The sequence below is a fragment of the Giraffa tippelskirchi genome, chromosome 9, assembly GCF_054371585.1.
Source record: "Giraffa tippelskirchi isolate mGirTip1 chromosome 9, T2T-mGirTip1v1.2.pri, whole genome shotgun sequence".
NCBI classification, from domain to species: Eukaryota; Metazoa; Chordata; class Mammalia; order Artiodactyla; family Giraffidae; genus Giraffa; species Giraffa tippelskirchi.
In genome coordinates, this window is record NC_137283.1 from 101,553,590 (window position 1) to 102,130,305 (window position 576,716).

General features: G+C 38.9%; 9 protein-coding genes, 3 long non-coding RNA genes and 3 other non-coding genes across 37 annotated transcripts; 9 read left to right on the forward strand and 6 right to left on the reverse strand.

Annotated features, from left to right (window-relative positions):
* The first annotated feature begins 5,418 nt into the window (after positions 1-5,418).
* On the forward strand, positions 5,419-49,690 carry TRAPPC3L (trafficking protein particle complex subunit 3L). 3 transcript variants are annotated; one of them, XM_081530938.1, is made up of 5 exons: positions 5,419-5,707; positions 11,345-11,442; positions 14,170-14,293; positions 45,027-45,212; positions 47,585-49,690. In XM_081530938.1, exons 1-5 carry the CDS (start codon positions 5,666-5,668, stop codon positions 47,702-47,704), a joined length of 570 nt encoding a protein of 189 aa, XP_081387064.1. In that variant the 5' UTR covers positions 5,419-5,665; the 3' UTR covers positions 47,705-49,690. The 3 variants fall into 3 exon arrangements, with proteins under 3 accessions (XP_081387064.1, XP_081387066.1, XP_081387065.1); XM_081530940.1 differs by having other exon boundaries at positions 14,194-14,293; positions 47,378-49,690; XM_081530939.1 differs by having other exon boundaries at positions 14,194-14,293.
* Positions 15,843-19,042, reverse strand: LOC145521992 (uncharacterized). Its single transcript, XR_014065826.1, has 2 exons — positions 18,595-19,042; positions 15,843-18,253 (listed from the first exon to the last, which is right to left on the reverse strand). It is a non-coding gene; the product is annotated as an uncharacterized LOC145521992 (long non-coding RNA).
* TRNAC-ACA (transfer RNA cysteine (anticodon ACA)) lies at positions 33,913-33,985 on the forward strand. Its single transcript has one exon. It is a non-coding gene; the product is annotated as a tRNA-Cys (tRNA).
* CALHM5 (calcium homeostasis modulator family member 5) lies at positions 36,528-42,704 on the reverse strand. The gene is made up of 2 exons (XM_081530937.1): positions 42,043-42,704; positions 36,528-38,657 (listed from the first exon to the last, which is right to left on the reverse strand). Exons 1-2 carry the CDS (start codon positions 42,580-42,582, stop codon positions 38,250-38,252), a joined length of 948 nt encoding a protein of 315 aa, XP_081387063.1. The 5' UTR covers positions 42,583-42,704; the 3' UTR covers positions 36,528-38,249.
* A 23,416-nt stretch (positions 49,691-73,106) lies between the features above and the next one.
* TRNAG-UCC (transfer RNA glycine (anticodon UCC)) lies at positions 73,107-73,179 on the reverse strand. Its single transcript has one exon. It is a non-coding gene; the product is annotated as a tRNA-Gly (tRNA).
* Positions 73,180-75,319: 2,140 nt separating this feature from the next.
* CALHM6 (calcium homeostasis modulator family member 6) lies at positions 75,320-79,726 on the reverse strand. 2 transcript variants are annotated; one of them, XM_081530036.1, is made up of 2 exons: positions 78,658-79,329; positions 75,320-77,341 (listed from the first exon to the last, which is right to left on the reverse strand). In XM_081530036.1, the coding sequence occupies exons 1-2, from the start codon at positions 79,183-79,185 to the stop codon at positions 76,919-76,921; spliced, it is 951 nt and encodes a 316-aa protein (XP_081386162.1). In that variant the 5' UTR covers positions 79,186-79,329; the 3' UTR covers positions 75,320-76,918. The 2 variants fall into 2 exon arrangements, with proteins under 2 accessions (XP_081386162.1, XP_081386163.1); XM_081530037.1 differs by lacking the exon at positions 78,658-79,329 and adding an exon at positions 79,718-79,726 and having other exon boundaries at positions 76,770-77,341.
* Positions 78,203-84,855, forward strand: LOC145521442 (uncharacterized). Of its 2 annotated transcripts, XR_014065389.1 has the most exons (5): positions 78,520-78,859; positions 79,935-80,015; positions 80,105-80,203; positions 82,004-82,103; positions 83,100-84,855. It is a non-coding gene; the product is annotated as an uncharacterized LOC145521442 (long non-coding RNA). The 2 variants fall into 2 exon arrangements; XR_014065388.1 differs by lacking the exon at positions 79,935-80,015 and having other exon boundaries at positions 78,203-78,859.
* A 17,153-nt stretch (positions 84,856-102,008) lies between these two features.
* Positions 102,009-243,368, reverse strand: DSE (dermatan sulfate epimerase). 14 transcript variants are annotated; one of them, XM_081530043.1, is made up of 10 exons: positions 168,777-170,358; positions 164,330-164,421; positions 163,673-163,726; positions 157,331-157,417; positions 152,193-152,328; positions 149,126-149,594; positions 114,505-114,758; positions 110,202-110,441; positions 107,416-107,623; positions 102,009-104,682 (listed from the first exon to the last, which is right to left on the reverse strand). In XM_081530043.1, the coding sequence occupies exons 6-10, from the start codon at positions 149,539-149,541 to the stop codon at positions 102,921-102,923; spliced, it is 2,880 nt and encodes a 959-aa protein (XP_081386169.1). In that variant the 5' UTR covers positions 149,542-149,594; positions 152,193-152,328; positions 157,331-157,417; positions 163,673-163,726; positions 164,330-164,421; positions 168,777-170,358; the 3' UTR covers positions 102,009-102,920. The 14 variants fall into 14 exon arrangements, 13 of the variants coding, with proteins under 13 accessions (XP_081386169.1, XP_081386166.1, XP_081386176.1 ...); XM_081530040.1 differs by lacking the exons at positions 152,193-152,328; positions 164,330-164,421; positions 168,777-170,358 and adding exons at positions 207,343-207,474; positions 242,010-243,368; XM_081530050.1 differs by lacking the exons at positions 163,673-163,726; positions 164,330-164,421; positions 168,777-170,358 and adding an exon at positions 173,825-174,031 and having other exon boundaries at positions 110,365-110,441.
* Positions 196,620-196,691, forward strand: TRNAC-GCA (transfer RNA cysteine (anticodon GCA)). The gene has a single exon. It is a non-coding gene; the product is annotated as a tRNA-Cys (tRNA).
* On the forward strand, positions 243,324-246,661 carry TSPYL1 (TSPY like 1). The gene has a single exon (XM_081530052.1). It carries the CDS (start codon positions 243,541-243,543, stop codon positions 244,711-244,713), a length of 1,173 nt encoding a protein of 390 aa, XP_081386178.1. The 5' UTR covers positions 243,324-243,540; the 3' UTR covers positions 244,714-246,661.
* An 11,890-nt stretch (positions 246,662-258,551) lies between these two features.
* Positions 258,552-284,007, forward strand: TSPYL4 (TSPY like 4). Of its 3 annotated transcripts, XM_081530061.1 has the most exons (4): positions 258,552-260,498; positions 261,355-261,420; positions 282,369-282,597; positions 282,685-284,007. In XM_081530061.1, exon 1 carries the CDS (start codon positions 258,650-258,652, stop codon positions 259,892-259,894), a length of 1,245 nt encoding a protein of 414 aa, XP_081386187.1. In that variant the 5' UTR covers positions 258,552-258,649; the 3' UTR covers positions 259,895-260,498; positions 261,355-261,420; positions 282,369-282,597; positions 282,685-284,007. The 3 variants fall into 3 exon arrangements, with proteins under 3 accessions (XP_081386187.1, XP_081386185.1, XP_081386186.1); XM_081530059.1 differs by having other exon boundaries at positions 258,552-261,420; XM_081530060.1 differs by lacking the exon at positions 261,355-261,420.
* Positions 268,257-373,683, reverse strand: NT5DC1 (5'-nucleotidase domain containing 1). Of its 4 annotated transcripts, none has more exons than XM_081530058.1 (13): positions 373,428-373,683; positions 367,212-367,303; positions 365,259-365,330; positions 362,542-362,648; positions 359,140-359,219; positions 355,347-355,428; positions 287,914-288,088; positions 285,210-285,307; positions 283,573-283,691; positions 282,343-282,495; positions 279,473-279,641; positions 274,801-274,872; positions 268,257-270,033 (listed from the first exon to the last, which is right to left on the reverse strand). In XM_081530058.1, exons 1-12 carry the CDS (start codon positions 373,518-373,520, stop codon positions 274,826-274,828), a joined length of 1,287 nt encoding a protein of 428 aa, XP_081386184.1. In that variant the 5' UTR covers positions 373,521-373,683; the 3' UTR covers positions 268,257-270,033; positions 274,801-274,825. The 4 variants fall into 4 exon arrangements, with proteins under 4 accessions (XP_081386184.1, XP_081386183.1, XP_081386182.1 ...); XM_081530057.1 differs by having other exon boundaries at positions 355,347-355,431; XM_081530056.1 differs by lacking the exon at positions 274,801-274,872.
* On the forward strand, positions 287,314-294,356 carry LOC145521450 (uncharacterized). Its single transcript, XR_014065392.1, has 2 exons — positions 287,314-291,436; positions 293,785-294,356. It is a non-coding gene; the product is annotated as an uncharacterized LOC145521450 (long non-coding RNA).
* COL10A1 (collagen type X alpha 1 chain) lies at positions 346,957-353,989 on the forward strand. Its single transcript, XM_081530053.1, has 2 exons — positions 346,957-347,110; positions 351,146-353,989. The coding sequence occupies exons 1-2, from the start codon at positions 346,957-346,959 to the stop codon at positions 353,011-353,013; spliced, it is 2,022 nt and encodes a 673-aa protein (XP_081386179.1). The 3' UTR covers positions 353,014-353,989.
* Positions 373,684-410,158: 36,475 nt separating the features above from the next.
* Positions 410,159-507,600, forward strand: FRK (fyn related Src family tyrosine kinase). The gene is made up of 8 exons (XM_081530062.1): positions 410,159-411,412; positions 469,107-469,228; positions 490,047-490,210; positions 492,331-492,499; positions 495,167-495,325; positions 502,937-503,118; positions 505,116-505,281; positions 505,659-507,600. The coding sequence occupies exons 1-8, from the start codon at positions 411,039-411,041 to the stop codon at positions 505,868-505,870; spliced, it is 1,548 nt and encodes a 515-aa protein (XP_081386188.1). The 5' UTR covers positions 410,159-411,038; the 3' UTR covers positions 505,871-507,600.
* Positions 507,601-576,716: the final 69,116 nt, after the last annotated feature.

Below are 576,716 nucleotides of genomic sequence, written 5' to 3' on the forward strand. Positions count from 1 at the left end.
CTTTGTCTAACATATAGTATTCCAGACCCTAAAAATAGAGAATGCACAATTTTTGTAAGTTCTCTATAAATCATTTGCTAAAACATACTGATCATATACAAGATCACAAAGGAAATTTCAGCATTAATGTCTAATAACCAGGAAACAGATTGAGAAACCATGGTAATAGAATGCTATAGAGTAGGGGTTGGAAACCTATATATAATTCAGGGACCAAACTGACCCACTGCCTGCTTTGCAAGCCTTTTAAACCAAGAATAATTTTTACCATTTAAAATGGTTTGAATTTTTTTTCAATATTTTGTGACATGTGAAAATTACATGAAATCCAAATCTGAGTGTTTATAAAGTTTTATCAGCATGTATCCACGCTGGTTCCTAATTGTCTAACTGCTTTCCCACCACCTGAGCAGAGTTGAGTAGTTTGTGACAATCTGTGTGGCCTTAAAACTGAAAATATTTACTATCCAGCCCTTTATAGAAAAAGTTTGCTGAGCCTCTGTGAAAAATAAATAAACTAGAATGATAGATATGAATATAGATAAATCTTTAATAATTTTTAAGAATGCAAGCTGTATGATACCTGCAGCATGTTACATTCTGTCAAGTCTTAAAATAAAATAATATTATATATTCTTTGTGGTTACTGACATCTGTAGAATTTAGAAACATGTATAGAAACAACAAATATCAAGTTTTGGGTAGTGGTGACCACTGAGGAGGAAAGAACAAGATTAAGGAGGGTACAGAATATTTTAACTATATCGGTATTGTTTTAATGCTTAAAACAAAAATTGAATTATATACAGCAACTTGTTCAGTAGAGCTTGGTAGTAAGTACTACATCTTCCTTATGTTTATCATTTAATGTTTTAAAACTCCATTTAATAGAGTATATGGTAAGTAAGTGGAGAAGGAAATTGTAGGCCACTCTTTCAGGGAACATTGATTAGAAGTCATTATTAAAGGGTCAAAGTCTTGCTGTAAAGAAATTTGTTGATGACAGATTCTTAAGTATTTATTTTCACTTACTATTGAAAGAACTGACTCTGTCCGCAGTACCAGCACATACCCTGTCAATGATCGTGAATGGTCACGTCCATGGATAATAATTTTCTTTGGGGCTTTATAGCCAAATGGTGTCCTTGTTAAAGATAGTCTGCTATTGCCTGTCTGAAAGTGAATGTGTTAACGGCTCAGTTGTGTCTGACTCTTTGCGACCCCATGGACTGTAGCCTGCCCAGCTCTTCTGTCCATGGGATTCTCCAGGCAAGAATACTGGAGTGAGTTGCCATTTCCTTCCCCCAGGGTATCTTCTCAACCCAGGGATCGAACTCGGGTCTCCTGCATTGCAGGCAGATTCTTTACCATCTAAGCCACAGGGAAGCCCATTCATTGCCTGTCTAGCCAACATAAAGTGTCTACTCCTTGGCAGGAATTCCCTAGCTCATTCACTGAGTACACACTGGTAACACCAGTATAGGGATTCAGGTCTGAGAGTCAGAGCTGTCCTCAGAGGGGTAGGGATGCTGAGCAAATTAACATTGATTTTACATAAAGAAATTCACTTAAACACCAGAAGCAGGCTTCAATAGAAAAAGAAGTTGCAAAAAGATAACAAGCCCCTGGACCAGATGTTATAGTATTTGGAAGTGGCTTAGCCTTGTCTGAGAGTTTGTGGATGAGCTCAGATGGTAAACATACTGCTGACAAATCAGTAGGTGTCCTCCTCTTTGCATCTCCCCAGTTCTCTACTTGGAGAAGGCAATGGCACCCCACTCCAGTACTCTTGCCTGGAAAATCCCATGGACGGAGGAGCCTGGTAGGCTGCAGTCCATGGGGTCGCTAAGAGTCAGACACGACTGAGCAGCTTCACTTTCACTTTTCCCTTTCATGCACTGGAGAAGGAAATGGCAACCCACTCCAGTATTCTTGCCTGGAAAATCCCAGGGACGGCGGAGCCTGGTGGGCTGCCGTCTATGGGGTCGCACAGAGTCGGACACGACTGAAGCGACTTAGCAGCAGCAGCAGCAGCAGTTCTCTACTCAGCTGCTTGGGTACTTCTTCAAAGCCGGTATGGGGGGAGGTGGCCCAGTTCACCACTTAACTTGTGTTGATTAGCTGCTGTGCAGATATGATGAGATTGATGAATGTGTCATTTTCCCAACCCAGGCTCCAAATTCAGTCTTCAGTTACAGAAAGAATACTTAATGAAACAGGGAAATGTTCCTCTTCTGCATTATTTTGAAATGATTCATCTTCCTAATTTGCTGCCAAGGCAGAAAAGTAGAATCATACAGCCCGTGGGGTCGTCAAAGGGTCAGAGCCTACTTAGCAACTAAACAACAACAACCTGTTTGAAACACAATCTCTGTGCCTTCCTCTCTATTTAAGTGAAGGATGGTTTTACATAAAAAGAAAGAGCCTAGGCAACGCAAGGCTCGCTCTGATCAGAAGAGCTGCTAAAGGCAAGTCGATTTCATGGTCTAAACACCAGAGCTGTGCTTGTGTCAGTTGTGTGTTTGCGCCGACCCACCAGGCAGGGGCTCCTACCTTAAGCCCTGTGGTCCTGGCTGCAGGGGTGGGAGAGGGGGGAGACCCATCCATCTGGGAAAGAGCTGGGTTTTTCTTTTTTCTTTTTTAAATTATTTATTTATTTTTAGTTGCTCTGGGTCTTCACTGTTGCTCACGGGCTTTCTCCAGTTTCTGCAAGCAGGAGCTATACTTCTTTTCAGTGGGTTCTCTTTATGGTGGCTTCTGTTGTGTGGAGCATCCTCTGGTGGGGGCAGGTGGGTGATGGGGGGCTGGGGTTGGGGGAGTTGTAGCACACAGGCTTTAGTTGCTCCTTGGCATATGGAATCTTTCCAGACCAGGGATTGAACCTGAGTGCCCTTCATTGGTAGGTGGATTCTTATCCATGGATCACTAGGGAAGTCCTGGCTTTTTCTAATGAATCCAGGATGTCCTGCATTCTCACAGTGGCCCTGATGTCACCACAGCATTAGTTTAGTGAAATCAGTTCCAGTATCATCATTCACTTCCCACCAAGTACACAGGCTTTTTCTGTTTTTCTCCAGATCTTTCATTTAGAACCCAGAATTGCCCCCAAATTGGGCGCTGCAACATATTGTCAGCATACCTTCTGAGATTTTGTGAGTCAACCTCTAAAATATTTCGCTCTAACATAAGTAGCATATGAGAAATGGAAATAAAAAAAGACATTGTTGATTTGGAGTCAGTGGATTTAGCCCAAATTCCTCTTTGTTGTCCACTTTCCAGCTTGTTGTTGTTGTTCAGTCACTCAATTATGTCCGACTCTTTGTGACCGTATGGACTGCAGCACGCCAGGCTTCCCTGTCCATCACCAACTCCCAGAGCACACTCAAACTCATGTCCATGGAGTCGGTGATGCCATCCAACCATCTCATTCTCTGTCGTCCACTTCTCCTCCTGCTTTCAATCTTTTCCAGCATCAGGATCTTTTCTAATGAGTCAACTCTTCGCATCAGCATGGCCAAAATATTGGAGCTTCAGCTTCAGTATCAGCTGCTGCTGCTAAGTCACTTCAGTCGTGTCTGACTCTGTGTGACCCCATAGATGGCAGCTCACCAGGCTCCACCATCCCTAGGATTCTCCAGGCAAGAATACTGGAGTGGGTTGCCATTTCCTTCTCCAGTGCATGAAAGGGAAAAGTGAAAGTGAAGTCGCTCAGTCATGTCCGACTCTTAGCGACCCTATGGACTGTAGCCTACCAGGCTCCTCCATCCATGGGATTTTCCAGGCAAGAGTACTGGAGTGGGGTGCCATTGCCTTCTCCTCAGTATCAGCTAACCTTGAACAAATTTCTTAACTCTCCAGCTAAACTTCAACAAATTTCTTAAGCTCTGACTTTTAGATTTCTATCCTTTAAAATGGTCATTATTACAATACTGAATACTTCAAGGGTGTAATTAAATTAAAATGAAACCAGATGGCTTAGTAGTAAAGAATCCACCTGCCAATGCAGGAGACACAGGAGATGTGAGTTCAATTCCTAGGTCAGAAGATCCCCTGTAGAAGGAAATGGCAACCCACTCCAGTATTCTTGCCTGGGAAATCCCAAGGACAGAGGAGTCTGGTGGGCTACAGTCCATGGGGTCACAAGAGTCAGACACGACTTAGTGACTAAACCACCATCACCAAAGAAAATGAAAAACATGTTGTAAACTGTACAGTTTATATAAACATAAGATGTTATTAAAATCTGCTGCTGAAAAGTCCCACACCTCACAACCCAGCAAAACTACTTTTCCTGATAATGGTATCCTGGAACAAAGGCACTAATAGAAATACCTTAAATATTGCAGCATTCCATTTGATATATCACCTACAAAAATCATCCACAGTAATTCATGTTTGTATAGTACATTATAATGGAGAAGGAAATGGCAACCCACTCCAGTATTCTTGCCTGGAGAATCCCGTGGACAGAGGAGCCTGGTAGGCTACAGTCCATGGGGTTGCCAAGAGTCGGTTTATAGCACACATCATCTCTTTGGTACAATTCTTCTGTGAGGTGGGCACTGTTATTGCCATTTTCCAGGTGTGAAAACAGATCCAAATAGCAATAAAATGGCTTGCCCATGGTGACACAATCAGTAAATGGTAGAAACGCAGCTAAGCCTGAGCCTTCCAAAGCCTCCTAGGCTCTTTGAACTATGTCACACTGTTCTCGAAAGTAGTCAGTAGTCTGTCACTATATAGCAAGAATTTTCCAGAACACATAAGGCTGATCGACTCAGGCTGTAAGAAATAGGAAACTACTTTCTCAAATTGAATTTTATGCTTCTATTTCTAGAATAGTTTTGATCCTCTGAACCCTGCAGTTGTCAAGATGAGAGGGTTTCTTGTTTTTAACTTGAGGTATCTCTACTTCTGCATAAATAAAACAGCCTTCAATAGCTAATATATTAGGTACTTTTAAAAGAAAGCTAAGGGCTTGCTTTCTCTGCCAGAATCATTATACATTATTAAACTGTAGAACATGCATTTTGAGCAACAGTTTTGTAAGAAAATATTATCACCCAAATTCTATCACACCTTAAATGGCTGCTTATGAAAAAGAAAAAGTTATCAAATTTGAAATTGTAATCACACTAAGTGGGGATCTCTCATACTTATTATTTGGGGGATAAAGTGAAACCCATTAGAGTTGTTGATTAGGTTTGAATCCAGGATTTAGTGTCTATAAATTGCTGATACTTTCTCGAATTCACACAACAATCAATACAAAGACTGAATAATGCTAACATTTAGATCTATCTTGGATTGTGAAGGTTTATGATTGTGATTTTAAAACAATGCCTTGGCATGAGAACAAAACACCACTCTTACACTCCCTTGGGCCAAAGAATGTTCAGTAGCTGGTGCTTCTGGTCTGACTTTTCACTCTCAGCTTTTATGCCTTTAGTTTACAACTCGCCCCCACAAGTGAAGCAGTATTTGATTGCTGGCACTGTACTCGGCTATCAGACAGTCCTATTTACGATTCTTTTCCTCTCCAGTTCAGCAGAGAGCAAAAGCAGTAGAGTGCAGAAGTAGCACCCGCGTCTCAGAGCAAGGAGGAACTTACAGAAGCAGCAGAAAAGGACAAAGATCAGTGACCTTTCCTCACCCGCCAGGCACAATGTCTCGTCCTGCACACAGAAGACCAGAATACCGTAAAATAGTAAGATCTCTTTACAAATACATTCTCAAAGAGATTTGTTTTCCTGCTTTAGAGAAAATGTTTCCCAAGTGATTTCTGAAATATTTTGAAAGGTGACGCCATTAAGTAGACTTTTTCAGTGGAGCAAAGGGAGTGTTTTGTGTAAAGAAACAAAAATGACACTTCTGGGAATAGTTACAATGATCTTTTACATACTGTGAGAGAATAACCAATTCTTTATACATATTTTAAAGTCTTCTTTTCTGACTAATGTCTACAGAAGTGTCAAATTTTTCTTCTATCTCAAACAGTAAAAGGAAAAAGATTAAGCAGTTCTTTGTATTTCATACTCGTGATTGGTTGTATTTCATACTTCATGAAATATAGGACATGAAATATATACAAAATAGGTGATTATATATTACATTAAGTAGGAATAGGTCATCGAAAACTCAATACTAAAAAGATTGCCTTTAAAATATATTTTCTAGTCTTAAATATGATTATTATTGTGACTTGGTGTGGGCTTTTATCTTTCCTGTATATTCCAAGTTCAGAGTTATTTTTAAAACTTAACTATTTGAGGATTAGATTTGGGTAAGTGTTGTTCTTTAACTCTCTTTTATTATGGTTTAGAGGCATTCAGAAGTTACAGATGTGAAAATTCATCATTAAGTTTAAAACTCTGTTAATTATTTCAGCAGACTCAAGGGCATTGCATAAAAGTAAGGAACTTTGGGCATGGATACTTAGAATTGTATGACTAACCCATGCACACCCCAGTTGGAAATGGCTGGAGATGCCAGTCTGGAACCTTCATTTTTTTATGGGACTCCTCAAATGCTGAAAAATATTGTATGTGCTTCATATTGCACCTAAGTCACTTAATTTATATATCAGTTAAAACACGTTTTATCTTGATATATCCAAAACCTCCTGAAATAACTAATGGTGTTCTATTTTCTATGTAAAAGAAGATTGCTTTTTATGTTTTTAAAACTGTGATGATAAATTTATGTTGATCTCTTATGATCAGTTTGAGACCCTTCTGGACATGTTTTTCAGATAGTCTTTGGCCAGGAAACAAAATGAAGAACACTGGCCTTTATGGGCACCGAGCTTGAAACTCAGCTAGAAGTAAAACATAGTATCCACCCACCAGAGAGAGAGAGAGAAAAAGGAAAGAAAAGAAAATGCCATTTTTGTTTCAGTTTGGCCTTAATTATAAATGGGCACAATGTTGAAGCTATGGCACATAGATAGGTATAATTTTATCTCCTTTTCTCTGTTTTTCAAATTCTTTTGTTTTATTGCTGGCAGCAGCAACCACATTCATTCATTTCTCTCTCTCCTTCAACTTTGCTTATTCTTACACTGTCGTATTGGCTTTTAACAGTGATTTATCTTCTGCTGTAGCTCCTTATATATAAGGCAGATATTTCATATATAATTTACAGGCAGTTCTTATAATTTATGATTAGGTTCTTGGAGGGTTTAAATAAGAACAGAATTAAAACTGAATACATGGTGACCCTTTAGTGATTTGCTTAACAAATATTTTTGTTTAAATCACATGCTTTACATCATTAGTTTCCTACTAGAAATATTAATGTTCTCATTTTTTCCTATACCTCAGTTGTGTACATTAGTGTCCTTAATGTAACGTCAATTAATATATTTAATGTATTTCTACACGTTTATGAAATTTTGATTTAGCTTTTCAACAGAAGTTATGTCCCTATGTACTATATACTATTTAGATTCTTTTGATTTAAAATTTATCGAGTTATAATAAATATTCTACCCAATTAAAGAAACATATTTATCATGATATAAACCTGTACATAAGAGAACGGACATTGGTGGTATTGGGTCAATTTTGGAAGTATTTGGATCAATATCATATAACATTTCAAAGAAGCCACTTGGTTGAATAAACTATTTTATTGATTTTCTGAGTCATTTCTGCTTCTTATTTAAGAAAAAAATAATTGAATACATATTATCAGTCCTTATCTTTCCCTCCATATTATGCTACAGAAGATACCTGAGCCTGCAGGTAAAAACACCTCTTCTAACCTGGAATCCATATTTGACCTTTCATGAAAATATAAGATTATGCACAAAATAAGATTATTTTTGACAATGGTACCCCTTCCTACCTCCCTCTCCCACTCACCTCTGCTCCAGGCAGTGCCTTTTTTAGTGCACCTCAAAGAAAATTGCTGTGTCAGAGAGAAGCCTGCAATCTTGGACTCCACCCGGGCTCTGCCAATCATGGCTAGTTGGGCGAGTAACTCATTCCTCCTGAGGCCTCATTCCCTCCTCTGAAAGACTGAGTGAATTGTAGTAAATTATCTCGGATATCCTCTTCTATTTCTTTGTTTTCAATAGCAGATGCAAAACAAAGAAACTTTTTTTTTTTAATTGGAGGATAACTGCTTTATAATGTTGTGTTGGTTTCTGCCATACAACAATGTGAGTCAGTCATAATTATACATATATACCCCCCTCTCTTGAGCCTACCTCCCATCCCCCTATCCACCCCTCTAGGTCATCACAGAGAGCCAGACTAGGTCCCCTGTGTTATACAGCAGCTTCCCACTAGCTATCTTTCTAACACATGATAGTGTATATATGGGGCTTCCCTGGTAGATCAGCTGGTAAAGAATGCGCCTGCAATGCAGGAGACTCTGGTTCAATTCACGATCTGGGAAATTCCCCTGGAGAAGGGATAGGCTCCCACTCCAGTATTCTTGGGCTTCCCTCATGGCTCAGTTGGTAAAGAAACTGCCTGCAATGCAGGAGACCTGGTTTCGATCCCTGGCTTGGCAAGATTCCCCTGGAGGAGGCAGGGCAACCCACTTCAGTATTCTTGACTTTCTTAATTCATCCCACCCTCTCCTTCCTCCAGACTTGTGTTCACAAATCTGTTCTCTATGTCTGTGTCTCCAATCCTTCCATGCAAATAGGTTCATCAGTACAATTTTTCTAGATTCCATATATATGCGTTAATATACAATATTTGTTTTTCTCTTTTTGACTTACTTCAGCCTGTAAAACAGGCTCTAGGTTCATCCACCTCACTACAACTGACTCAAATTCATTCCTTTTATGGCTGAATAATATTCCGTATATCTGTACCACATCTTCTTTATCCATACATCTGTTGACGGTTATCTAGGTTGCTTCTATGTCCTACCTGTCGTAAATTGTTCTGCAGTGAACCAAAGAGACTTTCTAAAAGAGGTTGATTGAACTTTGTGTTTTCTTTTTTCCATATTTTCAACATATCTTTGGTAAACTAAACGCAATTTATTCTGTTTTACTTTTAATTTTTAATTTATTCTGAAAAAATTACATATTTTAGACATCTATAAGAAAAGTACAAATTCTCCTTTTTTCTCTAAGTACAAAGAAAAACTCCAAATTTGTTGCTATAGTTGGGTTCAGCCTGATGGTCTCCTTAGCAGATCTGAAACCTATTAGGGATTGTGCAGACTCATGAGACGTCTCACCCAATTTTTCCTTCCAAGTGAAAACATGGTCAGTTCAGTTCAGTTCAGTTCAGTCGCTCAGTCGTGTCTGACTCTTTGCGATCCCATGAATTGCAGCACGCTAGGCCTCTCTGTCCATCACCAATTCCCAGAGTCCACCCAAACCCATGTCCATCGAGTCGGTGATGCCATCCAACCATCTCATCCTCTGTCGTCCCCTTCTCCTCCCGCCCCCAATCCTACCCAGCATTAGGGTCTTTTCCAATGAGTCAACTCTTCGCATGAGGTGGCCAAAGTATTGGAGTTTCAGCTTCAACATCAGCCCTTCCAATGAACACCCAGGATTGATCTCCTTTAAGGATGGATTGATTGGATTTCCTTGCAGTCCAAGGGACTCTCAAGAGTCTTCTCCAACACCACAGTTCAAAAGCATCAATTCTTTGGCCCTCAGCTTTCTTCACAGTCCAACTCTCACATCCATACATGACCACTGGAAAAACCATAGCCTTGACTAGACGGACTTTTGTTGGCAAAGTAATGTCTCTGCTTTTAAATATGCTATCTAGGTTGGCCATAACCTTCCTTCCAAGGAGTAAGCGTCTTTTAATTTCATGGCTGCAGTCACCATCAGCAGTGATTCTGGAGCCCAAAAAAATAAAGTCTGACACTGTTTCCACTGTTTCCCCATCTATTTACCATGAAGTGATGGGACCAGTAGCCATGATCTTAGTTTTCTGAACGTTGAGCTTTAAGCCAACTTTTTCACTCTCCTCTTTCACCTTCATCAAGAGGCTCTTTAGTTCTTCTTCACTTTCTGCCATAAGGGTGGTGTCATCCGCATATCTGAGGTTATTGATATTTCTCCCGGCAATCTTGATTCCAGCTTGTGTTTCTTCCAGCCCAGCATTTCTCATGATGTACTCTGCATATAAGTTAAATAAGCAGGGTGACAATATACAGCCTTGATGTACTCCTTTTCCTATTTGGAACCAGTCTGTTGTTCCATGTCCAGTTCTAACTGTTGCTTCCTGATCTGCATACAGGTTTCTCAAGAGACAGGTCAGATGGTCTGGTATTCCCATCTCTTTCAGAATTTTCCACAGTTTATTGTGATCCACACAGTCAAAGGCTTTGGCATAGTCAATAAAGCAGAAATAGATGTTTTTCTGGAACTCTCTTGTTTTTTCGATGATCCAGCGGATATTGGCAATTTGATCTCTGGTTCTTCTGCCTTTTCTAAACCAGCTTGAACATCTGGAAGTTCACGGTTCACGTATTGCTGAAGCCTGGCTTGGAGAATTTTGAGCATTACTTTACTAGTGTGTAGGATGAGTGCAATTGTGCGGTAGTTTGAGCATTCTTTGGCATTGCCTTTCTTTGGGATTAGAACGAAAACTGACCTTTTCCAGTCCTGTGGCCACTGCTGAGTTTTCCAAATTTGCTGGCATATCGAGTGCAGCACTTTCACAGCATCACTTTCGAGGATTTGAAATAGCTCAACTGGAATTCCATCACCTCCACTAGCTTTGTTCGTAGTGATGCTTTCTAAGGCCCACTTGACTTCACATTCCAGGATGTCTGGCTCTAGGTGAGTGATCACACCATCGTGATTATCTGGGTCGTGAAGATCTTTTTTGTACAGTTCTTCTGTGTATTCTTGCCACCTCTTCTTAATATCTTCTGCTTCTGTTAGGTCCATACCATTTCTGTCCTTTATCGAGCCTATCTTTGCATGAAATGTTCCTTTGGTATCTCTAATTTTCTTGAAGAGATCTCTAAACATGGTCAAAATATACCAAAGGCCATTCTAGAACAGTAAGAATTTATATTAGCAATTAGTATTTAAAAAAACTTCCTCCATGAAAACGTGTTGTAAGTTGTATAAGCAAATGCATAGAAAGATGTTCTCATGTTAAGAAATTTGTTTCACAGCTCTTTTCCCCCCAGCAGTGTATCCAATATGGGTACAATTTGTTCTCAAAAATGAAAATTATTGCAGTCGTCAGACACAATTGAGCACACACACTTAGTGGGGAAGGGGATGGAAGAAAGGAACAGATGATCTCAAAGGCTGCTTCTGGCTAGAAAATTTTGTAAAAAGGACCAGTAGTATATTTACCATAACTTTGCCAATAATATAAAACTATCTCTTTTCCCCCAGAATAAAGATCTATTTGTCCTCACCTATGGAGCTCTGGTTGCCCAACTCTGTAAGGATTATGAAAAAGATGAAGATGTGAATAAATATTTAGATACAATGTGAGTAGAAGTCTTTTATTCTTGTGGAATGTGGTTGGTCTTCCTCTTTTGACTTCTCTTGCTCCATGCTCTTCTATTTCAACAAAACCCATCTAGAGAGAAACATAATTTCTAATAACTGCCATTTGGGTTGCCATAAAGCCTAAAGCAATAAGAAGGGGCTTTAATTCCATGAATATCAATCATGCAACATTTTCTTTTTCATTAGAAATCATTTCTTTGCTAGTGATCTGTAAGCAAAAGACGTGATAAAACTGAAATTGCTCTTTAAAGAATATAGTGGGTCATCACATTTGTTCTCAAGTCTTCTGTTCTAGCATAATTTCTTCCAATTTAAATATGTGTTTATGTAAGCATAGACTATCTATGGAAGGATCTGTGAAAAAACTGCTAATAGAAGTTGCCTGAGAGAACTGGGGGCAGGGGACAGGAGATTATGGGTAGAAGGGAGATTTACTGTTTCCTACATAGTGTTTTTATTATCTGAACACTTTTAACATTACTCTGCTTTACTTAAATACATATTAAATAAAGAACTCATTCCTTCCTTTTAAAATAAAAGTCCATTCTCCTTTATTAATAGACATTTCTCCTATACTAATTCAGCCTTTAAGTTTCAGAACAATTATATGATTATTATATTACTTTTTAATAATAAAACATCTATAAACATATTTGAATCTCTTAATTATGGATCCTTAAAAGGTTTCTAACAGAGCAATGACTGGAAAATTTGTACTAGTTAGAAGGTTTCATTAGAAAGTTTGAAGAGGAAATTTAGTGTAGATGAGCATTTTGGACCTCTTTTAAAATGCCCATTATATTTTTTATTGAAATACAGGAAAAAGACAACATTAAGAAAACCTTGAAAGATTTTTTTGTGAGCTCTTGCTTTCCTACCTTTCTATATGCTTATCCTTTTTCTACCAGAAAGTTCTTTTTCATTGTTCTAAGTTCTGTTCATTTTTGTTCACATATTCTTTTCAAAAATTTCTTCTTAATTAGTCAGGAGCACTTCCTCAGCTAAATTGTCTGTAACAGTGGTTGCTTTTTAAGCTATTTTATATTTAGGTCACTCTTAAACACATGATAAAATATTTTCAGAAGTCAGATTATTTAACTTGTTAAATTTCCATTGTTTTGTAGAACAGCAGCATAAAATGAAGACACTCATTTATTTGACCCCCCCCTCGCCAAAAAAATACCTATGGGTAGCTACTTGGGTTCATATTTTAATAAACACGAATGAAATATTAGTTAAAGAATGCATTTTGTGAGGCTGTAGAAAGGCCTTGCCATAAGAAAAACAATAATTTGCATTTGGATTTATTTAATAGCTTCTGCTGAGAGCATCTTACATTTTTAATTTGATATATAAAATATCTGCTTTGCAGAAATATACCCTTTGACCAAAGCAAGATATATACTGCACTGACTAGAACATTCTGCCTTTCTATTGCCTGTCGTAGCAGCTGAGCCTGCAGATATGCATAATATAGAAAACACTGGAAACATTTTTCCTAAAATCCTGGTACAATTATTTCTATAGTTTCTGTTCTTTAAAAGTCTTTTCAATGTGAACTTCCTGGCTAGAATCACAAAGCATTTTTCTTGGAAGGCAAATTGAATATTTCTATCCACTCAGAAATATAAACAGATAACCTCCTACTCAGAAATACAAACAGATAACCTCATAGATTTAGTAAATCACTTTGACATTAAATCCACCTCCCTCTCCTGGTTGACAGGTCACTGAATATCCACTCCCACCCTTTTCAGACCCTATGGAACAAATATAGCCCCGTACAGACTGTGGTGTCTTTTAACTTGTAGAGCCTTCTGTTGCCCTGTTCAAATTGTTTCTTTAGTCCATGGACATGCGGCTGTGACATTAAAAGGCCAATTTTGTGCCAGTTGGTAAGCAAAAACAGTCTTCTTTCTTTTATTTCCACTGTTAAGGTCATAATTCGTCAAGTAGATTGAAAGTTCTAGGTCTCTATCTTGTTGAATCTATCTGCTCAGATATATTATCACAGCTCAATAAAATGCTTGCAGAATTGTGCTTTGGGTACCACTCAAGCCATCTGCTGTTAGACAGAGCAAACACATAATACAAATACCTTCTCCCAAGTCGCATACATTTACTTTCCCTAAAATTAAAGAAAAAAATTGAATTTTCTGAACTTTGCTTTTTTTGTTCTTTTCACTAAACTTCAGTGTTCCAATTTCAGTGTAGCTGAAAACTAAATGGCACAAAAAAATTATTTCTCCATTCCCTTCTTCCTCTCCTTCCAGAACCGATCCCAGACATACCTGCTCTCCTACTATGGTAACTATGCTAAGAAAAGAATGAGCATCTAGGTACCACATCTGTAGCAGACAAGTCAGCTAGAGCCTCATTCTGTTTCTGATAATGGCCAATGATGAGAAAGCTAGCTGTCAATGAGACACATTAGGCTGCATACACCAACCTCTTTTAATTTTAATTTACACTGTCAAGTTTGGGTCAGCCTTCACTCCTCAGACTTTTTTGCTTAAAAGAGACTAGTTAATATTTCCTGGATGAGTTATGCTCTATGGGTCATGTCATAAGGAACCCCCTGCCAAACTGCCATTTGACTTGCCAAGCTTGGTTTACTTTATTATTTATTTACAAACGTCCTAACGGATGAATCCATGCTGAAACATAGAGAGACTTCACTAATGTCTCAAATATTATTTTCAGAGCACACTCTTTCCCTTCCTCCACAGGGGATACGGTATTGGAACACGGCTGGTAGAGGACTTTTTGGCTCGATCGTGTGTGAGAAGATGCCACAGTTATTCAGAAATTGCAGACATAATTGCCCAGGTAAGTGCATTTTAGCTTTGGCAGTATGTTTTGAAAAATTTTGATTGGTCCTGTTTGGTGGTTTTCTTCTCCAGAATGGATTTCAACTGTATTTGTTACTAGGTGCTAAGAGAAGGAATTCTGATCAAAAAGCATTTTATTTCTGCACAGAGATAAAGCTACTGTGAACAGAGATGAATGCTTCCAGGCTTTTAAACATCTATTGATTTTTCTGACCACATGTGTGGTGTATACATCCCACACTGGGAGAAATGTTTTGAGAAGGTAAACAGAAAGGCATTGTAGAAGGTAACCTTATAACACGTATAAGGATATGGAGAAGGGGATAGCAACCTACTCCAGTATTCTTGCCTGGAGAATCACATGGACAGAGGAGCCTGGTGGGCTATGGTACATAGGATTGCAAAGAGTCAGACATGACTGAAGCAACTTAACATGCACATAACACGTATGCCCCAAACTAATTTCTTTGTATAATCATTTTCAGCACAGGGAGGTAACCTTTGGTTAGCTCAGAGAATATTGGTGTAGTCATTTTGTTCCCAGAACAATGTTTTCCCCAGAGGAAAAAATAGGCTTCCTGTAAATGCATGTGCTCTAAGAACTTTCATAGCCCTTTATATAAGAAATAACTTTGAATCATCCAGCACAAGCTCAGATTTCTTGGATATAAGATTAGGAAATGAATCCTTAGCCAGAATTTATTTAATCTGCAGGCCTTGTGGTTATTAACCTGGTGCTGTCTGTTTGTGGGAGCCCTAGAAAACAGGCATGGATGTGAGATATTGATGGAGTCCATTTAGCTGCCTCCAGTTCTCACAACTGACTACTTAAGTCAGTATCATTCTTCTTTTCTCTCATTCTTAATATTATTACACATTGTCATACTGACTTTTCATCTAAGTGGTGATAATTGTTCGACATAGTGTTTTGTGATTCTAAGTGCAATTTTACATACTTTTTTGTCTTTCATTCTTACAGTATCTCTGTGAAGTGGACAGGGCAAGAGTTATTTTCCCCATTTTCCAGTTAAGAAACCTGAGCTCCAGAAAGAATATGATAAAAACTGGATATAGTATATCCGAAAAAAGTTATACAACAAAAACCACAACCAAATGAAAGATGTTCTCACATATTATCATTACTACTTTCATTATTTTGTGTCTAGTGAATCATGTAGTTGAAACTAAAATCCAGGTCTTCCAGTTCTAGTGTAGTCAGTTTATTATACAACTAAACAGGTTAAAAAAATTCTCTTTCCCTATTTGCAGATGGTAACTAAGATCCTGAAGCAGTAGTAAAATTAAATAATTTTTTATTAAATCACTGCTATGGGCAATACTATAAGAATACTAGCTGTTTTAATGGAAAGTAAATATTTGAAATGTATAAATGTACATGATTGTATTCTATTTCTGTAAAAAAAAAATGCCATTTGGATTTTGGTAAGGATTGCATTGCATCATTAGATCACTTGGTAGTATGGACATTTTAACAATAGCAAGTCTTCCAATCCATGAATATAAAATGTAATTCTATTTTTTGTGTCTTATTTAGTTTTTTTTCATTAACGTTTTGTGGTCTTCAGTATACAAGTCTTTCACCTCCTTAGTTAGGTTTATTCCTAGGAATTTCATCCTTTTTTTGGTGCTGCTATAGATGGACTTTTTCTTTTTTATTTTTGAGGGGTGATAATTCATTGTCAGTGTATATAAACTACTGATTTTTGTATGTTGATTTTCTATTCTGCAGCTTACTGAAATTATGTATTAGTTCTAACAGTTTTTTGTATGGTCATTAGGGTTTTTATGTATAAGATCATACCATCTGCATAAAGAGAGTTTTACTTTTTATCCAATTGGGGTGTGTTTTCTTTCTTTTTCTTGCCTAATTGTTCCTACTGTGATTTTCAGTACTATGTTGAGTTGAAGTAGTAAGAGCAGGTAGCCCTACCTGTTTCCTGATCTTAGAAGAAAAGCCCTTGGTTTTCACCATTGAGTGAGGCAATGGAAAAAGCACAGCCTCTTCAACAAATGATGCTGAGAAAGCACAGAACAATGAACTTAGACCCTTATCTTATACCATACATAAAACCAACTCAAAGTGGATTAAAAAAACATAAAAACCAAAACTCTAAAACTCCTGAAACAAACTATAGGGAAAAGTCTCATGACATTGGTTGTGACAGTGATTTCATGGATACAACATCAACAGCACAGGCAATGAAAGCAAAATAAGCAGATGAGATTACACCAAACTAAAAAGGTTCTGCACAGTAAGCAATCAACAGAGTGAAAAGATAACATATGAAATTAGAGCAAATATTTGAAACCACCTATCTGATAAGGAATTAATCTCCAAAATACATAAGAAATTCTTATAACTCTAATTAAAAAAAAAACTAATAACCTAATTAAGGAATAGGCTAAGGACCTGAGTAGACATTTCTCCAAAGAAAGTATACAAATGGCCAACAGGTATATGAAAACAGTCACTAATTGTCAGGGAAATGAAAACCAAAACCACAATAAGATATCACCTCACAACTGCCAAAATGGCTGTTATTTTTCTTTTTTTAATGTTGCTGAGGATGCTCAGAATTTGGAACCCTTGCACACTGTCAGTGGGAATACAAAATGCAGCCACTTTGGAAAATGGTAAGGAAGTTCCTCAAAACATTAAAAAATACAATTATCATATGACCTACCATGCCTCTTCTGGATATTTATCCGAAAGAATTGAAATCAGGGTCTTTAAAAGATACTAGCACTCCCGTACTCTAGGAAACAACCTGAAAGCTGATTGACTGATGAATAGATAATGCGTTCAATACTACAATAGCATACTATTCAGTCTTTAAAAAGAAGGAAATTCTGCAATGTGCAACAACATGGTTGAAGTCTATTACAGAATGGCAAATCTGGTATGATTCCACTAATATGAAGTATCTAAAATAGTCAAATTCACAGAATCAAAGAGTAGAATGATGGCTGCCAGCAGCTGAAAGAAGGGAGAAATAAGGAATTACTAATCAACAGGCATAAAGTTTCAGTCAAGCAAGAGGAATGAGCTCTATGAGGCTTCCCTGATGGTCCAGTGGTTAAGACTCCATGCTTCCAATGTAGGGTATGCATATTTGATCCCTGGCTGGGCAACTAAGAGCTAAGATGCTGTGCCATGCAGACCCCCCCCCCCAAAAAAAGAGTAAGTTCTAGAGGTCTGTTGTAAGAAAAAGACTGAAAAGAAACAGATCTGTTTGATATAAAACTAAGAACATGTGCAACATCCACTTTCCAAATATCTCTTCTCTAAACATTTTATGTCTTTTTGGCCTTTCCAATATCATGTAAATTGTTGTCAGCCCCTCCTATCCTCAGTGATTGGGGAAAAAAATCCACTTTCACTCCCATATAAGACTCCTTATTAATGAAGAAAATGTTCTGTCACCCTCACCCTTCTCTTGTGCAGAGGGGCTGTCTCTTGGCCTTTGCACTTTCCTTCAAAGACCTGATTTCCTCCCTCTTGATCATTTCCACCTGTCCAGCAAAGTGTTCTTTTACATGTGGGGATGATGTCTCCCAGTTCAAGAGCATTTTGACACAGATGATGGGTCAGACTTTATACTCAGCCACTGATGCTTTGCTTATAATTAGTAGCTTTTGTTAAAAGGTTTGGCTTTCGGTAGCATTATCTCATTAGCCCTTGTAAACTCTCCTGGAGGAGGCAAGTGTAAAATGTTCCAGAGCTGGTGTTATAGAGAAGTGGGGCAAGGTCAGAGGGAGTTCACGTAGTCACATGCTGCCGTGGGGCACAGCACAATCAGGAACAGAACCTACCGGTGTGATTTCCATTTGGCTGCCCTCTCAGACCATGCACTTGTACAGAACACTGCCATTGTTCTTCCCGAGTACTACTGTATACTGACAAGTCACGGCTTCCACAGATCTCATGATTCTTGTCCTGGCTCCAAACAAGGAAAGAGAAAAGAGGATACACTTGAAGGAAATTGACTAGATGAAGAAATCTATGCCCATACAAGTGAAGTGATTCTCCAAAGAGCTGGTTAGTGAAAGACTGCACGTAGGAACAGGTCTCCTGACTTTATGCCTTACTCTGCACTCCTCTGCCTCTGAGAGGGGACAACTATTTGACTTTGGGTATTAATAACATTTTCCCCTCTCTCGCTTTCTTCATTTTGTCTTTTCCACACAACAGATTATCACTCTGTCACTAGGCTTCTGACAAATTCTTTAGACAGTCTTTACCAACATAGACAGCTTATTAAAAAGCAGAGACATTACCTTGCCAACAAAGGTCCATCCAGTCAAGGCTATGGTTTTTCCAGTAGTCATGTATGGATGTGAGAGTTGGACTATAAAGAAAGCTGAGCGCCAAAAAATTGATGCTTTTGAACTGTGGTGTTGGAGAAGACTCTTGAGAGTCCCTTGGACTACAAGGAGATCCAACTGGTCCATCCGAAAGGAAATCAGTCCTGAATGTTCATTGGAAGGACTGATGCTGAAGCTGAAACTCCAATACTTCGGCCACCTGATGCGAAGAACTGACTCATTTGAAAAGACCCTGATGCTGGGAAAAATCGAAGGCGGGAGAAGAGGACGACAGAGGATAAGATGGTTGGATGGCATCACTGACTCAATGGACACGAGTTTGAGTATACTCCGGGAGTTGGTGATGAACGAGGAGGCCTGGCGTGCTGCAGTCCTTGGGGTCACAGAGTCGGACACGGCTGAGCAACTGAACTGAATTGACCCCTTAAATTGCGCCATCTAGTGGTGTGAGAAGAAATCTCATGCCGGACAACAAATCACTGATCCAAACAATCTTTAGTCAGCCTTACATTTTATATAAAAAAGGACATAGGCTAATTATGAACTCAATTTCCTGAAACATTAAACATGTGTGAATTTCTAATGTTATTTTGTCATATACAAGTGTACTTTTTGTGATTATTGCTTCAAAATATAACTACAAATTTTAAGACAATATGTAATTAGTAGCATTTTTGGAGAAGGAAATGGCAACCCACTCTGGTATTCTTGCCTGGAGAATCCCAGGGACAGCGGAGCCTGGTGGGCTGCCGTCTATGGGGTCGCACAGAGTCGGACACGACTGAAGCGACTTAGCAGCAGCAGCAGCAGCAGCATTATAACATATTATATACAGCAGCATATAATATTTTAAAACGTGAGTAATACAGAGCCTTTATGCAGAAAAGCTCAAAGTAATTTCCACCTATTATCTATTTTCTATTACAAGAACCGTGTGAAGTAAAAAGGCATCTGTCATTAGCATCATTTTACTGACAAAGTAATTAAGACTTAGATGATGTCACCACAAACACATAAAGAAGAAAAGCCAGTTTCACTGTTGATGTGAATCTAAATTGATGCATTCACTATTTTCATAGTGTATGGAGATTCCTAGAAAAATTAAAATAGAACTAACATAAGATTTAGCAATTTCACTCGAGTATTTACCTGAAGAAAATAGAAACACTAATTAGAAAAGATATATGCACTTTTATGTTCACTGCAGCATTGTTTACAGTAGCCAAATTATGGAAGCAACCTAAGTGCCCCTAAATAGATGAATGGATAAAGAAGATGTGAAATACACACACACACACACTAATCAGCCATAAAAAAGAATAAAATCTTACAATTTGCAACAACATGGATGGACATAGTGGGTATTATGCTAAGTGAGATGTCAGACAGAGAAAGACAAATGGTATATGACTTTACTTATATGTGGAATATAAAAAGCAAAATAAATGAACAAACATAACAAAAAAGAAACAGACTGACAGATACAGAGAACAAACTAGTGGTTGCCAGAGCAGGGAGATATGAGAGGAGGGATGAAATGGTTGAAGGGGATTAAGAGGTACAAACCATTAGTCATAAAATCAATAAATCACATGGATGTAATGTACAGCACATTAAAAAGCAGAGACATTACTTTACCAACAAAGGTCCATCTAGTCAAGGCTATGATTTTTCCAGTGGTCATGTGTGGATGTGAGAGTTGGACTATAAAGAAAGCTGAATGCCGAAGAATTGATGCTTTTGAACTGTGGTGTTGGAGAAGACTCTTGAGAGTCCCTTGGACTGCAAGGAGATCCAACCAGTCCATTCTAAAGGAGATCAGTCCTGGGTGTTCATTGAAAGGACCGATGTTGAAGCTGAAACTCCAATACTTTGGCCACCTTATGCGAAGAGCTGACTCATTGGAAAAGATCCTGATGCTGGGAAGGATTGAGGGCAGGAAGAGATGGGGACGACAGAGGATGAGATGGTTGGATAGCATCATTGACTCGATGGACATGGGTTTGAGTAAACTCCGGGAGTTGGTGATGGACAGGGAGGCCTGGCGTGCTGCAGTTCATGGGTCGCAAGGAGCTGGACACGACTGAGTGACTAAACTGAACTGAACTGAATGTACAGCACAAGAAATATAGATAATATTTTAAATAATCTGTAAATATAAATATAAATCTATAAATATAAATAATCTAACGTATAATCTATAAAAATATAAATCACTGTTATACACCTGAAACAAATATAATGTTGCAAATCAACGATACTTCAATTTTTAAAATGTATAGCTTTCAGAGAAAAAAAGCCAGCTTAGAATTGAATTCTTCTGACTTTGTTCCAGTGCTTTTTCCAAAAATTAATTGTTTCTTTAAAATAGACCTTTGAATAGAATATACATATATATGTGTGTATATATATATATATATAACCGAATCACTTTGCTGCACATCAGAAACTAATACATGTAAATGAATTATACTTCAATAAAAATATAAAATATACCTTTGAAGATTTTTCTCCTATTATGACCAACATTCTGAGAAAAATGAAAATGCGGAATTTGCAGTAGAGTTACCATAGCTGATTTTAGTTTTAGTAATGAAATATTGGAGAGTTTAAAATTAACAAGCATACATCCCTGTGTTTATTATAAGAGCAAGTAAAAAATAAAATTGTACTTCTCTCTGGTCTAAGGTCTAAAAGAGAGCTCCTTATTCCACAAAAATGTATTTCATGGTTTCCAAACACATTTATGATAAAAATTTTATTATTAGGAGAATCGAATCAGAGAAAAACTTCATCATTGAATCAAGATAATCATAAAGGATGGGCCTGACAAGAAATATTAGAATGTTCCTTTAAGAGGATGACCCAGAGGGATGGGATGGGGAGGGAGGTGGGTGGGGGGTCCAGGAAGGGGAACACATGTAAACCCATGGCTGATTCATGTCAGTGTATGGCAAAAACTATTACAATATTGTAAAGTAATTAGCCCCCAACTAAAATAAATAAATTTATAAAAAAAAAAAAAGAGTAGCTTAAACATGAGGAGCTCTGATCCTCATCAGATTTGGAGCAGTAGTCTAAGAAAAAGTTCAATGTAATGGAGGTTAAATATGAGTCTACCTCCTACTCAGCCACATTCCCACTCTGTGACCCTGAGCAAATCATACCGCTTGTCCAAAGGTCAATGTCCATATGTATCGGGTGAGACCTCTTCCAGCTGTAGTTTCCGGATATTCAGATGTTGCTTTCCCTAGCTAAACTCTGGACACAGAACTATAATCATAAACAGCTGAGTATGTTGATTGTAGCTTCCAAAGTCTCTCTCAGAGCATCCGTGCCTTCTCGTTACTGATAGTGTTTACAAATAGTTGGCCTGGTGCAAACTCTGTGCATCAAAGCCCGGAAAGCTTTCTTACTGTTAGGTCAATGTCATTATGATGATTGCTCTGAGTGGTATAGAGGGAATTTATGATTTTCTAGAATAAAAATCACATCATTGGTGTTGCCACAGTAAGATGAAATTTTTAAATAGAGAAAAATATGATATAAAATATGTAAAAGATAGAAACATACTTATAAAACTTGAAATTCTGATCCTTAGGCTGAAAAAATTGGAACTCCATATATTGTGCTTGCAATAAATTCTGAAATGCAAAAGCGAAATCTTTTACTTTGAATAGTATAAGTTGAAACCTTGGAAAGGTAAAGGAACTCACGATCAACCTTACTGAGAGCATCTTTATTATGAAAATAGGGCAACATAAGGCTGTATTTTAGTTCAATCTTTTAATCCGGCTGTGACACACAGTTTCACTGTGTTTTATGCCTATTGATCTTCCAAGAATTTGCTGCTGGCCAGCTACTTTTATATATATTTATGTTCTCCATCCAACAAGAACAAAACTGTTTTACAATGAATGAAAATAATATGAAGTTTTCCTGAGTTACTGTAATACACATAAAGTTTGACTTGATACTTAATAGATTATCCAGAAAAATTAGATTGAATTTCATTTCCCCATCATGTCTGTAAGCTTTTCAAAGGGAAGTATAATTTCAGGCATTCTTTGGGTTTGGCCCATCATGCCATGGCAAACCAGCACGTTATAGACATTCATTAAATATTGTTGAAGTGAATTTAGAAAGTATTTGAACATTTTTTTAACACTTCTACACTGTTGCTTCTCCTAGTCTGTCCAGAAGAGGGCAGTGGGCCGTATTCATCGCCAAATTAAAGACTCTTTCCTCTCTCTTCCTCTCTTACTGTAACTCTCATTACCTGCAAAAGCCCCCTTATTTCAAGTAATATTTACTACAGTGAAAATACAGTGCTCTAAAAGTCTCTAGTTGCTCATAACAGCAAATCAGTAATAACAAGATTTGAATTACAAAAGGATCCTGAACAGGGAAATAACTGACTCTCACTGAATAATGGACAATGAACTCATCTTGATAATTTTACTGAAATGTTTGTTTTTTCCATTATTTATAGGAGTGTAGAAATTTTCAAGAGAAGATTCATTCTTGTTACATTGATGTCAATTGTGATTACAAAATGCAAGCATTAAAGAGGTAATCCAATCCCATTTCACTTAACTTAATGGGCTCATATGTCTTCCAGTTTATTATAAGGGCAAATAGAAAATACAGTTGTACCTTTCTCTGGTCTAAGATCTAAGAAACATCTCCTTAGTTACAGAAAAATATTTCTCATGCTTTCCAAACACACTTATGGTTAAGTTTTACAATCTTGAGAAGCTAGAGACAAAATCGATCATTTAAATAAATCATTCCCATTTACTATGGAAAATGTTTGAAATGTATCCTAAAACTCCTCATGGAACAAAATTGTGTTAGGTAGACTCTTTTATGTTGCTAGCATTTGGGTTGTCAGGTTGTAGGGGCCTATTGTGAGGATGTTCAGGACACAACAGCTGGGCCTCATGGAAGAATAGAAATGGAGTCTATCTTGTCATCTCAGTAGCAGGCATTTATGCTTTCTTACTTTAGTCTTCTTCTGCCATTTTAGTGACTCAACTACTCTGGTTATTAAGCTCTTGCAGCCACCTACTAATATCGTTTTATTCTTCTTTATCTTCTCTCCATCTCAGTGATTCTGCTGCCTCACACTTTTGGCCGCCTCTTGATTTCTACTTATACTCATTTACTCCAGGCATTTTTTGTTTTCTGCCCAATCATCTAATCTGTGATTCTCTCTGTGTGTCTCACATTCAAAATCCCAAAAAGACCTCCCCTAACCTGTGCAGCCAGTCACTAGCCCTCTGTTGGGTAGTTTTCATACTAAGCCACTTCCACAGACCCATAGCCAAACTATGGACTGACTGTTGGTTTTCAAATGCCTGGCCTTGTCCATCGTGCTCAGTCGTGTCTAACTCTTTGCAACCCCATGGACTGTAGCCTGCCAGGCTCCTCTGTCAATGGAATTCTCTAGGCAAGAATACTGGAGTGTGCCCTCCTCCTGGGGATCTTCCTGACCCAGGTATCAAACCCAAGTCTCCTGCATTGCAGGCAGATTCTTTACCATCTGAGCCACCAGGGGAAACAGCAGGGTAATGAAATACAAAGTATGGCCATCAAAGGCAAGCCCTCAGAAAGGAAATTCGGGTATGAAGAACATCCTGAGACTTTCCCAAATGGGGAGAAGGAAAAAAGAACCTTATTCTTTCCACCTAGGAAATTGGTAGCAGTAATTTATGGGTCTTATTTTACCTGTGAACATTCCACTTGCTTTGTTCATCTTACGGATGCTGCTGTTTGTTTTCCTTTTTTCCGGTGGCTAGAATTCATGTATGCAGTAGTGGAGCAGGCTCCATTTAGCATGCTAGCTACAAGGTACTGAAGAAGAGAATTGTCATTGTTACACATTTTGCACACAATAACGAAGTAAGCAAACCTTTCCAAAAAAAGAAAATGTTTCCCCTAGGAAGCAGTCCAAGTGAAACCACATTGTTAGTTGAAAGTAAATATTTTAGACCATTAGCAAGAGTGAGGCAGACATTTCTTAGAACACTAAATTCAGAGATACTTTGGTGGAAGGGAGATAACCAAGTTCTCCTAAGACAAAAATGATGTTGTGCTACAGTAGATAGTATTTGGCTTTTCTTTTAAATTTCTTATAAAAGAACCAATCATAAAAGTTGTGGTCCTTTAATCCTATGGGGGTTCTGCTTTTGCTTCTCTTTTTCTAAATCCCTTGCAGTCCTTTCTCTTGGCATTCTGTGTTTTTTCAGAGAATGTTACCAGAGATGACCTGATATTTTTATGTGAATAGAAAACTGCCTGGGTGAAGTGAACTTAAACCAGGCCATTCAAGTCAGAGACATCAGTATATCTTAGGGTGTTTTTTTCCTCTTAAAAACAAAACAAAGCAAACAGTTTTGTTCCTTATACTTCTGTATTTCACTTTTGCTCTTTTTTTTTCTGATTATATTTGGCTTCCTTCATTTTCTTAAAAATATACTTTATTTTTTAAAAAAGTACCTTCCATGAAAATCACCGTATTTCACAATTCTGTAATAATACTCATTCACTCAGTTGTGTTTGACTCTTTGCAACCCCATGGACTGTAGCCCGTCAGGCTCCTCTGTCCATGGGGATTCTCCCAGCAAGAATATTTGAATGGGTTGCCAGGCCCTCCCCCAAGGAAATCTTCCAACCCACGGATCGAACCAAGGTCCCCCACATTGCAGGCAGATTCTTTACTGACTGAGCCACAAGGGAGGCCCAAGAATACTGGGGTGGGTTGCCATTTCCAATTCTGAGTGAGTGTAAGCCTAAATGGAAGGCACCCAGTACCATGCACAACACACATGATTATGTTGACATCTTAATTCTGTGCACAAAACAGGGAGGATTTTTTCTGTGCTTTAAACATTTTATTATTTTGTTTCTCTTACCAGGCTAAGAATTTAAATCTCAATTTTAAAGTTGTCTCCATTCCTACGATGCACCCCCCACCCCACCCCCGCCCCGCAACACACAGATACACATAAACAGATACACACCCTTGCCTTTTACACACCACTTACTTAAAGGGATAGACAAAGAAATGCAGCCTGAATGGCATAAAATAAAGGGAGCCTTGGAACATTTTTATGGCTAGGCAACACTTGCCCTTTGTTAAAATCTCTCACTGATGTGGAGGACTGGTTTTCGCTGATCCTTTTGAAAGGTAACCCGTTCACGCTGCTTTTACTGCCTCAGGGCCAGGAGCACGCCTCTGATGCTGCCTAGTTAGTGGTCAGCATCACCAGTGATAACACACCTTCCTTCTTCTGCAACACGTGCTCTCCACACTCAGCTCAAATCTCTCCACGTCAGGCAACTCAAAGCTGTAACCTGGATAACCTGCCAGGAATCCTAACACTGTGGGGTGGGAAGAGGGAGAGGGTGCAGGGGGCCACCGCTAATTTCACCTCCATGAAATCGTTTCAGTTCAGTTTAGTCACTCAGTCGTGTCCGACTCTTTGAGATCCCATGAATCGCAGCACGCCAGGCCTCCCTGTCCATCACCAACTCTAGGAGTTTACCCAAACCCATGTCCACCGAGTCGGTGATGCCATCCAGCCGTCTCATCCTCTGTTGTCCCCTTCTCCTCCTGCCCCCAATCCTTACAGCATCAGGGTCTTTTCCAATGAGTCAACTCTTGGCATGAGGTGGCCAAAGTATTGGAGTTTCAGCTTCAACATCAGTCCTTCCAATGAACACCCAGGACTGATCTCCTTTAGGATGGACTGGTTGGATCTTCTTGCAGTCCAAGGGACTCTCAAGAGTCTTCTCCAACACCACAGTTCAAAAGCATCAATTCTTCGTTTAACAGCCAACAACTGTGACTCTGGAACAAAGATCTCCCAATCCTGAATTTGTAGGTATCTTGCCACTGTTTTATACTAGAATAATTTTTAAGTAGATGTTTGAGAATTTAGACATTATGGTATGGGCTCCCTTCCGCACCCAAAAAATTGAAGTGGGAAACTGAGGTCCTAGAACAATAGAGTCCTCAGAGTCTACCTTGCATTCGGGAGCCAGGCACTCCTTACCTGTGATGCCTACAGGGAGCTGAAGCAGGGGTGGGAAAGAAGCCAAGTGACAGCCTGGGTCAGTCATCAGAAACGTCTGGGCAGACCAGGAGGGTCAGGTTCACAACCAGCAGGGTGGCACCTGGAGAGTAGGTCAGAGAGCAGTTCCCCGCGCAGCACGGGTGGATGTGGGTTTCAGGGTTGACTCACCACACGTGCCCCATTCCCAACCCCTTCCTAGGATTCCTGCTTCCTCTCATCCCGCAATCAAACAATGGAAGTGAATCAGACTGAGCCTCAACAGAACATCTTTCTTTGCTATTAATTGCTATTTTTCAAAGGCTAGCTCATAATCTGGGGGTAGAGGCCTACTGACTTACTTGACTTTTTCCAACATATGATATTAACCTAAGTGGAAGCCCTGAGTAAACAGGGATTGAATTCCATGGAAGTCATAGCTCAGCAGCACACAGCATTCCAGAGAAGGCTGGTCTCACTGTTGGCTGAATGTCAGACCATTTTCCTTGTTAGTAACATTGTCGAGCAGAGAAGACGGAAAAATTAAAAGGAAAGAAAAATGCTTTATAGTCAGAAAATTCTCAATATTTAAAAATGATGAATATTAACAGCAAAGGGCATACACAAAATATTTTGAAAATTCTCACCATTTGGTCCAGAAATATGTTTCTTAAAAATAAGAAAACTTTTTTAAACAAACACAACCATTTAGACTGAATTTTCCCCTCTGAGTAGCCAAGAACTGCATTATGTAAACACCCACACACTCACTCTGGTCCCTTTGTACCTCTGGGAGGGGTGAAAGAAAAAACGCGTGGGAAGTTTTCCTTTGTGAACAAGCTTGTGTGCATAACCACAAGGTCTGTGGATTCTGCAGGCTGAGGGGGTCTAATCCAGAGGACTGCATCAATTGCTTTGGAAGATTCTCAGTATGAAGCCAAGGCACCTGCAGGAAAATTACCCTTTAACTTTTTTTAGACTACATTTGTATAACGTTATTTTTCTTTTAGACACAGAGAATTATCTCATAAGGCTCAACTCTCAGTAAATTCTGCAAGTTACCTCGCCTTACTTGTGAATGTCTATCTTCCACTTCTGTTCATGATCAAATCTTACAGGCAAACTGGCTCTTTCCAAGCATCTTGTCTCCTTAGCACTATTACCAAAGATGTTCCAGAAGGAAGTGTTCAATCTTTCTGGTATTTCAGCACATGAAATCTAGGCTGTCCTTAATTTTCCATTGGAGACTATTGGTTTTATTCCTATGGCTTAGCTTATTTGGAAGAAACTCATGAAAGAGACTGACTTATGAAACAAACTTAAGTGTTCAGGTTGAAAACAGCAATAGCATTGGGAGCATTTCATTAATGTAACTATTTACCATGAAATTCCTGACTGGGGGGTGAAAACAGTTGAGGAAACACTCTGGGAAACAAAACCCCAAAAGCTCAAGCAAACTCTACCTGAGCCTGAAAATTCGGAGACATGGGCAGGCCAGACACTTTCTGGGTCAGTCAGCCCTGCTTGGTGTGTCTCTTAGTTTGTGTCGGAAGTAAGATTCTGTCCAGATTTGCCCTCACCTCTCAGTGCTGTGCCAGAGTAATGGTTATTGATCCTGACTATTCCATAGAATTCTATTTCATAGAGTCATCAGCCTACCCCCAAATTCTCCCTACCCCAAATTCTGATGTACAGGCCCTAATTTTGACCAGTTAAATGATAGTCTCTAGGAATAAAGCCCAGGCATCAGAGGAGAGTGAAAATTTTGGCTTAAAACTCAACATTCAGAAAACTAAGATCATGGCATCTGGTCCCATCACTTCATGGCAAATAGATGGGAAAACAGTGGAAGCAGTGACAGACTTTATTTTGGGGGGCTCAAAAATCACTGCAGGTGGTGACTGCAGCCATGAAACTAAAAGACACTTGCTTCTTAGAAAGAAAGGTGTGACCAACCTAGACAGCATATTAAAAAGCAGAGACATTACTTTGCCAACAAAGGTCCATCTAGTCAAAGCTATGATTTTTCCAGTAGTCATGTATGGATGTGAGAGTTGGACTATAAAGAAAGCTGAGTGCCAAAGAATTGATGCTTTTGAACTGTGGTGTTGGAGAAGACTCTTGAGAGTCCCTTGGACTGCAAGGAGATCCAACCAGTCCATCCTAAAGGAAATCAGTCCTGAATATTCACTGGAAGGACTGATGCTGAAGCTGAAACTCCAATACTTTGGCCACCTGATGTGAAGAAATGACTCACTGGAAAAGACCCTGATGCTGGAAAAGATTGAAGGTGGGAGGAGAAGGGGACAACAGAGGATGAGATGGTTGGATGGCATCTAACTCAATGGACATGAGTTTGAGTAAACTCCGGGAGTTGGCGATGGACAGGGAGGCCTGGCATACCGCAGTCCATGGGATCTCAAAGAGTCGGACACGACGGAGCAACTGAACTGAACTGAACTGATCAGGATTTTTTAAAATGTTCCCTATGTGATCTTTGCACTTCCCAGGTAGCACTAGTGGTGAAGAGCCTGTCTCCAATGCAGGAGACATAAGAGAAGAGAGTTGATCCCTGGGTCAAGAAGAGCCCCTGGAAGAAAGCATGGCAACCCCTCCAGTAGTCTTGCCTGGAGAATCCCATGGACAGGGGAGCCTGGCGGGCTATGGTCCATAGGGTCTCAGTCGGACGTGACTGAAGCGACTTAGCACGCATGCGCACACGCACGCATGTGATCTTGAACTGCACCCACTGCTTTAGAGCACGGATTTCCAAGTGGGTTTCCTTGATGCACCAAGGTGGTCACTACAGAGGTGAGGTGGTATGTGGAGACTGCTACTCCTCCATCCCTCAGTTCAGATGCTTCCAGAGTTACCACTCTTTTTTTATCTCCTTTAAGTGTTTCAAATAAAATGTCTTTGGGAAAAAAGTGGAAAACATGAGAGGCATGTAACCAGGGAGAATCTTGATTGAAACAATGCCCACCAGTGCTGGGATAACTAGTTTATCCCACCAGTAGGAGGTAGGGAGAGAAACTGCATCTTCCAGGACCTTCACTCCAAAGAAGATGAAATTGATCGAAAACTAGTTTGTAACTGTATGTTTCCAACTACCTATTTCTTTAACTGCTTTACTTCCTATTTAGCATCAGGTGAAACTCACTCATAGTTAGTCAACAGTTTAAGGAAGCAAGCCTTTTAAAAACCCTGTTTACTATCTCTCATGTTTCCTCTCTTGGCACAAACACCAACAAAACACCTGGGAGGAATCTTTTTGATCTGTTGATACCATCAGCAATTATTATTATTGCAGAAGCACATCCTTTTATGTTAAAAATCTAAGAATAAAATGTTGTTACCATGAAACTAATGGAGAAGAAATGGCAACCCACTCCAGTATTCTTGCCTGGAAGAATACAGTCCATGGGGTCGCAGAGTCAGACATGACTTAGTGACTAAACCACTACCACCATGCAACTAGTAACCATTTTATAGATTGTGTACTCTGTCAAAGAATGCATATGTTTTGAGGTATTTTCTTTAGCAAAATTATTCAACATCACCTAAATTAATAACTTTTCTCACTTTATCCTCTTCCTTGAAATGATCTAGAGAATGTGATTAAGTGAATTAATTCATTTTCCCCAATTTAATCTCAGTCACTACAATTTAAAATGTTTTAAAGGTTTTTTTCTGGCTTTGGTGTGGCTGGGGTCAGGAAATCTGAAACTGTGAAAAGACAGCTGGTCATACAGACAGACAGAAAGATGTGCCCTCAAAGATATAAATATTAAAGTTTGGGTACTCTTCTAAATCTTTTAGGAACTTTCCATTGCTGAAAATTTCTTCTTTATCAATTGTAATTTTTACCTGAGGAAATAAAATATGATAGTGATGCTATGTTCTAACTGCGCTTCTGGTTCACCTCATCAGTACGGTGAACAAGAAGCATAGTTAGAGTATAACTACCTCAAATGTCTAGAAACCCAAGTGAAAACACTGTGCAGAAAGGGAGAGAGGCCAAGGGCCCAAATAGAGACCAAAAAACTTGGAAATAGACATCAATCCCCAGGAGTACACCAAGAAGACAATGGAACTAAGAATTTATGGGCTACTGCCTTAAGACTCAGGACAACAGAATTGAAAAAAACTGGTGTACTAATTCAACTCTCAAATACTACAAGGAGGAACTTTGCTTTAAAAGATTAAATGAACACTTGAGAATACACCACCATGAGGCAGTATTTATGTGACAGAAGTTGAGTCAGACTAATTCAGGTCCAAACTTAAGTTCCATCTCTTACCTGTGGCTTAAACATAACCTTTTTGAATTTTAATATTATTCATAAAAGCAGAAACAATATTTCCCAGTATGCTTGTGAAATTTTAAATACAAATCATATGTAAAACATACAACACATAATAGTTTGTTAACAAATTTTAATTCTGTCTTTCCTCTTTAGTGGAGTAGCAAAGTTTAGAATATAATCTCTCTTACAAATAATCTTTTATTTGGCTAGGCAAATATTCTTTCTGCATAACTCAATTTTAACAAACAACTGGACTTTGAAAATATTATTTGAAGTAGCCTAAAAACAGTTTTCTTCCAGAATCAAATATGACATTTTATATTTGTAATAAAAATCTTCCAATCTCCAAAATGAATTAAACTAACCTAATGCTCTTGACAAAAACCCTACTTCAGTAGGTATAGTACAAAGGCACTGGTACTTCCCTTGCCTGCAAGTAACACAGGCCTCCTTCTGGGGTTACCCTCCATGTCAAGTTCAGCCTCAGTAGTTCAGCTTGCCTCCTTATCTCTGCTAAAATCTCATTCTGTCCCAGTACTCATTTAGGGCTTCATTAAGTTTTAGTCAGAAGTCATTGCATTAAACAATTAAAACTGGAGCAAGATCCTTCCTTGTGTCAGCTCCTCAGGGCAATCTAGGCTCCCTTGGGAACTGTGGGGAATGAAGAGATTGGTTGAACACATGATCAAGGCAGCAACCACACAAATGAGAATAGTCCTCTTTGAGGCTGCCACATAAAAGGAGCATGTACAGATCCAATGCTCCTTGCTCTTTACGTCATAGGTCAGTTCACTCAGTCGCTCAGTCGTGTCTGACTCTTTGTGACCCCATGAATTGCAGCACACCAGGCCTCCCTGTCCATCACCAACTCCCGGAGTTTACCCAAACCCATGTCCATCGAGTCGGTGATGCAATCCAACCATCTCATCCTCTGTCGTCCCCTTCTCCTCCTGCCCCCAATCCTTCCCAGCATCAGGGTCTTTTCCAATGAGTCAGCTCTTCGCATCAGGTGGCCAAAGTATTGGAGTTTCAGATTCAACATCAGTCCTTCCAATGAACATCCAGGACTGATCTCCTTTAGGATGGACTGGTTGGATCTCCTTGCAGTCCAAGGGACTCTCAAGAGTCTTCTCCAACACAACAGTTCAAAAGCATCAATTCTTCGGCGCTCAGCTTTCTTCACCATCCAACTCTCACATGCATACATGACCACTGGAAAAACCATAGCCTTGACTAGACGGACCTTTGTTGGCAGAGTAATGTCTCTGCTTTTAAATATGCTATCTAGGTTGGTCATAACCTTCCTTCCAAGGAGTAAGCGTCTTTTAATTTCATGGCTGCAATCACCATCAGCAGTGATTTTGGAGCCCCCCAAAAATAAAGTCTGACACTGTTTCCACTGTTTCCCCATCTACTTTCTATGAAGTGATGGGACCAGATGTCATGATCTTAGTTTTCTGAACATTGAGCTTTAAGCCAACTTTTTCATAGGTAAGGGGCTGCAAATGTCAAAAAGTCAACTACTGACTTTATTCTGGTTGCATGGGTGAACAAAGGAGAAGGAGAGGGTAGGAATGGGTTAAACAAGAATCAAGACCCCAAGATAACTTAGCTTTTTACAATTATTATTCAGTTAAGGAAATTTCAATAAGAACATAGCCATAGCTTCTTTCTGAATCTAAAACCATAAGATTTCTTGAAAATCAAGTAGAGTGACAAGGGAAACACATAGACTCAATTTTCTTGAAACGAGAGAAAATATTTCTCCATAATGAAAGAGCATAACTGGTAGCAGGGAAAATGGATCCAAAAGATCTATCTGAAAGTATATTAATATGTCATTGGACTTTAAAGATGAAGAAAGGGTTTTTTGAGAATATAGGTTAAAAAATTGATGTTAGTAATACGTTATTAAGATAACATTAGATGTTCCCTTAACAAAATTCAAGGACAGAAGAGAATAGAATAACACCTAAAATATACTTAAGTAGAGAAAGTATGAACCAGCTAAACTGTCCTTTAAGAACACAGTAGGCCAATAATTTGAATATGTACAAATTCAGGGAATAGGATTCCTGAGAACTTTTTCTGAGAATACTACTAGAAGGTAGATTCTGGGCAAGCAAGAGTTGATTGACAAAACTTCAGCAGAAGAACTGAGGTGAGCACATGACTTATTTCATTGCATAGCTATTATGAAAAATTTCAAATCTATACAAATATACAGTGACTATGTAATGAGTCCTATGTACCTACTAACCCACTTCAGTAAGTATCAACATTTTGCCAATCTTATTTCAACTATCAGCTCCCCCTTTTGTGATGAAATATTTTAAAGAAAACTCTAGACTTTCTGGTAATTCACATATAAATATTTCAATGTGCATCTCAAACTGGTAAAACATAAACCAACATGCTATTATCATGCACATAAAAATGAGCAATTCCTTGAATAACCTAATTTCCATTTAATACTCATTCATAATTTCCTAAATATCTCAAAGATATCCTGTGTCTGTTTGTTGCTTAAAACAGGATACAAATAAGGCCCACATGCTGTTTCTGGCTGTTATGTCTCTTTTATTCTCCTTTTTAAAATGCCATTTGTTTATGGAAAGCTGGGTCATATGTCAAATAGCATGTCGTATATTCTAGATTTACTTGGCTGCTTTCTCATGGTGCTAATTAACTTGTTTTCTTTTGCCTATTTTTCCTTTACACTAATTGTAAGATCTTGATTAAATTCAGAATTTATTTTTTTAGGAAACAATATTGTACAGGTTGTACTGTACTAACTCTTGTACTGCATAACATTAGGAGGCACATAATATGTGGTTGGCACATTTTGGGGCTCAGGGGGCTCAGTAGTTAAAAAAAAAAAATCTGCCTGCCAATGCAAGAGGACTTCCCTGGTAGCTCAGACGGTAAAGCGTCTGCCTACAATGCAGGAGACCCAGGTTCGATCCCTGGGTCAGGAATATCCTCTGGAGAAGGAAATGGCAACCCACTCCAGTACTTTTGCCTGGAAAATACCATGGACGGAAGAGCATGGTAGGCTACAATCCATGGGGTCAAAAAGAGTTGGGCACAACTGAGCGACTTCCTTTTCCTTTCACTTTCAATGCAAGAGACACAGGAGATGAAAGTTCGATCCCTGGGTCAGGAAGATCCTCTGGAGGAGGAAATAGCAACCCACTCCAGTATTTTTGCCTGGAAAAATCCCATGGACAGAGGAGCCTGGAGGCCTGCCGTCCATGGGGTTGCAGAGTCAGACATGACTGAGCAACTGAGAACAAAGGGCTCGTTTTTAGGGATCCTAAGACAGATGGGCAGCTTTGAGTTGCACGCTCCTCATCCATCCTGCCTTCACCTAGTAGTTCAGAATCCATTATTTATTATCCAGCTCCATTATGTCATCAGGGGTTGCAAAACAGTTATTTTATAATGCAAAAAGCTCTACAAAGAATAAAATAATAGTAAAGTATAGAGGTTTAAAATATATGCATTCAGTTCAGTCGCTCAGTCGTGTCTGACTCTTTGCAACCCCATGGACTGCAGCACGCCAGGCCTCCCTGTCCATCACCAACTCCCGGAGTCCACCCAAACCCATATCCATTGAGTCAGTGATGCCATCCAACCATCTCATCCTCTGTCGTCCCCTTCTCCTCCTGCCCTCAATCTTTCCCAGCATCAGGGTCTTTTCAAATGAGTCAGCCCTTCGCATCAGGTGGCCAAAGTATTGGAGTTTCAGCTTCAGCATCAGTCCTTCCAATGATTATTCATGACTGATTTCCTCTAGGATGGACTGGTTGGATCTCCTTGCAGTCCAAGGGATTCTCAAGAGTCTTCTCCAACACCACAGTTCAAAAGCATCAATTCTTCTGTGCTCAGCTCCCTTTATATATGCATTAAGTATATCTTTTTCATGTACTCAAATAACTATCACTTAGAAAATGCCATGGAAAAAAAGAAAACATTAGACTAGAGGCAAAGAAGAATGCAGATGTACAATATTTGCAAAACTTAGGTGAGGAAAACTTTAAAATATCCCTAAGTGATGAAAGGTAGCCTTGAATAAATAGAAAATACATGGAAAGTCACCCCATGTTCTCAGACAGGTTGATAATAGCACAGAGTCTAATTTTGTAGATCTGGAGTGGGGCCCAAGATTCTGAGTTACTTCTATCTTGCCTTCCCCGGTGTAGCCTGCTTTGTGCTTTAGAGCTGTTGTTCTCAAGATGTGGTCCCTAGATCAGCAGCAGCAGCAGCACCCAAGAAGTTATTAGAAACGCAAATTCTCACCCCTAACCTGTCAAATCAGACACTTGGGCTCAGCAATCTACATTTTAACAAGCCACCCAGATGATTTTCGGCACACATTAAAGTTTGACAACCAGCACTTCTAAAGTTTAAGTTGCATAGAATCACCTAAGATCTCGTTTAATGGCAGGCTTGATTCAACAGGTCTGGGATGGAGTCTGATTCTGCATTTCTAACAGGCTCCCTCGTGATTCTGATGCTGTGGTTTGAACGCAACACTTTGAGGAGCAAAACTAGAAGACCAACCTGCTGCTAACTTACTCAAGGCCAGCCTGTCCTGTGCCTTCCACTGTCATCTTTTTCTGGGTATTAATGCTAAAAATATGTCACTTACTCAGTAATTCGTTTATTTTAAACCAAGTTAACTCACAGCAGTATGTTCCTCTCAAACCAAATTCAACCAAAAATCATTAAAAATGAATCTCAGGCTTTGGTGGAGCTAGTTTGGAGAAGTAACTATTCAGCATCTATCAAATCATTCCACAGCTCATTCACTGCTTACTGAAATCAAGAGGTAGATGTTATTAAGGAAAAATCTATGCATAGGGAGATATTTGCATAATCTATATATAAATTCAATGTGCCTCTAATCTCTCATTTAACAAGTTCTGATTTTCACATATTAGTGTTCAGGTTATCTTACTTCATAATGCCTAATAATTTTATTGGCTTCAAACAAAAAATATTTATTTAAGCTCAGGGGATTTGGACAGGACACAGAGTGGATCCCTTTATAATATCTGCAGTCTGAGATGGTGTGGCTGAGAAGTCTGCATGGCTGGTATGATGTCACTCGGACCATAGATCTGGGAGCTTTTTCCTGGCTGTTTGTTGGGTTCTCTGTTTCTTCTCCATGTCTTGTCTGCTGAAGCTGGAATGTCCAGATGACTTCTTCACTCAGATGCCTGGTAACTAACCTAGAATGACTCAAACAGTTGGAGCTGGCCAGGTGTGATCTCCCTCTGTCTCAGTCTCTCTCCACTTGGCTACTTTAGCCTTCTTCAGGGCTTGGGACTCCTGATTAAGGTAATTGCATTTCTTACATGGTGGCTGGTTTTTACCAGATTGAGCATTGCCAGAGACCAAGGCATAAGCTGAAATAGTTCTGCAACTCGGCTTCACCTCTGCTACATATTGCTGGTTCATTAAGGCCAGATTCAAGGAAAAAACTCTATCTCTCAATTGGAGCCATTAAGCCATGTTTAATATACCATGGTTAGGTTTTATTGCAGTGAAACTCAGATGCACCAAAGTTGTACCAGAGACAGTTTGGCTAGAATGAAAGTAAATGCACCACAAAATCTTCTTAGAAAGTTCTGGCTCATATTGCCCATGATTAGCATCTCTTCCTAACTCTGATTTCAGTGACATCACCTTGGTAACTTGAAATTACAACACAGCAATGGGCAAACACTTCAAATGGGCAAACTACCTTTTTTTCAGTAACCAATTGTTACACATTTGTCACACACACCATGTTTAAAACCCAAACAATATTGCAACCTCACAGCCCCCACCTCTCACTGTCCCATCTACACACACACACACACACACACACACACACACACACAACCTGACTCTGCACCTCCAAGTTCCCAAGGATATGTGTCAGGTCTTATACCTATAGGATCCTTTCCCCAATTTAGGATAATATTCCATGGTAATAAGGAATTCAGCCCCAGGATTCTCCAATGAGGAGGCAAGGACCCTCCATGGTATAAGATGTGAGCCACAGCATAAAACATGATATCTCTTCCTTAAATATTGATTCCACTCAGAGATTTAGAGGGAACTAATATATCTATATATTTAAACTAATGTGGATATATTATATAATAGAATATAAAATTTGCATTCTGTAGGAGCCCACTAAAGTGTTTTTAGTTTCTTATAAAGTCACAAGGTAATAAATGAACTTCAAGGTTGAAAAAAAGTTCTAACATATAATATTAATATTGTTGTTGCTGTTTAGTTGCTAAGTCATGTCCAACTCTTTTGTGACCCTATGGACTGTAGCCTGCCAGCCTCCTCTATCCATGGGATTTCCCAAGCAAGAATACTGGAGTGGGTTGCCATTTCCTTCTCCAGGGGATCTTCATGACCTAGAGATTGAACCTGGGTCTCCTGCATTGCAGACAGACTCTTTGCCACTGAGCCACCTGGGAAGCCCTATATAATATTAATATATGCCTTTATATCAATAGTCATAAGTATAGGTGTGTGTGTGCTTGTGTGTATGTGTACATGTGTATATTTTAATGTAGAAATAAGCCCATGAAGGCAAAAGTGCCTAGAGCCCACAAAAGTCATAATACAGCTCTGACTCCAGGGGTCTACTTTCAATGCATAGGGGAAACATGGGAAAAGCTCTGAATTTTTGGCATCATATCCTTTCAACGTGTTATTTTTGAGAACTGATGTCTTCAGATTCCAAGGAAATGAATTTTAAATGGTAGCATTTCATACATCCTTGGAAGGTAGTAAGATAGATTTACTACAAGGATTTCTACCAACTACCCCGCAGATCTGTGGAAGTGGGAAGTCTGTTAATAACAGAAGTCTGTTAAGGGGACTATGCTCACTCACACGTCACCACCGCTCCCCGTGGATTCCGTGACTGTATTTACATATAGTGGCAGAACTTCTTGCATGAGTCTCACTGTCAGTCATCAAATCTTAGAACCTGAAGCCCCTGAGAACAACCCCCAACCCCCAACCCCCAACCCCCAACCAATACAAGAGCACCATTGTCACCATCTTTGGCCTGTCACTCAGCATCAGTTTGAGCACATGATACCTTTGTCATGTCTCAAAAGCTGCTTCCCTTTGTGTTATTGTCTGATCAAGAAATACTAAACGGAAGAAAACGTGGAGATAGTCAGGTAGCTGTTGATGCAGGAGGAAGATGTCTGGACCCCATGAGTCAGTGATGGTGGGTGAACTGCATGTTTTGGGCGGTACCCATAAGCATCATTGTGGTCTCCTCATCCTCCGGGCGAAGGTCCAGATCATCCTCTACCACCCTGTGGAGGGTGCTGTAGTGTTGCCGATTTTGGTCGAAGGAATGGAGCTCCGAAGCAGCCTCCCAGGCTGCAAAGGTGGGCATGGGGAAGGCATCTGGCCTCTTGTTTTCCAGGAAACACTTCAGGTTTCTGTCACTCAGCTTTTTGGCATAGTCCATGAATGTGTTTTCCAACTGCTCCTTCTCCTTCTGTGTATACATCTTCCAAAAACTCAGCTGAAGGTAACTAACTTTAGATCGGCAGCGAGCATAACACGTGGTGACCAGAGAGAAGAAAGATGCGGAACAAATCAGGAACCATCCTAGAATCTTAGAAAGAAAGAAATATTGAGCACACCAAAAGCAAAGCCACTTCTCACAGAGACGGGGTCGAGTTATTGGGAAGTGTATGGCTAATTTAATAGCAGACCTCAGTTGACATCCTTCATGTTAATTATTAACAAGTTTTGTTCTTTGTTTTGTTTACAGTCAAATAAAGTTAAGGTTTACCTAACCTCTGTTCTCCATCCTGCCCACCAGTGCTGGTATGCAAAAAAATACCCAGAAGGCAGGCAAATGGAAATGAGCAAAAATATCGATTATCCAAGAACTGGAAGAACCAAGCCCTCATATAGTACTAGCTTTAAAGGAAAGAATTCTGTGTGTGAGCATGTTACTAGTTCCTTAGTGGAGTATCTTCAGGCATTGATCCGTGGATACTCATGACCAGTGACTGATTTTTCCCACATTACATTGTTTACAGAGAACTGCAGACCCTCCCTGAGAGAAGTATCATCACTCATTATCCTATCCTATCTCAGTATAATGCAAGACAAATGTAGCACAATAAGGAAACTGAAGCTATAAGAATTGGAATCTTGCATAAAAGCCAAGGGAAAAAAAATGAACTTTTGGACATCAGTTCTCAAAAATAACACATTGAAAGGATATGATGTCAAAAAAAACACACAAAAAAACGGAATGAATTTTTTGGCCAACCCAATATTTTTTACAATTGGAGTTAATTTCATACGTGAACAACTAACAAAGCTCTTCCCAAGTTTCTCTTAATATTTTAGTTAAATGGCCCTTAGTATTTCTCAGCAGATGGGCCTATCTGAACATAAAAATAACAATCTGCAAGTGAACCCATGCTGACCGTAATAGAACAACAAATAAGCTCCAATGCTTATTTGGAAACTAAAGGTTTCTAAACTCTGACTCAGACTCCACATGAGTGCCAGCTCTGGGTTGGCACTGGTTGGGTTTAAATCTCAATTTTCACTTTTTTACAGGTATTCTCTGTGCCTCTGCTTCCTCAATTGTAAAGTAGGGGTTACCCTCCTTAGAATGTAATTTAGAGGATTAAAATGAGATGATGTAGACATCCACGTGACTCAGTAAGTATCAACTATTAGCACGGGTTGCTATTTTTCAATTGTATCCATGTCTATGTAAAGGCGTTACTGAATATAGGGTATCTTTCTGACGTGATTAAGAAATGAGGTATAGCTCCCATCGTGCGATAGTGTTTATATTTACTTTAGTCACTTGTGGTTGACTCTATCAGATCTTCCTCTTTTCTCTAACCTCTATCTTTTTCCACACAGCCCATCCTCCTGTAGGCCTGTAGGCCATCTCACTTCAGTATCTAAACCAATTCTGCTGAATTATTCACTGTTTGATCAGCTTCAGGCCCTCCTCCCCTCATTGCGTGGCCTTTGCATAAACTTGCTTTCACTTGAGTGCTGAGCATTGAGCCCTCTTCTTCTTCCCTAATTCATGCTACCCAGGATCTAACTACACATGACGGATGGTTCCACCCCAGCCCTCAATAATACACCATTCTGCATGGGTCTTCTCCCTCAAACCTTGGCATTTTTCTCATCAGTTTAAAATACTTACTGTGTGCCAGCAGTTTTATGCCCATTTATGTCCATCATCTCTGTACCTTCCAAGGGTTGGTGTTATTACCCCCAACTGTGAGGACACTGGGGCTCTGAGGGGTCAAATAGTAGCTCTGGGTCACATAGCTGGTGAGCGGTAGAATCAGGATTCAAACCCAAGGCTAGGCAACTCCAAGATGGAGTTCTTGCCACTACTCTACCTACCCAAAGGACGGAAAGCCACCCAGCTGGATTTTGTTCCTCTGCCCCACCCATGGACATGGCAGTTTTTCCACCCCCACCCACATACCCAGCTGCGGGTCCGGACTGTTTGCTGCTCCTGCCTGTCGGAAGCACTGCGGTCAGCACCTGCTATGATACAGCTCCCTTTGTCCACATCTCTATGCATCGTCCCCTAAGGAATCAGCCCCAGGTCCTTCTCATTCCTCTGAAAAGTAAACAGGTCAGTGTGCCCAGGCTCAGCTGTGGCAGGACGGGCAAGATTTCCTTATGCCTGTATTTAGAGAAGGAAAAGCTCACCCAGTGGTAAGTGTTTGGATCCGCTGCTACCTGAACGGAGCCTGGTACCTGAGGGCGCAAATCATAAATCACTCATTGCATCATCACATTTGTAATTAAGACCTTCCTTCAACAAAAGAAGGAAGACGTTTGGCAGCCTGGCATGTTTTTGTCTAAAATGTGCTTTATGCATTAAACAAAAGGTTTTATTGGGGAACATTTTTAGGCTTATTAGTTTATGAAGAGCGTTTGAATATATTGCCAACCAGTTTGGGAGAGATTTTTGCTTTGATGTGTTGTTGAAAAGGCAAGTCTATATTGAAAAAAAAAAAAGAGTAAAGTCTCAGTATTTTCAGCGCATTTATTCTTAAACAGATAGCCTTCCTGACAGAATGTGGACCTGTTTATCTACTCCTATTGCTTGTTTTGATTTGTGAAATGTCATTCCTGCTCATCACAAGCAGGAATTCAGTCTTTTCCTGAGGCCAGGGCCAGGCTCACATCTGGATTTGTGCTCACATCCCTGAAAGAATGACAAGCTACTTCCTTGTATCAGTTAGGTAAAGCTACAATTTCCTTCTGTTAAATAAAACAATGCCCCAAATCTTGAGCTCCTAAAGTAATGTAAGAAGAACTTTTTAGCTATACAGCACAGAACATAGGAGGAAAACACCCTGGAGAACATGGTCCTGTTTCACTGAAGGCTATTTAAAGTCTGCCAACACCCCATTTTATACAGGAAGTTCTTTTCCATCTTGACAATATTTATACATAGAGATAGCAGTTGCCAGAAATCGTGCAAGGGAATCTGTGCACTAATTATATGATGTGCAACTTTGAAAAGTATTAGCTCATTTGGTCAGCTGTATTTTAATGGATGTATGCTATGTATGTATGTGTGTGTTTCTCTGAAAAACCAGTTTGAAAATAATTAATAGAAGGCAGTAATTCCTAATTACAGCTCTGCCATTAACACTCTATAATGAGTTAGTGTCATGCATCATTTACAAAGTCAACCCAGAGAGATTGTTTTAAAGTACTTAAGTGTTTACAGATGTCTAATTTAAGAAGAGATTTTCTTTTTGGAAGTGGAAAAGACAACCCAATCAGCAATTTTATTAGCCATCCAACCTCTGAAAAGCTTTTCCTGAGATTGTCTTAACAAAGCACCGCTTCCAATTTCCAGAGTTTAAGAATGTTCTGGCAGGATTCAGGCTCTACCCTGGCTGAACGGAGTACAGAGAGAATACTTCAAGCTTATGCTGGGGGGCAGGGGAGTGTGGGGGAAAGGCACCTCTGTCCCTTCTTACCTGAGACTGGGCTTGCAGTGACAATTTCAGTTCTTGGTTGTCCGTGGGAGTCATGCTGGTTTTTCCGCAAGATACTTTGTAAAGTTCTTTCCAGCACTCTTCAGGCTTGCCTTTGCAAATCAGATCGAGGAGTCTTGGACTTTGGGTCCCACTCATTGCACATTCATAAAAAGTCCCATTGAGCAAAGCCACAGACAGCCACATCACTGGAGCCACCAGTGAACTCAGAGTGATCTGCCCGAGGGCCGAGAAGAAGCGGCAGTTGTGGCCCCTGGGGAAGAGTTTCCTGGGATTCACACAGCAGCCTGTGAAGAGTCTCCATGACCTGTTGTTCAGAAAGAATCCCAGGATCAGTAACACCCAGGCGGGAGCAAAAAGGAAAACCAGTCCGTAGATCACATTCTCAGTGCTGCAGGGACACTTGAAAGCCACGAGTGAAAAGAGACGCTCACCTCCCACGGTCAGCAGAGCCATGAAGCTGTAGCCAATAACAGTTTTCTGGTTGAGGATGAATTTTAAAAGTCCCTGAAAAGCATCCATGTTGGAGATACACAGAGGGAAAACGCTTTGCTCTTATTTATTGGCAGAGCCGCTGTGGCAGTGGCCGAGGGTGGAGCTCTTTCTTCATTAGAAACAACAGTCCTCCTTCTCAGACTGAATTCAGCCAGATAAGGAAACAATGTCATTCCCTAGGAATGAATATTTCCCAACAGTGTTCAGATAATGCCTCCTACTGGTGGATGTTAGGCCATGACACTAGAGCCAAAACACTGAGAGTAAATTCACAGTGAATAGCCTCCACTTTTATGTTATTTCCATGTGGCTTGGATTGAGAATCAGAAAGAAATTCTGACTATTACAGATAATAATAGTTCAGGAATTTTCCATCCCAAGGAATAAACATTAGCAGAAATCAGGTTTCAGCCAATTGGTTGGGAGCCAAATCAAGTCTCCTAGCCTAGACTTTCATGATGGTATTTTTCTCTTGTTACTTAAAAGTTTTGCTGCTTTGACTTAAGATCTGGAAGCTTCATTTTACATCCTCTTTAACTGATCTGTGACTTTATCAGATTTTAGGATTTGGGCTGTTTGAAATTTATATGGAAAAGTTCGGGGAGAGTTTGAGTTTTGAGTGAAAGACAGTGAGAAGGGTCCTCATCATTTCTTTCCTAGACTATCATAGTAACCTCTCAATTGGTATTTCTGCCTTTGACTTCATGCCTACCCCCATTTTCAACCCTAAATTCATCCTCTATGCTGACATGAAGGAGATCCCTCTAATATAGAAATCTAGTTCCTCCCTAGCCTACTCACACCTTTGGGGATCCCTGTTGCCCACAGGTTGATAAATGCGAACTTCCCCTGAACCTCATCATGGTATTCTGTGCCCTTGACATGTTCCTTCTATCTGGAATACCAGCCCCCACCCCATGCCCACACACACACACACCTGACCTTGTCTACCTGGCAAACAGTCACTCAGTATTCATAAACAGTGTAGAAGCTTCTTCCTCTGTAAATATTTCAAGGGTTACTTCCTAACATACAACATTGTACCTGTGGAGCTTATCATAATATTGCAGTTATTTATTTAATGTCTATAGCTCCTTTTTAACTGTAAGCTCTTATAAAACAGGAACTACATCTTAATAAATTTTGTATTCTGGGTGTAAAGATGACGTCAAACACAGAATGAATGCCTATTCAATAATTCGGTTTTCAAATAGTTGTTGAATTCCACTGTGTGCCAGGCACTGTGCTAGACAGACAGTGCTCAACATGTACTATTGAATGAATGAATGAATCATGAACCTTTTAGTACTTCTAATTATGTATAATTTAAGGAAATTGGCTTCACTTCGGTTCAACACTGCTTTTAATATTAAATACACTGCTTTTAATATGAATTAATGAAATCACTTGAAAGACAACAACAATCAAGCTGACAAATTTCCATTAATAAACCTCAGTTTCCAGGTCTGTATGTTTTGTGACAAGAAAGTCACTTGGACTAGAAGCCAAGGAATTAAGTTATAGTGTAATCTTAGCCATGTCATTTTACCTCTCTGAATCCCAGTTTACTCATTTGTGAAACTGAAGGCATAAAAGAAACAGTCCCCAAGATTTCCTCTATCTCTACATTGTAAAATTCTTTAAGCTCTTTAAAACAGCAGACTTTCTTGAAAGCTGCTTTATGACCCACTTATGTGTCTGCCACCACTGGCCCTTGCTCCTTCTCAGAAACGTTATTCTTGGTGATATGACTGCCTCCACTTCCCAAAGCGTACTCTTGGGTTTAATCTTCCTCGACTCCGTCTGTCCTGGACTCTGTCTCCTTCCTGTTGTGGCACATGTGTCTGGGGTCCCTTCTAATTCAGAAGACTTTGCTGGACTCATGTGACAAATATTATGCTATTATGCTGCTGATGAGTAATATTTTAATTTCTTACCCTTCTAAGGAATATTTTTTTTGAAAAAGATTTTTTTTTTCAAAAATACTGCCTTAACTTTGTGTTTCATAAACCATACTGTTTTCACAGAAAACTAATACTTCAGAAGATTCCATGAAAAGAGTTTAAGAATTGTACAAGTCGTAAGGTCAGTAAATTTTAAAGCTGAGTGTGAACTCAGGCTTTCTGACTACGAACTCTAAAAGCTTAACAATTGTGCCTGGAATGGTATTTGGGTGTCTTACTAACAGTTCTTTATTTTTATTTACTTATTCTTTAATCAGAGGAAAACTGCTTTACAATATTGTGTTGGTTTCTCCTGTACAACAATGCAGTTTAGCCACTTTGTTGTCACTGTTTAGACATTAAGTGGTATCTGACTCTTGTGTGACCCCATGGGCTCTAGCCCACCAGGCTCCTCTGTCCAGGGCATTTCCCAGGCAAAAATACTACAGTAGATTGCCATTTCCTTCTCCACTAATAGTTATTTATTCCAGGCCAAGTTTTGTAATATTTTTTTTTCCTGTTTGCTAGGTTGCTTTCAAGATGTACTTGGGAATTACACCAAGTGTGACCTGTAACAACGCAAGCAGAAATGAATTTTCCCTGATTCTAGATAAGAATCCTCTAGTGGAGTTTGTGGAAGAGCTCCCCACTGGGCGGTCTTCTCTGTGCTACTGCAACTTACTCTGTGGGATTATCAGAGGGGCCCTGGAAATGGTAAGGCACATACTTTATTTTGCCAGGTGTATAGTCATTATCTGGGCTTCCCTGGTAGCTTAGCTGGTAAAGAATCTGCCTGCAATGCAGGAGACCCTGGTTCAATTCCTGGATTGGGAAGATCTCCTGGAGAAGGAATAGGCTACCCACTCTAGTATTCTTGGGCTTCTCTGGTGGCTCAGATGGTAAAGAATCTGGCTGCAATGCAGGAAACCTGGGTTCAATCCCTGGGTTGGGAAGATCCCCTGGAGGAGTGCATGGCAACCCACTCCAATATTCTTGCCTGAAGAATCCCATGGACAGAGGAGCCTGGCAGGCTACAGTCCATGGGGTCACAAAGAGTTGGGCACGATTGAGCAACTAAGCATGACACAGCATTCATTATCTAATGCTGGCTAACTAATTACCCCCAAAGGTAGCTGCTTAAAAGAACAAATATTTATTATCTCACATGATTTCTGAGGACCCGAAACCTGGGACAGCCTTGCCAGATAGCCATGGTTCAAAGCCTTTCACAGCATAGTGCACAGGCAGTCAAGCAGTTGGTTGGAGCTGCAGTCTCTGAAGACCTGACTAAGGCTGGGAGTCTACTTTCAAGCTCACTCACGTGGCCTCAGTGCCTTGCTCACAGCTGGCTGGAGGCTTCATGAAGTTCCTTGTCACATAGGTCTCTGCAGTGCTCTAGTCACCACAGGTGCTATCAATTCTGCTGGACTTTGGAGGGAACTACTTGAATGATAGGAGGTGTGGTCACTGGGGGCCACTGGAGGCTTAGTTAAATCAAATCAAATCTAATCATTCATTGATTTAACTAAGATAGTGATCGGCTTCTGTGAAGTGGCGTTGAGCATACAGAGAAGAACAAGACACAGTTGTTGCCCTTCAGGATTCTTTTGTCCAGTATAGGCGCCAAATGACGCAGAGTCATGGGAGGACCTGGGGTGGGACAGGGGTGGGGAGAGGGAAGCCTTCCTAGGGAAACTGTGAGCTGACAGTTGAAAGATGAAGAAGCAGTTAGGCGAAGATCTTGGGGTAAGGGGGAAATAATATTCCAGGTAAAAGGAGAACTATATCCGAAAGCATACAAAAAATGTTTCATTCAAGGGACAAAGAAGTTGAATTAATTCAGTGTGAATTGCATATAGGTTGAGAAAAAAAATCAAGTCCAAAATAGAATAAAGAAATCTCTTCAGTTTTCATGGATAACAATTGATTATACGTGCTGAATGACATATATGTATCAGACCTCATGTGGTCCCATATACCCAAATAACTTCAATGTAGTCTTATTATTTTAATTGATTTTCAGTTAAATTATGACAAATACAAGAAAGATCTTATGAGAAAAAAATGACACTGCATTTAACTTCCATATTTCAAAATGCAGTGTACATCCTTTTACTGGGTGATGGGCATCACAAAGGTATGGTTTTTGCACTCAAATAGCAAATAATTTGGCACACTGAAGTCTATGGTTTAACAAAGGCAAGCTGGTTGACCAAGGAATTCTTAGTGAGAGAGGGGAATGAGTAAGATAAAACTCAATAAATATTAATTAGTAGACCCAGCTTTTTCACTTATTTGCTTTTACTAGGTATTTTTGCTTATTTATCTTATTTATTCCTGTGACTTAAAATAACTAAAAAGGCACTCTGTTGAGGGTAGGTCAGAAATATGCTGCTCTTTTGTGAGTGTATTTTAACGAATAGAGAAGTAAGCCCTAAGGGTTTACTTCAATGTCTGAGAAATGAGAAATGCTTTATCGTGGAAAAGAAGGCCTGGGTATCAGATATTCAAGTCCATAATTTCAATGTTTAATTTTATACTTATAATTTATTTAGTTGGTGTTGTTTCATAGTTCTCAAAGCCGTAAGTGACTGCTAAATGTTGTTAGGACAAATAATTATGTTATTGAGCTAATGACAGAATGACTTATAGCAAGTCAGCTGGAGAAGAATCATATAAGAAGCCATTTATCCTTGGAAGTTCTGTTTGGCAAGGCACGCTGGGTCAAGGCCATCACTGAGTTGGGAATTTGTGTTCTTTCTGAGTTGGATCCATAGTTTAGACCTGTACTGTGAGAAAAAACGGGCCCACATTCTGGGCTTGTCTGAGAATCAACCAGGATGATTTGAGCCTGTCCTGGACCACCCTTCTCTTTGCAGACTCACACACAGAGCTGACCACAGCCAGACCATCAATGGAAGACACACAGTAAAGGGCCCTTCATCCACAGAACAAGCCCTTTTTTATCATTCCACAAGGAAAGTGATTTCTTTATGGGGTATATCAAACTGAAAAACAGAAAAATTCAAGAGGTTTTAAAAAAACTGAATGATACAAGCCTGTTTTTTTTTTTTCTCCTTTCCTAGGTTCATTTGGCGGCTGATGTTACATTCTTGCAAGACAGACTAAAAGGCGACAGTGTGACAGAAATAGGAATAACATTTCTGAAAAAGCTAGATGAGAAAAAATACAGATGGAAAAAATGAATAAAAGCATGCAAAGTGCCACAGTCTGGCTGGCTGAGGAGTTAATATTAGCTAAATATATATAGCCTTATAAATTTTGAATTTCTTAATAGCATGGGATTTAAAAGGCTTATAAATCAGCCAGAAATTTGAAATGCAGGGCACTAAGATTTAAAGCTGTTTTCTCTTTGCTTGTAAATCAGACATTTTCAATCTCAAGTCCACAAGATTTCACATACAAATAACTCCTTGTAAGATAGCAAGCATGAATTCTACATATTATATAGTCTATTCTAAGAGAGTCTGTTTATTTCATTTATTTATGGTAATGAAAAAGAAGTATACCACCTACACAGTTGGTGTATTTATCTCTTCTTGTTGGAAAAATGTATGAAATGATATAAAATTCACTATATAAAGATAGTTTCTAGATATTGTATATTGCATTCTTTATAGAAACAATATCAATTGCCACAATTTTCCATAGTTTTATGAAGCTGTAGATATAGACTAAATATCTATAGCTATAGACTTTTCTCATATATTGGCTTGGCTTATAGCTTCAGCCTACTGAAGTTACTACTGGTTTATAATTATCAAGACAACCTATTTATTTGGATGATAACTCTGAAATTTTTTAAAATAACATTTAATTTTAATTAATTTAATTTTTAAATAGCTGGTACTAACTAAATTCCTTCCTTTTCTCATGAAATATTGCTGTTGGTCAGGCCAGGAAATAAAATGAGAGATAAATAATGTTCTTTGAGAATACTTTCTTATCTTCAGCTGGAAATTTTGGTATCATTTTTATCCCCTAAAAATCATACAAAGTATATTCTGTGACCAGAACATACTTAAAATTCACAATGTACTGGATTAAATAAATGATAATTTTTACCAGACCATAAACATATAGCAATCCAGAATCTACTAGGCTCTGCAGAGAACTCAAATGATAAGTAAAAGTTACAATTAGTGTGGCACCATCAGTTAAAGCTGGTGTAAATGATACGGTAGTGATAGACCTCGACTAGGTCTCAGGAACCTAAACATACAGACTCAGTTCTGTTTCTAGTGGCTTCAGTTAATCCTGACCAGTGGCTGATCCTGGCACATCAGCTCTTAGCCTCTCTCTGCCTCTGTCTCTCTCACTCACTTATCTGTAAACTGAGAGGATTGAATGTAATAAATATCTGAAATTATACCAATGGGCTTAAATGATATAAATAACCACCACTGAAATTCTATATTTTTGGACTTTAGAAGGCTATGGAAAATTGTTTGTTCCCCACCGACCTAGCTGTGTCTTTGAAAGTACATTGAGGTAGGTATCAAGACCCAGTTAAGGTCACTGGAGCAGCTGTGGCATCGATGGAAGGCATTTCAAGCCAGTTGCACAGAAGACCAGGAGTAGGAGGATGGAAGAAGGATGTTATCTGATATCAGAAGGGATAATATCACAATTCCACGGATGCCTTCAAGAAGAATGTTGGCCTACAGTCCACCCCAAAACTTATTTTGGAATGTTTCTGTCTTCTGCTCAGCTTTCTATTTCTTCTTTATAGTAGACTCACTCCTCCAGAAACCCAAGATATTCATGTCTAAGGGCTTCCCTCTGAAGATAGCACTCAACTAGCCATCTTGAAAATGTTCCAGGCCCTGGAGTATTCTCCTACTTGTCTGTCAGGGGACGTTCAACTTTAAGGGATCCAATATGTTGCATTTTCTTCCGTTGTGTGCCGTTTCTCAAGGAATCTCTGTTCCTTATCAGTTCCTGGAATACAGGAACGAGTAGAGCTGCACACAGTTCCCAGGACTGAGATCACGGGAAAGAGCACCTGCTTGGAATCCCTTCAGTGACTCTCTTCAGCGACCTTGTACTTAATAGACTATCCATTTTGTTGCAACTGGTGGAATTTCATTCTTTTTAGTGGCTGAGTAATCATTTTGCTGAAGATATATAAGCATGCATTTCTGCTAATAAAATACCCTTGTTGCACAAGAGACTTGGGTCCCCCGCATCCTTCTTTCTGTTTCCGGCTAGTTCTTTGGAGCGTGGAAACCTACTGAGCTCACCTTCTCGCCCAGGCTTTCAAGACCTCCTTGAGAGGACGTCCTGTGCCTTCGTGAGCAGTACAAGTCCTGTGTATGGGCTTTATTGGTTTTCCATGTAACCCGAGGGATATTGCTCTTTCTCTCTTTCTTTTCATTGACTCCAGTCCCCAGGTCCCAGTCTGTAAAAGACCGCAACAAGTGGCGCCCGAACAGGGACCTGGTATTCACCCTTGGCAAACGGGACAGAGTGACTGAGATGTACAGAGGTCAGTAAGTGCGGGGTTATGGGACAAACGGCTGAAAAGCCCCACCATTTTTCTACTTTACTTCATCATTTATTTAAGGTTCAAGGACTTTCGGTTTCGCGTCAATGCATAGAGGCATGCCTTCAAACAGCGGTTGAACATAATCCCTGAAGGCAGTTTTGATTTAGAAATTTGGCACCAGGTCAAAGAGAATGTTGAACGAGCCACTAAACGGGGAAAAAATATTCCAGTAGATTTCTGGCCCATATGGGCTCTCATTAAAGTTGTGATTCTGCCATTTCAAGGTAATTCTAGCCCTCCTGATATTTGACAACAGGCAGAACACTTGTTAAATGAATATGAATTAGATGATGAAACTTTTCAAAAGGCCCAATTAGAACAGCATAAAATATTTAGGAATTTTCCTACTAGCCCTGTTCCGGCTGCCAAGTGCTCCTCCTCTTGCAATAGGCACAAAACCGGAAGTCCCTTCAATTCAAGGACAAAATGACTCTGACGATGACTCTTCTGAGGCTCTTTTTGACGCTAAGGCTGACAACACTTTTCTTGATGACAATGATAAGCCTTTGGCACGCACTTGTATTTATGAGAAAATACTATCCACCCCATTTCCCTGGCAACCATATTCTCCTAAAAGCAGGAGGAAATGAAAGAGTTAAAGCTTAGGCAGGAAATCCAACGCCCTATAAGGAGGAAACAAACATTCTCACTCATGCTTTCCTTAAGCCTTGTGCAACAATGTATCTTGCCGGAGAACTGACTTTTCTTTAGGTCCAGAGCTAATGATTACACAGCACAATGTCTTAGTAATGGAAATGCTTTTCTTAGGCTCTATGTTAATGATTATAATTGTAACATATCTTGCCTGGGAATCTGTATCTCAAGACTTGTACCCCTGATTACACAGCAGCAGTGTATCTTGCCCAGAGACATTGTATGGAACTTGTTCTCCCTGGCTAATCTTGTGCCAAAGTTATCTCAGGATGTATGTCCTGGGAAAGGGCCTAAGGGAACACTTTCAACGTTGAGGTATTCTTTTTATCTATTCTCAACAGCTAATTGAGAAGTATATAACATCCCACTTAAATTAGTAAGGCGGGTACTCTTTCTACCCCCTTCTGATGTCTATGTCAGAAGCCTTCTCTGTTCTGTCACTTTAAATAAAATTTTGCACACAAAGCTCTGAATGACTGAGACCTATCTTTGGTCCTAGAGTTAACTCTCCTTCAGAGACCACTAATCTGGCAGAATGGTTCACCGTAAGCTATCATTTTAGGGGCTCATCGAGCAATTGAAAGAAGTTGCCCTTGAAGCTTGGGATTGAATTACTCCTCAAGGGGAACCTAAAGGTAGCTACACTAAGATATTACAAGGGCCTAATGAAGCCTATGCTGATTTTTTTAGCTAGACTAGAAACTATTTCCCATAATGTTATTGGAGAAGGAGCCAGATTACAACTAGGAAAACTGCTTGCATATGAGAATGCAAATCAGGAGTGTCAAAGGGCTATCGCTCCAATTTGTGAGACTGGTTATTTGAAGGCTTGCCACAATTTAGGGTCAGAAAGACAGAAAATGCAAATGTTACCTGAAACAATGGCTGCTGCTTATAAAAAGGGAAATGAGGGATGTTTTGCATGTGGGAATAAAATCCATTTAAAAAAGGATTGCCCTAAGAAACATACAGAAAAAATTAAAACTAATAAAAAGCCTCCAAAAATCTTCCCTCGCTGCCATAAAGGGATCCATTGGGCCAGAGATTGTCAATCTAAATACGATATTGAAGGGAAGCCTATTTCAGGAAACTTCAAGCTGGGGACTCCCTGTGTCCCCATCAACAAAAACCAGGGACAAACTCCATCTTTTCCCTCAAACCTTCAACATCCAGCAATGCTGCCATCAATATGCCATCCCTTGATGATTTTCTTCTTTTTCCTCAAGCAGTCCCCTCTAGAATACCTACTGGACTTTTTGGACCCCTGCCTCCACAAACCTTTGGCCTTTTACTTGGCTGATCTAACTTAACTTCTAAGGGAATTACTGCTCACCCTGGAATAATTGATTGAGATTATAAGGGAGAAATTCAAATTATGATGTCATCTCAGATACTATGGCAATTCAAAAAGGGGGACAAAATTGCCCAATTATTTCTTTTACCTTATATTTCTATTAACTCCTCTAATGATATACAGACCAATGGATTTGATAGTACAGATCAAAAACAATCCTCATGGACATCGATAGTATCTGAATATGCATGAACAAATATAAATATCAAAATTAATGGCAAAAGATTTTCTGGTCTCCTCAATACTGGATCCAATATTACTATTATTTTCAAGCATTTATGGCCCAAATCTTGGCCTATACAGAAAATTTCTTGCCAAGTTACAGGAGTTTCTCAAACCAAAATACAAGAAGTCTATCAAAGTATTCAAATTTATTCTTATGAGGGACCAGAAGGCCAGCCTGCAACATTACAACCTTATGTGATAGATGCACCCATTAATCTAATAGGAAGAGATTTATTTATGTAATGGCAAACTCAAATATATATTCCACAGTTTTCCTAGGGGCCACTGCTCATTTGACAAACAATGCAATTATTAAAATAACTTGGAAGAATGACGAGCTTATTTGGACAGCGCAATGGCCCCTTACAAAAGAGAAATTGTAGGCTGCTAAGGAACTCATAGCTACACAATTGGAATTAAAACATATTGAGGAATCTTATTCCCCTTGGTACTCTCCCATTTTTGTTATAAGAAAGAAATCTGGCAAATGGCTTCTCTTAACAGACCTTAGGAAAGTTAATGCATCTATGAAACCTATGGGTGCATTACAACCAGGAATTCCATCACCTACCACTATTCCTCAAAACTGGCATATTCTTATTATTATAGATTTACAGGATTGATTTTTTACTATACCTTTACACCCTCTAGACCAAGAGAGATTTGCTTTCTCTCTTCCTTATCCTAATCACACCGGGCCTCATAAACGGTACCAATGGACTGTACCTCCTCAAGGAATGATGAATTCTCCCACCATATGTCAATATTATGTAACCAAAGCCCTTGAACCTGTGAGAAAACAATTTCCTAACTTACTTGTTATTCATTATATGGGTGATACATTGTTTTCAACTCCATCTATTTTAGACACTCAACCAATGTTAGACATACCTCAACAATACTTAAAGGACTCTAGATTAATCATTGCCCCTGAAAAGATTCAAACCTCTACACCTTATCATTACTTAGGATCTGTTGTTAATAGACAACATATTACTCCCCAACTAACACAGATTCATGTTGATAAATTATCAACCTTGAATGATTTTTAAAAGCTTTTAGGCAATATAAACTGGAATAGATCTTCTCTAGGCATTGCAAATTATCAACTGACTAATCTATTTAACACTTTTAAAAAGAGATCCTGACTTAAATAGCTCTCATTCACTTTCTCAAGAGGCACGAGAGGAACTCTACTTGGTGCAAAATAAATTGCAAAAACAGTTTCTTACTTGCATTAGACTTGATTTACCTCTAGAATTATTTATACTTCCCTCTCTTCATTCTTCCACGGGACTTCTTGCCCAACAAGAACACCCAATAGAAAGGATCTATACCAATTTTAGAGGAATAAAGTCACTTACACCCTATCTTGATTTAATCACTCTAATCATTATCAATGGAAGAAATAGAACTAAAACTCTAATTGGCTCTGATCCTCATAAAATTGTAATATATATTAATAAATCTCAATTCGAGAATGCATTACAAACTTCTACCGATATCCAAATAGCTTTTCTGGAATATTTTGGAGAAATTTCATTTCATTATCCTTCTAACAAACTCTAGAATTTCTTCAAAAATACTGAATTTATTATCTCTTGCATTGTCCCATCACAACCTATACCTCAAGCTGATATTTTCTATATAGATGGGGCTAAAAACGCCAAAGCCTCATCTGGTCTGTCAAAGAATATAAAATCTTTTATACTAAATTTCATTCTGCTCAACAAAATGAATTATATACTCTTATTCAAGTTATTCACCTACATCCTTACCCTAATAATATAGTCTCTGACTCCTTATATTCAATTCTTATATTAGGAAATATAGCAACCTCTATTATAAATTCCAATCAACCTATTATTCAACAACTTTTTCTCAAACTACAGTCTGTTATTAGGGACCACACTTCCCCCATTTATATTACCCATATTTGAGCACATTCCTGCCTTCCTGACCCTATGACTCATGGTAATGAACAAGCTGATAAACTTGTTTCTTTTGCTACTCCCGAGGAACAACATGCTCTATTGCACAATAATGCTAGCTCCTTACACCAAATTTAGAAAATTCCATTCCGCCATGCTAAAGAAATCATTAATAATTGCGCTAATTGTAAACTTCTGCATCTTCGACCCATTGCACAAGGTATTAATCCTCGAGGATTACAACCCAATGAATTATGGCAAATGGATGTAACTCATTGCCCTGACCTTTCTCCATCTTCTTTCTTGCATGTCTGCATCAACACAAATTCTTCTTTTATCTGGGCCACACGTCTTCGAGGTGAGGCTACATAGCATGTTATAACTCACCTATTAGCTTGTTTTGCAATAATGGGAACTCCTAGTTCTATAAAAACAGACAATGGTCCTGACTATATTTCTAGGCAATTCAAACAATTTTTACAATCATTTTCTATTAAGCACGTTACAGGTATTCCTTATAATCCACAAGCACAAGGCATAGTTGAATGAGTACATCACACACTGCAACTACAAATAAAAAAATTAGGAACACTTAGGAACACTTCTATCTTCCTTATCCAGAGCAGAATTTACTAGATTCCAACGCAATATATTCTTTAATCCTATAACTATTGTTTAATACAGCTTTATTTGTTTTAAATTTTTTAAACTTACCGCAAGGAAATATTTGACAAAAGCAGAAAAACATTTTGAGGTATTGAAGGATACCTCCTTTCCTCTGTGCATTTGGTATCAAGACGGGTTGACTAAACAATGGAAATCTGGAAAATTAATATTACAGAGAAAGAGGTATGCTTGTATTTCTCCAGATGGAACCAACGAAATCAGTTGGCTCCCTCTTCAGAAGATCTGCCCCAGGGGAGCCACCACCGTTCAAGATAGAGAAGAAACAGTGAAATCCCCAGGAGGAGGAGATTCCAGTACAAGCCATGTCAGCTTTAAAAATTTCCAAGAAAGGCCACACTCGACATCATCGACCTTATGATCTCCCTACTTGGGGACAGATAAAAACCCTTACTAATCAAGCTGAAAATCTGATTTCTCAACAGGGAATGCCTCAGAATCCTGAAAATATTTTTGTCGCTATGCTTGCTTTGCTTGCTTTTGCTTCTCCCGATCAGGCTGACTTGATTAATAACACTTATTGGGCTTATATACCTAACCCCCCTTTATTGCAGGTTGTAGAATGGACAGATATAGGACCAATTGTATCCACTAATGACTCAGTACATATGCCTCCTCCTTGGAGCTTGGAGGGGCCCTTTCATCCTGAGGAAGAAGGGAGATTAATTAATATTTCTCTAGGTTATGAAGTCCTTCCTTTATGCATGGGTCCAGCTGAATTATGCGTTAACGTTAGTTGACAAACATGGGCTTTCATCCTGCCTCCAAAAAAGAACTTTCAGACATTGCTTGCACTATTTACTGCCCTTTCTTTCTATGAGAACCATATCAACACTACTAAAACTCTAGGAAAAGGACAAAAATCATTATGCAAAGGGTTTACATGTAAGAACTTTAAATATACTCCTGTTCATTGGGACAGATGTCAAGCCAAATCAGGGAAATGTATGTTTGTGGCCAATTACACTATTGTCAACTGGGGACCCCATGGCATGTGGTTATCTAACTGCTCAGATGATATTAACAGCATTGCATGTGATTATGCTACTCAAGTAGCATGGAAGATTACCAATACTACGATGGAATATTACCATGACAAAGGACTTCTTGGCTGGCTTGACGGTGGAATGGCAACCCTTCGCCCTCGAATCGTCCTCAATAAACATATTGGGCCTAAACAATGGGACATTTGGAAACTTGCCGCAAGCACCAAAGAACTTGGAACTTGGAACTTGGACTGGATATTTTATGGAGACCAGTCTTTGTCCTAGTAACTATTCCTTCCGTGGTAATCATTCATATTTCACACAAGCTTGTGTTCCCCTTCCTTTTGTTATAGCTATAGGGAACTTACAATTTAATAAGACTTTGTGTTCTGTGACTTGTGTAAATTGCAAATTGTATACTTGTCTTAATTCCTCTGTTTCTTTGAAAAACGAATCCCTTTTGATTCTTCGACCTCAACATAATCTATGGTTGCCAGTAGATTTCTAACGACCCTGGGAGGACGGTCCCATGGCAGGACTTGCCTTCCAGGTACTTACTAAATTACTTCGGCGATCTAAACGATTCATTGGATGGTTAATTCTTGGTATTTTGGGATTAATAGCCATTTGCACTACTGCCGCTGTTGCAGGCATTGCTTTACAAACCTCAATTCAAACACACAACTTTATTCAAAATTAGACCAAAGATGCTCATACTATGTGGCCCACTCAGGCTCAGATAAATGAAGAAGTTCAAGATGAAATACAGGAAATAAAAATAGCTATCCAATGGGTTGGAGATCAATTAATATATTTACAAAAACAAGCTGTACTAAAATGAGACTGGAATTCTACTCAATTTTGTCTTACCCCTGTTCGGTTCAACTATAGTGCCTACAATTGGGAACAAATCAAATTTTATTTGCAAGACTTACATGATAATGCTTCCTTAAATGTACAATTATTACAAAAGGAAATCTTTGAAACCTTCTCTAAGAGTCTACCCTCTTCCAACAATCTGGAAATCATAGCTGAACAGCTGATCAATTATGTGGGCTGGACCCTCGAGAATTGTTTCAAAGCATTATACATAGTATTGGATCTGGAGCTATAATGCTGATAATTATCCTGGTGGTTATATTTGTAGTATACCGATGCCTTTCAACTAAAATTGTTCAAACTAAACAAACTCATTTGTTCAGGGCCTTTTTCACAAAAGTATCTACAGTCACCCCCAGTTATGAAAAAATAAAAAAGGGGGAATTGTCAGGGGACGTTCAACTTTAAGGGATCCAATATGTTGCATTTTCTTCCGTTGTGTGCCGTTTCTCAAGGACTCTCTGTTCCTTATCAGTTCCTGGAATACAGGAACGAGTAGAGCTGCACACAGTTCTCAGGGGACTGAGATCACGGGAAAGAGCACCTGCTTGGAATCCCTTCAGTGACTCTCTTCAGCGACCTTGTATTTAACAGACTATCCATTTTGTTGCAACTGGTGGAATTTCATTCTTTTTAGTGGCTGAGTAATCATTTTGCTGAAGATATACAAGCATGCATTTCTGCTAATAAAATACCCTTGTTGCACAAGAGACTTGGGTCCCCCGCATCCTTCTTTCTGTTTCCAGCTAGTTCTTCGGAGCATGGAAATCTACTGAGCTCACCTTCTCGCCCAGGCTTTCAAGACCTCCTTGAGACGACGCCCTGTGTCTTTGTGAGCAGTACAAGTCCTGTGTATGGGCTTTATTGGTTTTCCACATAACCCGAGGATATTGTTCTTTCTCTTTCTTTTCATCGACTCCAGTCCCCAGGTCCCAGTCTGTAAAAGACCGCAACACTTATCTACACCTTCCTCTCCTTTCTCTTCCAACCCAGTCATCAAAACTCACTCAGCCCATGTCTTCATTACCCACCCTCTAAAGGCAGCTAATCTAATACTCTCAGTGGTGCTGAGTGTTGAAACTGGTAATGGCTTCAGGATGAGGTTTGTTCTCCATCCTTTTTTGTTTTCCTCACCCTGGAGAGGGAGACAATTCTCTTGGCATTGAATTTGTGCTATGGAAGGTGATCCATATAACCAAGAGAGTGGCTTGTTTGTATTCAACTGTTGCTCCTTCCTGAAAAATGAGAATCTAGAAAGTGCCATTCAATAGAATTACGAGACACAAATATAAATTTTCTAATCAAATTCTTTACATTAAAAAATAAAAATAAATAGGTAACATTAATTTTAATAGTTTATTTTATTTAGACTAGCTATCAAAAATATTATTTTAATATTTAGCTAATATAAAAATTACTATAGATAGTTTACATTCTTTTTTATACTAAATCTTCGAGCTCTAGTGTGTATTTTACACTTTTAGCACACCTCAATCGATGCTAAATTTTCAAAATTTACAGTGAAATGCAGTCCTACCAAAACAATCAAACAGTGCTTAGTGTTGTTCGACAGCTTCAGTTTTTAAATCTAAATTAGTTAAAATTAAACTACATTAAAGATTAATTTCCTCGGTCACACTAGTCACATTGTAAGTGTTCAATAGCTATATGTGGCTTCAGTTGCTGTAATATGTAACACAGGTCCAGAATTCTCTGTCAAAGGGAATTGACCTTGGACACAAAGAGTAAGTGGGAAGGATCCAGGTTCATGGAGAGGGACAGAAGAGATGAATTGAAAAGATAAAAGGTAAGGAGGGAGAACATCCAAGATTCATGAAATGGTATCTCTCTGCAAACGGAGTGGGGATTCAAAAACCAGAAACATTCCTTAGTAAAGGAAGGTTGCACACCATCTGCTGGGCTCCAAGTGTATTTTCATTGCCTTTGTGTGAAGTTAAGTCTTTACACAAAGAATGTGGAAACTGCACAGCATAAACTACAGAGTTATATAATATCTTTTATTTCATAAGAAAAAACCAGAAACATTCCTTAGTAAAGGAAGGTTGCACACCATCTGCTGGGCTCCAAGTGTATTTTCATTGCCTTTGTGTGAAGTTAAGTCTTTACACAAAGAATGTGGAAACTGCACAGCATAAACTACAGAGTTATATAATATCTTTTATTTCATAAGAACTTTCACTTTGAACCCAAAACCCTGATCAATGCAGAGATTTCTGTCATCTTGGTAAAGCCAAAAGGGAAGAAAGGTTTGGGACAGAGGGGTAATTTAGTGCTATTCAAATGACATTGTCAGATGGTTCCCCAGCTGTTTGCTGAGGAGTCCTGCCTCAGTTGCCGGTTCGCTATTTAAAGCTGCCAGGAATCAGACACATTTCTCTCAGTAGCCTGCTCATCTATTTATTGTCTTCTCAAATCTCTCACTTTCACCCACTAGTTATTGGAAGCCCGGATCTCTTTAGTTGCAATGGACTATCACGAATAAGTGAAAAGTTTTCTCTCCTCCTTGTTTATGAAGGACCAAAGTAGAAATTCAGAAAACCAGTTGCTTGACATGCAAAGATGATATTAAAATTTTATAACCAAAGAGGTCACTTTAACTAATATCTGCTCAATGGTAAGTAACAGAGTAAATGCTAAAAGATATATTACTCATTGCTTAGTGTCTCTCCATTTGGGACCTTAGACTCTGGGTGGTTGTGATAATTCACAGCCTCATCCACCAGATACAGAGTCTAATTCATTTCTTCTCAGTAACATTGAAGCTGTCCCTGATGAAGGTGCCCTCCCAGCCCTAGAAACTTGGTATAATAAAGGATTCCCTCTTTAAAAAAGAGAGCCGAGTTTCCTTTACACTTCGTTGCATATTCCTTAAAGAATTAGTCCAGTTGCTGCACTTTCTTATTCTGGGAACCTTCCAGAACTTTAACTGGACATGACTAGTGGTCATCCTACAGTGGCTATGGCAAATAATCAGCAGATAGAAGAGAGATGTAGTCAGTATAAAGTACCTATTTGTGATCTGAGAAGGAAACATGCAGTCCTTATTCAGTCAGCAATAGTTGCCCTAAAATTGGGACCAAAAAAAAAAGCCATCACCACAAAAAAGCAAAATTTTATTTTTCAAGTGTTTCCTTAAGAGAGGAGAGGTTAAACAAGGCACATCAACAGTTGGAAATACTTCGCTAAAAACAGTTAAGAAATAAATGTCCTAGGATAATCCCCTATACCCAGATTCTGTCTTTCCCAGTTAGATCTTTCTTTGTTTTTCTTCTTTCAGTTTCTTTTGTCTTCCACTTTTTTTTTCTTCTAGGAGCTCTAGTGCCACTGCATATACTTTTTTCTTCCAAAGAAATGTCCCTACAACTCCTTTACTTCTTTTTTAAGTTCTCTCTATCACTATGCTTCATGTAATGGACATTTGTTGGCTGACTGTATCTTACCCCTCGTAAAAGAATGATATGTTTCTATTCAGGTGCCCATCATTTTATGAGGCAACGTGTCTCCTTCAGGGTGAGTCATCCACAGCCCCAGCTCCACTGCTATTACCTACGCATGGTGGCTTTTTCCCAGGTTAAAATCTTGCCACCTAGATCCAAGCCAATCAGGATATGGCATTGGCCAGACCAGAATCACCACTGCGGATGTAGGGAAGCATCGAGACTGAATGGATTGCAGAGAAAAAAAAAACCTGTTACATGAGGCAATAAATGTATTATATTCCTTAAGCAAACAGAGTTGGGTTTCTGTTAAAATAATGCAACAAAGTTCATTGTATGATAAATATGTGATAGGTCAGACAATTTGCAACACACTGGAGAATACCAAAGAGAATAACTCTTTATCCATGCATTTTTTTTTTACGTGATCGAATGCTCAGCGGAATAAAATTTGGATTGACAATAACTCTTTTCCTCACAGAGAGGAAAAGCTTACAGGACAGAGAATAGAACCTGAATTATATTGTGTGTCTACATGGCACAGGCTCCAGAAAAATGAGATTTCATAGAAAGAAGACATTTTCAATCAGTGGTAGTTCTTTAAAAAAAAAAAAAATCATACATTTCAGGTTGCTGCTTCAACTACTTCTACTGGAAACTTAAATCACGCCTGGAGTCACCTGAGGATTTCCAACACAGAGCGTTCTAATTTCTGGTACCTCCCAGTGGCCTAAATCTTTCAAGTCAGCAAACTGTATTTAGTGACTTGCTATTTCCGTGTAGCCTGTGAACCGCACAGATTTTAATGACTTACAAAAGGAAGTGCTGAAACTCCCAGTGGTCCGTATATACCAAACAACAGAAACACCTGGAAACGCTGCTTTCTTGGTTTTAAATTCAGTTAAGATTTCTATCAGGTGCTAAGCATGTTAATTATGTGGTACATCACTTCATTTTCATAACAAGCTGTGAGGTATCAAGTTGGTAACAGAGAGAAGGGACTGGAGCTGAAACCACAAAGGATCTAAATGTGCCCGCCTTAAGTGAATTATTCATGGGAGCAGTAAGTCAAGAGAGTTAGCAATCAGACTTCAGAGGCTTCGTGAGGGACACAGGAAAAGGAGGCAGCTTAGGAAAGAAGCTAATAAGCTTTGAATATTTTGAGTCTTGAGATGCCTTTGAAACACCCAAGCAACATGAGGAGCTCAGAAGTCTGAATTGAAGATGGACTTTGGAGTCATCAGTATATGAACAATAGTGAAAGCAGAGGATAAGGATGGCCGCATCCGGGGAGAGCGTGGCCTTGAGAAAATACAAGGAGCAAGACTTCCCTGGTGGTCCAGTAGTTAAGACTCTACACTGCCAAGGCGAGGTGCTTGGGTTCAATCCCTGGTTGAGGAACTAAGATCCCACATGCTGTACCACACAGCCAAAAGATGAAAGAAAGAAAGAAGGAAAGAAAGAAAGAAAACAAAATACAAGGAGCAAAGATAGAATCTTGAGAAATATCACCATCCAAGTAGTAGCAGAGAAAGAAGAAGAACACAAGTGAGGCTGGACCTTCAGTCAGAGAGGGAGATGGGGGAGACTGGTAATACTGAGGCCAAGAGAGTTTCCAGGAGAGGAGAGTGGGCAAGGGATCAGATGCCATAGAACAGCCAAGAAAATTAGTTCAGAAAAGGGACTCTGGATCAGTGAGGAGAGGGTCTTTGTCTCAGGGTAGTTACAGGGCAAGACGAAGGCAGCAGCTTCATTATGGTAGATTGAAGGGTCAATGCCAGGTGAGATGCTGGGACAGGTGATTCTTGGAACTTGACTGTAAATAGAGATGTAGGATAGTTGGTGTGAAGCTGGGCTTTTGCTCTTTCCTTTTTATTTTTTAAGAATGCAGGCATAAAAATACAGGAGAGAGAGAATGATTGATAAAACAAGATTGTTAGAAGGTAGAAACAGACACGATTCAGATCATAAGAAAAACATTTGACTCTAAACAACAAAAAGACTACCCCTTCCCCTGAGAAAAGAGTGATGATGGTGAGAGTGGACACACATAGGAATGGGATTGGTGGTGTGAGGGGTAGACCTTGATGGAGCTTGTGACCCCTGGCCTCAATCTTTCCTATGAAGCAATATGCAGGGTCTTTGTGGAGATGGAGGTGGGCAGAGGCTGTTTGAAGATACCTGCTCGGGCAGGTCACTGCCCGTCCTCTCAGCACTCATACCCAGAGATAGAAAATGCCCCACCTTCAGCTTGAAGACTGTACACAAACCTGAGGAGAAAATACATATCACCTTTCCTTCCCCTGAGCTCTAATGGACCATCCTGCACCCTGGCATCAACCCCCGGGGTATAAGAGCCTCACTGGGTGCTCTTCCCTCAGACTCCACATGGGTCATAAGCAGGATTCCCTCTGTCTCGGAAGGAGATGGGGAGATTCGGCAGTGGGCTCTTTTAAGGAGCTCTTCCTCATGACGGGTAGCACTGAGGCTACAAAGTTGCCCCAGAAAACCCTGTGTTCTGAACTGCTGATGGTACACACCAAAAAGTGACCGCTGAGGTTAGCCATGGAAAGTCACAGAACTGAATGACCAACTCTTCTAAAACGATTTTACCAAAGATTAGAAGAAATAGCATAGTTTCCCTTTGGGAAAGATTTTCCAAAGCTTCACACAGAATCTTGTAAAAAGCTGACAAATGCCACTATTGGGGAAAACAAAACAGGAAAAGCTGCATGAAAGCTGGATCCAATAAGTAAAAAATGTCCATGGTCATAAATTTTACTGCTGCAGAGATACTCTAAAACTAACAGAAAGAGTGTATGTATAACTGAATCCTTTTGCTGTATACTTGAAACTAATATAACACTGTGAATCAACTATACTCCATATATAAAACAAAAGTTAAATTTTAAAAAATAACAGAAAGAAGCAAATCCCCATCCCCACTATCAGCAGTCCCTAAATTCTGTAACCTATGACTGTCATATGGCTGCCTAAGACAGTTCAGACAGTCTGGAAGAGCTCCAGGTCTGAACCAGGTGCCTTTCAACCCCCTTGAGAGGTGGAAATTGCCTCTTTAAACTTCTCTAAACAGCCGCTGGATGGGGTCTCTCCTAAGGACATCAGACCAAAATGAATGAATGGGGGAAAGGAGGCCCAGTACTATTTGCTTTACTTTAGACAGCTCCAAAGGCAATTATTTGTCAAGAATTCAACTTCTCCGAGTCCAATAGTTGAATAAGATGATGTTTCTATGCACAGACTGGGCCAGCCATCTCTTGGCGAAGATTTGTGATACTTGATAGTCAAAAGTTAAATGTACCTGAACACAACATGCCTGGTAGCTATCTTTTAGAGGTAAAAATGTCTGCAGCAAATCTGGCTTGGCAGTAGGGAGGCAGACCATGTAACAACCCAGAAAGTTCGTTTCAGCTTTGGGATGGTAGATTTTCTAGAAAAAGGTGTAAAAATAAAAGTTTAGTACCGAACATGGTCGTGGAGATTATCTAAAGTATCCTTTGTTGTTATTGTTCAGCCTCTAAGTCATGTCCGACTCTTTTGTGACACTATGGACTGTAGCCTGCCAGGTTCCTCTGTCCATGGGATTTCTCAGGCAAGAATACTAGAGTGGGTTGCCATTTCCTTCTCCGGGGGATCTTTCTGACCCAGGAAATGGACCCAAGTCTCCTGCTTCTCCTGCAATGCAGGCGAATTCTTTACCACTGAGCCATCTGGAAAGCACTACTTTTCCAAAAATTAATAAGGTTACTGAGACCTGAAAGCTTGATACTGATGTCAGGAGGAAGACCCCAGGAAGAGAAATTAATGAATAATTTCCAGTCTCTAGATTTGCTCGTAGAGACACAGGCCCACTGTAGCTCCCACTACCTCCTTAGGAACCTTTCCTAGTCACTTTTCTGCCTTCACCTTCCACATGGTTCCTTCTCATTAGCCTAAAAGTATACTCAAGTCTCTACAATCCTAAAAAAACAAAAAATATCTTTTTGACACTGCTTCTTTAATAGGCCACCAATGTCTCCTTGATTTGTTCACTGGCAAACTTTAAAAAAAAAAAAATAGTTTAGCAGAAAGACTATTCTATGAACTGAATGTTGGTCACGTTGTTTTCCCACAGAATGTCTTAGGTTGAAGCCTTCACCCCAGTATGATATTTGGAGGTGGGCTCTTTGGCAGGTTATTTGGGTTAGATTAGGTCTTGAGGGTGAGGCCCTCATGATGGGATTAATTCTCTTCTAAGAAGAGAGACACAGGCTGGCTCTCTTTCCCAGCCCAATGAGAGTACAGCAGGGCAACCATCTGAAAACCAGGAGGAGGTCTCTCACAAACACCGAATCTGCCTGCACTTTGATATTGAAGTTCCTAGCCTCCAGAATTGTGAGAAATAAATGTTTTTTGTTCTTTAAGCCACTAAACCTATGAAATTTTATGATCACACACCAAGTAAAGACAGAGTGCCAGGTTTAAAACTGGACATTTCTCTGTTAAAATACTTATCTTAAATTTCTCCATCCTGACACTTCTTCTGCATTTTAGCTCCCTATTGGTTCTAAGACTCTTTCATTCTCCTTTAGTTCCTCTTCCTTCCAAAAATGTTAATATAATTAAAAATAATTACCTAATAACAATTAGTTGTCTCACAGTCTCTGTGGGTCCAGAATTCAGTAGCAGCTTACTCTGGCTCGTTCTGGGCTTCCCTGGTGGCTCAGATGGTAAAGAATCCCCCTGCAAATGAATGAGACCCCGGTTTAGTCCCTGGGTAAGGAAGATTCCCTGGAGAAGGAAATGGCAACCCACTCCAGTATTCTTGCCTGGAGAAGCCCACGGACAGAGGAGCCTGGCAGGCTTCAGTCCATAGAGTCACAAAGAGTCAGACACAACTGAGTGACTAACATTAACCCTGGTTCATTCTGGTTCAAGGTTTGTCTCAAAGCTGCGATCAGGATGTCAGCAGAGTCTGTAGCCATCTGAAGGCTGATGAAAACTGGAAGGCTTAATTCCAAGACAGGCCACTCACATGGTTACTGGCAGGAAATTTCAATTTCTCACCACATGAGCCTCTCCACTGGCTGCTCCATCATCCTCACAACCTGGCAACTAAACTCCACCAGAGAAAGCAATTTAGGAGAGAGAGAGGAGGTGGCAGCGCATTTTTTATGATCTAAGTTCTAAAGACACCAGTATCATTGCTCCCACTATTTTCCCATCTGTTAGAAATGAGTCACTAAGTTCAGCTCACAATCAATAAAGGGAATTCATCTCTCTCTCTCTCTTTTTTTTTGACTGCTCACATGACATGTGGGATCTTAGTTCCCTGACCAGGAATCGAATCCATGCCCCTGCAGTGGAAGGGTAAAGTTTTAACCAGTGAACCACCAGTGAAGTCCTCATCTCTGTCTCCTCAAGGAAGGTGTTTTAAAAACACCACATGATATTTGAAAGATATCTCAGTGGTTTTCCATCAAAATACTAAGAATGTATAATTTTCTTACATTTTTAACTTCCTCTCTGGCCCTCAACTAATCTTAGGGCTAGCTAATCTTATTATCAGGGATTAATTTTGCCACCATTTTTGTCTTTGCCTCTCACTTGTCATCTTAGAGATGTCCTTGTCCTCCATCTTCTGTGAGACCCCTTGTTTCCTTGATCCTATGACTTTCCTTTCTTAGTGTCCTCCCTCTTCTGAAACTGCATACCTTAGGAGCTTCACGATATAGCGCATAGGGGATAAAGTTTGTGAAAACATGATCATTAAGCTTCCAACTGTTTTTCAGAAGTTCAATGCCATTTGATTTTGGATTCTTGGTCTGTTATTTCTCTGGAAAACTTTAGAATCTTCTTATTCTCATTGTTCCAAAATTGTGCCATGATGCATCTCACTGTGGGTCTGTGTCCTTCCAATGATCCTGCTGATCATCTTATGAACTCTTCAATATAGAAATCTATCATCTATTTGGTGAAAAACACATCAAATTATTTCTTTGATGATTTCTTATCCTATTCTATCCATTTTTCCTGTTTTCCCCTAGACTCTTATTAGTAGGATTTTAGATATCCTAGACTGGTTCTCTATTTGTATTTTTATTTCTCTCCTTTCCAACTCTTTATCTTAATAGTTTACTTCCTGTGAGAGTTCATCAAGTTTATCTTCCAAATTTCCCATTTCAGTTCTTAATTTCTACTATCATACTGTTAATTCACAAGAACTCCTTTGTCTTTAAATGTTTTTAATACAATTCTATTCTCATCTCATATATGTAATATCTCCTCTTATATCTCTAAAACCTATAATGGAAGATTTTTTAAAAGTTTTCTTCAAAGTGCAGTTTGCTTCCTCCAGTAACTTTTTCCATTTGTTTTGATCTCTTTCATACTTTTCTCAAATCACTGGAGCTCCTTGGTTATCTACTCATATTGGATAAAATATGAACTTTGGTGGAACTTGCAGGTTATGGGTTTCAACATAGAATAACAAACTGAGAGATTTTATTTTATCATTTTTTAATTTTAGTAAACATTTTATTTTAAAGTAGCTTTAGATTTATAACCCTGTAAGCCGCTCATTTTGTTTTCTCCTCTTCTGGATCATTTTATGAAGATTCACTGGGAGTGGGGTACAGATTGGAGTAAGGACTTTTTTCCAAAAACTACAACCTGGTGATTTTTCAGCTAGGATTTTGGAAAGCCCCTGAAAGCACATTTTTTCTTCTCTGGTCCCACTTTATCTCAGCCCTGCTGGACTGAGCTAGACCTGGCTTTGACATTGAGTTTCAGAGTTAAATAGCCTGCTTTCTGACTCTGTCAATAGAGTTGGATAGCAACTGAGTTAGAGAGTTAAGGATGGAAGGCAGCTACAGGAGGGATTCTTAACATTTGGCTTCTGGACATCCTTCTCTCTCATGGGACTGTGATAGGGGAGTGTTAATCATTTCTGCTGGTGTTTCCTAACCCAGATCTCTCCCGTGGATCACAGGGAGTGTCTACAAGGCAAGGCCTATTTGCTCAGATGCTCTCTTGAGTCTCTCCTTATACTGTGCAGAGGGGTTTGAGGTGGTGGCTGTTCTGGGCCCAGGCTTTGGTCTACAAGGAGACAGGTGGCTGTGGGCAAGATAACATCCATGGGCAGCTGGTGGACTTTGCTGTGAGCCCCAACCACATTCTCTGTTTAAGGGAGATGGGTCTGCGTTCTCCTTGGCTCTGAGTGTGAGTGGGCAAGCATGAAGTTTGTTCATGGCCTCTGCTGGATGTGAGATCATTCCCGATTACCATTCCTGTGAAATTATATTCCACTCAGGGTGTGAAGCTGGGTTTGTGTGAGAGCCCTGGCACTAAAACTCAGGGCTCATAGAGGGACAGGAATGATAAGTGAGATATACAGTCCTTCTTTAGAAGGTGGGAAATACAGAAAGAGAAAAAAATCAATTCTTAAAGGATTTTGCATTTTAAATTGGTGTGCTAAAATCACCCCAGGGAATTGGTGGGCTTGCCACTCAGATTGCAGACATGGTGTTAGTTGTCCCAGCTGCCTGCCACCCTGGCAGTATGGCAAGTTGGGGAATTTAAATGTGAATCTCAAGATGTGTCATTTTATTGAGATCTCTTCTCTTGGGTAGTTCAATTTGCTATTCTTCTGACCTACTGCCTGGAGAATATAGGCCTAAATGCCAGCATTCTGGGAGCCAAGCAAGAGAAAATAAAATTCAGTAAATATGTTTTAACTTTTATTCCACTTTGTTTAGTTATAGTATTCCTGCCTTCAGCTAGCCAGTTGTCTCAGTTCAGAAATGTTTAAAAAAAAACTGTGTCTAGGAACTTCCTTTGGTCCATTGGTTGGGACTCTGTGCTTCCACTGCAGGGGGCGAGGGTTTGGTTCCTAGTTGAGGAACTAACATTGTGCATGTCGCACAGCCAAGAAGACAAATTTTGAAATGAAAAAAGGTGAAAATACCACATTTTTTTTCTTTTTTTAAAGAAGCCCTCTATCTGGTGATTAAAATTCCCATGTTTGCTGAGCTAGGGAGAAATAGCTGTCCAGCTGCTTGGAATGGAGGCAGTGTCAATCATACTTTTAACTCTACCGCCAGCCCCATTTCGAGATGACTGGTGCTGCTGATTCCTCATGCTTTTTTTACAGGTTCTATGGCACAATCATACTGCTTCTTACCTTTCTCCTGTTCTGGTTCAGGATTCAGATTTCACTCAGGTCTCTTAGGACAATCACCACTTACCATCTGCTTTCCAACTTCCAAAAAATGTACTGCTTTTTCCTCTCCTTTTCTCTGGTTGCTTTATGACATGAAAGAAAAAAATCTTTTTATTTTGATTGTGGTTGAATACGTACTTTCAAACCAACAATTTTAACCAGAAGTACCTCTTTGGATTGCCTTTCACTGCCAATGATTGTATTTATTAAGCATTCTTTAAACAAGTATAAATTACTGAATCTCAAATTGGAGTGGGGATATAGAGGATATGGAGTAAAGATGTAGATGTTTTAGAAAATATAATGCTCTTTTTATAAAGAGAGCTTTAGCACACATCTGCAGAGAGAGTTAGGCAGCATCTAGCAGGAATAAATGTGTCAGTGGTTAGGAAGCTGGCAGGATTGTGGAATTCTGTTGGTATGAACAGTGGCAAGCAGATTTAAAGGTAAAGAATGTATATTTGTTAAAGTTAGTCTTCTTAGATTGCATAGGAATTGAATTGGAAAAGTTGTCTTATCAAGAAATCTTGAGCAGAGCTGGGAGCTGAGAAAGGGGTTAGGATTGTTTTGATTTTTAAGAGGAACAACATCTGTTCTTTATTTTATGCACTGCCCTCTCTCCTAGTGCTTTTAAGTATCTTTAAAGATGCCTACACACATGATGATCTGGTCTCCATGAAATAAACTACAGTTTAATGAATCCCCTATGTATCCATCTACTTACTTGGCCGTTGAAATGTTGCCCCATAACTTTACCATGTCTCGGACTTGAGTTCATTCAAGTTGCTATATTTGGATAGACTATGTGATTTGAGAATACTGTGAGGCAGTCCAAACAACAGTTGATTTTCCATCTGCCTCTGATTATCAGAGGTACTGTTTCCCAAACAGTGTTCTGTGGAACATCAGTAACTCAAGTTGTTAGTGGATACTTCATGAAAAAAAACTTTTGTCTTTTAAGTTTTGTTTCATTACTATATGCAAGAAAAATATTAAATATATTTTTGTAATTGTTTTTCTTTGCTATAATCTGCCTTTAAGAAATGGAGTACCATACACAAAAGACCAACAAATAACATAAAAAAAAAAATCACATGATTTACAAACACATGGTTTTCAAGTCAAGAAATGGTAGTGTATAGACCAAAATGCAATCTCTGATTATTGATGTATTTTCATGGTCCTGGATTTTGTGTGTTAAAATTCCAAGAAGTATTTGTGATACTTCAACTATTTTTTCTTCTTAATGAAAGAATAAATATATTTAATTATTCTCACTTGTTTTTAATCTGTTTTGTTGTTGTTTTGTGACATTTACAAGATAATCTCTTTTTTAAGTCTTCAGAAGCTATAAAATCATTCTTGGAAGAGAAAACACATAATTTTAATATGAAACATAATAGGTCTATGATCAAGTGCTACATGGAGCTTAAGAGGTGTTGTTGCAAGAGTTCAGAGAAGGAAGAAGTTGTGTGGACTGATGCAGCTGGGGGGTGAATTGAGGGGGAGCTATGATTTGAAACGGGGCTTGAAAGATAGAAGATATTGTGTGATGGGAGATAGCCCTCCGTGAGTCTCTCGGGCTCTTGCATGTCTTACTCGTATGCCAGGAATGCAAGGCTCTGATTGCTTTTTAAGAGGTCATCTCTTAGGGTTGTGTTTGCAGCAACCTGCCTTGAGAGAATAATCTCTCTCTTGGACAAAAAGCGGGCTTGATTACCTCTTGTTATGAAACAGTGATGATCCGAGCTCAGTGTTCCCTCCTGCGACACGGTGCAGAATGTGTGCAGGTACCCATCTTGGTTTTCTGTGTTGTTCCCCCTAGAACATAGGGTGCAAAGGGAACCAGTGCAAACACAGCACCCACACTGTGAGTGCTCTGCTCTGCTGTGATGAGGAGTTTTTGTTCATCGACTCAGAAATTTTATCTCTTCTGCCAGCCTCCATGATACAGTAACAGGTTAGCTATTAACTTGTAAGTGGGATAGAATCAAATCCCAGACAAGACATCAGGACAGTGACTGAAAAGAGAACCAGTTGAGTGAAGAGGAAAGGCTAAGCCTTTCACTTTCACACTGTTTAATGTGTGTGGTACGATCTCAGAAGACTGATTAAATCTGAGATTATATATTGGAGAATATTAAAAAGTAGCAGTAAACATGTGGGATGAAGTGGAGGGCAGGTAGATTTTTAAATGCTTTGAATGATGATGCTACGGACTGCTATCTGCGACCCTTCAAAATTCACATGCTAAATTGGTGTGTCTTGATCCACAATGAATGTCAAAATAAAACTTTTGTGGTGCATCAGTAAAGAATCCACCTGCCAATGCAGGAGGCACAAGAGACGCAGGTTTGATCCCTGGGTCGGGAAGATCCCCTAGAGAAGGAAATGGCAACCCACTCCAGTATTCTTGTCTGGAAAATTCCATGGACAGAGGAGCCTGGTGGGTTATAGTCCATGGGGTCACAGAGGCGGACATGACAACACACATGCACACATGAATATTGGGTTCTTTGTGACAAGCAGTGTTTAATACATGAGAAAAGGTGACCAGACACTGTGAACATGCTGGGAAGAATTCTGAGTTAGTCTCCATAACAGTATTGGTTTAAATTAGACAGATTCTTAAGCTGCCACTGTTTAAAAAATGAATAAAATTCTACACACACAGAATGAAACATTACATTGAAAAAAACGATCACCACCCCTCAAAAGAGGTTGAGTTCAAGAAAAGACTGCTGCAGGGGAACAAGCTGTGGTGGAGAAACCGTGAAATATTACCTCGAGGTGGGGTAGGGTAGGGTGAGAATGCCTTAGGACTTAATACTGATTGCCATGTTCTTAAGCAGCACCGCTTGGTAGGAATGTAACACAGGGAAGCTTCATTGGGAGGCTCCAGGTGACCTGGGAGATTATTACACTTTTAGTAGGCTTGACTTTTCAGTCCCTCCCTGATGAACGGAATCCAACTCACAATGAAGCCTTAAACTATCCTCTTTCATGACAATTTCTTTAAATATTTCCAGGCAGAATTTATTTTCTTTTTTCTTAAAACACTTTGCTTATGTTTCTATTATCATATATCTTATTCCTACTCCTATTATGGTTAGGATGGAGGAAGATGTTAGTTGCTCAGTCATCTCCAACTGTTGGCAAACCCACGAACTGTAACCCACCAGGCTTCTCTGTCCATGGAATTCTCCAGGCAAGAATGCTGGAGTGGGTTGCCATTTCCTTCTCCAGAGGATCTTCCTGGCCCAGGGATTCAAACCGGGTCTCCTGCATTGCAGGCGGATTCTTTCCTGTCTAAGCCACTAGGGAAGCCTGTTAGGGTTAACTGTTTACTTATTTGCTTACTAATTCCTTGAGACTAAATGTTATCTTATTTCTCTCCTTTTCTCCAAACCAGTTAGCCAACTGCCTTATAATAATAAAAATAAGTTATTTTTATTGAACATCTTCTAGGCATTATCTCAGGTAATCCTCACAAAAACCATTTAGGTAAATACTTATGATTATTCTACATTTTTTTAAAATGCTGAAACTGAAATTTGGAGAGATGTTTAAGGTCATTTCCTTAGTAGAGGCTGAGCTAGAACATCAACACAGTATTATAGACTGAATGTTTGTGTCCCTCTAAAATTCCTATGTTGAAACCTAACCCCAATGTGATGATGTTTGGAAGTTGAGCCTTTAGGAGGTGACAGCAGAGCCCTCGTGAATGGGATTAGTTTCCTTATGAAAGAGACCCCAGCTCTCTTGCCTCTTCCACCAGGTAGGACACAGCAAGAAAATAAGCCATCTATGAACCTGGAAGCGAGCCCTCTCCAGATACTGAATTGATGGTGCCTTAATCTTGGACTTCCCAGTCTCCAGAGCTGTGACAAATAAGTTTTTATTACTTATACACCACCCAGTCTGTTGTATTTTGCCTCCAGTGACTGAGCTCTTAATCATGGTGTCATAAAGACTCCCACATACAGTAGTTATTCTCAGTATATGTTTTGATGTTTCTTGAATGAAAATCAACCTATTAAAATGTTGATGGTGAACATGAAGGCACTGGGTAAGTGGAGCCCAAAACTTGACAAGGGGAATCACTGAAATGTGAGCTTCAGAGTTTTAAAAGCAATCTGTGACTTCTGAATATACAGCCTCATTTCTCACCAGTATCAGTTATTTTACCAAACCAAGTTTTCTCAAGTTAATATTCTCCTAGCAAAACAAACTATCAAAAATGTACTTGATAAGAGAACTCATGTACACACATACTCACACGCACACACACATACACACACACTCACATACTTCCTATCTGACTTTAATTCCACACAATCATTAGGTCTTAGTCATCATTTCCTCAGTTCCAGGGTTCTGGCCATCTATAGTCAAAAAGAGAGCATCACTTCTTTTTTAAGTCAGCATGCTTTTGCCTTCTGTCGATTATCCCCAAGGATTCAATGATCTGAAATAGTCAAGAGATGATTTAGTTGTTGTAGGGAATGTGTAAGGTAGTTATTCAGTTCATTCAGAGTAAAAACCTAAGTCCTTACACCGGCCCCAAAGTCTTCCATGATCTGCCCCTGCTTCCTTACCACTCTGACCTCGTGGTCTAATTTTATAGGGCTTTGTGCAAGATCTGAGTTCCCTGACCAGGGATCAAACCTGTGGCCCCTGCAGTGGAAGCGCAGAGTCCTAACCACTGGACCACCAGGGAAGTCCCCATATCCCTTTTGCAATATATGTATCTTTCCTTAGATAAGCATCTATAATCAATTCCGCAGTACTTACATTGAAATTCATAAGAGTTCATAATTAGGTAATGAAAAGGAAGAAACAAGACAACTAAAGCTTAGATTTCCGGGCAGGCCCAGCACTGGACACACGTAGGCGCTCAGTGGGAGTTTGCTGCTGACAAAACAGGCAGTGGTGACTGTTGCTGGGCTGACTCAGATGGGAACATTTAGCCATCTTCTATCCTGGTGGAGTTATTCATAACAGGTCACCTGGTAGATAAGAGGCTTCAAAATTAGATGTTCCCAGACATTTTTCAGCCAGAGACATTTGTGTCCAAGGCTAACTCTACTCTCAGAAGCTTTCCTGGAGGCTTGCCTCTTGAAACAGTTCACTGAGCATTGACGTTACTGTCCATGGCTTTGGCTGGAGTGAAAAGAACATGCCTAATCTGATGCTCAGTAGATTGTATTGTTCTACCATTACTCACTATACTGTGGAATCATCTCTTAGAACAACATGGTTGTTTTTCAGCAAATGTTAATGGCAGCTGTGTCTGCATCTCTTCTAAGGTTAAGGCTTTACAGCAGCATAAAGCCGTCATGATTATGAAGAATCATTTAGTGACCCAGCAAAAAAGTATACATTGAGTATAGAAATGCTTCTTGAGTCCATGACACAGTCTGTTTGGGGCCAGGGTCAGGGGAGTGATGTATCCAGTGAAATAAGGGTGACTGTATTCCCACCAAGAAATAACTGCTGTGTCCTGATCTCATGATGTTTGTTCAAAGTGGCCTTAGTTATCAAGAGTCGCCAAGTTTCTGGATGAGATAAAAATTCCTGAGGGGTCACTAAGGACATCTGTATCTTTTCTGCCACCAGGGCTCATGGGTTTAAATTGGGGGTGAGGGATGGGAATCTAACCCAGTAGTAAAAACAGCCAAGCAGCCACTTTGAACCACATGATCCAGAGAGGATTAGGCCCCTAGCTTCAGTTCTACCATGTGACCTTGGACTAGTAATGTAACTCTCTAACCTTCAATTTCGTACTTGTAAGTGTCAGTGAGGGGCTTCCCTGGTGGCTCACTGGTAAAGAATCCACCAGCTAATGCAGGAGATGCAGGTTTGATCCCTGGTCAGGAAGATCCTCTAGAGAAGGAAAATGCAACCCACTCCAGTGTTCTTGCCTGGAGAATCCCATGGACAGACGAGCCTGGTGGGCTATAGTCCATGGGGTCACGAAAGATTCAGACACAACGTAGTGACTAAACAACCAACTGTGAGCAATGTGTTTCATGGGTATTCCACAAACTCTTGAAAATAAAATGAAGTGAAAGATGCAAAACTTCTTTATCGACTATAAAGTCCTGCACCAGTAGTAAGGGTTGTTTTTAATCTTTTCTAATCATACAGTTAATATTTATTATTTAAAAATCCAAAGATCAAAAATGCATGAGATTCAAAAGAATCCTCTGACCCATTATTCGTCCTCAGAATTGACTAATTTTGATGATTTTGTGCTTATCTTTTTAAAAAAATATTTATTTATTTTTGGCTGTGCTGGGTCTTCATTGCTGCGTTGACTTTTCTCTAGTTGCGGTGAGCAGGGACTATTCTCTAATTGTGGTGTGTGGGCTTCTCCTTGTGGTGGCTTTTCCTGTGGTGGAGCTTGGGCTCTAGGGTGTGCGGGCTTCAGTAGTTATGGCTCCCAGGCTCTAGAACACAGGCTCAGTAGTTGTAGTGCACAGGATTAGTTGCTCTGCAGCATGTGGAATCTTCATGGATCAAAGATCAAACCCGTGTCTCCTGCATTGGCAGTCAGAGTCTCTACCACTAAGCCACCAACGAAGCCCTGTGCTTATCTTTGTATACTGTATGAATGTATGCATGAGTGTGCATATTCTTTTTTAACAAGAAAGCAATCATTTCCTACTACTCAGTAGAATACTATGCAGTAATTTTTCAGGAGGTAAATTGCTATGTATGTATACACATGGAACAATGGTATTTTATGTGAAAAAGCTGCAGAATAATATTTATAGTAAGAGATAATGCTCATGTACACACAAAATGCACAGCTTTTTCTGGGAAGAACATATGGCAAAGGAGTGAGGTAATTTCACTTTTTCTTTCACACAGTTCTCTATTACTATCATTATTATCTTAAGTGTGTTTACTTTCACAATAATATTAAAGAGCATACAAGAGAAAGTGGAGCATAAGTCAATAAAATGGAGATCATATGACACAATTGAATATAGTATTATACATAAGTATAAATGATAGGCCAGGAAAAATATTAAAGAGAAGAATATACTAAATAAATTTTAAAATGAAGCAAAAATGAAAGTAGACATACGATTTTCAAAATTATTGAGTAGGGAATAGAAAAAAAAATGGATCGTGCAGTTTGTGCTGCCAACTTTCTTGCGATATATAACTTGCAACAACAGACTATCCCGTTCTGCTGACCAATACTAAATAACGAACGGCCCCTACGCTACAAGAGGCAAATTAGAAGCAGAAGCAAGGCTCTGCCAAAAGAGGAGGAAGGGCTAAATATGAGCCATGTTCAATTACTTTTGCTTGTTAAATGCCAGTATTTTAAAGAACCAAACAATGTGTTGTCTGCACAAAAGTGAATTTGAAATTAACATCAGATACCTTAAAGAAAGGTATGATGTTCAATTGTTACTTTGCTGTTTTCACTACTAAATTGTTTCATTTGAAAGCAGCATTATAGCATATAGGCTAGGGATATAAATATTCTGATTTAGTTCCAGGTCTCTTGATGAAAGTGAAAGAGGAGAGTGAAAAAGTTGGCTTAAAGCTCAACATTCACAAAACTAAGATCATGGCATCCAGTCCCATCACTTCATGGCAAATAGATGGGGAAACGGGAAACAGTGGCTGACTTCATTTTTTTGTGCTCCAAAATCATTGCAGATGGTGATTGCAGCCATGAAATTAAAAGACACTTACTCCTTGGAGGGAAAGTTACGACCAACCTAGACAGTATATTAAAAAGCAGAGACATTACTTTGCCAACAAAGGTCCATCTAGTCAAGGCTATGGTTTTTCCAGTAGTCATGTGTGGATGTGAGAGTTGGACTATAAAGAAAGCTGAGCACCAAAGAATTGATGCTTTTGAACTGTGGTGTTGGAGAAGACTCTTGAGAGTCCCTTGGACTGCAAGGAGATCCAACCAGTCCATCCTAAAGGAGATCAGTCCTGGGTGTTCATTGGAAGGACTGACGTTGAAGCTGAAACTCCAATACTTTGGCCACTTGATGCGAAGAGCTGACTCATTTGAAAAGACCCTGATGCTGGGAAAGATTGAGGGCAAGAGGAGAAGGGGACAACAGAGGATGAGATGGTTGGATGGCATCACCGGCTCAATGGACATGGGTTTGGGTAAACTCTGGGAGTTGGTGATGGACAAGGAGGCCTGGCATGCTGTGGTTCATGGGGTCGCAAAGAGTCGGACATGACTGAGCGACTGACCTGAACTGAACTGTCACACTGAGTGAATCATTTAAACTTGCTTACTTTTTAAATAAAATAATAAAGAGATAAAGTTCTAAATTTCTGCTTTATTTAATATTCTATATTTCCATAACTTGGAAGACCAAACAAAGGAGTCATAAACAATATCCACATTTATTTTTTTTTAAAGGAATCAGTAATTCAGAAGAGCTTTCTTTTCCCATTCATTAACAAGGTCATAAGTCTGCAGTGCTGTTCATATCAGATGAATCTACAAAGCCAAGAACAGGAACCATTGCATCTTCTTCAGAAGATGTGCTACTTTGATTCTTCTGTTTTTTGTTCACATATTTGTGCAAAATGCTGTAGTACTGCTCCTTTGGATTGAAAGTATATAGTGATGAAATCTGCTGCCAGTCTTTAACGCTTGGAGTGTTGTATTCCTGTGGATGTGAGCACTCGAAGAAACATTTGATATTTTCTTTTGCCAGTTGCATTGCATGTTCTGTGGCTTGACTTTTAAGAATTTGCTGTTCCTGTTGCAAATAGATTTTCCAAAATTTCAGCTGCAGGTAACTAACTGGAGACAGGCATCGAGTGATTGATGTAAAAATCAGGAGGAGGATGATAACAACTGCTATCAGGACCCAGCCTAACACCTTAGGTAAATACAACAAAACAGCGATTTAGTCACTTTTTTAAAAAGAAATTTTTAAATCAACAGGTAAAGTTTGAACTACTCAGAGTTAAGATGATGAACAAGCAATAGTTAGATCTTATTCCCTTAAGAGAAAGAAGTGTCAGTAACCCCCCCCCACCCCTCAGTAGAACTGCTTGCTTGACAAGACAGTCATGTTCCAAGTCATGTCAAGGATCCACGGAAGAGCTTATATGTGGAATCCCTGGAACTCAAAATGTGGAACTTCAGAAAATCCAGTGAAACAAGTATTCATTTCCAAGAACTTCTGAGCTTTAGAAGCCCAGAAGCAGTGTGGGGTGATGGCTTTAAAGTCAGGCAGACCTGGACTCAGTGTACCCGCTGTAAAGACAAAAGAGAATAATAAGAGAGATGAAGGACCCAGCAAGGTGTCGGGTGTGGGGCACAGAGCAGATGCCTGACACGACAGAGTGCCCAAGTGCCTTCCTCCTTTCGTTAGTTATACTCATTTTTTAATAAAAACCTATAATGGGCTTCCCAGGGGGCTCAGATGGTAAAGTGTCTGCCCACAATGTGGGAGACATGGGTTCGATCCCTGGGTCGGGAAGATCCCTTGATGAAGGAAATGGTTACCCACTCCAGTACTCTTGCCTGGAAAATTCCATGGACGGAGCAGCCTGGTAGGCTACAGTCCATTGGGTCTCAAAGAGTCGGACAAGACTGAGCTACTTCATTTTCACTTTCATAAAGGAAGAGACTCTGAAGACACACACATATATAAGACTGAAACTAACACAATATTGTAAGTCAACTCTACTCCAATTAAGGGGAAAAAAAGAAAGAAATAGCACCGAGATGAAAGAAAGAGAGAGAGGGGAAGAGACGGTAGGAGGGAGAGAGGGGGTAGGGAGAGAGAGAGAAAGAAAAAAAAAAAGAAAGAAAGATAGATGATGTGCTGTGTAAGTCATTTCAGTCGAGTCTGACTCTTTGCGACCTTATGGACCGTAACCCTCCAGGTTCCTCTGTCCGTGGGATTCGCCATGTAAGAATACAAGAGAGGGTTGCCATTTCCTTCTCCAGGAATGGAACCCTCATCTCTTAGGTCTCCTGCATTGGCACTTTACCACTAGCGCCGCCTGGGAAGCCCTGGGAAGATAGATGATAGATTTGCCAATCGGCTCATTTGAAGCCAACAGCCATTCTAGTTAGCTTGCCTTCGGTGTCGGGAGCAAAGGCACGCATTTCTACCTCCCCGTCCGCCCCGCAGAAGCCAGTCCCTCTCCGACCCCCGCCCCGCATCCTGCGCGGGCGCCTGACCTGCGAGTGGGCCGTGAGCTCCTTCTGCAGCTCCTTCTGCAGCTGCTTCACGTCGGGCGCCTGGGCCTGCTGGCAGGGGACCAGCGGCAGCTGGGCGGCGCAGCGCGGGTCGCGGCCCAGGCACAGGTACCGCGCCAGGACCTCGCTTCCGCTGGCGGCGCACTCGTAGAAGGCGCCCCCGAGCAGCGCCACGGCCACCCAGGTGAGCGGCGCCACCGCGGCGGTGGCGCTGATCTGCGCGCACACCAGGGCCCCGCGCAGCCCCGCGCCGCAGCCCCGCGCGCAGCAGCCGGTCAGCAGGCGCCAGGTGCGCGCGCTCAGCACGTAGCCCAGGAGGAAGAGCGCCAGCGCGGGCACCAGCAGGAAGACCAGGCCGTAGGGCAGGTTCCAGGCGGCGCTGCATGGGCACTGGAACACTGTGGTGGAGAAGATGCGCTCCCCGCCCGCCGTCAGCAGGGTCACCAGGCAGTAGCCCAGAGCGTTGCGGTGTTTGAGGTGGAGGTTCAACACATCCCGAAACTTCTCCATGGGCCTCCTACCCCAGGGCGCCGTGGACAAGCCCCGGCTGCTTCTGCCTCTTCGCTGCCCAGCTCCTCAAATGATTGTGGGGGGTCTGGACTTTTCCCGTGCCCCGCTAAGTTGCACCTTCTAAAAAAGGGAAGAAGGTTTCTCAGGGTTTCCTGAGCTTTCACTTTCTTATTTCAACCCAACTAATTGTGGCAGATTCAAGCACACACGCCGCGGACCTCTCCAGGGCCCACCCCTTTGCAGAAGCAGGCACACTGGTGACCTTTATCCCTCAACTGAGGAACTCTGACTGAGGGAAGATAGGGCCTGTATCTGTTGTTTCCTCCAAACTGACAAGGAACCAGGGACTTTCCTTTCCCTTAATGATCCTATGCAGTCCCCCGATGGAAAGAATACTTTTTACTTGAGTAAACTGGGGAAAACACCACCAGCTTTTTCTCTACTGCAGCCACCCTGGCTCCTAAACCAACTCCCAATCAGACCAAGCAACTACCAGCAACAACGGCAAACCCCGAAAACCTCCATCACTTACAGGAAACATTATTCAAAGGCAAATTTCCAGTTTCTCTTACATAAACTGAATCGCAACAAAGCTCTGCTCAAATTCCAGTATATTCTGTCCATGATATTCTGTCCCCTTCCTGTCCCCCCTCTGAACAGAACTGCCACTTTTCTCTCTACCTGATCTCCTACAGGACATTAGCCTGAATATACTGTATTGACTTCTGCCTCTTTTTCTCCCCACTCAGGTATGTCCTAACACTGGCAGTACATAGAAGTGTATCAAATCCTCGCTCAGGGGCCACCGAATTGATCAGCAGAGAAGAGGGGTACTGGATGTTCAAAAAACACTAGTTGAGCCAAAAACACTTCAAACGGCAGCTACCTCTATCTAACATGTTGCTTCCTCCACTTTCAGTTTTCTCAGAGCAGCATTCCTCTGACAAGCTAAAACCACTTCTGTGAAACTGAGCCTTACTCTATGTGGCTCTTGAAAGAACATGGATTTTGAAGTCAGGTGCATTTTGTGTGTGTGTGTGTGTGTGTGTTTAATAAGTTATCTCCTCTAAGATTCACCATATTCGTTTGTAAAACAGAATATAGTGCCTACTTTGTGAGATTGTTGAGACAAGTGAGTAGCATCTATAAAGTGCTTTGATACACAGGGTGTGCCTGTTAATGGATGTTCAGTGTGAGAGATTACCTCTCGAGTTGCAACTTTAGGAAGAGACAACAAATAGCTGTGTAGTATTTAAGAATCCAAATGAATGCTCCATTTTAGACCAAGGACTAAGGATTTTAGACCAAGGATTCAGTGACTACCTTCAGAGAATCGATGTGCCCTTAGTTGTCCATTTCACCTCAAGGAGGGTGCATGAATATAGAGTCTGGGTGGGCAGGTCAGAGTGAACTGGTTGCTGCTCAAGCCCATCCACTAGGTTTGCCTTATTTTTTCTGGGAAGATTAAGTAGCCTACAGAGCCGAGTGAATTGTTGCAGAGGAGGCAGGAAACACCCTATTCTTAGTCCAACTTGCCTTTTTAGCTATCTCCCACCACCAGTGCCTGGCACAAAACCACCATTCCCCAGCATTGTGATGAAAAACTATTCTCTCTGTGTGAGTGTTAAGAAGCTGTCCCCAGATCAAGGTCCTTTGTGTCATGCGGGGCAGACGGGTCCTCTTCTCTGAGGTTAGACCAGGTACTGCCAGGTTCCGTGTAAACTTGCATCTAAGTTGCATGTTTGCGGCAAATCACTTCTGCTATGACTATCGTCTCTGTAATCCCACATCTGCAGAAAAGCTTCCTTCCCTTATCCTTTGGGTTACTCAACACTCCTCTTACTGGTGGAGTCTTCACTGCCACCACACTCCTCTGAGATGCTGTCTCCCCTTCCACAATTTTCACATACGGTCATGAACAAATACCACTCTGTCATCACTTTTGTGTAGATGGCTTTATCCATATCCCTCTTAATAGTAACCGAACTAAAACATACCCTCCCGTTCTCTTGAATGAGATATATTTATTCCCCCACATTTCTCAAAACAAGAGGGAGGGCTGGCATTCTCCCATTACTACATCCAAACCTGGGTTTTTTCACCATGTCTAATATTCTTATTAGAAGTCTTATTCTCCATCTAGACTGAAGCTATTTAGCATGACCTCTTCCATCACCTCAGTCCTGCTGTCTATTTTCATTTCCTTCATTTACTAAGACTTTTGCATCTGGAGACAGCCTTCCTCTTCTTACTAGTTCCTGTCAAGGATTTGGTTTCAAATATTTTTAGTTACAGAAACATTTATCTTGTCAGTCCCCTATTTCAAGTCAAGTAATTCATTAACCAATGTATTAATTAGTTCATTTGCTGATGCAATCACTCATTTAAATATTTAATAGCACCCAGTGTATGCTAGTACCTGTAAAAGTAGCTGGTATTATTGTACACAACAAGGAACAAGACGAACAGATACCCTGCTTTCGCTGAGCTTGTGTTCTAGTGGAGAGGATATGGATAATTAGGGGGAAAGTCCTCAAGTGATGCAGGTAATTAAAATGGAATCATGTACTGCAGAATGTCCTGAGAAAGCCTCCATGGGGAGAGAACATTTAAGCAGAAATGGGAATGCCGAAGGCAATGTGTGTAAAGGAGCTTAGTATTCTGTGGTTAGAAAGACAGCCAGAGTGATGAGGGCACGGGGGGGGGGGCGGTGAGAAGGAAGGCGGCACATCACGAGGGCAGAGCTGCAGGTGGAAGGTCATTTGGGGGCTTTATAGACCAGAGTATGCAGTTTACAATCCTGCCCTGAAACTTACAGACTGACCTGCACCCTCACCTATTATCCTGTCAGCTTGTGTCTCCAGACACTACCTCCTGGGATTGCCACCACTGTGCTCCCTCAATCACAGATCTCCCAGGTAAGATGACCATTCTGTACTTATTACAAGTTTCCATAACTATTAGCTCAGTAGGTAAAGAATCTGCCTGCCATGTAGGAGACCCAGGTTCAGTGCCTAGGTCGGGAAGATCCGCTGGAGAAAGGATAGGCTACCCACTCCAGTGTTCTTGGGCCTCCCTTATGGCTCAGCTGGTAAAGCTTCCGCCTACAATGTGGGAGACCTGGGTTCGATCCCTGGGTTGGGAAGATCCCCTGGAGAAGGGAAAGGCTACCCACTCCAGTATTCTGGCCTAGAGAATTCCGTGGGCTATATTGTCCATGGGGTTGCAAACAGTCAGACATGACTGAGCGACTCGTACTTTCATAACTATTAGAGTCCAACTACTGCCTGCCAGCCTGCATTTCCTCCTAGCCCCTGCATTTGAGTCTAGTACCCAGACATGCACCCCACCACCTCTGCAACAGTGGGTAGTTCTAGTTCTGGGTCTATTGAAGATTGTCCAGCCCTTCATACCCAGCTCTATTCTGAGAGGACATTGCTTAGAAGTTCAGCCCTTAGTGCAAGTAGAGTAAATAGTAATTCAAGAAGATGCAACAATTTTCTCTAGGACTACACTGAATAATATCTGAAAGGCCTTTGTTGTAGTTGTGTGTGTACTCAGTTGTGTCCAACTCTTTGTAACCCTGTACTCTGTAGCCTGACAGGCTCCTCTGTCCATGGGATTTCTCAGGCAAGAATATTGGAGTGGGTTGCCATTTCCTCTTCCAGGGGATCTTCCCAATCCAGGGATCAAACCCACATCTCCTGAGTCTCCTTCATTGGCAGGTGGATTCTTTACCACTGAGCCACTTGGGAAGCCATAAAAGACCTTTATAGTTTTGAAAATCTATAATTTAGCACCAATTTATTTAACTTTTAAGAAAATGAGTGAGAGATTCTCATGTTAAACACAGTGAAAAACCAGTGGTTATGAGTTTTGTTCTGTTTTGTTAACTGTAGTACTTTGTTTCTCAGCACTATCATTACAGGTGTCAGAAAAGGATTTCAGAGACCACAAAACATTTCTCAGAAAAGAAAGCTAGAGAAACTCTTGAAAGAAAATGCACATTTACACTGTGACTCTGAAAGTTCTTTGCAATCATCCTCAAGTGAGCTGGATCTCAAACATTATTCTCTGTAGCACTCATGAGAACTTAAACTAATTGTATGGTCCTGCTTGGAATACAACTGCTAGATTCCTGCAGAGTGTCAGTCCTGGCTGCAAGACCCACACGAGTAAGATCAAATTAAGGTTCATATAGCTTTTGAGTATCTGCAATGTGCAAGACACAACTTTAGATGCCAAAATGACAAGTAGGGCTTCCCTGGTGGCTCAGTGGTAAAGGATCCGCCTGCCGATGCAGGAGACATGGGTTCGATCCCTGTTCCAGGAAGATCCAATTGCCACGGAGCAACTAAGTCTGTGCACCACAACTGCTGAGCCTGCACCCTAGAGCCTGGGAACCACAGCTACTGAAGCCTGCACACCCTAGAGCCTGTGCTCAGCAACAAGAGAAACCACCGCAGTGAGAAACCTTCACACCACAACTAGAGAAGAGCCCACACAGCAAAAAAGACCCAACACAGCCAAAAATACATAAATAAACGAAATTATTTTAAAAAACCCAAATAAGAAGTTAATTTAGAAAGTCTGACATCCTTAGAGTATACCTTTTTGCATGTGGAATATATTTTTTATGTTAAGAAATGTATTTGAAAATTTGGGATGTGTTATTATATGATTTTTGAATGTTTATTAAAGTTCTTCCTCTGGAAGTTATGAAGCAGAAAAAAGGAAAGATCAGACCTTTTCCTTAGTATAGGAGTGTCATATGTTAAGTAGAAATCCTATGACATTTCAAATACCTTTTAATGGATAGTTTCCCCTTTTCTTAACATGAATTTCCTAAACCTATCACAAAATTTTAAGTGTTCTGTGATCCCCCCAATTTTTTTTCTTATGGTAGATGATTATTTTAATTCTGAGGACCTAGATGTAGCCAGTCTTTGTTGTCACCATCATCATCATCATCATCTGATACCATTAAAAGCTCTTAAAGTCCTGGTTTTCCTTCCAAGGTTCTTAAGACCTTCAATTATTAGGAACCCTGGTAAACATACATTCAACTTTGTTTTCCCATAGACTCAGATAGCTATTTTAGAGGTGATTTTAACCTGGAATACGATTCACTGCCAATGGTCATTTATATTTTGCTTCATCACAAGCCCAGTTCACCTGAACTCAAATTTGGCTTGCTAGTTTATGAACTATGACCAAAGATTTGGATTTTCAAAGATAATAATAATGAGTAACAAATACGATTAAAGGATTAGGATAAAGAAAATGAAAGTACCTTAATGGGGGAAATTTGTGCTTCTTCAAAGTATAAATGTCACTATTGCAAAATCTCAAAAATTGAACAACTCGTTGGAGAACTTAAACTGTTGTGGAAGATCTTCCCTAAAAGGATAAACCATGTGAAATATGCTGCATATTTAAAACATTCACAATCAAGGTGAGGTTCAGTTGTAGAGAACTATTTATATAACTTATGGGCATCTATATAATAGAATACAAAGCAGATTCATATGATTGAGATAGATCTGTATGTACTGATATGGTTGAAAAGACAGAGTAGACATGGTAATTGAAAAAGGCAAGCAAAAACACTGTTTGTCATACAATCAATCTGTTTGTGTAAAAATAAAGAAAAAATTAAAGATATATATAGTATCTCATTTTTTTAACATGCGTATGTTATTTCTACAACTAAAAAATACTAATATAAAATGTCTTAATGTAATGAGAAGTTATAAGGAACAACTCTGGGAAGAGGCTTTTTCACTCTCTTCTTTCTCTCTTTACACACAAGGCTCATATTAAGGGCTAATCCCTGAACCTGGAATCCTAATAACTCATCTCTTATTGCCAAAAGTAATAAATCCTAGTGAGAAACTGACTGTGATTAAAGAATATGGAAGATAAAGAACTGAGTGATAAAGAACTGAAAACTGTCAGAAATCAGGAGGAGGATAAGAAGAAAAGACCCGATGAAGATGGGATTGGGTGGCATCTGTCCGGCCCTGGGGGATACAGAAAGGAAAGAGCCATCTGCCTCACTTAGACGAGGTTCCAACTGTGCTCTGTAGAGTCTTCTTTGTACCCACTGTTGGGACAGAGAAAGGCAGGAGGGAAAGGTGGGTGGAGAGGAAAGGAGGCCGGTGGGTGGCTGAAACTCACTAACCTTCTTCCCCACCCCCACCCCCTAAAAATTGAAAGTCCAAACCAGTCATGACATGGAGCCCACAATCCAGAATCTCTGGGTCATGTGTGACAATCTCTACATCAGGTCTTCATGTGACCCCTTTGGTCCTCAGGCTGTGAACTAAATAATCTGTTTCCCATAGATAATGCCTAGTGGAGGAACAAGGTCAGGACAACAGCAGGAAACACTCCATTCTGAAAGGGCGAAATGGAAGTGAGCAGCAGCCACCAACTGACCTGTTTGTTTAATTCTTAATTACTCCTGGGCAAAAACTAGGGCTTCCCTGGTGGCTCAGTCGGTGAAGAATCCACCTGCAATGCAGGAGACTCGGCTTAGATCCCTGGGTCAGGAAGATCCCCTGGAGAAGGAAACGGCAACCCACTCCAGTATTCTTGCCTGGAGAATCCTATGGATGGAGGAGCCTGGCAGGCTACGATCCATGAGGAAGTGAGAGTCAGACACGCGTTGGCGACTCGATGACTAAACCACCACCAAACACCATAAAGATCCCTACACCTGGAAACTGCAGAATGCTATTTGATTCTCAAGACTTGACTCTCTGAAAGGTCGTCTGTTATCGTCTTCAGCTAAATACTTACTGGGCATTTGCTCTTGATGGCTGAGTAGTTTTCTTAGTTCATGTGCTACTTGTACAATTTTGGAAGACCACAGGGCCAGTTGGGATTGTGTTCCTCTGGCTCAAATGTCTCTCAAATTTTCATAAGCTTTTTTTTATTTTAATTCAGTAAACTATATATATTTGTCAATACCTATACTCATAGTTGTTTTCAAAACATGTTTTTCACATCTACTATATTCTTTTGCTTTCTTGTTCCATTTTCTCTCTAGATATAGATAAAGGTATAGACTATAGATATAGATACAAGCTGTCTCTTTCATGCCATTACAGGTACCCTGAATAAACATAAGACTATGTTTTTTACAGGAAAATTGTACTTTGATGTTTGTCCTGGCTCTTTATCCTATTGAATATCTTAATTTTATCTTTGCCTTGGAGTTCCTTAATTTACTGAGAGGTGTTATCAGTAGATGTGGAGACCATTAAATTTGGCCTTTCCACAGGTCTATTTTAATGGACTTTGTCTTTTGAGGTTTCCTGAATTTTTCTCTTAGTACATGGAGACTGTTACCAATCAGGTTTTCCAATTTTATAACTTCAGTTTTGTGAAATATCTCTATTCCTGTAAATTTCTGCTTACAAATCAGCCAGTTTCTTTTTTGAGGTTATAAAGCCTTGCCAAAACATATCCAGTAGCAACCAATACACTAGAAACATTGTTTTCCAATCTTTTCCCCCAGAGTCACATTTTTTAAGCTACATAATCTTCTTTCCAAGTTAATGCAGGAGTCGGTTTTATCAACAACCATATAAGAAGCATTGCCATCTCTCTAGCCTTCATTACCAGTTTCCATTCTGTCTGTCCACCACTGGACTGCTAAGTTATTGCCACATATTTTAGGAAAGGAACTGAAACTTCTTTCAGTTCAGTTCAGTTGCTCAGTTGTGTCCGACTCTTTGCGACCTCATGAACCTCAGCATGCCAGGCCTCCCTGTCCATCACCAACTCCTGGAATTTATCCAAATTCATGTCCATTGAGTTGGTGATGCCATTCAACCATCTCATCCTCTGTCGTCCCCTTCTCCTTTTGCCCTCAATCTTTCCCAGCATCAGGGTCTTTTCAAATGAGTCAGCTCTTCGCATCAGGTGGCCAAAGTATTGGAGTTTCAGCTTCAACATCAGTCCTTCCAATGAAAACCCAGAACTGATCTCCTTTAAAATGGACTGGTTGGATCTTCTTGCAGTCCAAGGGACTCTCAAGAGTCTTCTCCAACACCACAGTTGAAAAGCATCAATTCTTCTGCACTCAGCTTTCTTTATAGTGCAACTCTCACATCCATACATGACTACAGAAACTTCTTTAAAGAATCTAATTATAAAATAAAGAAAAATAGTTCTTTCCCTTTGGTTGCTGCCCACGGCTAAACTGCAAAGAGAATCCCTCAAGTAATTCACTTATGTGTGAATATGAGAAGGTGGAGAAATGGGACAAATAGTGAGGATGAGAAAAGATGATTTTTATTTTGGGAATGCCCTGTTCTGGTAGCAACATCTGATCAGAACCAGACACAAAGCTTCACCTAACTGCAAGAGAAAGAATAAATATGGTCTTCTCCCAGGCCTTAGAGGTGAAGAGAACTGAACATGGGACACGTCTACCAGATCTTCTATGACTAGATTCTCAATTCCCTCACCCACCCCTTGACTATTTTTAGCCTCTTTTTCATTTCCTTGTTGCATATGACAGTTTTGTAACCTTCTATTTGCTGCTTGCTATGTCTTTCAAATCCCCAACTAGATTATCCATTTCATGAGGGCAAGGACCATGCTTGATTTAATCTCTCTTTGGTTACACAGGTCTTAGCATAGTACCCAGAACATTATCAGTGTTCAATAAATATTTGTGGGACTAATGGGTGAATGAATGAGAAGCAGACTTGGATGGTCTCTGCTCTCAGTGCAAAGTCAGCACCATGCCTGCTTTATTCAGCTCAGAACTTGATTCCTTCTGCACATGTCATTCAGCTCAGAATATCATAAAAATTCTTGAATTGCAACCTTCTGACAGACAGTACATAAATCTATCCAGATAGGAGCAGGGCAACACCAGGAAGAAGACAAAGCCATACCAGGGCAGGTCCTGATACAGCTGTAGGGCTGCCTGAACACCCACTCCCACCCACTTTCCCCAGAGTCTCCAAACCACAGTGGGAGCTGCAGGTCTTGGCAGAGCAGGGACTTTCCCATGACTTCCTGCTGCCCTCCTTCCTGCCCAGCTCAGTTTGTTTACTCAGCAGAGTTCTCTGGGATATAGTGGCCAGCTTCCCCACTATCTGCCCCATTTCTGCACCATTTTCTCATACCTATGGTCATGCTCATGTTCGGTAACTGTCGTGTCCAACTCTTTGCAACCCTGTGGACTGTAGCCCGCCAGTCTCCCCTGTCCATGGAATTCTTCAGGCAAGAATAGTGGAGTGGGTTGCCATTTCCTCCTCTAGGGAATCTTCCTGACCCGGGGATAGAACCCGGGTCTTCTGCATCTCCTGCATTGTTAAGCGGGTTCTTTACCACTGTGCCACCTGTGAAGCCCCTCCCTTACACATGCATAAGTGAATTATTTAGAGGAGGGATTTTTCTTTGTAATTTAGCTGTAGACAGCAACCAAAGGGAAATAACTGTTTTTTCTCTATTCTATTGTTAGATTCCTTAAAGGGGTTTCACTTCCTTTCTTAGAAGCAATGAACAAAACTGAGTAGGTTCTCTTGACACCTGGACTCAGAGCTTGACTGTTTCTGACTGTGCTTTGGCACACTACCTTGACCTCTCCCAGCAGTGACAGGCACCTGCAGTACTTCCATAATTAAGTTAAGTCTGACTATTATTTGTTCTCTTCTGGCTCTCCTCCTAAGTCGATGACTTCATCTGTGTCTCCTTCCCAGGCTCCTCCACCTCCCAATCAGGATATTAGTCCTCACTGAAGGTCATTCCTTTCCACACAAACTGCCTGAATAATCCCCTCTTGGTGCCACAACTAACTACATATCTCTCACCTGTAAAATGAAAATAACAACATTACCTTCCTGACTGGGTTCTTGTGTAGATGAAGTGAGTTGTTACAGCTAACATTCTTAGAACAGTGCCTAAAATGAAAGTGAAGTCGTTCAGTCGTGTCCGACTCTGCAACTCTGTGAACTGTAGCCTACTAGGCTCCTCTGTCCATGGGATTCTCCAGGCAAGAATACTGGAGTGGGGTGCCATTTCCTTCTCCAGGGGATCTTCCCAACCCAGGGATCAAATCCGGGTCTCCCGCATTGCAGACAGACGCTTTACCCTCTGAGCCACCAGGGAAGCCCGAAACAGTGCCTGGCACCTAGCAAATGCTCAAAAAGTGTTGTCCATTATCCTTCCTCTCCTTTCACTTGACTGTGACAATCCCAATGGTATGTTACCATTTCCAAAATCTTCACCTCCTGCCCCTTCTTTTCCTAAGTTCTGAGTAGGCATTTCTGATTGCCTAGCGGATATTTTCACTTACATGTCCAGCAGTCGACTCCAACACTTTTCCCTAAGACTTATTTCTCCTTCAGTGTTTTAAGGCTATCAGTCTTTCAAGCTAGAAAACTCAGGGTCAGCTGTGGGTGCCACTCCATTTCTTGTGCAGCTCCATTCTTCCTGAGGACCATTTCTCAAACTGGACCTTTTCATCATCCTTGAAAGTGGACAGGCCCTTATACCTCTTCCCATTATAGTTTATGCCACACTGTCCTGGCAGAGTTAACTTCCTGAGAAAGGAATCTGAATATATCCTGGAAACTGTTATGCACATGTGAACAGGGTAAAAAAAAAAAAAATCATAGTATTACTGTTCATATTATGCAAAAACTGGTTAAAAAATCAAAGAACAAATATCAAACAACAGCACATGAGATAAACTATGAAATATTCAAATAAGAATACTATACGGCAATGTAGAAAAATACTCATATAGCAACAATCAACAAGGATGAATTTTAAAAACGTTGAACAATAGAGATCAAACACAAAGAATATATTCAGTATGATTCCATTCATAAAAAGTTCAGAAACAGAAGCTTCACTTTCTGAAGATGTATATATTAGTGACAAAACTAAAGAGAAAAAGAAATGATTAAGAATCACAAGGAGGGCCTTCCCTGGTGGCACAGTGGTAAAGAATCTGCCTGCCAATGCAGAAGACGAGGGGTCGATCCCTGGTCCTGAAAGATCCCACGTGCCTTGAAGCAACTGAGCCCTTGTGCCATAGTGTTTGAGCCTGTGCTCTAGAGCCTGATAACCACAACTGCTGAGCCCACAGATTGCAACTACTGAAGTCTGAACACTCTAGAGCAAGCTCCACAGTAAGAGAAGTAATGAGGAGACTGCACACCGCAACTGGAGAGTGGCCCCCGCTCACAGCAACTAGAGAAAAGCCCCTGCAGCAATGAAGACCCAACACAGCCAAAGTAAATTAATAAGTAAAATTTAAAATACTGTATTTAAAAGAAAACAAAGTGAACAAACACCCTTCCCTGAAAGCCATCAGGGACGTAAGGTCTTAAGAAAAAAAAATCACAAGAAAAGTGGCTGTTGTCTTGGGGGCTTGAGTGGGATTATGACTAGGGTTGGGAGATGGGGTAGAGTGTTTCCAAGGTTATATTTCTGTACCAGGATAAGGGTTACAAAAATGTTTGCTTTATGACTATGTTTACAAGGTATGTTTGCTTTAGTAGTCTTCTGACCGTAGATTATATTTCTCAACTGTAAGTCAGGGAAAGAAATCTAATTATGTTATTTTCCAGTTGAAAACCCACAGTGCTCCCAGTTGTCAGGAGGACAAGTTCTCTATCCCCATGTTAGCACAGACACTCTTCCAAGTCTTTCTCCAGCCATCTCTGCCCCACTTCATTCCATGTACCTCAGTTTCTGACAGCACTGGCCCCCCAACATTCCTGTACTTACATGTCATGGTCTTCTTTAATTCTCTGTCTTCTCACTTGCTGCCTTAAATGGCATTTGGCAGTTCTTCACCTGACAAACTCCTCTTCTTTAATACTCAGCCTGATGTCATCTCTTCATTGAAACTACTTTCAGAACCCCAAGAGTTTAGTGGTAATGTTTCTTTGCTCCCACTCTATATAATACAGTTCTGCAATCATTCTTAATTAATGTGATTATTAAAACAGTCCCTTCCAGAGTTCTGTCTTCCCTACTAACCTTAGAGTTCCCAGAATTCCTCCTCTTAATCATTACTGCATCCTTCTATAAAGTCAAGTCATTCCCTGTCTACAACTCTCCCCTCACACCTGAAGTAGCCCTCACCACATCGTATATCTGCTTTATCTCCTTACAGAGCTGTCTCAACCTTTGTCATACAATGTTTGTATTAAAAAATAAAATGAGATAGTGTAAAGAACCCAGCACAGCATTTAGAACATTTTAGTTTCACAAATTACACTTTGTAGAAGACTTTTTAACAGTGGTGACTCAGACATGTGCTAGAGGGCGCTAATTCACCACATAATAGGTTTATTGTGCTCTTCTGGAGAAGGAGATGGCAACCCACTCCAGTATTCTTGCCTGGAGAATCCCAGGGACAGAGGAGCCTGGTGGGCTGCCTTCTATGGGGTCGCACAGAGTCGGACACGACTGATGCGACTTAGCAGCAGCAGCAGCACAGGCAATTACACTTGACTTAACTCATTTAAGGGTTTCCCTTGTGGCTCAGCTGGTAAAGAATGGTGAGGACCTGGGTTGGGAAGATCCCCTGGAGAAGGGAAAGACTACCCACCCCAGTATTCTGGCCTAGAGAATTCCATGGATGTCTATGGGGTCACAAAGAGTTGGACATGACTGAGCAACTTTCACTAACTCTTCTAAACAAGAACCAAAGGAAGAATCAGATATTTAGTGAGCAAACTATCAGCCGTTTTTGTTCAAAGAGATATATCAATATAATTAAAAAATTTAAGTCTATAACTCACTTGAGATTATTTAGGGGAAGAACAATCCAACAGTCATATTGATGGCATCATAAACCTTATTCCCCAACCTGGGGATGGTCCAGCTAGCAGTAGAAAAGCGAAAATAAGCAATGATGATTTAGTGCCCTCATCTGCACTGAAGTGAAGACATGCCAAGCAAGGTGTTTCCTCAACAGTAAAATGGGAGGGCTGGACTAGACAATCTTTGGGGTCCCTTTTAACTGTAACATTCTATAACACACAATTCTAGCCTTTTAAAGAAACGGTCATTCATGGTCTCCAAAAATACAAACACTCAATCAAGAAGTGACAAAATGCAATCAAAAGTGAAAAACAGAGAATTCTGAGAATCTGTCAAAACAGAAGACAAAAGTTCCATTTTTCTTCTTCTATATAAGGCTGGGGTTTAAAAAAAACATCAGTGTGACAAAGGACTGGAAGTCTATGAGATGTATTTTTTGTGAAAGAAATATTTTTTAGCTTCTTCTGTATCTCCACACTTGTCAATAGTTATTTCAGCCAAATCTTTGTCATCTTTAGGAAAAGGTGGCTTATTTTGTAGAGGCCAGCCAATCAAAAGCACTAGTTTTACAATGACTTTATTGATTTCAACCACCTGAAAAACCACAAGCATCTATGACTAAAGTAAAAATCCAGGAAACAATACTAAATTAAATATGGAAGTGAAGAACTTGGTAAATAATTTGTTTCATGTTTATGAAACTCTTCTACTTTGGAAGAATCAAAATAACTCACAGTTTGAGTGCAGGATGAGACTAGAAATAAAAAATAAAAGTCTGATTTTGAGCTGATTGTATAGCTTATACTCTCTGTAAACCATCCTGCAGGGTCTGGAACTATGATAGAGTTGTAGTGATTTCTAAATTATGGGGATGTTCTTCATTATTATTTGATGATTTGAGTCCCAGTTTTCTCTTTTCTAAAATGAGGGCAGAGTGATGAAGTAATAATGACATTGGATGTGGAAATATTACCAACTTATTTTTTTAAATAAATTATAGGGATGTCCTTTAGTCTGTCTTATTTTTAAAAATCTACTTTGACAAAAAAATTTGCTTACTCTTTTCAGTTTCATAGGATTAAAGGTAAAAAATTTCTATATCAAAATATTTTTGATATAACTATGCTGGTAACTCAATTAATAGTTTGAACAATCACAATGGGGCACTTTGAACATTCCCAATAATTAAAGGCAAATAGTAAAACATTGTTTTATATTGAACTTCATGCACTAGCCCATGAGAATTGCAAGCTGTATGGCTCTGGTCACATTCCTTAACCTCTCTGGGCTCAGCTTCCTAGTTTATAAGACGAAGCTGTAGCTAGCATCTTCCTTCCATCCTTACAGAATCAGCGTGCAGATGTGTGCAGAGTTCTTGCCTATTATCATCATTGCCATCCATATGCTTTAATATAATAGCGTTATAAACATGGACTAGGCAATGTTTTCAAGAATCTTAGCACATTTTATAAAATAAGCCTAGCGTGTGGGCTCTTTATATCCTATTAAAAAAAACCCACAAAATTTGTTTTACAGAACTATCAAATACTCTTTCATTCCCCGTTTATTCCTCTGGCATCTAAACTAATTTTTTTAATAATAAATGACCTCTTCTCAGCAGTGAATTAACAAAGGTCCTCTCATCATCTATAAGGTTCTTAAAACATCCACTAGGCAACACAGAAACTCTATTTAGAAATAGAGGAAAGCATGCACTAACTTATACGAGGCCCTCCCCTTGCCAGAGTCTTTTTCAGGAAGTCGGGTGTACCCCGAGGTGCCAAGGTGTGACTATCCACGGTGTAGGTGTGGCTGTAAAGCCAGATGAATAACCCACCCTCGCAGCCACACTGCCTGCCCACATTCCTGGTGCCCACGCCACATTGTCCTATGTTCTCTAGGAAGTCAGCTGTGCTGGCATAGCCTCGCTGCCTAGATTGCACAATGACATGAACTCAAAAGGCATTCTCACGGATAATAGCTGAAGCTTAGCAAGAGTCGGCTGATTACTGGTGGTTTACAACATCCCACACTAATGGTGTGTTATTTTAAGTTGTGCTTTGACATCTGGGCTTTCAATCCCACGTGGGAACACCATATGTGTAATGGCCATAGAGCAGCTGCAAGTGTATCTTGTTCACATCTGTCTTTCTCATGTACCCTGCCCTGAAGATTGATTTTTAGAGCCACCACGTAACCCAGAGATGACCATGTTGAAACAGCTCCCGGATCTAATGTGTGGGAGGTTAATGATATCAGCTCACGGTAAGAGCTGGAGCTGTGTATGTTAAGGTCTTTGGAGGCTGCAGTCTTCTGTGCTCCATTTATGTATTCAGTCAATCAATTCATCAAGTATTTTTTAGGTACCATGTATGTGCCAGGTACTGTGTTGAACCATCTATATACAATAAGCAAGAGAGTGTAGTCCAAGGAGTGCAGTCCAGTGAGGAAGACAGATGGAGGAGCAATTTTAATGATCTCTTTATGTCTCTTAAGTGCGACTCAAGGGCAGTATTCAATAACAGCAATGTTTTAAATTATTATTGCAATTTATTTTCAACTTTGACAAAAAGTTTTCTGTGACTTCATCTTTCAAAATAACCATATTTTCCTCTCTTCAAATTTTTTTTGTATTAAGAACAGAGCTTTAAATATACACAGGGATCTAAGAATTCTCCTCAGAACCCTAACAAATGTCATGGATCCGTTCTTCTGTCAGTAAAATAAATTCCTCAGAGAGTGGGGTGAGGGAGCTAAGAAATCAAGAATATCTCACAGGAAGGCAGTACATGGGAATTTCTTTTCTTTCACCTGTCGTATTTTATCCTGGACAAAATTTTAAAAGTGGTAAATAATAAATGCTGAAAAAAGGAGAAAAAAATGGAAAGTAGGGGAAATTTACAAGATGTTCCCCTCAGCCAGAAAGGTATTTCCAGTATCCTGCTAGTACCACTTCTTTGAAAGGAAAAGAAGGTACCTAAACCACTCCAAACTGTTTTGCTCAGAAAATAATTCATAAATATATATTAAAATCACTTTTCATTGTTTGATGTGGAAAGTGACAGGCTGATTGAAGTGTTTTTAGAAGCTCGTGCCTTAAAGATCTGCCTTAAACCAAAGCCTCAAAAGCCCATCCCAAATCATTGATGTTTCCTTTGAGATTCACCACTGAAATCATATGATTTTTCTGTAACAAAGACTTCCCAATTAGACATGTAGAAGAAGCAGTACTTCAACTTTTCTCATTTAGAAGGTACTGCAACTGCCTAGATTATTCAAAATGATTGTACAATTGGTGTTAATTTTTTTAATTAAAAAAATATTTTTAGGCTGTGCAGTGGGCATGTGGGATCCAACTGAAGATCCAATCTTCACTCCCCGCAATGGAAGTGTGGAGTCAGCCACTGGGGCGCCACAGAAGTCCCAGTTGGTTTATTTTAAAAAATTAAATGGAAAGAGAAGAAAGGAACGTCTCCTCCATAACCCTGTTTTTACCTTTGCAGTCTTGTTTCCCATCACCTTATATTATTACTCACCCTGCACTCCAGCCACATCAGTCTAGATGAAGTTCCTTAGACAAGCAGGTTGAAAATAGAAATGGCAGGAGAATTTGGACAATTTTCTGTTTATTAAGGGACAGTCAGGTGATCGGGGCAGAGCCAAGGCAGGCAGCCTGCTCTTCTGTAGTGAATGAGACTCAGAGAAAATATCCTCAGGGCCCCTTGATTCATCATGTCTGATCAACATGCTCCCACAGAACAGACATTTCTTTGGTCAGATGTTTTGCCCATGAGCTGGGCCTTAAATGTTCCCTCTCTAGACTTAGTCAAGGGAGTTGATTATCTCCTATGTAGACTGTTCCCCACAATACTCAGCACTACTTGACAGAATGTATTTTTGTCCTGATTTTTGCTCTTGGCTCCTCCTACCCACCCACTCACTCATATCATCAACTACATGAGGACTAGGTTTCGAAGAAACCCAAACCATGTGGGTTGGATCCCACATGCCCACTGCACAGCCTAAAAATATTTTTTTAATTGAAAAAATTAACACCAATTGTACAATCATTTTGAATAATCTAGGCAGTGCAGTACCTTCTAAATGAGAAAGGTTGAAGTACTGCTTCTTCTACATGTCTAATTGGGAAGTCTTTGTTACAGAAGAATCATATGATTTCAAGCAAGAAAATGGGGTTGCAGTTGACAGAAACAAAATGTTGTTGTTCTCTACCAAATCTCCAGTTCCTCAAACAGTACCTGGCATGTCGTTCAGTTCAGTTCAGTCGCTCAGTCGTGTCTGACTCTTTGCAACCCCATGAATCGCAGCACGCCAGGCCTCCCTGTCCATCACCAACTCCCAGAGTTTGCCCAAACCCATGTCCATCGAGTCGGTGATGCCATCCAGCCATCTCATCCTCTGTCGTCCCCTTCTCCTCCTGCCCCCAATCCTTCCCAGCATCAGGGTCTTTTCCAGTGAGTCAACTCTTCGCATGAGGTGGCCAAAGTATTGAAGTTTCAGCTTCAACATCAGTCCTTCCAATGAACACCCAGGACTGATCTCCTTTAAGATGGACTGGCTGGATCTCCTTGCAGTCCAAGGGACTCTCAAGAGTCTTCTCCAACACCACAGTTTAAATGCATCAATGCTTCGGCGCTCAGCTTTCTTCACCGTCCAACTCTCACATCCATACATGACCACTGGAAAAACCATAGTCTTGACTAGACGGACTTTGTTGGCAAAGTAATGTCTCTGCTTTTAAATATGCTATCTAGGTTGGTCATAACCTTCCTTTCAAGGAGCAAGCGTCTTTTAATTTCATGGCTGCAATCACCATCAGCAGTGATTTTGGAGCCCCCCAAAATAAAGTCTGACACTGGTATGTCGTAGGTACTCAATAAACCTACCTCATTGTCATTCTTGTTGTCAACTCACCTGAAAGGTGATGTGGGGCTTCTAGTTAAACATATTGGATGTAAATGAATTTATAATTCTTACTGAAACTCTATGGAATCCACTTAAGAGATTTTAAAAATGAAAAAGAGAATGGGAATGAAGACATCATTAAAGACAATTCTGACTACCCATTATACCTTTCCCTTCTCCAATTTCCTTATCCTGTATTCCCCTTCCTCTCACAGCACCTATTAGCTTTCAATAGATTATATAATTTACTTATGAATTATGCAAATTTGTCAGACCCATTCCTAGAAGATAAGCACCAAGAAGGCAGGATGTTTCTTTATTTTACTCACAGATAGAGTATTCTAAGCACTAGAACAGTGCCTCATACTTAGTGGGTACTCAAAAATATTTTCAGAGTGAATGAGTGAAGAATAGAACAAGACAGTGGGAGCTGAGAGTAGATGGTAACTAAGCAGGAGGCTGGAATCCATACAAGCAAGAAAATGGGGTTGCAGTTGACAGAAACAAGCCACTTCACTCAGCAAAACAGCAAGTATGCTCAAGAATTGGCTCCTGTGGGCGAGGGAATTCAAGGAAGGGGAAAATGGAACCAGAGCAGGCAGAGTTCACCTGGCGCCAGCAGATGAGGCTTTGGCTCCCTAGAGGGACTGAGAAGAGGGATTGTTGTTTAAGGACATGCACAACCGAGGGGAGGCACGTCCTTAGAGAATCCTTGTCTAGTTACCAAACACTGAGACTCTAGTCCCTTTCTCCACTTGACTTTGAGAACACAACAGTTAGGCCTATTAAGTGACTCCCTCCTACAACATCTCTCCACTGAACTAACCAGGGAGGAGGTGAGAGACTTTCTCTCTAGTTAAAACTTCTGTCCAAGAGAAAACTCAGTAACAGACTTTGCAATGGCAACAACAGAAATCGAAAAGTCATGGCTTCACAACTCTAAGTTATTTCCAGAATAGATTGTTGGCAAAGTGATCAATCAAGTGAAGGAGAGAGTATAATTGTTCAGAAATGGAAGGAGGCAAAACTTTATTCCCCACACCTCCTTTCTCAAGAATCTCAGGTAGGATATGATACCTATCCTACCTGAGATAATATTTTGAGATATTAATATTTCAAAGAGATATTAATAAAGAAAAAGGAAATATGGGGCCCAGGAAACAAAAGATCTACACAGAAAACAACTGTAGAGAATCCTCAGAATCATGGAGAAATATTTGAAGACAACCATCCTTCAAAGATGGTCCCAGGAACAAAAAGAACTGCTGGATGACTTAGATATGATTGAAAAGAATAAGATGCATGTTTACATCAGAAAGTCTGGGGATAAAATGACATTGCTTGACAACTAAGCAAATGGAAGAAAAAAAAGAAATAATCACTAACTCTGGGAAAACCAAAGTTGTATATGAAAGGAAGTAAGAACATGGCATATTTACATAGTTTTAATATACAAATACCGAACAGGGACTTGGCCAAAAGTTATGATAGCTCTGTGAGAAGAAAGGTGGTGCGTGAAACAAGTGTGAAGAAAGGAGAGATGAGTGAAAGAGCTAAATCCTCCTTTCATTGGTAGCAAATTTTAGACTTTAACACAAACAAGTATGTAATGAACCCAACAGCTAAGATGGTCTGAAATTGGTTACTTCCGGGAAGCAGGAATCAAGAGTTAAAAGGGAGAGGGCAGGAGGCTTTTAAAAATACAAGCCTTCTAGTGCTATTTTGCTTTTTCAATCATATATGCTTATAACTTACAGAAAACAAAAACAAAAAGGAAATCCCCCCAAAAGAAACTGCACAGCCAAGAAGAACGGGAAAGTCATAATGTAACTTCATTAACTTTTATCTTTTGCATGGCAACTACATCTTGCTTAATAGGGTTTGAACCTATTAAAATAATTGATGACTGAAATTTAAATATTTAGACCATGTATTGGAATGCATCTCTCTCAATCATTTCCTGAAAACTTGTCAGTACTTCACTAATGTTATATACTGTAAAGCATGTATCTAGCTGAAACATTGCTGGAAAAACAAGTTATCTACGCCAATAAGCTAAATAAGCTGCAGAAACTGAACTCTTCTCAACGCGAACATAAAGAGGAAAAATCAAGTGATTTGCCAACAGAAGTGATATAAGTACAGGAATAAATAGATAAACCTGCCTTTGCTTGAGTTCTGCACCTAGAGGCTTAATCAGATTGGTGACTTTAAAAAAATGTAAAATGTGAGAGTTGTAAGTTAAGTTTTATTGGGGGCAACATGAGCACTACAGTCGGGGAGACGGCACCCCTGAGAGCTAAGAAACTGCTCCCAAGAAGCAAGGGGGATCAGTATATATGTGATTTTGATGAAGGGGGATACTTGCCATCAAGCACATATTTTTACAGATTTCTGTTAATCTCATGAAGCTTAGCTAGTCATGAGGAACAGTCATCACCACGAATGATTTTAGTGCTTTTCTAGATATGGGGTGATGTAAGAATTGGGCTCATAAAATCAGCTCCTGAAAATATCTAACTATCTGAAGACCTGTCTTGCCATTTTTTCCCGAGTATGGAGTGCTCTGCACTCTGAACTCCTTTCAGGGGGTGTTTAAAATCAGCAGCTGCAGTAGCACACGATTTAATCCTTGTAGAGGCAGATAAGTAGATAAGCCTATGCCAAGTGCCAATTTGTAGTTGACAAGATCATCTCAAGCTTCTTTTTAAAGCACTGAACTCAGATCTTCATATACATCCCTTGCCCCTTTTACTTCCTGAATTACTCTAAGACACAGATGACCATATGTCCTAATTTTCCTAGAAGTCTCGGAATCTTGTTTGCTTCTCTTCAACTCTCAGAAGCGTCCAGTTGATCTTGATTTATATTTCTAATGAACAACATGCATTTACTTTTTATTAAGTAACAAAAATACAAGCATTTCATAACTTGTTTGCTCTCAAAAATTTGGAGAAATTTCCAATTCTTTTGTGGTGGTTTGTAAACTGTCAAAAATTTTTTAAAAGCAGGTTAAGTTGTAATATGAATTTTTCTTCTTAAAAAATTAAACAGTGTGTATGTTAAAACTATTAGTAACCTTGGAACAGTTGGTACTTCTTAAAAACTATGACTAAAATCTTAGTGGAAGAATTAAATTCAATATTCTAGGTCACATAATAGATTCTAATTATTAAAAGTTTGAGAATGTCTTCCAGTTGACTTTATTAACAGTTATAACAAGGATCTCAAAAGACTTCTCTCAGCAAATAGGTCTCATCCATCATTATGGCTATTAAGAACCTAATCAGTTACCAACCAGGAAACATGCCTCTTCCACTACACAGACAAGCTCTGTAGGCTCAAGATGCCCAAATTCTCTTTAGGGTGAGGACTCAAAGTCCTGCCAATCCTCTGAACAAAGTTCCCACGTTATCCAGTAAACCTGAAATACTCCTTTCACAGTGAGCAGTGCTGAAACAGATTCCATAATTAATTACTCAGTTTCAAGAGAGATTTAACATCACCACTTGTTTTTCTGGAAGATACAAAGAGTTCCTTAGTTTTATTCAAATATGCAGTATCCCTGATATAAAGCATGTCTCATTATGAAGAGCTGTGATCTGTCTTAGCATTTTTTTTTCTTGCTTCACCACTTAAGTCACTGACTGTGGAAATTTCTTTTCAATTAAAATAAATATAAGATCCACTAGAAGGAAAACAAACCCTGTAATTAATTTTGTTTTAAAGATATGCAATTACTGCATTTTTAAAAGTTGCTTTATAAGTGAGCTAATGTATTACACTGGATCATGCTATGGGGGCAAATTCACGGCCTGCCCTAAACAAGTGAAAACAAAAGGAAAGCACTTTTCATCTCTATGAGAAAGTATGCCTGAGTTTTTGGGTCTGAGATCAGGTTTGCTTGGTAGCCTCAAAGAGCAATTTACCCTCTTTTTCAAAATTTGCTTTTGATCATTTCAGACAATTCATCCTTTCTGAATGAGAAAGAGTAGAAGAGAGGAATGTCGAATGAGGTTAAGTAAACGGAGAATCTGTCACATAAAGCAAGTTTAAAACCCCGTAACTGCATCCATGCAGGACAAACGGAAGCATTATTCTTTTGAAAACATTATTCTTTCAAACAGTGTGTAATGACATCCTCCCCAGAGACTGCTTCCATGAAAGAAAAAAAAATACTTCCTCAGAAGTCATTTTCTAGATTTCCAGTATGAGTGAAGCACAGTGAAAAGTCAGACTTGTGTTGTTTTTTAGTGTAAGAAGATTCAAAATTAAAACTGAGAAAAGGGGCTCATAAGTTTCTCCACGTTGTTTTCTGTTACTTATCAGTACTTCCATGAACCAAAAGGACATGTACAAGGAAACGATGGTCATTACTACCTTAGATTTGTATCAGCGAATGTATTCTTATTATAAACTTGAGCCAAACATATTCTCTGTTTTTGAGGGAGCAATATAGAAGACTCAAATATGCTAAATGTAAGACAATCCACTCAAGTTCCTTTTATCATTTTCTTATGCTGAAATATCAATCTGTGGAATACATTTCCAGTATTCTGACCTGCTATTACCTCCTGAGGACTTAATTAAAATACAAAAATTTTTATGTTTTAACAGTGTGGTACTGGGCTTCCCTGGTGGTCCACTGGTTAAGAATACACCTTGCAATGCAGGGGACACTGGTTTGATCCCGGGTTTGGGAAGATCCCACAGGCTTCACGGCCACTAAGCCCGTGCACCACAACTACAGAGGCCTGAGTGCCTGAGAGCCTGTGCTCTGCAACACGAGAAGCCACCACACTGCAACCAGAGAGGAGCCCTTGCTCTTATTTAATTAATTAAATAAAATTTTAAAAATAACTTTTTAAAGTTTGATATTACTTAAATATCAGAATTTGGCTTTTCTTTAACTGTTTAAAACATGTTTAAACAACAAAAAGGAAAATAAGCAACTTACTTTGCTTATTCCAACTTATGCTTAATTAACGCAAGTTCAAATAAATAGTTTTCTTCAAAGATTTCAAAACTGTTGAATACATGTTGAATGGAATGGAAATGGAATGGAATGGAAAAAAGACACTGCAGAAAAATCACAATTATGATGTTTATTTAGCAAAATAAACTTAAAGTTTTCTATTAAAAAAACATGAGAATTATATTCAAATTTTAGCTTCCCCATCTTCTTTGGTATTGAAATCAACAGTCAAATATAAAATATTTTATTTTGAAGTTAGTCATTGGGTCTGTAACAGTTTTCCATAGAAGGAAAATAGGAAATTAAGTTACCTGTAATTGTTTTACTTATTGAACAACCAATGGATGTGTAAAAGCAGTCAATTATGTGTATGCAGAAACCAACATCATCAAGGAAATGTTCATTCACTAATATATGTTTTCTGCTGGAGATATATCTCAAGTTCTTAACAACCTTCTGTCACCATTTTACCATGTTATCTGAACAGTAACCCAATATACAGACACTGTTATTCACATGAATTTTTCTCCAAGGAAGCTGACACCATCATAACCAGGACTTACCAACATTTATTTTCAACATGATTACATTAAAAAACTTTCTGTATTTTTCAGAATTGTGTGCCTCAGCCTTTCCATAAAATAGTATCTGGAGAGTGCTAATAGCATTAAATTAATATTAATAAAATCCAATTCTATCTAAGTCTCTTTCTCTTAAGAAGAAACAGTACTTAAAACCAGACTTTTTGTTCTTTTAAGAGTAGTATTATATGGATTCCTAAATCAGCCAAGCCAAACATTTCCAGAAACACCGTGTGACAACCAAGCTACCCTTATTCCTAATTCTTTGCTTCTATGCATACTGAGTTTTCTACGTCCCTGATTTCTTGTGTGGAAGTACTTTCCCCTTAATCTGTTAAAAGAATCTGAAAAAAAAAATCCAGGAATAAACTAGGGCAATGAATTTTTCTTTTTTTTTTGCATAGACTTGTGACCACAAAACAATCAAGCCACTTATAGTTTCGATACTAACACTGTGACTGGGAACAAGAAGAATACAACCATAATAAAATACAGCTATCTATTAGAAGGACTGCATAGAGACATCTTTGGCCATGAAGACTCTGGGCCCTCTGGAAATAAGTCAGTTGCATTGCCAACATGACAAAGAAAATAGCAATGTTGAGAATCAGAAACAGTCTGGTGTATGAGGCAGACAGCGCCGGGGCTCTGCTGAGAGTTGTTGTCACCATCCGAGCCTGGCCAAACTGGCTATTCATCACATCACCGTTTTTGTGTTTCTCGTATGTTATGTCTGCAAAATCTAAAAGGTCTTTCATTTCTTCATCTTCATCTACGGGCAGTTCTTTCTGTGCTAAGATCTGAGCTTTCTGTCGAACCTTTCTTTCATTGACTTCAATCTGTGCAAAAATATCAGGGACGGCATCCACAAATTTATAGCGCTTGCCTCCCCTTCGGTTCTTCCTGGACTTGCTCTGCTGCTGCTGCTGCTGCTGCGATATGGCAAAAATCCTGTCGATGGCCTCCTCAGTCTGTCTCTTATCTGAAAATCTTAGCAGGCGCTCGGCAGTCTTCCTAAAGCTGGCTGTGTTCCGGACACGGGACAGGATCTGCTTCTCCAGCAGCTGGAACACGGGCTTAAAATGCTGCAGGTTCTGTTCCACCAGAGCAGCATAGTCCTTCACCTCCGGGACAATGCTGCTCCTGATGGCTGAACTCCGGTCAAACAGAATTTTCTGCCGGTCAGCAATGACCTGCGCAAAGGCAGACTGCCCTGCGGTCTCTCCTGTCCACAGGTAAGTGGCATAGGCATGCTCACTGGTGGCCACGAACACATCCAGTTGCTGAGCGTCTCCGTGGATGCTGAAGCTCTGAACATCGACGGATGGCCCTATGAAGAGGTAAGCTGCCCTGGTGACGGGACTTCGGAGGTGCATGGTGACATTCACGTAGTTCGTCCCGTTGTAGGGATAGCCGTGAGGGTATGTCACTGAGGCAAAGGTTCCTTTCTCACTGTAGCCAGTATCATCCATCCAGTACATTTTATAGAGGCCATCTCGCTGCCTGATGAGAGCCCCGTGGACCCCATCTACCACCGTCTCCTCGAAAGGAAAATCCACATTGTGGAAGAAGCTTGCTGCCCTCTCCAAGGGGCTGTCCTCTCCCAGGTGTATCTGATCCACAAGGAGGAGAAGCTGTGGATGCAGTAGGATCAGATTTCTCTGAACGTTCTTCAGGTGAAGCTGGGGGTTATAAGCACCTACACCCTCTCCTCGGATAAACACCACCCCATTTTTCTCCACTGCGGCAACCACTCTCCCCTGACAGCTAGCTGCCGGGTCGTGCTTATATTTAGACCATTTTGATGAACAGTCTTCTGTGACCTGGCCCTCCCAGGGAGAAAAGCAGCTCTTGGAGGCAGCTGGGGAAAACATCAAAACGTTGTTGAAGAAGGTGTACTTCGGCCCATAGAGAGCCTCGGTAATGAAAGGCACACCGTTGGGAGCGAAGGTAAACGAGTTTTGATCAGGATGTTCATGCCCTGCGTTAAAATTCCTCCAGCCTTTGATCCAGTCTTTGTATTTGTTTCTGTGGACAATGTCATATATTGCACGTCCCCCAAGTTTTCCTGACTTGAAGGAAAGGAAAGATCTATCGATTTCTGCAGGCAGTGCACTTCCATAAGTCACAACCCCCCAGTCTTCAAAGTAATGCAATGTCGGGGTACCGAAATCGGGAGGGGGGACAGATTTCAAGCTGGCATCGTACCTGAAAGAATTAATTTTTAAAAATTACATGATTTTGTGATAGAAGTGAAAGGACATATCAGAACAGTGATGCCACATGGCAACGTGGCTAGAGGAAACAATGCACAAATGCTACCCAGAGCCCTGGCAGTGTAGACTGCATTACGGACTGTTCTGAAAACACCCACGCACCGTCAGCACGAGTAGAGCAATGTCCCTGGTGAATGGGAGACGAGTGTACCTTTACATCTGTGAAGGGTGTGAGCCTGAAATGACTGTTGCTGATCATCTCTACATGGACCCTCCTCACTTAATGATTTCAGAACTGCCACCCAAACGAGACTGGGGCTCCGAGAATTAAGCAGCTCACCCAAACCTCTAGTTGAGGGGCTCCTATTCTAGGAAACCACGCACTTAGATTTAGACTCTAGGGACTTCCCTGGTAGTCCAGTGGTTAAGACCTCCCTATGCAGGGAGTTCAGGTTCAATCCCTGGTTGGAAAGCAAAGATCCCATATGCCTCGTGGACAAGAAAGCAAAACATAAAACAGAAGCCATACTGTAACAAATTCAATAAACACTTTAAAAATGGGCCACATCAAAAAAAATCTTTAAAAAAAATATTTAGACTCTAGCAATCCTTGAGTGGGCTTCTCTGGTAGCCCAGCTGGTAAAAGAATTTGCCGGCAATGCAGGAGACCCCGGTTCAATTCCTGGGTTGGGACAATCCCCCAGAGAAAGGATAGGCTACCCACTCCAGTATTCTTGGGCTTCCATGGTGGCTCAGTCGGTAAAGAATCTGCCTGGAATGTGGGAGACCTGTGTTCGATCCCTGGGTTGGGAAGACCTGCTGGAGGAGGGCATGGCAACCCACTCCAGTATTGTTGCCTGGAGAACCCCCATTGACAGAGGAGCCTGGCATGTTTCAGTCCATGGAGTCACAGCGTCAAACACGACTGAGTGACTAAGCATAGCACAGCACAATCACTTAGTAATAAGCAAGTATTGTTCTGCAAACAACTGAAATTCAAATTTGGTACTTTCCTCCCCTCTAAAAAAATAACTTTAAATACAGTCGAATTTCACATATTAGATAAAATTTACTGCCAATGCAGTATCTAAAAATATAAACGCATGAAATTCAGGAAAAAATCTAATAGTGGGGGGGATTTATGATTGTTCCTCCCATTGTTCAGCCCAGACAAAAATCCAAAGGGTTTGTTTTGTTTTAATCTGCACACTTTTTTAATAATAAATATCTTATCTTAATCGACGATACAGGTCTTATTATCAAAGTAAGACAATAATTAACATTACTTAATTAACCTGTGATTAAGAACACAGGTCTTGATTTAGAAAGGCTGTAAAAATAATAATGGAGATGACTGTTTGCTTTTGGTGACTTTAGACAACAGCCTTGACAGGTTCATATGATCTGTTGCTCACGGGAGGAAAGGCAGACCTGTACTAGCTCTTAGATAGGTCTCTAAAGTGAATTGGTCAGCTGTGGTAGAGTTCGTCTTTTTGATACTTGATTTGGGCTGTTATGTCTATTGTTTTGGAGTTTGTTTCAGGACATCAAAAATCTCTACTTTGAGTAGAGGGTTGGCTTAATTATCATGATTTAACAAATCCAGATATAAGCAAACCGGTCATCCTCCTCTTGGGTTTTGGTCATTTTTTCAGGTATTTACCATTTATTTCTCTTTTTTTTTGGCCACATGGCATGCAGGATCGTAGTTCCCCAACCACTGGACCACCAGGGAAATCCCTCAGTCAGTTTTCATATTCCCATAAAGGCACATTCTGAACCAAGTTAGACTTACCATTAATCTGACTCCTAGAAGCAACTATATAGAATTCTCTTGGTTGTTTATTTATGGGTAAGTGAAGACACTATTAAGTAATTACTTCATACCCCTAAATGGAGCCAGGAATGGCTACATATTAATATATGTAGTTCATCTGTGAAGACTGTTTTTAAAAATGATGGTTAAATTATGACAGTTATCACTTTACTAACATTTTTCTTCCTCGTAATTGTTTAATTTTTTTTTTTAAATGAAAAGAAGCAATCAAACCATGCAAGCTTACTTTGGAGTTGAATGCAAATTTCAATAGCTTGAAAAGACTTCGGGGATTAATGATTAACCAGTTCTCTGTAACTTTTATTTTAACTTTAATTTATTGGATGCCAACAATGTATTTGGCAGTACTTTAAAAAAGGAGACCCTGGCTGCTCTTTCTAGGCTTAAAAGATTAAGGCAAAAAAAATTACATGGTTCTTTTATTATCAAAGTAAAACTGTCAAATACTGTCAAACACTTTTAAATAGTTTTGAAAATTTAGTAACAGCTTTGCTATTAGAAGATTATAATGCTCCATTTACCAAAACAAAACATTTTACTACCTTTTTTTTTTTCCCAGTGTGATTATCAGAAAAACTAGGTCTAAATTTTGTGGTTTTTCTCTTTAGATGATTTCAAAAATGATGTAAATCAAAACATGCATATCTATGAAACAGTGTGAGCCAAGGATATCTCTAATACAAGAAAAGCAAAAACAGCAAACAGTAATTAGATCTTAAATGGAAGGAAATGTTTCTAACAGAGTCTCAAAACTGCAATATGAACAGAACAGAAGCTGCGAGTGCGTAGGTGGCATGGAGAGATGAGTTTTTCTTTTTTAATGCAAAAAAATTTAACACACAGTGCCCCTGGGTACAATTTCTTTCAAGCCAGTACAATGTAGCATACCAGAGAAATTCCGTGTGAAGAGTACACCAGCGTTGCCCTTTGGACGGGGTCCCTGGACCTTCCACCACACGGTTCCTTCTGATTTGGTCAGCCAACCAGTTGCCACTGCCGTTACGCATGACAAATTTATCCAGGAACACTAATTGGCTTTCCGGACCATAAAACCAGTTGTAATTTGAGTCTGCAATAGCCACAGTTCTTTGAAACCCTGAGGAAAGATGTTTGACAGAATTAAGGTAAGTTTAAAACTACATACTTCCATAAAGCCCCAAACAATGATTCTGAATCCTGGTTACAAATTGGAATCAATTGTCTTCTAGGATAAAAATAAGAAACAGAACCATGATCCCTTTGCTCTACCCCAATTAATCAGAATCCTTCCAAAAGTCTTCCACAAACCTTGTGTGTAAGTTTGTTACATGGCAACTTGTCATTGGTAATGGAAGTAACTATGAATGCTTATATGTGTTGCTCAGCTTCCTCATTTTCCAATGTCCATGCCATATACAATTATACTTCCATGGATACATGGGGTATCTATCCTCTTGTGCATGGTGAGTCCCTGAATCTGGAATGAACACTAGCTTTTCCACCAACACATCCCACATCCCAGGCCAAGATAATAACATAAAGTGTTTCAATTTGGCATTCAATACAGTAGAAGTAGAGAAGACTCTTGAGAGTCTCTTGGACTGCAAGGAGATCAAACCAGTTGATAATCCTAAAGGAAATCAACCCTGAATATTCACCGGAAGGACTGCTGTTGAAGTTGAAGCTCCTATACTTTGGCCACCTGATGCCAAGAGCCGACTCACTGGAAAAGACCACAGTGCTTGGAAAGATTCTCAGGGCAAAAGGAGAAGACGGTGGCAGAGGATGACATGGTTGGATGGAATCACCGACTCAATGGACATGAACCTGAGCAAACTCCAGGAGATAATGAAGGACAGGGAATCCTGGCTTGCTGCAGCCCATGGTGTCGCAAAGAGTCAGACATGACTCAGTGAATGAACAACAACAGTAGAAATTAGAAGGTTTAGGGGAGAAACTGAGTATCTGTAAGAAGAAAACAAAACCATTCCCAGAGAAGATCCTGCCTACATGTACTGTCAGAAGTTGAAGAAAAGAGAAAAAAATGTAAAGATCATACTGGAATAGGTCAGAAAAACAGAAACAAGACCAGATATACTCCAGGCATCCTTGAAAAAGAATAATGGGAAAAAACTCTGGTTCAGACAGGAATAATTGTTACTAGCATAGATAGTGTAGAGGAAAAAAGACGTTGTTGAGAACAGATTGACTTAACACAGAATCCCTTCTAAAAATGCCTGCATGACCGTATTTACATAATTTATAGCTAATGTTTTTGCTCTTGCCAGTTTAGTAAATGCTTATCCAAGTTAATCCTGTTATAAATTGTGACTTTCTGAATCTTCTGCTAATCTGTGAGTATCTTAAAAGCAGATGGTATGTCTTATTACTCTTTGAATCCCTTGCCTATGATAGTGCCCGGCACATCAATGTTCAATAAAGGTTGTTTTACTAACTGACACAAACACATGAATTCTCCACTTAAAGGTGATTATATTGTCTTTTCCACCTTAGGAAGTAGCCATATACACAGTTCACAGCAAGTCAAAGCCCCAGTGTGGCGGGTTATTAGATCTCAGATCAAATTACAAAGCTTTGAGGTTTCTTAAAGGCCCTTGCTTTAGATGGCCGTGTTTACCAAGATAGACAAAGAAACAAGAAGCCTCTCCTGAATGTTCAAGGATAAGCAATAAAACAATAGGGTTCTGAATGTGAGTCTAAACCAAATCATAACATGGTTCTTCTGGGGGCTCTGTAGTATTTTTTTGATAACTAATGCAATAATGGAGGTTCTAGCCAATCCACGTGTATATAACCAGAGCAAAAAGATTTAAAACCTGGATTGTTTGCTGTAGGTCTAGAATCACTCAACTAAAAACTGCATTTCACTGGGGAAAAATCCATCCTGATGAAAATTTACTCCTGTTTAGAAATAAGCAGAGTTATAGTCTGTCCTAGAAATGAATTTAGTGAGAATAAAAGAGAATAAAAGGCTTCTCTCTTAACAGCCAGTTCTCTTAATACACTTACTTAAAAGCTTACCACATAACAACAAGAAATTAAGTTTCATAGAAATTCATTTTTTGGTTAACTTTATATATTTTATACCATTTATTTCAATATGGACTATAGCCCACCAGGGTCCTCTGTCCATGGAATTCTCCAGGCAAGAATACTGGAGCGGATGGCCATTCTCTTCTCCAGGGGATGTTCCCGACCCAGGGATCAAACTCAAAAATATTTAAAAAGAATACTAAACCTCCAAGTGTAATCTCTCTTTTGAATCATGTCTGTATAGTTTAGGAGAAAAAATTTAAAACTAAAAAAAAAGAATTAGGGTTTACGCATAAAGGAAAATAACATGTAATCATAAATATTTATATTTTTAGATTCATGAAAAAGAGTTTGCATATGTACCCAAGTTTGTATACATACAAAAATAAAAGTACCATGGGACTACAAATTATATTTGATCTGTTATACTCTACGATTTATAATATTTAAATCACAAATCCTCACATTGATGAGTAGAATATTCTTGGCTATATACAACTCTTAAATTCTTTGATTAAAAAAAAAAATCCCTTTAACCTCAATATGGCTCAAATCCCACATTTCTTAATCTAGCCCATCTTCATAATCAGAAAAAATTATAATAGTTTAATGTTGTTTTCACTTCTACGTCTTCACTGTACCTGGCAGAATGGTTCTATACATAAATGCAAAGTGTTGCTTAAGCCATGGGTGGCCAAAGTGGTTGATGTCAAAGTGCCTTTGAACAAGAAACATATACTGGAAGAGTGATCTAGTGGTGTAGCTGCCATATGCAACTCCTTCATAGAGGGAGCCATCTGTCACCTCTCGGAGCAAGACCAGAGACTTCTCCATGATGGTCAGAACTTGTTTGGTCCATAAGTAAGCTTCCTGAAGGTACCCTAAAGGATGAAAACACATGAAAACAATGACTAAGGATGTAACAAAGCAGAAACAAAAATGTGGCCAAATTAAACCGTCTTAGTTATCTGACTATTTTATACACTTATCAACATTATAAACAGCATCTTGCTAATCCCGGGTTATGAGTCCATGATTTAAGTTAAGAAGTTCTTGACACAGGTCATTTATTAATTAAAGGCAAACCTTTAAATAAGTATCAGTAATTTAACAATCTTTAATAAATTGAAATCACATGATATCTGAGGTTACAAATTGACATTCTTCATGCCTGCAAGAAAAGATCTGTGTATTTAGACTTTTATTCAATTTCTCTAAAAAACACCAACTGAAAATATTTTTGAAGTTTTCCACTTCACAACAACTGTTACCATTATTTTACAGAATCTGTAATAAGCTGCAGATACTAGAAATGCTAAATGAACAGTCTCCAACTTATCCTTTCCTTAGAAGATAGTATTTTGTCCTTTATGTGCTTTTAGATGTCACAGAATCAGACAAGGCAGCACAGTGGGGTGGAGAGACTGTTGGAGTGGTGATCTAAAGGTGACAAAAATCAACTGGGAGTCCCAAGTCTGCCAAAAATGAGCTACATGATTTTGTTCAAGTACTTCTTCACCTGCCACCTTTGCATTTTCCCCAACTGAGAACTAAAGGTCTAAAATATTTTATAAAATCCTTTTGACTCAGAAATGCTATTTTTCTATCATTTTTGTGAAACCAGCATTTAGGGAACAATAACAATTCCTCACATTTTGTATCATTTAGAAGTTACACAGCACTAAACATAACCTTACTTAATCCTTTTAAACAACTCAATTATGCACTATTTCTCCAAAATTACAGAAAGGTTGACTTGTCCTCTGGCACATGACTAAAAGTGAACAGAGCTTTGATCTGAACCCAGGTCTTTAGATTTAAAGTTTGTTTTGTTTGCTTGTATTTAAAATAAACAACCCCTAAGGATCAAGTTAAGCTCCCAGTCTCCTAATGTGAGTAGACTTTAGTTATTTCCTTCCCATAGACATGTGCATGGTCATCCATGCTGAACCCTCTACCTTGGCCTACTAGATGTGCTGGGTATGGGGGCTTCCAGAGGCCCAGGTACCACCAGATGTCCCAGCCTAAAGCCAAAGTCCCAGCCTAAGTAAGTTCCAGATCTCATCTCATGGGGGAAGCACCATTCTCAGGGTCTGGTGTGCAATGGCCCCTTCTCCCATCCAGCTCCACACCTGACATACCAGCCTTCTGGATAGGTTTTAACTTCCATTTTCTAATTATTAGGGTTTAAACCCAATCATCTTCATCTCTTTCCTCATCTGTATCCTCCATCTCCAGCCAGACACCAATGTGACTGACGTTTAAAATCAGGACTGCTATTTCACTGCTCCTCATATATTTCATTACCTGATTTTCCTTATTTTTTCCTTCTAAAAAACTATCCAGGAGAGATGAGGTAATGTCTACCTTTGCAAATTTCAAATCTATCCATATGAGGTACCAATACTGTTGTTACTAATGGTCTGCCCTGTGTTTTTTCCATCACCCATATATCTTGCCTGGATTTCTCCTTATTTTCATTTATCCATATCCTATCTACCCTTGAAAGTTCTATGAACCATCTCAAACTCATCTAAACGTGTTCTCCTGAACGCAAACTTAATACACTCATTTGATATTTAATCATAACTTCATGACACTCTTTATCTCATTCTCTGGTCTTATTACAAGTATGGTGTAATCATTTAAACATTTCATTTGTGTCTTCTTTCCAGTTGATTTGTAAACTGAATACATGTGATCCTGTGGGCCCTCTGTACCAAGCCTCAGACTGGGTTAGCAGAACAGAAAGTGAAAATGTTAGTTCATTTCAGTCATGTCCGACTCTTTGTCACCAAATGGACTGTAACCCACCAGACTCTTCTATCTGTGGAATTCCCCAGGCAAGAATATTGGAGTGGGTAGCCACTCCCTTCTCCAGGAGATCTCCACCCAGGGATTGACCCAGGTCTCGACCCAGGTCTCCTGCACTGCAGGTGGATTCTTTACCAACTGAGCCACCAAATCCTAATTCTCCCACTGCTGAGATGTCAAGTGAATTCAATGGGAGCTACACCTGACAAAGCTGCCTCAGTCAGGATCTACAAGGCTGCTCTGAGCACATGGAATTATCAGTGCAGTGTGGCCAAGGTAGCTCCTAGAGTGAGAGCAACGCAGCTGAGAAAGCCAGGGCTGTAAGCCTGATGACTAACAGAGATGTGAAGGACCAGGGATTCCACTCCTTTTCTGTTCCCTCTTCTCATCAGTGTGGGCGCTGCTTGTGGAAAAGCCCTGGAAGACTGCATCCCAGAGCAAACCATGACTTTACTCAGAAAACAAATGCACGTGAAAACTCCTGCCAAGGCCAAATACAAATTGTGATCCATTTCGAGCCAGTATTTTAGGTGCCTGTTTATTATCTGGAACAATTTTATCTACTGTGGAGAATGAAGAAATAAGCTCTATTTCTGCTGGTAAAGAACTAAAAATTTATCTAAGGGAATTAAACTGTACTAGACTAAAATCCAAAGCCCTGGGCTACCATCCAGCTCACTCTAGGGTTCTTTCCACAGGCCTGAGGATTTATAAATGGTCTGATGGTAGGTGTTCACGTGGCTTACTTATTGACTTTTAAAATTCGGTTTGTATTCGTGAGAGTGGGGGGGCAAAAATTTACCCTCTTAGTCAAGCTTTCCTTAAGTTACTACAAATTGAATTTGTATTTTCAGAAAGGCAACAAAATATAGTGGAAAGGCAATGAAGTTTGAATTTGGCTAGAATGGGGTCCAAAGCCCAGCTACCTTATACAGATGATGTGAGAACTAAATCAAATACGGGCAAGGAATAGCACATGCTGTATGCTCAATTAATTTTAGTTTCCTTTCCTCTAAGACCTGATTAAAAGTGATGGTTGATATAACAAGGGAGAAACTTAGGCTTGGGTAAAATCTGATGCTGGATAATCTACAAAATGCTTACTAAGTCTTATGGGGAAAGAAATCAAGAGTTAAACTCTTTTATTTTAAAAAATTTTTTAAATTTTTTTGAGTTAAATTCTTTTAGATTTTCCAGTTATGAGTATATATTTAATATTCTAATAATTCACTGTGAACCAAGGGTCATTTTTCTTAAACACAACCTTATTTAGTTATTTAAAGATGTCTCTCAACAGGAGTTGTAATTAAGTCAGAATGACAAGAACAAAGAAAATGTGATGGCAGAAACCAACACAATTACAATAAAGCAATTATTCTTCAATTAAAAATAAATTTAATTATAAAAAAAGAAAATGTGATATTAGCAATTATATAATACAATCAGGCAAAGCAGCTATATGGTCCATAAAGTCAATTGTAAATTTGACCTGAATGATCTAGATTAACTGATTTTAAAGATTTTTTTTTGATGTGGACCATTTTTAAAGTCTTTATTGACTCTGTTACAACACTGCTTCTGTTTTATATTTGGTTTTTTGGCCCTGAGGTGTGTGGGATCTTAGCTCCTCAACCAGGGATCGAACCAGGATGCCCTGCATTGGAAGGCAAAGTCTGAACCACTGGACCACCAGGGAAGTCCTTAGATTGATTCTTTTAAAGTCTTTAGAGGGGGAAAAAAGTAGCAATATATTGACACACAACCTGTGTGTAAGGAATATTCAGTTCAAATAATAAACCACCTGTTCAGCTTTTATAAACTCTATCCAGCCTGGTTACCTTCACTTTCAAAAATTGGAAAAAGGAATATTCATCACTGATCCTGTGTGTAAGGATATGACTTGGGACAATACAAGAGCATACTAAAATAACAAGCAGGCTAATGTAACAAGCAGAAATGAGGAAAGAGAGGTCTCTCAACTCTCCAAGCAGTGCATGAGGTATTATCATGGTCTGGGCTTAGTTAGGATCCAAGTATGAACATGTACTTAGACTAGTTATAGAAATGTTTGGTTCACAATGTGGTAACTGTGACCGATGTCAGCTCAAGGTATTCCTCAGCCGTACACACCTTGATTCATCAGAACCAGGCTTCCTGTGAGCAAGGCCATGCAGTTGGTGGGCTGATGATTGTGCAGGTATTGAAATCCCCATCCTCTCCTGTATGAAGTCTCATACATATACCCCGAGGCATTGGCGATCACTTCAAGAAACTTCTCCTGTTGTGTCTTGCTCAGGTAGTTGTACAAGAAGTCATAGGCAGTGGCAAAACCAACCAGGGAGTGAGCAAGTGGGACTTCATCCCAAGGAGCATCTTTCACCAACCTGTAAAGGAAAAGAGACCACGCAAATGAGTGCCACATGGCTCAGAGCCCTCATCACACTTCTCAAGTATCTACTTCTCAGAACAACAACAACAACAAAGGACACCAGTGAAGGTAGAGTCCACAAGGTTTAATGACATAAAAAATAGATTTCCCACCACATAAGACGCAAGCATAAAAGATTGTCTAATGTGAAAATTACAGACTTCACATTTTCTCTTTCCAGCTTCTGGCAACATTAAGATGTTAATTTTTAGTTTTTTTTTTTTTAACTCTTGACAAGAGATAGAAGAGTATATTTATATTCTCGAGGGATTGAAAGTATGTAATATGTAGTGACAGAGCAAAATTCTCTGGACTAACCCATTAACTAGTGCTCACCCTCGCCTTTCTACCTGCAGTAGGGTTCCTGGCTCTGTTCTACGACTGTCATGCTGAAACAGTTAAAAGTGTACATATATCCCACCTTATTTCCCATCGGCTGATCCAGGTGAAGGTACCATGGTACATAGTCTAGGTCCTCTCAATCCAGACAGATGCACTTGGTCAACGTCATGATGAGGAGAGTGGCTAAAAAGCTGGTGTAAGTGAGTAAAGTGAGCCAATTCCAACTCAGATTTCTACATCTCATTTTTTCTCAGAATGAACTGCACTTATTTCAAGGACCTTCAAGCACTTTTTTAGGGAAGTCTAAAAGCTAATCCGTGAAGTACTAAACTGTCCTTTTCTAGGAAGCTACATGGCTGCTTGACTTACTATGTAATTCTGCAAATATTGGGTTGGCAAAAAGAAAACTCGAATAAACTTTTTTGGCCAACCCAATACATTAATAGTGTGTGGCCTGCAGGAAACAGGAAACAGGAAACTAAAAAGGATCTTTCACAATCACAGTTCTACGGAATTATCCGGAAAACCCTCCCTATCTGTTCAGGATGTATTTGAGTAATCTCTCAAAGAGGGAAACAAATGAAGGGTGTACTGTACTTGTGGGAGGTGGAAGACAGCTCTCAATTCGGGATTAAACGAAAGCTTAACATTTCTATGCCAGAGCCTCTTTTTGGCAAACTAGTGAAGCCTCGGCCTCTTTCTCAATATGTCTTAAAACTCATAACATATAATACATAGCGGTACCAGGAAATGTATTATTTTGAAATATAATTATCAGCACAGATATTTTTTAAAACTGTGATATATGTGCTTCTTTATTAAGATATTAAAATTCAAGATTTACTGGCTAGGATAGTAACTATGGTAATTTGTAAGTAGTGATGAATATACATAGTATTTTGAGATGTATACAGTAAGTGTATGTGACATGAAAATATCTGTGACAAAGACACAGGCTCTCCTCAGATTGCTATAGCTGGTTATCTAGATACATGATTTAGAAGAGATGCTAAAATTTCAGGTATAGTGAAAATTTAGATGTAGTATTTCTCTCATACAAACCCCACAGACACAGACTAAGAAAACTTAAGGTCTGAGAGACTACTTCTTTTAGACTGTGTTTCTCCTTCAGGAGTTTATATCGGGTTGGCCAATAGGATCATTTCCATTTCCATAATGGAAAACCCCAAACGAACCTTTCAGCCAACCCAATACTAAAGACCTGATTGTCTCAGTGAGGCCTTCTCTGCCCACTCTGTCAGAATTTCAGTGTTACTCCTCAACCCACAGCATTTCATTCACTTTCTTCATTTCTTTGTCCTCCTGGCATTTAAGTATGTCTACATCTATGTGTGGGCTTCTCAGGTGGTGCAGTGGTAAAGAACGCACCTGTCAATGCAGGAGAAGCCAGAGGTGTAGGTTTGATACCTGGGTTGGGAAGATCCCTTGGAGAAGGAAATGGCAACCCACTCCAGTACTCCCGCCTGGAAAATTCAATAGACAGAGGAGCCTGGCAGGCTATAGTCCACGGGGTCACAGAGAGCTGGACACAGCTGAGAAAGTAACACACAATAGACAAGTGTGTGCTCAGTCGTGTACAACTCTTTGTGACCTTCATGGACTGTAGCCCTCCAGGCTCCTCTGTCCATGGAATTCTTCAGCAAGAATACTGGAGTGGGTTGCCATTTTCTTCTTCAGGGGATCTTCCCAACCCAGGGATTGAACTCAGGTCTCCTGCGTTGCAGGAAGATTCTTTACTGTCTGAGCCACTAGGGAAGCCCAGGTTTATGTGTACATATCCTCTACCAGAACTGAAGTTCTAAAAGGCAGGGTTATCTTTTCTCCTCTGCTGTATTCACTGTTGGATCCCCAATCCCAGAACAGTGACTGGCACACAGGAGACTTTCAATAAATCTTTTGGGGAAGAAAGAAAAAAATGAAGTAACAAGCCTGTAGGCCACACTGTTGACAGTGAATATGTGATGATTAAGAAATCAGCAGTTTGGAAGAATCGCTTGGTATTTAACAATAATCTCAGTGTTTGGTTAGCTGTGCTAATGATACAGCCTGGTGCTAAAATGACTAAAGTTGATGAGTTTCTTAACCAGTTGGCAACGGATAAAGCCACCCTGCCAGTCAGCTTGCCAGTGTGTGTACTGGTTGTAAACAGACTGTGAAGAGGGTGAATTAATTCCCTATTTCTAGGAAAGAAAACAACTCACACTGCAAGCTCACTGCCAGGGAGTTAGAAACACAGTCTTCCCTGATTCATGGTGACTGCGGGGCCAGACAGAGAATCCAAGGCATTTTTTCCCCAGCCCTGCGTCTCTGCACCATGTCATCTATAAATGACAGCACACGCGCGCAGCTGTGATAAAGCTGACATCAATGAGCTGCGACCACCTAGTGCAGGCTGACATGTCTGATACACCAATGAACTTACCAGTGAACTTACTTTTATAGATAAAAAAACAATTTCCAAGCTCCCACATACAGTTGCTTATTCTAAGCAGTTTCCAATTCAACAAAACACTAGTACACTGAATTTTTTTTTTAAGTTCCTCATTGTAAGTCAATGCTTCATTAAAAAAAATTAAATTATGTAATAAAAAATCTTTTAAAAAAGTTCCTGGTACCATCAGATACATCACTATATCATTATGAAATCTGACCTGTAATAGCTACATTTCTAAGAGATTACTTAAATTCTTTACTAATTCTTATGCAGATACAGAGAGTAATTATGGATGAGAGTATATTTTACTATCATGGAAATCAAAGGAAATTTGCTTCTAGCTCGTAAGTGGCAGTAAAGGATCTATCTTACTCAATGTCATCCTAACTATCAGTTAGTAGGTTTATACTAAAGAATCACATTAAGAGGTGAATCATAAAAAAAAGATAGATATTAATTTATGAATTTTATCGCACTTTAAAATATCTATATGTACATATTCACCAATCTTTTGAAGGGGAGCCAAAAGCCTTCTCTTTGAATATGGGTCTATGGATCAGTGTCATTATTTTTTCCTGCAAAGAACATGTTAACAGCACAATTTTCAGCCTTGGTTTCTCTAATATAGGAAGAAATTAAAGATATTTGTGAAGGGATATAGAATTCTTCCAGAATTTTGAGTTTTTCCCTAAACTTTTACTAATCTCATCCACATTAAATTATGATGGAAGTTTTTTATAGTAAGTCATTCCAAAGCATTTAAGCATTTAGAAACATTCTTTTTTTTAACTTACACTTATTCTATTTGTAGATTATTAAACTGTGCAATTAAACGTATTAGTGATTATATGTATTAGGAAAGATATTCCCATCTGAATGCAGAGTTCCAAAGAATAGCAAGAAGAGAAAAGAAAACGTTCCTCAGTGATCAGTGCAAAGAAATAGAGGAAAACAACAGAGTGGGAAAGACTAGAGATCTTTTCAAGAAAATTAGTGATACCAATGGAACATTTCATGCAACGATGGGCACAATAAAGGACAGAAACTGTACGGACCTAACAGAAGCAGAAGATATTAAGAAGAGGTGGCAAGAATACACAGAAGAACTATACAAAAAAGATCTTCATTACCCAGATAATCACGATGGTGTGATAACTCATCTAGAGCCAGACATCCTAGAATTCGAAGTCAAGTGGGCCTTAGGAAGCATCACTACGAACAAAGCTAGTAAAGGTGAGAGAATTCCAGTTGAGGTATTTCAAATCTTAAAAGATGATGCTGTGACAGTGCTGTACTCAATATGCCAGCAAATTTGGAAAACTCAGCAATGACCACAGAACTGGAAGGGTTAGTTTTCATTCCAATCCCAAAGAAAGGCAATGCCAAACAATGTTTAAACTACCACACAATGCACTCATTTCACACACTAGCAAAGTAATGCTCAAAATTCTTCAAGCTAGGCTTCAACAGTATGTGAACCAAGAACTTCCCGATGTTCAAGCTGAATTTAGAAAAGGCAAAGGAACCAGAGATCCAATTGCCAAAATCCACTGGATCATAGAAAAAGCAAGAGAATTCCAGAAAAACATCTACTTCTGCTTCATTGACTACGCTAAAGTCTTTGACTGTGTGGATCACAACAAACGGTGGAAAATTCTTATACCAGACCACCTTAACTGCCTCCTGAGAAACCTGAATTCAGGTCAAGAAGCAACGGGTAGAACCGGACATGGAATAACGAACTGGTTCCAAATTTGGAAAGGAGTACATCAATGCTGTATATTGTCACCCTGCTTATTTAACTTATATGCAGAGTACATCATGTGAAATGTCAGGCTGGAGGAAGCACAAGCCGGAATCAAGACTGCTGGGAGAAATATCAATAAGCCATATGCAGATGACACCACCCTTATGGCAGAGAAAGGAAAAAGGAAAGGAAAGTTGCTCAGTCATGTCTGACTCTTTGTGACCCCATGGACTGTACCCTACCAGGATCCTCTGTCCATGGGATTTTCCAGACAAGAGTACTGGAGTGGGTTGCCATTTCCTTCTCCAGGGGATCTTCCCAACCCAGGGATTGAACCCGGGTCTCCCGTACTGTAGGCAGATGCTTTACTGTCTGAGCCACCGGACAGCCAAGTATGGCAGAGAGTGAAGAGGAACTAAAGAGTTTCTTGGTGAAGTTGAAAGAGGAAAGTGAAAAAGTTGGCTTAAAATTCAACATTCAAAAAACTAAGATCATGGCATCCGGTCCCATCACTTCATGACAAATAGATGGGTAAACAATGGAAACAGTGTGAGACTTTATTTTCGTGGGCTCCAAAATCACTGCAGATGGTAACTACAGCCATGAAATTAAAAGACTCTTGCTCCTTGGAAGAAAAGCTATGATCAACCTAGGCAGCATATTAAAAAGCAGACATTACTCTGCCAACAAAGGTCTGTCTAGTCAAAGCTATGGTTTTTCCAGTAGTCATGTATGGACGTGAGAGTTGGACCATAATGAAAGCTGAGTGTCAAAGACATGATGCTTTTGAACTGCGGTGTTGGAGAAGACTCTTGAGAGTCCTGTGGACTGCAAGGAGATCAAACCAGTCAATCCTAAAGGAAATCAATCCTGAATATTCATTGGAAGCACTGATGTTGAAGCTGAAGTTCCAATACTTTGGCCACCTGATGGGAAGAGCTGACTCATTAGAAAATAACCTAATGCTGGGAAAGACTGAAGGCAGGAGGAGAAGGGGATGACAGAGGATGAGATGGTTGGATGGCATCACCAATGGACATGAGTTTGAGCAAGCTCGTGGAGATGGTGAAGGACAGGGTAACATGGCGTGCTGCAGTCCATGGGGTCGCAGAGAGTCAGACATGACTGAACGACTGAACAACAACAGCGTATTAGTGAAAGTGGCATAAACTGATTTGAGAACAAATACAACTGATACTTGCTAAGCACATAATCCTACTGGTGGCAACAGAAAGGAACAGATAAGAGTAGAAGGTGGCCCAGCAGCCTTGACATTCAGCAATCTCTGAGGGCTGCTGCCAGTTACACAAGGGATGGAGGTTAATTTCATTGGCAATTCAGTTAAGAGGTGGTTAGTTAAGAAAATTAAAGAAGTTAGAGGTTAGTTAGGAAAATTTTTACTGTATTCCCCTTTTTATAAGCTGTGCTTTGACCTGTTTAGAGAGCTGTTCTTAAAGTAAGGTCCATGAACCCCTGGGGTCTCTTGAGACTCTTTCAGGGGATTCATGAATAAAAATTATTCACATAATAGTATAAAGATATTATATATTGATATTCACACTGATGGTGCAGAAGCACCAGTGGGTTAAAAATGTTGGCATCTCAGCAAAAATCCAGGTAGGGGCATTGAACTGCTCTAGTAATCCTTGTAAGATTCTGCACACTGCCATGCACTCTAAGTTTTAAAGAAAAACAATTATACTTAAGAATATCTTTAATAAACCCAGTTTCATTTAAGAATATCCTTAATAAAGTGGTAAAAATGATTGATTTTATAAAATACCAATCTTTTTAGTACATATCTTTCTAATATCCTGAGTGATGAAATGGAAAGTATATATAAAGCACTGTGGGTAGCAAAGTATATAACTGTCATGAGAAGAAACTGCATTGAGTTGAGAGCAGAACCAGCTCCTTGCTTTTTTATGAAACATCATTTTTACATGAGAGAATGACGACTAACTGACAAATTTCAGTTTTATAGACTTGGGTATTTAAGTGGAAGTTCTCTTGAAACAAGGAAGCCTTCCAGTTCAAGGAAAAGGTTTTGTTGACAGTGACAAAATTTGAGCTTTCAATCAAAAAAAAAAAAAAAGAATTTTGGAAAACTTGTTACCATGAACTTAAAAGTTTAGCAATACTTTACTAAGACTTTTCTGATGAGATCAGCGATTAACAAATATGCAGGAGACGTAAAAGATGCAGGTTCAATCCTTGGGTTGGGAAGATCTCCTGGAGGAAGAAATGGCAACCCACTCCAGTATTCTTGCCTGGAGAATCCCATGGACAGAGGAGCCTGGCAGGATATGGTCCACAGGGTTGCAGAGTTGGACATGATTGAAGCAGCTTAGCATGCATACACAAATGTGTCAACATTTCAGAGATGGGAATAACTCAGAGAATAAACATTCAAATAAATAGGCATGACATTACAAAACCATGCAAAGATAAAAGATTCATTTTAAGTGCAAAACATACCAATGGACTTTTTACCAGTTAAAATATATAAGGAGCTTATTAATTAACATAACTTTAGAATCCACATCGAAGCTAACTTTTAAAATCCAGATTCCACATAAAACTAACTTATACAAAACTACCACATGTCAAGTTCTAGTATGGTATCAAAGAAGCTATCCATAATTATCTGAAAAGACTCCTCAAATATCCCTTCCTTTTTAGTCACATGTCTGTATGAAGCTGGATTTTCTTCATGTATTTCAACCTAAATACTACATTGCAACCAACTGAATACAGAAGCAGATATTCAAGATTTGCAACAGTGTAAAACAATGACCTCTTTCACACTAAATATTTTGTTTCCAAAAATCTAGCTATTTTTTCCTAAAAATATGTTACCTATGTTAATACGAAGTGGTCTTCTTTTTTTCAAATGAATGAATAAATATTTTTTTAAATTTCTTAGATTTAGTTTCTAGTACGGTAAATTTTAATAGGCATAGCCCACATAAACAAAGCTCTTTGATATTCAGTGTCATTAATTTTTAAGAGTGTAAAAGAATTCTGAGTCCAACATTTTAAAAATCTGCTGCCTAGAATATTTCCAAAGGTGAATGTAAGTGAATTTATGTGAATAAGAATGATGTGAACATAGAAACTATGAATTGCCCAGGTTGCAACGCACAGTATTGATAGGGAAAGGCATAGGATTTATCATGATGTGCTGTTACCATAAATCAAGTTATGACTGTAAAAGGAAGAGACATAGTAACCTTTCCAAAATTAGTAGCTTCACTAATCAGAATTTTTATGATAATTTTATGGAGACAGATTGCTTCTATTATCAAAAACGCTTTTGAACTACTATGTAAGGAGTACAAAAATAGGCAATCTAAGGAGCCTATTACTTAAAGCTTGACAGCCTACTTGATGAAATAATAAAATAGTCAACATAGTAACAATGTTGACATCTACTTTCATTTGCATAGAGTTTTAAATGATCAAATAATTATATTAAAAACTTTTTCATACAGTCTTAGTAGAAACATAGTCTGAAACATGGTCTGTAGAAAATTATTATCTTAATTATTATCTTAATTTTGGAAAGGTTACTATGTCTCTTCCTTTTACAGTCATAACTTGATTTATGGTAACAGCACATCATGATTAATACTTACATATCTAAGATTAACCTTAGACATTATAATGTTTGCAGAATATTCTGTATACTATCGTTTAAATTTTTATACTATTTTTACTAAATACTATTAGTAATAGTAATAGTATTTAATACTATTTTTATACTATTTTTACTATTTTATACTAAATTTTTAAATTTTTATACTATTTCATTGACAAATACTGTTAAAGTGAATATTTGGAGTAATAGAGGTTCTATATTTAAAAATCTAAGAGCTATCAAGAAATCACTGATATTTATTTAAATGAATCAATAATTTATTTTAAAAAATACTAGAAACAATGGGATAATGTAACTCCCTTTATAATATTTTGATTATTAGTCCTGTTTTCGAGCACTTTTTACACCTTGACAATTTTACACCAAGCTTTTCATATGTAACTACGTTTTGAAGGTCATGATTTGATTGATTCATGGTATAGGTAAAATTTATGTGTTTTCACAAGTATGTCTGAATGAGGTTCCACTGTTCATTAAAACTTTCTGAAAAGCAGAACTCCAAATAATCCTTTTTTTTTCATTTTGAGATAACACATAGTTTTATAATCTGTAAAATATTTATATAGTAAATTCATAAAGTAGATGACTCATATTTAAAAATCTGGTTTATTTTAGACAGTAGATGTTTATGTAAATATAAATTTAAGAGAAAATGAAGTAAGCTTTAAAGAAATTAAGAATTTGAATGTAGAACACAGCAATGAACTCTTCAGAAATTCCCAAATGTAACTTTACAGAGCAGAGCAGCACCAACTTCACATTTGCCAGCTTCACTGAAGCTATGTCTACTGCACATTAGCCACACCTTCGCCTACAGCATGTACTTGGTTACACCAACAAAACACGCTAATATAAGGCCAGTTCTATTTTTAAATGTAAATCAATTCATTCATTCATTCATTCTAAAAGTGTCCTAAAGATAGTCACCAGATAGACAGTCATTCCATTTTTCAACCAAATGCCTCTGTTTGCTTGGAAACAAACTCCTGTAAGTTAGGAGAGTCCTGTGTTACCAAGGCTTTTAAAAATATGACTAATGGCAGCTGTGATTCATCTTTTTTCCGCTAAGTTAAACGTAAAAACTAGCCATAAATGTTAAATGTCAGTAATATGTTACATTTTGTAAGTAATTCCTACAACATTTAGCCAAAGGAAGTGGATTTCTAACCTGGCCGTGTCTGTGAAACACAGTGGGACCCTGAGAATTGTGAACTGTGAACTGCCAACAAGAGCCAGAGAAGCGAAGAGAAGCGAAAAGCAAAGGAGAAAAGGAAAGATATTCTCATCTGAATGCAGAGTTCCAAAGAATAGCAAGGAGAGATAAGAAAGCCTTCCTCAGCGATCAGTGCAAACAAATAGAGGAAAACAACAGATTGGGAAAGACTAGAGATCTCTTCAAGAAAATTAGAGATACCAAAGGAACATTTCATGCAAAGATAGGCTCGATAAAGGACAGAAATGGTATGGACCTAACAGAAGCAGAAGATATTAAGAAGAGGTGGCAAGAATACACAGAAGAACTATACAAAAAAGATCTTCACGACCCAGATAATCACGATGGTGTGATCACTCACCTAGAGCCAGACATCCTGGAATGTGAAGTCAAGTGGGCCTTAGAAAGCATCACTACGAACAAAGCTAGTGGAGGTGATGGAATTCCAGTTGAGCTATTTCAAATCCTCAAAGGTGATGCTGTGAAAGTGCTGCACTCGATATGCCAGCAAATTTGGAAAACTCAGCAGTGGCCACAGGACTGGAAGAGGTCAGTTTTCGTTCCAATCCCAAAGAAAGGCAATGCCAAAGAATGCTCAAACTACCGCACAATTGCACTCATCTCACATGCTAGTAAAGTAATGCTCAAAATTCTCCAAGCCAGGCTTCAGCAATACGTGAACCGTGAACTTCCAGATGTTCAAGCTGGTTTTAGAAAAGGCAGAGGAACCAGAGATCAAATTGCCAATATCCGCTGGATCATCGAAAAAGCAAGAGAGTTCCAGAAAAACATCTATTTCTGCTTTATTGACTATGCCAAAGCCTTTGACTGTGTGGATCACAATAAACTGTGGAAAATTCTGAAAGAGATGGGAATACCAGACCATCTGACCTGTCTCTTGAGAAACCTGTATGCAGGTCAGGAAGCAACATTTAGAACTGGACATGGAACAACAGACTGGTTCCAAATAGGAAAAGGAGTACGTCAAGGCTGTATATTGTCACCCTGCTTATTTCACTTCTATGCAGAGTACATCATGAGAAACGCTGGGCTGGAAGAAACACAAGCTGGAATCAAGATTGTCGGGAGAAATATCAATAACCTCAGATATGCGGATGACACCACCCTTATGGCAGAAAGTGAAGAAGAACTAAAGAGCCTCTTGATGAAGGTGAAGGAGGAGAGTGAAAAAGTTGGCTTAAAGCTCAACGTTCAGAAAACTAAGATCATGGCATCTGGTCCCATCACTTAATGGGAAATAGATGGGGAAATGGTGGAAACAGTGTCAGACTTTACTTTTTTGGGCTCCAGAATCACTGCTGATGGTGACTGCAGCCATGAAATTAAAAGACGCTTACTCCTTGGAAGGAAGGTTATGGCCAACCTAGATAGCATGTTTAAAAGCAGAGACATTACTTTGCCAACAAAAGTCCGTCTAGTCAAGGCTATGGTTTTTCCAGTGGTCATGTATGGATGTGAGAGTTGGACGGTGAAGAAAGCTGAGCGCCGCAGAATTGATGCTTTTGAACTGTGGTGTTGGAAAAGACTCTTGAGAGTCCCTTGGACTGCAAGGAGATCCAATCAATCCATCCTAAAAGAGATCAATCCTGGGTGTTCATTGGAAGGTCTGATGTTGAAGCTGAAGCTCCAATACTTTGGGCACCTCATGCGAGGGGTTGACTCATTGGAAAAGACCCTAATGCTGGGTAGGATTGGGGGCAGGAGGAGAAGGGGACAACAGAGGATGAGATGGTTGGATGGCATCACCGACTCGATGAACATGGGTTTGGGTAGACTCCGGGAGTTGGTGATGGACAGGGAGGCCTGGCGTGCTGCAATTCATGGGGTCGCAGAGAGTCGGACACGACTGAGCGACTGAACTGAACTGAACTGAACAAGAGCCAAGTAAACCTGGAATATAGAGAAATTTGATCTGGGGGCCTCTGAGCAGGCAGTGAGCTACCTAAGGGGCATGTTCAACTCAATTCTGGCCTGGCGTGTAGTCCATATTCCAAGTGTTTGATCAGGAGACTAAGGGGCGGTATTTGCATCATGAAGCAAAATTAACTATAGTTGGGAGGAAAGAGAAATTTATACTTCATGTTAATTAAGCATGTAGTGTGTGCGACGCCCTTTACATACTTATTTCATTTAACCTTCAAAACTCACATTAGATATAATATCCCCATTTCATGGATTGTAAAAGTGGTATTTGGACAGGAAAATTCTTCATTGAAGATCACATAGTTAAGTTAAATGATGAGCCATGAACGGAATCCAGGACTATCTGAATCTAGAATTTTTATTTCTTCTTGGTGGGAAGTACTGTGCTTTTAAAGAAAGTCACTAATTTTGCATAAGAACCCAACCAGAAGAAAGTGCTAGTCAGCAAACCTACCAAGAGCTAACTAGGCAGAAGGGCACTTATGCTGAAATATAACACAGGGTTCCAAAGCCCCACCCTGTTCAAGAGAGAAATAAGGTACAAGATGTGGGGAAAGGGGCAGACATGAGAAATGACAGTGTGCTCACATGGTTCTTCAGGGTCCACCCAAGGAACATGTGATTCCAACCACAAAACATTCCTGAAACAATTCTCCCTGCAGACCTCTGGCGAGCCTGGGGCTCCTAATGTACTGTTCCAGGGACAGCTGGTCCAGGGGCCGGTGGGCTTGAACCTGCATGCTGAAAATCTTCAGCTCCTTAAGCTAGCCAAGACTAGAGACACAGAAATAGACAATGAGTTTTCCTTTTTGAACTCCTACTTTGCACCCTGTGTGCGTGCTTAGTCGTTCAGTCATGTCCAACTCTGTAACTCTATGTACTGCCGCCTGCCAGGCTCCTCTGTCCATGGGATTTCCCAGGCAAGAATACTGGATTGGGTTGCCATTTCCTTCTCCAGGGGATCTTCCTGACCCAGGGATTGAAACTGCATCTCCTGTGTCTCCTGCACTGGCAGGCGGATTCTTTATCTGCTGACCCACCTGGGAAGCCCACTTGAGAACAACCGCTAGAAGGATAGCAGAAGGACAGAACTAGAATCGACTGTGTATAAAGACACCTATGGGGAAAATGACGTATCAACTCTGAACTAAAAAAGACCATTTTCTTCCACAATCTTTGTTTCTATATTCATGAAATCACTGGATTCAATATAGAGCACTACCTCTTAACCTCATTCTAAAGCTATACATTTAATAATGCAAATATTAAATTCTAAAATACAAAAGTTCAGGTCAGTCTGGCCCTACTCAAGAATACTGAGGAGTCAATCATGCAAAAGCAGAAACTAAAAAGAATATTCTTTTTTATTTAAAAAGTATTCTATATGGTTTACAGAGAAAATGAATTAATCTGAATGTCAAAACATACCAAGTTAATATAAATAAAACATAGAACAGTGTTGTTAAGTGGGAAATGGCACTGCCATGTCATTATTTCAATGTTTAATTCACTGACACAAAGTCTTTTTATCTAAATACTCAATTTATGCTATCCAAGTATAATCTACACAAATGGAACCAAACAGCATTCATAATTGCAATCCATTTTTGCTGGCCAAGTGTGCTTTGGGCTATTGCCTAGCCTAAAAAGGTAAGTAGGAGAAACACTGTAAGTAAGATGATTCAAATTTGATAACAAGACCTCTGTTCTGTAAGAATGGCAGAGCTCAAAGGACTAGAGTTTGAAAACAGGCTTACCTATCAAATTCTAATAATAAATTATGAAAGAATCGGTTATAATGGAGAAATTTCTGAAACTTGAAAAGGTGGTAGGAGAGAATAACATAGATTCTCCTGTACTGTTCAGAAAAGCTTAATAAAATGACTTTTGGCCATTTAAAAAGTAGCTTAGTATTTTATATGTTTAGCATGCTTTATATTTATACATGTAAAATGTTTCTAAATGTTTCAGTTGAACAATTCACAGATGTCATCACTTTAGTCAATGACTAGGCAAGCATCCAGTGATTATGGGAGAAAAAAATGCCTAGAAGTAGACAATTTCATTTTAAGAAAAAATTAAAATGCAAGAACAGCCAAGGAAGTCAATGAGAATAACAATGATGGAGGGTGACTAGCTCTGCCAGAGAAGAAAACACACTAAAAAACTTCACTAATCAGAACAGAGTGATACTAACATATGAATAGACATACATACCAATGGAACAAAACAGGAAATTCAGAAATAGATGCAAAAACATATGGAAACTTGGTATATGATAAAGGTAGGTGATCAAAAATCAACAGTGAAATGAAGTACCTTTTTACAAGTTACATTAGAACAACTAGATAGTCATTTGAAGAAAAAATAAAACTGAATTCAAACCTTACAGGACCTAAGAAAATAAATTCTAAATCAATTAGGCATCTAAATGTAAAGTAAGAAATATAAATCTTAAAGCAAAACATAGATGAATTCCTTTGTGACCAGAAAGGAAAGCCTTTCCAACTAAGATTCAAAAACAAGGAACAATAGAAAAGAGTGACAATTTTGGCCATATATAAATGAAATGAAACAAAAATAACCCAAAAATCTTTTGCATAGGAAAAAAAAGACCACAAGTAAACACTAATAAACTGGGGAAAATATTTTAATCATGTATCTTAAATACAGTTAGACCTATCCTAATATACCAAAGGCTCCTAAAACATAAGAAAAAAACCCCCAAAATCTCACTGGAAAAATGAGCAAATGACAAACAAGACAGTTAACAACAACAACAAAAAGACAAACATCTCCCATTCAAAATTTTCATCTCCACTTATTACCAAAGAAATTTAAATTAAACCTGCAACAACTAGTCTAATCAGCAAAAAAAAATCAAGTATGATAAACACTCCAGTAAAAGCTGTGGAGAAACAGAAACACTCTTAAAAATGCTGTCAGGGATGCAGAATAGTATAAATCCTATGGGGTAGAGTTTGGCAACAAATTTTATATGGATTTTGTATTTTGACCCAATAATATCACAAACAGAAAACCATATATGCATAAGGTTATTTATCATGGCATTATTTGTAATATGATCCTAATGTGGTTAACTGTGAACCATGTAAATATTTCAGATGTTTAAAATTAAACACAAGTCAGAAATAAATACTGAAATGAAATGATACACTTGGGATTTGATCCAATATAAAAAGAACAAATATGAGAATATGTTCCAAACAAAAGAACAAGACAAATCTCTAGAAATCAAATATGTTCCAAACAAAAGAATAAGATAAATCTCTAGAAATCAAATATGTTCCAAACAAAAGAATAAGATAAATCTCTAGAAATCAATCTAAATCTCTAGAAATCAATTTTAATAAAATGGAGATGAATGATTACCTGATAGAGAATCAAAACAACAGTCATAAACATGCTCAAAGTTAGGAGAGCAATGCATGAACAAAGAGAGCACTTCAACAGAGATAGAAAATATTAAGAAGTACTAAGATTGTAGTGTCATAGCACTGAACTAAATTCAAAAGGATTCAACTGCAGACTACACCAAGTGGAAAAAGAGGATCAGTGAACTTCAAGAGAGGCCAGTGGAATTCATCCAGTCAGAGGAGAAAAAAGGAAAAAGAACAACAACAACAAAAAAACCCAGTGAAGATAGCATAAGGGACTTATCAGTTCAGTTCAGTTCAGTTCAGTTCAGTCGTGTCCGACTCTTTGTGACGCTATGGACTGCAGCACGCCAGGCCTCCCTGTCCATCACCAACTCCCGGAGTTTACTCAAACTCATGTCCATTGAGTCAGTGATGCCATCCAGCCATCCTCTGTCATCCCCTTCTCCTCTCACCTTCAATCTTTCCTAGCCTCAGGGTCTTTTCAAATGAGTCAGTTCTTCGCATCAGGTGGCCAAAGTATTGGAGTTTCATGTTCAACATCAGTCCCTCCAATGAATATTCAGGACTGATTTCCTTTAGGATGGACTGGTTGGATCTCCTTGCAGTCCAAGGGGAGGGACTTTTGGGACACCATTAAGAAGACTAGTCATACACATTATAGGGGTAAGAAGAAGAGGGAAGAAGAAGAGAAGTTTATGCAAAGATATAATGATTGAAAACTTCCCTAGCCTGAGGAGAAAGAAACAGTCACCCAGATAGAGGTAGCCCCGAGTATCAAAAAAGATGCCTTTAAAGAGACCCATAGCAAGACACATAACATAGTTAAATTTTAAAATAGAAAGACAAGAGCAACTTATTATGTACAAGGGAACTCCCATAATACTATCAGCAGAGTTTTACACAGTGAGATGATATACTCACAGTGTTGAAAGAAAAAAAAAAACAAAACTGTGGATCAAAAATAACCAAGTAAAACTGTCTCTCAGAATTGAAAGAAAGATAAAAAGTTTTCTAGATAAACATATGCTGAAGAAGTTTATCACTACTAACTGGCCTTACAAAAACTGTTAAAGGGAGTTCTCCAAACTGAAATCAAAGGACACCAATTAGTAACATGAAAGCATAAACTTCAACGGTAAAAGTAAATATACACTTAAATGCAGTCATAGTTTAACAGTGGTGGGTAAATCACTTATAAATCTAGTATAAAAGTTAAAAGGAGACTGCATTAAAAAAGTAAGTATATAATAATAATTATTAGGGACTTCCCTGGTGGTCTAGTGGCTAAGACTCTGCACTCCCATGCAGGGGGCCGGGTTTATCCCCAGTCAGGGAACTCGATCCCACATGCCACAACTAAGAGTTTGTATCCTGCAACTCAGAGATTCCGTGTGTGGCAACTAAGATCTGGTACAGTCAAATAAGTAAATATTTTTTAATTATAATTTTTAATAGATACACAATGTAAAAAGACAACCAAGGTTTCAAAGTTTACCTCTCGTGAATACTTCCTCTGGAAACCAGTGGAGAATTTAATTTCTCCACCCAAATTAGGCTATATACCAAGAAGACAACACGCGTTTCATGGCCCAGGGGATCCACCACAACCACACAAGAGGAAAGAAGAGTAAGTCAACAGCTATACAGCAGATCTAGATTATAACCAGTCAAACGCTGTGGCAGTTTCCTCTTCAAGAAGACGAATTGTTAAGAATGTCTTATTAAAAATATCTTGTTGGAATGGGTTAAGAGATTTACATAACCGCCTGAGAGTCTGGTTGGCAACTGGTGATAAATGCATAGGAAACTAAGCAAATAAAGCAAAAAGGCTATAAGTAATCCTAGAGAAAACAAAAAGTTGTACACATATTGAATGTAATCACAGTATAAGATAATGGCTCAGCTGTCAATAGCTTTTGCTTCATTAAAATATGCAAACACAATATTCATTCAATTAAAATCACAACATATCTACATTGGAAAGCTGCAGGGACAAGAAGTCTGTATGTGGTTATGGCAGATGGCATGTGTGAGACATGGATGAATGACGTGTCTACAAGCCAAAGGATGCCAAGGGTTGCCTACAACCACCCGAAGCTAGGACAGTGGCATCAGACAGTTCTTCCTCAGAGCCTCCAGAAGGAACCAACCCTGCTGACACCTTGACTGCAGATTTCTAGTCTACAGAACTGTGAGAAAATCAACTTCTGTTTGTTTTAAGCCACAGTCTGTGGTACTTTGTTACAGCTGCCCTAAGAATAAGACACCGACCTTACAGAATCTGACTTGTCATCACCGCCATCTTGCATGCACCATCTTCTACCTTTCCACTGCTGTCTGAACACGTGGTGACTCCTACTTATTTTAAAGCAATCCTCTTATATTCTGACATCACCACATGCAAAAGGGCAAATAATTACCTGTGATATTGAGTTTAAAAACTGAGAGAGATACTTTCAGGGGGAAGGGGAGGGTGGGATGAATTGGGAGATTGGGATTGGCATATATATACTATTGATGCTATGTATAAAATAGACAACTAGTGAGAACCTACTGTAGAGCACGGGGAACTCGATTCAAAGCTCTGTGGGAACGTAAATGGGAAGGAAATCCAAAAAAGAGGGGATGTATGTATACATATAGCTGATTCACTTTGCTATACATCAGAAACTAACACAACACTGTAAAGCAACTACACAACAATGAAAATTCATTTTAAAAAAACACATTAAAAAAAAAGTGAGGTATGGCAAAAACTATTACAATATTGTAAAGTAATTAGCCCCCAACTAAAATAAATAAATTTATAAAAAAAAATAAAAAAAATAAAATAAAATAAAAAAAAGTGAGGGACACTTTAACAATGGCAAAAATGGTACTCAAATTGCTAAGTCTTGCCACCCTGATGGTAGCAAAATATCAAACTCAAAATGAGACCGACCTTAAGGTGCTAGGATACACAAAACAATATTTTACTTTCTATTATGGTTTCCTGAACAAGGTTAACATTTACCCAAGATTCCTACTTTTTTATGCTTTATCAGAATTTTTCTCTTTTACAATATGCTTTTTCAAGGTTTTGCTGAAGTTACCTTTTTAAAACAGTGAATGAATTGTGGTTGATTTTATGCTGGGTGCCAATTGGAAGTAATGTGCTGCAGAATTTATTCCACTCAGCCCTGGAAACCTGAAATGCAATCATTAATCACAGACTTGCACTGTTTCCTAATGAAAAAAAGATGCTTAATAATATATCTTAGGAACAAATATGTTGAACACTAGAATTATGGAATAAAGAAGCCACCTCAAAGAGTGAAGCTGTCCCCTCACTGGAGATCTTCAAGAAGAGGGATTCTAAGAAGGGATTCTCTGAAAGGGAATGTGTTTATCAGAATGTTAGAAGGAGATTTCAAATTATAAATCACAAGCTATTAATAGATTGTGGCATGATTATAAGGGGCTGTGACCAGCATATTTTTAGTGGAATTTAACGGCATGGAATAGAAAATAGAGTGCAGGGCATAACTTAAACGCAAGGCCTGGTTCTACTTACACATTTACATATGTAGAGTTATGTGTATACTGGGTTATGATGTCAATTTTACTTCTTACTGTAGGTCAGAGTTAAAAAAGGTTTGAAAGTCACTGTCTTAGAGGATAAATGTGCCACATCAGATGCATCCTGTAGGCAGAGAGGACCCAGGCTCAGGGCTGGCTTCCGTGCGTAGATTGAGGTCAAGACGAGGTTGCCCCGAGCATTTTCCAGCAGAGGATCTGGAGCTAGCCAAAAGGGAAAACCCACTGAGAGTTCATTAGAAAGGAACCCAGACCACCAGAGAAGCTCAGAATGTTCAAAGAGGGCAGAAGATGGTATACAATGGAGGCAGGTATAAAACAGCAAATGGGTCCACACAGTCAATTCAAGAATGAAAAACAATTTGTCACCATGTAGAAAAAGAACAAAAAAACATTTCTCATCCCCCCAAACAATCTGTTTGGCTTTGAAGTCATTTATTTTTAAGAGAGATAATGAAATAATACTTATGAACAGCACCCTGTCCAATAATGTTTATTTTATGCATGTCCCAGGGACACAATTTTTATTAAAGAGTACTTCTTAAAAAGTCATCTAGCAACAAAGTGGAAAAAGCCAGTTTAGGATTTTTCTTTGTGAATCATAAAAAATTTGGAAGATGTGCTATTTGCCATAGAAAGAATTAATGAGTAAAGTTAATTTAGATTAAATTGTGAGCCAAACTTATAAGCCACTTCAACATGCCATGGGCACTAAACACATCCCCAAGTTTTAGATCCAGAGTTATCTGTTATACTGAAAATAAAAGTGAAATGGCAAACCGCTCTAGTATTCTTGCTTGTAAAATCCCATAGACAGAGCAGCCTGGTGAGCTACAGTCCATGGGGTCGCATAAAGTCAGAAACAACTGAGCACATAAACTCATTAGCCACTCCAAAGGCTGAATGTAATCACATCTTCTTTAACCAATTAACAGGCTATGATAGAAAAGCAAAGAGCAGAAGATTCAAACTGGCTTTAACAACAGTGTAAAATCTTCCCCATGTCAACAGGTTCTCCAAAGTAGGTAAAATAGTAAACTTCATATGGTTTTTCAAAATAATGGCTCAAAGTCTAGGGTGGGAAGATATTAAAGTTAATGTAAAATTTAAGCAATATGTGTGGATTTATTCTCATCTCTCCCTTTCCCTAGATTTTTTTCTTAGAACAGTGAATTCCCTATAATTTAATCACAAAAACAAACTAAAAACTGCACATTAAATTGTTAAAAGCCCAAATTGCCATCCATACCTCATCAAGAATCTTTTTTTCTTTCTTCTCCCCTCAACTTCAGAAAAATAGCATGATTCACTCAAGTGGATACTTTCTTCCTGGAGTGCCTCCTGCATGATGTTTCATTTTGGCTACACATCCAGAAAGTGATTTGAGGACACCCAAGTGGCTGTAATGTTCTTTTACCACGTTACCTTGCCTTCTCCTTCTTCTTGTTGTTATTCATTTATTTATTGTGGTAAGCCTACTTTAATTAAATCTGACCTGCTCTGAACTTTCCTTCTAAATTTTCCTATCATCAACAGAAACTAAGTCCATTGTATTTAGAAGCAAATTTTTTATTGGATAAAATCTTTTTTTTTCCCTAGTGACATTTTTTAAAGTCACAGTATACTTCCAGCAAACAAGAGGTAGCTAAAAATAATGCTGGAGAGACATGAACTCAACATCTCCTCTTGGGCCCACAGGCTCTTCAAACTTTGCTGATCCCAATCCAAACCCTCTATTAGTATTCTCCAAGAGTTCCAAGTGTTGCTATCTCACTGAAAGGTCCCACCATCCTCTCAGCATCCCATAAAGAATGTTTCTTGCCCTTCTTGTCCTCAAATATAATTGTCAAGTCTTATACATGCTAAGGGGCTTCCCAGGTGGTGCTAGTGGTAAAGAACCTGCCTGCCAACACGGGAGACGCAAGAGATATGGGTTTGATCCCTGGGTCGGGAAGATCCCCCGGAGGAGGGCAAAGCAACCCACTCCAGTATTCTTGCTTGGAGAATACCCTGGACAAAGGAGCCTGGTGTGCTACCGTCCATAGGTTCGCAAAGAGTCGGACATGACTGAAGCAGCTTAGCACACAGAGCACATACATGCGAAGCCTTAGACCTTTCAGGAACCCATCATTTCTTTCCCTTCTCAGACCCCCTAATCCAGGCTGTCATCTGGATAAACACAAAAGGCCTAACTGGTCTTCCTGGTTTGACCTCTGCAATCTACTCTCCCCATGTGATCAGAGATTCTTCCTACAACACAAATCCTTCACATGGAGAAACTGGCAGCCTGTTTGTGTCTCCTGATGAGAGAACAGCCACCACCTATGCTTGCGTTAAAGTGATCAAAACTGAGTTGGATCAAGCCTGGGCTCCCAGCTGTCAGTTTCTAGGAAACACCAAGGGTGGAGGAACTCACTACTCTGCAGCTTGAGGCTGCAATCAACAACATCCAGACTGCAGGACGCTCAACAGGTCAAAGGGTCCAAGTTCTTCCACAGATAAATTGTAACAAAAATAAAGGGATGGAGGGGAAACTGCAGATAAAAAAAGACTTAAGAAAATTTTTAAAAATGAACAAGACTAAAGGTGTGCCTAGGGATGCACACTTGAATGAACTATAAAGAAACATAAGGACGTGATTGATGACCCTAGAAGTCAGGGGAGTCTTTGTAGGAAACAGGGGGAGCTGTGACTAGGGGGCCAATGAGGGGCTTCCCAGGGTGGCTGGCGAAGTTCTATTTCTGGAGCTGGGCTGTGGTTACCAGGGCGTAGGCTTTAAAATACTTTACTAAGCCACACATTTGTTCCTACGCTGTTCAACTTTTATTTTACAATGAAAAAGTCATGCACACCCACACACACACACAGATCTGACCACGTTGTTACCCTGTTAAAACCCTTCAGTGGCCTCACAGTACTTGTAAGAAAAAGTCCAAACTCCTTCACAGGGTGGACAAGGTCTTGCAGCATCTGGCTGTCCACATAAAGCCTCAATGCTTGTTTGTCTCCACCTTACATTAAATTTTCAGTTCCTCAAAAGCACTGTGCTTCCTTATGTCACGGCCTCTGAACATCAGTTACTTCTGCTTAGAACTTTCAAACATGCTCTTTCCCTTTCACTTGGCTGATTCCTATTTGTCCTTCAGGCCCCTGGAGGAAAGCCTTCCCAATGCTCCAATGCTGGGCATACTGAAGTATTAATTACCTGTCTTCCACTGCACACTGTACTTTCTCAATCACAACCTTATCATCTGCATTAATATTGTCTATTAGTTCATATTTTCCTTAGATCAACAATTCTAGGCAAGATGTATAACTTATGTCAAATTTTTATATCCCAATATCTAGGCACAACATCTAGAACAGAATAAGTATACAATAACCTTGCATAAAATGAATTATATGCATACATTTGTTTATAAATGAAAACTACCTTTAGTGACATCAAAGTATAAGAACACGAAGTAAAATAAAAGCAATAAAGATAAAAATAATAGCTAACACCTTATGCCAGTTACTGTTTCATTAATTCTTTTAACCCTCTAAACACTATGAGGTAAGTATTATATAATGTTTATCACCAATTTACAGATGAGGAAACTGAGTCATTAAGAAATCAAGTAACATGTTCCATGTCATATGGTTCACAGATGGGATTAGAACATGGAAGTCTGACTCCATGGTCCTTGATCTTAATTCTAATACAGTATCACTCCTACCACCTAACATCACTACCATTCATTCCAAATACTGAAGCAGGTAGCTTTAAAATAAAAACAAAATTCTATTGGGGTTACCTGACCAGGAGTACCCATGAATATTATGTGGAAGTTAAGATGATAGACACCAAAATTCAAGAGATTAGGCAGGAGAGAATACAGGTGCAGGAGAAGTGCTTCAAAGAGCAGGGAATCTGAGACTCCCTGGGGAACTAGACACAGAGATGTCAAAACCTGACATACCTGCTACCAGCCTCCAAGTGGGCCAAAGGTGCAACACCTCTGATTACAGAGTATCAGCAGGCAGGTCTTCAGAGTGAGAGTGAGGCCAAGTAAGTATGAGCATCCACAGTGCACAAGGCACCAAATCAGATTCGAAACTGAAAACAGATCTTGGACTCCTGCTCATGGTAAGCCTAGACTACTCATCAAAATATGGTCATTCAGTCATTCAATTTAAGTTATTAAGTGTCCTTGTGGCCCCTATAGCATATTCAGCTCTAAGGACAGAGAATTAAAACATGATGATGGTGCTACTCTCAATAAGCTTATGTGCCAGAGGCAAACAAATGGTAGAATCTATACAGTTATAGTGTAGGCGAAACATCCTGGAAGAGTTCTGCATGGATTCCTTAGCACACCTGAATCACACTGGCCAGAGTAGGGTAGAAACTGGAGTTTAAAAGGTTTTTACAAAGAAGTTTCTTTAGGCTGCATCTTGAAGACACACACTCCTAATCAGAGAACCAGGTAAGTAACCCTGTTACTACTGCAAAACCAGTAAGTCACATGAAAAATAAGACCTATGAGAATTGAGACGGATGAGGGGCTAGAGAAAATGTTATGGAAGAAGGAGAAGCTAAACAGGATCCTGACATCTACATCGAGTTGGGAAAAGGAGGAAGGAAAGGGGTGGATGAGTCTGGATCCCTGCAGGCAGAAAGCTCAGCTTAGGGCTGGCCTGTAAACTTATTACCACCCAGAGTGAGGCAGAGGTGAAAATATCAGTACACATGGCCCAGTGAATCACTGAGGATGCACATCAAAGCCTGCTGGTGAAAAGCTTAAAACACTAAAATCACAACATTCCAGGAAATAAAAAGATTTCAAGAATCCAAAAGCTCTGGATGGGGGCATGTTTTACAGGAATGATGACAGGCTGATCTTTTTTAACCACCTAAAGATAATTCTTCCTGAAGAGCTCACCCATATCAATGACACCACCACCAACAATAGCAAAATGTATTCAGAGTAATGAGAGTGAAGCACTGAATAAAGGGGAGAAAGGAGAAAAACGGCTAGAGGTAAGGAGTGTGGCACTTCTCTGTTCTGGGGCAGCCATAGAACAGAGAATGTGGAAGGTGATGGCTGTATAAAAATGAACAGATATGGCCAGGAAGTCTTAAAAATTGTACTAATAAATATATACCAAAGTATTTTCCAAGAGGATCTATGAGCACTTGTAATGATTTCAGGGACAGAGGGCTTTGAAATTCATCTCCCCACATAGTTGGTGATACCAACAAAGTGAGACCATTAAAGTGGAGAGAAAAGTCATGCAGAAAGCGAACTAGGGACATCCCTGGTGGTTCAGCAGTTGGGAATCTACCTGCCAACGCAGGGGACACGGGTTTGACCCTTGGTCTGGGAAGATCCGACGTGCCGAGGAGCAACTGAGCCTGTGTACCACAACTACTGAGCCCATACGCTGTAACTACTGAATCTGGCGCGCCTTAGAGCCCGTGCTTCACAAGAGAAGCCACTGCAGTGAGAAGCCCACGCACCGCAACTAGAGAGTAGCCCCACTCACCACAACCAGAGAAAAGCTTGCATGGAGCAGTGAGGACCCAGAGCAGCCAATAAATAAATAAATATATATTTTTAAAAGTGAACTATCTTCTCTCCCACACACCCACTCTACACTCCATCTCCTGTCTGCATCACTGTGTACCCATTTGCCCAAGACAAAAACCAAGTCCCAAGCTTTCAACCTCCCTTCCCTTTACAATTTAATTTTTAAGTGCCTTAGAACCATAGGGGGAACTTGGTAAAAGGAAAGGCTCTTTGGCCTACTCCAAATGATCGTGTTTCCCTGAGTCTGGGCCAGTTCCAGGAAGCCCTGTTTTTAAGAACACCTGTTGATTCTGATGAAGGAACCATAGTTTGAGAAACAATGTCCAATATCCAATCACTCTCTTTGTAGATACTCTGTCCTAAATGTCCCTTAAATTCATTCCTTCTTGTTTCTATTCTCTCTGGCTTAGCTGTGATCTTCACTTCCTCCCTAAGCTTCCACCTAGTTCCCCTCCGCCTGATTCCCCTCCTCAAAGCCATCCACACACAAAGCTTTTAAACTGCAGGCTTACATGAGAAACGTAATGATCTGTCTCCTGACTATGGTTTCTCCTGCTATCCTAAGCAGGCATGTTGACACTGCAATGAAAAAGGAAGGATGGAGGAAAGAGACTGTGTTGCTGCTGCTAAGTCGCTTCAGTCGTGTCCGACTCTGTGCGACCCCATAGACGGCAGCCCACCAGGCTCCCCCGTCCCTGGGATTCTCCAGGCAAGAATACTGGAGTGGGTTGCCATTTCCTTCTCCAGTGCATGAAAGGGAAAAGTGAAAGTGAAGTTGCTCAGTTGCGTCCGACTCTTAGCGACCCCATGGACTGTAGCCTACCAGGCTCCTCTGTCCATGGGATTTTCCAGGCAAGAGTACTGGAGTGGGGTGCCATTGCCTTCTCCAGAGACTGTGTTAAACACAGCTAAAACACGCTCTCTTGATAGATACAGCAGAAGGAGATGAAGAAGGAAAGAGCCATTCTGAAGATAACTATGGTAAAAAGAACCAGCCAGCTTTAGAAAAGACTGCACAGACACAGTCATGTTACTGCTATCCTCCCGTAGTTATAAATATCTCTTCATACACTATTAGTAAGAACTTAATGCCAGCAAGGCTCTACATCTTAAGTGATACTAGTACTACTGCTGCTGCTGCTGCTGCTGCTGCTGCTAAGTCGCTTCAGTCGTGTCCGACTCTGTGCGACCCCATAGACAGCAGCCCACCAGGCTCCGCCGTCCCTAGGATTCTCCAGGCAAGAATACTGGAGTGGGTTGCCATTTCCTTCTCCAGTGCACGAAAGGTAAAAGTTAAAGTGAAGTTGCTCAGTCGTGTCCGACTCTTAGCGACCCCATGGACTATAGCCTACCAGGCTCCTCCGTCCATGGGATTTTCCAGGCAAGAGTACTAGTACTACTACTTCACTTAATAAAGGCAACTTTAAAAAAAGATTATAAAGCAATATTGAAATAGAATATATATATATATATGTAGCACTTGCTAACTCAAATCTCTCAAGATACAGGGCAAGGAATGCATAAAATTTAAACAACATGCTTAGCAAGTTTTAATATTAGATAAATGTGAGAGCCAGATTGTAAAGATGGTGTGGAACTTACCACATTTGCATCTTTGCTGTATATACAGGGTGCTGCAGCACAGATTTAGAACCCCTTCAGAAGAAGGATGAGGATTCCTCTGGCCTTCAGCACAGCTCCCTAGGACAACTCTAAAAGCCCACAGTGAATGTTTTCATTAAAAAGGCAACAAGTGACACTAAAAGAGCAGGAGGTAGGGGGGAACGTTACTCATCATGGAGACAGTTGAGAGTTGCACCAACACTGAATGTTACACTCAAACAACAAATAGATCCCACAGGAAAACTAACTTCAGATTTCTTTTCAACTGGGTATGTTTAGAGGTGTATGCAAGACACAAAGGGCTTCCCCAGTGGCTCAGTGATAAAGAATCTGCCTGCAATGCAGGAGACCTGGGTTTGATCCCTGGGTTGGGAAGATCCTGTGGAGCAGGGCATGGCAACCCACTTCAGTATTCTTGCCTGGAATATCCCATGGACAGAGGAGCTGAGTAGGCTGCAGCCCATGGGGTTGCAAAGAGTTGGACACGACTGAAGTGACTTAGCACGCATGCATGCAGGATGATAGCAAAAGTTAGAACGGGACATGGAACAATGGACTGGTTCAAGATTGGGAAAGGAGTAGGTCAAGGCTGTATATTGTCACCCCACTTATTTAACTTACGTGCAGAGCATATCATGTGAAACGACAGGCTGGATGAATCACAAGCTGAAATCAAGATTGCCAGGAGAAATAACAACCTCAGATATGCTGATACCATTCTTAACGGCAGAAAGCAAAGAGGAACTAAAGAGCCTGTTAATGAGGGTGAAAAGAAGAGAGTAAAAAAGCTGTCTTAAAACGCAACATTCAGAAAACTAAGATCATGGCATCCGATCCCATCACCTCATGGAAAATAGATGGGGAAAAAGTGGAAACAGTGACAGATTTTCTTTTCTCAGGCTCCAAAATCACTGTAGACTATGACTGCACAGCCATGAAATTAAAAGATGCTTGCTCCTTGCAAGAAAAGCTATGAGAAATCTAGACAGCATATTAAAAAGCAGAGACATCACTTTACTGACAAAGGTCTATATAGTCAAAGATATGGTTTTTTCAGTAGTCATGCACAGATGTGAGAGTTGGACCATAAGAAGGCTGAGCACCAAAGAATTGATGTTTTCAAACCATGGTGCTTGGAGAAGACTCTTGAGAGTCCCTTCGACAGCAAGGAGATCAAACCAGTCAATCCTAAAGGAAATCAATCCTGAATATTCATTGGAAGGACTGATACTGAAGCTGAAGCTCCAATACTTCGGCCGCCTGATGCTAAGAGCCGACTCACTGGAAAAGACCCTGATGCTGGGAAAGATTGAGGGCAAGAGGAGAAGGGAGAGACAAAGGATAAGATGGTTGAATGGCATCATCGACTCAATGGACATGAGTTTGAGCAAACTCCAGGAGAGAGTGAAGGACAGAGAAGCCTGGCATGCTGCAGTTCATGGGGCCACAAAGAGTCGGACACGATTTAGCAACTGAACAACAACAGAGATGATATAAAATGTCTCACATTTGTTGTTAGAAAGAAGCATTATTAAACTATTTTAACTTCACTTCATTTGAATGGAGAAGAGTCTCCTTGTTGTGTATGAAAACCAGCACTGAGATGCTAAGCTAACCTTAACACCTGATGTGCCCTCTCCCTGAGCAATTCCTCACCTGCTTCCTCCTGCCACAGGTCTTGCAACATCAGTCCTTGCCCATTGCCTTCACCTGGAATGATGCTGGCAAAAACCTGTTTATTAAACGGTATACCAGAAGGGAATTCCCAATGGCCAGGTTCCTAAAATGTGTTTCTGTAAATATTAAAGAATCTGATCATCATAAAAAGCCTTGTTGTCATCAGTTTTAGACTTCTGTTCGCAAGGATTTATAGCAGGGTAAAAGCAGTGTCTTTCTTTAGATCACAGAATGAATGGAACAGAGAGAAAAAGAGAGGCAGAAGGGGAAGGAGGAAGAAGGGCAGAAGGGAAGGAAAGCATGAAGGAGAAAAAGCCAGGGGACTTGGGGGGTAGGGTTACTAGAGACCCTGCAGTTGAGTCCATTGAATTTGCTTCCTTGAATGGATTCCAGGGGCACTATGGGCTATGGCTCCAGGTCTTCACCACTGTAAGGTCATGAGAGGAAAACCCAATCTTTTTACTTAGGGTGCTGTGGCTCTACACTCTCCCCTACTTTGATCCCCAGCTTTACTGTGCAATTTAGAGAAGTAAAAAGCCTGAGAGACAGCTGTAGGGAACTGCATTTGAAGCCCAGCACACCACGCTGAGTGACGGGCTCACCCTTCATTTTGGAACATACAGGAATAAAACTGATTGGTTCATTTTTATATGCCAAAGGCATTTTTTTTCTTTACTTTATTATTTTTTTGTATTTTATTTTGCAAATGGGCCCTCAGATGTCACTCTCCAGAAGTTTGCATTGCACAGGCAAGGAATTTAATACACCGTCTGTTGCAAATAAAATGATAATTACTTTTCTTTCCAAAAGTTCAACTTTCTTTGTTTCCCTCCCAGTTCTGAATTCCTATAGCTGACTGGCACCCATGCAAGACTGAAGTAATTTCTTTCCTCTGTGATTTACTTTCTGATGATAAGTAAGCAAAAATACTATAAAGGGAAGAAAATGATGCAAAATGAGTACTTCTCAAAAACACAACTCCAGAGTAAGTAGGTAAAATGAAGTCCTGTGTGTCAAGAATAAAGCTACATGATCATATCTATTTCTGCATAGTAAAAATACACTTTTTAGTAAAATATGTATCAGGTACATAATGCTAAGAGCTTTACATGCATTATCGCATTTAATCCTTGGAACAACATTGCTTGCATGGGAAGAATCAATCCACATTTTAAAGACAAAGAAAGTGGAGTTTTACAGAAGTTAAAAAAAAACCTGCTAAAGGCTAATAAATTAGAGTCAAGATACAAGTGCAGCTCTGCATCCGAGGACTGCTATGCTTGGCCCCTTCCCCAGGCTTTACAATGTTTAGACAAAAGCCTTGAAAAGCCCGTTGCTCAGAAATGCACATGGGATAACTATATACTGTCAGTAGAGCTTGAACAACAAATCTTTTGTTACAATTCTATTTTAAATCTCTGTTCAATGCACTCATTTCTTCATAGTAGGTGAGATATGGTCAACTTATCTGTGTCTTTCTTAAGTGATTCAGGTGTGGCGTGATTTCTGATGATCATTTAAGTGAGTTTTTTGTTTGTTTTTAGGTATAGAAGATTACTGTAAGAACGGGCAGAGTAGTGTAATACCAAGCTCAGAGAACCCATCTATCATGAGCTCAGCTGAGACACACAATGTATAGAGAGGCTGCCTGACAGGTATACGTCATCTCACTCTTCTGTATGAGCAAAATTCTACTGAAGGACTAAGCTAGACTAGGGAAAAAAAGTAGAGTAGCCTGGGACTAAACCATACATCCATCCCCTCTACCTCCACTCTCAGTTCAGTTCAGTCACTCAGTTGCGTCCGACTCTTTGCGACCCCATGAATCGCAGCACGCCAGGCCTCCCAGTCCATCACCAACTCCCGGAGTCTACCCAAACCCATGTCCATCGAGTCAGTGATGCCATCCAGCCATCTCATCCTCTGTCGTCCCCTTCTCCTCCTGCCCGCAATCCTTCCCAGCATTAGGGTCTTTTTCAGTGAGTCAACTCTTCGCATGAGGTGGCCAAAGTATTGAAGTTTCAGCTTCAACATCAGTCCTTCCAATGAACACCCAGGACTGATCTTTAGGATGGACTGGTTGGATCTTCTTGCAGTCCAAGGGACTCTCAAAGTCTTCTCCAACACCATAGTTTAAATGCATCAATGCTTCGGCGCTCAGCTTTCTTCACCGTCCAACTCTCACATCCATACACGACCACTGGAAAAACCATAGCCTTGACTAGACGGACCTTAGTTGACAGAGTAATGTCTCTGCTTTTCAATATGCTATCTAGGTTGGTCATAACCTTCCTTCCAAGGAGTAAGCGTCTTTTAATTTCATGGCTGCAATCACCATCAGCAGTGATTTTGGAAGAACCTTCATCCAAGGATACTAGAACATTCATTCACTGGGCAAAAATATACTTGATACTCTGTTAGGAGATGACAGAGGCACGTATGAGCAAAACAGATCCAGTCCTGCCTTCAGTCTAGTCTAGTATGGCATAAAAAAGACAGCACTGTGCAATTCATCACACATGCACTGGAAGGATGTTCATGAAACTACCATGAGAGTTCTTCATGAAAACTCCAGGAGAAATTTCTTTCTGATCCTTGAATCAAGAGTAGTAGTTAGAATAACTGATCTATTTTTAATCCCATGGACACTATACTTCAAAACTAACTGAACCTACTTTCTTTACTTTTAAAAAAATTCAGGGCCCACCTGTGGCCCATTCACCCATCGGACAGAAGATGCATTTCAGCAACTGCCTCCTTGCTAGTCCAGCTGATATTCTTAATCTCTTCCTTTCCTCTTTTCTTTCTCAGCTAGTTCTTATTTGAATATTATATTTTGTTTCCTTAATCTTTGGGAAGAAGGGTACAGTAGAAACAAGTAAAGATAAGTAAAGAAAAATATACATACATATGAAAATTTTAGGAAAACTGAGCAATATGTGCTTACTCCAAAACGCCAAAAACTGACTCTAAAAATCTCTTAAATCTTGACTAAGATCTGTTTTTATTATTTTCTCACCTTAAAGTTTAAATTCTTGAAGGAAAAAAAATGATGGAAAATTTTTCATTTTTTGGCATCCAGTAGTGTTCCCTTTTTAATTAGGTAAGGACTGAATGCAGAAATCAACTATTTATAAAATAGAATTCCTCCATGTGCCAACTGACATATATAGAACTTGTTCTGGTGATTAGATGATATAAAAAAATGAAATGACTTTAAGTGTAAGAGAACACATTTTCTATTGTTACCAGGTCTAGATTTATGATCTCAGCTCATTAAATTTCTTAAAACAGTTGTATAATGAAGTTCTAATCACTCTTTTATATAACACACGGCCAACTGTAACCCAAATCCTAGCTCTCATTTGGAAGAGGAGATCTATAGGGGAAAAAAGACTTAATTTAAAGGTCAAAGACATTATTGGTGATGCTGAAAATAATGTGCCATTTTATATATAGGTTAAAGTAACATCTTTTAAAATTTGATTTTTACAACCAAGTTAAGAACAATTCAATTACCTTGTTACTTTTACTGTTATGGAGAATGTTATGAAGAATGCATGACATTAACAAAAGGTAGAACAAAGGAGAGAGAGCTTCTGAAAGAGAATATGGACACCTCCACAAAAGCAGATACAGGACATAGATACATCTCATTTTTGTGTACTCGGTGACAAACAAAATTATAATGTTAAAAGATGACAGTACTGCATGTGGTCATTTTTCAATCACCAACATCATTATCAATCTATGAGATCCCTTTCTACTTTATCAGATGAACACATAAGATCAGCATATAACTAGATAATATTTTCCATTTAACTTTTCCAATGGCCTTGGACTCTTAAATAAGTAAATCTACATCTGTGATCTTTTAGCTCTTTACTTACAAAATATTCAAATTAAATGAACTACATTAATAAATCTGTATGCATATATATGTCAGATGTACTTCTTTTTAATACCAGACAAAAGACACATCACTGTTCCTTTCCCGTAGACTGTCACAATTGGTGCTACCATCAGATTCTTATCTGCTAACAAAAAGGGCCCAAGGGAGCAACACTGAAAGTTTTAATGGAACAACACCAAAAGGAACATATTATACGTTAAACAGATGTTCTGGTTTTGAGAGCAATTTGAACAAAGATAAGCAAAGTCTCCAAATAAATCCCAAACAAATACTACAGCCTACATACACCAAATTATAAACTAAACAAGGTCTAAATACTAAGTAAACACCAGTAACAATAATTATCGTTGTCATTCTTATTTATAGAAGGCTTACTATGTGACAGGACTGTGCTAGGAAGTGTTTTACATTATCTCATTTATTCCTCAGATCTTTAAGTAATTCATGAATAAAAACTAATGACTACCCTCCTCATTAAGTGATCCTTACGCTTAATTCTGAGCAGAGAATATTGTCCTAGCTTAGGTTTCAAATACCCAGTGTTTGCAGCCTTTATCCTAGGTGCAAATCTTAAATTTACAGAGCTATTTTTTTCCATCATTGAATCCCCAGCATCTATATGGTACATGACATACAACAGATGCTCAATAAATGTTTGTTAACTGAACAAGTGAATGGACACAATTTACTCATTGGTTTTTATAAAGAGTAGGAAGGATCTTCATGGAATATGGCAAATGTATTAAGCTTGATGAAGCCATTTTAGAAAGCTTTTTAAAAATTCCGTAGTATTAAATATTGATCTCTTTTATAAATAAAAGTCTTTTTTTTCCCCTGAAACCAAATATAGGTGAACTATATCCTAAGACAGTGACAACACCTACAATACTTTCTCTGGGCATAATAGGAACATACGATTTAGTTGATTTAAATATGGATAGTTGAACTATGAAAACATTCAGCAGTATTTTAAGTTTCAAAAAGGGACTGATTATATTCAGCTACAATTTAATAAAAATTTAAGAGTCTAGGGATTGTGTGCGATAGCTCTTAAAACTTGTAATTTCCACAAAATCATTTTAAAGTACTACCTAGTAACAGTTCTTCCCAAGATAAAAATATTCCAGTAACTTGACTTTTTAATGCTAGGATAACTTCTGGAAATACACACCAGATACAAAGGTAAATTCTCAATTTCTGACCTTCATCTACCAGGAAGTCAAGAGAAAGAACTCAACTGTTCAGCTCTGTTAAATCACAGACTGGCTTTTGGGTTACTGGATAATGGCATAGAGTTATACCTGTTTTAATCAATACTGCCACAAAAAAAGTACCAGTCCTCTAGTATATTTCTACACATCTCCATCAACCAGTAATTCTGAACCTGTAGAAACTATGAAAATGATCATTTTTAAGTTTTATTTTCCTTCTTTTAATCCTTTCTAATGACAGCATTCATTTAAGTTGGTGTTTATATGCCTGAATGTTTTTTATTATAATAAAATGGCACAGGTCTTGTGCAAGTCTTTTAATGTGACTGTATTTATACTAATAGTGTCTCCATTATAAAGTGGTACTTCCAGTTACCTTCTCTTTCATGAAGTGAAATTAATGTTCCAGAATGGCTCTCTGGAACATTTTCATCAGTATCTTAATCTGTCAAATTTCACTTATCTATCTAAAACAAAAAGGACTTTACCTTTACAGACAACAAAGATTTTTTCCTCAAGTACTATAAATATGGCTGCCATTTTTAACTAACTGTACAATGTCAAGTAACTGTGATATCTGCTAACAGAAATTTATAGTTCAAATATCCAATTTTCATACATCATTTTTTTATTATTTAAAAAAAATTTTCCAAGCTTTACGGAGGTATGGTTGGCAAATAAAAACTGAAGTCATACATCTTTTATGTTCTTTCTTAGAGTCAGGAATAGAATGAGTTAATCAAGAACAGAAACTATGGCATATATGGCTCAGCTTTGAAACGATCCAAATAAAAAGCTTCTTTTCAATCTAAAATATTGTAAGCTTCAAAATGATTATTCATACCTAACAATAAGCCTTAAAAATAAGCTCTGATATGAATGTAATACCAACGCTTCTATAATCTTTTTCAATAAGGAATTTCAGAAAATCCTTCAAACTCTATAAGCAAACAACATTCTTTATCATATTTGCAGAAATTTAGGAAGAATTAAATTTATTTATTGTATTGGCAGAATTCAGGAAGCTTGCAAGCTACTACCACTCTTCACCCCTATGATATGTGAGATGTAACTCACAACATTAAATGCATTCACTGATTTTTCTAATCATTTAAAAATGAGCTCTTTCTAACCCTATGACAATTAACAGCCTATGTAATTTTAAAAGGATATTTCATATAGTTTGCGATTTTTTTAATGTAATTGGTCCATGACTATGTATTAAAACACAGTTTAAATAAGAATACACACAGAAGCTCTAATTAATTCATCTCATACCTTTTTGGAATCAGGTAGGCACATTAATTATAAACAAATAAATTTAAGCTAATCAAGAAGTGACAGGAAGTTTGTTCTCAAATTTTGAACTTCTGAAAGTAAATTATTACATAATTAGAATTCCTCACATAATTATACTACAACATTGGTTTTCCTACAGGTTTGGGCAATTTGCTGGTTATTGGATAAGATCTGGTTTATAAATTGCCAGTTAATCCTATCACATTTACTTTTAGCTCTTCAAGCTCCTAATTGTCCTAAAATGGAAAGAAATCTTAATTGGAGGAAATCTCTTGCTGGCAAAAGGTTTTAACCACTTGGGGGTCAGTCAGAACCTAAGACCTGATGATAGTAATACAAGTGTGCTAAACAACTGGGAAAGAAATCTCAACAATCAAGATGATACTATTTACTCAAGGCAGCAAATTATTTTTTCTTTGGTTAGATTGTATCTATAAATATTTTTCTTCTAACTTTAAACATGGAAGTTACTAGGTCTTTGAAACTAGAGACCATTCATAAGCCACTGACAACACAAATAACAAACAATCTTTCCCCTTCAATCACACACACACACACACAGACACACAGACACACAGACACACACACAAGGTATATGAAAATCTGGCCTCTGAAATTTCATCTCCCTATGAATTCATTGCTTAAATCACAGCGTTAATACAGTAAGAAGAAAAAGACAAAAATCTACCAACTAGGCTGAGCTGCCATCCTCTCCATGTAGTCTTTGGCCATATCTCGGGCTTCCATGTTCTCAGGATACAGCACACAGAACATTGCTAAGGCCCCCAAGTTGTTGCCGTAAATCTCATTCCAGCGGGCGCTGTATTCCTTGGGATCCCAAGGAGGGAGGTACTCCAAGGGGCTGGACAGCATGGTGTTCACGGCCTCAGTAAGCCGGGCGGCAATGTGCTCGTGGGAGCTGGCGGCCCTGAGCTGGAGCTCGGCCACCTCCGCCCTGGAGAAGTACAGCATTGGGTGGCTGTCGTAGTTGGCATTGGTGAAGGGGATCATGACTTCTGGATTCTCGTCGGTGACGCAGGCTGACACAAAGCAAAACAAACATATGAAAAACACACTGGGAGCCCCCCGTGTGTGAGTCCTCATCGTGGCATCAGATCTCCAAATCGCCAAGGCAGCCAAACCATCTTCGAAAGATCCTACAGGAGAATAAAAAGGAGAGGAGGTTATGTCAGCCAGGGGACCACGGTGAAGCAGGAAATATATGGAAGGCAGCCACCTTGCATACTATGAAAATTAAGCTTAAAAATTTTCAGATATTTCAAAAACACAACAAAAATTTGAACTAGGAAGAAACTAAAACCTAATAATTTAATTAATTACACATGATACATCAGAAATATTCATTGTGGAAAACAGAACTTTGGACTTGGGAAAATGGTGTAATCTTTGCTCGAGTAGAGAAGAAAAACTCTTGCTGGCATTCTTCTCACATTTCATCGCACAAAAGAGTTTCAATTTTATGGTATTTTGGGGACATTACTATGAAGGCAACAATAACCAAAAGCTGGTGGTGAAATGTCTGGGAATCTGGATGGACATTAGTAAAAAAAAAAAAAGAAAATCCTGTCTTAATACAGCCTCCTGCACTCTAAGTTCTCCCCTCCTTCTAACATTCTCCATTCTGAACGAGGGATTAGGATCAATACATCTATATGAATGTGAGCAGACAAAATATTATGAGTAAGGCTGAATATCCTCTTTGTGTCAGCAGAAGGTGGGGACAAGGACTAACAGAAGTAGGGTAAACATCTGCTAAGCCCGTGAGTTCCCTGGGATGACATCAGCAGGCATGCAAGGCAAGATCAGACATGGGGCTGCTCGGACTGGAGACTTACATGCCTTCATTCAGAAAATAAAATTCCAAACTTAAAAGGCTGAAAGAACACGTGTGCATTTTCCCATTATTATTTGAAACTACTGTCTACTTTTTTCATTTCGCACTTGGGATTTTGGTGTCATTCAGTTAAGTCAGACATTTAAACCAAGCTCACATATTTTCTTAACTGCTTAACTTTCTTGAAAATCCTTTTCTTCAGTGGCAGCTTTGCTCACTGGTTAAAGAATGTCTTTCAAAGTAGGAACATTAAAAAAAGAAACCCCTCAGCCTGGTCTATGTCCCACATCTGGGATAAAGCAGGCATAAAATCCCCCAGAGGCAAGTCAGGGAATTCTTAAAATTCTTCAGAGGGGAAAGGTTATGGAAAGCAGACCAGAAAAAGACAGTTTTATGTAAATAATGAACAGTAGTTTTCAATTATTAAAGGGAGAAACTGATGGGGGAAAAAAAATCAATCTCCCCAGCTGAACAAAAACCATTTTTCCAAGGAAAATTTGCCTCATCACCTTCAGAAGAAAGAAAACCAAGGGTTTAACACACGTTGGAGAAGAATCCATACTCTTAACTTGCTCTGTGTCCAACGATGCAACACTGCATCACTTACAGATGCTGCCATAAATTCTAGTATTCTTTATATTTCTGAATGTGCTTTAGCCTATATATAAAAAAGTCAGTGGCAGTGTGTGTGTTAAGTATTTTAGACTTACTTCAAGAACAGAACTTTTAATGAATAAAAAATGAATATAGCCAAGCTACATAAAATATATAAAATAGAAATAACTCTTGGACTCTACCCATATTATGTCTAGCACCCAAATCTTCAAGGCGGCTGGCTGGATCCTTCAAGGTCAGAGAGCTGGCCAAAAGAAACAGTCTTCGGTGGTTATGTCTGAGAAGGGGTGTGGTCTCTGGTAACACAAGAGACGTGGCTTGGTCTGAAAGTTCACTCCCCATCACCCTCACCCTGGTGTTTATTTTCTGCTCTTTAAGAGAACAAGTGTGCTAATTAAAAAAAAAAAAAAGCCTGCATATATTAAATCCCCAAAGGTCTAAAACTGGATGGGGACATCAATGCAATTAGCACCATGTGGGTTTTAGGCACCCAGGGTGAGGATGGCTTGGAGGTTTCTCCTTTAACCGACCTCTACATACATGGAACTGAGAATCTTTTCTCAACTACTGGTTTTTAAATGTGCAGCTCAGGTTTTAGGTGGGTAAGCAGGTGGCGTGGGGTATGGAGGGATGGGTTGGAAGCTATGTGAAGACTGGAATCTGTATCTCAGCTTTTGTACATGCATGCGTGCTAAGTTGCCTCAGTCATGTCTGACTCTTTGCGACCCCATGGACTATAGCCCACTAGGCTCCTCTGTCCATGGGAATCTTCAGGCAAGAATATTGAAGTGGCTGTGCCCTCCTCCAGGGGATATTTCCAATCCAGGGCTTGGACCTGGGTCTCTCATGTCTCCTGCATTTGCAGGAGGGTTCTTCTATACACACATTCCCTAAAAGGGGCTGAGGCTGATATGTTATATTCTCTTTCTCTTTTTCTAAAAAAAAAAAAAAGTTTTAGTTTTAAATTTTGGGCTGCACCCTGCAGCATGTGGGATCTTAGTTCCCCAATCAGGGATCAAACCCACACCCCCTGCATTGTAAGGCAGAGAAGTTGTAATCGCCAAGAAGTCCCTGATCTGTTATATTCTCTTTCTCCTGCCTTATGTACAGCACCCTCCTACCCAGGTCTGGAGTCGCTGAGGTTAGAGAAGCTGCTCCAGTGAGACCCTCCCAATGCAGGACTGAACCATGTTGTGATCTCAGCCACTTCTGCCACGTGGCTTCCAGTTACATAGGACATGCCCGAGTATATTTAAACTAGAAGCGTTGCTCCTGAAGCACAGACCTCATTAAGATGTTGTTTTGGGAACGATGCCATCTCAATATGCCAACTGTTACTGAAGGTTCTCTAGTTATTGCTTCGAATTCATGTGGAGGTGTCAGGGCAGCAAGGCTTGAGTTACCACACATTGAAAACATTCCTGTTGGAATACATGTGGGCCAGGGTACAACCCACAGAAATTCTGCTAAACGATCATCTATGAAGCGGAGGAGAAAAGACTATGACACTCACAGGGGCACAAATTGTTCTGCTCTCCTTATGGCATATATGCAACCAGCCCAGCCCCCATTCTCCACCAGCTATGAAGGCCTTTGCTGATCTACCCAAAGAGTTACTATCTCCTGTATCTGGCTGATGCCTGTATCACATGGGACTGTTTCAGCTGTTTATGCCAAATCTCACGAAAGAGGGGACCACAGCTTCCTTTTTGCATCACAGGGGTTAGTAGTGTGTGCCTGGCATTGTACAAGGTAGTTCACAGACACTGAATTTCTGGGCTTAGGAGCTGATAGAGGGGATCTTATCACTAAAATGAGCAAGGAGAAATCTTACTCCTCCTTACTTGAAGCTAAAGCAAATTCAGAATTTTCGAGACACAGTTTCTGCCAGGAAACAAGAGAAAAATACTCATGAGGCCTAGACACTCCTGTAGCCTAAAAAACATTCAGTAGTTTACCAAAAACAGAAAGAGGAAAAGAAATGAAACTAAAGTCTTTAGGCTGATAACCCAAAGGGAGACCTAGTTCTCATCTACCATCTTAAATCTGTCTAGGTTTTTATTGAAAAGCCCCTATATCAAGGTTTTGGGTTTCCCTTTAACCATCTAGCTTCGGCATTCTGTGTACCCTCTCTGACAAGGGAAGAGCTGGAATGAGATGAAAGGAGCATTCCTCAAGGTAATTTTGGGTGGACACTGGTGGCTAGGCCTTATGCTAACTTCCTGTACTTATTTTAGTGCACATTAGGAAAAGCAATAAGCATCATATCAAACCAGATTTCAACAGACACATAAAGTTCCTGTTTAAAATACATTTAAGTTTAAAAGAAAAGCAAATGGATACGGCAAAAACTGTTGAGGGCGGTGCCTGAATGACCAAAGTTTGGAAGATGCTGAAAATGCTGAGTGAAACAATGGGCATTAAAGGGTAAAGAGTTTACCAAAATGACCAACCATGACTCTCCTCCTCTCTCTAACACAAAACACCACCAGTTCCCTCAAATCTTTAAGCTGCCCTTGGCCCAGTTCAGGAGCAAGGCACCCTCAAAATGGCAAAATCGTGAGCTCCCCTCAGAAGCTGCCTATGTGTAGTGCACAGTTTACTCCTAATTCAGTTCTCAGGATGGTTCTGAATGACCTTTTAGCCTCATTTCCCCCAACAGCCTTTCTTTCCTCTTCTCTTCCACCAACTCTCTCTCCTAATTCAGTTTTCCTTCCCATTCTTTCGTCTCACTTGACACAGCTCAGAGAGCAAAACATTCCTAACTTTAGACCTAATCAATGAATACAGTATAGTTGAGATAATTCAGACAGAAATACAATCATTTATCTGCTTGTATGCACCACATATATCTGCAGCAGTCCAACTGGCATTATGCTAAGGCCAAGTCAAATAACGTAAAAAGGATTTAACAAACTGCCCGAATTCCAATTATCTTAAGTAGGTTCACACTGAGCAACAATAAGCCTAAAGTTATTTTGCTTTAATTCTGGTTCCAACAATCCACTGCAGATACTATGACTGCTGACACACAGCGATTTTGTGTGAAATGCTCTTCACATATTTTCTAATAACTTAACGTGACAAAACAGTACTAAGAGTTACTCTCACAATATCTCAGCATAAATATCTAGAGACAGAAATAAACCTGAATCTCCTAAGGCATAAACCAAAGTTCTCTCCTTCAGCCAAATTTTTAACATTCATTAACATTAAAAGTTTCCATTTTTGTCATCCTTACACAAAGAAAGCACAGAAAGCATATGCAGAGAAAGAAAAGAATTGAAAACTATACCAGCATGTTGGTTTCAAAAATGAAGTGGGTTTCCAAACAATCTGGGGGTGATTTATAAATGAAACACACAGTAGTACAAAAGTTCTTTCAATTCCTCTGGTTTTAGAAATATAGAAAATATAAAGATGGAAGTAAGAAATCACCCTATAGAAAGTAAACCATGTCCCAAATTAAGATGGATTTAAAAACCCCTTAAAATATGTGCCAAGTCTAAGGAGCACAGCACTAATTAACATTATGGGCGTGGAGTTTGGCAGACACGTGTATAAGTTCCAGTTCTGTTGTCTACTAGTTTTGATTAACTGACTTCGGCTCTTAGAACCCCTATTCTCTCATTCATAAAATGGTCCCAACTTTCTGAGGCAAATAAATATTATATAATGCACTTAGCATAGAACCTGACATGAAATAAGAGCTCCAAATATTTATAGGCCGAAGAAACTTTTTGGCCAACCAAATATATGTCTAGGACAGCTGACCCTCCCACACTACAACTGGAGGTGCCCTTATTGATGAAGGGCTAAAGCAGTCTAGTAAACCAGACAACTGAATGCCCCTGACATTGTACCCTATGCCCTGGTAATGGCGTAGACCTTGCAGAAGTTTGCAACTACAGCTCCTTCTTATTCATGCTTCCACTGAAACCCAAGTTCTCTTCCTGTTTAGCCCTCCAGTCAGGTTTTAGGCAAACCAATGGTCTGACAGCACTAATATCTCCCAGCAGAGCTATATATTTCCTTCTCTGATCTATTTTAGGATTTGACTCTCAAAGAAACCTATTTCCAAGAATTTGAGAAACATCTTGCTGCGGTCTCACACATATTATTGCACTGTTTCCATATGTTTTAAGTAATAGAATACATACATATTTAAAGTTCTCCTCACTTTTCTATTTCAATTTTATTAAATGCATCATTAGGATAATTTTTAAAATTATTTTTCCTCAGTATCAAAATAAAACCTTATAGGTCCTTGGTCAACTTTTGTAGTGAAATAAATCTAACATTATTCTTAAATATATCAAATGCTAAGAAAACATATGGTTTTGGTACCATACAATCATTCCCTAAACTTATACTCCCTGATGTGTAAAGCCTATGGACTCAGCCAAAAAAGAAAAATTTAAAAACCAAGCACTTTTAATCAAAATGAAAGTTCTTTTTTTACTGAGGGCTTACTGTTTCCTTATTTAAAGGGTGAAATGAAATATATCTCCCCAAAAAGTCATTTCCAAACAAATATCCACAATATGAAATTATAACATATGGAACCCCAAGAATTTACACAAACTACTGAGGGAGTAATCATAACCCTGAACCCACACAGCAAAACCACACTGTGTATAATAATGGTGTTCACCCCCTTCACACTCAACGCTGGAGAAACTTTAGGTTAGGTCTGTAGGTTAAGTGCAGCCCTGCACAGTGAAAGAAAATTTCCACATGTTTCTAGGAAAGTTGTTTAGAAGATTCCACATTTTCTCATTCCACATTTTCTCTGAAGTTTACTTCTTTCCTACACCAATAGTAACTGTATAACTTCTTTATATGAGAAGAAGAATTAATATAGATTATATTTTTAAATGGTCATACATATTTTCTGGTGTCAAATCTGAAATTTCCATCTCGCATGCACCACAGACTTTTGGATGAGTAATTTAGTGGCTATCAAAATGAAGGCATAATTCAGGAGGAGAGCTTTGCCTGCTACACGTTCCTATAAAACTAAAAACCATTAAGATTCTGCTTTTGAGAGAGTGGTTGTCCTATAGAAAGCAGAGAGGAAGTAAAAGCTGTAAAATTTTCATGGAGGCAAAGAGAGAACATGATAGAGAGTAGGGGGAGAGAAGTATCTACAAAGTCACTGAGGAGACTACTAGAGTACTGAATTTTGCCTGCAAAAATGCTCAAAGAGAAAAGGAAATGGTTTTATACTTTCTAAAACAAGCTATAAGTATATTCTAGTTTATCTAGCAGTGTAACAGTTGATATCTTCTGATTGGTACTTGTTACAGTTTTAATGGATTTTCTTAATGATGACATTGGATGACAATATCCTATTTTCAGAATTTTTTATTCTTACATTATTTTCAGAATAATTAAATGCTGAGTGTGAAAGTCACTCAGTCGTGTCCAACTCTTTGTGACCCCGTGGACTATACAGTCCATGGAATTCTCCAGGCCAGAATACTGGAGTGGGTAGCCTTTCCCTTCGCCAAGGGATCTTCCCAACTCAGGGATCGAACCCAGGTCTCCCGCACTGCAGGTGGATTCTTTACCAGATGAGTCACCAAGGAAGCCCAAGAATACTGGAGTGGGTAGCCTATCACTTCTTCAGCAGATCTTAGTATAATTAAGTGTATTTCTTTTTTGGCATTCTGAATCTTTAAAAAGTGGTAGCTTATGTATTTTAAGTTTTCCACTGTACTGTTTTCCAGAATTGGAATACTAATTGCCTACCTATACTGGGAGTAAGACTTTCTTGTAAGCATTTATTCATTAATTCAGCTATGTATTGAGCAGCTATAGACCTAGGAACTATACTAGGCATGAGGCTACAAGGTAAAATTTCTCCCTTAGTCCAAAGCAATTTATCTAACTTATTGTACCTGGCCCTCCAAAAAATTAGCAATTTTTTTTGTTTTCAAAATTTTTCGTAATCAAAGATTTTTCTAGAAGAATCTCAAAAACTAGCTTTGACTTTCTCAGCAATAGCTTTAAACATGAAAACACTATTTTCTGGCATTAACTGACTAAAAGCATAAAGCATGTAAAGAAGATGAATAAAGATAATGAAGCCAAGAGCTAAATATAACCTCATACAGTTTCAAATAACAGTTAATTTAAACCAGGAAATGTTCATGAAAACTAAAGGAAAAATTTTCTTCCTGCCATAGATTCATAAGGGCAGACTGGTGAGGCAGTTCAGAAGGCTGGCCCAGCGGTCAGAGTGGCTTTTTTCACCACTGTGTGACTGTGGACAAGCTAAACCGATTCCCTTACTTAAAATGAAGAGGACAATGGTATTTGTCTCACAGGCTGGTTGGGAGATTAAACGACATAACAGCTATAAAGTAATTAACACTTTCTGGTAAGGGTTCCCCCAAAACGCTAGTTCTCATCATTCACCTCAGAACCTGATAGTGACGGAGGGCACAAGCAGGAGCCAGACTTGAGAGTTTGAATCCCAGCGCCACGACATCCTTAGCTGTGTTCCTGTAAAATGGATAAAATAATACATTTCTCACAGGGTTTCTGTGCTTAAATTAGCTTCAAGCATTAAAAGGGTCACTGGGATTTAGAAAGTGTTCAACAAACGCTAGCAGTTGTCATCATCCTGTCAATAAGAACACCAAGGTCAGTCCACGTGACAGAAAGCGCGCCATGACACCAGGAGGAAGTGCTCACAAACCATCACCCACAGAAGGTTATTTTTAAAATAGGTACAATGCACCATGCATTCATAACCTTGTAGATTCTTCAAAAGCCTACAAATACCAAATATTTTGACAAATATAAAGTATTTGATGCCAAGAAGTTGGTCTTTCTTCCTGCTCAGCAGCACATTTATAACTGAGGCTACACATTCCAAGTAACTGAACACATGTGAAGAGAAAAGAAGTTTCCACATTTAATACTATTTCTTTGGCAACCAAATTTTATACAGAGAGATAAAGCTTACTGATAAACCATTCTGACTGTATATGTGCTCACCCAGTCAGAAAAATATCCTAAACATAGAAACAACAGTCTTGAAGTTTAAAGATGAAAAACTTACTTCTGAACTTAAAATTTTTAAATCTTGTGTATGATTGAAATACATTTTATACTTCCCATAAATGGCATTATATGTTAATTTTCAGTTGGTAACGTAATTCTTTGAATTTGTGGACATAAGTATCTTTAATTCTGCAACCAAATCTTCTCCTTTGATTTTTGATATATAACTTCTTTTCTTAGCACCCGTGATGGTTAATTTTATGTGTCAACCTGACTGCAGGCATACAGTGCTCAGATATTTGATGAAATGTTATTTCTGGTTGTGTCTGTGAAAAGGTTTCCTGAAAAGATTAGCACTAGAAGTGGCAGACTGAGTAAAGTGGACTGCTGTTTCAAATGTAGGTGAGTTTTGTTCAATTCACTGAGGACCTGAATAGAACAAAAAGGCAGAGGAAGGGAGAAATCCCATCTTCCCTCCCTCTTCCTCCCTCTCCCTTCCTTTCTCTCTGCCTTACTGATGGGCACAGACATCATCTCCTCCTGCCCTTAGATTGGAACTTATACCACCAACCTTTCCTGGGTTCTAGCTTGCAGACAATCAACTTCCATAGCTGCATGAGTTGCACGAGTCAATTCTTCTGCCTCAACATCAACTTCCAGGCTACCCTCCCTCCTTTCTACCCCTTTCCTGACTCCAATCAGTACCACATACTTGGAGGTCAATGCCTCTATTCTTCTAGCCCACCATCTGCAAACTTCTGTGGGAAAAGTCATGACAGCCATTATATATTTTTCAGGCAAAGTACCACAAAATACATTTAACTTCTCATACATAATCTACTCTGGTTCACTCATTTACCTATTTACCTAAAACTATGCATATTTTGAATATGTCCTTATATTATCTCCTTCAGCATTAGGTCCTATAAATTTACCCTCTAATGATAATGACTCTAGGAAGCACTAATACCGTACTCAAAGCCCTACCTAGCTATGCAGGAAAGGGTTAACTCAAATCCTACACGTTTCTAAGAAAGGACTGGCCCATGTCTGGTTCATGGGAGATTAGTTCTTGAACCCTCATTATATTCTATGTAATGAGGATTTGGGGTGCCTGAGGCCTTGGTCCATGTGGTACTATTATGATCTGAAGGTTTATACTAACAATGGGATTCACGATGAACTGTCTTTGTTCTGGGGAACAAGAATCTGAATAGCTAAAGTCAGTCATGCAGGTGTTACAAGCTTCCACGACTGAACCCCAATAAAATCCCTGGGCGCCAAGGCTCAAGTGAGCTCCCCTGGCTGGCAACTCTTTGTGAGTGTTGTCACATATTCTTGCCAGGAGTGGAACTTCACTAGCAGAGGACACTGGAAGCCTGTGCCTGGTTCCTCCCAGACTTCACCCCATGCACCTTTTCTCTTCACTGATTTCAGTCTCTATCCTTCAGCTGTGTTAAACTATAGCCACAATTTTAACAGCTTTTTGAGTCCTTCTAGTGAATCACTGAGCCCAACTGTGGTCTTAGGGAACTCCCTGACCTCCTTTTTAGTTCAATGATCTAAATTCCTGTTAGAATTCTGAAAGTCTTGCTATAGCACTTTGTCTCATTACATAAGAAAATGCCATGATACTTTTCACCAACTCTTTCTCCTTACTCAACTTCTAATATTGTTCCATTTTAGACCCCCCAAAATGATTGTGTCCAAGGATGTTGCTGTTGAAGTAAAGGACACAACAGAATACTGGACTTAGTATTAAATAGCTTAAAAGCTTTAGATATTGTCTAAAAATGAAATACATAATGTTAGGCGGAAAAGCTTGGAAGACTTTCACTAGGAAGTAATTTGCTGGAACTAAACATACAATTCCAGTTCATTTGTTTAAAATTAAAATGTCACTTATTGGATGGTATGTATGGAGTGATACTTTTAACACTATACACAGTTCTTTTTCATCTCTTACTTATATTTAAGCATTCTTCCATTTTTTAATCTTCTACTTTTTTTTGTTGTTGTTGCTGTCTTTCACATTCTCAAACATTTTTATGTGTACTTTTGTTCTCATTCTCATTTTTGTCTCACGGATCATAGTTCCTTGGCATTAAAATCCCTGAGTACTTTCCAAATGTCCTCCTATGAATCATAATCAAAACTCAGAATACCACAGACTTGGTTTGTAGAACAATGATACAGAGATGTAATTAACCCAAAGACGCAGGCACCGCCGTCTCAGACTTCCCCATTTCAGTCTCAGTTACTGGCAATCAATCCTGCCAGAAATTCAGGCCCAAACTCCCTTCCTTCCCTTCCCCGATTTGTCTCCGTATTCAAACCATCAGCAAATTCTGTTGGCTCCATTCTCAAAATACATCCAGAATCCAGCCACTTTTGCCACCACCGTAACAGCCTAAGCCACATCACGTCTTACCTAAATTACTGCAATAGCTTCCAAACCAGTCTCCCTGCCTTCACCCTCACCTCCAGTGGTCATTCTCCACACAGGAGCCAGAGCTGACCTGTTCAACCATAACTCAGATTATGTTACCACTCTGTTTAAAACCCTCCAAAGGTTTCCCATCTCATTCAGAGTCAGCACCAAAGTACGAACACGCATGCTTGCTCAGTCGCTCAGTCATGTCTGACTCTTCAAGAACCCATGTATTGTAGTCTGCCAGGCTCCTGTGGCTGTGGGATTTCCCAGGCAAGAATACTGGAGTGGGTTGTCATTTCCTCCTCCAGGGGATCTGCCTGACCTAGGGATTGAACTTGTATCTCCTGGGTCTCCTCCATTGGCAGGAGGATTCCCTACCACTGCATCACCTGGGAAGTCCCAAGGTACCAACAATAGCTCTCAAGTCATTATGTGGACTGGTTGTGTCACCTCTGTCTCCACGTCCTACAACTCTCCCCCTCTTTTCCCTCCCAGTCACATGGCCTCCTTGCTGTCCTTATACACATGTGGGTGCTCCCTATTCTGTGCCTGTGTGCTTGTTCTTCTGGCTAGAATGCCTCCCCCAGACATCTACATGGCTTGCTCCCTCACTTCCTTTAAGTATTTGCTCAAATGTCGATTTCTCGGTGAGGCCAGATGTGACCATCTCATCTAAGTTACATCCTTACCATGTACAACCATCATCACTCCCTAACTCCCTTCTGGGTTTTATTTTCCTTCATGGCATTATAACTCTCTAATTACTATACAACTTACTTATTTTGTGTGTGTGCCTGGCTTCCTCTTCTAGAATGTAAACTCCATGCGGGCACTTTGCTTTTTGCTATATCCCTAACATCTAAGCATGCCCAGCACTTAAGAAACAGAGAATATTTATGGATTTGATGAATTTAATGAACGTGTTTAAGATGCAAACCTTTAAATACTCAGAGATAACTAAACATATAGTTAGATAACTATATAAATACAACTACATAAAAAGAAGAAATAAAGATCTTTTGAGTATAACTTTTGGAGGTAAAATGTACTACAATGCCTGAACCTTTAAAGACTGCTGAGGGTGATTATTAATGACAGAGCTGACTGAGAGCTGCCCTATGCCCAGCGCCCTCCCAACCCTCACTCAGGCAAAGCCCCACGTATACCCCTGACTGTGGTTGGCTCTCGTACCCCAAAGCCCACCATGTCCTAGTCAACGTGCCTGGCCCGGTCTGACCACAGTCCACTCCCTGAGGATTCCCTGCTGTTTCCCAGCATTCCATGAATGCTTTTTATGGGTTTCCTCAGGGTTTTCTCCTAAATGTCACCTCAAAACTTACAGCCCCTTTTGCATGGGATTAGACATTCTGCCCCTCCCCTGTCTCCTCAAACTCAGACCTGCCAGGCCTGAGTCATGCAGGATGACTGCATATGCTAAGACTTTCATTGAGGATCTTCTGTTTTGAAATTTAAAGCAATTTCCTTCATGTCCCTTCTTTTAACCACATTCCCAAAGATTATCATCATAATGTAATGGTTTGTTATAAAGGTTTTATTATTGCTATTATTTGGATATTTTATTTTAAATTGGAGGATAATTGCTCTGTAATGTGTGTTGGTTTCTGCCCTACGACAATGTGAATGAGCATTAATTTTATATGTGTATATATATATATGTATCTATATCTATATATTCTTTTCCTCTTGAGTCTCCCTCCCACTCCACCCCTCTAGATCATCACAGAGCACCAGGCTGAGCTCCCTGTGCTATACAGCAGCTTCCCGCTGGCTATCTATTTTACACATGATAGTGTATATATGTTGATGCTATTAGAAATTTTTTTAAAAATCCTCTGTACTGCCAACATTTCTTTTATGCAGAGGTGTCAAAAGAATAAGGGCGCTATCTAGTGAATTATTCTTCCTTTCACACCTACATCATTCCTATTATTTTGTGCTAAAAACTTCTTGTGACAGTTTTTATAATTCTGTCTATAAAACATTATTAGTCAAGAAACAACTTTTGAGGAGATACGTTACTAGACAGTGGAGACCATGTATGCTGTGAAGAACAAGACAATAATTTCTGAATTGATGGTAACAAATCCACAGGCCAAAACAGATTTTTCTGCCAGAAATAGCCCAACTCAGAGCCTGAAACTGCCAGATATTTAATGTTTGTGTCTGTACATTCCAGGTCATGAACATTTAACTATCCTCATTTCGGTGAATTAACTGCATTTTTTTCTTACTTTAGCATTCTACTCTGATAGTGGTAGCCCCATTCTTTGCACCTCTTAAACTAGGAATACACCTCTCATATCCACCCTATTTATTTCACCCCATCTCTGCTCATGGCCAGATTCTACCTAGCTATTTCTTTTGGTCAAACCTGAAGGAATTCTCTTCATCCATGCTGGAGAAAACTCTCTTGTACTGATTTTATTTCTTAGACCTTCTTCTCATGTCCTGTCCTATATGAATGTGGTGACTAGATGACCATCTGCCAGGTCAATTCCTGAGTTAAATGGGACAGGGGGCAGAGATGACACTTAAGATGCTCCAAATTAAAGATTCTGTGAAGTAATTTTGACTCTTTCAGCGATCCATCCTCTATTGTGCTCTCTATGGAGGCTGAAAGCCATTCTCCCCAACTCACAAGCAAGATGGGAACCAGCCTCTTCTGTTCCTGGGGCCACCTTAGTTCTCTCAGTGACTCGCCAGGGGTGACTCTCCTGGCGCTTTCATCTCTTGCAATCGTTACTTGTCTCTGTACTCTTTTTAATCTTCATGGGTCATTTCTATTGTTTTGGAATATTTCTCAACCTCTCAGTGATTTGGGAAACTCAACCCTACTAAAAACTTGTGTGCATGTGTGTGTAGTCGCTTCAGTCGTGCCCGACTCTTTGCAACCTAATGGACTGTAGTCCTCCAGGCTCCTCTGTCCATGGAATTCTCCAGGCAAGAATACTGGAGTGGGTTGCCATTTCCTTCTCCAGGGGATCTTCCCAACCCAGGGATCAAACCCACATCTCTTACATCTCCTGCATTGGCAGGCAGGTTCTTTACCACTAGCACCACCTGGGAAGCCGGGAGGCATCAATTCCTATCTCACCTCACAGCTGCATATCTACTCACTTACTCATTTTCAATTAACTCCTCAGCTACATCCTTATTGTGAAACATTAGATTTTTGCCTCTTTTCAAAAGTATTCAATTCTTCCTTTACCACCTATATTTGGGGACGGTGACGTATCATCCAAATTTACAGAGAAAATTGAAATTATCTGGTCTAAGTATAATGTCCCTAAACTTACCTTAATATCTTTATGTCTAATCCTAAATGGAAAGAAGTCACGGAGAGTGCCATCCTGGAAAGAAAGAAGAAAGGCAAAAGATCTTTTCAGGACTTAGGGAGCACACTAATATCCAAGGCCAACCATGCACAATGTGTCCACTGCTGTTCAGGAAACAGTGCAAGTCCAACAAAGAGGAGACAGAAGAGCCATGGACAGCTCATTCCTTATTTCCCATATAAAACCACAGAGGCCTCCTCTTTTCTACAGTGCTTTAGGCATGTCATAGCATAGTGTGGTGGACTCAAAAGATCTAGCTCGAAATCAGCAATGGGTTGAATTGGGGCATGGGTCTGATCCCTGGTTGGGGAGCTAAGATCCTACAGACCAAAAGAAAAAGAAAAAGAATTAATGAGAATTACAAAGTACTTTTGAAATTTATAGAAATCAATACTTCCAGCTGAGTTGAAGAAGGATGGATGCACTGAGGAGGGGCATCTGAACTGGGTCTTAAAAAGGGATCAGTAAGAATGTCTATAGCTTTAACTATCTCCACTAATTAATACACTCAGTACTCATGACATGCACACTAAGTTACTTGACGATACTTGTCTCATTTTCTCACTTTCACTGTTTCAGTCCTCTCTGAATCCAAAAGGGCTTTGAGACAGATCTCACCTGCTCAGGTATAAGCTGCTGGGAGGCAGGGATCTTAGTCTTCTTTGTCTTCCCTATGGTGTCATGCACCAATGATTACGTGCAACACAGGCCTTCAAAAATATTTGTGGAAAGCAAGGAGAAAATTCATGAAGAAGGTATAGAAGATAGGAGAGAGACTGTCATGAAAGGAGATAAGTGAATTGCCATGATTTTTCTAAGAAGTTCTCCTTGACCTGGCGGCTACCCCACTCCTTAGCTCACTCCTCTTCCTGTGCCTTTGCTTAGCTGGTGGGTCTGCTTGCAAGGCTTTCTCTCCTCCCCCTTTTGGCATAAAATCCTCTGAGGCCCAGTTCATTCTCCCCTCCTTGCTGAGTATTCTTCGCCCACGTAACCCTCAGACATCTTTCTTCCTGCAATCCTGTTGCAAGGATTTGTCTGTTCAACACTTAATTGTTCTCATAAAGTTTCATACTCAGTTATCCTTCTCCAACCAGACTTTATAGCTCCTGAAGGCTGGAAACCATGTCTTTTTTTTTTTCACATGCTGCCCTGCTTCGGCTCCAACCAGACGTCCCCTCAAACATGAAGTACCTGGCAAGTACTTGCTGAATGACTAAATCCTTTCAGTATTTCGATCACTAAAGTAGAACGTTCTTTCATCTGACTCTCCAGGTTCAAAAGTACACTGGAAAAAGTTATATATCAAAGCATTCATTCCTGGTAACACAGATTTATCTTTTCTAAAACTTGCAATCACTGAACCAAACTTCAGTGGCTTCACCAACAAGAAAAAAAGGTGTAAGCACACAAAGAAGGGTCTGTTACATAACCACCCTAACACAGCTAGCTCCATTCAACTTCTTTAGGCGCAGGATTTATCATTTTATGGCAATTTAGTAGTATAAATACTGCCAACACATTTCTTCCCCAAGAAAGAGATATTGAAAGTGGCCCAACTTACCCTAAAACTTGCCAGATTACATTTAACAAGTTGAGGTGAAACTGAATTTTTCAAGTTCTTGCAGCAGACACTCAAATACCATTTGTTAATTTGAATTTTATTTAGAATAACTCTATGCAAGTCACAGTAAATCTAAAAACCATTAATGCTGAAAAGCTTAGAACTCTAACAGAGCATGTGATTAACAGGATGAATCCAATCTGAACAATACTAGTTTCCTTAAGAGAAAAAAAGTGGATCTTAAATTTTTACACTAGAGTTTAAGAAATGATAAACTGAACTATTGCATAAAAGTAATACATCAATTCTTATTCTGCTCTCTGTTCCGCCTGGGTTCTCATTAGAACCAACATGCTCTAACTTGTGAAAGACTTACATTCAAAATAGAGGAAAAAAGAAGAAATCAACCTCATAACTAAGGCAGACAGCAAAAGACACTTTTTAACTGGTTAACTCAGCAGGCTTTTCAGTGATTCCAAGAAATCAGTTTCCTCTGAGAAAGGTAACTGTGAAAAACATTTCAAAATTGCTTTAAAACTATGGGCTATAAAACTAAGTGGAAACATTCCATTTCAGCTGCCTAAGACACTGACATTGTTGGGCTCCTGTTCTTGGCATCCCCCAAACCCACTGACCCAATATTGGCTGAGTCTGTTTTCTAACACCTTTAGCAGCATCATTATGAACCTGCTTTTAAGATGATTACATCTTAAGTCCTGCCTAATTTTATTACTGTGAAAAAACACGACCACTGGCCTGAAACCACAAATTAATTCTACTAGAGAGTCTATTTTCCTGAACAAAAATGAAACAAAGCTCATGTTCTGTTTCTATACATGCCATTCTTTTTAACCAAAAATACTGCTGTTAAGAAGTCTGGAATACAAGCGAAGTTTCCAAGCTCTTTCTGACATGGGCAACCTCTATGTTTTGACCACATGGCTAATGAATGCCCCATACATTCATGTGACCACTGTTGCCAGTCTAGTTCTACTATAAAAATGGGGTAGAGAAATGTAAAAGATATTACTGAAAGTCCAAATGGAACACCACAATCTGCTGCCAAACCCTTTTTAAAAAAGATTTTCTAAAATAAAAAAGAAATGTAGAGGAAAGTGATCCGTTTGAGGAGAAAATAGATTAAGCGTAGGGGAGAAGGGCTTTCAGACACTGTAATGTGTATCTGAATGAAACACTGAAGCAATCTTATGCATGATCAATATTTAACCGGTTAGCAAATATTAATACTTTGCTCTAATAAATAAAAATGCTAAGTAGAAACTATAGACAACTTGTATTTCAAACACTAAAACTCACCATATCTTCTACATTCACATAATTAAGTCACTTTCAATTTCCAAGATTTTCAAATCCAGGTGAGCAGCAGTCATAAAATTAGAACCCCAGAAGACAAATGCTAACATCCCTCCTGGACAACCTCACTTAAACCTTTCTAAACAGAGAAGAACTCAAAGGCCTCCTTCATAAATCCATTCTAAAAGTTAAAACATTCAGAAAAACTTCCCTGTATTTAGCATAAATCCCTCTTGATGCCTGCTGTAAGTCGATTTCCTCTTCTTTTTCTTCAGGGAAGATGGAAAACAGCTGTTCAACACTCCCTTTCAGGCCTCTTTTTCCTTCCTGCCAGGCCCATTCCCCCCTTGGGAGAAGTGTAAGCACTGCAGGTGATTCCTAAATCCAGCTGGCCCCTACCGGATTATCCAAGGGGCTGGTGAGCCTGGCCCCATGTGAGCCTCCTAGGATGCTGTCATCCAACTGCCAAGGCCCCAAGAAGAGCTCTTTACCAGAATGTGTGGAATTCCAGAAATCCTTTACTTAGAGTCTGTCCTCAGATATAGTCAAGACAACAAAAATAGTGCCGTGTCAAGAAGAAAAGGTGACAGTCTCAACTGTAAAGAAGGTAAGCAGAGTTATCCTGCAGCCTGGCCGTCTTCACTACCACTCTACCCTGTGTCAGGGTGTTGAGTGCACCCTGGCATGAAACATTTGTAAACTACTTGATGATTTTTATCATGCAATTCTTGAGTTCCTTTGTCACTGAAGCAACTTTCTGGACGTTAAGCTTACTTTAGAAATGCAACAACCCTTTCAATACTCCAAGGTACAGAACTACTCTAAATGAAGGTGTAATCTGTATGTAGCCTTTTATTTCTTTTTCTTTTTTTTTCATTTTTTAAAATATGTTTATTCTAAATAAATGAGCATTGTTCACAGCTCTTCTCTGCTCCTCTTTTCCTGCCACCTCTTTTTCCTTTACATTCTGTCCTGTTTTTTTCATGATAGGTATTTTAGAGGGATGACAATTTTTCTCTCCCCCTCCCACCTGCTAAAGATCCCTACATCCAACTCATACAAATGCAGATGACCAAATTCTAATGAAAAGTGACTTTAGCATGGATTTCCAATCCCTAAGTAGTAAAGACAGCACAATCTGAAGAAGAGGATGTGACAGTAAAATGTATGCAAAGATAAAGAAGGGCACTTTTGGTTTCCGGAACAGAACAGACTTGTTCAAGAGGCCCATGGGCCTCAGCCAATTACCATGATCCATTTGATCTTTCTGCTAGGGAGGACTGTCGCTTCATCTAGGACATCACTGGCATCCCCTGGTTCACCAACCATGCTCCCAGTCTATTTTTTTAAATTAGTAATCTCTACTAGATTCACAACACAATCTGCAGATCACTATATTTTACACTAATGCTGTTAACTCCCACTTCAAGAACTGCTAACAAATATCCCCATTTTTCTTGCAATAGTCATTAGACTCCAACAGTAAAGCCAGTACATTGCCTGTGTACTTCATCAATAAAAATATTATAGACCCACAGCTTGGTGAGCCCATTTCCTTTACAAATTCTTTTTAAGAGTTATGAAATGCTGACTCAGCTTTGTTGTGGTATAACATCTGCATGCATTAAATCCCTTTTGCTTAGTAGCTAAGTTTGTTACACATGAGAAAAATGCAAAAACCTTAATTTAATCAACAAATTTACAACCCTATGGCATCTGTATATGCAATGAATATTTCAAATGGAAAGATTTAAATGACTGTGGACCATTTTCTATGGAATGATCATGTACACTAAACACACAGGGAATTTTACTATAATTATCCTAATATTTTCCATTAATTAAGTAGAGAGGCCCTGTTAATTCCACAAATAATACCAAAAGTATTTTTTGCATGTGGATGCATACATACACTCAGTTGCAAATTCTCTCTGTCTAGAGCAAAGCAGATGGACACAGTCTACAATGGATACACAATATATGCATAACTGAGAGTTAACTACACACATGTGTTTTGTTATATTTTTAAAAACAGGACTACACTTACCTAATGGTTATAACTATTCTCAAATATAAAATGCCCAAACAAATCATGCTATTACCAGGATGTTTATAGCTTCTACATATTACTAAAGAGGCAAACTCTGTTCTTTCAGAAATTGTTTACTAACATTTGATGACAACACTTACCAAGATCATGTTTATGGAGTACCCCAAGGGAGTTGGAACAAACAGAAGGAAATCCAGTGGTAATCTTAAAGTACATCAAAATTCATAGTGTTATCTGGAATTAAGGACAGAACTCCATTCAAGAAATAAACAGATGGAACTTGCCTGGGGATCCAGTGGTTAAGACACCATGCTTCCAAAGCCAAGGGGCGAAGGTTCCATCCCTGGTCTGGGCACTAAGATCCCACATGATGTGCAGCATGACAGGGTGGGGTGGGGGTGGGAAAGCAAACAGTCTCCAACAAAAATTAATTTTAAAAAAAGCAATTGTACTCCAATACAAATTAATTAAAAAAAATTTTTTTTAAATAAACAGATGGTCTCAACCATCATTTCTTCTTTTTCCAAAGTAAAATCATTCCCTTTTCTTTTCTGTGGTATTTAACAGACGCTCTAAACACTCTGCCTCTGGCAGGTTTATACTCTTCTGGGCACCTGACAGAGGATCTGAAATCCACACCCTTGACAGGCTGGAGCTTGCTGAGACATGCAGACGGAAGCAACACAACTGGTAAAACACCCGAAAACCTGAAGCCAGTGAATGAGAGCTGAGCAATGAGCATAGGGCTCTGGGGGAATCAGAAAGGGCTCTGGGATGGAACCCTGATGAGGATGATAAGAGATAAGCAGAGTGAGAGGAGGGTGCTGTGGGAAGAGGCCCCAAAACAGCCAGTTTACAGAAGCCTGGAAAACACATAAGCAAGCATTCCAGGGAGCTGACAAATCATGGACAGTAATGAGTAGTAAATGGAGTAATAAATTAGATCTGTAAGAAAATGAAATGTAAGTCTTTAATAACATGAATGTGGAATCATAAAGGAGAAAAGTAGAATTAAACATGCCATTTAGGTTAATCTCATATTTAAAATAGGCCACTAATTACTTGTAAATGACAGACAAGTCTCTTCTTTTCATGGTATTTCCATTTCTACAGCCCTAAACTAAGGGTAAGACACCTGCTCTATATCACTCTTCATTTCCACTATGCTAAAAAATGAAAATATTAGAATTCTTTGAAAAAATTATTGAATTACTTTCTCATGCTCACGTTCCGTCATGTCTGACTCTTTGCCACCCCATGGACTGTAGCCTACCAGGCTCCTCTGTCCATGGGATTCTCCAGGCAAGAACACTGGACTGGGTGGCCATTTCCTCCTCCAAGGGATCTTCCCGGTCCAGGGATCAAACCCGCCCTTCCTGTGTCTCTTGCATTGCCGGAAGGTTTTTTACCGCTGAGCCATGGGGAAGCCCTGCTGCTGCTGCTGCTGCTGCTGCTAAATCATGTCAGTCACGTCCAACTCTGTGCGACCCCATAGACGGCAGCCCACCAGGCTCCCCCATCCCTGGGATTCTCCAGGCAAGAACACTGCAGTGGGTTGCCATTTCCTTCTCCAATGCATGAAAGTGAAAAGTGAAAGTTAAGTCACTCAGTCGTGTCCGTGTCCGACTCTTAGCGACCTCATGGACTGCAGCCTACCAGGCTCCCCCGTCCATGGGATTTTCCAGGCAAGAGTACTGGAGTGGGGTGCCAGTGCCTTCTCCGGGGGAAGCCCTAGGCAGTTTTAAATAGAAGCATTCACATAGCTGTATCATCTACCAGGGACTCTTGTTTTCCTTCCATTGTCTAATGCACAGGAATTCATAAGCAAGAGTTTATTAACCCTAATGGCTCCTTTTTATCCTGTCCACAACACTATCTACCTTTTTTTCTAGTATGATTCTTTCCTATAATATCTCTCCACCACCCCCTAATCAAACCACTCGTCTATGTGAAAGTAGGAGCTATGAAACACTAAAGTTAGATGGTTAAGAACCTGGGACTACATTTATTTACTAAAATAGCAAAATTTTCTTTAAAGAAAAATTACTTCAATTAAAAATATTATCCACTTAATGCAAGGTTTCATTTTTAAAATATATAATTTCCTATTAGAGTTGGGCATTAGAATCAGTAGGACTTTTTGAAATTCATCCATTTCTAATTACTGTCATCATCAAATAGAAGCATGGATCAGTGTCACTGAAATCTAGGACTTTAAGCTCTACTTTCATTCTGCCCTTAATTCATCAGATGAATTTCACTGGGAAGTAATTTCTTTTTGGTACTTTGAACTTATACACTTGCCTAATTCCTATGTCAGGCACTGACTCTTGGTTTAGATTACACTGTGTCATCCAAATACTCACTGGTAATTTGGCGATCCCCAACAAGTTTTTTTCTGCAAATCAACAAGCATACGTGCTAAGTCACTTCAGTCACATTTGACTCTGCGACCCCATGGACTGTAGCCCACCAGACTCCTCTGTCCATGGGATTCTCCAGGCAAGAATACTGGAGTGGGCTGCCATGCCCTCTTCCAGGGAATCTTCCCTACTTAGGGACTGAACGCATGTCTCTCATGTCTCCTGTATTGGCAGGCAGGTTCTACACCACTAGGGCCACCTGGAAAGCCCCCAAATTACTATGGGTGAAGATAATGTAATTTCAAGATGAGAAAATCCTAAGGCATTTTATAATATAGTAAAAAGAACTTTCTTGTCCTCTACTTGGAGCCATTCTTTCAGAAGAATTGCTGGACATGGAATCTCTGCCTTACCCACTCCTTCATAATAGTAAAGATCCAGCCCCTCTCAGTAAATGGAATAAAAGTATCCACTACAATGATGACCTTCTCTCTACAAGAGGGTCTTGATCTCCTCAAAGGCCTGCCACAAACATATTCTAGCACAATAAAAGTATTTTTTTTTTTTTTAGTTTATGGGAGAAGAAGGTGAAAAAAGGATAAGAACATGTACTATATTTAGGACTCAAACATGCTAATGATATCTGGACTTCTCACATGGCGCTAATGGTAAAGAACTCCCACCTATGCAGAAGACATGAGAGACACAGGTTCAATCCCTCGATGGGGAAGATCCCTGAAGGAGGGCATGGCCATCTACTCCAGTATTCTTGCTTAGAGAATTCCATGGACAGAGAAGCCTGGAGGGATACAGTCCATGTGGTTGCAAAGAGTTGGGTATGACCAAAGCGATTTAGCATGCATGCAAGTAATATTTAATACACGCTGCAACTACAAAATGTTAATCTTTTACTAGTTTCTTTACCCCTTTGGGAAACAAACATTATTGATACAGTAAAACCCCAATCTAAATACTGTATCTTCCTTTATTCCTTTCCAATCATTTGTTGAAATCCTAATATTGAGTGGAAATCATGTAATTTTTTTCATGGGACAGAGTGTCATCCAAGGCAAGTAGAAATAAACACCAAAATATTCAACTACAAATATTAAGAAATGTATAAGCAAACATTTTATCGCTTAACTGCAGGATGTATTTTCATCTATGATCTTAGAATACTTTTTCAGAGATTAAAAGAAATCTTTATAATGAGGTCTTGGGAAGGGCAGTACAACCTCAGTGAAGTTAAGAACCTTTCCTCCTGGATGACCACCAGGTCCCCTCAAGGCAGCACTGTGGGAAATTGGACTGGTCAACAAATCTCACTGAAAACATGTTATTAGCTAATTTGTGGACTAACTTTATAAACACTAAAGTAGATAGACACACAAGTGTTAGGTATTATGATGGTCCTGGCTTCATGTGGCAAACCTAGCTAACTTACCCAGTCTTTCTGTAACCAGGCCCCAAACCTCAGAGAGAAACTTTAAAAACCTTCTACCCAGCAGGCCCAGGAAGGTGGGAATAATTCCTTCAGTGACAAAGGGTCTATACTGTTTTCTGTTGCAAATTTCCCTTTTGTCCACATTTTTTCTTCTCCATTTTTATAGAACACATCTTACCTGCACACTTTATAAAAGGACACATATCTGTACAGTGACCTTGTAGTACATAATACACAAATACTCAGATAATCCTATATTTTATTTCTTTTGTGAATATTACAAACAATTTGGGGATCTCATTTTAGAAGTACTGTCAGAATATTTATAAAATATTGCATATCCTATTTCATTTCATACAAGTTGTCATTTATTGCGAAATTAAGGAAATTCCTGAAAGGCTAGTGGGGGTAAAGAAATTGTTTTGAAACTATTTCTCAGTGAGAATGTCCGTTCTCAAATTTAATGTAACGTCAACTAAACCACGACTCTCTAAAGCATGAGTAATGAAAAAATGTCTAAAAGAACCTTATAATACGGAGATCCCTAGAAACTAAGTGTCATTTCCTGATTTAAGGAATTCCAAGTAAATGAGGTTCACCTCCCACTTCTAAGCAATGGATTCGGTTTCAGCCTTCAATGCCCGCCAGCCTGAGCGGAGGTTGATGCCTCAAACGAGCGATGAAAATGAGAAAATTCTGGGGTCACAAACTTAGCTTAGATTCCATCCGCGACAGATCCAGAGCCCATGTGGCATTTGCTCACAGAGCTTCCCAGCCTGTGAGTCAAGCATGCCCCACCCCCCACCCCACCACCAGGGGCTGCCTGGGAGTGAGGTTTACCAATAATTTCTCCAAGTGTCGGTGAAGCCAGGAGGCTTTGGAATCCGGCGTCTAGGGAGGCTCGGGACGTGCCTGCCTGGCTTCCACAGTCGCAGAGGCGGGCTGCCAGCGCCAGGATCGGCACGCTCGACCACCACCACCCCAATTAACAGGGAGACGGAGGGAAAGGAGGGCGCGAAACTGTGCCAATGGGCCGGCCGGACCCGACGCACCGAAAAGTGATCTCCAAGTTCTTACCGTGCGCCCAGCTTTGCGCTGGGCGCCCAAGGGTTGGAAAGGGACTCAAAGCTGCCCCGTCGCCGGGGAAACTCACGGCTTCGGCTTCACGCCTCGCGCGCCCCCCAGCCAAGCTGGGCTCGGGCGCGCAGGTCGCGGCGCTCGGCGCCCGGCGGAGGACGTGGCTCTCCGCTTGCCTCCCGCCGGCTCCCGGCCAGTTCGCCGACGACCCGCCCGAGACTCCGGAATAGAGTTGCGCGGCGCGGGGTCCAGAGCGACGTCCGCCGCGCGCCGCTGCCCACCACTCGCGCGCCCCTCCGCTTACCGCTCCCCGCCGCGGTTTCGTCCTCTCGGGCGTCGCCTCTCCAGCCTGGGCCCAGGCTCCGGAACCCCTTCCCGGCCCCTTTCTCTCCAAGGCGCCCGGGCCCACGGCGCCCTCGGAGCCGAACCCTCAGCGCACCCGCCGCGCCATGGGTGCGGGTGGGCGCCGCGCCACGGGATGCGCCGCTGCAGCCTCGGGCGGCGCTACTGCGAGCCGGCCCGGCGCGGGCGGGTGGGTGTGGGCTAAAGGGGAGGAGGGCGGGACGCGGCGGGCGCTGAGGCTCGCTGGAGGGAGGAGGAAACCGCAACGTCACCAGAGCCCCGGGCGGCGAGGATGGGGAGGGGGAAACGGGGACCCCTTCCCTCTGCGGGACCCCGACCTCCGGCCCGCCGCGCTTTCTCGTCCTCCTACTCCTCCTCTCCGAGGACTCACGGCTGTCGGCCTTCCCCTCCACTCGGGCCCGAATCCACGTACCCCCTACCCTGCCAGGCCTCTTTGGCTTCAACTTGCTCTAGTTTCTAATGACCCCACACGCTTCGGGTTCGACTCTAGGATCGCCCCCAATCGCAGGGTACTTTTGGAGGCCCGAGGGGAGGAGCTGATGGATGCTTCAAAACAGCTCCGGGAGAGGAAAACGTGGAGAGAACTTTACCACCGGAGACTGTTCCCTGCTCCCCGCGCCTTTTCCAAAACTGTTACTCCTCCGTTTCTCCCGGATTCGGTTTTTACTCTCTTCAGAGAGAAGGGAGGAAATCATCTATTTGGAAGCAGTTCTCGCTTTAACCGTTCGAACAAAATACAGTAAATCAAAAGCAGGAGACTCTACAGACGAAACAGATTGTAATCAAAGGTTAAGTGTCAGGAACAGAACATTCGAAATATACAGCTCTCGGGAAGAAATTTAATTTACCCTATCTCCCAGCCTGGGTGGACGAGAAAGAGAGAGAGAGAGAGACTGTCATCCGAGTTTTTCAGGTGGACGAGCTGCAACCTTAGTAGTCACAGCCTTTAGAGAAGTTTCCTGCATTTTCTTGAAGCAGCCATTGCACACAGCCTAGTTCAACCTGGCCTCAGAAAGGTGTCAGATAAGACCAGGGCCATCATCCCAGGGCTAATAACTTCGCCTCCCTCAGTATTAGCATGTAATTAAACTACCGAAGCTACAAGGTACAGAAGTGACAGATGTTCACCCATCCGTTAGCACTAGAGAGGTTTTACCGGAGAGGAGTGCTTTTCTCCCTTCTCCTCTCCCGTTAGGACTTCTAAAGGACCACTTCCATCCATTTTCCCGGCCCTCAGAGGCTCTCAAGACCTCCAGTTTTCCTCAGGCCACATTAGAAGGAAAAAAAAAATGTGGATGTCGACTTTTCTGCTGCTTTTTTCCAGCAATTGCATTTGAAGAGAGATTCCTTACAAAATGGTCAAGAGGAAGTGGTTTTGTTAAATGTATTAAATGTTCGCTCAAGTACACCACTGATTTGCATAAACTTCCAGATGTTTTAGGCACTGATGGTGGAGGAGATAAGGGGCTCTGGAACTTAAAACTAGTTTAATCTGGTTTAAATCCTCATTTGAGCGGCTTCCCTGGTGGTCCAGTGGTTAAGAATATGCCTGACAATGCAGGGCACACAGGTTCGATCCCTCGTCCAGGAAGATCCTTGATGCCACAGGGCAACTAAACTCCACAACTACCGGGTGCAACTGCCTACTGAGCCAGTGCTCTAAAGCCCATGCTGTGCAACAAGAGAAACCATCCCAGTGTGAAGCCTGCACACTGCAAAGAGTAGCCTCCTGTTCACAGCAACTAGAGAAAGCCCGGGTGCAGCAGCAAAGACTCAGTGAAGCCCGAAATAAATAATAATGATAATCCTCATTTGCAGTTTACTACAAGGGTCCTTGGAAAGCTAACACTGGAGCCTTGGTTTTCTTAACTGTAACATAGAGGTATAATACCTCCATTGAAGAATATCAAATATTTGAGAGTTGCTACATGCCAGATTCTGTGCTAAGCGAATTACATGTATTGATTCAGCTATTAGAGAAGATTAATTGTGAAAGGGTCTAGCTGTAGTATGTAACCCATAAGTGTTGTTTCTACTTACTTTCCAAAATTTGGAAGAGACCTTAGAAAAAGCATCTGGTTTGATTTATTTAACCTCCCCATAAGTAGTTATCTAACTCAGTGATTCTCCAACCCAAAACATTAAATCAGTGGGGGAGATGTGATAAAATAGTTTTTAATGAGGACCCCGCACCAGACCAATAAATCAGAATCTCTAAGGCTAACATGTAAGCATCAGCATTTTAAAATCTCTTCCCTGGCGATCAGAATGTGCAACCAGGATTAAGAAACCTTCAAAGGAGATAGTACCCACTGTCTATTCCCCTTTGCCCCTAGTTTTGCTGTAAATTGACCTGGAAATCTGCTTCTGAGTGACATCCACCTCTTGCAAACGGCCCCCCATATAGTAGGACTCAAAAGATCTGCAATCCTGCCCTCTTGAGTCTTCCAGGATGCATGTAGCCTTAATTCCATGGGAGAGTACTTCAATTTGCCTGGATATCTACCAACTCCATCAGCTTTTCCTGCTCTTTTCTGAAAGCCCTTGGGAAGTGGTTTACTTTGCCATTGCTCGTTTCAAAATCTGACCCCCAAAAATGGAATTCAAGGTTTCATTCAAATAACGCAAATGTTTAATGGCTTTGTTCTAATTACTGTATTTTCCCAAGTAAATCCTAGGAATTATTATGGGAGCAATGTCACCCTATTGACTCCTATGTTGTAACCTACTATAATTCTGAAGCAGTAAAGATGTTTTCATGTCTTCTCCAAAATATTTCTTCCCGGCCTATTCCCATTATAGTTTGTTCAGCACTTTGCACAATAAAATTTAATAGAATCATATGTTAAGTTAGGCCCCTTTAGCTTGACATGTTAGGTATCATCGACATAATTGAATAATTCTACCCCCCACCTTCATGTGTTATGCAAATTTAGTCTGTATGCCATGTCAACATTCAAGTTGTCATTCTCAGATGCCTGCCGCTGCTGACTGCATTAGCATGCTGTTGAACATGGCTTTTGAGAATGGTAAAGCAATGTGGGTATCACTGAGAAGATTAGAAAATAAATATTTACTGAGACTTTTTAATTTGGGCGATTCAGGTGCTCAGGTAGTACTTAATTCTCCTCTTTTTACCAAACTCTGGCTTTTTCTAGAAAAGTATAATTAGTGAAGAATTATGTTACGAAATTTCTGAGGACAGGTTCATGGCCCAGGAATTTGATTGCCCAATGTCCGTGTATTGTTATGGTCTGTTATTTCAAGAAATAGCCTTACGTCTCTCTTCGTGCACCCACCCCCTCACAGCCCTGCTGAAAGTAGTTGAGTTTATGCCAGGTTTCCACCAACATGGAAGACAAACCTTATGGGACTTCATACTCACGTATTTGGGAGGCCATGAGGAATACTCAGGCAGTGTTCTGTACTAGTAACTCACCCTAAGGCTGAACATTAACATCACCTAGTATTTGTTTTAGGGGAGGACCTAAAACACACCAATGCTCAGACTTACTCTCAGAATTCTGATTTAATTCTTTCTAGGATGAAGTCCAGGCCTCCCATATTCTTTTTAAGATGACAGATGGTTCCAGTATGCAGCCAAAGTTAGAACCAATACTCTGCAATAATGGTTCCCCAACTTGGCTGTACTTTAGAACTACCTGGTGGGGGGTGCTTTTAGAACTTGTGATGCCCAGACTGTAGCCTGTACCAATCAAAGCATAATAATGGGGTGTTTAAAGCCCTATGACTCCAGTGTAGAGAAAGCTTGAGAACCACTGTTCTATAGGGGTAATGGGCACTTGAATCAAATGAAGCATTAGATTTAAAAAACAGGTTTGTTTATTTGCCATGCTTCTCCTGGTTTAATAATTGTATAAAATATTGTAAAGATCAGTTTCATTTATATCAGTTCACTAATATGTTTATTTCTAAATACATTTGTTGGATATGCAGTTTGGGGAAGTGATACTTGATTTCAATATTGGTTGAACTAGTGAAGTTGCTTTCAGATTGTAATGTTCATTTCACATTTCTGCTGCCCAAGTATTATAAATACTGAATTCCAATAGCCAGGCTATTCAGGCTTTTTCTTCTACTGGTGAGATTAACTGTATGAAGCAATGCAATTCTTGTCTGCTTTTCATGTATAGCATCTTTTAGATGAGGAATAATTGACAGTTTACTGATATTAAAGCTAAGTATGTGATCCAGTGGTATTTTTCAACATCTTTTTCTAACCTGACTCCAAAGAATACAGATCGTTTCTTCTTCTGTGTTAGTTTTTATTTTAAAATGGTGCAAATTTTGAGTGGGCATTTTTACTCTTTGTGGACAAATGGAAACAAAATTTAAAAACCCAAGTAAAGTTTGACAGAAAAGCAGCATTCCTTAGAGGTGCTTATGATCTATACAATGAAGGTAGAAAGAAACTTGGAATAATACCCACCCTTTCATCTTACAAAGAAACTGAGGTTACCATAAATGGTCATTGTTACAGTTCCTGCTGCTAATTACTGATAGGGATGGGAAGAGACTTCAGTCCTCCTGATTTCTAGCCAAGCTTTGTTTCTCCCACTTCTTCATGCTGCATCATTGACCAAAAAGCACAATTAACTTCTTTCTTTTGAGGTCCTCATATTTCACATGAACTATGGCAATTTATTTTAAAATGTCAAGATTCATTTTTTCCATTAACAGAATGTCAATGTATAAGGAGAAATAAGCTTTATTTTAGGGAAAAATCAAATGCCTACTCAAAATAGCACATTTATTATCATTAAATTTGATGCTATAGGTTACTCATGATATAATTTTCCACTGAGATTTAGGCAAAGTAAGCTCAGTACCACATACTTGCAATTGCTACCGAACCAAACTTTTGTCCTTGGGGTGAAATCTTCAGTAAACTTTTACCCATCTTGTTAATTTATTCACATTGTACCTGGGATTTTAAGGTATTCAGAAGTCTTAAATTTTCATCTTTCTATTTTTCAAGTCAATTTTCTAAGTTTCTTGCTATTATACAAGAAGGACAGTACCAGTGTTTCTGTTCATGGTGAGCAAATTAATATTATGGTGTGAAGGTCAACCACATGTATATTCATATACATGTATATGTGCTTGCTAAGTCACTTTAGTCATGTCTGATTCTTTTGCAACCCCATGGACTGTAGCCCACCAGGGTCCTCTGTCTATGGTATTCTCTAGGCAAGAACACTGGAGTGGGATGTCATTTCCTCCTCCAGGGTATCTTCCTGACCCAGGGATCAAAACTTCAACTTCTATGGCTCCTGCATTACTAGCAGATTCTCTACTGCTTGATCCACTAGGGAAGCCCATATTCATGTGTGTGTGTGTATGATCTCACCTTCTATTCAGTCTTAAAGCATGTTGCAACAAACAGCAACTGTTCTTTAGCAGACTCAGAGTACAGACTACAACATTCTTGGATTGTATTATCATGGTAAAGGAAAGTGGATCTGCCTGAATTAAACAAATGTTAATGTTGTTTGGGAAAAAGGGAATGGGTTAATACTAGAAACTGAGAGTACTGGGTTCTAGGACTAAGTCTTTCAGAAGCCAGCAGTGTGACCCCAGAATAAATTTTTTTTTTCCTATAAATTTGGAAAAATTCAGCAATTGCATTCAAAACTTGGGTAAATCAGTTAACCTCTTTGAGTCTCAGTGTCCTTAGCTACAAGTTGAAGAAACTGGGCTTGATTTGTGGTTTTCAATTCTATCTATACACTAGAATCACCCAGGAAACGTTAAAAAATGACACCCTACAGTACCCTCAGGCAAATTAAAACAAGTTCTGGGGAATGCAGCCTAGGCTAGCAGTACTCTAAATGTGGCTCATGGACTGCTGGCATCAGCATTACGTGGTATATTAGTCAGCCTGGGCTGCCACAACAAAAAACCAGAGACTGGGTGGCTTAAATGACAGAAATTTATTTCTCACAGTTCTGAAGGCTGGCGAGTCCAAGGTCAAGGTGCCAGCTGATTCAGTTTCTGGTGAGAGCTCTCTTCCTGTCTTCTTGCTATAACCTCACACTGCCTTTCCTTGGAGCATGCACATGTAGAGAGAGAAACAGATCTTTCTCTCTCTTCCTCTTCTTTTAAGACCACAAGTCCTATTGGATTATCACCCCACCCTTACGACTTCATGGAACTTTACTTCCTAAAAGTCCTATTTCCAAATAAAGTCACATGGGGTCATGGCTTCAATATGTAAGTTGGGGTGGTGGGAGGATACAATTCAGTACATGGAACTTGGGGCTTAAAAAAAAAGTTTTTTTAAATTATTTTATTGAGGTATAGTTGATTTACAACGTTGTGTTAGTTTTGGTGTATAGCAAAGTGAATCTCTTATACATATGTATATTCACTCCTTTTTAGCATATTTTCCTATATAGGCCATTATAGAGCATAGAGTTCCCTGTGCTATACAGTAGGTCTTTATTAGTTCTATTTTATATGTGGCAGTGTGTATATGTCAATCCCAATCTTCCAGTTTATCTCTCCTCCCCACTTATCCCCTCTCCTCTGGGAACCATGGGATTTTTTTAAATGTCAGCTCCAAGCCCAGATTCTGGGAGTAAGGACCAGAAGTCCATGTTTTAACAAACTCTACAGGTGGTTCATAGGCACGGTGTGTTTGAGAATTACTGGCTTCAACCACTTATTCTTACACTAGGCTGCACATTGAATCATTTGGGGAATGTTTAAACCTTTGATGCCTGGGGCCCTATCCCAGAAATTTTGATTTGTTACAGGATGCCTACTCTAAGCAAGTTTTAAAGCTCTGCAGGTGACTCCAGTCTGAGAACTTCCAGTGTAGAAGATCTCTAAGGATCTTTTTGGTTTTAAAATAGTGTGGATTTTAATACAGTGACATACATATAATATAGATAAAATAATAATAATAATCTAGATAATACACATCAAAAGGAGGGTGATCAGATAGCTCTATTTTGTAGTTTCAGATACAAACACAGTTGTTAGTCTCTTTTCATTACTTGATTATATGATGCATGAAACCTAAATTATTTTGACAATTTCTATTTTAATAGTACTATTTTGCTAGTACTCATAGTGGACTATATATCTTCATAGGGGATTTCCTGGTGGATCATACAGTAAAGAATCCACCTGCAGTGTGGGAGATCCAGATTCTATCCCTGGGTTGGGAAGATCCCCTGGAGAAGGAAATGGCAACCCACTCCAGTATTCTTGCCTGGAAAACCCCATGGATGGAGGAGCTTGGCAGGCTACAGTCCATAGGGTCACAGAGAGTCAGACCCAACTGAGCGACTTCACTTTCACTTTATTCTTCATAAAAATAAAAGATCTATTTGATGGTCAAATGTCTTTCCACAGTACAAAACTAAAGGAGGGTTTGGGTAGTAGCCAGATGATTATGAGACATTTTAAAAGAATCTTACAAATTTGAAGACCAGGAGTAATTCCAAAAAACAAACATAATGTGATTATTTTATAAATCTCAGAAAAGTTTATTCAACTGTATAAATAAAGGAAATAAGGGTATTTCTTAGTATTAACACTTATATTCATTTATATAATTTTAAAATCTCTTTTGATACCAGGATATAAATGGCTCTAGGCTAAAAACTGTGGATGCCATTTCCCCCCCAAATTTATAACAATAGTTGTAGAAAGCTGACATTTTAAAATATCTCAGATCACCAGAGCTCTGACCAGTGAATTTAATTGTAATTCTGTCAGCAGAAAAGTTAGCACACAAAAGTAGAAAAACGCTACTGATATTTTGTCATTTCTCTTCAGGCACATGTACTATTTAAAAACTTCAAATTCATCAGAGAGGAACAAGTAACTAATGAATCAAAACTATCAATCTTCCTAATAATACTGGGTCTAACAGCAGAGTTATTAAGAACAGTATTTGAGCACTTGATTTAATCATAATGCTGTTCTGATGAGGCCAAGGGGACAACATTTTCAAACATATGGATACGTTCAATATCCATACTAATGCTCACACAGCAACTTGAGAATTAACACTGAATTGGTACATCCACTCAGAAATTCATGCTCTAATCAAAGTGGGATAATGGTGTCACCTTTGTTTACAACTCCTTCAAAAATTAGCTTTCAAATATTTTCTGCATCTTTCAGCAAGTAAAAACATTAAAGGGAAATTACAAATAAAATATTATAAAACATGTCAAGATGTAACTTTCTTTTCATATGCAGATATGTGGCAATATTTCTTCTCTGTAAGCAAGTTTATAAGCAAAACATAATTTGGTGGAAAATTGTTTGAAAGCAATGCTTCCATACTGCTTTTGCTTTTATTGGATACCAGTAAGAATGACCGTGACCTAGCAACCAGAGAGAATGCTAACCTAAGAGATCTTGCCTCACAACTCAACAGATACGATTTTATGAAACAAAGCAAACAATACCAACACTTAGAACCACAAATGAGCTGAGATTAACAAATGCTTGCAATGAAACGGAAGCATTAGACAATTCTGATTTGTAATAATATTGCAAAACACCCAGCTGTTTCCACTTAACCATATCACCTGTTATATATACTGTATTGAAATGAAAGATCTCTATTACAGAGTTTCTATTTCTGAGTGTGAAAGAATAGTAGTAACTTTTGTATGTTCTTGATCTTTAGATGTCATTCTCTGAAAGCCAAAAACCGTCCTAATGTCACAATTCAGTATTAAACTGCATTTGCTAAGTATTAAAACAGTGTTTCCTATGTATAGTTGTTGTTCAGTTGCTCAGTCGTGTCCAACTCTTTGCAACCCCATGGACTGCAGCATGCCATGCTTCACTGTCCTTCACTATTTCCTGGAGCTTGCTCAAATTCATATCCATTGAGTCGGTGATGCCATCCAACCACCTCATCCTCTGTCGCTCCCTTCTCCTCCTGCCTTCAATCTTTCCCAGCATTAGAGTCTTTTCTAATGAATCAGCTCTTCACATCAGGTAGCCAAAGTCTTGGAGCTTCAGCTTCAGCATCAGTCCTTCCAATGAATATTCAGGATTGATTTCCTTTAGGATTGACTGGTTTGATCTCCCTGCAGTCCAAGGGACTCTCAAGAGTCTTCTCCAACACCACAGTTCAAAAGCATCAGTTCTTTGGCACTCAGCCTTCTTTATGGTCTTACTATATATAGGAGACAAAATATATGAATATAGTAGCTAAACCAAAGTTATAAACAGGAAAAAAAGACGTATTTAAATTTGATCATGTATGGCTCACAACGACTACTGAAATTTGTAAGATTCTGACAATAATCGTCATTATTAAATTACTAAGAAACTTGGTCATTACTAAGAAACTGGGTAAAATCCACTGTTCGCTTTCAGTGAGAAAATTGCTAAAATATCACATTAAATATAATCTTTTTGTTTTTATTAAAAGAAGCATTGTCAGTTAGAACTATTATGTTTTTTTCTCAGTTCAGAAATATATGAAAAAGTTTTATTTGCCAGTTTTATGAGGAACTGCCACCAGTGTCTGTATCTTCCTTTCCCCAATAAGGAGAATAGTGTTAATAAAGCACCTGACCTGCCTCTTGACAAACCTGTATGCAGGTCAGGAAGCAACAGTTAGAACTGGACATGGAACAACAGACTGGTTCCAAATCAGGAGAGGAGTATGTCAAGGCTGTATATTGTCACCCTGCTTATTTAGTTTATACGCAGAGTACATCATGAGAAACGCTGGGCTGGATGAAGCATAAGCTGGAATCAAGATTGCCAGGAGAAATAACAATAACCTCAGATATGCAGATGACACCACACTTGTGGCAGAAAGTGAAGAAGAACTAAAGAGCCTCTTGGTGAAAGTGAAAGAGGAGAGTGAAAAAGTTGGCTTAAAACTCAACATTCAGAAAACTAAGATCATGGCATCTGGTCCCATCACTTAATAGCAAATAGATGGGGAAACAGTGGAAACAGTGACAGAATTTATTTTAGGGGGCTCCAAAATCACTGCAGATGGTGATTGCAGCCATGAAATTAAAAGACTCTTTCTCCTTGGAAGAAAAGTTATGACCAACTTAAGCAGCATATTAAAAAGCAGAGACATTACTTTGCCAATGAAGGTCTGTCTAGTCAAAGCTACGGTTTTTCCAGTAGTCATGTATGGATGTGAGAGTTGGACTACAAAGAAAGCTGAGCACCGAAGAATTGATGCTTTTGAACTGTGGTGTTGGAGAAGACGCGAGAGTTCCTTGGACTGCAAGGAGATCCAACCAGTCCATCCTAAAGGAAATCATTCCTGAATATTCATTGGAAGGACTGGTGCTGAAGCTGAAACTCCAATACTTTGGCCACCTGATGCGAAGAACTGACTCATTTGAAAAGACCCTGATGCTGGGAAAGATTGAAGGTGGGAGGAGAAGGGGATGACAGAGGATGAGATGGTTGGACGGCATCACTGACTCAGTGGACATGAGTTTGAGTAAACTCCGGGAGTTGGTGATGGACAGGGAGGCCTGGTGTGCTACAGTCCATGGGGTCACAAAGAGTCAGACACAACTGAGCGACTGAACTGAACTGAATTGAAATGAAGAAAATATAAGTTATTGTTGGTTTCTATCTCTGTACGTGACCTCTATTATCTAGACATTGAGATGACAAATCACAGCTCAATTATTCTGGATGGACAATGAAAGAAGTGTCAGATTCTATAGTCTGAGTGGAAGACTTCAGTATCAGAACTGTATAGGGAAGCAATAATTCTCATGATATCAACTCCTTTAGAAATTATGCTCTGCTTTCCATATCACTATAAAGTTTTCGCTTTAAATTTCTGTTGGTTTGGAGTCCCTATTGCTCAGAATTTTAAACAAGGTTCACTGGCTACTGACCTCCAAGTATTGATACATGCCTGAAGTATGATACATGAAGGATAGTATTTGAATAGGTCCCTGATCTTCCATAACCTCTTTCATATGATGCACCATTAACAGACAGTACCCACCAAGGCAAGGACTGTGAGCAGTTGACATTCCACCTGTTTCTTCTGTTAGATGGTATCAGTAAGGAGGAATATGAGCTGAATCTGGCCCAGAGAGCTTTGAGCCGGGATCCAAAGGCCTCTAACAATAGATCTAGGTGTCTTTAAGACTCAGCATTAAGCATTTTTCATCTTTCTACACACAGTTTTTAAAAGCAAAAAAAAAAAAAACCCCAAATATCCAAACTCCCCCAAAATATCCAACATGGAGTTCTGGGAGGAAGATGTTATAAAAAGAGGATGTCATTATATATGCAAACTTATAGGAAGTGTTCCCTATTTAGTCTACTAGAAAATCATAAGAATTGTTAAAAAATCTAATAATCTTTCTAACAGTTTCTTTAAAGCAGATTTTCCTCAAACCTTTTTATTTAAACTAAAACTAATATGGATAGAGGAGATGATAGAAAATAGATATCAATAATAGCTAGGTAGACAGATACATAATAAAGATCTGAAATAGGTATGAATAAAACAAAGTTTCAGAAACCAGTTTATTTTAGTCTGTTCCATTAAAAAAGAAAGATTTTCATTGACTAAATAGATTTCAAAACTCACTAAATAGATTATGACTTGCAGCTTAAAAACATTGCACTGGTGGTCTCTGTGTACATGGAGAGAGATCTTGTTTATGTTTACTTTCAAAGTTTAAAGATATAGACCTCTCAGAAGTATAAAACTGAAACAGTGGCTTCTGTATTCTTTCTAATCTACATAAATCTGACCACTAAACACGTAAGAAGATGCCTTGATGCTTTAAAAAGAGAAGTAGAGGCAAGTCTGCTTAAAAACAGATACCGTGTGATACTGAGAAGTCTGTTCAGAGTGGCAGGAGAAGAAGGAAAGAGCAGTAATAACACAGATAAGGTTTAAATCAATTTGCTGCTGTTGTTCAGTGGCTAGTCATATCTGACTCTACGACCCCATGGACTACAGCATGCCAGGCTTCCCTTTCCTCCACTAGCTCCTAGAGTTTGCTCAAGTTCATGTCCATTGAGTCTGTGATGCTATCTCATCCTCTGACACCGTCTTCTCCTTTTGCCTTCAGTCTTTCCCAGCATCAGGGTCTTTTCCAATGAGTCTGCTCTTTGCATCAGGTGGCCAAAGGATTGGAGCTTCAGCTTTAACTTCAGTCCTTCCAATGAATATTCAAGTTGATTTCCTTTAGGATTGACTGGTTTGATCTCCTTGCAGTCCAAGAGACTCTAAAGAGTCCCCTCTTTAAAGCAATACACTATATTTAAGATTTTTCCAAGGGTCACATAGATCTTTTAACAGGAAGATTATGTATTTTTTAAATACACCAATAAAATTAGCAATTGTTAGAGCTGTAAGGCACCAGGGTTTTCCCATACCTTAGAAGTAATCAGTTCATCAAAGAGAAGGTCCACCTGGATGATCATTCCTGCCACTGGGAAGAAGGTTTCCAAGGACTGCACATCCCAGACTTGCCATATTTCTTCATTACGTCATTTCAGGTTTTTTATCAGCAAAGAATATCTCTTTCCCTCAACAAAGTTAAGACTGTCAAAGACTCCTACATTTATAAATAATTGTATGGTAGTATACATACAAGCATAGGCCGTAGACTGCTGTTGCAGATGGTGTCAATACTGTAAATCTCTAAAACAGTCATCTATTGATTATTATTTTTATGTCTTTTCACAGGGTGAATATCTCTATGGTCAAGAAGAATCAGCAACAGCGAAAGACACATGGAAGTTCTGAGGAAAATAGGGTAATGATCAGAAATTTTTACTGCACTGGATATAGGGCCTTGGAACCAGGGAAAGAGAACTTAACTTGCTTGCCTTCTGCCAGTGGCAGGGATTCAACTAGATAGTGATGGACTGAAATTAGAAAGCATTTTATGACCTAGTTCTAAGAAATCCTAAAACAAGATTTATTTACCTAGTCTTATTTGCCTGGGGCATTTTAAGTTATCAGTGACTTGGATTAATTACTCTATAAATTCTGCACTTGACAGCTCATCTTAAACCTAAGGAATCCAGAAGAATATACATCAAAATGCAAAGGCTTCAGCCAGGTATTTCCCTGTATCTTCAGACTTTTGACATACATACATACACAAACAGATTTTCATACATTTTGGGACGTGTACATACGTAGACTGCAACAGGCTTGGAATCATCTGGGAAAGTGGATCCCTGGAATGTACCATTCAGAGCAGCAAATATTCCTATTGCAGGGTGATGGATTCTAGAAATATTTTGGATGCTACCTATTTACTTAAAATTCTCAAATAGTTTATTAACAGATGAGAAAGAAGGAAAAATATTTTTTGGCTTAAAAAAAAGTCTTATATAAGCAAGGTTATCTTGATGCCATGTAAAAAATAATTTGTTTTCACAGCTAAAGGGCAGAAGCTAGGGAGTGGCTCACCACCCATCAGTACTTGATCCTTCCGAAGAATGCACTAGTACTGGAGAAGTAACATTGTTTTGTGGATGTCAGAGAAAATCAAAATGTAGTAAATGCTGGGAGGGAAAATAATAATGAATTTCAAAGGTTCACACTTCTCAATTAGCTAGAAGGGGTTTGTTTCTGCTTTTTCTTTTTCTTTTTTTCAGTTGGTTGGTGTTCTTGTTTTTGTTTTTCCGAGCCATGCTTTGGAAAGATACCAAGACCTTACTAAAACCACAGCTCCCTGTGGATGTCAAAACCAGTAATTAACGTGAGATGATGAAAGCGGGAGACGTTAACTTGAGGCCCAAATACGTCTGTTTAGTAATGAATTTGGAAGCATCAAAGAGTCGGACACGACTGAGCAACTGAACAACAAGAACAACCAGCTATGAAGAGAGATTGGGTGAGCAGAGATGGCAGCAGAGCCTGAGGCTAGTAGGCCTTTCTGTGCCCCAGAATTAGAGGAGTCCTGAAACACTCAGTGTGGCTACTGCAGCCAAACACAGGCCTCGTGGGAGGGAAAAGTCAGGTAGGCACTTGATGGAGAGCCAGGTATTTACTTTCTGGCTCTCCCACCAAATGAGGGACACGAATAAGTCACTGCACCCAACTGGGTGCCAATAACCCCATTCATGAAATGAAAGCTTGTTATCATCTACATGATTCCTTCACCTTTAGAATTTTGTGACTCAAGATTTCTGAACTGTGGTAGCTGTGGCCTTGTAGATAAGGACAGTCCAGAAGAAATATAATGCTGGCCACATAGGTAATCTGAAATGTGTAGTGGCTACATTAAAATATAGCAAAACAAACAGGTGAAATAAGGTTTTATAAAATTTTCCCTTAACCCAGTATGTCCGAAATATTGTTATTTCAACACCCCTTTGAAATCTCAAGTAGCCGTGTGACATCAAGTGCTCACAAGTGCCGTGTGTTGCTAGTGGCGGCCATCTCCCATTTTGGACAACACTGCTATTGACAGGAGTGGAGTTCACAAATAGGAAGGAGTAGGAGTTACATTTCTCTTCGATGCTATGAGTCATGGTTCCAAAGCCTGGCTATTCATCAAAATTATTAGAGGAACTTTAAAAAAAATATTTCTGAGCACATCTCATTCCTTGAGCATGGATCATATCTTTAAAAATCTCACTAGATAAATCTGAGATGCAGCCAGTTCATTCCAATCTGCAGAGGAGTGTTTAAAACCTTTTTACCGACCTAACTGAGGCTTCATGCTGTCCAGAGGTAGCTGGCCTAAGGGAAACAGAGATTTATGGTTAGCAATCCCTCCAGAGACCCTCCAGAGAGGACTATCTTGTCTGCTAAGTGAGCTGGAAGATTTCAAGACTAATCCTGACAGCAAAGGGTGCTTTCAGTTATGGAGGACAATTTCAAGTTAAAAAGTATTTAAGAAACAAAACAAAACAGTGAGCTGATGTTGCAAAACAAAGAAGGCCAGATTCTGCTCTGCCAACTGGTGACTTGTTGGAGCTGTAGCTGTGGTGATAGAACTTTTGAGCTGCTTAACATTTGTTTTTAGATTGGTTGCCTTCAGTCTGACATATTCTCATCTTCAGATGTCTTCCAATGAGTGGTAACAGAGTGGTTGGGAGAACTTATCAGACTGAAACACCCCACAGTACTCCATTTTACTGACAGAAAAGACCTCCTGAAGTGTGCCTACCTAGAGGGGACCTTGGAGACACAGAAGAGCAGGCCAGCAGCCAGGGCCCCTGTAGATTCTAGTGAAGCTGCCATTGGCTCCTAACCCTCACCACTGTGTGTGTGTTTGCAGCCAGACTCCACCACTACACAGGCACTTGCCGCAGGCCCCCACGGCCGAGTGTATCACACCATCTGCGCCAGCTACTACTGCTGCCTTCCCTGGTTTCTAGCCACCTGACCCAGAGGCGTCATTGAGGACCCAATAGCCCTTGCAGCCACTGCAGATCTCTAGCAGTATTCACTAAGCATCGCACAGTTGTCAATAAGGTGGACCCCAGCAGCCTGAGCCCGTTATCTCTCCCTAAGAACCCAGTGCTGCTACACACCCTAACTTCTCAAGGACAAATATGAGGAAGACTGTTCCTGTGCAGACTACACCAAATACTATCTTCATTCTCTCTAAGAAAAGGACCGTGTATCAGAAAATATTACCTCTATATAATAATGCAAATAAAGGTATATATTTAAAAGTTATCTGTAGTCTAGATTCTAGAAAATGACACTACAACACTTTTTAAAGCAGATAAGCTTTATGATTCAGTATCTGAAGGCTGCTTATGTATACTCTAAAACCTTTTCTAAGAATCTAAGAAAACATATCACTAGATTTGGATTGCTTCTAAGACTTTTTAAACTTAAAATAATAATAATAATCAAATTAATTTTCATTGGCCATTAAAGTTCACAAAAAGCAAACATCTTGATAGAGAAGCTCTCATAATTATAAAATAAGTCCCACATCTACCTGAGTACCTCTATGTCATAATGGCAAATGTCCTATGGATAGAGATAGTTAATCTATGTTCAAGTAACAGTTGTACAATTTATTAGCTCGATAGCCTCAGGAAAATTGCTTAGCATTCCAAAATCTCAGTGTTCCGGGGATATTAATGCCCATCTTGCAAGTTTATAAGGATAAAGTAAAGTGTTAGACACAATGCCAGACAGAGCAGATTCTCAAAGGTAACTATTATTATTAATGAAACAAAGTCTACTATATAGACTTTACTGATAAACATTTACAAGATTTTCTGGAAACTAAGAAGGCCCTCATGAAGAAAGATATTTATTCCCAGTAATCATGACATAAACAGGTTTATTTGGACCATGACAAAGGAAAATATCCCCAAATTTCCCATTAAATATTACCTAATACACACTCACACACACAAATCTGCCCCCCACCACCACCCTTAGTAGTCTTTCCATCTCTCCAGAGGAAAAGTAGAACATAAAGTTCCTTCTGCTTAAACACAAAATAAAGGTCAGCACCAGTTCATTTGGAAAAATATCCATCAGTGTTTATATAAAGACAAACCCACAGATATATACACTTCCATGTACACACATACACACAAAGACATTTACTAATATGTGTACTTGAACTATAAATTAGTAAAGACCAACATTTTAGTGCTTAGATAAAATAAATGATTAAGGTGTAGAGAAGCCCAAGCATTTATGATGACCACAAGACTCATGCCTCTGTCTTATTCTTAACCTTCCCTGATGAACTTGTCTGACAAACACATTCCACAATCCCACAGATTATTCTGGAGAAGGACAAAGAGAGAGAGAGAGAAGGAAGGGAGAATGTGGAGGAGGAGGAGGGGAGCAGGGAGAAGGAGAAAGAGGAAGAAGAGAATAGAGAGAGGGAAGGATGAAGGACGAATGAAAAGAGGATAGGAAAGAGGAAAGAAGGAAGATTCCATGTGTGGGGCATGTGTGTGGATTGCTTGGCAAGCCAGGTCAGTTTGTGGAAGGCAACTTTTTTGCCCTCCCAAAGCCTGCCCAGACTTGGCCTAAGGTTATGTTGCAAAACGGATAGTGATTTCTCTGCCAGGCATGTTATTGGAATGAATGAAGTTCCAGACCTGACTAATATTTTCTCCTTGGCCCTCTTACTTCTTTAGCACGAACATCTGGGCTGTGGTGGTTTAAAGTGTGCTCCTCAAAGAATCCCAAAGTTCCTGTTTTTTGTTTCTCTATTTCCTACTACCCAGTTTCAGAGCTACTGGCCTCTACCCTATCTAGCACTGACCCTGTAGATTTTTAAAGTCCTTTTGCTTTTCAGAACCAACATTCCTAGCACAGCTACCTCCATGCAAAGTCTAGAAATGAGGATCAATGACTCGTGTCAACAGTACATATTGAGAGATTCTTTGAGGGCAGGTCCTATGTTTGGGGAATCTTTATGATTGAGAGAAGAAACGGTTCTAACTGGTCATTTTAGATGAATTGATACTTGGACATAGTAACAGGATAAGTTAAAGCCTGAAAAAATTGGTTGTGCCTAGGAAGCTATATGTAGATAGACAATGTGTAGACATATATATATATTAATAATAGCCAATTTACACAAAGTAACATTAAGCAAGGCACCACTGTATGTAGATACTGATCCCAAAAATATATAAACATAAAATTATGAAACATTACAGCTAGACATCTACTTTGACCCTTTTATTTTACATATTTATAAACAGAAAATTGAGGTCTGGAGATTCTAACTTTTCCCAGATGATGAATAGAGACTGGAATGGGCTTCGGTTACAGTCCAGTGGAAACTAATTATACCCAAAGAGGTTACATGCAATTAGTAAAGGTTTAATGATGGGACTTAAAGTTCTCATAAACTAAGGAGAAGCTCTCTGGGATAGGAGAACCGCAGTCAGTAGAAACATGTGTGATAAAATGTATGAGACAACTCTCTGGGTTCTACCAGAATTGAGATGAACATTCAAGACCTTTGTCTCATTCATGCTTACCAGGGAGCTTTCTGACTACAAACTCAAAAGTTCCTAAAGTCTTGAGATTAGAATTGGAGGACACCTGATGACAGAGAGGACTAATTAGCAAAGACTGATCATTTGAATTAAATTGATAAACCTGAGTTTATAAAAGAATATACTTGAGGACACTGCATTCATGAAAAATTAATCCAAGATGGTCAATAACTCTTATTCTTTTTATCTTTTTGTGGCATATTATTAAAAATTTCAGTATACATGCAGCTATTTCATAAGGAGGCAAAAATAATGAAGTTATTAATAAATAACAAACATTACTATAGTAAAATTACAGTAGAATGTAGTTGTGATATATCTAGCCAATAAGACTATATTTAATCATATTATAATCAGCTATAAAAATGGTTCCTAGAAATTCAAATGTTAATAAGTTTTCCAACTTATTAACACTTTTCTTAAATAAAAAATACACATTTTAAAATGTAACATGAGTTATCAGATTTATTTTTCTCTTCTACCATACTCAAAACAGACTGTTTTCTCTCATGGTTCTAGGAAGGGTTACTCTCTTGCTGCTGGGAGATCTGAGTATGGAATCATCAAACTAAAAATCAGATGACTATTCTGTTAAAATCCGGGTTCTGAGACTGGATTCATGAGACTGAGAATTCAGCAAGGAGAAAACATTCACATCTCTGTTTTAGGAAAGTTATTAATGGTGTTGACTATATGGAAGTAAAAAGAAAAGTAGACAAAAACCCAAATTTATGCTCAATCACAACAAATGTTCTACTAGCCACAATGTAAAAACAAACTGTTTTCTCAATAGTATTAGCCAATTTGAGCAGCTTTTAGCAAATGAATAAAAATTATTTTCTAAGACTGTAAATTCTGTGTAAAATAATACAACATACACATATATAGAGATATGATATATAATGTATAGATACATATAGATGTACATGTATATCTATGTAAATATACACATATTTCTGCATATATCTATATGTATATTTTAAATATTTAATTATTTATTTGACCGCATAAGGTCTTAGTTGCAGCATGTGGGATCTAGTTTCCTGACTAGGGATTGAACCCATTCCACCTGCATTAGGAGCAGAGTCATAGCCACAGGACCACCAGGGAAGTCTCTACATTTATATATTTTTAAAACTGAGCAGAGACATCAGCACAAGCAAATGGCAGAGGAAAAAGTTTTTACAAATTTAACCCAGGCAAATTCCTAAACAAGCAAACAAAATCAGCAGCAAAAATAACCTTCAGAAGTAAAAACAAAAATCAGAATCCAGACTGACTGAGATATATTGCCCAATATATCTAGTATGTCAGGCTCTGTGGTGCAATAGATAGGGCATTGGACTTCTAATACATCCAGTTTTCAAGATAATGATTACGACATATGTGCAAAGAGATAAGAATGTGTGACCTATATTCAGGAAATAAAGCAGTCAATAGGAACATTGTCTGGTTGTCCTCAAATGTTGAATTTTACAGCCAAAAAATACGAAACACTTCTTTTAAAAAGCAGCTATTTACTTCAAAGCACTGAAGTAAACTATGATCTGGAGTTAAAGGAAAGTATGACAGCAATGAATAGACAAACAGAGATTCTCAGCAGCATGAGAGAAATTGAGAAAAAAAGTACCAAAGCATATATTCCTTATTTGAAAAATAAAATAAAAAAATTCACTAGAAGGCCTCAATAGCAGATTCAAGATGGCACAAGAAAGAATCAGTGAAGTTGAAGACAGATCAGTAAAAACTATCTAAACTGAAGAGACCAGTGGTCAAATGTACCAATATCCTACTAGTGGGAGTTCCACAAGAAGAGGATAAAGAGAAGACAGCAGAAGAAGTATTTGAAAAACAATAACTGAAAATATAACAAATTTGATTAAAAACATTAATATGCATATCTAAGAGACTTAAAGAACCCCAGGTAGATAAACCTTCTGCAAGAAGCTCTCCTCACTGGTTCTTTTGTGAATGTGTATCCTCATGGATACTTACATGACTACTGGAAAGATCATAGCTTTGACTACACGAACTTTTGTCATCAAAGTGATGTCTTTGCTTTGTAATATGCTGTCTAGGTTTGTTATAGTTTTCCTTTCAAGAAGCAAGCATCTTCTAATTTCATGGCTGCAGTCGCCATCCACAGTGATTTTGGTGCCCAAGAAGAGAAAATCTGTCACTGCTTCTACTTTTTCCCCTTCTAATTGCATGAAGTGATGGGACCAGTAGTCATGTATGGATGTGAGAGTTGGACCATAAAGAAGGCTGAGCGCCAAAGAATGGATGATTTCGAATTGTGGTGCTGAAGAAGACTCTTGAGAGTCCCTTGGACAGCAAGAAAATCAAACCAGTCAATCCTAAAGGAAATCAAACCTGAATGTTCATTGGAAGGACTACTGATGCAGAAGCTGAAGTTCCAATACTTTGGCCACCTGCTGCGAAGAGCTGATTCACTGGAAAAGACCCTGATGGCTGGGAAAGACTGAAGGCAAACGAAGAAGAGGGCAGCAGAGGATGAAATGGTTGGATAGCATCACCGACTCAATGGACATGAACTTGGGCAGACTCCAGGAGATAGTGAGGGACAGGAAGGCCTGGCATGCTGCCATCCATTGCATCACAGAGTTGGACACGACTTGGGGACTGAACAAATTTTTTCATGGGTCCCCTTACACCTTCATGACTATTCCGCTTGTATACTTGCCTTTCTCAATCCTTTGTTCCTCAGTGAATGTATCTTAAAGTCCCATGCAACTCATCTTTCTATACTATATACTGTCACACAGAAATTATATCCATTTTCACAGCTGTTGGTAAAGAGACTTTCAAATCTTATAACATAAATTCTGTATTTCCACTGCCTGGTTCAATATCTCTTCTTGGATATTTCACTCTCTCCCTAACTGCAGAATGGATTCATTCTTGTGTTGTTCCATATTTCTATAACAGCATTAGCACCAAGAGTGGGCAGTAGGCAACCTGAAACCTGTTACCTTTGACTTTCCTTCTCCCCAACTTAGTTGTTAAATCCTGCCGGATTCTACAGACAACTGTCTTCTTCCTATTAATTTCCACTACTACTTCCCTATTTAAGGGAAGATTTCATTACTTTCTCACTCAGATCGATCCTACAACTGGCTTTCATGACTCTGTTCTCTTCAAGCAATCCAAAACACAGTAGTCAGATTAATATTCCTAAACCATAGCTCAGATCATTTCACTCCATGTTAAAACAACAAAATGATAGTTTCCATGGCTCAAAAAAAAAAAAAAAATGTATGAGTTTGTTAGCAGAACTTTCCTTTCTGAACTGTACTTCCCTTCACCAAGCCCCAGTTCCAGTGTTGAAAAAAAATTTTGGAGAGGTTTTTCAATTCAACTGAAATAAATCATAAAGTTAAAAAAAAAAAGGATAGTTTATTTTTTGGGGAAAAAAACAAGAAAAAAGATTATTATTTGTGGGTGGGTACATGTTCCCTGACAACTTGTAAATGTTCTAAGTTTTAACATTATGTAAGTTCTTGGAAGCGTGAAGTAGCCACATCAGCTATGGGAGATGAAAAGTTCAGGACACATGGCCATGGGATATGGTGAACAGATGGACAGGACTGGGGTGGAAGATCCTATCCTGGACTTTGTCACCCAGTTATAGACAAGAAAAACTAAGTTATCTCCTGAACAGGAGCAAATTAACTAGTAAATGGATACAGATGAACTGAGATTCTAGCACAGGGTGAGTGAGACAAATCAGGATTAGAGCAAACATTTCTGGAATATTGAGCTTTGCTATTTGGAACCATAGAGGAACTTACAGTTCCAGATGGACCTAGGCAAGGATGTCTGGGCAAGGCTGCAGAGGCCCAGGCACCCTTCCCCTTGTCTCCAGACAAGGGGAAGCTGGAGAATCTTGATTAACTGGCAAGAGCTGCTTTGTTTTATAAACATGCTGCTGCCTGTACAGTATTTTGCTGGAAAATGGAAAAAGTTTTCTGTCACTCTATGGCTTTGTGAATGGAATAAGCTACATGGATTCTGCAAATTAGGTAACAAAACTCTGCAGATGCTGGTTGGGTATGGGTCAGATTTCTTAGCTAAGCTTTCCACTCTCTCTGTACTTATGCCAAAAGTAATTTTTGGTTCACTTTATGAATTATAATGAATTCTTAATTTATAGGATCAAAATTTTAAATGTTTTGCTATGAAAGGATGCATATTAATTAAACGTAAATAGAGCCAGAAAAGTAAGGTTAATCAGGACACAAAACAGAGATGTGAAGAAAAACAAAGCTCTTGTTACAGAAAGGAACTGATGAAGTTTATCCTTTGTGGTTATTTTTGTTTCTCTTACCTGACAGGATCAATGTAAGTGCAAAATTTCTGCTGCAAGTCCTGAAGATAATCTTCGTGTTTAGACCAAATTTTATTATGTCCTCCCAAATTGCCACAGGTGTTATTGAATGCAGGAGTAAAAAGTCTACATAAATCAGAGCAGACTTAACATATTTGATGTCCTCAGAGCTATTTCTAAAAATAGCAAATCACATGGGACATTTTAGTTCACAAACAGTCATTAGGAAGTAGGTAAAACCATTTTTTATGATATATCTGAAACCACAAATTTCATCAAAGAACAATTTTGTAAATCTTTATTTGACCTTAACACTCTAATAATCAGTAATAATGTTGATTTTCATTTTTTTCCAGATTAATTCTGCAATTAGAGCATTTCTGATTTTAAATGATGAATTATGATACTATATGTGGCTTCCCTGGTGGCTCAGAGGTTAAAGCATCTGCTTGCAATGCAGAAGACCTGGGTTCAATCCCTGGGTAGGGAAGATCCCCTGGAGAAGGAAATGGCAACTCACTCCAGTATTCTTGCCTGGAGAATCCCATGGACGGAGGAGCCTGGTGGGCTACAGTCCGCTGGGTCACAAAGAGATGGACACGACTGAACAACTTCACTTTCACTTTCTATGATACTATTGCAAAATTTAGCTATAAGTAAAACCTGCACAAAGCAACTTTTCCTATATATGCTTTCCTCATATATATGAGGTACTGCATGGCATTGCAGTGGGTAGCAGGAGTTGTGGGGTCAGATTATTTAGATTTATGTACCATCTCTACCATTTATCAACTGTGTGACACTGAGCAAATATTTATTGTGTGCCTCAGCTTTCTTACTGTAAAACAGAGATAATGACAGTATTTACAGCTAGGGCTATTGCATTAATAAAGACAAAATCTAAACTTAGACATTATCAGTGTTATGCTTAGTCACTTAGTCATGTCTGACTCTTTTCGACCCCCTGGACTATAGCTCACCAAGCCCTTCTGTCCATGGGATTTCCCAGGCAAGAATACTGGAGAGGGATACCATTTCCTTCTCCAGAGGATTCTCCCAACCCAGGGATGGAAACCACATCTCCTGTGTCTTCCTCATTGTAAGCAGATCCTTTACCCACCGAGCAACCAGGAATACCCAATAAAGACAAAATCTAAACTTACACATTATCAGTATATCACTATTATTAGCTATTCTCATTACAGTCATAAATATTTATACATATCACAGTCATTAACTGTTTTTGCAACAAAGACTATGAACTTAGCCTAAAATACATAGATATTTTGAGCACAATATAATTATACTAATAGAATTTGCTGCAAGCAAATACAGCAGACCACATGTCACTCAGGTAGGTGGCATTTTAATATTAGTTTTAAAATAATCTTTATTTTTAACACAACTTTTAGAAGTTATAACTAACTGTTACATTCAAATGAGCAAGACTTTGGCTAAAATTAAATCTATCACATCATGTAGCATCTTGTACTGTGTATATCATCTCCCAGGAATGTATTTTCTGTTAATATACTGCAAGATATCTATTTTTAGATTTTTCTCCTATAAAACAGATATTTATTTTTAATTACTAAGTATAGCTGAAACAAAATTCTTTCTGGATTCCAAAAAAGTTGACATATGAATGCAAATGTATAGCAGGGATGCAAATTATAATGCTGAATATAATTTTGAGAGAGATGTTTATGATTAAATGCACACAGAAGAGGAGAAGAAAACAAAACTTTCAGCACACTGTCTGGGTATAGTTTGTGAAACTTGGATAGTGTGTGAATGAATAGAGCAACAAGAAGTGGAATTGTTTGCAAATCACTTCAAATGGAAAGATGAGATAGAATCGTTTATCTTTGAGAACATGATTTGGCTTTAATTTCCCTAGAAGAGAGCAGAGTGATTTCAATCTTTCTTTAAAGAGTTAAAATGTTAAAGAGTTGAAATGGAAATTTGCCCATTGTGAGTCAAGGTGTCAAGGGTAAGAGTTCATCCATTCATTCAATAGACATTTGTGTGATATGCTGGGGATATAAAGACACAAAGATAAGAGCTTTCCCACAAAAATATTAGAATCTAGTAATAAGAGACACATGTAAACAAATTAGTACAATAATGTTCACTAAGTAAAAATACGTAAAAGGAAGACAGTTAGTTCTATTTTTAGCTTTTTAAGGAATCTCTGTACTGCTCTCCATAGTGGCTGTTATCAATTGGCATCATCATCAACAGGGCAAATGGATTCCTTTTTCTCCCACTCCCTGTTCATATGACGCAGCAATCCCACAGCTGGGCATATACCATGAGGAAACCATAATTCAAAATGACACACGTACCCCACTGTTCATTGCAGCACTATTTACAATCACCAGAACATGGAAACAACCTAAATGTCCAATGACAGATTAATGGATAAAGAAGATGTAGTACGTATATATGGCAGAATATTACTCAATCATAAAAGAGATGAAATTGGGTCATTTGCAGAGAAATGGATGGGCCTAGAGTCTGTCATGCAGAGTAAAGTAAGTCAGAAAGAGAAAAACAAATGTTGTATATTAACCCATATATGTGGAATCTAGAAAAATGGTACAGATAAACCAATTTTCAGGGCAGGAATAGAGCCATGGACATAGAGAACAGACATGTGGACAGAGAGGGGGAAAGGGAAGGTGGGAACCTTAGGATTAGGATTGACCTACATATGCTACCATGTGTAAAACAGATAGCTAGTGGGAAGCTGCTATGTAGCACAAGGAGCTCAGCTTGGTGCTCTGTGATGACCTAGAGGGGTGGGATGTGCTGAGGAGGATCATCATGAAAGAGGAGATAATGTACACGTACAGCTGATTTACTTCATCATACAGTAGAAACTAACACAACATTGTAAAGCAATTATACTCCAATAAAAAGTTTTTAAAAAGAAAGCAACTAGGATAGGGATCAACATAGCAAAGAGCTGAACTTCTTTCACAGATCATAATTATGTTCTAAACTGCATTGTCTTAGTGAAAAGAATATGGAGTTGAGAGTTGGAAAGGCTTGGTTTAGATGCTGGCTCTTCCACTTAGTAAACTTATACTAAAGATCTTTGGCTTTTTTGAGCCTCATTTTTCCTATTTGCAAACTAGATACTGGATGTATCCTGAAAGGCAGTTGAGACACAACAAAAGTCAGTGCTTGCCACCTGAATGTATGAATAATATAAATACATGCTAATTCCATTCTCTTTTTATGGATAATTTATCACTTTTTAAAATTTTAACAGTGAATAAGGATTCTTGTTGCTCCACAACCTTACCCATACTTAAAGAGTCGGACACAACTGAGCGACTTCACTTTCACTTTTCACTTTCATGCATTGGAGAAGGAAATGGCAACCCACTCCAGTATTCTTGCCTGGAGAATCCCAGGGACAGTGGAGCCTGTGGGCTTCTGTCTATGGGGTGGCACAGAGTCGGACAAGACTGAAGCGACTTAGCAGCAATATGCATTTGCCTGACTACTAAAGAAATTAAAGACCTTTTCTTACAGTTGTTGGCAATTGTGGTATCATATTTTTGTGAAATGCCTATTCTGGTCTCTTGCTTTTCATTGGGTTGTCTTAAATATTGATTTGCACATGTTCTTTATATGAATGCTGGATCTAAGACTCACATATGTAATATATTCCTCTACCCTGAAACTTGACTACAGGTAATTAAAAGTGTCTTTTGATAAACGGAGGTTCTTAATTTTAGCATGGTTCAGTTATCAGTCTTTTCCTTTTATTGGTACTTTTACGTCCAGTTGAATATAGAGACAAGTGATTTATTACAAAGATTCATCTCTTTTTGTATTCTGATTTGTGCCACTGATCTTTTTGTCTATTCTCACCCTGATACTAAACTATCTTAATTACTATAGACATACAATAAGTATTAATACCTAGTAGAACAAATCCTCCTCCTTCTATCCTCCTATTTGAAGAGTATCTTACCTGTACATGCTCCTTTCAATTTTCATATATATATATATTTAGAAAAATTTTAAGTTCCTTTCTCTCTCTCCCTCTCATATACACATACACACACTTAAGTGCACATATAAACCTACTTGGATTTTTATTGGAATTTCATTGAAACTAAAGCTCAGTTTCAGAAAAATTAAAATATAAAATGCTGGGTCTTTCAATATGTGAATGTGACATAAGCCTGCATTAATTTGTTTTTTATGCCTCTCAGGAATGTTTTATGCTTTTGCCCCACAACTTTTCAATATCCATTCCTAGATTTTAAATATTTTTTGATACTATTATAAATTTTTCAGTTCTATTTTCTATTGCTACTTGTCATAGTCCTGCAATTTTAAAAATCTACAGGTAGATATTAGAATTAAATGAGTTTCACAACGATAATCTTGTTAAACTCATTTAATTCTATATCTATTGGTAGAATCTTTGGGATTTTCTATGTACACAATCATAACAAATAATAGCAGTTTTGTTTATTTGAATTGTTTTTTTTTTCCTTCTACACTGATTAGGACTATCGTATAAGGCTGACCAGAAGTGGTGATAGTTCTCATACTTGTCTTATTCCTAAACTCAGAAGAAAAGCTTTCAGTATGTCTATCGTGTCTGCCTATTGGTGTTTTGTAGATTTCCTCTATTAAAGGAATTTGCTTCTATTCTTAGTTTGCCAAAAGATGGTTTTAATCAGCTGCTTTTCTATTAAGATGATCATATGATTTTTTAAATCTTTTAATGTGGTAAATTCTACTGATTAGTTTTCTAATGTTAAACTAACACTACATAATTACACAACAAACACATCTTATTTGTGACATATTATTGTTTATACATGTTATTTGGTTAGCTGAAATGAAGAATTTTGATGTATATGTTCATGACATTCTTTGAATAGGAGGGTAAAAGGAGGAGGATTTGTTCTACTAGATATTAATACTTATTGTCGACAATACTTATTGTCTGTCTGTAACAATTAAGAGGGCTTCCCTGGTGGCTCAGTGGGTAAAGAATTTGCCAGCAATGCGGAAGACCTGGGTTCAATCCCTGGGTTGGGAAGATCCTCTGGAGGAGGGCAACAATTGAGATAGTGTAGTATTGGGGTGAGAATAGACAAAGATCAGTGGCACAAATCAGAGTCCAGAAGAGATGCACCTTTGAAATAAATCAATTTTTTCTTCATAATTTCCTGTTCATGTTTTCAGGGTTATGCCAGCCTCATGAATTAAATTGGAGAGTGTTTCCTAATTTTTTTTTCTGTTTTCTTGAAAAGCATAAAGATGTTTACTCATTAAACATTTGTTAGAATTAAATAGTGAAATTCTGGATCCATACTGGAGAGTTTTAAATTAAGGATTCAGCTTTTTTCAGTTGTTATGAAATATGCATAATTTCTATTTCTTCATGTCAAATTTCAACAGGCTATACTTTTTTGTATCTTTTTTCATTCTACTAAGGCTTTTGAACTGTGGTGTTGGAGAGGACTGCAAGGAGATCCAACCAGTCAATCCTAAAGGAAATCAACCCTGAATATTCATTGAAAGGACTGATGCTGAAGCTGAAACTCCAATACTTTGGCTACCTGATGTGAAGAACTGACTCACTGGAAAAGACCTGACGCTGGGAAAGATTGAAGGCAGGAGGAGAAGGGGACGACAGAGGATTAGATGGTTGGGTGACATCGCTGACTTGATGGACATGAGTTTGTATAGGTTCCGGGAGTTGGTAATGGATAGGGAAGCCTGGCGTGCTGCAGTCCATGGGGTCACAAAGAGTCAGACACGACTGAGCAACTAAACTGAAGTTTATATAAAATAGTTAAGATATGGAGCATATATTTGTTAGAAATGTAATTATTACCAAAATTTATGGTGCATGAGAGGTACATTTAAGGGTAGTTCCATTTCTTATTAAAAGTTTGCCTTATTAAAATGAACTTCTTTTTTGACATAATTTTTAAAAACAAAGTTGTGGTACTAAAAAGACGAGGAACATGTTATATTCTTTTGAGTTAAAATGAAAAGATGAATGTAGTAGCACACCTAATTAATGTATTTGACACCTGGAAGGAACAATTTTTAACACCTCTCCCCTAATATAACAAAAATATTTTCAGTAATTATGAAATAAAACAAACAATAGTTATCATGTCCAGAAAAGAAACTCATAAATAATAGTGCTAGTAAAAAATTAATAAATGCAAAACAGTAAAATTTTAGTATTTTTAAGTTCAGTTCAGTTCAGTTCAGTTGCTCAGTCGTGTCCAACTCTTTGTGACCCCATGAACTGCAGCACGCCAGGCCTCCCTGTCCATCACCAACTCCCAGAGTTCACCCAAACCCATGTCCATCGAGTCAGTGATGCCATCCAACCATCTCGTCCTCTGTCATCCCCTTCTCCTCCTGCCCCCAATCCTTCCCAGCATCAGGGTCTTTTCCAATGAGTCAACTCTTCGCATGAGGTGGCCAAAGTATTGAAGTTTCAGCTTCAACGTCAGTCCTTCCAATGAACACCCAGGACTGATCTCCTTTAGGATGGACTGATTGGATCTCCTTGCAGTCCAAGGGACTCTCAAGAGTCTTCTCCAACACCACAGTTCAAAAGCATCAATTCTTCGGCACTTAGCTTTCTTCACCGTCCAACTCTCACATCCACACATGACCACTGGAAAAACCATAGCCTTGACTAGATGGACTTTTGTTGGCAAAGTAATGCCTCTGCTTTTAAATATGCTATCTAGGTTGGCCATAACCTTCCTTCCAAGGAGTAAGCGTCTTTTAATTTCATGGCTGCAATCACTATCAGCAGTGATTTTGGAGCCCCCAAAAATAAAGTCTGACACTGTTTCCACTGTTTCCCCATCTATTTCCCATGAAGTGATGGGACCAGATGCCATGATCTTAGTTTTCTGAACGGTGAGCTTTAAGCCAACTTTTTCACTCGCCTCTTTCACTTTCATCAAGAGGCTCTTTAGTTCTTCACTTTCTGCCATAAGGGTGGTGTCATCTGCAAATCTGAGGTTATTGATATTTCTTCCGGCAATCTTGATTCCAGCTTGTGTTTCTTCCAGCCCAGGGTTTCTCATGATGTACTCTGCATATAAGTACATATAAGTACATTGATGTATTTTTTGAAAATGGAGAAAAATACTTACATATTGGTCCCCATGGCAATGAATAATCCCACTGCGGTTTCTGACTTTGAGCCTTCACTTCTGCAAATTTGTCAATGACTTTGTCAAACTGATCTTTACATATTCATGGTCAATAAAATTGGTATGGCCTCACTCATAGTTGAATGAAGGACATGTATCTATTTTAATTTCAAATGCTTCTTGCTCATAATAGATACATGAGTAGCTAGGAAAGCTTTAAAGATAAGTTTATCACAGATTCATAAAAATCCCATTTCATAGTAAATTCCAGAAATTGCAATACTGCCCATATCTTTGCTCTTTGGGATCAGCTCTAGTGCTTTAAAACATTTCTTCAGTTAAAAAATTTCCACTAAAATACCTTCACCAGAGAATTCATCATAAATGTATGTTATACTCAGTAAAACTCTTCAAAGCATATAGTGGTAACAAATTATTTGAATGTGCTTCAGGCTCAGTTCATATCTCTAACCTCTTTGGTACTATGTAATCCTGTGTTTAAACACAGATTCAAAATAAACAATTATAGCACAGTAATTATGAAATTGAAAAAAACAGAACTTGGCTGCTTATTCTTAAAATAAACATATGTAGCTGAGTACATGTCCAGAGGAGTTAGTTTTATTTTCATGTAGACTACCGTGTTTGTTAAAGAGCAAGTAACCACAAAAAAAGATAATTTTCAGCTTATAATTATACTATTAAATTTCAGTAATGGCAAATGTTGTTTAGAACTTAGACCTACAAAAAAAATTTGTTTTAGAGGGGGTAGTACCTTTGGCATTGCTTAGAATTGTCAGTGCATAGTGATAATAAAGGGCTTCAGGTGGCACTAGTGGTAAAGAAGCTGCCTGATAATGTGGCAGACTTAACAGATTCTGGTTCGGTCCCTGGGTTGGGAAGATATCCTGGAGGAGGGCATGGCAACCCACTCCAGTATTCTTGCCTGGAGAATCCCCTGGACAGAATGGCCTGGTGGACCACAGTCCACTGGGTTGCAAAGAGTTGGACACAACTGAAGTCACTTAGCACATAACACAGTGATAATAAAAGGTAGACTGGCTTTTTGTTGTCATTTTGTTTTATCTTTTTAAAATTTTCTACACACAAAGCAGTCCCTTATTGCCTATATCAGGGGTGGGCCATTTGCACCATCCCATCCCTGGTACCGGAGAAGGCAATGGCACCCCACTCCAGTACTCTTGCCTGGGAAACCCCATGGACGGAGGAGCCTGGTAGGCTACAGCCCATGGGGTCTCGAAGAGTCAGACACGACTGAGTGACTTCACTTTCACTTTTCACTTTCATGCATTGGAGAAGGAAATGGCAACCCACTCCAGTATTCTTGCCTGGAGAATCCCAGGGACGAAGGAGCCTGGTGGGCTGCCGTCTATGGGGTCGCACAGAGTCGGACACGACTAAAGCAACTTAGCAGCAGCAGCAGCAGCGTCCCTGGTACATCACAGGCTGAATGATTAAAAAATAATGAGGGAAATGACAAGGAACATTTATTTCATTTTAACCCCAGCAGGCCACATATCTTTTAGAATTAAGTGATTCCAAGTAATTACGAGAATAATAAAATGATGTGTTATTTCTAGAAATATTAATAAATATACAAATTATACTTCCTTTTGCTCCTTCATTAAACTTGTTGAAATCATTACACTGCCTCAATTTCTTATCTGCTGTCACTGACAGTAGAGAAGCAGAATTACTCTGATGTAATAGGGGTGGATAACCAACTGATAAAGTAAGATTAAAAATTTTGGCAAGGCAAACAAACCTCTGAAGTACTATTTGAGGTATTTCCTGCCTTATCTGTCCTTTTTAGCACCCTATTACAAACTGAAGGGAGGGAAAATCATTCTGCTCAATATATGCACATTTTTTTTGATCTAAAGAGGAAATGCCTGGGAAATTTAATTAAAGACTTGAGAATTATAATGTGACTCTCAATAGGCTACAGCAAACGGTAAGTTGCTGATTCACAGTTTAAAAAAAGAAAAAAATAAGATACGGTAAAATTCCAACATCTGAAGAATGTAGTATTGCATAAGTTGTAGCAAGTAAAATGACTGGAAAAACAGCATTAAATCATTTTCCAGTCAGAGTTTAACCAAAACGACTACACCTTTTACATGTTCTATGCTTTGTTGACAAATTTTGTTTAAAGAACTAAACTACATATTTCTTAATAGTCAGAAAATAAATAGCAGAAATGCCCGTTGGTGCTTCCTGTTTGGTTCTGCTAATGGACTAATGTTCCCTTCTGCTGTAGCAATTGAGGATGTTTGTATTCTTGACCCCTCCACAGGGAAGCAGGAAAGAATCTGAACTCGGATGACAAGCTGTACTTCTGGCTTTAATGTACTGTTCTGGCCTCTGCAGAGGAGGAACAGACATGAACTTGTAAAGTGTAGTGAAAAAGCCAATCAAGAGTCGGACTTCAGCAGTGATGTCTTTAAGCTTCCTGTGTATGAACATAATTTCTTAGTAACACACATAATGGTTTCAACTACCCTCAAAATTAGGCAGATAAAATACCCAATAAGGCATTTTCTAAAAAATATATAAAACGGCCAGTGAGATTGGAAGCATACACCAATAATGGGCCCTTCGATAACAGAACTACTTACTAAGAGCATTCTAGAGTCAAGAATTCTGAGAATGCTTCAAAGTTCTAAACTCTAAATACCCTGTAATCCAATGATTTCTATCCCTTGGACACCAGTTATGTTTCTTCCAGAAAATCATTTGTCCAAGATTCTGATGATGCATATAAAATTTCTATCATCCTAAAATCCTGTAGCAATTGCTACATCCTCAATTGCTCAATTTTCTGGAACCCCAACATCATACTAGATTATTCAGGGCCAGTTATAAGCTCTCCAGATCACATTTGGAAGCTTAAATTTTATTCTAACCCTGTCCCTTAACTTAACCCTCCTCTTTCTTACTTGTTTCATTCAGCTTGTGATGGAAGAAAAGGAGAAACCCATGAAATATGTATTTTAATTTTCTACTAGGAGATAATCTCCTACGTCTTTGACTCACCCCTTTTAGTAGCTTACAGCCAACATATTACCCTTTGTGATGGGCTGGGTAACCAGGTAACTGAGGAGAACAGGGTCTGTTCTGGAGAAGGATGGCACTATACCAGCTGAGGACACCTTTTCCTGACTCTTCCCTGTTCTGTCCTCTTCTTACTATCTGCACTGTAATCCCCTTTAGAACCTGTCAATTTATTTTCCCTGGAGTTGTAAGGCCTACATAGAAGGCCTACATAGTTGAAGATCATATAAATAACACCAAGCATGAATCCCAAGGCTACAGTTTAGTAAATGTGAATCATCACATCTAACTGCCTGATGTAATCATTTTGAACAGTCTATTTAGGATTATATTTCTATTTGGGGTTTCCCTTTTTCCACTGGAGAGGATTTAGGAAAATATATTTATTTTTTCACCTCTCTAGTAATTTTTCTGCTGCATTTTGCTCTTACACACTATTTTCCCCATTTAGATTTAGATATATTTACTTCAGACACGACTGAGCGACTGAACTGAACTGAACTTTTCCTTCCATGAAGTCTTCATCTTAATTCATGTCCTGGAACACCCAATAGCTCTGCATTTGACAAATGAAGGGAGAATGTAACAGTTTCTTTGGCCAAGCAAGAGAGAGAGAGATTGCGACTATAATGAGTCATGATTTGGCCACGTCAGCATCAGCCAGAAAAACACCTACGCTGCCAGAGCACTTACATGAAAGTACATGGCAGTGAGTTTGCAGAGGGTCAAACAGTGCTATGCTGGCATCATTTAAATATTATCAACAAGATCAAAAGAGGTATGAAGATCACAGTAACTTCCAAAAGATTTCACCACCTTTGGCCCGAGCAGCTCCTAAGGTATTTCAAACAGAAAGGATTTTCTTTCACAGAGAGAGTTGAAGGGGACCCTTACCTCAGATTTTCCTTTATTCTCTGTCAGCGCTTGTTCCTCAGGCTTCTGCTTTCATCTCTTCTGAGCTCCTTCAGGATGAGGATTCTCTTGCAGTTACTGCAGTGATGAGCCAGGGAAATACCTGAATGCACGCTGAAAGTCAGACAACAAGTTATAAATGGGTCAGGCATTTGAGGAGTCAGAATTACAAAACAGAGAGTAGTGGTCTTTCCTGCAAGGCAGAGGAAAATTATATAACATGCATCAGAACATGTGTCACACTGTGACAAAACAGAAGCTGTATAAACATCTTAACTTGCAGGAGCCCATCTCTCTTCCCCAGTTGCAACACAGTGCATTAGGTTTTATGAAAAATAATGAAAGGGGCAAGAAATTTGATGGAGAGTCAGACAGTACTCAGAAGAAGTCATGATTAAACTGAAATGTGAGGGTGGAGTGCGTGCTAAGTTGCTTCAGTCGTGTCTGACTCTTTGTGATCCTGTGGACTGTAGCCCACCAGACTCCTCTGTTCATGGGATTCCCCAGGCAAGAATAGTGGAGTGCGTTGCTATTTCCTCCTCCAAGCATCTTCTCAACCCAGGGACCCCACACCCCTCTGTCTCTTGCATTAACGGGTGGGTTCCTTATCACTAGTGCCACCTGGGAAACCCAGTTCTAGAGGTATACAAGTGAACAAAACAGGTGGAAATCCCTATCCTGTGACATTTACATTCTAGAGCAAGGACATTTTGGCAAGGGAAGGGGATTGAGAGAGTATGTGAAGATTAAACAGATTTTTTATGTAAGGTGCTAGGGATAGTGTCGGAGAAGGAAATGGCAACCCACTCCACTATTCTTGCCTAGAGAATTCCGTGGACAGAGGAGCCTGGTGGGCTGCTGTCCATGCGGTCGCACAGAGTCAGACATGAATGAAGCAACTTAGTATGCATGCATGCATTGGAGAAGGAAATGGCAACCCACTTCAGTATTCTTGCCTGGAGAATCCCAGGGACAGAGGAGCCTGGTGGGCTGCCATTTATGGGGTCGCACACAGTCGGACACGACTGAAGCGACTTAGCAGCAGCAGCAGCAGGAACAGTGCCTGGTATAAAACGTTCAACAAATGCTACCTGCCATTTCCTTATTTTGCCAATGACGAAACTGATATCCAGAGAGGGGGAGGAGTCTGCCTACATAACTCAGGTAGCCATTCCCTTCTCCAGGAAATCTTCCCAAACCAGGGATCGAACCCCAGTCTCCTGCATCATAGGCAGATTCTTTATCATCTGAGCCACAAGGGAAGCCCCCTAAGTAACTAAGAGAGGAGGCAAATCAGGCTCCAGGCTACCCCCAGCTCACCTCTCTCAACTCACTCCTAGAAGAATTTCAGTCTGGGGCTGGAAGACATACGCTAAAACAATGCAACCAGAGCCTGTCTCTTGACACAGACTCCTATACCTGAATGAAGAACTTGCTAGTGCCATATATCAGAAGCAAACACTGCTAAATGAAACTTTTATTTGACATCCCTGAGGACATAGATAAGATAAGGAGCTAAAGGAACTCACCTTGTCTGTAACTCCAGCCAATTCTAAGTACCTTTATAACAGTCATTTATGAGGGGCTATCTATTGTTCTACATTTACATTATGAATAGGTAAAAAATGACTAAGGATAAAAATGTAAAGTCAGTTCTGTTCAGTTCAGTCACTCAGTCATGTTCAACTCTTTGTAGCCCCATGGACTGCAGCACACCAGGCCTCCCTGTCCATCACCAACTCCCGGAGTTTAATCAAACTCATGTCCATTGAGTTGGTGATGCCATCCAACCATCTCATCCTCTGTCGTCCCCTTCTCCTCCTGCCCTCAATCTTTCCCAGCATTAGGGTCTTTTTAAATGAGTCAGCCCTTTGCATCAAGTGGCCAAAGTTTTGGAGTTTTAGCTTCAACATCAGTCCTTCCAATGAACACTCAGGACTGATCTCCCTTAGGACGGACTGGCTGGATCTCCTTGCAGTCTCAAGAGTCTTCTCTAACACCACAGTTCAAAAGCATCAATTCTTCCGCGCTCAGCTTTCTTTATAGCCCAACTTTCACATCCATACATGACTACTGGAATTACCTCCACCATAGTTTGGCCCCAGGTAAATAACAGGGAAGGAACACAGCCCAACCCATCAACAGAAAATTGGATTAAAGATTTACTGAGCATGGCCCCGCCCATCAGAACAAGACCCAGTTTCCCCCTCAGTCAGTCTCTCCCATCAGGAAGCTTCCATAAGCCTCTTATCCTTCTCCATCAGAGGGCAGACAGACTGAAAACCACAATCACAGAAAACTAACCAATCTGATCACATGGATCACAGCCTTGTCTAACTCAATGAAACTAGGAGCCATGCCATGTAGGGCCACCCAAGACAGACGGGCCATGGTGGAGAATTCTGACAAAATGTGGTCCACTGGAGAAGGGAATGGCAAACCACTTCAGTATTCTTGCCTTGAGAACCCCATGAACAGTATGAAAAATGTAAAAGTAAACTGCAAACTGTATTTTGATAGCATTTAATATAAAATTATAATAATTATTAAAACCTCTCTCAAATAAAATAGCACTACCTTGTGAATAAAGCAAATCTCATAATTTCTCCAATATATTTAAGCCAGAGTGTTATTTTAAAGCAGTTTTAGAGTCAGATGGAACATAGAAAGCTTACAGGAGTCCACAAGTCAGGAAAGCAATAATTGAAGACATTTCCTTGAGAAAATGTACTGGAATGACTTATCTGAGCCAAACTCCTATGAGATGTCCAAACATTTCTTCTAATCCTTTATTTGAATGACTAATATTTGTTTGCATTACAAGATAATTATAAAGGTTAAAATCCACATGATATAACTAAACTCAAACTTGTTCCCATGACCCTCAAGTCTTAAAAAAAAAAACACACAAAAAAAGCTGAAGGGCTTCCCTGGTGGCTCAGTGGTAAAGAATCTGCCTGTCAATGCAGAAGACTCAAGATTGATTCCTGGATTGGGAAGATCTCCTGGAGAAAGAAATGGCAACCCACTCCAGTATTCTTGCTTGGGAAACCCTGTGGACAGAGGAGCCTGGCAGGTTATAGTCCACTAGGTCTCAAGAGAGTCAGATGTGTGACTTAGCAACTAAACAACAGAATGTAAGGAGGGCCAATCAATTTAAACATGTTGCAATACATACTATAATCTAATTTGAAAAACCTAATTTGTTCTATTATAGTCATGACTTATGATAACACAACAAAATTTTCTTTTATCCTTATTGTGAAAGCACATGAACTGGAAAAAAGACAAAATAGTAAATCGTGCTTTAGTATAAGAGATTACACTGACTAAAAAAAAGAAAAAAAAAGGCATTCATCAAGGCAGTGGCTGACAGTCTTGAATACAAAGATAAGTAAAGTGAAACTTGATGTAAACAGTGAGAAAACTACTCTGAGCCTAGGAGGGTTTACGTTTGTGTATAATTAATTTCTCTATGAATTTTCTGATTCAGGATATGAGTTAGCAAAATTATTAGGATAGTGAGTCCTAAATCTGTAATAATAGTTAAAAGAATAGGCATAATAAATGACTAGATGACAAGACTGTTCATGAGCTTAAAACTAAAAAGTTTTTATGCTTTATAAGAAAACAATAATTTAATCATTTGATCAGCTATACACAGAAATGAATGCTTCAAGTAAGAAAAAGGCAAAGAAAGCCTACTGAAGGTTTAGCTTTTAAACTGAAAAATGTTTATTGAAAGTCTATGTCTGAATCTGCTGGTGATTTAGTGGCTAAAATTACTCCAACTCTGCTTGCAATTAACTTATAAAGGATTTACATGCAAAAAGCATTTAAAGATGCTCACATATTTATAGGTGTTTTGTAAGCAATCATTATTACTAACTAACAAAAAGACAGAGAGTTCTAGTCAAATTTACCAAGTGCTGCATAAACCCATTTAGAAAGCAATGCTATGGTTTACTATGGTTTGGCTTCATTTAAAAATTGGTTGTAAAAGTGCAAATTGTATATTATTTTTCCAGGGCTGCCATACATAAAGTGCCATAAACTAGGTGGCTTAGTACAGAAAAGATGTATTGTCACAATACTGGAGGCTAGCAATTCGAAATCACAGTATTGGCAGGGCTATGCTCCCTCTAAGCCTCCAGGGGGGATCTGTTCTTGCCTCTTCCAGCTTCTGGTAGCCCCAGATGTTCCTTGGCAGATAATTGCAGTCTCTGCCTCTGTCTTCACATGGCCATTTCTTTATAAGAACACGAGTCATACTGGCCTAGGGCCCTACCCTACACCAGTATGACCACATCTTAACCAATTACATCTGCAACATTTCATCTTCCAATAAAGTCACATTTGGAGGTACTAGGGGTTAGGACATCAACATTTTTTTTTTAAACACAATTCAATCCATAATAATCTATAACTAGTGCTTGGCTTACGTTATCTGTCTACAAAAAAGGAGAAAAAGTTTGAAGTATATAAACCAGAAAAATGTGAGAGTAAGTTTCTCCATTATTGGCTCTAAAGATTTATAGATTGACATTCCAGTTTCTATTTCCAGAGTAAACCATATTACAAGTGTTAATTGATTTCCTGTTAAGTCCTTACAGGTTTCTCTTCTCAGATTCTCCCTCCTATACCTGGATCCCCCCCACCAACCACTCCTCATTCCTTCACTGCATTCCTGAAATGCTCCTTCCTCTTCATCATCACATCCCTCCTGTCCTTTCAGGATCAGCAATGTTCTCCTTCAGGAAGGCTGCCCTGACCAGTGACTGTGCACACGGTGACTTATGTTCTTCCAAACCTGACTCATGGTTTTGTGCCTGAATTACTGAACTGGTTACCATCTTACTGATATTTTTCAAACTGTACTTATGTAGTTAAAACAAAAAAGGAATACATTACACTCTCCAAAGCTGATAAAAGCAAAAAAAAAAACAAAACAAAAAGTTGTCCTCTCATTGTGAGAGGTGGACCATAAAGAAGATTGAGCGCCAAAGAATTGATGCTTTCAAACTGTGGTGCTAGAGAAGACTCTGGGAAGTCCCTTGGACAGCAAGGAGATCAAACCAGTCAATCTTGAACATTCATTGGCAGGACTATTGCTAAAGCTGAAGCTCCAATACTTTGGCCACCTGATGCAAAGAACCGACTCATTGGAAAAGACCTCAGTGCTGGGAAAGATTGAGAGCAAGAGAAGGGGATGACAGAGGATGAGATGGTTGGATGGCATTGCTGACTCAATGGACATGAGTTTAAGCAAACTTGGGGAGATAGTGAAGGACAGGGAAACCTGGCATGCTGCAGTTCATGGGGGTTGCAAAGAGTAGCACATGACTGAGCGACTGAACAAATCAACCCTGAACCCCACATTCCCTACACCGCCACACATCACTTTCATCCATTCCACAAAACGAAGGCTTGGACTAGATGATCTCCAAGGTCTCTTTCAATCTGAAAACACTAAGGTCCTAACATAGAAGATATTAAGAAGGGAGGATAACACATTGTGGTAGTTGATATACTCTAGAATGAAACAGAACCTGATTTAGGAACTCAGTTCTATATTTGTTTCTGAAAAAAATTTTTTCTGGCTGCACCATGGGGCATGTGGAATTTCGTTTCCCAACCAGGGATCAAATTCATGCCCCTGCAATGGTAGCGTGGAGTCTTAACCACTAAACCACCAGAAAAGTCCCCTCTCATTTCCTATTTCCACCTTACTCCAGCCACTGTTCTAGGCCCTGACAATGCAGCAGCAAATTAGACTGTTAAGGTCCCTGTCATTATAGTGATTATATTCTTGTAGGAGAGAGAAAGAAACTAAAAACAATATAAATGTATGAGTAAATAATATGATCTTGGATAGTGATAATTACCATGCAGAAAAGTAAAGCAAAGAAAGAGATTAATGAGTGAGGAGGCTGTAAAAGATGTTTTAAATAGCATGTGGGGATATGTTCTCTGGGAAGTGCTATCTGAGACAGTGAAAAGGTTTGAAAAGCATCCTCGAGAGAAGCAGTAGCATGAGTAAATGTTCAGAGGAAGAAGGCAGACAGTCAGAGCACAGGTCTGCTACTTACTTGTTTCATTTTATTTTAGAGATAGTATAAATAAAATGGACTGGAATGGGTGAATTTAACTCAGATGACAGTTATATCTACTACTGTGGGCAAGAATCCCTTAGAAAAAATGGAGTAGTCCTCATAGTCAACAAAAGAGTCTGAAATGCAGTACTTGGATGCAATCTCAAAAACGACAGAATGATCTCTGTTGGTTTCGAAGGCAAGCCATTCAATATCACGGTAATCCAAGTCTATGCCCTGTCCTGTAATGCTGAAGAAGTTGAAGTTGAATGGTTCTATGAAGACCTACACGACCTTCTAGAACTAACACCCAAAACAGATGTCCTTTTCATTACAAGGTACTGGAAAGCAAAAGGAGGAAGTCAAGAAACACCAAGAGTAACAGGCAAACTTGCCCTTGGAGTACAGAATGAAGCAGGGCAAAGGCTAATAGGGTTTTGTCAAGAGAAAGCACTGGTCATAGCAAACACCTTCCAACAACACAAGAGAAGATTCTACACATGGACAATACCAGATGGTCAACACCAAAATCAGATTGATTATATTCTTTGAAGTCAAAGATGGAGAAGCTCTATACAGTCAGCAAAAACAAGACCAGGAGCTGACTGTGGCTCAGATCATGAACTCCTTATTGCCAAATTCAGACTGAAATTGAAGAAAGTAGGGAAAAGCACTAGACCATTCAGGTATGACCTAAAACAAATCACTAGCCATTACACAGTGGTAGTGACAAATAGATTTAAGGGACCAGATCTGATAGAGTGCCTGATGAACTATGGACAGAGGTTCATGACATTGTACAAGAGACAGGGATCAAGATCATCCCCAAGAAAAAGAAATGAAAAAAAGCAAAATGGCTGTCTGAGGGGGCCTTACAAATAGCTGTGAAAAGAAGAGAAGCAAAAAGCAAAGGAGATTAGGACAGATATACCCATTTGAATGCAGAGTTCCAAAGAATAGCAAGGAGAGTAAGAAAGCCTTCTTCAGTGATCAGTGCAAAGAAATGGAGGAAAACAACAGAACGGGAAAGACTAGAGATCTCTTCGAGAAAATTAGAGATACCAAGGGAACATTTCATGTAAAGATGGGCTTGATAAAGGACAGAAATGGTATGGACCTAACAGAAGCAGAAGATATTAAAAAGAGGTGGCAAGAATACACAGAAGAACTGTACAAAAGAGATGTTCATGACCCAGATAATCACAATGGTGTGCTCACTCACCTATAGCCAGACATCCTGGAATGTGAAGTCAAGTGGGCCTTATAAAGCATCAGAGTCAGATACAACTGAAACAACTTAGCATGCACACACACACAAGAACACAGTTATGAGTAAGAAACCTATTAGGCATCCAGACGAGGATTTTAGGGAATGATTAGATATAAGAGGGCCTTGACAGTGACTTAAAAAAAAAAATTCTTCAGTCTACAGATGACTCATCTACATATTTGGAGCCATTTGGTAGATGAAGCAACCTAGGGAGGGAGTATATACAGAGGAAGAGAGAGGCCAAAGGCTAAATCTGGACCTCTCCCATAATTAGAAGCTAGGAAGAAAAGGACAAGCAAAGATCAGAAATAGCTGCCTATAAAATAAGGGAACAACTGGAGAATGTAGTGTCCCGAAGCCACCTACAAGTTACAGGATCTAGGCTTTGAGCTTTGGCTTCCTCTTCTGTAAAACAGTACTTACCTATAAGAACTTGTGGGGAATGAATGAAACTATATGTGTTAAGTACCTACCAGAAAACCTAGCCATGATAAATATTCAATAGACTCTAACAGTTGGCAAAATTTAGAATGTTGTTTATACACATGACTATCAAGCTGTTTTCATACTGGAGTTAAGATAAGTAAAGATGAATGTGTTCATTTATGAATATCTGAAGCCACAAAGTGGCAACAGTAGGATTCACAGAAAATCAATAGGTAATTGACCTTCATTTTGGAGTGATATGTGTGTGTGTGTGTGTGTGTGTGTGCACGCGCGTGCATATGCGCATACTCAAATGACATCATGACTAAGTATATGTTATTTTCTAGACCATCTTAGAAGTTTCCTTAAAAGAGAATTTGTGTGTGAAGGTTGGAGGGAGAACAGAATAAAAAGAGTATTTATGAGTGCTTACTATGTACTATAATAGATATTCAAATTTACTTACATAGACATAAAATTTCAGAAAACATAAGATAATATTAATATGTTCAATTTACTAAAGGGTGTTCTAAAAAATTTAAAATTTGAATAAAAGCAATAATCAGAGATGCTAATTACCTATCAGTTTATTTTCTTCTCTTGACTTAAAAATTATTAATTATAAAAGCTACTATTTATTGAGTATCTACTATGCTCAAAGAACTGGAGCTCATAATTTACATGTTTTTTTCATTTTCAAAACAGTCCCACAGAAAGATAGGTGCTATTATCACAATTTTATAGAAGATATACTTGAGGGAATTCCCTAGCAGTCCAGTGGTTAGGACTCTGTGGTTTCACTGCTGAGGGTCCATGTTCAATTCCTGGTCAGGGAACTAAGATCCTACAAGCTATGTAGCACGGGGAAAAAATTCAAGAAATAGAAAAAAATTAAAAATAAAGAAAAGAAGATATGTCAATACTTGAGACTGAATGGGTTTATGTAAGTTGTTTTAAAAATATAGTTAATAAGTCACAAAACAAGACCATGGACTCTGGTTTTTCTCATTAAAAAGGCCTCATTGTATTCACTATACTGGACTATCATCATAATATTTTGACAATTATTCTTCATGTTCAACCTTCCTAATGTTTTCACTTTCATTCATAAACAAATATTTTCTGCTTAAACAGTTCATTTCAAAATATATTAGAAGAAAGGACACATCCAGTTCTATGTTACTTTAAATACTTACAAGATTTACAAATCCCTTATAAAATTTAAGCCAAGATCAAAACAAGAAAAACTCCAGAATTTCTGAGTCTAAAGCTTACCAGGTAACAACTTGCTTCTAATTCTATCAATGTACAGTTTGGCAGCAGTCAGTGTCAGCCAAACAAATAGTGTGTGGAATCAGTCAGGCTGTATGTCAGCCAACAAAGAAAATGAATCTATTCTGCTGTGGACTGAATGTCTGTGTTCCCTCTAAAGTTCACATGTTGAAGCCCGAGCCCTCAATGTGATGGTATTAGGAGCAGGGGCCTTTTATACATGATTAAATTTAGATCAGGTCGTGAGGGTGGTATATTCATGGTGGGTTAGCGCCTGCATCAAAATAGTGAGAGAGCTCGCTCTCGCTCCCTCCACGCACACACATCAAGAATTGGCCGTGTGAATACAAGAGAGAGTGACTGACCACAGGCCAGGAAGAAGGCCTTTACCAAGAACTGAATATCTGGGTACCTTGATCTTAGACTTCTTAGCCTAAAGAACTGTGATAAATAAATATCTGTTATTAAAAATGACCCAGTCTACAGCATTTTGTTATAGCAGCCCAAGCTGACTGAGACACTTGGTAACACAGCTAACATAGAGCTGGAGTTATATGTGATTCAAGACATTCAGAATTAGTCTAGCTGGTCTTTCGAAGAACATAGAGAGCATATGGATAGATTTTACAATTGCTACAGATCTCACTGAATTTTTGTGGCCATGTAGAGAATGAAATGAAAACAAAGAAATCAAGCAAAAGTGATCTCTGTGTTGACAGCAATTACTACCGGATAACTTAGAATTTAGGAATATATCAATTTTTTCAGTATTTCTAATACTTTCTCCTAATTATGTTTGAACTTGACTAAATAGTTCATATTTATACAACCTTTCTCTAACTTTCAACTGGAAATATGTACTTCCCCTTTGGAATGATCTTGTGCACATGTCCTCCAATATGCAGCATAGGCTGCACCGTTTTGTTTTGAGTAAAGTATCTGCTGAAATGTCTGCTGAGTGAGGGAGTGGGAAGGGGACTATATAGGGAAAAGGTTTTAATAAAAAATGAGCTGGAGTAAAAGAAACAAATAGCGATTAATATTCTACCCTTGTTCAACTTTGCACTACCTAACGTTCATAATTTCTTTATTGCTCATAGAAATTTATTAATAATGTTACTTCACTTTTTTAAAACTTTCTTAATTAATGTAGGCATGCTTTATTATCTAGCTCATGTTCATATCAAGTGTATGAAGGAAAGTTTCTTTTCAGAGTAAGTTTTCAATTAAATATTCTTTACTAAGAATCCTCTTGAGGCTACTGAATCCACCACTGATGATGTAGAAACAGGAAGGTAGGGCTATCTGCAATGTCTCTGCTTCATTAGAAACTGTGGCTCTCTCTGTAAAATGCTAAAATCAATCTGTCACAATTTCAAGGGAAGTCACAATGAATCCATACTCAAACAGTAGAGTTAATAAATAACTGAAGTGGTCAGGTTTAGATTCTACTTCTTTCATTCAGCAAGCCTGGACTCCAGTGGGTCAGGCACTGTTTCTGGGACAGAAAAACAAGGTACACACCTGCTGCCCTTAGGATTCACTTTCTTGTGTGACAGAAAAATCCATCAGCAATTCATTGTACATCAGAGTCCTAACTGCTATAGCTTACTTCTATGCAAATTGCTATGTATACACAGAGGAGACACATTAGTCTGCTTGGGTTGCCATAATGGAATGCATGATTTAACAAACATAAATGTATTTCTCATCATTCTAGAACCTGAGAAGCCAAAAATCAAATGCCAAAAGATTAAGGCTTGCAGAGGTCCACCTTCTCACTGGGTCCTCACATGATGGAGTAAGAGACAAGTTCTCTGGTGTCTCTTTTTATAAGGGCCCCAATCCCATCATGAGGGCCCTAATCCCATCATGAGGGCCCCATCCTCATCTTACCCTTTTTACCTCCAAAGTCCTTATCTTCAAATACTATTACATTGGGGGTTAGAACTTCAACATATGAATTTTAGGGAACACAACATTCAGTCCATAATAGGAGGGATGTGTTAACTCAGCCTAGGGTTATGGAGTAGGGTATTGCAGAAGAATTGACCCCTGAGGTCTCAGAACAGGCATAAGAGGTCACCAGTGAAGGAACAGTGAAGGCATACTTTGTCGAAAGAATAGTAGGGGAAAAAAACACAGGGGGAAGAATGAAAGGTGATCATTGCATCATGGATAGAATAAGGAGTAACTCTAGGATAGGAACCAGTGAATGAGGCAGAAAAGTAATTTGAGACCAGATTATAGAAAGTCCTGAGCATGACTCTGAGAAGCTTAAAATTTCTTTATATGGGTAGCAGGAAGCTGATGAAGTTGTGTGTGTGTTATTAACAAAGTTTGTTGTTTGGACTAAAGTACTACAACTAAATTTAATATTTAAAATTGAAGTTTTATAAGTTTTTATGATGAAATAACATCAAACTTAGAGAAAGCAAGAATAGTACAAAGAACTCCTGTATAGTCTTTACACAAATTTACCAATTATTACTATTTAGCCACATATACCTTATCCTCTTTCTCTCTCTCTCCATATATATATATATATAATATACATATATTATATATATAACATATATATATTTCTTATATAGACACATAGATAAGCATGGGTATATATACACACACATTTATATATACTCACATTTTTTTCTGAACTAATTGAGTAGTTCATCCTTTCACCTCTTAATAGTTCAGTGTGTATTTTCCAAGAATAAAGGCATTCTCTTTTATAACCAAATTACAATTTTCAAATTCAAGAAATTTTAATCCATATAATCCCAATTTTGTCAACTGTCCTAATAATGACTTTTACACTATGAAAAATTTCACCCTGTAGAATCAGATCTGGGACCATGTATTGCATTTCATTTTCTTGTCTCTTTCATGTCCTTTAATCTGCAAAGTTCCTCAGTCTTCTTTTTCATGATAATGACATTTTTAAAAAACACTGAGATTTTTTAAAGAAAATGATATGTTAAAAATACCTTATTATTGAAAAATGACTAAGGTCAGTGAAAAAGAGATGAATGAATGAGAAAATAAGGGGCAGAAAGGTGACTTGGGAGACAGAAACAGCTTGAGGTGATAAAGATTCAGCGGGAGGGTGAAAAGGGCACCCACATGGGAAATTCAACAGCATTCACTGCTGATTTTGTGTGGAAAGTAAAGAAATTAAAGTTTGCTTCTAGCTTTGTCCATTCAATGAATGGTGATAAGGATTATAAGTAAAGATTTTGCCTTCTGTTTAATTCTAGGTTGAAGGAGGATAACCAGTTTTACTTTTGAGTGCTAAGTGGATCTAAGTATCATGCAGTTGGAAATAAGACACGGAGCTCTGGTAGGATATCTAGGGTAGAGAAGGAGTATCTGAAGAATAACAAACCTAAATAGCCTCTCTTCTGCTTAGCTTTCCATCTTACAGCTGAGACTTGTACACAGGAGATGCTTAAGATGGATTGTAGCCTGACAACCATCTCACAGTAGCTTAAGGGAAAGGCAAAAGGATGGTCAAGTTATCTTCCAGGCAGATGAGAGCTGGGAAGACTCTGGGGATTTCCCTGCAGAATTGAGGAAGCCCTAAGCTGATCAGGGCAGCTCCTCCCCTGCTGCAGACTCAAACAGGAATTAATAGGGTCCCAGAGGAACAACGCTTTGTACCAGCTTCACAATCCCCCATCCAGAATTTCCAAATCCGGAAAATTCCTATAGAACCTTTCACCTACACCTCTCTTCTACTGTCCTGTCCCGTACCCCACCGTGGGGTTGGGAGGGAGTGTGCAAAAAGGAATCAGACCATCCAGTTGGTCATTTATTGGCTCATCATATATTCATCTATTCAAGAAATATATAGTGAATGTCTATAATGTGCCAGATGCTGTGCTAGGTTCTTCAAGTATGGCAATTAACAAACGTATCTGACGTCATCATTGCATTTCCAATCTATCAAGGGAAACATTAAATAAATAATTAACTACAATTGTTAAGTGCTACAAATGGGGATGCTGAGTGCAGTCAGAGTGTGTGAGAGGGAGAGGCCCGGCTTGGTGTAGAGGCTCAAGGAAGTCTTCCCAGAAAAGGTGACACGAGAGGGTAAGGAGGAGGCAGCTGGGTAAAAAGGGTGAGGAAGCAGGGAGGATGAGGTAGAAAGAAGGCCAGGCAAAGCAAACTGCATAAAAAGAACCCAAGGCAGGAAGGAACTTTGCCTAAACGTGGAAGTGAAAGCGTTAACTGTGGCTAGAAGGAAGAGAGAGTGCCTGGGGTGAGGTCTTTATGCTAGGAGATAATCAGCCCCTGGAGGGGCGGTGGTGGGGGGTTACTGGAAGGATGTGACATAATCAGCTACTGCCTATCAGGTCTCTCTGGTTGTGAAGTGGAGAAGAGATTAGAAGATCAAAGGTAAACAGAATAATACAGTTTTTCCCTCTTGGGTCACACAGACATCTATTAATAATATAAGAGGTAACACAGAAACATAGCAAACGAGCATGACCCTAAGCAGGACTGGACCTCCCTGCTCCTGAAACACAGCTTAGCTCCACATGGGTAAGGCCAGGGATTCTGGAAGTCCTGGCCATCTCCAGGGAAGGAAAGGAACAAGACCCCCTCTCCAGGTGGGTCCTCAGAACTGCCTTGACCTCCAAGGGAGAAACCTGACCCCAAACAGTTTGCCTACTCTCTCTCTCTTTATGCCAGCACATACACCAACTCCAAAATCTTTCAGCCTGACCAACTCAGTAATCCAACTACTGCTCTATAATCAAAGAATGCTCTATCTCTTAGGACCTTGCTCCATATTTTCTGTTTGCACAGTATCTGAATAAAAATCATACTTGAGATGAATTCACCTCTAAACTTACTGTCTATAAATGCTCATCATAAGATGGCTGTGAAGTTTGCATTAGGAATCATAATCATTTGTTATCATATATAAACTACTTCACTCAACTAGAGCAGCATTTACTCTGGCTTACTTCCATATTCCAAGACTTTAATGCTGCCTGCTGGCAATAGGAACACTGCTGGAATTCATTCTTGAACAGAACTTTTTCTGAACTGGAACTCGACACTAAAAAGCAGCGAAGAAAACTTGTTACCATTCATTTATTTTGGACTTAAATTCAAAGGGTGAGAGGAACGGGGGAAGGACAATAGTTCTTTGACACAAGCAAGTTAGTAGAAGGCCAAAAATCTCTTTATTAGACTTGATAGCCTGAGGCAGAATAGTCAGGAAAGCAATTTTGCAAAGTAGATCTTTGCAAAGGAGGGAAAAGATAAGATAAATATATGTAATGAAGCATATTAAGCAACTGCAAATGTTGTACCTGGATCCTCTAAATTCTAAAAATTCCTAGCTCTTCATTCATGTGGAATTTGATTAAAAAGAGTGATAAAATTATATATTCAGAAGTTAAAGGAACTTGGACATTTGAAGAACGTTTTTGCTTTCACTTTTGCATTTGTATGAAAATCATATTCAAATATGACATGAAATGACTACTGTATTATTAAAGTGGCTGTTACTATTATTCCCAAAATAGTAACAGCCACTTAAAATGTACTGCTGCTATTGCTGCTAAGTCGCATCAGTCGTGTCTGACTCTGTGCAACCCCATAGACGGCAGCCCACTAGGTTCCCCCGTCCCTGGGATTCTCCAGGCAAGAATACTAGAGTGGGTTGCCATTTCCTCCTCCAGTGCATGAAAGTGAACTACTTGAAACTTACTCTTCAAGCATGATTCTATTACTTCCACTTATTTCCTAATTGTGACTTTGGGCCCCAAAGGACAACAGCAACTTTCAGAAGCATAAATTTAGTAGTTTAGTGCTGAATAAAGTGTCTTCCTGGAAGATGTGAAAATGTGTCTACACTTTACTTTCTTATTACTGTACACATCTTCCTAAGATAAACTTACACTCTTTCTTTGGACTAAGATTCATGAATAACTGTCAAAAAGAAATGGTTTGAACAAAAGCAAATTATTAGCAGACCAGCAGATTATTAAAATTCCACAACTGTATTTCCATCTCATGTTCTACATTATGCTTGTCCACAGCCAACCACTGCCAAAACACTAGCAATCTCAGAAAACAGAAACATGTGCAAAGCAATTTTCTTTTAGACCATGTTAATTTTACTTTCTGAACTTCAATATTCACAGTATACTATGGAATTTATTTCTCTACCCATCTTTCCACTACCCGCAAATGTGGCACACATTTCTTTTTTCTTCCTTACTCTGTGCACCATTCAACCCAGGAATCTGAAAAGGTGGAAATTCGGAAGGGCAGAGTCTACAAAGCTGACTTAACTTGGCTTATATTCTCAAAATTTTTGGCCTAGAATAGCCAGATATATTCTAATCATAATAGTTAAAAGACTCAGACGAGCTCAAATTCTACAAAATCAATGATTTTTTTTTTTTTAATTTAAGCAGACTTTCAAGATGAGAGAGTTTAGTACTCTTTTAGTTTACCATGCCTTGGGGTCATTTTGTTCCCATAATTTTATAAACTCATAATTACAGATAACTTTTAATTGGTTCAAATTATTCTTAAAACCATGAGAGGGAGAAAAACTGCCAGTTGTTCCTCAATATTCAGTCCTTCCTTCTTTCCCCAGAATTTTAGGTGAACACAAAACCACTTTAGCTAGAGACTCATTTCTCTTGCAAAACAAGTTTTGCCATTGGCATGTGAGTGGATATGACTGTGGGATTTTTTAGGTCACGTTAGAAAACTGTTTGCCTTTACTTCCTCATTACCTATATTTATTACTTAATAGGAAAGGAAAGGAAAGTCGCTCAGTCGTGTCCGACTCTTTGCGACCCCGTGGACTGTAGCCTGCCAGGCTCCTCCGACCATGGGATTCTCCAGGCAAGAATACTGGAGTGGTTTGCCATTTCCTTCTCTAGGGGATCTTCCCGACCCAGGGATCGAACCCAGGTCTCCCGCATTGGAGGCAGACGCTTTAACCTCTGAGCCACCAGGGAAGTCCTATTACATAATAATAATTTACAAATTGATATCGTCCAGGCAAACCAGGATGGTTAATCACCATGTCTGAACCTTTTACCCAAGCCCCAATTACAAAGGTTTAGCAAGAATTTATTAAAAGCCTGATGGTCACAGACCACATCTAAATTCCGGAGAACTCCATCATGGTGGGAGATGCTTCCTTATAAGACCACAAGTTGCTAGAGAAACTCTGCCTCTTCCTCCAAGTGACCTTTTCCCTGGTTTGACAAAAAGTGAATTTGCTGGAAATGGTCCAGATAATTTACCCTAAGAAGATTCATAAGCAGGACCTTGAAAGTAGATGGGAGAACACATCTGAGAAGGAAATGCAATTCTGTCATCTTGAAGCATGAGTTGTTGTTTAGTTACTCAGTCCTGTCTGACTCTTGGCGACCCCATGAATTGTAGCCCACCAGGCTTCTCTGTCCATGGGATTTCCCAGGCAAGAATACTGGAGTGGGTTGCCATTTCCTTCTCCAGGGGATCTTCCCTACCCAGGGATTGCATTGACAGGTGGATTCAACTCAAGGATCAAACCCATGTCTCCTGCATTGGCAGTGTATTCTTAACCACTGAGACATCACAGAAGACCACAGCATGTGTAGCTAATCAAATAATCCTATAATATTACCTATCAAAGGTCTGGAGCCTCCCTGGTGGCTCAGACAGTAAAGAATCTGCCTGCAATGCAGGATCCCTGGGTCAGGAAGCTCCCCTAGAGAAGGGAATGGCTACCCACTCCAGTATTCTTGCCTGGAGAATTCCATAGACAGAGAAGCCTGGTAGGATACAGTCCACGGGGTCGCAAACAGTTGGACACAACTGAGTGAGGAACACACTTATTATAGGTCCTCACTGTAGTCTACATTAATTATTTAGAATCTACCAAAATTAGTGTCTTAACCTGAGCTCCCCCAGAAGCTGACCCTGGGTCAGGTATTGGACTGCAAGTAGTTCATTTAGGAGATGATCCCAAAAGGCACTAGTGAGAGGTTGGGGAAAGAGAAGGAAGAAAGGAAGCCAGTATATGGGGTGATGATAAGCAGGTTACTGATGAAGGGAGCTGGGACTACATCCCATTGGGACCTTTGAGAGATTTTCATGCATCAGAGTTGTTCTCCACCAGAAAGGAAAGGAAGCTGGGATGTTTATCCCTCCAATTCGCTAGCATTTTGGCCTGGGAGTAGGAAGCCTTCAGCATCATTGAAACAGTGAATGTCCAGGGAATGTGGACAGAATATAGACCAACAGTCCTGCTATAATTGACCTATCCAAATTATATCCTGAGTCTTACCACTTCTTATCTTTTCTACAGTGACAACCCTAGTCCAAGCCAATATCAACTCTCTCCTGAAACGCTGCAGCTGCTTCGTCATTGGCTTCCTTGCCTGTATTCTTCCACCCCACCAAATCCCCACAAAACCACCCAAATGATTTTTCCAAAGCATGATTCCAATTATATCATCCTTACTCTGCCAAAAATTCAGAGATTACAGAACAGAATCCAGCTTCCTTACAGACTTCAAAGCCTTTTACATGATCTTCTGCCCCACTATTTCTGACCTCATCCCCTCACTAAAGTTAGTTGACTATCCAGTCACCCACTCTGTGTTGATTAGACTTGTCTCAACCTTTGTTCCATTGTTCCTTCTGTTAATATTGCTCTTTCCAGTGGATCACCTTCTAACCACACAGGTATAACTCAAATATCACCCCCCCCCCCAAAGCCTCCTCTTACTATCTTAGCCCTAATCACCTTATAAACTGCCTTTCCTTGGAGCATTTATCAGTCCCCCTAATTATCTTTTTATGTTTTCATATTTCTTGTCTGCACACCAGAAAGTAAACTCCAGATAGTCAGGGATTTGGCATGCCTTATTCAAAGCTATGGGGCTTCCCAGGTGGTAGAGTGGTAAAGAATTCGCCTACCAATGCAGGAGATACAGGAAGTGCAGATTCCATCCCTGGTCTGGAAAGAAACCCTGGAAGAGGGAATGGCTACTCACTCCAGTATTCTTGCCTGGAGAATTCCATGGACAGAGGAGCATGGCAGGCTACAATCCATGGGGTCACAAAGAGTCAGACATGACTAAGCAGCGGGGCATGCTCGCAGGCATTCAAAGCTATATCCCCAGTACCTAGAACATACTAGGGATTTCATCACTGAAATCACTGAAATATTCATCACTGAAAAAAAGTTTCCAGGGTTAATGAGGTTGAATGAAAGGGCCTCTCTATCTCTTACACTGTAAACATAACTTCAATATACCCTGTTTATCGTTGGTCTACAATAATTAAGAAGAGATGGTTTGCTAAGAAAAGGCAAAACTGGTGAGATTATGGAAAATTTTTAATCAGTGGAGTCCCAGTTAATGAAGTTCTACTTCTGAAGAGGTTTTTAATGATAATGTTCCAGCTATTTTTAGAAGGAAAATAAAATGACAACTTCCAATTTCTCTTTTTCCCCTTAAGTAAATCCATTTGTAGCTTTCAGTTAAAATTGTTCTGTTCAGGGTTTAGTCATGCATTAAAAAATTACTGAAACTAACAGCATCAGAAAACCTAACAATTTCCAGGGGGTAAATTATTGCTTTCTGCAAATCTAAAAGCTTTTCTTGTTTAAATATTTAAATTAAGGTGGTTATATTTTACTTTCCATGTGGTATTTCCTGCCTTCTCTTTCTACACATTGGCTAATTTAGTCATTAGATCACATCTCATCTTATATAACGACCCTGAAATTAAAAAATGTTTGGGATAAAGCCAGCAAATTTTAAACAGGAAAAAAATAAATGCACACTGTCAGGGTTCAATAGGATGCTGATGGCAAACACAACACTCCACGGTGAGCATCAAAGCCCCTCAAATACAGCCCCCACATTCCAGCCTTCCTCCTTCCCCCTTCTTCCCCTGCCCATGCCACTGACTTTGTCTATACTTGCTCATCTCCAATGCTCTCCTCTAATGCCTTTTGTCTTCCTTCAAGTCCCAGCCTGTGTCCCTTCTTCTATAAAGCTCTCTCCAAACCCCCCAGGGAATCACTAGGTGCTTTTTTTTTTTTTCTGTGCTGAGTGCTCAGCTTGTATTGGGTAAAACATGCCTAATGTTCCCCTTTTCAAATGGCATGGTAATGTCCTACCTCCCACTGGATAATCTCTTAGGGCAGGAGTTGTGTCTTTATCCTGGAATCCTCCATTCTTATATTTCACTGGGAAGTCTCAATGTGTGTGTGTGTGTGTGTGTGTGCGCGCGCACACGCGCGTGTGTTCAGTCATGTCTGACTCTTTGCAGCCCCATGGACTGTAGCCTCCCAGTCACCTCTGTCCATGGGACTTTCCAGGCAAGAATATTGGAGCGGGTTGCCATTTCCTACTCCAGGGGATCTTCCTGACCAGGGATTGAACCCGAGTCTCTTGCATCTCCTGCATTGGCAGGCAGATTCTTTACCACTGCACCACCTGGGAAGCCCAGGAATAAATAGTTAGTGTTCTTTCAATATACTCCAGGGTTCTGAGAGAGTATGTTCTGCATACTGCAGAACAACAACAGTTGCTGTCGTTGTTCAGTTACTCAGTCATGTCCGACTCTTTGCGACCTCATGGCTGTAGCATGCCAGGCTTCCCTGTCCTTCACTATTTCCTAGAGTTTGTTCAAATTCATGTCCATTGAGTCAATGGTACCATCCAACCATCTCGTCCTCTGTCATCCCCTTCTCCTCCTGCCTTCAATCTTTCCCAGCATCTGGGTCTTCCAATGAGTTGGTGCTTCGCATCAGTGGCCTTGGTAGTTGTTAGTAAAGATGGGATGGGAGGAGATTGAGGGAGAGACTTGCTATGCTCCTGTCTCCTCCTTTTCTTTATATTCTCCTGGTCTCAAGATGGGGCCAGAGACTAGTAAAGAGTCTGGACTGAGGTTCTGACTTGCTGCACTATCTCTAACACCACGAGTAAGATACTAGCTCACAGGTCTTTTAATTAACATCTTCTACCTCCTTTTATGAATATCTTTTATGAATACTCTCTCATCTATTTTCAGTTCTCAAGGACTCTTGTACCCTAAAGCTATACACCTTTTCTTCTACTGACTTTAATAATCAGTAGAATAGGGCTTTCCTATTCTTTAACACTTCTAGATCCCAAAGTTCAACCTAAGAAGGTTGGTTTACAGATTATTTAAGTTACTTAGACTAAGGTATGAACATAGGAGTGTTCCTATTTTAAATGAAATTCTAATAAATTCTAATAGACTATTTTTATCTTGAAAGCTACCATTTTTGACTAACTGCAGTACCCTGCTTCTAAGCTTTATTTCATATAAACTTTCATGAAAAACAGACATACTTAATAACTATTCACTAATTACTAACTTGCATATTGTGAGAACTTGCATATTGTGACAGTTAATTTTATGTGTTTTTGGACGCAATGCCCAGACTAAATACTATTTTTGGGTGTGTCAGTGAAGGGTATTTCTGAATGAGATTAACATTTGAATCAATGAACTCAGTAGATTGCCCTCCCTAACGTGAGTGGGCAGCATCCAATCCATGGAGAGCCTGAATAGAAAAAGCAGAGAAATTCGCTCCTTTTTCCCTGCCTCATGCTTGATCTGGAACATCTCTATCTCCTTCCTTTGGACTGGGATTCACACCATCTGCTCCCCTGGTCCTCAGGCCTTTGGACTCAAGACTGAATTACAGCATGGGCTTTCTTGGGTCTCCAGTTTGCAGATGGCAGATTACGGGACTTCTCAGCCTTCACAATCACATAAACCAGTTCCCCCCAAATAAATGTATCTATAGCTAACTCCTGATATTGCTGTCACTCTGGAGAACACTGACTAATACAGATGTATTATAAATAAAAATTACTATCAAATAAATTACCAAGGTCACTTCTAGCTCACTGGTTAAAGCAACCAATGTTCCATAAGAGAGAGGTTCATCTCCATCTATTAAGTTTCTGATTGAGTTCCAACTATTTCAAATTACTCTCTAGTCTATTATTGGCCTCATCTTCCAAATTTAAGCAAAAATAAAAAGCCTTCATTTACCTTGACCTCTGTCACATTCTGAGCAAATGTTTTTGCTTCAGCCTTTAAATACCAGTCCAAAAAATTAACATAGCAAATGTGTTAGTTTTTGGTGTTTTCTTTAATGACTGCTAAACTCTGTATTTGACCATATAAAGTAAAATTACTTCATGATTTTATGAGAGGGTTTTCTTCAATACTGTTTGAAAAATATTTTAAATTAATAATGCAAATGTTATTCTAATGTCACCATTTCTCTTTAAAGTTGTAGGAAGAAGTTAAAGATCACTTTCCTTTTCTCATCCCCATTTCCCTAAAGAACACCACTGTCAGCAGCTGGGTACACATCCTTTCCAAATATTTTCCATGTTTAGATAGATATATGGGTATCAATTTATGTTATTTATTAAAGTATAATTACGATATATTTATTGATCTACAATTTTTTGTATGTTTCTAATTTAACGTGGATACTTTCCCAAGTCACTATTTGGGATCCATTTTATTCTTTCTTTAAAGGTAATGTAATATTCAATTATTTATATATACCATAATTTATACACCTTTTCTTCTACTGACTTTAAGTTTGTTTCATTTGTGTGGGAGGAGCTCATGCAATGGACTGAAGGTTTGTATCCCCTAAAATTCCTATGTTTAAATCCTAACCCCTAAAGTGATAGTATTAGGAAGCAAGCCCTCTGGAGGGTAATTAGATCATGAAGGTGATGCTCTAATGAATAAGATTGTTGTCACTGTTTAGTTGTGTCCGACCCTTTGCGACCCCATGGACTATAGTCCACCAGGCTCTTCTGTCCATGGGATTTTCCAGGCAAGAATACTGGAGTGGGTTGCTATTTCTTTCTCCTAGGGATCTTCCCCACCCAGGAACTGATTCCAGGTCTTCTGCACTGGTAGGGGATGCTTTACCACTGAGCCATCAGGGAAGCCAGGGTGAATAGCATTAATGCCCTTACAAAAGTGACTCCAGAATGCTCTTGCCTTCCTTCCACCATCAGTTCATTTCAGTTCAGTGGCTCAGTCCTGTCCGACTCTTTGCAACCCCATGAATCACAGCACGTCAGGCCTCCCTGTCCATCACCAACTCCCGGAGTTTACACAAACTCACGTCCATCGAGTCGGTGATGCCATCCAGCCATCTCATCCTCTGTCACCCCTTTCTCCTCCTGCCCCTAATCCTTCCCAGCATCAGGATCCTTTCCAATAAGTCAAGTCTTCCCATGAGGTGGCCAAAGTATTGGAGTTTTGGCTTCAACATCAGTCCTTCCAATGAACACCCAGGACTGATCTCCTTTAGGATGGACTGGTTGGATCTCCTTGCAGTCCAAGGGACTCTCAAGAGTCTTCTCCAATACCACAGTTCAAAAGCATCAATTCTTCGGCGCTCAGCTTTCTTCACCGTCCAACTCTCACATTCATACACGACTATTGGAAAAACCATAGCCTTGACTAGATGGACCTTTGTTGGCAAAATAATGTCTCTGCTTTTCAATATGCTGTCTAGATTGGTCATAACTTTCCTTCCAAGGAGTGTCTTTTAATTTCACGGCTGCAATCACTATCAGCAGTGATTTTGGAGACCCAAAAAATAAAGTCTGACACCGTTTCCACTGTTTCCCCATCTATTTCCCATGAAGTGATGGGGCCAGATGCCATGATCTTTGTTTTCTGAATGTTGAGCTTTAAGCCAACTTTTTCACTCTCCTCTTTCACTTTCATCAAGAGGCTTCTTAGTTCCTCTTCACTTTCTGCCATAAGGGTGGTGTCATCCACACATCTGAAGTTATTGATATTTCTCCCGGAAATCTTGATTCCAGCTTGTGCTTCTTCCAGCCCAGTGTTTCTCATGATGTACTCTGCATATAAGTTAAATAAGCAGGGTGACAATATACAGCCTTGATGTACTCCTTTTCCTATCTGGAACCAGTCTGTTGTTCCATGTCCAGTTCGAACTGTTGCTTCCTGACCTGCATACAGGTTTCTCAAGAGGCAGGTCAGGTGGTCTGGTATTGCCATCTCTTTAAGAATTTTCCACAGTTTATTGTGATCCACACAGTCAAAGGCTCTGGCATAGTCAATAAAGCAGAAATAGATGTTTTTCTGGAACTCTCTTGCTTTTTCGATGATCCAGTGGATGTTGGCAATTTGGTCTCTGGTTCCTCTGCCTTTTCTAAAACTAGCTTGAACACTGGAAGTTCACAGTTCACATATGAAGCCTGGCTTGGAGAGTTTTGAGCATTACTTTATTAGCGTGTGAGATGAGTGCAATTGTGCGGTAGTTTGAGCATTCTTTGGCATTGCCTTTCTTTGATATTGGAATGAAAACTGACCTTTTCTAGGTTCTATGAAGACCTACAAGATCTTTTAGAACTAACACCCAAAAAAGATGTCCTTTTCATTATAGGGGACTGGAATGCAAAAGTAGAAAGTCAAGAAACATCTAGAGTAACAGGCAAATTTGGCCTTGGAGTACAGAACGAAGCAGGGCAAAGGCTAATAGAGTTTTGCCAAGGGAACGCACTGGTCATAGCAAACACCCTCTTCCAACAACACAAGAGAAGACTCTACAAAAGGACATCATCAGATGGTCAACACCGAAATCAGATTGATTATATTCTTTGCAGCCAAATACGGAGAAGCTCTATACAGTCAGCAAAAACAAGACCGGGAGCTGACTGTGGCTCAGATCATGAACTCCTTATTGCCAAATTCAGACTGAAATTGAAGAAAGTAGGGAAAACCACTAGACCATTCAGGTATGACCTAAATCAAATCCCTTATGATTATACAGTGGAAGTGACAAATAGATTTAAGGGACTAGATCTGATAGAGTGCCTGATGAACTATGGACGGAGGTTCGTGACACTGTACAGGAGACAGGGATCAAGACCATCCCATGGAGAGAAATGCAAAAAGGCAAAATGGCTGTCTCAGGAGGCCTTACAAATAGCTGTGAAAAGAAGAGAAGCAAAAAGCAAAGGAGAGAAGGAAAGATATACCCATTTGAATGCAGAGTTCCAAAGAATAGCAAGGAGAGATATAAGAAAGCCTTCCTCAGAGATCAATGCAAAGAAATAGAGGAAAACAACAGAACGGGAAAACCTAGAGATCTCTTCAAGAAAATTAGAGATACCAAGGGAACAGTTCTTGCTAAATGGTCTCGATAAAGGACAGAAATGGTATGGACTTAACAGAAACAGAAGATATTAAGAAGAGGTGGCAAGAATACACAGAAGATCTGTACAAAAAAGATGTTCATGATCCAGATAATCACAATGGTGTGATCACTCACCTAGAGCCAGACATCCTGGCATGTGAAGTCAAGCGGGCCTTAGAAAGCATCACTACAAACAAAGCTAGTGGAGGTGATGGAATTCCAGTTGAGCTATTTCAAATCCTGAAAGATGACGCTGTGAAAGTGCTGCACTCAATATGCCAGCAAATTTGGAAAACTCAGCAGTGGCCACAGGACTGGAAAAGGTCAGTTTCATTCCTTCCACCATATGAGGATACAATGAGAAATCGGCAGTCTGCAAATAGGAAGAGGGCTCTCACCATGTTAGCACCCTGATCTCATATTTCCAGCTCCTAGAACTATAAAAAATAAACTTCTGTTTGCAAGCCACCTAGCCTACAGTACTTTGTTACAGCAGTCCAAATGATTAAGACATCTGGTCTATCCCTACTTTACTAAGAATATATGATTAGGACTTCCTTTGGTTTCACTTCTTACAAACTTTCTTCCTTCTACCCACTGTCTCCCTCAATCAATCACGTATTTTCTGAATGGCCAATTATGAAAGAACTGGCCTCACATACCAGCCATAGTTTCTTCATTTCTCATTCATTCCTCAACCTTGCATTCTGCCCCTCTACTCTTCTGAATCTGTTCTTGCTAAAGACACTCATGCCCACACAGTTGCCCAGTTCAGGAACTTTTCTTCCCAGTCTTCATCTTACTCAGCATGGCTGCATCCTCTTAATACTGGTTTCCTGAAGTCCTTTTCCTCCCTTGTCTTCTGGGATAACATTCTCTTTTGGTTCTTCTCCTACATCTAACAGCTATGTCTCCATTTTCTCTGTTTCAGTTTTCTCTGTTTCAGTTTTTTCTGCTTGTCAAGCACATTACCTGTCTCTGTCATGTCAGTGTCCAGGGTTCTAATCTTGGCTCATCCTTTTTTCTCCTTCTACAGGTCTTTCTGGTGTTCTCATCCTCTCTGATAGTTTCAACTATCATCTATACACTGAAGATGTCCAAATCTATCTGTAGATCCTGCTGTTCTCCTGACCTACAAAGGCCCCGATTTATCCTTCAGTATCTCCAAAGGGCTACCTTAGATTGACAGCAAAACTCTCCTTATCTATAGCTGAACTCATGATTTCTCCCCTCTTGTCAAAACCTGATCCTCTGCCTATCTTCCATAACTTTGTCACATTGCCACTCATCCTTGTGGTCCAATCTAAAAAAAAATCAATTTTCTTCAACTCCTTGCCCATCTTCGTATCAGTTTTTAATCTCTTTCACTGTTTCTCTGAAGTAATCCATTCTGTTACTACCACATTTCTAAAGAAATATTCATCAGTCTTCATCTGAATCATTACACTTCACAATTGATCTCCTAGCCTTTAGCCACACAACTTTCAAGTCATTTTATTGCCAATTAAGTTATTATCTGGTATAATGTATGTTAGTCCTCTGTTTAAAGACCTCTAACATCTCCTAACAGTCAGGATTTTAAGATGCATATAATTATATATACTATATGAATATAATAATGCATATTACAAACACATACACACACAAGTACATAAAAGGCTGTTAGTCATTAGACTCCATTTTACTAAAGCATCACCCCTCACTAATTGTCCTCTTTCAGTCACTCCTCAAGCTGTTTGGGCACTTGAGTCCAGGTCTTTGCTCAGGGTATTTCATCAGCTTGTAATTCTCTCTCTCTCCCTCTTCCTAATAATCTGATGTTTCTAGTAGGACTCACCTCAAAACTATTGATATCTCCTCTGTAATAGTTCTCCCAGCCTTCTCATCAGTTACAGGAATACAAACTTCAAGTTCTGTGCATTCACAGCCCTTAGCTCACACCTATCTTGTTCCATTTACCACCTGGTATTGTAATTATTTGTTTCTCTATCTATCTTCTCTACAATGGCATAAATCCCTAATGAACAAAGTTCACACCTTTGTATCATATCACACAACACTGTGTCTTGCAGGTAGTATACACCAACAAATATATTTGATTTACTATTTGGAAAAATCAAATAGTATGGTCAGGTCTCCAGCCTGTGCCTCCAGTCGACAATGCAGATCACAATGGTGACTAGAAAATTTAGCAAATTTAGGTTGGGTCCTCTGTTTATTTTTTCCTATTAGTAACTAGTTCTAGGCTCAGCATTTCATCAGTAATTTCACTGGGGATAAACCCAGAAAACTTTCTCTCTTTGGAAGAGAAGAAAGCGATTAAGATGATCGTGTTCAATTTTTAGAATCAGGGAAATGTTTTCAATGAAAGACTACATAAGGGCAGATGAAATGCTAAGCGGAAAGGATGTAGATTATCTTCCTTTTCTAAGAGTAAGTTAGCATTACTTCCAAGTTGGACTTCATGTATTTCCTAACAAATCTTTATTTTCAAAATTTCCTCCTGAGTACAGATAGTAAAAACTAACGAAATATTTATTGACTAGAGCTCTCTGGGTTATAGTAGAGGTCAGGGAGGCCTGGTGTGCTGCAGTCCATGCAGTCACAGAGTTGGACATGATCTAGCAACTGAACAACAACAAGAGCTCTTTTACCCTTAAGTTCATTCATCACAAAGGAACTCTTTGAACTTCAAATCTGAGAATCTGGAAATACTGTTAAGTTAGACATATCAGCAGTAGCAGGAGGTACTGTTTCTTAAATCTGTCCCACATTTAATAAATGCTTCCACTGAGGGCACTTGCCTCCTAAAAGCCGTATATTCTGTTTAGATTTATACAGAATAGTTTTCATGGATGTTTATGCTTGATTTCAGTGAGGAATCATTCAATCAATGCAGTCAACACTGCAAGAAGATCCTCTGACTGCTAGGCATGGAAAATGCAAACCCTGGCAAAAGCAGTTATCAGCAAACAGGCAGTAGTCCTTAAGTTCCCTGGTTACTGCCTAAGATTTAAAAAAACTCAGAAAGGCAACATGACATAGAAAGAGCTTTGAAGACAGGCAAACTGGGCTTATATCCACACTCCATTACTTACTAACTACATAACCTCAGGCAAGTCACTTGACCTCTCTGAGATTTCCTAATCTTTTCAATAAGATGAATTCTACCTATGTTAAACAAGAGATGAGATAATTTCTATCAATGATCAAATGAATAAATGATAGTCACTTTCCAACCTTCTACATTTTAAAAACAGATGTGCATAGAATGACTTGCTTACAAACCAAAGGAAATTTTAATATACAGTCTTAGATCCAAAGAATTTATAAGGCAGAATTCTCAGCTAACAGATGAAGTGCTAATGAAAATCAAAGTATTAAGTTATATACTATAATATGAATTTTTCATATTGAATTAATTTTTATGCAGAAAGTAGTAAATGACTGAAGAAACTTGTTTTAAAACTTGTTTATTCACTATGACAGTCTGGTTGTTCTAATAAGGCTCTTTGACTTTGGGACTGTATTTAAAAAAAAACTAATATTTTTGTAACTTATATATGAGCTCTTGAGTTTAATTAATAACCACAACACAAATTCATGGGAACAATATTTAAAGAGTTTATCTAGAAAATGCAAAGAAACATTTTTCCTTTATATGAAATTTCTTAACCTGAGGCATTTGAGATGCTAGATGCTTTCAAATATAAAAACCATGTTTATTAAAGGGCTTTACTGTCAATTTTTGGTACTGTACCAAACAAATCACTATGATTCATATTAATTTTTAAAAATCTATATAATTATTTCCATTAATGGTTTCACATATTTTCTTTTCATTTTATTCAAAATGTTTTTCACGTTACTAAAAATACGGTAGGAGTTCATTCATCAGGCACACATTTTGGGGTTATTTAAATAATTAATGTAATTACACAGTTTTTTCAAGTAATTCTGCCTGAATTTGATTCATTTAGTTTCAGTTCTTTATCTGAAGGTAATGGCTCACTCCGGCAAACTATTTTAAATCTGTAAGTTTTATAGTAAAGGATTTGAATTGCATAATATTGGTTACCTTTTTGGTACTAAGTGAGCCAGAAGACAAGTACTTCTAGTGAGGATACTTACTCCCAAAGTAAACACATAAAATTTTTGTTAAAAAATAAATGTTAACTGAAAACATGAATTTTAACAAATAATTTTTCTTAAGATCTTTATAAAACATAAGTCAGCAATCTCTGTGGTATGGCATTTTAATTCTAGTCAGCCTTTTTTCTACTACCTGAAGGTACTGTCCAATAGAACTTTCTGCCATGATGAAATGTTAAACACGGTCCAATGCAGTAGCCATTAGCCAGATGTTGCTACTGAGCATCTGAAATGTGGTGTGACTGATGAACTGAATTTTTTATTTTAAATAATTTAAATTTAAATAGCTACACGTGGCTACTGACCACTACACTGGACAGTGTAGGGCTAGAATTCATGTTGAAATAATGGGAGCAAGCAGTGGACCAATATGCTTACTATGTCCTCGTGCCCTATCTCCTGCTCAAGCTCCTCAACTCTTACCTACCCATAGCAGGATACAAGTTAAGTCTCATTTCCTCCATGAAGCTTTCACTGACCACTCTAATCCACATGCATGTCTCTCTCTTCTGAACTCCTAAATAATTACCTGTTTTATAATGGAATTTAGTACCTGGTTATACACCATGGACAACAGTTTACTTTTAATGTATGTAAACTTTAGCATAAAAACAATACAAATAATAGTACCAGCTTCTATTCATTGAAAGGTTATAATGTTAAATATTTTATACACATCTTATTTCATTTTTAAAAATAATTTGACTTATTTATTTTTTGGTTGTGCTGGGTCTTCATGCTGCACAGCCTTTTGTCTAGTTGTGGCAAGCAGGGCTCCTCTCTAGTTGCAGTGTGCGGGCTTCTCATTGCAGTGGCTTCTCTGTTTCTGGAGCACGGGCTCTAGGGCACTCGGGCTTCAGTAGCTGTGGCATGAGGGCTCAGTAATTACAGTTCCCGGGCTCTAGAGTACAGGCTCAACCATTATGGTGCATGGGCTTAATTGATCCACGGCATGTGGGATCTTCTCAGCCCAGGACCAGGGATCGAATCTGTGTCTCCTTGGAGACATTGAAAGGTGGATTCTTTATCTTTGAACCACCAGAGAAGCCCTTGTTTCATCTTTTTAATAGGCCTCTAAAGCATGTATATGTAAACGTAAAATTATAATCTCTATTTTACCTATGAGGAAACTGACTCAGAAAGATGAAGTTACTAGTCCAGGTCAAAACAGCTAGTCAGGGGCAGAGCTGGAATTTGAAACCAGGTGCATGACTCCAGTAATACAGGGTAAGGCCCTGTCAGAACAGACCCAGTCATATGAGATACTTTGGCCTGAGCTGACTACTGGAAGCCATAATAAACAAAGCTTAGTTTGGGTGAGAAAATTAATTGGTAACCATTACAGATTAAAGGGAATAAAATAGTATGTTTCAATTTAAATTACAAGAGTATTTCACTTACAAAGAGAGAATCAAAGTTCTTTCATCATAATCTAGATACATCAATAATACCACTTTCTTTTAGACAAGTTGCTCCCTCTAGTGAAAAGCGATGGGAATACTACACCCTCAAATATTCAAAGGAGAAAAATCTCTGCAGAAGCTATACTTTCCCAAGGGGTCTTTGGAAATTTGTGGAAGTGAATTCTATATATTACAAAGAATGGAGGTTGTCATTGGCTTTCATTAGATGGGGCCATGGGTGCTAGATACCGTGCAGAAGGTCCTCATCAACCAAACACTGGTCTATTTCTGAGAGAGAAACTCCATTTATATTTATCTGAGCCTGGAAGTTAGCATCACTTTACATATAAAAACAAAATATTTTTGCACTGTTTTACTATGCAATGAAATTTTCCAGGAAGGAAACTATGGCATTTCACCTGACAGAACACTGTCAGTTGTAAAGCACAGTATTATTTATATATCATCCATGATGAAAGAGAAAGAAAAGGGAAGAAAAACATTGCCAATTAAGCTAGGACACAATGCATTCTTATACATAATCTTATCTCTATTTAAATGGTTCCTTTAGACATATTTAGATGTAAGTCAAATGTCACACTTGGACACATATAAAGGGGGAGAAAAGCAAAATAAATTATGGTATTTCTAAAACTTCTTTGTATTCAGAAGATTTTTGGCTCAGAGTTGTTAACATCCATGTTTTTCAAAACAAAATTATTCTCTTGCCATCAAGTATTTTGATGATGCTGTATTTATTAAATCACTGCTCAATTTGTGCCTAGGTTTTTTCAAAGCCACTGACACCAATTATATACCTTTTGACATTGGCACTTTTTTGAACCTTCCAAAGATACTGATGGAAAGTTTTCAGACAACTAGCAGTTGTAACCCTTCTTCACATGGTCTTTAAAGAGTTTGTCCATGGTCTTTAAAGAATTTCGTTTCTAGTTTGCTAGACATGAAACTGATAGCAATAACCAGTTTTGTACATGCTCAGGCAATGACAGTAACAATGATAAATACTGACACTTGGCTGAAAGTGCTTATAAAACACATCCTTATTTCAGAAACGTGAAAACATATTTCTTACAATGGAAGAAACACAGAGCTGGACAAGCAAGGGGAACTTCTCCAGAACTTAACAAAGATCTGGTCACTGTATCAGAAGATCTTATCACCAACAGTAATGCTACTGATGATATCTGACCCACAAGTAAAACCTACCTGTATCAGTCTCCACTCATAGTGATTAGAGCAACAGGCATAACTTTCTAACTACTCTGTTATTTCTTATAGCTTAGGCATGTTACTGCTTTTACACATTGAACAAATACTATTATAAATTACTTTATTTTTCTTTTATATCAGTCATGATATTGATGTTTTTCTATTTATATGTGTAAGTGGGTTAGATTATCTGTGAATCTCATTTCAAGAAAGACTTTCAGAAAATATCTTATAAAAAGATTATGTTGGGTCTGATAAGGTTTAGAATATATTGAATTTAGGGATCATGAATAACTGCTTTATCTCTAAACAGAAATCAAATTCTTAGGCACTTACCTAACAAATATTAATATGTTTGTGGATAAGGAAACAGGGAGGAGGCATAAAACTGCATATTAATTTAACACTAAGGGAGGATAGTTTTATGCTTATTTTAAGAAGTGACTTTGGATTTTGTGTAGAGAGCATGGTCTCTTGAGTCAAATTACCTGTATTCAAATCATGGATCTATCATTCTATATGTCAGTGACTCGGTCTTTCTTTGCCTCATTTCCCTAGTGGGTAAAACGAATGTCATAAGAGCATTACATCACAGGGTTCTTATGAGAACAAAACGATATAATGGGATGGTGTTTACAACAGTGACTGGTTCATCAGAAGCAGTAAATACAAGAAAGCTTCACTAATTACAAGCATCAAATATTTCATTCTGCAAAATAAAAATGTCTGAACTTTTGCTAAAATCATTACCACCTGAGAAATATTTCCTGAAGAATCAATGATCCCTTGATATGTGGAGAATAATTTCATGGTTTTGCGAATGCTTTCTCCCACAACTGTATTAGAAAATAACAGATTCTTTGGGTTAGTGAGGTTTATTGCCAACTGTCACACAACTGCTCTGTAGTGTACAAATATATCTTAGATTCCAAAGTGCAAGAAAGTAACATACGAAACATAACCAAAATATATTCCCTCATCAAATAAAATGTAAAGTGGTACAGACACACTATTAACTTTTGTAAGATCAGTTAAGGCTTTATTCTTATCCAAATAAACAAACACCCTAAAGAGTCTACCAAAATCTCAGCTCCACGTTACACTGAGTACATACAAAGGAAGAAACAACTGGGCTCCTATCTCATGGGATGATGAGACTGACCTGTACGAAACAACCAAGTCACTAAGAGGAAGAGTATAATTACAGGCTAAATTGCATGGCACAGATCATAAGAGTTGCAGGAATTCAGAGGAGGATGATTAACGAGTAGTACAGTGGTTAAGGAACATTGCACCTAAGGGAAGGCAGGCAAAATGTAGCCATACAACCTTGGTTAAGGCAGTTAACCTCTCAGTATTAATGTTTCCTCGTCTATAAAGTTTGAAAAGTTAATGTATGTAAAATGCTTAGCACAATCTAAAGCAGGAAAGGTTCGTGGTAGGGTCTTAGAAAACTGGTAGTATCTACCCAAAAGGAGTATGTTTCAGGAACTTCCTTGGCGGTCCAGTGGTTAAGAATTTGCCTGCCAATGCAGGTGCACAGGTTGGATCCCTGGTTCGGGAAGATCCCACTTGCCTCGGGGCAACTAAGCCTCTGCACCACAACTACTGAGTTTGTGCTCTAGAGCCCAGGAGCCAAAACTGCTGAATCCTGTGAGCGCTAAAGCCCATGCTCTGCAACAAGAGAAGCCACTGCAATGAGAAACCTGAACACCACAACTAGAGAGTAGACCCTGCTCACGGAAACTAGAGAAAACTGGCACGCAACAATGAAGAGCCAGTAAAGCCAAAAATACATAAATAAATTTAAAAAAAAATTTTAAGAGTGTGTTTCAGATAGCTGGATAACCTGCATCATGTAAACAACACACATATTCCTTTCAAGATTTTGGATTAAAAAAGGAAAAACTCACAAGTAACAGCCCTACTATTATAAAGTACAATTTTCTGTGGCAAACGGTGATTACATTTCCCACCCCCCTGCACAGCACAGTAACTTCTTTAGCACAAGAGACTTGGTGCATGTTGAAATCCTTGACAGTTCCTTCTGACAGGCAGATTCTTTCTTTAAAAAAAGAAATGGCATAGAATACACATATCTGCTTTTCCTTCTAAATTTTTGCTTTTAGCTGCCCTTTCTCTTACTCAAATGTGATCACTTATTCCTCGGCCCTCCATCTTCTATAATAAAGAGTTATAATCACAATCACTTTTCTACTGTAATTTTCAGATAATTAAAATTAGAAGAAATTTAAGTATTTCTTCATGTCTGATCCATTCAGTCAAGAACTCCATATCATGACCTTTCTCCAATATACTGACAATAAGAGAAGGGAAGGTTCCTCCAAAGTGTCTTAGTACTTCTAAGGGAAATTACACTTAGTGGAGTACTGATTCCATTTACAGGCACCATCTATCATTGAAGTCTTTCTTAACATTATTGGTTAGAGCACTAATTAATTAGACTTTCAGACACCATATTGGTGACTCTGACAAAGCCACATCTTCTAGGACTGGTCAAAAACTGATACTGTCTTTCGCTCAAAAATAGAAGGCATATTAGTAATAAAAGTTTCCACTTTAGGCCAAATTAAATTATTCTAGTTACAAGATAGAGGATGATTTCACAGCAATTAAGAAGTGGGCCTTATGGAAAATTCCATTATTCATTCTTATCTATACAAAAGTAATTTTGGCATGCAGTATAGGCTCTATATCCATTTCTTGCACAGAGAAATGAAGCAAGGCTTGGAATCATTACTTTGGCTTGTTCAGAAAGGAGAAAAGAATTGAAAATACAGTACTGGTAGTTTGAGGTGTTGCTATGTAAATTCATGAAGACAGGTCAGTTCTTTTGGTATTTGTCATACAATCTGATAACATAAATATAAATTATCTGTAAAACAAAACTGTTTTTCCTGTGTTTTTTCTATGCTTTTTGGGTCTTTGATGCATATGAACAAATTCATTCTGACTAGGACTTCATTACTGCAGACAGAATAGTCCTCTGGTCTGCTGATGGCTGATGGAGAGAACAGGGTAACTACCTGTGTGCTCCTTATTTCTGCAAGCCCCAAGCTGCAGGCAGAAGAAACTGTATTCTGTGCCTTTGCCCCTTTACTTAACATTCTAATAATGTATGTAACACTGTGCAAGGCAGTGTTAGGTAAATAGTGGTAAACAAAACCAGGACCCTGTCCTGGAGTTCACAGTCTTCTCAAACGTATTTTATGGTAGGTTTTGGCTTTAATTTTGCCTGTATATCGCCTAAGTATATTTCTGGACTTGAGAGCCAAAAACAGACTCAAGATATGATAAACCATTGCAGTTGGGCAGGACCTTAAAGGAAGCCATGTTGAGGTTGGAGGGGTTGCTGCCAGAAAAACTTGAGCCACACAGAGATGCAACCAAACTTCAACCCAAGGAATATCCCTTTCATACTGTTGTAACAAATTACCACAGACTTAACAGAGTTAAGGTACACAAATTAATTATCTTACAGGTTTGGAGGTTAGATAAAATCAAGATGCAGGTAGGGCTGCACTCCTTTGGAGGCTCTATGGGAAAATCTACTTCCTTACCTTTCCAGCTTCTAGAGAGGTTGCCTTCATCCTTTGGATCTTTGTTCCTTCCTCCATCTTCAAATCTTTTTTTCTCCCTCTTTTTCACTTTCTCACCTCTGCTCTGGTCATCAGCCTCACACTGACACTCCCACTTCTTCATACTGTAATTATACAGAGTCCATCCACCTGGATAGCCCAGCACACTCTTTCAACCTCCTGATACTTAACTGAAACATACCTATGGAGTTCTTTTTCCAGGTAAGATAAGACACAGGTTATGAAGTTTAGGACATGGACATTTTAGGGGGCCATTATTCAGTGTACTATAATAGAAAACAAAACCAAAAACGTTTGCCTCTTTTACATCTTGAGGTAACTAACTTAAAACCGGTATCCAGCAGTTTGTTTTCTACTCAAAGTCATCTTGGTTATCCATTTTAACTGGCTTTTCTTCATAAAAATGGAGGTGGATGGCCCCTCTACCAGTATTTCTGAGGTCCCCTAGCTCTCTAACATCAGTTTCCCTCACAAGTCAACAAACTAAAACAACCAAAGACACTGATATCCCTCTTGAAAGAACTCTACAAGCTAATTACCATGAACAGATACTTCACCAGAGCCAACCTTTCCTATCTTCTTTCAGAACTAAACTCGTCATTAGATTAATAAATTGATGGGGCTGGAAATAGCTTTTCTGTTTCCTGCAGTGAGGGGCCACCGAGTGAGATTCGGCAAATTGATTCTGATTTAATTCCTGCAAACATCACGCAAGACAAGCTCTTGTTTGATACGGATTATCAAGGTAAGGCTAGCAAGGAACAATATGCATGACTTCTGTGGTAAAAAGTCGTTCAGTAGCTTTTTCTCCCAGAGATCTTACAGGCCAGAATGTTTTCACTTCACTACCCGAGAAAAGGGAAAAAATTTGCTATTAATTTAGTTAAAAAATAAAGAGAATTTTGCTCCTAACCATCATAGAATAACGGAATGTATTTACCCTCTTGCCTACAAAACTATAAAAACATGTTTTCAGACAACAGGAGGCAGTGTAGTACTGGGATCCTTACAATTACCCCAGCGAACAATCTGGAGGTACTTCCAGATGCACTGCCAGGAAGGGAGGGGAGCGGGGTCTCACTGCTTCAGCCTCTGATTGCGAGCCACATTTATTTACCTAAGTCAAATTACCAATCCACCCAATTAAATTCGTAAAAATAAAGCTAACACTCAGACCGTAGGAAGCCTGATAAGCCATCCCAGAAGCCGCGAGTTCTCGCGTCACATTGCGATCTACTGCCCTGACGTCATCCTCACGGAGTCACTCGCGAGATTAGAGAGTGGGTGGTACGAGCGGCCAGCTTTCGTCGAGCGCGGCTTCTGAGAGGAAAACAGACGTTGGCCTTCGGTTTATCTGGGTGCTGCCCACATAAGCGGCCCAGACGGGGTCGAGAGGACCCCTCTCCTTGAAACCCACAGCCTCACCACATCCGACTGTGCCGCCGGAGCCTCGGACCCTCCCCGGTGCCTGGAAACAGAGGCGTCACAGGTGATGGCGGAGACGGGTGAGGGGTGCTTCGAGGCCGTCGCGCTCCCACCATCTCAGCTTCCGGAGGAGGAAGGCGCACCCCCAGCTGCTCCCCCAGCTCCAGGCTGTGTCGGTACGTTCCAGATCCGAGGCGGTGGGGATGGCGGTCACGTAGCGCCCGAAGAGAGGCTAGAGCCGGCTCCGCCTCTTACGGAGGGCCTGGAAAAGGCGTCTGTGTCCCTGGCAACGGACGACAGCCTGGGAAATGGTCGTCAGCCGGGAGAGCCGCAGGGCTCGAGTCGGGAGAAGGCGCTAGAAACTTGTGGCGCGAAGTTGGGGTCTGACTTGATGGCGGAGGCGAAGGCTGAGGAAGTGAAGACTGAAGAGGGCCCCGTCTTTTCAGTCGCAGTGGATGAGGAGGTGGTGAGGAAGGAAGGAGCGAAGGAGGAGGAGGGAGTGGAGCGGGGAATGGAGGTGGAGGAGAGGCCAGTAGGTGAAGAAATAGAAATGGTGGAGAACAGAGTGGTGGAGGAGGCGGGGCACCGGCCCCTGCGTATGGATCTCCGCATGAACCCTCTGGAGGCCATCCAGCTGGAATTGGACACTGTGAACGCTCAGGCTGACCGGGCCTTTCAACAACTAGAGCATAAATTCGGGCGGATGCGTCGACACTACCTGGAGCGGAGGAACTACATCATTCAGAATATCCCGGGCTTCTGGGTCACTGCCTTTCGGAACCACCCCCAATTGTCTCCCATGATTAGAGGCCAAGATGCAGAGATGTTAAGATACATAACCAATTTGGAGGTGAAGGAGCTCAGACACCCGCGAACAGGCTGCAAGTTCAAGTTCTTCTTTCGGAGAAACCCATATTTTCGAAACAAGCTGATTGTCAAAGAATATGAGGTCAGAGCCTCTGGCCGAGTAGTGTCTCTTTCCACTCCAATCATATGGCGCCGGGGCCATGAACCCCAGTCCTTCATTCGCAGGAACCAAGAGGTCGTGTGCAATTTCTTCACCTGGTTTTCAGACCACAGCCTTCCAGAGTCTGACAGGATTGCTGAAATTATCAAAGAGGACCTGTGGCCAAATCCACTGCAGTACTACCTGCTGCGTGAAGGAGTCCGTAGAGCCAGACGTCGCCCAATAAGGGAGCCCGTGGAGATCCCCAGGCCCTTTGGGTTCCAGTCTGGTTAAACTTTGCCATTGGGAAGGTTCCTGCACAAGGTCCCTTTTCGCCTTTTCCTGGACATGTGCTTGGGCAACAAATACTGATATGTCTTCTACCACCACCACCAACCCCCTCCCCGCCTTTTTTTTTCTCTGACATTTCTGGAGCCTTTTTCCTCTGGACATTCAGTTCTCTCAGCCTCAAGATTGAGACAGTCATGGCCATACTCCTTCACTTCCACATGGCCTTCGTGCTTTTCTGCATTAATATCACATGCTGCATAGCCCATGACTCATACCACTCCTAAGTAAGCTTGTGATGTTGTAAATTGCATAGTCTTTATCTGCACTACTTGGACCCTGTTTGTTCCCAGAGTCTCTCGTCTGACTCATACCTGGAGGTATTTTGTCTAAGAGGCCATTCTACCCATCCTACTCTGCAGCACAGGCATATAGCCTGTGGATAACTGGGCATTAATGATATCAAGGGAGAACTGCAGTGGGCCACTTGGCCTGTATGATTTATGTGACGCCATTGCTCTTCTTGCGCCTCTGGTCACCTACTATTGCTGCCTGCTACTGGCTGTGCCCTTGACCGCTACCTACTGGATGGACATCTTCTAGAACTTTGTCAGCCTCACTCGGGTTTCTGGTAAACAATCTCCAGGTTTCCTGCCAGCACTCAAGACCCTTCCATTCTCCCGAAAAGACTTCTCCTCTATTCCTCATCCCCCCCCCCCACCCCCCACTTCCCTTCCCTTCACTCCCATCATCCAGTACCCTGTTAGCTGTCAGGCAAGTGGTTGAGGTGACAAATTAGACTTCTCATCGCAGGTTGGCCTAAGGATGGTGTCCATTCAAAGTAGCAGGCTTTCTCAGTCTCTAGTGAATCACCCAAAAGCTGAGTACCCCTTTGTGCCTCTTTTTTTCATCCTGAGTGTAATTAAGTGCCAGGGTGGCAGTATACTTTCTCTGTTGTCTCTCTCTTGTCTTAAATGGTAGCTCGTAAGAGTGTGCAAGTCAGGTCTTTTATAATTTGGCTCTCTTCATTATTTCAAGAACAGGCTCTCTTGTCTAATAGATTGCCAGAGCTCTTATTTTCTTTTGCTCTCCTCTGCATCCTCCACTCCCTTTAGCAACATCTAGAGGATTTAAAGGGAGACAGATGTAGATGAAATGAAAAGTGCTATATAGGCCATAATTGATGGAAAAATTAAAGATATTGTGATGGGTGCCCAAAGCAGGAGAAACTGAACAGAAGACCACAGATAGGCAAAAATGAGCCAGGTTAAAATTGGGTCTAAAATTAAGACAGTCTTCAAGCAGGTTCTTTGTCTGTCACTGGTGATGGGAGGAGAGGTTCTTTTCCCAGGATTAACATGTGAGAATTGAAGGGGGTTAGAATGTTAAATACATAACCTAGAAAAGAGTTCTGTAAAAAAGGCAACTGGGTGCTTTCTCTTGTTTTCATTTGACTTAATTTATAAGGAGAGTTAGTACAGTGTGCTTTATTTCACGAGTATTTAGTAAAATTGTGTTATTTTCCCTTGTTTCTGGTTACTGGGAAAATTGAGATATACAGGCTTTATTTTGTTTTCAATTGAGAACATTTGGAAAAATAACATGCTATTTCCCTGTATGATAGACACTTAAATGAATATCTATAGTGAATTTCAGCTTGTTTCTGTTAATAATTAAACTGTATCCTTAGAAATATAATTTGTGTAACTTGTTCTTGTCATATTCTTAATACTTTGGAAATTGTTGTCTTCATGAAAAAGTAGCCTACTAAAAATATGTGGCTTAATTGTCTTACTTGATAATTTGCCTGGTTAACAGCTTAGTAATTCATGTGTCTTTTCCTAAATAGCATAAATACCTGTGAAGTTGCTCTGTCAGATTGAAAGTGTACCATTGATATATTTGTCTTTCTTTATATGCATGATGGTAAAATAAAAGCATGTTACTTGCTGGATTTCTTATATTTCACCCTGCATGTAAACATGCATGAAGAAATTGTTCTAGGTGATTGCAGGTTATGAAATTACTGAAGTTCTTAAATGGATACAATAGGCGTTCTCCCAAAAGTAAGAAGGGCTTCTCTGGTGACGCAGACAGTAAAGAGTCTTCTTCAATGAAAAAGACCCTGGTTCGATCCCTGGGTCAGGAAGATCCCTGGAGAAGGGAATGGCAATACACTCCAGTATTCTTGCCCAGAGAATTCCATGTGCAGAGGAGCCTGGCAGGCGACAGTCCATAGGGTTTCGAAGAGTGGGAGAGGACTGAGTGACTAACACTTTCACTTTCAAAAATAAGAAAATGAGGATCACTACTGTACCGTCCAATGCAGGGAGGTTTGTTGTTTTATTTAAAATGTTAACAATTTTAACTTCTTACTTGTGATTTCATTTTTTCCATACAGCTTGTGTAGCATCATCCCCCTTTCACTTATCCCCAGGTCATTCAGGCTTTTTATTCACTTGTGCATTCAATAAGCAAACATGCAGAGAGTTCTTATCATGAGTTATATACTTTTATATCCTATACTTTCTCAACTCTAGAAACTTGTTCTTTTCTTCAACCTCATTGCCTTCTGTCTGTGTCAAATCCTTTAAGGCCTGTGATAGATAACTCTTGCCTTAACAGTTTTTCTATTCTAAATATTTCTTTATAAACTTGGTGTACTTTGTAGGGATGTATGTTCAATAAAATAACAGGTAATAATTCATCATAGTGAATTATGCACAATGATACAGTAAAATAAAATAAATTACTTTCACAAGTTTTTCACACCTTCCCTTTCTAATTTGAAAGCTTTGTGAAAATAGAGGTAGGGTGTCTTTTACTTATAATGTTTTGCCCATAGTTGTCACCAGATAAATACTAATATTTATTGAATGACAAAATGAATAACTCAAATGGAAAAAAATAACAACTTAGTACCCAGAAAAGACTTGATGAGGTAATGGAAAGAAGAAAACAGTTTTTAAGGCATTTGTAAAACTGATGTCAGCAAATTTGCAGAGCCTTTCTTAAATAAATTTCATGTTTAAATAGAAAAGGTCTAAACACTAACTTTTCACTTGCCATTTTAACAGGGCATTACTTAACTTTTTGGGTCAACTTTAAGTGTGCTTTGGTTTTCTACATTTTAAGGTGATTGTCACACTGGAGATAGAAGAGGTTAGACTCTAGACGTGTGCTGTCTAATAATAGTCACTTGTCACCAATGGCTGTTGAGCACTTGAAATGTGGTTAGTCCAAACTGGAATCTGCTGTAAGTGTAAAATACATACTTGATTTCAAAGACTGAGTGTGGAAAAAAAGAATGTAAAATATCTCAATTTTTATATTGATCACATTGAAATACTTTTGATAGGTTAAAATAAAATACATTAATAATTTCCCCTACTTACCACAGAGAGTGAGACATGACTTAGCAACTGAGCAACAACATTTTTAAAAATGGCTGACAGTAAATTTTATATAGAACTGCATGGTTCTAGACATCTTGATGAATATGTCAAAGCATATATAAAATATCTAAAATGTCATTTTCTCCTCATGAAATTTTTTGTGACTTTCAGTTCAGTCGCTCAGTCGTGTCTGACTTTTTGTGACCCCATGGACTGCAGCACACCAGTATTCCCTGTCCATCACCAACTCCTGGAGCTTGCTCAAACTCATGTCCATCGAGTCAGTGATGCCGTCTAAGCATCTCATCCTCCATTGTCCCCTTCTCCTCTGCCTTCAATCTTTCCCAGCATTAGTGTCTTTTCCATTGAGTCAGTTCTTTGCATCAGGTAGCCAAAGTATTGGAGTTTAAGCTTCAGCATCGGTCCTTCCAATGAATATTCAGGAGTGATTTCCTTTAGGATTGAATAGTTTGATCTCCTTGCAGTCCAAGGGAGTCCTCGAACACCACAGTTCAACAGCATCAATATTTCAGTGCACATTTTTCTTCGGCACAATTCTTAGTGACTTTAGAGCAAAGTTTAGCTAAAATTCAAGATGCGTAAAATATAGCTTGGGCTTCCCTGAAGGCTCAGGACTAAGGAATCCTCCTGCAATGTGCAGGAGACATGGGTTCAATCCCTGGGTCAGGAAAGTCCCCTGGAGAAGGAAATGGCAACCCACTCCAGTATTCTTGCTTGGGAAATCCCATGGACAGAGGAACCAGGCAGGCCTAAGTCCATGAGATTGCAAGAGTTGGACATGACTTAGTGAGTAAACAACAACAAAATTATAGCTAGAAGCTGATGGGTAAGTGATAAAATGAACTGTCTTTAATCAGTTTGTTCTTGGATACCCAAGATACCCTCAGCACTTTGTAAAATGTACTATGTAAAACTGATTTGGGGTTTAAGTAGGGAAGATTTTGAGTGCCAAATTTGCACTGACAGTTATATTGGTTATTTAAAATAGTGTATAACAACATTTAGGACCTGCAGCTTCCAATTTTTCTAGAATGAAATGTTCTGTTTTTTTTGGTGTACTGATGCACATGAAGCTCAGAAAATAATTTCGGTCATTAATCACCATATTGTGTATCTCCAAATTTTAACAGTTGGCCATAACAGAAAAAGTAAATCCCCATCTAGTATTGGACCAAATCAATTCAATGCTCACCACTTGAAGAAGCATATTTTATTTTTTTAATGTTTATGGAATATTTTTATGTTCTTCTCTGTACCTTACTGTAAAATGTATTTTGTTTTAGAAAATGTTGTCTAAATTGTACTGAAAATTAGTTTGCAGCAATTATTACTTATTTTGTTTTGGATGTTAAGGATTATATGAGATAGTAAAGTAAAGGTTATCCTTGCCCTTGGGGAACTGTCTCATTGAGGGAGTACCATTCTTTGGATGTTTCCTCTTCAGCAAATTCACATATTCAAACTAGTTACATGCATAAGGAGACTTGGGCATAATGTGGCCTAAAGGAGGTATCAGAGATGATCAGGACCATACTCCCCTCGGGGCCATTTTCCTCTCCCTCAATGTTAATATATAATTGAGGTCCTAGACTGTACAGAAGTGACAGATAAAATATATCCTTTCATCAGTATGCGAGGTGTTTCTCTTGTGAACAGTTCTGTCTCCCTGTTTGCTTGAAGTGAATTGTTTGAGTTCTGAAGAGTTTGAGCCATTGCCTCTGCCCTCAGAGGTTCTCAAAACCTTAAGGAGAATTTCTTTGGGGCTATATTTGAAATACTGAATGTCTACTTGGCTCCACTTTTTAAGGATTTGCATTTAACATAATTTCTTTGAGAACAGGCCAGGAAGAAATGGTTCTATTAACAGCGGAGTCACTTAGGTAAGTTCCTAATTTTTATAAACAAGTGTTTTATTATTGACTTGAAACTAGAAAGACATGCTGGTTTTAAGTTGGAATTAACTGTTTTACAATCTACCACCTAGCGCATTTGCCAAAAAACTACCTTCCCTGAGCCTCAGTTTACCTGTCCATATGCAGGGATGATAATATCTTTATTATAAGCTAATATTGTCCCAGCATGTATTTGGAGAATGGATTATATGGTTTCAGAGAAGATAATAACAGACATCTGGGAGCTTGCTGTGTTCTAAGCATTGTCCTAAATCTTCCAAGTATTAACTTAGTAAAGGTTACATTGTGAAAATGACAATGCCTGGCATATGATATGAATAAAAACATTAATTTCCATTTACCTACCTCATTTAAATTTCTCATTTAATTCATATCCTGACAAGTAGTCATCTAGCTTAACTTTCTCAAACCTAACTGCTCATTGTCAACAGCTGGGGAGCTTTGAAAAAAATCCTGATGTTTAGGCCCTACCTCAAACCAGTTAAATTCGATTTTAAGGTGCAGATAGGATTTAGAATAGTGGATAACCTTTCCTTGGACTCTTCAAATGAGGGAATACTCAACTTTTTCCCCAGTTTTGTTGAATTTACTCAGAATCCACTGCCTTACAACATCTAGCTGTTGCAAAGGGCCTGGCATATAGTTGCCTCTCAGCACATTTGCTCCATATTTTGACCCCAGCAGTCTTGCAGAATGGAATTAGCCTGATTCCACAAAAGAGTTCTAAGTACTTGAAGATCATCCTTACATGCTTCTCAACTCCCCACTAACCAACCTGGCTATGTATCTGTTCCTTCCATTTCCTTTGTCTGTTCTGTATGCTAATTATCTATTTTGCCAGTGCCCTTCCTAAAGTCTGGTGCCTGGAACTGAATGAAATAACATCCAAAAATAAAACAGTATGATATTTTTTTCCCCTGCCTTTATTATGAATAGTATATTTCTTTAAATGGATCCTTGGAGAGCATTAGCTTTTGAGGCAGCAATATTACCCTTTTACTAAACCCTTAAGTTTTAAAGTATTTGTGTGCTGCTGAGTTTGGCTCACCATCTTACTGCATTTTATTGAATTTTGTGTCCAACACTTTACATGTATGTATATTAAATTTCTTTCTGTTACTCTCCTAACCTGTTTACATTTGGAGGATTATTGCAAATGAGTAATTCTCCCTAATTTCATGTTGTTTGCAAATCTAGTCTGTAGTGATGTCAGGTTCTCCCTCCCAGGACCTTGCCTTCAGAGTTGCACAGCATCTTGAAGACATCATCTTTCCATCAACTATGAATCCATCTATTATCTAGTATGTATATAGTTTAACTTTGTTCTAGGGCATCAACAAGCATACTTGGCACCTCTTAAGGAATTAGGGAAAGATGCCACCTCCAGACAAGGATTAGGAAAGTGTGCCAGTTCTTCCCAGTCTGTTATAGCAGATGTGTTTATCTTTCAAATTTCCTTGTCAAAAAAGAAAATGACTTCTTAGTGATCTTCATTTACCTGTTAATCACTCTGCTTTTTTTTTGAAGGCAGTATTAATATTTTAATATTACTACTTCAACATCTGTGGGTTTGAAATTTTTCAAAATAAAGTTGGAAAAATATTCAAAATGTCATACAGTTTATTTTAAATCAGTCATCAAAATTAGAAAACAAAGTGTGAAAGTGCACAACTAAAAGCTTAATTTATAGACTTGATCAATTTCCATCAAAGTAAAAAGAATACTCACATTTAAAAGATTGTTCTATAATTGGAGACTATAAGAAGTAGGAAGTACATATTATTGTGAAGATGTATTGCTGAAAGTGGGTTATTTCTTTCAGCTCTAGATAAGACCCACCATTGCCCCAAGCTGATCGTATATCTTGAAACTTAGGATTCAGGTTCTCCTTTACAAAGTTCTAGAAATACGGGTTTTAGTGAGGGCTGCAGAACTTATTTCTTGAGGCTGAGGCCCACTAATGGAGCAGATTGGCATTGCAGAATGAGACACAGCTACTGAAAGCATGATTTGTACACCAAATCATGTCTGTTTTTATATTCATATTATATATAAGCAAATCATGGCTCAGAGAAGTCAGGTGACCTGTGCAAATTGAACAGCTAGTAAGTAGTACAACTGAGACATGAAGCCAGATCTGTCTGATTTCAATGTATGTGTGTTTACTCAGTGTATTAGTCAGGTTTGCCAGAGAGATAGAGACAATAGGAAGAGACTAATTATGAGGAATTGGCTTGTGTGGTTATGGAGGCTGAGAAGTCTCAGGCTGTACCATCTACAAGCTGGAGACCCAGGAAAGCTGGTAATAGTATAATTCCTAGCTGAGTCCCAAGGTCTGAGAACCAGGGGAGCTGATGGTATGAATACCAGTCCAAGGGCAGAAGAGGACTGATGTCCTAGCTCAAGTACTCAGGCAGGAAGTAAAAGCAAATTCCTCTTCTACATTTTTGTTCTAGTCATGCCTTCCTAGATTGGATAATGCCCACCTTAATTGAGGAGGGCAATCTACTTTCCTGAGTCCACCAATATCAAATGCTAATTCCAGAGATACCCTCACATGCACCCACAAATAATATGTAATCTGGCAAATAAACCCTGTCAAACTCACATAAAATTAACCATCATTACCAACATACAAAGGTATGAGGGCTCTCAGGTCAGGGACTTGGCTCTGATTTCACTTATAATTGGGAAAAGCAAAGCTTTTTTGGGGGGTGGTGTGTCGGGGCTAAATGTCACAGAGAGTCATCATAACTAAGCTAGACTGAGAAAATTTTAATTTTGTCACTGAGAACCTAAGTATTTAAAAAGATTATTATTCAATTTTAATAAAATATGGAACATTAAACATTGAAAGCTCATGCTGTAGTTCTTTTAATGAATGCGTGGTTTATAAAATTGGCATAGATATACTCTTTGGAGCAGTTTAAACTTTAACACCAAAGAAGCTAGTCAGATTATTATTATTATTTTGGTTTATTATTTGCTTTTTAAAAAAATAATGAGAGAAAAAAATAATGAGGATGGATGAAACTGGAGCCCATTATACAGAGTGAAGTAAGCCAGAAAGAAAAACAACAATACAGTATACTAATGCATATATATGGAATTTGAAAGATGGCAACGATAACCCTATATGCGAGACAGAATAAGAGACACAGATGCATAGAACAATTTTATGGACTCTGAGGGAGAAGGTGAGGGTGGGACGTTCTGGGAGAATAGCATTGAAACATGTATATTATCATATGTGAAACAGAACACCATTCCATGTTCGATGCATGAGACAAGGGCTCAGGGCCGGGGCAATGGGATGACCCAGAGGGATGGGATGGGGAGGGAGGTGGGTGGGGGGTCCAGGAAGGGGAACACATGTAAACCCATGGCTGATTCATGTCAATGTATGGCAAAAACTATTACAATATTGTAAAGTAATTAGCCCCCAACTAAAATAAATAAATTTAATTTAAAAAAGTGAAAAAAAAATAATGAGGTCAACTATTATATCTAAAATTGTTCTATAAAATATTTTAAATATAATAGATTATTTAAAAAACGATTTCCTCCCTCTAGTGACCAGGAATGGGAATACCACATCTTCAGGCATTAAAAAAAACTGATTCTCAATGTGCTTTTGTACCTCCCCCTAGAGGATGCTTGGGAAATTTGCCAGTTATTTTGGTTATTACAATGAATGTGGGTGCTACTGGCATTCATCAGGGGCATTAAGAATGCTAGCTAGCATCCTGCAGTGTGATGAACGGTGCCCCATATAAATGAATAATCCGTTGCTGAATATTCATGTAAATGAAAAATTTATTATTTAAGCCTAGAACCTACTATAATCCTACATATGAAAACAAAAATTTTTGTATTCTTTATACACTGCATTTTTGAAAGCAACTTATTTCATTTACTCTAAAACATTGATTGTAAGATACATCATTACTGAACACTAAGAGTGAAGAAAACTGCCAATTAAACTCTGACACACATACACAAATAAATGTTGACACAAAGCATTTTAAGATTTAGAATTTTTACTTTATCAATCAACAGAGTGAAAAGGCAACCTATGGAATGAAAGAAAGTATTTGCAAACCACGTATCTGAAAAGAGGTTAATCTCCAAAAAATACAAGAAACTATTGATTCTATAGTTATAGCCATCGAACAACCTCATCATGTAATTTAATATAGGCATACCCAAGCATTTACAAATTAAAACAGATATTCTAAGACTGATTTTCTTTTACTTGCCTAGATTTCCATAGCTCATGAAAAGCAGAGCTGGAACACCTTCTTCCCAACACCAGTGACAAAAATAACACAAAAGAAATGTTATATCTAATGGGTTGATTTAAGGCATGGAGTGAGGACCAAAATTCTTGTTTCTCCCCTTAGTTATTGGGAACTTTCCCAACAATAGCCACTACTTTGTGGATGTGGGGCAGGGAATAGAAAGATGGGGATGATTTAACATTAAACTTGAATGACCATATGCTCTTATTTCTAAGAAAGTTGTTTTCATTTTACATGTTGTGTAGAGTTGAAGAATAATATAATGAATGAGTGTACACGTTCCTGAGTCAGTTTACCGGGATTTAGATTTTGGCTCTAATCACTGCTATATGACCTTGGATGTTGTTTTTGTTCAGTCACTAAGTCGAGTCCAACTCTTTGCGACACCACAGACTGCAGTACATCAGGCTCCCCTGTACTTCACTATCTCCTGGCGTTTGCTCAAACTCATGTTCATTGAGTCTGCGGCACTATCTAACCATCTCATCCTGTGCCACCCCCTTCTCCTTTTGCTTTCAATCTTTCCCAGCATCAGGGTCTTTTCCAATGAGTCAGCTCTTTGCATCAGATGGCCGAAGTATTGGATCTTCAGCTTCAGCGTAAGTTCTTCCAATGAATATTCAGGTATGATTTCCTTTAGGATTGACTGGTTTGATCTCTTTGCAGTTCAAGGGACTCTCAAGGGTCTTCTCCAACACCACAATTCGATCTTGAATAAACAACTCAATTTCTCTTTGCTTCAGTTCCTTCTGAGGTAAAGTCACTTAAATGGAGGTGATCATACTACCATCTCACAGGGGGTGTTGTTGGAATTAAATGAGATAACATATTGAAGTGTTTAAGTGGTATATAGAAGACACAAAATAAATGAGCTATGAATATATGAGGCTTCCCAGGTGGCTCAGCAGTAAAGAATCCACCTGCCAATGCAGGAGATGCAGGTTTGATCCCTGGGTCAGGAAGATACCCTGGAAAGGGGGATGGCAACCCACTCCAGTATTCTTGCCTGGAAAATTCCATGGACAGAGGAGCCTGGCAGGCTACAGTTCATGGGGCCGCAAAGAGTCAGATACGACTGAGCATGCATGCATCTGCATGATGAATATACACAGGCAAACCTTGGAGGTATTTTGGGTTCAGTTCCAGACCACCGCAATAAAGTGAGTATCTTAAGTCTTAAGAATTTTTTTTTTTTGCTTCTCAGTATATACAAAATTATGTTTATACTGTAGTCTGTAAGTATGCAATAGCATTATATCAAAAACTAAACATACTTTAATTTAAAAATACTCTGATATAAACAAATGCTAACCATCATCTGTGCCATCAACGAGTTATAGTTTCTTTTTTTTTTGGCCAGTGAACGATTTTGCCTTAATATTAATAGCTGATGACTGATCAGGGTGGTGGTTGCTGAAGGCTGGGTGGCTGTGGCAATTTCTTAAAAGGAGACAACAATAAAGTTTGCCACATAGATTAACTCTTCCTTTCATGAACAATTTCTCTGTAGAATGCAATGCTATTTGATAGGATTTTACTCACAGTGGAACTTCTTTCATAATCGGAGTCAATCCTCCCAAAGTCGGCCTCTGCTTTATCAGCTAAGTTTATGTCATAGTCTGAGTCCGTTGTTGTCACGTCAGTAGTCTTCGTAGCATCTTCACCAGGAGCAGATTTGTCTCAAGAATTTCTTTGCTCATTCATGGGAAGCAACTTCTCATCCATTAAAGTTGTATATTTATAACAAATACAATGAAAAAGTATGAAATATTATAAGAGTTACCAAAATGTGACACAGAGACACAAAGTGAGCAAATACTTATTGGAAAAAATGATGCCTATAGACTTGCTTGATGTGGGGTTGCCACAGACCTGCAGTTTGTAAATACCAGCATAGCCATATTATTCATTTTGGTAAAGCCTTTTAAGAAATCTTCATTTAAATCAAATCATCAAGTTTCACTAAAATCTGTGAGATTGTCACTGGACTACTGTATAAATATAGTAGATGCTAAGGAGAAAGCCACTATGCTGCCATCCTTTTCTAGCTGGGGTGAGAAGACAGTTACCTGCATGAAACAACCAAGATTAAGATAGAAGATAAATAAGTACAACCTGGATGGCAAAGGTAACAAGAGCTATAGAATGGTAAGTGATTAAGGAAGGTCTAGGAGATGGGAGAATGCAAGTTGCCAATTAATATATGTCTGACCATGGTTAACTTCTCAGTGATTCCTGGGTTCTTATTTTGAAATTTACTCATTTAAAACACTTAGCACAATCTAATGAGGTAGACTTGAATGGAGTTTTAACAAATGGGCAGGCTATTATTAATGGAATATGATTCCATTGACAGGAATAATCAAAGCTAGCTAGAGACAGGGATGTTTCAAGTAGTGGAGATATAAATTTTATTAAAAATTTGATATGTACCATGCACCCCAATGGTCAGAGCTGCAGCATTTATTAATAGAAGAGGAAAGAGGCGAGAGACAGATAATTAGTTTGGGAAGACTGAATCCTGTTTGCACTTTTTTTTTTTTTCCCAATGGGTAACTGATTAGCTGGCAGCAGTCAGTGGATCATCGAAAAAGCAAGAGTTCCAGAAAAACATCTGCTTTATTGACTACGCCAAATCCTTTGACTGTGTGGATCACAACAAACTGTGGAAAATTGTTCAAGAGATGGGAATACTAGACCACCGTATCTGCCTCCTGAGAAATCTGTATGCAGGTCAGGAAGCAACAGTTAGAACTGGACAAGGAATAACAGACTGGTTCCAAATAGGAAAAGGAGTATATTGTATAGGTTGTATATTGTCACCTGCTTATTTAACTTCTATGCCAAGTACCTCATGAGAAATGCTGGCCTGGATGAAGCATAAGCTGTAATCAAGATTGCTGGGAGAAATAAGAACTAGAGAGCCTCTTGATAAAAGTGAAAGAGGAGAGTGAAAAAGTTGGCTTAAAACTCAACATTTAGAAAACTAAGATCATGGCATCTGGTCCCATCACGTCATGGCAAATAGATGGAGAAACAATGGAAACAGTGACAGACTTTATTTTTTTGGACTCCAAAATCACTGCAGATGGTGACTGCAGCCATGAAATTAAAAGACGCTTACTCCTTGGAAGAAAAGTTATGACCAAGTTAGACAACATATTAAAAAGCAGAGACATTACTTTGCCAACAAATGTCTGTCTAGTCAAAGCTATAGTTCTTCCAGTAGTCATTATGGATGTGAGTGTTGGACCATAAAGAAAGCTGAGTGTCAAAGAATCGATGCTTTTGAACTGTGGTGTTGGAGAAGACTCTTGAGAATCCTTTGGACTGCAAGGAGATGGAATCAGTCAATCCTAAAGGAAATCAGTCCTAATGTTCATTGGAAGGACTGATGCTGAAGCTGAAACTCCAATACTTTGGCCACCTGATGCAAAGAATGGACTCATTGGAAAAGACCCTGATGCTGGGTAGTGTTGAGGGCAGGAGGAGAAGGGGACGACAGAGGATGAGATGGTAGGATGGCATTACCGGCTCGATGGACATGAGTTTGAGTAAGCTCCAGGAGCTGGTGATGGACAGGGAAGCCTGGCGTGCTACAGTCCATGGGGTCCCAAAGAGTCAGACAGGACTGAGTCACTGAACTGAACTGACTGAACTGAATAGGTTAACTTTTAGAAATTAAAATCCCCTTTGATCACGTTTCTCCCAGTAATGATCAAAGGCTGAATTTGCTCTCTTACACGTGTGTGGGTCACTTCTAAGTAAGGAGAATACATTTTGCTACTTACATCAGTTAGAGGTAAGAGAAAATATTGTCCAATTGCTTCAGAGGTGTTTGCCAAAGTACATAAACTTTGAAATCTGTAAGGCAAACTGGAATAATCTTTTATTATGTCTTTTTAGCATGAGAGGAATTTTCCTTTTTAGCTGCTCCGAATTTTAAAAAATCAGCTCAAGTATTTTAACAGAGCAGTTTAGGTACCTTAGAAGTTTATTCAGTCTTAGAAATCCACATGAACAGTTCTCACTTGCTTGAGCTTGTCTACGTCCATTTCTGTAAGCCAACTCTTTTCCAGATTAATAAAATTCATAAAAAAACTTTAACAAAGTCAAATACACTTGACAAGCAGAATCAGAAGGCTCAACGAACTCTCGCGAGATTTTAAGACGCTAACGCCAGACGTCACAGGTTGCCATAGCAGCCGTCACCCGGAGTGGAAAAGAGGGGTGGTGCAAGGGGCGGATCGCTGCTGTTGCTGCTGCGGAGGACCGCGGACAGTCTCCTCCTGCAGGTCTGACTTCTGCCAAAATGAGCTGCCTGGATGAGGGCGACAGCCTCCCTATCGCTAAAACCTTCGGCCCCACTACTCCTGGCCGTGCCCCGGGACATCTGGACCTCAAGCAGTGTCAGGGCGAGGAAACCGAGGCGACCTCGGTGATGGCGGACACAGGTGAGGGCGGCTTGGAGACTGCCGCAGAGGGAGGCGCAGCCCAGGACCCCGCAGGCTGTGGCCTTGCGCTCCGCATTCGAGTTGCTGGGAGTCGCGGCCGCGTAGCGACCAAAGCGGGCCAGAAAGAGACTCTGGCTTCCACGGAGGGCCTGGAAGCAGCCTCTGCCTCCACCTCGGTGGGAGCCGACAGTAGGCAGGAAAATGGCTGTCAGCGTAGGGAGCTGCGCAGCCCTGCAATCGAGAAGGCTCTAGAAGCCTGTGGCGCAGAGAGCTTGGGGTCTCAGATGTTGCCTAGAGCGAAGGCCAAGGAAATGACGACGAAAAAGTGCGGTGTTTCTGCAGCAGGGGAAAAGGAGGGAGTAACAGAGGCGGTGGTGGAGGAAAAGAAGGTGATGCAGAAGGAAAAAAAGGTGGTAGGAGGCGCGAAAGAGGAGACCCGGGCCAGAGCCCCGAAGATCAATAACTGCATGGATTCGCTGGAGGCCATCGATCAGGAACTGTCAAATGTAAATGCCCAGGCTGACAGAGCTTTCCTTCAGCTGGAGCGCAAGTTTGGCCGTATGCGGAGGCTCCATATGCAGCGCAGAAGTTTCATTATCCAGAATATCCCAGGTTTCTGGGTCACTGCTTTTCGCAACCACCCTCAGCTGTCACCTATGATCAGTGGCCAAGATGAAGATATGATGAGGTACATGATCAATTTGGAAGTGGAGGAGCTTAAACACCCCAGAGCAGGCTGCAAATTCAAGTTCATCTTTCAGAGCAACCCCTACTTCCGAAACGAGGGGCTTGTCAAGGAGTATGAGCGCAGATCCTCTGGCCGGGTGGTGTCTCTTTCCACTCCAATCCGTTGGCACAGGGGCCAAGACCCCCAGTCCCATATCCACAGGAACCGGGAAGGCAACACTATTCCCAGTTTCTTCAATTGGTTCTCAGACCACAGCCTCTTAGAATTCGACAGGATTGCCGAGATTATCAAAGCAGAACTGTGGCCCAATCCCCTCCAATACTACCTGATGGGTGATGGGCCCCGCAGAGGATTTCGAGACCCAGCAAGGCAGCCAGTGGAGAGCTCCAGGACCTTCAGGTTCCAGTCCGGCTAACTTCTGCCCTGTGTGAGAAGCTCCTGCACAAGTTTCCCTACCACCCACCTCCTCTCAGACCCGCTTAGCCAACAGCATGCTGTCTTCCCTGTACTTTCTCTTCACACTGGATTATTTTGTCCTTGATCCTTCTAAATTCTCAAAACTCAGTGGCAAGATAGTTGCTCATATGCCAATGCTCTCCTTCCTCTGGGCCTTCCTGCTCTTCTGCATCCTGTTCCACTGTTCCCCAAGTGCATGGCCTTCCACTGCTTCTATGCCAAGCACATAATACTGTAGATACTCACTGCCTTCTTTTGCATGCTCTGGGCCCTGACTATAGCCTTCTCCCAGTTTTTAAAGTGGTTATCTACCACGAAAAAGCTTGATATACCTTTGCAGCTACTTAGCTGGGCTTCATACTTTGTGCTGACTGTCCTCCTGATACCCATGTACTCTGTGGCCAAATCTTTGAGTTTCACTGCTGCAAGATGAAGCTGATAGAGATGATGCCAGCCATCACCTAAACTGAACATTCCAGGCTACCAGTAACTGGTTTTCAACTGTCTTCCTGGGTCCATGCCATCTACCCTGCTGGTTATTTTGCAGAATAAGCTGCTGACGGGTGGGTGATTACTAGGCACGAATGAGGTAACAGATGAGAAGTGTTCTGTGTTATGTTGATGTTATCCCTTTGGTCACTTTGCATTGTGACCAGGTGGTGGTGAGTATGAAGGCCTGTGATACGGCCCACCCAAACCTGCTCTCAGCCTTCTGGATAAGAGTTGCACAGGCACCATTCCCTGCCTCTTTAGGAACTATCTGGAGACTTAAGCTCCTGGGTAGCACACAGGAACCATCCCCTGCCCGATCCCCACCCTCCCACCCCCTGCTTGCCAAATTGTCACCTGGAAACTGCTTGGCTGTCAGGCAGGTTGGGCAGTCATAATATCACAGTGCCTAAAGCAAAGCTGGTGGGAGGTCCTTTCTAGCAGCCTTTTTGAGCTCTGGCCAACAAACCACTGTTAATCTAGGCGTCCCCCTTCTGCACCCATTCTGAACATGACAAAGTTGCCAGGATGGGGGCACCAAGGAAGAGGTATTTCTGGTCTGTGGGGCCTGTTATGTATCTGTCTCTCTCTCCCTTTCCTGCTTTCCTCCTTTTCTCTTCCTCTTCCTCCTCATAAACAGTTACAGCTAAGAAAACAAAACTGGCAAAGCAGGCTTTTTGTTTACTTTGTTTTCCCTTTGATTGTGTCCAAGAGAAAGATACTGTGCATTGGACTCAGCTTTCTTACTGCCCTCTTCTGCGCTCATGTGTCCACCCTACTTCCTTTAGTAAAGTCTATGAACATTTCAAAGGAAACCCTGTAGGGTGAATTGCCTGCTTATGGACATTGTTCTTTGGGGCCCACCTTGACAGCCCCATACTCTTCCTTATCCATTTACCAAAACCTTCTGTGTGTTTTCTTGAGCCTTAGCTTGAGAAGCTGAGGGGAGATCACAGAAGGGCTTCACGACAGACCCAGAGCAGGCTGTGATCCAAGGTAATCAAAACTTAGTTTCACTCCACCTTTCTAAGCTTGGAAATATTTTGAGGGGCCTTATTACCACTTAGAAATAACCAAGGCAGCATTTTGAGGGTCACTCCTGTCCTCTGTACTGTTGTTTTTTTTTTTTTTTTTTTCCCCTGAATTCCCATGGGCTTACATCCTACCACCCCGGCCTTCTTGGCTCTCAGTCCACAGCTTCTGCATTTCCTTCTCTGCTTCTGACGCAGTAAATGAGGGAACAGGCTGCAGTCTCCTGTGGGAGCTGACGAGACTAAAGGGGGTAAGGGGGTGTGTGAAGTCTGCCCCATACGATGTCTGTACAGAGCGGTGAGGAGGGTGTCCTAGGCTGTAGAAACTGAAAGCCCAGGAAACCAAATGAGCTTGCTGTGGATTGGGCTTGGGAAGGCAAACAGGATAGACTGGAACCCTGCAGGGTCAGTGGTAAAAGGAGAGGCACCTGTGGTTTTTCCCAGGAGAGGTGGGAGAATGAAAGCGTTTGATGCTTTAAGATGATGCTTGCAGATGTTAGGTTTTCTCTCCAATTTTTCCTGGCTGCTTGAATTCACCAGTCGATTTTTGTACTCAAATACAAATCTGAATATTTTGTATTCTAGAATATGTGGACAATTAATGGTATATGCTCCTTATTTCACTGTGTTTGAGTAAAGTCCTGTTAATTCTTTTCTCCATATTTGCTTGCTGGCAAAATTGACATGATCAGCCTGCTGTTTGCTTGTAATTGAGAATGTGTGCAAAAATATCAAGCTTGTTTCCTGTGCCGTATGAAAACTTACGTGACTACTTACAAATATATCAGCTTGTTCTGGTCTCTCTTATATAGCTCTATTCTTAGAAATATAATTTGAATGTGATCTTTGAAATTGTGCAAATTGTTGCTGTCTTGTGAAAGTATTCTCAAACAGAAAAACATAACTTTGTCGTCTTGATATTTCTTGGTCTAGTAATAACTGTTGTACTTGACATCTTATGTTCCTAACTTGTAGAATTGTTCTGTCAAACTAAGCAAAGATAGTGCTTTAGTCTTCTGTGTGTTCAGAAGGAAAAATAAATCTGTTACTCTGCTGTTTCTTGTTTTCACCAAAAATAAAAATAAATAAAGCTCTGTCTGTTTTGTCGAGGCTAATAAATGGTTGGAAAATCATTAAAGTTATCAAGTTGTTACAGTATCGTGTTGAACCTTTAAAAAAGGCAATAGTGCACCTTCCAAGAATTTTTGCTTGGAAAATGGTAGATAAGAAGCCCAAATGCTTGTTCATAAGTGTATTTCCTGTTCAGTCAGTATGGTTTTTGGTGGTAATTGAACCACTGTGTATTGATTTTTGTCACTTACCTAAAATACTATTTTCAGTGGAAAACTGTTCTCTGTGCACATTTTTTTTTTTACTTGTGTTTATGTTAACTGTCCCATCTTTGGCTCATTCTTTATGAGCTTGAGATAGATTTTGGAAGAATTAATCATTGGATATTCTCTAAGTACTACTTAAATTCTTTTTCTACAATAGTGTGGTGCTCTAAAAAGAGAGAAAAAAAATGACTGTAATGTCTAGAAGCAAATGATACCAGACATCACAGTGCCAGTTACCAGTAATGTTTTGCTTTTCAGCATCTATTACATGAAGGTTTGGGAGATAAATACTTCTGCATTCTCTGAAGCAAAGAGAGCAACGAATACTACAAGGTCTGCATAAATGAATCACTGAATATTTTTAGCCGTCTAAACAAAATTTTGACATAAATGGCCCTAAATTACTGATTTGAATTAGAGATTGTTGATTAAACCTACAGGTAAACCAGACTTGGTGACTCTTGATGCAGTTCTTATTTGCAAGCTCTATTTGCTGAAGTGTAATTTTTCTAGACGTGGAGAACTTATAAGTATTAGCAAAGTTTCCTTTTATAAGTTTTATACTCATCTTAACTTCCCCATACTGTGTTCATTTTACCTTTTCAATTCAGTGATTAATTTGTGCAATGTCAACCATCTGTTTCAAGCATTATCTTTTTATCCTATTCTAGATATAATCAGAAAATGTCGTTTTTGTTGGTTTATTATCAGCTTCAGTCTAACCAATAGTATTCGTTTTTCTAGTAGGCTGGTGGTACTCATTTGTCACAGATTAACATGGTTTCTGTTCTTTTTAGTCCAATAAAATTAGACTCAGCATTTTCTTGGATTCACTTACTACACAATTGGTTAATTCAAATAACCCTGCTCCATTTCTTTGCATTGCCTTTTTGTTTTTATTCCTCTGTTCTGGAACCAAAAGTCTTAGATCTCCAAACCAGTTAAGAGTTTCTCTCATCTTTTTCTCCAAGAAGTATGACCATTGTGGTCTGCCCTGGCCACATTACCCTTTGAGTACTTCATAATTTTCTTGGTCCCTATATTAACAAAATATCCTTGGGCATCCTTTTCTGTTTTTCTGGATATTTAGCTTAGGCCAGACACCCACAAGGTTTTCTCTGATTCCTTATTCAGGCCGGCTGCTCTTCCACATTACTCCAGCTGCTGCTTTTGATTCTGCTTTACACAGTTGACTCATGTTTCCTTACATCAGTAATTGTCACCATTAAAAACAATCCTCCCAAAATGACCAGTATTCCTAATTATTGAGTTCCTGGTCTCATAGAGTTACAATTTAAGCCTTCAATATCTGATTTTGCATCAGATACACATCCTTGGTTTGACAGTCCAGAGATCTAACAGCAGGTACTTACATGTGTGTTCTTAGGTTACAGTCATAATTCTGAAAGTTTTACTATTCCCTTCTGAATAGCTGAGACAACAGCTCAGAAAATTGAACTAAATTGCCTAAGATGCAAATCACAAACTTAAATTGACTTCAAGCTAGGGTACCTTCCACTATATCACAGACATCTGTATTCAATTCAGCATAAAACAAAACAAAAACCCTATTATGTATTAAATTGAAGGTTATTCTTTACCCATTCATGATGGTCTTTGAAGAGATTTTATCACTTATTTTAATTAAGATTCCATAGTTAGATTAAAACACTTCTGAACTTACATATGTAATCATGATGTTTGGTGCACAAATGAAATTAACAGTTCACTTCATCAAAGGGAATAAATGCAACAAAAGGACTTTTTAAATTTTAAAAATTGTGTATTGTATTTAATTTCTGCTGTATAGCAAAGTGATTCAGTTATATATCAGTTCATTTCAGTCACTCAGTCGTGTCCGACTCTTTGTGACCCCATGAATCACAGAACTCCAGGCCTCCCTGTCCATCACCAACTCCCGGAGTCTACCCAAACCCATGTCCATCGAGTCGGTGATGCCATCCAACCTCATACACCTCATCCTCTGTTGTCCCCTTCTCCTGCCCCCAATCCTTCCCAGCATTAGGGTCTTTTCCAATGAGTCAACTCTTCGCATGAGGTGGCCAAAGTATTGGAGTTTCAGCTTCAACATCAGTCCTTCCAATGAACACCCAGGACTAATCTCCTTTAGGACGGACTGGTTGGATCTCCTTGCAGTCCAAGGTACTCTCAAGAGTCTTCTCCAACACCACAGTTCAAAAGCATCAATTCTTCGGCGCTCAGCTTTCTTCACCGTCCAACTCCCACATCCATACATGACTGCTGGAAAAACCATAGCCTTGACTAGACGGACCTTTGTTGGCAAGTAATGTCTCTGCTTTTAAACATGCTATCTAGGTTGGTCATAACCTTCCTTCCAAGGAGTAAGCGTCTTTTAATTTCATGGCTGCAATCACCATCTGCAGTGATTTTGGAGCCCCCAAAAATAAAGTCTGACACTGTTTCCACTGTTTCCCCATCTATTTGCCATGAAGTGATGGGACCAGATGCCATGATATTAGTTATACACATCCTTTTTTTATATTATTTCCATTATGGTTTATCACAGGATATTGAATATGGTTCCTTGTGCTGAATAGTAGGACTTTGTTGCTGATTCATTCTATGTATAATAATTTGCAACCCCAAACTCCCACTGTATCCCTCTAACACATCCCCATCTCTTGGCAATTGCAGTTCTATGTTTGTGGGTTTTGTAGATAAGTTCATTTCTGTCATTTTAGATTGCACATATAAGTGATATCATATGATAGTTGTCTTTCTGATTTACTTCATTTAGGATGATTATCTCTGGTTGCATCTGTGTTGATGCAAATGGAATTATTTGTTTTTTTTATGACTGAGTAGTATTCCATTGTGTATATATACACACCCTATCTTCTCTATTCTTTCATCTGTGGATGCTTAGGTTATTTTCATGTCTTGGATATTGTAAATAGTGTTGCTGTGAACACAGGGGTGTGTGCATCTTTTTGAATTATAGTTTTGTCCAGATACATGCCTAGGAGAGGGATTGCTGTATCATATGGCAATTTAGTTTTTTTTGAGGAAACTCCATACTGTTTTCTGTAGTGGCTGCACCAACTTACATTCCTGCCAACAGTGTCAGAGGGTTCCCTTTTCTCTACATTTGTTGAGAATGTAGAGAATTCTCAACAAATCTCTACAATTCTCTAGCATTTGTTTGTAGACTTTAATGATGACCATTCCTACCAATGTGAGGTGATAATTCATTGTAGTTTTGATTTGCATTTCTCTAATATTTACCAATGTTGAGCATTTTTTTATGTGCCTATTGGTCATCTCTATTTCTTTGGGAAAATGTCTATTTAGTTCTGCCTATTTTTCGATTGGGTTGGGCTTTTGTTGTTTGAACCGTTTGTGTATTTTGGAGATCCTTGTCAGTCTCATCATTTGCAAATATTTTTTCCCATTCTGTAGAATTTTGTTTTTGCTTTGCTTATGATTTCCTTGGCTGTGAAAGCTTGTATGTTTATGTCCCTTTCTTATTTCCATTGCCTTAGAATGACCCAAGAAAACATTGGTATGATTTATGTCAGAATGTTTTGCCTGTATTCTTTTAGTAGTTTTATTGTGTCGTATGTTTTGTCATTTTGAGTCTGTGTCTGGTGTGAAGAGGGTGTGTTCTAACTTCACTGATTACATGTGGCTATCCAACTTTCCCATCAACCCTTTGCTGAAGAGACTGTTTCTTTGCCCATTGTGTATTCTTGCCTCCCTTGTCAAAGATTTATTGACCTTAGATGTGTAGACTTCTGGGCTGTCTATATTGTTCCACTGCTCCGTGTGTTTGTGCCACAATGCTACAAAGCTACTGAATCGAAACAATAGTATACATAGTGTGATAGCATGCTGTTTTGATTACAGAAGCTTTGTAGTATTGTCTGACATCTGGGAAGCTTATGCCTCCTGCTTTGTTCTTTTTATTCAGGATTGCTTTGGCAACTCTGGGTCTCTTATGGTTCCATATAAACTTCAGGATTATTCTAGTTCTGTGAAAAGTGTCATGGGTAATTTGACAGGGATCACATTAAATCTGTAGATTGCTTTGGGTAGTATGACCCTTTTAACAATATTCTTTTAACCCAAGAGCATGGGATGTATTTCCACTTCTGTGAGTTGTCAATTTTCTTAATGTTTTGTAACTCTCAGCTTATGTCTTTCACCTTGTCAGATTTATTCTTTTTTTTTTTTTGATGTGATTTTAAAGGGGATTGTTTACATTCCCTTTGTTAGTGTAAAGAAATGCAACCAATTTCTATATGTTAACCTGGTGGCTTGATACTTTGCTGAATTAGTTTATCAGCTCCTGTAGTTTTTGTGTGGAGTCTTTAGGTTTTCCAGTATATAGTAGTCCAATATATAGAAGAATCTATAGTAATACAGTCATCTGTATGTAATGAATTTTACTTCTTCCCTACCAATTTGAAAACATTTTATTTTCTTGTCTGATTACTGTTCCTAGGACTTCCAATACTGTGTTGAATAAAAATGGTGAGTGGGCATCCTTGCCTGATTCCAGATTTTAGTGGGAAAGCTTTCGGTTTTTCACATTATATTGGTTTTGAGTTTGTGATAAGTAGCTTTTATTATGTTGAGATATGTCCCCTCTATATCCATTTTATTAAAGAGTTTTTATCATGAGTGGATGCTGGATTTTATCAAATGCTTTTTTTGCATCTGTTAAGATGACCATGTGGTTTTTGTCTTTTGTTGATGTGGTATATCACATTGATTGTTTTTACATACGTTGAACCATCCTTGTGACCCTAGGATGAATCCAACTTGGCCGAAGCATATGATCTTTTTTGTGTTGTTGGATTTGGTTTGCTAATATTTTGTTGAGAACTTTTGCATCTATATTTGTCAAAGATATTGTCTTGTAATTTTCATTTTTGGTAGTGTCTTTGTCTGTTTTTGGTATTGGGTGATGGTGCCTTCATAGGCCTGTGTGCTAATATTAAACAAGTTCTCTGTCCATTTACACAGTTTTCTTGCTTTTTTACTTCATGTAGCTTTATAACGAATATACAGCTTTTCTTCTCTAATATCTTCTTTAAAAATTTTGATGATTATTTTTCTGGCACTTTTTAGAAACAAATAATAACTTAAAAAGTTTAATTACAATTCAACAGAAGATCATTCATTGGAAGCACTGACTGCTCTGCTAGTAAAGTGGGAGGAAACTTGGATATAAACTTTAATTTTCTCTTTTGACAAGATGGAAAAAACTGAAAGGTGGTAACTTGTTCAGATTCCTTAGGTAGGTACTGATAAGAGGAGCACCAGAACTTCTGACTTCAATGAATTTCTTCTGCTCCTCCTCAGTGGCTAAAAGAATGAAATTAACTTATTTGGAGGTTCTCATTTTTCATATTAACAACAGCAGTTTAGAAGTATTTAAAGGTATATTATTCTTTGCCATTGACAAAGTAAACATGCATAAGGAAAAATAGCTTTATTTTTAAAAGAAATCAAAGGTCTACATAAAAGTATACATGAAAACAGCATCTTTCACTTGAGCCCTAAGCTTGATTGTGCATGCTCTTTATTATATTCCAATGAGATTTTGGAAATCAATTTCAAAGACATTAACATTTATTAACAGATATTGAAGAAAGCTACTGACTTTGAGAGAAAAAAATCCAGTAACTGTTTACCTACCCTGAGATACTCAATCCCACATTATATTTGGGATTATTTGAGCATTTAAAAATTTAACAAAATATTTATCTTTTCATTGCATCTATGAACATGTTAAATTCTTGGCTACAAACCAAGTAAAATGACGGTGACCAGTGTTTTCTGATTCTGTCCATGATGGACAGAGTGAAATTACAGCATAAAGAGTAGCCAGGAATTTATACTGTAAACATTATCTGGGTCCAAACATCTTGCAACAGACCGCTACTAATATGACTACACATAGCACATAGAACACAATAATCCTGGATTGCAGTACATCTATAAAACCTTTTAAAAATAATTCTTTTCAACCTCTTTTTTCATTATCACTGCCCCTTGCCCTAGAAGAAAAAAATATATTTAATTAATAAATTTAGCTTTAAATTACGTTTCTCCCTAATGAGAGAAATACTAAGGAGTAAGATTTTACTGCATACAGTAGAGATATGGAGAACTATAATCCACTGCGTTAAGATTTTTTTACACCAAGAACCAATTTTTGCCCCACTGAGAATACATGACTTAAAGTGAATGAAAGGTGAAGTAGACATTAGGGAGGAAAATGAAGAAAACAGGGAGGGAAAAAAAAAACCCTAATGATTAACACTGGAGGCTGAAATAGTTGGCTTCTTCTATCATCCAGGTCCCATGATGGCTGCATGGTTTCCAAAGACATCATGTCTATCTCCTTGTTTTGGAAATTACAAAAATAAGCATAAAATCTGATAGTTTGGAATAATAATTTAATCTTATTAGACTTCATGTTTTTGACTATAAATTGAAACAACAGGTGTAGATCAGTTATTCTCAATTTTGGCTGCATTTTCCTGTGACATATTAAAGATGTCAATGTTCATCTGTACCCCCAGACCAATTAAACCAATGTCTGGAGGTTATAGTCTAGCCAGTGGTTCTTAAACTTTAGTGTGAGTCACACTATAATTAAAAAGATTGCTGGGTCACAGTCCCAGCTTTTCTGATTCTGTAGGTCTGGGATGGGCTGTGCAAATTTACATTTCTATCAAGTTTGCATGTGCTGCTATGCTAGTGGTTTGGGGACCACACTTTGAGAGCCACTGGTCTAGGTAATGTGTAAATATGCATGTGTATATTTATGTATGTATGTATATGTGTATATATAGCCCCAGGTAATTCCAATTTCAGAACTACTAGTATAGAAAATATTAATAAGATTCTTTCAACTCTAAGATACTGAGATTTTAATATAATGAGTGTTGTTGAGTATCAAGACAATCTCTATAGAAAGGAGACCTATGGAAAACATACCAATTTCTTGGTCACGTTTCATTAATAATTTTGTTTCTATAAAGCATTTTACAGTAGTTTTTGTAAATTAACATTTTTACAGTACATTTGCTGCATATATGGTTTTTCACTTCATTTTTTGGTAAAGATAGTTTATTTGGCTGTCAGTTTTCCAGCATTTGATAAGACCAATGGAGGGTTTGGATAATAGCCTGCTGTTTTTGAATTATTTGAAGAGAACCTTGTAAATTTGTAGTCCAGGGGTAATTCTGGAAAAAAAAAAAAAAGATTATTCTGCAGATCTCAAAAGGCCTTTTATAAATATAAACAAATCAATATTTGATAGTTATTTATAATAAAACATTTTTTAGAGTTTCATAATTTTAATATTTCTTTTGTCACCAGGATAGGTTGCACCTGGAATGAACAGTGTAGATATCTTTTCCTATACAATGTACAGTAATATTTAAGTCAAATTTAGAGATATTGCAAATTATATTCAGAGCTCTAACTAGTGAATAAACTCCTTTATTGACTCTCTACACAAAAGTAAATACATAAAATACGAACACTCCTCTGATTTGTTTTTTAAATTTAAATATCTCTAAGGCTTTACCTAGAAAATTATGTAACTGGTAAATGAGAACTAGTAATCTTCATGCATGTGTGCATGCTAAGTTGCTTAGTCGTGTCTGACTCTTTGTGACCCTATGGACCCTGGAGCCTGCTCGACTCCTCAGTCCATAGGATTCTCCAGGCAAGAATACTGCAGTGGGTTGCCAAGCTATCCTCCAGGGAATCTTCCCAACCCAGGGATCAAACCTGCATCTCTTATGTCTCCTGCATTGGCAGGCAGGTTCTGTATCACTAGCTCCACTTGGGAAGGCAATAATCTTCATAGCCCTGGATAGTAAGACAGTTATGAACAATAATCTTTGAATGCTTAGCTAAATAATTCCAATATGCACAATATGGCAACTTTTTCCATATGATAAACATCGCACACACACACAGCCACAAGAGGAATGGGTGGAGAGAACATAAAATTCATACTTTCTCGATGGTGGAACATTGTGACATTTTCGTATAAATCTTTTAAAAGCTAGCCTTCAGATATATTCTTCCTAAGTTTCTTCAAAGAACCATTGCCAGAAATATTACAAGCGAAATATTAAGACATATGTCATGTAATGATATTCGTTCCACATGCAGATACTGGTCAGTAATCCTTATTTCACTAATTTCACAGGTAAAACATTGTTTGGTAGTAGTGAGTGTTCCGAAAAGGATACTAAAATAAAAAATTATATTTTAAAATGCCAGTGAGAATCATTAAGACCCAAACAGTTAATCCTTATGAGGAAAAAACTAGTGCTGAAAATTGCGAAGAAGGAACACTGCCTTTCTGAGGTCAGAGAAAACTAAGATTATTATGAACAGAAAAACATTCAATATTTTTCAGTATTAGTGAATTTCACTGGTCTTCACTGCTTCAAGTTAGTTGGAGTATATTTTCAGCCATTAAAAAGGCTCATTAGAAAGCACTGGAAATAAAATTGATAAAACTGAGTTTCAAAAACAGTGCACCTGAGGTTCTGGATTTCTTGTAAGCCACCAAAATGATACAGGCTTAGAGCTGACCCAACTACCTCTTTCTCTGTCTTTCTTATACACTTCCTAAACTATTATTAAAAAGTTAAAATGATTACATTATCAAAATGCTTATAAACCAAACACTGCAGTAATATATATTGCAAACTTTTATCATATCTATAAAAATTGCTTCTAAGAAAATTCTGAAAGAGCTGGGAATGCCAGATCACCTGACCTGCCTCTTGAGAAACCTGTATGCAGGTCAGGAAGCAACAGTTAGAACTGGACATGGAACAACAGACTGGTTCCAAATAGGAAAAGGAGTACATCAAGGCTGTATACTGTCACCCTGCTTATTTAACTTATATGCAGAGTACATCATGAGAAATGCTGGACTGGAGGAAGCACAAGCTGGAATCAAGATTGCTAGGAGAAATATCAATAACCTCAGATATGCAGATGGCACCACCCTTATGACAGAAACTGAAGAAGAACTAAAGAGCCTCTTGATGAAAGTGAAAGAGGAGAGTGAAAAAGTTGGCTTAAAGCTCAACATTCAGAAAACTAAGATCATGGCATCTGGTCCCATCACTTCATGGCAAATAGATGGGGAAACAGTGGAAACAGTGGCTGACTTTTTTTGGGGGGGGCTCCAAAATCACTGCAGATGGTGACTGCAGCCATGAAATTAAAAGATGCTTACTCCTCGAAAGAAAAGTTATGACCAACCTAGATAGCATATTAAAAAGCAGAGACATTACTTTGTCAACAAAGGTTAGTCTAGTCAAGGCTATGGTTTTTCCAGCAGTCGTATATGGAAGTGAGAGTTGGACGGTGAAGAAAGCTGAGCGCCGAAGAATTGATGCTTTTGAACTGTGGTGTTGGAGAAGACTCTTGAGAGTACCTTGGACTACAAGGAGATCCAACCAGTCCATCCTAAAGGAGATCAGTCCTGGGTGTTCATTGGAAGGACTGATGTTGAAGCTGAAACTCCAATACTTTGGTCACCTCATGTGAAGAGTTGACTCACTGGAAAAGACCCTGATGCTGGGAAGGATTGGGGGCGGGAGGAGAAGGGGACTACAGAGGATGAGATGGCTGGACGGCATCACCGACTCGATGGACATGAATTTGGGTAAACTCCGGGAGTTGGTGATGGACAGGGAGGCCTGGTGTGCTGCGGTTCATGGGGTCGCAAAGAGTCGGACACGACTGAGCGACTGAACTAACTGAAGCATTTAAATGTCAATAGAGAATCACATCTAACAGAATATGGACGAATAAAGAAACTTTCCCTGGTGACTCAGATGGTAAAGAATTCGCCTGCAATGCAAGAAACCTTGGTTTGATCCCTGGGTCAGGAAGATCCCCATGAAGAAGGGAATGGCTACCCACTCCAGTAATCTTGCCTGGAGAATTTCATGGACAGAGGAGCCTGGTGGGCTACAATCCATGGGGTGGCAAAAGAGTCGGACAAAACTAAGCATGTGAAGAAACATTACATGAATTCAGGAAGATTTCAAGTGACAATGGGGAGTATCAGGTTTTTCATTCCCTATCTCCTTTAAAACAGAAATTTTACTCTGTCTTCCAGGTAGCACAGGTAGCAGAAAGCCTACTAAGGTTAAGAAACGGGGTATGGAATAGCTAAACTGAGGTCAGATGACCATTCTGTTAAAAACAAGAATGTCCAGACTGGGGATTCCCCAAGAGGGAGATATTTGCATCTGTCTCAGAAAAATCACTGTTGGGTGCTCTATGGAAGAAAAGAGAATGGTAGACAAAGAGCCAAATTCTTACTTACCACAGCAATTTTCTATTAAACTGTGTGCTGAATATACTATAACATCAGCCACATTATTTAATGATTACATGAACTGAACCAAAATGAATATTCTTAAACAGTAAGTTCAGTGTAAAATAATGAAACACAGACAGAAATACAACAACTCTTGTGACTTTTTTTTTGTTTGTTTAAGATATTGCCAGGATAACATTTATATAAAGATTTTAAAAGCTATGACCATCATACTATTTTTCTTTCAGCCACATTTCCTACTTGGAGGTAGATTACACAGTACTACCCAAATTTACTGAATATGTTACTGAAATAATTTCAAGTTCTGTGTGAGAGGATTTCCTTATGAGAATGTGATCATAAGCACTGAGTGCTAAGTTAAAGAGAAACTAATACTTCGCTTTTTGAGGAAGTGTCTAAGATAAAATCAATACTGAATATAATATACCAACTCTCATTCTTTCTCTATGAAAGAATCTACTTGTTTAGCTTTGTTTGACTACTGGTGAGTCCAACTAAGTATTTTCTCCTAAGAAAAGTTAGAAGACAAAGGCTCTGCCAAGTTCTTTTTCAGGGTGCTGAGAGGAAAACTTGGGGAAAATGAAAATGGGAGACACACTGATGTTATTATTGCTTCTTTAAGGGGAAGTGATTACCCTAGAAGATAGGGGATTATTTTCCCGTTTTTTTTTTTATTTGAGAAATATTTAATCCTAGAATAATGGAGAGTCACTTTTCTTTAAGTTTCTTACTCTTTCACAACCATATCCCAGTGAACAGTTTTTAAGTACTTTAGAATAATTCATTGACTTCCATTATCACAAAATCCTACTCTCACTATAAATCTGAGTCACTCTGAAGGAAAGAAAGAGTGAAATATAAAAACTGAAAATGACAGTGTAATTCTGGGCCAGCCCCTCCCTTCATGTTACAAGGTCCATTTCTTCAATAAAAAAATTGTATGTAAAAGAAAGAAACATATTCTTTAATTTTACGTGTGTAAACATGGAGCAAAATTAAAAAAAGATGCTTTTGGAACTAGTGAAAATGAGTATTTCAGCAAGTAAGATATACTGACATATTGGATTTGGATACTTATGTAGAAGATGGACCTTTTGGAAAGCCACACATCTTAGTCATCAATATCATCCCACCAGTAAATATCAGATAAATATCTTGCTTTACTTTCTCTCACATCTGTCCTGTGAGGGTGGTATATAACCAGTTTAAGGAAGAAGAATTTGAGGTTCAAGGAAAACCACATCTGAACTGGAGCTGATACCAACTAGAAGAGCTGGACAAAATAAAAACATCAGAGTGAAGTCATTGGAGAATTGAAGAGACCACTAAGACCCAAGGACACACAATTCCTGGACAGGAACAAGCAGCAGTGAAGTGAGTCAACATTCTGCCACAGCTTTTCCCTTCAGGCAGCTGAATTCTGGGTGGAGGCGCGGCAGGGGCAGTTACCAGCAGCAGGAAAACCAGAAGAGATTTTGGCAGTGTTGAGGGGCTACAGGGACAAAAAATTGAGGGGCTGGAGCCTGATATAGAGGAAGGTATGGAGAACTGAACTGTGGGCTCAAGCTGTTTGCCAAACTCTGCAAGGAAACTTTAGGAAACTAAGAAGCAAGCAGAAACATACCCCTCTGTAAAGCAGAGTGGAGTTTTCAGCAGTTTCTTGGTACTGAGAAAACAGGGAGGGATAAGTTCTGACCTGAGAGAAGAGAGGGTGAATTTATTATTATGAAGAGAGGATGAAATTATTATTATGAAGTGATACTCTTTCATGTTAATAATGGATTTTTTTTCCCTTCATGTTAACAGAGCTAACTCTTAATTTTCTTTTGGTTACCATTAACATGGTACTGGAGAAGGGGGCGGCAGAGGAAGAGATGGTTAGATAGCAATACCCACTCAATGGACATGAATCTGAGCAAACTCCAGGAAATAGTGCGAGAGGGAAGTCTGGCATGATGCAGTCTATGGGGTCGCAAAGAGTCAGACACATCTTAGTGAGTGAACGCAATAAACATGATATTGTCTCTTTCCATCTTTGATATTCAAATTTTCTGCATCTTTTACTCCCCATTTTTTTTTTTTTTTGGAGTTTTAAAATTATTTTACGTAATTAGATCGGTATGTGTATCATTATAATTCTTTTCATAGTTATTAATATCTTATTAGAGATTATGATATGCATCTTTGATTTAATATCTCTCATCCTCTGCCATATATGTTAGAACACTTTAACTTCAGCCATTCTACTATGAGATTTATATGCCCCTGGTGTCATGTCTTAAAATTCTTTCCTATTCAAACCTCATAGGATTAAAAAATTGTTTCTAACTGTAAATATTCACATATTTACAGTTCCAATTTATTCACATATCATTTTGTTGCTGTATATTCATTTATTCTTGTGTTTCCAGTCTTCCAAAAGGGATCATTCTTACTTTTGCATGAGCAACAATACCCTTTAGTATCTTCCATAGAGCAGGTATTCTGGAGATACACTTTCTCCATTTCTGTCTATAAACACTTTTTTAAATTATTTAATGATATTTTTACTGGGTATAGAATTCTATCAAGGGTGACAACCATTTTCTTCCAGCAATTTAAAGATATCACTCTACTGTCTTTTGGCTTTTGTTTCTCACTTTTGTTGAAGTACTCCTTTGAAATCAATCTGTCTTTATTCTCTGACTGCTTTTAGTATTTCTTAATTATTTGGTCTTCAGCAGTTAACTTTGGGATTTCCTTTTATGTATTGTGTTTCAGTTCTTTGGGCTTCTTAAACCTTTGGCTTATTTTTTTCATCATTTTTGGAAAGTCTATAGCTACTGCTTTTGGCTTATTGTCTCATCGCCTAAGATTCTAATGACAGGAATCTTACTCCTCATTCTATCTCCTGTGTCTCATAGTCCCTCTGCTTGTATCTCCCATGCTTTTTCCTCTTCAGGATTTATTGTGGGTATTTTTTTTTTTGGCTGATTTTCCAGGATACCAGTGCACTTTTCCTGTGGCTACTCTTCTGTTAAACCCATCCATTCAGTTCTTAATTTTGACTTTTTAATAAGAATTTCCATTTTTCCAAGTTTTTATATATCTACCAAATTTCTCATTCCTTTCTTTTCTATACTTGAACTTGGTTACTTCTGCTCGTGTAGTCTCATATCCTTGCATACCTGGCTGTTTTTTCATTATGTGCTGAACACTATATAAATTGTTTTTTTGAAATAATTTGAGTCCTAAAAGATGTTATCTGCCTCAAAAGAAGAATGATTTCAAGCTGAGCTTCAAAGAGTACATGAAAATGTAAGGAGATGAAAGAAAATCTCAGTCACCAAAATCTCTATTAGGAAAGCACTGTATTGGTCCTGGAGTAAGTGTCTGAATTAACCATTATTAGTCAAAGCTGAGAATCACCCACAGGGTGTAGATGCATGCTCAAGAAACAGGAATCACCTGCTAAGTTGTCCTGTATGACTGGGAAGTGAAGGATTTAAAGTTCTCTTTGAAAAGAGAAGGAGAAAGAGATCAGAGAAGGAAAATCCCATAAATGGCAAGAAAAGGAAGAACTGAGAACAGATATATTAGATGGTTAAACCATAACCAAAAAGGCTTAAATAAAATATTACTTATATATATATAAAAAGCTGAGCTTCAATTCCTGTGAATGCCTACTTCTAATTCATCCTTCAGGGTCTCAAGACGGATTGAGAGAGCCCACCAGGTCTATCCCTCCTTTGGCAGGTCTCACCCTACCCACTTTCTACCCCTGTACATTCATGAAACTGCAAAAAAGCCACTCACTTCTTTGGGTGCCTTCTGAGTTAGCAAAGAAGAGGAAAAGCAGGCCCCAAAGTCAGCGTCGCCCAACTGGGCCTCCTTAGCATCTTGTCCTGGTAACTTTCCTCTAGCTTTATCCTATGACTCCAGGCGGATTAAAAAAAAATTGTGCAGCATTTGCAGTTGGTTCCAGCAGACAGGCAGGTCCTAATTACCTCAACTGCCATATCTATATGTTATCCAAGAAAAACCTACAAATGTCATGGGAAAATTTTCTTCTTTTAAAGGAAAAAAAATCTCACTGTTTGCAGATGACATGATACTGTACATGGAAAACCCTAAAGATAGAAAGTTACTAAAGCTAATCAGTGAATTTAGCAAAGTTGCAGGATACAAAATCAATACACAGAAATCACTTGCCTTTCTATATACTAACAATGAAAAATCAAAGAGAAATTAAGGAATCAATCCCATTCACCATTGCAACAAAAAGAATCAAATATCTAGGAATAAACTTACCTAAGGAGACAAAAGAACTGTACAGAGAAAGTTGTAAGACACTAATGAAAGAAATCAAAGATGACATAAACAGATGGAGAGATATTCCATGTTCCTGGGGAGGAAGAATCAATATTGTGAAAATGACTATACTACCAAATGCAATCTACAGATTCAATGCAATGCCTATCAAATTGCCAATGGCATTTTTCACAGAACTAGAACAAAAAATTTCACAATTCATATGGAAGCACAAAAGACCCTGAATAGCCAAAGTCTTGAGAAAGAAGAATGGAGCTGGAGGAATCAACCTTCCTGATTTCAGATTATACTACAAAGCTACAGTCATCAAGACAGTATAGTACTGGCACAAAAACAGAAATATAGACCAATGGAACAAGATAGAAAGCCCAGAAATAAACCCATGCACCTATGGGTACCTTATTTTTGACAAAGGAGGCAAGACTATAAGATGGGGCAAAGATAGCCTCTTCAATAAATGGTGCTGGGAAAACTGGACAGCTACATGTAAAAGAATGAAATTACAACACTTCCTAACACCATACACAAACTCAAAATGGATTAAAGACATAAAGTAAGGCCAGAAGCTATAAAACTCTTAGAGGAAAACACAGGCAGAACTCTTGATGACATAAATCAAAGCAAGATCCTCTATGACCCACCTCCTAGAGTAACGGAAATCAAAACAAAAGTAAACAAGTAGGACCTGATTAAACTTAAACGCTTTTACACAGCAAAGGAAACTATAAGTAAGGGGAAAAGACAACCTCTGGAATGGGAGAAAATAATAGCAAATGAAACAATTTGCTATTATTCTTTGAATAACAGAATTATTAACTTCCAAAGAATTAACTTCTAAAATATACAAGCAGCTCATACAACTCAATTCCAGAAAAACAAACAACCCAATCAAAGAGTGGGAAAAAGACCTAAACAGACATTTCTCCAAAGAAGACATAGAGATGGCTAACAAACACATGTAAAAGATGCTCAACATCGCTTATTATTAGAGAAATGTAAATCAAAACCACAATGAGATATCACCTCACATCAGTTAGAATGTCCATTATCAAAAAATCTACAAACAACAAATGCTGGCGAGGGTGTGGAGAAAAGGGAACGCTCTTGCACTGTTGGTGGGAATGTAAACTGATACAGCCACTATGGTGTGGAGACTCCTTAAAAAACTAGGAATAAAATCACCATATGACCCAGCAATCCCACTCCTAGGCATATACCCTGAGGACACCAAAATTGAAAAAGACACATGTATCCCATTGTTCACTGCAGCACTATTTACAATAGCTAGAACATGGAAGCAACCTAGATGTCCATCGACAGATGAATGGATAAAGAAGTTGTGGTACATATACACAATGGAATATTACTCAGCCATAAAGAAACACATTTGAGTCAGTTCTAATGACTTGGATGAAACTAGAACCTATTACACAAAGTGAAGTAAGAAAGAGAAAGATGAATATTGTATTCTAAAGCATATACACAGAATCTACAAAAATGGTACTGAAGAATTTATTTACAGGGCAGCAATGGAGAAACAGATATAGAGAATAGATTTAAAGACATGGGAAGAGGGGAGGAGAGGGTGAGATGTATGGAGAGTAACATGGAAACTTACATCACCATATGTAAAATAGACAGCCAACAGGAATTTGCTGTATGGCTCAGGAAACTCAAACAGGGGCTCTGTATCAACCTAGAGGGGTGGGATGGAGAGGAGATGGGAGGGAGGTTCAAAAGCGGGGGGGATGTTTGTATACCTATGGCTAATTCATGTTGAGGTTTGACAGAAAACAACAAAATTCTGTAAAGCAATTATCCTTCAATAAAAAAAAAATTAATTAATTAAAAAAAAGAAAAGAATTTCAGCATTTCAGGTCATTACTGTCCAATAACAAGGTCTACCTCCTGGAAGGTCATTTTAAAACTCTTTCTAACTCAGTCCACAGTAACAGGTAAAGCTTCTTAAGTATTTTCCCTCTTACCTGCTATTGCTTCAATACTTGGAATTGCAATAGTGCTGTAAGCACTTATTCGCTTACAAGACCAAGTATAAACCAAGGAATCATCTGTATTTTCCAGTCCGGAAACTGAATCAATAAAAAAAGAGCCCCATTTTTTAGATGATGTATTTAGAGGCTTTGCCTTTGATCCCTGAAACAAGAAACAGAATAATGAAACTGATTAATTAGCGTTCAACCTCATTTTTCCCACCACTAAGTAAATCAAAATAGAAAAACTCTGCAGAAATTTCAGTTGTTTAGCCAGACTATATAAAAAGTAAAACAAAGCTTAGTAGTCCTTTAAGGGCTTTCCCAGTGGCTCAGCAGTAAAGAGTTCAGCTGCCAATGCAGGAGACACAGGTTTGATCCCTGGGTCAGGAAGATCCCCTAAAGAAGGAAATGGCAACCCACTCCAGTACTCTTGCCTGGGAAATCCCATGGACAGAAGCCTGGTAGACTACAGTCCATGGGGTTGCAAAAGAGTCAGACACAACTAAACAATAACAAAGTAGTCCTTTGAAGTACTCTCCTCTGGCTTTGCCTGGGAACGCCTTTCTCAGCCTTTGGGATCTGGTTTGGATGCCACCTAGGATGTTTTCCTTGACTTTCCACACTTAGGTGAGATTACGTCTCCTCCTCCATTTTCTCACATTCTTGAGGTTTATTTCTAATACAGTACTTTTCAAACCATCTTGCAATTATCATACTATTTACTTTTTGCCCTGGACAGATTATGAATTATATAAAGTTAAGAACTATCTCATGTATTAGTGTATCGCTAGGGCCTAGTGCCTAGGACATAGCAAGCACAGAAAAAATGTAGACTAAATAAAAGACTCATTCAAAAAATACTTCTCAGTGTTTTATAGGTGCAGTATAAAATCAAGAATTAAAAAAAATCCCATCATACCCATATAATTTGAACTATGAAATCTGTCATCCTTTCCAGATGAAAACTTTGTTTTAGAGCATCACAGAGTCCCAAATATGCCTTTAGATTCATGATTCTTTGTACTGGAACTCAATTTGTGAAGCAAGATGAAAATACATGTTTTTCAGATGATGCTGTTTAGAAATCCCTTAGCAAGAATCTATTTGGATTTCACCAAAGATACTAAGAGCAGTATGGAATACAAATATCTATGCTTCTGTGTATACATTTAAGGTGTATTTAAATATAATTTCTCAAGGTGTAAAGAGAAGCTTATAGTGTAACTTTTCTTTATTTGGTTCACTGTCTTTGTCTAATGAGTCTAAGAAGAGATGACTCACATTGTACAGACTATATATGTAGATAATGGTTCTGCCAACACTGAGTGGTAACGTGGGCTGCACGTTATTCCTCTGAAAAGAGGAAAGCAGACTTGTTTACCCTTTCTGGTTCAACGTATTATGGATGCTGTTACTGTATAAATGTTTGTGTCCTTCCAAAATTTGAATGTCGAAATTCTAATCCCCAAGATGATGTAATTATGAGGTGAGGCCTTGAAGAGGTACTTAGGTAATGAAGGTGAAGCCCACATGAATGGGGTTAGTGTTCTTATAAAAGAGATCCCAGAAAGCCCATTATGTAATGTTGTGTTTGTAACGAATCAGCAAGGAAAGGGGTCTATAGGTGAAGATGGAGCTACTGTTTACATAATGCTGAAGGAAGCATTCCCACTGTGTCTTCACTTTCTTTTCATTGTCTGTGCATTCTCAAATCATTGTGAAGAAACTGAATCTCCCTATTTCTCTTTAAGGGCAACTTCCTCCACAGTCCCTCGAGTTAGAAGGTCTACCTCCTGGAAGGTTATTTTAAAACTCTTAACTCAGTCCACAGAGCTATATAGTTCACAGAGTTTCCAGTGTCACACTGAAGACGAAATGTTACTCAATGGAAACCTCGTAGAAACCTGACTCCTTTATTCTAACATAGTAGTCTTTATTTCTTAGAACACTTTTAGGTTTACAGATAAATAGGGCAGATAGTATGGAGACTTCTTAAATATGTCGCCTCTGGTCCACCCCTAACACTATCTCTCCTGTTATTAACATTTTGTATTAATTAGTGTGTTATGTTTGTTACAACTGTGCTCCATTTATTCATCCCCTTCCCCTCTGAGCCCTGGGGCATTCACCGGTCTCTTCCCTGTCCTTATAGTTCTTGTCTTTTCCAGAATGTCATACAGCGGCATACAGTATGCAGCCTTTTCAGACTGGCTTCTTCCACTTATTTCACCTTAACATGCACTTAAGGTTCCTCCATGTTTTTCCATGGCTTGATAGTTTCTACTGTTATTTTTTGATTTGATCTTTGGTTTTTGACTTTTTAGATTCTTCCACTGGAATGAATTTAGAAGAATGTAGAGTGCATTTTATTTTCTGATCTTTCTTTTTTTCTGCTTATTTTTTGCTTTTATACACTACTTTCCCTTTCTAGACTGATGACATTACTTTTCTTTCCTTGAAAGTTCACTGGGGGTGGCTCAGGAGTAAGTTTAAGGGAGCTACCAATTTTGGAGTTAGACCCATGAACAGAGAGCACAAGGGCTTTCATGGCTAAGCCAGAGAGACAGAGTGTAACTACAGTGGGTCAGGATCTGGCAGCCTCGTCATCACCCAAAGCACAGCTGTGGTGCCACAGCACTGGACGAAAGCAGGGAGCCCAGAAGACAGACAGATGGGCAACAGCATTATCTTGGCATCATTTAAAAACTATCCACAAGATCAACTGCAGAGTTGAGAGGGCATGAAGATCACAGTTAAGTGCCAACAGACTTCATCGCTCGTGGCACAGAAACAAGCTCTTTCTAAGATATGACAAGCACAAAGGTCTTTCTTTCAAGGAAAAAACTAAAGGAGACTCTTACCTCATATTTCCCTTTTTTCTCCTCAGGTTCTGATTCCTCAGGCTTCCCGTCTTTGTCCCCTCGGAGCTCTTCGAGGATAAGGACTGTCTCCCAGTTACTATAATGACAGGCTGGGAAAATATCTGAATGCATGCTGTCACCAAAGTAAACAACCTATAAGTCAGACAGCAAATTTTGTCTGAGACATGAGGATTGTGAAGGGGAGTGGTGTTCATTTTACAGAAGGCAGGAGAAAATTCCTTAACAGCTATCCGAGTAAGTCATGTAAAAGCTGCATAAACATCTTAAATTTCCTTGGATAACTTCACAAGTGACCACTGACTTGTTTCATTTGATTCACAGGGTGTCAGGTTTAAGAAGTTACACAACTCATTTGCATGAAGAAGAACAGCAGAAGATAAGTGAACTTAATTCAAATTTCTGAAATGAAAATGAAAGAGCCCAAATGTTTACAGTTAAACCTGCCCCTGGAAGTGAAGAGCTGGTGACATACTGGAGACAGCCTGTTATAGAGGATCAGATTAGCAAGAACATTCACAACAGAACCAATTTACCCAAGTTTATGGGCCCCACCCACACCTGCTGAAACAGAATCTCTGAGAGTGGGTGGGGCAAGGCAGGTGGACTTCCCAGGTATTGTGAGGCAAAGCCCCACTGATCTAGTCCACACCTCTTAACTTACAGATGAGGAAACTAGGTTAAGAGCATATGAGCTCGAACCTCCAAGTCAGGAGCCCTCGGGGGGCTGTGACAGTGCGGGAGCCAGTGGATCAGGGCTCAATGATGGACTGACCCATCCTTCTCATGGGGCTTGTGGCAGACATTTTTTAGAAGAAAGTGTCCTGCTATTAAAAATATACCAATGTCCAACATCAACAATATGACAGGATGTTAAAAGCTAATGTGTCTTTAGTCTGTAGTATAATCAGTTATTGCTGGTTTTACATACAGAAATGTCCTTGCTGGGCAGTTAACAGGATAACATTCCTCAGGTAACCTACACACTATCCTAGGTCTGTGTTCCTGCTTGGAGCATCTGCCTTTCTTTGTTAGAGATAAAGATGTACATCAACAAAGGAAAGTCTTATTCAAGCAGAAGAGGGAGGCAAGGAGGTTGGCAGTAACTTCGCGGAATGCATTTAGAGTTTTGGTTTTAGCTAACAAAGGTTTGTCTCTCCAAGTGGGCCAAGGACTTGGAGAGACAAGGACCCTACCTCAATGAGAAAGTACCTTGGGTTCAGGTTTGCCAGTCATTTTCTTCAGAAGTTCATAAAGGTGGACAGCATTCCCTTGGGAGTACCAGCCAGGTTTATCCAGAGATGGCAGTGCCTCCTGCTCCTCGTCATTCTCTGATAACACAGGTTAACAACCATATACGTTTTCATCAAGTGATAGCACCCAGTTGGACAGACCACACTCTGCATGGCTGAAGGACATGTATAAGAAGGAACCATGTGGGGATGGCAGCTACCATTCACTGATCACCTACACATCATGAGCACTTCATCGACATAAATACATAATTTTTTTTAAAGAATTTTTTAAGAGCAGTTTTAAGTTCACACAAAACTGAGAGGAAGGTACAGAGATATCCCATATACCCTCTGCCCTCACAAAGGCACAGCCTCCCCCATTACTGGTGATAATAAAAGAGTCCAACATTAATAATGTAACATGAATTTCTACATAACCTCAGTTATTTTGAACAAGGAATTCTAAAATCACATTTAGATAATTAAAGCCACATCACAGCTAAAGGTCAAAAGATATTCAGGCCTATTTGGTTGACATTTCAGCAGCCATTTTTTAAATCTTTTACACAAACAAATGAAAACCCTACTATTCTCTAAAGAGTAGATCAAAAATCAGCCATGTTTAGCCTAACATTAAGAGTCTAAGAAGACTCAGCAGATTCCTGGAGAAACATGGTGAAAACCAATTATTTCTCATGTCTGTCTGTCTTTATTTAGTACAGAATGTGTTGCCATGTAAATAATGTGGGTTTGATGGAAACTGGAAAATGATTAACTTACACAATTATTTCTGAAAGCGAATCTACATTTCATATGTAGAGACTCCCTGTGCAGGAACATTGGGAAGGGAATCTTTTTATTGCTTAGTGAAAAAAAAAGTCTATGGAATCATAATTTCTCAGATATTGGGACTCAAGAAATTAACAAAAAGGAAAAAATTTCTTCTTTATACAAAAACCAAAACAAAAACTCACTTTACACAAACATCCCCCTTCCCTTCCCTGTGTCCAGCCCCCAGACGGGAAGCTGCTCTGTAGGGTCCTGATCCACGCAGGACAATGTGAGGGGCTTAGAATCTCCGTAACTGGGAAGCTGCGGGACTGAGAAAACTATTAACTCCAGCAGCAGACAGCCAACGTGCCGTATGAAGGCATCAGAGCTGAAGCAGAAGCATACAATCCAAGGGAACAAACTCAAGGAAGTTTCAAGCACCAAGTTTTCAAGCACCAGATACGATACTTGAACATTTCTTCTCATGGTCTATGGGAAGCACCGCCCTCCTTTTTGTGTCTCCGTGACAACAGCTGACATCAGTCCCTTGCAACTGCTTCCCTGTGGGCACTCTAAGGTGGCCTCCCAGTTTATTCTGCATCACCAGGCAGTCACTGCCACCTTGACAGGCAACACGGCCTGTAATCCCATCCCAGGCATTCACCAACTTGCTTATGTGTTTGTTTTTGCATCCTCATGAGGGGAAAGAACACTTAGCATCTCTTTAATTCCCTTTGTTGCATCTAACACGGAATTTTGCACATGGTTGTCAGCCAACAGGTACTTATTAAATGAATGAATAAATCTTCAAAAGGAGAGGAAAAACACAAACTGTTGACTCACCAAGGGTCCGGAAAGGCCTCTGACTTGGTAAATGAGAGAAGAAACCAGGCTTCAATGCATTTGTAATCACAATATCAAAAAGATCTTCAAAATCATTCCTAAAAAGCAATGATATTTTTCATAAATTTATTTTAAGGAATTAGAAAAGGTCCATATAAAACAGAACTTAGTCTTTGCCTATTTGACCACAGCATCATTTCTTATTTTTTGATTAACTTATGCTGGAAATAGAAGGTGGTCAAGCACTAATTATCCAGACACCACCCGAAGTATATACATAAGGGGAAAAAAAGCACATAACTCATTAACTCTAGGTGCTAAGCTGACTTTCTCACTATGGCAACAGTTATAGTGTATAAACTCGATAGTTCTAACATCTAAGTATTCACACACTATGTTTTCAAATTTGGGGCCCGAAATTTGTTTGAATTTGTTAGCATCAAGAGTTATTAATAATTTTGTGTGCCTCATGGGTCCTACAGAAAGCTAGCATTGTATTGAGTCAGGAGACATCTTTCACAGAGTGTTAAAAAAATCAGGGTAGTCTTATAATATTGTTATTTTTAGATAATAATAAAATTTTTTTTTTTAGTCTGTATTTAATACTATATTAAGGATTATTTGGGACAGCAAAGGAAAGATAGTTCTTGCTCCTGACAGACTCACTATTATATTGGGGAGGTAATATTTACCCAACATTTTAGAATACTTTTATAACAGCAGAACTGTACTACAGAGGAATTCAGATATGATGAAAACTTCTGGTAACCTACACTAATGAAAAAAAATTAAGACTCCCCAGTGTTTACTCTGAAGCATGGTCCCGGTACCAGGACACAAAATTCTCTATAGAAGGCACTTACTTCCCAAGGCATCTGGGACTGCAGCCTTAATTCACTTCAAGGATCCCATCTCTATATATTAATCAGAAAGCAGAAAACCACCAAAAGACTGTAACTGTACTACAGGTCAGTCTGAACCCACACGTGCTGAGGAACATGGGAATCAGAGAACTGAACAAGTCAGCCAGGGGTCAGTTTGGAGGCTAAACTTTGCTTCATACTCACAGCAATTCAGTACAGTGTCTGATAAAATTTGAGGAAACATTCAGTTCAGTTCAGTTCAGTCACTCAGGTGTGTCCGACTTTTTGCGACCCCATGGACTGCAGCATGCCAGGCCTCCCTGGCCATCACCAACTCCCGGAGTTTACGCAAACCCATGTCCATCGAGTCGCTGATGCCATCCAGCCATCTCATCCTCTGTCGTCCCCTTCTCCTCCTGCCCCTAATCCTTCCCAGCGTCAGGGTCTTTTCCAATAAGTCAACTCTTTGCATGAGGTGGCCAATGTATTGGAGTTTCAGCTTCAACATCAGTCCTTCCAATGAACACCCAGGAGTGATCTCCTTTAGGATGGACTGGTTGGATCTCCTTGCAGTCCAAGGGACTCTCAACTTCTCCAACACCACAGTTCAAAAGCATCAATTCATCGGTGCTCAGCTTTCTTCACCGTCCAACTCTCACATCCATACGTGACCACTGGAAAAACCATAGCCTTGACTAGACGGACCTTTGTTGACAAAGTAATGTCCCTGCTTTTTAATATGCTATCTAGGTTGGTCATAACTTTCCTACCAAGGAGTAAGCGTCTTTTAATTTCATGGCTGCAATCACCATCTGCAGTGATTTTGGAGCCCAACAAAATAAAGTCTGACACTGTTTCCATTGTTTCCCCATCTATTTCCCATGAAGTGATGGGACCAAATGCATGATCTTAGTTTTCTGAATGTTGAGCTTTAAGCCAACTTTTTCACTCTCCTCTTTCACTTTCATCAAGAGGTTCTTTAGTTCCTCTTCACTTAGGGCAAATCTAGTAGCCAATTTCAGAATCTAGATCAGACCATGGATATTCCCCATAAGGATGCCATAAATAAGTATGAATGCTTACTGAATTTATCAACTACTCTGCCTAATACTTTAACCTGTATTGTGCTATTTAAATTTCCCCTAACACCTATGTGGTATTGCTGCTGTTCAGTGGCCAAGTCATGTCCAACTCTCTGCGACCCCATGGACTACAGCATGTCAGGCTTCCTTGTTCTTCACTATCTCCTGGAGTTTGCTCACTGTCCCATTTTTAAGATGATGAAATGAAGGTTTAGATAGGTTACAGAACCTACCCTGGGTTATAGAGTAAGTTGCAAGGCAGGGCTTGCGCCCACATCTGCCATGAGTCTATACATTTATACTGTCTCAATGTTCATGGATGTCAATCCCACACCTGGCTGGGTAAATGGTGAAGTGCCTGGCTTCACAAGGAAACGGCTGCAGAGGGGCTGTACTCCAGGTGAAGTGTCAGGGAGCAAAATCTATAACTCAGTGTCCTTCAATAATCACCCAAAGCTGAGAAACCATAGTCACGGAGGATTGCCTGAACGACTTGTGGTCTGTCCACAAGATTTTTCAGAAAATCTAAAGTCCATCAGCTATGAGCATACTGGGCCTGGCAATACTGCTTTGCTAAAATATATTTGGGGTGTCTTGCTGTCAGCAGATGTTGAGGGCTGTTATGAGAAACAACTATGTGTCACTTAGTATTGTTTAATATAATGACATGGTCATGGTTGAACACTTTTAAAAGAGCACTGGTCTAACCTGTTATCAGGATTTTATAAGACCATGAAAACAAAATGACTCACCACTTACCCAAGGATATATTCGCAGAGGAGTCTACAGTAATCACTGTGAGAACTGGTAATTAACATAAGGATTTTGCCAGCATTCTTTAGCTGTCGAAGCCACTTTTTCACTGATTCCGGACAAGTGTGTAAATATTTGCCTGGATCTCTTTTTATTTCTGGAAAATATATTCCACAGTTTTCTGAAAAATAAAAATATCACAGAGATTTAAAAATTGTTTGTGATTCACTGTATTCTCAAATAAGTTCTTCTCTCTCAAATTATAAAATTAAAAGGACAAAAACTATGTTCAAACAACCTAGCAACAATGCCATTACTAACTGCTTCTTAAGAATACTTCTTGTTCTTTATGTAAAAATATGATGACCGAAAATGTCAGTTGAAAACATTTTCTGGTTGTTTGACAAGTGTTAAAACAGATAACATAGTAAACAAAATATATCAGCACTTTGAAATCAGAGAAAAACTCACTGTATTTGAAATGTCAATAAATACTCTTTCAATCATTCAACAAATACTTGCTGAATTCAGACAACAAACAAATACACACTCAGATAATGCAGCAGGAAAACATCTTTGGCATGAAGCAGTGGAGAAGGGAGATGGGTTCTGTTTCACATGGAATTGAGACTAGATGTCCTGGGTCTGTTACAGCCTCTGGGAGGTGCTGTGATGTTAAATGGAAAAACAAGCCAGAAAAGGCAGGAAGGCAGTGTGACTGACAGACAAAGTTGAAGAACCTGAGTCACTGAGCTGGCCCAGCTCTGTTCCTCTGGGTCTTTAGATAGAGTCCAAGTCAGATGTACCCAGTGTTTGATATGGATCCTTAAAAGTGAAGTGTGCTTAGGCAGACAATTGCAGATTTGGTTGAAATGCAATTAGATTCATACGGCACTTTAGAGATACAGCTTTTGGGGCATGATAGCACTGGTAAGCACATAAAGAGAACCTGAGCTTACTTTCCTTAACTGCTAGAGAAAAGACACATGCATAAACAAATCACGAAGTGAAAGAGCTTGTGCTGAATGATAAAATGATGCAACAGATATAGTCTATATATCTGTAATTCTGTTCAGGGTCATGCACTTAAGCGAAATGAAAAGTTTTACTTCAAGAATGTTAGGACAAGAAAGAAGAGTCTCTAAGGGAAAAAAACAAACAACAAAAACAGAAATGGCACCAAATACTGTTATCTGACTGCCCAAATCCACTCTCCTTCTTTGCTGGACAGCATTCTAATTGTGTTGGAGGTTTCATCCTCCTCTGAGGGGCTGGGTGCTCAGAGAGGGTGGGTCTCTTCCAGTCCAACCTAACAGAGTAATTCCTTCCCATGTCCTGGTCATGTGAAACAACCCAATTTAACAACAGCTTAACCATTAAGGACATCTATTATTTGCAGCCTACAATATCTTTCTTCAGAAAATAATACAATGTAAGAGTTATTCATAATCAGACCAAAGTATTACTTAACAAAAGGAAGAATGTTGTAAAATGAGAAAAACAGACGTCAGAGTGCCACGAACAACAGAAACAAACTTCGTGCTCTCATATTCTGCCCTACAGAGAACATGTGTTCTTGGATCTCTTAATATCCCAGACGTTAGGTAATGGCCCTTGAAAAAACTAAAATATATCTTCTGTTTTTCATGGATGAGAAGATACTAGTAAGAAAGGACTAATTTAAGAATGAAAAAATAATATATTTAAATAGCTAAAAACAGAATAGTTTGATGAGTAATGATCAAAGCAATGGCAGAAGCTGTGTCTCTCTCAGAATTTATCTGAGGCAGTCATATGTAAGATTATTTCACCCAGAAAAACAAAAGTTTTTGTAGTAATCTAATGGGCTGGGTAGTATATAATGCTGAAGATACTTAAGCATCTATATTCAGAAACAATTGCTGAGAAAAGGCTATTTTTTCTTTAGCTTATGTGTGCTTAGTGCCACCTAGTGTTCAACATGTAAATTACTGTTAAAAAGCTATTCCATTTCCAAATGAATTAAAAACAAATAAAACATATAAACAGAGCATTTTGAAATTCCTGCCTAGATTAATATTAGTTTCCCTTAGTAAGCGTAATCTAAAAGAGTGCAAACATAATAGTTCAGTTGGAGAAAACCGCTCCTTGAGGAAATAATGGAGATGTTCTTGCTTTGTTCACAAGCCAGAGAGAAATGAACTAAAAAAGACAAATCCTGTACAAATGGATATTTTATGGTAGATTATGGGTTGCTCTAAGTATAAAAAGTCACTAAACGTGGTTGGGGAAAATATTTTTCATCCCTTGTAACCTCAAATCACTACGGGAATAGAAGGTATGTTAACATAAATACACACTCATCTTTTTAAGTTTATTTTTACTGATATAACTAACACATAACACTGTGTAAGTTTAAGGTGTACAATGTGTTGATCTGACATTTACACACTGCAGAAGATTATTACTGTATTTATCTAACACATCTATCATGTCACACAATCATTTCTTTTTCTTTTTTCGTGGTGAGAACAATTCAGATCTCATCTCTGAGCAATTTTGAAGCTTATAATTTAGTACTGCGGTCCATAATATATACCCATTATTTTTACTGAAATAGTCAAGCTATTAAGCTGAAGAATTTATGTTAAATATATTATGCTGGAATACTAACTGCCTATTAAATTATTTCCCTGAAAGCAGGGAGTCTGACTTTCTGTTTGACATGAAGCAATGAATACTTAAATTAGCAGAGGGGCAAGACACAGGAACATTTATGTTTATTTAAAGTCAAAGTAATAAATGATTTGTAACATATAACCTATGATAAAAATTCTATTATTCATGTCCTATTAATGTCATCCTATCTAAAGTACCTTCCTTTCTATACCCCTATTGATAAAAATAATCATGTTTATTCTATTTTTATACTGAGAGATTTACACTGACCAGACAAGACAGGGAACCGAGACTGAGACCTAAGGTGGAAAGAAAGGAATGGTCTTGTTTGTTCTCCACTCACAAGGCAGCCTGTGTTTTCACTTAACCTCAAAAGAATTCTATTTCACTGCCATTTTATGTAACTCATTTTCCTGGCCTTTCCACTCCTCTTCTATCCTTAGATGATGATATTTTCTGTATCCAGAGGGGATTAAAAGTAAAAAATTTAAAAAGCTAGTTCTAAAGAATAAAGGTTTCACTCTTCTATATTAGAAATTCGGTATTAATGCAGTCATGGGAATAACAGCAAAGTGTTGCGACAGTCCTTTGGGCAGAGAAAATGACCTGCATGTAACCAATGTAATTTAGGATTGAGGGACCTCTCGTGGTAAAAAAATATAAGTACAACTTGAATATTAAAAATGCTTTTTTAGTTTAATAGACAATTGTGCCACATCACGATTTCTATCATCATGGAATAAGTAAGCATTTTCCTTGTTAACTGTATTGCCAGTGTTGGTGTGATGTGTGGTTCGTTTTCTCAAAGCTGCCGTGCAGGAGGATCAGAGATTCTGGAATGCTATCAGCTCCACCATCAGCTCCAATTAAGGTCTGTTATCATTTCCATTGCAGAACATAATTTAGGAGAGACTGAAATATTTACAACCTTTGTAGGTTATAGAAGAGCAGGCCAGTGAACAGCTAAAATGTTCAGCCATTAACTGTTTAAATATATTTGCAGTAAGGGATGATACAATTTTCTGAAATACACATATACTATATAAATTTCTTTTGGCCAAGCGATACTGAAATAGTTTTTGAAGGATGAATGACATAAACAATAGATTAAAAAATGTTCTAATTTTTTTTTTGTTTATAGAAGGCAAAAGATGAAACTGAAATTTAATATTAAAACAGATTTTCTGTTTATGGGCCCTATATGGGCCCTAAATGGTTTGCTTTTAATATCTGTAAATAAAGAAATCTAGAATATCTAGATTGAGTAAAGTGAGTATCTATGTACTAAACATAATGCTTGGAAAAGGACAACAAGAATTGAGAAATGAAGGGTAAATATATTGAAAAACATAATCTATAAAATCTACATGAACAGTGTTTGACTTCTATCTCTGTATCTGTGTCTTACCCCAAAGACTCTGATTGAATTGATCTGGGCTGGAGTGGTGACACTGAATTTCTTTTTAAAGCTTTCCAAGCAATTTCAATGTGCAGTTAGGATCAAGAATTATGGCTCTAAAGATAAGAACTAGAACTTTTGCTCTTATTATCTGTATATCCTGCCTGCCTCATTGGAATCACTGGCTCTCAGAGAGCAGGGACTTCTTAATTTTATGGTATCTTATTACCTAACATGAACTATGTGACCTCAATGCTTACATGTCTAAATCTTTGTGCTTTAAATTTAACTTATCTGGTGATCAGCATCTGTTAAAGAAAAATAACATGTGCAGAAGAAGCAGAAGTCAAATGCTTCAAATCTGTATTCAGTGCTGTAATTGTTGAATAATATGCTTTTCCTCACAATACCTATAGAAGTTTTTCATAGTAACTGAGCTGATGTTGGGCTTCCCTGATTTGCCCCTGGTTTGATTCCTGAGTCGGGACATCTCCTAGAGAAGGGATAGGCTACCCACTCCAGTATTCTTGGGCTGATGTTATCTATGCTATTATCTGGGAACTGAGATTTTATATTGCGATAGGCAAAAAAAAAAACAACAAAAAAACCCAAAGTAAATGTCTTACACATTGAGGTATAAGCATTATCTTCCTTTGTGGAATGCATTGTCCTCTCCCTGCTGCTTTAGAAATGTTTGCCGCTTGTCTGTGGAGCATTTCCCAACATTTCCTAGACATCATTCATCATACTGCATGATAATAAACACTTCTAATAAGCGTGCTTATGTATTTTTTATGTATTTTTATGTATTTTTCTTTCTCCTGAGACTGAGATCTTTTAGGAAAATAACTGTCTTTACCTTCGTATTTACATTCTCGATGTCAGGGAACAGTAGAGGATGAATAATTGTAGAAGTAAGTCTGTGTGAGGGGAGAGCTACCAAGTAAGATTTATCAGGTGATCAGAAAAGCCCGAAGCCGGCAAACTGCAGCCTGCAAGCTAAGAAAGGTATTTACTTAAGATGGTTATAGAAGTATCTACATAAAGCCTATAATCTTTACATGATCTGGTCCTTTGAAAAAGTTACTTGATTCCTGGTACAGTATTTCATAATTTTAAGACCGTAACAATAAACAATAGTTATAACTCAGTTTTAGAAAGTGCCAGCAAGACTAATGAAGTTGTTCATTTGAGAGATCCTGTTTAAAGGTTTCACAGTATCTCAGCAGAGTGACTATTAGAAGATCATGTGTGATAAAACTGCTTTCTGAAAGACAATATAAATACTTCTACGTATTTTTTTCACCATGACATACTTGCTAAGTGCTCAGTTGCTCAATCATGTCTGACTCTTTGCGACACCACGGACTGTAGCCCACCAGGCTCCTCTGTCCATGGGATTTCCTGGCAAGCATACTGGAATGGGTTGCCATTTGCTTCTCCAGGGCATCTTCCTGACCTAGGAATCAAACCCGCGTCTTCTGTGTCCCCTGCATTGGCAGGCAGATTTTCTACTGCTGAGCCACCAGGGAATCCCTACTTGCCCCTCAGTTATTTTCTGGCCTGGGTCTTCTAACAGTCTCTTCTACTGACCAGAGAAGGTTCTCGTCACTTTTCCATCTTGTTAAAACAAACCTAAATCTGCCTTTGCCATTGCCTGTATGATTCTGATATACCTTATTTTTTAGTCTCTGAATAAAATATTTCCAGGTTCATTTGCTCTGCTTACTAACGGAGCAATTATAGCAAGGGCCGCGGCAAGACACTTCTAGTTAGTCCAGGACAAAAGCTTACCGCTGGTAATATTTTCCCTTGTTAAGGTCAGAGGAACTAGAAAGATCCAAGAAAGGCACATGAAGACAAAGATGACATCATCAGAAGGACCTAAAGAGCGTGTCGCTTGGGATGAATAAAGGCACTACTGCCTAAACACACACAAGTTAGCTTCAGAAGAAACAGGAATGTTTTCCTTGGTACAGCAAATCAAAGATGCCCCAGGTAAAACCTGGGACAAGTTTTAGGGGTCAGCTTCAAGGAGATGCACTGTAAATTTTGTCTCAAAATAGGTTTTAAATGTATTTGCCAGGCATGAAACCATCTAGCGTGGTTTCTGTCTTCACCAGAGGACACAGACCCACATATTATTCTGACCTGAAACCTCCCAGCTCCTCCAGAAGAAAGAAGATGGAAAAAATCAGGAGAACTAAAACAGGATAGCTTGGGGCAAAGCAGGCTCAGAGAGGTGCCGGTGCTTAACCCTTTAAAAGAAAGTTATAGCTGGCTTCTCTAGCTCTGAGGCACACAGAGATCAGAAACAGTAACAGGAATAAAGCAGTCATATGGCAGACACTAGAGTTCATTTACAATAAATGTTTTGAGGGAATCTTCCTCCTACCGAGGACTCCAGTGCTCAGTTACTTAACGATTCTTAAAAAAAAAAAAAAAAAAAACACACCAAAAAACAAAAAAACGTGTTTCTTCCCACCTGGTTTTTCTCCTGGAGTAGAGAGCTTAACAAAATGGCGAGACAGCATTTTAGAAGGTACACACAATGCTCAATTCAGCTCCCCAAAGAATATAAATAACTAAAAAAACCCCATTATGGGAAGCTAGTCTTCATTCTACAATAATCCATTTTGAACAGAGTGGAGAAAGCCCGGGGGCACAGCTGACTCAGGCTCAGCCGCTAACATACAGCCTGGAGCCTCTGCAGGGAGGGGCAGGACCTCAGGCAGAAGCTGGGGAGAAGGGGCTGGAGGGGTCCAGCTGGGTCGTCCTGGGTCCCACTGGCTTCCAGAGAACAGTCTACTCTAAGGAGGGCTCTTAATCTCAGTCTCTCTGTTTCCTTCTCTGGCCTACCTCCTCCCAATTTGACTAATACAAACAAGTTTACGTATCTGGGGTAATTTTCTGAACTAACTAACATATAGTCATATTAAGGTGACAACCATATATATTTTTAAAATACTTAAATGTGAAAAACTTCTAAAGCTAAAAATCAAAAAACAACTCAGCTGGGTAACATGAAAAAATCTTAAAAACAATGTTAAAAATTCAATTTTAGACATACATACATATATATATAATTAAAGATTTTGAAAGAAAGATATTTTTCTGCTTTCTCCGTCACACTATCAATCTTAAGCCATTACTCAAAACCAATTTCTTTCCTGCTTTTCTAAATTCCATCCTGCTTTCAGGAGTCAACATAATTTCCACTTTTTCTACTTTTCTCCGTTTCAATCTGCCAGCTACGATATTCTAGTTTACATACACCAACTCTTATTATTTTTCTATATAGTTTATTGTGTAAGAATTTTACCTTCTATTTAATCTCTATAAATCAAATTTCTTTGCGTCATTATAGTGATTAGCATTACAACAATTAGATTCTGAGCATAGAACACATTCAATAAAGGTAATGTAATTAAACTTTCTCTTAAGGATGTTAAACATACTTGCCTGAAATCTTTGTGAGTATAAAGTACTATGTGGTTCAATGAAATAAACAATTTCTTCTGTAGTCAAAGGTGAACTTTATTTCTGCTTAATCTAAATGAGGCCTACTCATAAATTTTAGGGCTTTCCAGGTGGCGCTAGTGGTAAAGAACCCACTTACCAATGCAAAAGACTTAAGAGACACAGTTCAATCCCTGGGTGGGGAAGATCCCCTGGAGGAGGGCACAGCAACCCACTCCAGTATTCTTGCTTGGAGAATCCCATGGACAGAGGAGCCTGGTGGGCTGCAATCCATAGGGTCACACACAGTCGGACACGACTAAAGTGACTTAGCATGCATGCATATATAAAATTTAATTAAATGGAAGACTAAAGTTCTTAGGAGAAGTAGTGCAGATCTGATTGCTGGTATATATTTAGTGAATATCATCAGTGTTTCAGAATAAAGCACAATAAACCTGCTATAAGCATATAACAGTTCTAGTTATCAAGGCCAGGGATCCTGTAAGTTCCCTGAAGTGTGTGTTAGTTGCTCAGTTGTGTTCAACTCTTTACGACCCCATGGACTGTAGCCTGCTAGGCTCCTATGTCCATGGGATTCTCCAGGTAAGAATACTGGAGTGGGCTGCCATTCCCTTCTCCAGGAAATCTTCCCGACCCAGGGATTGAACCTGGGTCTCCTGCATTGCAGGTAGACTCTTTTATCATCTGGACCACCAGGGAAGCCCAAGTTCCCAGAAAACACGAATGAAACAACACTGGCCTAATCAAACTTTGTCATTACGAAAAGTTATATTCTGACTACTCCTGACTTAAGAAAAAATCTGTTAAGAAAGCATATGACATAAGTGATCGGACTATTTCTTTCTAAAGGAAAGGAGCTGAACACAAATCCAGAGAAGCAGAAAGCCTGGAATTACTCACTAACCAAGAAAGAAACAAACATTCAAAATTCAATTTAAGTGAGGCAAATATTTTACTCACAGTATTCGGCAAAAGTTAGCAATGAACACCAAATGAGCTATGTGTACTAAATGAAGAAAAATGTGAATGAAAAGGAAATTGCACTAGACCTCAGATGCCCAGTAACAGTTCCATTTATCTGAAAACTATGACAAAGAAAATGTTTTTCTTTGCAGATAAGAACTCCATTTACATTTCCAAAGGAGTTTAATCTAATGTCTCGTGCCAGCAAATTAAATCATTATAGAGCAGAGGAGGGGAGAGCGAAAGGAATTTGTGATTTTTCAGATGACATCTTTAAGTAATGGCTCTTGCTACTGATGGAGAGTGGCTACTCCATTCTTACTGAAAAGCCTTCAAAGGACAGAGCAGGTGGGTGCAGAGCATATCAACATACATAACAACCACATTACAAGATGCAGTCCTGGGTGATCCTGGATGGCCTGAATCTCAATCAGACAGTCCTGGTTCAAGTGTCAGTTGTGCAATTTGCTTGGGTAGGTGTCCTGGTCATTCAGCTACTTTGTTGGCTTATCTGTGAAACGATGATGATACTAGAACCCACCCGGTAAGATTATTAGGTGGATGAAACACAATAATGTATGTGAAACACCTGCTCAGTGCTTGGCACATGGTAAACACTCTCTGTGAGCCACCCTGGCTTAAATATAGACTTAAATCAACTGTGAAATCCCCCCTCCTATGGGCCACGTTGCATCAGAAGCCTGTCCCACAAGGGTTGAAAATGCAAGGTTTCATGATCAACATGGTACTTACTTTCAAAACATATTTGGAAAAAACTTCAAACGTTCTACTGACCAGGATGCCGGGCAGTGTCTTTTTTTGCCAGTTCCAGAGAAAAACACAGGACTGAATGCCCACTGCTCCATTATTTGACATTTCTCGTAGTGCTGGGCAGACAACCTTGCAGACCACAAAACCCCATCTCCTCACTGTGGACACTGAATACAAGGCCTAGAGAGGCTGACTTGCCTGTCATCACACAATGGTGTTACTATATCTTTCATTTCACTGTCCGTTAATAAAGTAGAGCATCTTTTTGTATTGTTATTAGTGACCATCTTTCATTCCTTTTGCAGTTCTATAATACACAAGGTTGGGAATGAAGCACTCACACACACACACACAAGTTTGTTGAACCAACTAGGTGCATTGAGGGCTATTTATGTCAAATAACTTGATTACAAAAATTCACCAAACTCACTTGGAGAGCACTTGGTAAACTCAAGTATTGTATTATTAACTCCTCAAGTATTTCTGATTCCACCGAAGGCCTACAGGCTCACATCAGAGCATTATTCTCTCTTATCCAACTGTTTTCCTGAAGGACCAAAGGCCATCGTCTTCAAGGCGTTTTCTAGCTGGGCCTATGGAAAGTTAGAAGTGTTACATTTGATGATCACTCTGCATGTATGGGTGTGTTTGTGACTCTAAGCATATCTGTGGACTTAAACTATTGAGCCAGCTGGTCCCTACTGCCTTTTTCCAAAAGTTAAATTATGATTGTTGTTGGTCAGTCGCTCAGTTTTGTCTGACTCCTTGTGACCCCATGGACTGCAGCACTCCAGGCTTCCCTGTCCTTCACCATCTCCTGGAGCTTTTTCAAACTCACATCTACTGAGTCGGTGATGCCATCCAACCATCTCATCCTCTGTCATCCCCTTTTTCTCCTGCCCTCAATCTTTCCTAGCATTCGGGTCTTTTCCAATGAGTTAGCTCTTTGCCATCAGGTGGCCAAAGTATTGGAGCTTCAGCTTCACCATCAATCCTTCCAATGAATATGCAAGACTGATTCCCTTTAGGATTGACTGGTTTGATCTCCTTGCAGTCCAACGGACTCTCAAGAGTCCTCTCCAACACCACAGTTCAAAAGCATCAATTCTTTGACGCTCAGCCTTCTTTATGGTCCAATTCTCACATCCATACATGACTACTGGAAAAACCATAGCTTTGATTGTACGGACCTTTGTCGGCAAAGTAACATCTCTGCTTTTTAATATGCTGTCTCGGTTTGTTATAGCTTTTCTTTCAAGGAGCAAGCGTCTTTTAATTATGATTACCATTATAGAAATTAAGTGGTCCCACCACATCCTGACAATATCCTGTATTGGTGAGGATACTGAGAATATAAAGCATCTAGAACTCTCCTACACTGTACAAGTATTCTGGAAAATTGTTTGGGAGATCTACCACAACTGAATGAACACACACCCTTATCCAATAATGCAGCAATTCCATTTCGAGGGATCGATCTAACAGGAGCATGTAAACAGGTACACAAAAGAAACACATGTACATGATGTTCATGAAGCATTATTTGTATAGCCCCCAATTTAAATTTACCCAAATTTCTATTAACTGTGTAGAATAGATAAATAAATTGTGGTAGAGTCATATAACTGTGTACTATACAGTAACGAAAAGGGATGAATTATTGTTACATTATACAATAGGGACAAATTATAGAGACATTATGTTCAGGAAAAGAAACCAGATGGAAGAACACAGATATAGCCTAATTCTACTTCTATAAAGTTAAAAATTAGGCAAAATTTATCTATGGTGTGAGATATCCTTCCAGGCAAGGGATATTGGCTAGAAGGGAGAATGAGGAGGGCTTCTAGGAGACTGGAAATTGTTCTATCAGCTGAAAATATGTTCATGAGTACCACTATTTAACAATAGTACTTATAAAAAACTGACACAACATTTTCATGACCATAAAACTTAATATAAGAAACCAAGTAGAAATAAGTGCTAAATCAGAAATTTAAGAGTCCAATCAAATGAGAATCTATGTAACCCAGCATTGTAAAACTGTTCAGAACAGAAAAGCAAGCATTTGGTAAATTAGTCTGTTTAAATTTTCATTAAATAACATATTAGAGTAGCTTTACTATTTCCTGTCTCCCAGCACAAGAAGTGTTTTTCTACTATCATAATCTGTGGGAGATAGTTGTCCATTAAACTTAATTTGAAAGCATTGTATTAAGACATCAAAAGCCATGTTATAAGGAAGAAAACTTCTAGTGGGGAAGGGCCCCAGTTTTTTTTGGCATTTAATACTGCTCCTAATAATATCTGTTACCTTTGTACTTTCCTTACGCTTTGAGAATTTCCAGTACAGAAACTGTTAAGTAATCAAAAACTGTCATTCTAATTTTTTCTACAGAGCTTCTGAATTTACTTGTTCAATTCAATAGCAGTAGTAATGGAAAGAGCTGTCATTGTTTTAGTATTTATCAGTAAATGCATTCTGAATTTATAAACCACAGTTCCCCTTTTCCCAGACTATAATCTCAAAATTCTATTCTTAACTTAATGGAAACATCATGTAGCTAGATTTTTGTCTGGCTCTGTAAGTCTCACTCAATCCTGATTTAAAGTGTCCCTGAATTTTGCAGGCATCAAATAACAGATTTGTATCTGTAAAAGAAAATAGTCCTTTGTTTTTAGAATTAAAGAAATAAACCTCTTGCCAATAATAATTTTCTAAAGGTTCAGACTCTTAAAGGTAGAGTCAAGGGCATATGAGACCACTGTTCCCTCATTTCCCCCAAAGAGAATGGTGAATTAAAACTCAGCAGCTTTTATTTTTTAGGGTTGACTTAAGATCTCAAGACTTTCAAGTCAGAAAGAGAGAAACAAGTATCGTATATTAACACATATATATGGAATCTAGAAAAACGGTACTGACGAAACTATTTTCAGGGAAGGAATGGAGACACAGATGTACAGAATGGACTTGTAGATATAGTCAGGGGAGGAGAGGCTAGGACGAACTGAGAAAGTAGCTCTGACATACACACAAAACCATGTATAAAATGGCTAGTTAGTGGGAAGCTGTTATATACAGGGAGCCCAGCCTGGCGCTCTATGATGACTTAGAGGGCTAGGATGCAGGAGGGGAGGGAGGCTCAATAGGAAGGAGATATATATACACATATGTGTAAAATTATGACTGATTTGCGTTGCTACACAGCAGAAACCAACACAACACTGTAAAGCAATTTTCATCCAATTAAAAAAAAAAGATCTCACAACTTTCAATTTAAATGGGCTAAAATTTAGTTGGAACTTTGTTTGGCCAATGGTTATATATTCGAAACATTCTAAGCACAAGAAAAGAAAGTTCCTCAAAAAATAATTTTTTTCTACAAGAAGGGCCAAGTGTGTAGAAGCAACTCTGGGAGCTAACATACAAGAGGAGCCCACATCCAATACTGTCTAGACCTGTGTTGTCTAATATGGTCATTAGCCACACGTGGCTATTTAAAGTTAAATTAACTAAAATTAAAATTTTAAAGTGAAGTCCTGCAACACCCTTGCCACATTTCAAGTGCTTGGCAGCAGCATGTGGCTAATGTCAGCCACACTGGACAGCACGGATATAGACCATCTCAACCCTGGGAGGTTCTACTGGTCAGAGCTCCTCTAGGATAACTTCAGTCCACGATTCCTAAAATTATCAGCCGTGGCTGCATAAAACTACGGTGTGGCACTGGGATCAAAATAGCAAGCAAACATGATCTGGTCCAGAAATAGAGCATTTAAAAAAGTAAAAGTCATAATTACAATCATGAAACCATGCCAAGGCTGCAGTGTGGACTTGTGGGAAAAACACTATGCCCAGAATCAGGTGTCTTGGGCTTTACACCTGCATTTCAGCTGTGTGTCTCTGTCCTCACCTGTCAGATGGCAGTCATTGTTATGGTTAATAATCGTGGTATTGGGTGGGATGGGTGACAAACCTAAATGATGCTGGTGCTTTAGGAGAGTGGTAAGCACTTGTTTATGTCATTATTTTTATGTTAAACAATGCTTTTGTTATCAGCAGTAAGCTTAACTACAGCAAATGTTTAGCTCAATGTGGTGCTTGAAACCAAAAAGCATTAATCGGAGTGATTTCATGTCAGTAGTTACATTAGGGAAACCTGATTGATTAGTTTTTAAGTACTAAAAGATTACAGACCACTGCTCTCTGTATAATGGAGTGATTCTGAATTAGGTATTTATAATGAACCATGCTCATATACATACCTCTATACAGCACTACATGCCTGGAATGAATAAACTGTTCACTGAAATAAGGAGGGTGGAGTAAAAAGGTGAGAGTATCACAAAGAAACCAGGTGTGTGCTAAGTCACTTCAGTCACTTTCGACTCTTTGCAACCCTATGGACTGTAGCCTGCCAGGCTCCTCTGTCCATGGGATTCTCCAAGCAAGAATAGTGGAATGGGTTGCCATTTCCTCCTCCAGGGTTTCTTCCTGACCCAGGGATTGAACCTGTGTCTCTTCTGTCTCCTGCACTGGCAGGCAGGCTCTTTACCACTAGCACCATCTGGGAAGCCCTCACATTAAATATTTTTTTATCCTGTAATACAATGTCTCACCAAGGTTTTACCATTCTGAAGGATCTCCCCATCTTCTATTCCTGTTCTGCATACATCTTGGGGCATTACCTGCTGGGCAGTCTGTGCTTCACCTGACAGCTAAAAGGGGGTGCTGCCACAGTACGTTATTTTTCCATTCCTCTTTGAGAAAACAGAAACCAAATAGGGAATCTTCCAGATCTTGGTTAGAAGAAAGAACCTATAAGCTGTAAAGGCAGCTCTGACAAGGTGCAGTAAGAAGGGAGCACATGTGGATTTCCTCACAACGGAAAGTAAAGCTGGTCTGCCATCAGATTTACGCCAACATGGTGAAGACTGTTATGTGATACGTAAGTACCATAGATAAGGACATTAAACATCACCATGAGAATGATGTCTGGGAGAGATCCCACAGACAGCCTTTTAAACCTTAGGAAGTCATATACTAGAGCAGCCTGCTAATATCTTTCTGAATAAAATAACCACTGTTTATAATAGTATCCTAATTTTATTTAGCTATACTTTTAAAAATAAACTTTAGAATAACGTTAGATCTACTGAAAAACTGCAAAGATAGTAAGAGAATTTCCATCACTCAGACTATTTTCCCTATTATTAACTCTTCACAATATTACAGGTTTGTCACAATGAATGAACCCATATTGATATATTATTAAAATGGCCACACTTTATTTTTATTTCCTTAGTTTTTATTTAATGTCTTTCTCCTTCTTCCAGGATCCCATACTACATGTAGCAGTCATGTCTCCTTAGGCTCCTCTTGGATATTCTCACATCATATCAAGGGTATACAGACCATCAACATGACATCTCAATGCTGATGTTGATCTCGAGCACCCAGATGAGGCAATGCTCATCAGGTTTTTCCACTGCAAAGTTATACTCTTTTCCCCTTACCATACTGCACTCTTTGGAAGGGAAGTCACTATGCACAGCCCTCAATTAAGGAGTGGGAAGTTATGTTCTGTCTCCTTGAAGGTGAAGTGTCTGCAAAAATTATTTGGAATTCATTTGCATAGAAAAGCAGTCTCTTCTCCTCATTTATTCATTCAATCATTTATTTATAACAACAGACTCATTGGTATTTATTTTATACTTTGGGTTATGGCAACCCACTCTGGTATTCTCGCCTGGAGAATTCCATAGACAGAAAAGCTTGGCAGGCTACAGTCCATGGGGTCACAAAGAGTTGGGCATGACTGAGTGACTAACACTTTTGGTTCTTACATGTGGGTCAAACAGAAGAAGGGGAGCTCTTTAAAATGAGCAGCCATGGCTCATGTATTTACCATATATGCCATCGCTTACCAGTAGGCCATGCATCTGCTATCTTCTAGTTCAGGAACAAGCTGTGCAGGACGACGGTATGGTGGCTTAGAAAGTCTGCCTTACCAAGTAGATGGCTGTTCCCCAGAAACTGTTGTTCACTGCTCAGTGACCTCAGTTTGGAGAGGAAGTAAGTGACTGAGTCCCTATTTGTTGATGCTGTCAGTGACCACCCAGCAGTTTGACAGAAGAAAGAACACTTATTTACTATGACCTCTCTTGGAAGCTTTAGAAAAGCTTGCTCATTCTTGGTACTAACATTCAGTGGAGGACATTTTCTGAGCAAAGCTAGGTGTGTCCTGGGATCATAAATCGCCATTGCCCTCTATAAAAAAATAGAGCTTACAGGGGCAGTATAATTTGGGGTGATCCTATTTGGGGAGATCCTGATGATGCAGATAGGTCTATGTAAAAATACTCCATGCACCATAATGTCTGGTACATAGTAACTGCTTGTCAATTGTAGCAACGATAAAAACCCCAATTTTTTTTTTTTAATAAATTTATTTATTTTAGTTGGGGGCCAATTACTTTACAATATTGTAGTGGCCTTTGCCACACATTGACATGTTTACTTAGTGTTTCCTAGGTGTCAGGCCCTGTGCAAAGTACATGTTTATCTCATCAAACACTCATAACTAGCCTATGAGTTAAGTGCCACTATCACTGTTACTACCTAAGTTATGAAGGAAGTCAGACGCTTATGGAATATATGACAGTTAAAGAAAGGAAAACTGTCATTTTGCGAAACAATCTTACTCCTGGAGATGACATGAGGTCATGAGACCACAGTGATAAACAAACGCCAACTTTAGCCCCTTAACATCCCCATACTACCAACCACAGTCTTAGAGGAGGTGTCAAACACTGGACGGGATGGGTGGATGCACCAGGAACTAACATAGTGTTGCAGGTCAATTATACTTCAAAACAAACAAACTCACAGAAAAGAGATCAGATTTGTTGTTAACAGAGGTGGGGAGTAGCGGATGGGGAATCGGATGAAGGCAGTCAAAAGGTACAAACTTCCTGTTATAAGATAAATATATACTAGGAATGTAATGTACAATATGATAAATCTAATTAACACTACTACATATGAAAGTTGCTAAGAGAGTAAATTCTAAGAGTTCTTACAAGGAAAAAAAAGCTTTTTTCCTATTTCTTTACTTTTGTATTTATACGAGACGATGAATATTTACTAAACTTACAGTGATAACCATTAATGTAACTATTATGCTGTACACCCTGACTTATACAGGGCTGTATGTCAATTGCATCTCAATGAAACTGCAAGAAAAAAAAAATTGAAAGTTTCTAGGCCTATACACGCCCCTCTTCAGTCCTGCACTCAAAAATCACCATCTTTAGTTATTTGTTCTTCTCTTCTGATAATTTACATTCACAGCTCTAAGTAATATACTTATTAGTTCATAAACTTTCTACAATATCCATCGACTTCCTACTAAGAAATGAGGATTCACTTAATTCACATTAACCTTTATTATCCTTTTCCTTCCTCTTTATAATATAGTTATATTCAGATTTATTCTGTTACTGGTCACTTTTTAAATACTGCACATCCAGCTCTATTTGTTGTTTCATCAAAATTTAACTCCCCACAACATAAAATAGGCTATTAGTAATTCCCCTTCCCACTAACTATCCAACTCCCTTCTACATTTTAAAAAAAAATAGTTATTTATCTGACAGTGTTGGGTCTTCATTGTGGCATGCAGGATCTTAGTTGTGGCATGTGGGATCTAGTTTGCTGAAGGATCGAACCCCGGGCCCCTTGCTTTGGGAGCGCGAAGTCTTAGCCACTGGACCACCAGGGAAGTCCCCTTCCCCTTCTACATCTTACCTTCTGATCATCATCTTATTTTTTTAAAATTACCAACAAACCTTTCTGTGCTTTGTTTATGAGTTGCTTCTAAAAATTAAAGGTAAATAATCTGTGTTTACTGTATTGTGATCTGTAAATATTATTCATAACAGAAACAAGGAATGTTTTAGACTTACATTTCTATTTCCAGAAGTCCATTTTTTACTGAACTGTCATTCAAAAGAACATGTTACTAGAATAAAGGTCAAGTGGATTTCTTTTGCTTAGTTTTCATAATTGCTCAAAATCACACATTTTTGTTGTATTGTGATTGGACAATGACATTATTATACATTTTTAAATCTGGAGTTTCTAATTGCCTTTACTTTTCTACTGTTCATATCATCAAATTTTTACAGCAAAATTATATTTGGGCTCACAAAATAAAGATGAAAAATTCAAAGTTCATTATAGCAGACTTAAAATGAAAACAAACTTTTGAAAACACTATTTTGTTTTCAAATTCTTAAAGATAACTTTTTGCTTATGTGTTCTTTAACAGAGAGATGAAGTGTATTCCATATACATTAGTAAGATCCATTTATATGATACTTTCAGTTTATAAAACACTGCTTGCAAATATTGTTTTGTGCTCTCAACCCATGAAGGAGGCAGAATCTTCTCTATTTCACAAATACAGCAATTTAACATCAGAGAGACTGAAAGATTTAGCTAAAATCAGACACCAAGTAAGCTGCAAGTTCCAAATGTGAAACCAAGTTTTCTTTTCCCCTCAAAGTCCAATGTTCTTTGCTTCTACCACAGCTACCTAACACATGGGCTCTTTCTGCCTTTTGTTTAGAAATAAAACATCATGATTTTGGTTTAGAAGTTTTGTTATCAATTAGAGCACTCCTGTGGAAAGCAACACACTACTTTCACTCCTTATTTATTAAGGATAAGGCAGGGAAGGATTTTTGTAAATAAACAATAGAAAAACTGGCAGAACTAGAAAACACAGAAAAACACAAATAAATGAAAGGAAACTCTGGCTTGAAATCAGATTTGCATGCTTTAAAAATAAAATGTTCTGAATATAGCTAAGCAAACAAACAAAAAACCAAAAAACAAAAGGCATTACATAAAGATGCTACAATGACAAACTGAATAGTCAAGGAAGGCCAAAGATTCATAAGCACTAGGTTTCTCAGGTAATAAATGAGCGCCTATAAGCACTGGACTGGTAGGAAAAGGAGTACGTCAAGGCTGTATATTGTCACCCTGCTTATCTAACTTATATACAGAGTACATCATGAGAAACGCTGGGCTGGAAGAAACACAAGCTGGAATCAAGATTGCCAGGAGAAATATCAATAACCTCAGATATGCGGATGACACCACCCTTATGGCAGAAAGTGAAGAAGAACTAAAGAGCCTCTTGATGAAAGTGAAAGAGGAGAGTGAAAAAGTTGGCTTAAAGCTCAGTGTTCAGAAAACTAAGATCATGGCATCCGGTCCCATCACTCCATGGGAAATAGATGGGGAAACAGTGGAAACAGTGTCAGACTTTATTTTTTTGGGCTCCAAAATCACTGCTGATGGTGACTGCAGCCATGAAATTAAAAGACGCTTACTGCTTGGAAGGAAGGTTATGGCCAACCTAGATAGCATATTTAAAAGCAGAGACATTACTTTGTCAACAAAAGTACGTCTAGTCAAGGCTATGGTTTTTCCAGTGGTCATGTATGGATGTGAGAGTTGGACGGTGAAGAAAGCTGAGCGCCGAAGAATTGATGCTTTTGAACTGTGGTGTTGGAGAAGACTCTTGAGAGTACCTTGGACTGCAAGGAGATCCAATCAATCCATCCTAAAAGAGATCAATCCTGGGTGTTCATTGGAAGGTCTGATGTTGAAGCTGAAACTCCAATACTTTGGCCACCTCATGCGAAGGGTTGACTCATTGGAAAAGACCCTGATGCTGGGTAGGATTGGGGGCAGGGGGAGAAGGGGATGACAGAGGATGAGATGGTTGGATGGCATCACTGACTCGATGGACATGGGTTTGGGTAGACTCCAGGAGTTGGTGATGGACAGAGAGGCCTAGCGTGCTGCAATTCATGGGGTCGCAAAGAGTCGGACACGACTGAGCGACTGAACTGAACTGAACTGATAAGCACTGGAGTTACTACTCCAGCAAGATAGAGTTGACATGAAAGGGACACTGATCCCAATCATACTCTCACAAACCAAGCATATCTCACACAAACAGCTTTTGAGGAACAACTCTGGGTACCGTCGCTGAAAGGTCAAGGTCTACCCAAGAGGAGAACTAGGGTCCTGAGAAGATGCCGTGTGAGGAACCAGGGGAAGCTGAGCACAGAGCGTAGGCTCATGTTACAGTCATCTGAGCACAAAGAAATGGATTTCAGCAAAACATGAGGAAGAATTCCTGACAGAGGAAACACGCCCTCAAAAACTGACAAAATAACAGCATTCAGACCAGCTAGATTCTGGTTAGTTGAAGCTTTAGACTCTCTGTACAGGTATAAGGCAAAAGCTGAAAATTCAATTTCTGAATTTTGAATTTCATGTTTACCATTTATAATAAAGCAAATATTCTTTAAAGTTACTTAAGACTTGATTTTGACTTTACATCAGAAGACAACAGTTCAGGAAAAAGTTTCTTAAAACAAGAACTTAAGAACTCAATTTGAGCAAGAAACGTCCAGGCTTTCATCTTATATACGCTTAAACTCTAATATGTCAACTTTTTTTGAAATAATGGGGGAAAGTAGTCGTTTGATTGTTTTTGTATGTAGCTATCCAGTTTTCCCAACACAATTTATAAACTGACAGTCTTTTCCCCATTATATGTTGTCTTCTTTGCTGTCAATTAATTGACCATATAAGTGTGAGTTCATCTCTGGACTCTATTCTGTTCCACTGATCTGTATGTCTGTTTTGATTACTGTAGCTCTATACTGCAGTATAGTTCAAAATCAGGAAGCATGATACCTCCAGCTTTGTTCTTCTTCCTTAAGATTGTTTTGGGGTCTTTTGTATTACTATACAAATTTTAGAATTATTCTAATTCTGTGAAAAATGCTATTGATATTTTGATAGGGATTGTACTGAACCTGCAGAATGCCTTGGTTATTACTATGGTCATTTTAACATTATCAACTCTTCTAATTCATGAGCATGAACTATTTTTCCATTTGTTTGTGTCATGCTCAACTTATTTCATCAGTGTGTTATAGATTCTGAGTTGCTCAATTTATTTCATCAGTGTCTTGTAGCTTTCTGAGTACAGGTCTTTTTTCTCCTTTGATTTATTCCTGGATATTTCATTCTTTTTGATGTGCTTATAAATGGAATAGTTTTCATAGCTGCTCTTTCTGACAGTTCATTGTTACTGTAAAGAAATGCAACAAATGGAATATTACTCAGCCATAAAAAGAATGAACTCTTGCTATTTGCAAGAACACAGACAGACCTAGATTGCATTATGCTAAGCAAAATAATGATTTTACTTATATGTGGAATCTAAAATACAAAACAAATGAACAAATGCAGGTGATTGCCAGAGGGGAGAGGGGTTTGAGGGGATGACAGAAATAGGTGAAGGGCAAACTTCCAGTTACAAAATAAATGAGTCACAGGAATGAAATGTACAGTGTAGGGAATATAGTCAATAACTATGTAATATCCTTGTATGGTGACATACTATAACTAGACTTTCTGTGGTGATCATTTTGAAACATATAAAAATATCAAATCACTATGTTGTACACTAGGAACTTATATAGTGTTGTAGGTCAATTATTCTTCAAAAATAAACTTACAGAAAAAGAGGTCAGATTTGTGGTCACCAGAGGTGGGGAGTGGAGGAAGCAGGTATTGAATGAAGGTAGTCAAAAGGTACAAACTTTCAGTTGTAAGATAAATAAATACGAGAAATGTAATGCACAATGTGATAAACATAATTAACACTGCTATACGTTATATATGAAAGTTGTTAAGAGAGTAAACTCTAAGAGTTCTTATCACAAGGAAAACTATTTTTTTCTTTTATTTTATATCTATAGGAGATGAAAGATATTTACTAAACTTACTGTGATAGTCACTTCATGATGTATGTACATCACATCATTATGCTGCATACGTTAAACTTTTACACTGCTACATGCCAATTATATCAGAATAAAACTGGAGGAAAAAAGTCAAATGATGGGGAAAACACGTATAACTCTCTAAAACAGAAACATATTTCATAAGAATATTTGATTACATACAAAAAGGGAATCATCCCTTTCATCAATAACAGTATTAGCTGGTATTCACTGAGAGATCACTACCTGTTAGGGACTCTGTTTAACCCATCATATGCACTATCTCACTAATAATAACACAATTTATCCCAATTTTAAATATGTGCTGAAGACTTACAGGGGTTAACTTCCAAACCTAGAGTTAAGTCCAAACTGACATCCATCTCTTAAAACATCACATACACTACCACTACCTATTCAGTGGATTGGGAGTTAATGTGATAAATTCTTAACCATGATATTAATGATTATCAATTTTCATCTGAGTAATGGGCAAAAAGGAGATTAATCAGATGACTGTCATAAAACCAAATTCTCACTCTCATGTTTGCTGATAATTTCTATTATCTTTATTCTGTGTGGATAGAAAGGGAAGTCAATATAGTTCAAAGTAGCAAAATTAATTTAAATTCATCTCTGATAATGTTTCCTGCTTCCTTGCTGGTGAGGACATCAATAAACAATGAGAACCTGGTAGACTGAAGGTCTAGGGAGTACAGAAATACTGCCTATCGATATACACAATTTTAGGAGTCAGGTCGTAGGAGAAACATTTCAGAATTGGATGTCGATTATAGAAACTTATTTAGCCTATTTTATTACATAATTGTTAGACAGTTTTGTAGATTATTTTCAGCAAAAGGTTTTCTTTACAGACTGTTTAGACAGGCTATTTTCCTACTGCAAGTCGTTCCATATACATGGTGGTACCATATATGTCAAATAATCAAGATTATTACTCCTATGTATCAAAATACATAAATATCTTTTTGAGTTAGACAGTGATTGCTGAAGGATATTTCATCTTATCAATAAACTATAATCTATTAGTAAATATTTATGAAGCACCTACGAAGCAGAAATCACTTGCCCTGTAAGACCTTTCTCTTTCCTCCTCTTTCCTTCCACAGAGAAACAGGAGCTATAACATCAAGTACAACAGGGTTTTTTGTTTACTTATGGTTAACATTTTTTGAAGATCGCAGATGCTGTTCCTTGTTTTGCATCTTGAAGCAATAGGTCTTGTTTCAGGTCAGAAGTAATAAATTCCAAGGAAAAACAGTTTTTTTTTTTTTTTCCTTTTCCTTTAAGACACTGACGTTCAAGGCTGAATACCATTTAATCGGTAGAAGCACATATTCCATTTCTAAGGAATGGTTCCTCGTGTTAATAGCACTGAGCCCAGGACTTCAGAGACGCAGGTCCTGGTTCTACTCCAACACTCACTAGGCAACTCTGGGGAAGTCACCTTAGACCTCTCAACCCCAGTTTCTTCAGTTAAAGTAAGGAACTGGAGTTGGATAATTTCTCAACTCTACCCCAGCTCATAATTCTAGGATTTCCTAGTAATGGTCTTTATAAACAGGGGTAAGTCAGGTGGCGCTTAGTGGTAAAGGACCCCCCTCCCAATGCAGCAAACGTAAGAAACATGCATTTGATCCCTGGGTGGGAAGATCCCCTAGAGGAGGGCATGGCAACCACTCCAGTATTCTTGCTTGGACAATCCCATGGACAGAACAACCTGGCAGACAATGCTGTCCATAGGGTCACAAAGAGTCGGACATGACTGAAGCAACTTAGTACAAACAAGTTACTATTGAGGACACTTGTAGAAGTACCACACAGAACCTCACCCAATGAAACTAAGACCACATCTCTGGCACCTACTCAGATTACTGAAATCCGGCAGACCTGTCACTTGCTCTTCAGAACGATTCTTTCCATACCACAGGATTCTGGCAGTTCAGCTGTCAAGAATCCAGAGACCAACACATTTTTGGCAGCTTTACAGGTCTAAAATCTTTCCTGTTTGATTTTATTCTAGACCTAATAAAGCAAAAGGTTGTGCCAAAGTACAAGCTTTCTTCACTGGGTGCTTATCCCCATACCCACCCTCACTTTTATTGCTTAGACTTAAATTTAGCTGGGCAAAAGGGCAGCAGGCGGGGTGGGAGGGTGCTTGTTTTGTTTCCTCAAGATACACCGCTCCTAGCTCTTCTGTACTGTACTGTACTGTCTCCCTCACATCTCATTCTGCATCCAAGCGACTATCCACAGCTCCCTCACCCTACATCGACCAACCTAAGAACCATCAGAAATCACTTCCTTTCATCTTGCAGCAATAACTTCACTTTTCAAGGAAAAATATCCCCAGTATTTCACCTAATAATGAGAGAAAACATAGGATGATAATTTTAAAAAATACTCTTATGACTCAGGAAGTACTGGCTTCCCCTCATTGAAAATACAGTGCTAGGAAAAGAAAATTAACACATACTATCTACTACATGCCAAACACTTTATATGCCTCATCTTATTTAACAGCCACTACAGCCTTTGTGATAGATATTGTTATACCCTTATCACGGATGAAAAAAGCCCTGAGGTTAATCCAGTGAGATAAAATAATTTGCCCATTATTTAAACAGAGACCGTGCCGTTTCCATTATATCATGCTGTTCATATTATTCTGTCATGCTCTGAAAACTATTAAAAGAAAAGCATATTTTTATTTCTCCTGTGAAATCAGTTTAAACATCTTGAAAGGCAAATGCACGATATAGCAAAATATACAATAAAATAATTATGTACTTGCTCTCAAGCGTTGCTAATATGAACTTGGAATTTATTTAGGGATCTTCTCTGCCTACTATTATTTCACTTCCCTACCTGCTGCATCTGAATAGGTTTTTGTATTCTTTTCCTTAAGGATACAGTTCTATTAAAATCATTTTATTCACCCTCAAAACATTTTACCATAGCCAACTACAAATATTTACTCTCATTTGACAAGCAAGAGTCTTTTTAAAGGAGAGAAAAACAAGTCTGCATAGCTAGTTTAAACTTTTGAACTCTATTTCATCCACAAGAATAATAGAGGACCAGCAGTCTCATAAACACAACTCAATATCATCCAACATGAGCTCATCTGTTTATATGTACATTCATGTGTCCTCTCCATGTACAAAGGATCTGAATTACTTGCACAAAATGCTTAGGAAAAGATAAAAATACAGAAAGAATAAACATCACAACCAGAGGAAATAAGAGTAAAATGTCAATACAAGAAAGACAAGAAATAAAATGCATACATATGCCAATAATGGGGCTCTATGTAAGTTACCAACTGAACTCTGAGCTTACTTATTGGTACTCAAAACGGGTAAAATTACATGCACACAGTCAGTCACAACTCTAATGTTTTATGAGAGAGAAACTTCTGGTTAATCGAGGTAAATCTTTTATCACAATTTACACCTAAAAAAATTTCTCAGGAGTTGAACTAAAAAAAGAGAGCAAAACTTAAGTAGAAAAGGTATACTACCCAGATCTATTTTATCATCAGAAACTGCAAAATGTGGTAATCAGTTCTACTATTCCTGTTCCTTTTTTTAAGCTGAAAGTCTTCTATAAAGACAAGCTTTCCTGCGTCAGCTATTTAGTTACCGTGCACTAGAATCTGTACAAGAGATAATTCTTTGATTCTTTCCATTTATTTACTATTTTCAAAGCTAGTTCTCTTGTATTCTCAAAATAATCAATGAAATAATATAATAAATTGTAATATATATATTAATATAATATGAATAATAAAACATTTTATTCCCTTAAGGGAATAAAGTAAAATATATCTTTTTTTCAGACTATATAACTAAAAAAATTAAAATAATCAATGTGAAATAAAGAAATAGAAATCTTTACCCTCTTAGGTTAAATTCCTCAATTTTATGGAAAACCGGATGGTATTTGTCAATCTAAAAACCCAAGATTTTACTGTGATGATGGCTTCTTGCTACTTTATGCCCACTGACACTTTTCTAAAGTTCTAACAAATGTTAATTTGCTTCAGAGAAATCACCAGTTAACAAATCCTTTAAGATAAGGGGCTTTTGTATACATAAAGAATCTTGGCTAGCATTATGTACATTCTTGGGTGTTTCCAAAAGAGAAAAATAAATCACTCCAAGTAATAACAGAGAAAAACCAGGGCCCAAAGAGGTGTGTCTCAATCAAATGAAATCTTGTAATACTGAGTTATCACTGAAGCTGCTTTAGATTCCAATCATCATGCCACCAAATGGTTACTAAAAATCTGTAATGTTTTTGAATAGCCTCGAGGGTGATTAAAACGATTTAATATAATATGTTAATTTTTTTTTAAAGTCTTTGTGGTTGCTAATATTCAAGGAGAAAAAAGAAAGCTAAAACCACAATTCTCTGAATAGAAGTATTATTGCCTGATCAGAAAAATAAAGTAAATCCTTTCCCTGATAGCTCAGGTGGTAAAGAATCCACCTGCAATGCAGGAGAACCCAGTTGGATTCCTGGATCAGGAGGATCCACTGCAGAAGGGATAGGCTACCGACTCCAGTATTCCTGGACTTCCCTTGTGGCTCAGCTTGTAAAGAATCTGCCTACAGTGCGGGAGACCAGGGTTTGATCACTGGGTTGGGAAGATCCCCTGGAGAAGGGAATGGCAACCCATTCCAGTGTTCTTGCCTGGAGAATCCCAGGGACGGGGGAGCCTGGTGGGCTGCCGTCTATGGGGTCGCACAGGGTTGGACACGACTGAAGCTACTTAGCAGCAGCAGCAGTATTAATTTTAATACTTCGGGGATAAAAAGCAGAGAGCACGTAATACTTCTTTCCAAACACTCAAAGCTCATTAATTATGTCAGAAATTGAGAGGGACAAGGGACCTTTGGAAAACACTACCGAAAGTAAATGCGAAACAGGAAAAACAAGAGACAAATGGGAAACATTCTTTATTTTACTTATTCTTCCCCCAAATAAAGGATGATGGGGAATAAGAGGCCAATAATATTATTTTTTCAAAGTAAAGAAATATTATTGACCTTAACATAACTTGAAGAATTTTATGCAATGGTATAATCAGAAAAGCATTTTTGTCTACTAGCATGATATTTCATTACAGGAGATAGTTCATTACTGAACATGATTTAAATCAATGTAATTTTTCCCAGACTATTCCCAACCCTAAATGCCTTTAATTGCTTATTTTAGTTTCTTGCATATTCTTCCAGTTTTTGGTTTTTTTTTTAAAAACTACCCTCCACTTGTTTATAAAAAAGATAGCATAAAATGTATATAATTCTGTACCTGGCTTTTAAAAAACTTATATATCCTAGAAATGCTTCCATTTGAACACATACAGAACATCTTCCTTCTTTCCTTCCTTCCCTCATCTTTTTTTTAAAGGAGAAGTGTATTATTTCTCTGTGTGGATACACTGTAGCTTATTTAACCAGTCCCTTTTAGATGGATAGAAGCCTCGCTTCTAATCTTTTGCTTTTATGACCAATGTTATAATGGATAACCTCATTCATGTGTCCTTTCACTGATGTGTGGAATACTGGCAGGAAAATATATTTGCAATCTTTGACTCAAAATCATTTTAAACTGTTAACTTTAGGCTCTGAAGGACATATTTAAACTTCTTTAACCGGACCTAACGTATTACATTATTTAATCCCCAAATATTGTCTTGGCAAAGACTAATTTACAATAGCCTTTTAGATGACCTAGCAAGCAGCACTGATTTCCAGAAGAGGTGTCCGTGCTGATGAGAGACAAGAACTATAAAATGAAAACTATTACTATAAAGTGCTAAATGAAGACTGTTATCTTTCTCAGATTGTCCCAGATTATACGGAAACTTGGAGAAGTTACGAAACTGCACAATATGTAACCATCAAGACTGTATGTTTCCTGTAGCACTAAAGTTTGCATGTTAAATATTTGTAGTCTTAACTATCCAAATGGAGAAATATTTCAGTGCCATATTGCATTGAGTTGGCCACATGTAAAATCTATATATCCCCTACCTAAATAAAATTCTATTCTATCGTAAGAGCCTCGTTTCAAATTTTGTTTTTACAGGCAGTAAAAACAAAACAGATAAAGAATGATGTGATTTTAAGTTCCCCATTTTTTTTAATCCTGACTGATGCTTTCTATTTTTATCTCATGAAGAAATATTATATTTTATTATCAAACAATTCACTATTTTTCCTCATTTATAGGATGTTATAGCCCAGTCAAGAAATGTAATAAGATGCCTCTGCTAAGAAATACTACCTATTAATTCTGATTTAATACAGCATATCAAACAGTGCTTTATTTTTTGTTTCATGGCTGAAATAAAACAGAATGAATATGGAATTATTTAATCCCACCATCAAAAACATCCCAAATACTTCTCAAGGAGGCTCCCGCCCATTCATAATTAAATTAACCTGTAAGTTTACCAAATAAACACCATGAACAGGGTACTTTTAAATGGTTATAACACTACTTCACTGTTCTAGCATTTTTTAAAAAAGCAAATACAAGGTTTTCTGTATTTTGTTAATCAACATTTTGCTGGAAGACTTAAAAATAAGGTTGACAGAAAAATTCCAAAACATCCGTCAGATCACCTGTAGCAAGGAGTACAATATGTCTGGGTGAATCTATTGACAGAGTTCAGGGAAGAAAACAGGTCATAAGTATGCCTGCCCTGTGAGGAGATGGGGTCACCATGGACAGTGTTAGGATATAGGAATGGGAAGAGATTCAAAGCCTCAGTGACGGGAACTTCAGATATTTTGCTGCTCTGTTAAAGTAGTAAATGTATTTATTTACCAACTATTTTAAAATTTCACATATTTTAATTGTTAACACTACCACTTGGTAACCAAAAATAAAGTCATTAGAATATTATAGTATCACTATTCCAAGGGGGAAAATACATTGCAAATAAATGTATTGACCTTAGACCCATGCTTTAACATCTTTTTGGTCAATCACTTCAACTATCGCATAAACAAAATAAACCTAGAAATATTCCGTTTAGAGACATGTATTGCACATCCTAATTTCAAAGATGCACCCTGCACTTTCTGAGTGAAGTAAATATAACTTTACACTAAAATGGTCCTTGGAAACTCTCTGGCATTTAATAAGCTTTATTCTGAGGGACTTCCCTGGTGGCTCTGATGGTAAAGAATCTTCCTGCAATGCAGGGGACCTGGGTTCAATCCCTGGGTCAGGAAGATCCCCTGGAAAAGAGAATGGCTACTGACTCCAGTATTGTTGCCTGGAGAATTCCATGGACAGAGGAGTCTGTCAGGCTACAGTCCATGGGGTCGCAAAGAGTCGGACATGACTGAGTAACTATCACTTTCACTTTTTTTTCCATTGTCACCCTGAAGGTTGGTTCGCCAAACTGTATGTCTGCGCATGTATCTTTCACAAAGTCCCACAAAGACGGTGCAAAAATAATCCCGTCAAGATCAAATCTTTCACTTACTAAAGCTTAACAGCCCTCAAGTGACAGGAACTATTCAGGTCATTGCATGAAATGTAAGAAATAAAAATTACTAAAACAATAAGAAAATTATTAGGTTGAATTACATGAAACTACTGATATTTGACTGTTTTTGATACATAAAAATGGTAATTTCATGTGGTTCAACTTAATATACTCCTGAATCCTGAACAGAAAGAATGGCGGTTATAACCAAAACTTAATTCGAGGAGACTTGAAAGAAACTGGAACAAAATGTTTTACACCTTATGACTTAAATGAAGACATGGAGTATCTTTGTTCCATTTTGAACTCTAGCTGAACACAGACTCTACAAAACACTGTGTTTAAATATAAAGTGAATGTACTCATCTGATGATAGATATTATTTCTTTAACAGAGGTAAATTCACCTTCAAGCTATTTGTGAAACTTTTAGAGCTGATGTCTGTTATATTCCGTACAAGAATATGATTCTAAAATATACTGGCCTTTTAAATGTCTTATCAAAATACAACATTTTATAAATTACAGCTAAAATCATACAAGGTCATAATTTTTAAAAGTTTTTAAGAAACAATTCTAACGAGCTTGAGTATTCAAGATTAAGTTATTCATATGTGTATATATGCATGTATGTGTGCATATGTGTAAAGGCATATACATATTTATGCACCAGACATTTTGTAAAACGTTATACACGAGGCTATTTCAAGGGATTACGATTTCCTTTTCCAAAAGCAATGTAATTCAGCCATCTAGTGGTAACGTATAAAGCAATCATCTCTCTATATTTTATTATGCTATGAAAATAAGACTAGCAGTATGGAGGGGGATTATAGGTTATTTAGATTTGCTGTTTTGTTCCCTCTGGTGAGACCACATAGCCTAATCAAGAAGTCAGAAGCACTTTGTGGATCTCTAAAATGTATGTTTAAATATTAACATGGCAAAGCATCAGTTTTTATTTTTTTATCGTACTGTAATGAGCTATACCATTATAAGACATTCTACCAAAAATTGATTACTTTGACAAATAAACAGGTTTGGCTCTAAATTTGCTGACACAAGCCTTAAGGCTACAGGAGGTACAGTCCACTGGGAACAGGATATATATATGTCACAAGAAATATAGTAAGTGCTAATGTAAGGCTCTGTAGGAGCAGAGAGAGAAATGATTTTAAGCTTGACCACAGTTTCCTTGAGGAGAGGTTGTTTGAGCTAAATTTTGGAGGCTAAAAAAGAGAATTCACTTGGTGGGCACCTGTGGCATTAGCATCCTCTTCATCCTCTCAGCTCCATGTCCACTCTCACGTCTTCAATTTCCACCTACAGATGGGCTCCTTCCACAGCCATTATATCCATGTCAGACCTACCTCCGGAATGCCATATTCACACAATCAAATGAATAACTAAAACCCAATAGATACTTCCAACCCTACATGTGAAAGCTTTGCTCATTTCCTCATACTCCAAATCTTAATGGATGGAGTCACAAACCTTTAAGCGGTCAAGTCAAAAACCTCAAAGTCATTCCTTCACTCCCACTATCTCTATCAAGTGGAATGTAAGATGCTGTAGATTCCACCTCCTTACTATATTCTGTAAATATCTCACTTCTGTATCCTCTGAAACGCCTCAGTTTTGTTTCATAACATCCTTTATCGGGATGATTACAACAACCTTCAGATTCCTAACTCTGAACCTAGTAAATTTCCAACAAGATGTTGGAAATGTGAGTCTGAAGAAGAGGCCATACGTCTTATGTAGAGACCAGAAAAGGGAGAAATAAGCATGCGAATAAATGGTGACGTTATGACAATGACTGTGGCCATCCAGGTAGGCCCCGCACTATAAAGAAGAGGACTACACACAGAATCTTTAGGAATCCCAACATTCATGGGAGAAGCAAAGAATAAGAAAGAAATTATGGAATACAGTAAAGAAGAAATTCAGAGTTGATAGGGGAACCAGGGAAAGAGGAAGGAAGAAAGCCAAGAGGGCAGAGTTTTGAGAGTGATTTATGCAAAGTCAGACGTTTAGAAGAAAGGCAGTATTATTACTGAAAATATATCACTGGACTTGGCAAGTGGGACTTTCTGGTTGACTTTATTAAGAATACTGGAATGGTGCCAAGAACTGTATGCATTGTAAAAGGAAAAAGGAAAGTCTAGAACAATTACCTAATAAGTATGGCTGTGAAAGGAGAGAAGGAAAGAGAAGAGAAGGAACTGTAGGCTACAGGAAGGTTCCTCTCATTTCATAGCAAAGTCCTGAATATGCTAAGGGCCTTACATAAGAATGCAAAGAATAAATGTAAAATAAAAGTCCCATGTGAGCTAGAAGGGGATGAATAGCATATACAAGAGTTGGACTGCCCTGGAGAAAAAAGCAAGGCACCTCATTCTCTGACATGGTAGCATGGATAATTAACAAACAAAAAATTAAAGGTAGATGAGAGAGGAGCTGGAAAAGTTGTTATGTAATATTTTCTCTTACCTTTGAGAAATAATAACCCTTTGCCTCTTGTCTGTTATTTAGAGACAAGAGACAAAGGGATCCATCTTACGGTGAAGAAGCAGGGGCCAGGATGAAAGGGATGGAAGTCGTAAAAGAATAGTCAACTGTTGTAACTTTAAGGTGATAAAACCCAAATCATTAACAAAAAAGAATCAAACAGCTCATATATTTGCCAATAATATATGCCAATTTCAAATTCAGAATCTTCAAACTGGTTTAACATTTGCATTTCAGAAGTTAACTGAACTTAAAGTTTAATGAAGTAAAATGAAGACAATGTTTCATTTTAAAGAAGACTATGGAATACAAACCTCACAAAGTTATATCCTTCAAAATTTCCATTTCTCCTTCTCTTTTGTAAGGAATAGTGTACCAAAATAAACCAGGTCACTGTAACCCTGCATATTAGTCAGAGAAGTAGTTCAGTAAAATGAAATAGGTGTTTTCAATCAAGTTAACATCATCTACTCCCCAAATAACATGTCCTTATTAAGCTTCAGAAGCCAAAATAAATGCCTTGATGTTCTAGAAACAAAAGAATATTTGATGAGACAAAATGATCAGATTATGAATGTTTCAATAATCAAGAAAAGAGCTGTTATTATTCACAGGCTACAGTGAACTATTTTGTTGCTATTTATTATTATTATTAAAGTTTTATTTGCTGTGCTAGACTAAACTGGTATTTATTACAGAAAAAATAAAAAGGCCAGAGTTTACTCCTATTATAAATGGGAAGTAGAAGTAAAAAGTAATGTTTCCTAACATTTATACTATCTATATATCTAACCCTAAATTTAACAACCTAATGCCACATTTTTCAATATTTACATGTACAATTTTCCTGATAACACCGTAAATTCTAAAAGCATACCAAGAGACCACATATAAATTATTTACATTCCATGGTCCTATACTAACAAACTTAAACAAGGAACAGCATGAAAGAAGGAGTTTGGAAAAAGATATGTTATGCAAATAGAAATAATAAGAAAGTGGGGTCACAATACTCATGAGACTAAACAGACTTGAAAACAAAGGCTATGAAGAAAGATAAAGGAAGGACACTATATACTGACAAAAGGAACAACGTGCAAATGCTCAGTGTTTCAAGTGAATAAATGAATGAATGAAGGGAATAAAAACCTGTTTTACAAGGCTTCTAATCATATGATAAATCTGGAGGGCATAAGCCAAAAATAGTATAAATTGAAAACATTTAGGATTTTCCTTCTTGTGTAACTTATTTTGAGAAAAAATTAGCCAGGAAAAATAGGCACAGTACAATAAAAGCGTATCTGCACATATGAATGGGGTTTAAGATGGTTGGTACACTCACTGAAAGGTGCCCACTGTGAGAACCCTTCACTGCACAGGGGAAGGGAGAAGAGGAGGATGGCAGTGAGGGCAGTGGGGGGACGGGCCGGGTACTGTACGGAAGCAAAAAAGGGATGAGTAAGCGATACGCTTAGGAGATGCAAACCCTACTTCCTGTTCAAATTCAGATACAAAAGTCCAGAAATGAAAAGATTTCAATCAACAAAACATAACATTTTTAAATGCCATAAGAAGTTGTCAAATGTCATCTTACTTATCAAAAAGCCTAAAACCACATATAACCTGAAATTATTTCTATTCATAAAGTTTAGGCACCAATCGTAGTACCTAAATCAATTTATGTAATATTTGAATGTAAGTTCTGTATCCATTATACACAATTTTAAGTGTTTTGATATTTCCAAACTCACCACATTCGATATTTACTACTTACAGTATTTCAAGATTCTCCAGTTTCCCTGTTATCATACAATATGATGAGAATATATGACAGAGAGCTCCAACAGCAAGCAACATGAATAAAAATAAGCTTATCAAATATTGCAAGATGATGCCCCAATCTCTAAAAACTAGCTTTTAAATATCACTTTTACCCAGCTACTTCACTCCAGCCACACCACACCATTCTAAGACACCATCTTCTTAATGACCCCCCAGTGACCAATGACTCCCCAAGGTTCTGCATATTGTATGTAGCCAGTGTAAAATTTAAAAAAACACATATTTAATTGGTCACTTTTCTGAAAAGATCCTTCAAGCCTTGGCCTTATGGCCTCCGCTGAAGGTCAGACTCTTCGACTGGGTCTGCACAACTCCAAGATCTAGCTCCTGTGCTTTTGGTCTCATCCTTCATGGCCCACAAGCCTTCTTTCAGGTTCTGAATAGTAGTTTGGGGGCAATCCTCAAAGAGAGCTATCCTAGGAAATAAAGATCAAATGTCGTACTAACAGTCACTTCTACCTACCTGTGAGGGGGATACCAGACTTTAGATAAAAAGCCATGACTCCGAATACTGATTCTTTGTGTAAATCAAATTCCTTCTCAATTTCCTCATCTCTAAAGAAAGGGGACTGGTCAAAGGATCTCTAAGAATTTTCAAACTCTCCAATTCTGTAACTCTTTCACCACTTATTTTATAGATATTGCAGACTCAAAGGTTTTATCCCAATATCTATACTGATTTGGTGTACTGAGATTAAATTCAACTATTTCCTTTTTAATTCAGTGACTGTACTAAGCATTGGGACTCTTGGAAAACACCTCTCTCCAATTTCCAGTCTAGCCACCCTCTTCAACCGCTGTCTTTTGGTTCACCTTTGGTAAAAGCAACAGTGCTTATATATGTCACTATTCAAATAGCCCTTTGTTTGGAAACTCCATCTTAGACTCACCTTATTTATCTTACTAGAGTAGAATAGGTCAGTGTTGTGTTAATATTGGTAAGGAAATAACTTAAGAGGATTATAATCTTAAAATGCAAAGTCAGTCTGTACAGAAACACACTGTGTACTTGATTTCCTGTCATACAGAGTAGGAAGAAGCGTTAAGTTAGTATGTAGAAATGGCTTACAATGCTCTGAAGCTGTACAGTGATGAAAACAACTATTTACGCTATTAATTATGGAAAGTTCTTAATTTAAAATTTTAGAAGTCACTGAGTAAAATTGTGTTGAATTTGCTAATAATATCACTTACAGCTTCAAATTCTGACTCAAATGTGTAATTACCCAAAATGGCCTGCCAGTAAAAAATATTTTGAGAACTTTGTTGGTTTGCTGTCCGCCTGTGTTTATCCATGTGGCGCTAGTGGTAAAGAACCCGCCTGCCAATGTAGAAGACCTAAGAGACGCGGGTTTGATTCCCGAGTTGGGAAGATTCCCTGGAAAAGGGCACGGCAACCCATTCTAGTATTCTTGCCTGGAGAATCCCATGGACAGAGGAGCCTGGCAGGCTACAGTCCATAGGGTCTGTAGGGTCGCAAAGAGTCAGACATGACTAAAGTGATTTAGCATGCATGCATGCATGTGTTATCCATGGACTATGTACCTTTCTCATAATAAAGAAAGAAAAATTCAAGAACTTGTGAAAAAGACTGAAAATCCAAATGAGTAGGAAGGTCTGAGAAGAATGGTCAGTTTCCATTACTTAAATCTTCACTATGTCCTAGTAATAAAAAAGATCATCAGCTCCTTCAAATACACTGTAATAAATCAGTGTCAGGTAATACATATTTACTGAAGATCTTTCTTTGACTAGATTTTTATTTTCCCTTTTATGCTTCCACTTTGATTTACTTAACAGAAACGACTGCTTACAAAGGTAACCACTCAAAATATGATTTTAAAAAGTACATTTAAGTATATCTTAATAGTAACATTACTTTGCTCAATTTTCCCACAGAGAAACACTAAAAAGCCCTCCCAGTTTAGTTAACAATGATTTTGTTATAGGAAAACCATTTGACTTTTAGCCACTTCTTCCTTAACAAAAAAATATATATGTACTCATTAATACTTCTATTAACATGTCCATATTTTAAGAGAACAATGAAAACTGATATTCACAATGATGGGCTTAAGGCAGTGTAAGATGCAGTAATATTAGAAAAAAAAATTAAGCTTTAGTATTATAGTTATTTACTACTGTATTCAAATACTCAAAAAAGCAGGAAATCTTTTTTTCCTGCTTTTTTGGAAGGCATGTAAAGTAAACTCAATGAAAAAAAATCATACATTCTTTTTTCTCCTTTACTTTTTGTCTTTTTATAGGATTTGGAATAGATTAACATGTTAAAACATTCAAAAGGTAAAAATGGGCATACAATGGAAAGTGAGTCTTTCTCTCACACCATCCAGTTTCCCTCACAAAAGACAATCACTCTTACGAGTTTTTTGGTCCATCTTACATAAAGTGTGTGACAGCATGTGTTACATATACAACTACATGTATTTTACAACAGGACTGTTTTAATATATACTCTATTCTACACACATTTTTTTTCTACCAGCTATATTCTGGAGGTCCTTTCAAATCAGTCTCTAATAAGGTAGCCCCACCTTTTTAATGACTACTTAATGTTCCATTGTACAGACGAATGAAACTGCAGCTAGTATTTATTAATGAATATTTGAGCAGTTTCCTTCTTTTGCTATTATAAACAAAGGTGTAATGAGTAATCCTATAAATAAATATATATATATACACACACACACTAACACACATATCCTCTGTATATATACAATTTTATCTGTAAGATAAAATTTCAGAGATGGAATTCTTGAGTAAAGATCATGTGCATTTAAAATTTTTAGTGTTTGTATTAATTTACACTTTCTGCAGCAGCTTCTATCTGCAACTTGTGAATGAAACAGAATATCTTTGTACAAGTTTAAAGTCATACTTCCTTTTCTGTTAATTGTTTATATCCTTTGTCCATTATTCAATGGGGTTATTGTTTTTCAGTATGTTTTAGAAAAACCTTAATATTTTAAAGACTATTATTTCCTTGTCCATTACATGAGTTGGAAACTTTACTCTTGGTTTGTCTTTGTCATTTGTCTTTAATTTTGCTTTTATTTTTCTTTATATGTAGAACATTTTTTACATGTTGTCAGATTCATACATCTTTTCTTTAAAGGTTTCTTGGTTTGAGGTTATACTTAGAAAGGTTTTCTGATCCCAAGATTTAAAAAAATACATATTTGTCTTACATTTTTTTAACAGCAACTTAATGACTTCTTTTTAATGGTCAGAACTTTGATATCTGGAATTTATTTTGGTGTTAGGTACGGCACAACTTTATTTTTCAAAAAGCTACCCACAGGTTAAACAAAATTTCTAGAATAATCCATTTTCCTCTGATGGAGAAGGGAATGGCTACCCACTCAAGTATTCTGGCCTGGAGAATTCCATGGACTGTATAGTCTATGGGTTGCAAAGAGTGGGACACGACCGAGTGACTTTCACTTTCACGATCAGGAAGAATTACAGATCAGGAAGAATAAAAAACAGATCAAGAAGAATTCACAGTACACTGAAGCTTAAGAAATATGCTATATTGTACCATAGTTATAGGAAACTATAAGATTAGATAATATAAATATTCTTCCTAGCCTTAATACTTACTTGTTAATTCATTTATCTTTCCCCTCTCCTTGGTAATTCTTTCTTTAAGAAGAACATTTCCAAGTGGGCATCTGAGAATTTTCCTGGTTTCAACCCAAAGGGATTTCTTTTCCCGTCTTGAGTGAAGTAACTCCAATAATTTACTTATGCCGTATGCCTGCAGAGATATTCCTCTTCCCCCTTTTATTTGAACTTGAAAGGTCAAAGCACGATCAAGTCCATTCTGTAAGCTATCTAGAATTACAGGATGATGCCACATAATCAAAAATGTTTTTCTACAGCCTGGATAACTTCTTATTTGCTTTATTCCTTTTAATCATATACTGGACGGGAATCTCAGAGAATTCACACTGCTTTTTATCAATACTTCAGGAACTCTCTGCCCCAAATTCTATTCACTCACCTGAACTTCTGTCCACCACAAAGTATGAAGTTTTCCCTAATCAGCACTATCTATAATCATAACCAGCAAGTTGGGCTGTGTGCCATGCAGCTGGCACCTCTGCTCAGTTAGGAGAAGGAGAAGGACTTCTCTCTTTTTCTGTGCTGCTCTCCAGAAACAAGTCAGGGAAGACCTCCGCCTGGGGGTAGTGTTCTGTGGAAAGCCTAGACTGCATACTAACACTCTGGGCACCTGTTCACCACTCCTAAATACTGTTGCATAAATGTTAAAAGAAGCTCCAAAGAAGACATACAGATGTCTAACAAACACATGAAAAGATGCTCAACATCACTCATTATTAGAGAAATGCAAATCAAAATCACAATGAGTAATAGTCGGAGACTTTAATACTCCACTCACACATATGGATAGATCAACTAAACAGAAACTTAACAAGGAAACACAAACTTTAAATGATACAATAGACAAGTTAGATTTAATTGATATTTACAGGACTTTCCACCCCAAAACAATCAATTTCACCTTTTTCTCAAGTGCACACGGAACTTTCTTCAGGATAGATCACATCCTGGGCCATAAATCAAGCCTTGGTAAATTCAAAAAAATTGAAATCATCCTAGTCATTTTCTCTGACCACAATGCAGTAAGATTAGACCTCAATTACAGGAAAAAAACTATTAAAAATTCCAACATATGGAGGCTAAACAACATGCTTCTGAATAACCAACAAATCACAGAAGAAATCAAAAAAGAAATCAAATTATGCATAGAAACAAATGAAAATGAAAACACAACAACCCCAAACCTATGGGACACTGTAAAAGCAATGCTAAGGGGAAGATTCATAGCAATACAGGCGTACCTCAAGAAACAAGAAAAAAATCAAATAAATAACCTAACTCTACACCTAAAGCAACTAGAGAAGGAAGAAATGAAGAACCCCAGGGTTAGCAGAAGGAAAGAAATCTTAAAAATTATGGCAGAAATAAATGCAAAAGAAACAAAAGAGACCATAGCAAAAATCAACAAAACTAAAAGCTGGTTTTTCGAGAAGATAAACAAAATTGACAACCATTAGCCAGACTCATCAAGAAACAAAGGGAGAAGAATCAGATCAACAAAATTAGAAATGAAAATGGAGAGATCACAACAGACTACACAGAAATAGAAAGGATCATAAGAGACTACTACCAACAGCTATATGCCAATAAAATGGACAACTTGGAAGAAATGGACAAATTCTTAGAAAAGTATAACTTTCCAAAACTGAACCAGGAAGAAACAGAAGATCTTAACAGACCCATCACAAGTACGGAAATAGAAACTGTAATCAGAAATCTTCCAGCAAACAAAAGCCCAGGACCAGACGGCTTCACAGCTGAATTCTACCAAAAATTTAGAGAAGAGCTAACACCTATTCTACTCAAACTCTTTCAGAAAATTGCAGAAGATGGTAAACTTCCAAACTCATTCTATGAGGCCACCATCACCCTAATTCCAAAACCAGACAAAGATGCCACAAAAAAAGAAAACTACAGGCCAATATCACTGATGAACATAGATGCAAAAATCCTTAATAAAATTCTAGCAAACAGAATCCAACATCATATTAAAAAGATCATACATCATGACCAAGGGGGCTTTATCCCAGGAATGCAAGGTTTCTTTAACATCTGCAAATCAATCAATGTAATACACCACATTAACAAATTGAAAGATAAAAACCATATGATTATCTCAATAGGTGCAGAAAAAGCTTTTGACAAAATTCAACATCCATTTATGATAAAAACCCTCCAGAAAGCTTGAATAGAAGGAACATACCTCAACATAATAAAAGCTATATATGACAAACCCACAGCAAACATTATCCTCAATGGTGAAAAATTGAAAGCATTTCTCCTAAAGTCAGGAACAAGGCAAGGGTGCCCACTTTCACCACTACTATTCAACATAGTTTTGGAAGTTTCGGCCACAGCAATCAGAGCGGAAAAAGAAATAAAAGGAATACAGATGGGAAAAGAAGAAGTAAAACTCTCACTGTTTGCAGATGACATGATCCTCTACATAGAAAACCCTAAAGATTCTACCAGAAAATTACTAGAGCTAATCAATGAATATAGTAAAGTTGCAGGATATAAAATTAACACACAGAAATCCCTTGCATTCCTATACACCAATAATGAGAAAACAGAGAAATTAAGGAAACAATACCATTCACCATTGCAACAAAAAGAATAAAATACTTAGGAATATATCTACCTAAAGAAACAAAAGACTTATACATAGAAAACTATAAAACACTGGTGAAAGAAACCAAACAGGACACAAACAGATGGAGAAATATACTGTGTTCATGGATTGGAAGAATTAATATAGTGAAAATGAGTATACTACCCAAAGCAATCTATAGATTCAATGCAATCCCTATCAAGCTACCAATGGTATTTTTCACAGAACTAGAACAAATCATTTCACATTTCGTATGGAAATATAAGAAACCTCGAATAGCCAAAGCAATCTTGAGAAAGAAGAATGGAATTGGAGGAATCAACCTGCCTGACTTCAGGCTCTACTACAAAGCCACAGTCATCAAGACAGTATGGTACTGGCACAAAGATAGAAATATAGATCAATGGAACAAAATAGAAAGCCCAGAGATAAATCCACGAACCTATGGACACCTTGTCTTCGACAAAGGAGGCAAGAATATACAATGGAGAAAAGACAATCTCTTTAACAAGTGGTGCTGGGAAAACTGGTCAACCACTTGTAAAAGAATGAAACTAGAACACTTCCTAACACCGTACACAAAAATAAACTCAAAATGGATTAAAGATCTAAACGTAAGACCAGAAACTATAAAACTCCTAGAGGAAAACATAGGCAAAACACTCTCCGACATAAATCACAGCAGGATCCTCCATGACCCACCTCCCAGAATATTGGAAATAAAAGCAAAAATAAACAAATGGGACCTAATTAAAATTAAAAGCTTTTGCACAACAAAGGAAACTATAAGCAAGGTGAAAAGACAGCCTTCAGAATGGGAGAAAATAATAGCAAACGAAGCAACAAACAATTAATCTCAAAAATATACAAGCAACTCCTGCAGCTCAATTTCAGAAAAATAAACGACCCAATCAAAAAATGGGCCAAAGAACTAAACAGACATTTCTCCAAAGAAGACATACAGATGGCTAACAAACACATGAAAAGATGCTCAACATCACTCATTATTAGAGAAATGCAAATCAAAACCACAATGAGGTATCATTTCACACCAGTCAGAATGGCTGCTATCCAAAAGTCTACAAGCAATAAATGCTGGAGAGGGTGTGGAGAAAAGGGAACCCCTTACACTGTTGGTGGGAATGCAAACTAGTACAGCCACTATGGAGAACAGTGTGGAGATTCCTTAAAAAACTGGGAATAGAACTGCCATATGACCCAGCAAGCCCACTGCTGGGCATACACACCGAGGAAACCAGAAATGAAAGAGACGCGTGTACCCCAATGTTCATCACAGCTCTGTTTACAATAGCCAGGACATGGAAGCAACCTAGATGTCCATCAGCAGACGAATGGATAAGGAAGCTGTGGTACATATACACAATGGAATATTACTCAGCCATTAAAAAGAATACATTTGAATCAGTTCTATTGAGATGGATGAAACTGGAGCCCATTATACAGAGTGAAGTAAGCCAGAAAGAAAAACACCAATACAGTATACTAATGCATATATATGGAATTTGAAAGATGGTAACGATAACCCTATATGTGAGACAGAATAAGAGACACAGATGCATAGAACAGTCTTATGGACTCTGAGGGAGAAGGTGAGGGTGGGACGTTCTGAGAGAATAGCATTGAAATATGTATATTATCATATGTGAAACAGAACACCATTCCAGGTTCGATGCATGGGACAAATGCTCAGGGCTGGGGCAGTGGGATGACCCAGAGGGATGAGATGGGGAGGGAGGTGGGAGGGGGGTTCAGGATGGGGAACACATGTAAACCCATGGCTGATTCATGTCAAAAACTGCTACAATATTGTAAAGTAATTAGCCCCCAACTAAAAAAATAAATTTATTAAAAAAAAAAAAATGTTAAAAGAAGGTGAGAAGGTACCAAAAAAATCTATTTGGTCAGTTTGCAAATACAATTTTCCACTCAGCCGTGTAACAACTACTGGCAAATAACAGAATGAACTGCAGAATGAACTGCTAATAAAATATAAAGTGAGAAAATGAAACAAACCATTTTCACATTTTATTGGATGGAAAACACAAATCTATTTTTAGATCTCTGGCAACACCTAAGAGAAAGATCCAGAGGATCTTCCCGACCCAGGGATCAAACCTGGATCTCCTGCATTGCAGTCAGACTCTTGACCATCTGAGAATTTATAAAATGGTAAATAAATAAATACTGGGTAAGAAATGGAAAGAAAATAGTAAGATGACAATGGCAGGATTTATAATAAAATAACAAAGAACCCATTATAATATCTTAAATGAACGTGAAGCTTATAGATTTATTCTCAAGCAATGATATAACCAATCTCTTTACTAAGAAATAATAAATAGCACAGAAAACTGCATTATAAAAATCAGCATTCCCTTTCAATCATCAATTTAGTATTATTTAATTTTTTTAGACTTTCACAATGGATAGTAATTGAGCTCAGATCTTATGATGCAGATAATCCAAATATTTTATCGCCAACTCGGGAAAGGAGTACGTCAAGGCTGTATATTGTCACCCTGCTTATTTAACTTATATGCAGAGTACATCATGAGAATGGAAAATGGAAACAGTGACAGACTTTATATATTTTTCTGGGCTCCAAAATCATTGCAGATGGTGATTGCAGCCATTAAATTAAAAGATACCTGCTCCTTGGAAGAAAAGCTACGACCAACCTAGACAGCATATTAAAGAGCAGAGACATTACTTTGCCAACAAAGGTCCGTCTAGTCAAAGCTATGGTTTTTCCAGTAGTCATGTATGGATGTGAGAGTTGGACCATAAAGAAAGCTGAGCACCTAAGAATTGATGCTTTTGAACTGTGGTGTTGGAAAAGACTCTTGAGAGTCCCTTGGACTGCAAGGAGATCCAACCAGTCCATCCTAAAGGAGATCAATCCTGAATATTCATTGAAGAGCTGATGCTAAAGCCAAAACTCCAATATTTTGGCCACCTAATGTGAAGAACTGACTTATCTGAAAAGACCCTAAGGCTGGGCAAGATTGAAGGCAGGAGGAGAAGGGGATGACAGAGGATGAGATGGTTGGATGGCATCACTGACTCAACGGACGTAAGTCTGAGTAAACTCTGGGAGCTGGTGATGGACATGGAGGCCTGAAGTACTGCAGTCCATGGGGTCTCAAAGAGTCGGACACGACTGAGCGACTGAACTGACTGATTTCATCACACCTCATCTTTCAAAACAAATACATCTGGAGACATTTAATGGTAAGCAGTTATCATAACACAGTTTGCAGAGGGAGGGGAAGATCCTAAAGAAGCTTCCTATCTATTACAAAGCTTCAAACCCACAGGAAGGTTTTATGTCCCATTACTCACATTATTAGATTTAAAAGGCACTCCATTTCTCATGTGCCGATCTGATGTAAGAATCAAACCTGAGATTCGTTTGTTCATTCACTCTGAGAATACTTCAACATCATATTCTAGTTGAATCCTTACTCTAGCTCCTCAGATCATGTCCCCTCACTGCTGGCAACAAACACATTTTAAAACAAATCCAGTAACTTTCAACAGAGTTGTGCAGACAACAGTCAATGCTGTCAGTCTAAGATGCTTTGGTTAAAAAAAAGTCTCGTTTTGAACTACATGCCAAAGAGAGGTCTCATTCTCCTATCATGGATATTTGTGGCTGGGCTATGGTGAACTTGCTCAAAGCTATCAGAGACCAATGCCATTGGCTCACTATTGGTTTCCTTCCTGTTATCACATCCAGAAAAGATTGTATTACTGTTGTGAAGTCTTAAGAAATAGTTGGGAGTGTCGCAAAGTCTGGTGTGGATTAAAACAGACTCTAAGAGTCCACTAACTAGCTGATTTGAAATCAACGTTAACTTAAATACACTCAAATATTTGAGTTCTAAACTTAGAATCTTTTACTTAAAGTAATACAGAAAACTAGAAAAGATATGTTTTCAACAAACATATTCAGCAGCTTAGTGCATGTGAATGGAAACTGTGTTCTTTAAGTTTATATTTTAACATTTTAACAAAAACAAATGTTGTTTCACATTTTGCTATAAAGTGGATTCCAATTATGTAAAACCCTAGTGTGTGCATGCTTAAGTTAGGCCAGTCCTGTCCCACACTCTGTGTGACCCTATAGACTCTAGCCTGCCAGGAGCCTCTATCCATGGGATTCTCAGGCAAGAATACTGGAGTGAGTTGCCATGTCCTCCTCCAGGGATCTTCCTGATCCAGGGATCGAACCTGTGTCTCTGACATCCCCTGCATTGGCAGGCGGGTTTTTTACCACCAGCACCACCTGGGAAGCATAAAACCCTAGAAGTTCATATATAATGTTTGAGTGCAGAATGGCCAATACCAGTAATAAATCAGTCCTGAATGTCATCATTATTCAGAAATCAGTGACCATACTTATCTGTGAAATAATCAAATACTATTATAATACTTAATGACTGAAAAATCATAATGAAAAAGCTCCAATCTCTCTAAATTTTTCCTCAAGTTGTCAAAACATTTAAGGTCATCTCTTTCACATCAGCATTTTTATAAAGGGTTGTAAACATCTTATTGTTATAGATTAAAATCTAATAAGAGAAAATATATCACAACCAAACACTGCTACAAATTCAGCCAACTGCAATTAATGACACACAGCAATAACCTTTCTTGATTTGAGTACAATAAAACAAATCATTATAGTTAATTTTTTGAGTAAATGACTTATTCCTTATAGACTTATCCATAAAATGATCACTTGTCTTAAAAAAAAAAGGGCACACTCACATTCTTTACATATGGCTAACAAGGATAGTGTAATTTGTTGGCAGTTTTTATAAAGAGAAAAAAATCTGTAAGTAGTAGGTTTAATTCATTCTGAAAAAAGAAATCAAAATAAAAAGGCAGAAAAATATAGTACTATTTTTCCTAATGTTACTTATGTCAGTGCAAATTCCTTTAATTATTATCATAGTATGACTAAAACATCTGGTATTTCGATATTACTCCTAAATACTATACAAAATAACAAAAATCATGTCTCTGGGAATTTCACAGTAATAGCAAAATATGTATGACAGAACTAGAGCCTTCTTCCAAATAAGATATAAACCATAACATCTATGTTTTTATCCACGAATTCTTCCCACCGTAAAACATAAAAGAGAATAGTTAACCCCGATTTTGTGAGGCATCCACCTGATTTCCACATCAGACTGACACGCAGAGCTGAGACACCTGGAGCAAAGAGCTCTGAATAAGAGACTATCTCCTAGAGCCAGTAAATACAGCACCTTGCATCTTTGGCAGTCTGAAGAATACAGCTGACAAGAAATGAAAAGAAATAAGAAAGGCAGTGCCAAATTATTTTTCAAGGTTTGAAGAACACTATAAATTCACTGACTGCTTCCTGCTTATTTTGAGCCACTGCATGAGCCTCTCTGAGTTATCATTCTGTCAAGATGCCCAGATTGCTACAGACAGCCCTTATGCAAGCACAAAGTTTAGCTTCCACCACACACTATCATCTCATCTTCCTGTACATGTTTATTTTCAGATTCCAACAGATTTCAACAAAATTATCAGACACAAGTTACAAGTTCATTTAACATATTTTAAGGGTAAAAAACATGACTTTGAGAGTGGAACTGACACTGATGATACATAAAATAATTATATATAATATGAAACCTGAAACTAAGCAGGAGATACTCTTTTTAGTTGACAAATTAGGCTGTTATGTGGCTTTGATTTTTACGTTACTAAATTTTTTTTTTTCAACTCAATGCAATCTCTACTAGTTTTTCCTAAGAATTTGCCAGGTAACGACTTTTTTAGGTTAAAAAAAGCAAAAATTATGTATTTAATAAAACAGAGTTTGTGGGATTCTTATCTTTTAACATTAAATTCCTAAAACTGGCCCCCTAAATACTAAAAAATAAAATGGAACTCCTGTGAATTGTATTAACATTAGTTTCATATTTTAGAATGAGAATCTATTTACCCCCTTAAAGTTTTATAAATATGAAAGTAAAAAAAAAAATGAAAGAAAAAAAAGGAATTATTCTAGCAATAATTCCATTTGTATCACACATTAGAAATCAGCCATGAAGTGAAAATAAGGTAACAGGTAATTTTTTTTTTTTTTTAGTTTTTTAATCCAAGCAACTTCAAAGTTTTCCTGTAAAAGTAATTCCTCTTTATTTTTCCAGATTAGAAATATACCACATTTACATACTTTTCTCAGAAAATCACTTATTAAAACAATTAGAATGTAAGAGAATCTAAGAGAATTTTCATTAATTAAATGCTGATCAAAAAATGCTCATATGGAAACATTCTCTTGTTGGAAACTCTGATAAAGAAAATATCATGCTTTATTATTGTATGAAAATAACATTTCCTTAAATTCAAATGTTGAATATAAACTTCCGTTGACGATTTACGGAGAACTTTTTCAAATAAACCTAGAATTTCAAATTCTTTAAAAAGAATGCTCACCTATCTCTATTATAGAAGTCAACAAAAGTAAAATTTAGTGAAACATTCTCTATCATCATTCAAAGAGGTGTCTTTCTTTGAATATACAGTGGCATAGAGTTCCACTTGAAAGTTGGGAAAAGAATAACAACAATAACTTACTGGATCTCAATGAGTTAATTTTAAAAATAGGGTCTTCCTTGGCTAGACAGGTGCAGACAACACATAAGATGCCATATAGCTGCAAAACACTAACTAATGAAAATCAATATTCAAAACACAGAAGGAATGCACAAAAAACAATGACGACAACAAGAAAAGACAATTAAAAAAATATGGGCAAAGATACAAACAGGCGTTTGAGAGGAATAAACACAACTGGCCAATAAATTTATGAAGATATGCTCACTGTCCTTAGAAATCACAAATATGTAAATACAAATCTAATGAGACAGCATCTTTATAGCTATCTTTAAGACTGATAAATATTAAAATTTAGGTGAAACCATGTAATTCTTATGCTCTGCTGGTAAAACATAAAATGGCTTTAGCAAACAATCCACTAAAACACAAAATATGTATATTCAATGTTCCACTTATAGGTATCTTACTTGAAAAATTCTTTTGTGGGTAGCTAGGAAACATGTAAACATGCAAAAGAATGTTTAAAGCAGCATTATTTTTAAGAGCAAACAAATAAAAATAAGCTAAAGATCCATCAACAGATGGACAAATAAATTCTGATATACCACGGGAAACTATATATAGCAGTAGAACATGAACAAACAGCCACAAACATAATACAGACCAATCTCAAAAGCATAGTGTCGCATCAGAAAATCAAGGTGCAGAGGCTCTCACATGCTATAGTTCCTTTTAAACAGAATTTTAAAACATCAATGAAAAATGTTGTTGTGGGCTATGTATGTGTTTTAGGGCTGGGATATGGGAGGCTATCCTTTCTATGATGACAGATGAATAACATACACACACTTCAGCAGTCACCTATAGGGGGAATATGGAATAAGTCAGGGAGGTGGGCACAGGGGCTTCAAAAGTAGTGATAATATAGGTGTCTTTTAGGTGGGTGGCAGATACACATATGCTCATTTTTTGTAGAAAAGAATTATATAGTTGTAAAGAATTATATATACTATAAATACATCAAAATTTTCTCAATTTTAAATATTAAAAATGGGGTCCTTGTTCTTGAAAACTGTCAAAAGCAATGAGGTAAGGCAAAAAAGGAGAGTGGCATAAAGTGGCCAGAAGAGCAGGAGTTGCTTCTACCCTGAGAAAGTACAGCAGTCAAATGACGTAAAACTGGGACGTCAGCATTTCAGCTAGTTTATAAGGGATGGAATTCCAGCCTAAGTTGATCCACTGAAGAGGAAATTACACAAAAGAGGAATATTTAAAAATATCTAACTGTATGCTCTTGTGGAAAACACCAGTGTAGCATCTGAATCTGGCACCTAAACTCGCCGCTCCGCCACCTACTGGCTTGACAAACTCAAGGGTTTCACTAGGGTCTTAGAAACAGACAACTTCTACACAAATGGCCCTTACCTTGAAGACGACGACTAAGTGTTTATAATGTCTCTTAAGAAAAACACAATTAAATTCCTATTTCTTACTTTCCTCTTGTGAAAAAAACATCTAAAGAACCATAGCTCATTAAAGTGCCCCACACAGTCACTTTTCAGTTGAAAAATTAGACCCTAAAGTGCTATAAAAGTTAAATGTAAAAAGACACAAGAGCTCTTTACTGTCATACAAAATGTTTTAAAAAGTTCTCAATGAATTTATCAATACTGCAAGTCAAGTGCATTTTAAAAGCAGTTCAACACTGTTTTACTGTAGCATACAATATGCGTCAAAATGGACAAGACTTTTGATGTATCAGTTCTGAGAGTCAAATAAAGTCTAAGTATAGATGGTTCTCAAATAAAATTATTTCTCAGAATTTATCCTAACATAGATGGTTCTCAAATGCAATTATTTCTCAATATTACCGTAAAGTCAGCTTTTAAATAGTATTATCCAAAACATAGTTTTATTACCCAAAATCCACATGAGTTTAATCAACATTTGTACCAAATAACAGAATTTTAAGTCGGTAAGTTAATTCTTACCAACTGTTGATACTAGAGTGCTTTCCCCCCACCAAAAAAACATATTTGCTAAGGTTGGCTGTTCCCCACAGGCTACAAAACTCTTTTAACAATTCCCTCTTTAAATCACAACCCACTCCAGTATTCTTGCCTGGGAAATTCCGTGGACAGAGGAGCCTGGTGACCTACGGTCCATGGGGTGACAAAAGAGTCAAATATGACTTAGCAACTAAACAACAACAATATGATCAACATGCCTTTTGCTAAATTAATTTTTAGAAGCTTTTCCTAAATTTGAAGAAAAAAATTCTTTGATAAGCGTGTAATTTGTCCCAGTTCAAAATAGGGTAACACTAATTTAAAACGTATTTTAGGTTTCTGGCACCAATACAATCACAGGAAAAGTGAGTCCTTTATGTTGTATACGACATCTCAAAAATGATTTTTGCATTTGAAGGGCAGGAGTGAACTAAACATAGGACTTTGGTTAACCTTTTGTTCAGAGTTGAGTTGTTTTGAGGATATTAAATCTAAGAAATAATAACATTTGAAGATGTAGGTCAAACAAAGGTCACCAAGGATATATTAGCAAGAGAATTCAAGTCATAAATCAATTAATAAAAAGCTCTCTGCCTTTTCTTTTAAAAACCATTGAACTCTCTGAATTTGAAAATCCCACATTAAGGTTTCCCCACTTAAGAGATCTCTTTCTACAGAAGAAAAAGGTTTCATAACTTTTCAACAGTTTATCTGTTGTTAGGATTAAACTATAAGCTAATAATTTAGGTTCGATGCATAAGACAGGGTGCTCAGGGCTGGTGCACTGGGATGATCCAGAGGGATGGGATGGGGAGGGAGGTGGGAGGGGGGCTCAGGATGGGGAACACATGTACACCCATGGCTGATTCATGTCAATGTATGGCAAAAACCACTACAATATTGTAAAGTAATTACCCTCCAATTAAAATAAATAAATTAAAAAAAATAAAATATAAGTTAATAATTTAAACATCTCTCAAAACACAGAATTTTTTAGTAATGCCACCCTGCCTTTCAACCATTTTAAAAGACCATGATGGGCTAAAAATAACCGTAAAAACCACTTCCTCAGAATAAAAGCAAACATAACAACATTAGCACTATTTGCTTTTTAATTAGCTTCTTTTTAAATTAGCAAATTCTAAACTAACCCCACCTAGAACTAAAACGACACAGCTCTTTCAATGGCAAAGAAATCTGAGAAGCTGATCTGGAAAGCAAGTGTAATGGGATTACAACTTCATACACATTCTTGACCAACACAAAGTTTCAAATTAAATAGTACTACACAATGGCAACCCACTCCAGTATTCTTGCCTGGAAAATCCCATGGAGGGAGGAGCCTGGTAGGCTGCAGTCCAAGGGGTCTCGAAGAGTTGGACACGACTGAGCGACTTCACTTTCACTTTTCACTTTCATGCACTGGAGAAGGGAATGGCAACCCACTCCAGTGTTCTTGCCTGGAGAATCTCACCGACAGTGGAGCCTGGTGGGCTGCCGTCTATGGGGTCGCACAGAGTCGGACACGACTTTAGTGACTTAGCAGCAGCATACTTAAAATTATACTGGGTCCTGTGTAAATCATCAAGAGATATATCTACAGAAAGCAATAACTTTATCATCACCTACTGTGTGATCTTGGCTAGAATGCCAAGATCTCTGAGCCTCAATTCTTCATGTCTAAAGATGGGGATAATAACAGTACCTACTTCATGTGGCTGCTACAAGGAATAAATGAGATAATAATGCAAAATTCTTAGAACTGTATCTAGCACATGATACAAGCTTAATACATATAAGCTATGCGGTGGACGTTTTCTAATGGATTTCAAAACTCTAAGACAGTTGATTCTCCATAAAAATTTTAGGTATAGTAAATAAGAGTATTTGTCAAAACATGACCAGGGACCAGGGATGATCCATAGCTACAGTAGTGCCTGAGGTTTAGCTAAGAAGTATCTTTCGATTGAATTAAAGTATAATGAAGCTAGAGTAAATATTAAGTATAACTTATGGAAAATATTTTTGGTAATATAAGTTAAATTATCAAGATTCTATTATGCTGTTCTTTAAATAATGAAGTGATGTATTACCTGTGGTTTTAATGGAAAAAAGTTAATTCTGCTCAAACATAAGTTTGCTAATAAATACAGGTGTGTGTGTATATATGTGTAATTATTGTTATCTAGAAGACTTAATGAGTCATAAAAAATGGGCTTATGTCTGTTTCAGACAAAATGTAAATATCAGTTTCTAGTACTTACTAAGATTAGTATTTCTTACAGCTCAATTTTTTGATGACACTGAATGTCTCAAATTTTTCATCTTACAAATTTTAATGTTCTAAAATATCTATAACTCAACCTTCAAACAATAACTTATTTTCCCTTTTAGGGTCACGTTCAGGAAAGAAGATGCTAACAGGTAGTCTGGGCAGGGAAAGAATTAATAAATGCTGTCAGTAGTCTATGAGCCTATTTTGATTTCCTGGCATATGTATTTAATACATTGAGGATTTGAATGAACTGGTATATCAACAAGTAAATGAGGTATGGATGGGTGAAAAATTTTGGAAAATAAAGTACAGGCTAGTCTAAAAGTTATCTGTTGCTCTAAAATTATACAGTTCAGGTTTCTGAGACATTTAAAGAAATCCCTGTAAGTTCCCAAGAGTATGGGCTCCTCTTCTTTCTCTCTCTATTCAGCCCCTCCCCTACACCTACACCCTTAACTCTACACCCCCGATCACGGCTACCTTGAGAAACACTGTCTTTGGAAGATCTTACTCTGAAATTCTAACCTGATTACCAGTAGGAGGGTTAAAGGTACACAGTCTCTAGAAGAGAAGCCACAGTTACTTTCTTTTGCAAAATGGCTTTGGGAGGCAGTTGTTAATTCCCAAAGTCATGGGGGAAGCTGTGACTTCCATAAGAATTGAGAGTTATTTTAAGGTAAAAGAGACTGAAAAGACTGATTCAAACCAACACTGTGCAAAAGGATCCACCCATGAGTGCCCACAAATATGAGACAAAATGCCCACACTCAATAAACACTGAAATCTGGTCTCCTAAAGCTCTTAATTCCTTCATTCAGCAAATATTTACAAGGTCCATGTTCTGTACCAGGCACTACCTGTGCAGAATGGAGCTTCAGTGGTAAATAACCAATGGTCCTTGAATTACATTCATAAACAATTAAAAAGTGTGATGATCTGGAAGATGGTTTCACACCAGAATCCATGAAATCTGGATTATAAAAAAGCCAGAGCAAAGGGGGTAAGAGGCTGTGTTTGGTATCTGTCTCCTTCACAAGAGTAAGATCACCAGTTGCAGGTTGCACGTGTGCCAGGTCACTTCAGTTGTGTCCAACTCTGTGTCCTCTTGACTGTAGCCCACCAGGCTCCTCTGACCATGGGATTCTCCAGGCAAGAATGCTGGAGAGGGTTGCCATGCCCTTCTCCAGGGGCTCTTCCCCACTCAGGAATCAAACCCGCATCTCCTGCGGCTCCTGCACTGCAGGCAGATTCTTTATCGCTGAGCCACCAGGGACGCCAGGTTAGCAGCATCTAACCTAGCAACTGGCACAAAGTAGAGATTCAAAGTTCAACAAACATTGGGGAAGACTAGCACTATGAAGGGGTTCAAGTATAGTGTCAGAAGTATTTAATTCTTCAACATCAGGGTGGATATCGTCATCATTCACATGTACTGAGCATTTCCAGACATCGTTCTACCACTTCACACACATCTTTCTTCACCTTTCAAAGTTCCTAACAAATAAAAAGAAAACAGGATAGGACCATAGAGTTTCTACATTTCAGCCTTACTAGTATCAGAAGAGGCAAGATTTACTCTGACACAGGTGATTAAAGATGACTGACAGAATCTTAAAACTAAACAGGTCATGGCGGAGGGGTGGGGGTGGGGAGGAGATACCACTATTAATAGCTGTTATATCCCTATGGTGTATAAATTTTATTTTCCATTTTCTACGTTTTCTCTAAATAGTAATTACTTTAAAAATCTGAAAGCGAGTAAGCAGACTTGACAGATTTTACTAAAGGGTAAAATCCTTTAGTATTTTACCTTTACTAAAAGGTAAAATCCTTACTAAAGGGTCCAAGATGTTGGGAGCCAGAGAGGGCAGGAAGAGTAGTCCCTTAGCATGAGTCTACAGTGAGGGGAGAGGTCTTCTGGCCAGGTAACAAAGTTGTCTGACTAAACACTAAGTAGATGAAGGCTCAGCATTACTTCAGCTGAAAACTCTAGGGTGTATTTTAATTGTTTATATGAGCAAGTTACTGCTGCAAGGAGCATCAGTCTTGAAGGGAGGTTTCTTGGTGGTCTGTGTTGCCACCTACAGAAACTGCTTCACACCCTATAACGGTTAGTGATCATGGAGTTGTTCTATGTATGATAATAAACGGGGGTGGGGGGTGCAAAGAGATATAAATAAAAAGCATCACTCCATGATTTCTCCAATTAATACTTTAATTCTCTAATTTCTCCTTCCAACTTAGCAGATTGCACATGAGAAGCTGAACTGGTAAATAAAACAGGAACGTACTTGAATGGAGGAGAACCTGTTGGGTGGCTGAGATCCTTGAAGAGTTTAGGTCAAGGAGCCAAGAAGCTCTGTATTCTAAACTCAGCAGGTTACTATGAAAAGATGGTGATCTCATTAAGCACCTGAGACATAAAACTATGAGTTCTTTAAATAATGCAGCAATTTCTGCACCACAGAAAACAGAATACAAAGCCTTTGTTCAAACTTTCCAAATGACTCTCAGTTTTTCTTGACCTGGCCTGAAGTTTCAGGGGTTTTCATCAACACCTGTCTTTATGCATGAATTTCTCCTTTCAAGCCCTCAGCAGCTATCTAACCACTAACCCACATTGGCTTATTTACACAAATAGACCATTTTTAGCTCTCAGGTTCTGTAATAGGATCGACAAATGTTTTAAAACGCTTTCAAGAGAAATGAGGTACAGCTAGGTGGTGGTGGAAGCTGTGGGTCTCCAAGTGCCTTCACTAAACTTCTGGACACTTTCCTCATTTCCACGGCTTAAAACTGAAGGATTAGAGGAACAGGAAAGTTAGTATCCTGCCTGGGTAAGGACATGAACACATGAGCTTCGTCTGTGGTGTTTTCCCTCAATGGGCTCCCTCATCAAAAGCCCTTTATTTCAGAAACTCAACTCGATTAAACATCAGGGAACACGACATCCATAAGAGAGAGCTCGTTTTCTCCTCTGAAGAATAAAATGACTGATCTAGATAACCTTTAATGTTCCTTATAGCTCTGAGTCTCTGAAAGCACAATAATATTCTGCATAAAAAGTTTAAATGTTACAAAAACCTTTACGAGTAAACTAAAAAGATAGACTGGGGAAAACATATGCAAGCTGTATCATAAAAACAGGTTTGTTTATAGGAAACAGACCACTTCCAGGAGTATGCTAGAAATATGGTCTTAACTGTATGAAAAGGTGCTCAGTCACACACTCAGTAAGAAGATGAAAATTACTAGGCCAAGACTCCAATTTTCATTTCTAAAATGAGCAAATATCAAGAAGTTCAAAAAATCTAAATAACATATCCTATTGGTGAGGCTGTGGAGAAACAGGAACTCTCACAGTGCTGGAGGAAACGGAAAATGATACAATACCTATGGAGGGGACATCATAAGAGTTAACAAAATCACACACGTATTTACCTTTTGGCTCATGTATCCATATGTAAATATATACTTATATGCACGCATGCTAAGTCACAGTCATATCGGAGTCTTTGCAACCCTATGGACTGTAGCTTGCCAGGCTTCTCTGTCCATGGGGATTCTCCATGGAAAGAATACTGGAGTGGGTTGTCATGCCCTCCTCCAGGGGATCTTGCCAACTCAGGGATCGAACCCACATGTCCTATGTCTCCTGCACTGGCAAGTGGGTTCTCTACTACTAGCACCACCGGGAAACCCAAATATATATGTATATGGATTGTAAGTATTATATATATGGATTATACACACACACACACATATATATATTCTAGCTAATAAGCAAAGAAGGAAAGAGAATTAGGATATCTAGGTAATGCTCATTCCTAGCAACATCACACACAATCAGCAATGAAAGGTTTCCTGATTAAAATACACAACACCCACTGGATCTACAAAGTACCCTTGGCCAAAAAGTATTTGTGTGTGTACATCTCAAACCTAAATTTGATTGAATCTCTAGATCTAACTACCAATTTTTCAGGAAATACAGCGTACAGAGAAGCATGTTAAGTGATAGCAAAATCCAAAGTGTAGGAAACTGTACAGGCGAGAGGACCCAGTTTCTCAGAAACAAGCCGTAAAGGGAAAAAAGAGATGTGGATAAGAAACCTACATTAACGGGGCATATCAATTCAGGGAAATTCATGAATCTAAGTTGAACAAACAATAATCAATAAAAAACTATGAATATGTATGTATGTATACTACATATGGGCTTCCCAGGTGATGCTAGTGGTAAAGAATTTGCCTGCCAATGCAGGAGATACAAGAGACAGGTTCAATCCCTGGTCAGGAAGATCCCCTGGGGTAGGAAATGGCAACCTGTTCCAGTACTCTTGCCTGGAAAATTCCACGGAGAGGAGCCTGGCGAGTTTCAGTCCTTCAGATACAACTGAGTGACTAAGCACACATACTACATATGTGTTTGTATATCTCTATACACATTTGTAAGTATGTATGTATATCCATATCCATACATACATATGCGTATGTGTGTGTATTCACACAAAACTGAGGAAACCTGAAGTGAACTAAAGCATCTGATAACATTAAGAAACAGTTAATTTTGGGTGTATGCTGAAAATACTATTTTAAAGAAAAAGAACTTACCTTCAGGAGAAATATACTAAAATTTCACAGGTGAATTAGTACAATATATTCCCTGGTGGCTCAGACAGTGAAGCATCTGCCTACAATGCCGAAGACCCGGGTTCAATCCCTGGGTTGGGAAGATCTCCTGGAGAAGGCAATGGCAACCCACTCCAGTGTTCTTGCCTGGAAAATCCCATGGACGGAGAAACCTGGAAGGCTCCAGTTCATGGAGTTGCAAAGAGTCAGACACGACTGAGTGATTTCACTTTCACTTTCTTTCATGGGATTTGTTAAAAATGGGGTGAATAGAGGACGGATTGAGTGACAGTGACTTGAGATTAGTTTAAGTTGGGTAGTGGGTACAAAGGCATTCATGGTAACCATTCTACTTCTATGGATAAGACTAAATTCTTCTACAGTAAAAGCTAAAAACCACATGAACAAAAACAAAATTTATGTATCTAATACTGACAAGCTGGTGATAGAACACTGATATCAGACTAAGACATTCTAACTTAGAAGTCCATCATGCTCACCCGAGGAGCTTTTTCAAAATCCAGTTTCTGAACCACCATTATCTTAATGAATCCCAAAGACAGAAGGAACTGTGTTGTGTCCCTCAGGACTGTGGGAGTGTGGAAACGTTGAGAACCACTTACAGTGTTTAAACACCATAAGGGTGGGGCTGTATATCGTTCATCCAGTTCTTTTACCACTATACCTGACATGTAGAAGATACTCAAGAAATACTTGGTGAATTAATGATAACCTGGGAAGTGAAAATGAACACGTGAGCTTAATAGCAGCTAAATGCTAGTGAGCAAAAAACATCTTCATATTTGATACTGGAAAAAAAAACCATTTAGGTTGCTGAGTTTAAAGAGTATGACTTTCTGTTCTTTAAGTAGAATAGGTTTTCATTATAAAGCCACAGTCTAGTCACTTTCAACAGCTACAGGTAAACTCCTAGAATAAAAATAGCTTTAAATACACAATTGGGTGGGGTGAAGCTAGAAAATATTCTGATTCTACAATCTGTTTTGGACAAGACAGTGCTTTTTATGTGACTAACAAAGCAAACAGTACTCAGATTCCTTGTACTGAAATAAACACGCTATTTGCAAAAAGGGTTGAACGTACAAGGCTTATTCAATAAAGACACCACATTTCCCAAAATTAAATGAGAATATAGAATGACAAATACCCACATATATTTACATATCCCCCAAAGAAGACATATGACCACTTGGTATGGATTTTGTCTCTAATAATTACTAAATGGAGCCAAGCCCACTGTCTCACCACAGAAAACAGCAAAATACCTGAAGCACAAGAATTACCTAATTTTAAAGCTGGGAGGAGTTTAGAAACTAATCCAAACTTTTCATTATGTTGATGAAGAAACGAACACCTAAAGAGGTTAAGGTGAAAGTTCTGGAAATAGTTGGAAAAACCACAGATAAACACATGGTCTACACAGGTGCACAGAATGAAGACCAGAGAATTAATCTTTGAACTTTCATGTGAATAATAACGAAACAAAGTATCCGTCTCGATTATAAACAAATAAGTATGTGTCACCATATATACACATAAAAATACTGGAATATACATTTCTAATAAATCCTTTTAAAACAAATTCTATAACCTAGTATTCAAGGGCATCCATAATGTTACCCCACTTACTTTTTCAAAATCTTTTCCAAGAGAACCATAGTACCTGGAAGGCAGCCATTTCTCTCACTTATCTTTTGTGGTCTCTTACAGATGCAGTAGAGGACATAGTATAACTACAAAAAGTATTATTCCATAGATAATTTTCAAGTGATGAAAAGAATGATCAGAATACATAGAACAGATAAACAACAAGGCCCTACTGCATAGCAAAGGGAACTATATTTAACATTCTGTGTGAAGCCATAATGGAAGAAAGAATAAAGACAGAATGTGTGTGTGTGTATAACTGAATCACACTGTCGTACAGCAGCAATTAATATGACATTGTAAATCAACTATATTTCCATAAAAATGAATGATTAGAAAATACAATATAAACTTTTCAATTCTCCTGTTACTCAGAACTGATATAAAAGTCATATTTCATATGAGTCTATGAGTATTATATAGAGACACATGGGACATGGTAAGTTTTTAAATGTAGCAACCAATAAAAGGTTTGAAAGTGAGAGTTAAGAGAAAAGAAGGCAGTGAGATGAGTTATCCATTTATATTTCTACAAGGTGCTATGCAAGGCTTAGTTCAAAATATATGCAGAAAATTACATGCAGGGGAGGAAGAAGGGAAGAAAAAGAACAAACCCTTATTTCATCCACTGGTCAAACATTTAATTTCAATTATTGATCAGTCCTGAATCCATACCACTTTAATTCTACAGAGATTTTTTTAAAAAAGACATATCTATGTCTATTATGGAATTTTCCTTCTCACCTACTTCATCTGTAAAGTTGATGTGATTTAGCTCCAAAATGACGAAATGAAATAGGAATCAGAATTTGGCCTCTCAACTTGCTGTTATTAGATTCTTTAGGATCCTGAAAACTGATTTTAAGAGTCTCCTATTATTGTTAAAAAAAGAGAATATTAACTACTGAAAATCACAATGGTAACATTTACTTTCTTCTTTTGGGGGAAAAATGTTTCTAACTGAGCTGATTCAAGATCCTTGAAGGAAACTGCAAGGTAAAGCGATAATACTTTCAAAAAGCTGAAAGCAAAGTCTGAAGATTATTTTTCTCCTGAAATGAACACTGCAACCTCATTTAAATGGACATTATATGATATTATCAAGTTAAGGGTTTTTGTACCTCCTCCACCGCAACTCTAAAATAAAACCCAAAATTAAGCAGTAAAATCTAAAGCCATCTACCAAACACAGTAAGTAGAGTGTTGTGAACAATGAATTTAAATCCTTCAGGGTAATTACACTGTCAGCTCTAAATTTACAGATGTCTTGCTTCTGTTTGAAAAATTTTAAATATTTAAACGCAAAAACTAAAATGTTTATATGCTAACCATATTTTACATTTCCCTTAACATCTGAGGGCTTACATTAAAATCCTGAAATACAAGACAGCATACCTACATTTTCACCATTGTGCTTCTTCCAAGCCTAAAAATAAGAATTGGGGTATGCTATTTTCATAAAAATTTAGAAACACTCATGGACACATTGACGGCTTTATGTAATAAGTGAAGAATTTAGGTGATGGTTTAAACCCACACTCCCCTCCAAAAGACTTCTTTCCCTACTTTTACATACTCCCAAGTATTTTCAACCAAGTAACACAGGAACGTGCTTTCTAAAAATATAAAGGGGCTAGGATCACCTCATCATGAACTAACAACCTAAACATCTGAATAATAACTTCTAAAATAAAATCACAGAAAAAGATGGTGCATTGCTAAAACTATTAATATATATTTAAGACAAAGAGTTTATTTTTCAATAAGAAAACAAGGAAAAGAGAGCCCAACCTGATCTTGTATGCTTGCCCAATAGAACTTTCCACCATAATTAGTGCTTTCCACCTCTGGGGCAGGGGGAGGAGCTTAAACTCAGGGTAACCTCATGGAGCAAGGGAAAAACAGTATAAATACTGCAGGACAGCTCTGGAGAGGGCATCTTCTGCAGTGCTCACCTGGGCACAGAAGAAGGCACAGAGCGCTGTAAGAAACCACCTCCAGGAACTCGAGTCCGGGTAAGTCTAGGATCGGTAGATCTCCATGTCAGTGTATTTGGAAATAAGTCTCAGGTATTTGTTTCTTTGTGATTTAAAACAATGGCTTTCCACTAAAATCACTCAGAAAGTTTAATTTGTAGCTCTCTGTAAAATAGAGCCTTAATTAAACTATATTTGCAAAAACATGTTGTAATCTGAATTTCAGTGTTTTTGAGACTATTGGTAACTTCAGTCTGTAGCAAAGATTCTGAGTTATTTAATACAGACATCCAACTACAGTTTCTGTGTTTCTTTTATTGAAATCATTTTATTTTCACTTGATTATCTGGATGCGGTTTTCAAAACCGACTAAGACATACATTCGTATAATTAACAAAATTATAACTCTCAATTTATGGAATATATTCAGGATATATACAATAAGGTTAAAAAAGTAGATGAAGAATTCATCTATGCAACATTAGAAAAATAAAACAGGTCAATAATGAAGCTATATGAAATTATTCTTTTCTGTTTTTCAGAATCCAGCTGAGATCATGCTGCCACAAACAGCTCTTTTGCTGCTAATGTCCTTGAACTTGGTTCATGGAGTGTTTTATACTGAGCAATACCAAACACCTACAGGCATAAAAGGCCCACCATCCAACACCAAGACACAGTTCTTCATCCCTTATGCCATAAAGGGTAAAGGTAAACTGAACTACATATCTTGCTCTATTAACTAGTGGGTTGTTGCTTTATATAATCTTAATGATCTCTTTAGCAAAATGTTTTTTTTAAATTTTATTTGGCATTAAATTACCTTCAAACTCCTTAAATAGCCCAAAATGATTTATGGTAAAAGTAGGTCTATTCAAGAGCATTCATATTCTTTACACAAGAATAGCAGAAAGACATACCTAAAGAATATTAGGAAATTTTAGGTGTAGAATTTTTTTCCTCAAATGTGTGCTTTTTGCACAAATAACTACCCATGATCTAGACATGTTGATTCAACCAAATTAATCATGTTTAAATTGCTTTAACTAAAAATAATTGTCCATCATACACAAAAAGAGTAGCAGGTTTATATTTTTAAATGCTTACAAAGATTTCTTTTTACAACTTATTTTTCTAGCTTACAAATCCATAGAAAATTGAGTCTTAGCTATCAAATAACATGAGATGCCCTCAAAACAAATTTAACAGGCAAATGAAGTAGCAATTCTCGTATTTTTTTTTAATGTATTTTGGTTTAGTTTAGTAGTTAAGTGCACAGACCTAACTGCAACCCTGAGTTAGTTAGTTATCCTCTCCATGCTTTAGCTCACTCATTTGTAAAACAAGGAGCCTCTATTTCAAAGGGCTGTTCTGAGACTTAAGTTAGTTAATATGCAAAGTGCTTAAGGGTTAAGTAGCTATTACTACTACTGCTTTTTTCATACTACTTCCATTATTTCTACTTCTATTATTACTTTTCTCCTCCTCTTCCTCTTCCTGCTACTCTAGTACTGGTGGTGTAGTCTTAGGTAAGTTTTAACTCTGTTCTTGAATCTGTTCTTCATCTGCTCAGCTTTCTTGACTACTATGAAGGGTACTGATATCATGTATATAAAGTACTAACAAATCCTCAAACAAGGGCAACTTTTAGGTTCATATTCACCAATTTCATTCAATAGCTATCTGGCACAAACTGCCTGCTACATTACTGAATTACACTGAGTAATATGAACTGACTGTAGGACTCAAATTTCTTTTCCGTAGTATTTTTCCATTATGCTTACATATTTTATCCTAGAAAGCTAAGAATAGTTGTCATAAAATTTAAAAATTATGCTTCTGGAGATGAATATATTTAGCAAACTGAATGTATAGGATTGCCTTTTTAAGAACAAAGATGAAAGTTTAAATGTTTCATGAAAGATAGCTTAATGATCAGAAATAAATGCATAAGTACTCAATAGATAACTTTCAATGCTCAAATACAAATACAATATGTGAAAGAAAAAAGTTAGGAAAAGAATAAAAGACAAGAAAATCTGATACTTTGCTGGAAGCAACAAATGCAATTTGAAATGCTATGACAAGCAGCACTGAATTACACTCTGTATGATCACAAATTCAGACTCTTTGTAGCTTACAAGATCATAACAAACAGTTGTGAATTAAAATAAAATGCACCACCACTATTAGAAGTTTAAAATATTTTCTATCTTTTCACCATAATATACTATATCATTTTGGTTTTTCTTTTGTAGAAAAAGTGAAAATATATCTTGCTAACAAATGAAAAGTTTAAAAGCCATATTTTAACTATTAAATCCACTTTAGCCTACTTGGTAATACAAAGTAGAAACAAATACATTATTATCCACCAGCAATTAAATGAAGACAAAAGCCCACAATTCATCTAGTGAAACACTGAATTGCTAACAGATACACAAGGAATTCCTGTGCAGTTGCTAGGCATATCTGTTCAAAAAGGTTAAAAGAGAACTCAGTCAAAACACACTAAATTATGCTGCAGAGGGTTTCATTACTGGTGAGTACACGGGAACCATACTCTGACACAATCAACCACTTTGTGGACATTCTCTCCTGGAACCTACCAGGGTTACATTCTAAGTGACAGAGATTACTGTCTTTGGAGTTTCAGTCTCAAATTGGGCTCAATTCAGTCATTCACAGCAAGACTTGCTTTTCCTCTTTAACAGTTAAAACAGATTTCCAACCAGACCAAGACAATTATTTTTATATAGACATGATCTTTATAAGATTCTGAAGCAAACCCCAATTTAATATGATTTGCGTTTTAAAAATGTCCTATTTTACTGCAAACCATTAAGAAATCCTTTATTCATTTATTCTATTTGCATGGCATTAACACTCATTCATACAGATATATCACATACATACACTAACATCAACCAACAATACATGCTAATATATGGAAATCTTTTTCATAAATTAACTTTTCTCATAGTCTTTTTCCTCATGTCATTTTCTGAAAATCAATGGGTAAATAAAACTACACATTTGTTTGAAAAATGAAATATAACTTCTAATTAGTACAACATATAAAGATACCCAAATGATTTTCCTATTTCAGTACATGTTTTAACGAGTATGCTCTGTATTTTATACTGCATTCATTATCAAATGTTTTCCAAATACCAGGAACATCTCTACCCAAGAGTATACATTAGCAACTACTGTTGGCTGACTACTTCTTACATGCCAGTTAATTAATACGAAAGATTTAAAAAATATAGTAATGTACCAACTAACATTTAAGAGAAATTATACTCAAAGACAATTTTCAATTCATTTAATATCAATTTCATTTTAGTCTTCATTTTAATTTTTGATAAATTTTGATATTTAAAGCCATTAAAGATTTAGTTAAATGGAGTTGAAGCATATTAACATGTTTTATACAAAAAAAGATGAAGCTCAAAAGTCAAGGTTCTGAGTAATTTTCAGGGTCTTTTCAGGGTTTTGACCAAACTACTCAACTACTGTGACATCTACTAAATCTACCATTACTATGAACCATTTTCTGACAGCATAAGAATCTAATATTAATAGTATACACAGACATTCTAACTATATTTCTGAGAATTTATTAAACAGAAAATTAATTTAAAATAAATCCTGCAGGTAGATATTTAAAAACATAAGTAATTTCATTACCATCTTTGCTAGCTATAGAAGAATTTCTGAGAAAAAAAGACTATTTTATCTAGAGGCATATGATAATGCTGCCTAAGATCCTTTGACATGGTAATACTTCCCCAATAGTGTATCCTAAAGCCAGGCATGCTCTGTTACATCCCACCTTTGAAAACTCTGGACACCTCTTAAAGCACTTATCACATGGACACCTGTTTTATTCCCTTTGGGACTACAGTTCTTACAGGATGTGTTTTGTGCTTTTCTTATACTTACAGTTCAATAACATATTTCACATTACAGGCACTGAATAATTTTTTAGTTTAAATTTACTATACAAGTATTTAGCTCAAATGAACCACAGATCTATGAAATCAACAATATCTGCATTAATCAAAGAAAATTTTATTTAACCATTTTAATACTATTTTATGTACCTTGCACATTAATTCTCTAATTCCTTATTTCAATTTTAAGTCAATAACAGAGAACGTAAGAGCTCATGCTTTGTACTGAGGTCAAAAACAACCAAACGAAAGAAAACCCAAAATCTAAACTGTTTTCAGCACGGTCATGGCAGATATAAATTAAAACAGACTTCGTTTCTCCTTTATCTTATAGGATAGCTTTTCTGAAGGAAAGTTGTTTTAGTTCTTAAACCTGTTCCTTATTTATTCTGTACTTGCTTTTTTCCTCTTTTCCTATCAAATGCCTTTTTTTCTTTTCCTTTTTCTAGGTATATGATTTTCCTAAAATAAATGTGCTAAGTTTACCTCCAATGCACTCTTATTCTAAATGAATTCTTCACTCCCAGCTTATTTTCATGGATCATTAGGAAGTAATGAAAGTATGATGGCAGCCACAGTCTTGTGGAAACCATCTTCTCTAGCAGTATGTTTTAAAACAATATAAATGTCTGAAAACAATATAAAATTGTCTGAAACCATTTAAGACTAGTCTGCCAAAATGGTCTGACTGACACTGTAATACCTTGTCCTCATTTATATTCTGAGAAGCAGTGGTTCCTTAGCATCACTAACCCCTTACCCCATGTGTCCTGCGCATGTTTTTCAGGTGTGTCGCTAAGAGGAGAGCAAGGTATCCCTGGTCCACCAGGCCCTGCTGGGCCTCGAGGGCACCCAGGCCCGTCCGGACCACCAGGTAAACCCGGCACCGGAAGTCCTGGGCCCCAAGGACAGCCAGGGTTGCCAGGACCACCAGGACCTTCAGCCACTGGGAAGCCAGGTTTGCCAGGACCCCCAGGAAAACAAGGGGAGAGAGGACCAAATGGACCAAAAGGAGATATTGGACCAGCTGGTTTACCAGGACCACGGGGCCCACCAGGGCCACCCGGAATCCCCGGCCCAGCTGGAATTTCTGTTCCAGGAAAACCTGGGCCACAAGGACCTACAGGAGAACCAGGTCCCAGGGGTTTTCCTGGAGAGAAGGGTGTGCCAGGGGTCCCTGGACTGAATGGACAGAAAGGGGAAACGGGGTATTGTACTCCTTGCCGCCCAGGTGAGAGGGGCCTCCCAGGTCCTCAGGGTCCCACGGGACCACCTGGCCCTGCTGGAGTGGGGAAAAGAGGTGACAATGGGTTACCAGGACAGCCAGGACTCAAAGGTGATCAGGGTGTTCCAGGGGAGAGGGGACCAGTCGGCCCACCAGGCCCTCAAGGCCCTCCTGGGGAACAAGGACCAGAAGGTATTGGAAAGCCAGGAGCTCCTGGAATTCCAGGCCAGCCAGGGATCCCAGGGATGAAAGGTCACCCTGGGGCTCCAGGAACAGTTGGGCTCCCGGGGGCTCCCGGCTTTGGGAAACCAGGCTTGCCAGGCCTGAAGGGACAAAGAGGACCTGTGGGCCTTCCAGGGAGTCCAGGTGCCAAAGGGGAACAAGGCCCAGCAGGTCATCCTGGGGAAGCAGGTCTGCCTGGACCCTCAGGGAATATGGGACCCCAAGGACCAAAAGGCATTCCAGGCAACCCTGGGCTCCCAGGCCCTAAAGGTGAGATGGGGCCAGTGGGGCCTGCGGGAAACCCTGGGGCAAAGGGAGAAAGGGGCTCCTCTGGCTTAGATGGAAAACCAGGGTACCCAGGAGAACCAGGTCTCAATGGTCCCAAGGGTAACCCAGGGTTGCCGGGCCCAAAAGGTGATGCTGGAATCGCAGGATCCCCTGGTCTCCCAGGCCCCGTGGGTCCAGCAGGAGCTAAGGGAGTGCCTGGACACAATGGTGAGGCTGGGCCCAGAGGTGTCCCTGGAATACCAGGTACTAGAGGTCCCATTGGGCCACCAGGCATTCCAGGATTCCCTGGCTCCAAAGGTGATCCGGGAACTCCAGGGCCTCCTGGCCCAGCTGGCATAGCAGTCAAGGGCCTCAATGGACCTACTGGGCCCCCAGGGCCTCCAGGGCCAAGAGGCAATGCTGGGGAGCCTGGCCTCCCAGGGCCCCCAGGTCCCCCAGGCCCTCCAGGCCAAGCAGCCCTGCCCGAGGACGTAAAGGCAGGCCAAAGGCCGTTTGTTAGTGCCATTCAGGGAGTAACAGGAATGCCTGTGTCTGCTTTCACTGTTATTCTCTCCAAAGCTTACCCAGCTATAGGTACTCCTATCCCATTCGATAAAATTTTATATAACAAGCAACAGCATTACGACCCAAGAACTGGAATCTTTACCTGTAAGATTCCAGGGATATATTACTTCTCTTACCACATTCATGTGAAAGGCACCCATGCTTGGGTAGGTCTGTATAAGAACGGGACCCCTGTAATGTACACCTATGATGAATACATCAAGGGCTACCTGGATCAGGCTTCAGGGAGCGCTGTAATCGACCTCACTGAGAATGACCAGGTATGGCTCCAGCTGCCCAATGCAGGCTCGAACGGGCTGTACTCCTCTGAGTACGTCCACTCCTCTTTCTCAGGATTCTTGGTGGCTCCAATGTGAGCATATTCCCCCTGAGCTAACACAAATCTGCTTGAAAAGGCATTCCCCAACTTCACCCCACCCTGCCCCACGAAATGCATATGGAGGTAGGCTGAAAAAATGTGACTAATTTTAGTTTTCCAAAATACAGGTCTGAGCTCTCAGATATGGTAAACATATGTGAAGACCCTCTTGAGTTTCTAGTCAGCAATCCTAAAACTCCTACAAGTTTTCTGTGAACTCCTTCAGTATTTAAAAATTTCATCCTGCTAAGTTATAAAAACGATTGCAAAAGAACCCTGAAATGTGATGCTAAATCATGTCAAATTTGATTTCAGAAGTTCAGCATTTCCTTTTAAAAATAAGTCTGTTTCTGACAATTAACAAGAAAATTTCCAGGAAACATCCAGGAGATGTCATATATCTTTATGGGACTTAAATACTTGAATATTCAAATTTAAAAAACACTATATACGCTGAGAGCTTTCTGATGGTGCATTACTTGAAGGCTTAAATGGCCCCTTTTGTCAGTATCTATTCAAGTATACAGGTGCATATAGACTTTTTACAGCTCTCATAAGAAACCCAAAATATTAATGTTAAAGTTAATAAGAAATGCAAGGTGCTTTAATCATGAACCTTTTCAAACTTTTCTGTGGATTGCTGAAAGCTTTCTATATACCCTTTACAACTCGGAAATGGTGTCTAACCTATTTTATTTATTTGACACAAGTGTGATTAACTTGCTTTAATGACTTCTATATAATGTTAATATGATTTTGTGGGTTTATAGAGTATTAGCATATGTACCTTGGGCCTCCCATTACAGTGAAATTGTAATATCAAGGGTTTCAAAGTCTGACTAGAAATGAAAAGATATTATTTATTTCTGCTCTGTACTGTATTTTAACGTTTCTGTTTAGAACTCTTAAGCTGTGCCTCATGAAATGTTTTATCTACTCCTTATTTACAATGCAATAAAATGACATCAATAGATGATTATGTTGAATTTATTTGAAACCAGAAATTTGCTATTCTCAACCACTCTTTTAAGGGTTTTCATTTTACAAAGTTTACAGAAAGTAAAATGATAAAGTGGTGGGTAGCTTTTACAATGGTCATGGATATACCCTTCTACTGGAGATGGGCATTCCCACACACCCAAGCACTCATTGTGGACTGTGAAAAGCCATCAAACAGAATCACATGTGGTCTACAGGGTGAAGGGCTGGTGACTGGGAATAGAAAAGTAAGACAATCACCCAAGTCAGTGATATTCTTCTAGGAAGGAAAGAAGCAGGCAGCAGAGAAACATGTAGTTTGAACAAATATTCTGCAGTTAGTATTCACTGCCTTGACATGTTTTTAGTCATAATATTTAGGATCATTTTGATGGTTTAAATGACATTAAAAGGCAGGCAAGAATTTTTATGCCAATCAAAAGGCAACATTTTTATTTTTCTCAGCTGAAAAACACTGCCTGTGAGCATCCATCAGTCCACTGGCTGAATTAGTGTGTTCAAGTCACTCAGGTACCATACTACAAAGGCATCTCTTAATGCCTTAGAAGCAATGTGTCTGTGTAACCCAAGCAAACCTGTGGATGGAACTGTAAAAGCTTGGGCTTGGGTTGCTGATCTCTGCTCCCATTCTGTGTGAGCTCAACCTGCTTTTAAGCATTAAGAATAGAATTTTCACTCTTCCTCTCTGTCTGTAATTACTACACTAATGGTTACAGCTGTCACCAATCTTATTTCCAAGCCAAGAAAGAGCAAATTCTGGGGTATCCACAAATGGGTCCTATTAGTAAGCATGTAAAGACAGCATCTCTTAGAATACTGGCAATGATGGCCATTAAACAGACATGAAGAAAAGAAGCTCTTAGAATATAACCAGTATCAACTTTATACCAATATCTAGGGCCAAATTAAATCCTAATTAAGGTACATAAAAAATAGGTTCCTTCTAAGTAATTCATTATACGCACAGCATTGAACAAACATCTAAAGCCTCTCTTCAAGAAATGGAGACACAGACATAGAGAATGAACTTGTGGACACAGCCAGGGAAGGAGAGGGTAGGACAAGTTGAGAAAGTAGCACAGACATACATACACTAACTATCATGTGTAAAACAGATGACTAGTGGGAAGCTGCCATATAACACAGAGCTCAGCCTTGCACTCTGTGACAACCTAGAGGGCTGGATGGGGTGGGAGGGAGGCTAAAGAGGAAAAGGGATATATGTGTAATTATGACTGATTCATGTTGATGTATGGCAAAACCTACTGCAACACTGTGAAGCAATGATCTTCCAATAAAAAAAAAAATAAAGTCTCTTTTCATATTACTCACCTTTAAAAGCTGACATTTTATAATTATGTTGTATACCAGCAATTATGTCCTTCCAAAAATCAAATGGTTTTTGACCACTGTTCTGCTAAAGAAAAAAAACCAAATCCAAATGTGACACATGTAATAATTCTGTTTTTAAGCATAGTAGAAAACACTTGGCAAACAACTATAATATTACTGTACTCTAAAATAGGGATTCATGTTTTAGGAAATATAACAGATTAATAAAACTTCTCACTTTTCCAAATGTGATTGTAGAAAAATATCTTCCATGAAAATCACTGCTATAGAGATGTATATACATATGACTAAATATTAATGTAACCCAAATAAAATAAAACTGTCCATGCATTATAAAGTCTAAACATTACACACTACTTTTAACATATGAACAAATCTACAATGTAATAGCTTAGGAGATATCAGGATATGTCACTTCCTGTACCATGGCATCAATGGAGCTAAAAGGCCTGCAGCCTTAAAACCTCAAAAACTGGTTACTTTACAATTCTGTGCACATTTACCTGAGTTTCAGTATACAAGAGCATCAAGTCTCTACAGGTGAGATGAAGGAGGTTTCTAATCCAAAATTCAAATCATTTTTGCTAAGTTTATTTTTTTTAAACTCAGAAAGCAAGTAAATAGGAAAATAAACAACCCTATAGCCCCGTGCTTCCTTGGACACATTAACCAGTGTCCTTCTATCTAAACAAAGACCAACTACTAGATAGTATTTAAATTATATCAAGCACAAAATATTTAAAGACCAGTGCTTTTGTTTACAGTCACTATAAAATGAGAAGCTGACTCCATCCCATAATAACAACTTCAATAAGCCAGAACTGTGGCGCAACAGAAACTTTCACAAACACATGACTATAATTATGATTCAAAAATAAAACATCACCTAGTCCTATCAGAATGTAGAGTTCCAAAGAGTAGCAAGTAGAGATAAGAAAGCCTTCCTCAGTGATCAGTGCAAAGAAAGAGAGGAAAACAATAGAATGGGAAAGACTAGAGATCTCTTCAAGAAAATTAGAGATACCAAGGGAACACTTCATGCTAAGATGGGCTCAATAAAGAACAGAAATGGTATGGACCTATGAGAAGCAGAAGATATTAAGAAGAGGTGGCAAGAATACACAGAACTATATAAAAAAGATCTTCATGACCCAGATCACTCATCTAGAGCCAGACATCCTAGAATGCGAAGTCAAGTGGGCCTTAGGAAGCATCACTACAAAAAAAGCTAATGGAGGTGATAGAATTCCAGTTGAGCTATTTCAAATCCTAAAAGATGATGATGTGAAAGTGCTGCACTCAATATGCCAGCAAATTTGGAAAACTCAGCAGTGGGCATAGGACTGGAAAAGGTCAGCTTTCATTCCAATCCCAAAGAAAGGCAATGCCAAATGAGGCTCAAACTACCGCACAATTGCACTCATCTCACACACTAGGTAAAGTAAGGCTCAAAATTCTCCAAGCCAGGCTTCAACAGTACGTGAACCATGAACTTCCAGATGTTCAAGCTGGTTTTAGAAAAGGCAGAGGAAACAGAGATCAAATTGGCAACATCCACTGGATCATCCAAAAAGCAAGAGTGTTCCAGAAAAACATCTATTTCTGCTTTATTGACTATGCCAAAGCTTTTGACTGTGTGGATCACCACAAACTGTGGAAAATTCTGAAAGAGATGGGAATACCAGACCACCTGACTTGCCTCTTGAGAAATCTATATGCAGGTCAGGAAGCAACAGTTAGAACTGGACATGGAACAACAGACTGGTTCCAAATAGGAAAAGGGGTACGTCAAGGCTGTATATTGTCACTCTGCTTATTTAACTTATATGCAGAGTACATCATGAGAAATGCTCAGCTGGATGAAGCACAAGCTGGAATCAAGACTGCCGGGAGAAATATCAATAACCACAGATATGCAGATGATACCACCCTTATGGCACAAAGCGAAGAACTAAAGAGCCTTTTGATGAAAGTGAAAGAGGAAAGTGAAAAAGTTGGCTTAAAATTCAACATTCAGAAAACTAAGATCATGGCATCTGGTCCCATCACTTCAACGCAAATAGATGGGCAAACGATGGAAACAGTGACAGACTTTATTTTCTTAGGCTCCAAAATCACTGCAGATGGTGACTGGAGCCATGAAATTAAAAGACGTTTACTCCTTGGAAGAAAAGTTATGACCAACCTAGACAGCATATTAAAAAGCAGAGACATTACTTTGCCAACAAAGGTCCATCTAGTCAAGGCTATGGTTTTTCCAGTAGTCATGTATGGATGTGATAGCTGGACTATAGAGAAAGCTGAGCACTGAAGAATTGATGCTTTCGAACTGTGGTGTTGGAGAAAATTCTTGAGAGTCCCTTGGACTGCAAGGAGATCCAACCAGTCCATCCTAAAGGGAATCAGTCCTGAATATTCACTGGAAGGACTGATGCTGAAGCTGAAACTCCAATACTTTGGCCACCTGATGCAAAGAACTGACTCATTTGAAAAGACCCTGATGCGGGGAAAGATCGAAGGTGGGAGGAGAAGGGGATGACAGAGGATGAGATGGTTGGATGGCATCACTGACTCAATGGATATGAGTTTGAGTAAACTCAGGGAGTTGATGATGGACACAGAGGCCTGAAGTACTGCAGTCCATGGGGTTGCAAAGAGTCAGATTTGACTGAGCAACTGAATTGGACTGAACTGAGTCCTATCAGAAACATCATTGTAATTTTTAATGACAATATATGCAAAAAGGAAAGTGATTCTGGTATAAAACCAATTTACGTTCATATGTCTTAAGCTCTAAGTATAAAACTGATATAACCAGAGATCTATTTAATCCTGATACCTAGGAAAAGAAAAAAGTCTATATACATTAAACTATGCTCAAAATGATTATTTTTAACATTTCATTCCATTTTTCTGGTTTTATACTATTTAACAATGCTTAAAAAGACACATGGATTTATCCTTAGATTTATTTTTTTTAAAAACTCTGCTAACGAAACTAAGAAATATTTCTCCATATGCAAGTTTGGTATTTTCTTTTTCTAGACTTTTTCACTCCCTGCTGGAGAACAGGTTTATTATCCTTAGGTATGGTCATTATTTAATTTTCCAAAAATACTTTGACCAATTTCTCTATGTCTTTCCTCCTTGGTCACCTCTGAAACCACAAAGGAAACTGAGTAAAATCTCAACTCAAAAGACATATATAATTAAGTCCTCTGTGTGTGTGTGTGCTTAGTAGCTCAGTCATGCCTGACTCTGCGACACTATGGACTGTGGTCCGCCAGACTCCTCTGTCCATGGGGATTCTCCAAGCAAGAATACTGGGCTGGGCTGCCATGCCCTCCTCTGGGGGATCATCTCAATCCAAGTCTCCTGCATTGCAGACGGTTTCTTTACCATCTGAGCTACCAGAGAAGCTCAAAGTCCTCCGATTTATGGCCAAATACCTATCATGCTGCTGCTGCTGGTAAGTCGCCGTCAGTTGTGTTTGACTCTGTGCGACCCCATAGACGGCAACCCACCAGGCTCCCCGTCCCTGGGACTCTCCAGGCAAGAACACTGGAGTGGGTTGCCATTTCCTCCTCCAGTGCATGAAAGTGAAAAGTGAAAGTGAAGTCGCTCAGTCGTGTCCGACTCTTCACGACCTCAGGGGCTGCAGCCTACCAGGCTCCTCCGTCCATGGGGTTTCCCAGGCAAGAGTACTGGAGTGGGGTGCCATTGCCTTCTCCAAATACCTATCATAGAGTCTAAGAAATGAGTCCCCACTCACCTTTGTTAAAGAGTCCACCACTCTGGCACATAGAAGAGCTCCAGGCAGGTCAAAGTAGTTATCATAAAAGTAGTATTTTCCTAAAAAGAACACAATTTTAAACTGGGATCAAATTAATGCCTCATTTAGGTGATACAGAAATTTGGCTAAAGAGGCTATGTTTTGGTTTAGTTACTTAAAGGGGCTTCTACTTCAATTCAGAACCACTCTACTACAGCCTGTCATCCATTGCCTTTTAAAGAAGGCTTCAGCTATAATGGCTCTATTAATATAAAAAGTTATAATAAAAATATGATATGCATAAGTTAAGCATTTTATTTAAAACATTTTTAATATAAAAATTAAAGACTATATCATAAATATGAAATAGATTATGAAAAAGTCACAATTTTTACTATCAGTGTCACTGAATTTTAAAACCATCAACCTAACACTGGAGTACCACGAAGTGCATTCGCTAATCTGTGTTGGTTGATCTCCTGGAGTCTCACATTCAATCTTTATGCAACTTCAGACAAATTTCAGTACAATGTAAGAACAGCCAGGGTAAGAAAAGGAATACAAAAAAAAAAAATGTGTCCTCACCTTACGGACACAGTGTGTGCTTATCTTAGAAAAACTCAGAAGCACAGCACAGGCACCCTCCAGATCCTGGAGAGCAGAGGGTTTGATTTATCCTCCTTGGCCTGAGGCTAGAATTAAAGTTGAGCCCTTCCTTGGCACTGACAGCACTTTTGAATCTGCTGTCCCTGGGCAGGAAACACTTTTGAGGACCCACGTCACACCATCCCCTTGGTCCATGGCTGACCCCGGCCACAGCTGTGTTGAACACCACTGTGCTTCCTCAAGCCACACCTGTGACATTCCCTCTCTCTGGAAGCCTCTAGAGCCCATGTGGCAAGCCTCAACGGACAGGTCAGGAATCAGTGAATGCAGGCCCCAACATCCTGTCCCTTGGGTTGACAATTCTGGGAAGCATTCTCTGCACTTCTCCTCAGAAGTCCTGGTGCCATCCAGGGCCCTTCTCCGTCCACGTCACACCCTCACTGCTCTCTCGCTCCTGCATACTGCAAGCGGGAGCGACCACTCTGCTTTGAGCACAAACCTCACAGAGTCCTCTCTCCTGAGAAGTCCTGGTACAAAGAGGAATCAAACAGAATCAACAGGTGGAGCCAGATTTCAGTTTAACGTAAGGGCGTACTTTTCAAATGGTCACAATTACTTTTGTGCAGATTATTATAACGGCCTGCCCCCTTCCTCCATTTGTAAGCTATGTATGAGGTTATGGAACATAGCAGTCTTGTGTCTTAGTGTCTACTACGCACAATTTCCAGTATATTGTAGGCACTCAATAAATGCTTGTTGAATGATCCAAAAATTGAATGGATTATAGTCAACCTTTGAACAACACAGGTGTGAACTGCACAAGTCCACTTTTACGTATATTTTTTTCAACATGTAAATAAATACAATAAATACTATAGCAGTACACGATCTGTGACCTGCAGTAGGTTGAACCCACAGATGCAGAAACTCAGACAGGGAGGAACTCCATAGTAGGGAGGGCTGACAATAAAGTTATACTCAGATTTTCAACTTCTTGAGGTAAGAGTCCCTAATTCCTGAGTTGTTCAAGAGTTAGCTGTATGTTGGAAAGAAAAAGTGTCATGGTAATTAAGAGAAAACTCTCTGTAAGATCCAGATGTTTATCCCTTTAAATGTTATTTACTTAATGCCCCTCACATCTTCATGTCAAATTATCAAGAATATAACAGAAACAAAGTCTGTTAATTCACAAACTGGTTGCATAGGTTTGTATGTCCTTTTCCTCAGTTAAGAATATTTTGGTTGGCACAGTCTTCTTGTTTTTTCACTTTTTCACAGCTGAAATTGTGGGGGGAACATCTCAGACTAGTTCTCACTCTTAAGAAAGGTTAGGATGTCTTTGTCAGTATGAGGAAAAGCAAGAATTTGGAAAAAAGGCAGAAGACGGCCCACATACACATCTACCCACACTGCTATGCTATAAGACCATATGACACGCCAGGGCTGCAGGGACCAGGACAGTGGACACAGATTCCCAAGGCTCACTACCCGCAACGCATCTAATCTCTTGGTCTGTGATACCAGAGTAACCTGCCTGAACCAGCCAGCTGGTATAAGTGGACCTGCCCAGTTCAAACCCATGTTATTCACTTCTATTTACAGCTGCTTACATCTGGACAGGTGGCACAGTGGTAAAGAACCCACCTGCCAATGTAAGAGGCACAAGAGACACAGGTTTGATCCCCAGGTCAGGAGGATACCCTGGAGTAGGAAATGGCAACCCGCTCTAGTAAATTCCATGGACAGAAGAGACTGGCGGGCTACAGCTCACAGAGTCTAAAAGAGATGGACGTGAATAAGCATGCACACATGTACACATACATCTGGACAGACAACAGGAGTTTTCCTTACCACTTGAATAAAAAGTAGATCTATCCATTTAACTTCCTAGCTATTATGAGTTGAGATGTGTGAAAGCATTCTACACCTAACCCCAAGGTGAAATCTGTTTTTCCTATCAACTTAATAAAATAACACATACTTCTCAACATTTTCGTTTCACTATGAGAAAACAAACCACCCAAAGACAGCAAATATGACAAACAAAAACATGAAAGCAATAAGCAATAACTCCAACTATTTTCCACTTACTACATTTTCGAAAGGAAAATAGATACATTTCAAAACTGTAGTGTGGGAAAAAAATGACCAAAAAAATCTAGAACAAATGAAAAACTAACAATTAAGACTTTTAATGAGGTCTATCTGTTTATAAGTGTTTTAATCATTCTTTATTAATTTATGCATATTTGTTGTCTATAAATAATTTTTGAAAAATCTTTTCATGTTTGCTCATGGTAAAATTCTTTAAGGAGAGTGAGAAAAAGTTGTGTAAAATCACTCGCAATAAAGAGGAAAAAAACGACGATGGCAGAAGATACTAGAAATGACAGGAAAGAAAAGAATTCTAGAAAACAGGAGAGGTGAGGAATATGAATGTGGGGAGAAGCGGGGAAGAGAGAAATAAAAGGATTGTGCATGCAACGAATTAATAAAAATAAAGAGTAAGTAATGTATTATTCCTAAGTGCTAGCCTTCTTTATTCCAGAACAAGTAAAAGGTGGAAGTAAACCGCGAATCAACAAAAACGTTAAATAAAACAGAACCAACTGCCAAAGAGAAACCAGACACACATGGGAAATAACATATCCAATCTCTATGAAACCACAGTTGCTCTCCTGTGCATCCTGCCCAGCAGGGAGCAAGGACAGTCTGCTCTGTGTCCTGATGTCACAGGTTCAGGGTCCAAAACAACAGGGGAGGGAATGGGGGCGCTGCCCCACACAGGAACCGTACCTGACCGGAAGGCCATTCCCGTGTCCGGCATGAAGTGCTTCCACTCCCTCCTGCCGAACTCCTCCGCCAGCGCCTCTGGAGCCAGCATCTTTGTGCCGTGGCTGGCCCTGGTTTGAGAAGAGGAGGCACATGGTTCATCAGTGGTTCCCTTGAACACTCCCTCCTCCAGCTTTGCTATTATTAATTTATTAATTCACCCTAAAGGTTTTTTTTTTTAAGAGAAAGGTTTTCAACTGGATGACTTCCCTATTTAGGATCCTATAAGGTATTTCCCCCTTTATTATGTTATTTCTTAAATTTTATTTTTAAAATTTTTATTGGAGTATAGTTGTTTTACAGTGTTGTATTAGTGTCTACTGTACAGCAAACTGAATCAGCGATACATAAACATATATCCCCTCTTTTCTGGAAGGCTCTTGACAGTCTTTTTCTTCCTCCATTTCACCCATCAACCAGCAAGTGATCAGGAGAAGCGTACTCTGAGGTCAATGCTGTGATAGGTGCCCCAGACCAATCTATAAACTACAACTTCTCTGGGAGAAATAGGACAAGCCTTGCCTAAGAAGCTGCCAATTAACTATGCAGATAAGACTTGCCTAACGGAACAATGAGGAAACAACTGCAGGGACTAGGTGGGAAGCTGGCCTATGGGGAGGAGAGAGTGCAACAGTCAGAGCGTGAGCTGAGGCCTGCAGGAGGAGAGATGTGCCTGGTACCCCGGGCTGCGCAAGCACAGGGACTATGAAGATGAAGATGGGGTAGTAACATGCCACTCAAGGACATAAAGTAGCTAAAAACACAATGGGGAACAGTAAGATGAACGTGGCAAAACTTGGAACAGGAAGACAAGAAAGTAGCTATTTTCTGTGCTCAAACTACTGCTTTTACATTGGTTGGCCCTGGTTAAGAGAATCTCACCCTACAGAAAAACAGTTAATATTTCACATAGTTTACTATGAGAAATTATAATGCTAGGGAGTATCATTCTTCTTTTCTTGGAGTTAGACTGTGGTAGCAAAGCAAAATGAAGAAAATGGAAATGAAATAAGAAAGGCAAATGGAGGAAAATCACAATTAGGATCCTTTTTATAGAGAGGTTAACATTTACATAATAAAAGCTATATTAAAGGTGGGAGAATCTTGAGAAGGAAATATGATCAGAAAAGGTATCTACTATGTCATTTGAAAGCAGGCATCAAGGATATAAGCTTATAAACTCAGGAGGAGCTGGAGGTTAGCCAAACTTGAATGGAGATGGTCAGACCTTGGGGAAATGATGTTGGGAATGGGGACAGACAAACAGACAGAACAAAGAAAGAAGCAAAGTTGCAGGATGCTTTCTATTCTTTTAACCATGACTGAAGATAGCCAAGTACACTGTAAGAATCTGAAAGGGACATTAAAGGTCACGGTCAAAGCTGCACTGCGTGTGTGTGTGTATGTATGTATGTGTGTATATACATACATTTATATTTATTTATACATACAAATGAATACATACACTCATATCTCTAGCTGCCTGAGGAAAAAAGATGCAAATCAGTTACAAAATTGTCAGAAGTGGAGTGACATCTGCTCCAGCTAGCTCCACCTTAGGGGACAGTCTGGGTAGAGTGTGAGCCTCTACTGTACAAAAGGAATGATGCCCAAAGGGAGAGTGTGTGCAAGGGGTGAGCATCCTCTTCTTGGACTCTAACTGAGTCAGCATAAATAATAAATCGCACAACTGCACGGCCATGTTAACTTGCCTGTACTGTCAGTATTGGAAGGAAAATAGATGCTTACCCCATGTTACCTTCTGTAAGACACAGAGCAGTGATAGCAGCTGCTTTTCCATTGCTTGTGCTGTGCTGTGCTATGCTAAGTTGCTTCAGTTGTGTGCAACTCTTTGCGACCTTATGGACTATAGCCTGCCAGGCTCCTCTGTCTACACTTGCCCTATTATTAACACTCAAAGTGTTGGATTCACCTTCCCTGGTGGCTCATAAGGCAAAGAATCTGGCTGTGATGCAGGAGACCCAGGTTCAATCTGTGGGTCAGGAAGATCCCCTGGAGAAGGGAATGGCAATCCACTCCAGTATTCTTGCCTGGAGAATTCCATGGACAGAGGAGCCTGGCGGGCTATAGCTCATGGGGTTGCAAAGAGTCAGACACGACTGAGCAACTAACACTAACTAACTAAGAAAAGGGAAGGAAGGGGAGTCAGCACTAAGCTTGGGAGGGGGAGACACTGATGAAGGCTGGAGGAATCTAGAAACACTTTGAGAAGCCGAGACACAACATGAGTTCTGCATGGGGGCAAATTTGGACAAGTGGAAGAAGAAAGCGAGTTGTGCCTAGACCACCAATTCTACCCCATGTCCATTCTCTTCTTCCTTAATAAAGAGAGTTTCAATTTTACTCCAGCTTAACATGATAAAATTCCCAAGCTCTTTTGCAGTAGAGGTGGTCGAAAAGCAAGTTAACATTCTACTGTATTTCCTGCGCAAATATTTCTGATAAGCTAAATTTAAGACCTTTCAATCTAATGCTCCCAGATTTATATTTAAATGGCTCAAATGATTCCTACAAAGACCTGCAGGCACACAGACAATCTCTCATCTGACTGACTAAAGTAATAATCTTGTTTAATCCATACCTTAACAGTCTAATCCTACATGGTAATAAAACGTCCTAGGAAAGAGTAAAGTTTTGACACCACAACTAAATTCTATTACCTGAGCACAGTGCCGTTATCTGCAAGTTTAATGAAGTTCCCATCTTCCAGATCCAGTGCCAAGCCCTTGCAACTGAAAGAGAAAAGTCTGATTACCAATCAGTTCACATACTTATTAATACTTAACTCAAGAAATAATAACTTATATTTTCAAAAAGTCATACTACTAAAAAAAGACTCTGCCAGCCAGGTGAATAACATGTTAATCAAACAAGTAAGCTCTTGAATTCTAAAATTCAAGAATTCTAAAATTAAATATCCTCAGAGCAAGTACATGAGGAAAACTGCTATGCGGGCAAACCAAGGACAGAATATTTAGTGTCTAAACTCTTTGAGCTGAGAAAAAAAAAAAACTCAGAACAAAAAATGAGCTCCATTGTATGCCTCTGCTAAAATGTACCAATGTTCTTCATTAAATAAAACACACACAAACACACATTCACATTTTACAAGTTAAGATCTTAGCCAGAATCTTTTCTGTACTCTTTAGACTCTGCCTCAATTTAGGTCAGGCTATAAGAACTAGCCCTCTGGGCTAGGCATATTATTGAAAACCACTAAAAGAAAGTCAAACACTAAGTTTTAGGTTCTTCACTGTAAAAGACTTATGGGATTTGGGAAGAAAAATGGGTTCAGGGTCATTATTATGAGTAACCAAAATAAGAAGGCATAATGGCCACCAAATACCAACAGAATGAAAAGAAAAGGACAGGGTACTTTACAAGCATTATTTGCTTTGGTCCACAGTAACATTTCCATAGCAATTTCATATAGCAAATGTTTCTGTGTCCTCCTTTTCAGAAAGGGGTAAATCAAAAAGGACGAACCAAACACCGGAAGAATGCATAATAGATGAACACTGTTGCTCTAGAATTATTTCTGGATGTATTTTTCATGTGTTTCAGGACAACTATTAATTTTCAACTGAACAATTTAAAGTGGTTTAACAGGACTTTTGTTTGTTTTTATTGGTTAAATGAGGAAGAAAGACAAAGGAAACCTTGGGAAGTTGACACTCCTAAGCCAGGAAGGGAGTAAGCTGTCAAGAGTCTCTATTATAGTCAAGAAGAGAGAGAAGTCGCCCAGTCGTGTCCGACTCTTTGCGACTCCATGGACTGTAGCCCACCAGGCTCCTCCGTCCATGGGCTTGTCCAAGCAAGAATACTGGAGTGCGTTGCCATTTCCTTCTCCAGGGGATCTTCCCGACCCAGGGATCGAACCCAGGTCTCCTGCATTGTAGGCAGACGCTTTACCACCAGGGCATTGTAATATCTACATAGGAATATCTACCCAAATTACACAAAAACAGATGTCCTAATTCAGACACTTATTAAAAACATGGCAATTCCCAGGTGGCACAATGGTAAAGAATCTGCCTGCCAATGCAGGAGACGCCAGAGATACGGGTTGGATCTCTGGGTCGGGAAGATCTCTTGGAGCAGGAAATGGCAACCTGCTCCAGTATTCTTGCCTGGAACATTCCAGGACAGAGAAGCTTGACAGGCTATCGTCCACAGGATTGAAAAGAATTGGACATGAATGAGTGCATGCACACGCATACACACACACACATTCAAAACATGGTGATTTCCACCTCTTTTCATACAATTTTGTATAGGAAGGGCAATAAAAGAATTTTTTAATAAAAGATGTAAATTTTAGAGACAGTTCTTAATCTCTGAAACTCTTAATGACGACAGATTTAACCCATGCAAAAATACCCAAATTAGTCACATTCGCTCTTAGCTTAATTTTCGTATTTAACTAAGCAAGTCTAAAAATAGAAAGGATTTTAATCCATCAAATATAAAATTTTTAGTACAGAAGGCATTCTGTCCTTTGGCTCAACTTCACATTTCACTTTCTGTCTCCGTGGAAGAAGAAGCATTAAAATTTTATCCACAAGAATTAAAAACCAGAGGGAATGTACAGACCTTTAAAAAGAGCTGCTTACCAGAAATCCCAATCCTCTGGGGTCACCATGAGTAATCCTTTGTCATACCCTTTCTCCTTGACCAGGAACTGAGCAAAGCTATTATAAATGAGCTGTTAACAGAAAGGAAAAGAGACTAAATGTAAATTTCACTATTCCTTCTTAACTTCACAGGCCTGAAGACCTATTGGAATCAGCCACGAGACAAGTGGGAAAGAATTTGTATTGTCTGTTAATTGTGAAGCTCAGCAGGTTAACACTCCTTCCCAGCAATTTATGCACCCCTGCGAGCCCCAGGTAGCTGCTGTCTTTTTTACACTATCAATGTACAATCATACAACCAAGGACAATTATTAATCTTACTCCCGAAGCCTAACGGCTTGGAGATCATTAAGACTTGACAAAGCTTTGTAAATTGATTTAACACTTTACCAGATGATAAACATACTGACCACTCTACATCCATCCTCTGTCCATCCTTTCCAGAAGGCCCCATGGCAGCTGATAACGCTACTTCATATACTTGAGCCCCACACAGTGGAGGCCGCCTCACTGGCCCAGACCTTGGCACAATCTACACCTAAGTCAGTGTGCACTTATAGAAAACCCCTGTCAAGGACACCTAACATACACCAATCACAATCCACATGTCAGCTTTAGCTCGCTTACCTCTCCCTAGAAAACAAGACCCTCAGTCCCTATCAGGAAATTCCCAACCTCCTGGCCAATCAGGCCCTGTTTTTGCGTTGCCTCGTCTAACACTATAAAACATGGTCATGCCCAAAATCTCTGGGAAAGAGTGCTCCACTGCCTGTGGGGCCACTGCACTCCCCTAATCCACGTTTTCTCTAAATGAAAAGACATCAAATTCATTACTACTTTTAGTTTTGTCACTTGACACGGGGGAATCTCCCTTGTAGCTCAGCTGGTAAAGAATCTGCCTGCAATGCAGGAGACCCCGGTTCAATTCCCAGGTCAAGAAGTTCCACTGGAGAAGAGATAGGCTATGCACTCCAGTATACCTGGGCTTCCCTGGTGGCTCAGCTGGGAAAGAATCTCCCTGCAATGAGGGAGACCTAGGTTTGATCCCTGGGTTGGGAAGATCCTCTGGAGAAGGGAAAGGCTACCCACTCCAGTATCCTGGCCTGGAGAATTCCATGGACTGTATAATCCATGGGGTCGCAAAGAGTTGGGCATAAGTGAGCAACTTTCCTTTTCTTTCTTTCTTCTACAGGGGAAATCTCAAAGAGAAATACACATGAGGACCAGGCAGGTAATCTACAGGAGGAATCACAGCGCCTTCATCAGACACAGGGACTCTCTCTTTTTATGCCCTGTAAGATAAGCTGAGGGGAAAAAACAAACAAACAAACCTCTGGAAGCAAGCATAAAAGTAAATGCTCTGCTGACTGCTGACAGATTTCATTCTCAACAACAAAATTCCAGGTTTTTTGAGACTGAACAGTGTCCAAGAGGACACACAGAGGATCCTGACCCTTCTTCTGCAGCTGTTAGCCCATGACAGGTTTCCACAGCACCGGAATGGCACAAAGAGGAAGCGGGAATAGATACAGCAGGAAGAGTAGAAGGCCTCCGTGAGGGAGTGATGTTCACCCTGACATCCGCAGGACAGAGCAGTTAGCTGAGTGAATCCAGTGGGGAGAGGGCCACACAAGTCCAGGGGGCACACAGCTCCAGTTGGGGACTGGGGTGATGAGTGTCAGGAGGTAAGTACAAAGAAAGCAAAGGCCCCTTGTCAAATAGAGCTGTTTCCTGTCATAAAGCTAATGAAAATGGCCATACATGTACCCCACATGATGTGACCGTGATCCAGGTCAGTTGTTCAGAGTTATATTAAGTCAACACTATGCATCAACAGTCCTCAACCTTGGAGGTGAGTCAGAACCACACTCAATAGTTCTTAAAACCACCCAGACATTCCAAGCCTCTAGGATAGGGTGGGGCCCCTACCAAATTCCTGAAACTCTGAGATGACTGAAAATCACTGACTTCGATGTTATATGAATTTTCACTCATATGAATTATCAATCATAAAATGTACTGAGTCACTCAAAGGTACAAAGTACTATGGACAAAAAAAAAAAAAAAAATACACGTTATGATCCTGCCTGCAAGAAACCAGTGCCCTGGGATTAACAGATGTAAATCCCATGTGTAATGTAAATAAATCCTCAGATGCTTAGAGCAGCGCATGGCATACAAGTAAATTCAATTTAGGTATTGCTATTATCCTCAGTCATGTGCTGGTTAAAAAAAAAGAAAAGCCCTGACTCATAGCCTTTGTTCAATTTCATGGAACAGATAACCCCCTACCATGGCCCATTTCAAGCTACCAATGGTTACTGCACACCATTAGACTTGCCTCTGGTCAAGGTTAAGTTTTTTCAGCCTTGGACAACTGGAATTTCTCACCCTTTGTCAATATTGATCAAGACACGGATATGTGATTTCAATAAGGTCAGATTTCTTCCCAAGGCAAAGAGCCCTTTCCAGCAGTGCTGCCTATGGGGGCACCCACAGCTGTGTTTGGAGGAGAAAGTTCTATAATAGGAGAGAATGGGGTCAATGTGTAAGGAGAAGCAGAGAATAGCAGTGCTGAGAAACATAGGGAAGGCTGTGTCTTTGGAAGCCCTCTTCTAGTCCTAAGCCCTTGGCCCTTGAAGCTTTTCCTTAAATTACGTTGACTCACCCCAGAAGCCTTCACGGCATAGGGCCTCCACTACCCACCCCTTCCTCTCCGGCCTTAGCTGCCACTTACTTTCCCAACAGTCTCACCTGACTAATGATCATGCAGAATCCCCAGCGGTTGCAAACTGGTGCCCTGCGGGTTGTAGGCAGACCACAAATTATATCTAGTTCCCACTGAAGGATGCCAGATAAAATGTGAAATTCCTAGGTCAATTGGATTTTCGGCTAAACAGCAAATAACTTTATAATATAAGCATAGCCCATGAGATAGCTGGAACACACATACACTAAAAATGTTTGTGTTCTTTGAAACTCAAATTGAACCGGATGTCCTGTATTCGCTATATCTGGCAACCCCATAATTCTGCTGTGTTTTGAAAATGAGCTGGCACTGAAAAAAATTGACAGACTTCTCACACAAGCTTCAATTTCTAACTTGTCTTGAGAGAATTAGATCTGGCAAGACTGAGCCTCTACGCCCCATGGCAAATGCTGGCAGATGAGCACGGCTGTGTATGTGCCTTCTCCTGGCTGCCAGAGGCCCCACCTTCCCAGTTGCACATTCAGGTTAACTGCCTGGCCCGAACACTCCTGAGTCTGCAACTCCAGGACAACACAGGTGTCATCATTTCTAGGATGCTTTTCCTGAGCCCCTGGTGAGATGACACACCCAGTTCCATATTTGCACAACACTGGACTTATGAAAGGGCTTCCCACGTGGGGCTGGTGGTAAAGAACCCACCTGCCACTGCAGGAGACACAGAGACTCTGGTTCAGTCCCTGGGTTGGGAGGATCCCCTGGAAGGAGGGCGTGGCAACCCACTCCAGTATTCTTGCCTGGAGAATTCCGAGGACAGAGGAGCCTGGTGTGCTATGGTCCATAGGGTCACAAAGAATCGGACATGACTGAGGCGACTTAGCACACAGCACACTGCACTTACTAAATATGCTGCCCATGAGGCACTCAAGGGACCCACCATGCAGCCACCACTGCCATTTCCAGTATCTTCTCCTGTCATTCCCCACCTTCTGCTTGATACCCAGCAGATCCAGGTGTTGTTTCTCATCTCTTGGTCCTTGCCTTGGCCATATTTCCTCTGCCTGAAATGTTCCTCTTTGCCTCCTCACCTGCCAATTGTCACTCCTGTGCTGGGACCCAGCTCAAGCATCACTCACTCCAAGGCCTCCCTTTTGGGCTTTGCAGCACACAGAAAGCCTGTGGTAGGCGGCAGAAACCTGCCAGCCAGCCCACCATGCTGGGTGACCCTGGACAAGCTACTTATCCTTTCTGTGACTGTGTCCTCATCTCTAAAGGAGGTTAATAACATCTACCTCATACGGCTGTTGTAAGGATCAAACCAGTTTGTATCAGTAGAATGCTTAGAATAGTGATTGTGAGTGCCATAATCGTTTCATAATTATTTACTGAACTCCAAATATGAAGAGTCAGCTTGGCACACAGAACACACAATAAAGTCACAAACACTGAGGTCAAAGGGTCATGGCTCTAGGATCTAGGGGAAGGTTCCAACAAGTAAATAGTAAAATTCAAGGCAGTGTATAAGTGCTATGAGAAATTAAGGTTTTATGGAAAACTGGAGGTAGGATCAGGATAGGAAGGTAAACCTTAGGGGGCCAGGCTACTTAATTTGAGACCTGCCAGATGAGGGGTCAGCATAATCAAGAAAGGAGGGCCCCAGGCAGAGGTAACAGCCAAGCATCAGCAAGGGCCAGGCAATGCTGTCGTCAGCACAGGGCACCAAAGCTAACCTTCCAGAATCCTTAAACATCACAAGGCCACCTGAAGACCAGTGTGTTATCTCTGTACTCCTAACTCTATTATGATGCTCAGCACACAGAAAGATTTCTGAACCAAACAGGAAAGAAAATGCACCAGATTACTGTTTTCAACCTTTAAATATCACTTATATTTGAAGCTTGTAGTAAAGAACTCTTACTTTTGGGGAATCTTGTATTCTGAAATTTTATGCTCACACATGCACAAAATTGACTTTTAACAATATTTCCTTCAAAAGAAGGTGACTAGAGAGAACATGCAAGAAAATGTTAATCAGGGGGAAGATCTGAAAGGCAAAAGAAGGAAAATATGAATCGAAGACCTAGAGGAAGTAGTGGCCAGAGAATCAAGGAGAAAAGTCTCCTTAACTCTCAACATGAGGAAGGAAACATCTGTACCGCGGGAAAGCAGGAACATACCACATTAGGAACAGTACACTTTTTTTTTTTTTTAAACCATCTGTACACAGAAAACAGGAGTAATTCATACAGTGTTTTGACCTTTGACCCGGCACCTGAACTGCTGACTTGGGCAGTTAACCTCATCTTAATGAGGAGCTGCCGTGGCTGGTGTCTGCACCAGCTACTTAGCGCTTTACTGTAAGTGGTCAGGTTGGACAATGATTCCATGGTAACTACAAAAGCCACCACTTGTGTCAGACACAGCTCTCAGTATTATATATTCATTACCTTTTTAATCCTTGCAACAACCTTTCCAGGTAGATCCAATTATTAGCCCAGTTTCACAGATGAGGAAACTGAAACTAGACACTGGTTAAGTAATTTGCCCAAGGTCACAGAGCTAGTAACAGAGGAGCTAGTGCCTTAAGCTAGGCAGTCTGGCTGCAAAATCCTGGCTTTGACGACCATAGCCAGTTTTTTTCTGTTTTGGATACTCAGATCTTTGACTTACCAAAAAAAAAAAAAAAAAGTTAATTTCTCAAAATCAGTTTCCCTGTGAAACTAAAGGAATGGGGGAGGAAGAACAATTCACGTAAGGGTACAAATATGGAATCATACACACTCCACTTCCTGCTCCTTCTCTAAGTGCAGGAAGGGTCCGAGCTGTTGTTAGGATTAAAACTTGCGTGGAGCATGCAGTAGATGAGCAATATTTAATTCCTTCTCTTGGTAAAAGGCAAAATTAGGGCTAAGATCTTAATGACTTTCCGGTTAGTCTTCTTTCCAATACACCACACAATTTTCCCCAGACGGCAGTATTTAAAAACTGACAGGTGGTCGCATGGAAGTGCAAAAGAAAAAAAATGCAGCCAAAGAAGACGACAAAAGTCGCTAACCAGGTGGCTGTATTGGCGCTCTACTGGTAGCCAGAATGATTTGCTGAGACGTTCCAAAACCGGGGATCTGCAAAGGACACCCCCAGTTTCCCGGGCCCTGCCCTTCCTCTGCCCCAGGAGCCGTTTCCCCAACCCAATCTTGCACAACGTGTCTTTCCTTCGCCCCTTTTCTTCCCTAGCCGTCTCTCAAACTTGGCTAAGGGCTGGGTTAAAGAAGCCGGTACCCAGAGCAAAGGCGGAGATGGCGGGGGGGCGGGGGAGTGGGGTATGCACGCTTCCTTTGGCCCCGCCTCCCGGCTTGAGGCCGAGTGGTGCGCAAAGGCGCTGCGGCTGCAGGGCCCCGGCGACGCCCGCCGCCGCCTAAGCCGGGAGGAAACTCGAGCCCGCGCCGCCATGGAGGCTGCACGCCGGGCGCCCCGGCAGCGCCACTCACCCGGGCGCTCTCGGGCAGGTTGTAGCGACACAGAGTGTGGTCCAGGTCAAAGCCGACCACGTCGCAGGCGGCCAGGGAGAAGTGCTGAGCCATAGTTGTGCGCGGAGCTCCGACGTCCACCTGAACGCCGGGAGGTGGCAGAAGGCACGCACGCGGCCAATACGCTGCGGGACTCCGTGGCGGGACGCGGCGGGGCGGGGCGGGACTGCGGCCGCCTCCCGGACGCCGCACGGCGCCCCGCGCGCTTCCCGCGCCCGCTAGCCCCGCCCCCGGCCACGCTTCTCCCCGCCCCTTCGCAGCCGGCCTTGCAGGCGCCCGGCGTTCGGGTGACACCCCCAGGCCGGCTCCTGCCGCATTGTCACCACTCCGATCCCCGCCCCGATGTCCAAAGGCGGGATATGGCCAGGAGCGGAGCCACTGCTGCAGGGATTGGGGGCGTCGCCAAGTCCCTGTTGGCGCATAGCCTTTGCCGCAAAAATAACTCGGGCTCCCCTGGGTTATCAAAACACCAGGGAAACCGCGAGACTGTCAAGTTACACCTGACCCGTTACTCTTGTGTGCGAAATCATATAACATTTTGGAGAAAATGTTATCCACTAATACCCCTCTGCCCCAGGTAACCTATAATTTGGAAGATTTTTTTTTTTTTTTTTTGCCCATGACATCTCTAACCATGGATTGAAGCAAAAATTTTACATCCCATAGTAAATTCCTAAGTATATTTGTAAGTAAAATGGAGGACTTCAACATTTCACCCCCTGGGGCGTATTAGAAAATAAATTTGTTAGAAATCGTGAAGGACCATTTTTGCAAAGTGATGATTAAGGAAACCAATATTCGTTGTTATTTGATGATCTTACTTTTATTGTAATGAATTTTTCCTATGAAAGGACTTTAGAAACTTCCTAAAACAGGCTACAGAAAATAAAACTTTATGCAAAGAGGTTTTAAAATTTATACAACACACAGCGATTTGAATGACAATGTTAATTCTCTCAAGGACTGTGTATAGCGAGTATCATTTTAGATGCACAGAGGAAAAGTTAATTCATTATGTACAGTGGATGCTCAGGGCATTTAATTCTGAGAACTCCTGGATATGAAGGGCTAGGACTCTGAGATTTTTAAAGTCGTTTACAAGAGAAAATACAAATCTTGACATTAAAAAGAGAATATAAATGTATTATCTTTGTACTGCTTCTGTTTTAAATTTAAAAGAAGACTTTGCCCAAAGGGAAAAAAATCAATAGTCATGACATAATGAAAATATAATAGATTGAGAATTATACTTAACCCTTACAAATACTAATCCTTATGAGGCTAATAGACCAACTAAGGAATTAATTTAGTACAATAAATAGTTCAATCTGGTAGGGCACTTATTGTTCCCAGTGGACCCATTTGAATAAATTAATAACTTGTTCCATTATGACTTGTGAAAGCCCCAAACAAATCTGTCTGGACTAGGAACAGGAAGGAATCCTCAAGAAGATCAAGTTATTCACTGGTTAGAGCCCAACAGCCATGTCTTTTAATGTCTGTGAATCAAAAAAGGAAAGGCTGTATTATTTCATCACTTGAGCGTGTTTCCTTTTCATGAATCTGTTGGCCATAGAATTGACCTTAGCATTCTTTCTTGGCCCCTGCAGTAGAGTGTGTGCCAGGGTCACACTTGCAGGTAGACTACACATTGAAGGCTACAGGTCTCCTTGGGGGATATTTTGTTTTACTGTGGGACTAGGCACTTCAGGGACTTCTCTTAGTAATGTAAATGTACACATGCACTCATTGCTAGAAGGAAGAGTATGAAAGGATTGTTTTTTCATGGCCTAAGTGGTCATGATCCTGGGACTGGAGTTGGCACTAAGACCTGGACATGCTTATCAACGGTCATATCTCCTTGCTGAGAAACAACTGTTACATGTCTTATATTCCTCAAGGCCTTGTCTACAACATTTACATTTTGTAGGAGGGTTTAGAAAATAACCTGACCCCGTCATCCTGAAAGAGGTGCCACTCATCATGACTTTCCACTCACCTTTCTTGGCCATTATCTTAAATCTCAGTCTAACTTCTGCAAGAACATGTGGGATGGTCTCCCTCTTTTCCTTCACTCCCTACATAACCTTGAACTTAAATACAGACATCTACTTCATTTCATAGGCTTATTTTCAAAGGCAGATATTTTCTTTCTGTACATTAAATTTTTATCAAATATAATGGCATGCACACCTCTTCTATTGTCAACCAGAAGTTCAGTGTTCTACTCAGACTCCAATTAATTTCTGTTTCTTTGAGTGACATGTTAAATATGTCAGTGTTAGGGACTGAATTATGTCCCCTCAAAGTTCATATGTTGAAGCCCTAGGCCCCAGTGTGACTACATTTGGGTATAGAGATTTAAGGAGGTAAGCATGGTTAAATAAGGTCATAAGAGTGGGGACCTAATTCAATATGCCTTGTGTGATCAGAAGAAGAGGAAAAACACAAGGGATGCATATGCATGGAAGAAACGCCACGCGAGCACACAGGGAGAAGTTTCAACCTGCAAGCAAGAGGAGAGGTTTCACCAGAAGCCAGCCCTACCTGCACCTTGATCTTGGACTTTCAGCTACCAGAACCATGAGAAAATAATTTCCTGTTATTTAAGCCACTCAGTCTGTGGCCTTCTGTTAAGGCAGACTCAGCAGACTAACGTATAGATGTTGTTTTGTCAAATGTAGCAGACAACGTTAATATGTATTGTCTGAAAGATCTTTGGGAAAAGTGTTAGTTGCTCAGTCTTGTCCAACTCTTTGCAACCCTGTGGACTGTAGCCTACCAGGATCCTCTGTCCATGGAATTCTCCAGGCAAGAATATTTCCAGTATTCTTGGGAAGGGTTACCATTCCCTTCTCCAGGGGATCTCCATGACCCAGGATTGAACCTGGGTCTCCTGCATTGCAGGCAGATTCTTTAACGTGGGAGCCACTGGAAAGGGAAAGTCGCTCAGTCATTTCTGACTCTTTGCCACCCCATGGACTACTGGAGTGGGTAGCCATTCCCTTCTCCACGGGATCTTCCCAACCCAGGGATCGAACTCAGGTCTCCCACATTGCCGCCAGATTCTCTACCAGCTGAGCTACCAGGGAAGCCTTAAATGATGTGAACTTTGTTTAAGTTATCTGTTAGTTTTTAAAATTTTGATACTTTTATTTGTATGTAATGTCAATACCATGCTGTGGAGTTTTAGGGTTTTTTTTTTTAGTGTTCCATGTATAAATACATATACATTTTTTTCTTATAATTAGGAAGTCATAAAATAATTTTGAAATGCTCAGAAATAGGTTATGATTTTTATTGATCATTTTCTAGGTTTGAATATTATCATTATAACTGACCTATATTTTAATAATGAAAATACTATAATTTAAGAACTTTAACCTTAGGTATTCAGTTCAATTAAGTTCAGGCGATCAGTCGTGTCCGACTCTTTGCGACCCCATGAACCTCAGCACGCCAGGCCTCCCTGTCCATCACCAACTCCTGGAGTCTACCCAAACCCATGTCCATCGAGTTGGTGATGCTATCCAGCCATCTCATCCTCTATCGTCCCCTTCTCCTCCTGCCCCCAATCTTTCCCAGCATCAGGGTGTTTTCCAATGAGTCAGCTTTTCGCATCACGTGGCCAAAGTATTGGAGTTTCAGCTTCAACATCAGTTCTTCCAATGAACACCCAGGACTGATCTCCTTTAGGATGGACTGGTTGGATCTTCTTGCAGTCCAAGGGACTCTCAAGAGTCTTTTCCAACACCACAGTTCAAAAGCATCAATTCTTCAGTGTTCAGCTTGCTTTATAGTCCAACTCTCACATCCATACATGACCACTGGAAAAACCATAGCCTTGACTAGACGGACCTTTGTTGGCAAAGTAATGTCTCTGCTTTTTAGTATGCTGTCTAGGTTGGTCATAACTTTTCTTCCAAGGAGTAAGCGTCTTTTAATTTCGTGGCTGCAATCACCATCAGCAGTGATTTTGGAGCCCAGAAATATAAAGTCAGCCACTGTTTCCCTATCTATCTGCCATGAAGTGACGGGACGGGATTCCAGGATCTTAGTTTTCTGAATGTTGAGCTTTAAGCCAACTTTTTCACTCTCCTCTTTCACTTTCATCAAGAGGCTCTTTAGTTCTTCTTCACTTTCTGCCATAAGGGAGGTGTCTACCTAAGTAATAACTTTGTGATCAGCTAGCTTAAATTTTAGACACTAAAATAGCACATTAAGTGATATTTTATGGATTTATAATACTGTATTTTAATATATAAATTGTAAATATGCACCAGGCTTATTAAGGGAGGAGGGGAATAGTCTGTTTAATTTTTCGTTAGTTTAAAATGTGCTTTTCTAAATACTCCAATATAACATTATAATGTTCAACCTTTAATGTAATCTAAGCCAATCTACATATCTTCTCTGGATCATACAATTTGTTTAAAGGGGAATAATTAAGATTATTTAATACTTTAAAATGTACAAAAGCCTAAAAATTAATCTTTCTAAGTCATTTAGCGAAATAGAGCCAAAAGCTGATTTATAATACTGGGCTGTGGCCTTAAGATGGCAGTAGTTCTGCATTAGGAGTATTTTTCATTTGATTTCTTTAATCTTACAATCCTCAAATTTAAATATATTATTTTCTACTCTCCATTTCTCCTCTTGCCACGAGAGGCCTTCTTAGAAATTTTACTGTAAGTTTGTTTTGTGTTTATTTATTTTTGATGGTGTAGGGGGAGAATGTGATAGAATGAAGTCCTTTGGTAAGAAACTGCTTATTAAGATGTGTGTGAATTAAAAAACCAAAATGTTTACAGTGTGAAATTAGTGCCTCTCAGAGAGAAAACTAAAACACTGACTAGCAAAATTGTGACTCAAAAAGATCTCAAACGATGTAGCAGTGGATTGAAATTTAATTAGGACAAGTTTAAGTTTGGGGTTAGGGTCAAATAATCAACTTCATCAGTCTGTTATGGAACATCTCGACTGATCAGATGTTAAGTCAGAAATAAAATATGGATAAACTCATCACAATAAACTGTGGAAAATTCTTAAAGAGATGGGAATACCAAACCATCTGACCTGTCTCTTGAGAAACCTGTGTGCAGGTCAGAAAGCAACAGTTAGAACTGGACATGGAACAATAGACTGGTTCCAAATAGGAAAAGGAGTACGTCAAAGCTGTATATTGTCACTCTGCTTATTTAACTTATACGCAGAGGACATCATGAGAAATGCTGGGCTGGAAGAAACACAAGCTGGAATCAAGATTGCCGGGAGAAATATCAATAACCTCAGATATGCAGATGACACCACCTTTATGGCAGAAAGTGAAGAAGAACTAAAGAGCCTCTTGATGAAGGTGAAAGAGGAGAGTGAAAAAGTTGGCTTAAAGCTCAACATTCAGAAAACTAAGATCAAGGCATCTGGTCCCATCACTTCATGGGAAATAGATGGGGAAACAGTGCAAACAGTGTCAGACTTTATTTTTTTGGGCTCCAAAATCACTGCTGATGGTGATTGCAGCCATGAAATTAAAAGACGCTTACTCCTTGGAAGAAAAGTTATGACCAACATAGATAGCATATTTAAAAGCAGAGACATTACTTTGCCAACAAAGGTCCGTCTAGTCAAGGCTATGGTTTTTCCAGTAGTCATGTACGGATGTGAGAGTTGGACAGTGAACAAAGCTGAGTGCCGAAGAATTGATGCTTTTGAACTGTGGTGTTGGAGAAGACTCTTGAGAGTTCCTTGGACTGCAAGAAGATCCAACCAGTCCATCCTAAAGGAGATCAGTCCTGGGTGTTCACTGGAAGGACTGATGTTGAAGCTGAAACTCCAATACTTTGGCTACCTCATGCGAAGAGTTGACTCATTGGAAAAGACCCTAATGCTGGGAAGGATTGGGGGCAGGAGGAGAAGGGGACGACAGAGGATGAGATGGCTGGATGGCATCACCGACTCGATAGACATGGGCTTGGGTAGACTCTGGGAGTTGGTTATGGACAGGGAGGCCTGGTGTGCTGCGATTCATGGGGTTGCAAAGAGTCAGACACGACTGAGCGACTGAACTGAACTGAACCTCAAGGTGAACTCAGCCAGCTCTCATTTGAATTCAGTTCCTCTTGAATGACTGTCACTTCACGATACTTCCCTTTGCCTTGGCTGTCCGGGGTGTTAAGGCTCTAAATTGCAGAAAGTGTATCATGTTGTCAAGGAATTTGGGAAGAGTAACTTTAGGTCCTTAGTTACTGGGATCCATATAACTGCTTTTCCTCAGCTAGACCATCGCTATCAGTCTTTGGTTGCCTCTAGCCACACTGGCCACAGCATCAGCATCCATCCATGCTGCATAAATTCTGAAACACCTCTAGTTACAGTGTTATCAGGAAAATGGTTAGTTTGACCCCAACCATGAAAACATCCCTCACTCAGCCAACTTCTGCTCCTCTCTTGAGCAGTTCAAGGAAACCTTCACAGGAGACTTTCGACTTTGGAGCCACAGAAAAGGAAAGTACATGTTATGGTGAGGGAAGGCCTGGTCGCTGCCTCAGACCCTCTTTCTACCTAGCTGTGACCTCACCCACGGTTCCTATTCTACTGATGGCCCTGTTTTGTCACAGGACATTTTGCAAAGCTTTCGAAAAGAGAACTAGGATTCAATTCTCTCTGCTTTTGGATCCTCAAGCTCATGTGGAAGGTTCTTTTGTTTCCCCTACAGGGGATTAAACCTTGTAATGGGATAGAAGGTAGGGTCCCTTTCTCAGAGACACACAGAAGTGAGTCACGCTGATGCTCTCCATCCTGTTTCCCTCAGAATTCACATTGTCAGATAAGATACAGAATGTCTTTCAAGTACAGAGGTGAGTAAAAGTTTTGAGTCTTCAAAGGCATCTCAATATGAACATATCTCAGAAACCCCTTACAAAGAGTGATCCAGTCAATGTGGAGGCATGACTCGGGCATGAATCCAGAACTTCTTTGTCTCCAGACCTCTTAAGCAGGATGTTTATTTTTATGATTTAAATGACTGAATGCATCTTACCTATGTATTTTCATCTTTGACCATTTATCTCTGTCTAATCATGCATTTTTTACGATGTACAAAGTGTTTCATTAAATGGATAACAATATCTCTCATAATTTAATATTGTTACTTTATTTTGCCCCCAGTTTCTTCATCTGTAGAATCAGATATTTGAAATAAAAAAAAAACTGGTATATCTATTTATTATTTTAACAAGGACATTCAAAATTATTTTATTGCTTGTCCATTCTTCCCTACCATTTTTTTTCATAAATGCCTCTTAACAAAAATATTCACACCAATCCTTTTTTTCTCTTTCTTTTTCATTTTTTAAACTATGAAAGTATGATAACACATTTATAGTAGACCTGGAAAGTATAGGATAAAGTTACATATAGTCCCACTATATATTACAATTATTTTTTAAGTAGACAAATGAAGATTTTTAGTTGGAGTTTCAATATCAAATCTCAAAAATTGATAGAATGAATATACAGAAAAGCATAAGGATATAGTAGACCTGAAAAGCACCATGGACTAATTCAATATAATTAAGGTTTATACAATTTTCACACAACAGTAGCATACAAATTCTATTCAAGTTCCCATAGACTATAAACTCAGAGATACTGGAACATATCCAGGGGCATAAAACAAGGTGTAAAAATTTCATGGTCTGAAGGTTTTGAAATCATGCAGCATCTGCTTTCTTATCATCCACACTAAACCATTTGAAAAGCAATGGGCAAATGTCAAGAGTCTTAGAGATGGTTTATATGTGTTGACATCTTTAATCCAATTTTAGACATCTGTCCTAAGATTTCTATCCCAGAAAAACCTCAGGTAACAGGGTGATTGGGTAATGGTAGTGACATTTCCATAATCTGCCCAACTCCTGTGTTTCAGCTAAACATTCCAATCACCATTCCTCTAAAATGGATTTTTGAAAAACAATTAAAACAAAAGAAGGCAGAGAGAGTAAAAATAAAAGGAATGCTAAACAGTTGGGAGCAATAGAAATATTAAATTATGAGAGATATTACTATCAATTTAATGAAACACTTTGTATATCTAAAAATGCATGACTAGATGGAGATAAATGGTCAAACATGGTAGACTTAAACACAAACATAATGATAATTTTTTTATTGGAGTCTAGTTGCTTTACAATGTTGTGTTAGTTTCTGCTGTACAACAAAGTGAATCAGCTATATGTATACATATATCTCCTCCCTCTTGAGCCTCCCTCCCACTCCCCCTCAATGATAATTATATTAAATGTAAATTATCTAAAGACTCCAATTAAAAGCTGTTAGTTTTGTTCAAAAAGCAAGATCCAAGTATGCCATCTAAAGAAACCAACTTTACACATGAAGCTAAAATACCATTTGAAAAAATTGGAGATGTACCATGAGGTATCTGCCATCATGGAAAAACTTTAGCATAGTGATCCATTTTATTAATTTTCTCTAACATATTTCTATTAATTTGACTTATTAGAAGCAAAAATAAAAGATATAAATGCAGAAGGACTCTTGCTTAGATTTCTAAATTTCTGGATCATAAAGCAAAATGAGGTTTGTCATCAAAAGACTTGTTAGGAAGCAAAAAGGAAATCATGTATTATCTCCCCTATCTTTGTTTTTGAGTTCCTTTTAACCTCCTTTCTCTATTCTTCACACTTACCTGCCCAGAACTGGTATTGGGATTTGTGCAAACACAAATACACCTTGTTGGTCAAAGTGGGTTTCCAGAAGACACCTGTCTACAGTTTCCAATCACAAGTACCTTCAGTTCAGTTCAGTTCAGTCACTCAGTCGTGTCCGACTCTTTGCGACCCCATGAATCGCAGCACGCCAGGCCTCTCTGTCCATCACCAACTCCTGGAGTCCACCCAAACCCATGTCCATCGAGTCGGTGATGCCATCCAACCATCTTATCCTCTGTCGTCCCCTTCTCCTCCTGCCCCCAATCCTACCCAGCATTAGGGTCTTTTCCAAAGAGTCAACTCTTTGCATGAGGTGGCCAAAGTATTGGAGTTTCAGCTTCAACATCAGTCCTTCCAATGAACACCCAGGACTGATCTCCTTTAGGATGGACTGGTTGGATCTCCTTGCAGTCCAAGAGACTCTCAAGAGTCTTCTCCAACACCACAGTTCAAAAGCATCAATTCTGCGGCGCTCAGCTTTCTTCCCCGTCCAACTCTCACATCCATACATGACCACTGGAAAAACCATAACCTTGACTAGATGGACATTTGTTGTCAAAGTAATGTCTCTGCTTTTATTTTATTTTATTATTATTATTTTTTTAATAAATTTATTTATTTTAGTTGGGGGCTAATTACTTTACAATAATGTAATAGTTTTTGCCATACATTGACATGAATCAGCCATGGGTTTACATGTGTTCCCCTTCCTGGACCCCTCACCCACCTCCCTCCCCATCCCATCCCTCTGGGTCATCCCATTGCCCTGGCCCTGAGCATTTGTCTCATGCATCGAACATGGAATGGTGTTCTGTTTCACATATGATAATATACATGTTTCAGTGCTATTCTCCCAGAACGTCCCACCCTCACCTTCTCCCTCAGAGTCCATAAGATTGTTCTATGCATCTGTGTCTCTTATTCTGTCTCGCATATAGGGCTAGCGTTACCATCTTTCAAATTCCATATATACGCATTAGTATACTGTATTGGTGTTTTTCTTTCTGGCTTACTTCACTCTGTATAATGGGCTCCAGTTTCATCCATCTCAGTAGAACCGATTCAAATGTATTTTTTTTAATGGCTGAGTAATATTCCATTGTGTATATGTACCACCGCTTCCTTATCCATTCGTCTGCTGATGGACATCTAGGTTGCTTCCATGTCCTGGCTATTGTAAACAGTGCTGCGATGAACATTGAGGTACATGCGTCTCTTTCAATTCTGGTTTCCTCAGTGTGTATGCCCAGCAGTGGGCTTGCTGGGTCATATGGCAGTTCTATTCCCAGTTTTTTAAGGAATCTCCACACTGTTCTCCGTAGTGGCTGTACTAGTTTGCATTCCCACCAACAGTGTAAGAGGGTTCCCTTTGCTCCACACCCTCTCCAGCATTTATTGCTTGTAGACTTTTGGATAGCAGCCATTCTGACTGGTGTGAAATGATACCTCATTGTGGTTTTGATTTGCATTTCTCTAATAATGAGTGATGTTGAGCATCTTTTCATGTGTTTGTTAGCCATCTGTATGTCTTCTTTGGAGAAATGTCTGTTTAGGTCTTTGGCTCATTTTTTGATTGGGTCGTTTATTTTTCTGAAATTGAGCTGCAGGAGTTGCTTGTATATTTTTGAGATTAATTGTTTGTCTGTTGCTTCGTTTGCCATTATTTTCTCCCATTCTGAAGGCTGTCTTTTCACCTTGCTTATAGTTTCCTTTGTTGTGCAAAAGCTTTTAATTTTAATTAGGTCCCATTTGTTTATTTTTGCTTTTATTTCCAATATTCTGGGAGGTGGGTCATAGAGGATCCTGCTGTGATTTATGTCGGAGAGTGTGAAGGGATGGAAAAACTGTCTCTGCTTTTAAATATGCTATCTAGGTTGGCCATAACCTTCCTTCCAAGGAGCAAGCGTCTTTTAATTTCATGGCTGCAATCACCATCAGCAGTGATTTTGGAGCCCAAAAAAATAAAGTCTGACACTGTTTGCACTGTTTCCCCATCTATTTCCCATGAAGTAATAGGACCAGATGCCATGATCTTAGTTTTCTGAATGTTGAGCTTTAAGCCAACTTTTTCACTCTCCTCTTTCACCTTCATCAAGAGGCTCTTTAGTTCTTCTTCACTTTCTGCCATAAAGGTGGTGTCATCTGCATATCTGAGGTTATTGATATTTCTCCCGGCAATCTTGATTCCAGCTTGTGTTTCTTCCAGCCCAGCATTTCTCATGATGTCCTCTGCATATAAGTTAAATAAGTAGGGTGACAATATACAGCCTTGACGTACTCCTTTTCCTATTTGGAACCATTCTGTTGTTCCATGTCCAGTTCTAACTGTTGCTTTCTGACCTGCACACAGGTTTCTCAAGAGACAGGTCAGATGGTCTGGTATTCCCTTCTCTTTCAGAATTTTCCACAGTTTATTGTGATCCACACAGTCAAAAGCTTTGGCATAGTCAATAAAGCAGAAATAGATGTTTTTCTGGAACTCTCTCGCTTTTTCGATGATCCAGTGGATATTGGCAGTTTGATCTCTGGTTCCTCTGCCTTTTCTAAAACCAGCTTGAACATCTGGAAGTTCACAGTTCACGTATTGCTGAAGTCTGGCTTGGAGAATTTTGAGCATTACTTTACTAGCATGTGAGATGAGTGCAATTGTGCGGTAGTTTGAGCATTCTTTGGCATTGTCTTTCTTTGGGATTGGAACAAAAACTGACCTTTTCCAGTCCTGTGGCCACTGCTGAGTTTTCCAAATTTGCTGGCATATAGAGTGCAGCACTTTCACAGCATCATCTTTTAGGATTTGAAATAGTTCAACTGGAATTCCATCACCTCCACTAGCTTCGTTCGTAGTGATGCTATCTAAGGCCCACTTGACTTCACATTCCAGGATGTCTGGCTCTAGGTGAGTGATCACAGCATCGTGATTATCTGAGTCGTGAAGATCTTTTTTGTACAGTTCTTCTGTGTATTCTTGCCACCTCTTCTTATTATCTTCTGCTTCTGTTAGGTCCATACCATTTTTGTCCTTTATCGAACCTATCTTTGCATGAAATGTTCCTTTGGTATCTCTAATTTTCTTGAAGAGATCTCTAGTCTTTCCCAATCTGTTGTTTTCCTCTATTTCTTTGCACTGATCGCTGAGGAAGGCTTTCTTATCTCTCCTTGCTATTCTTTGGAACTCTGCATTCAGATGGGTATATCTTTCCCTTTCTCCTTTGTGTTCTCTTCCCAGCTATCTGTAAGCCCTCCTCAGACTGCCATTTTGCTTTTTTGCATTTCTTTTCCATGGGGATTGTCTTGATCCCTGTCTCCTGTACAATGTCACGAACCTCTGTCCATAGTTCATCAGGCACTCTGTCTATCAGGTCTAGTCACTTAAATCTATTTGTCACTTCCACTGTATACTCATAAGGGATTTGATCTAGGTTGTACCTGAATGGACTAGTGGTTTTCCCTACTTTCTTCAATTTAAGTCTGAATTTGGCAATAAGCAGTTCATGATCTGAGCCACAGTCTGCTCCCGGTCTTGTTTTTGCTGACTGTATAGAGCTTCTCCATCTTTGGCTGCAAAGAATATAATCAATCTGATTTCCTTGTTGACCATTTGGTGATGTCCACATGTAGAGTCTTCTCTTGTGTTGTTGGAATAGGGTGTTTGCTATGACCAGTGTGTTCTCTTGGCAAAACTCTATTAGCCTTTGCCCTGCTACATTCTGTACTCCAAGGCCAAATTTGCCTGTTACTCCAGGTGTTTCTTGACTTCCTACTTTTGCATTCCAGTCCCCTATTATGAAAAGGACATCTTTTTGGCGTGTTAGTTCTAGAAGATCTTGTAGGTCTTCATAGAACCGTTCAACTTCAGCTTCTTTGGCGTTACTGGTCACAGCATAGACTTGGATTACTGTGATATTGAATGGTTTGCCTTGGAAACGAACAGCAATCATTTTATCGTTTTTGAGATTGCATCCAAGTACTGCCTTTTGGACTCTTTTGTTGACCATGATGGCTACTCCATTTCTTCTAAGGAATTCTTGCCCACAGTAGTAGATATAATGGTCATCTGAGTTAAATTCACCCATTCCAGTCCATCTTAGCTCGCTGATTCCTACAATGTTGACGTTCACTCTTGCCATCTCCTGTTTGACCACTTCCAATTTGCCTTGATTCATGGACCTAACATTCCAGGTTCCTATGCAATATTGCTCTTTCCAGCATCGGACTTTGCGTCTATCACCAGTCACATCCACAGCTGGGTACCGTTTTTGCTGTGGCTCCATCCCATCATTCTTTCTGGAGTTATTTCTCCACTGATCTCCAGTAGCATATTGGGCACCTACTGACCTGGGGAGTTCATGTTTCAGTGTCCTATCTTTTTGCCTTTTCATACTGTTCATGGGGTTCTCAAGGCAAGAATACTGAAGTGGTTTGCCATGTCCTTCTCCAGTGGACCACATTCTGTCAGACCTCCACCATGACCCATCCGTCTTGGGTGGCCCCACACGGCATGACTTAGTTTCATTGAGATAGACAAGGCTGGGTCCATGTGATCAGATTAGCTAGTTTTCTATAATTTAAAAACATGGCCAGGCATGTCGGGATCAGGAATGAGGAAAACAACGAGCATTTCTCTGGTCTTTTGATAGTTGCTGCTTCTTAACCCTTTCACCATTTTTGTTAGCATAAAGAAAAGCTCTTATCATTTTGACCACATTAGCTAGTTTTGCCTCATAATAGGAGCACTAGTTAGAAATGTAACTGAGTAATAGGAAATCCTCCCACTTGTGTAAGGCACACATTACCCAATACTAAGGACGTGAAGTATTTTTCCTCCAGGGTTGTTTCATTATTGACTGTTTTTCTGTCAGACTTCTCTACCAGCTGTAAGTTATTTCAGACTGAGAACTGTGTCTTGTTCATCTTTATGTGTCTTAGTCTGTAGCACACAGCCTGGCACATAATGCCCATTAAATGAATGAATGAATTTCTGTTTCCTAATTTCCATCTTCATCCATTGTGAATGTTTGAATGGGTGCAAGGAAGCTTTTACTTGGAAGGCAGGAGGCACTATATTTCACTGACACTCTAAATCCCTATTCTCAGTAATAAATAAATAAGGATTCACATTTCACCGATTTATAATGATTTTAATCTCTTGGAGCCAGTTTCAGGCAGTGTTCTGACAACCATTAATTTTTCATCCTGTCAAATACTAGTATAAGTGTATCAGGCACAGATTTTTTATTTGACCTTCTATAGACTCTTCACTGTGAGCACCAAGAGCTCTGGTGCAGGCTGTATAAATTATCATCGGGTAAAAATAGTCTACGCCAACATTTTGAGAACCTAAGAATTAACTTCCCCAGTCACACTTACTTTTTAACAGTACATCATGTAGAAAAATACTCACTTTAGAAACTTTGGTTTATATATTTAATGGCAAAGTTCACAGAATTTTTCCAGTTTCTATAATAGATTCTGCCCATATTGAGATAATACTCCCCATTAAACTTTTCATTAGGACTGTTGACCCTTGGAACATAGTATTTTTTTATATGCTATAATTTATTCTTATTCTTCAAGCTATATTTAAAAAATGTCATTTGGACATGCAAACAGTTCTTAATGAGAATGGTTGAATAAATTCTGTTTTTGGTTTGCAGTGAAAGTGTCAATATATGCATAATTTATTATTATTAATTTCTTTTGGAAACTAATCAAGTAGGCATTATAAACACCATGTCCATTTTTTCCTTTTTTTTTTTTTCTATTCACCAACAAATATGACAGTACTCCAAGGAGAGTACAAAGTGCTACAGAGTCTCTGGGTATGCACATGACCTCTGTCCTTCCTCTTGCTCTCTGTGATGTGTGGGTGTGAACACACTCATACAAGGCACGTGCATGTGTGTGGGAAGGGCTTGTCAGTGAGTGGAGAAATAGCAAACATTGAGCTTGAGCTGTGAGGACTAGAACACCTAACACAAACCCTGGAACTGTAAAAATTCCATAACCAACATCTATTTTTTGGAGTCTGTGTGTCCATCCCAAACTCTTATGAATCTTCCTCTGTCCGATAACTGGACTCCAGGCTGGCTATACTCATTTTTCCAGATTGGTCAAGGGGCATTAAAAGCAGAACAAGGCTGTCTGCATGGGAGTGTTCTATTGTTATTGATCTTGTGAATAAACAACAATACTAGCAAACAAGTTAAATACCTCTGTCTAACAAATCCTGGCATGTCATGTTCATACCTGCTGGAAGATACTGAGGGTATCCAGAAGATGTGACACTCTATTCTTGGATCAACAAACCATTTCCTCCTGTTTTCATTTCCCAATGTACATTGTCTTGTAAGACACATCAGTGTTCAGCTTTGTGTAGCTGCTGTAAGAGCATGCATTGATCTGGCAGGGCCAGAAAAAAGGAAGGAATCCGGTCACAGGCAGGATTTGCGTTATGATCTATGAAGCAAAGGTGATTCTCCATCTTCTCTGAAAGAAAGAAGTATTGGCTTTCTCCACATACAGTCCCTGGAATATAGGAAGTGGTCAAAAATATTTGTTCAATGAGTAAGGGAATGTGTAAATAAACACAATAAGCAGGAAAGAAGTTAAGGGGGGTAATCACAGTTTAAAGCAGAGGAGAGGAGACCATAAACTTACTAAAATATCATACAGAAATAGCACTGTGAATCTTCCTACAAGGATCAAATTACAAATTTGAATGAGGTAAGAGATGAAAAAAAAAGTGTTGTTATTAGTTTCCTCATTCTAAAACTTGGATTTAAATAATCACAAGAAGATAAATAATATTATTAACCATTGAAGGCTTCAGTTCAGTTCAGTTACTCAGTCATATCCAACTCTTTGAGACCTCATGGACTGCAGTACTTCAGGCTTTCCTGTCCATCACCAACTCCTGGAGCTTGCTCAAACTCATGTCCATTGAGTCGGTGATGCCATCCAACCATCTCATCCTTTGTCATCCCCTTCTCCTCCTGACTTCAATCTTTCCCAGCATCTGGGTCTTTTCAAATGAGCCAGTTCTTCGCATCAGGTGGCCAAAGTACTGGAGTTTCAGCTTCAGCGTCAGTCCTTCCAGTGAATATTCAGGACTAATTTCCTTTAGGATGGACTGGTTGGATCTCCTTGCAGTCCAAGGGACTCTCAAGAGTCTTCTCCAACACCACAGTTCAAAAGTATCAGTTCTTCGGCCTCAGCTTTCTTTATAGTCCAACTCTCACATTCATACATGACTACTGGAAAAAACATAGCTTTGACTATATGGACCTCTGTTGACAAAGTAATGTCTCTGCTTTTTAATACACTGTCTAGTTTGGTCATAGCTTTTCTTTCATAGAACAAGTGTCTTTTAATTTCATGGCTGCACTCACCATCTGCAGTGATTTTGGAGCCCAAGAAAATAAAGTCTGTCACTGTTTCCATTGTTTCCCCATCTTTTGCCATGAAGTGATGGTACCAGATGCCATGATCTTAGTTTTTTGAATGTTGAGTTTTAAGCCAACTTTTTCACTCTCCTCTTTCACTTTCTTCAAGAGGCTAGGTTTTGTTTGTGCCCTCCAAGAGTCTGTTTCCCCAGTCCTGTGTAAGGTCTGGGGGCTCTATGGTGGGGTTAATGGCGACTTCCTGCAAGAGAGCTTATGCCACACCCAGGTCTGCTGCACCCAGAGCCCCTGCCTTTCTGGAAGGCCACTGCTGACCCATACCTCTGCAAGAGATACTCAGACATTCAAAGGCAGGTCTGGCTCAGTCTCTGTGGGGTCTCTGGGTCCTATTGAGGGCTTACTTTGTGTCAAAAATTTTTATAAGTTTTTCACAGCTATGAGCTCATGTAATCTTCACAGTGATCCTATGATGTAGATACTATGATTATCCTCATTTTTATAGGTGAGGAACTGGGTGTAACAAGATCTAAAAAACCCCAAACTTAATCATAATCACATAGATGGTAAGTAGTCATAGAAGAGACAAAACGTGGTGACCTAGCAGTCTATTTCATCTATTTCATCCACAAGTGGACAAATGAATGCATAATGATATAAGAGCTAGATTTTCTCCCCAAAGGGGAGAGAGAGTTCAACAAGCAGGTGGAAGAAGAGAAACTGAGGGAACTTGGTGAGAGCTGAGAACCTCATGGGTGATTGAAATGAGTCTGATCTCTGCTTCTTCTCTTCTAGTTGAGCATTCACAAGGGAGAGGATGGTGGGGGCTCCCAGTGCATGGAGTACCTTTTGCTTTCAAGGTTGTAACCAGAGAAGACCTCACCTAACAAGGCATGATGGGGGAGGAGCCAAGACGGATAAATCGGGACAACTACTCCGATTCTCTTGTGTCCTTGGAGAACAGTAGTAAGTTTCCTATGTCCCTGAATAGAGCTCTGACGTAAGGCAGTTGAGAGCCAAAGATGAGAAGAAGCCTTGGGACAAGACAAGGGGAGTTAGATCTCTCCAGTCTGGCTTTTAGGCAAGGAAAGAATCAAGGCAAGTTTTCAAAATGGATTTTTATGTCTACTGATGGTCTCCATGGCAATTTGATTACTATATGTGAACTTTTGCTATTTATGAACATTTGACCATAATGCAATTTTTAAAAAGTATGTTAAAAATAATTTTAACATTTTTGCTCAAATTTCGTTTTGTCCCATGTATATCTGATTACCAGCAGAAGTAAAATAACTGGTTACATTTATTTTGTCACATAAAATAAAGAAGTACCAGTGTATTTCATTACCTAGAGGTAAGGTTATCATCAACTATATGGATTAGGCTAGGACCTCCTCATTTTAACACAGAAAGTCTTTTGTACCAGGAGATCCTCAGTCTTTGGTAAACCGGGGTAGTTAGTCAGCACCTGCATGCAAATCACATTTCCCTAACATTAAGGGAATTCAGATGAGTCAGTCCAAGAATGACTGGTTTTAGCTCTGCAGAATGTACTGATGTTCCATCTTAAGCTCTAAATAGACGCTCCTCATTTGGACTCATTGAGGACTTCTCAAGTCTTCAGCAGGTCTCTGAATTGTGGGTTTGAAATTTTTCTTAATATTTTCTAGGAAGATGCAAGATATCTAAGTCTGTGAAACAGCAGGAACTAGGTGATAAAGAAGCATCTGTGACAGATTCACAGACCATGCAGGGGTAACATAGGAGCAGGTGCTTTTGACTTTTGTGTCTCTGGAGAATAGGAGTCAGGACAGAACAAGAAATTCTCTGACAGCCTCCTTCGCCCTAGCAGCTGCCAGGAGCCAGGAGTTTGGACTTTGTTGTCAGCTCTCTTATTAATTCCCTCAGCAGTCCTTGGCATCATAGCCAAACATCATTTTAAGCTCTCAGTCTGTCAACTCTGGATAATTCTTAGCTATCTCACAGTGTTGTTGTGGGAATTGATTAATATTTATGAACACATTTAAATGGAGAAGTGCAGTATAAATATTATTGAATGAATTGAAAAATTGTTTCCTACATAATATTATGCATAAAGGAAAATAAGCCATAGACTGTAGTGTCTTCTTGGAAGAGTTTCAAAATAATGATCAGTTATCTGCCATTTCCCCTTTCATCTTTAATAAGTTTAGTGTTTTGTTATTTAATGTTTTCAACAATGATTTCTGCTAACTTTATTTATTTTTATTGTTATTGTATTGATGCATTTTGTTTCCTGTTAAGTTCAATTCATCTCTTTATTTCCAGTTAAGGTTTTCTAAGTCATTGACCATGATTTTTCTTCCATTGAAATTTATCTAGTTGAAAAGGGACATTTGTCATTACTTAAGAGTAACTATTGAAACTCATTGCTTAAGATTAGATATTTCTCTAGTCAGGATCATTGCCTCAAATTTCTGTTACATGAATTCTTGCCCCTTTCTTACATTTTTCTGTATAAAATTAAAAGTATATTTAGCTGGAAGAAAATGGGATTTTGAGCATAATAAAATTTTACTTAAGTTTTTGGTTAAGCTTATGAATTATGTAAAATAGAGAAATAAAACCTTTTAACAAAACACATATTAGTAACAATTCTCAAAATATTCATAATTGCAGTATTTTACAAATGGCAAAAAATACATTCAATGTTAAAAGACAGTCCATTTCAGAAAGATTATTTTTAAAAAAGTCTGCCTCACATGTTGTGACAGCAAGGAGAGCTACCTGCTGTTGTTTTAACAATTCAACATTTAACTGCTTAACTTCTGTATCATGTCTAACTTTAGACACGATTATTATTGTAAATGTTTCTTTCATTTCTCATAACTTCAACATACGTAACTTTTCCCAGCCATAGCTGCTATGTAGTTAAGACACGGACAGTGCTGTCTCCCATCACCAAAAGCTGTATCAACTAAGGGTGGCAGCCATTTCAGACGGAGTGTCTTGGGGCATCAATACCTTAGTAGAGTCAATGCTGATGCAGGGCCTGGTTCTCAATAATATATATTTAGAAACTTTAAAAAATCAATTTACTCCAAATGATTGAATTTATAAAATATATCCTAGTTAGCCATATTCACGGGAGAATGACTTCTGAAACACATGTCAAAATTTTAACTCCAAATTAAAAGTATACTTAGTGAAACTAGTAAGGTACATTCAGGAGCCCCACGCAAAGAAAACTGCTTACTGAATACAGAATCTGGAAAAGGGGAGGCAGGGCTAAGATGGCGGAGGAATAGGACGGGGAGACCACTCTCTCCCCACAAATTTATTGAAAGAACATCTGAACGCTGAGCAAACTTCACAAAACAACTTCTTAACGCTGGCAGAGGACATCAGGCATGCAGGAAAACAGCCCATTATCTTCAAAAGGAGGTAGGACAAAATATGAAAGATAAAAAGAGAGACAAAAGAGTTAGGGATGGAGACCCGTCCCAGGGAGGGAGTCATAAAAGTTTCCAAACACCAGGAAACCCTCTCACCAGTGGGTTTGGGGGAAGATTTCGAATCTCGGAGGGCAACATAACCAGGAGAAAACAAATAAATAAAAAACACAGATTACGTGCCTAAAGGCAACTCCCAGCAAAGTACCCCAGATGCTCGCATCCGCCACAGCAAGTGGGGGCTGAACGGAGAGGAGCGGGCGGCACTGCTTAGGGTAAGGACCGGGCCTGAGTGCCCTGAGGGCAATCTGAGGGAGCTAACGTGAGATAGCAACCTAAACTGTGGGACAGCCAGAGAGAGAGAACTATCCCGCGAAAAGCCCAAACCTAAGGCACTGCTGGCCCACTCACAGAACAAAGGACTGAGCGATACCAGAGGAGAGCTAGCCGGCTGCGGACCGCTCCATCCCCCGCCGGACGCAGCGGGCAGGCAGGGCCGGCCAGAGCCGGAAAGGGGCAAACTCGGCCCCAGAGAGGGCACCCCCTACCAAACTGCAAACAGGCTTCCAGTTTCGAAGCAAAAACTGCCTGAGATCCCGGAGGATTGATGTCTGCCGGGAGGGTTGCAGCCAGAGACCAGCTCCCCAGAACTGACACAAAGCACACCGCAGCCGGGGGTGCCCAGAAACCAAGGCAGGGACCAGGGAGGTGATAAGTCGCACAGCCCCAACAGGGGAGAGTGCGTTCGCCAAACACCTGGCTGCCTGAGCTGCTCCGACAGGGGATCAGCACAAACCGCGGGCCCAACTGAGTCTGCGCCTTTGTGGAGTACCCAGGAACCTGAACCTGAGTGGCTTAGATGTGGGAAGTGCACGCATCTCAGGGCCCACTCCCCGGCAGAGTAACCTGAAGCCTGAGCAGGGCAGACTGGGAGAGCACACATGCCGTGAGCGGGGACAAACCCAGTGCGGCCGAGACACTGCGAGCTCTCCACACACACGCCAGTGATGTTGGTTTGAAATGTTCCTCCCTCCCCAGAGCACAACGGAACAAATGAACCTAAAGAGACCACCTCCGCCCCCTCGTGTCAGGGCGGAAATTAGACACTGAAGAGACCTGCAAACAGAGCCAAATAAACAGAGGGAACCACTTTGGAAGTGACAGGTCAACAGATTAAAATCCCTGTAGTTAACACTGACTACATTGAAAGGGGCCTATAGATCTTGAAAAGTATAAGCAGGAACAAGGATCTATCTGAAACTGAACTGACCCCACACTGCTCACAACAGCTCCAGAGAAAGTCCTGGATATATTTTTACTATTATCATTTTTTTTAATTTTTTAAATTTTTTTCTTTAAGTCCTCTATTACACTTTTAATTTTCATTTTTATAACCCACTATTACCTTGCAAAAAAAAAAAGACCCTATTTTTAAAGCAAACTGCATACATATATCTTATACTTTTTGTGATTTTGTTTTATATATTGTATTTTTTTAAGAGTCTAACCTTTACTCTAGATTTTTAATCTTTGTTTTACATATTTGATATCAATTTTATACACTTAAGAACCCAATCTTTAGTACCCATTTTTACTCAGGAGTGTGATTACAGGCATGATTACTCTCTCCCCCTACTGATTCTCTTTCTTTTCCCCCAGGGAACCTCTATCTCCCCCCTCCTCCTTCTCTTCTCAACCCAATTCTGTGAATCTCTGAGGGTGTTCTGGGCACTGGAGAACACTTCGGGAACAGAATACTGCCCAGATCTCTCTCTCCCCTCTTGATTCCCCCCTTTCTACTCATGCTCACCTTTATCTCCTTCCTCTCTCCTCTCTATGTATCTCCGTGAACCTCTCTGAGGGTTCCAGACTGTGGAGAGCACAGAGGGAAGTGCTTACTGGCTAGACTGCTCTCTCCACGTTTGAGTCCCCCTCTTCTCCTCCTGTCACCTCACCCCCCCTTCACCTCTCCATGTAACTCAGTGAACCTCTCTGGTATCCCTCACTGTGGAGAATCTTTTCACCATTAACCTAGTAGTTTTATTATCAGGGCTGTATGGATGGAGAAGTCTTGAGGCTGCTGCAAGAATAAGACTGAAAACCAGAGGCAGGAGGCTTAAGCCCAAAACCTGAGAACAACAGAGAACTCCTGACTCCAGGAAACATTAATTAATAAGAGATCATCCAAAAGCCCCCATACATACACTGAAACCAAGCTCCACCCAGGAGCCAATAAGTTCCAGAGCAAGACATACCACGTAAATTCTCCAGCAACGTGGAAACATAGCCCTGAGCATCAATATACAGGCTGCCCAGAGTCACACCAAACCCATAGACATCTCAAAACTCAATACTGGACACTCCATTGCACTCCAGAGAGAAGAAATCCAGCTCCACCCACCAGAACACCGACACAAGCTTCCCCAACCAGGAAACCTTGACAAGCCACTGGTCCAACCCCACAGTGAGGAACCTCCACAATAAAGAGGAACTTCAAACTACCAGAATACAGAAAGGCCACGCCTAACGCAGCAATATAAACAAGATGAAAAGGCAGAGAAATACTCAGCAAGTAAAGGAAAATGATAAATGCCCACCAAACTAAACAAAATAGGAGGAGATAGGGAATCTATCTGAAAAAGAATTTAGAGTAATGATAATAAAAATGATCCAAAATCTTGAAAACAAAATGGAGTTACAGATAAATAGCTTGGAGACAAGGATTGAGAAGATGCAAGAAATGTTTAACAAGGACCTAGAAAAAATAAAAAAAGAGTCAATATATAATGAATAATGAAATAAAGGAGATAAAAAACACTCTGGAGGGAACCAACAGTAGAATAACAGAGGCAGAAGATAGGATAAGTGAGGTAGAAGATAGAATGGTGGAAATAAATGAAGCAGAGAGGAAAAAAGAAAAAAAGAATCAAAAGAAATGAGGAAAACCTCAGGGACCTCTGGGACAATATGAAACGCCCCAACATTCAAATCATAGGAGTCCCGGAAGAAGAAGATAAAAGGAAAGGCCATGAAAAAATACTCGAGGAGATAATAGTTGAAAATTTCCCCAAAATGGGGAAGGAAATAGTCACACAAGTCCAAGAAATCCAGAGAGTCCCAAACAGGATAAACCCAAGGCGAAACACCCCAAGACACATATTAATCAAATTAACAAAGATCAAACACAAAGAACAAATATTAAAAGCAGCAAAGGAAAAACAACAAATAACACACAAGGGGATCCCCATAAGGATAACAGCTTATCTTTCAATAGAAACTCTTCAGGCTAGAAGGGAATGACAGGATATACTTAAAGTAATGAAAGAGAATAACCTACAACCCAGATTACTGTACCCAGCAAGGATCTCATTCAGATATGAAGGAGAATTCAAAAGCTTTACAGACAAGCAAAAGCTGAGAGAATTCAGCACCACCAAACCAGCTCTCCAACAAATGCTGAAGGATTTTCTCTAGACAGGAAACACAGAAAGGGTGTTTAAACATGAACTCAGAACAACAAAGTAAATGGCAACAGGATCATACTTATCAATAATTACCTTAAATGTAAATGGGTTGAATGCCCCAACCAAAAGACAAAGACTGGCTGAATGGATACAAAAACAAGACCCCTATATATGCTGTCTACAAGAGACCCACCTCAAAACAAGGGACACATACAGACCGAAAGTGAAAGGCTGGAAAAAGATATTTCATGCAAACAGAGAATCTGGAAAAGGAAATTGTTACCAAAAAGATGAGACTTCACTCTAATATGTTCTAGAATGGGAGCCTTTCTCATTCTTACCAAAATTCTGTAATTATAACTGATAACTAAAAGTAGAGTACATATAGTAGAGACACATTAAAATATTCTTTTTGTTTACTCCCCTCTTTCAATTCTTCTTATCAGTAACATACACAGAAAATTACCTAACAAACTTCCTCATGACAAACATATTACATTTATTGGAATCTATTTCAAAGGGCTACTTCCTTTTTCAGGGAGCACCCTAAGTCTTTTGCTGAGATTTGAGAATCACTCTAATCTTACCAGAGGTTTATTTGATGTTCTTCTAGATGTCTCCCACTGCCCAACTCTTTGGTACAATGTCCACAGAGGTCTAACTTTATCTGCATTATCATTCAGTTAGGGTTAGGTTAAGGTCTGCAAGAAACAATACTTAAAATCTCTGAGGCTTAAAGCAACCAAGATTATTTCTCCTTTAGATTATATGTATCTGTATGGTAAGTGAGGCTCCTTTCCATGTTTGCTCAGTCAGGGATGCAGGCTAATAACCTTTTGTCTGGAACATTGTTGTCATTGTAGGGAAGGAAATGTAGTTAATTGCACTCTTCCTCTTTCAGGCTTCTACTTGGAAGTGACACATACTAGTTCTAATAACGTTTCATTGATCAAAGCAAGCTATGTGGTCATGCTTACCTTCAATGGGATAGGAAAGTACAATTCTACCATGTACTTAGAAGAGGAAAACTAGAAATATCTTTTAACAGCAATAATAAATACCACATCTAGTTATTTTGATTAATATTTTCATTTTTAAGGAGCAATGTTTTCTGATCTAATTCTCAAATGAAAGGCTCAATTACTCAACAAATATTCATTTGAGTGTCAACTTTTTCAATCTATTTTGCCAAATGCTATGAATGATACAAAGATGCAAAAAGTATGGATCTAAGGACTTGTATATAGTAGAGTACAGCAGTCTTCTCATAGAGCTTGGTAATTCTGCTTCATAGTCCTTAGCAAGTAGTGATTATTTCTGCAACTATTTGTGTCATGTTGTCTCCTACCCCAGTTTATATATTCTGTATAGATTATGGGCTGTATCTATTTCATGTCTATTAATATAGTCTCAAGAGCTAGCACCATGCCTAACACCTAGTAGGTGATGTTCAATGATTATCTACTGAATATATTATAAAAGAAAAAAACTCATGAGGAAGTCAAAGAGAGAGACATTACCTCCAAACAAATGTATACCTTACTTAGACTTGTATCTCCCTTTGTATTGACAGTATTTATCTGGTCACATTTTTGGTTTGCAATAATGTTCTTGCATGTGTGCTAAGTCGCTTCAGTCATGTCTGACTCTTTGCAACCCCATGGACTGTAGCCCGCCAGGCTCCTCTGTCCAAGGGATTCTCTAGGCAAGAATACTGGAGTGAGTAGCCATTCCTTCCTCCAACGGATCCTCCTGATCCAGGGATTGAACCCGTTTCTCTTTACATCTCCTGCATTGGCAGGTGGGTTCTTTACCACTAGCGCCATCTGGGAAGCCCAATAATGTCCTTACACAGGAAGAACAATGCTTGTTTGACTTATTTTATATCCCCAAGCACTAACCCGATGCCTCACACATGATAGGAGCTCAGTAATCTTCGTTGACTTAGAGAAGCAAAGGAGATAAGCCCTGAGGATGACTGAAGTAAATAACTGTCACTAGATAAGCCACTGTTATATAGCAGTCACTAGAATGTGCTTTCTTCAGTCAGTCTATTAGTAACATATGGTTTAATTTTCTAAAGCATAAGTGTTACACACAGTTGCTTCTGATAGGGCTAGTAGATGGGTGTTTCGGTAATTGAACAAAAATTACAATTGCACTGGACAAAACTGGGCAATGGGGCTTTCAGTTCAGTTCAGTTCAGGCACTCAGTTGTGTCCGACCCCTTGTGACCCCATGAACCGCAGCACGCCAGGCCTCCCTGTCCATCACCAACTCCCTGAGTCCACCCAAACCCATGTCCATTGAGTCGGTGATGCTATCCAGCCATCTCATCCTCTGTCGTCCCCTTTTCCTCCTGCTCCCAATCTTTCCCAGCATCAGGGTCTTTTCCAAAGAGTCATCTCTTCGCATCAGGTGGCCAAAGTATTGGAGTTTCAGCTTCAACATCAGTCCTTCCAATGAACACCCAGGACTGATCTCCTTTAGGATGGACTGGTTGGATCTCCTTGCAGTTCAAGGGACTCCCAAGAGTCTTCTCCAACACCACAGCTCAAAAGCATCAATTCTTCGGTGCTCAGCTTTCTTTATAGTCCAACTCTCATATCCATACATGACTACTGGAAAAACCATAGCCTTGACTAGATGGACCTTTGTTGGCAAAGTAATGTCTCTGCTTTTTAATATGCTATCTAGGTTGGTCATAACTTTTCTTCCAAGGAGTAAGCGTCTTTTAATGTGATGGCTGCAGTCACAATCTGCAGTGATTTTGGAGCCTGCCAAAAGAAAATCTCTCACTCTTTCCACTGTTTCCTCATCTATTTGCCATAAAGTGATGGGACCAGATGCCATGATGTTAGTTTTCTGAATGTTGAGCTTTAAGCCAACTTTTTCACTCTCCTCTTTCACTTTCATCAAGAGGCTTTTTAGTTCCTCTTCACTTTCTGCCATAAGGGTGGTGTCACCTGCATATCTGCGGTTATTGATATTTCTCCCGGCAATCTTGAGTCCAGCTTGTGCTTCCTCCAGCCCAGTGTTTCTCATGATGTACTCTGCATATAAGTTAGGGTTAGGGTTAGGGTTTAAATGGAGCTTTAACAGATGACTTCTAGTGGTTAGAGACCTACCTCTGCCGGAGGACAAAGTGAAGAGTGACAAGAGGGAGGTTTGTCACATTCTATACGTTGGGGCTAGGTTTGTAGCATGGATTTGCATCTCAGTTCATATGTACTATTTTAAGTTTTGATATTCTGAATTTCTCTTAATTAGGAAGATGTAAAAATGTGTACAAAGGAGCCTGGTGGGCTACAGTCCATGGGGCTGAAAACAACAACAAAAATGTGTACAATCAACCATAGTATAATGAATGCTTTTTTCTAAAGATGAATATAGCACACAGATTATAAGTTTTTCATGTTAACATGAAGCAAATGCATGTATCACTCTGTACATGAAGGTCAAGATGTGACTTATAGTTTAACTTTAACCGAGCAAATGCAAACTACCTTCTAATAGGCTTTTATTATATGCCGAATATATTTTCTTTGATAATTCTCCAAGGAACATAAATACTGAGACTTGGTCACATTTCGAAGATGATCAACCATCTTTCAAGGTACAGGACAGCAATTACACCAAATACAAATCTGTAAATCACTGTGCCATACACACCTCTACCTGTTATATGGTTTAACAAGAGATTTTCAATATAAATGTTGCTAAAACATCATTATTATGAGCTTAGTTATTAAAATGCCAGAAGTTTGAAAAAATATCTAACCATGCTAAAGAGTCTTTTGTTATTTTTGAAAATTTATTAGAGGTATTTATCTGAAGTCAACCCAAATATTTCCTTAACCTTGACTTTAAATAGTAGGAATTTATGAAAATAATAGGATTTGGTTTTCTTTTAAATCAAGGAACAAAGGAAAAGAAATGCTTAAAAATGAGACAATTAGATAATAACCACTTATGTAAGCAGTGGAAATCTGAATGTGGTTACTTAGGAATAGTTCAATATCAAAATAAAGAATGCCAAATATACTACTTATTTATTGAGACACAAAAAAAGGCCTAGCTGAACAGGAAATTCTTGAAGCTTTGCCCAATTACTTGGCATGGACATTGGAAAATTCTAAATCTGGGAAGTTTCATGTATTTAATAATATTTTCTTTGTGTTTATATAAAATCATGTATGTATAAGTAAGAAGCAGTACATTTGTTATTGTTGATAATGAATAACAGAAATAAATATAATATAATCTCTTTTAATTGGAGAATGCCTGTTGGACATATGGCAATATTCTTTTCATACTTTGGGTTAGGATTTTGTGAAAAAATTTTTGCAAGTACTAAGAATGCTAAAAAAAGGTACTATTGGGACTTATCGTTATCATAAATTCATCATTGTAAGAAAGGGAAGCCTGGGTTCAGGTTAAATGATTCATGGACACCATAATTGTTGTTGCTGTTGTTGTTCAGTCACTAAGTTGTGTCGGACTCTTTGCAACTCCACGGACTATAGCCCACCAAGCCCCTCTGTCCATGGGATTTCCTAGGTAAGAATACTGGAGTGGGTTGCCATCTCCTTCTTGAGGAAATCTTCCAGACCCAAGGATCAAACCCATGTATCCTGCTTGGCAGGTGGATTCTTTACTGCTGAGCCACCTGGGAAGTCCAGACATCATAATTAGAAGGATACAAAATAAGTTGTCCAGACTGAAAATCAGGAGATTGGAGCCCTATCCTGAAGTTAGCATAACCTGGTTCTGGGATCTTGAATAGGGCCATATAAAAATTACCCTTGGTCCTCTTCATCTTCTACTTCTTGATTCCTCTTCCCCCAACTATGACAACCAAAGATTGTATGGAATCCTCTTTTGACTGAACTTCTTGAAGCAGAATTCTATGCGGTGGAGAGGAAGGATCCTCCAGGGCAGGAATACTGGATATTCCCGACTTTATCATCAATAATAGATCAGTGACCTGAAGCAAGTCACTTCTTGTTTCTGAGCTATTTCCTTCATTCTGAAAATGAGGTAATTGGGGCTTCCTTCCTTAGTGGTCTGGTGGTTAAGAATCTGCCTGTCAATGCAGGCAGGGACATGAGTTTGATCCCTGGACCAGGAAGATCTCAAATGCCACGAGGCAACTAAGGCACAACTACTGAGGCTTGCGCGCCCTAGAGCCTGTGCTCTGCAACAAGAGCACTCAGTGCAATAAGCCCAGGCACCAAAACTAGAGAGGAGTGGCTGCTCACTGCAACCAGAGCAAGTCCTTGTGCAGCAAGGAAGATGCAGTACAGCCAAAATAAAATAAATTGAATAAATTTAAAAAACAACAGCAATGAAGTAACTGGACTAAATGGTCTTTAAAATCTCTTTCAGGGTAAAAAAAGAAAAAATCTAAGAGACTAGACAATAGCATTACTTTCAAAGGTAACTGATTGCCAACTGAGCATTTATTTGCTGGTGTTCTGCTCAGAGAATCAAGCTGAGAGTTGTCACTGAATTTCTGCTACACAAACTGTGGTCTAGAAATCAGCAGTGAAGCCATCCTCTGGGGCCTCTTTAGAAATGCAGAGTCCCAGGCCTCATCCCAGATCTACAGAATCAGAATTTATGTTTTTACACAAGCAGATTCAATGTGAGGAACTGCCGAGCTAGATCAAATTCGTGAATGTTGATGCCGGCTCAGCTATGCTTTGTGTCAGAGGTGAGAGGGATGGAAGGAAGTCCAAAGCCCAGCCAATTTCCCTTGACCATCTGCAGGTCCCTCAGCCTGAGTCCTTTCTTGTTTGATGTGAGAAGTTAAGCAGAGTTGAGACTTCTCTGGACCTGGATAAGATCTCTTGGAAATGTCAAGTGAGGGTAGACTTTAGTTTTCAAAGCACATCAGTTCTCCTGCTTCCTCTGGATCTCTATGCTTGCTTTCCTCCCACCTGGCACACTTTCCATTTTTCACTCCCCCTTTCACTTATTCTTATTTCACTTATTCACTTATTCTTTCTTCAAGAGTAAGAAACTCTTATGTAACCCTTATGAAATTCTTGTGTAACTCTTATTCTTTCTTCAAGTCTCAGTTTAGATGCTACTTTTTCTAAATACCCCCTTTTCCCACATGCTTATCTGAGATAGAGTTCTGTAGGTTCCAATCTATCTCATTAACAGAAATATTGTGGTGTGTGTGTGCCTAGGCACGCACACACACAATCTATTTACTAATGACTCTGTTAACTTAACGTGGCTCATACAGACCCATTTTCAGGCTTTTCAGAGGCCCTTCCGTATTGAAAGCAAGAGCAAGAAAGAGACTCCTCCACCCCATTCATGGGGCTAGGACATAACAGACGTGAACAAAGGCATTCTAGTGTTTCTGTAACATTATTTTATCATTTAAAACTTTATAGTAAATTTTGGTATTTTGGTGTCTTTTAACATCAAATCTTAACACAAATTATAAGATGGAAATGTATTTTAGTTCATCTACTTGGGCGATGCAGGTGTAATTTTAATTTTAGTTCACACAAACTTATAAATTGTTATTTTCCTGAAAGAAAAATGCAAATGAAACAATGATGAGAGATGAGGAGAGGGATGCAGTTGGGGAGAGTGAAAACTAAGAAATGATGGGTGGGATAGTAGTCATATGGAGAGAATTTCTGGGGGAAAGCAGAGATTTTAAAGGATGTTTTCCCATGCAATCTAATTGTTTCCTTCATATGCCCACACAACAATAGTTTTGGCTATGTATGTAGCAATGCTTTTGAAACTGGATATGTAGCCTGCCTTTTACTTTGTTTGAAGTGGGAAGTGAGTTGGAAATGTGACAATTTCTTTAGTCGCTTTCAGTAGTACAAGGAGAGGGCACCTCTGGGTACCCAGAGGTGGCTCAGTTCATATTTTCACAATAATGACTAATATTTATTGGACACCTTTGTGTCCTGGACAGTGGGATAAATATTTTAATGTATTTTCTCGTTTAATTCTTATAACTTTATAGGGTAAACATTACTGTTTAGGAATTGTTAGTGTTTCACAGAAGAAGAAACTGAGGCTCAGCAGTCAATAATTTATCCAAGACCACCCAGCCAAAGAGTGCCAAGGGAACAGGAAATCTCACCCGCAAGCTATGCTGCCTCCCTGCAACAGTACACCGGAGCCCTCCACCCAAATGACATTGATTAACAAGCAGTGCCATTTGGGCTCATTTCTTCAGCCAGCTGTGATTCTATCTAACTTCACTGTTATCTGATGTACACTAGAAAAAGCTTTCTCCTAGCAATGTTGATTAAGAATTAATCTTTTGACAGAAGTTAAACCCCAATAGAGGCATGGCTCTGCTAATCTTATTTTGCACATGAAGTTTGGAATTAGTCAAGAAACTTATAAGATTAACAGTAGGAAGCATACTTTAATACTATACATGCTCATGTTCTGTCTATCCAGCCAGAAATTTTCTATCTCAAGTTTGTCAAAATAACAGAAGGGCTTAAGGAAAAAGCAAACAAACAAACAGAGACTTCTAGGTGTTTTCATTTTTTATCATTTGGGGAAATTGTGATGGTCGCTAACAGACTAGAGAGAGTCCTGAAGATTACTAAAATAATTTTGCTGCTAGATAAATGAGACTGGGTGTTCATTGGAAGGACTGATGTTGAAGCTGAAACTCCAATACTTTGGCCACCTCATGCGAAGAGTTGACTCATTGGAAAAGACCCTAATGCTGGGTAGGATTGGGGGCAAGAGGAAAAGGGGACGACAGAGGATGAAATGGCTGGATGGCATCACTGACTCGATGGACATGGGTTTTGGTAAACTCCGGGAGTTGGTGATGGACAGGGAGGCCTGGCGTGCTGCGATTCATGGGGTCGCAAAGAGTCGGACACGACTGAGCAACTGAACTGAACTGAACTGAAATGAGAACCTTGATTAATGAAGTGTTTGTTTAACAGGGAAGGACAAACCACCTGAGTGAACCATGCATATCTATCTCCGTCTTAGAAAAGGCTTATCAGATGCTTCCAGGAGATTGTATACATGAGAATATTAACTCCTTTTTGAAAGCAAGTGGAACTTCATTTGTGGGCCAGTGGTTAAGACTGCGCTTCCCCTGCAGGCTCGACCCCTGGTCAGGAAACTAAGATCCTACATGCCAAGTGGCGCTGCCAAAAAAATTAAAGAAAGAAAGAAAACTCATTACCCCTTTACACATATCTCTAGAACATTTGGTTAGTATCATGCTGAAATCTAGACATATTATGTCTATTTCAAGTCCTGGATAGTGCCAAGAACAAAACAAAGAGCTTTAAATAGGCTTTACCTTTCTTTAGTTAAAAATTTTAAAAACTTTCTCTCTGAAGCTGAATTGATTTACTTGTAGGTAAAAGAATTCATATCAGTAAAGCAATTCACTGCATAGTTCACTGAGGGGAAAAAATAGTGGTTTCTGAAGTGTTAGAAATGAAGTTTCCTGGTTATAGTCTTGAAAACATACCCTCTGGATAGGACAGAATGAGTTCAGCATTTGCCTATGTTTAAAGTAGTCCATTGTCATTGGTCAGGAAGGATGCCTTAGCTAGAGTAAGGATCTAGCATGTCCCTCAAAATTCATATCCTTCAACAGTTTTACCTTGTTTCAACTAATTCTGAAACACAGATTTGGCTTTGATATTCTTCTAAGTGCTTCTATCCAAGGTGGCCCAGTAGTAAAGAATCCACCTGCCAATGCAGGAGATGCAGGTTTGATCCCTAGATTGGGAAGATTCCTTGGAGTAGAAAACAGCAACCCACTCCAGTGTTCTTGCCTGGGAAATTCCGTGGACAGAGGAGACTGGCAGGCTACAGTCCACGGGGTCACAAAAGAGTTGGACACCACTAAGTGACTGAACATGCACGCATGCACAAGTGCTGCTATAGGTGAAACCTTTTCCCTTTGCAAAAAATGGAGTTAATTTGGCATCTTTTTTTCTTTCATTTTTGAGTCCATGTTGGCTTCTAATAATCAAGATGTCTGCTGGACCTCTAGCCATCTCATCTCAACCAAGTTTCAGGCAAGAGGAAAAAGAAGAGAGGGAAGGGAAAAAGAGTAGTTTCTCCAGCTGAGTCTGTTTTCTTAAGGGATTTTCCTGAAACTCCAACCAATGACTTTTGTTTACTTTCTTTTCTAATTTTAACTGGAGGATAATTGATTTACAATGTTGTATTGGTTTCTGCTGTACAACAATGTGAACCAGCCTAAGTATTGACCACTTCTGGTTGTAAGGAAGCGTGCATCTCCAGCATTTCACTTCTGTAAAAGTAAGGTTCTGTTAGTAGGAAGAAGAAACTGGACACTGGGTAGGCAAGTAGATGTTTTTGTCTCAGAAGGAAAGAAGGTACAGGGATTTGCAGATGTAGATATATATATTTTTGATGCAAGAGAAGGACACTGAATCTGTTAATGTTGACGAGATTTGGAATTTCTGTGAATTTCAGTGACAAGTTCATCACTAGAGAAAAGGGATATTTGCAGACAGTCTGAGAAGTATGGGGGACGATTTGGAATAGTGCTATGAAAAAATGACAAGAACCACATCTTAGTGGACCAGCACATAAAAGAATGGTGATAAGGGCTTAGCAGGAGCTGGAGATCATTAATTTGTCCTGGTACAGAACTGAGTAGCTGTGGGATTTTCAGCTATTCAGTGGTCAACAAATCAGATATAGGAACGTGGCTAAATTCATTTAATGTTGTGTGTGCGTTGGATGTGGGGTTGTAGGAGCTAGAAAAAAAATCAAGGAAGAGAAAAATTATTTTGGCAGAAATGGACAAAGTAATTCCAAAGGAGCTGTGGGAATTTTATTCAGGCCTCAAAATGCAGGCAGGAGTCTCCTGAGAAGGGAAGGAACACTAAGAAAAAGAATGGAAACAGGATCAGAGATGGGAATGCACAAGACCTATTGGAGATACAGTAAGTCTATTTGGCTGAGTAGGAGGGTTAATCTAAGGCAGTAATAGAAGGCAGATGTTGAAAGAGTACATCTGATAAAGACTGAATAAAGAACATATTCTTTAGTCTTGAATTCCAAGCCGTATTTTCCAGGCAATGAGGACCTGTTGAAGGTTATTGTGCAGGAGAATGATTTAAGAAGACTGATGTGGTGGCAGTGTGCTGTAAGGATGAGAAGAGAGTGGTTGTGGAAAGGAAAAGTGGTTTAAGAGGCTGGCAAAGGACTCGAACATTCGGGAAACGATGCATAGAAAGGAGGGGGCTAAAAGGCAATAGACAGAAAGTCACTAACCTTCATGCTCCCAGCTCTTTCCACACTCTGTGCTCTCATTTGTGAATACTTGTCAAAGTGTTTATCTTACCCCACTGGCTCCTTCCTCGTCCTTCTTTCCTTCCTTCCTATTTTCCCCCTCCCCTCTCCCCTGCCCCTCCTCTCTCCCTTCTCTCCCTCCCTCCCTCTTTCCTCTTTCCTTCCCTCCTTTGTTTCTACAAATGCTTACTGAATATTTACTACTTACATACTGGACATTGTTAAGGCACTGAAGATTCAGAGAAGGAAATTTTATTCCCTTGGGGAATGCAAACAAGAAAGGAAATCAAGTGGAATTTAATAGGAGATCAAGTAGAAGTGTATGTGCCAGGTTTTAAGGGCACAGAGAGTAGGGTCCTCTAATCTATTATGGCAGAGAAGATGCTACTTGAACCTGCCTGGAAAAATCACCAGGGAAGCAGGTAGAAGAGGGAGCAGAGATGCAGCAGGAAACAGGACCCTGGGCCTCAGGGGCAGCTGGTGGCATGGTGAACCTGATCAGAGCGGGTCTGTGCAGGAGCAAAAGACCGTGAGGTCCAAGAAATTACCAGAATCTTGTGTGTCCTGCTAAAGACATTAGATTCTATTCCAAACATGTTTTGGAATAGAATTTTACAAAAGATTTTACAAAGAAGAATATTAGCCTTTTAAAGAGTCATTGAAGGGGCTTCCCAGGTGGTTCAGTGGTAAAGAATTTGCCTGCCAATGCGGGAGACCCAGAGATGCAGGAGACTTGTGTTCAATCCCTGGGTCAGGAAGATTCCTTGGAGGAGGAAATGGGAACCTACTCCAGTATTCTTGCCTGGAAAATTCCATGGACAGAGGAGTCTGGTGGGCTACAGTCCACGGGGTCACAAAGAGTCCAACACAACTTAACGACAAAGCATGCAGGCAAAGAGTCATTGAAACAAAGGAGTTAAAATTTCAGGCTCTGGAGTCAGATTGAGACCAGGGTGTTACTGGTGGTTCAGTTACTTAGGGACTGTGACCTTGGGCAAGTTACTTAACCTCTCTGCCTCAGTTTCTTCTTCATTAAAAAAAGAAGAAAAAAAACAAACAAACAGTAATAACAACAAAAACTACCTTCCTCGTAGTTTTTTTTTTCTGATAGTTAAATGAATCACCATTTGTAATATTCTTAGCACAGTGCCTGGCACTGAGAAAGCCCTCAAAACTGATAGCTACTTTTACTAGTACTCATATCGCCTCTGGCACTGTTACTACTACAATAACTGTTCTGGGAGTGGTGTGGAAGGTGAGATAAGCTGGAGGAAAGGAGATTTGTTAGGAGGCCTCTGCAATAATCTAGGGAAGAATATTTGTTTTATCCAATACCCAAATGTCATTCAGAAGGAATAAAAAATGTAGAATAAATTAAAAGACGGACAAGTAGAATTTAGTGACTGATTAGCTCAAAGAAACCAAGGAAAGAGTAGAAGATGACCACAAGGTTTCAAGCTCAGGTGATCGTAGAATTCTGATGCTATCTACACAAGGAAACTCTTTCTCTTCCCACCCATTACCTCAAGTTTCTCAGGCCATTGCTTGCCTGATATGTTTGGATGGCCAGTTGCTTTTTCAGTTTCATTCACTAGGTCAGTGACTGTGCTCTGCAGGTCTGCCACTCGGTCTTTTTCTGGAATGCCTTGTCAAAATCATAATGAAGGCGTATTTGAATTTAGAACCTTCAAATTTCTGAAGTCTTAAACTCCACTTAGAAATCGGTTTTGAATAAATCTTTCTATGCCTATGTCCTAAGCCACTTCAGTTGTGTCTGACTCTTTGTGACCCTATGGACTGTAGCTCACCAGGCTCTTCTGTCCATGGGATTCTCCAGGCAAGAATACTGGAGTGGGTTGCCGTGCCCTTCTCCAGGGTATCTTCCTGACTCCTGGGAACCTGCTTCTCTTACATCTCCTGCATTGGCAGCCAGGTTCTTTACCACTAGCGTCACCTGGGAAGCCCATATCTCTCTCTATATATGAGCCCATATATCTCTCTAGTTGCTTCCAAATCTTATTTCATATTATAGATCATATGTTTCATATCCTAGATATTCTAGATCACATAGCTATCTCTAGAAAGACTTTAACATCTATGCCTCTGTTTAGAAGCATTAATAGAATTCTATACTTTTTACAATTCACATTGTGTTTGGAATAAAATTTTATTATGGCTTCTTAATATTATATACTCTTTATTTTCTCTTCTGTTTTCTATTGGAATTATATTTTTGGTCTCATATCACACAAAAAAAGCAATCAAACCTGGCTCAGCTTTTGGCTTTTCTCTTTCTGCCAAGTTAGTACTTCTGCTCTGACTCTGAGGGCTTCCCTGGTGGCTCAGTGGTAAAGAACCTACCTCCCAACGCAGGAGACACGGGTTTGATCCCTAGGTCAGGGAGATCCTCTGGAGTAGGAAATGGCAATCCACTCCAGTATTCTTGCCTGGAAAATTCCATGGACAGACAGCCTGATGGGCTACAGTTCACGCAGTTGCAAAGAGTCGGACACAACTGAGCAACTAAGACACAAACATGCACACAATCTGACTCTGAAGACAATTGGAGAAATCTGGAAGTATGACATCAGATCTTGTTAACCAAATGATCTGTTCATCATGAATGCCTGATTTCAGTACAAGGAAATAGGAAGGGAGACTAAGGCCACAGTTCTTTTCTTTCTTTTCTTCTTCTTTTTCCCTCTTTTTCTTGAGTTCAGTTATTCTGATTACTAAAAATGCTTTGCTGTTTGACAAAGAACAGAAATTCCGAGTTTGAACCGGGTTCAGGAATCCAGTAACATTCAGAGAAATTGTTTTTAAGAGAGAAACTTTAAAATAAATGCTTTATACAAAAATAAGTGACACAGCATTAAACAAGTTGGCAGAGTTCTCTGCTAGTGAAAATGGCCTTGTGTTGATCTGTCTAAACTCTCTGCCTAGGTTTCTTGGGATCCAGGGCACCTACCTGCGACACAGCTGTCCTGAACTCGGGGAAGTAGAACAAAACTCACTGCCTATTGGAATCTCTGTCCTCATCTTGGCTTCCTTAGTTTCTGAGTTCCTGCCAATGAAGTTAGCAAGAACTAGTGCAGACTTTAGAGGTCAAAGTTGAACAGAAAGAGCCTCCACACCAGTTCATATGCAACCCTTGTACTCTTTCTCTCCACTGGTCACCTAGTCTGTGTGTGTGTGTGCGTGTGCCCCTGTGTTTCAGAAATAGTACACGAAGGATGGGAAATTGTTCCTGTGGGAAAATGTAGTATTTTGAGTTCTCAGCATTTTAGTCATCTGCTCTTGTATTTTTCCAGACTGTGAACTTATTTTGAGGCTATTAAAATCTATTCACGGTGATACAAAAAAAAAGGTAGAGACTCAATGACTCTTTCCCAATTGCCCTTTTGTCCAGTAGCAAATACCCAAACACTTTAATTTTCCTTTCCATTTCCCTTAGTGGTGGCAAAACAATCCTACTCATTTTTATGAAAGGACCTATCTCTGCCTTTATCTTTTGTGCTGGTAGCTCATCAGGACAAAACAGTTCCTGAGGTAGCTTGTCTGTCCAGGAGTTAGGATTTTGGCAGCTGCTTCAAGAATTGTCTCCCTGGTGAGGGCGCTGGTCTCCCTTGGGTGTGGGAGAAGGGAGAGGTAGAGGGGACTGGAATCCCATTAAAATCACAGGCACAAAGGAACCAGGAAGTAAGAAGAAATTATTACAATCTGTTCATCGCTCAGGATGTTAAAGGCAATAGCCTGGGCTGGTTGGTTAGTCATTAGCAGAAAAGAAAGAGCAGTGAGGGTCAGGACTGGTCAAACCTCCGAGGCGGCCTTGAGGCGGGGAGAGAGCTGCTGGCAAAGGCAAGATGTGGAGACAGACTTACTTGGAGTTCACCTGTTTCTCTTGGTAACTTTTTCCTGGGACAGGAAGCAAGATGCCTCTTTTCTGCTCTCAGGCATTTATCTAAATAAAGCGTTCTCAAATTTCTTTTTGTGGTGGGAATCCTGAGAAACCTTCCCACCGATCAGCTGCCCACTTTCCACCCTGTTTTGCCCTGGGGCCGCAGAAAGGGAGCCGGTGAGTCTCTGCAAACAGGTCGGCGGGACGGCTGTGAACTGGGCTTTGTACACTCTCTCAGAGCCGGCAGGATTGGTGCTGATTGCAGTTTCCCGGTGGAGGAAGAGAAAGTGGATCTGCAGAGAGTGAGGGGAGAGGGAGAAGCCCCTCTCCCCCACTCCCCCCGGGGACACAATGGGTAACCTCTGCCTGAGGCTCCGGACCTACCTGGATCGCTGTCCCCACTGCTGGTGGTCTGAGGAGGCGGACAAGCCCGGGGTGATTCAGAACCCATGGGCTGACTGCCCTCCTGATCCTCCCCGGCCGCCGCCTCCAGAGCCCGAGAGAAGCCAGGGCCAGTTCTTTGTGGCTCTGTTTGATTACCAGGCTCGGACAGCCGAGGACCTGAGCTTCCACGCGGGTGATAAGCTCCAGGTCCTGGACAAGTCCCACGAGGGCTGGTGGCTGGCCAGGCACTTGGAGAAAAGGGCCGACAGCGCCGACCAGCAGCTGCAGGGCTACATTCCTTCTAACTACGTGGCTGAAGACAGGAGCCTCCAGGCAGAGCCGTGAGTACTACACACACTATTTCTCAACTCTCTGAGGGCGGTTAATGGGTTTTTCTTTCCTACCTAGCTGCAAACCCATTAATTTTCAAAGAGCTACTTAGAAAGTTATGAGGAAGTACTGGCTAGATCCTTCTAATTGAAACACACCTTCCCTGAGAGGTGAGAGTGAAACTGGAAGGTAATTGTTGAAGTGACTTCCGTTACAGTGGTATACTCCACCCGTCCTAGGTGCATATTCATCAACGTAAACAAATGGTGTATTTAATACCCTCTCTTTTCTTTGGCTGTAAAAGAAGTCAGGGCTTCCCTGGTGGCTGGGCTTCCTTGGTGGCTCAGATGGTAAAAAATATGCCTGCAACAATGCAGGAGACCTGGGTTTGATCCCTGGTTGGGGAAGATCCCTTGGAGAAGAGGACGGCAACCCACTCCAGTATTCTTGCTGGAAAACCCCACGGACAGAGGAGCCTGGCAGGCTATAGTTCATGGGGTCACAAAGAGTCGGATACGACTGAGTAACTAAGCACAAAAGAAGTGGTGCCTCACATTAACATAGAACTGTGTTTCTTTAACAGGAGTATCATAGGTCTTCCTTAAAGCACACTTTCAAACCTCAAGTCCAGCTTTTTCTAAACTTTTGAAGCATCAACTCCAGTCCTGATAGACACACAAAGGCTAACTAACGAATTAATAGAAGGTCACATTTAGAAGATGTCACCTTTTCCTAGTAAAATCATGACTGGATATTCTTCTTTGAATCCCATTTGGTTTTTATTATAATTAGAAGTTAGCCAGCTACAGATGTTCAAGAGGCTTTAACAAGGAAAATAATGACGTTATTTCTCCAGAGAAGGGGATAGACTTTACCCTGATATTTGAATAAATCCTATGACTTATAGTGGAACCAAGGAAGAAAATTTTATGTACTTAGACACTTATCCATCCATCTGTGCACCTATATATCCATCCATGCAAGTGGCAGGTGGAGTAGTGGCATGGGGAGTTGGGAGAAGGGCAAGGTTATGCTAGTGGTGGTTTGAATATAAAATAGATAGAGCAAGGTCTTGACAATGGATGCTCGGGGTGTGGTGAGTTGAGAAGCAGGCTCTGACTATTACTTGCCCCAGATGTTTCCACCTTGTTCTAATGAAACCCAAGACTGGGGATATTTCTCAGGACTCATTTTATAGAATGGGTTCTGAGTAGAGAAACCTCTGGGGACTCACTCATTTTCTTGTGTTTTTTCTCTTTTGATGTGAACTGCAGCATTCTTTACTGGCCTGGGGAAAAATATTGTAGGAAGAGCTATGGTGCATTGTTGCTGTTTTCCAAACTCCAATTCAAATACAGAAGAGGGTTAGGGGACTTTGAGATTTTTTCCAACATCAGGGGTCTATGAATGTTAAGAAGCGCCTTATTTTAAACCTAAATAGAAATGAATTGAAATCTAGACTTCTGACAAATGGGATTGATCTGTTCTCAGATGAGAAAATCACCTGTACGAACATTTATTTCTGTGATAATCTATATGAAATGTCTTTATTCACTGAGTGCTTAGTTATATGCATTTATAATATGATTTTTTCTACTACATGATTTCCATGTAAGGTATGGTATTATATATGTTTTATATTCAGTGTAACACAATATTAATGCTAGTGCTTTGAATTCATAATATACTAGTTTTGAATATATTCAATTCATTTAACTGCTTAGGGCTCCATTTCCTCACCTGTAAGTTCCCTGGGGTCTCCTAGACCTCTAGATTTCTCTATTATATAGGAACATGACCTCTTATGTTTCAAATGTAGTGGTTCCAGTACATTCATACTTGACAGAACAATAAGTGCTGAAGACAGCAAGTGAATTGAAATAAGCATTTCAAAAGCAATAATGTTTTGGGTAACAGGATCAAACACAGCACCCTTCTTTAGATTCTTTTTGCCTAACAAAGTAAGACAGTTACAGTATTGTGGCTATTTTTCGATTCTCAGGGGCTGTCTGTAGCCAAGAATACTTTTTTCCCTCTGTATGTAACTCCTGACCTTTCCTCTTGGAATTAGTTCTCAGCAGTGTTCCTATGTGGAGAAGGCAATGGCACCCCACTCCAGTACTCTTGCCTGGAAAATCCCATGGATGGAGGAGCCTGGTAGGCTGCAGTCCATGGGCTCGCGAAGAGTCAGACACGACTGAGCAACTTCACTTTCACTTGTCACTTAAATGTATTGGAGAAGGAACTGGCAACCCACTCCAGTGTTCTTGCCTGGAGAATCCCAGGGACGGGGGAGCCCGGTGGGCTGCCGTCTCTGGGGTCGCACAGAGTCGGACACGACTGAAGCGACTTAGCGGCTTAGCAGCAGCAGTGTTCCTATGTGTTACTACCATCCTGTATCTTTGTGGTGGGTTTTTCTTGGGATCTTCACATCCACTGGCATAAAAACTTGATGCCCAGGAATAGAGACACAGATGTAGAGAATGAAGTTGTGGACACAGGGGCAGAAAGAGAGAGTGGGACAAACTGAGAGAGTAACATTGACATATATATACACTACCATGTGTCAAGTTGATAGCTAGCGGGAAGCTACTGTGTAGCACAGGGAGTTCAGCTTGGTGCTTGCTCTGTGATGACCTAGAGGGATGGGATGAGAGTGGGTGTGTGGGAGGGATGCTGAAGAGGGAGGGGATATATGTTTACTTATAGCTGATTCACATTGCCATATAGCAGAAACTAACACAACATTGCAAAGAAATTATACCCCAATTAGAAAATAAAATTTTTAAAAAGACCTCTGATGCTCAGATACTGCTCACATGCCTCCTGGTCAGCATAAACCACTTGTTTCCTATTAAGTGTACACTGTGACTTTCACCTGTGAACCCAGGTTGCTAATGAGTTCTTGCAACCAAACGGCTAAATTGCTTCAGTGCTTTTTGTACAGGTGGCTGCAGCCTCTAGAATTTCACCCCATTTCAAGTAGAAGCAATTGTAACTTAGTCTTCTAAGTGAAGGTATCCAAGTGACCCACAGTGCCTTAATACCTGGGGAATTATTATTTTTTAAAAAAAGCTTCTTTTAAGAACTTTCTTATGTGAGTATTTAAACTTCTGTTCCTTATGAATAACTAAATAAACTTCCTCTTTTTGCTTATGAATACTATGAAAGTTAATGTTTACTTTACAAGGAGCTCAGTATATAGTATTAAGTAAAGATTATTATCTTCACGTGTGTGAGATGAGAGGCCGTGGGAAACCAATGAAAGTTATCATCCAGTTCCTTATTAGACTAGTTTAGTGCAATGCATTTTAGTATTTATTGTTAATGTCTTTATCCTTGACTTGTATTAATAAGAAGACAGTGCAAAAGCTCTTGGAGTAATTAGTGGCAGGACATGTCAGTTAAGTTTCAGTATTGGTTTGTTCCTTTGTTTCTTTTAACTTTAGGAAATAAAGATGTTAGAAAAAGAACTAGATTATTATTAAAAGACAAACTAATATAATAATTGATTACTAAATTCCACCTAGAATTGCCTTACCTTTTCTGAATACTTTACATTAAATGATATAATAAATTCATTCTTAATGATTTGTTTTGTTTCTAGGAAGAATCACTGTTTTATCTTCAATTTTAATTCCTAGATCCTTTCATAGATGAGTGTGTTTCTTCCACATCTTCAACATGGAATCCCTCAAAACTCTTACTCTTAGGCTCTGATTACTCGGAACTCACTGCACCCTTTTAAAATTCAATGTTCTTAGAGATATAGTTAAAGTTCTTCCAGAAAATAATGGTATGGAAATTACCTATGAATCTTGGAGCCAAGAACAATGGCTTTAAATTCCATTGCTTTTATCATTAAAAAAATTCAAGTGATGAAATATATTGATGAAAAGCAAAAAGATCTCTAATTGTGTAATTTCCACAAAGAGTTTAAAAGTTGTTTCCCTAATTGTTTCTGTGCTTTTGGTGGTTCCCACCTTTGATGTTAAACTGGACTAGACTCAGAAGTACTTTGTGAAAAGATCTTCCTACTCTTATTGCCATGTAAAGGTAGATTGGGCTTCCTTCATGGCTCAGTGGTAAAGAATCTTCCTGCAATGCAGGAGATGCAGGTTCAATTCCTGGGTTGGAAGGATCCCCTGGAGAAGGAAATGGCAACCTACACCACTATTCTTGCCTGGGAAACCCCATGGGCAGAGGTGCCTGGTCGGCCACAGTCCGTGGGGTTGCAAAAGAGTTGGATATTGACTTAAAGACTAAACAATAACAACAAAAGGTATATTATTTACAATTCCTCTCCTATTCACCATGATATAGACAGCCTTGAAAAAGAGCACAAGAATAAATATTTGTAACTTGTAAATTTATTGTTAGTTTATGCTTGTCAGATAAAAGTGTTAGAATTTTGTGGTTTTAAGATAATAGAATTTCCATTTGTTTAAGGAATATTTTTCTAATCATGCTCCTCTTTAATGTGTCAGACTAAAATTCTGTCAAGATTTTATCTAACTTAAAGTTATTGCTATTGTCTGGCTTGAAGAAAGTAGCATGGGGAAATAAAGTAGTATATGCTCAGAAAGAGAATTCTCTTACACCACTATCTAAAAATACAATTGCAACTTTACTACTTGGTTATTTGAATACTGCTGAATTTAATAATAATTATCCAATATAAGTTGTACACAATGCTCCTAGTTGTTTTCAGTCTAGATGTCAGTAGATGTCTTTCTCTGCTAGCATATGAAGCCTGCATTTGAATCTTACAGAGAGAGGAATAACGTGTTTTAAAAATTATTTACCATCAATAAATAAATAAAAAAGGCATCAGGATATTCACAAATCAATCTAACATATCTACTTTGAGTAGTTGAAATCATTAGAAAATCACCGATGGGCAAGCAGTTGCATAAATATTCTTAATCCACATCATTTATTTCTTTTTCTTTGTTCTAGTTTTCAGGGAAGACTAAATCCATATAGGTAGAATTGCAAAATAACATATTTTCAATTTCTCTTCTTGAAGACAAAGTATTCTTAGATCTATAGTTTAAAAAACTAAGTAAAATGTTTATTTGTATATAAAAGTAAAATGCATTATAAGAATACATGTGGCTATTTATCAAATTAAATGTTTTGGATAATCCCAAGATAAGAATTTTCAGACAAATAATTTAAATCAACAAAAGCATACTTCTATGCTGAGATTAACTGGAAAGATTTGTAATTAAATGACTGCATTACTTATAGAATTAAGATGTAATCTTATTTCCTTATCCTTTGATATAAAATAACAGTTTGATAAATATATTGCTCAAATACTTTGTAAAAAATTAAGACCCAGAAAAGCCAGAAATAAATAAATAAAATTTTATAAAAAGAAGTAAAATAAGTACTTTGAAAATTTATTAAAAAATTACATTTCAGGTATAGTGTTACATGATTTTTCATATTAATATAATTGTACTACATTTTTTATATAACTGTGTTTATGTCCATTATTTAATGCATTATATATATATTTTCATCATTTTTAAGAAAAATGATAATTAACTGCTACATTAAATACATTTTATAAGAACAATGGCAAAATCACAGAAGTGAGGAAAAGAGAAATCAGCAGAACTTCATTAAAATCAGAATAAAAGTATAAGTGTAATTAATAACAGTTAAAAATAGTTGATTAATAGCAGTAAAACTTGATTACATGCATCTCAAAATATTATTCCTTTGAGAAGCAATGAAGTGCCATAGTATGGAGTTATTAAAATAAGTCAAGAGTCAGTCATTTAATTGGTAAACTTAATTTGGAAGTTTCAGCTGCAACATGCCATTCAGAACCACTTTCTCTTAATAAAAGTCTTGGTTATTTTTTCTTTTTCAGGTTTTCAACAAATTTTTTGTGAGGGAAAACATTATATGTGCATGGAATATTAATAACTCATAAACTACTGTGCTTCATTCAGTCCTAAAGATTAGAACTTAAATTCCAGCTTGATTGAATTCATTCTTTGAAAAAAGAAGAAAGATTCTATTGATTTTTTGTTTTTTCAAATTGGTTTGATTTTGTTCAAGTGATTTATTTAAAGGTTTGGTTTGTCTCTGTAGATAGATCCTAGTATTACTTTTTCAAGCATTTCACCAAACTGACATCCAAGAAGACACAAACTTCTATATAGTAATGTAGGACTATTGTTAAGCAACCACTGTGTCCTATGGACTAGGTCCTGAGGCTTCCCAAAGAGAAACAAACAAGACTTTGCCTCAATTAAGTGTCTGATTTTCAGCTCAGAAAACTTTGTATTTCCCAACTGCCTATACCACAGTGAGAATCTACATAGCAAGAGACATTTTTTAGTTCTTCTGGTGGATATTTTAACTTGGTCCAAATGTTAACGGTATGGAATTTTGATTGAGGTATAATGCTGGTCACCCTTTTTGATTTGGCCTGTGGTGTGCTTAAAAACCAGGCTATGGGTCCCAAAGATCTGAATTTGAATTTGGCTCTGTCATGACCAAGCCATGTGACTTTGAGTGACTTACAGTAAATAGGAATAAAAATGACCACTTAAAAATGACCACTATCTCATTGGATCAACATGTAACATAAATTAATTAGGTTCTGCAGTGCACCATAGAGAACCTGACACATAGTCAGGGCTTAAGAAATGTTATCTGTTATTTAGCTGGCCAGCTCTTCCTTTACCTCTGCCTAAATGGATAACACTTTGCACACCCCACTCCAGCCTCAGCTCACAATATTCTTTCCCTATAACAGCATTCACTTGATGAGCATCTTTCCATCTTTCTTCCATACTCTCCTTTCCCTGTGGTCTTTAGCTTCCTGTGTGTGCATGCTCAGTCGTGTCCGACTCTTTGCGACCCCATGGACTGTGGCCTGTCAGGTTCCTCTGTCCATGAGATTTTCCAGGCAAGAATACTGGAGTGGGTTGCCATTTCCTTCTGCAGGGGATCTACCTGACCTATGGATTGAACCTGCATCTTTTGCATCTTCTACCTTCTTTACCCCTGCACCACCTAGGAAATCCCAGGAGTGGGTTGTTGTGCTTGCAAACTCTCCCTCTTTTTTTTTCTTGCCTGACCAATTCTCATTCATCCCTGAGGTCTTACCTTGTTTGTTCCTCTCTCCCTGAAGGCTTTCCTGACTTTCTAGAAGACATCAGGTCTTCCTGCTGAGCCTTTAGTATCAGCTTTCATTATTCTCATTATTTTCTCTAAAGCTGTAAGCTCTGTTTGTGGGAGGTGGGGAGATGAGCTATTGCTTTGAGCTCAGAAACTTCCTGTAGTGCCTGTACATAATAAACACTCATAAATGTTGGTTGAGTAAATGAATAATTAAATGGTGATTGCTTATCTATAAATCTCAGGTCTTTTATTGAAATAAGAAGCAGCTGTCTTATGGAAATAAGAACCACCTCTTTCCTTCAACTTTTTCTCTCTGAGTTGCTTTTTTTTAACCTACCGAGAAAATCTACTGACTTTCCTCATTTTAGGGATAAGCTATTTTGCATTTTTTTCTCAATGAATTGTCCATGCCTCAATTTCTGGTTATACTCATAGTCATAATAGCATAATTTCCAGGCTCCTAGAAATTAGTGGCTTCATTCAGTCCCTAACGGAAAAATATTTAGGGGGTTATACACTGATTTGAATATTCTTTGTAATGTAGAATGAATACCAAGACAGGAAATGATTGTGAATCTCATTGAAGTGATATCTAAAAATAACATATATACATACCTAAACTTTACTGTGGTTAATTTAAAGTAAAGGAATCACTGGTCTGAGCTTTTAATGGATGGAAAACCAAAACCCAATTTACAAAATTAATGTTGTGGGACCAGAGTTATAATTTCAGTTTTTATGATGAACATATACAACTTCAAATTATTATGTGTATGAAATGTTTTTCAGTTTGTACATGCTGAAAGTTTGACTTTTTTTACTGAATATTAGGATTGTCACTATTACCTTCTAAAACATTACCAAACAAAATAATTACATCTTTTTTTACTAGCTTTCTTAGTTCAGTTCAGTTCAGTCGCTCAGTCGTGTCCGACTCTTTGCGACCACGTTAACCGGAGCACGTCAGGCCTCCCTGTCCATCACCAACTCCCAGAGTTTACCCAAACTCTTGTCTGTCGAGTGGGTGATGCCATCCAGCCATCTCATCCTCTGTCGTCCCCTTCTCCTCCTGCCCCCAATCCTTCCCAGCATCAGGGTCTTTTCCAATGAGTCAACTCTTCGCATGAAGTGGCCAAAGTATTGGAGTTTCAGCTTCAACATCAGTCCTTCCAATGTACACCCAGGACTGATCTCCTTTAGGATGGACTGGTTGGACCTCCTTGCAGTCCAAGGGACTCCCAAGAGTCTTCTCCAACACCACAGTTCAAAAGCATCAATTCTTCGGTGCTCAGCTTTCTTCACTGTCCAACTCTCACATCCATACATGACTACTGGAAAAACCATAACCTTGACTAGACGGACCTTTGTTGGCAAAGGAATGTCTCTGCTTTTTAATACGCTATCTAGGTTGGTCATAACTTCCCTTCCAAGGAGTAAGCGTCTTTTAATTTCATGGCTGCAATCACCATCTGCAGTGATTTGGGAGCCCCCCAAAATGAAATCTCTCACTGTTTCCACTGTTTCCCCGTTTATTTCCCATGAAGTGATGGGACCAGATGCCATGATCTTAGTTTTCTGAATGTTGAGCTTTAAGCCAACACTCTCTTTTTCACTCTCTTCTCTCACTTTCATCAAGAGGCTTTTTAGTTCTTCTTCACTTTCTGCCATAAGGGTGGTGTCATCCGCATATCTGAGGTTATTGATATTTCTCCTGGCAATCTTTCTTCCAGCCCAGCTTTTCTCATGATGTTCTCTGCATAGAAGTTAAATAAGCAGGGTGACAATATACAGCCTTGACGTACTCCTTTTCCTATTTGGAACCAGTCTGTTGTTCCATGTCCAGTCCTAACTGTTGCTTCCTGACCTGCACACAGGTTTCTCAAGAGGCAGATCAGGTGGTCTGGTATTCCCATCTCTTTCAGAATTTTCCACAGTTTATTGTGATACACACAGTCAAAGGCTTTGGCATAGTCAATAAAGCAGAAATAGATGTTTTTCTGGAACTCTCTTGCTTTTTCGACGATCCAGTAGATGTTGGCAATTTGATCTCTGGTTCCTCTGCCTTTTCTAAAACCAGCTTGACCACCTGGAAGTTCACGGTTCACGTATTGCTGAAGCCTGGCTTGGAGAATTTTGAGCATTCCTTTACTAGTGTGTGAGATGAGTGCAATTGTGCGGTAGTTTGAGCATTCTTTGGCATTGCTTTTCTTTGAGATTGGGATGAAATTTAGCTGTTAATTTCTCTGCAGCATTCTCTGACTCCCAGTTCTTAGCACATGTAGCACTGGAAGGACTTTCTGGGGAAGGTAGTTGTGCAGATTAATTGCAGCTTGAATAATATTTCAGACCTCCTACAGCTGTTTTCCTGAAGACTGAAACGTTAGCAGTTAGTCTATGTGAATGTTTCTTTGAATATGAACATAACAGAAGAATTTTTCTAAAATGCATAGATGCAAACGTAGAACATGTGATCTGTATTACCCAACTTATTGCTCATTTGGCTAATTTCAGATACTATAATAAACTACCCTTGTGTAATATCTTTGCCATGTCATTTTTCCCACAAAGTTTTTCAGTTAGATTTTTTCCTGTTTAAAAACTGAACTAATTTTAGTGTTAGTCTTTAATTTTTTTCATGTTTTCTGTTTTATTCATATGACATTATTTTATACAGCCTTTAAATTCAAAATAAGTATCTCAGTTAGAGTTTTTATCCATTAATTTTGTGCCTGTTTAAGGGTAAAATGAAAATACAATTCAAGAAATATTATTGCTGAGAACTTTTGAACATTATGAAAAGTGAAAGTGTTACTTGCTCAGTTATATCTGACTCTGCGACCCATAGACTGTAGCCTGCCAGGACCATGGAATTTTCCATGCCAGAATACTGGAGTAGTCATTCCTTTCTCCAGGGGCTCCTCCTGACCCAGGGATTGAACTTGGGTCTCCTGCATGGCAGGCAGATTATTATTATTATTATTATTTTTTACCACTGAGCCACTAGGGAAACCCCTGAACTTTGTATTAGGTTTCTAACGTGATGAGCATTTAGAATCTTATTTTAAAATAAATCTTTCCACTAACACAAATGTTGCATAACACACTGGCAGTTGACTTGGATGATTCAGAAAAATCCTATTATGTGTGCTCTGTTGCTTAGTCGTGTTGGACTCTTTATGACCCCATAGACTATAGCCCGCCAGGCTCCTCTGTCCATGGAATTCTTCAGGCAAGAATACTGGAGTGGGTTGCCATTTCCATCTCCAGGGGACTTTTCCGACCCAGGGATTGAACACAGTCTCTTGAATCTCCTGTACCGACAGGTGGATTCTTTACCACTAACGTCACCTGGGAAGCCCATATAATTCCAGTGAAAGGCCAGTAATTCGATAGACTAAAGTCACTCCAGTATCACATATATCTTTTAGCCATTTATGAAAATTAGTTACAACATGCCAAGGTTCCCATAAGGGACACTATTGCAAGCTCCAGAATTTTGCTCCTTGCAAAGTCTCTGCCAGAACGTCATCTCTGGAGGTGCGTGTGTTATTTCTGTGAAGTTGGACTCAGGATACTTTCTGCAAATCATTTCAGCATTTCTAGTCACTGAAGAAGATAGAGTCTACTGGATTCATATATCCATTCAATACACTTTTTGTGTATATTTACCATGTTGAAGGCACTGTTTTTTGAAAAGCGGGAGATAACAAAATGAATAAGACAGTGTTTTTTCTCCAGATAATTTTAGTTTCTGGAGAAAAGACTATTAAACCAAGAATGTATGTCAATGCCTATTAGACAAAGATTACCAAAAACTCACCTATAGTAGTTTATTATTCATTACAAGGAAAGAGATGACACCCCATGGACAACAGTGGAGAATCTCAGTAGGCATATTAGAACACATGAGAGGATTTGGGGCAGTGACTTTGGGGAGAGTTTAGGAAGCAAGACTGCTCTGGATGGATTACTGTCAGGAAGCAGGGTAACTGTGTGATTTTGTATCTTAATTAATCTTATTGAGAAAGAGGGAAGACTAGATCAAGATTAAAGTTATGGTTGGTAAAGAAATAGCAGTCACTTATGTTAACCAAAATAGGTGAATGCTTGGTCATTTTTGTGCTTGGACAGTGTCCATTTTTTTTTGGTGAGTGTTCAGGTATAATTAAGAGTGAGCTGATCTTGTTTTTGTCTTGATCCGTCATGGTCACAGAGTGGCCTTGTCTGCTGTTGGTGTCCTGTGAGGTTGTTTATGTTCAACAGGAGAACTCCCAGGCCTAGTCTGAAGTGCAAGGCAAACTCTTGGATGCCAGAGCTGCTTTTCTCTCTCAGCCAGCATAGGACAGATGCTGATAAATGCCATAGAGTAGCACAACCGTCTGTCATATAGCTTGCACTTAACAGTATTTTAAAGTATGTTGAAGAAACAAATACATGGATAAATATGTGCAAAGGTAGAAGAGATAAATTGGTTTGGGGAAAATCACACCTTTCTTTCAGGGTTCTGCTCTCATGACCCCCTTCCAAGAGTCTTTTTCTAACCTTTATAGAAATAATTCATCGTTTGTTTTCCCCATAATTTTGTATATCTTGTTAGTAGAACAATAATAAATAATCTGCACGCTAAGTCTCTTCAGTTGTGTCCAACTCTTTGTGACCCTATGGACTGTAGTCCCCACACACTTTTCTGTCCATGGGATTCTCCAGGCAAGAATAACGAAGTGGGGTGCCATGCCCTCCTCCAGAATAATAAATAATAACTGGTATTTATTGAGACTTTATCATTATGCTACTTAAAAAATACAAAATAACTGCACTTGTATTACAACCTGTATATTACACTTGTATATTACACTTGTATATTACAACCTGCTGAGGTAGCTACTTTCCCTGGTGGCTCAGAAGGTCAAGAATCTGCCTGCAATTCAGGAGACCTGGGTTTGATCCCTGGATCAGGATGATCCCCTGGAGAAAGAAATGGCAAACCACTCCAGTATTCCTGCCTGGAGAATCCCATGGACAGAGGAGGCCAGCCAGCTATAGTCTTAAAGAATTGGAAACGACTGAGGAATTTCACAGATGAGGAAATTGAAGCTAAGAGAATTTAAGCAAACTGCTCAAAGCTACACAGCTAATAAATGATGAAACTGAGGTTTGCCTGCCTCCATCCTGCCTCTGGAGTCTCTACTTTTATCATATGATGGCTAGTTGCACAACTTCTGTCTTTCATATGAGACTGTGAAGTCTTAGAGGGCAGGATACTTACATTTCCTGCATCATCACTGGAAAACTGTTTAAGACAATGTCTGTACTCCAGACAATTTATAATCTCAGGAAGTGAGACTCTATTGCATCCTGAAGTTGTAAATTCCCTGTAGTAGAAGCACTCTCTGATTCAATTTTACTCAATGCTTATCCATGAGACAATTCAGTACAAATTGTTGAACACAGGGGAAGGGAAGTAGAAGTATATTCAGGAAATGGAAAGTTGTATAATTTAACTGAAGTATTTATGGAGAGAGCTATGAGAAATAAATCTGGAAAAAGAGGTTGGGACAAGGTTTTTGAAAAGACCATGTGTTCCAGGTTAAAGAGTTTGGGTTTTATCCGATAAGAAACAGATGGAAAGTCATGCTTTGAAAAGACAGTGATGATGTGGAAATAAAATGGAGAAGAGAGAGGCTAGGTGGCGATAGAGAAGCTGTACCCAATGTCTCCAGCATGAGTTTATCAGGGTTTAATTTCTAATTGTGATACTGTTAAAAAAGGAAGAGTAGGAATATAGCAATTTCATGAATGAAGAATCGAGGACTTAGGGGAAGAGAAATAATTAACATTTTTAAGTTCCTTTGATGTGCTGAACACACAAAACTGTATACATGAGCTAATTTAATCTTTGTAATAGTCCCGCAAGGCAAGTTTTCTTATCACTGCTTTTAAGACAAGAAAACTGAAACTCAGATTTAAGTAAATGCAAGAGCATTCTTATCTGGTAAATACTAGAGGCAAAACTAGTAATTAGATGTAGAAGAAGAAAATTAGAGAGGATTTAAAAATATGTTTTTTGAGACCACGTGAAATATTAAGAGAAATATACATTTCATAAAGTCCTTTTTTTATTGGGGGCATGGTCGAAACAGAAAAAAAGACAATACATTCACTTTTAGAAATGTTGAATGTGAAGTACTAATGAGTCATCTCAGTGAAAATGTCCAGGAGAAATGTAGAAATACAAAAAGATGGGCAAAAAGAGGACTATTTTATAATGGTAGATTTTTGAAGGCATTCACTCCTAAGTGTTATAGATGTTACAGGAATATGAGAACTGCAGGGCATTGTAGATTTCAGAACCATAGTGTGAGAGGTTCAGTAACAGAATGAGTCAAAGATTAACTCTTTAGAAATGCCCATAGTTTAGGTGAGTAGACATGGTGAGTAGATTGTAATAATAACTCTGTTGTTCACACCTCCTTGTTACACACTCTTGGGTAATCTCCTCCCATCCAAACTCTCAGTTGGCCAAGAAACTTGCTTTGTCCAGTGGAACAATTATAAACATGGCAAAAGTAGAGATTGAAAAGGGCTTACACATTGGAGCTTGCTTTCTTATTGCTCTTGGAGTTCTGTAACTTCTATGAAAAAGCTCAAGCAACTTCCTGGAGGATGGAAGACTATGTGAAGAGAGGCCCTGTTTGTCCCAGGTGACTCACAAGCTGAGTGGAGACTCATGATTAAGCCCAGCTAGGATCAGTAGAACTCACTCCAAATTGCTCACTTTTAGATTCCTGAGTTAGCCAAATATAGTCAGCTCTTCATATCTGTAGGTTCTATATCTGTGTATTGGGGTCGCAAAGAGTTGGACACGACTGAGTGACTGAACTGAACAGAACTGATTCAACTAAATATGATAGAAAATATTTGGGAAAAAAGTTCCAAAAAATGAAACTTGAATTTGTCACGTGTTGGCAACAGTTTACATAGCATTTATGTTGTATTAGGTATTATAAACAATCCAGAGATAATTTAAAGTATCTCTAAAGGATATGTGTAGGTGGTATGCAAATAATACCTGATTTTATAAATATAGGGGACTTGAGCATCCACACATATTGGTATTCTGGAACCAACCCCCTCCGATAAGGAGGGAAGACTAGCTGTTAGAAAGCAAAACCTAACTAATGCTGGGAAGAAGAGCTCCTGAAGGACAGTGAAGAATTCAAAAAGTAGAAGAAAAACAAACAGCATCTTTTCAAAATAAGAAAATGGAATGTCAAGAAGGGGGTTTTGGGTCAAATGCTAAACAAAGGTCAGAGTAATGAGGAAGAGGTAAAGACCATTAAATTTACTGGAAGATTACTGGTGACACTAAAAAGCAGTTTTATCATGTAGTTATGGATGATATCACGCAGTGAAGAGTGTTAAGTGAGTTATAACAAGGAACTTCATGTTCTGACTGGGACTCTGCACTGGGAGGTGTAGGCTGGGTTGAGCCGCAGAAGTTTTGTATGATAGGGCTCTACTCATGGGACTTGGGTCCATTCTGAGAATCAGAGCTGAGGAAAGACAACATCAAAAGAGGCAGTGGAACTTAGCTGCCTCCATCTCTGAGCAGAGTATGCAGGGTCTTAAGGACTATGTTTGGTTGGGATTTTCCAAAAGTTTCACCCTCTTTAGGGCATCAGTGTTGGGAGCTTTGCAACATCCTTCGGTGAATTAGATATTTGGATTTGGAAGTTAAGGCAGAATGAGGATAAATAAAGGGTTCAGCTTTAGTGCAATTGGGGCTTCCCAAAATTGTTGGAAAAATTAAAGAATTTTCTCTTGGGTGCTATACGCTCAAGTTTTAGGGTCATGTGGAAAGACTGAGCTTAGTTCAAGGTCTTAAAGTAGAAGCAGCAAATACATAAATAACTTTTAAAGAAGTTTGTCTGTGAAGGAAAAGAAACATATAGGAAAATACAGATGGTCCCTAACTTTCAATGGCTTGACTTAATGATTTTTCAACTTTATGATGGTGTGAAACCAATCTGCATTTGGCAGAAATCATAATTTGAATTTTGTATTTGAAGTTTTGAATTTTGACCTTTTCCTGGACTAGCATTACAGGGTCCTATGCTCACTCATGATGTTGGACTGAGGCAGTGAACCTTGGTTCCCAGTCAGCCATGCAATGGTGAGTTTTTAAACAATCCATACTCTTAAAATCATCCTGTACCCATACTCCCATCCTGTTTTTCACTTTCAGTACATTATTCAATAAATTATATGAGATATTCATCACTATATTATGAAATAGCCTTATATTAGATAATTTTCCTCAACTGTAGGCTGATGTAAGTGTTGTGAGCACATAAAATGTACGCTTTGCTAAGCTATGATGTTCAGAAAGTTGACTTACAATATTTGACTTACAATATTTTCAACTTATGATGTTTATTAAGATATAACCCCCATCCTAAGTCTAGGAAGATTTGTATATTAAATAGGCTTGATGATCAAAACTTATTTGGAAATACTTAGTCACTTTAAAAGCTCTTTAAAAATACTTCATTATTTATTATATATCTTCATCTACATTTTTAGTCTTTCTTTTTTATGGTATAGTTGTAGTACTATTTTACAAAATAAAAAGAATGAACTCAGATACACCTGTTGCTGAATAAAAGGGCAATATATAGTCTTCCTTTGAATAAAAAGGCAATATGTAGTCCTCTTTGCATTTTCTTAGAAGACAAATAGGGAGTCTGTTAGGTAAGCCCTGATTATCTTCTATTATATACTACAGTTATAGGATACTCCTGGTTTAACTTCTGGCTATTATCGTAGAGAGAATAGAATAATGTTTCAGATAAAAACAGTACAAAAATGATTCAGTTTCTTATATCTGTGTTATGCAATAATTTATAGGCACATATTGGTTTTGATGCTGAATCACTCTGAACTTTGTACTAGCTCTTACCAAAAACTTTACTTTAACAAGCAGTAGTTTAGGAAAATGAAAAGTCATGCTATTGATTTTGTGGGTCCTGGTAAAATGGTAGAAAGTGAAATAGTTACATGAGAATTAATGGACATCAAAGGATCTCAATAGATTATTTTTCTCTTATAACAGTGTTGGTGTTTACTGAAACCACCGATAGCTTTTAAAGCATCATGGTCCACTTTCTGAAAAATTTAATATTACAAAATATTCCAGTTTACCAATGGCTTTTAAAGAGTTCTATTTAAAAAACACATTTTATGCATACAAAAGAATGTGTGAAACTTAAGGTAAAATTTAAAGTATGATGAATAATGAACATCCATTTAACCAGCTAGCTCATGACCTTGACTGTTACTAACAAATAATATATGAGTTCTTCCCCTCCCCCTTCTCCATGGTAAATTTAACCTTTTCCTCAGAAATGTAGATAGCAATTCAATTTCTAATAGTGAAAGACTGGAATCAATCCAAATGTCCATTATAAGAGAGGGATAAACTATAGTTTATTTATTCAATGAAATATTATACATTAGTGAAAATGATGAATTGAGAGGCATGCAACATCATGGGTATGTTTTCAAAGTATAATGTTGAGTGGAAAGAAAATTTTAAGAGATTGCATATAATATGATCCTATTTTCTGAAGTCTACAAATAAAACCAAATAATATATTGTTTGAGCATATATGTTAGTAAACTATAAAATAAGATAAGGGAATGACAAACAGCTGTTGGATTTGCTTATCTGAGTATTGTAGATTCTATGCTTCTGTTGAACATTTAAAGAAATGAGTAGAAGAGTGATTTTCATGCATCAATCATGAAAATTAAAGGTAACAAATATGCTGGCCAAAAGGTCAAATGTAGATATTGTGATTAATCTTATATTGTTCATGACTCTGCCTTTCTTACAATATGGTTTTCACTGAATTATTCTTTAATATTGTCCTCCTAATATAAAAAAGACCTAAAAATAGAGCTTTTGCAATTACCATTGTCATTATCTACTATGACTTTTGAGATACCCCTTCTCCAAATTCCGGTGACAATAATTCCTAACCTATAGACTCTAGACTCCTAAAGGTTCCAGAGAGGGGCCTGAGAGAGTTCATGAGCCCTCTGAAATGGCCGATAAAATTTGTGTGATATATATTTGTGCATTTTTTAGGATAAGATGTTATAGGTTTTATCATGTTCTAAAAGGAATCATGTTTTAAAAATATAAAAACATGCCATTAAATTAGCACACATAGTTTGTTTCTCTTGAGAAATTGATTTACTTCCTTATAGCAGATAGTAAATTCTTAATTTATTACACATCACATTTTTATTCTTAGCTACAAGGAAGCTCAGAGTCCAGTTAAATGCGTGTTCGTAATAATTGGATTTGACCTTAAGTCTAGCTTATTTTCTTCCTTCTCTCTCTTTCTGTTTTTGAATTCTTTTTTTATTTCCACTCTCAAGAACATATATTGAGTTTTGTAGGGGTCTGTAGAGGTCTAGACATGTTTAATGTTTTAGGATCTCGAATTATAAAGAAAATAATTTTATGTCTTAATCTACTTACTAATTAAAGAGTACTTAAAAAAACTGTCATTTTTTTGAGCTTTGTTGAGAGACTAATTTCTAAGCCAAACTAACAGGTTGCTTGATGGAATACAATTCAAGACTTGGCCAAACACCTACCTCACCGCTCCCTTACCTTGCTCCCACTTTGCTTTTCTGGTTCTGACACTAGTTGGTGCTGTCTCTCTTGCCTCATATTTGTTTGTTTCATTTCTTTTCAGTTTCAATCAGGGGCACATATCTTTGTCTGCTGGAGAATTTGACACAACCTCCCGGCCCTGTCTCCTTGTTTCCAGGATAGCAGTCAGTGTGTTTGTGCATGTGTGTAGGATTCATTCTGGTTATCTCTTGATCCATAGGGCAAGGCAGAAAAGTGCCCTCACCAGAGGCTTTAGCCTTCTGTGAGGCCCACATGCGTTAGAGGAGAAACACACAAAAAGCCAAGAACAAAAGGGAAGGAAGGCACGCAGTGGTTTAAAATGTGAATAAAAAGGCAGATGAATTTTTTTAAACTTTTTATTTTACATTGGGGTATAGCCAGTTAATAAACAATGTTGTGACAGTTTTCAGTTGAACAGCAAAGGGACTCAGAAAAAGCAGATGAATTTTTAATAAACCCCATCAGAAGAAGAGATGTAAGGAACAAACTGAAGATCTCATAAGCTAAAATAAAAGAATATAAAGTAAAACTGATGTTTAAGAAAAACGAAGTGAGAGTATGTGAGGGATTAGAGAGAATGAGAAAGGGGACTGATTAGTAGACAGACAATAGCATGGCTTGGTTTCTAGTTGAGGAAAGACTGGTCAGGATACTTAGCATCTCCATGCTAAGAATGGAAGTCCATAATTCTAGGCTTATAGTATGTTAACTGTATTAAAAAATATCCCTGGAGTTTTTGCATTTGTGTTACATAAGTGTTTATACTAAGGAGACTATAACCAGATGTAACTTTTCAAAGGCAGGCTTTCTGTTGGGTCCTATGCTGCTGCTAAGTCGCTTTAGTTGTGTCTGACTCTGTGCGACCCCAGAGACGGCAGCCCACTAGGCTTCCCCATCCCTGGGATTCTCTAGGCAAGAACACTGGAGTGGGTTGCCATTTCCTTCTCCAATGCATGAAAGTGAAAAGTGAAAGTGAAGTCGCTTAGTCGTGTCCAACTCGTAGCGACCCCATGGACTGTCTCATAGCGGCCCCATGGACTGTAGCCTACCAGGCTCCTCCGTCCATGGGATTTTCCAGGCAAGAGTACTGGAGTGGGGTGCCATTGCCTTCTCTGGTTGGGTCCTATATTGAAGAAAATAAAATGCTAATCATTGTCGCTGAAAGTGAGTTACATCCTTTTCTTCTACCTTTTCTCATTCTACCTTTTTCTACCATCCAAATGATATGTTACATTTTAGTGCTGATCATCTTTCACAATGTAAAAAGAAAACAACCCACAAAAATATTCATTGTACTGAGAATGAAACCAAGTGATTGACTTCAGTGACCCAAGAATGAACTGACCTCCTGCTTGGACTGTGGGCAGTTTGGGTCAAAGTAACTTGATAGTGATATAAGAAGTCTTTTGCATTCACTGATGGAAAATTGGCTGTATGGGCAAAGTAGTAAAACAGAAGACTTCTGCAGGGACTTAGAGGGATTAGTAGCCTTACTCATTCCCACTGATTGAGAAGGTCTCACAAAGAAAGTCTGACATTCTCCATTTAGGCAAACAAGAAGGATTTGTTTGCTGATTTAATAGTGAAACAAATACTATGTTCATAATAGTAAAACCACTTTTGTTCTGATGACATGTTCATATATAGACTATGAAATCTCCTTTTGAGAATTTAAAAGAATAGACAGTTGAATATTTATCAGGTAAGGTTTACATAAGATTGTGCACAGTTCCAATGATGACTTTTCACTTTTCATTTACTTTGTTCACCTTATCTATACATTTACATTTGCAGTTAAGAAGACTCATATTTATCTTGTAAAGCTATTTCACTTATATAATGGATAAAATAGTATTTTTTTTTTCCTTTCTGGAACTTTTTCAGTTTATTTGTCTTCGAAATTAACTTAATAGAAGCTAATCTTCAAATGCAAAGCAAGAATATCTCCCAAGAATTTTTGCTCAACAGTTCTGGGAATATAAAATATTTAGAAAGCATTTTGTTTCAGCATTCTAACTGCATTGTTGCAGCTGATGGAGGTCACTGAACACGCTTAGTGATTTAGTTTTGTACAGAGGATATTGAGAGAACAGTGATCCCAAGTTGTTTTTCAAACCTATGTTCTTATTCATTCGGCATATGTCAGCAACTTGTGGTTGCTATAGTTTTGGGCCATTGTAAAAAAAAGATAGAAGTATAAATAACATATGGTTTAGTTTGATCCAGCAGAAAGTAAATATATTTGCTAAATGTAACCCAAATAATTGGCAAGGTTACTGCATTCCTGGAGCTTACCTTATCTGCTGGATCTTAGTCCCTGCTGAAAGAGGGGAGCAAACTAGTCTTATCACTGGAGGATTTGTCATGAGAGAAGCTTTGTCCAAGCAAGGAAAGTACCTGTTATTACCTCTTAAATTGCAGATCTATGTTAGAGACCAAGTATTTTGTAAGACAAACTTATTAAAAAAAGGCAGATGGATCTCCTACTGCGTGTCCCTTTTTTTGTACAGACACTTTTCCTAGAATGAAAAATTGAAATGAAATCATGTTTAATGGAACCTAGAGGTAGTGGTCATTGAGAAAGAGAGTCAGATGAAGAGAAAGAAAATGGAATGAAGATAAGATGGAAGAGATGAAGGAGAGGATAAGAAGACAATACTTTAATTTCTATGACAGAGGAAAGTAACATGTCAAACAATCATTGTGCATGTTCTTCTCTATTGTAAACAGAAACCATAGAAACAGACATTCACCTGCTCACTATTTATTTGTGAAAAGTTGTTGCAACACAAAAACTCATTACCTGTTAGTTTAGCCACCAATATTGAAAACAAAGTCAGTACTGTGGAGTATTAAGGAAAATCTTTAATAATACCTCTATTAAGAGGTCAATGAGTTGGAAAGCTTGATTGTAAAGAGTGGCTACACAATTTAAATGACAATTTCTCTTGCTTCTACCATTTTTGATTCAGTCTTTAATTACGTTTAATTCAAATGAATTAACTATCATGCATAATACTTGGCTAACCAAATATGTTAGCAGATTATAACTTTGAAACTGAATTTTCAATCAATGTTATTAGGTAGAAGGTTTCTGACAGTATGTTTTTGGTGAATGGATAGAAGTGAATAACGGCTGTGGGCATATTGGAAAAGAATTAGCAAGTTTAGAATGTGCTTGAATCTTTAGCATTCTGTAGGTTCAACTGAAATTGAATCTGTGGATATTGATTTCTTGTAAAAATTCTTGACCTCTCTTAAGTTCACCGCTATAATTTACATCCCAGTTAGTAAAAAATTAAATTATCTTTCAGAACTAATTTCCTCTTGGAAGGCCATGCAGCAGCAAGCAAATAAAATCAACATTCTTAAATCTTAAAAACAACCCTTCACTCCTCTCCCCCTCTGGCTATTGCACATTAATCTCCTCTCCTATACAGCATACTTTGGAAAAAGTTGCCTTTACTTGGAGTCTTTTTCTTTTTCTCTCTCTCTACCATGCTCCTCCTTTAAATGTTTTTACATAGAAATTTTCAAACATGTACAAAACTGTAGAAAACTGTATCCCATGTCGTCTCATCACTCAGCTTCAACAAATTTCTTGATAATCCTTCTTCCAACTCCTACTCCCACCCTACCAATGGGTTATTTTGACGCAAATACTAGGCTTCCCTGGTGGCTCAAGTGGTAAAGAATCTGCCTACAATGCAGAAGCCACAGGAGACGCAGGTTCAATCTCTGGGTCAGGCGGATCCACTGGAGGAGGAAATGGCAACCCACTCCAGTATTCTTGCCTAGAGAATCCCATGGACAGAGGAGCCTGGTGAGCTACAGTCTATGGGGTCGCAAAGAGTGGGACATGACTGAAATGACTTAGCATGCACAGAGTAAGCATCATATAATTCTATCCATAAATTCTTTTGTAGCTATCTCTGAAATATAATACACAAAATACTTTTAAGAAACAAGAAACCAAACATAATTACAATATAATGATCGCTCCTAGTAATATAAAATAACCCTAATATCATCAACTACCCTATTAATGTGAAACTTCCCACAGTTTTATAAATGTATTTTTAATACTTTGAATCTAAATTTTTATGGATTTACTTTGTGATTTGTTCATCAATCCATTTAAAGCCCACACATTACAATTGGTTTATCTCTTTTAATATCTATTAACATGGATTCCTCTTCTATATCTATTCCTTGCCATGTATTTCTTTTTCTTCCCAAGCTGGATTTTTCCGACTGATTCTTCCTTGAACTAACTGCAGTTAGACTTTTATTGCTCAGGAAGCTGCTCTTATTAAAGGTCTCCAAGAAAACTCCACACTGAAAGTCCATTGGTCAGGTCTTAGTCCTCATGTTAGTTATCTTTTCAATACTATTTTTTTAAATTTATTTATTTTAATTGGAGGCTAATTACTTTACAATATTGTAGTGGTTTTTGCCATACATTGACATGAATCAGCCATTGGTGTACATGTGTTCCCCATCCTGAGCTCCCTCCCACCTCCCTCCCCATCCCTTCCCTCTGGGTCATCCCAGTGCACCAGCCCTGAGCACCCTGTCTCATGCATCGAACCTGGACTGGCCATCTGTTTCACATATGGTAATATACATGTTTCAGTGCTATTCTCTCAAATCATCCCACCCTCGCCTTCTCCCACAGAGTCCAAAAGACTGTTCTATACATCTGTGTCTCTTTTGCTGTCTCGCATATAGGGTTATCGTTACCATCTTTCTAAATTCCATATATATGCATTAGTATACTGTATTAGTGCTTTTCTTTCTGGCTTACTTCACTCTGTATAATAGGCTCCAGTTTCATCCACCTCATTAGAACTGATTCATACGTATTCTTTTTAATGGCTGAGTAACATTCCATTGTGTATATGTACCACAGCTTTCTTATCCATTCGTCTGCTGATGGACATCTAGGTTGCTTCCATGTCCTGACTATTATAAACAGTGCTGCGATGAACATTGGGGTACATGTGTCTCTTTCGATTCTGGTTTCCTCTGTGTGTATGCCTAGCAGTGGGATTGTTGGGTCATATGGAAGTTCTATTTCCAGTTTTTTAAGGAATCTCCCCTTGTAAAAGAATGAAACTAGAACACTTTCTAACACCATACACAAAAATAAACTCAAAATGGATTAAATATCTAAACATAAGACCAGAAACTATAAAACTCCTAGAGGAAAACATAGGCAAAACACTCTCTGACATAAATCACAGCAGGATCCTCTATGACCCACTTCCCAGAGTAATGGAAATAAAAGCAAAAATAAAGAAATGGGACCTAATTAAAATTAAAAGCTTTTGCACAACAAAGGAAACTATAAGCAAGGTGAAAAGACAGCCTTCAGAATGGGAGAAAATAATAGCAAACGAAGCAACAGACAAAGAATTAATCTCAAAAATATACAAGCAACTCCTGCAGCTCAATTCCAGAAAAATAAACGACCCAGTCAAAAAATGGGCCAAAGAACTAAACAGACATTTATCCAAAGAAGACATACAGATGTCTAACAAACACATGAAAAGATGCTCAACATCACTCATTATTAGAGAAATACAAATCAAAACCACAATGAGGTTCCATTTTACGCCGGTCAGAATGGCTGCTATCCAAAAGTCTACAAACAATAAATGCTGGAGAGGGTGCAGAGAAAAGGGAACCCTCTTACACTGTTGGTGGGAATGCAAACTTATCAACTATTTAACACATTTGATAATTCCACCATCCTCGATGCACTTCTTTTAATTGATCACAAGAACACCCACTCACCTGGCACCTGGTTTACTGCTACATCACTGCCTGAGACATTTGGGCTGGCACCTTTTCTTCTCCCTGACCACTAAATATAGGAGTGCTCAGTCCTTTAACTTTGATCCTCTTCTCAATTTGGCCGCATTTTCTATGTCAGCTCATTCAACCTGATGCATGTATATTCAGTGATCTACTTGACATCACTATATCCTCATGGAAGTTTCCAAATTCCAGGCATTTCCAACATTCCAACATTTCCAAAACTGAGCTTCTATGTTTCTCCTGTGAGCCTATCCCACCGTCTTCCCCAGCTCTGTCAATAGCAATCTCTCCATTTACTCAGGCCAAATATCTTGGAATCACTGACTGCCATTCTCCTTTCAGTTCTCACTTCTAGTCAGTCAGAAGGTCGTTATGCCTCCACCCTCAAAAAATATCCACAAATCAGTACCTCAGCAGCCTCTACCATTATCTGGTCCAACTCACCTTGATCTTTCAGTCTGGCTTACTGTGATAGCATCCTAACTGGCCTCTCTGATTTGACTGTTGCCTTAAATATAGTCTGTGCCTAACCCAGAAGGCAGAGTGACTGTTAAAATGCCAAAAAGTTAAAATAACTTCTCTGCTTGAAACTCTCCAGCAATTTCCTATCTCATTCAGAGCTAGTGACCCCAAGTCTCCTTGAAGTGACCCCCCATTTCTACCTTTACTTCTCTGACTTCACTCTTCATTTCTCTCCCTTTGGCTTATACTTCTGCCACATGACTTTTTTGGGAAGGTGCAGGCAGAGGGAATGTGGGTCTAGCTGAAAATGATTTTGTAAAGTTTTGTTTACAGGCTGGAATTTGAATTAGTATTGCTCATTAAACCTGTAAGAAATAGGGAGAAATGAAGAACTTTGTAGATGGTCTCACAGAAGCAATGTCTTGCTTTACCCTGAACCATTGATATACAAGGTATGGCTAAATTACTCCCAAATTGTTTATTTTGATATTATGGGATACGTCTTTCTTGGTCCATGAATATGTACATTCATCCTAAGAATATTGGCGAACATAACCAGTTTCAGTTGTATCAATTCGTGTAGGAAAGATTATTATTTCCGCTTAGATTTTCAGAATTGAAGAGTGGCCTTTTAATTAGCTTGTGCTGATATTTCATCTGTATTTGGCATTTCAAACTGACTCTTATTAATAAGGGGCAGCCTGTAGGCCATTGTACAGTTTTGAGAGCACAGTCTTTCTTGCCCATGGATGCTGAGGGCAAAAAGGGAAAATCTGGGAGTTGAACAAATTGATCCCTTGTACTTCTAACATCGATGAAAGGCTGTGTTATTAATAAATGGGTATCTGGATTTCAGTCCTAGGCATTTCAAAACCTTTCATATTGCATTTACTTTTCTCTTATTTATGTCTTTTATAAGAGAATTTTTCTTAATGGATTCAATGCAATGTATGCACATCTAAAAATAGCTCTGAACACAAAAATATTATGAGTAATTCTGTGTTGTCATCATGTAAAATTATCCTGTGCATCTCAAATATGTTTCTCCCTCCCCTAAGAAATTAAACACAGGCATGAAATATAAATAAATATGTGTTTGCTGTAATGCTACTTGACATTTTAGTTGTAATTAACAGGACTTCGAATATTAGCCAACATTAATTAACAATGTAAAATACCTTAAACATGAAGTGTCGTAACAATGCTGAGTAGATTAGGCACATTCATCAATATACCTCATGGTTATTAAGATTTGTTTTTGAGTACTGCATTATTAAACAGGTTTATTATGTCTCCCACGTGAATCTTTGGTTTCTGCTATATTTGTTCTGTAGATATTACTCCTTCCTGAAGCTGTTGTGGTGTTGAGCACAGGCTCCATGATCTGAGTATGCAGGGTGAGAGGCTGATTTGAGGTGTGGTTTTGGGAGAAGCAAAGCTGCCTTCTGTTTTTGATTTTGGTTATGTTAGTATTTTATTTTTCTTAAGTCTCAAAGTGAGTGGGTCAGGGGAGGGGAGAGCAGAAAGCGGAGAGAATGACCCTTCAGGTGTCCCACAAATGCTGTTTCTTTGGGTGTGGTATGCCCGGCCTCTCTATGATATTGTAAACTTACTTCCAGTGAATCCAAGAACTCAGAATAAAGTGTTTCCCAGGTGGTGCTACTTGTGGATTCTGCTCACTCATAACCTTGATACCATTAGTTTTCCTTCAAGGAGTGTGTGTCTAGAATGGCTTTGTGCCTTAGCTGCCCATCGTCTCATGACATTATGTTACATAGTCCCTGCCTTGGACACTTTCTATGAATATTACAATGATTTTCACTTTTTCTTTCTTGTAGATACTGACTCGCTTCTCCCTTGAGCCCCGAAACTACTTCTGAATAGTTCTTTTTGATTAGTGTCTCCAACTACCCTGCCTTACTTCTGTGTGTGTGTGTGTGTGTGTGTGTATGTGTGTGTGTACAGTTGCTCAGTCATGTCCAACTCTTTGCAACCCCATGGACTGTAGCCCACCAGGCTCCTCTGTCCATGGGATTCTCGAGGCAAGAATACTGGAGTGGGTGCCATTTCCTTCTCAAGGGGATCTTCCCGACCCAGGTATGGAACCCATGTCTCTTATGTCTCTTGTACTGGCAGGCAAGTTCTTTACCTCTGCGCCCCTGGGAATCCCCCTTACTCCTGTACATTAGCATGAAAAAAAAACCCTGCAAAGTTCTTATTTCACTTTGAAGTTTTCTTCTAATTGATCTCAATCTTTTTAATTATTTTTTTTCTTCTTTAAGCCATTAACATATTTTTCTTTATTGAATCTGCTGTAGACCTATAATATTGGATTAAAAATCTCCTGTTTTCACTTTTAATTTCAAATAGTTCTTGCTTTTTGTTATTTTGATTTATCCTATTATACATATGAACATATTTTAATTTTTAACTATAATTTTTTATCAATTACAATGACTTTATTCTGATGCTGTTAAAAAACTCCAAACTCTTCTTTTTCTGAATTAATGTTGTTTTTATGAGATTAAAAAATATAAGTGGATAAGCATCTATCTAACATTTGACTTTTATTATTTCTAGGTCTTTTTATCTTTGGTGCCCCAAACAATAAATCATGTAGTTAGGTTTGGTCTTTTGAACTAGTCTTGAATCCTATGACTCGGAGGACCATTTAGGCTGCTTATATTTATTATTCATTAAATAATATTAATTTGCTTATATATTGTTTATTGTTATAAGTATTTTCACTTATCATTCTAATCCTTTATCCTCTAATGCCCCAATCTCTCTCTGAACACCCCCATTTTCCGCCTGTTGGTGCAGGGTGCTCCTTGACCCACCCAGATTTGACAGTTCAGGGGGGCTCCCCTGGTATCCCTCCTCCCATCCTGTACCCCCTATTTCTGGGGCCTCATCACTGTGGAAGACAGGGATAGTAAGGGTATAAGTGGGTGGGAGGCATGGGGAAGGTTTTGGAGTAGAACCAGGGGTGTGTATGAAGTGGGGTGACAAGGTCCCCCGGGGGGGGGACCAACCTTGTCTGGTGGATGAGAAGGTGTATTTATTTTTCACTGTACATATTTAAAAAGAGAATAAAAAAATCCAAATGGCAAAAAAAAAAAAAGTGCCTTATATTCGACACTTTAAAAATTATAGCTCCTTTTCTTGCGGGTCTTTATTTGAGATTGTTTTTATTTTGCTCTACTAATATGATGGATGGAAGTTATTTCATCTTGAAGAGTAGAAGTGTTTAAACACTTCTAGATGATTTAAATATGTTTTCTCATTAGTCCCTTCATCATGTGAAGTCATTAATACTTATTATCTTCAACACAGCAGTCAGTTTAGGATCTCGAATGGCCATCTTTTTAAGGCCTGATCCTAACCCTCTTGTGAGCCTATCACTCTGCATAAAGCAAACATGATGGCCATGTGCAATACGTTTTGAGATTTATTACTCCTTATCACCCCTTCCCTGATCCATATACTTATTTCTTGTCCTATTTGACTCATCTCTGCAGGTCCCAGGTCATGCCATCATTTATTATAGGCTGTGTTTCCCTTCTTCTGGTAAATCAGTTGTGAGGATTCTCTCTCTAATAACGCAGCTTTTGTCTTCTCAAAACCTTTCCTTTCCTGATTACTCTTCCAGGAGAGTAGCCAGCTTTCTCTAACTTAAATCCTTAAGAACTTGGCTCCTTGAAGGATATATTATTCACATTCTCAACACTTTTTCATTAGTGAAAACAAATCTAATTTTCTATCATTTATTGATCTATCATCTATTAATATTACTTTATTGTACTAACTGATGTTTGATCTACTTTGGCCCCTTTATTGTCTCTGTTATGCTTTTGCCATGAATGTGGTAACTATTTAAAGAACTGTAGTAACAACACCGGGCTTCCCTGATAGCTCAGTTGGTAAAGAATCCACCTGCAATGCAGGAGACCCCGGTTCGATTCCGGGGTCGGGAAGATCCCCTAGAGAAGGGATTGCTACCCACTCCAGTATTCTTAGGCTTCCCTTGTGGCTCAGCTGGTAAAGAATCCACCTGCGGTACAGGAGACCTCAGTTTGATCCCTGGGTTGGGAAGACCCCTGGAGAAGGGAAAGGCTACCCACTCCAGTATTCTGGCCTGGAGAATTCCATGGACTGTATAGTCCATGGGGTCACAAAGAGTCAGACATTTTCACTTTCACTTCACTTTCAATAACAACATCAAATTTGGGGGCACTATTACTCAAGAATTTCTTTAGGTATATCTCTTCTTCAATCACTTAGAATTTTCTTACTAATCAGTAGATCCTGTTCATCATTTCACTAACTTCAAACATTTTACTGGAAAACTGGAGCACAGAAATTGGTGCCCTGTGACTTTTTCTTTGTCATCTTTCTAGAAGTGGATGTTTATCTTCTCACTGTTTTTTTCTTTACTGTTTTTTTTTTGCTCTATCAATATATGTTATTTTTGTTTGCTGCTCCAATTTGGTTCCTTGAGAACAGTAGCAGCTCAATTACAATTGATACTAATAATTTGAATACTTTTAAATACAAGACACAGTTGATATTTTGACATCTTGTGCCACAATAATTTGTAATTGCTACAACTACTCATGTCTGCGGCACAGATAAAATAAACCTGTTTCTTCTTTCTATTAATGACTCTTTTATTTATTAAACAATAAAGCACATTGAATTATAAGCAAGTGGGATAACTGATTCCACTCTGAGTTTTAAGAAACTGGGCAATCTGTAAGCATCAGTTTTTTTTTTAAATTGAAGGATAGTTGATTTACAATGTTGTACTAATCTCTGCTGTACAGTAAAGTGACTCAGTTTTACACATATACACATTCTTTTTTAAAATATTATTTTCCATTATGGTTTATTTCAGGGGCTTCCCTGGTGGCTCAAATGGTAAAGAATCTGCCTACAATGTGGGAGACCTGGGTTCAATCCCTGGGTAGGGAAGATCCCCTGGAGAAGGAAATGGCAATCCACTCCAGTACTCTTTCCTGGAAAATCCCGTGGACAGAGGAACTTGGTGGGCTACAGTCCATGGGGTTGCAAAAAGTCAGGCATGACTAAGTGACAAACACTTTACTTTTTATGGTTTCTTCCAGGAGATTGGATATGGTTCTGTGTTCTAACAGTAGGATCTTACTGTTTATCCATTCTAAATGTAGTAGCTGTAAATATCAGCTTTTTGAGTTAATTATTTTATTTTGAGAGAATGGTAAGTTCACATGGAGTTGATAGAAATTATACAGAGGTATTTGGTATATCTTTTGCCCTCTTTTCCCTAATGGTAACATCTTTCAAAACTGTATTATTGGGATTCCCTGGTGGCTCACTGGTAAAGAATCTGCCTGCCAATGCAGGAGACACAGGATCGATCCTTGATCTAGGAAGATCCCACGTACCTCAGAGCAACTAAGCCCATGAGCCTCAGTTGTTGAGTCTGTGCTCTAAGCCCGGAAGCTGCAACTCCTGAGCCTGAAACCCATGTACCCTAGAGGCCATGCTCTACAAGAGATGCCACTGCAATGAGGAACTTGCACGCCACAATGAATAGTACCTCCACTCACCACATTAGAGAAAAGCCTGTATAGCCAAGGAAGACTCAGTGCAGCAAAAAAAAAGCACCCAAAAAACTGTACTGTAATGTCAGAACAAGGACATTGATATGGATGCTGTCAAGATTCAGGCAGTTCCATCAGCACAAGAACCCCTCTTCTTATTCTTTTGTGTCGACCACTGCCCTGCTTCTCACCAGTCCCAGCCCTTCCAGCCCCGGCCCCAAACCCTGAAAACTATTAACTTCCATATCCTTAATCTTACTTCAAGAATCTTACATAACTGAAGTTATACATTTTGAGATTGGATTTTTTTCCTGACCAGTGTAGTTGCCCGGTAATTCATGTAGGTTGTTGCGGGTATTAGTAGTTCTGTTTCATTGCTGAATAGTATTCCATGATGTGGACGCACACAGTTTGTTTAACCATTCACCCACTGAAGGGCATTTGAGTTATTTTCATACTTTGGCTATTATAAGTAAAGCTTCTATAAACATTCCTATTCAGGTTTTTGTGAACATAAGTTTTCAGTCCTCTAGGATGCATGCCCAAGAGTACAATTGCTAAGACTATGGTAACTGCATTTTGTTGTTCAGTTGCTAAGTCATGTCTGACCCTTTGCAACCCCATGGACTGCAGCACACCAGGCTTCCCTGTCCTTCACTGTTTCCTGAAGTTTGCTCAAACTCATGTCCATCGAGTTGGTGATGCCATCCCACCATCTCATCCTCTATTGTCCCCTTCTCCTCCTGCCCTCAATCTTTCCCAGAATCAGGTCTTTTCCAATGAGTCAGTTCCTCGCATCAGGTGGCCAAAATATTGGAGCTTCAGCCTTAGCATCAGTCCTTCCAATGAATATTCATTATTGATTTCCTTTAGGATTGACTGGTTTGATCTCCTTGCAGTCAAAGCTGCGTTTTAGTTTTGTACAAATCAGCCAAACTGTTGTCCAGAGCGGCTCTGCCATTTTATGTTCTCACCAGCAATGTATGAGTGATCCAGCGGCTCTGCATCTTCACCAGCATTTAATATTGTCATTATCTTTTATTTTAGCCATTTTGAAAAGTAGTAATGATATCTTTTTATTTTATTTTGCATTTCCCTAGTGGTTAATGATGTTGAACATCTTTTTATGTGTTTATTTACCCTTTGTATATCCTCTTTCATGAAGTGTCTCTTTATGTCTTTTGCTCATTTCCTTGAGGGACTTTTTTCTACTATTGGTTTTTAAGAATTCTTTATACATTCTAGACATTAATCTTTTGTCAGTTACGTGGTTTGCCTATATCACACATATTTTCTTTCATTCTGTAAACTGTCTCTTATCTCCTTAATGGGATCTTTCACAGAGCAAGAGTTTTTAATTTTGCTGAGGTTAATTTTATCATGTTTTCCTAATATGTATCATACTTTTGGTGGAAAGTTTAAGATCTCTTTGTGTAGCCCTAGATTCTGAAGATTTTGTTTCTGATTTTACCTTAGTGCATTTTAATTGGAGACTTACATGCTGCACTCTTCTGAACTGAAATCAGTAGTCTTGATTCCAAAGTCATAAACTATGTAAATAAATACATGGATGAATTAGCCATAGTCTCTATATTTGCTGGAGTCTTTAAAAAATATTTTTGATGGCTCTAGCATTGTAAAGAAATACAGAGTGCCTCAACTGTAGGTACTGTCATGAAGGAAGAAGAGCATGGAAAGTTAGGACCCTTGCTCTCCATGCCTTATAGCGCTATTGGTAGATTACCAGAATAAGGGACATCCAATTGAAATGTTGAGAAGGAAGTTGAGGTCAGAGGTCATACAGCATGTGGAACATATTTATATCCAGAGATTAAATGGAAGACTTTGGACTCTAGCATCAATGGAGAACTTTTAGCTTGTTCTCCTGAGTGTTTACCATGCTGGATTATGAAATCCGTGTAACATGACTCATAGTATTAACAAAAGATTATGACGCATGAAAGGTTAGTAATAGTTGAGAACATTGGTGAGAAATAGACCATCAGAGAAAGATATCATTACATACCTTGAGTGTTTGGGCCTTCTTATAAGCCTGGTCTTTCAAAAGGTCAAAATTATAAAGGTGTGGCTTGCAGCTTCATTATTTCTACAAAGGGCTTGATTACTTTGAAAATATGTTTGTGGTTCAGGCATAAGTTCACAATGACTTCATCAGTAGGGGTAGTTTCCTGTTAGAACCAAAATTTAAAGTACTTTTTTATAATTAAATAAGCATAGAGTCCATATATATAGATTTTAATATGAAATTTATGGTCATTTTTCAAAGAGTGACAGCAAACAGTGTGTTTTTGTTTACTTCTTGGTCTTAATATTTCCTTTCTAAGAAAACTAGCTAACCAGAAGCACAGCTTTGTATGACATATTGAAGATTAGATACCTGCTTTCCTTTCTTCTGGCTTTAAGCCCCAGTTTAGTCCCCTGAAAATGTATATCTATATTGTCATAATCAAAGAAGCAGTGGCAGTCTATGTGGTATCATTTGACAGATGTTATGCTGCTGCTGCTGCTGCTGCTAAGATGCTTCAGTTGTGTCCAACTCTGTGCAACCCCATAGACGGCAGCCCACCAGGCTCCCCCGTCCCTGGGATTCTCCAGGCAAGTAACACTGGATTGGGTTGCCGTTTCCTTCTCCAATGCATGAAAGTGAAAAGTGAAAGTGAAGTCGCTCAGTCGTGTCTGACTCTTAGCGACCCCATGGACTGCAGCCTACTAGGCTCCTCCGTCCATGGGATTTTCCAGGCAAGAGTACTGGAGTGGGTTGCCATTGCCTTCTCTGGACAGATGTTATGAGGCTGCATTAATCCCAACTTTCCTTTTCATGGAGCCTGGGATTTTTGCTGTCCTTTGAGTTAAAGCCTTCTTTCCAGAAGATCTTTTTTACAAAGGAAAATAACTTACCAGGGAAGTAGATATTAATATCTTCAAGAGATTCACATAGCCATACCCAGCCATTTCCCTGAGAATATGACCCTAAGGAAGTACAAGCCAGGACAGTTATTTTCATGTGGTGCTTCTAAAAAAGGGGGGTTTCTAGAAAGCTGAGTGCCGAAGAATTGATGCTGTTGAACTGTGGTGTTGGAGAAGACCCTTGAGAGTCCCTTGGACTGCAAGGAGTTCCAACCAAGTCTATCCTAAAGGAAATCATCCCTGAATATTCATTGGAAGGACTGATGGTGAAGCTGAAACCTGATACTTTGGCCACCTGATGTGAAGAACTGACTCACTAGAAAAGACCCTGATGCTGGGAAAGATTGAAGGCGGGAGGAGAAGGGGATGACAGAGGATGGGACAACAGAGGATGAGATGGTTGGATGGCATCACTGACTCAATGGACATGAGTTTGCATAAGCTCCAGGAGTTGGTGATGGACAGGGAGGCCTGGCACGCTGCAGTCCATGGGGTTGCAAACAGTGGGACACGACTGAGCAACTGAACTGAACTGAACTGATGGTAGCACAGGTACATTTTATTAAAGGGAGATTTCTGAGAATCTCAGACTTTCCAAGTGCATCTTTTTCACAAATGCCAACCTATGTATTTTCAAGTTTAACTAAGGAAGTATTGGCATTATAAAAACTAAATAGTATTGGCTTTTAAAAAAGTAAATTTTACGAAGTACAGAGTACACACCACAAAATGCACATATACTAAACTTCAATGAACTTTGATAAATGTGTACTTATGCCTGTACAAATGACATAGCAGTTAAGATGTAGAACGTTCCCATCACCTGAGAAAGACCCCTCATAGTCCTTTTCCAGACACCTCCCTTCTTTTGTCTCTGGACAAACACTGTTGTGATTTCTTCATTTTGTTGCCTCTTCTGATCCTTCACGTAAATGGAGTCCTACAACATTTACTTTTTGGGGTCTTGCTTCTTATGCTCAAGATAATGGTTCTGGGACTCAACCATGTTGTTGTATGTATCATTAGTTTGATTTCTAGCGTTAAGTACTGGTTCACTGTATGACTGTACCACACAGTGTGCTTTTTCATTCTCTTCTTGATGGATGTTTGGGCTGTCTCCCATCTTTGCCCATTACAAGTAAAACTGCTCTCAATATGGTCTATTTACTACCATGTTTTCATTTTTCTTAAGTAAACACCCAAGAGTGGAATGGCTGTGTCATAGGTTTACCCTACGTGTGTTTAGTTTTATAAGATATTGCCAAATAGGTCTCCAAAGGGTTGTACTCTTTTACACTCCTACAACAACAGATGAGAGATGCTTTGTATCTTGCCTGTGTTTGATACTTTTGGTCTTTTTTTAAATTTTAGCCTTTCTACTGGTTATAAATATCTCGTGCTAAGTTGCTTCAGTCGTGTCCGACTCTGTGTGACCCTATGGACGGCAGCCCACCAGGCTCCTCTGTCCACAGAATTCTCCAGGCAAGAATACTGGAGTGGGTTGCCATTTCCTTCTCCAACTGATCTTCCCAACCCAGGGATCAAACCTGGGTCTCCTGCATTGCAGGCAGACTCTTTACAGTATGAACTACAGGGAAGTCCCACTGTGGTTTAAACTGTGGTTTAAATTTGCATTTCCTTCATGACTAATGATGTTGAGCACATTTTCTTGTGTGTGTTGGCCAGTCTTATACCTCCTTTTGTGAAGTGTCTGTTTTTTTTGTCCATTTTCTTAACCCAGTATCTAGGCCTACTTGGAGTTAATTTCTATTGACTGCATTTTTTTTCTTGAGTGTGAATTACACTTTCCCGTTTCTTTGCGGTACTGCTAACTTTTGAATGAATATAGGACATCCTTGTAGCTACTCTAGATTCTGTCACATTCTTCTGAGAATTAGTGGCATTCTATTTTAGTAGGTAGCTAAACTGACTGGGCTCTAGAGGTAAACTTTGCCTCCTACAAGGTATATAACTGCTTGTATCTTTATTCTGTAAGATATATCTTACTACCACGTGGGGTTTATACATAACTACATAACCTAACCTAATACTGAAGTCAATGGTAAAATCAGAGTATATATATATATATATATATATGAATATATTCTTGGAATTATTTTACCAATGTATTTTAAAATATGTTGCATCTAAGCTAATGAGAGACATTTTTCTCGAAATGTCTTTGATTTTGATATCAAGTAATTCTGCCCTCATAAAATAAATTGGAAAATATTCTTCTTGTATTTTCTGAAATGGTTTGTGTATAAGATTGATATTATTCCTTCCTTAAATTTTCACAGAATTCACCTGTAAAGTCTTGGAGATATGGAGTTTTCTTTGTGGGAAGGTTTTAAATTATAAACACAATCTCTTTAATTAATATAAGGTTATTAAGATTTTACATGTCTCCTTGTGTTTGTTGGGTAAGATGTTTTTTATCAAGGGACATGTCTATTTCATCCAAAGTGTCAAATTTATTGACATATAGTTGTTAATAATATTCCTTTATTGTTATTTTAATGTCTGTGGGAATTTGTGGTGGTTCCTTCTTTAATTATAGATATTGATAATTTGTTTTTGATTGTTTTCTTGAGTGATATTGCTAGAGGCTTATACTTTTTATTAATCTTTGCAAAAAATCAATTTTTGTCTTGTGGATTTTTTTCTATTTTTTGTTTTTCCATCATTGTTTTTATTATTTCTTTTCGACTGTCTCTTAGGTTTAATTTTTTTTCTATTATTTTTAAAGGGAATATTTGGTATGATTTTGAAAAAGCACTAGATATATATATATATATTTATGCTTAGGAAATTTGTTAAACAGTTTTGCAATCTTATTCTTGTTATCAGGGATTTCTTTTCAAGTGACCTAATTATTGCTGTAAATTTAATTTTAATTAATTACATACAATAGACATGAAGATTTACAATAGAGAAATAATAAGGCATAGAGAAATAATAAGGCAGAAAAGCCTTGTTTTTTGTTTGTCAAATCAAACTTCTAAAAATAGCACTTTAATTTGAAGGTAGAAATATAGTGTATTTCAAGCAAGTATACTGCGTAGGTCTTTTTTTTTTTCATAGTCTCTGTGTTATCGGCCATTATATGTGAAATTTTGTCTGCACCATTGATGTATTGACCATACATGTCACAGTACGAAGCACTTTCTCACAATATATTTCTTTTAAAATGTATTTCTCCAATTATCTGACATCACGATGTATGATATGGTTAGGTAGCATATATTTTTTGACTTTTTGTCATTTTATACTGGTATACATGAACGTTTTTCCAATTATAATGTAAACTTGTAAGTAAGCCTAGTCTTAGAGTAGGTCTCAGTAAATATTTATTGTAATGTTTTTCGTTTTAGAGAATTCTCAAAATTTAAAACATTTTAAAATCTACTTGTTTAGTTTCTAAAGAACAAGCAGAATCTGATTTTAAAAGTTAGTGGATCATAAAATATCATTTTTAAAAACTAACATAACACCACTGAAAGTTTTGTAGTTATTATTTTCACTATAATTTTCTCGCCAAATTTTGGAAACCATTTGTACTCACATCAGTTAGATATATACAGGCATGTGCTGCGCTGTGCTTAGTCACTCAGTTGTGTCTGACCCTTTGTGACCCCATGGACTGCAGCCCGCCAGGCTCCTCTGTCCATGGGAGTTCTCCAGGCACGAATACTGGAGTGGGTTGCCATGGCCTCCTCTAGGGGATCTTCCTGACCCAGGGATTGAACCCAGGTCTCCTGTATTGCAGGCAGATTCTTTACTCACTGAGCCATCAGGGAAGCCCAAGAATACTGGAGTGGGTAGCCTATCCCTTCTCCAGGGGATCTTCCCAACCCAGGTATTGAACCAGGGTCGCCAGCATTGCAGGTGGATTCTTTACCAGCTGAGCTACCAGGGAAACCCTATACACAGGCATACCTTTTTAAAATTTGCTTTGCTTTATTGCATTTCTCAGATATTGCATTTTTCACAAATTAGAGTAAGTCTGCAAGGGCCATTTTTCCAACACCTTTTGTTCACTTTATGTCTTTGTCACATTTTTGTAATTCATGCTTTATTTCAAACTTTATTATTATTAATACATTTATTATATGATCTGTGATCAGTGAGCTTTGATGTTACCATTGTAATTGTTTTGGGGCACCATGTACCACATACAAAACAGAGAACTTAATTGATAAATGTTGGGTGTATTCTGACAGCCTCACCAATGGCTTTTCTCTCATCTTTCTGCCTCTCCACCAGCAGACATCCCTGTTCCTTGAAACACAACTATAATGAAGCTAGGCCAGTTAATAACCCTACACTAATCTCTAAGTGTTCAAGTGAAAGGAAGTGGTGTACGTCTCTTGCTTTAAATAAAAAGCTAGAAATGATTAAACTTAGTGAGGAAGGCATGTTGAAAGCCAAGATAAGCTGAAACCTGGCCCTCGTGTGCCAAACAGTTAGCCAAGCTATGAACAGAAAGAAAAAGTTCTTGAAGGAAATTAAAAGTACTGCTTCAGTGAGCACATGAATGATAAGGAAACAAAACAGCCTTACTGTTCATATGGAGAAAGCTTTAGTGGTCTGGTTGGAAGATCAAACGAGCCACGAGATTTCCTTAAACCAAAACCTAATCCAGAGCAATGTGCTAACTCTCTTCATTTCTAGAAGGCTGAAAGAGGTAAGGAAGCTGCAAAAGAAACTTTGAAGCTAGCACACCTTAATTCATGAGGCTTAAGGAAAGAAGTTGTCCATCAGTGTGGCAAAATTTGTTGTTGCCTTATTTTAAGAAATTGTCACAACTGTCCCAACCTTCAGTAACCACCACTCTGATCAGTCAGTAGCCATCAACATCGTGGCAAGACCTTCTACCAGCAAAAAGTTTACAACTCACTGAAGGCTCAGATGATAGTTAGCTTTTTAAAGCAATAAAATGTTTTTAAATTAAAGCATGTAAATTGTCTTAATTAGGCACAATGCTACCCCATAATTTATTGTTGTTTAGTCACTAAGTCATGTCGTACTCTTTCAAGACCCATGGGCTGCAGCCTGCCAGGCTTCTCTGTCCATGGGATTTCCCACGCAAGAATACTGGAGTGGGTTGCCATTTCCTTTTCCAAGGGATCTTTCTGACCCAGGAATCGAACCCATGTCTCCTGCATTGCAGCTGGGGTCTTTACCCCTGAGCCACTAAGGAAGCCCATCACATACTTAATAGGCTACAATATGTGTAGACATAATTTTATATGCCCTAGGAAATACAAAAATTCATGTGATTCGCTTTATTATTGTGATGAGTGAGTGAGTGAAAGTAGCTCAGTTGTGTCTGACCCTTTGCGACCCCCTGGACTATACAGTCCATGGAATTCTCCAGGCCAGAATACTGAAGTGGGTAGCCTTTCCCTTCTCCATGGGATCTTCCCAACCCAGGGATCGAACTCAGGTCTCCCACATTGCAGGTGGATTCATTACCAGCTGAGCCACAGGGAAGCCCAAGAATACTGAAGTGGGTAGCCAATCCCTTCTCAAGGGGATCTTCCCAACCCAGGAATCGAACCGGGGTCTCCTGAATTGTAGGCAGATTCTTTATTATTGTGATAGTCACTTTATTTCGATGGTCTAGAACCATCGAAAATGCTCAGTATCTCCAAGGTTTGCCTGTTCTAGAAAAAATAAGACTTCAAAACTGTTGATAAAGTTGACAATTGGGTAAAAGTAAGTTATTAAACTACTTTGGAATATGTCTGAAAATTGCTATAATACAAAGTTTAAAAATTTGTTATGAGTATGAAACCAAAGGAAATGGGAAGCTTGTGTCTTATTGAGATTTTTTAAGAAAATATTTCTGAACATGGGTGGATCTAGGTTTCATGAATCTACAGCTTACATAGTTTAGAGGTGGAGGTTCTCTTTAAAAAATGAATTAAAAACTATGTGGACCAAATTTGGTAAGAAGGAGAATATTTATCTAGAATGTTAAAGCACTGCAAATTATTTAAAGAAGCTGACAATTAATAAACATTATAACATCACATTTATTAGATGAACTGCCTTCTCTATGAATTTTTTTCCTTCACATTTTGACTTCATTTTCTTTGATTGGTTCTTCATGTGAAAATGATTTTATAATACCATTTTCTACAGAAAGAATAAGTAATAATTTAGTTTTATTTTTGAGATGTCTAATCAATATTTTTGGTTGGTAATGTAGAAAATCTGCTTTAAGCTTCATAATTCATTATCTGCAATATCATCTATAATTTTAGGGCTGTTTTACTTATTTAAATATTTATTTGAATCTTATTTTGCTTTCCATTTTCAAATTTTGATCTTTGTGCAGCCAAATCTACCTCTGAACAACAAGCAGGAATTAGTGTTTAACTTTTTAAAAGTATATTCTATTATTCTATGAGAACATTTTTAATAAGTTGATTCATAGTAAGTCTAGACTATTGAAAGTGAACAGTCCTTTGTGTTGTACGTAGTATTTTTTTAGGCAGGATGTCAAAGAAAATAAAAGGTAAATATCCTCATGTGATTTTTTTTTTTTTGGTAGGAAATCAATGAAGTTGAAGAGAAATGTAAAAAATGAAAAACAAAAATATATGATTTGTTACAATAGTCCAATGCGATGGTTCACTCTATTTAGCATTCTCTCTGGAAGATAGCATAAGAGATTATCTACTCACAATGAAAGGGATGTATCCCTAAATATCCTGTTTTTACTAAGACCATATTGTGGGGGCAGTTTCCTACAAATTTAGGTAAAATTTTTAAAATATCTTTTTATAATATTTTTAATCCCTTTATGCAATCATTTCTTTTTATTTCTGACCCACTCTGTAGAGTAAAATTTTGATTTGCAGACACGTTTCTTACTCCACATTCTGCACAGTGTTAGAGAAATTGCACCAAAGTGCTTTGTGCATCTGCCAACACTCTGGCACTGCTTGTTACCTGCATGACTTGACCAGGTTATGCTGTTTCTCTTGGCTCTAGTTTCCTCCTCCACACAATGAGGATATTGAAGCACCTGCTTTGACTACCCCAAGATTTGCCGTGACAATGAGTGCCATGATGTAGGTTTGATGACACTGTGACTTGTGAAGTGAAATCCAGTTGCTATCCTTATGGTGATTGTTGTTATTCTCCCCTTATTTGTAGGACTGTGATCATCTGATTGGCTATGAGAATATTCATGACTGATAAAATCTGACTTACTCTTTTGTTCTCTGTTCCAAACCTTCAGATGATTCTCTCTATATTAATGTCTTATTTTTAAAAATGATTTGGTCAGCTTTAACTTTGTAAGACTCACTTTAACTAGGTAAGACTCACATCCCCAAATAATTGTTTGTTCATTCATTCATGGTCTTTACTGAGAGTATATTTAATACCAGGTGTCGTACTAGGCTCTGAGCATTGCAGTGATGAGCAGAAAAATAGGGTTTTGCTCTCTTGGCACTTACAAGTATAATAGGGAAGTGAGAATTAATAAAATAATATTTTTAAAAAAACAACAAGGAAAGGAATGTGATGCTCCTATTCACTCGGCCTGCAGACAAGGGTTTCCTAGCCTGAGACACGAGCTATAATCCCAAGGAAGAGTAGGAGTTAAGTGGGAAGGAGGGGGTCTTATATAATAAATCTACCATCACTCAACCTGGCAAAAACCTCATGCCTATTGACAGTCCCAATCTTGAAGCTCTTGAGTGTTCCAGTCCTGTGTTGTCATTCCAACAGCAGGTCTTTTCAAATCCGTAAGGTTTAAAAATCTCTTTTCTGTAGCACTGAAACATATACATTACCATATGTAAAATAGTAACTAGTGGAAAGTTGCTGGATAGCACAGGGAGCTCTACCTGGTGTTCTGTGATAATAACTTAGAGGGTCAGGATGGGATGGAGGCTGGGAAGGAGGCTCAAGAGGGAGGGGACATATGTATACTCACAGCTGACTCACATTGTTGTATGGCAGAAACCAGCACAACATTGTAAAGCAATTATCCTCCAATTAAAAAAAAAATCTCTTTTCTGGGACACAACTGACAGGTCAGAGTTTACTATACTCTATATTTCACTGAGTTCTTTAATCCCAGGCTACTAGTGTTTTAGTAGCTGGGAAAGTCTTTGTATCACCAAAAGTATGAAATGAAATCTTATTGAATTACAGTTGGTTAATTAGTAAGGTGGCCATCCATGCAGGGCATAGTTCAGCTTCTTAGAACACATACCAATTTACCAGTGTGTGCGTGCCCACTTGTACTGGACTCTGTGACTCCATGGACTGTAGCCTGCCCATATTCCTCTGTCCATGAAGTTTTCCAGGCAAGAATACCGGAGTGGATTTCCATTTCCTTCTCCAGGGGATCTTCCCAACCCAGGGATTGAACCCTCATCTATTTTATCTCCTAGCTTGACAGGTGGACTCTTTAACACTGACGCCACCTGGGAACTTGTATACAAATAGCTTATATGCTATTTATAAATAATATTTACACTGTGTATCGTTGGAATGTATCCCCTTATTAAGACACTTTGAGAGAGCAAATATTTTAACCTAATTCAAGAAATTCATTATTTTAATAAAATTGCATTATTTAAAGGGTAATTGTAACTGGAAGAAACTCTGCCCCTTCACTCTTAAGCTTGGGTGTGTTCTTGCCCTTGACACAAGAATACGCATAACTACGTGGCCATGCTCTGATATGGCCTACTGAAACAATAATTCAATGTCTGTTGAAATCTCCAGAAGGAGGCCCAGACCAAACTGCCTTGCCTACAGAAGCAGGGGGTATTTTATTGTAAAACTCTGTAAAAGTAGGGCCCTGGATCTGAGGGAAAAGAAGGTGTTGGCAAGTTTTCTCTTTAGGGGAAATGATATTAAAATTTTAAGAACAGAGATTTCTGGTATGTGTGAGCTTGCTTTCTATTCTAAATTGTCCCTAAATGTTTGCTTTAAATTTTTAAATTTACGGCTTGTTGGATGGGTTGAAAATAAGAGAGTGAAGTCCAACATGGAGCAGAGTGGACCAGAGAGAAGAAAGGCTTGAGGTCGAAGATACAGATGTAAGAGAAAGGCTGTTTCCTCAAAACACAGAGCTGAGAACCAAGCTGAGCTCCCTGTGCTATATAGCAGCTTCCCACTAGCTTTCTATTTCACACATGTATAACTGTCAAGCTGAAACTTGTCAGCTTACACGTGTACGAATGTCAAGCTATACATGTCAAGCTGAAACTCCAATACTTTGGCCACCTGATGCGAATAACTGACTCATTTGAAGAGACCCTGAGGCGGGAAAGATTGAAGGCGGGAGGAGAAGGGGACAACAGAAGATGAGATGGTTGGATGGCATCCCCGGCTCAGTGGACATGAATTTGAGTAACCTCTGGGAGTTGGTGAAGGGCAGGGAGGCCTGGTGTGCTGCGGTCCATGGGGTCACAAAGAGTCGGACACGACTGAGCGACTGAAGTGAACTGAACTGATACACGTCAATGCTGCTCTCTCAATTTGTCTCCCCCCCACAAGTTCCCCATCCCATATCCACAAGTCTGTTCTAAAAAAAAACAAAAAAAAACCTAAACAAGGCTGTAATTTTCAGATCCTGGGTACTTGGTTTCCTGCCTCTGAATTATGTGCTACACTTGGGAACTTGCAGCATCCTCAGCTCCACCTCAGGCCTGGGGGCATTCGTCCGGTACCTGCTCTGCCTGGCATTCTTATGCAGACTTAGGGGGTTGGAAACTGAGGCCCTGGAGGCAGTTAAAAGGCGCTGGTTGGTGTGTGTGTGGCAGAGTGGGTGTTGAGTGACAGCTTTCATTCTCTCAGACAGCCTCTCCTAATAGTTCCCAGGAGTGAGATTTTAATATACTTTTGCAACCGCCTTTTCCTCTAACTCTAAGCAAAAACAAGCAGAAAACCAATTTTCAGGTTCAGAAACATCCACCAGGGCTGGCGGAGCCTTCCTTTTGTTTCCTGACAAATAGCTTGTTGACACTGAAAACAAAAGGTGTATTTTCTGGCACTGCTTCTGGCTTTCCTTTTGACAAGAACCAGCTGCTCTATGGACTGTTCAGCTTCTAGCATTTCAAAGTCCAGTGGGTGGCATTTACGAAGGTTATAAGCTTCAGTTATTTATGCTAGGGTTATTATTGGTAATTGTTAATTATATCAAATTTTAGTGGGTAGCTGGGTACACAGGGTCAGATTATGGAAAGAGAAAGGAAAAGCAATGTTTTTTCTGACCTTTACTGAATTCTTTGTCTCATTCCTTGTCTGCCTGGGAACACCTGCTTCATTTAAGTCCCTAAAATGGCAGTGCAATTAGTGCACACCTGTGATGGTAGCTGCAGACACCCCCCCCCACACACACATATTTATACATCCATTTCCACACATTGATGTGTGTCTTTGTGCCACGTACGGATTAAGATTAGACAGAGATTTTGTTCTTCATTGTATATTTGCCAAATGTGAAAGATAATTTCTTTTAAACAGTTTGATTTTATAAGGATTTAAGAGATATCTATGAACAAATCCTACTTTCTTTATTCTACTATAATCAGAAATAGTACTTCTCTCCTGTGTATAGTTATTTTTCATAAAACGATACTCTTCCCGTTAAACAGATTGCTCACTTTTCTTTGTCTAAAGAGCCACTGCTTCCGACGAGACCCTTGGAGGATACTTGTAGCTCCCGGTGTTTTGCATTTCCATAAACATCACTGATAAACATGAGTGAAGTTGATGGGCATTGTTTGTTCTTTAATTAGAAAAAAAATCTGCTAACCGATCTTGGCCAAATTGCAGCTGAAAAATCTAGATATTGGCTCCAATCCTAGAGTAGATTATGATCTTCACTCATTTACTCCTCTCAAAGATGCAATTCAGTTTTTCTCCACATCTCTCTTTATTTTGATTACTTTGAGTTTAGGAACACACGGCAAAACCCTCTGGAATTCCACCTGCCACATACTGCTGCCTACTAAGAGTGATTCTAAAAATGCAATCTCCCTCTTCCTTCCTTTGCTTCTTTTTTCTTTCTCTTTTGCACATATCGCCTTTGAACACACTGTACAACTACTCATTTATTTTGTTTGTTGCTGCCCTTCCCCATTAGTATGTAAGATCCACAGAGGCAGGATTTCTTGTTCCTTCCATTCTCTGCTGTAATTCTACCAGCCTGAACTGTGCATGCACAGAGTAGGTGTTTGGATGAATTCTTGTCACTGTTGAGTGAAAAATGAATGAGTGGATGAGTTTTATTACGCTGGTAGACTGTAGTTATAGCTTTGTCACCAGTTCTTGTGTGAACCTGAAAAAAACCACTTAGACTTACTGAGGAAGATGAGTATTTTCTGTCATAGGCATCATTGAGAATTTAAAGAAACGACGGATCCATGTCCCAGAAAAATGAATATACTCATTAAAACACATTCACAGTGAATTTCAAAGATTTACCCGTGGACCCACATAAAAATTTCTTTCCAGCTTAAACTTCCAATCAACTCTCCTGTGTTGCTTCCAGAGAAGAACGCTTTCTTGTTCCCATACTCCATATTGTCATCTCTTAAATTTGTTCATTAAATAATTTTTAAAGTACAAACCAAAATCTTCTGTCATTTTTGCTGGTATGCCTCAAACTTAATACTATCCCCCATTTAAAATCTTAAGTGGAATATCTTATCCTCCCAATGAACTTTTAAAATTTTGCTGATGATCTGCTTCTCCCATGGAGTTAGTAGTTTCCACCTGCAATTACCTATAAACATCAAAGAACTGGTTTTCTTGTTTCTGCCTTTAATGGTCCCTCCCCCCTCACTGCTGCCAACCCAACCAACCTGCTCACAGACACCTTGTTGGTTCTTCAGTCATGCACATGCCCTTGCCCTTCATTTCTTTGGCTTTCTCATCTTTTCCAAACCTGTATTCAAAGTGTGTTTTCTTTAAGAAGGCTTCCATCATTGACTCGCTGTTAGTTGTTCATATCTCTGACAGCACCCCTTGGTGACTAAAAGTTCTTTTTGTTTGATCACTTTCTCTGAGTTGTTACTCAGTTAACATGATCTTTTGTCCCTCCCTAGATGCTCTACAATTCTCAAAGGAGAAGAAATGCACTTTTCTTTTCCTCTTTTGCTTTTTCATCTGTTCTTCATATACTTAAGTAAATATGACTGATATATTTCAGCATATAAAGCATATAGAAAATTATATCAATATTACCCTGTATGGTAACAAGAAGGTTAAGATACTTTAAAGAAGTTTACTATCTTTCATATGGGATAAAGAATTCAATGAAAGTGGGGGATGACACAGTGCATCATTGCGTGTTAAAATGATAAGTCCCATGGCTGAAAGGTAAACATGAGCCTCTGGTTTTGCTGCTGTCTATTCTAATAATGGGTACCTGTGCTGTATCAGTCACAAAATCTTTTGAATATAATCTCTGATATTTATAAAAAGGATATAGATGCTCCTTCTTTTTTTCTTTTTGTATGAGAAACTTGTTATCCAGCAAATGCAGACTGGCCTGCCAAATCCGAAACATGGCTTTATGAACTCATCCGGAGCAGGTGCGCACAGAGACCACCCCCTGATTAGACTCAAACCTCTGGTCTTGTTTTTTTTCCATGAAGATGGTTCTCAAAGAAAAAGTTATTTTGTAGCTTTTTAAAGAATACTCAGTGGTTTAAATAAAGTGGGTTGAGATAAATATCATTCATGACACTGGAAATTAAAATTCTATAAAGTTAAGTGAATTAAAAAGTTCCTTTTAGCTTTCTGTTTTGGAGTGAGAAAGAAAATGATTCATGAAGGAAGGTAACTATTTTTGAGGGGTAGGAAACTAAGTCACTATGAAATTAGTGACCCATATAACCATTAAGAAGAAACATGAATACCTCTAAGCTTATTCATGTAAGAAAGAAATCTGAATGAATATGTGAGTGTGGTGTTTTGTGAAGTAAAGCATTTCCTCAGGAATTACAAAATCAGTTTACTTTCTTTGGATGTGACAAAGATAGAAACTATTTAATGTTTAACGCTTTCAACTCTAACCCATATTAAAAACAGAGTACATGGGTTAAATTTTACACTTTTATTTCAGGCTTGATGATTGGAAATACCATCATATGTGTACACATTTTGTTTTTTATTTTAAAAATATTAACTTTTATTTCCTTTTACACTGTTGAAATGATTGGGAAGCAAAAACAGTGCCTTGAGACTGAATGCGTGTCTGAACTTTGTGGTATTCTTCCTAAACTTTTTGTGAGGAATTGCGTGCTTTTGATGACTAGACTCAGGGAAGTGGATTCAGGTTACAATCAGATGCTTTCATAAACACGTGGTACTGTACCTTCCTCAGTGGGGAAAGTACCAATTAGTCCACCTTACTTCCTCCCTGAGAAAATTCCTTCAAAAGTCCCCTTTCATGATGACTACAAAGGTGAACAATAGCAACAACAAAGCTTTATCAAAGGACCCATACAAGGAATTTCCTGATTTTTCTGTGACTGCAAGTCCTACCTCAGACACTGGATGTGACATTGTCACTTTATTACACATGCTTTTCCTGTGTGCAGCCCTGATATCCCTGTGTTTTGGAGGACAGAAGAGTCAGCCTCATTTTTGGTCTCTACATTCACGCAGAACTGTTCCCTTTGGCAGAAGAGAGTGGTTAGATTGGAATCTGTGGTCTGAGGTCAATTAACATTCGAATCTGTGCTGCGACTGGCCCAGAGCAGATAAGACCTCTTCCTTAAATGGTTTGCCCTCCACACTCTTTGGCAAGAACAAATAAAAGATTACTTGAAACACAGGCATTATGTTAGGTCCAACATTCAGTATAAATTAAAAGACTATATAAAATGCCCACATTGAGATACAATATGTTAACTGCTTCATCAGCAAGTATTTATTTAACTGCTCCAAAAAGCATATCTGGTGTTATCAGACTCAGTCTTTATGCCAGGGAGGTCTGCAGCCTCAGGGACTAGATCACAGGGACTAATCTCAAAATAAAAAATAACACTGTGCAGCACTAGCTTTTGTGTGTATCTTGCCAAAGCAGGGGAGTAGTGGCTGAGCACTGAAGGAATTTTGGGGAGGCAGGTTTAAGTGATGCTACCACTAATAGTGGGAAGAGGATGTGTTTAGCTGGAGCAGAATTGATAAAGGGAAGATAAGGCTGAAGAAATGGCTAGTGGCCACATGGAGGTGAGTTAATAAAGGTTTTACTCCATGAGCAAAGGGAACCCTTAAAACTTTTTAATGTGTATGTACTGGTGAGATGTACCAGGTCATGTTTTCTGATGATTAATCTAGTGGTGGTGGTGTGAGCAAGCGGTAGAGAGACTGAAGTGATGCACGTAAAACTTGTAGCCACAGTGCCTGGCTCCTTGTGTGTGATCTGGAAGCAGAAGCTATTAAGATTAAAGGTAGCAGTAAAACATTTCCATAGTCCAAATGGTGATGATGCATGGGACAAAGGTTGTGGTGGGGGAAATGGAAAGGAGGGAAAACTAAGAGAATACACTGAACAGTATTATTATTATCTTTTTGTCCTTATCATAATAGGGGAGAGGGGAAAAGTGACAGGGTTAATTACTGCAAGCCAAGAGGGATGCTGAACCAAAGGGAAGGGAAGAGGAGGGAAGGAGAAAGGACATGAAAATTACCTGGACCATAGGGAACTTTGATAGGGGCTTTCCTGGCAATATAACTGAAGCACAGATTAGTGCAGGCAAATCATATAGAACCTCCATAGCTTAAAGGGTCATGATTCCAAGCCGTAAGTACCATAAATGGCTAAATGTGGTTATGAATGTACCCTGCAAACTGTAGATATTTTGCAAAAATGTTAGTTTCACTGCTTCTCCCAAACCACACTGGTGGGGACAATAGGTGGTTTTTTATCCATAATAACCTGTGTTACCGTGTTGACAGCAATAAAAACACCCCTAACCTGCATTCCACCAGGGGAATCATCCCTGGGTACTTTCCCATGGATGGCTAAGCCAAGCTGATTTACCCATTTTCTTTTTTGATATTTTTGGGGAGGATACAAGTATTGGTATTAAAGATCTATTTTTTTAGAGTCTAGCTAGCCGTCTTTAGATTTTAAGGCTAGCCGTCTTAGTTGTTAGGGAGACATTGGGAAAAGAAATTATTTGTTAAATTTTTAACCATTAGCCGGAAGTTACTGAGGATGAGTGTCCCCTTTTAAAAAGATAGGAGGAAATTACCTCCATCTTATTGGAGTTGTGAGTGTCCTACTTTGGGCCAGTCAGTGAGGCAGCCGAGTAAATAGAATAAGACTCAAGTAAATGAAATAAGGAAACATTAATGGAGGTACCACAAGTATTCACAGGTTGATTTCCCTAAATTTTGATTGATATCTATATTATTTACAGGCTGGTATTCAGTAACACTGCCTAAATTTTGTGTTTTTTTTTTTTAAAAGACACATTCTATCTTTTTTGTAAAATATAGTCCAATTAATTACACTATAGCTTTAGTTAGCTTTATATATATTTATATAGCTAGCTTATAGTTATTGCTTTAATTTCATGCAAAGGTGGGCACAATAAGGGACAGAAACGGTATGGACCTAAGAGAAGCAGAAGATACTAAGAAGAGGTGGCAAGAATATACAGAAGAACTATACAGAAAAGATCTTCATGACCCACATAACTACGATGGTGCGATCACTCACCTAGAGCCAGACATCCTGGAGTGCAAAGTCAAGTGGGCCTTAGGAAGCATCATTATGAACAAAGCCAGTGGAGGTGATGGAATTCCAGTTGAGCTATTTCAAATCCTAAAAGATGACGCTGTTAAAGTGCTGCACTTAATATGCCAGCAAATTTGGAGAACTCAGCAGTGGCCACAGGACTGGAAAAGGTCAGTTTTCATTCCAATCCCAAAGAAAGGCAGTGCCAAGGAATGCTCAAACTACTGCACAATTGCAATCATCTCATGTGCTAGCCAAGCAGTGCTGAAAATTCTCCAAGTGAGGCTTCAACAGTATGTGAACCAAGAACTTCCAGATGTTCAAGCTGGATTTAGAAAAGACAGAGGAACCAGAGATCAAATTGCCAACATCCATTGGATCATCGAAAAAGCAAGAGAATTTGAGAAAAACATCTACTTCTGCTTCATTGACTACACTAAAGCCTTTGACTGTGTGGATCACAACAAACTGTGGAAAATTCCTCAAGAGATGAGGATACCAGACCACCTTACCTGCCTCCTGAGAATTCTGTCCGGTCAAGAAACTACAGTTAGTACCAGACATGGACTAATGGACTGGTTCCAAATTGGGAAAGGAGTACATCAAGGCTATATATTGTCACCCTGCTTATCTAACTCATATGCAGAGTACATCATGCAAAATGCCAAACTGGATGAAGCACAAGCTGGAATCAAGATTGCTGGGAGAAATATCAATAGCCTCAGATATGCAGATGACACTACCCTTATGGCAGAAAGCAAAGAAGAACTAAAGAGCCTCTTGATGAAAGTGAAAGAGGAGAGTGAAAAAGCTGGCCTAAAACTCAGCATTTAAAAAACTAAGATCATGGCATCAATCCCATCACTTCATGGCAAATAGATGGGGAAACAATGGAAACAGTGAGAGACTTTATTTTCTTGGGCTCCAAAGTCACTGCAGATGGTGACTGCAGTCATGAAATTAAAAGACGCTTCCTCCTTGGAAGAAAAGCTTTGACAAACCTAGACAGCATATTAAAAAGCGGAGACATTACTTTGCCAATTAAGCTGCATCCAGTCAAAGCTATGGTTTTTCCAGTAGTCATGTATTGATGCGAGAGTTGGACCATAAAGAAGGCTGAGCACTGAAGAATTGATGCTTCTGAACTGTGTTGGAGTTGGAGTTGGTGTTGGAGAAGACTCTTGAGAGTCCCTTGGACTGCAAGGAGATCAAACCAGTCAACTGTAAAGGAAATCAGTGCTGAATATTCATTGGAAGGGCTGATGCTGAAGCTGAAGCTCCAATACTTCAGCCACCTGATGGGAAGAACTGACTCATTGGAAAAGACCCTGATGCTGGGAAAGATTGAAGGTGGGGGGAGAAGGGGACAACAGAGAATGAGATGGTTGGATGGCATCACCCACTCGATGGACATGACTTTGAGCAAGCTCCGGGAGTGGGTGATGGACAGGGAAGCCTGGTGTGCTTCAGTCCATGGGGGTGGAAAGAGTCAGACACGACTGGGACTGAACTGAGCTGAACTGATTGCTTTAGTTAGCGCTTTTGGATTAGCAAAAAGGACTACTGCCACCTGGTGGCGGATGGCCTAGTCGAGACTGGACAGGCAGGACAGAGAGGTCCGTTCAGACTCGGAGACCTAAGACCCCATTCACACGTTCACTTGTGTTCTATCATTTCCTCAACTTGTCCCTTCAATCAGTTCTCTTAAAGTAAGTGCTATTTATTAAGTGTGAGTGTGGCCAGGCATTGATCACTTTACACACATGATTTTCCTTAATCTCAAAACAAGACTGCAGGGTAATGATTATTAGTCCCATGTACAAATGAGGAAATACAGGCATAACTTCCCAGTAAGATGCTGTAGCTCTTACTTCTCATTACACTCTGCCTTCTGATGTGCTGCTGAGTACATTGTCCTTCTGTGATGCAGTTTTGACACCCTGGTGTCATGTTTGATCTTCCCTCTGTTTCATTGCTCATCCACTTTCACTCATTCCACACTCCTTTGAGATTTTTCTTGTAGCTTTCAATTCTAACTGCCCAAATTTCTAGTACAGATCTTTATAACATGAAGTTTTTTTGTAGCATATACCTGATTGACTTCTTTCAACATTATTTTGTAAATAAATTGTAAAATGATATAACTGCATCTTATTATAAACATCCAAATTACAGAGAAGAATGCAGAATAAAAATTGAAAATCCTTTGCCATCAATTTTTATCTGTCACTAATCTCCAAAGAAGTAAGCATATATAATTTTTGACTTGTTGGCTTTTGGCATATAAATAAAACTATAATATTCCTAGTACTTTACAATTCACCCTTTCGTATCCAGCAATATGTCTTGCAGCTCTTTCTATGTCAGGGCTATATAATTTACATACAGTAGACACTCAAGTGTTTGCAAAATAAATCTTAGATTTCAATTACATACTCCTTTTGTCTAAAAAAATATTGTACTTTTTGCTCCATTTTCATCTAATTGAAGTATTTTTCTCCAAGGCTATAAGTTACTATGGAGCTCCTCTTCCTTTTGGTTAGTCTTAATCAAGGTCCCTTTCATGGCGGATAAGGCATAGTAATAAAGGTTATTTTCATTAAATATCAATAAAATGTATATGTGTGAGTGTGTGTAGTGTCATTTGATTGGATAATTATTCACATGTAAGTGCCAAATCTAACTTATTCTCAGATGTCTTATTTGAATTGCTAATCTCTTTACTGTTTCTGTACCGCAGTAGTTCTCAGTCTTTGGTGTGCATCAGATTTACTGGGGGACAAGTTATTAAAATCCAGATTGTCGGGCCTCACCTTCAGACTTTCTGATTCAGTAGGTATGACGTAAAGCCTGCAAATTTCCAAGTTTCCATGTGATGCTGACCCACAGTTTGAGGATCATGCTCTATAAGACTCTTCTTTGATGTTTTATAACCTCTTAGGGTTTCTTGATTTCTTCTTGGCATTCACTGTTTGCCGCACATAAGAACTACGGCTTACAGAGAGCACTGAAAATGGCTGCGGTGGATGTACTCTTCCAGAATGCGGCCAGCAAGGGCTCTGAAGGCAGAACTGAGGGGAATGACAGTTCTGTCCGAGGCTCAGATCACAAATTAAGGAACAATTTCCACATGTGCAGAGGGTGGAACAAACTATCGGTTGCCCATTAGTCTATACAACAGCATACGCTCTAGTGATCACAATCTGTAGCAGATGCATCATCTTTGAGTATGGAAGATGGCATTATAATGCCACTGCATCCAGAAAACTATTTTTATTCATTTTCTTCACTTCTTTAAATATTTACTTGTTTTTTGGCTGTGGTGGGTCTTCATTGCTGCACAGGTGCTTTCTCTAGTTGTGAGGAGTGGGGGCTACTCTCTAGTTGTGATTTCTCATTGCACTGGCTTCTCTCGTTGGGGAGCACGGGCTCTAGAGTGCGTGGGCTTCGCTAGTTGCAGCACACGAGCAGAGTAGTTGCAGTTCCCAGGCTTTAGAGAACAGGCTCAGTAGTTGTGGCACGCGGGCTTAGTTGCTCCAATGCATGTGGGAATCTTTCCAGACCAGGGATCAAACTGGTGTCCCTTGCATAGCAAGGCAAATTCTTTTGAACCAACAAGAAAGCCTCATTTTCTTCACTTCTTGATGGTAGCTCAGCCAAGTCAAATTCCAGATATTAAGTGAGCTGATACATCCAGTTAAATATTGGGATGGTCAAAAAGCTTGTTCGGGTTTTTCCACAAGATGTTAGGGGACCTGAAAAACTTTTTGGCCAACCCAATAGTTTCATGTATTTCATTGTTATTATCGATTTTTTACTGGTGTGATTTGCCTTGTAAAGTGATTGTCCAAGAATCCAGAGTGGGTGAGACAGAAGTTCCTCTCTGCAAATGTAGTAAAATGACCATAGCTTTAACCATTTGATTTACAGAACTGTTTGCTTATATGTATATTGGGCAGAGAAAACATGTCATTTTGTAAACTTGATTATCCAAAATACAAATCTAATGCTTGCATGTAAAACTTACATAATGGAGTGTTATTCTTTAGAAAAATGAGATATAGGAAATATAGTTGTACTTCTAAGAATTTAATCTGCAAGATAAATTATAATTCTTATAGAGGTTTACATATTTACATTTGGACCAAACATTTTAATGTTACCAAATAATTAATGCACTAGAAATCAGGAAAATGTATGGGACTGATCAGTATATTTGATCCATGTTGCTTCTTTGCTTGAAATATTTGTCTGAAGAAATTTTGCCATTGCTGGAAATGGAGTCTAAAAGGAAATTGCCTGAGTACTTTAACTATCAGTTCAGTTCAGTCGCTCAGTAGTGTCTGACTCTTTGCGATCCCATGGACTGCAGCATGCCAGGCCTCCCTTTCCATTGCCAACTCCCAGAGCTTGCTCAGACTCATCTCCATTGAGTCGGTGATGCCATCCAACCATCTGATCCTCTGTCATCCCCTTCTCCTCCTGCCTTCAATCTTTCCAGCATCAGGGTCTTTTCAAATCAGTCAGCTCTTCGCATCAGGTGGCCAAAGTATTGGAGTTTCAGCTTCAACATCAGTCCTTCCAATGAACACTCAGGACTGATCTCCTTTAGGAAGGACTGGTTGGATCTCCTTGCAGTCCAAGGGACTCTCAAGAGTCTTCTTTAACACCGCAGTTCAAAAGCATCAATTATTCGGTGCTCAGCTTTCTTTATAATCCAACTCTCACATCCATATATGACTACTGGAAAAACCATAGCCTTGACTAGATGGACCTTTGTTGGCAAAGTAATGTCTCTGCTTTTTAATATGCTGTCTAGGTTGGTCATAACTTTCCTTCCAAGGAAATTCTTTTAATTTCATGGCTGCAGTCACCATCTGCAGTGATTTTGGAGCCCCAATAAATAAAGTCTGTCACTGTTTCCACTATTTTCCCATCTATTTCTCATGAAATGATGGGACCAGATGCCATGATCTTAGTTTTCTGAATGTTGAGCTTTAAGCCAACTTTTTCACTCTCCTCTTTCACTTTCATCAAGAGGCTCTTTAGTTCTTTATTTTCTGCCATAAGGGTGGTGTCATCTGCATATCTGAGGTTATCGATATTTCTCCTGGCAATCTTGATTCCAGCTTGTGCTTCTTCCAGCCCAGTGTTTCTCATGATGTACTCTGCATGTAAGTTAAGTAAGCAGGGTGACAATATACAGCCTTGACATACTCCTTTTCCTATTTGGAACCAGTCTGTAGTTCCATGTCCAGTTCTAACTGTTGCTTCCTGACCTGCACACAGATTTCTCAAGAGGCAGGTCAGGTGGTCTGGTATTCCCATCTCTTTCAGAATTTTCCACATTAGCTTTCACTAAGTAGACATTTATCCATAAAAATCTATGTTTTTTTTAATGTGTTTGTTTAAACTTTATATAAATGACATTATAATGGTATGGGTCATTCTTGAACTTCCTTTTGTCCCTCAACAATATATTTGCTTTAACTCCCATATAGTAATCCATTTTATATACATAATTAAGTTTATTTATCAGTTCCCCTGAAGTGGACATCTAGGTTGTTTCCAATTTTCAATGTGAGAATTCTTTAGTAAATGTTCTTGTGTTATATTTCCTTGAGCACATAGAGTATACAACCTAGAAATGAAATTAAGTAGTATACAAATATTCAGTTTTACCAGGTATTGCCAAATGCTCTCTGAATGAATTGTGCCAATTACCTTGCTACCAGTGTTAGTACTCTTGCCTGGAAAATCCCATGGACGGAGGAGCCTGGTGGGCTGCAGTCCATGGGGTCGCGAAGAGTCGGACACGACTGAGCGACTTCACTGTCACTTTTCCCTTTCATGCACTGGAGAAGGAAATGGCAACCCACTCCAGTGTTCTTGCCTGGAGAATCCCAGGGACGGTGGAGCCTGGTGGGCTGCCCTCTATGGGGTCGCACAGAGTCAGACACGACTGAAGTAACTTAGCAGCAGCAGTATTAGTATTATATAAAGGTTCTTGTTTCACATTTTTCCCAATGTCTGAAAGTGAAAGTTTTAAATTTTTTCCAGCCTGAAAAGTGAAATCGCATTTCATTTTTATATTTAAATATTCTTAATATTCATAATTACTGGCAATAGATAAAGGCTGTACTTCCTTTCTTTGTTTTTTTTTTTTTTTTACTGGTTATTAGGTTTTTCTTTTCTGTCATCTATCAAGTATATACTATGTCAATTTTTGTCATAGTATGTACTGTGTCTTATTTAATCTTTTAGTGGCTATAGATCTCTATATAATCTGAATAGTAATCTTATTCTTGGTTATATGCTGTGCAAGTACCTTTTCCAAGTCTGTGGCTTGTATTTAAATTTTATTTCATGGCAATCTTGGTGTTGTTAGTTTTTAGTTGTGATGCAATAAATATCATCAGTCTTTCCCCTTAAGGCTTATATGTCTTCCTTTTATTTTTGCATTGTTGAGGAACACTTCCCTACTCCAATATCCTCAGAACTTTTTAAAGTTTGCTTTTTATATTAGGTCTTTAATCTATGTAAAATTATTGTGTATGCTGTAAGTAGCATCAATTAATATTTTCATATGGATTATGAATGGTACCAGCATCATTTATTGACTAATCTGTACTTTCATCACTAATTTGTATGTTTGGTTCTGTTTGAGTTTTTAATTATGTTCCATTATTCTATGTACTTATTTATGCAGTGATGGAAAATATACATTTCTATTTTTCTATGAATTTATTCCATCTCCACCTTGGAACATTTCCAATCAGTTCAGTTCAGTCACTCAGTTGAGGCTGACTTTTTGAGACCCCATGGAGTGCAGCACGCCAGGCTTCCCTGTCCATCACCAACTCCTGCAGCTTGCTCAAATTCGTGTCCATCGAGTTGGTTATGCTATCCAACCATCTCATCCTCTGTCATCCTCTTCTCCTCCTGCCTTCACTCTTTCCCAGCATTGGGGTCTTTTCAAATGAGTCAGTTCTTAGCATCAGGTGGCCAAAGTATTGGAGTTTCAGCATCAGTCATTCCAGTGAATATTCAGTCCAACTCTCACATCCATACTTGACTACTGGAAAAACGATAGCCTTGACTAGATGGACCTTTGTTGGCAAAGTAATGTCTCTGCTTTTTAATATGATGTCTAGGTTGGAACATTTCCAAGCCTTTTATAATTTCAGCTGGGCAAACAATAGTCTATGGATATTAATTTGGTTCCTGTTATTGAATCAGTGTGGTAGTCATTAGTGTAGTCTACCCAGTGTTTCCAAGTTTTCTGCCTTCGAGGAAATAGTAGTATTGCATTTTCTCTTTGCATTTAGGCATGAACATACAACTCATTTGTCCATAGGCTCATTCTTGAGCAGAAGTTTTAAATAGAAGCTCCAGAAGCCAGCCTGTGATTTGCCACAGTTTCCAATCCTGCCTTCCTGGCCAGTCATGGAAGCATGGAGATGGAAATTCTTTGGTAGACATAGAGATGGATGTAGCACAGATGAGCTTCAGTGGATGTGCAGCTGAGTACAAAATAAATCTCTGTTGTTGCTAAACCACTGAGATTTTTGGAGTTTTTCACTGCTCTAACATAATCTGGCATCTCCTGGCTAATACAGTTAATATTATATAATTTGAAATTTGATGATTAGGAAAATGGTAAACAAACATCTTACTTCTGTCAGAAGGCAATTATATTTTAATGTCTTTTTTTCCCAACTTCTTCCACTTCTTCTTTCAATTATATCACCCTTAGTGCACTCAGACTCCCTGATACCTGTGACCTCTCCAAACAATTGGAGCCAGTTTTGAGGGCCTCTCCCAGCCTGCAGTTCCTCACTCAGCCTGTATATTTTCCCTCAAGCCTACACTTCCTTTTGAGTGCTTATATTTTAAAAGATGATAAACTGGAAAGATAAATGTTTTACCTAAAATCTTTAATGATAAACATCAAAATTATGACCCCATAGTGAAAGTTTATTTGTGAAAAGCTGGCTGTCTCAGTTTCCTCTTTATCATATTGGTGTCTACTGACTTGACATAGGTTTTAAGCTGGCTCTGATATTAATATCCGTAATTCTTTGCTGGAGTTGAGCACATTCACATTTATTGACTCTTGTAGTTCTGGAATGTTATGGATAAAAGGGTAAAGATAAGTGGAGGGGACACTGAGAAAATACTACCCAGGCAGAAGTATATTTTTCATATAATCTTTCCATGGATGAAGGGGCTTCCTTGATAGCTCAGTTGGTAAAGAATCCACCTGCAATGCAGCAGACCCCAGTTCAATTCCTGGGTTGAGAAGATCTGCTGGAGAAGGGATAGGCTACCCACTCCAGTATTCTTGGGCTTCCCTTGTGGCTCAGCTGGTAAAGAATCCAGCCTCAATGTGGGAGACCTGGGTTCAATCCCTGGGTTGGGAAGATCCCCTGGAGAAGGGAAAGGCTACCCACTCCAGTATTCTGCCTGGAGGACTCCATGGACTGTATAGTCCATGGGTTGCAAAGGGTCGGACATGACTGAGTAACTTTCACTCACTCACTCCATGGATGAAAACTTCCTTCTAAACATGCGAAATCATCTTACATTACTGGAGGAGTTGACAGTGATGGAGATGGGGAAAGGTGGAAATTAAAGCCCAGAGAGGGACTTCCCTGGTGGTCCAGTGGTTAAGAATCTTGCCTTGCAATCAGGGGACATGGGTTTGATCCCTGGTTGGGGAACTAAAATCCTATATCCCACATGCTATGGACAGCTAAGCCTGTGTGCTGCAAAAGGGAATAAAAAAAAGAAGAAGCAGAAGAAGAAAAGCTCAGAGAATTACATTTGTGACTGTTCACAGTTTGATGTGAAATATATGAATCCCTGTATTGGAATGTTTGCCTCCTAACACCTAGGAGGTGTTAGGAGAGTTAGTGGACTGTCTGATGGTGATGATGAGCAATTTTGGATCATGGAGCATGTCAGGCTTAACCAAGTGTTGGTAAGCCCACCTTGGAAGCTTTGTATTTGACAGAAAGTGAATACAGGATTTCTCAGACAGAATGCACGTGTGAGAAAGGATGTCATAGCAGACATCACCCAAATTCCTATTTAGTAATGTATTAAAGACTCCTGATGAGGATTGAAGACATCCAGAAGAATCATGTCAAGTATTGAAAGCTACCATTTGTACCTGATATAGTTTCACTGAAGAGTATCAAGCCTCTGTGATATTGAAATACTTTATTGCCAAACTTCTTCCTCCTTAAAAAGAAATGAATGTTGATTGGTTAATTAAAGTTTATCTCTCTCTCTCTCTCTCTCTTTAGGTGGTTCTTTGGAGCAATCAAGAGAACAGATGCTGAAAAACAACTATTATATTCAGAAAATCAGACGGGAGCTTTTCTAATCAGAGAAAGTGAGAGTCAGAAAGGCAATTTCGCCCTTTCAGGTATGGGAATTGTTCTGTGTGATTTAAGTATGGATTTAAGAATCTGTAGTCTTGTCCTTCTGTGTGAACATGGACATGTTAATTTTAACATGTCTTATTTATCTTCAGAATAGTACCAACAATAAATGCACTGAACCACTCAAGAGTAATATAAAAATTAGCAAAAAAAATTTCTATCTATGGTTAGAAGTATCTATAAATAGTTTCGAATACATACTCTAGGTATGAAATGAAAACTATATGGATCTGCCTGTGTTTTCGCACTTTTGCATTATCTACTAGCCTATCCTTCTAGAGAAATGATAAGCAAGAAGCAGAGTCTAAACTTGTCAGAATTGATCTTGTCATAATGATTTTTTTTTTTTACATTTCATTTGTGTTTGCCTGATAAATAGAAAGTGAATTGAAATCCTGAATGCCAATGCACTTAATTAACCCATGACTTGTAACATTTGGTCAAATGTAGTTTTCCAGCTAAGAGTCCAGTATGTGTTTGCTTTATAATATCCTAGAAGACAAGAAGCACAGGGGAACCTCAGAGTTAGCTTTAAGCATTACAGGTGCTTATATATTAGGTAGTCATCAGTCAAAAGCAAGATTAGATGTTTTAGATCTTAGTATTAAAAATATAGAAGAAGAATATTTCCATGAGGAAAACACAGGAAAAGTAGGATTACTTGAGTCATATCTTTAAATAATTCCCAGGCTACAGTGACTGTTCTGAACATTTTCTAAGTAGAATATTATGGAACAAAGCAGCTTTATAGGCTTGGAATAAAATTACAAGGATATTGGCTGTTATGTGCTGAGAATACTCTAGCGCTTGCCAATGGATTTAAGAAGGTTTGTAGGCTCTACTTGGAGACCAGCATATCATTATAGATTCCTTTTCAATGAAGTCAAGCCATTTAGAGTCTTGCAAACAAATTATCTGATTGCTGTATATTCGCTGGGGGGCAAGTAAATGCAGACCTTTATGTTCTGCTGAAAGGGAAATTTTCTCATTAGCCAGAAGGAGGGTGATACAGGAGAAAAACGGGGAAAATAGGTCTTTGATATATCTACATTCAAACAAATGAACGAACAAGCCAATTGCTGACTTTGATTACCACTAACGATCTTCAGGTATATCAGTCCTGAATTTATTTCTTAGTGCAGTTGTCTCCTAATCAATCTGAATTGATGGTCTTCAATTTTGCTGATGGTTGTGCCACTAAAGGAAGGCAAATAATATCCCTTTTCTATCTCTGTCTTTCCCACATGAGTTTTCCTTCAAAGTATTGTCTTTATTCCTCTGGCAGCAATGGTTCATAGCTGTCAGAGAAGAGCTTCATGAGGGAGCGTGATTTATTGACGCTGGGGCAGGCGCTGAGAAGCAGCAGCCCGAGGTTGGGGTGGGTGCTGATCGGCTTGTTGTGATCCTGGCATGGCTGTCAGCTCTTGTGAGCTCTGCGTTGATCTGGGGAGCGAGTCAGGGCCGTGACACCTCTCATAATGGCATGACACTAATTAGCTGTGAATTAGAGCAGTGCTTTTGGATATTACATGTTATGTGTGGTAGCCAGAGAATCTGTCTCCATTAGATGGATGACAGGTAGTTTTAGTGGCCTTACTGTTATTTGTCATTGGTAGAGAATTGTTTTTCTGATGAAAAATATAAAATTCTGACTGCATGTCAACTGGTTCGGCTATTTCTTGACTTCAATCAATTACTTTAAAGGAAATGATTATTGTTATTGCCATTAATATTAATTTGATGTTTGGTGTCCCATAAGCACTTATATTATTGTTTAAGGTACACTTTCAGAAAAATACACCTTGAGGGCTAAAAAATGACTTTCAGGTGAGTTTTTCAGAGAAAACATCTTATTGCTCATAGTGATTTTACTTTAGGTAACTCTGCATGGGGAAATCTCTAGAGGAGAAGAGGGAGTTCCAGATTCATTCTCAGTGAAACCCTTTCAAGAGCAGATGATACTAGACTGAAGACAGTCAAAAAATGACCACCCCAAAGACATGAGACAAAAGGGTTCATCACCAGTACTCAGGTTGATGCATCTAATAGCTGATATCATTTTTTGTATTGTCTATTTCTAGAGCAAACGTTTGAGCGCCTACTCTGTGCCAGGCCTTTGTTAGGTTGAGGGCATCAAGGAGAGCAGGGCACAGTCTCAGGAGGGTTATAACAAGGCTGTCTCATTGTGAGATGAGAGAGGGCAGGGGCCAAGTCTAGGAGAGGGTGTTAGGAGGGTTTCACAGAGGAGGCTGCATTTGTGTTCCGTTTGTGTCACAAGGTAGCAGAGTGACAGTGATTATTTCTGGCAAGGCCAATGCACAGAGTTGTGATATGTCTGGTGTTATGTGGAATGGAGGGTGGGAAGGGGGGAGGATAGTGCAGATGTTTGTGTGTGTGTGTGTGTGTGTGTGTGTGTGTGTGTGTGTGTGTGTAGCAAAGTTGGAGGAGAGCAGCAATGGCCAAAAATGAGCCTGAAAAGTTGGAGCTAAACTGTTCAGGGCCTTGTATACCAGCCTGAGAAATGTGGACCTTTTTCTCTAGGTTCAAATATAGAAGGAGATGTTAGGTAGAAAGTGCCTTGGGCTAAACGTTGGTGGCAGTGTGGAAAACAGAATGGGTGAACGATTTATTGGTAATGGTCTGGGGAGAAGGGTTTCCTTGGTGGCTCAGATGGTAAAGAATCTGCCTGCAGTGTGGGAGACCGGGGTTCGATCCCTGGGTTGGGAAGATCCCCTGAAGAAGGAAATGGCAACCCACTCCAGTATTCTTGCCTGGAAAATCCCATGGACGGAGGAGCCTTGTGGGTTACAGTTCATGGGGTAGCAAAAAGTCTGACATGACTGAGCGACTTCACTCACTCTGGAGAGAAATGATGGGTAAACACAGAAGCATCACTGCTGCTATCTGAAATCACAGGTGTGAGGCAGCAGAGTCAGTCAGCATTCCATGGAGTGGGGCCTGGGAACCTACAATTCGCCAGCTGCACTAAGGCTTTGCTTGTCTCCAGAAGTCGCACGGCCTCTCTGTTACTCTCCTTTTTTTATGGGGCAAGTGCAGGAGTGGCCTTAGGACTCTCGAGAGTAGCCTGAGTTTGTTGTTGTTGTTCAGTCGCTAAGCCATGTCTGACTTTTTGTGACCCCATGGATTGCAGCACACCAGGCTTCCTTCACTCCCAGAGTTTGCTCAAACTCATGTCCATTGAGTCGGTGATACCATCCAACCATCTCATCCTCTGTCTCCCCGTTCTTCTCCTGCCCTCAATCTTTCCCAGCATCAGGGTTTCTTCCAATAAGCCTGTTCTTTGCATTAAGTGGCCGAAGTATTGGAGTGTCAGCTTCAGAATAAGTCCTTCTAATGAATATTCAGGCTTGATTTCCTTTAGGATTGACTGGATTGATCTCCTTGCTATCCAAAAGACTCTCAAGAGTCTTCTCCAGCACCACAATTTGAAAGTACCAATTCTTCACTGCTCAGCCTTCTTTATGGTTCAACTCTCACATCCATACATGACTATAGGAAAAACAATAGCTTTGACTATATGGATGTTTGTTGGCAAAGTGATATCTCTGGTCTTTAATATGCTATCTAGGTTTTTCATAGATTTTCTTCCAAGGAGCAAGTGTCTTTTAATTTCACGGTTGCAGTCACCATCCACAGTGATTTTGGAGCCCAAGAAAATAAAATCTGTCACTGTTTCCACTTTTTCCCCATCAATTTGCTATGAAGTGATGGGACTGGGTGCCATGATCTTAGTTTTTTAAATGTTGAGTGTTAAGCCAGCTTTTTGACTCATCTGCTCCTGTGAGCACACCAAAACTGCAACTAGCTGTTGACTATCCATCAACAGGAGGACGTTGGAACTCACTAAAAAAGATACTCCATGTCCAAGGACATAGGAGGGCGCAATCACATTAAAATCACCCGCCAGGTGGGCGACCCACAAACAAGAAGAACAATAACACCAAAGAATTTCTCACACTGTTGCAAATGTTCTAGGCCCCACATCAGACTTCCCAACCTGAGGATCTGGCAAAGGGACTGGGAATCTCCAGGGAATCTGACTTTGAAGGACAGTGGGATTTGATTACAGAACTTCCACAGGACTTGGGGAAACAGAGACTCTTGGAGGGGACAAACAAAACCATGTGCGCACCAGGAACCAGGGGAAAGGAGCAGTGACCCCACAGGAGACAGAGGCAGACCTGCCTGTGAGTGTCTGAGGGTCTCCTTCGGAGGGGTGGGTCGGTAGTGGTCTGCTGTGCGGACAGGGGCACCGGCAGCAGCAGACCTGGGAGGCGCATGTTGGCATAAGTCCTCTTGGAGGTCCTCTTTAGCTCTGCCGTAGAGCCTGTGGACTCCAGGACTGGTTTGCCTTTCCAGGAATGGGTCGCCTCAAGCCAAACAGCTAACAGGGAGGGAGCACAGGCCCACCCATCAGCAAATTGGATTAAAGGTTTTCCGAGCATGATCCTGCCCAGGAGAGCAAGATCCAGTTTTCCCCACAGCCAGTCCCTCTCATCAGGAAACTTGCCCAAGCCTCTTAGCCTGATTTTGGATATCAGCTATTTGCAGGGTGGTTTGGAAAGCCCAGCTCCTCTGGGCTTTGGCACTGTGGGAAATTGTAGCTCCTCTTTTGTGGAAAAGGAGACCATAGGACCTGTCAGAAGTATAATAGAATTCAGGTGCAGCCCTTCTTACTGTTCAAAGGGGGCGGTGGGGGGACAGGCCCAGTGGGCCCAGTATCATACAGTTTAGAAGGAGCTCCTGGGGCTTTTTGCTAGAGAGTTCTGTTTGTCTCTATCAGTGATGGCTTGAATCAGGGCAGAGGTTTAGCAAACAGAGGATAGGGCATGGAGGTGAGAAATATTTAAAAGATAAAGCCAACAGGAATTGGTGGCTGATCAGAAATGAGGTAAAATAAGGGAGAATGCATAATCTAGGGTAAAACTGTGATTGGGGGAAGCTAGTCTCCTGAGCCACGATGAAGTCCATGAGAAGAAATACTTAGAGTAGAAAGAAGAGTGAACCAAAGAAAATAAGTTTCGAGGTGTTTAAAGCAATTGCAGGAGGACATATCTCTTTTTTAACTTGTGTCTGCTGAGCTGAGAACTCACTGTGATAGATCATATTCCCATGGAATGTGCAGCACTTTTATAATAGTATTTTGTTATTGCTTTGAAGCCTGCTACCTACTCTTGAGAATATAAGGTAGGTCTCTGCAGCAACATAATTTAATTTTAAAAATAAATATACTAGAATTTTTAGAACCAAAGTATCACACAAATAGCAGAACTGCCTTTATAGAAAGGATATCACTTTATGTGAAAGGCCGTAGCTGGGGCAATTATTATGTTCATTAAGGGTAGCTTCGATACTTGGAAGTGGCCAGAATCACTGGAAGAAATTTCTGAATCATATGGCTGATTAACCTGAGTGATACCATGGACTTCTAACTTGGTAAATATTTCTGCATGCCTTATAAATTCATTCTGAAGGCAATTCAAAAAATAATGGGAACAACAGCAGCTTCATTAGGGGAGAAGTGCACCCTTTCATGTTGACCTTGCGTGTATCCTTCATGTTGAACTTACATATTCAAAGATTCATTTAAATTTATGAGTTACTCTTTCACTGTACGTAAAAATGTGCTTTTCAAACTAGGTTGTACACTCTTTGAGCCAAAGCAACATACTTTTATTGCTTCTGTTTCATGCTTCTTCTCTATCTCCATAGTTTCTAGGACAGTTTGTAAAGATGGTAGATGCTCAAACGCTCACGTCTTTACTCTGTCATCTACCAGCAGCAAAGATAAGCAAGGCCATTGTCACTTTTTTAAACCTCTGAGGTCTGGACCATGTAAGATCACAAATAATCCTATATGCTGTGTTTCAGACTTATTTTAGAAAAAAGACAGCTTCTCACCTTAACAAATTAGTTGTTTCCAGGTAATAAGACTTGTAGGGAAGACAGAATTGGAGAAGGGTATCGTTGGCATTGTGGCCCTGTATCTCTCTGCCTGGCTTAGAATTCAGACCCCAACTCACTTTTCACTAACTGCTGAGATACCACTATTGCTTCCAAACTTTCTAAGACCTGCTGACTCATTCTAATCTGATACTGACCAATGGCAAAATGCTGTGTGTTTCATTATCAGTCCCCCCAGCCTCCATTCAGTTGTCATTTAAAATTAATGTGGACATAGTGGCCACAAGAGAATGTCAGGAATTCTATTACTATTAGATTGTATAAATACAATCATATATCCCAAGGAGGAGCAAGTAATAATTGGTTGGAAAAAAAGTGCTCCTTCAATTTATTATGCAGTGAAATGTCTATGGATTCTGGGAGCATTTTGATATTGGTTAGAGATGTTTTGCTTTTTAAAAAGTACACATGGTGCAGAAAGAAAATTCTATGTTAACAATTCCAGTATCTCATATAAAATGTATTAAATTTTAAACATATTGGTGTCATCTTAGAAAATGCCTTTTAATTAAAGTCATAATTTAGTTGTGTTCAACTTAATTGCAAATATCATTGCCCATAATAGCAAGTGGTGTTTTTTGGTAAGTAATCATATTATGCCTGCCTTTTCTTAATGTTATTACTGATAAATTATATTTCAGATGTTTTACTCTATAAAGTTAAATTAACATTTTATTATGTAGTACATATATCTGTGTTTATGTCTGCACACACACACACACACACACACAGATACACACACACACACACACACAGATACACAGGCAAAAAACTTTTTTCTCCAGGCACCCAAATTCAATATAGATTATATTTTTGGATAGTATCACATTGCCAGACCTGAGGTGTCAAACCAGTTCTTTCTGGATCTTGGGCTTTGATAATATATGAACTTGATGATCTCAAAGTGAGGAAAAGGGGGAAGGACTAGAAGAGTTGAGCAGGGGAATACAAAAGGAGGCATGGATAAGGAAGAATATCTGAGGCATGGTCCTGAGTTTTTGATTGAACAGGAAACTAAGATATCTTGACTTTGGAAATGAAAGTCAGAGACTCACAAGCCTTCCAATTCCTCCTCCTTACCACCAGCCTTGAGAAAGTTAGTTTAGTTTATATTTCATGGAAATAATAACTAAATAAATGTTTATATTTCAAGGTTACCTGATTCTTAAATAGTGTCTAAGTAAATTCTTTTTGTTACACTAAGTGGAGAAAGAGTGTTATTGAAAAAAAAAAAACTGTAAAATTAAGCCTGGTGAGACTATTTCACATGGTGTTTACACAAACATGGATGTTGTCTGCAATGCCGAATGCTATATGTGTACCTTTATTTTAAAACCAAAACACCATGCTGACTTCTTTCTGTTCCCCCTCTTCGCAACTGCAGCCAAGGAGGGCTTTCCGTCAAGCATGTGCTCCCTCTAGTGGCATATCAAGAAATAGCATGCCGTTATGGAAACAATACAGGAGGTTTTTTTTAGTTTAGGTTTTCTGTTTCCACGACTCATTAATTTATAGAAAGGGGAAGGTTATCTGATTTTTAGTTGAAAAGTAGTTTCTAATTTTAAAATGTCTCTAGCAACTTGTGCTATAAATAAAACCACATCCGACTGGCAATAATTTTATTAATTTCAAAAAATTGACCAAGGTTTGTATTTTCTTAATGATTCAGTTTATCTATTTTTCGTGTCCTGATAGTTACATAAGATGTGTTCATGATATACAAAGTAAATGAAATAGACACAATCCAATTTAATATGAGTAGCTCTAATTTTAAACTATGTATTTCAGCATTGCATCAATCATGAAATCATTTCTAATGCATCTTAGAAATGTGCTTTGCATCAGGTTATTAGATGCTATGGCATGGGAACTACAAATTAAGAAAGTGTTCTGTTGTCTTAAAAGCCTAGCCATGGCAGAGACTAAATTTATTTTCCTATTTATTTCAGTGGGGCAGGGATCTTCCTTAAATCCTCTCTCATGGCTATCTCCTTTTCACCTGCAGAAACTTTTAAAAATCTTTTGCTAGAAGTAAAATGTGGAGGAAAAAAACATAAAAGGAAAGAAGCAAAAATTATATTTCTATTTTCATATAATTTTAGCAAGCATCATTTTCTTTATATCTTTTATGTGTATAATCCTGAACAAAATGGTGATCCAAGCCTTAAAGAACTTGTGATTTATTCATTCATTCATCAAATACTTATTTAATGCTTACTATGTGCAGTTGGTATTCAGAAGGCTGGGCTACAATGGTAAACAAGACAGTCCCTGCCCTCATGAAGTGTATCTTCTAGTTGGCAGTAGAGGGGAAATGCCAACTAAATAGAAAAGACACGCTTTTATAGGAAAGGTATCTGCTTATTTGTTGTGTTAACTCTGGTTTTTACAAGACTAAGCAAATAGTTGAAATCAGGGAAAACATTTTGATTTTCTATATTGAATAATGATGGATTGGAGTAGAAATGAGGACTGCTTTCTTACATTGGAAGTTTGAGAGAAATCTGGAAGCAGAATTTTATTCTGAGGTTATCTAGGTTGGGAAGATGAGGTCAACAGAGTGACAGTTGGATTCTCTCGTCACCAGTAATAAACTCAGCAGCCTGGTTGCATGGGTTTGGCTTTTTTCTCTTAGTAGCAGTGTGGCTTTGGGCAAATCACTTAGCCTCTTTGTGCCTCAGGTTCCTCTTTAGCATGAAAGAAAGAAAGAGTTAGTCACTCAGCGTGTCCAGCTCTATGCGACACCATGGACTGTAACCTGCCAGGTTCCTCTGTCCAGGGGATTCTCCAGGCAAGAATACTGGAGTGGGTTGCCATTTCCTTCTCCGGGGGATCTTTCCAACCCAGGGATTGAACCAGGGTCTCCGGCCTTGCAGGCAGACTCTTTACTGTGTGAGCCACCAGGGAAGCCCTCTTTAGTAAAATGGAGATTAAAGATAGTATCTACCTCCTGGTGTTGTTATTTGGATTAGATGAGTAAATGCATGAAAAGTGCTTAGAACACTGCCTGGCACTAAGTTGGCAATGTAAATACATGTTATTGTCATTAAAATTCAAATCTAAGCCTTTGGAAAGCTTGTCCCATGATCCTAGCTTAGTGTCATGGCTTGATGATGGGACTCTGAAACTATCAATATGATCATTGCTGTCTGGGATGGCATGAAGAAGACATTGGCTTTGTTCTTTTCTCTTTGAAATTTGTGGTGTAACTTCAGCACTTTGTTGTGTTTGTTTTGGTAACTTAGGTTGCAAAAAATGAGGGTTGGATGCTTTAACGCAGCTGCTATTGGGTGGGAGGGTTGCCCAGTAGACAGGGCAGAATCCTAAGCATCAAGCACGTTACTCCACATGCAGCCCACTGTCTTTCCCTGCAGGTGCCTTTGTTATAATGATGAGTCTTCAGAATTTTCAGGTTTTATTTAAGTGTTTAAGTTTGTGTCCCAGTTTTCTCTTTTGGAAAGTAGCAGTCATAATTTTTCTCTACCTCATTTGAGTGTTATGATGACTATATTTATTTCCTTATTAGAATGGTAGACATTAGAGAATCTGAACTGGAAAGGACTTTCAACACACTTATTTTGTAATCGATGGAATTGGAGACAAGACAGAGTAAGTTGCTCATCCAAGGTAACCTAACTAGATCTGAACATAGCTAGTTACAAAACTGGATCTTCTGACAGCTTTTAAATCTCGTTCAGAAGTTACACTGCTTTCTTTAAAATGTCCTGTATCAATCAGATTTTGCTCCTGAATCTCAGTGGTTTACTCATGTGACATGTTGCTTGGTCACGCTCAGTTAGATTCTGTCCCAGATAGAAAGCCTAGGTTCATTTCCATATAGCTTTCATTCTGGGACTTATGTAGAGGAGAAGCCACTGTCCCAGGTATGGCACTCTCCTGGTGGAGAGCAGAAGATTGAAGGGGCAAGGGGGGAGGAGACCTACTTTTCAGACTCTTTACAGTTCTGCTAGGATGTGCCATATGTTGTTTGCCCCCACACCACAGCAAGTCACACACCCACATCATAAGTCAATGGGAGGGGGAAGGATGCTGCACCTATTAGAAGACAAGAAAGAATGATTGATTCACTGGCCTCATGTCTCACATAATTGTGTGTATGTGTGCATGCTCAGTCGCTTAGTCATATCCAACTCTTTGCGACTCTATGGACTATAGCCCACCTGGCTCCTCTGTCCGTGGAATTCTGCAGGCAAGAATACTGAAGTGGGTTGCCATTTCCTTCTCCAGGGAATCATCCTGACCTAGGGATTGAACCCATGTCTCTTACATCGCCTGCACTGGCAGGCAAGTTCTTTACCACTAACACCTCCAATTAAATGCTCTCAAAGGGCTCAAAAGCCAGTAGGAGAGGTCCAGTGTAAATATGCAGGAGCAACACTGTGGAATGAGTTCAATAGCAGAAGTCTATTAACAGTGGGATATGAAGGACCAAGTGAGTCACTCTGCTTTCCCAGGTCTGGAGGCTTAATAGAGGAGGAGAGCCTGAGCTGGACCGTGAAAAATGAACTTGTCTCTAATATGTAAATAGAACAACAATCTAGTTGGAGTAAATAGTTCGTGAAAATGCACAGAAACAGGAAACATCATGGTACCTTCCAGAAACTACCAATAAGTGTTTAAACCTTGAGGGTAGGGTGCAGAAGAGAATTCCGTTAAGGTGTATGACCATTAGGCAATGGGGCACACTTGAAGAGCTTTAAAAAGGAGAATCATAAATTCAGATCGGTGACCATGGAAGATGGACAGAGATGTTGGAGACAGGGAAAGCAGTGGCCCAGAAGAGAGAAGCTGAGGGGACATGCCGTAGGGTGATGGTGATGGGGAGTAGAAGTTGATAGGATATAATGCTCAGTTGGAGATGAGAAATCAGGAAGACAGAGGAATCAGGGGTGCCCCTTGAATCTGCAGCTTTGCTGTCTGGGTTTCAGGATGGCAATGCCATTCACTGAGAGAGAATATTCAAGTGGAGAGGAAACTGGGAACAAGATCATGGGAATGAAAGCTGTGACTTGGTCCGTCTGAGGTGCCCGCAGGGGTCTGGAAGGTGCATTGGAGAGAGAGACTGGGGAGTCATCGTACATTTAGTACAGTCAGCTGAAGCCGTGTGTCTGCAGTGTTACCGAGGACGGCAGTGAGAGCTGAGGTTGTGGTCCAGGTCAGAACCAATATAGAAGGAGAAGATGTAGGCAGAGAAGACTCAGAACTAGTAAGAATAAGAAAAGTGGAATCACAGCATTAGATGGAAGAATGTTCAACCTATGTTTCCTTTAAAAGGTGTCAGTTGCAGAAATAGACCTTCTCTGTGGCATTATCCTCATCTCAGGATTAAATAGTACCCATAAGCCTACTTGCTTCCAGAGCTGTGAGCAGTGACTTATGAGAGTAGCCTAAAAATACTTGCTGTTTGGCAATAGAAGGAGACAGTTGGTGGAGGGATTAAGAGTGTGGTGTGGGATTCAGCGCTTTGTTGCCTGGTTTTGACTCATAGAATGAATATTTACCTGCTTTGTATCCAGGGGAAATTTACTTAATGTCCCTCTACTTTATTTTCTCCTCTGTAAAACAATGAAGAAATATCCATATCCCATAGGGTTGGTATGAGAATTAAATAAAATACAACATAAAAAGGCACTTAGCACAGTGGTTGCTTAAGGCGGGTGCTCAATAAAAATCCAATTGGTTTGATGTTTGTGCGTAAAGAGTACTACCTTTTGCACAGAAAGATGGAGGTGTGGAACATGTACTCTGAACTCTTTTTCTGAGGATAGTGATGAATCGTGCTGAGTATCTATGGTTGTTCATCTGATTCACACCTGAACTAGCAAGAGGCATCAGGAAGATGGTTGACCAGCCTTCCCAAAGCAACCTATGACTAGGAGATGGTTTATCTTTATGTGACATGTTTACTTGAACATGACCAGAGCTATGTTTGCCACCAGCTATGACAAATGAAGCCAAATCTAAACAGACTTGTGTACACTTCACCTAATACTTGTCTGAAATAAACAGCAGGAACATATCTTATATCAAGGGTCCTTATTTGGTATAGAGAATGAGAGCTCTCTGCTTTTGGAAATGCGAAGGAATAATGAGCAAATGACCAAAAGTTGTCTTGCATATATGAAAACAATGAAAAATGGAAGGAGACAGTATTCTGCTATGAAAATCAATTAGTTAATACATTAGAAGGTCCTTTTATTTTCCCAAGGAGGTAAAAATTCATTTCAAATTATTTCAATTACCTTTCATTACATTTCTTCATGACTTTCATGTTCATTCTGTTTAACATGTCTGCTACTTACTGAAATGGGGTGCAAAGAAGGAGAAGAGGGATTCAGGGCTTGAGCTCTCCATCACAGAGAAGGCTTCCTGAGAGTTTGGGGTGAGTTTGATAGGGAAGATAAAGGTGGTATTCTAAAAGTCCTCAAACATTCTCCTAAGAAATCAGTCAATTATTTCTTGAAAAAAAGAAAAACAAAACAGGAAACAAATTGTTAAAGGTTTCCAGTATTTCTACTGTCATTAACAGGACACCCTAGATGACTAGACTTGGATTCCAGCCCTGCAAACTACTAGCAGTTTATTTTGAAACTCTGGGTTCATCAGTAAAAGAGGGATTTAGACTCAGTCATATGTAAAGTTTCTTGCCATTCACATATCATGTTTTCTTTTTTTGATAGACTAGTAGAATTTGCAAAAACCATCTAGACTAATATTGCTTTTCCAGGAAATCCCTTATAATTTTAACTTTCTAAGTAGAACATTAAACCTCCCAGAAACCCCAGAGAATCAGCCTGTTCAGTGTTGGGCAATTCATTTAATTAGAAATTCTTTCTTATGTTTGGCAGATATGCCATTTTATTTGATTATATATCATTTCATTTGTGAATGTGCTTACTTCTACAAAAGCTTTCAAGTTGGCTTACATTGCCGAAACATAGCTAAACATAAAAAAATTAGCAAACATTAAAAAAAGTAAAATACAGCTAAACATTAAAAAGACAAATCAATGAAAAAGAACAGAGAAATAGATCTTGCTGAGCCTCTAGTGGGAGATAATTATCACAGTTTAGAAATCAGTTTAGCTTGGGGTTCTCTTGCAGTTAAGGCAGAAATGGAACCATATTGTGCTTCTCACTGGGTTATGTGAGAAGAGATGCGTTATGATTTTAAGTGTCAAGTTCAAAGAGAAATGAGTTCATAGAGGTCTTTATATAAAGAATATCAAGTATCATAATAGACAGTCTTGAATAATATGTGTGGACATTGCCTCAGGTGGTTAATTATGTTGCCTCTCTATAAAGTGAGAAGCATTATGTATATGCTTTTATTTTAAATTCACTATACTTTTATTACAGTTGGTTTGAAAAAACAGAATGAGTAAAATATTCACAAATCTGCCAATTTAACACAACTATTATCCTGTTGGCAAATTAAATCATCTTAGCCCTCATGCAATTACGGTTTTCACAAGGAACCTCAGCTGGGTTTCTTCAGCAGGAAAGGCCCCCAGGACACAGCAGCAGCCAAATGTATCCTCATGTTTACAATTATACTCTTTATTTTTTACCCCATTTATTACACTGAACACATTATATGTTTTTCTTGTTACTACATATTTTTTATGATTTTATTTTTAATTCTCAATTTTAAGATTTACTGCAATTTACCAGTCATTTCATGCTATAAAAATGTTGCATAAATATCCTTACACTTATTGCTTTTCCTGTTTTGGATGATGAACAGTGTTTAGTTTCCCATACAAATGCTTTCATTGAATTTCAAGTTGGAAATTGGCTCACCTTAGTGGACAGTCTAATAACCAGCCCTTTGCAATGCGTTGATGTATTTACTGTTAAGAATGTTGATGGTGATATTGCTTATTACATTTTCTGTGTTTTTCTCTATGAGGACTCATGCAAGAAATTTCTCTCATTTCAGTACCAGAAATCATGTGTTTTTTTTGAATAAGAATTTATTAATACTTTCTTCAGGGAATCAGGTAACTGAATGATTTTCCCTCATGGCTGTGAGCTGTCAAAAACGCAGAGAGCCAAATCTTTGGTGCCTATCTAGCAAACAGGAATGGAAATCTAAAGAATACCTTACATACAGTATACCAGCCTTGTTTCTGGAGCCATCATCCTTTTCTTTCCTTTTTGTCCTATTTCCTTCATCCACTTCCCTTAGATTTTATTCTATTTTGATGATTTATGCAAGCTTTTGGAGCTTTCTGGAACAAAGCAGAGATATAACTAAATAAATACATGTAAATACTTGAATTATTTCCTTAGGGTAAGTTTTGAAAAGTAGAAGCACTGGCTTTTGTTTCACATTAAATCTTAACCCAGTGAAAAATTCTCTGTAGGAAACTGAGATAATATAATCCATGGATGTAAATTCCTGGTGATTTATTGCCGATGTAATACTTGGTGAGAAGTTAGAGTCCTGAGAGGAATAAAGAGTCAAATTATTTCCCAAAGACTTTCTGTGCAATATCAGTTCAGTTAAGTTCAGTCATTCAGTCGTGTCTGACTCTTTGCAACCCCACGGACTGCAGCACGCCAGGCTTCCCTGTCCATCACCAGCTCCCGAAGTCCACCCAAACCCCTGTCCATCGAGTCGGTGATGCCATCCAACCATCTCATCCTCTGTCATCCCCTTCTCCCCCCACCTTCAATCTTTCCTAGCATCGGGGTCTTTTCCAATGAGTCATTTCTTCACATCAGGTGGCCTAAGTATTGGAGTTTCAGCTTCAGCATCAGCATCATGTCTCTAGCTCTGTGCAATATCAGAGACTGCAAATGCTCTTTTCTTGTAAAACTGTCGTAGATGTTTTTAAATTAAATTATGACAAAATATTGATTGCTATAATTATGTATTAATTAAAGTGATGCTCATCTTCATATGATATCATAGGTATAAACAACAAAATTGGTATTTTGTTCTGAAAATTTAAGAGCCAGCTTTGACAGGGGATTGGCCTGCCTTTGTAAGGAATTAGACCACATAGGTCTTGAGGATAAGACCAGTGGTTTTCTCAAAAATATTCTAACTATTTGTACAGACATGTGGTTCAGGCTCATGGATTTCTATGCTATGTAATATGGAAGAGGCAGCTGATTTTTGCTTGTAAGTATAATTGTTTATATTGTCTTTGACTGAAAAGTACGTCAACGGCTTTCCTGGACCAATAACAATGCTGGAAGACCTCAGGACACGAGAGCTATCAGATGTATCCTCAAATAGCTTTTCTCAAAAAATTCTTAACTGGAGTATAATTGGTTTACAATGTTCTGTTGGTTTCTGCCGTACAACAACGTGACTCAAACATAAGTATACATATGTCTCCTCCCTCTTGAACCTCCCTCCCACACCCTATCCTTCAAATAGCTTTTTTTAGTAAGTTGTTTGAGTCACCTAATATAGATATTCTCTTAAAGAGTCTTCACTTAACCTAGCACTTTAGTAGTCAGACTTACTGACTGATGTTCATAGCTCACTGAATATGCCTTGCAGGGAGGCAGGTGACCTTTGGGACCAACCCAGTATTTGAGTTTTATGCACGAAAAGAGTCAAATCCATTTGTTCTCTTTGGTTTTGGTGGATTTTTTTTTTTCCACCAAAAAGAACACATCTTCTGCATGATACCACTTTAATATTTTGAGATAGCTGTATCAATACTTTGTTTTTTCAAAACTACTCATACTGGAATTCTACTCTGTTTGTTGTAGAACAAAATACAGTGCAAAATGGATGTTTGTTTGGATTCTGTTTTAATGGGAGCGTCCCTGATAGCTCAGTTGGTAAAGAATCCGCCTGCAATGTGGGAGACCCCAATTCGATTCCTGCGTCAGGAAGATCCAGGGGAGAAGGGATAGGGTACCCACTCCAGTGTTCTTGGGCTTCCCTTGTGGCTCAGCTGGTAAAGAATCCGCCTGCAATGCGGGAGACCTGGGTTCTATCCCTGGGTTGGGAAGATACCCTGGAGAAGGGAAAGGCTACCCACTCCAGTATTCTGGCCTGGAGACAGTCCATGGGATCGCAAAGAGTCGGACATGACTGAGTGACTTGCATTTTCACTACTTTCACTTCTGTTTTAATGGGGGATACAGTATAATAGCTCAAATATTACTTACTTACTGGTGGAGAACCATCTTGACATAATTTCTGAAGCAACGGCACAGTAAGTGTTATCATGAGGTAATAGTTTTGAAAAGTACAAACCAACCTACTAAAGAGAAACCAAATAAACAGGGGTTTACAAGTGTAGGAGTTCTCTCACACAGAATTTATAGCAGTTTCTTTACTTAATATGTTTGGTAGCCACTATGTTATGTAGGCATTATTGTGCAAAGAGTGGAAGATTTTACTTTGGAAGTGGCTCTCTCTTGCTGACAATGCTGTTTGATAATACTGATATTCTAATATAGTAGTCACACGTTGGACATTTAGAAATATCTATCATCCTTTGTGAATAATGACACTCAAACTACCCCTGTGGGAGTAGATAGATAAGATCATTATTTTCATTTTCTAGATAAGGAAACTGAAATGAAATTCTTTGCCGAAGGTCAAAGAACAAATCACTGGCAGAATAAGATTAGAGCAGTGAGTTCTTGATTTTCAATCATTTGCTCAATCATCTAAGTCACTTTGTTTTACTCAGTAGGAGAACAGATTATTATCAGTCAATAGGAATAAGGCTATGTCCAGATGATGTGAGAAGACCAGCTGAAAAATGAAAAATCTACTCATTCAACCATTTGTTTATCTGTAAAATGCCAAACTGCTCATTATACTGATATTTTTCACTAAGCCTAATAAGTTGTCTTCATGTCTCGCAGACACAGCCTCTAACTTAATGTTTATACTGCATTCTAAAGTTAATTTCTGGAGGCTCTGTCTTTTAAAAGCTTAATTTTGGAATATCAGAATTATTTAATATGTTCTGAATAAGTTAGTTATGTGGTAAATTGAGGAAAAAACTCTTTGGAAGTGTTTTTTGATGAAATCTCCTCCTTTGTGCAGTGGTAAACAAACATCTTTTCTAACATTAGAGACTAAAGCAAGATCTCACCATTAGGAGAAAACTGGGCTTCTATAACTGCCACCAACTCCTTGTAAATGCATTTGGGCCTGGCATATGGGACTGAAATCATAAGACTGCATCTGTGTCACATGGATTTCTGCACAATCAGCTACCCTGGTTGTGAAGGTGGCCAAATAATCAGGTGACCAATGTCACAATTCTTATAGAAGGTCATGGACAGAAATAGCTGAATTCTTTCAATGTTCAGTAAGCCTTTATTATACTCCGCATACATGCTTACCTGCATTGCTGCAATATATCCTAATTCTTGGACATTAATCTGTTGACAGGTGAAACATTTTCCCCTAGGTCAAATAGTATAAATGTGAGTCAAGACGCAAGCTTGGGATGTCTGGCCTTCTAGTAGCTCAATTCATTCAATTGTGCTGCTCCTGAGTTTGTTGATGAATGATTCCATTGTATAGCTAGCCTTGTATGTTTTGCAGTTAAACTACTAAAATACTTTAACTAGTCTGAACTCAGTAATTCACAATAAAAATGGCATAAGCATTATCATTCACTTACAGCCTGTAGAATGTAGAATAGGTTTAGTTCAATAATAAAGATCACGGTGAACTAGAACAGGAATAGAAAATTCATTTTTCCTTGGTTCTGAGATCTTCTGAATTCAATCTTTATTAGGAATGACAATTTACAAATGTGTGGACCCATTACTAACAAATTAAAACCTCTTTAAGAAAACAACATGAATTTTGGATTTGATTACTCAGGAATATAACATTAAAAGGGCTTTCATCCTAATCCAGTGTATTGAATTTACCTTAGATGGCTTCTGTGATCTAATTTTAAAATATATATATATGTGTGTGTGTATATATATATATATCTTTTAGTCTTGCCTAGACTGAAAACTTGAATGAACTACACATAAATAATCTGTGATGTTGATCAGAGATGAAGTACACATCCTGTGTTATTGAAAAATGTAAGAAATTAGATATAAACATGAATGGTTGTCTTTTAATGGTATTTATATGCTGGGGTTAAGTTTGTTTTCCTCTATTTAAAAATAAAATTCCAGGGAAATCTTGACTTCCAAGTATTGATATTTGTAAAATTTGTTGCTGTTGTTGTCCAGTCGCTAAGACATGTCCGACCCTTTGCCACCCCACAGACTGCAGGACTGAAGGACTGCAGGAATGCAGACTGAAGGACAGGCCTGTCCTTCACTATCTCCAGGAGTTTGTTCAAATTCATGTCTGTTGAATCAGTAATGCTAGCTATTTAATTTTGCAGCAGACATTTCAGAAGCTTACATTTCATTTCAAATCTAAAAGTTAGTGACATCGTTCATTCATCTAGCAAATATTTATATCAGTTGTTACTCTGTGTCAAGTTCTGAGTAGGTGTTAGTTCAAGACACAGAGACTCTGTAAGTCACAGAGCCACCTCTACTGAGATAAATCCACCATCACAATTAACCTGGGTGATGTGAGAGAAAGGAGTTGGAAGGGTACATGCAACAGGATAATGGGAGAAGCCTGGTTCTGAGAATTTAAATTGAGACCCAAAGAAGATCTGGCTTTTAGAAAATTCATGGAAAAACCATTCAAGGGGTATTTAAGGTTGCAAGGTGAGAATGACTTTTTCTGTTGGTAATGTGTAGTTTTCACAATTTGTAATTTTCTGAAAGGACTACAAAAAGAAAGGAGAATTCAGAAAGAGAAAGCAACAGTTATTAGAAATGTCGGAACATTAAGGTAGAAACGTTTGGAAATTTTGAAATTTTTTAAAGCCTGCTCTTTTTTTTAATGTTGAAGAAATGGAGGTTCAGTGACATTGCCGTGTTTTGGTCACATACTAGTTAGAAAATATTGGTTTTTACAGTTAAGAGTTTAAATTTTTATCTATAAATAGTTGATAAACATTTACTTAGGTTTTCTCTATAATCAATAGCAATTGCCAAAACCATATCAGTCATTGGGATTTGCATCCCTTATTGAGAAAATCATGAGTATTTTGACCCTTCAGTCATCTGTTGACTTTAGTCTCTGGCTTAGAATTCACTAGACCTTTTGTGATGCATTAAAAGATAATTCTTAAGTTTAATTTCCATGTAGTCCTGTTCAGTTTGGAGCCAGATATGGTTCATCTTAATTAAAAAAGAATATTTTTATTGGAAAAAAATGGTGATGCTTCCTATCATTTCCAGTTAGAGACATATTGCTTTGCTAGACATCTCAGTTATAATTTATGTACTTTTCTTTTTGATAAATGGCAAACTTGAATTTTCAGGCCAATATTTATATAAATTGCAGATATAATTTATAACATAGCTACCTACTTCTAATATTTTTTATTGCTTTGTGGAGAAATACATTGAGGCTAATATTGTTTATATCTCTCTTTGAATTTTTTTTTAGCTTTTTAATCCATATACAGAAATCTGTATGAACTTAGCTCTATATCCTAATAAAACCCCTCTGTTTGGTGATGATTATATAAGGCAATTAACATTGCCTCAAGGGTTATAGTCAATGGGGATGGTAACTTGACAGATCAGAGAGTATAAGAATGTGTTCTAGACACTTAAAAAATTATGATATGAGAACCTTATGTTATTTTTGGAAGAGCTAAATGTTTGCCTGCCCTCTGCATTTAATATAAAGAACTGAAAGTAAAATATTTTCATGTATGCAGATGATATGATTTTTTCAGTTTTATTGAGGTTTAATTGACAAAAAGATATTTAAATGTACAACATGATGATTTGAAATACATATACATCATGAAAGGATTCCCTCTCTCTACATTGAGTTAATTAAAATATCTGTCACCTCATATATTTCTTTCTTTTTTTGGTGAGAACATGTGACAATTACTCTCTCAGCAAATTTCAACTATATAATATAGAGTTATCACCTGCTGTCACGTTGTTATATACTAGATGTTTAGACCTTATTCATCTTACAGCTGAAATTTTATGCCCTTTTATTAGTTTCTCCCTATTCCTATTCCTCCCATCCCACCCCTAGGCAGCCATTTTTCTACTCTATTTCTATAAGTTCATTTCTTAAAAATTCCGGATATAAATGATACTATGCAGTGTTTGTCTTCCTTTGTCTTCTTTAGCACAGTGGCCTTCAGTTTCATTCATTGCTGCAGATGATAAGATTTCCTTTTTTTTTTTTAAAGGCTGAATAATATTTTCCTCTGTCTCTCCTTTCTTCCCTTCCTATATCTATATCTATATATCTATACATAGATTTTGTTTCCTGAGAGCACTTTTATTTCAGTGTCCATGTTATATAATTTAATAGGAGAAAACTATCCTTTGTCTCTGTACCAGAAAGAACTGTTTCTAAATATCTTTTGTGATTTTATCTTATGAACACTGTGATTTCTGAAACTATTTCCTTCTTTACATTGCTAGAATAATACAGTCACTTTTATAGCTTGTTTTAAGCAAGTATACTAAGCCTCAAAGCATAGTTTTTTTTAGAGCTAACCATACTCTTTTATTTTTATATTTCCTTTAAAATATGATTTTCCCATTCTTTTTTCCTTTTTATTCTGCTATGTGCTTTTGTAAGCCTCCTGCAGCCTTTTATGAAAGAAAAGTTGAGAAATAAATAGAATAGAATTTGTTAAAATGTTATTCCATGCATGAAACTATCATCACAAAATAAGCAAATCTCTTTTGCTTTGGCAAGTTTATTAAAAGGATTTATTCTGGGTTCCAGTTTTAGACGAAGGGGTTGTGAAACACTACAGAATCAGAAGACTGGATGAAGGGGGATTTTTCCTCACCCGGAGAAGAACCTTTTCAACACTGAATGAATTCGTGAGTCACTACACCAAGACAAGTGATGGCCTGTGTGTCAAGCTGGGAAAACCATGCTTAAAGGTGAAATGCTTTCAAGCTGTGTTCCTTATTTTTGAAGTTACTTTTTTCCTTCAGATATTGGAGCTTTTTGTCATATGATATGTTAGCTCAGGAAAAAAAAAAAAAGGTTATTGAACACCTAAGGCATGGAGAGGCAGACTATGGCCTATGAACCAATACTACCCCACACTTATTAATATTTTTATGAAAGTGTAAAGTGTTAGTCGCTCAGTCATGCCTGTCCCTTTGTGACTCCATGTGCTGCAGCCCACCAGGCTTCTCTGTCCATGGGATTTTTCCAGGCAAGGATACTGGATGGTTTGCTATTTTCTTCTCCAGGGGATCTTCCCAACCCAGGGATCGAAGCCCGATCTCCTTCTCTGCAGGCAGATTCTTCACTGACTGAGCTACCAGGGAAGCCCCAATATTTTTATAAATAAGTTTTATTGGAACATAGACATGCTCATTCATTTACAATCGTCTTTGCCTTTTTGCTATAATAGCAGAGTTTGGTAGTTGAAACAGAGACTATATGGCTCATAAAGTCTAAAATATTTACGATCTCATCCTTTTCAGAAGAAGTTTGCCAAGTCCTGACCTTAAGCAATCACTGAACACAGAAAATATTAATTCTTTGCACTAAGGCACTAATCTAATATCCTGATATTGGAGCATTTAATGATATGGTTGGAGGAGAAAAAAGTGCTGGAATATAATTCTTACTTAGATTATTTGTATTCAAGAATACTAACATGAAATGACCAGGTTCATTATCCAGTTGTCTGCATATAATAGATATCATTTAACTGTTTAACAGTTTGCTTGGCCTGGTGTTTGGTGGAAGGAGATAACATTTATAGAATTTTTATCTAAATCTGTCATTAAATTCCATTGTTTGCATGTTTTACCTAAATGTGTTTGAAGTTAGATAGTGGTCAGTCACCTTAGTTGGGCAAACCCTCAGCTCCTCATCAGAGTTCAGGTCTCATGTACAGTCAATGGTATAGCCAGTCCTGTGGTTTATACCTGGATGACTGCTGAAAGCTTCCTGGTGATGCCTGATTATAATTCTATAGACGAGTAGAAGCTGAAGAATTCTGATCATTATAGAGAATTTATTGAGTTAAATTCTGCCAAGTGAATATGCAATTTTGGTATAAGTATATACATCTTGGTATATCCCCAGTGGCTCAGTGGTAAAGAATCCACCTGCCAGTGCAGGAGACGTGGGTTTGATCCCTAGGTCATGAAGATCCCTTGGAGGAGGAAAATGTAATCCACTCTAGTATTCTTGTCTGGAAAATCCCATGGACAGAGGATCTTGGTGGGCTGAAATCCATGGGGTCGCAAAGAGTCAGACATGACTGAGCAACTGAGCATGCATGCATATACATCTTAGATGGTACAGAAATGGCCTCACAAGTATATCTAAGCTTATGCTAAGAAATAGCCCAAGACATGACTTAAAAATACTTAGTTTAACTAATAGTGTTGAATTCAGATAGGGAAAAGATTTACAAAACATAGGTGACCTTCTGTGCACTCAAGATGCCAATGACTAAGTGGAGGAAATAAGATAAATATCTAATGACAGATGACAAACTAGACTGTGAAGTGTGAGAGCATAAGCCTTGCCTGTTTTGTTTACACAATGAGGCCTAGTTGGTGCTTGAAAAATATTTATTTATTAAGTAAATGAATGAACAAATAAGTAAATGAAAAAAATGAAATTAATTATGAGAAGTTTGATGATACATATGGTAGATGCTGTGGGTCAGAGAGTTGGGGAAATAACTGCGGATGAGATGGAACTTCATTTGACCTTGACCCTTGATTTAGGTGGGCAAGGATACGGGGAGAACGCACACCAGATAAGTGGGAGGGGGACATTTGGGTTTGGGGTGGGACAGATGGACAGCAAGGTGCCTGATGTAGCAGGATTTGAGAGGAGAGCAGCTGGACGAGGTAATAGCACAGATTCTACCACTATTGCTTTTCATTTTAAAGTAACTGGGATAAAATTTACAATATTTTGTTTTTAAAAGTGATGTCTCTAAAAGTACCTAGGTTATTATTTTTGACCAAAAAATTGTCAAATATAACTTTTTTCTTACCAGTATTCTAATTATTCTGTGAAACAGATACAAGTCCCAGCTCCCTTTGATTTGTCATATAAAACTGTGGACCAGTGGGAGATTGACCGCAGCTCCATACAACTTTTGAAGCGATTAGGATCCGGTCAGTTCGGTGAAGTGTGGGAAGGCCTGTGGAACAATACCACTCCAGTAGCAGTAAAAACATTAAAGCCAGGTATGAGAACCAGAATGGCATACATTGATTTTTATAACCTACTTGCCATTATAAATGTCCAAGAGGTCATGGGACAGCTAGTTTGGACACCAAGAAAGTGTTATGCTAGGTGACCACAGTACTTGCTCCCAGCATCTGGGATTTTCACAATTACTGCAGATGTGTGGTTTTGAATTCTAATCCTATTGAAAACTGAAACTAACCTTTACTGTCCAATCTTATCTTTTTTTCCGAAAAAGAAGCAGCTAGCTCTCCATCCTAACATCGCTCTCTGAGGAAGGCCTTTCACAGGTCAAAAGAGAACAAAAAAATTAGATTTCTTATATTAAAAAAAAGCTCCACAATAGTTTTCTCTCCAACAGGAATAATTATTATTGATTTACAGTGTAATAGCAACAAACAGCTTTGGTGATTGCTTTAATGTCTTCACTTCACTGGGGCCATTAATCAATCTTCTCAGCTATTTATTGCTTAGCAGACTACCATGCAATAAAGACAAGCCTGAAATCAACTCCCACAGTAGCTTTGACAGGCAAAAATTAATATTTAATGTTGCATTACTAGCTGAGCTGAGATTGGGTCTCTCTTGCTGTGCAGCTGGTCAAGGTTCCCCTGCAGAGGCTCCTGATGTACTGTGGTTCCAGCTCTAGTGGATGATCTGATTTGGCAATGATTTAAGCTTCCCTGGTGGCTCAGGTGGTAATGAATCTGCCTGCCATGCAGGAAACCCAGGTTCGATCCCTGGGTTGGGAAGATCTCCTGGAGAAGGGAATGGCAACCCACTCCAGTATCCCTGCCTGGATAATTCCATGGATGGAGAAGCCTGGTAGGCTGTAGTCCATGGGGGCACAAAGACTTGGACACACCTGAACGACTAACACATACACATACATAAGTGGCCTGTATTCCATGAATCTGATGACTACCCAAAGCATCAACATGGAAACGTATTGTAAATAAATTGTCTGAATGAAGATCATAATTGATGCTCTCACTGGAAACTTCATGAATCAGATTTTTTGGGGGTGGGGGCATGATCTCACTATATATGTAACTGACCATAGGCCAAACTAATTAAAACAACCCTAAGTGGTCCCTTATTATGGTGTGGGTGCCTCTTTTATTCTTAGCTCCATTTTGCCACAGTGATTCAAGACTTTAATCCTATTAGATTATGTGGAGCAAACCAGTGGTAGAGACTGAAATGAGGGAGCTCAGTAAAAATTGATGGAGAAGAGAATAGGCCATTTCCCCATATTCTTCCTCTGTAAGTCCTTGCCTCTTCTCCTTAGTCAGTGAAGAGATATTTAGAGTTGATCTGCTTGGTTTTCCTAAGAATATGATTGCTAATAGTACAAATATGGTCAACACTCATTGAACATATATGTGCTGGACAATACTATTACCCTGGCATTGATTCTATAATGTCAGTGAAATTATTAGCCATGTTTTAGAGATGAAGAAACTGAAGTTCAGAGATGTTTGGTAATTTGTTCAAGATCACAAAGTGAGGTAGGGCTTGATTGAGCCTGGTTAGTGAACTTCTAGCGTCTCAAATGGCATACCAAAGGATAGATTGCCTCTGTGAAAGAGCCTGCAGGTCACATGTAACTGTTTCTATCCAAATATTAATGAACAAGTCAGAGTATTAGCTTGGAGTGTCAAAGCTTATCCATGCTTGAGGCTCAAATATTAGCTGTGAAGTCTTCAAAATGAGAGAATAAGGAACAAAATGGACTCTCTGAGCAGGAGTGAAAATGTTTGCACAATCTACAGTGAATACTGAGAGGTGAAATGACAGTATTCCTTCAATTACATCAGTGACTCTGAAACATCATATTTTATAAGAAATAAAAGATTTTTAAATGACTAATGAAATGTAAACTCCAGGTAGCCTTCTTTCTCTTAAATTCTATGTGATTGTATCTACTTGGCACTTTGCATGGTAAGTCAGAGTTGAGCCAATTTAAATGCAGTTTAACTTAGATGAGTCTTCAAAATAGGCTCCAATGTCTCCCTTATCAAGCTATTAAAACTCCAACTGTGGAGGTATTAATACATGAGAAAATGTGGAATGTCAGTTTCAAGTGATGAAAAAACTGCTGATTTGGGGGAGGGGCCCATGAATGTTTTCTGCTTGGCCCATACTATATGTCCCTACAGAATTAAAGACACAAACATGGTAGAATGTCATTGCTTTTTAGGATAGTTATCCAGCTCTTCCCACAGTGGGTACTAAGGACAGGGCAATGATTAGTCTTTGGATCCTGGGCAGAAAAACTCGCTGCAGTAATTAAACATTCAGTGTCTTCCAGTGTTGATGTTAATAGAATGTCTTCTCTTTGTGTTCCTAAAATGCCTGCCTTGTTTTATCAATTAGACTGTCAGTCTCTCCTTTTTCCTTCATTTTTCATATGGACCTGAATCAACCTCTCTTCACCTACAGGTCATAATACATAAGCTGCACAGCCCTGATGCACCAACACATCAGTTATGAGGTTGCCCTGGTTGAACTGATTCTCTTCCTTGATAAATCTGAAGATTTGTGACACCAATGCTCTTCCTTTACTGAGAGGCAGGAAGCAATCTTGGTGATTCCCACCAGGCTGCTCTGAGGACAGGAATGCCTCAATAACATAAAGTGATTTTCCCCTCTTCTTGTTTCAGGTTCAATGGATCCAAATGACTTCCTGAGGGAGGCACAGATAATGAAGAACCTAAGACATCCAAAGCTTATCCAGCTTTATGCTGTTTGCACTTTAGAAGATCCAATTTATATTATTACAGAGTTGATGAGACATGGAAGTCTGCAAGAATATCTCCAAAGTAAGCTAAAGACTTAATAAAAGGGGAAAAAAAAGAGGAATTTAGTTTAGTGAATCCTATAAATGTCAATTTAGCAAGCCTTCTACAACCCAAAGGATATTTACTATGGCATATCTGTGACAATAAATGTCTTAACATTGAATTGCCCAACTACTCTTTAATAGGCTGTATGCTATGTACTCAAAGGGAGGAAAAATATTTATGTAGTGGAAGAACAAATTGTTCACCATAGACATATCAGAGTACTTAAATGTAATGTGGAAAATTGGAGAATAGATGTTTGACCTGGTGCTTTGTTTCATACAGTAACTAATTGAACAATATCAGTCATGGAGCAGTACTTTCCATGGCCCAGAATTAAAAGACGTAGAATATCTGGGGGGGAAGAGAGGGAAAGTTACCCTCATTTTCGTCTTTGCCAGTTTTTGACAACACTGTGCTTGTTGGTATTTAAAATACTTCCAACTGCTAGAAAACATTAGAATATTCAGGCTAAAAAGCAAACATATACTATCACTTTATTTTTACATCTGCTTCCTGTAGTCTGAGAAGACTTAAGGGCACTGTAGAATTTTGATGTTTATTACAAATGAATAATTTAATAAACAACAATATTATAAACATTAAAATGAGATGTTCAAAGAAATGGAGATCAAGTACTGAGAGAACAATTCATGCTTAAAGAAGAGGCATTTTCTATACTTTCTAGACATGTCAGAGGGGGACTGATACAATGTATGAGGTAAAGGGAGGTGAGAATAACAGAACAAAGATATCAGAAAGATAGGAGAATTTTCTTATTTCAGGGTGACCGGTGAAGCTGGTGATATTAAATTGCAAAACTAGATAAGAACAAAGAGCATAAGACCTGCTAACTGCTGTTAAAAACAAAAAATATACCTAGCTCCCTTGCATAAATATATCATATTTAACAGTATTGTATTACCCACCATAGAGACACTAACCTCAGCACTGACTCCTTTTGCCTTATCCCCAAGGACAAAAGTACAGGAACCATCTCAGGTCACCTCTAACAAAAATGTTTTGTCAAATGATAAGCCTTCGTTAAATAGCAACGTCAATTCTCAGTCCTCAAAACTATCAGCAGTGTTCAATTCAATGGATACTCTCTCCTTCTGGAAACACTACCTTCATTTGGCTACTGGGACATGTCATCCAATGGCCTTTTCTCCTTTCTTTCTTTCTGGTTTTTCTCAGTTTATGTGATTTCCCTCATCTCCCCAACCTCTGGATATCTTGGGATTTTCCAAGACTCTTTTGCAACATCACTAGATTTCTTGCTAATCTCAACACTCTTATTGTTTAATAACATTTATGTGTTACCAATTGCCCAAATCATATCCCTCGATTACTTCAGAGTCGTATATCCAACTGCCTTTGTAACTTCTCTATGTGAACGCTGTATCAGTCTGGATGATGTGGAATAATGTGGGTATAATGCAGTAATGAACTCCTGCAAATCCCAGAGGCTTGACACAAGTATTTATTCTTGCTCATGCTACATATGAAAAATAGACCGGCTGGTGTCTCATGTCTGTTGATCACCTTGGCAGGAGCAGGAACTATGACTAATCTCATTCTGTCTCTTAAAAGTTTCTGACCAGGAGTGACAGAGGGAACTTCTGTGTCCTGTTCATTTGGTTAAATCAAGTCAAAGGGATAGAGGAGCACAACCCTCTAAAGTGCTTAAAAGCAAGAAAAAACGAAAGTTTATAAATAGCCCTCATTTCTACTATGTATGTCTATTGGATATCTCAAAATAACATGTCCAAAAACCAATCTCTGATATTATCCTCTGTAATCTGCCCCTCTTGAGGTTTCTCCTTCTCTGCTGATGCCAACACACAGGCTTACTATCTCAGTCTTCTCTACTCTCACATCCTATATCAGACCAACCAGTAAATCCCACCGGCTTGCTTTTGAAATATATCCAGGATTTTACCACTTCTCAACACCGCTACTCCAGCGCAAGTCATCATCAACTCTCTCCTGGGTTCTGCAGTAGCCTTCTAACTGGTGTCCCTCTTTAGGTTCGTGACCCCTTACATTTCTTCTTAACACAGTAGCTGGGGTACTAAGTCTCTTCAGTTGTGTCTGTCTGTGTAACCCTAGGGACTGTAGCCTGCCAGGTTCCTCTGTCCATGGGATTCTCCAGGCAAGAATACTGGAGTGGGTTGCCATGCCCTCCTCTAGGGGATCTTCCCAACCCAGGCATCAAACCAGCATCTTCTATGTCTCCTGCATTGCAGGTGGATTCTTTACTCACTGAGTCATCTGGGAAGTCCTTACTCGTTTTGTAATGCATGATTTATTTAGATAGCTTTTTTTTAGTCTCTTCTAAAATACAACTCAGTTTTAATGCTTGAACAATGTCAGGTGCACAGAAGGTGTGCACTAATTGTGTGTTGACTAATTGAATGAATAAATAATGAATAGATTAAGTTGGGGCTATTCTGAACCTAATTTGGGACTTGGGGTTACACTTGTTTTAAGACTCTTGATATTCAGCTTGAATGCCAAGGTACACTTATATTACATTGCAAACTCCTTTGACATTGAGGATTTCTGTGGCCGTTGATGTGTTTTACTCAGGGTTGAGCACAAACTCTGTTGTCTTCTGGGTTGAGTCATCAGGGTCAAGTTGACAAAGGCCTACATTTGCCAGGATTCTTAGTAGCCAGGGGGAGTAATGAAGGTGTGCTCATTACAGGCAATTCCTTCCCAATCAAGAGGGTTTGATTTCAACAAAGTGATCTTAAAATGAATCTGCCACTCTTAAACAGCCCATCATGATAAATATTATTAAGCTGAAAGGCTCTTGAGTAATGGAACGTAATGAAAATATTTCCTTGCTGCAGATGTAAATTGTCACAGGTCTGTGAACCTTTATATCAGTTTTGACATATGGCTGTTGTATTAGAAGTGTGCTCTGAGGTTGTACACATTTCCTAGGCCACTGCACTCTTTCAGGGCAGGAAATGTATTACTCAATTTCCTTCACTATTGTGCCTGTCAGTGAAAACCTTTTTATATCCACTGTAATAGGATTAGATGTTGTATTTGATAGTTGAAACAACACATTTTTCTATAGAACCATCTTTGTAGTCCCTAAGCTTGGCTGAATTTTTTTTGTAATAAACTTGTCCAAAATGGGAAAAGCCTGTCAGAAAACTTTAGCACTATGGGTAATTGATGCCTGGTATTTCTCATTGAAACTTAAAGAGGATAAATACCTGCATCCTTTTAAGTTTAGTTGGGCTTTTTTGCTTTCCAATAAATACTTGTAGAGCATCTAGTATATGTCAGTATATTTTCTTTTCCTATGAATCAAGTTCCAGCATGTAGTTCATCATTCTCATGGACAGTCAACCTAGTGGATTGATGCAGACAGGAATGTTTTCACTAAGATACCCTTTCACTGAACAAAACTATATAGCTATTTACTGTTTGTATGAATGGAAGTCTCTTCATAGCCCCTGACTTTTGGGTGCTCTAGAGTGTAAGGCAGATTTTAGGGAGGCAGTATAGAATAAATTTATGAGTCATGAAATTTCAGTCTCCAACATATCCTGGATTTGAATCTCTGCAACTTATTACCAGACTACCCCGATGGTCCAGTGATTAAGAATCTGCCTGCCAGTGCAGGGGACATGGGTTCCACCCCTGGTAGGGAGGATTCCACATGCAACTAAGCCTCTGCACCACAACTACTGAGTCTGTGCTCTGGAACCTGTGAGCCACAACTACTGAGCCCAAGCATCCTAGAGCCTGTGCCCCGCAACAAGTGAAGCCACCACAAGGAGAAGCCTGTGCACCACAACTGGAGAGTAGCCACAGTTCATGGCAACCAGAGAAAGCCCAGACAGCAAGGAAGACTCAGAGCAGCCAAAAGCCAAATAAATAAATAAATAAAATATTTAAAAAATTATTATCTGTTCCTCTGAGTGCTAGGAATCCCTATCAAACAGGGCAAACTACTTCCTGTATTTGCTCTGAGTATCAGATGACGTGATTTACTGGAAATCAACCATATGGGATGGTGGTAGGAGAGGAGCATATATTTTTAATTTTTTTCTTTAAAGAAAATTATATAGCACTTGCTATGTGCCAGGAATGTTTCTAAGTCATACACAAGTATTAATTTAGTTCATTCTTCTAACAACCTCATGAATTCTTATCATTGTCATCCCCACTTAGCAGTTGAAAACACTGAGGTATGGAGAGGTTAAGTATAGTAACTTATTCAAGGTAGTTGAGCGAGAATTCAAACCCAGGAAATCTGGCTCCATGATGCATTAAAAAAAATAATTTTATTTACTGATTTATTTATGGCAGTGCCAGGTCTTCATTGCTGCCCAGGCTTTTCTCTAGCTGTGGTCAGTGACTACTCACTAGTTGCTGTGCACGACTTCTCATTGCGGTGGCTTCTCTTGTTGCAGAGCACAGGATCTAGGGAATGCAGGTTTCAGCAGTTGTGACTTCCCGGGCTCCAGAGCACAGCCTCTGGTGTGGAGCACAAGATTAGTTGCTCCGCAGTATGTGGAATCTTCCCAGATCAGGGATCAAGTATGTATCTCCTGCATTGGCAGGTGGATTCTTTACCACTGAACCACTAGGGAAGCCCCATGGTCCATGTTTTTAATTGTATACATAGCACTGATATTATTTTCCAAATATCAACCTTTTATCTATTACTGCATGACAAATTACTCCAAATCTTAGTAGCTTAAAGCAGCAAACATTTATTTCCTCACAGCTTTTGCAATCAGGAATCCAGGTGCAGACGAGCCAGGTCTCCTGGCTCAGGGTTTCTCCCAAGGCTGCAGTCTTTTTATTTTCTTGTAAACAGGATTGTTTTATTGTTTTCTCTTTCTGATAGTTCATTATTAATGTATATAAATGTAACAGATTTCTGTATATTAATTTTGTATCCTAAAATTTTATTGAATTTATTTATTAGCTCTAGTAGTATTTTTGATGGGGTCTTTAAGATTTTCTGTATGCAGTGTCATATCATCTGCCAATAATTAAAGTTTTACTGCTTCTCTTCCAGTTTCTTTCTTTCTCTTGTTGATTGCTGTGGCTCGGACTTCCAATACTGTGTTAAATAGAAGTGGGGAGAGTGGGCATACTTACCTTATTCTGGACCTTAGAGGAAAAACTTTCTGCTTTTCACTATTGAGTATGATGTTAGCTGTAAGTTTGTCATAAGTGGCCTTTATTACTCAGATCCTATTTAAATACACTGCTTGTATTAAACACACACACACAGTGCTTAGGTCTTTCTCATTTGAAAACTTTCCTTGACTCTAATTTCATTTTCTTAATTATAAAAGATGACAGACATGTAGAAAGGAACATGTATGATTTATGCCCTTTCTATATATATATTTATCATGTAATTGTAAAGTGAGCAAATAAACAACTATGCTGCTGCTGCTGCTGCTAAGTCGCTTCCAACTATGCAGCCAGTACGCAAATCAAGAATAAGAATATACTCAGCACTCGAGAAACTGCTCCAGTACCTTATCAATGACAATCCCTCACTATCATGAACTTCATGAAAATTGCTCTCTCTTCCTTGACTTCATTTTTCTCTGCTAGCTTTTTGTTATTTTCCCTTCTAGATTAGGTTTTTGGAAATTGATTTCTCCTCTTGCTATCTCCATGTCCTCAATTCCCATTCAGCCCTTCACCCTTTATACCCCATCTCCAGTGAGATTTTCTTCCTGTCACCAGTGTCTCCAGTGACTTCTTAATTGCTATATTTAAGAAATGCTTTTTAGTTCTTATCTTGCTAGATTTATCTGACACTGGTGGTGACTTTCTCTTCTCAAACTTTTGACTGTTAGAATGTTCTCTTCTGGTTCTTCTCTCGTTCTGTAGGCTGATTCCTCTCAGTTTTCTTGCAGGTTTATTTTTCTATGCCCACTGTAAATGTTGGCATTTCTCATGATTCTATCACCTTCCAGCAGTCTCAGCAACTTTTAATATTTAAATTCCACCCATAAACAATGACCCTTAAATCCATATCTCTAGCTGCATGCTTTTCTTTGAGCTTCAGAACCATATGCTTGTCTTCTTTAAGACATCTCCACTTGGATAATCCATATGCATCTCTAGTTTCACAAATCTTAAACTGTTTAATTCTGATTAGGCAAAAGCAATGAGAGATAATAAGAACAGGTAGACTTTACTGAGATCTTTCTATGTCAAGTACTATTTTAAGTGCATTATGTGTATTATTAACTCATTTTAATTCTCTTTTAGCAACTAATCCCATGAGGTAAGGGCTTCTCTGGTGGCTCAGACGGTAAAGAATCCACCCACAATCTGGACGATATGGGTTCGATCCCTGGGTTGGGAAGATCCCCTGGAGTAGGGCATGGCAACCCACTCCAGTATTCTTGCCTGGAGAATCCCCATGGACAGAGGAGCCTGGTGGGCTACAGTCCATGGGGTCACAACGAGTTGGACATGACTGAGCGACTAAGCACACCATGAGGTAGTGATAATTATTGCTATATATATGGGGAAACTGAGACACAGGAGTATTAAGCAGCTTGCCCAAAGTCAGGAAGAAATCTAAGGTGGAGCCCTGATTCAAATCTGGCACTCTAGCTTCAAACCAGTGTTCCTCCCTCCTGTACTGTAATTACCTCTCAAGTCAGGAATCTTGACCATAAATTCAATGCATTTTTGGTAATGTTTGGCTTATTCAGACAAGGATAATGATAGTTTGGATTTATGTGAGACAATTTCAATTCTCCAAAAATTTGAAGATATCTGTTAACAGTATAGCATCTCAACTATCCAGGGATGGCTGACACTGTTTCACAAAGTCAACATTAAGTAACACTAATCTCTTTATAATTATCAGACTGACTCTACTACATAAACTGCCTATACTTCATTATACAGAATCAGCAGTAGGAGAAACTATGTCTATGAAAGGTATACCATGCCTAGAGAGGAGCAACCTATTCTAAGAATAATAGACTAATAAAGAAACTTTAACACATGTATCAAACTTGATGGAGAACAAATGTCATATACACAATTTATAACTACACATATAGAGACTTCATTTTTTTGTGAGCTAGTTTTTAAGAACATTATGATGGAAGAATGAGAACTTTTCATTGGCTCAACCATGCAAATTAGCATTATTTTTAGGTTCAAAGACTAAAACAAATTATACAATGAAAGAAATCCAGAGTCAACCAAATAACAATTTCCAGGAAGAGATGAGTCAGTGACATGTGGTATTCAAAATGGCAATAGCTGGACTCTTTCAGATATTTATAGCTGTATTTGGATCATGTGGTACTTTTGCTCCTTTGTATCAGTAATGCTCATTTAGGGAAGGGAGGGACTCAGCTTTGAAATGTGTTTCAACTCTGAAAATTGCTGCCTCATTAACCCTTCACAGGAAATGGAATGGCTTGTACTGATTATATTTATTTTCTCAACAGATCAGTGCTATGGCACTTAATCCCACTGAGAACTTACTCATCAGAATTCTTAGAATTTGCTTCAATATTTCAAATGTTCTCAAGATTGAATCTCTTATTTTCTCTTTTTGCCTAGATGATGCTGGATCAAAAATCCATCTGACGCAGCAGGTAGACATGGCAGCCCAGGTTGCCTCTGGAATGGCCTATTTGGAATCCCAGAACTATATTCATAGAGATTTGGCTGCCAGAAATGTCCTTGTTGGGGAACATAATATCTACAAAGTGGCAGATTTTGGACTTGCAAGAGTTTTTAAGGTGGATTTGGCTTTGTTTTAATTAGTTGGTAATGAGTCAAAAGGCTAACAGGCCAGTAGACTAGTAGTATTCCTGCTGTTTTTTCTGACAATATTTCTGAGAGTCCTGTGGTCCATAGATCATGTTGGGATACCAAGGCCCTACAGACAAAACTACCTCCTATTTCTGTTTCTTCGCCAATTTGAAAGAAACAGAGAAAACAATGACCGATCATATGCTGCTGCTGCTGCTAAGTCGCTTCAGTCGTGTCTGACTCTGTGCGACGCCATAGACGGCAGCCCACCAGGCTCCGCCGTCCCTGGGATTCTCCAGGCAAGAATACTGGAGTGGGTTGCCATTTCCTTCTCCAATGCATGAAAGGGAAAAGTGAAAGGGAAGTCGCTCAGTCGTGTCCGACTCTTAGCGACCCCATGGACTGTCCTACCAGGCTCCTCCGTCCATGGGATTTTCCAGGCAAGAGTACTGGAGTGGGGTGCCATTGCCTTCTCCGACCAATCATATGGGAAAGTATGTAATTAAGATTGTGCTTGAATTAATGATCAGTTTTTCATATCAGTCTCTGATGGCTCAGTGGTAAAGACTCCGCCTGCAATGCAGGAGACGTGGGCTCAATTCCTGGGTTGAATAGATCCTCTGGAGAAGGAAATGGCAAGCCACTCCACTATTTTTGCCTGGAAAATACCATAGGCAGAGGAGCCTGGTGGGCTACAATCCATGGGATCTCAGAAGAGTTAGACATGACTTAGCAACTGAACAACAATAGCCTCTGTCTGCCTTCGTTTAGTTATATGCAGCACACTTTGTATAGTTACTCTATGTATTGTTGTTCACTTTGTGCCAGACTAATATGCATGCTGCCAGAACTCTACAGCAATCATTGGTTTTTAAAATACTGCCTCCCCCTACCTCCCTCAATTTTATGACATCAGGCCAGAAGACACCAATATGGAAAGTGTAGTATTAGCGGTTTTTCTCTAAATTTTAATGTTTATTTCTACATTATATCCTAAAATATGAGTGTGGAGCATGAAACATACGTAAATGATTCTCTTTTGATCTTTATGAAGTTGTCTTTTTTCTTTGTAAATTAATTAGATCCCCAGTGAGTTGATATAGTAATTTAAATCATTTGGATCCTACTTTTCAGTATAAGAAAATGGTTGCGTGGTAATTCTCAAAGTCAGTGGCTCTTCAATACCAGCAGTAAATTAAAAAAAAAAAAAAAAGCAGGCTTTATTTTCACTTTTTTAGTTTGTTAAAGACCAGGTATAAAACCAGTGTCATCACAGATGAATTTCCCATATGTAATATATGCTTTCTCATATGTAATATATGCTTTCCCATATGCTCCTTCCAGTACTGCTTTTAGCGCATAGTAGCCTCTCAAAGGGCTTCCCCAGTGGCTCGGCAATAAAGAATCTGCCTGCAATGCAGGGGCCACAGGAGTCTTGGTTTCCATCGCTGGGTTGGGAAGATACCCTGGAGGAGGGCATAGCAACACACTCCAGTGTTCTTGCCTGGAGAATCCCATGGACAGAGGAGCCTGGTGGGCTACAGTCCAGGGAAATGGCAAAGAGTCAGATACAACTGAAGCAACTTAGCATGCATGCACAGGCTCTCAGATAGGGCTTCCCTGGTGGCTCAGATGGTAAAGAATCTGACTGCAATGCAAGAAACAGAGATTTGATGCCTGGGTCAGGAAGATCCCCTGGATAAACGAATGGCTACCCACTCCAGTATTCCTGCCTGGAAAATTTCATGGACAGAGGAGCCAGGGCATTGCAAAGAGTCAGATAGGACTGAGTGACTAACACTTTCAGGCTCTCAAATAATGTTTCATTAATGACTAATTTGCTACTGAACTTATCATCTGAACTAAACTCATTTGGAATCTTTTCCCTCTATATTTTAATGAGAAGCAGATTACAGATGAATGAGAGTGGCAAAAAAAAAAAAATACCACTTTAACTTAGCTTGATTCCTTAATGCATTAACAGGTAGAGAATGAAGACATCTATGAATCTAAACACGAAATAAAGCTACCGGTGAAGTGGACTGCGCCTGAAGCCATTCGTACTAATAAATTCAGCATTAAGTCCGATGTGTGGTCATTTGGAATCCTTCTTTATGAAATCATTACTTATGGCAAAATGCCTTATAGTGGTGAGTAATTCTAAAGTGGGCCTTTCTGCTGTAGGTCACTTACTTAGGTGTGACTTTAACTGCTCTGCCCAGACTTGGAGGGCAGAATTATGAGGCTGACCACCCCATGTGCCCGTGGGAGCATAATAGATAAAATTTGATGATAATGATTTGCATTAATGAGGTGCTTTATTGCCTCCTTATCCTTTGCTCTTGAATTGCAGTCTTATAGACAGTACTTGCTGCAGGATTTAGTCTCGACAGCCTGGGAAGAGAATGGTGGACTTCACAGTTTCTCCGAGGAAGTCAATTTGCTTTGTCCTCTAGGGTATAAGTATCTATGGATTTAAGACTGATTTTCAATTTGTTTTTTGTTGGTTCCATTGTATATGTTTTAGGTATGACGGGTGCTCAGGTAATCCAGATGTTGGGTCAAAACTATAGACTCCCTCAACCGTCTAACTGTCCATTGCAATTCTACAATATCATGTTGGAGTGCTGGAATGCAGAGCCTAAGGACCGGCCGACATTTGAGACACTGCACTGGAAATTTGAGGATTATTTTGTAACAGATTCTTCATATTCAGATACAAATAACTTTGTATGGTGAACACTGAAGAGGAAGATCAAATAATGAAGCAGCAATAAAACCCAATAATCAGTTCAGCAATACAATCATATTAACCAACTGTAAAAATGAATTTTTCTTCACATATTCAAGTGATAAGGTAAATTTGGCCATATGATATAAAAAAGATTAAATGTGCATTTTACCAACTGGGCAATACTGAAGGACAGTCTAAGATGAAATATCATCTCCTCACTGCCTGGCCAAATCAAACGTACTAAACAGAGTTATTTTTCTTTTTAAAAGAGACTTACATTTCTATTTATTGTTTGAAATGACGATCAAGAAGATCAACAGATGATAGTCAATTTTTACTCAGTAACTGTTGTAGCATTTTCCTGTTTACTGATTAAAGTGGTTATTCATTATTCCTTGGATTGCTGAATCCCATCAGGCTGTTATTATGAAGGAATTTGATTGCTTTGCTGCACAGCAGGACCTGTGCTTTGAGATTTTTTTTTCTCATTTAAAATATCCTGTAACTACAATGATGGCAAAGCCATGTTAAATGACTTGATTGTACTTGGAGTAATTGCACATATTTTTTTCCTATGCATAAAAAAATGTAGCAGCTGTTGAGAAAAAGAATTAAAATCTCCCTCATTTTGTAGAAGGAAATGATGGAATTTTTCTATACCTCGGTGTATGTCATCTGAGATTCATCTACATTAGTTTTAGTCTCTTAATGTTAAGAATCAGATTGCAAAGCTGATGAGTTATTATCTCTGGAAATATGCAAGAAACATCTAATAGCCTGCAAGATCTGAGGAATAAGTATCAAAATAGTTTAGGGAAATGAGAGGAGAACAGTAGGATTGCTTTATGACCTAGGATTTCTGAATAATTAAAAAAAATGTACCTTTGGCATATAGGCCAGATTTTCAAACAGACTACAAAACAGGTCAAATTCTGCTTCAGATCTAGAGAGTAAGAATCAGGAATAATAAGGTTTCATAACTTTGGTTTTAAAACTGTATTTTTTGTCCGGTAGGCCAAAAGGGTTTTCACTCATCTTAAGTTTTAATTAACCTTTGCAAGAAACTTACTTCTTTTAAGCAATTGGTTTATCAAGTTTTGTGCCTCATTAGGTAAGTATAGAGAGTCCTCAAAGAAGGTTTCAAAATCAAATATATATGAAAAGATCTTCTAATGTAAAGCAGTATGAATGAAACAATTCATAAGAAAATTCTGAGTACATTGAGAATATTTTGAGTATATTCTCTCATCTTTCTTTAAAGGGGAGGAAGAGCATTTCTAAGCAGTTATGGAAACCCCAACACAAAGTAGATTAAGCACTAAGTAAATCTGTAACTCTCTAATTGGAAGACAGAAGTTGTTAAAAAAGGAGACAACAGGCCCCAGATGGGGAGTCACTTGTGCTAAGCCCCATGTCAGCAAACCTAGACTTAACACTTAACCTAATTGCAGTTTCAGCCTCTCCCAAGGATGTAACCTTTAACCAACCAGTCAACCTGGAATTACTGGGCCAGCACAAGAGAGGTAATCTGCCTGATAGACCCCTTCCATCCCACTTAGGAGGACAATCTTGTCCAAAACAATGCATTCTTTGCTAATAACGTCTTTTCCCCACCCCCTTTTCTGTTTTTAAAAGTCTTTCCTCTTCTATAGCATGGCCTAGCTGTTTTCTATTTGTTAAATGAGATGCGGTCTTGATTCAAGAATCACTGAATAAAGCCAATTTGATCTTTAAATTTACTCAGTTGCATTTTTGTTATTTAACAAAGAAGAGAAGGTTTCATGAACAATACCATTAGCAATTCAGTGATGCTGTTGTTGTCCAACTCTTTTGAGGCCCCATGGACTGTAGCCCACCAGTCTCCTCTGTCTATGGGATTTCCCAGGCAAGAACACTGGAGTGGGTTGCCATTTCCTTCTCTGGGGCATCTTCCCGACCCAGAGGTCCAATCTGCATCTCCTGCATTGGCAGGTGGATTCTTTACCAGTGGCGACCTGGGAATCCCATCAATGGTGTTAACAAAGATCAAAGTCCTTTCCCAACCTTCCCTCTGCCATCAGCATTGTTCTCATTCCTATAATCACAGACGGCCATCAGAACCAACTGGTGTTCCCTTTTCTCCATCCAGCAAGAAAAATGGGAAGTCTTTGTCTTTGCCTTTTCAGCTTGTACAAAAATAATTCTTTTTCTTTTTAGGCAAGTTGGGGTCATATGCCCAGGCCTAGACCAATAACAGACTGTTTTGTGCTGACTTAGAATAAGTTCTGGGCTTCCCTGGTCTCTCAGATGGTAAAGAATCCATCTTCAATGCAGGAGATGTGGGTTTAGTCGCTGGGTCAGGAAGATCCCTTGGAGAAGGAAATGGCTATCGACTCCAGTATTCTTGCCTGGAGAATTTCATGGACAGAGGAGCCTGGCGGGCTAAAGTCCATGGCGTCGCAAAGAGTCAGACACAACTGAGCGACTAACACTTTCCCTTTTTTTTCCAGAATATGTTCTGCCACTGAAGCTGGGAATATGGCTACCTTTTCTGGAGACAGGCTGGGAAGTTGGCTTATCTGAATAAAATTAGAGAAGTCTGGGTAGGCGTCCATTAAGGAGAAAGTCCCCTAGAATGAACTAGCTATGCTATATACATATAATAGGTAGGTGTGTGTATATACACTTAAATTTTGAAACTAAAATGGGCCATGTGGAGCTAACAATTATAGAGTCACTTGGGTCCTTTATGTGTGTGTGTGTGTTAGTTGCTCAGTGGTATCCGACTCTTTGCGATCCCATGGACTGTAGCCTGCCAGGCTCCTCTGTCCATAGAATTCTCCAGGCAAGAATACTGGAGTGCGTTGCCATGTCCTTCTTCAGGGGATTTTCCTGACTCAGGGGTTGAACTCTGGTCTCGTGCATTGCAGGCAAATTTTTTACAGTTTGAGCCACAAGGATTATTGAATAGCAAATGTTTGTAAGGGAAGGTCAGTACTAATTTTTCTAATTATTTGACTATGTATAAGGCAACTTCAGTTACTTAGAGTCAAAGAGTCTAATGCAAAGAGCAAATTATAAATAACCAGTTATTAGAAATTAAAAGAAAATAGCTCAGTTTCTTTGAGCTTATTTCTAGGAGTTCAATCCTGCTTGAACATATACAGAAATGAATTAAAATATTCCCATTTCATTGTGAAAATTCAACTACTATATCATTTTCTTATTGTAGTAGCTAATAACAATAAATTTTTTAGTAAGGTCTGATTTTGAAATGTAAAAAGAAGGTTATCCTTTCTTGTTTTTGTACTACCTGAAACCCTTTCGACTTAACACGTCTGATTCTTAGAGACATTTATGCTCAAGTTTCTGTCAAAGCAATCTATTATTCTTGTTTTTACCTGATGGATCATAGAGAAAAATAATAGATTCAGTTATGAGAAGCAGGAATGGATTTTTAAACTGATATAAATTTCCTTCCTTGTATAGAATAAAAGGATCAGGAAAAGATAAGTTGAATTCTCCTATAATGAGCCAGCTCTTGTTAAATTTACCTCCCATAAATTGAAGCAAAGCATTTTCTGTGTAATGTTTTATTTATGTAATTCAGTTATTTGGAGGTGGTGGTGAGGGATATGAGTACATAATTTCATGTGGTATTTCAAATCTCTTTTGACAAAAATCTAAGGATTTTTAAAATAGGAAAAAACCCTCAAAATTCCAATAAGCCTCTCTTAAGATTATGAAGGAAATAGTTTTATGTTGTCTAAGGTCAAAAGAAGCATAAATCTAAATGACCAGAAATCTGCAAACTGGGCTGCGCAATGGGTCATCTTAAAGGACACCAAAGAGTAAGCCATGGGGAAATATCAGGCCGGGCACATCAACTCACATATTTTGCTCACAATGTGTGTCTGCATGGTGCCTGCATGGATGACTGAACTATAGGGGCCCAAGCTCTTTCCATTCTCTGATGGCCCAATGGGAACCACTGCCTTGGAAGGATGCCAACTGTCACCCAGCTGGTGTTTCCTGGAGGAAGCAAGGCTCAGCTGGTGATCTGTGGCTTTGCCAAGCATATGCCCAATCTGCAATCCTGTTTTTCATGGTAAACTCGAGCATGTGCTTTCTGGTCCAAATGGCCTGGTTGGTAGTGTATTTTTTGGTGACTTTTCAGAATTCTTCACAAAAATATGTGAACTACAATGGTGATAATTTGGATACTTATTCAGATTGTGTGAAAGGCCACTTAAAAAAGTAAATGAGACTTTTATACATGGGGAGTGGAATTGCCAGTGAGTTCATCTGGAAATATTCAGTTTTTGTATTTCCTGGCATCATTACAGAGAAGTTTTGGTCTACAGTCTTCAACATAATCCCCAAATTCCATGCAGTAGGCTAAAAAACAGGTGGGAGGTTTGATGGAGAATACTTAGAAATCTATTGAATCCATGACCCCAGAAATATTTTAATTTTAATTGTGTCATCGTTTTACTGCCTACATTGCCCCGTTAAACTCCTTCAGATTTGCTTTTTTGATATTAAGGAACTGATGGTAAAACTCTTAAATTATTGATGACATTTAGAAATAAACTGGAGAATAAAAATAATGTACAAACCTTGAATCTCAGAACTTTAACTAGTTTAGCTTCAGTCTGCACTCAGGTAATACTATCTATATAGGAGTTATAAGAATAAGTCATAAGGAAAGAGACACCCAATTATTTCCTTTTACTTTTCGTGCTTGGGTAGTTAACCTATTAGTCATCTAAAGCAACAGACTTCAGTGTAACATCTTTTTCATCCTCATAGAAAATAGTCAACTCTTCCAGAAAAGGGTAGAAAATCTTGAACATGCCTTAACCATCTAGTTATATGTATTGCTGTGCAGGAGATTCAAATCAAATAACATAAGAATCATGGAATTGTATGTTGGGGTGAAGTGGTTAATAGCAACTAAAATTGCTTGGTTTGGAAGGATCTAAACATTGTCTAGTAATAATTTATTTAAAATTTTATAATAGAGGCTTTAATTGTACTAATTATAAAGGAGAAAGTTGGTTGATACTAGCCAAATTAGGTTTAATTTTTATGGTCCACACAATTTCAGAATAAAATATATCTTAGCTTTCAATCGTTCTTCAAAAACTACATTTAATTATAGATTCAGAAAGTGGGAAGCAAAGCAGATTAGCCAGGTTAGTATATTTTAAAGGTATCAGTTCAGTTCAGTTGCTCAGTCGTGTCTGACTCTTTGCCACCCCATGGAATGCAGCACGCCAGGCCTCCCTGTCCATCACCAATTCCGGGAGTTTACTCAAACTCATGTCCATCGAGTCAGTGATGCCATCCAGCCATCTCATCCTCTGTCGTCCCCTTCTCCTCCTGCCTTCAATCTTTCCCAGCATCAGGATCTTTTCCAGTGAGTCAGTTCTTTGCATCAGGTGGCCAAAGTATTGCAGTTTCAGCTTTAACATCAGTCCTTTCAATGAACATTCAGGACTGATTTCCTTTAGGACGGACTGGTTGGATCTCCTTGCAGTCCAAGGGACTCTCAAGAGAGTCTTCTCCAACACCACAGTTCAAAAGCATCAATTCTTTGCTACTCTGCTTTGTACCCTTTAATAAAATTTATGTTGTACAATTACATGTGAATGTATTACACACGATTAACTTATCTGTGTAACAAAAGGTTAAAAAAGACCTCTTTTAATCGTACCACTTGTTATAAAGCTATTACTTCTTCTTGTTGTTCAGTCGCTCAGTGGTGTCTGATTCTTTGTGACCCCATGAACTTCAGGACACCAGGCTTCCCTGTCCTTCACCATCTCCCAGAGCTTGCTCAAACTCCTGTCCACTGAATGAGTGATGCCATCCAACCATCTCATCCTCTGTCTTCCCCTTCTCCTCCTGCCTTCTATCTTTCCCAGCATCAGGGTCTTTTCCAATGAATTGGCTCTTCGAATCAGGTGGCCAAAGTATTGGAGCTTCAGCTTCAGCTTCAGTCCTTCCAATGAATATTCAGGACTGATTTCCTTTAGGATTGACTGGTTTGATCTCCTTGCTGTCTAACGGACTCTCAAGAGTCTTCTCCAACACCACAGTTCAAAAGCATCAATTCTTTAGCGCTCAGCCTTCTTTATGGTCCAACTCTCACATCCATACATGACTACTGGAAAAACCATAGCTTTGACTAGATGGACCTTTGTTGGCAAAGTAATGTCTCTGCTTTTTAATATACTATCTTAATATGTTTGTCATAGCTTTCTTCCAAGGAGCAAGTTTCTTTTAATTTCATGGCTGCAGTCACCACCTGCAGTGATTTTGGAGCCCAAGAAAATAAAGTCTCTCACTGTTTCTATTGTTTCCCCATCTATTTACCATGAAGTGATGGGACCAAATGCCATAATCTTAGTTTTCTGAATGTTAAGTTTTAAGCCAGCTTTTTCACTCTCCTTTCACCTTCATCAAGAGGTTCTTTAGTTCCTCTTTGCTTTCTGCATAAAGGTGGTGTCATCTGCATATCTGAGGTTATTGATATTTCTCCCTGCAATCTTGATTCCAGCCTGTGATTCATCCAGTCCAGCATTTCATATGATGTACTCTGCATATAAGTTAAATAAACAGGGTGACAATATACAGCCTTGACACACTCCTTTCCCAATTTTGAATGAATCCATTGTTCCATGTTCAGTTCGAACTGTTGCTTCTTGACTTGTATACTGGTTTCTCAGGAAGCAAGTAAGGTGGTCTGATACTCCCATCTTTTTAAGAATTTTCCACAGTTCATTGTGATCCACACAGTCAAAGGCTTTAGTGTAGTCAATGAAGAAGAAGTAGATGTTTTTCTGGAATTCTCTAGTTTTTCCTATGACCCCATGAATGTTGGCAATTTGGTCTGTGGTTTCTCTGTCGTTTCTAAATACAGCTTGAACATCTGGAAGTTCTCTGTTCACATACTATTAAAACCTAGCTTGGAGGATTTTGAGCATTGCCTTGTTAGCATGCTAAATGAATGCAATTGTGTGGTAATTTGAACATTTTTTGGTATTGCCCTTGTTTGGGATTGGAATGAAAACTGACCTTTTCTAGTCCTTTGGGTGGAGTTTTCCAAATTTGCTGGCATATTGAGTGTAGCACTTTAACAGCGTCACCTTTTATGATTTGAAATAGTTCAGCTGGAATTCTATAACCTCCACTAGCTTTGTTTACACTGATGCTTCCTAAGGCCCATTTGACTTCACTCTCCAGGATGTCTGATTCTAGGTGAATGATCACACGATCATGGTTATATGGGTCATTAAGATCGTTTTTTGTATAGCTCTTCTGTGCATTCTTGCCACCTCTTCTTAATATTTTCTGCTTCTGTCTGGTCCATACCATTTCTGTGCTTTATTGTGCCTATCTTTGCATGAAATGTTCCCTTGGTATCTCTCATTTTCTTAACGAGATCTCTAGTCTTTCACATTCTATTGTTTTCCTTTATTTCTTTGCATTGTTTACTTAGGAAGGCTATCTTATCTCTCCTTGCTATTCTTTGGAACTCTGCATTCAGATGCATACATGTACAAGTATTAAATTAAAAAAAAATTAATTGTGTCCTTTAAAATACTAAAGCAAAGCCTTTTCTTAACAGTATATTTTACCCTAAGTGTTCTGTCTTCATTCTCACTGGATTTGTTTATTATACTAGTTATTTCAAATTAATTATTTTAACTTGACTTTTAAAGTTGATTTTGCTGTTTCAGAGTTCAAGTTGGTTGTGAATTCACTTACGTATTTCATAGCAAGTAAAATGTTTCCTTAGTTGATTATATTAAAAGAATTTACGTTTGTATGATGGGTAAAGTACATCTGTGAACCTTGGGAATATGGTCTTTTTTATGCCACATATTTACAGCAGGCTAGCTGCTTTATGTCATCTTTCTCAGAAACCCAAGCAAATGGAAAAACTACCAGCTCTTAAGTTATTTGTGGCTGTGGCAGTGGAAATGACAGTACTGGTGGGTCTCGTGTTGGCAATTAAATCCTTGGCTTGCAATTCATTGGCCATAGTGACACGACTTTGCCCAGACACAAGGAGCACTGTATGTGCAATCCTACCATGTACCCAGTGACAGGGTGCCAGAAATACTGAGTACATAGCACTAACACTAGCACAGCATGTTAAAATGTCAAGTAATGTTTAAAGGATGTGGAGTGGTGGAAGGTCATGTATACTCATTTATCCATTACCTTTCCTTAATTATTTTATTCATTTGTTAAGCAAATATATATTGATTGCCTGTGAGTAGCAGCTAGAGAGCTAAATGCTTGGATAAAATTGGGAACATGAGAGAAATAGACCCTGCTTTCCTAAGTTTACAATCTATCAGGAGAGGCAGATTGGGGTATGTGAACCTCAACCCATAAACCTATAAGCAATCTTACTTTCCCCTATTCTCCCTAAGAATTAATTTATTGTCTCCAATCTGCTATCCACTATTCACTCTCTCCTTGCCCCTTAACAACAGAATCTGTGTTCTTGGGTCCCAGCTAAAAGAGCACATTTCTTAGCCTCTTTTTGCAGCGAAGAGTACCTATGAGATGTAAGAGAAAGTTGTTTGGCGAGACTTCTAGGAGTATGTGGAGTGAGGGGAGAGCACAAATTAGGGCTGGCCAGGCAAGTCCTGCCCCAACTGTGGGAGGCTGTGTAGTCCAGGTTAGTAATGGACAGACATTGACAGCCTTTAAATTGGTAGCATAATCAAATTTGAACTTTTAAAATATTATTTTCACTAATCTATGGAGAATGGATATGGGGAGACAATTTAAGAGGACTGATAGGGGGAGCAGTGATAATGGGTCAAGTGAGTGGATGGCAGGAGACAGAGAAAACAACAAACCCACATGAGACTCTGGAGCTAGAAGCAATGGTCCTGTTTGTCTCTGTGAATGAGGAATACTTAGGTATCAAGGAGGACCTGTCCTCTAGGAGAAACTAGATATGACATAACAGAAAAGAAGCAAGTAGGGGAGAAATGATCATAGGAGCTAATTAGCTGACTGGTCATCATAAAACATCCAACTTGAGATGTTAATTAAGGAGTTGCATATTTGCACATGGAGTTCAGAAGTGAAGTGTGAAGTGTAAATTTGGAGGAGTTGGCATAAGAAAATCACATGAGGAAAGGGGACCACTGAGGGAGAGAGTGGAGAATAAGGACCAAAATGGGGTCAGTGTTTTTCCCTGGGGAGGTGGAGATTTAAATTTGGGTGGAAAAGAGGAAGCCAGAAAAGTGGTGAAAAATCAGGAGTGTTATCACAGAAGCTAACAATTAAGGAGCAGACCTTTGTAGCAAATGTTAATGAGAGGTCAAAGACTTTGGAAAGTGAAAGTTTTCCACTAGGTTTTAGCAACTTGTCCCTCCTGAGAAAGTGCATTCTTGCTGGAGAAACGGGATCAAAAGTGAGACTGGAGTGGGCTGAGGCAGAAGCGAGTGATGTGTGGGGATCACGTCTAGGGCCCTGGCAATTTTTTCCCATGTGGGTTGTGAATGTCAGAGAGAGGCAGCAGCTCACAGTGAATGTGGGATTTGAGGTGAGGGGTGTGTTTCTAAAAATCGGGAGACCAAATCTTGTCTGGATGCCATTAGGATGCTTGTTGGACCTTATTTCAGCAGGAGTGGAGAATCTGCAGTGTAGGAACACTTACAGATTCAAATAAATCTGAAAGAATAACTGCTGTCTTGGTCACTGCATTTGTATGAACTATCTAATATGAATATTTCGTTGTTAAACTGTCTTTGCCTTAGGGGAACTAAGGCCTGGAACCTATAAAAACACATTTTGAACAGATACATCTTTTATTCCAGGACCATTTAGTTTTAAGGCAAATGTCATGGTAAGTTTTTCTTAGCTGTTTGCTCAAGATTGATCTAGTTTCCTAAAATTCTGTAGTAGATAGGTGGCTTTTCTTTGGAAATATAAGTTTTATCTGGCTTAAAGAAATAGGGCCAAAAAAAAAAAAAAAAAAGAATTCAAGTAATTTCAACTAAAGTATCTATTCATTTTCCTTGAACATGGATGTCAGGTCTAATTGTTCAAAATATTACAATAAGGCTCATTGTAGATGAATTCTGAAACCCATTTAAAGAGGTGATAAGAAAACTGGGGTTTTAATATTTCAGGGAGAAGACATTTGAACTACCCCCAAAGAATATAATTATAAGAAAGCATAAAAGGGAAAAAGAAAGGAAAATAAAGCAAAGAAAGGCAAAGCTATTTTAAGAAAACCTATCATCAAATCTTAGGAGAAATGGTTCTTCCTTTATTTGGTTATTCGGCTTATGAATAATGCAGAAATGCTCTTATTTGATTTTAACGTATCCTTAGTTCAAACTAAGTTTTAGGACCTGCGTCAAACAAGTGATTTTGCAGTAGAATCTTTCCTGGGCATTATCTGCATCGATCTATTTTCACAGAATTGCAGAATTTGAGAGCTGGTAGAAACTTTGGAGATCATATTGTCAGTCTCTCAGGAGTTCTCTTTCTTTTGCAGTGAAAACTCGGAAACAAAATAATGAAAAGCAAGGGGTATTTAGTCATTTGAGAGAGTTTTTTCCAAATAAAACTGCTTCATATATTCCTAAAATCCTTGCAGAATTACTTGAAAATCTTCAGGAAAAGGCTTGGCATAAATAAGATTGTTTCAAGTTAATTATCTCTTCCCTATATTTCTGGAGAAACTTACAGCACTTAATTTAGAGAATAGTAAAGATAAAATTCAAGAGTTGATTTTGTGGCTGCACATTAAAAATATTTTAAAGCATGCAAAGTGTGCAATGTTGTGCAAATGGGAATGAGTGCCAATCCTGAGTAACAGCAAAAGTCAAAACAGGATAAATGAATTCCACAAGTTCTCAAACTGACCAGCAGGTGGGGGCCCAGATTGCTGCCAAAGAGTTTAGAAGAAAAAAGAAACCTTAAAGTATTCTAAAATCCTTATATTCAGTCTATGTGAAAAAAAAAAATACTGGAAGTAAGCTCACTTGATCATAAGTACCTCTGCTCAGATCTGCAGTGAAGACATTGATATGTCTTCATATCATTATGACATATCATATCATTATGACACAGCCAGTTTTAGAGAAATGCAAGATTATGTAATTCCCTTCTCACCAAACTCTAATTATCAAAGTAACTGAGTGCTCCTCACCAAAGTCGAGTCAATGGTAGATAGTCCTCATGAATGTTTCTTTTTTGATATACAGTTTCTAGTTTTTCAGCTCTTATTTTTATATGTATTTTTATATGCACTCTGATTATCTTCCTACAATGCCCAATTATATTTCCAAAGGTATGAAATATTTTTTATGTATCTTTGCTTGCTTTCTTTGCTTATCCATTCTTTTAACAAAGAAGTATGAAGAGACTTTTGTAAAATTAATTAAAAAAAACTACAGGTGTTTAGATTGTTATTAGCACAAAAAGTAAAACATTTTCAATACTAACTTGCAAAACTGACAACTAATCATAGTCCATTTTTTCAACCATAGGAGAGTTAAATTATTATTGTGCCAGTGAAAAATTGAACAATTTTCCCTACCGTGGTTTAGAATTTTGAGTTCATGAAACAGTGAAAATGATATGTTGTTTGTGGCATTAACTCTACTTAATTTAGAACCTTAGAATAATTTTGTTTTCTTCCATTAAATCTTTAATGCATTTTCAGCACAAAATTTAAATGTATTAATATGTCAAATATTGATTTGGTGTTAACATTTTAAGGCTATCTAAATCACATCGATACTTTTTGGTGGATCTGAGAACGAGTTGATCTGTACTTTATTATCTACTCAATATTATGATTTTAAGTTAATTTGTTGACTGAAGAAGAATTATGTCTTTCAAGTTCATTTGATTATGATAATCAGATTTTTAATATTGTGAAAAAGACTTAGTAAGATTCATGCACTTTTTCTGAATAAATGATACAATTGTATTGGGTTGGCCAAAAAGTTTGTTCGAGTTTTTCCATAACATCCTATGGAAAAAAACCTGAATGAATATTTTGGTGAATCCAATATTTTCTTTTTCACTTTTGATATTACATGGTTAAATTCTGGTAGTCTCTTCCTTAATGAGAAGGCTTTAAGAAAGGAAAGCACTACTTGATTAGTGCTAGAAAAATGCCAGTGAAAGGTTGATTTTGCATCTCGTTGGTCTTATTTCCAGGGTAAAATGGATGAGAAAATATAGAATGTTAGAATCCCAGTCTGATTCTGACAGAATGCTGTGCCAAGAGAAAATTTGCTTTGGGGTCCATTTAAGAAAACACTTGATTTACTTATTTTTTAAAAACTTTATTTTGTATTGAGGTATAGCCAATTAACAAAATTGGCAGTGAAGGGACTCAGCCATACATATACTTGTATCCATTCCCCCTCAAAGAGTCGGACACGACTGAGTGACTGATACACACACACACATTCTCCCTCATAATATCTTTATAACTACTAAATATTTAGGGAAAAGACATGGGTTCCAGAAAGGGAAAGGGTGATGCTTTCTGAGGAATTCAAGGATTTTTTTCTTAATGGATCTGACAAAGGTTGTCTTATTTTCCCCACAACATACTTCCTGTGTTTGGCAAAGGGTGGGAATGAGATGAGAGGTAAAAGGAGAAAAAGGGAAGTAAGAAGAAGAAAAAATGTAGTTAGCTAGATGGTGAGCTAGTGGAAGAAAACTAGTTCTTCCCTTTTGAGACTAAGTAGTCAGATTTATAGCATCTATTTCCATCTTAGCTAGAGATTTACTGACAGATCTTTGCCAAATCAAATCACTTAATTCTATAAGCCTTTTTTTTGCTCTTGGTGAAATATTATTGTTAGTATTTATGAAATGCAATGAGGATTTCATAAACATAAAGCCATGAATATTTCATGAAGATCTGGAGATATTTGGATCTAAGTATGTGTTATTGAATACAGCCAACTCTCAAATCTCACTTAGTGGGTTATGCATGGATTTAGTTCCAGACTGATATCCCCTTGCTACATAGTATAATTCTGAGCTGTCGCCCTTCACAAGTTAGTCAGCGTGTAGTTAAGGAAAGCAATCTAATTTAATTTCAGTATAGGCAGTAAATCTCCTGCAATGAAGGTTGAGATATAAGGAAGTAGGGGAGTGGAGGAGGAGGAAGTAATTTGGGCTTTCATTCAATTATCAGTCCAACACTTATTGAGCATCTGCTCCCTCCAAGGGACTGGGTTAGAATTGGGAATAAAAATATGAATACTAGAGAAAGCCTAATGTGGTTATGTGGTAAGGCTTTGAGCTAGATTTGGGTTACTAGTCCTCAGCTTGAGCATGGTACTTAATCTCTTTGACCTGATATCTGTAAAATGAGGATAGTACCTAGGTCAGAGAGTTGTTTTGAAAATTAAATGAGAAAAGCATTTTAAGTATGCACTCAGTATTTATTAGCTATGAGAATCAAGTCTCAGACATCTATGGGGAATCTGGGTAAGTAACTGATGAATATAACATTGTGATAAGTGGTGTCACCCAGACACACATGGGCTATTAGGAAGACTCGGAGACACACTGAAATCAGACTAGAAGGTTAATGCAAATGGAAGAGAATGTCAACACTAGATTTTGAAGAGAATTTCATGCTAAGCCAAGAACCTATATTCTAGTCTGAAAAAACATTGGTATAAAATTTACAAGCGTCTAGTCTGAGTTTCCAGCTCAGATGATCTTTGAAAACTGTTTCCCTTGAGACGTGAAAGAACTTAGTTTTACATCGTAAGCTTTTGATTCTTTAGCTCATCAAATATTTGATTTAATTTTTAGGGATCCCTTTATCTGATCAAAATTTTAAAAATCATTTTTACGTTTGACCAATTTTTATCTACCTTCATTAGCTGTATTTCTCAATTTATTCTGTACATTTTTTTCCTATTTTAAAATTAATCTCTTTATTTAGAGGATTTTGGAATTTCCTGGCCCTTGTAAAATATGTTTATTTGCCTCACAACTTCCTTTCAGTGTGGAATATATTGTAGAAGAGAAAGCAGTGATTTAGGACAGGTGGCTGCAGGGTAGCAATGTAGCATGTAATGAAGTTTGTGGAAGAGAAGTCCTGTTCGCTAACTCTGACCTCCAGCAGACTAAGCAATCATTCTCAGCCTCATTTTAAAGACTCTTAAATATATGCATATCACATGGAACAATGAATATGAAAATGCCAAGCACACCAAAGATACTGAACAATCCAAGTTGGTTCTAGTTTGTGCTCATGGACAGAACTCCCCTTGGAGTTTACAATGATTTCCTTGTCCTAGAGGAAGCTGACCTCACATTACATATGACCAAATCTTAGTATAGCATTGGCATACAGTAGGCAACCGATATATAATATTTGCATGAATAAGCTAAAAAGTGAGACAGTGAAAACCTCCACAACTAAAGCACAGTTTCTGTCTCCCTCGACAGGTTGCAGGTATATGCTAAGGGCACACTGGAGATGGTGTGGTTTGCTTATACCTAGATTAGCTGGTGTCTGGTTGTCCCATGGTAAAATTTTCTGCTTCTAGTTAAGACATCACACATTTGGTACCATAAAGCAGATGTGAATAATGTGCCCTGAAAGTCAAGTCAAAAGACTTTTTCCACTAGTCACCTACTCACAATCCTGCTTCTACAAAAAAATTAGGTGATAATAAATCTTTTTTTGGAAGCTTTCTACCGAAAGACACATGATAAGTTTCCTGATACATTCATTAGAATACTTGCTTCCAGAATAAATAGAAACAAAGGTATTAAAATCTTTTTTGTTTAGGGCTATATTTTGCAAGGATTCTTTATCTCCATTCCCTTCTCTCAATGTGAAATTAAACAAGTTAGCTGTGGTTGGGATCGATAGAACCCAAATTTAGTATAAAAAAGGATCATCTCATTTACATAAACTAGATAAAAGAAGTACATTTGTTGATTCTATTTTCCCCCACGCTAAGAACAAAAGCTAAGTGCTCATGGAGTCTACCATGGTTGATATGTTTGTCAGGATTGTGACTTAATAATTTGAGGAGATGTGAAAGTCAGAATAGGAAATGGTCTGTCAAATATTAGACTGAGAAGTTTCCACACTATGGGATGGTTCTTAAAAAGAGCTCCCTGAATCATAAAGGAAATTTTCACAAATTTACCATTATACCTAGATCCCAGGGTGACTCACTGTAAGTGTTTTTCTCCATTCTGAAGATACATGTTTTAGATCAGGTTAAAGTGATTGTTCATTCATTTATTTTCATTCAGCAACTATTTTTTGAGTGCTTATTGTATGCCAGGTATTTTCTAGGAATAATGAGGCAAACAAAATAGAGCAAATCTCTGCCCCATATTCTAAGGATGATTTCACCCTTAACCTTACTATGGCCCAGTATTCCTGCCTGAATACTGCAGTTTACACAATCAGAAGGGTAGTAGTATGGGAATACAAGGGTGTGTGTGTGTGTGTGTGTGTGTGTGTGTGTGTGCTGGTTCACTTCAGTCATGTTTGACTCTTTGTGATCCTATGGACTGTAGCTTGCCAGGCTTCTGTGTCCGTGGGATTCTTCAGGGAAGAATATTGGAGTGGGTTGCCATGCCCTCCTGCAGGGGATATTCCCAACCCAGGGATTCAACCCGTGTCTCTTGTGGCTCCTGCATTGCAAACAGATTCTTTGAGGCTGAGCCACCAGGGAAGCCCTATATAAGGGTGAAATAGAGCCAAAATGCTTCTAATTATGTAGCTAATCTTCAAAGTTCTAAAAGACTCTGTATACTCACACTGCATATATGGTTGAGTTTTACCTCAAACCAAATTCCAAGGGCTTGATGATTGTTTGAAACTGGTATCAACTGTCCTGTGTTGGAAAATAGAGAACTGACAATCCCATCTCTTGGTGAAATAAAGATTACTAGACTTTTTTAATCCTATAAAATTTCTAGGAATATTTCAGGCAGAACTCATGAAATGATCTAAATGCCTACAGGTAAAATTTTGTTTTGTAAAAAATGTAACATTTAAGGCTTAGATTATCATAGTGTACATTAGGGGAGCTACAAGAGGGCACTGTTAGCAATTACAGGTCTTTTAATAGAGAACCTGAAAATACAAAGACTGCTGATACAAATACTGTCAAGCACTTCACTCAGTTTTTCTATACGGGCCTATCCAAATTTTGTCACTTGGAGTGTTTCTGCAGCTATAACAAAAACAACAATAATTCTGTGTTCCATTAAACATCCGATTAGTAGACCAGAGCTGAAAACGGCCTTATGAGACTTCCTGTTGCCAAGAAGCTTAGAACCTGACTTGAACTCTGGATCTCCAAAACTTTGCAAACATTCTAATTAACTCTGTTGTAGGTATTGTACTCTAAATAGAAATTGGTCTCTGTAGGTAAGATTCTCTGTAAGTTTGAAATGGAACTTCCTTTTTTGTCTGTTATTTTTTTCATGATTGTCTGCCCCCCTGATTTTCCAGCTTCTCTGATAAAGCAGGACATTTTGATATCTACTTACTTCACATTTTCCAAGTTTGTTTTTATAGTTAGTGAAACTAATTTGTTTAGTGATATGGTGATTACAGTCACTTGATTCCCCCCCCCCTTTTTTTTTTTACTATATTTATCATTTTTTTTTCTCTCTCCAGTGGACTCAAAGGCAGGACTTCACATTCTAGTAAACACCACAAGCTTCAAAATGGATGAGAAATGGGTCTCAACTGAAATGTGGGATGGGAAAGTTGGTTATTGAAAATACTCATGGGTAAAATTATAGAATCAGCACATGAAAAATAGGTATGAAAAAATGGGTGACATGCAGCAGATATCACATTCCTTCCTTTACACTCTTTTTCTTTTCTTGGTCCCTAAATATGGTCATAAGATTTGCTCCTGGATTTTCTGTTCGTTTCTAAATATACTTCTGCTAGAATTCTGGTCTTTTCTTTGGCTTTAATTGTCATTTCTACATTGATTAAACAACTGCTAGTGCTCACTGGATATTGTGTTGGTTATTCTCTAGTTGCCCTTGAGTAGTTCTCTGCCCTGCTTTGTGCCATGAGAGGTTGATTGCCATAGACTACATTACCCTGGCTCCTTGCCTTCCCTCTGGTTGTATTTAGACAATGGAAGAATGGGAGGAAAGTGAATTAGGGTCATTATACATCTTCCCTCCTCACTGTTGAACCCTGATTCTGGCTTTAGTTCTTGTTGGCAGGTTCCTTTTCTACCACCAGCTCCCACTGGGCTCAGGTAACAGATTTTTTTCTCTTGCTCCTTTGTATCTGGAGTTAACTGCAGTTTCCTTCTGTTGCTAGTTTAGGTGACTTTCTCTTTTGAGTCCCTTAATCCTGCCACACTTTGGATCCTGACATTGGCTGCTTGTCATTGGGCACCAGGAATCATGTATGTGTTAGAGATTCAGCAGTGAACTAAACAGGCTCAGTGGAATTTAACATCCTAGTTTTGTCTCTGTGGAATTTAACATCCTAGTCTGTGGGCATAGTTGATAAGCTAGCAAACTAAAAGTGAGAACAACTGCTACCATTTATCGTAAAATTTATGGTACCAAGAAAAAAAAAAAGGTGATTAAAAAGCAGACAGATGTGAGGATATGGAGGGTGAGCTAATTTAGATGTGGAAATATGTTCCCATGGGGGTAATGCATGAGGTAAGACATCAGTGATTAGAAGTAAGGTAGGCTTTGGAAGGGTAGGAGAAATAAATCAGCAAATACGGAGAGCCTGAGGCAGAAGAGAAGTCAATGATACTTCAGTCTATACCTAAGTAGAAGGCCTCATATGTAAAATCTCTTCCTGCATCTGAAGCTGTTTACAGATGTATGTTTATATAACAAAGACTTAGATTGTACTTGCCAAGTGCCAGACACTATCCCAAGTGCTTAGTATTATCTCATTTAATCTTCAATTATATTTTAAAAGCCGAGGCTATTTTCCCCACTTTATAGAGGTGGAAACTGTAGCACAGAGAAGACACACCCTATTGTCAGACGTAGCAGATCCAGGACCGATTTTATTATTTCTCCTTTTATCAGACTTACTTATATGAATGGAATTCTCATTATTTCAATCCCATGAGGTAGAAACTTTGCTATTTCACTTTTTTTTCTTTCACTTTTTTTCTTTCTTCTCATTCCCTTTATCAGACATGAGCCCCCATAAATTGTTCCTTCAACAGGTTTCTTACACATGTCACTATATTTTCATTCTTACCAGCAATGCCCTAATGCAAGCCCACTTCTTCCCTGGATCACTGAATTACCACAGCATCCTCTGATTGTACCCCCCTGCCCCCAACCTCGCCCCATGCCTCAGAAGGGGATGGTCTGAAGAAGCTACCAGATTATTTCTTCCTAGAAAAATCAATTCATCATGTTAGTCCATTTAAGAAAAGCTACCGAAGTCCTCACAATTTCAACAAAAAGGACCTGTCATTAGAGTGCATTGCAATCTAACCTTGTTCTCTTTATCCTCAATTCCCCATTTTTTCAGTGTAGGTCTTCAGTACCTGATTTTCTGATTTCTGTACTCTTTTCTGAACATGGAGGAAATGTAAATATCATGTATATCACTGTCTTCAAGCATAAATTAGGTGAACATGTTAGTTGTAGGGGAAAACATGTCAATTAAGGAATCTTTTGTTATTTGGAAGATTCAACTAATATGTATTACAAAAAGATTACACACATGTGACTGAGAACACATTTATAGAGAGGAGAATTGACTGCTTCCTGAATCCACCATGCTGATTAAATAACAAGGTTCAGTTCAGTTCAGTTCAGTTGCTCAGTCATGTCCGACTCTTGGTGACCCCATGGGCCACAGCACGCCAGGCCTCCCTGTCCATCACCAACTCCCGGAGTTTACTCAAACTCATGTCCATTGAGTTAGTGATGACATCCAACCATCTCATCCTCTATCGTCCCCTTCTCCCGCCTTCAATCTTTCCCAGCATCAGGGTCTTTTCAAATGAATCAGTTCTTCGCATCAGGTGGCCAAAGTATTGGAGTTTCAGCTTCAGCATCAGTCCTTCCAATGAATATTCAGGACTCCTTGCAGTCCAAGGGACTTTAAAGAGTCTCCTCCAACACCACAGTTCAAAAGCATCAATTCTTTGGCACTCAGCTTTCTTTATAGTCCAACTCTCACGTCCATACATGACTACTGGAAAAACCATAGCTTTGACTAGATGGACTTTGTTGGCAAAGTAATGTCTCTGCTTTTTAATATGCTAAGTTGGTCATAACTTTTCTTCCAAGGAGCAAGTTTCTTTTAATTTCATGGCTGCAGTCACCATCTGCAGTGATTTTTGGAGCCCCCCAAAATAAAGTCAGCCACTGTTTCCACTGTTTCGCCATCTATTTGCCATGAAGTGATGGGACCAGATGCCATGATCTTAGTTTTCTAAATGTTGAGCTTTAAGCCAACTTTTTCACTCTCCTCTTTCACTTTCACCAAGACGCTCTTTAGTTCTTGTTTTCTTTCTGCCATAAGGGTGGTGTTATCTGCATATCAATATCAAATTATTGATATTTCTCCCAGCAATCTTGATTCCAGCTTGTGCTTCCTCCAGCCTACCATTTCTCATGATGTGCTCTGCATATAAGTTAAATAAGCAGGGTGACAATATATATATACTCCTTTTCTGATTTGGAACCAGTCTGTTGTTCCTTGTCCAGTTCTAACTGTTGCTTCCTGACCTGCATACAGATTTCTGAGGAGACAGGTCAGGTGGTCTGGTATTCCCATTTCTTTAAGAATTTTCCACAGTTTGTTGTGATCCACACAGTCAAAGGCTTTGACATAGTCAAAGATGTTTTTCTGGGAGTGTGTTTTAATTGTTTTTGTGTGTGATAACCACAATTTCATTTTCTTTAGTCAGCAGTGCTTTTGCTAACTTGAATGTTATATTTAACTGTGAGGAATGTATTTAAGGAAATTAAATCCATTCATTTAATATAGCATATTTATTGAGTCATTATTATGTGAAAATTCTGTTTTAAGAGCCATAGGGAACAGGAGAATAGGATATACTTTTTCCCCTAAAGGAACTTACAGACCACCAGAGTCCAAAATGAAGCTTGTAAAAGTTCACCTGGAGGGTTACTGGTGAATAGTGAAGGAGCGATTAGACAAACCCAGGCACCAGATATGTAGAAACTACTCATTAATTGATATGGTATTTGGATTCACCATTTTGTAATGGAGTTTGAGTTTCTCTCCCTTTAGCCTGAAGCTGCTCTCTGGTTCAGTGCTTAATCTTCACTTATACCTTTTAGCATTAAGAAACTGCCAATATTTGTCTGAAATTAAGGATTGAGAAATCAATGGTTTTAAAAAAGTGCATAGTAACCAATTTCCCTGGGTATTTACTCACTTTCGGAATCATGTCTACTTCAATCAATGCAAAAGCTCTGAATTTATAGTCCCGCCTCGAGAGCTAGTCCCTTTTCCTTAACAAGACACATTCTTGTGTCTGCATAACTCAGTCTAGAATAATGCCCCAGGAGTTCTAGCTGTGGTGGTTTTTGTTGTTCTCTGCACCTCAGGGTAACTAGGGGACAGGAGAAGGAATCTTGGTATTTCAAATCCTTTAAATTAACTGGGGTGGTCATTTCCACCCTGATTTCAGTTCTCCTTTGAGGTCTCTCCATTAGTGAAAGTTGTGTATATGCCTTAGTTTTTCTCAGTGTGTAAAATAGTTACCATAGGAACATGCACAGAGTCACTCCTAAAGACCAACATTAGCTCTCATAGACAATACAGCTTAAACTTGGGGTCCCAAATGTGCTGAGGCCAGCCAGGAAGACCAGGGGAGTGTGGGGGCACAGTGTTTCAGGGAGAGATGGGGACTGTGACAACCTCTGCTTGTCTCCATCTTTTTGTTACTACATGGGAATGAGGGACTTCGATGCTGCTGTACAATCTGAATTATGTCAAGAGGAGCTAGAAATCCATATTTTCAAAGTAAGTAGAAATATATTTTAAGTATTGTAATGGTTAATTTTATGTGTCACCTTGACTGGGTGCCCAGACATCTAGTCAAACATTATTCTGGATGTGCTTGTGAGGGGGTTTTTAGATGAGACGAACATTTAAATAAATAGCCCAAATAAAGCTGGCTACACTCCCTAACATGGATGGGACTCATCCCATTAATTAAAGACCTGACGAGAACAAAAATACTGAATAAGAGGGAATTCTTCCCGCTTGAGTGGTTGAGCTGGGACATTGATGTTTTTAAGCTTTTGGATTCAAACTGAAAAAGTGGCTCTTCTTGGGTCTCAAGATTGCTGGATTTTAAAGTTGGAACTTAACACCGTCAGCATCAGCATTTCTGGTTCTCAGGTTTTTAAACTTGGATTGGAACTATACATCCTTGGTTCTCTGGGGTCTCCAGTTGGTCTCCATCATTATATGAGCAATAATTCCAATCTCACTTGCTCTCTCTCTCCCCCACTCTCTCTGTATATACATACTTACACATATATACATATAGTGCTTATTGGCTTTGTTTCAAAGAAAACGCAACAATGGCACGAAGTCCTACATGACGTGCCTGAAGACCAGTGCTATCATTTTGTGTTTTACATTAAATATGTAAGAGTACAGGTCAGCATGTCAAAGTTCATTGCATCTCAAAATGAAGATTGATCTTGGGTTAATATGTAGAATAGGGTTAGTGACTTTTCTTTCCTCATCTCCCTTTTCCTTTTAGTGACCTTTCTAGATCTTTCTAAAGCTTTCTAGGAATAAGAACCACTGCGTTACTAGGCCATATAGTTGTCAGTGACTGTCCTCTTAGTGACGCAAGAGCAATGCCAAAGCTTACTGGGATCAGTAAATTTTTAGCCCAGAAGTCTCTTCCTCTTTAATCCCCATTAGAGACGGTATTAGGGAAGCAGGGAATGGAGTTTCATTTTTCCAATTTGGTAAGTAAAGAGGCTTTACTTTTAAACAAACCAAGCCATATACATCAAAAATGTTGTTTATCATCAAAATAGTCTCCTTGAAAAATTATTCTTATTTTAATAACGATTCTGCCATGTATTCAAAAATATTTGTTATTCTTCTTTCAGAATTGCCTTCTAAAACAATTTCACAAGAAAATTTTGGACAGTGTAGATTAGTTATTCTTTGTTTTTGACTAAAAAACATGAATAACCAAATCAGAATATTCACCTTTTCAAATAACTTTTGGTTATGAGAGAGTCAGTTCCTAGGCAGGTTGATAAGAAGTCCGGGGTCCCTGAGGGGGAGAGAGGGGTCTAGGACTCTCAAAGAGGAGATAGGGGTCTGGAATTCTCAAGGAGGAGGAAAGGACAAATGTATTTTTTTCTATACATTCCTTAGTCTTAGTCACATAAAATATCTTTTTCTTTAAGCCCAGAACTGATTATACAACAAACAACTCAGTTTAAACTCTGTACTAAGGATTATATAACAACAATGTACAGTTTATCCTTCTTGAAAACCTTCTGACTAATCCTGTTATCTTAAAATGTATATTATGGGAGTCAGTCTGGCAAGAACTTTCTATTGCTAGTTCTAATCCTGTCATCTTAAAATGTAAATTGTGGGAGTAGGTCTAATAAGATCTTTACAACATTGAGACATTCTTTTGATTTATTGTAGTAACTAATTAAAATAGTATACAGCTCCACTGCTAAAGACTAGTGAGGGGGGCACTCTCTGTCCCCCTTCTGATATCTATGTCAGAAGCTTTCTCTGTCTCTTTTCATACTTTAATAAAATTCTGCTACACAAAAGCTCTTGAATGATCAAGCCCGGTTCCTGGTCCCAAAGCTAAATCTTTGGAGATCAAGAATCTGACACCCGTTCACCATAAGCTATCAGTTAAAAGGTGAATTTAAATATCCCCTCAAGAAAAAAAATTGCTGCCACTAAGACAACATAAATGAGTTGCTAAAACCATAGATGAGTTGCTAAAATATTCTAAGCAAAGGCTATATCACTGGGATAAATGCATGTTAGGCAAAGATGCCTGCTCTGAAGGGGTCCCATGGAATGAGTGGTTTTGGTGTATTTGTATTTAGAACTCAATCTTGTTACCACAAAGCAGGGGTTGCAGACTCACTGAGTGACTTGGGTTGGGAATAAGACAGCAAGAAATTTGGTGAGTTTGAGAACGAGGCTCTGGCAAGAGCAGGTGGCTGCTATTCAGCAACATCAGATGTTGTAGGGAGGCTCTGAACCACGTGTTCTCACACTGCTGGTATTTCAACCTCTGTGAAGAATGCAGTGACATGGGGGTGACTGGTACCACTGGTGGGTATGTTTTAGTCATGTGGTGGCCAGAACAAGGAGGGAGGAGGTAGAAACTCTGAGTGCAGATTGTGCGCTTGAATTTGTCTGTAAAAGGAAGAAAATAAATTAGGACATTAGCAAGGTCCAGTGGCTTTTCTTTAAGGTGGATATAAGTGGGAAGGAAGGATTCCAAGGGTAGGAGACGAGTAAAGTGAGTGGAGAGGAAAGAGTGAAAATGTGGACAGCAGGACTGAGGCAGATGGGACCAAGGAACTTGAAAAGGATTAAAGCAGGGGTTCAGGAAGAAGGGAAGGTGGTGGGAATGAGGAAGGAGATCTCATCCTCTGAAAAAGAGATTTATTGTGGTAGAGTGAGATGATCAATTATTTGGATAAAAATAGAAAACACACTTATCAAATCTGTGCATGCTACCAATCTGTGTGGCGTAGCTAATGTGATTGATAATAAATGTAAGATTCAAGAAGTCATGCTGGAATGTGGGAATGATGAATTGAAACAAAATGAAATTTAGTGGTGATAAATGCAAAATTTTCCCTTGATACCAAAATAAATCATTTAAAGTACAGAAAGGAGAATAAATGACTTATACCATTTCATGTGGAAAAGAGTAGCATTTTACTTGATAAAAAGCTTACATACTAGTAATACCAGAAGGGTAACATACAAGCTGCAAAGCTAAAACCTAAGTTTAATGAATTGAGAGAGTATAGAGTCCACCTCAGGAGAGTCTATAATTATGATATGTGAAATGTCTAAAATTGGGACAGAAGGAGCAGTCTATAATTAGAGCACTAATTAAACAAACTATGATATATCCTCAAAATGAAATATTCAGTGGTTCTGAAAAAGAATAAGGAGGCTCTCTGTGTACTAATTGGGAAGGATTTCCAGAATATATTGTTAAGCAAAAGATGAGGGTGCATGATGTACCTATAGCATGCTACCTCTTATTTATGAAATGTATAAAATAAGAGTATGTAATTTTATTTTTTAAATTCACATTAAAAAATTCCAAAATAATAAAAAAAGGAATTAAAACAATGTGGAATTAAAATAATAAAGGGATTAAAGCCCAGAGCAGGCTGAGTAGGAACAGAGTAGTTAGTGACAGGGTAGGAATAAGGTTTCTCAATGTACCCTTTTAAATTTAATTTTATTTTGACCATGTTAAAGTATTATCAAGTTTAAAAATATTTAAAAGATGAAATTGGTTAGGTGGGTGGTTGAAATTTACAATGAAGTACGTAAGCTACAGAGACACTATCCAAAATTATATTCTTCGTAGTTACAGGGTTTGCACTTCATTTATCTGTTCTTCTGTAGTGTATTCAATAATACTTCTCAGGTAGAAGGCTATCAGTAAATATTTGCTGATCAAATGAGTAAATGAATGAATACATGGATGATATGACACAAGATGACATCTCTCCTCAAATGTACAAATGACTTGTGTCAAATAAGACTTAGCCCTGTTTTTAGTTCTGTGTGATCAAACTAGAACAAATGAATGACAGTTGTGGGGAGGAAAAACAACAACAGTTTGTTCTTTCAACAACCATTTTTGAGAGACTATTTTGTAGCAGGTACTGGAATTGTCAAGCAGAATAAGACATGATTTAAGCTTTCAAGTGGGTCCCAGTGTAGAATCAAGATGTCAGGCTCAGAGATAATTTTATAACAAATTTGATAACAAAATGGACACAAAATGGTCCTAGAAAGTGTTGAATAAACCTGGGATGAGACTGTAAGTGTGGGTTAGGGGTAGTCATAGTTTGCCTCCTGGAGAGGGCATGTCTGAGCTCCATTTTAAAATAAAGAAAGGAAGGGAAAGAAAAGGGGAAAGAAGGGATAATCCACAGAGAAGGAAGGCAAAGGCAGAGACTCAGGACAGAAGAGAGTGGAGCATGTTGTGAGGAACATCAACCAGTCCGTCTTAGTGAGAGCATAGAGATCAGAGCAGGGATGGCAGGAGATGTGACAAGAAAGGGACACAAATAACTTGAACTCAGTGTAATAAAAAGGTTTCTAGCAGGCTGCATCATCCAAAATGGGAATGGGTCTTGATGGAGGTTTTCATGTTCAAGCCCAGGCAGGCTACAAGTGCTAAAGAAAATAAAAGAGCATGGGCTCAGAATTTAAAGTAGATTTTGTCTTTTTAAAGAACTGTATCGCAGGAAAAAGGAGGGTGGGATGATTACATCTGAGTTCCCTGACACATCAAAATTGCAGGTTTTCTTTTATACAAGTGCTACTTGAGATCACGTCCTCCACTGCCTGCTGGTTAGCAGGAGGGGATGGTGTTATGACACCCAGGGAAAGGAGAGGAGACCTTGTGATGCTATGTGATGTGGGGAAGGTGGATCTTGAAGTGAGTAAACCCGAAAAAGATTGTTTGCAAAAGGTGTTGATAACATGCATTTGAAAAAATCTTGAAGCCAATTAAGTATAAAGCAGCTATCATTTTGTTGAGGCTTGAACTTTCTCTAAGGACTGTCACATAAAACTGTCTTATTGTGGAGGAGCTGATTTTTTTTTTTCTTCAGAAAAGATAGTAAAGAGAAAGAATCTAAGGGTAGTACAAGGGGTTGGACCAGATCGTCATCTATGGTACTTTACAGTCCTGTGTTCAGAATGTGAAAGATTGGTGTTAAAACCTGCATTAGGATTGTCTGACCTCATACCATTCTGAGAAAGAATCCCTTTGAGAGGAAGGAAGGTTTTTTTGTTTGCTTTTGCTTCCTAGGACTTAACACAGAAGCCTGCTACCTAGTAGGGCCATTAAATTATTTGTTTTTATGAATGAATGTTGTAGAGGCACACCAGTAGTTCTCTGATGTCTTCTATACCAATAGCTAACGGTTCTATGTGCTAAGTCGTTTCTATGAATCTTTGAATACACAACACACACGCACACCTTTTACAGGTGCAAAAGCTGAGGAGTAGCAAGGTTAGGTGATCACACAGCTGGTCAATGATGGAGCACAGGAGCTTTTCTAACTTCCCAGCTCATGGTCAGAGACTACCATACTGGGAGATTAATTTGGCTTCTTCTATTATTCATTCTTTTTCTACGTATTTTAGATTTTAAATTGTTTTCAAAAGCTACACAAAGGAAACAGGGTGGGATTCTTTCCCCTTAAGTTAAACTACAAGGTCCTTGTGCTTGTTAAGAAGGAATCTCAGGATAGCAGACTGCATCCCATGGGGAGCCTGTGTCTGCTTTAGAGATTTGTCCTGTAATTTGGAGAACCGGTGGACATTGACAGTGTAGTGAAAAGGCTACAATCAGCTTCCTGACACAGGAAGAAAGCCTGTTAAGAGGTCAACTCCCTGGAGACTCTGGGTGCCAAGTGTGGGACAGAGCTAACAACTTCCAGCGGGAGTTGGGGCCAGCTCTTCCTCTCCAGATGGCTCGTTGCAGGATGGTGGGCCCCGCAGTGGGGTGCAGTGGAAGGGGCTGTTCTGGAGACAGCAGCAAGAGATAACAATGAGGAACCCTTTCAATACCAACTGGGGCACGCTATCCCTGAAAAAGAAGGATCCAAATGACTGTCACCTCACACCAGGAAGCTGTCTCTCACACTGCTCAGCTGGACTCACCCTGGCACTCCTTCTGATGTGAATAATTATAAATACACCAGATACAATCTTGCCTATGTTTCATTCTTTGGCAAAAGTAATTATATAATTACTAGCATTTTGAGGCTATGTCACTGCAGCCAGACACTTGAGGTGAATGCTTATTTTTTACCTCATAAGAGAAGCTAAAACACCCTACACCTGTGGTACTGCGTTAATGAGTTACAGAGAATATAGTTTAACTAATTTGGGCTGTTTTCCTCCTATGTCTATTATTTTCTTTCTGCTCACCTGAGGGATTGTGCTGCCAAAGTCTGCAGCAAATGGAACCTTGTAGCTATCATTTCTCTAACAAACAAGAAGAAAAATAAAATATAAGTTGGTTTTGCTTTGCAAAGCTATGATTTTCTATCTTCCTCCTCCATCTAAAGTCTAAGTGAAACATTACTGTCCAAGAACGTTTTTTAGTCTTTCTAAGATTGTAATCAGGAATTCACTTTTACCTTTCAGTTCTATGCTTAACCTCAAAGACCTACAATTGCTGACTTGAAATTGAACACACCTGGAAACCACTAGTTGACTCATCATTTCATTATTGCTAATTTGTCAAATTGGTATAACGTTATACACTTTTTCGTTGCTGGGAGGGGAGGCGGGGCCCGGGGCCCGCCCCCTACCCTCTAGCTTTCCTGCAGACCTCACCGCCCCCCCACCCGAGGCCTTAAGACCCCTGCCCGCTGACTGCATTGAGATCTTGGGCAGGTGCGGCTGTGGGGGCTGCACAAAGCCCACTCAGCCCTCCTGCCACAGGCATAGTGACCCGGGTCCAGCTTCCCAACCCGAATATTTCAGCTACCACTCAGACGACACCCGCCGGCTAAGCGCTGACTTTGCGCCTTAGGTCTCAAGACCCGCTGAGAAAGAAACCACCTCCCCTTTTTGCAGGTGAAAACACTGGGACCAAGCAGGTCAAATGACGCCACACTGAATGGGGTCAAATACACCTGGGACGGGCCAGGCTGGCCGCCTCCGAGGCCCGAAGCCCGGCGGTCTCACGAGGTCCCCGCAGCCCGCCTGTCCCCCAGGGCTGCGAGCGGGGCGCGCTGAGACGCCGGAGGGCGAGAGTTCCCAGGTTCCTGACCGCAGAGACCCCGAGACTCCGAGTCAAGACTCAACGTCGAGGCCGACCCAGAGCAGGCGGTGCAGGCGACAGGTAGGGGAACCTGAAGGAGCGTCGCAAAAGTGACGCTCCTCACCTCCACTATGATGTTCTTCCAGACTGAGGCAGAAATGGACCAACATTGTATACTTTTAAAAGAGCTTTTAAGACAAATGGTATCTGCTCATTTAAATAATTAGTCCTATTTCATAGCTAGAATCTTGACTCAAGGAAGTTGAGTGGCTTGCATTTTGGCAGATGGTAGATGCAAACTGGGCTCTAATTTGTCTGATTCCTGTTAGACAAAAATCATCTGAGGAGATTTTTGCTGTTGTTGTTGTTATTTTTATTTATTTTTAATTGGAGGATGATTGTAATGTGTTGGTTTCTGCTTTACAACAATGGTGAATTAACTATAAGTATACATAGATCCCCTGCCTCTTTAAAAACATTTTTTTTAATTGGTGGAAAATTGCCTTACAATTTTGTATTGGTTTCTGCTGTAGTCCTAGTTTTATATATGTAAATATATATCCCTTTCCTCCTGAGCCTCCTTTCCTCCCACGCCCCCCTTCCCAGTCCCTAGATCATCATAGACTGCCAGGCTAGGCTCCCTGTGTTATTCAGCAACTTCCCACTATCTATTTTACATATGATAGTATATATATGTCAGTGCTACTTTTTCAGTTCGTTCACCTCCCTCTTGAGCACCCTCATCCCATCTCTGGGCAGGAGATTCTTAATTGTAAAGGTTCAGATATCCCAGAGTCACTAAACTTGAGACTTTGCCCACTTTAATAAATTTTGTGCTGAATTTTATGGAGAATTTCCACAGTAAATAGCGTTATTTGTTGTTAAAGTTATCAATTCAGTAGACAGTAATATGACACATTTTCCTGTCTTTTACTAAAGGAAAATATCCACCATTTGTGATAGTCAAGCAATTAGGTAAGACTGAGAACAAAATGCCCAAGCACAGAGAAAACTTCAACAAGAAATCAACTGGCTCAATGAGTGGGGAAAATGGCTGCTTGGGATCTTTGTGTGAATGTTTGTTGGGCTTCCCAGGTGGCACCAGTGGTAAAGAATCTGCTTGCCAGTGCAGGAGACACCAGAGATGTGGGTTCCATCCCTGGTTTGGGAAGATCCCCTGGAGAAGGAAATGGCAACCTACTTCAGTATTCTTGCCTGGGAAATCTCCTGGACAGAGGAGCCTGGTGAGTTACAGTCCATGAGGCAGCAAAGAGTCGGACACGGCTGAGCATGCATGCACTTGCTGGTTGTATTGCTTGTGAATATTTAAGGCAACAACTGGAGGAAAAACCCTAAGTACTTAATACTAGAATTTATGCTATTAGTTTAAGACTCTCAGATAAAAGGACTAAGAAGTATTATAACTTTATATTAAAACTACTGTGGCAGAAATTGTTAGCTGTCTATCTAATATCCACTTGCTCTTTTATTTATTCACTAAAAGAAATTTTATATCAATGGATGTATGTCTACCCAGTTGAAAACCATTTTCCAGCCTCTCTTTAGATACATGCCTTAATGAACTATAAGCAGGAATTTTTACCAAGGGCACTCATGCACTGATAAGTGCATTTTGTGCCTCTTTATCTTTACTGTTACCTGGTGTAGACATGACAGATGGAGAACAGTGGCTGTCTTGTGACTACAAGATGGCCTTCAGCATTGGGGCCATGGGACTGGTAGGCCAAAAGAGAGAAGAGCCTAAGATATCAATGACACCTTGGAGCTTCCATGCCAGCTTTGGTGTACATTACTTCAGAGAAATTTATCCCATTTATACATATGTGTATTTCATATATATGTGTATATATATATATATCATAATCAATTTGTATATTTCATATATATATATGAAAGTAAAAGTGTTAGTCAACTCTTTGTGACTCCATGGACTGTAGCCTACTAGGCTCCTCTGTCTGTGGAATTCCCCAGGCAAGAATACTAGAGTGGGTTTCCGTGCTCTCCTCCAGGGGATATTCCCAACCCAGGGATTGAACTCCAGTCCTGCATTACAGGCAGATTCTTTATTGTCTGAGCCACCAGGGAAGCCAATAAAGAATCTCTATATAGGAGAAGGCAATGGCACCCCACTCCAGTACTCTTGCCTGGAGAATCCCAGGGACGGGGGAGCCTGGTGGGCTGCCGTCTATGGGGTCGCACAGAGTCCGACATGACTGAAGTGACTTAGCAGCAGTATATATATATATATATATATATATATATATATATATACACACACACACACACACATATATGTATGTGTATATATATATATATATATATGCTAAGTAGCTTCAGTGGTGTCTGACTCTTTGTGACCCTGTAGACTGTAGCCTGTCAGGCTCTTCTGTCCATGAGCTTCTCCAGGCAAGAATACTAGAGTATTCTCCAGGGAATCTTCTCCAGGGGATCTTTCTGACCCACGGATCAAACCCATGTCTCCTGTCTTCTTCATTGGCAGGTGGGTTCTTTACCACTAGTGCCACCTGGGAAGCCTATATATATATATATATACACACACACACACGTATATCATAATCAATTTGGTTGATTCCCTCAATATTTCTTCTCCATCTTTCAGCAGTCTCCATGACATTACACTCTTCTATTTTTTTTTTTTTCTGTACACTTACCGCTTTTTCAGTACTCGACAGTCTTTTGTATTATGTTTATTGTCCATCTCTGTTAAAATATCAGCTCTACTAGGACAGGCATCACTGTCTGTTTTGCTCACGAAAGTATCCTAAGTGCTTAGAACAAGGTCTGGCACATGGTAGGTGCTTAGAAAATAGTTATTGGATGAATGTATGTGCTGCTGCGTACAAAAAATGTTAGTGAGATACTTGACAACATAAGAATAAAGTGTAAATAATAGAGAACATAATCTTCCATGCATATGTGGAATATGTCCCTGGATTTTGTGTGTAATATTGGTTATTAAAACTTAACGAAAGCATAAGGGATTGGAGAAGGACTACAGAAGGGCAGCTGGAGAGGGCTGGGTATTAAGGTGAACTTTAAAAGATTAGGATTACATAGTTCGGCCAGCCGAGATGAAAGGGAGATTAACCAAAGTTCATAAATTCTGCATGGAGGATTTCTCCACCATGAAGTGTCTCGTTTAGTCTCAATCGCCCTCTGTCTCCAGCTCCACCAGGCAGAGTTAGAGGCTCCTCCTCTATCCTCCTTTCTACTTTCATGAAATCTCCTGCCTTATAGAACTTTTGAATGTTTCACTTTCTAAAGCATACCTTGTGAAGCTCATGTATTAATAGGTGTTATGCAAAGAGAAATCATGTAAATAACTCCACAGAAAGTTTAAATCATTTTGGATTCCTAATAAGTAATTTAAAAGAGCTAAGGCTATTTAGAATATATTGAAGACTGTTTGGAAGTTAATGCCTATGGAACAATCCTACCTCTCATAAACTTGTTTTGGAGTCACTCTCAGAAAAGTGTACAAACATGAAGAACTATGAGTTTATCGATTTTTGTTTTTAAGTTAATAGGTTAAACTACAAAAGAGAAAATAAAAAAATTTCCTGTAGAATGTTAGCAGTTAGTATCATAATCATTACAAACTCACTTATTTGTAGTTTTTCTCCTTTGGCTTACTTTATATACTTCTATGAGGAGAATTTGAAAAATTACATTGCTCTGTACCCCCTTTTTTATGCCAATAGGGCAAAATGTTTATCTGTACAAGTATTTCACAACATGTCTTGAAGTTTGTTTCTATAAATGCCTTGATTTTGCATTTTTTATAGGCTGTATTCTAAAGGAAGATATTGTGGCATTAATCAACCACTTTTTGAGAAAGTATAACATGGTTACTGTTGTTTAGTCACTAAGTCATGTCTGACTCTCTTGTGACCCCACACAGTGTATGTAGCCTGCCAGGCTCCTCTGTCCGTGGGATTTCCCAGGCAAGAATACCGGAGTGGGTTGTCATTTCATTCTCCAGGGAATCTTCCTGATCCAGGGATTGAACCCGCATCTCTTGCATTGCAGGCAGATTCTATACCACTGAGCCACCTAGGAAGCCCTCTAACGTGGTTGGATTTACATATGTGTGCAAAGATTATTTATATAGAAATGGTCTCAGGGAATAATGAATCCATTCTCAGGCATTGAGGTATATTTACTTCAACAAATGTTACTATTAATAATGGGGACCTTTTGGATCCTCATTGGCTACATCCGAGGAATGACTCTGGTTTCTAGGGGTGATAATTTGATGGCGAATATATTTTCTGCAGGTGGTTCTTTGCCAGTATTCTTCAGGATGGTCTTCATGCAAGGAAGATTGGCCCTATCTGTAAGCCAGTAATGTGAAAAATCCTTATTAAAAAAAGGAATGGTCCTTTTGCCAGCTAAAGAAACTAATGCTTTTTATCCTTTATCCCCCTCTCACAATGGATAAACACATTAATTCACTGTGTACAAAGGGCATGCAGCTCAATTATTTACTAGAGGCATAAATTAAACGCTGAGCATAGTTCAGGAGGCAGAGCATCTTTCTTTCTTGAAAAAGTGAAAGGGGAGAGAAAAGCTTTAGAAGTTTCCAATCTTGCCTGTTCATATTATAGTGAACAAATCAAGTTTAATCCATTTCAGTGTTGAGCTTTAAATTTTTATGTTTTCTACCTGTTATTCAGTAGAAACCGGCGTGCAGACCAGACATGGTACTTGTTTCTTTTATCAGAACAAATGTCTCCATTCCCACCAAAGGACTTGTGTATTCTCTACCCTTTCTCTTCCAAATGACCTGTCAAAACTCAGAAATGTCATGTTAATGTTTTATGGACAGACTATCCCAGCTGCTTCAGGAAATGGCAGCATCCCCTCAATAATTTACATGGTGTTTCTGCTCTACTTTTTCTGGTGTCTGTAAAGTTTCAGCAGTGGAAAGCCGGACAGCAGTAGGGCTTCTAGGCAGCGTGTTTGTCTCGAGAGCTTTGTCCACTTCTAATCTGACTTTTTCCTTCTTAAATAAAGCCCAGCAATTTCCGCTTTCTAGTCTAGTAGGAACCATCAGTCACTTTTCATACAGGGGCTGTGTTTCAAGTTCATTTTGTGAGTCAAGTTGCACACTTGTTTTTCCCTGTTGGATTTATTAAGTGTACTTTGTAATTAGCAACTTACTTTACATTAACTTGTTCATCAACGATTCCATCCATGAATATCTTTGTTTCCTTACCTTGAATAAAATGTTCTGACTGAGAGTGGATATTTCTTCTGTGCCAGTTTGATTTATTTATCTAAACTCTGGCACATTAAAGACCCAAGTATTTTTCAAGCTTAAAAAATACTATCATGAACAAAATTTGCATTTGGTTTAAATATGGTGTGGTGGAAAGAACAAAGGCTTCACAGCCACGAGGGCTAGAATCAAGTTCTAGTTTTGTCCCTGACCTTTTGGGAATCACAGTCAAGGACTGCTTTTCATCTGTGAGTTGGGAATTCTGATAATTGTCTGACGTCTCCTAGGACCTGCGTGAGGATAAAATGAGATGCTGTAGTTAAATGTTTCATAAACAGAGGATCTTTAATCAGATCCTTTCAGTCTTGAGTCACACATTTTGACTTTTGTACCAACCTTTCCAGGCCTCTGTGTTCTGAGTCAACACAAGTCCAAGTGGGCAGGGCTTATTAGAATTAACAGCCTCCTGGCTTCTGAAGTGTGAAAACACCTCCCAAACTAGAAAGCTGTAGCAGAGTGAGTGCAGACTGGTGCAGTCTTGCGTCAGAGAGTGTGAAGGTGTTAGTAAAACCATTTCTGCTAATTTCCTCCTGATAAAAGGACACCCCGCACCAAGTCCTGTTCATCTTTTTCTAAACTCTCATTCTGAGGCATTAAACAGCATATACTTTTTGGGGGGGGGGGAAGAACCTTAAACTTACAGGTCTTTGGTAAATATTTTTTAAATGAAAGAGCATACACTTTTCTTTAGGGATTAATTTCCAGGGCAGGTTAGTTTCTATGCATAATCTAAAGTCTTAGTTTATAGAACAAAAATCTAGCATCCATCAAGAGAGACATTTTCCATTTTGAAAATGTGTATTTGGAATTTTACTTTACATATAGACTTTTAAACATAGCATTAAGTATCATGACAACTGTATATAAATCTGAATGTATCATCTTATGATATTTTTAATTGCCCTGTATCTAAATGGTTTGCACATAGTTTCAGAGATTTCCCAACTTTATTTCTAGTATTATCTCCCTTACCAAAATGGATTATTACCTTGATATGGGGATAGTAAGTAGAGAAGTTTAACTTACATACACAGTATTTATAGTCAGCCTTATTTCTGAGCTTATCTTTCTTTTGATGTAGGGAATTCAATCCTGTTTTTGTTAGTTATGTAATTACTTGAACATGTTAGTTGATGAATAGATTCTTGTAGAAGGAATAAATAACTGTACTCTGTACTATCTTGACAGAATGATTTTTCCTAGAAGCTTTTCGTAATCTTGTCCTTTCGGCTCTTTACTATGGCAGTCTTAGAGAGTCTAAACTCTTGGGCCTGTTCAGTGTGAATTCATGAGGCAACTGATTTCTTGTCTCCGGGTACTCAGTGTCCTCACCTATAGAGTGAAGATACTGATGTCAACAGTTCTCGAGCTACCATAAGCTGATTCCATTGCTTTTCTTATCACTCAACTCAATGCCAGCTCCCTGATTTAGATGTTGTTATTCCTGCCTGGAATTTCTCATGTGCCTTAGGGCGCACACACAATCATATGGAATTAATAACTTTGTTATTCTATCTGTGTCAAATTTCCCTAGGTCTTCCTCACACATGTGAAGTAGAAATTAGGTGGAAGGAGGAATGTATGTGTTTGTGTGTGTACAGAAATGGGAACATTGTTGCAAAAATAGACTTTTGTTGTCTGTAGGTAGACTGATTTTTCTTATCTAACAGAAGAAAAGGAAATTAGTTTGTTGAACCAATAAAGGATGATTTGCCGAATTCTTAAGAATTCTCCTACTACTTGCAAATTAGGACACTGAGACATGGGAGACCTACAACATCTTGGAGAAGATAGCTGCAGAGAATAGGGACTTGTGTACAATTTGGGGGGAGGATATCCTTCTTGAAAATATGTGATGCAAATAACATTGTTTATTCCAAGGAAATGACTTTTACCAGTTAACCTGAATATGTTGCTAAGACATGCAAGTGCCATAACTTTAAGTTCAACATTTTTATAATGGAATATATAATTATAAACGGAGTTGATGATTTTTCACTCATGGTTCTTTTTCACTCCTATACTCCGTGGCAGTGTCTTACCGCCCACCTTCCGCTCACATTACAGTAGAGAGAAATATATTCCTGGCAGTCATTGTGAGGATGTTTATCCTAAGTGTGTGGGTGCCAAGGCTCTGTGTTGCCGAGTTCCAACTGTTAGCTCTCAATTTTGATCTTGGCTTAAGGAAGGACCACCCCCCATCTGCTACTTGCAGGAAAAAATAAACCACTCTCCATTGCTGCTCCATGACTGTGTCAGCAGATGTTACTACTGCCTTTAACTGGGCATGATCCATAACATTTATTTAATGAAACAACTTATGTTGTAAAATAACCTATTATTTGGTTTTCTGTTTTATGACTTATTAAAGAAACAACCAAGAGACTTTGCCTTTCCAGAGGGAAGTAAAGAGACGGTTACCAATTTGGTTGTCTGTTATAATAAAAAAATTAAACCTAGATAAAAAATATTACGGGTCACTGTTATAGAAAGTGAGGCATAAATATTAGGTATTGAGGACTTCTTGAATGCTAAAACACCTAGTTGTGACATCTCCCTTTTAGAGGAAGCTGGGTACTAAGAAGTGTGCTACACTTTTGGCAGAAAGTCGCTGGCTCAGTCACTGAGCGGTTTGGTCCCAGCTGCGGGTTGATTGATGGCACTGCATCAGAGAGCACTCTTAGGGGAGCTGTTTACCCCCATCTTCCATCTGGAGCTGCTGGGATATACTTCACTGTGATGATGGCTACTGAATGAGCTGCACTGGCAGCACCTCGGAAGGATAGTGGCTGGGGAGCCGGCCCAGAATCAAAGGATGTCAGGGTAATGAATGGAGCTGAGCACAAAACGGCCAACGCTTCTCAAACATGATGGGGTGGCAATTCGAAAAGAAGGATGGCGCACAGCGTTTAAAACTACAAAGCAGGGAAATGTAATATTCCTTTGTTCTTTCATTTAGGGATCTTACTTTCCAGAGATTTATATCCATTCAAGGAAATATGGTAGTTATAACTGAAATACAGTGACTCTTGACAACAACCTATTGTTTAAAATTCATTTGACCATATTAGATTATAAACTTCTTTTAAGGAAGGTATTCAGTATTTTGGGGGGCACGTAGACAACCAGTCTGAGAGGTGCATTCCTGATCCACAGCTTCTTTAGGAATCTGTAATTACTATGTATTATGGAAATTATATATATTTCCATTTAATGGGAAATGGTACAGAAAGTCCATAAAGACAATACAGAGATGATAGTACAGAAAAGCATTTCTAAGAGGTGTACACACGCAAGCACACACTCCATCAACCACAGGTGTTATTCATAACCTTTCCTTTTAACAATAAAATCCATTTCCTAAACTCTACTGTTACAGAGCATGGCATGTAAAATATCCCGGAGATGAAAAATGTAAGAGTTTTAAGAAGAGTGAATACTTAGGCTAGATCTTGAGTTGAGTTTGAACTGGGGCAGTTTGGTTGGAGGAACAAAATCTGTGAGCATTACTTGTAACTTGATAAGAGATTATTGCAGTGATGAGATCAAAGTGGTAACTGAGGAAGGTAGACTTAGCTGTGTTGAGTTCCTTAGGATTGTTTCTGGAAAGGAGGGATGGAAGGAAAGAAGATCCTTAGGGAAGGAGGTTTGAAGGAAAGAAAGGTGGAGTAGTGAGAACACAACTGAAGTATCTACATACCTTGGTTCTAATGTAAGCAAGGAAGGACCAGTCTGAGAGAGTTATGTTTGTCAGCATGTTCTTTCATGAAAGCTTTGTTCATCTTGCTATTCAGAGTTCATGGACTGACTCTGTTTCTTGTTATCCTGACTATGCCAAATATTATCACTTTGCTTCCCATTTTTGCACAAAGTTAATGTAGCACTTTCATTTTTTTAAAATTTTTTTTGCAGTAAAATCCATTTCTTAAACGATGCTGATTAGGTAAAAGAATGTGCTTTTTGGAAGTGAAATTGCATTGTGTATTCTTTTGCTTGGTAGGCAATATTTTTTTAAGGCCTGCATTCATAGACACTGAGATTCTCGTTAACTGAGGCAAGTACAAACAGGCTCAGAATCATTAACACTTGAAAATCAGTAAAATTACCAACTAGGCACCTAATTTTTGCCCACTGCTTTGTATTTGCCTGCTTCTTAACCTCTCCACAACAATACCATAATGTAGGGATGTAGTTAGTGAAAGGATGAGCAGAGATGTCTGAGTGGAAGCCCACCTTTTATCCATTACTCCATTTTGCTTGGATTTTTCTATGCTTGATGGTCTAGAGGTTGAGTTTCTCAAATTTTTTGACATCCTACCAGCTTCTTGTTAGCTACCTGCCCCAGGGAAAATGAAAGAAGTTAGGATATAAAATTCATCATTCTTACTACTTAGTATAGCTCGGATAAAAATTTTGCTAAAGAGGAAATTAAAACAAATGCCTCAAACTAAAAGTCGGCTTAATACCTATAATTTAAAGTTTAAAAATTCCCTTTCTGATGTAGAAAACTGCAACTCAAAAAAGGAGTCACAACGTAAAACCTATGAATCTAAAGTCAATATTTTAAGGGAATAAAAGTTTTCCATTCTTTCTTATGCTTGCATAAAGTATGATTGACCCTGTTTTATTAATAAGTATTGCTAGATATACTAAACATTCTTTTAAGGCATTTAGCTCAAATTACAGTTTTTTTAAAAGATATTTTTCATTTTAAATGTGCTCGCTGTTTACTTTCATCTTAAATAGTGTTTAGGAAGGGGTTTGTGCTTTGCTTGGGTGGGGTTAGAATTTATGTACTAATTTTGGCTCACCCATAACCTGGTACACAGTACCTGTGGGCTCAGGTAAAGTCTCACCCAGCAGGTTTCACCTGGGGTTTTTATTTTTTTATAGAAATTGAGTTGTAACTTTCATTCCATATCTTTTTAAAAAACAAATGTGTCAGTACATTGCTTCCCAGGTGGCTCATTGGTAAAGGATCCACCTGTCAATGCGATCCCTGGGTGGGGAAGATCCCTTGGAGGAGGAAATGGCAACCCACTCCTGTATTCTTGCCTGGGAAATCCCATGGACAGAGGAGCCTGGCGGCTATAGTACACAGGGTTGCAAAGAGTCGGTCACAACTGAGCGACTGAGCACACGTTTACTTCTGAAAAGTTTATGGAAGATTATTGTTTACCTTCCCTGGTGGCTCAGACAGTAAAAGCGTCTGCCTACAATGTGGGAGACCAGGGTTCGATCCCTGGGTTGGGAAGATCCCCTGGAGAAGGAAATGGCAACCCATTCCAGTATTCTTGCCTGGAAAATCCCATGGACGGAGTCTGGTAGGCTGCAGTCCATGGGGTCGCAAAGAGTCGAACACGACTGTGCAACTTCACTTTATTGTTTACCTTAACTTCTGAAAAATTTATGGGAAATTATTTTCTGAAAAGAATTATGCAGAAGTTTGTATTTGGATCTGTTCAGTACATTTGAGTCAGACATTTGTTGTGGGCTGGATTTTGTCACCCTAAAATATATGTTCAGATTTCCAGCAATTTTCAAATATGCAATACAGTATTAAGTAGTTTCACCTTGCTGTGCATTGTATTTTTATTTAGGAATGGCAAAGGAAGCCTTCCTGGTTCAAGATAAAAGGATTCAAAACATTTGTATGAATTCTTAAGCAGTAAATATCATCTATACAATAAGATGTAGTAGATGTGCTACTGTTAGAAATCAATGTGTGATCCTGTCTCTCAGAAAAGAGGAAGGTGTTGGGAAAAAGGATGGTGGACACATACCAGCAAGGAGACACTTATTTTGAAAAGTTTGAATCTCCACACTTAACCAACCCTACTTATATTTTGTCATTTATAGCTGGGGAAAATATCCTTCACTTGAACATCAGTTTGTTGAATAAAAAATGACTAAAAGCAAAATTTAAGATATCTTTAACTATTAAAAAGATAAAGTCTGAGTTAGGAAACCAAATACTAATTGGGTACTATATACTAGTGCTTTTGCATATGTGGTCTTATTAATCCTTCAGTATGTCCCATGAGGTACAAAGATCATGGACCATTTCCCCTATTATTTTTTCAGTCAAGGAAATAGAAGCAGGGATGTTTAATGACTGAGTTGAGGCGGCACAGCTTGTCATCTGCAGGGTCAGGATCCAAACTTGTAATCCAAGTCTTCGGACTCAGATAGTCACCAGTTGCCTCTTTTATGCTAAACTGCGTTGAGATGATCTCTCCACTCTTCTAGAATATAGAATGTTTATCAAACATCCAGACCAAAAGAAAGTTCAATGAAAGAAATGCAGAAATGCCTTCTTACTTGGGGACCAGAGACTTGATCTGAAAGATCAGATCAGGTCTGTGTAGTTTAAACATTTATATGAATTAACTTGAGCGTTTTATAAAAGGATCTTTCCTTAGTGCCCGCACCTACACTAACTAAGGAAAAGTGTAAATAATCAGCAGACATAAAATGAACCATATGCAGTGGGTTCTGATATTATTTTTTAGTTTTTGCTTATGAAGAGTTTGCTGAAAATGCATTACTTGAGACTGAGATTTGTCTGCAGCTCGTCATGTGGGTTCCTCCATGGAGTGCCTCAGGGAATTCACTCCTGATAGGGTGGTTTGCAAGGCTTTAGGCATTTAACTAAGTCTCAGTATTGACTTTTGCAATGGACCCGTCTGCAGAGAATTCAGTACTGGGTCTTGACCAATTGACACCCACAATGGTGGCATAATGGCAAAATGCACTTATTATCCATCATGCCCTAAATTGTGTAGGTTCCTGTTCACAAATGCCCTTTTAACCCGCCACCCAAGATAGAACGATTTACAGACCCTCTTCTCTCCTCAAGTTGTCTGAATATTTTCTTATCTCCTAAGCAAAGAAAGCTCACCTGAGATTTATGCCCCAGCAAAGGTATATTGACGTATAAAAATACCTTTCTTTCTTCTTTCTCTTTCTCACATAGCCTTTTTTTTTTTGACTTTGTTGTGCTTATGACAGACTTTCCCCCTTACTTTTGCTTTGAATATGTCTCTGCAGGAAGGATGTTTCTGGTCATTGCAGTCAGACTGCACTGCCAAAAACATCTTCTGGGGACTCTGAGTGGGTCATTGAAGCTATTACTTAGGTTCCTTTCACCATTCCAAAGTCAGTTTGCTTTTTTATATATTTTGTATGATTCTAAGTCCATTTAGACACCAAGTTTTCTGATTTTGTATTCACTCTTCCATTGAGAACATATTCACCCTTAGAGAATTTCTTTTCTTACGAAGTGTGCAAATTTTCAGAATTCTGTACATTAAAATAGAAGACGAAGCAGAAACTAAAATATAGCTCCCCCCTCCTCATGGAGAGTTCCCACTAGAGGGTGTCATTGAGCTGTTATGATGTACAATGACCCACTCCCCAAGAGGGTTTCTTGCCTGACCGTCGTGCTTCTTGGATGGACAATGTGGATAGTCTGACATGCAAGTGGGGAAGTAGTGATACTCTATGGTCCTAAGAGTCTACATGTCCAAATGGGAAAAAATGAGGGTTTTTTTTAAATATATTTTTAAATTTGTTGAACAAACTTAGGAGGCAACTATTCTTCACAAACAAGAACACACACACATAAAACTGCACAAAAACCTAAAGATACTTGGCTTTAGTAGAGGTACTGTTTTCTCTAGAGCTCGATGATTCTAAGACCTGAGGTACTGCGTTTGGTCACACAGATTGATGCGTTTTTTTACCAGGAACATTAACAGAAAGGTTTCCTGAAGCTTTACTGTATATTACTTCCTGTTACCTGGCCTAGAGAATTCCATGTACTGTGTAGTCCATGGGGTCGCAAAGAATCAGACACAACTGACTGACTATCACTATCCCTAATTACTAGGTTTGACTGTAAAAATTCCTATCTGGATGCTTCTTTTTCATTTCTTGTTTCAGATGCCTTCATTCTCCAAGTTGTTAACATCAGAAACTTAGGGATCAGTTCCAATTTTTACTTACCTTTAACCTCTTTGGACTAATTAGTCTCTAAGTCCTATCTCTCAAATATACTTCCTGTCCAGCCTTATCAATAACACAGACAACTGCCTAAAACTAGTACCCTTTTCCTTTTAAGTGTGTATTCACCCTCCATTTGCCTTCTAGAGTTAGCTTAAAAAAAAAAAATCTAGATAGTATAAAAGTGATCTTGACTTTCTGTGTTAGTGTTTTCATTATAAAATATTGTAAATAATGTTTAAATAGAAATACTGCATTTGGCTATAAAGAAAGGTAGACCACATAGCGTGGCATACAGCATGCTCTTGATAATTTTTAAAAAAAAATCAATTCTCTCCCTAAAGCCCTTGCCATTTTATTGTATTCATTAGGTGATATGTTAACTTAGTTTTCATTTTATTCCCAGGGCATAGCATAATGTCTGAAACACAGTAGATGCATAATAAGTATTAATTGAATGAAGAAAAGTTTAATTTCCATTATCTACAAATATAGACTTAGTTTTATTGCCTTTCATATTTTCAGCATTTTAATTCTTAAAGATGCTACTAATTATCAGATAAAATATACTATAATAGTTTAACAGACATTACATAACTATACAAAGAATTAAACCATGAACATATTGCCCTCAAATCGGAAAAATCCCTAACCCATTTTTAAAAATGCACTTCTTTAAAAACCCTAAAGGAGCAAAAATCTTAACCTGCCTGTAATATGGGCATAATAAAGGGTGCAGAAAGCTCCCAGAACTACTGAAATTATCCAAAGTATTTAGTGCATGTCACCCATGCATTTTGTTTTGGTGGTAGGAGTAAAGAGGAAGGGTCAGATTCTCAAAAAAAGAGCTGTGACCAGACAAGTAATAACCACTGTAACAGAAGGTGGCAGGCAGCAGAGCACCAGGGGTTGCAGGTTCCGGGACAGCCTAGTGGGGTGTATTTTTCAGCAGTGAACAGTTTTGGAACCCGTCAGATCACATAATGAAGGCAGTTGTCCCATACTTAGGACAAAACTTTGAAAATAGATGATCTGAAGTCCATGACCTTGAACTCAAGTACCTGACTTCTGAGCAAGAGCCAACAAATAAAACTATTAACTCACAGTCTTAATTCTATTCGTGCTTATTCAGACTGCCTCTTGGGTTTATTGCCAGCACTGCTAGGGTTCACACAGAGCCTGTCATGTGCATAACCTTGGGTTTTGTTTCTTTGGTATAAGTCTCCTGACTTTTTCTTTCATTCTTTATATATTCTCAGTGTGATGCCTTTTCGTTTTTATTTTTAGAATAGAAATCAGAATAGATCTAAAAATAGAACATTATAGATTCTCCTTTTTAAAAAAGCTTGAGCAGAGAAAAAAGAGCTGTTATTTGATCTTATAATAGCTTTTGAAAAAAAATGTTTGCCACATGTTTTTATCATGCTCCTTTTGAACTCTGAACTTACTATTTAGATAGTTTAAAACAGTAAAATATTGAAAGATTCACTTGGATGAAATATAGAGTCTAAATGTAAGGTCATAGCCAATGGGACAGGAATGGGCAAAATCTAGAAACAGTGAAGAGAATGCCAAAACTACCCAGAGTGAGAGTTTCAAAGTAGTACCTCAGATCTGAAATTCCACAGGCATGATTGTAAATACCAGACTAGATTAGAATCTAGGATTGGGCCCCTCTCCACTGGGTATATGTTTCCATTTGCCCAAGACAATCAGTTGATACCCATTGTCCTAGAATCCTGTTGTTTCTTTTTTCACTCTCAAAAGTGTCTCAGTTTGGACAGCAAATTATATGGACTAGCTCTCTCTCTGCCCCAGTGTTGAAAGCCTCCTGCTGGGACCTCCCTGGCAGTGCAGGGGTTAAGACTCCACCTTTCAATGCAGGGGATGCAAGTTCCATCCCTGGTTGGGAGCTAAGATCCCACATGCCTTGTGGCCAAAAAACTGAAACATGTAACAGAAGGAATATTGTAACATATTCAAGAAAGACTTAAAAATAGTCTGATGCTTCTATAATTAGGTCCATTGGCAGTGCAGATTAAAAGAGAAAGAAAATTGAAATATTGGGATGGCCAGGCATTATGCCCCTTTTGTAGAGATGTTAACTCATAGCCTGGAGAAAAGGCAATAGATTGTGTCATCTTAAAGGGTGAGCATTATGTTGGAGACATGAAGCATGACTGTATAGAATAACCTGACCTCATCATTCATTGTGTTCTCGGTGGACAGCCCGTGGCTCAGTTGTCTGCGCGGAGGGATTATGATCGAGATCTCGTCAACAGAAAATGGAGAAATGCCTCAGTGGCAGCCACAGTCAGCCTTTTTTTCTTGTGATGTATTTCATTATGGCATACGTGCATGTTTGCTGAATTAACTTAGAAGACTTGAATCTGTGATAAAGTTGTGGGACCACAGGTGACCTCTCGTGCTCCAAGTGGTCTGATTGATAAAGATGTGTTTTAATCCAAATTCCCCAATTATCTATTTTTTCCTTATTTGTGGCTTCTGTAAATAAAAAGTAGAACCCTTTGTTAAAATGTATCAAAATGAATGTGTTGATAACACTTTAAAATTAATGCATGTCTTGAAATAGGTTAATGAGAACAGCAGCTTTTATATGGTTGTTTGCCTTTCTGACTCTCTACTGTTCAGATTCCTGGTCCTCTCCTTTTTCATGTCTGGCTTCAGAGACATTTTGGGCTGTTGTATTTATCAATTTCTCGCTTTTTAAACTCTGCTGGAGTATCGGTGGCCCAGGTCTGTGAACATCCTTGGTTCCACTTCTGGCTGTGAGCACACTTGTCCATCAGCCAGTCCTGAAGACATAATGGGGGCAGACATGTAGATGAGTGGGATGTGGAGACTCCTTATTAGACCCATTTTATTTATTTACTTTTCCTGTGAAACTAGAAACAAATTTCATACTTGCTATCAGTGGAGTTCTATTTACTTGAGAATTTTCACTGCAAGTCTTCTTCTTTCCTTCTTTTTTGAAGAGAGAAATAGCGCCTGACTCTTAATGTTGTTTTTACTGCCTGTCACTGGAGTTCATGTACATTGAAATTTAAATTCCTTGCAATAAATCTTAGTCACAGTCTCTTTTCAGAAACAGACTGCGTTTTGACACAGAGCTTCTAGTTTAGGCACTGGATTTTAAAAATAGTTTTAACCTTGCTTGATTTAAATATTGGTTTTGAACAGGCTTAGTACTGTTTTTGTTTAGTGCTGTTTTGTTTTCTTGAGGTATTTCATCCATGCTTCACATTCTACAAACAGCCAGGAAAATGTTCCTTTCTTTCCTTTTGTCCCACTTATTCCTCCAAGTCAGTATGGAACGGCTGTAAAACCTGTGACTTAGCCATGTCCATATGGGCAAAAGTGTTTAAAGAACAGAAGAATATGCAAGAGAAGAACAATTAAATGTGGGAAATATTGATTGATACTAATCTTAGCAAGTGATAAGGAGTGTGACCCTTTAATGAAAAGCCAGCTAACGTTCACCGAGAAGCTCTAAGAGGTGGGGAATACTGGACGGTACTCCTTAGCATGCTTGCCCATGGGAATCTTGTCGAGGGATATCTCTTTGCTTTTGAATATTTCATGGGAGCAGTGGTGCATGGTAGAGATTTGGGGAAATGCTGTGTTTTTATTGAGTGAAAACAGGTGTGGTAGTTGCATATGTGTGAATACTTCTACATGCATCAAGGGCTGTGTGTGTTCACGCATGCATATATCTATCTATAATGACTGTCTGGCTGTGGGAGGCATTCTTCTCTCGGCTCCCTATCTGCATGTGTGAATTGATGCCTGCATGAGGGAATGTGTCACTTCTTGAGTGAGTGTGCAGGTGGGTGTAGATGGATATACTTTATGCCAGTAGTTCCTGTGTAAGACAAGGTGAGAATCGGTTTTCAGCATGACTGGTTTCAGGCCAGCATAAGATGGTGACTGGCGTTAAGCCAAGAATACTATTTCTTTACCAAATTCCGCATACAGATCTGATGGCATAGAGGATTTATGTTTTAAAAATTGCAAGAAAGTTAACTGTGAGCTTAAAGTGGAAATTGAAGCTGTGTTGAAGAGAACATAATGTAATTGAGGTGCCAGGGGTGCCAGTACCATTGGTAATTGTAGTTTCATTGCATAATGGATGTGAAATTTGTATGGACTAGGGCAGGACTATTCCTATTTATGCATTTTCTTTTGTTTATATGGGCAATGACACACCAGTTATCACCATTCAAATCACTTAGTGCTCCCATTACCATTCATTCCAAAGTGTGTGCTTTTGATTTTGGTGCCTAGATCAGAGGGGAACTTGGAAAATTACGTTGGGCTAACCCCTAAGAGCGCTCTCCTACCTCCCTCTTTTGATAGCAGTGCTGCGCTTATTGTGTGCTTTTGTACTTGAATAAAAATACAGAACTGCTTCCAAGGGGAAGCGAGTAAGTTATCTGACATAAGGGCCTCCAGTGTTATCCCTCGTGGAATCTCAGTGTCCGCTTGTATTTAGAACCCCTTTGGGTCTGTGACAGATTATATAATCACAACTGGGTCCCGAGAGGAATGCTTCCTAGATTATCACCATTTTAAAAGCAGATCCATGACACAAAGGAGGCAGAGTTAAAGTGACCCGAGTGGAAGCTGACAGGTCCTGAAGGTGAATTAGCCGCTGTGGTGTCAGTAGGTGCAAATCACGGCGGGGGGTTGTTGACCGCGGCGGGAGAGGTGGCTGCTAGGTTAGCTGCTGGGCCAATTAGGTGCTAATGGCGGCAGAGAACTATTCTTTTGGTGGCATAAGAGGCCCACTGAGATCAGTGTCAGTAGGATTGCAAAGATGAGCATTTTGTCATGATATGGAAACAATGGATGGTTTTAACCTTCTCCGTTTACAGCACGCTTCTAAAGCACACAAGAGCTAGCCTGTCAGTGAAAGTTTTACTTTCCTAACGATCTTTGCCTCCATTAAAAGCAAGATATTTCTCTTCTTCACTGTTCTACTTTTGTGTGTTTTCCTTTTCTTACCATTATCCTATTCGGTCATGTGCAATTCAGCTATGCCCTTGCTTCATAGTGAGAGTCTGGTTTTGAAATATATTTTCTGGCTGATCCACCCACTCTTGGAATATTGTATATGAATTCCTTTAGGAAATAGTTTGTGCTCTGGTTATAAAGAAATAACATACATGTGATTCAAATTTGGCAAATCTATTTTAAAGTCACACATTGTAAAAGGAAGGTCAATTATTTTATTAAAGTCTTTTGGCATTATTTGAATGAAATAATGATTATGATACTGTAAACAAGTTCTACAACAAACCCACAGTATTTAAAATTTGTAATGTTTACTACCTACTAAGATTCAGTAACATCAGTTTGAAGTCCTGGGATATTTGATTTTAGGGGCAGTCCTGGCCAAGAGAGGAAACTTTTTAATCTCCTTTATCTATCAAGTATCTTTTGCTTGTGTACCATCTTGGCACTAAGTACACACAAAAAATCTTACAAGGACATTAATCAGGGAATAATTGAAAGAATGAAACAGATTATTTTGAATATTAAAAAGGACCAAAAAGATGACAATGCTCAGGTAATGAGTCACCACACACACAGAGACATACACATGCACACACATGATGTATATATGCAAACATTATACACAGAAACATATCTTTTTGGTGGAGGGGAAATGGCCTTTTTCACTACCCTTTTATCAGTTCCATGAGTACATAGTCTACTCCATGTCCTCATACTGTGAAAATTTTGTAGTATTTTAAAAAGAATCACTATTTTATCTTGGAAGCTTGTAAAATATTGGATAAATGTACTCAATCCTGTTAGTGAGCTGGGGAGAGATTATTTTTAAAAATTCAATTTTTTTTAAACTGCCTGCTGCTGCTGCTGTATTGCTTCAGTTGTGTCCGACTCTGTGGACCCCACAGACAGCAGCACATCAGCCTCCCCTGTCCCTGGGATTCTCCAGGCAAGAACACTGGAGTGGGTTGCCATTTCCTTCTCCAATGCATGAAAGTGAAAGTGAAGTCGCTCAGTCGTGTCCAACTCTTGGCGATCCTATGGACGGAAGACTGCCAGGCTCCTCCATCCGTGGGATTTTCCAGGCAAAAGAGTACTGGAGTGGGTTGCCATTGCCTTATCCCTTGAAACTGCCTATTAATCCATTAATCTATGGGCTTCCCACGTGGCACTAGTGGTAAAGAACCTCCTTGCCAATGCTGGAGACTTGAGAGATGTGGGTTCAGTCCCTGGGTTTAGTAGATCCCCTGGAGGAGGTCATGGCAATCCACTCCAGCATCCTTGCCTGGAGAATTCCACAGACTGAGGAGCCTGGTGGGTTACGGTCCATAGGGTCACAAAGAGTCAGACATGACTGAACTGACTTAGCAGCAACATTAGCCGATGTATTGAAATAGTCTCTTCTACTACAACTCAATTGCAGTGTTGTCAGGAAACATAAGTTATTAAATTTGCACTATAAAAGTAGTATTTCAATGAGAAAAAAGAGGGAAAGGATTAAGTACTTTAGACCTACAATAATGAAGTTATTGTTATCTTTCTGAAATTTCGATAGTGAGGGACTTTCATATAGCTCTAAGCATAAAGCCCCGAGACCTAAGTTCTGTTCAGTCACTCAGTCGTGTCTGACTTTGTGACCCCATGGACTGCAGCACACCAGTCTTCCGTGTCCATCACCAACACCCAGAGCTTATTCAAACTCATGTCCATCGAGTCGGTGATGCCATCTAACCATCTCATCCTCTGTCATCCTCTTCTCCTGCCTTCAGTCTTTCCCAGCATCAGGGTCTTTTCAAATGAGTCAGTTCTTCACATCAGGTGGCCAGAGTATTGGAGTTTCAGGTTCATCATCAGTCCTTCCAATGAATATTCAGGACTGATTTCCTTTAGGATTGACTGGTTTGATCTCCTTGCTGTCCGAGGAACTCTCAAGAGTCTTCTCCAGTACCACAGTTCAAAAGCATCAATTCGTTGGCACTCAGCTTTCTTTGTAGTCCAACTCTCACATCCATACATGACTACTGGAAAAACCATAGCTTTGACTAGACGAACCTTTGTTGGCAAAGTAATGTCTCTGCTTTTTAATATGCTGTCTAGGTTGGTCATAGCTTTTCTTCCAAGGGGCAAGCATTTTTTAATTTCGTGGCTGTACTCACCATCTGCAGTGGTTTTGGAGCCCAAAAAAATAAAGTCTGTCACTGTTTCCATTGTTTCCCCATCTATTTGCTATGAAGTTATGGGATTAGATGTCATGAGACCTAAGTATCATGAGACCTAAATACCAGGGAGCAAAATCCAGCACTTGATCACATCCATTTGTGCTCAAGAGTAATGGCGAGTTTCCATTCACTTTTAATACCTGTATTGCTCATTGTTGTGAAGAACAATACACATGTCACCTCAAATTCAGCAGCCCCACTGCAGCAGAACTTTATACTAGCTCTGACCCTAGCAAAACTGTTTTCTCATCTACTGTGGTTAGCATAATGCAGAGCATCCCAAAGTAATCTCTTCTTTTATTATACCCAGTACTAGTTATGAAAATAGTAAGCTGACATAGAGATGGTATTTTTTTGGAATGGAAGCAAGTGTTCATGATAGACAACATGTGGTACATTGGGTCGTTCCAGGAAATACAGACTTCCTTGCAAAGACCATTAAAAGGATTATGAAACTGGATTCAAGAAGCCACTAATTTATGTGCCCTCGAGGAGGGGATAGGGCCATGTGTAACTTACACCTCCTTTTCCTTAGACATAGGAGAGGGGAGAATAAGCTTTGTTGTGTTTCTAATTCAATCTGTGGCTCACGAACTTACTCATTTCTGCTTTGCTTTCTTTCTTTTTTAACCTTCAACAATAAAACCTGTTTTTAAACTGAACTTTGTATCTCACTGATTTTTTTAAAATTATTTTACATTGGTGTATAGTTGATTAACAATGTTGTGGTAGTTTCAGGTGTACAGCAAAGTGGTTCAGTTACGCATATGCATGTACATATACATCTATTTCTTTTCAAGTTCTCTTCCCATTTAGATTATTACAGAATATTGAGTAAGCCATTACCTTTGGTAGGTGAGTATGTGTACTTGTTTGAAGCTTGATAAGGAGCATCTAGAGACCACAAAGTGGAAAACAAGAGCACTTATGGGAAAATGGAAACATTGGGAAGAGGAATAGAAATGAATAGAAGTCTGGGAAGAGAGAAAAATCCCCAAACCAAGTCATTATTTTTTTTATGTGCTGAAGAATTTGGGGTAACTTCCTATGTTCAGTGCATCACTTGTTATCTTTGAATGCCCATTTCTTTTCTGTGCTTTTGACAATTTCATCTTGATCTTCTTGTCTTCTTTGTTGCTGGAGGCTGCCTGGGCCCCTCTGTGCTGGTCAACACACAGTCTGTTGCTTTGTCGCTTGCTTGTCATTTTTATGTGCAGCGCCACAGGCATTCGCATCTTGTCAACCATGTCACTACTCTGTACCTACCAACATTCTAGTTGTCACCTTCTTGATGGATGCCTTTGGAAATTGGCTAACATTTCACTTTCGCTTTAAACCGTGTAAGAATGTCACCTTATGCACCAGGTGAAAAATAGACTAAGGAAGTAGAAAACAGGCAAAATAAAGATCACTAGGAATAAAATTTTCCCATTAAAATGCTGAGCTTGAGAATTATTGAAGCCAAAATGGTCGATGAAAAGTGCCCCTGACATACCGGATCTGACTGACGTCTCCAAAAAAATATTTCAATCTCTTTCCATAAAAATTACCATCTTGTATATCTGTATTCTACTTCATACAGTCAAGTCATCCATTTCAATTAAAGGTGTTTATATTGTCCATATACCTAGAAGAAAGAAAATTAAATATTAGTAGTGATTGCCTCTGGATGGTAAAATTATGGGTAATTTTGTTGTTGCTTTTAGAAATGTTTCTTTAATGTTCAGATTTTCCACTCTGAGCATTAAAAGAATGCTACTCTATGATTATAAAAGAAATGCTTTTATAGTCATAAGAAATTTAAGTAAGAAACAATTGATAAAGATGTGTGTGTGTGTATATATATATATATGTAGCCTATTGTTTTTATCATATGCTTGTCATTTTTGTTTTTTGTCAACTGTATCACTACTCAGTGCTTTTGAATGAGGGATAAAACAGCAATAAACTGTGAATCCCCTGAATCCATCTTTTTGTCAAAGGTGATGTAAGCATTCATGTCCATCATATTTACAGCAAATTATCAATTTTTTCACACAATCTGCTCACTGGACTACTCTCTCCTTCAGGCCAATAATTATTTTATTTATCTTTACTTTAAAGACCCTTAGTTTGTGTTTGAGATATATGGAAAAAAATAGTTGTTAAATAATTAATGAATAAATTTAAAGCATTTGAATTACTTTTGGGGATTTTGGCAATCTAAAGGACTTTCACGAAAAAATCTGTTAATGTCAGTCCTAGTTTGTATAATACCACCAAAAAATATTACTTATTCCCACCTCGATATGGTATATTTATCTTATGTATGTATTGTTTGCTTTTTCCTCTCCCATCTAACTCAAGTAGAAATAAAAAGTCAAGTCTCAAGAAGGCAGGGACAATGTTTTTGTGCCAGTTCTATAGCCCTTATGCCTCAAATAGCGCCTAGTAGGTATTCAGTAAAAAATTGTTGGATGAGTGAATATCTTTCTTCAAAATTATGAATTGATAGATAACTAATGAGGATATACTTTATAGCACAAGGAACTCTACTCAGTGCTCTGTGGTGACCTAAATGGGAAGGAATTCCAAAAAAGAGGGGATATATGTAAACATATAGCCGATTAACTTTGCTATACAGAAGAAACTAACAAAACATTGTAAAGCAACTGTATTCCAATAAAAATTAATACAAAGTAAAAATGACTTAAAAATAAGAAAAAATATAAATTGAGAAATGTTTAAAGTTAAAATAATTAGCATATATAGAATTATTTAATAAAGACAATAAAAGTCACTCACAACTCAATTACTCAGAGATAATCCCTGTTAAATATTTGGTGTTTCAAAGAAAAATTTTGGAAGGAAATACATTACAAATATGGGATTATAATTATAAAAGTGAAATTATACATATATAGTCACGTAATCTTTAGTTTTGATGGTTGAGTTGCTAAGTCATGTGTGACTCTTGTGACTCCATGGGGTGTAGCCAACCAGACTCTTTTCTGTCCATGAGATTTCCCAGGCAGTAATACTGGAGTGCCTTGCCATTTCCTTCTCCAGGGTATCTTCCTGACCCAGGGATCAAATCCATGTCTCCTACATTGCAGGCAGTCTCCTGCATTACAGGCAGATTCTTTACCACTGAGCCACTAGGGAAGCCCGGAAAATTTTATCCTCACTCTCAAAACCTCTTCTGCCCTCGTCTTTCATAACCAGTAATCAACACATCACAGATACAGTTTTAAACACAGTCATCTTTCTTAATGGAGCTGTATGTTCAGTAGATTCTGGCATTGATATCTGACTACACTGGCCGAGTGCTGAGATTATGAGGTGTCAGTATCAACGATGAGTGATTTATGGTCCCCTCTAATGAACACTCTTTAAGTTTTGCACTAGTTGTTCTTCTGCCTTAGTTATTCATACTTTTAAAGGAGCTCATTATTGGTTATTTCATTTGTCAGGGCTTAATCACTTATCACTTATCTTCTTTTTTTCCTTAAACTTTTGTCATTTAGAACCACATACAATTTTAAAATCTATTTTTCTGGAGCATTAACGAATAAGCCACTTCTTTGGAGATCTGGGAACTACCTAGTAGGTGATCTTCATGGTGTTTTTTCTTTCTTTTTTTTTTTTAAAGATGCCAACTTTCCCCTTTCCTCCACCTCAGTCCAGTCCACAAAATACTCCTACCCCACCTCTGTCACTATAATATAGGATTCTTTCTGAGTCTTCAGTTCTTGGGATAAATGTTATCTTAAATCAAATAGATACCTACCATTACTTGCTTGGTGCCAGGATGTATTTTAGAGCCATTACTGTGTGAGTGATTCATCAGGAAGTAGGCTATTACAGGAGACCTTTTATTTTAGGTTTTGCTTTAGGTTCAGAGGCCTCAGTGAGGTTCTTTTCTGATTGAATTGTTAGCTGGTAACACCTTCTCAAAATAGTTCATAGAGAGAAGGATCTTAGAATGAAATCCTGCTTGTGCAAATGCTTCAGAGACCAATTTGAACTATTTTCTCCCAAGAAAATCTTGGTTCTTCCAGTAGAGGCCAAGGGCTTAGGCCCTAAAAGTTGATGTTTTATTTGGGAGAAAATTTAGATCCAACTCTCAGACTTTCACAACAGAAAGTTGCTCTCTCTCAGCTTCTTTGTTTTGTCTTCATTTTCAGGAAGGGAAAGGTCTTTCCAAGAGCAAGTAGCAAAATGACCACCAGTAGCTCCTGGTTTGTATCCTATCAGCTTAGTGATGCCAGTGGAAGAGACCTCTTTTCTGCAAGATCCTGTAACAGTTTTGGATTTGTATCTCATTGGTCCAGCCTAGGTCATGCATCTTTGGCATGGGTGGTGTGATGAATGTAGACACACACACACACAAACATGCACATGTACATACACGTATACATACACAACCTAAACCACAAGATTGCTCCCTGGTTAAAGAAAGGGCTCATGATTCAAGCTGAGCTGACTAGTCTCTTCCCTGAGAATTTAAATCATTTTGTGGAGACAGAGCACAAATGTAGAAAATGATTAGGGAGGATCCATCCTTGGTAATGGTATCCTAAGAATGCTGAGGAATTGATGCTTTTGAATTGTGGTGCTGGAGAAGACTCTTGAGACTCCCTTGGACAGCAAGGAGATCAAACCAGTCAATCCTAAAGGAAAATCACTCCTGAATATTCACTGGAAGGACTGATGCTGAAGCTCCAATCCTTTGGCCACCTAATGTGAAGAGCCTTCTCATTGGAAAAGACCCTGATGATGGGAAAGATTGAGGGCAGGAGGAGAAGGGGGTGACAGAGGATGAGTTGGTTGGATGGCATCACCAACTCAATGGGACATGAGTTTGAGCAAACTCCAGGAATTAGTGAAGGACAGAGGAGCCTGGCATGCTGCAGCCCACAGGGTTGCAAAGAGTCAGACACGACTGAGCCACTGAACAACAACAAAGATATCTATTGGTTTCTGTTTCCTCTAATAACCAAAGGGCTACTTGGTGGCAGCTTTCTAGTGGTCCCTGGATAATTACCTTAGCATTCTCAAACTCAAGACAGTTGGTAGCCTTCTTCTACAGCAAAATTATAAAAAAAATCAAGCTGTAGTGTTTAAGGGCTTCTCTGATAGCTCAGTTGGTAAAGAATCTGCCTGCAATGCAGGAGACCCTGGTTCGATTCCTGGGTTGGGAAGATCCACTGGAGAAGGAATAAGCTACCCACTCCAGTCTTCTTGGGCTTCTTTTGTGGCTCAGCTGGTAAAGAATCCACATGCAATGTGGGAGACCTGGGTTTGATCCTTGTGTTGGGAAGATCCCCTGGAGAAGGAATAGGCTACCCACTCTAGTATTCTGGCCTGGAGAATTTCACGGACTGTGTAGTCCATGAGTTGGACAGGACTGAGTGACTTTCACTTCACATAATGTTTAAAATAAGAGAAAGATCCTACTAAATTTTGTTTAATGTGCTGACATAAGTTTTTCAAGTCTAATTGTTGTTAGGACTTGGGACCCAGATAGAATGACCAGTATTGTTTTTCAGAGTTGTATTCAGAACATTTGTATCAAATGCAAACCAATATTTATTGGATTAGCTAATTAGTTATTAGAACTTGTGAGAAGAAGCTTTAGGTTAATAAATTTCAAACTTTTTCTCCAAAGCATAATTAACCAACTGTTAAAATCATGTGATAATAGGAGGAAGTATAATTTATTGCAATGTATTTGTATTTCTAGATCTCTGATTTCAAAATTATTAAGATGAAAGCTAAATGTCTACTCAGTTTGCTAACATTAACATACAAGCAAACCCATTTGAAAGGTCATTACCAAAAAAAGTGTTCTATAGGCAAAAATAGCTCTGAAGGGAGGTTGTCATGTCCTCTTTTAGAACAATAATATGACACAAAATACAAAATGGAAGTTAAGACAACCCGTTCTCTTCCAAAGGAGATACAAAATTGTTCTGTGCCCATTTCATAAAATTAATTCTTTAGTCTGATTGCTTCTTTTTGGTTTGCTCATGCCCCATCAAACATAGACCCTAGAACTGCTATACTAAGTCAGATATACTATGTTCTGTCATGAGCTGAGTGAGAGGGTTTCATATCCTTCCCGCAACGGCACTAGTAAAGTTGAGGCCAGTACCATCATCTTTTTGCAGACTCTTACGGCTTATATTCATAGATCTATTCAAATTGCTTTAGCAGTAACTTCAATTCTTGTACAAAGTCATGTATATTTATTACTCTCGGTATAAAGTAGCACTCCATGTTTTATTTTTAGTTTAGTTTAATACTGTTTGAATGTCTCTTATCAAGGATAGGCATTATGTTAGAAGCTGGAGATAGTGAGATGTAGCTGTCTTTGAATTTTGATTCACAGTCTGGCAAGGAGATTAACAAGTCAAGAGATAAATCTGGTAGAGTGAGATGAGGACAGTAATAATAGTGACTAAGCTTTTAAGTGCCCAGTGTTACAAAGTTGGCAGGTGACAGAGCCAGGAGTCAAAGCCAGTGCTAAAATCCTAGGACTAAAGTTCATTTTCTTAGCTACTGTGAGAGTCCAGCAGAGCAGGTGTTAATACCTACAGATGGGAGTGTACAGAAGCACAGAAGCACTGACCCAGCCTATAAATCCAGGGAAGGCTTTCCTATGTGGTCTCCTAAACTAGCCTCTCAGGAATTAACCAAGTGAATGTGGGAGAAGGGCATTCTATGCCGATGAAAGATCCCAAGGAAAGGTATTGAAGTGAAACAAGATGATGTGTTTAGAGTATTCTTCATGGACAGAGGAGCCTGGTGGGCTACAGCCCATGGGGTCTCAAGAGTTGGACACGACTTAGTGACTCAACCACCATCACCAAAACTAAAGACTGTTGACTTCATCTACTGCAAAAGTACATTGTTCTGGTTTTGTAAGAATCTTACTTTCTGCTATGACTCTTGGTTCCTTTACTAGGTTGTAAAAAAAGCTCTCAACTCTTTATTTTGTATGCCCTTTGCAGCCATGGATAGAAAACAAAAGCGGTCAACTTTTCCTCCACTTCCTCTGGGGAATTCTTCCCTATTCTAAATTTCTCCTCTCTCACAGAGCTTTCCTCCATGGTTTAAGATTGTAAACATTCCTACTTGTTCACGCAGAGCAACTTTCAGTGCATCTCATTTTATATGACACATGGATAGAACAATAAATAATTTGTATATATAAATGAACAAATTAAAGCAGTTTGATCATGCACTCAATGGTGTAATTTATACATACAACATATTAAGGTATGGCATGAGACATGTTCCTATTAGCACACAATTTCTTTTTGTATAGAATCAGAGTTCATCATTTTATTTATATCCCTAAACTGAATCTTTTTAACTTCAACTTCAAGAGTGCTTGAATTAGTTTCCATTGATTAATGCTATAGAAGCTATCTGCCATCTTAGTGAAATGAGCATTTTAGATATCGTCTATGAGCATAAACTGCTTTTATTCTTATTCTTTGGGTTTTACTTTTGAGGCAAGAATAAACCACAAAACAAAAAAATACCTGGGGAAAAAAATGTAGCACCAGTTTCAGAAACAGGATTTCTTTCACAATATAAAAGCATTTTCCTTTGTGAAAATCACTGAATCTGGGTAGTTTTCTACAGATTATGTGTGCTTTCAACATGTGATGTAAACCTTGAAACCTGAGATTAGCAGGTACTCCCTCCTATTTACCATCGCTGAGCAAACTAACTCAAACACTGCTTGGCATCCTTGAGAGAACTGTGTGCATATTTACACTATAATTATTCAGGATTTGGTTCCTGTGGTTTAGTGTAATTATGGGTTCATGTTTCTCCACAAGGTAAAGAAGTTAGCCTGTAACAAAAGAGTAAGGGCTAAGCTATATTAAAAGTGACTTTAATTTGTAAAATATTGAAGCTGTCTTTAATTCAGATTCTTGGACATGATGAAAAATCTAGTATATCAGGTATCTAATTTTTATTTTACTTCTTCTTAAAAGCCTGTTTCTACTTGAATATGCTGCTTATTGCTTAGCAACCATGTTAGTACTGCCATGTTTCTCCTATAACTGAATAATAGGCCATGCAGTAAATAAATTTCTCATAGGATCCTACAGCCAGGAGCTGATCAAGATACTAAAATGCTGTGAAAGGTAGGCAAGCAAAAGACTTTGGCTGCAGTAATAGCATTTGAAGGCACCATCAATTTCAAACGTGAGTTCAATCATACCATGCAAGTCTCAATAATTGTGGTCTGGTCTCTCATCCAGGTTTCATTTCCAAGTGCATTATTATTAACTGTGATGTATTTCATTTTAATGTTACCAATTGCTTACTCTTAACTGTAGACAAAAGGTGGTTCTCACTTCAAACATTCCCTTTAGTGTTGTGATTCACCAGTCAGTTTTACTATCTGAAGTCAATTTTCAAATGATTTTTTCAGGAATATTTCTGTTAAGACTACTTTACCCATGTCTATATACCATCCTTCAAAAATGCATAAGGGTCTGTGTTAGAAGTTCCCTCCACTTTCTCTCAAAATTTATTGAATAAATGTAGTGACAATTGTTAGGGCTTTACAGTAATTTTCAATCCAGTGTTCCTCTGTCTTTGCGCATGACTTCCATGGCCAGGTGTCATAAAGAGTTGCTCAGGAAAAAGCAAACGTTGTGATGATGTAAGAAGAATGTGTTTATCTGTGGTTCTGTTTCTGTTTTGTAGATAAGTTCATTTGTACTCTTTTAAAAAAAATTTCACATGTAAGTGATATCATATGATATTCGTTTTTCTTTGTTTGACTTACTTCACTCAGTAGGACAATCTCTAGAGTTACAGATGTAGAAAACAAGCTTACAGTTACCAGGGGGTAAGGAGAGGGAGGGATAAACTGGGAGAATGGGGTTGATATATATACACTATTGCATATAAAATAGATAACGAATAAGCACCTACTGTATAGCACAGGAAACCCTGCTTAATACTCTGTAAAGGCCTATATGGGAAAAGAATGTAAAAAAGAGTGGATATATGTACATGTATGGGGCTTCCCAGGTGGTGCTAGTGGTTAAGAACCTACCCACCAATGCAGGAGACCTAGGAGATATGAGTTCCCTCTCTGGGTCAGGAAGATCACCTGGAGGAGGGCATGACAATCCACTCCAGTATTCTTGCTCGGAGAATCCCTTGGACAGAGAAGCCTAGCAGACTATAGTCCATAGGGTCACAAAAAGCTGGACACAACTGAAGCGACTTAGCACACACATAGGTATATGTATAATTGATTCACTCTGCTCTACACTGGAAACGAGCATTGTAAATAGTACATTGTAAATCAACTAAACTACAATAAAAGTTTTTAAAAAGAATATATTTATTAGATTCCTTTATCTAAATAATTTAGCATTAAGAAGACTTTTCAGAGTCTCATTCACTAGTGACTGCTCAGTGAGCATCACTGATGAATTGGGTAGTAATTCCGCCCCAGGGTCCAGTCCCATCCGCTGTCACAGGCTAAACAGAATGGAACTGGCTACTCAATAAGGCCAGCAAAGACTCTCAAGGTCCTAACTAGAATGCTGTTATTGATTCAGTTGGTGGCTCATCTTTCTACAGTTCAATATCTTTAACTAGGATTCTGGTCCATTATTTTTAGGTAACATCTCTTTGCTTTGCTTTTTTTCTCTCAGGGCAAGAGACAGCCTGATTCCATTATAGTTTAATATGGCTGTTTTGGGACGATCCTGAAACAATTAGATGTAAAAGGAAATATTCTAACGGTTTAGGTATGTGCTGGCATTTTTGCTTGTTTGGTTCCTTTCTACTCTTCTTTGCCAATGGTATGACTATAACTGGTATGATCCCTTTTGTTCCCCATATGATTTTTTGGTATGATTGTTTTCTTTTTGTTAAGTTGACCATATGATGGAATTCTCTTTCTCTTTTGAACTTTGGCTGTTCTTGTGATCTGTAACGTAAATGGATCCTAGAGAAGGATGGAAATTTGGAGTTCACTTAGTCCGAAATCTCATCCCTAAGTAAGAATTTCCTCTACAAAATATAAAATGTTCTTTGGGTTCTGTTGACTCTTTCCAGCATGGTGGTTCCCATTTCTTTAGGGGGCAGCCAATTTCATATTTATATATTCTTTCTTTTATGAGTCCAAGTCCTCTCACCATTACCTTCCCCTTTCCCCACTCCATTGTTCCCACTTTGGTGCTCTAACACTTGCAGATTATATTTATTTCATCTCATATGACTGCTATTACAGATATTTGAAATTAATTCCATTTAACCTCCTTTTCAGTTAGGATATCAGTAATTCTTTCAACCATTCTTTAATAGGAGAACAAAATTTTGCCTCCCCAAAACATCTCCTTGGCATAAGGATTATTTTGAACTGTAAACAGTTAAGGCCCAAAAGACTCAGGAAGAAACTTTGACCTTCCTCCTAACTGCCTAAAAGAATTTAGGTGGAGCGTTTGTTTCTGGAAAATCACCTGAGACACTATCTAAGAATATGGGCTAGGTGGGGTGGGAGAAACTGCAGGGCTTAGAGATCAGGGTTCAATCTGTGTCTCATTGTCTCTTCATGGCCCAGCAAACATTTGTTTATCAAACATTTGCTTTTTCATTTTCATGTTAATTGCCTTCCTCCTCTTTGATATCTCAAACCATTACCCCCAACATTCATTTTTGTCCTTAGCTTAGGATGGTATTTAAGTTGAGAGTTTCATTCACTATGGCAAGTTACTCAGTTTTCCTGAGTCTTTCTCATGTATATCTTTTATTTAACCTCTGTTTGATTTTCTCCTGTTAATCTGTCTCTTGTCAATTTAATTCTGAGTCCAGTCCAGAAGAACCTGGAAAGTTAGAGGAAAATTTCTTCCTCACTGACACTTCTTACCTTTATAGTTTTCAATATTTAAGGATCCAGTCTATTTTCTAAATGCTCATGAGGTAGTTCTAATACTCACTAATCTCTTTCACATACACTTTTAGGACATTTACTTACTCTGCTGCTGCTGCTAAGTCGCTACAGTCATGTTCGACTCTTAGTGACCCCATGGACTGTAGCCTACCAGGCTCCTCCGTCCATGGGATTTTCCAGGCAAGAGTACTGGAGTGGGGTGCCATTGCCTTCTCCGAACTCTTAGTAAAGTTCTCATGGACATTCATTATATTCTGTCTTTCTTGGAATTCATTTGAGAGTCTAGTACAGATTGTGTCTTTTACACATATGCTTAAAAGAAACATTTTTAAAGGATTAAAAGAGTATTACTAAAATAGAATTGTCAACTTTCTAAATCAAAGAATTGTCTGAAGCAACTAGTTGTTTTTATATCCACCCAGATATAACCTCACAATATTTCATAGACTTAGAGGGATGGAAGGAAACTCAGAAACTTAACTAGCCCAAGCCTGTTGTCACTGGTGCCTGGCATGAGGTAGAAGCCTTGTTTTCATGGAGGAACTGAATCTCTGTATGTTTAACAGGATCCTTCTCTTTATCCTGACTTCACTGGGTATATAATTTCAGAGTAATAAAGATAAAATTGTGTTGAAGTTGTTAGGATTTGGTGTCTTATTAGATTACTATTATTTTCATAGATTGATGTGACTATTTCCATGATCATGCTTAATCCTCCTATTCTTTTTTCTGACACAGAAATTGAAGCATATGCATGGTTAGGTTAATAACCCAAGTCAAACAGCTATTAAGGGACAAAGATGAGTGATCAAGGATTTGTTATCTTTGCATTTCCAGCACAACATAATGCTTAATACATATTTGTTGTTTCATATATTAATGTCTTAATAAATATTTGTTGGAGGAATAAATATATTTGTTTTCATTTAAAATTAAATTTATCTTTGTATCATCAGTTCAGTTCAATCAGTCATGTCTGACTCTTTGTGACCCCATGGACTGCAGCACGCCAGGCCTCCCTGTCCATCACCAACTCCCAGAGTTTACTCAAACTCATGTCCATTGAGTCGGTGATGCCATCCAACCGTCTCATCCTCTGTCGTCCCCTTCTCCTCCTGCTCTCAATCTTTCCCAGCATGAGGGTCTTTTCAAATGAGTCAGTTGAAGAGGACCATAGCAAGGCACGTTGTAATTAAAATGACAAAAATTAAAAATAAAGAGAGAATATTAAAAGCAGCCAGGGAAAAGCAAAAAAGTTATATACAAGGAAATTTTCATGAGGATGCTAGATGACTTTTCAGCAAAAAATGCAGGCCAGGAGGGAGTGGCACAATATATTTAAAGTGATAAAAGAGGAAAGCCTATAACCAAGAGTATTCTCCCCGGCAAGGCCTTTGTTCAGATTTGATGGAGAGATCAAAAAGTTTTACCGAGAAGCAGAAGCCAAAAGAGTTCAGAACCACAAAAGCAGGCTTTACAAGAAATGTTCAAACGACAACTCTCAACGAAAAAGAAAAGGCCACAACTAGAACATGAGAATTATGAGACAAAAAATAACAGCCTACTTGGAGCTTCTTTTCAGATTCAGAAATCATTAGAATTTTAAAAACTCTACAGGATGAAAGGGTCAAATTTAAACTTATGGTAAAAAAAAAAAGGGAGGAAAGGGTGGTGGCTGGGTCAGTAGAGATGGAGGTGTTTCACGTGCATGCAAATATTGTAATTGATTTCCTTGATAGAATGGAATTATGAGACATCTGGAAATTTATACCAAAGAAGAAAATATGTGATAGAAAAGATACAGTTAAAGAAAAGAATAAATGTAGTTTTAGGGTATGCTGTATCTTATCAGGAAGTGATGCTGCAGCTAAAGTGAAGCAGTTACAATGGCATTACTTGCTTAAGGTGACCCTGTTTAAAAGTTCATGTAAAGAACATGCTGGCATTCATACTGTGTAAATAAAATGTTCCCTACAACATCATCATATTCACAGGTAGAGAAAGTTTTCTTTTTTTTTTTTTCAAATGGCCTTCACTATTGTAAAATTTTCTGCTTCCCCCCCCCCCATTTCATTTTCAATTGGCTTTGACATTCGGGCTGTCAGGGACAGCTCTGGGTAGCCGTCAAGCAGACAACCACCTTCAATGATAACCAAGTCTAAATAGAGACAGAAACAAACCTTTCAATATCCCAGTGGATTAATGCTTTGGGGAGATGGTTTCGTTCAATAATTGATTACTTTCTGTGGTTTGACTGTGTGTGTTGGGAACCGTACGTCTGTTGCCATAACAAACTAATTGAGCAATTCAGTTGACATGACTCCTGGTTCCTGCAGTGTGGCGAACTTCAGGCGTGACTGCCGAGCAGGACTGTGCTCTTAAACAGTACATGTGGGAGACTTGAGACTTTTCCAGTTCCCTTCACCTGTGACCCACTTTATAGATTTTAGACTTGTGTGAATGTGATCCCAGAAGGGACAGCTCACTTTAGTACCCTGTCCTATAGGCAAAGGGAGTAGACCATCCATTACCATCTCCTTCTCTTTCTTAGGTTAATGACTACATTAAATATTAAACGAGTTTCCGTCTCCAGAGTGCCCCTGTAAGTGATTTTACATTAGCTCATCCACTTTTGGCACTGTCCTTTCTTTGATTTCTGATAAAGCATGTTGCTCTGTGTAACATAACTCAGAGGGAATCATGATTGATTTGACAACTGTTAATGTGATGCTTAATATTAACCTTCATTTTTAGATATGGGGGAGGTTGGTGAAGGAGGAGGAGAGGAAGAAGAAAGAGGAATCAGAGAGAGAAATGTGTCTTAGGCTTCTTTTAAGGTGACAAGGATGAAGGATCTCATTAACATAACACAAAAAGTTAACACGTTTCCCCTCCTTTTTCTTCTTTGAGACATCTCAGAATCTCTGATGGCTCAGATACTAATTCTGACTCCTCCCTATCAGAGCTTTGAGGACTGCACCAAGAGGGTAAAGATCATTTGAGGGTAGAGATATCTTGGGAATAAAATCTGTGGGATTTGCTGCAGCTTTTCAGAAAGGGTTAGGGTTTTACCTTCAGCTACCTTGCGATTGAACGTTGAATGAGAAAGGATGCTGTGGTGGAAGCTGTGAGGAAAGTAGAATTAAGACATAATCTCTACTCACTGAGATTAGTATCATAGTAGACAGACAGGCAAGACCCCTGGAAATTAGAGAGCGGAGGCGGGAGCATCAGGAAAGGTGGTTACCTGTGGGACTTTAGCTGGGAGAGCGTGAGGCCTCTGTGAGCAGCTGTTTTCTAAAGCTTCAGCCAGTAAATGAAAGGCATCCCTGAGGCTTTTCCTTATCAGGCAAAGCTTATTCTTAAAAAAATCAGCCTCTTTTTAACCTGCAAAAGAGTACAGTTGCCTATGCCTCTTTTGACTGTTCTCTTGGGAAGGGAACTAGATTTATATATATTTTCTTTTCTTTTCAGTAGACAGAGAAGTGGAAAGTGAAAAAAAAAAAGTGATAGTCGCTCTGCCGTGTCTGACTCTTTGCAACCCATCTACTGTAGCCCACTGGGCTCCTCTGTCCGTGGGATTTCCCAGGCAAGAAGTGGAGTGGGTTCCCAGGCCCTTCTCAGTGGATCTTCCTGACCCAGGGATCCTGCATTGCAGGTGGATTCTTTACTGTCTGGGCCACCAGGGAAACCCAGAGAAGTAGAAATCCTTGGGTAATTGCAGAAGTTGGTGTTTTTGGAACTCAGTCCTGCAGCACGGAGTCTGTTCTCACTCCCAGTTGGCAGAAAGAGAGCAGCAGTGATTTGAGTCTGTGTGACAGGTTTGTCCTTTGTCATCTCTCGGAGGCACTTTTACACACATTTTAGCAAGATTAGGAGGAGGGAACACGGGTCTCGTAACATTCCACGTCTCACTTTTAGTTATTAGGGCTTGCATATTGAATGAACTAGGCCTTGATGAAAACTTTTATCGGGTTTGTATAAATTTTGCTCCCTAAAGAGCCAATATATAAACATGTTACTTAAGTGCTGGAGATATGTAATTGAGTAAAGTTTTACAATGGGAAGAGAGCTTTCAATTAGATCAACTTCTTCATTTGGCCCATGAGGTCTTAAATGAGAAAGTGGTCCTCTAAGGCCTCACAGCTGGTGATATACTAAATAGGGAGACCCAGCCACAGAGCCCCATGTATGCAAAACCATGCTGAAATAGAAAAAAACAGACACAACAAGAAAGAGAAATATGATTGGGAGCAGGCTAGCCAGTTCTTCTCTTGAAAAAGAAAATGTTACAAATATTCTAGTAGAAGTATATGATGATTACATTTTTAAAAAACAGTACATTATGAAAAATTTATCATTTGCTGCACAGGAGAGCTGTACAATCAAGTAGTAAGATTTTTAAAAAAATGATTTAACAGAAAGATCCCTATCTGAAAATCCACTCTCTTTTGTTTTCTCAGTATGTGTATCAACAAAACAAAGATATTAGTGAGATTCAAGTTTATGCAGATTGACCAGTATGAATTGTACATGGCAACTGACAGCCTTGGGAAAGATCTCTGCTGTGTGATCACTGGCAATAGTTTCAGATTCCAAGTAGTCTCTGTGACCTGCAGTAACTCAGACACATCTAGCAGCTCGAAAGTGTGGGGTTTTGTATCATTAGACCAGAGATTCTCAATTGATTGCTGACACTTTGGGCCTGAGAATTCTTTTCTGGTGCATTGTAGGTTATTCAGCAGCATACATCCCTGGCCTCTAAACACTAGACGCTGGTAGCTTGCCACAGCCCACTGTAACAACCTTGTCTCTAGACATTGTTCCCTGCAGATGGACAAGAGGCAGACTATCCCCCAGTGGAGAGCCAGGAGCTGCTGTGTTAGAAGATATTGCGGTCACTTCAGAATCAACCCATGTGGCCAGTTTGTTTCAGACCACAGAAGCCTGCCTTTGCTCCTTAAGCAGGAGAGAGCAGCACGGTGCGTAGATGTGTGTACCTGGGTGTGTGAAGGAAGGCAAGCTAAGCAGGTCCTTGCTAAACCAGTCAAATGAAAGGCAGAGAGGAAAGAGATTACTGGATCAATCAGGGTCTAGCTAGGAAAACAGAAACCACAGGGGAATAAATGCAGGGACTTGTTTACACCAGTGATGTGTTGAGCTGAGAGTTATTTTTGGAATTGTAAGGAAATCCAGAAATAAGCAATGACAACCATTACCCTAGGCTGGAGAGACAGAGGTCCTTAGGGATCAAGTCATCCCAAAAGAGGCAGGGACCAGGATGGGCCTCTGTGGTGGGAACTGAGACCGTAATGGAGATGTGAAGCTGCCCTAGGCAGAGGGAAGAGGAGAAATACCTGTTTTCCCTCACCCTCCAACCTATTGCCACACCCTCTCCATTGCAAGAGCTAGTTTTCCACTTGCCATATCCATGGTATATAGAGTACAGTGGGATACTTGGAAATGAACCTAAGAGTAAGCCGGCCCAGGACTGGCACAGATAACAATGTTCAAAAGCAGCAAATAGCATATTCTATTTCCTGGAAAACTAGAACTGGAGGCATGAACTTATCTTGCTTAATGTCCAAAATATGACACACTTTCTGCTTCTTCAGTGACTTCATTTTGCAGCCCCCCAAAGCTAATGAGGTACAAATACAAGTGCCAGGTAGATGAGGCTGTCTGTTTTGGGGTAATACCCAAAGAATTTTATATTGATACTTTTTTACAATTAAAAAACCCTACCATAGTGAGTAACTTACTTTTATGGAATATTTATCATACATAATTTAACTGTAACTTTCTGAAAAAATTTATGATGTAGGCAATATTTTTATTCCTTTTCTAGCATCAAGAAAACCAAAATAGGAAGAACTTTAAGCAAATTGGCCAAGGCCACATGACTTGTAAGCAGAGGAGGGTGATTTGAATTCAGGCCTGTGATACTGCATATGTCACACTCTTGGCTACTATGTTATGCTGCCATATTGTGGGGATATGATGACTAATGATAGCTAACGTTTATCAAGAATTATTGGATGTCTGGCTATGTTTTAAGTGTTTTTCTACTTACTATTATTAACTCATTGAAATCACACAATAGATCACTTGACAGATGAGGCTCTCTCAGGCTCAGAGAGGTGAGGTAACTGGTTGAAGACCACAGAACTACTGAGGGGTAGAGCTAGGTTCTGAACCCAAGCAATTTTGGTTTTAGACTGTGCTTTTAACCGCTAAAGTGATTAAAGGTACTGTGTGTATGTGATTTATTTTATTCATTGTTCATTTCAACCAGTTCTGTTCTATGCTGGGCACTTTCCTAAGCCTTGAAGCTGCTAAGATGAATATAATATCAGTGAGGAACTTATTATTTAGTGGAGCTTATCGTTTAGTGGAATGCTCACAAACATGTAAACAAGTGATGATGATTTCATGTGACAGATATTATAAGAGAAGTTCATCCCAGGAGATATGGAGGGGTAGAGGAAGATTGGGAATTTTCTGTATGTAGGATGGAAAATTGAAAATGGAAAATAAAGGAGCTTTTCATAAGAGAGCTAACTCATAAGATGTATGTATTTGTGCTGCAGAAGTTAGGTAGTTGTGCAAAGGCAGTGACAGGAAAGGAAGTGGAATTGAAGGAATATTCATTTGGCTAAGGCCTGAATCAAGGAGGGTTGGGCAAGGAGGTCAGCAAAGAAAGGCTCCAGATTCTCCGAGTTCTCATGTGATCCAGTAAGGAGCTGGAAAGCTTTCTTTTTGCCATGCCTTTAAAATTGCTTAGAGTGCTTGATGCATTTATTTTTTCCATCTTCTACCAGTTGTAAAATTATATTCTCTGGTGCCTCTGAGTGCACTATATGTTGTTGGTGAGAACTAATGAAATTTTTCTCTTTGTGAGTGATACATATTATAGCTACTTTGTGAGTGACACACGCAAAAACTCAGAGCTTGAGCCAACGGGCACTTAGGAGGCTCTAGTGACCCAGATTTGGAACAGGCCTTGAACTAAGGCTGTAAAAGCCCTTATGGAAAGATTGCTGTGAGGGAACTGCTGAAATGCCACTTCAGCCTCACGTCATTGCTGTCCAGCTATTCTCCAAATGGCTTCCTTTGGTAGTTAGCTTCACACTGAGTGTTCAGACCCAACAGGCAAAGTGGAAACCTGTGATTTGTGATTGAAATGCATCGTTGGAACTTTAGCCTGATGTCACAGCTTCTATTCTTAGAATATGCATAACATAGAAAGATAATTAAATCCCCTGTCATGAATGCCATACTTGGCTTAGTATTTAAGGAGAAGATTCCCTAGGCAATTTGACCTCTACCTTGTCCACTGGGCATGTGTTTTGACTTCTGTTTCTGAAGGCCTGTTAGAATGTGAATCAATGGGAGAGTTGGGGAAGGTGAATTTAAGGTGACTCGATATGATGCCATTGGCTCATTTCTGACAAGTTGAGCAATCTAATGAGCACTACTACTTCTCTCCCAAGGTATAGTTCTTTTGTTCCTTGGATATTGATAATAATATAGTGAATTAGAAGGACATGTAACTTTTTGAAACAGAGTGAAAATAACAGAAGAATGTGCATTTGAATGTCATTTCTCCTGCTTTTTTGTTTATATAACCATTGGGAAATCACTTAACCTGTAAGTTTTAGTTTTCTCATCTATAAAATAATTTGTTTTATGTCATTCGTGTGAGGAATATGAATTTAACACATATGGCAGTGGTTTGTGAACTGTGAAATACTGTATAATTTAACACATTAGTGTTAACAAATTGACAGGCTCAATAGCCTGTTAGCTCCAAGTATTTTCATAACATTTGAGATCTTAGTATGAATACTGGGTAGTAGTACTAAGTGTACCTTTTAGAAGGTTCTTTTTCATAAAAAAATTTTTCAAAGAGCCTACCTTTTGGTCCTCATTTTGTAAGCATGGTCCAGAGCTGGCCAATTTTAGAATAAATGTTGCTTTTGAACCACAATAATCTCATCCTGATTGACAAATGACATGGGAGCACCTGGACCCCTCTGGCTTGAGTCTGCATCTGAAGAAGGGGAATAATAACACTAACAACAGAGGGCAGTTTTTAAGACGAAATGAGTTAATCCTTGCAAAATACTTAGCATAACATGTGAAACTATTTTCAATGACTGTTAACACCTGTTTTTATTGTCATTATTATGATACCCACAATCTGCAGGCCTTCATGAGGCCTGCTGAATTTCCTTCTGTGCACAGTGGAGAACCACTGTGGGATTTTTAAGCTACTTTTGAGAAATTAGTTCATGTCTTGAAAATCACTCTCATTTTGCACAACTCAAGGCAGTGTCTGAGCACCCTGTATCAAATAGTTCCTATTCCCTGTTTTCTGCAGAGAATAACGTGATCTTGTGACTCTGATATAAAAAACAACTTTAACCAAAATTATTTATTTATTAAATAATGAATGGTAGCTGATAATTTTGTGAATCCTATAGGGAATTTTTAGAACCTGTTCATAAATTTTTTTGATGAATAACCCTTTGCTAACTTATTTGATCATGTTTAGCTTTTTATTGTACAATTGATCCATATTAAATACAGAAAAACTAGAAAAGAAAACTAGCAAAGAGAAAGAAATATAAAAATTTCCTATTGACTCATTGCCTTATTAATATTTTGGCATATACTTTTTTGGTTAAAATTTCCCAAATTATACTTACTTGAATTAGGCATATGTCTTTAGCATTGAACTCTGACAAAATAAAAGGCCTGTCATGAGAACTTTACTTAAAATTCAAAAGAAATAAAATTAAAAAATCCTAACCCAACCCAGAATCCCATTTGTAGTTCAGTTTAAATATGTAATTCAGATGAAAAATATAGAAAATCCTTTGTGGATTCCTTTCCCAAATTGCAATAACAAACTTTTCTGTATATTTTACCTTCTTTGCATCATAAGCAATAAATCACAAATTGTCACCTCTGTATGTACTGCTTTGTGGCTAAATTATCTTGAAATATCCAAAAGGAGAGCCATTCACAGAATGATTTAAAAGAAGAGAGTATATCTGAGCCAAATATATTGCATAAAATGATTCACAGAACATGTCTTTTGTGAATTCTTGAATGACACTCTGAATATATTTTGTCTCCATCTTTTTTGTTGGCTTTATCCCTACACTTTTAAAAATTGCTGTCAATTTGTATTGACATACCTGTTCTTACAGCTTATCAATACTATTTATGCTTTGTTTGATACAGTAGACATTGGAAAAAATGGGCTAGAATATTCTAATGGAATGGTTGGAAAAATACATTTTAGAAGTGTGGATACAGAGGAGCCTGCCAGGCTATAGTCCTTGGAGTCGCAAAAAGTCAGAGTTTTTGTGATTGAGTGACTGAGCACACAGATGTGTGCACAGACACACACACACACACCAAACACACACAGATGGTTTTGTGCTTACCTTAGTTTGTGGGTGTGTGGACAGGCTAAAAAGATACAAGGTTATGCTATCTAAGCTGAGTGCTGAAGAATTGATGCTTTTGAACTGTGGTGTTGGAGTCCCTTGGGCTGCAAGGAGATCCACCAGTCCATCCTAAAAGAAATCAGTCCTGAATATTCATTGGAAGGACTGATGCTGAAGCTGAAGCTCCAATGCTTTGGCCACCTGATGTGAAAAACTGACTTGTTAGAAAAGACCCTGATGCTGGGAAAGACTGAAGGCAGAAGGAGAAGGGAATGACAGAGGATGAAATGGTTGAATGTCATCACCAACTTCATGGCCATGAGTTTGAGCAAGCTCTGGGAGTAGGTGATGAACAGAGAAGCCTGATGTGCTGCAGTCCATGGGGTTGCAAAGCATTGGACACGACTGAGTGACTGAACTGAACCAATGCTATTTAAATAAATGAATGGGGCTGTTCTCTTTCCTAAACTGTAAAAACTAGTCAAGAGTAAATCAGACTTCCTTTAATTAAAGCACCAGGACATGAGCAATTATTGCAGTATCATCATAAGAAATTATTGGTTATATTTATAGTGCTAGGGGGGTTAGGGGGAGAAGCGGAACACAACTAATTCTTTCAGAATAAATTTCTGTTTATTTAAGAGTATTTCTTCAATTGAATTTAATCCTCAGAAGCAATAAGTAGGATTCCTTTTCTCCTATTTACCCTTTGTGTATGACTGCAGGATCATAGAGGTGGGGACATTAACCACCTGTCATCCCAGTTTAACTCTTATCAAAGGGTGATAGAGGATGACACAGTGAAACTTGCCTTACTTACATGGTCAGCAGCAGTGCAGTAGCTTGCTCAGCTTGTCAAGTCAAAGAAAAATTGCACGAGACAAGTTAAACAGGCACGGAAGACTTGATTCAAGACTATTGCAGTAGGGGTCACGACTATTGAAATAAGGGAGAGACACTGAACTCAACTCCATTGAAACAAAAGGCAGAGAGTTTTTGAGCACTGGTGTCAGCTAACGGAAAAGACCTGGAGGATGTTAGGGGGAGGTTGTCAATGTGACTGGGATATATGTCTTTGCTGACTGGCACTTATCTAAGTCAGGTTCTTATTCTCCCACAGAGACTAGGAGATAAGGGCACTGTCTTCCAGATGATTGCATTTCAAAGGGATGGGTCTCAGGTCCTTAAAGTCCTCTGATATAAAACTGGCAAGAGGCTGACAAGAGCAGGACGGGAAGTCAGGTGACAGGGGCACAGGCTCATGGTCAAGACAGTCAGAGATGGACAGGAGCGAGAACTGTATTTCTGTGCTAAGGAGTTTTGTTTTAATCTTTCATCAATTTGTTGCTATTATTATCATCATTGCTATTTACTATTTGCTTAGTTGAATTAAGCCTATTAATTTCTTAAATAGCCATTATAAAATGGCATAGTGAGTGAGAGAAATTCCCTAAAGAGCTGTGTTAGCACATAATAATCAACACAGCTTCCCGTTCTGCTACTCTATAACTCTACTTGACAATAAAGTAATTGCCTTTCTCTTTTTCTAGGCATCACTGTACATAGTTTTCACTGCAGAATTATAAGGTTATCTCTTAATCATTTACAAACCTTGAGAAGCTGTCTCATTTGACATCTGAATAATAACACCTTTTAATAGTTTAGTTTCCTAAACTATTTTCTTCTACCCTCTTCCTAGAAATAAAATGTCGGGAGGCATCTTTGAAAAATTACAGTAATGTGTTATTGTCATATTTCTAGCATTTGTCTATGCAAAAATTAGAAAACTGATGAGACTGATCTCTGTAGATCCTCTTTGTATTGGCCAGACATCTTGGATTATGAACCTGGAAAG

Excerpts from the sequence above, each read along its gene's own strand:
- TRAPPC3L (XM_081530938.1), top strand. The coding sequence starts at position 5,666 with ATGTCTCGTCCTGCACACAGAAGACCAGAATACCGTAAAATA. Across the intron at positions 5,708-11,344 it reads GACCAGAATACCGTAAAATA|AATAAAGATCTATTTGTCCT; the intron begins GTAAGATCTCTT and ends CTTTTCCCCCAG. Across the intron at positions 14,294-45,026 it reads TTGCAGACATAATTGCCCAG|GTTGCTTTCAAGATGTACTT; the intron begins GTAAGTGCATTT and ends CCTGTTTGCTAG.
- CALHM5 (XM_081530937.1), bottom strand. The coding sequence starts at position 42,582 with ATGGATGCTTTTCAGGGACTTTTAAAATTCATCCTCAACCAGAAAACT. Across the intron at positions 38,658-42,042 it reads CACTGCAAGCCCAGTCTCAG|ATTCTAGGATGGTTCCTGAT; the intron begins GTAAGAAGGGAC and ends TTTCTTTCTAAG.
- CALHM6 (XM_081530036.1), bottom strand. The coding sequence starts at position 79,185 with ATGGAGAAGTTTCGGGATGTGTTGAACCTCCACCTCAAACACCGCAAC. Across the intron at positions 77,342-78,657 it reads AGCTCACGGCCCACTCGCAG|GTGTTAGGCTGGGTCCTGAT; the intron begins GTCAGGCGCCCG and ends TATTTACCTAAG.
- DSE (XM_081530040.1), bottom strand. The coding sequence starts at position 149,541 with ATGAGGACTCACACACGGGGGGCTCCCAGTGTGTTTTTCATATGTTTG. Across the intron at positions 114,759-149,125 it reads ATGGCAGCTCAGCCTAGTTG|GTTGGTGAAAGATGCTCCTT; the intron begins GTAGATTTTTGT and ends TTTCCTTTACAG. Across the intron at positions 104,683-107,415 it reads CTTCACACGGAATTTCTCTG|GTACGATGCCAGCTTGAAAT; the intron begins GTATGCTACATT and ends TAATTCTTTCAG.
- TSPYL1 (XM_081530052.1), top strand. The coding sequence starts at position 243,541 with ATGGCGGAGACGGGTGAGGGGTGCTTCGAGGCCGTCGCGCTCCCACCA.
- TSPYL4 (XM_081530059.1), top strand. The coding sequence starts at position 258,650 with ATGAGCTGCCTGGATGAGGGCGACAGCCTCCCTATCGCTAAAACCTTC.
- COL10A1 (XM_081530053.1), top strand. The coding sequence starts at position 346,957 with ATGCTGCCACAAACAGCTCTTTTGCTGCTAATGTCCTTGAACTTGGTT. Across the intron at positions 347,111-351,145 it reads TTATGCCATAAAGGGTAAAG|GTGTGTCGCTAAGAGGAGAG; the intron begins GTAAACTGAACT and ends CATGTTTTTCAG.
- NT5DC1 (XM_081530055.1), bottom strand. The coding sequence starts at position 373,520 with ATGGCTCAGCACTTCTCCCTGGCCGCCTGCGACGTGGTCGGCTTTGAC. Across the intron at positions 288,089-355,346 it reads TAAAATGTCAGCTTTTAAAG|AAAACTGTGGAATATATTTT; the intron begins GTGAGTAATATG and ends TTTATTTTTCAG. Across the intron at positions 270,034-279,472 it reads AAGTATTGAAGCAATAGCAG|AATTACCCCTGGACTACAAA; the intron begins GTAAGAGGGAAA and ends TTTTTTTTCCAG.
- FRK (XM_081530062.1), top strand. The coding sequence starts at position 411,039 with ATGGGTAACCTCTGCCTGAGGCTCCGGACCTACCTGGATCGCTGTCCC. Across the intron at positions 492,500-495,166 it reads AGTAAAAACATTAAAGCCAG|GTTCAATGGATCCAAATGAC; the intron begins GTATGAGAACCA and ends TTCTTGTTTCAG. Across the intron at positions 495,326-502,936 it reads TCTGCAAGAATATCTCCAAA|ATGATGCTGGATCAAAAATC; the intron begins GTAAGCTAAAGA and ends CTTTTTGCCTAG.